The following is a 576,716-nucleotide window of genomic DNA, read 5'->3' as shown; positions in this document are numbered from 1 at the left end:
AGACCTTGATGTAACAAGGAACTCTGATGTATAGGGGAATGCTGCAGATTCTGGTATAAAGGAAAAGTCTGATATAAGGTGGTCTCTGGTCACTAGAGCCCCTCTTTACATCAGAGTCAACATCATTCCCCTTTACATCAGAGTTCCCACTTATGAAAGGGTCTGCAGCATTGCCCTTTATATCAGAGTTCTCCTTTACATCAGGGTCTGCAGTGTTCCCCCTTGTCCTTTCACTGTAAGGGGGAGGTACTCAATAAGATAAGGGTGGTGTTACTGATATAAGGGGGTACCTTTATATCCATGTCCCCTCTTACCTTAGTGTATTCACTCCCCCCTTACATCAGTGATCCCTCACCCCCCTTCCACAGACTTTGTGTGGGCTGGCTGTAGGCTGGAGCTGTCACTAACCTGCTTCCTCCTGAAGAATGCTCAGGTGCAGGGCAGTGGGGGCACTGAGTGCAGGCTCAGTCAGCCCATGCTCCTCCTCTGCTTTTTTGATCCTCTGTTCTAGACTCCTCCCCTGTCCTAGCGCTCCCAGCTCCTTCTCCTATCATTTGTAAAAGGTACTAAGCGGTGCCATGATGTCACCACCAATCTAATCTGGGCTGGTACTATTGGTCAGCCCTGCTATAAAAACCAGCCCGTAATAATAAACAACTACAGTTTCATAAAGGTAATAGTGTGTTTATGTTAACTGGATGCTTGTTATGACCTGGCTATCAAAGTGAACCTTTTCATTCCCCAAAATATAGCTCTCCATACCCCCAGAGGCTAGGTAAAAATTTGTTTATGCTACAAAGAGCGTTAGTAGACTAAAGGCCTGTGTCAATCAATGTTAATCTTGTGTGACATCAGCTTGACATAATTTTGGGACATTACTGAGATCATTCAGAATTCATTGGCAGGTGCAAGTGACCTGCAGTTCACTTCCCTCTGACCTGCTTCAAACAGGTTTTACATTCCCTCAGACTTGTATTGAAATAGAAAATCCACAAGAGCAAATAACCCCTAAGCACTGGCCCTTAAAACAGGAGTTTGGAGTTCTCAACCAGTTCCCACTCAGCCTATAGTAAGATAACAGCTGAGCGGGACTTTCGCTGATCCAGATGGATGTCAAATGATCAAGATCTGTCATATGAGCAAGATCTGTCACTGGCTGTATTCATCGGCCACAGACAATGACTGATCTATGTACTAGGCCAGTGGTGGGCAACCTTTTTTTTCAACTGAGCCAAATCTCGCCAAAACCACGATTGAAATTTATTTTGAGAGCCACATTTTTAAAACTGAAAATACATAGGATGGTACACTGTTTTTAGTTTCAATAAGTTTTTATAGTAATTCATCCCCCATATAGTAATTCATCCCCCAATATAGTAATTCATTCCCCATATAGTAATTCATCCCCCATAGTAATTCATCCCCCATATAGTAATTCATCCCCCATAGTAATTCATCCCCCATATAGTAATTAATCCCCCATATAGTAATTCATCCCCCATAGTAATTCATCCCCCATATAGTAATTCATCCCCCTTACTAATTCATCCCCCCTATAGTAATTCATCCCCCATAGTAATTCATCCCCCATATAGTAATTCATCCCCCATATAGTAATTCATCCCCCATAGTAATTCATCTCCCATATAGTAATTCATCCCCCATATAGTAATTCATCCCCCCTATAGTAATTCATCCCCCATATAGTAATTCATCCCCCATATAGTAATTCATCCCCCATAGTAATTCATCCCCCATATAGTAATTCATCCCCCATAGTAATTCATCCCCCTTAGTAATTCATCCCCCATAGTAATTTATCCCCCATATAGTAAGTCATCCCCCATATAGTAATTCATCCCCCATAGTAATTCATCCCTCATATAGTAGTAGTAAGTAAGTAGCAAGTAGTAAGCCAAGTCCCCCCTGTGTCAATTCACTTACCTTTGCTCCGCGCGATCCTCTCGCCGTGTTCCCGCGCCGTTCCGGTCTTCAGGGCGGACTGTGAGAGGAGCCTAGCTCCTCTCACGTTCGTCACGCTGCCCCGCCTACACACATCCTGACAGCCAATCACTGGCTATCAGGATGTGAGTGGCAGCGAGACTGGCCAATCATTGCATTTGAGCGCGCTGCCCTAGCTGTTTTTTTTTTGGATCACGCTGCAGAGTCCCTGCCGCCCGAGAGGAGGGAGGGGAGCGGGCGCCCGGCACACAAGAGCCGCATTAAAGCGTGTAAAGAGCCGCATGTGGCTCGCAAGCCGCAGCTTGCCGACCACTGTACTAGGCCATTGCCATCATTATGTGACCACTGTGGCCAATCACAGCAGGTCACATGAAAATCGTAAACAACGAATGGCTTGCTTTCATGCCATCCATTGTATACAATTGTGTTGCTAGCTTTGATTGGTCACAGGGATCAAATGATACAGACTGGGCCAATCACAGTCCATCTGTGTCATGTTATTAGCTGTGGCCAATCACAGCTAATCACACTAAACAAACAATGAATCGATTCATTCAGTAAAATGCTTTCTTATAGCAATGAAATTCATTGCTATATGCAATCACAATGTGTAAAAAAAAAAGAAGAAAATTCCGATCACTTACAATGTTACCATAGTGAAATGTTACTATGGTAACATTGTATTACTTTGGTCAAAATGTGTTATAAAAACAAATCGTGAAAAAAACAAAAAATGTAGTAAACAATCTTTAAAACATTGATAAGACTATATATATTTTTTTTTCGTACTGTCACCAGTCAGTGTCCCTGATCACCCCACAGCATGTATATGAGGATGCTGTACTGCACTGGTGACAGTATGTTAAGAAAAGAAAAAATGTGAAATTATTTTTGAATTCCTTCATTTTCCAAAAATTCTGATAAAAAAATACATCAAAAAACTCGCAATGCCTCTTGCTAAATACCTCTGACTGTCTACTTTCCAAAAAGGGGTAATTTGGAGGATATCTGTACTGTCTTGACATTTTTTGGGCATCAAGAAATGAGGATGTCAGTTCATCAGGACTGATTGATTGATTGATACAGTGAGGAACAGAAGTATTTGAACACCCTGCGATTTTGCAAGTTCTCCCGCTTAGAAATCATGGAGGGGTCTGAAATTCACATTGTAGGTGCATTCCCACTCTGAGAGACAGAATTTAAAAAAAATTCAGGAAATCACATTGTATGATTTTTAAAGAATTTATTTGTCTTGCACTGCTGAACATAAGTATTTGAATACCTAAGAGACAGCAAGAATTCTGGCTCTCAAAGACCTGTTACTGTGCCTTTAAAAAGTCCACCTCTACTCCGCTCATTAATCTAATTTAGTAGCACCTGTCTGAGGTCTTTAAAGACACCTATCCACCCCACAGTCAGTCAGACGCCAACTACTACCACGGGCAAGACTAAAGAGCTGTCAAAAGACACCAGAGACAAAATTGTGGACCTCCACAAGGCTGGAAAGGGCTACGGAGCAATTGCCAAGCAGCTTGGTGAAAATAGATCAACTGTTGGAGCACTTGTTAGAAAATGGAAGAGGCTAAAGACGACTGTCAGTCTCCCTCGGACTGGGGTTCCATGCAAGATCTCACCTCGTGGGGTATTTATTTGTCTTGCAAGCACTGCTGAACATAAGTATTTGAACACCTGAGAAAATCAGTGTTAATATTTGGTACAGAAACCTTTGTTTGCAATTACAGAGGTCAAACATTTCCTGTAGTTCTTGATCAGGTTTGCACACACTGCAGCAGGGATTTTGGCCCACTCCTCCACACAGACCTCCTCTAGATCTGTCAGGTTTCGGGGCTGTTGCTGAGCAACACAGAGTTTCAGCTCCCTCCAAAGATGTTCTATTGGATTTAGGTCTGGAGACTGGCTAGGCCACTGCAGAACCTTGATATGCTTCTTACGGAGCCACTCCTTGGTTATCCTGGCTGTGTGCTTCGGGTCGTTGTCATGTTGGAAGACCCAGCCACGACCCATCTTCAATGCTCTGACTGAGGGAAGGAGGTTGTTGCTCAAAATCTCACAATAAATAGCCCCATTCATCCTCTCCTTAATACAGTGCAGTCGTCCTGTCCCCTTCGCAGAAAAGCACCCCCAGAGCATGATGTTACCACCCCCATGCTTCACAGTAGGAATAGTGTTCTTGGGATGCAACACATCCTTCTTTTTCCTTCAAACATGACGAGTGAAGTTTAGACCAAAAAGTTCTACTTTGGTCTCATCTGACCACATGACTTTCTCCCATGCCTCCTCTGGATCATTCAGATGGTCATTGGCAAACTTCAGACGGGCCTGGACATGTGATGACTTGAGCATGGGAACCTTCCGTGCAATGCATTATTTGAAACCATGATGGCGTAGTGTTCTACCGACAGTGACCTTTGAAACTGTGGTCCTAGCTCTCTTCATGTCATTGACCAGCTCCTCCCTTGTAGTTCTGGGCTGATTCCTCACCTTTCTTATCATCAGTGATACCTCACGAGGTGAGATCTTGCATGGAACCCCAGTCCGAGGGAGACTGACAGTCGTCTTTAGCCTCTTCCATTTTCTAACAAGTGCTCCAACAGTTGATCTATTTTCACCAAGCTGCTTGGCAATTGCTCCGTAGCCCTTTCCAGCCTTGTGGAGGTCCACAATTTTGTCTCTGGTGTCTTTTGACAGCTCTTTGGTCTTGCCCATGGTAGTAGTTGGCGTCTGACTGACTGTGGGGTGGATAGGTGTCTTTAAAGACCTCAGACAGGTGCTACTAAATTAGATTAATGAATGGAGTAGAGGTGGACTTTTTAAAGGCACAGTAACAGGTCTTTGAGAGCCAGAATTCTTGCTGTCTCTTAGGTATTCAAATACTTATGTTCAGCAGTGCAAGACAAATAAATTCTTTAAAAATCATACAATGTGATTTCCTGAATTTTTTTTTAAATTCTGTCTCTCAGAGTGGGAATGCACCTACAATGTGAATTTCAGACCCCTCCATGATTTCTAGGTTGGAGAACTTGCAAAATCGCAGGGTGTTCAAATACTTCTGTTCCTCACTGTATGTCACGGCCTACTAGGGTCAAATCTACATCTGTCACCGTTTACCAGTGCTGAGTATCTGTCACACAGTACTAGTGTAAAATCCACATCTGTACCAATGAATAACATCTGTCACAGTGTGCCAGAGTAAAATCCACACATGTACCAATGACCAATATCTTTCACAGTGTACCAGTGTCAAATCAACATCTGTACAAGTGAAACATTTGTACCAGTGAACATCAAAATGTCTAAAAAATTATACACCAGTGAGGAGGCTTTCCAGATACTGAGTATGATGAACGGGAATAGCGGGGAACTCTCTTTGTCAGCCTCAGATTCTGAGTATGAGCCAGTTGAAAGCAGTGGGTCAGCAACAGATTCTGCGGAGAGAGGCCAAACAAAGGGGTTCAGGAGATCTGAGAGGAGCAGGCATCCACCAATAGCGCAGTGGTGAGTACAACCAGTGCAACACTCCCAGAAGATAGGCAGGCATCCACCAGTAGAGCTACAAATCCTGGTGACGTGGCGAGTACAAGCAGGGCCGCATTCCCAGATGATAGCCCAGGCACTAGTAGCAGGGTTTCCCATCCACAACAAGGTAGGGCCCATACTAGCCTCCCAGATGTACTTTTATATCCCATGTGGCTGCCTGCTAATTCGGCAAAACCTACAATTCCCTCTTTTACAGGATAGCCAGGCCCTCAGATACAAGCAGAAAATTATACCCCAATTTGTTTTTTTTTTCATTTTTTTTTTACCAATTACATTGTGGAGTAGCGTAACCTGTATGCCAGCCAATATATAGCCAGCAATCCCAATTCGTCATATGCCCGCCCATCTGTGTGGAAATTCCTCACCGTGGAGGAATTAAAACATTTTCTTGAGCTTACTCTGAACATGGGACTGACAAAAAAAAAATGAAGTCCATGCCTACTGGTCTATCCAACCTATATATCATATGCCAGCCTATTTATCTTGTATGCCCAGAACATGATGAGATGATGAGGTTTTTGCATTTCAATAATAACGCCCAGTGCCCTCCTCGAAATCATCCTGATTATTATAAGCTATTCAAAATTCGGCCACTGATCAACTTTTTTTGCTGCACCTTTCAAGGAAATGTTTACCTCCAACAAAAATATTTGTGTGGATGAATCCCTAGTCCAATTTACTGGAAGGCTTGGCATCAAACAGTACATCCCCAGTAAATGGGCCAAATATGGAATAAAATTCTACAAGGCATGTGATTGGGCCACAGGATATACCTGCAACCTCAAGATTTATTAGGGAAAGGACAGCCAGCTAGACCCCCCTGGATGACCTACCTATATTGGGACAAGTGGCAAACTTGTTTGGTAACTTATACAACTGCTGTTCGAGAAGGGTTACCATTTGTATGTAGATCATTTCTACACGAGTCTCCCATTATTCCACCATCGCTATTTGAAGAAAACGGTGGCCTGTGGGACAGCACGGGCCAACCTCAAGGGCTTTCCACAATGATTGGTCACTACAAAATTAAAATGGCATGAAAACAGTCAGCTTGCGGAATGAAGAGATCCTACCCCTAAAGTGGAAAGATAAAAGAGATGTCTATAGCCTTTCCTCAATGCATGATGACACCTCAGTGGAATTTCAAACAAGACAATACTCAGGAGGATCAGCAGAATATATTTTGGGGTGTAATTTTTGGTATGTACATGCTGTGTGCTAGAAATATCTTATAAATGGACAACTTTGTGTAAAAAAAAAAAAAAACATTTTCTTTCCACATATTCTGAAAACTTGTGGAAAAAAATGACATATTCAAAAAACTCATTATGCCTCATAGAATATACATTGGGGTGTTTGCCTTCCAAAATGGGGTCATTTTGTGGGTAATTCCATTGTCCTGGTGCTCCAAGGCCTTTGAAATTGTGATAGGTTGTCAAGAAATGAAATGTGTAATTTATGCCTCTAGAATGCCTGTAGGTACTATACTCTGGAGAAGCAGCAGAATGTGTTTTGGGTGAATCTGCAAATATGCATATGGCATATGAGAGGAATAACCTGTTAATATAATAGTTGTGTGGAAAAATAAAAAAATGTATATACTTTCTTCATTTTCCAAAGAATTGTGAGGAAAAAATTACAGGTTCAGAAAATTCACCATGTGTATTACTAAATACCTTGGGATGTTTACTTTCCAAAAAGGGGTCTTTTGGGGGGTATTTGTTAGTGTCTCAAGAAATTAGTACATCAGGTTTGATCAGGTGTGTTAAATTTTAAATGATTGGTACCATAACTTGTAGACTGTAACTTTCACACAGACCAAATAATACACACTGATAGAGATTATTTTTACCAAAGCAATGTAGCAGGATACATTTTGGCCCAAATTTATGAAGAAAAATTACTTATTTTTAAAATTTTATAACAGAAATAAAGAAAAAAAATAGTTTTTTACATTTTTAGGTCTTTTTTAATTTATAGCGCAAAAAATAAAAAACCCAATGCTAATTAAATACCACCAAAAGAAAGCTCTGTGTGAAAAAAGACAAAAATTTAATTTGGGTAGTGTTGCATGACTAATTGTCATTAAAATTGTGAGAGAGCTGAAAATTGGCCTGGGCAGGAAGGGGGTAAAAGTGCCCAGTATAGAAGTTGTTAAAAAAGCAAATAGTCATACTCACCTCTATGCTGTGATGCTGCAGCTGTCCCATGTTGGCTCTAATGCAGGCCATACATCGAATTTGTAATCCAATGGTGCCACTATTGATTTTGAAATTCGACCAACCAAGCCTTCAATTCCACCTCATGTTGCTACAGAAAATTATTTTTTGTGGCCAGGAATTTTCTTTTCAGGTCTCAGCTCATGCTCATTTCTTTTTCAATTACATTTCTCGCACAATTCTCCCAACATTGATTAGAATGTGTTAATTTTTTTAAAAAATCTCAAAACATGCCGATCACTCAAATTCGATGGTCGCTCGAAAATCAGCCAATGATGTGGTTCACTAATGGTGTAACAAAAATCCTTAGAAAAGATTTTCACAAGAAAATAATTTTGGTATTTGACCCATGTATGGCCAGCTTTAATCCCCCCCATAAACATTTCCACTGCATTTCAGCCCTGCCACAAAAAGATCAGCTGACATCATGACAAGGCTGGAGATCACTCTGTCATGCTGACTGAGTTAGAATAACAGACTGGAAGCTTCAAAAAGGAGGGTGGTGCTTGAAATCATTGTTCTTCTTATGTTAAATGGTTATTTGCAAGGAAACACATGCAGTCACCATTGTTTTGCACAAAAAAGGATTCACAGGCATGGTTATTGCTGCTACTAAGATTGCACCTAAATCAACCATTTAGCTGATCATCAAGAACTTCAAGGAGAGAGGTTCAATTGTTGTGAAGAAGGTTTCAGAGTGCCGAAGAAAGTCCAGCAAGAACCAGGACTATCTCTAAAATGACTGACTAAATTGATTCAGCTGTGGGGTCAGGGCTCCACCAATGCAGTTCTTGCTCAGGAATGGCAGCAGCCAGATGTGAGTGCATCGGCATGCACAGTGAGGCAAAGACTTTTGGAGGATGGCCTGGTGTCAGGAAGGGCAGCAAAGAAGCCACTTCTCTCCAGGAAAAACATCAGGGACAGACTGATATTCTGCAAAAGGTACAGGGATTGGATTGCTGAGGACTGGGGTAAAGTCATTTTCTCTGATGAATCCCCTTCCAGATTGTTTGGGGCATCTGGAAAAAACCTTGTCCGGAGAAGGTGAGAGCTACCATCAGTCCTGTTTCATGTCAACAGTAAAGCATCCTGATACCATTCATGTGTGGGGTTGCTTCTCAGCCAAGGGAGTGGGCTCACTCACAATTTTGCCTAAAAAGAATGGTACAAAAAACATCCTCCAAGTGCAACTTCTCCCAACTATCCAAGAACAGTTTGGTGACGAACAATGCCTTTTCCAGCATGATGGAGCACCTTGCCATAAGGCAAAGGTGATACCTAAGTGGCTTGGAGAAGAAAACATCAAAATCTTGGGTCCATGGCCAAGAAACTCCCCAGACCTTAATCCCATTGAGAACTTGTCAGTCCTCAAAAGGCGGGTGAAAAAACCCCCCCACAAATTCTGACAAACTCCAAGCATTTATTATGCAAGAATGGGCTGTTACCAGTCAGAATGTGGTCCAGAAGTTGACTGACAGCATGCCAGGGAAAATTGCAGAGGTCTCAAAAAAGAAGGGTCAACACTGCAGATATTGACTCTCTGCATAAACTTAACGGAATTGTCAGTAAAAAGTTTGACACTTATGAAATGCTTGTAATTATACGCAAGTATACCCATAGCAACATCTGACAAAAAGATCTAAAAACACTGAATAAGCAGACCTTGCGACAATTTATATTTGTGTCATTTTCTAAACATTTAGCCACATAAAGGAGAAAGAAATCCACAGCACCATCTACTGTTTGAAAAGTAATATTACGGGCTATATTTGTTTCTGTCCTAACAAAAGGCACTTTGTTGGAGGGGGGGTTAAAAAGGGAGGTACATGATTTTTTTTTTAGTGTCAATAAAATAAAATGCCATTCCAAATCACTATAAAAGTGATCTGTGACAGTTTTCAATATCCAACAGTGTGTGCACTTGCTCCAACATTTCAAGTTAAATATTGACAAAAATGGACACCATTATCACAGTGGCATTCTTAGGGAGGAGGGGTGAAACCTCATTCTATTTAGTCCCATTGAGAGGACACATGTGTGGTGTGACCAAAGCATTGTATAATATGAGGTCAAAGAGCTCCAGGTGAGAGCACAATCTGGGTGCTGGTGGAGGAACACTGGTTTGTGCTTCACAAAGATATAAAGTGGTGAAAGAGTAAAGGAATATCAAGATATATGGGACTTTATAGATTCACTATTTTGCACATGATATTTTTTGCCAATTTGTGTATATTTATGAATTTATAGGTTTTGTGGAATGTAAGAGGTGTCTATTAATAGGAAGGCGCTGCACTAATTTGCTTGTTTTCTTTTTTGATACTTATTTGCATAATTTTATAATTTTTATTTTACATCTATATGATGAGGCTAATGAACGGCCAACTTTTGACACAAGAACAGGTTTAGGATCTTTAAAAGCAGCCTACAGAATCCTCAAGAGCAAGTTAAAGAAGAACTCCGGGATAGGCAAAAAGATCACCCATTAGTACACCCCTCTACACAAAACACTAAACCAGTGGTGGGCAACCTTTTTTTTCAACTGAGCCAAATCTCGCCAAAACCACGATTGAAATTTATTTTGAGAGCCACATTTTTAAAACTGAAAATACATCCCCCATATAGTAATTCATCCCCCATAGTAATTCATCCCCCATAGTAATTCATCCCCCATAGTAATTCATCCCCCTATAGTAATTCATCCCCCATATAGTAATTCATCCCCCATAGTAATTCATCCCCCATAGTAATTCATCCCCCATATAGTAATTCATCCCCCATATAGTAATTCATCCCCCATAGTAATTCATCCCCCATATAGTAATTCATCCCCCATAGTAATTCATCCCCCCTATAGTAATTCATCCCCCATATAGTAATTCACCCCCCATATAGTAATTCATCCCCCATATAGTAATTCATCCCCCATAGTAATTCATCCCCCATAGTAATTCATCCCCCATATAGTAATTCATCCCCCCATAGTAATTCATCCCCCATATAGTAATTCATCCCCCATAGTAATTAATCCCCCATAGTAATTCATCCCCCATAGTAATTCATTCCCCATATAGTAATTCATCCCCCATATAGTAATTCATCCCCCATAGTAATTCATCCCCCATAGTAATTCATCCCCCATATAGTAATTCATCCCCCATATAGTAATTCATCCCCCATAGTAATTCATCTCCCATATAGTAATTCATCCCCCCATAGTAATTCATCCCCATATAGTAATTCATCCCCCATAGTAATTCATCCCCCATATAGTAATTAATCCCCCATATAGTAATTCATCCCCCATAGTAATTCATCCCCCATAGTAATTCATCCCCCATATAGTAAATCATCCCCCCATAGTAATTCATCCCCCCATAGTAATTCATCCCCCATATAGTAATTCATCCCCCATTTAGTAATTCATCCCCCATAGTAATTCATCCCCCATAGTAATTCATCCCCCATATAGTAATTCATCCCCCATATAGTAATTCATCCCCCATAGTAATTCATCCCCCATAGTAATTCATCCCCCATATAGTAATTCATCCCCCCTATAGTAATTCATCCCCCCTATAGTAATTCATTCCCCATATTGTGTCAATTCACTTACCTTTGCTCCGCGCGTTCCTCTCGCCATGTTCCCGCGCCGTTCTGGTCTTCAGGGCGGACTGTGAGAGGAGAGGAGTTTGTCACGCTGCCCCACCTACATCCTGACAGCCAATGTTTGCCACGCTCCGCGGGCCGGATTAAAAGGTCCGCCGGGCTGTGGTTTGCCCATTGCTGGGCTAGCTGCAGAGTCCTGACTTTTGGGGCGGCCGCCCGAGAGGAAGGAGGGGAGCGGGCGCCCGGCACACAGAAGAGCCGCATTAAATTGTGTAAAGAGCCGCATGTGGCTCACGAGCCGCGGCTTGCTGACCACTGCACTAAACAGTTAATATCATTTTGAAAATCCTTACCATTTAGGAGAAAAGCCTAATCGAATTTTCATGACCACATCTCTGCAATTCAAAACATAACAGGATCTGCTCTGCCAAGAAGGAGGTATAATAGCAGGTATTACATCCTATCCTCTCCTCTTTCTTTGCAGTAAAAGGAAACTACAGTTTCCATCAACCACAGAGAACTGAAGTGAATGTGGGCTGGTACACTATGTCTGTATATTGAATGTGTCTGAGAGTCTCAGTCTGCCCACCACTACAAGTGGGAATGAATTACATCACTGCTTCCTGGAGAAAGAACTACAGAAGGGATGTGCCAAGACCAGTGGCTGAGGGAATAGGAGGCATAGCAGCCACCAGTCCTACAAACAGGAAAACAAAGAGAATTAACAGTTTGATATGAAAATGAACCGGCTATTTCAGAGCAACTACTGGGTGAACCAGAAGATGGATTCAGTGAAAGTAGGAAATCAGAAACAAGAAGTTTTTGCCCGGAGATCTGCTTTAAAGCTCAATGTACCGTAAAGTGTCTCTAAGGTCTGATTCACATTTGTGGATTTTAATTTTAATGCACTGCACCCAAGACCTGTATAAAATGCACAGGTGTGAATTCAGCCTAAGACCAGAAACAACAATGGAATACTTTGCAGCTTGATAGTCCTTAGATGTGGTGGCTGCAATAGTTTTGTTTTTTAGGATTTATTCCTTTATTTTCACCTAGTGACCCTACCAGTAACACACTTCCTGTCGTAGGGTGACAATGCTCAATCAACATACTGCATCTGAGGAGCATCAGCATTGTCATCTTAGGACAGGAAGTGTGTTAGGACTACAAAACACCCCCTTCTTTCCTTTTGATCTCCATTACATGGGGAGGACGGTGTTCTGTAGACCAGAGAGAACTGTGAACAATGCTAACTGATAACAGTCATCAGGATCAGGAACACAGAAAATGAAAAGATTTCCGACAAAATCAATAGTGCTGCTGGACAATTTAACTAAACAAGCTTCTAACTACAACTTTCAAGAATTCAAACCTAAGATTAGCCATTTGTCTAGACTCCTCCTGAACATTAAAAGTGATTGTAAATGTATTTTTTTTAAACATGTCATACTTATCTGCTCTATGTAATGGTCTTACACAGAGCAGCCCCAGTTCTCTTCTTCTGGGGTCCCCTGCCAGCACTTTTGGCTCCTCCTGCCTTCCGATTGCTCCCATAGCAAGCCTCTTGCTATAGGCGCACTTGTGCGGGCTCTATCCCAAGCTGTGCAGCGTGTCCATAGACACACATAGCCAGTAGGGAGAAAGCAGGACTGAGCTGTGCTGTGATTGACAGCATCAGGGTCCAATGGCTCCCACTGCTGCCTCTATGTCCAGTGAGGAGAGAGAAGCTAATCTCAGGCACAGTGCTAGGTCGAGATCAGGCACAGGTAAGTATGGGGGGGAGCTGCACACAGAAGGGTTTCTACCTTAATGCAGAGAATGCATTAAGTTCAAGAACTTTATGCCTTTACAACCACTTTAAATATAGGCCCTGATGAAGGGGGGTCTATGCATAACTCCCGAAACGTGTTGGCTGTAAACTCCTCAGAGATCATTTTATTATGACAAATAAGGAATTCTTTCTGGACTGATCCCTATGACTTGGCACTCTCATCCTTTCAATCAATATTAAAGTATTGAGGTCTAAGACAGCCAGGTAACTAGCATTTTTAGAAGTAGATCAGTAATGGCAGCCTTTGTGTTCCAGTACAAGTTTCCTTTAGTACAATAATTCCACATGGAAGGTAAGATTCAGTTTTGCTGTTTAGCAGTGCTCCTAATAGCTTGCAATGATTGTCAGGGGTCCATGCCCTACTGAACATGAAAAGCTCTTCATCCTCCTGAAAATAAATGTAAATGACCACTTAAAATCCATCAATGAACTCATTCCACAATGACGGCAGAGAGCTGCCTAGAGACTTTCTCCAGAGGAGTAGCAGACTCCAGAGGGGCCTCTATCTCTTCCATGTCATTATTCTTAATCTCCTCATTACTCCTGTCTGGCAGAAACTCGGAAGTATACGTAGTCACACTGCTGTACAAGGCAAATCCCACAATGATCATAACAAATGACAGGATGTAGAGACCAGAAAACTGTAAGGAAAGAAAGGCATCGTAAATATAATATGCGTGTACATTTTTATTTATATTTCTAGCAAACAAGTGAAGCTCTATGGTCCTTTTACATGTCTACCTGTCTATTCTTAGCTGCTCTGTTTTAAAATTCTGAATGGCTTATTTGTTCCTACAGGGATTAGAATCACTCAAGCTTACATAAATATACCGTGAATATAAAAAGTCCCCTGTTAAAATGTCAGGTTTCTGTGATGTAAAAAGAAATGAGACAAAGATAAATCATTTCAAAACTTTTTCCACCTTTAATGTGACCTATAAACTGTACAACTCATTTGAAAAACAAACTGAAATCTGTTAGTGGGGGGGGGAGTAAACATAAAAAACTAAAATAATCTGGTTACATAAGTGAGCACACCCTTTTATAACTGTGGATGTAGCTGTATTCAGAATTAAGCAATCACATTCAAAATCATGTTATATAGGAGTCAGTACACATCTGCCATCATTTAAAGTGCCTCTGATGAACCCCAAATAAAGTTCAGCTGTTCTAGTAGGTCTTTCCTGACATTTTCTTAGTCGCATCCTACAGCAAAAGCCATGGGATGCAGAGAGCTTCCAAATAATCAGAGAGATCTCATTGTTAAAAGGTATCAGTCAGAAGAAGGGTACAAAAGAATTTCCAAGGCATTAGATATACCATGGATCACAGTGAAGACAGTCATCATCAAGTGGAGAAAATATGATGCAACAGTGACATTACCAAGAACTGGACGTCCCTCCAAAATTGATAAAAAGACGAGAATAAAACTGGTCTGGGAGGCTGCCAAGAGGCCTATAGCAACATTAAAGGAGCTGCAGGAATATCTGGCAAGCACTGGCTGTGTGGTACATGTGACACTAATCTCCTGTATTCTTCATATGTCTGGGCTATGGGGTAGAGTGGTAAGACGGAAGCCTTTTCTTAAGAAGAAAAACATCCAAGCTCGGCTAAATTTTGCAAAAACACATATGAAGTCTCCCAAAAGCATGGGGGAAAATGTGTTATGGTCTGATAAACCAAGGTTGAACATAATTCCAAAAGATATGTTTGGAGCAAAAGCAACACTGCACATCACCAAAAGAACACCATACCCACTGTGAAGCATGGTGGTGGCAGCATCATGCTTTGGGGCTGTTTTTCTTCAGCTGGAACTGGGGCCTTAGTCAAGGTAGAGGGAATTATGAACAGTTCCATACACCAGTCAATTTGACAGGTACCAGCTCCCACTTCCACTGCGATCGCCTAAGACAGGGGTGGACATCGGTGGCCCTCCAGCTGTTGGTGAACTACAAGTCCCATCATGCCTCTGCCTTTGGGAGTCATGCTTGTAACTGTCAGTTTTGCAATGCCTCATGGGACTTGTAGTTTTACAACAGCTGGAGGGCCACAGTTGCCCACTTGTGGCCTAAGGTGATCAGATGCGGAAGTTGTCCTCCCCCTCCCTCCCCGTAGTCTTCTGGGACACGTGACAGGTCCCAGAAGACTATGGGGCAATTCACAAAGTGCAGCACTTCTCGCGCATGCACATTGGGCACCCAGCGGTGAAGCTGCAAGCTGTCGCAGCCGGGTGCCCACACTGGAAATGCCGTGCCGGTGCGGGGGAGAGAAGACAGCTGGTGAAACCAACCATGTTGAGGACACCGCAGGATCCTGGGACAGGTAAGTGACTGTATTTTAAAAGTCAGCAACTACAGTTTTTGTAGCTGCTGACTTTTAATTGTTTTTCAGCTGGAACTCCGCTTTAAGCTTAGGTGCCTAGGGTCCACTTTGTGACAAACAGTGTTTATGATTGATTGTGTGAGAAGTGGTGCATTCAGTCTTTATAGTGCATTTTTAAAAGTACCAATAAGATTTCTTTTGGTTTCTTATTCATGTTGAAAAAGCCTGTTTACAAAGTTTATTATCTCAGGTGCATGAAATATGAGTCCAAGAAATGACCCAACACAACCTCTCCTCCTACCTTGCTGCCTGTTCAGAGGCATCTGACTGAAATTTTAAAATCAATGAGAGAGGGTTTGAAAGCAAACAGCCCCAGATGTGTGTTTTTGCTTTCTCTTAAGCAAACCCATAATGACCTTACTGGTAGATGTGTTTTTAGTGAGCCCATGCCAGTCTGAACTGTAGTTTTAGGGCTTGTTACCCACTTTCATTTAAAACAAAAATGGAAACTTCCGGTTCCGGCGCCGGATGCTGTAACACGCGGGACCCGCGGCTCCCGGGATCCCGGCTAAACAACACCCGCTAACTGCCTCGGGGTCCCCGCTCTCCAGCTCTCGGGTGTCCCTTACCTTCTGGCAGTGGCCCCGGCATGGAGCGGTACCTTCTGCCGGCGCAGTCCGGCCACGAGTTGGCGGCTAGAGCGGAGGGGTGCGGCTCTCCCCCTCCTGCAGCCAAGATGGCCGACGATGCCTTTCACAGTATGGACACAGGCAAGGAGCGAGATCACACTCAGGGAGCAGTCATAAGGGAATCTCCCTCCAACCTCCTCACTGCCTCTCCACTCCCTTTTGACACTGACTGCCTTAATGAGCAGTATACTAAGATAGCACAGGCAGTGTCTTCTATCTTGCTCCCTAACATCACTCAGGCTGTAGATAGAGCAGTCACAATGGGCATTGAACAGCTGAGAAAGGATCTCAGCGATCATTCTAAACGATTATCTGAGGCTGAACAGAGTTTATCTGATTTAGAAGATGAAGTCCATTCAATGCAAGCGGGTACATCACAATCTAATAGTATACAGCAAAGTATTTTGGATAAAATCGAAGATTTGGAAAATCGATCACGTAGGAATAACCTACGCATTGTGGGTCTTCCAGAATCTTTCAATACTGGATCTCTCCCCGATTTATGCTCAACACGGATCCCGGCGGCGTTAGGCCTATCCTCCTCCTGCCAGGTCGAGAGAGCTCACCGCCTGGGGCCTCCATCTACCGAGCGCCGAACGCCACGTTCAGTGATTGTCCGCTATCTCAATTATGCTGACCGCGTAGCGATCCTCACCTCTTTCCGTAACTCACGTTCTCTGTAGATTGAGGGTCACAAATTACTGCTATTTGCGGACTACTCGCAGGAAGTGTCACGTAAACGGAAAGCATTCCAGCAAATATGTGCCACTCTTTATCAGAAAGGAATAAAGTTCACTTTGGCGTATCCGGCCACGTTACGGTTCACTGCACCATCTGGGGTCTCTAAATCTTTTGTCCATCCTGAAGAAGCCCACCAATATCTCCGAAATCACCTAGCCGAAGGGGATCCGGCAACACAGCAGGCGGGTAGAAATTTTGGGCCCAGAGATCAACGCAGTCCCCGCAAAGACCCACCTAAACGTCAACGAATCATTCCATCTTCCTCTAAAGCTCGCCCGCCTTGAAGGTTTAGGAGGCCATTGGTCTCTACATTAAAGCTTCAAGCTTTTCTCTTGATCCGATTGGCTCAGATGAAAGAGCTTTCTACTGGTATTTTTTATTTTTGAATGGTATTTTTTGCATACTGAAATGCTCACACATTCTAAAGTCTGAGCCTGTTCGGTTGTTCAGCGCTAGATGTTTTAAGCATTATCTGTTTGGCACAAGGCCTTTGCATTGTTACTCACTTCAATGTCATGTTTTATTTACATATATGCCTGAATTTTACTTCTTCCTTCCCGCATTTGCCTTGCTCCATACATCAGCAGTGCTGCGGGGGGGGGGGGTGCTGGAGCCACTGTCGGGAGTTCGTTTGAGGGACGCCCTCACGTATCCTAGCTATTATAACTTGGTCCCAGGGGCAGGCTCCTTTCACTGCTACTCCCGGTCACGCTGATGTTGGTGGATACAGCATGCGGAATGACGTGAAGTCCTTTATACTGTTTGGGTATATTATATGTTTTGTATTTTTGTTGGGCTTTATTAGGGCCCCTGCTCTTGTCTTCGCTTTCTCTCCTCTTTTTTCTCTCCAATCCCACCTTTTCTTCTTTGGAGATCTCCGTCGTCTTCTGAGACCAGATTTACACCACCCCCATCCGCCTAATGAAGCAGCGCTAATTGTTACTACATCTCTAATTGGTAAGTCCCTTATCTTCTTATCACATACCTTATCCCAGCTAGAATGACACGTATTTTTTCCTGGAATGTTAAAGGCCTCAGATCCCCTCACAAACGCATGGCAGTACTAAGACATCTGCGGCGCTTACGCGCGGATATAGCTCTACTCCAAGAGACTCATCTCACACAGCCTGACTTTGTCCGTATGCGAAAACTCTGGGTGGGTCACGTCTTCGGCTCCTCTTCTCTTAATAATAAAGCAGGGGTACTTATTCTTATTCACAAGAGACTTAATCCTGAATTGGTCTCTGTGGATGCAGATGCCGAAGGCCGTTTCATAGCAGCACATGTCAAAATAGGACCCCAAGAGTTGGTCCTTGCCAACATATATGCACCCAACTCCCCGACGAGGCAGGTTTTTCAGGGCCTGTCTTCACGGCTGGCACCCTATATCCACAAGCCGCTTGTCATGGGAGGTGATTTTAATTCTGTTATGCAGGAGCAGGAGGATAAATCGCAGAGTGTTGACCGAGACTCTCGCTCTACTCAGCCTCCCCATTCAACGCCCACATTACTTGGTAGTTTCGTTGAAGCTATGCAATTTACTGATATATGGCGCTTGACACACCCAGACGGTAGAGATTACACTTTCTATTCTCCCGTTCACCACTCTTTATCACAAATCGATTATATTTTTTGCAACCCCACAACGTTGCAACATGTTGTATCATCTACCATACATGACATAGCCATATCGGATCCTTCTCCAATTTCTATCATTATAAATTTCTTAGATCCTACACCGCACCCTAGGATATGGCGCTTCCCCTCGTTTTTGGCAAATAATCAGGAGCTTTCCCGACAGCTACAAGACACTTGGGCAGATTTCCAATCTACTAATGCGGCTCATGTCTCTAATCCAAATTTATTTTGGGATACGGGGAAGGCGGTATTACGTGGTAAAATCATCGCTTTTACGTCCGCATATAAAAAAAGAATTCTGCACCATTTCACGGAGGCTAGTAACCTTCTTAGACTGACTCAGCGCAGGATGACGGACTCAAATACACAGGAAAATAGGACAGCTTGGGCGGACGCTAAAAATCAGTTCGACACATGGGCGGCAGCACAGGAAACACTTCATCACTCATACCTTGACTTACAGTATCATAGGTTTGGTAACAAACCAGGCAAACTTCTGGCGCGCATGTGTAGGAAGCCCTTTACCCCCACGCAATTCACCTCTCTAAAGGATTCTCAGGGGATACTTAAACAATCTTCGGAAGAGATTATATCTATTCTGGAAAGTTTTTACGCAAATTTATATGGGCCGGACCCTATAGACCAGGCACGGGCACACTCCTTTCTTGACAGCGTACATCTACCACAAATAGATCCAATAGCACTGCAATCTCTAAATGCCCCGATATCACAAGCGGATATTTGTCTAGCTATTAGTTCCTTAGCCAATGGTAAAGCTCCAGGCCCGGACGGGTACACTTCTGAATTTTATAAACTTATGGATAAAACCCTCTCTCCTACTCTACAGCTGGTATATCAGTCTATTCAGGAGAGCAGGGTATATCTGCCATCAGCTTCGCAGGCCCACATTAAATTAATAGCCAAAAAAGGCAAGGACCCCTCGGACCCTGGTTCTTATCGTCCGATTTCTCTCCTCAATTTAGATGCAAAGATTCTTTCTAAAATTGTAGCTAACCGTTTGGCCATCATTTTGCCCACCCTTATTCATCCTTCTCAAGCGGGCTTTATAAAGGGGCGCTCGGCCACCTCGAATATCCGCAAAGTGCTCACAGTTTTACATCAGGCTAAAAATAACCCATTACAGGATCTAGCGATTGTTTCCCTCGACGCTGAAAAAGCTTTTGACAATGTAAGTTTTCAATGGCTTTATTCGGTCCTCACTAAATTTGGCTTTTCCGGTCCATTCACGCGTTTAATTCAGGCTATGTATGCCGCCCCGACAGCTCAGGTAGTGGCGGCGGGGAAAATATCCAATCCCATTCCATTACATAAGGGAACAAGGCAAGGCTGTCCATTGTCCCCCCTGCTTTTCAACTTAGCTTTAGAACCCTTAGCCCGCTTCTTGTTGTTTCAATCACAACTTCATGGCATTCAAATTGCCCAACAGGATCTTCGTTTAGCTTTATTTGCGGACGACATACTAATATTCACCTCCAACCCGACTCTAGACTTACCGTACATTCAGTCCGTTTTCGCAGATTTTCGGTGCTGCTCGGGTCTCCGTATTAATTTTGCGAAAAGTGAGGTTCTGCCCTTATATCACGCTCGACTCCCTGAGTGGGCTGGCAACTCACTTTTTAAAATTAATACGAACCATATCACTTATCTAGGTATTAAAATTGGGAAATTAGCCTCGTCACTTTATTCTCTTAACTATTCACCAGTAATTCAAAAAATTTTAGGGGAATTGGAAATGTGGAAAGAACTGCCATTATCACTTATGGGTAGAGCCCACCTCTTCAAGATGACGAGTTTTCCGAAGCTTTTGTATCCTCTTCAAACTATCCCTCTCCTGCTCAAACATACGGATATAGTCAGGCTGAATAAAGCGATTTCTAGTTTCTTATGGAGGGGGCGCCGTCCGCGCATAGCTATATATAAGTTGTTTCTTCCTAGATGTGAGGGTGGTCTGGGCCTTCCCAACATTAGGCTCTACAATCTATCTTGTATTTTACGGGTATGTATAGATTGGATCTCCCGTTCGTCTGTGTTTTCTAATTACCGACTCGAATCTGCCATGGTGAGCCCATATGATCTGTCGGCCCTTTTACATTCTAATTCTGCCTCACTTCCTCCACATCTTAAACACAATCCACTCATATGGGATACCCTCTTCACATGGAGGGAGGTCAGACGTAGACTAGGAGTTTCTCCCTGGCTGTCTCGCTATCTCCCTATCCATCACAATCCTTCCTTTTCTGTCTCTCAACATCATGCAGCTTATGAAAAGTGGTATGACCAGGGTCTTAGACTTGTAAGTCAGTTGTATGACTCAGCATCAGGATCCCCCCTTCCGTTCCAACAAATTCTTAGCTCATTTGACTTACCTTCTCATCATTTTTTGTATATCTTGCAAGTTAGGAATTATGTGACATCCTTAGTGCAAAATAAGTCCACTCGCTTTTGCTCTACTATGATAGAAGTCCTTGTAAGGAATCAAAAATACAACATATCCAATATATATGGTCAACTGTCTATGCACTATGCAAAACCGCTGGAATCTTATACTTCCGTCAAAACGTGGATACGAGACTTTGACAAAGCCTTCACCGCGGAGCAAATGCTCACAGGTTTTAATACTACCTGTGCGTTCAATACGAACAAATTTTGGAGGGAGCAGCAATTCAAAATTATGCATCATGCCTATATGCCTTGCCTGTACTCCCGAGCAGACTCATTGATCTCTACATGTCCGCTCTGTGGTTCATATAAACCGTCACTTCACCACAGATTCTGGAATTGTCCACTGGTCTTTGTCTTCTGGAACCAACTTTTGAACTTTGTGCTTTTCATCACTACTCTCCAGTTACCTAGGGACCCGCTGCTGCTTCTCTTTGGCAATTTGGAAATATCAGTGTCTGCTGCCCCACACCGCCATCTTGCTTTGTTCAGAGCAACCAAACCATGGCTATCCATTTGCTTGATGGCAGCGAGAAGGTCTATTTTGAAAAAATGGGTCTCCAACTGTCCGCCTACCATCTCGGACGTCAAATTAGAACTCAACTTTCTACTTCGATTGGATCGGCTTGGTCTGCATATAGCTCCTTCTACAACAGGAGTGGAAAAGTTCAACCGCAAGTGGGGTCAATATGTTTCAAAAGTACTCCCTAGTTTGGAGCCCCAGCACCCCTCTCATGGTTTTCTAAACTAGATTAAGCTAGTTTCCAGAGTATTCCTGATGCATGGTGTTACTATCGCTCAAGGGGTCAACTGATTGCTACATTATTAATGCTGTGTCCCTCTCAGAAATCTCCTTTGCTCTCGCTTTGCTCTCCTCCCACTTCGCCACTCTGGCTTATTACTCTCTCTCTTATTTTCATTGCTGACCTATATGAAGTGGTCCCCTACTAGCACATCTTTATACATACTGATGCGCTGCTTCTCATTATACTTTACTTTCTCATTATACTTTACTATCTCACTATACTTTACTATATTTTTACTTTATCAGTCTATTCATTTTTTATCTTAATCTCTATATCCTGGCATGTTTTCATGGTCCTCTGGCCTCAGACTTTTGGTACTTCTGGTACATAACTTCTTGTACTCCAGTTCTACCTTTTTCCTTCCCTTTTGGCATATTCTTTATATGCTGGCTTTTCCAGCTTCTTGGTCTTATGTTCCTACTGTTATATCTCTATCCTATATTTTCACTTTCCCTTCACTTTTTACTCTCATGCACGATGACCTCCCTATTGGTCGATATGACAAATGATCAACAATGCTCACGTCGCTTATTCTTTTTGCTTTACGTATGATTATATATATATATGTGATTTTTCGAAATCCTGCATACTTTAACTTCAAGCCCTTGAACCCTGATATATTACATGTTCTATATTTTCCCATAGATACTCTTTCTTTCCAAACTTCTCTACTCCCTCTTGGATTCTTTCGGGGCTTCTGTAATATGTTTATGAGTAAAATTGTTCTCCTGGAATTTATTCATCTGATATGGCATGTTGCCACGCTATGAATAATAACAAACCTCATCGTTGGTTATTTTGTGTGTACAATAAAACCCAATAAAGTTTCTTTAAAAAAACAAAAAAACAAAAATGGAAGTTCAACAAAGTGGTTGCCTGTGCAGGGGATTTTCACTAACAAAACAGATAAAGAAAATATCAAGCCACTTGGCTCTCTTCAACAGCTCTTTTGCTCTTTTTAAGATCCTTCAGACTCTCCTAGCTCACACAGCCTTTAATTACAGCAGCCAGCTGCATGGGCCCACTTCTTGGCCTCTCAGTAAGAGGTCTCATGGCAACCCGGGCTCTCTCACTCCTCCAAGACTTACAGATTCCCTCAGTCCCCTGGACTCTACTAGTCTCCTCAGCTCTCCCAGTCCTCCAGACTGCCCCGACTCTATCAGTCCTGTGGGTAATGAATCTCTTCAATATGGACTGCAGTCTTTCAACTGGACCACCTCTTCTAATAGGAGTACACTTGTCTGCTTGAAGGAGCACACATCTGTCTCCTGGTGGGAGCCCTGCACTATGGTCAGGTCCTTGCTTATCTCCAGTGTGCACACCTGCACACTCACACAGCCTGCAGTAAGACATGGTCAAAGGATTGAAGGCTTCATCCCACCAAAGACTCTTTAAGGCATTCAGACTCCAGACTCTGATCCAGGATTACAAAACCTGGAGAAAACCAAATACCCAATTTTCTCTGCTCAGTTCAGACACTCTGAAGCCCCTCACTCTGCATATGTGAAAACCCAGTGTTGAGTTTGCCTATTTTTACACAGTGGCAGGTCCTCACACTGGTACAATAACTATGCTTTCCTCATTACTTCATGCTGATATTTGACACATTGTAGGAACTGAAATTTCAGTCCCTCCTCTGATGATTATAATTGACTGCCTCTGATTGTCACCACAAAACCTTTGCACAAAAAAGTTGCAGTCATATCCAGTTCCTCCTGTGCATGTGTGCCACTTGTTCCATTCATTCCCATGGCTATGGCCATACTCATGGTGGCTCCAACTATCCCCAGGAATACGGTCCAAGCTACAAGAATGAGTGGCACAATCTGCACGCATGTGCTGGAGGATCAAGACAAGGGCAGTATTTTTGTGCAAAAGCTGTGCAGAGCCAGACAGGACCACACATTGAAGATCTCAGAAGTGTGGCTGAAGGTATTTAAGTTTGTGTGGTTTCCACTGAGGAGGTGAGAAGAGAATTTGTAGGACAACTTTATTAAAAGTGGAGTTGACCGTTAACATGGCCATACCTGCTCAGCTATGAAAAGCTGACAAGGAATGGATGTATGTTAATAGGAGCACATTTCTGTACAACTTTAATTTTTTTTTAAACTGTAGTGAGTTTATGCTATGTGGCTATATTGAAAACAGGAGAATAAATCTTTAGGTACCATCTGTCATATAGTTACTACAGGCAGCACAATGGCTGGTACCCTGGATTTGCAGAGCTGAAATCCCAGGACACTCTGTATGAGAATGTATGTTCTCCCTGCGTTTACATACTGGGAGGCATTGGCTGGCAGGATTGTGGAATGGTATATGTATCACCTAAACTTCTCATCAACACAAGGTGAGGGTCTCCAGGACTGATGACCGATATGGAGAAAACAAAATTGGTTACACTGAATCCTATTCTTATCCTAGGTCTGTTTGGGGTCCTGCAGCCCAGAGTCTTTGTAGAGCTTTGAGTGGGAATTAGCCTTCATTCCTAGGTCCATATTCTATCTGCAGCCCAACATCATTATTAGCCTTAGCTATGCACAGGACGTTATATACTGTATATGAGCTGATGCTGTCTACTGACTAAACACTAAAAAGGTACATGTGCTAAGTAATTGTTTTGGGGAACCCATTAGGGAATGGAGTTTAGTCAGCGGCTCCGGTGAGCAGATTGTTTTTTATTTTATGCTATGGACTTGCTGTACAAAGTTCTCCTGAATTGAAAAACTCTTTGCTTGCTACTTTCCAGAATAAAAATGCAGAACAAACATGTTTATTCCTGAGTGTCCCTGCCTCATGCATGATTTACAGCAGCCACCCATTACCAGTAGGGCCTGTTCTCCTTACAATACATTTTCCGCAGGTACCCCACCTACTTTGTACAATCCAAAAAATGCCTGTAAATTTTTGCACTTCTACTTAAATGTGTGTATGAATGTGGCAGGGACATAAGATTATGTACGCCTTTGGGGTCAGGGACTGATTTGAATAGTTCAAGATATACTACTCTGAATATTGAAAATCACGTAAAATACTACTTATAAAATGTTTTAAATTATTGAGTGTTTACCTTGTAGCCAAATAAAAAGCGGCCAATGAACAGGCTATAGATGTCAGCACTGAGCAAGCCTAAGACGACGGAGGTGGCACTGGAGTGTAGAACCACAAATGTCATCACAGTGTAAAAACCAAACAAGCACGAGGCATAACCTGCATACAGCAATCCTATAAGAGAAGCACAAATACAAGATCAGCATGAATGGAAAAAATCAGATATCCTGGAAACATGATGAAAAGAACATTACAACATTTCAGGTACTATATCCAACACATCTGTGCAATTCTTGTTAGCATACACATCTACCTACCTTTCTGTGATTATACGGTCTGTTGTAGATACACGACTATAAATAGGCTAGCTTTAAGAATTAAAGAACTGTACTTCTCATTCATTTAAAAATAAATATTAAAAATATTTAAGGGCGGGGGGGAGCGGGTACTCGAATTTGACATGTACCCGCTCCCACTTACAGTCAGATCGCCAAGGCAACCAAAAGCGGAAGGTGTCCTCCCTCCCTCCCTTCCTGTAGTCTTTTGGGACAAGTGACATGTCCCAGAAGAGTACAGGACCACTCATGAAGCACAGCACTATTCGCGCATGCGCAGTGGGTACCCGGCTGTGAAGCCACAAGCTATCACAGCCGGGTGCCCACACTGAAGATGCCGGCCTCCTGGAATACAGGGGGACACACCAAGAGACCAAGGGACAGGTAAGTGGCTGTTTTTTAAAAGTCAGCAGCTACAGGTTTTGTAGCTGCTGACTTTTATTTTTTGACAGCGTGAGTGGAACTCCGCTTTAAGGGCTTGCCAAACCACTTTTATTAAAGTATAACTAAAGGCAAAACTTTTTTTTACATTTTGGACAGAGTGGAGACGAATTAGAACCCTTGTCAGTTTTTATTGCTGTCTGTGTCCAGTTAGGAGATTCACCCTATTTGTCCTGTTTATCATTATCATTGAAAGTGAAAGTAAAAGAAAATCCCAAATTATGGGTTGTCCCCAGAAAAATAGAGGGAAAATTGTCCCCAGAAAAATAATAGAGGGAAATGGGGACACTAATTCTGGAGACCTGGGGGTCCCCAAGGGATTCATTTAATTTGCAGGGATTTTCTCTCACTTCTTGTTTTGGCTATGGGACAGGAAGTGAATGGAAATCTCCCCAATGGGACACAGATGGCAAAAAAAAAAAAAAAAAAATTATAGGGGTTACAATCCTTTCTTGTTCTATCTGAAATTAAAGAAAAAAATTTTTTGCCACAGTTCTACTTGAAACAAAACAAAAAGTAAAGGCCACGAAAATAGTTGCCCACGCAGTGGATTTTCACTATTAAAAAACAGGTAATAAAAATGCCAAGTCACCTGTCTCTCTCTATAGTCACTCTGCTGCTCTTGTCAGACCCAGCTTTCTGGGCTCTACCGGCCTTTAGTTACAGTATCCAGCTGCACAGGTCCATACCCTGGCCTCTCAATATGGGATCTACTGGCCACTTAGGCTCTTTTACTCAAAGACTCACAGACTCTTAGTCCCTTGGGCTTGCTTAGCCGTCTCAGCTTCCCCACTCCTCCAGACTTGCTCAGCTGTCCCAACTCTGCCAGTCCTGTGGGCAAGGAATCTCTCCAACATGGAGTGCAGTCTCCTGAATAGATTATATAAAAAAATGTATATATCTTCAAATACATATACAGGTGCCGTGCTCCATAATATAAACTTAAAATCATATACAAATGATCATATAAATAGTGATGTGAACAGTGATGTGGCTCCCAGGAGCAGAGACCGGAGCTGCACTGAAACAGAAGCTAAATGCGGAAGTAACTTTTTTACTCACAAAGGATAAGGCACTATTGTGGCTCTTTCTTACATGGTTTCCCAATATACTGGGAGGAGGAAATACCATCCCTAATTATCCATTGAGGCTCAGTGTGGAAGGAGGAATAAGGGGGACCTCTGGTGGCAGGAAAATGGCAATATAAATCCACAGCATGGATGGAAATACATATATAGTATGAAGATTACCACCCAGTCCTGATAGGACAAAAGTGTTGTTAGCCACTTTGTTTGGCTAATTAAGGAGGTGAGTGCACACCTATCTATAGAGCACGGGGAGTGTGGCACAACACTGTATTTGTCACTGAAAAGATATAAAGCACAAAGAGGACTATTTATGAATTTATTTTTGAGTATTTAAGTAGTAATATTTTGAAAAGCACTATACATTGCACTGATTTGAAGCACATACGTTTTTCACATCACTATTTATATGATCATTTGTATATGATTTTAAGTTTATATTATGGAGCGCGGCACCTGTATATGTATTTGAAGATATATACATTTTTTTACATGTTTTATGTTTCACACAGATAATGAGTATTGTGTAAAGTGTTGATGCACCATAATTTGATGTAATAGTTTGTTAATTAATTTATTGCACAAGGGGAGTATCACATTTTGGCTCACGAGTATTATTAATTTCTGCTGAATAGATCATCTGTCCTAATGGGAGTATACCCATCTCCTGGATGGAGAACACAACTGTCTCCTGACTTAGCTAAGGCCAGGCCTCACTTATAACTGTTGTGCACACTCTCACAACCTCCAGTTCTCCATTGGAACCTGGGTACAGAATTGAAGACCTCTTCCCACCCACATCTCTTTGAAGTTTCCAAGCTCCAGTTCCTGATAAGGGATTACCAAACCTGGAGAACACAGACAAGACAAACCTTCTCCACTCAGAAATAATTCTACAAAGCCCTTCAAACTGTAACCTTGAGAATCCTGTGTATCTTTTGCCTATACTCACACAAGAGCAAGGCCTAGCACTGTCAGCTCACAGATCTGCTAAAAACATTATATTAAATGTATTTTCTGATATGACCAAGGATATTTAGGAACAAGCTGATCTTATGAGTTAAAAGATAGTGCTCACCTTTATATTAAAAAGTTATCTTTTTAGAGCACCAACGTCTAATATAAAATTTACTCGAGTATTAAAGTGTTACTAAACCCACAACAGTAAAATCAGTCTGTATATGCAGTAAAGCATGCTTGTTATACTCACCGTGGAACCTAAGAGGTTAATCCTCTGCATTGTGTAAAAACACTGTTTGATCCTGACTTCTCTGATCCTCCCCTTCTTCCAGTGCCCTCCTCTTATCTCCTGATAAGATATATCATGTGGAGTCACTCTGCACATGCTTAGTTTGGTGTGTATTACTAGAAAGGGTTTTTTTTTCTTGGGAGAGTGCATGTGATCAGTACAGGGTCAATCGGTACTGTTCAGACAGAGGTCAGGGGTCCTGCATCCTACTACAGCAGAATGAAAACTTCTCCTACAAGATTAACCAGTGCTCGGCTGGACACTGATAGAAGTCACAAGACTGCTCTAACTGCTGATGAGAAAAGGTATTTAGCAGTTTATATTTATTAAAATAATTGCACTTCTATGTTCTGTGTACTGTGGGAGATCAGATATAGCCAATGCAGGGTCATGGGTCTGGTAACACTTTAAGCCACATTACTTGCCACTCAGCAGGCTCAATATTTTATGTGTTTATGAATAGAAAAAATAATCTATTGAAAGAAAAGTTACTTACCTACATTCCAATTCCAATCAATGCTGGCAACAGAAGCTGATTCAAGTACCATGCTTTGGTGATACATAAAATACAAAGAGAAAGAAAACAAATTAGGGATTCTAATTAGAATCCATAAGAGACGATAGTAAGTGCTGAGGCATCGGCCATCTTCACAATGGACTGGATCAATTAGGACATTTCCTTTTGACTTTGCCAACACATAGGTTTACTGTTCTGTGGTGGGAATGCACCAACTGAATAGTTCACCGATGTTTTCCGTAACGATGTACATATTGCCACCTTCTTGGATATACTTTTGTATGGTATGCTATAAAACAATGGATGTTCGAGACAGTTCCCTGCATGTAATGGTGATAGCGTAATACATGGGTGAGACAAAATAATAAGTATTAAAAGAAATCAGGACACTCAGACTTTGACCGTGATAGGAGGTACCAACCCATGTTCTAGGCTCTTGTACTACTACTTGCATTGTGTTTCTTGGATTCTTGACCCTCGGATTGTGATTTTGACTTCCAATAGCTTTTTGTCTTTCCCACCGTATCCTGTCCAATTAAGCCGTTGGATTTCAAACATGGCTATCTCTCAACTTTGCTTCTGTTTGTGAACTGGCACAACAGATACTCCAAAACCTGCTGAGGCCCTCACACTAGAACCACCTGCTTTCACAGAACATTCTCCAATTCCTTAAGTAGGTCCATGACACAACCCTGCTGGTTCCACCAGTCAAAATTGGGTTTTGCCCTCACTGACTTTAACAGGGAATGCACAGACTCATGTATAGCTGGCAAAAACAGGAGCAGTGAGAGGTGGTGATCACTGGAAGACCCTCAAAGAGTTAGATCTAGTTAGTGTGCAAGTATGATTTTACCCACAACTTGTCCTTGTGGCCTTCCATCCAAAACTAAATAAACATATCTGCTTGAGGTCTTCTTTATGGTGAATTATCTGCAAGCAAAGTATAGGTACTCACAGTTGTGTCCCACTGACAAATGCCCCGAACAGGCTCAGCATTGCCAGAAACTCCACACAAGATAACTTCTTCACCACATACTCCTGACACAGATCAGAAACTGCATACAAGCAAGCTCCCAGGATAACTAAGAAATCCCCAAACAGCACATCACCGCCTGCAAGGAAACACAAATAAAATATGGTTATTAAAGAAGAACTTCACTAGGTACTTAAAGTGGTTGTAAACCTCAGACATCAAATATGAACAAAGAATATCCCTCTATAGCATATCCCTCTGTACCTGTCTCAATTAAGAGCACCAAGTGTCATTTTTGTCTGCTGCCTCATTCCTCTGCTATCAGCATGAGTCACTTCTAAAAAAAAAATTTCTGACACCAGAGATAAAATGGGGACAAGGGAGGGACCTCCAGCAGACTGACAGCCTCAACTCTGTTCCTGTGAGCTGTGTGGAGGGGAGGGGGAGGGGGTCTCTTCCCTCCATTCAGCTCTCAGAGCTCTGCAGAGTGTAACTTCAGCTCTCTGCCCCCTTTTTTCTAAACTCTCAGACAAGCTTTAAAATTAAGCACTTTGAATGGATGTAGAGAAGGTAAGAATACAGATAAACAGGTACAACTTGTATAGGAGGATTTTTTTCATCTCTGTTTATCACCTGAGGCCAGTCACTTCGCTGGCTATATGTAAGGGTTTGATGTATTTAAAATGGGCACACATAATAATATCCTTTTTATTTAAGGAATCTATAGCCATTAGGTAGATACTACTAAAATTTTCTCCAAAGCTGGACCTAGAGCCTATAGCTTAGGAATATCCACCATTAACTGAGGTGTCAACCATCTCTTATCTTCCATCCTGTTTTAGGCACATTGCAAGTGAGATAATTAACAAGACACAAGTTTCTAAAAGATGGCAACAGAATTCTATGGTTGAAGACATTTTAACTTGGATTGGGAGCAGTACTAGTTATCCTAGTGACTGAACAATGTCTCACTGATTCGCCAGCGAGGCAGCAACACCATAGAAGAAGATGCTCTCTTAGCGAATCTATTGCTGGCACGTTGACACAAGTGGCAGGGTTACGTGTGTGAGATGAATCTCAAGCCCGCAGTAGCTGACCTCACAAAAAGATATTGATAGGATAGAAAGAGTCCAGAGATGAGTAACAAAATGGTGAAAGGTCTTGGGACCAAGAACACGGGGACATAAACTCAAACTAGCAGTAGAAAAAGTTAAAATGAACGCTTAGAAATTATTACTTTACTGAAAGAGTAGCTGATGCTTGGAATAGACTTCCAGTCAACAGTAAGTGGCTTCAAACATGCTTGGGACAACCATAGATCGGGGAGGAGTGTGCGGATGACGTAATGACGTTACCATTCATCGGGACAGTGGTTGTAGTACTCTGTAAACGGCTCTTGGAACGACATTACAGCAGGCAATAGCATTCACTAAGTGGGCCCGTGCTTTGCCTTGCCTTACATTAAATTACGTATGGTGTCTGTTTTTAGCATGTACAGGACTCTGCTGCGGAGATGATACTGCCATCTTGTCTCTAATCAGTTCATCACTGGATGTTCATCATACCTGGTGCAAAATACACCTCCAGAACTTGAGTGTATTTCTTATGTTTAATTGATGAATAAAAGTTTAAAAGGATAAAGCACTATGTTGAGTTCTTTTTAATGAGGAATACGGCTGATACAAAGACGCTTATCAGGAGGGAGCTTACTTTGGAGTCTTCATTCAGCAAGCTGATCTTCTGAGTCTATATGGGACCAAAAGTACAGTTAGACCGTAACATTGTATAATGTGACGTCGCACTGCGTGAGGAGAGCAGATATATGGTGGAGGATGTCTTTGTACGGGAATTTATGACAGATGCACATATATTTAGTTACCCAAAAGAAGGGTTTACTGGAGAACACTTTATTGATTGAACTTGAGTTTCTGAATGACTTTTGTTTGATTCATACCTAAATATAATATGTGTGGTTTTTGTTTTTTATATATATATATATATTTTTTTTTTATATTTCAATATTAATAATTTTTTCGACTATTTTGTTTTCCATATATATATATATTTTTTTTTTCCACTTTGTTTTTTGTTATATAAGGATTGTGCCATTGTTTCATGTAGTGCAGCATTTTTTCACTTCACAATATGAAACCATAAATCAATAGACGAAAAAAATATAATTTCTTTAAACCTGTTCATACGTTATACAATCACTTTAATTTTGTCAAAACCATTTAATATGAGGACAAACCAAAATAATGCATGCATTTAGTATCCAATAAGGCAAGCCCTTGCACTGTTGATGGTAAATCTAAGGCTTGTTTCTCATGGGCTTCAGCGTGTATAAGAGCAGTATGAACAGCAAGCTTTTATGATATTTTCAGAAAGCTTTTGCAAAGCTTCTAGCAAGTTATGAGCAGCTTTCTCTAAGCCTCTGAAGTGCCCTTCAGCTTCTTTTAAAAATGTTATAGGCAGATCTTAATGGGAGTGCTGATTGTCACCTTAAACAAGCTGCTAGCTGGTCTTGGCAGGTGTTCAACAAGTTCCAAGTAGTGCTGAAGCCTGCTAGCAGCTTGCTTAAAGTGGCAATCAGTACTCTCATTAGGATCTGTGTTCAACATTTACAAACTAGAGCTGAATGCTACTTTAAAAGCTTCAGCAAAGTTTGCCAAAAACGGAAGCCTGTGTGAAAAAGTCCTAACAGAGATTGTATTGTATTACATGGCCAGCCTTATGAGTCTGGCTTCACTGCTACTGTCACTGCTACCATTATTAAGATGTTATAGGGTCTCCTGGTTTTGTGCTCCAATGTAATTGTCTTGCACTTAATATTGTGTGTTTTGACTCATATGCAGAATGTTCAAATTTGTAAGCAGTGTACATTAACTACTTTCCTTCCAGAAGATTTACCCCCCTTCCTGACCAGACCATGTTTGCGGTACATCGCTACATTACTCTGACAATTGTGCGATCATGCAATGCTGTACATAAATGAAATCTACGTCATTTTTTCCCCACAAATACAGAATTCTTTTGGTGGTATTTAATCATCTCTGATGGTATTTTTTTGCTTATAGCATAAAAAATAAAAAAACACCATTTTGAAAAAGAAAAATAATATTTTTGACTTTTTGCTATAAAACATATCCAATGAAAAAATTTAAACAATAAAATTTCTTCATAAATTTAGGTCAAAATGTATTCTGCTACGTCTTTGCTAAAAATAAAATCCCAATACATGTAAATTAATTGGTTTACGTGAACGTTATAGCATCTACAAATGGCGGTATATATACACTGGAATATATATATTTTTTATAATACTAGTAATGGCGGCGATCAGCGACAGGCATTTGAACACTGGGTCGGAACGAACGGCCACTGACATCTCCAATGACACAAATACAGTGATCAGTGCTAATAAAAAGCACTGACGCTATAGTAATGACACTGGGCAGGAAGGGGTTAACATCTGCGTCAATCAAAGGGTTCATTGTGTTGTGCTTACACTGTGTGCTGTTTTACTAAGGAGACATGCTGCTTTCTCTCTTTCTGCTCTGCAGAGAGAGAGAAAGCAGCATGTCCATGCTGACAGGGGAGAGATCTTTGTTGTTTACACACAGATCTCTCCCGTCAGCTTTAGTGGCGATCAGCACTTGCTCCCCCTACCTATAAATAAATTATCTTGTGCAGAGCGGCTACTCTGTAGCACTGTATCAGGCGGTAGGTAAGCGGCTAAAGAGAACCCGTCACCAATCGGTACCAAATCTAAGCCTCAACTGTTGCTTTGTTAGATTAATGCAGTTTTTGCCTCCCATGGATTTCATAATTTGGTATTAATTAATTAAATTCTCACCATGCCAGACTTGAAATGATACCGTAAGGATGTCATATATCTTGCCTGAAATCAGGTCTGATAACAGATACTCAAAAATTTCCTTCTAACAGCGGTAAGGTCAGAATTACATTAAAGAAAATAAATGTTTTATGAACTGACATTTTACATTTTTCCAGCAGCCTGCAGTTATCAGCCCTGAGCTGTAGACCACCTTCATGGGACCTTACTGCTTTTATATAGAGAATGCAACTGAATAACAGCACACAATATCACATAATAATGGCATAATCAACAATGGTGGAGAGGAAAACTTGGGCTCTCACCTTTACCATCTGCTCTTCCAGACAGGACATCTGCATATACCAGGGTTCCAACACCCGAAAGGCAGACCGCAACTGCAATGTAATGGATCAATTTGTATCTTGAATGAAGTATAAACCAAGAAAGGACCATCAATGCAGGGATTGCAACACAATCCAAAAGCTAAATAAACGGAAAGAATTATGCAATATAAATGTTTTTAATAAAGTTTGAGGAGCTTTGAATGTTCTTATTCTTTCGGTTGCATTCTCCATAATAACAACATTTGTGGATCTTGAGCTATACCCTTTGGCGGATGTACTGCCAACTTAAATCTGTCATTTTGACAGCAGAGTCTCCCTCTCTAGTACAGGATAGCCAACAACAACTGCCCTAGGGATGAAAATTGTCCTGGCACATTAAATGATGACTTACCTCATATGTTAAAGAACAATTTATCAATCCTTAGTCATCCTTGTTTAGCCATTATCAACTAATTTGTTATTGTTCACAAATTGTCAATTGTCAGTTTAAGTAACGTATTGCCGTATAGCAAAAAATGGCCTGGTTAGGAAGGGGGGTAATTCCTCTGGAGGGCAAGTGGTTTAGAAAACTGGTCAATAGCTCTGTTATAGGATATGTTCCCTTCTACCAACTGTGTGTAGTTTCAGCACGGATTATATCAGCTCACCTGTTATTATTGTATGTATATTGTTCCCATTTGATTAGCTATGTAATCATTGTCTGATTCTGGTCCTACTCATGGATCGGTTGACCCACACATTTTGCTGATTAGTACCAGTATTTTCCACAAAGCTGTACAGAATACTTTACTGAGGCGACCTATGGCTCATGTCTTTTTTGCCCATTCTGTAGGTGAAGTTTTTCTGCTTTTATGTTGGCTTTGCAAATATACATAGCTGTTGATGTTCTGACATGATATATATGAGAAGCTTTGCCAAAATAAACGAATTTAGGCTCCATCCACACTTTCTGCAGAAAAAAAAAAACGCTAAATGCTCCTAAACCGTACTTAAAATGCTCCTAAACGTTACTGAAGCACTATTACAAGCCAGGACAAAAACAACATTATCAGCATTTTTCCCTAGCATTTATTGAGCTTATAAAAAAATGCTACTGTGCGTGGAGCTTCAAGAGGAGAACTGTTGTCACCTTAAAATATATGTGAACCTCCGCTTTGTAAAACAACCAACTCCGTTTAAAATAGAAATGAAAGGCAATACATTAGTGTGTATATATATATATATATATATATATATATATATATACACACACACATATATATATATACATACACACACACACATATATATACATATATACACACAGTTAAGTCCATATATATTTGGACACAAGCACAATTTTAGGTTTTTCAGGTATTTACCAAAACATATTCAAGTTATAGTTATATAATGGATATGGGCTGAAAGTGCACACACTCAGGTTTAATTTGAGGGAATGTACATCCAAATTGGAGGAAGGGTTTAGGAATTACAGTTAACAGTAGCCATCCCTCCTTTTTCAAGGGACCAAAAGTAATTGGACAGTTGAATATAATCATAAATAAAATGTTCCTTTTTAATATTTTGTTGAGAATTCTTTACTGGCAATGACTGCCTGAAGTCTGGAACCCATGGACATTACCAAAGACTGGGTTTCCTCCTTTTTGATGCTTTGCCAGGCTCTAACTGCAGCTGTCTTCAGTTGTTCTTTGTTTGTGGGTCTTTCTACCTTTAGTTTTGCCTTCAGCAACTGAAATGCATGCTCAATTGGGTTGAGATCAGATGATTGACTCGGCCATTGCAGAATATTCCACTTTTCCTTCAACAGCTCCTGAGTTGCTTTTGCAGTGTGTTTTGGATGATTGTCCATCTGTACTGTGAAGCGCCGTCCAATCAACTTTGCTGCATTTGGCTGAATCTGGGCTGACAGTAGATCTCTAAACACTGCAGAATTCACATGGCTGCTTCTGTCTTCTGTCACATTATCAATAAACACCAATGACAACACCAATGACCCAGTGCCACTGGAAGTCATGCATGCCCATGCCATCACACTGCCTCCACCATGTTTTACAACTGTGCTTTGGATCATGAGCTGTTCCAAGCCTTCTCCACACTTTTTTCTTCCCATCATTCTGGTACAGATTAATCTTAGTTTCATCCATCCAAAGAATGCTTTTCCAGAACTGATCTGGCTTTTTCAGATGTTTTTTGGCAAAGTCTAATCTGGCTTTTCTATTCTTCAGGCTTATGAATGGTTTGCACCTTGTGGTGAACCCTCTGTATTTGCTTTGGTGAAGACTTCTCTTGATTGTAGACTTTGACAATGATACGCTCACCTCCTGGAGAGTGTCCTTCACTTGTCTGGGTGTTGTGAATGGGTTTTTCTTTACCATAGAGAGGATCCTGCGATCATCCACCACTGTTGTCTCCCATAAACGTCCATGCCTTTTTATGTTGCTGAGCTCATCAGTGCGTTCTTCTTTCCTCAGAATGTACCAAACTGTTTATATGGTCACTCCTAATGTTGCTGCTATCTTTCTGATGGATTTGTTTAGTTTTTGAAGCCTTACAGTGGTCTGCTTCACTTGCATGGATAGCTCCTTTGAACTCATGATGTAGGTTCACAGCAATAGATTCCAAATGCAAATACCACACTTAGAATCAACTCCAGACCTTTTACCTGCTTAATTGATGAAGAAATAACAAAGGAGTAGCCCACACCTGGCCATGAAACAGCTTTTGATTCAATTGTCCAATTACTTTTGGTCCCTTGAAAAAGGAGGGATGGCTAATCTTAACAGCTGTAATCCCTAAACCCTTCCTCCAATTTGGATGTACATACCCTCAAATTAAACCTGAGAGTGTGCACCTTCAGCCCTTATCAATTATATAACTATAGCTTGAATATGTTTTGGTAAATACCTGAAAAACAAAAACTAAAATTGTGCCGGTGTCAAAATATATATGGACCTAAGTGTGTGCGTATGTATGTATGTATATATATATATATATATATATATATATATATATATATATATATATATATATATATATATATATTTATTTTTTTCATTATTGATCACATAATCCCTGTTCTCAACTGCTTAAGGGGCTTAGAGAGCTGGGGGTAGAGAAGCAACAGTACGCTGATCTTCCTAGTGAGTTACCGTGTAGGGGGCATGTCAGCACAAGCCTGACCATTGGAGGAAAGGCAAGCTGTTCTCCCAGCACAGCCAGAAAAGTGGACATCCTGGATGTGCTATCATGCCTAGTGTGTTCAGTTTGAAATAGGAAAGCAGAGGGACTGGCATGAACACAAGATATTTCATACAAAGGAAGCAATACAAAGAGAACAGGATGCTTTTTTACACAAGTACATGGTAGGACACATGGTACATTGAAGGACACAGCAAGCACATAGCAGGAATATGAAATGTTGGGGTAATATACTCTTTAAGACAGGAAGTTGTTAGGAGTACAGAATATCTCCTGCTTTCCTTATCTCAATAAAATAGGCGAAGGTTTCTGTAGTCCACCGAGAGATCTGTGAGCAATAAAACAGATAACAGCTGTTACATTGTTTGCAGATATTAACAGAGTACAGAAAGTTGTCACCTAAGAAGATTTCTGGTAGGATCAGTGGGTATTCATTTGTACTTATTGAACAGATATAACAAAACTCTTTTAGTGGTATATTTAAGAGTACAAAACCAGAAGTTCATTATTTGGACTTATATACACTTTTCAACTCCTACCAGTCACTTAAATATCATGCTTGGCCAGGTCATCGATTCTAAATACTAAAGCCAGAGACAGCCAAACAATTTGAATTTTCAGAGGGAGGTCAGCAATAACAGCTTACATATTTTTCTCTGCGGGATTACCCTTTAACCAACTAACATTTCATCTTACCTGAACACTGATAAGGGTTGTGTACTGGAAGGCTTTAACCATACAATAGTTTCCTTCCACATCAACCACAGCCAGAAATAGATACTTCCACCACTTGTTTTTCAGAATGTACAGAAGTCCACTTTCTCCTGTTCCAAAGAGTTAAAAGCAGTGAAAACATTTAGACATTTTATGATTATCTTTTTTTTTTCTATATAGCTCAAGAGAACACTATACATCCAGATAAGTTTTGGAAAGGACGCAGATAACTGTGCAAGATCATAGCCAAGGACTGAGCAAGGCATGAGACCTTCTTATCTGTGCTACATACACAAAACATAAAATATACAACTGTGAAAAAAAGTCTCCTGTCCATGAGCTGTGCCCCAATTAGCTCTGATTACACCCAGTCCATGTTTGCTAAAATGCTGGAAAAAAAAGCAAAGTCTTCATGATTAGAGAGCAGCCACAAGCAAGGACTGCATGATGCTCAATAATATGACGCACAAATATTGCACTTCATCCAGGGTAAAGATCACCATACACCAATAGGTTTTTTCATTCAGCCTGCTGGTCTAAAGTGGTTGTAAACTCTTACATATACCCAGTGAAGTGACTGGCCTCAGGTGATACACAGAGATTAAACTAATTCTCCTACATAAGTTGTACCTGTTTATCTGCAGTTTTCTCTTCTCTATAGCTGTTGAAAGTCCAAAATGTATACAGCTTGTCTGAGCTTTCAGAGAGCTGAATTGGCTAAGTGGTTAGCACTTCCACCTAACAGCACTAGGATTGTTGGTTCAAACCCTAACCATGACGCTACCTGCCTAGACTTTGTATGTTCTCCCTGTGGGTTTCCTCTGGGTGCTCATAATTCCTCCCACATTCCAAAGACGTGCTGGTAGGTTAATTGGTTCCTGTCTAAATTGGCCCTTGTATGTATATGTATGAGTTAGGGACCTCAGATTGAGGCTTACGGACTGAAGTGAATGCACAATATAAATGTGTAAAGAGCTGCGTAACTTGACAATGCTAAATAAGTACCTATAATAATATATATATATTGTACAGGACACCGGGAGTATGTCCTGGATGGTAGATACATTTCCCCGATATTTGCTGTGTTCTCTGTAAGGGAGGCTTAAATGGCAGCAGAGGGAAATTGGCAGGTGTGTCAAGGAAGTGGAGAGAGACTCACAGGCTGTGAGGCAAGTGAAAGCTCTCGGACAAACTGAGACAGGGACTGCTGATCCCTCAATGTGGCCTGCCTGGCACCCTTGTTATGGGGGAGCCTAACCCCCTGCATGGGACTGAAGATTGTGGTGAGCTTATGATTTAGCTTCTGAAACCAGCTTTTGGGACGGTTTATATACTTTTACTGAATTAAGCTGTCTTTTGTTTTTCATGAACCAAATAAATAAACTGTTGCTTTCACCAAACTGGCTGGAGGGCATTCACAAGTTACCCCGTATCACAATATATATATATATATATATATATATATATATATATATATAATGTTTTGGGGGTTTTTTTGCCTTTGTAGAAACAATTAAAAAAGAAAAAAGATCATAAATCAGTCTATATTTTAAAAAAAATATATAGGAAAACTATTTTATAGTTTATCTTTAGGAGCAAAAAAAATGTATGTCGTACCTGATCTACATGCAAGCCAGAAAGTATAAACAAGGGACAGCAAAAAATAGGTGATGAAGTTCTGCATTACTGGTGTATCGACCATATAATTATCTACAAGGAGCTGGCTGGTCACGGATGTTCCACATAAGAAGAGAGACAACAACTGCCCCAGAAGAACAATCTTCAGGATGTGACTGCAAAACAGTTGAAAAAAACTAGGTCAAGGAAAATAGTGAAAGTTTAAAAAAACATGCATGATTATACATCCTAAAATGATCTGCATATTATATGTCATGGCAGTTTTAACATGCCTTATGATAAAAAACAGCATGACTTAGTTTACGCTTGCAATTGAGGGACAATAAAAATAGGTGGTTTTTACCCCAACCCAGCAGGACCTAATTTTTCATGCATTGATATGTGTTTAAAGACTATTAAAAAGGTGAGCTTTTCAGATGAAGGTAAATCCCTTCTGATGGACCCGGGATGAAATGGTTTCCTCTCACTGACTAAAGAATGGTCTGACTAAAGCTGGTTGTAGATGGTCAGGAAATCAAACTAAAGATCATTTGAAAACAGAAATGATTGATAGCGCATTCCATTCACCCAACACTATAATCCAAAAATTTCCACCTATCCTCTACATAGTATCGTTTTTGTGTTTGATCCTGGCTGAATGGCTCATGCGCATTATGCTTTCTTTTCCCACTGCACACACTTAGTTCGAACAAAATTTTTCAACATGACTATTTGGTTTTTTTTTTTAATTAAAAAAATAATAGTCGAATTGAGCACAATAATCAATAGAATATCAAACAATGGTTCGGTTGTCTTGATTTTTTGTTCAATATTCTACCCATCTATGGCCAGCTTAATGCAGCTTGTCTAATTGCAAAAAACACACGCTACATATGGACTCTAAGAAGAAAATATCAGCCAGGTAATAATTATTTAATAGCCCAAAACCACACTGATACAGACTATACATTGCTAACAAGTGTACAAATACATATAAATAAATATACACTGCTGCTACCTCAAAATATTATCAACAAGTGAATTAAAGGTGATCCAGCTATACATACATCTCCACCCCACTGGTAGCCCCATGAAAGACAACCTCAAATATCACTACTTAACATAGATAACATTTAGTGCAAAATAAATGAATACATTTTTTTGCACCTAATATTATTTATGTTAGGTTGTGATATTTGAGATCGTCGCTACAAGTGGGGTTGAAATGTATGTATAGCTGGTTCACTTTTAATTCACTTGTTGTTAATAATTATTGGCAAAAAACAATCATTTTCAACAAGTTTAGACTGCAAGGCAAGCCATAGATGATGCGATTTTTTGTCTTGCAACCATGGGCTGGAAAAAGAAAAGAAATGGATTCTCCCATCAACACAGTCAGTGTTAATGGAGGAATCCTTAATGCAGAGCTATTGTGTTCTCCCAGCAGGGGGACACATGCCTGATGAAGTGGTCCTGCAAGACTTCGAAACGTTGCCTTGTTGTAACTATGTGATCGTTCATTAAAACTTTTGGACCCATATTTGTGATCCTCGGTGTGCTGTTGACATTCTCCCCTCTCAGCAGAGGGGGTGCAGGGAGTCAGTGATCACTGTTATAGGTTATAACCGCTGGCAATAATCGCATGTAAACATCCGACATGCTAGTTGTACCCAAGTCGATCTATGGATCAACATGGGTACAATCAGCCCAATACAATAGATGGGTACAATATATGGTTCGAATTTTGGCCTTTTCAGCAAGGACTCAAACCATTTCTGGCAGGCTTAACCCACTTGTCTTAAATTGTATGGTAACTTTATGGTCTCCCTTTATTTTGTAAAGCACTGTGCAAACTATAAATCCTGTATAATAATGGAGACAGTCATACATGGAAATAAAATCGGTTATCTGTAGATTGAGCAGCACATGGCATGTTAATTAGCTGTATTGTATTTATACATCATAGAAAGGTGGTTGGCCCTTCATGGCACTGGCTGTCCTATTCACATGCATATTTGGAGGTGTGATTACACAAAAGCTCAGCTACCAGAAACACCCAAACACTGACAATGAACCAGACTTGCTAGTTTCTTACTACAAACATCATAAGTAGGCAGTGCAGCGCTGGAGCAACAGCAATATATAACAAAGAGATGACAATCATAAAGGTAAATCACCATATATCAAATATCACCTGGATTATGAGTTTCAAGTTTATAAAAGGACATTTTCACCTATACGCACCTGTGATCACTTTAATATGAGTTTTATATATATCTGTACGCACATTGTCACTTTGTATTAACACTCTTTAATTTATATGAAATTGGCCTATACTTGGATATATGGTGATTTACCTTTATGATTGTCATCTCTTTGTTATATATTGCTATTGCTCCAGCGCTGCACCGCCTACTTATGATGTTTATATTTTGAAGGAGTATTTGGTATCTCTTTAGTGTTTCTAGCAGCTTATCAATTAGCGCTCACTTTTTACTTATTGTCTTCAGTTTCTTACTACACTTAGCACTCCTAATACAAATGAAAAATGATTGGCTTAGTGGACTTTAAGGGCATGATATTCTAGAGGGTCCGTAGAGTTCAAAATTCCAGCAGTCATTCTCAGCTTTGCAAATCTTTATAATTTTTTTTTTTAAGGACATAAAAGTTTCCTTTTACTTAAGCAAATTATTCTATATACTTTTGATGCCCCCAGCCTGTCTGATAGCAAAATAAAATCTACAACCGGGCATACTGGTGGTTAGGTCTTGAACTGCCCATTGATTACTCTGGACAAGGTTACAGAAATCATGAATCAGTGATGTATGGTACATTAGTCAGGTTTTTTTTTTCTTTGTTTAACCAGTGGGTCGAACAAAAAAAAAAAATGGATTCCATTCCCACATTCGATGTGGATGGGGGAATCCTCCCACTGAGCTAGTGTGTTCTGATGGCGGGGAGACTTTCTGGCTATCAGAATACACTGATCAACGTTACATGCTATAGCCGGCAGTGCTGATCGAACAGGGAAAATCCAACAGGGTGGTTCTACAAAAGTCTGACAGCATATCACTGATTTGTACAGGTTGCTGGGCACAGCTGTATCTCAACAACTATGACTCCGATACGCAGAAACACACTGAATTCTAGGAGTGTACATGCAGCCCATGGAAACCTCGATTTTCTTTCCATCACGGGTAGAAGGAAAGAAATGTGCTGGATTCCCCCATCAACACAGTCAGTGTTGATGGAGGAATGCCTCCTGCAATGCTATTGTGTTCTGCCTGGGGAACCTTCCTGGTGATCAGAACACAATGGTTACTGCTAGCAGCTACAGCCACTGGCAGTAATTGAATGTCAAACAATCCCACAGGCTGGCTGTACCCAAGTCGATCGATGGATCAACTTTGGTACAATCAGCCTGCCCATACAAGGGTCAAATTTTGGTTGGTCCTTGCTACATCAACCAAATTTCGATTCATGAATGGCCTGATAGCACCCATGTGCATGAGCCCTTGTGTAGTTTCTAGCATTAACTTGCAACTCTACACTGCATGGAAACCAAAATTATACAATCAACATTCAATACCAGTCATTCACCCCACCACACTGCAGTGCAGGAGTACTTTTTTTTTTTCTTTTAATCCATTCTGTCCCAAATATTACATTTCTTCTGCATTAAAGCATCTTTTCAGTTGCATAGGAATGAATTGTACCATTTTTTAAGGGGGGGGAAACCAAATACGTTTTTTCTTTAGGTACTTTAGCACTGCTTTGTTTAAACTGTCTGTAGTTTCAGTACAAAAGTTACAGCTCATTTTTTAATATTTTTTTTTTAGTTTTGGATAGAATGATGTGGTGGTCTGCCACTAATAGGGAGATTCACTATCTCTATTGATCTTGCTGACACTCTTGGAAAGCCCCTTTGTTATAAAAGCTGGAGACAAGCCTGATGTGAACATACAATATTTGCAGCTCTGCATACATTTTTGGGGTTATACAAATACCTGAAATAAATAAGTTTACCATGAGAAAATCTTCCTCCAGAGACATCTGTATGCTGGATCTCCGTGTGCTGGAGGTCTTGGATGGCCCAGCAATGGCTGGATGGCTCCTGCATCCATCACCCTGCAGTCTCATGTAAGACTACTGACCAGAGACACTGAGAAGGAGATAATACTACCAATTTGCATAACAGTAGTAAAGTCCACACCCCAAAACAATACACATCCCATACACAAAATGTACAAGTAAGAGCTTGATCACATTACATTATTACATTACATCGAGTTTATATAGCGCCAAAGGGTTTGCTCAGTGCTGTACAATAGAGGGGGGGACAATACATGAAACAGTACAGCAACTATAAACAGCACACGAGGGGTTAGAGGGCCCTGATCTTTCGAGCTTACAATCTAGGAGGGAGGGGGTAGTGGTACAGGAGGAAGTGGCTGTGGGGGATGGAGTGGTAGGAGGAATGAAGGAGAAGGCAGTTAGGTGAGGGTGGGGTAGGCTTCCCTGAAGAGGTGGGTTTTCAGGGAGCTCCTGAAGGTGAGGAGGGAAGGTGACAGTCTGATGGATTGGAGTAGTGAGTTCCAGAGGATGGGGGAGGACCTGGAGAAGTCTTGCAGACGTACGTGGGAGGAGGAGACCAGGGGGCAAGATAGAAGGAGGTCCTGTGAAGAGCGAAGGGTACGGGTGGGATGATACCTGGGAATCAGGTTGGTGAGGTAGTTAGGGGCAGTGTTAGGGCGTGTTGTGTTGATAGCAGTTGCACTGCATTTTTAATATTTTTTTTTGTAAGTAATTTGCATTTACTAAAATGGCAAGCACCCCTAGCACACAGCAATTCAGACCATTTTCCAGCATATTTCAGCGCATTGCTGTGAACATGTACTATTGAAGAAAAATTAGCAGGCACTTGAAAATAAAGCAAAAGCCTAAGCGATACTATGAGATTCAATAAAAAGGGCGGCCTGTTTATTATATAAAAAAAAAAACAACAACAAAAAAACCCCCACATCTATCATGCTATGAAAGCATGCAGAGACTAGTTGGACTTATGGACATAACTTAGCAGCTACCAGGTCCATGCAACACATGACTACTCTTGTTTAGTCTATCAAGATAGGTGGTCTTCAGACACCTGTGGTGCCGACTATCAGCGAGGAAAAAAAACTGGATAAAAAACTGGATCCCCAACTCATCTGATTGCTTCACCATCCAACAATGGTTTGGCTAGCAGTGTCTGCTGCCCATAGACATTCCACACCAGGTCCAAAAGGGCCAAATTTGGACACCTATAAAAGCTGGCTATAGACATGAGAGTACAATCAGATATACAGGTCACACTGGTAGCTAATGCATGGCTAATCTACAGAAACCTAGATGCAGTTAATGAAAACTGGTTGTAGCTATATTACAGTAGAATATTGGGGTCCTAATATCAGTCTCCATCCAAAGAAACCATTTGCTTGTGGGGCTATTTTCTTTAAAACACAAGCTGGTTGGTTCAGTGGCCTTTACCTATTTAATGCCTTGAGGATCTCTTTATAACTGTGGAGGAGACCATAGTTTCAAGCTGCCTTAGAGCAAACACTAATGTGAATTTCATTTTGTAATCTCTATGGGCTTTTTTTATGCTACTTTTTCTGGTACAGGACATGTTGTCTCTGAAGTTGATGCATTGAATGTAGAAAAAATGGCCAATGGATTTGAGGAACTTTTATAAGAGCCAAAAATTGTAATGACTAGTCAACTGGGTCAGAAAATCTCCAAAACTGGAGCTCTTGTGAGATGTTCCCAGTCTGCAGTAATCAGGACCTACCAAGAGTGGACCAAGGAAGGAAAACAAGCAAACCAGGGGCAGGATCATAAGCGGCCAAGGCTCATTAATGCACGTGGGGAGCAAAAGCCAGCCGTGTAGTCTGATCCAACTGAAGAGCCACTGCAGCTAAAATTGCTGAAAAACTTCATCCTAGTTCCAACAAAAAGGTGTCAGAACACACAGCGCATCAGTTTGTTCTGTATGGGGCTGTGTATCTGCAGACTGGTCAAGGTACCTGTACTGACTCGTGTCCACAGCCAAAAGTGCCTACAATGGGATGTGAGCATCAGACCTGGATCATGGAGCAATTGAAGAAGTCTTGGTCTAATGAATTCAAGAATGGTTTGAGGAATATGAGTTTGCGGTGCTGACCTGGCCTCTAAATTCTCCAGAACTCACTTAAATCGAGCACCTACGGGATGTACTGGAAAAACAAGTCTGATCCATGCAGGCCACACCTTGCAATTTACAAGACTAAGGCTCCGTTCACACCTATGCAGTTTGCTTTTTGTCCATTTTGCAGTGATTTTTTTGTTTTCTACATGCGGTTTTGACAGGTTTTTGATGTGTTTTGCATTTTGTTCAGCTTTTTTTTTTTTGTTAAAGTGGAATTTTTTTTTTTGCTGGGCAGAATAAACACACAGCGCAGCAAAAATGCACTACCATGCATTTCAGCAGCTTCTCCATTGAACTTTATTGTAGCAAAAACACTGTTTTTTGGTTTTAAGAGTCCCTGACCCTTTCCAAAAATGCAGCAGCTCAAAAAAGCATAGAAGTTAAAAGTGTTCCATAGGAAACCATGTTAAATGGACTGTTGTGCGTTTCTGCAAAAAGCATTAACAAACGCACTGGTGTGAACGGAGCCTAAAGGATCTGCTAGTGCCGGCTTTGTGCCAGATACCACAGCATTCCTTCAGAGGTCTAGTGGAGTCCATGCCTCAACGGAGTATGGTGGGTGGCCATAATGTTATGGCAGATCACTGTAAGTACCAACATACAAGCCAACATTCTGTGCTTTGTGGTGAGGCAAGAAACCATGGCAAAGGGTAGTAGGGTTAACTCTGGTGATAGAACCCATTTCCTGTCTGATACTACAAATTAACCAATGGACAGAGAACAAGAGAAATGAATTTGGATATGGAATTTCAATTTTAAAACATTTTTGGAAATTTGGAGCCAAAAGCAACCTTTTGTAATAGAAACACTGCCACAAACCTAAAAAATTAAACAGAAAAGCACAGAAAAATCAAGTATTTTAAATGTTTATTTGCAGTGTTTTCCTTTCTATAAATTATTTTCTATTTACTTGCAATGCACCTTTGAACGTGCTAGAAAATATGACTACTCCAGCAAGATTCAATTCCTTTGCACCCTACCCCCACCTCACATCATGCCCATCTTATAGGTGTGCCCAATTATTCTCTGTGCTGTTACAGCTCCTCCACCCCTCCCCTCACCTCCCTGCATACTCTTACGTAGCTGACAGGGGAGGAGTGAAGGGGAATGCTACACCTGAGTGATGACTCCGAGTCTGCCAGGGCTGCTGACATCACATCCAAGATGGCGGCACTCAGCAGGAGCCTCAGGGCTTCTGGATGTCTACAGAGGGATTTTAAAAGGTAAAAAAACATGCATAAAATAGGTTCAAGGCACATATAATCTTAAGGGAAGATTTCTGTTGAAACTAATGATCTGGCACTAGGATCCCTTGTGGTAGTACATTTATAACAAATTGTGTCAATGAAGAAGTGTAACAGCTACGCATTTCCACAGTTCATTACATGCACTGATCATTTAGACACAGGTGCATGTATCAGCAAACTATTTCTGGAACCATTGGTCCCAGAGAAAATATTGCACGGCTTGCCTTACAGTGATATTAGAGGCAGATTTGTTTTGTTTAAAAATATCAAACATTTTATACTTACCTGCTCTGTGTGGTGCTTTTGCACAGAACAGCCCCGATCCTCCTCAGGTCCCCTGCTGGTGCTCCTGGCCCCTCCCCCCAGCCTAGTGCCCCCATAGCAAGCAGTTTGCTATTGGGGCTCCTGAGCCGCTGCTCTGTGTGTCCATTCACAGAGGCTTGCCCCCCCACTCTCTCAATGAGAAGGGAGAACCTAAGTATAGCTGGGGGGCTGCTGCACATAGATTTTCTACCTTAGTGCATAGAATGCATGAAGGCAAAAAACCTGGAGCCTTTCCAAGCACTTGAAGTTGGCCATACATAGATCAAAATTCGGTCAGTTCAGCAGGGTACGGCCAAATTTTGATTCATGTATGGGCACACTGGTTGTACAGGAGTCGATCTACATAAACGACCTCTGTACAATCAGCCTGTTTGGTTTTTCCTGATCAATTAGTGCTGCCAGCGCTGAGCATTGTATTCTGATGGCAGGGAAGGCTCTCACCATTAGAACACAGTAGTTCAGTGGGAGAATCACCCCATCCACCTCGAATGTGTGGATGGATGAATTGGATACTTTTTTTTTTTTTTTTTTCATTCAACCCGCTGGTTGAATGGAAAAAAAAAAAAAAAAAGATGAATGTATGGGCTGCCTTAGGACAGCCATAGATGGTTCAAATCTCAGCCGGTTCCTGTTGGGATTCAAACCATGTATGGGCAGGCTGCACGTTGGTCATTCGATTAACTTGGGTACAACCAACCTGCTGGATTTTACATATGAATATCATGAGCAGCTGGTATAGCCTCTAGCAATCACTGTCTTCTCCCAGTAGTCCCCGTTGGGAGAATACAATGGCTTGAATACTTATGAATACCCATGGTTGCAGGAAAGAAATTTGCTCCATGTATGGCCTGCCTTAGATTTTGAGGTGACTTTCACATTTCACTTTTTTCTTCTGCATGTTTGTTATTGTTTGAAGGATGATTTACTAAAGAAATAGAGCATATACATTTTGTAAAGTGAATGTTGTTTGGCTTAGTGAATGTGTTAAAACTTGTTTTGTTTGCGTCAATCATGGGTAAGCCAAAATCCTGTTCGTTTTTTTTTTTCGTTTATTTCCCTTGGACATGATTGGACATTCATAGTAAACAGCTAAATCTAATACACAAAAGGTAAGTGAATATGCACTTTGCAAAGCGAGGTACCTCTAGAAAATCAAACCCAAGAGCAAATATAGTTGCTGGGTGTATATGTATTTATAGTCTACACACAGAAGCCAGGTTATTTTATTTTATTTATTTATTTTTAAACTAACAAAATAAGATATTCTGTACACTAAAAGTCTTTGCACTCACCTGCTATCTGTGAAACAATGTGGCAATAGAAAGCTTCAGCACTCAAAGTTAACCAACTTTCTATAAAATATACTCCCCGATATGCCGCATAAAATAATGTTTTTGTGAACATTTCACAAATCAGAATAAATAATGTGACAAACAATGAATGTGAATAAGTGCAGTGCCAACATTGTGTATGTAAACAAGTTTCATTAACAATTTGTGCAATTATCAGTCCACGCTATGAAAATCTTTCAACCTGAAGGTAGGTAGGTAGGTAGGTGTGTGTGTGTGACCATGGGGCAAATAGATGGATTCTGACAGTGTAATAAAGACCTTTAAATTATTAAAAGGTCTTGTAATGTTTTGTTTACTCCCCCCCTTTAAAAGCCATTATTTTATGTGGTTTAGCACGGTGTATTGGGGAGTATATAAAATAGGATGTTATTTACAAACTGTTATTAAAGTTACCTATTTAATATGTACATTTAAAGATAATACAAAGGCTATTATTATTATTATACAGTATTTATATAGCGCTAAAAGGTTTGCTCAGTGCTGTACATTATAGTGGGGGACAGTACATGAGACAATACAGTAACAATACAATACACGAGGGGTTCAAGGGCCATGCTCTTTCGAGCTTACAGTCTAAAGTGTTACTAAACCTGCAACAGCAAAATCAGTCTGTATATGCAGTAAAGCATGCTTGTTATACTCGCTGTGGAACCTAAGGGGTTAATCCTCTGCATTGTGTAAAAAGGTTGTTTGATTCTGTCTTCTCCTCTTCTTTTACTGTCCCCAATCCATCTACTGATAAAACAGAGCCTTGGGGGCAAGCTGCACATGCTCAGTTTGGTGTGTATGGCTAGCGAGTTTTTTTTCTTTTTCTTGGGAGAGTGCATGTAATCAGCACAGAGCCAATCAGCACTGTTCAGACAGAGGGTCAGGGTTTGTGCAGCTTCATAAGACAATCACAGGAGAATGAAAACTCTGTCTACAAGCTTTAACCAGTATTGGCTGGACACTGATAGAAGTCACAAGATTGCTCTAACTGCTGATGGAAAAAAGGACCTTAGGAGTTTATATTTACTAAAATACTTGCATTTCCATGTTCTGTGTACTGTGGGAGACCAGATATAGTGAATGCAGGGTCCTGGGTTTAGTAACACTTTATTGACCTTTGTTATTATGAATAATTAACTATGCAATTGCTAATTGATTATTAACTGTCCAGAAAAGACAAATCCTCTGTGCTCAAGAGTGACATACTAGCAATAGTTGGATCTCTGATCCTTAGCAATTCCAATGCCGGCACAAAGGGTCAAGGGAAAACCCAGAAGCACTGTAAAAACGAGGAAGAGAGGGCAGACCATCCTTGTGCATTACCTGAGTGGTAGCTTTATTGATTTAATAAAATAGATATATATGCACAAAGAACCTCAGTGACAAAAGCATATTAGAGTCCAAAGCGACCTATTCACTGAGACAAGTCCCATGATTGTCACTGCAAAATCCAAGATTGGCTCTAAGGAAGAGGGGATCGCCTCAAAACACGTCAGATTTGGAGGGTTCTCTTTTGTTTGGGACTTTTCTTGGTTGTTTGTGAGTATTCATCTATTTTATTAAATCAATACAGCTACCACTTAGGTAATGCACAAGGCTGGTGCACCCTTTCTTCCTTCATTTTACAATGATTAAAAACTTTATCTGAGTACCAAAAACACTATTTAAATCAATTTTAATAATAAAAGCAAACTCACCCATTCATCCCTGTCTCCATGCTTTATTTTATTGAGAAATCACTTTTAAAAACACCCAGCAAGGGCAGATGATTCATGTAGCGTTTACTCCCAGGAATCCATCTGCCCTTAGCTCAGGCATGCAGGCAGGAGGGTGTGCTTAGCTGAGAAAGCCCGTCCTGCAGATCAAATTTTAAAAAAATGCCCTCGAAGACTCCTTGGATGCATGAAATCACTTTGGCTTAGGCCAGAAACCAGGAAAAAAATAGAAGTTTAAAACTACTAAATATAATATTATATTTACTAAGACTAGCAACACAAGGATTAAAAATACTGAATGCTAATTGAGTTCTGCTTTAAATTATAATTCTACAATTATTAAATGCACAAAATCTTAATAAGACTATCAATGGCCTCTGTTATCATAACCAATTTCAGTTTTCAGTATACAATGGCTGCTGGAAACACTGAAGCATTCACTCGCATTTCATATATTTTGCAGGCAGATGAGCGACATACAGTGGGTATAATAAAGAATCACCCCCCCTTTAAAATAATCACATTTTGTTGCTTTGCCACCTGAAAAGAAGACAGACACTGTTTTTGTTTTATCCAGCTGTATTTTTTTCTGACATGTTAATGTTATATCTTACACTTGGGCGTTATAAGCTGCACTGAGTAAATACAGCTGGATAAAAACAAAAACTGTGTCTGTCTTCATTTCAGGCTGAAAAGCAACAAAATGTGTTAATTTAAAAGAGGGGCAATTCTTTTCTATTAAACTGTACAATGGCCTTGGAAATTTAGAGGGAAAATCTTCCGCCTGATATCTGTAGGAGAACTTAAAAGTGGTACTAAACCAAAACCAATAAATTTAATTGATTGCATCTTATCAATCATTAGATGTGAGGGCTGCATTTGTTTTCCTTTCTTTAGCTTTTTTCACCTGGTGATCTGGCCAGTAATACACTTCCTGTATTAATAAGACACAACTCTGGATAAATGAGCACAAAAGGACACAGCAGCATTGTCAGTTGGGGAGGGGTGTTAGATGAACTAGCAGATTTAAACATACTAACAAAATGAAACCAAACCCCAGCTCGCACTGTATAATCAGTTATAGTAAACAGTTTTTTCTCTTAGGGATACAGCTTTTACATAAATAAATAGCTGACCATTTTAGGCACCCCCTGGCAGTGTTAAATGGGTTGTCTCATCCATGTAATGGAAATATTCTGCTGGAGAGCTTGTGCTTTTGCAAAACAACAGACTTGCTGGCTGAAAATGGAAGAAAGAAAACCTAAAAAAAGAAGATGAATGCAGCCATCACATATAAGAATTGGTAAGCTGCAATATAATAAAGGTTTGATTTTGAGTTCATTTTTTTATTCAATTTTTAAACTTTATTCTTTTCATCTTATCCCCCCCTCCCACCTATTCACCATTCCCCCCCCCCCACGACTCTGCAATTTTCTAGGGATCCCAAACTCGACAAAGTAAGGAGCAAGTAAAAACCTTATTGTTCTATATTAATCCCCCATCAACTCCATATTTAACTTTGATTTTTTAAATTCCTCCCATTTGCTCCATCTTGTATGGTGACTCTCCATCTTATCTTCATTCATATGATAAAGTTCCTCCAATCTACATATTTGATCGACCCTCTCAACCCAATCTTTTATTTTCGGCACCTTCTGTCTCCTCCAAAACTTGGGTATCAATCCCTTAGTTGCGTTCAAATAATACAATAAACCAGATTTTTTATATTTTTTGACTGAAAGCTTGGTACTTTGAAAAAGGCAAGTCTCTGGGTCTTTTACTACTTCTACGTCTGAAATTTTTTGAATCAAAAAAATGCTTTGAGTTTAATGCTGCTTTAATAAAAAAAAAAAAAAAAACTAGACTCACCAGTGTGGCACCCTGAAGGTGATATTTTGGATATGAGCAGACTGATCTTTTCAGCCAAATAAACAACAACGTAGATACAATTATACACGGTCACACAGGTAACAAGCAAACGATTTATTAATTCTACATAACATTTTGCAAAAATGGATTTCTTTCAAAAACTTTCAAAAAAACTTTTACTAAAATTTTCTCCAAAATAAATACATACTAAAAACAAACAAAACTAAGGAAAACCATGGTTTTAGCAGGAACATTATTTTATAGATACAAATGTAGTAAAACTTCTGAGACCTCTAGTGTTCATCGCCATACAAAAGCAAAACAAAAATATAAAAACAACTGAAAGCACTGTATAGTGCAAAAACAAGGTTTTTTTTTTTTTTTAAATCATCATTTGGCAATCATTTATACTCAACACCATACTCAATTACAAATGTCAAAATCTCACAATTGTTTGGGGTTAATCGTATCCACGTAGTTTGCACCATAAGACTGGTTTGACATCATTTTAAAAAGTAACTCCACTTTTGGAGAAGTACAAAAAAAAAACATTCCCCTCTGAGTGATCTATGTACATTGTAGGGATTTTTAAAAACTTTGTTGCTGAATCCTACCTTTTGTTATTCTGGAGAAATAGCGGTTTGTTTGCCTGTGTCCATGTGCACAGGGAATCTATATGGGAATGATTTTATAATTATCAATCAGCTGCTGCACCTGTAGGGGAGGGCAGTGGCAGGGTCTGCATCCCTTTAGATGTGATTTCACTTTGGAAGTGTCTCAACACAAATTACATTTTTGTTGCAGGGGATGCCAAAAATCTGACTTGTATCTACAGACTTCTGGGAAAATCAGTAAGCCAATAACACAAGCAGGAAATTACAGTTAGGGGGGGGCGTTCCGTCAACCATCTGTACAGAATGCCTCCAGGTAGCCATGTTGCACTGCATTTTACAGAAATTACCATGCTGCAGATTGAAAGGAAAAGTAATTTTTAAATAACATTCAATTACAATATGACTTGTGTAGCAACTGTATACACTTTATTATTTTTTTTGCTAATTTGTATCCCACGAAAGTGGAGTTGCCCTTTGACCACAAACAGGCAGATGTATCTTACCAACCACAAGCAAGAGTGATGCATCTGTCACCAAGGAACTACCTGTACTGTAGCTTACAATTCATGAAACTTAACAAAACACATATTAAAGTGGTAGTAAACTCCGATTTTTATCTTGTACCTACAGGTACAGTGGGGATCGAAAGTTTGGGCACCCCAGCTAAAAATTTGTATTAATGTGCATAAAGAAGCCAAGGAAAGATGGAAAAATCTCCAAAAGGCATCAAATTACAGATTAGACATTCTTATAATATGTCAACAAAAGTTAGATTTTATTTCCATCATTTACACTTTCAAAATAACAGAAAACAAAAAAATGGCGTCTGCAAAAGTTTGGGCAACCTGCAGAGTTAATATCTTGTACTGCCCCCTTTGGCAAGTATCACAGCTTGTAAACGCTTTTTGTAGCCAGCCAAGAGTCTTTCAATTCTTGTTTGAGGTATCTTTGCCCATTCTTCCTTACAAAAGTCTTCCAGTTCTTTGAGATTTCTGGGCTGTCTGTCACGCACTGCTCTTTTAAGGTCTATCCATAGATTTTCAATTATGTTGAGGTCAGGAGATTGTAAAGGCCATGGCAAAACCTTCAGTTTATGCCTCTTGATGTAATCCCCCGTGGATTTCGAGGTGTGTTTAGGATCATTATCCATTTGTAGAAGCCATCCTCTCTTTAACTTCAGCTTTTTCACAGATAGCATCAAGTTACCATCCAAAATTTGCTGAATTTTTATTGAATCCATTTTTCCTTCTACTCGTGAGATGTTCCCTGTGCCACTGGCTGCAACACAACCCCAAAGCATGATTGATCCAACCCCATGCTTAACAGTTGGACAGAGGTTCTTTTCATTAAATTCTGTGCACCTTCTTCTCCAAACGTACCTTTGCTCATTCCGGCCAAAAAGTTCAATTTTAACCTCATCAGTCCACAGAACTTGTTTCCAAAATGCATCAAGCTTGTCTATATGTTCATTTGCAAACGATGATTTTTGTGGTGAGGACGTAGAAGAGGTTTTCTTCTGATGACTCTTCCATGAAGACCATATTTGTACAAGTATCTCTTTATAGTGGAATAGTGTACCACAACTCCAATGTCTGCCAGATCTTTCTGAAGGGATCGTGCAGTCAAACGTGGGTTTTGAATTGTTTTTTTCACAATCCTGCGAGCTGTTCTGTCTGATATTTTTCTTGGTCTTCCAGATCTTGCTTTAACTTCCACTGTTCGGAATGTAATTAAGAAATGGCAGTCATCAAGAACAGAGGATATTGACATCTGAAAATGCTTTTCCATCTTCTTATAGCCTTCTCCAGCTTTGTGAGCGTCAACTATTTTCAGTTTCAGTTTTCTAGACAACTGCTTAGAAGATCCCATGGTGCTGATTGTTGGGGCAAGGTCAGATGAGTCTGGGCATTTAAAACCTTTGAGATTGACATCACCTGGTCTTCCCAGACGATGATTGAGAACAATCCATGACACTGGCAGGTCTGAGCTTGGCAAAGGGGGCAGTGCATGCTATAAATTCTGCAGGGTGCCCAAACTTTTGCAGATGCCATTTTTTTTGTTTTCTGTTATTTTGAAAGTGTAAATGATGGAAATAAAATCTAACTTTTGTTGACATATTATAAGAATGTCTAATTTGTAATTTGATGCCTTTTGGAGATTTTTCCATCTTTCCTTGGCTTCTTTATGCACATTAATACAAATTTTTAGCTGGGGTGCCCAAACTTTCGATCCCCACTGTACGTCTATAATAGGACTTACCTGCAGGTCCAGGGAATATCTCCTAAACGATATTCCAATGTGTAGCAGCCAGTGACATCACCGACACATGCACACTGTGCTCTCATTTGACGGCACACTAGAGTACGCTGTCTATTGACGGTCGATCGTGTGCATGGGCTTGCCCATTCAAAAACCCGAAACCCGCAGTGCGTAATAGTATATCATGGCTTAAGCCTTCAGGGGGACCAGCCTTTTGTTTTTTACGCAGTGTACTACAGCTTCAAGAACTTCCCTCTTCCCAATGAGATAGTCCAAGGATCAAGGAATTATCAACCATTGTAGGGCAGAAAAATCTCTGAATGCACCAATGAGTTCTCAACAGTTTGGCTCATTCACTAGGCAATTATGTAGCATTTTCCACCAGTTTCAATTGGCTTTTGATCAGAAAACAATGAACATAAAGCACTTCAGTTTCGAAAAAAACTGTTGGTTTTAGGTTGTCATGACTGGTTATTTGCTTGAAAACTGGTAGAAGAGGTCTGAAAATACAGAAAACATTTCTAGGGCAGGACAAGCTTCAGAATAGCCTTACATGGTCCAATCCTTGGATATGGATCTCATTGAGCAACTACTCCAAAGATCAGCCAATTTCAACTATTTTCAAACCACCAGAATAAGCAAGCTTGATTCAATATAATTGGTGAAAACTAAGCAAATGTACCTTCCAGATTGGTATGTCCTCAAATGGTGGTGAGCTGGCCATTTAGGGAAGGAAAATGAAAAGATCCTGATGTAAAGTGACAGCAATTAAATAAGATGTGTGATTCAGTGGCTATTTTGAATTGAACAATCTGGATACTTAAAAGAGAAATTTAGTTTTTTTTTTGTTTTTGTTCTTTTGTCTTTTTTTTTTTAATTATGCTTACCTAGTTGTATGCAGCATCGAGCCGATGCTGTATTAGTCCCCCGCCAGTTCTAACACTAAGAACTGAGCAATCAAATACAGCTGACCTCTCAGTTCTCAGTGCTACATAAGCAGAGAGCTGGTGACTGTCGATCACCACTCTCTGCTCTACCCCCTTCCCCCCCCCATGTGCTCACTGGAGTGCTGGGCTGTGGAGGGGGAGAGAGCGGCTGGCTCAGGCTCTCAGCGGATCGCTGAGCCAGGTGCTGGTCCATGGATCTCAGTGGATACCCAGCTAAAGTCGGGATCTTTCCCCAGTCTGGACTGTCTTAGTGACGTCAGCTGACATCAGCCTGCTGTCAGCTGAAAATGGGTCACAGGAGTACAGAACAAACTTTAGGAAGCCCATAGATCATGCAGTTTTCTTTCCTTCCACCATGGGTGGAAAGATAAAAAATTGCTCAATTCCCTCTTTAACACATCCAGTGTTGATAGGGAAATGCTTCCCACAGCGTTATTGTGTTCTGCCGGCGGGAAGCCCTCCATGCTGGCAGAACACAATAATCACTGCCAGCGGCTATAGCCAGGCTGGTTGTACTGAAGTTGACTGATGGTTTGACTTTAGTACAACCTGCCTACCCATAGAAGGATCGAACATTCAATCTATCTATGGCCGGCTTTACTCTCTAGATGTGAAGTTCATTTTAGTAAAAAAGAAATACACAATTAGAGTGAGTCACAGGCAGAACATGTAAACCAATACCTATTTTAGACCAATGTCCAGGCGAGTAGCCTGTGCAGTTAAAGTCAGTGGAGTGAAGTATTACAGAAGTGTAGATGTGTGGTACAAAATGAATCACCCAGATGATGCTTATTGGTAAATGAGTGATGATGACGACTGACCAAGGTTTGCGAAATGCTAAAGGCATTCCGATTCTTCATACAAAATTACAATGCATTACAGAATACATTTTAGCCTTCATTACAATGCACATCATAGCTGAACTAAAAAAATACCAGGACACAAATGACTGACACAGGACATGCAGTACTCCAGTACCATGGCTATTTGAAGGCAAAATATTGTATTTTAGCCATGTTAGGAATGAAAGGAATGGATTTTGGAACAGACCCAGATGGGTGGTTTTGCAAAAAAAAAAAAAAAATATTCCTCATAGTCTCCATAATATAGTGAATATACAAGAATGTTCTATAAAACCTTCAGAAAGCAGGAACACCACTAAAACTACATGGTTTTTATGCACTGTCCACTATGTGCACTAGGGACTGGCAACTGCAGGCTCACTTCTTGGATTTAAATTGCATGCAAAACAGGGAAGAACACGTGGCTCCCTATCTCTATGCAGAAAGGGTACACCTGTTCAATTGCTTGGTAAAACAAATTGCTAATCAGCCTATCACATGGCAACAGCTCAATGTATTTAGGCATCTGGACTAGGTGAAGACGACTTGCTGAAGTTTAAACCGAGCATAAGAATGGGGAAGAAAGGGGATTTAAGTGACTTTGAAAGTGGCATGGTTGTTGGTGCCAGAGGGACTGGTCTGAGCATTTCAAAAACAACTGATCTACTGGGATTTTCACACCCAACCATCTCTAGGCTTTAGAGAATGGTCCAAAAAACCAGAAAATATCCAGTGAGCGGCAGTTGTGTGGACAAAAATGCCTTGTTGATGTCAAAGGAGAATGGGCAGACTGGTTTGAGACGATATTAAGGCAACAGTCAAATAACCACGCAAACAAGGTATGCATACTTACATCTCTGAACACACAACACATCAAACCTTGAAGCAGATGGGCTACAGCAGCAGAAGACCACTCTGGGTGCCACTCCTGTCAGCTAAGAACAGGAAATGGAGGCTACAATTCGCACAGGCTCACCAAAATTGGACAATAGAAGATTGGAAAAACATTGCCTGGCCTGTTGAGTCTCCATTTCCCTAGAGATGACAGTGTGTGAAAATCCCAGTAGATAAGCAATTTTTGGGTGAATAGCTCTGAACTATTTTTTGTTTATATAAATACACCCCTAATTGTTATGTCCACACTTTCACCTGCCGAGATCCATCCTGTGGTTTTTTTTCTAACTTATAAAACATTATAAATACTCTTTGAATCAGATCTGGGATTCAAATTCAAAAAGACCCTGTCAGCAGACCATTTCAACAAAAATCCTCCCATAAGATTAGATGTGTATTTAACATTTATGCACGTTATTTATCTGTAGAAGCCTCTCTTATGTAGACGTGCAAAAGGCCAGAAATTGCTGTTGGGTGCCACCATCTTGGATGGGATGCTAGCAGCCCCAGAGCTTCACTCAAGTATTATCCTTCTCTCCACCCCTAACAGCTACATAAAAAGTTATGTAGAGAAGAATTCAGGAAGCTGGGCCAGCACAGAGAGTAATTAAATACTCCCAGAATAGGGAGAGGGCTATGATGCCTAAGAGGGGATAGGGCTGTGCTAGGGAATGGACTCTTACTAAAGTAGTCAACATTTCTAGCAAGTTCAAAGGCACATTGCAACTAAATAAAAATAAGTAATGGAAAGGAGGATTACACTGCAAGCAGGCACCTAAAATACTTGATATTTTTGTGCTTTATCCTGTAATTTTTAAAGCTGATGACAGGGTCTTTAAGTTAGCCACACACACACGTTTCTGATTTTTACGTTATACATTCCCTTTTTAAATAAGCATTCTAGAGTACTACATTGGTCAAAATAATCATATATCCTAGATTGTAAGCTTGAAAGAGCAGGGCCCTCGATCCCCTCATGTTTTGCATTGTATTGGTATTGTTCTGTCACATGTTCTGTCCCCCTCTGTAATGTACAGCGCTGAGCGAACTATTGGCGCTTTATAAATACTGTATAATAATAATAATAATAATATATGTTGCGCTCTACAGTGTGCTTCTAAATTCCTAAACCATATCACCATGTATTATACAATGAATGAATTGATTCCCCCTGAGGAAGCCACGTGACCCTGTGGCGTAACGCGCAGGGGAGGGGCTCTGACGTCACGACGCCATTACGAGATACGGCGAGTATAGGCAGTGGACCTGGTATTACACACTGCTATTTTATGGATTGTTACATGTGAGTGTGCATTATATAAAATAAAGATACATTGTTTATAAAGGATAAGGCACTATTATTGTTTCCTCTTGCATGACACGGCATTATACCGAGAGGTGGAGTCAGCTACTAGATCCTCACAGTAAGAGGGATATCTGTTCCCCCATCCACCCATTAAGGCAGAGTGGTTTTGGAGAGGAGAGAGGGAGATCCCTAGTCGGAGGAAGCTGGCACTACAATACATCCATCTACAGGAGGATTATATCTGTTCTATATGGAAAATACCACCTAGTCCTATAAGGACAAAAAGCGTTATTAGCCATACTAATAGTTTGGCTAATATAGGAGGTGAGCGGACACCCATTATTTGACACAGAGTGGATCACGGCACAGTGTTGCACATTGCTAATATTGAAAGCACAGAGTGAACTATTATGTTTTGATATGCACTTTCACACAGTTCTGCACTGTTTGAAGCACTTTTTCAGCACGTTTTATTTATTGTGTTTTAATTAATTTTGTATTTCACATGTTGTATAATACATGGTGATATGGTTTAGGAATTTAGAAACACACTGTAGAGAGCAACATATATGATTATTTTTACAATTTTTATGCATTATTTATGAGTATGTGTATGGTGTTGCTGCACTATTAATTTATAATAATAATGATTAAGGTTATTTAATTATTTATTAATTACTTCATAATTAGGGAATATCACATTATAGCTCACAAGTATTTTCACTTTATTTGAACTACATTGGTCAGCTTTGTGCTTTTTTACCCCCAGGTCTGGGGGAAAAGGTTTACTGAAGAAACTCATTTTGGGGCCCATTCACATTACGTTTATTGGACTACACAAGCCCAACACAATGACAAGCTGATATCCATGTTTCCAATAGGCTGCGTTGGAACACACACTGCAATTAATTTTAATGTGTAACAGTGTGCTGCAGCAAGTGTTAAGGAAAGAAAAATAGTATTTTTCCTCATGATGAAAAAAATAGAGCAAAGTATTAAGAAGCATGTTAATGCCCATCAACTCTAGTGCATGTTAACATGTGTTAAATACATTTAAAACAAAGCAGGTGGAGTGATTCCAGCCTTACTGCAATTAAATAAATCCTATTATCTACCCACTTACTAAGAGGGGGGGGGTTAGTTTAATTCACCATGAGCAGTGCTAAGATTCTGCAAATGATTGTGAAACTGTATGGCACTTTTGTTTGTTTTGTTTTAAAACATGCTACCCAGAAAGGATTCCAAGCTTTGAAAAGGCAGAGGATCATCAGTTAACTCAAATGGCAATCAGCAAGTTCAAAATAATGCCATTAGGGAATTGTGAGAAATCATAACATTCCCTTTAAATTATATTTACAAAATGTCTTGGCCGTTCCTGACCAAGCTCTGCTTAATTTACATACACTGCTCAAAAAAAATTAAAGGAACACATTGAAAACACATCAGATCTCAATGGGGAAAAATATCATGCTGGATATATATACTGATATGGACTGGGTAATGTGTCAAAATGTAATATGGTACTCAGGTGTCTGTTTATGAACCAGCGGTAAATGATCGCTGCTCAGTTCTCCGGCATTCTCGGAGAACACAGTTCTCCTGTGAATGCAGTTTATGAAGCAGTGTAGATCAGTTCTCCAAACGAATGGAGAACGGTCTACAAACGCTGGAGAATGGTCTACAAACGCTGGAAAACGGCTGATTTTACTATAATCTCGCAAGATTACATTAAAAGATCAGTTTACTAAGCAGAGGTCAATTATCGCTGCTTAGTTTGCGGTTCCTCCGATTCTCCAGCTCTGGGCAGGAGAATCTGGAGGGAGAACACAGATGGCCAGTGAAGGACTGAACAAGTTCTCCACTGATCTCCTGAGTGTCATAAACTGTGAATGACCAGAGAATAGCTGCGATCCTCTGAATCGCAGCTATTCTCTGTGTCATAAACGGACACCATTGTAGTTTGTATGGCCCCCACATGCTTGTATGCATGCCTGACAACATAGGGGCATGCACCTTAAGAGACGACGGATGGTGTCCTGAGGTATTTCCTCCCAGACCAGGGCATCACTGAGCTCCTGGAAAGTCTGAGGTGCAACCTGGCGGTGTCGGATGGACCAAAACATGAGATCCCAGAGGTGTTTTATTGGATTTAGGTCAGGCGAGCATGGGGGTCATACAATGGTATCAATTCCTTCATCCTCCAGGAACTGCCTGCATACTCTCGCCACGAGCCAGGCATTGTCGTGCATCAGGAGGAACCCAGGACCCACTGCACCAGTGTAGGGTCTGACACTGGGTCCAAAGATTTCATCCCAATACCTAATAACAGTCAGGGTGCTATTGTCTATCCTGTAGAGGTCTGTGCATCCCTCCATGGATATGCCTCCCCAGACCATCACTGACCCACCACCAAAACAGTCATGCTGAATGATGTTACAGGCAGCATAACGTTCTCCACGGCTCCTCCAGACCCTTTCATGTCTGTCACATTTGCTCAAGGTGAACCCACTCTCATCTGTAAACAGCACAGTGCGCCAGTGGCAGACCTGCCAATTCTGGTGTTCAATGGCAAATGCCAATCGAGCTCTATTGTGCCGGGCAGTGAGCACAGGGCCCACTAGAGGACGTCGGGCCCTCAGGCCACCCTCATAAAATCTGCTTCTGATTGTTTAGTCAGAAACATTCACACCCGTGGCCTGCTGGAGATCATTTTGTAGGGCTCTGGCAGTGCTCATCCTGTTCCTCCCTGCACAAATGAGCAGATACTGGTCCTGCTGATGGGTTAAGGACCTTCTAAGGCTCTGTCCAGTTCTCCTAGAGTAACTGCCTATCTCCTGGAATCTCTTCCATGCTCTTGAGACTGCGCTGGGAGACACGGCAAACCTTCTGGCAATGGCACGTATTGATTTGCCATCCTGGAGGAGTTGGACTGCCTGTGCAACCTATGTAGGGTCCAGGTATCGCCTCATGCTACCAGTAGTGACACTGACCCTAGCCAAATGCAAAACTAGTGAAAAACAGTCAGAGAAGAGGAATAGGGAAAAAATGTCAGTGGCCTCCATTCCTGTTTTGAGGAGGTCACTATATTTTGCATATATTGATTTCAGCTAGGAAGGCTGTGCTTTGGCTTGTTCCCTCCCATACCTTGCTATTGCATGCGCAATGTTAAATTATAATTACTTTATAAAAACTTTGTTTTTAATTTTGGACAGAGTGGAGAGGGATTAGAACACCTATTAGATTGTTATTGCTGCCTGTGCCCCAATTAGGGAGATTCACCTTTATTTGTCCTGTTTACCATTATCATTGAAAGTGACAGTAAAAGAAAAACCCAAATTTTGGGTTGCTCCCAGAAAAGTAACAGAAGTGACATTTTTCAGTGGGGACGCTAGTTCTAGTGACCTGAGGTTCCCCAAGGAATTCCCTTAATTTGCAGATTCTTACTTCCTGTTTTGGCTATGGTACAGGAAGTGAAGTTAAATTTCCCCAATGGGGCACACAAGGCAAAAAATAAACGGACAGGGGTTATAACCCTCCCTTCCTCTATCCATAATTTTTTTTTTTTTTTAAGTTTTGCCTATACTTCTACTTTAAGGGCAACCTCATTAACCGATAGTGACATGTAGCAGGTGGGAAGCCAAGGGCCAAAAGGCCGCCTTCCAAGATGAAGTTGGTATTTGCATTGTCACCTGGGGCCTCTAGAAGACAGCTAGACAGAAAATATAAACTTAAGTAATTTTATTTCATCTAAGGAGTATAAATTATACTGAACACTTTTAGTTTAGATGTGGGGGGGGGGGGGAATAGAAGAGGTAGGTGCTTTATACGCTACAACAGTGCTTCTTAGCAAAGTCAGCAGAGACCATTAACAGTACATAGCATTTTCCTTCCACTTAGTGTATAAAGTACAACTATTCTCCAACAATAAAAAAAAAGCTCATATCACAACCAATTAATCCAAACTGTGCCATTCTACTTCATTGTGAAGCTTGATTCCATTTATAAATACCTGCAGATACTGCCAGTTAATCCACCTTCCTTCAGCAGAATGACCATGTTGAATGGCCAGCAACAAATTTGCTGCAGTGTTGTCACCCTGTTCAGCATAGTAACATCAACAACTAAAGGTTGACTTTGGAAGTTGAAATGAGATGATGCAATCATTTTAATGCACATTTGTCATTACAAAAACAAACTGTAGACCACTGTTGACCGGGCTAGTTGCCTGGCTGTCATTCTAAGCCTTCAAGATACTGACGCAGAACAAGTACACAAAAAATGTCTTTTCTCTGACTTTCCTAATCTGCAGGTTTGTTTCCAAGTCTGTGACTCAAAGTGTTAAAGCCAAATGGTCAGATAACAGCCAGGCATCTAGCATTTTCTCAGGTAAGCCAATGAAGACACTTCCTGTATTTGCTTTAACAAACCCCTCCTCCAGGGAGGTTCTCTTAAAAGCTTAGCATTCGATGCATTTGTGTTTCTCATTGGAAATGCAGAAAACATGTACAGTTAAAGTTTGGCTAGCACATAATTATAGAAATGGAGTTCACAAAATACTTTAAATAAATGTAAACAGAATCAAATAATCTATATAAGCCCATCTAAAGCCTCTCTTTTTCAATTTAGAGTGATAAACAGGCATTTTCAGTACAATTTGGCACCATGTTAAAGAACTAAAAAAATATATTTAGCTCTTTTTTCTATTGGTAAATGCAAATGGAAAACTGGATTTCTCTGGCACCATGCTAGACAGTCGGCAGGAGGGGCTAAGCAGGAATTCTAAATAATTTCCCCAAATTACTGCATATAGAACAAAGTACTGCCAATCTAAAGAGATGTGAGAAGAACTATTCACTGACAGGACTACCTACAGTACCAACACCTAAGCAGCTACAGCAGCACCACCAGCAGCAGCAGCAGCAGCAAAGGGGAAATGCTTCAGTCATTTCACTACAGAATAAAAAGGGTTGTCACCCTAATCAATGGAAGTGCCAAACCAATGATTCTACTGGCAGGATCAACAGGTATTTACAAAATGTTCCAGGGGGTCTCTGGTCTTACTGGTATGGGCAGCCTACATCACATATATGATTTTAAAGTTTGACCATAGATCTACATTAAAAAACAGGAGTTTTAACCAAACATACAAAATCTGAGGTAATGGTCTTTTCAGGACATCTGTCATCAGGCTGAGCCACAGCAATCAATATATCTTCCTTGACACCAATCAGCAATGACGCTTTCATTCTGTTGTGCAGCTTTTAATGTGTTTGGTGTCTGTGAGGCAGATTCAACAGTTTTCATTTCAGAGATTTGTACCAGTGAGGGCTATGGTGTCCATAATCTTCTAATAATCATGGTTTTTAAAACCAATAGGCAACCTTGTGAATATTCCAAACTTCAACAAAAATCAGTTTGGAGCTCCAGTTGTTTCCAGACTGTAACTGTATTTGGAAGAAAAGAAAGAAACCACCATGTGGTAAAAGTTCAGCAACTCTGTTTGGGTGAAACAAAGAAACTGGCCCCAGTTCACCTCATGAGAAAGTTGAAATTCTAAAAGGCAAAAAGTTTCTCATGTAAAAAAAAAAATATTTGTTCATCTTCCTTGAAATTACAAAAAGGCGAACCGAACAAAAAAAACCCTTCAAAATGCGAACATACTTAGTCCTGACGGTCTATAGCGCCAACCTCTGGTATGCGTTGTAGAGGAGTGGCAGACTCAGGTGACACCTCCTCCTGTTTCATACCACCATTTTCAACCCCTTCATTAGTCCTTTCGGGTGGCGGATCAGCACTGTAAGAGGAAGTACTGCAGTACATGATAAATCCCACTATACACACGACAAACGCCAGAATGTAGAGAACGGAAAACTGCAAAAGGGAAAAAAAAAAACATTAGGGTGTATGTTCAGGTATTACCCAAATCTACCCTCAAGCCCCATCTCCCGCTTCAGAAAATGTTACATCATTATTTATGATTGAAATGTTGATTAAAGAAAATAATAAACTAGTTAAGTTAAGAGTGATTCTCCCTAAGGGGGGAGAGGTCCATCACTTTAGGACACTAGCAAAAACGCTGAGTGAGGTAGAGTTATGGGAGGGACAGCCAGGGGGTGTGTCCTCAAAAGCTTGCCAATGTCCAATCACCTGAAGGTATCAGCCTATAACTCAAGAGTCTATGAATTTTCAGCCTATGTCCTGTTCTGTGCGATAACAATACAGCTTTTATCACATAGCCATTCCATTACTTCAATAATGAATCAAGGAAGGACTGGCTTTATGCCTGATAAAACACTGAACTAAACATAAAATAAATATGCACGCTTTACAATCCCATGGGCATTATATTTTAGTAGCACTGGATGTAACCAAACCACTTGACTTGCTGAATGGGAAATGGCTTTTCATTTGCAAAACTTAGCTTTAGGCCAAAGAACACTAAAGGAGTCCAGATTTTATACTCCTCTGTATTAGCGAAGGCAGACTCAACTTTACCTTTCAGGAACCCTTGAAAAAAAAAAAAGAAAATCTTTGGAACCCTTGATCAAAAGCTTGAGATACGTTAGTGTGATGGGTAAGTTGTAAAAATAGCAATAAATATGTAATTATAACAAACACAAAAATATGAAATGGAATAGTATGCAAAATATTTAATATGTCAGATTCACAATTTACTTTTGAGCTCAGTGACGACACTAACTTTCCGGTGGTTCTCAGCGGCTCCACTAACTTTGCATTTGTGTTGAGTGCAAACATTTAAAAAGGATAAGTTCACCTTTGGGAACATGTTACATGTTCCACCTGTTTTTAGGGTAGAACATGTAATATGTTCCCAATGCTTCCAGCTGCCCCGCCCCATGACAGAAGTTCCCAGTACTAGCTGTCGCTTTTTAAAAACAGCGTGGCCATGCAGGACTTCACCCACACGGCCACGTCACTCATTCACAGTGTTCTGTGATAGAATGAGCAACAAGTCCCTGACAGCTTGTAGTTCTCAATCAACACATGAATACATCCCGTACAGGCAAGCAGACATACTGACAGGTCTAAAGAAGACCTGCATGGCACCAGTGATCTGCTGATCGCTGGTGCAATGCTTTACAGACTCCTGCAGCCAAAAATAATAAATACACATTTTTTTACCTGCAAAAAATGTGCATTTATTATTTTTGGGCAAATGGTGAACTTATTTGTTGACAATCCTGAAAACCAGCGCAAAGTTAAACACTGCTGGAAAATTGAAGTCATTAAACGAGAGTTCTCTTACTAAGGTTGTGACATTAAAATTGAACTATACGCAAAACTTTTTTTTCATTTTGGATGGAGTAAGAGGGTTATAACACCTGTAAGGTTTATTTTTTGCCATCTGTATCCCATTGGGGAGATTTACCTGCACTCCCTGTCCCATAGCTTAAACAGGAGTTGAAAGGCAATTCCTAAAAATTATAGGAATCTCTTGGGTTCCCCCAGGTCATATAACTATTGTCCCCATTGGAAGATTTCTCCTCTATTACTTTTCTGGGGAGAATCCAACATTTGGGATTTTCTTTTACTTTTCAATGATAATGGCAAACAGGACAAAAAGAAAGGATGAATCTCCCTAACTGGGACAGCAATAAAAACTGACAGGGGTTCTAATCCCTCTCCACTCTATCCAAAACTAAAAAAACGTTTTGCCTTTATTTAAACTTTAACCATTTTCCTGCCACACTATAGCAGAAATACTACTACAGGGCAGCAGGGGTGTGCAATATCACGTATATATACGCAATTTTGCATTTCCGGGTAGGGGGCGCACGCCATTGGTGGCCTCACCTGTTGATCATCGGGCTCCAGCCGGTGATTCCCCGCTGGCACCCGGAGATTGACGCGCATCACCAATGACGGAGAGACCTGTATGTAAAACAATACAGATCTCTCCCCTGTCAGCTTCTGCACACTGCTTTGTATGGGCTCTGCATAGCAGAACCATAAAAAGCAGTGTGCTTACAGTGTAAAGCACACAGACAGCACACAGTAAAACAGCACACAGTTAACCCTTTGATCACCCTAGTTGTTAACCCCTTCCTGCCTAGAGTCATCAGTATGGTGTCAGTGCACTGATCACTGTTTTGGTGCCACTGGGGATGTCAGTGACAGCTAGTCAGTTTCCCCCAGTATAAGAATGCCCGTCGCAGTCCCGCTATAAGTCGCTGATCACCGCCATTACTAGTAAAAAAAAAAAAAAACTTCCAGTATCTATAGCGCCATTTGTAGACGCTATAACTTTCACATAAACCAATTTGATTTTTTAAAATTTCTTTTACTGGACATGTTTAATAACAAAAAGTCAAAATTATTATTTTTTTCTCAAAATTGGTGGTCTTTTTTATAGCGCAAAAAATAAAAAACACAACGGCGATCAAATACCACCGAAAGAAAGCTCTATTTGTGGGGAAAAAAGGACATACTGTACATTTCATTTGGATGCAGCGTTGCATGACCGCATAACGCAGAGCCATATCGCAAAAAAAGGCCTGGTCAGGAAGGGGGGTAAATCCTCTGGAGGGCAAGTGGTTAAGCAGCAGTAGACAAATGTACTTCTAATACTACTGGAAGTGGGTAAACAAGCAGACAGTCTGTAAGTTTTGATGTACAGTACTAAGTCAAGGGTGGCTCTACAGTTAACAGCATTCCACAATTCTGATATGAGAAACATTACTCCTGACTGCTTTTGGAAGAATCTGAGCTTGGTCTTTAGTCTGTAGCCTTGGAATGTAAAAGAGGTGGTCGACAAAACAGTTTCTGCTACTTGCTACTTAGAGAGATGTGCTGCTCTCCTCGTCCTGTGTCCTGCAGCGTGACATCGGGAACCAGAACCATAAGCAGTATCGAGTTAATAAAAGTCCCCCTGACAGTAGTAAATTAGCAATAGGTTCTAGCGGCACAGTGAACCACTGAGCAGTGAATATAAATCTACTACAATGGCAACAGAACACCTGGAGATCTCTCCTGGAACCCTACGATTCAGAAGAACCCAAGTGGAGAAAGCCTGAGCTAAGGTATATGTCGTCCATAGGTGTACACCACTTTCCTTGTACACCCTTTCCTCTATTCTAGGGACCAGCTATAAACCCACTAGTCATTCACATTAGGCATAATTGTGTGATAGAGGATTGATCAATAGGTGATTCAACAGGTAAGTCAGTCACTTTTATGTCAATGCCGATTCAAGGTTACCTGGACAAAATGCCACGCATCCCATCATAGGACTTGATTCCAGTTTCTTTTTCTTTAACCACCAACCGCCCGCTATATAGTAATATGACGGACGCAAGGTGGTTCTCTCGTTCTGGGAGGACGTCATATGACGTCCTCCCATTCTAACCATGCATGTGCTGCTCCCGAGGTGCTCAGTGCGGCGATCGGTGTTGCGCTGTGTCACGCAGACACAGCGGATCACCGATCCACGGAAAGAGCCGAAGATGTCAGCTCGGTCATGTGATCAGCTGTGTCCAATCACAGCTGATCACATGTAAACAGGGAAATGCCGGTTATCAGCATTTTTCTCCTCTTGAGCTGTCACGCTGACAGCTCGAGAGGAGAGGAGAGCTGGTAATCAGCATTCCGCGGAGGGGACATGTACACTGGTCATCAGGGCACTGATGATCAGTGTGCCCTGATGATCAGTGTAGCCCCAGCAGTGCCACCTGTCAGTGTCCATCAGCGCCACCTGTCAGTGCTCATCAGTGCCACATCAATGCCACATATCAGTGCCTACCAGTGCACATCAATGCCACATATCAGTGCCCATCTGAGCTGCCTTTCAGTGTCACCCATTAGTGCCACCTATCAATGCCAATCAGTGCCACCTATCAATGCCAATCAGTGCCACCTAACAGTGCCAGTCAGTGCCTCCTACCAGTGCTGCCAGTCAGTGCCTATCAGTGATGCCTGTCAATGCCCATCAGTGCCACCTACCAGTGCCTCCTCATCAGTGCCACCTATCAGTGCCCATCACTGCAGCCTCATTAGCGCACATCAGTGAAGGAGAAAAATCACTCAGTTTTTGTTATAAAATTTTGTAAATAGGAAAAAACTTTTTTTTTCAAAATTTTTAGTGGTTTTTGGTTTACGAAAAAATAAAAACCCAGAGTTGATTAAATACCAGCAAAATAAAGCTCTGTCACAAAAAATGATAAAAATTTCATATGGGTACAGTGTTGCATGACCGCGCAATTGTCATTCAAAGTGCAACAGCACTGAAAGCTGGAAATTGGCCTGGGCAGGAAGGGGGTATAAGTGCCCTGTAGGCTTGTAGTTAATCTGATCTAGTCTGATTATCTGCTTGGGTGGTTATATAACCTTTACAACTCTATCTTTCAAACATACATGAATTTAAACCCAAAAAATGAACTTTGCTTATTAGCTACCTCCTAGACTGTTCACTACATAACATTATGTTTGCTCAGCTGCAGCTTTCCACAACTGACAGAAGTCGGTCTAACGACAGACTTCTGGCAAACAGGCAGGGGCACACAAAGATCAAAATTCGGCTGGTTTAGCAGGGATTTCAGTCTATCTATGCCCAACTTAATGAAAGTTTAGTCAAAGACTCTACAAAATAACTTCATTTAGAATAAAACAGGTCACAGGGAGGAGATCAGGTGGATGGAAATGCTGAGATTTTGCTAATAAAGTTTAATGCAGAGAGGATAGCAGAGTGCAACAATAGGATTGTTTGAGGTTTTTAAAGATGTGGCATCCTCTATAGCAAAGGCTGTCAACTTATGAGCTAAAGGGGGCCTCAAATGTGGACCATGACATCACCAAAGGGCCACATATAATGTTCAATGTGTTTAATACTTGAGAACTGTCAGAAACTGCAGACCTAATAGAGAAATGAGGGTCAGAGAGTGTGGACAAGATACATTTGTAGCTGGGGATATGTTGCAGAAAACAATACAAAACTGGAAACATGTCACATGAGATCAATTCTAAAACCCTAATCAATGTTTCCATTGCAGACTGCCAAGGTCTGAGGGCCACACATCATACACCAAAGGGCCACAGGTCGGGCACCAAGGCTTTAGAGCAATACATTTGGCTAATTTCAGGACCTACCCTTTAAAGGTGACAACACAGATATAAAGTGTTTTCATAAGATTCTGATAAATAATACAATAACCATTAGATTAATGTGTTTACTGACCGTGTATCCAAATAGAAAGAGACCAAAGAAGAGGCTGTAGATGTCGGCAGTTAGGATACCTAGGTTGACAGAGGTGGCACTGCTGACTTTTATAACAAGTGGCATCACACTGTACAGACAGAACATGCACACAGCAAAACCTGCAAACAGCAATCCTGCAATACAAAACACAAAAAGACTGTTCAAAATGCTAAAATATAACATATCATGAAAGCAGTTGATATAAAGATATTATGAGTATATGGAGATATCTCTAACTCCTTACAGATATCTCTGTGACTATGGAGAGGGAAGGAGGAGAACCCTACAGACTTTCCTGTGCCTATGGAGAGGGGAACACCACAGACATCCTTTTGTCCATGGGGGCATGGGGTAAACCTTACAAATATCCCAGTGCCTATGCAGGGAAGATGGAGAATCCTAAAGAGATCATTGTGCCTATGGGGGGTGGTGGGGGAAGGGTGGGAGCCTACAGATATCCATGTGCCTGTGGAGAGGGCAGGAGAAGAACCCTGGAGACATCTCTATATTTATGGAAAGGGGAGAGGGGAACCCAGCAAAAGACATTCTTGTGCCTGTAAAGATGGGAGAAAACTCTACAGACAACCCTATGATTATGGAATAGGGGACCCTGTCAACGGACTTGTGTCTATGGAAGGGAAGGGGATGCAGGTCCTGAAGAAAACCCTAAACCTAAGAAGGAGGGGGGGGGCCTAACAGATATTCCAGTGCGAATGGAATCTTCCAGACTTCCATGTAAATATCCCTGACCTGGCATAAAACAATAGCAGTTGATCAAAAAAAATTCAACCCCCAATCAATACCCCCCAGAGAAGACTCATCCAGTGTATTTTTGCAGCACTTGGGAAACAAATGAACACATAAGAGCAATGCTTAATACAACTGAAACTGGCTGCCTTATGAGCACGTTCCCACATCTGTCAGAACATTAAATTCCTGAGCAACTCATTATTCTAAATTCTAATAACCTCATCTTGTGGTAAACTCAAGGGACGAGTGTAGTTGTAGACTAGTCTATGCTCTAATCTTACCATGAGAGTATGGGAAAGAAGTTACATACCCACTTGCCATTTCCACTGGATGTTGCCAATTGCATTGTATTCAACAACCATGCTAAAGATGAAAAACAAAACGCGTGATATTATACAATGGTACTAAACAGACATGTACATACACCAACATTTCCATAAGTACAGGAGAGTTAGCAGGATTGTCAAAGCATGCAGTGATACATTACAGGTCTGGTCAAGCAGAAGGAAATGCTGACAACTTGATAGAGGTTGATGAGTCTATTACTGCTATTCACTTAATTATACATTTATTCAGAGTGCTTTCTCCAAGCTAACAGATCTGAGCCCAACTGCCCAGGATGAGGATCTGCACTGCTTTCTGGTGCATTTTCTTCCCCTGAGGAGTCTGCCATTTCCCTTTTGCCAGGACCAGAACCAGCTTCAGCCACGGCTTTTTTAGCATCTGGAAATATTACCTCCAGAAAGTAAACTAGGCTTGAAGCACCAAACCATAGCCATAGGCAGCATCTTAAAGACATGCTCATATAAACCAAACCATTAGCCCATGAACTAACAAATGTACAAAACTACCTCACTACACCCACTTTTAGGGTGGAACATGTAACATGTCCCCACTGCTGCAGCCTCTGCTCGATCCCCCCTCCCTGTGAAAGCAGTATGGGGAGAAGTTGCTAGCTATCAGTTTTTTAAATCAGCGTAGCCGTGCGGGGCTCCACCCACACACCACATTATTCATTCACAGAGTTCTGTGAATAACTGAATGATTGTACTACAAGTACTGACATCTTTTGGGGATGTCAGCTTGTAGTTCTCAATGAACTACCACGGCACTGTGGAGCACCATGGTAGTGTTCATTCAGCCTTCCTATCAGTGTTAAGCTCTCTGCTCGTATAAGGTACGAGCACACACATTAAACTGACAGTCTGCTGGAGGCCTGCATGGCACCAGTGATCTGCTGATTGCTGATGCAATGCTTTACAAGCTCAGAAAAAAAACAAAAAAAAAAATTTTTACCTGCAAAAATGTGCATTTACCATTTTTTTTTTTGTTAACATTAACTTATCCTTTAACCTTTACATTTTTTCTATAAAGCTTAACACTTTAAAAGTAGATTTAGTCCCTAACTGAACATCGCTTAATTTGGTAAAGCACTGTGCATCATAGGCAATTACTGTGTGTCACTGCCTGCCTACACGCACCTACTGTCTTGCTATGGTCTGGCTTTCTGATGGTGATCATGGTGGACCAGGACCCTGCAATACGTGTCAAAGGGGCTGCTTGCTTGTAATCTCCACCAGGGGCGCATGTGACAGGCTGACTATGCAGGGGTACAACTGGAAGACAGTTGTCACTCCATATCAGGAAGTGGCTGAACAAAGATCTTCATGACAGGAACACCAAATAGTATTTTGATTAATTTAGATCTACCTTGATAAAAAAATTTCCAATTTCCTAATAAATATTGCAATTTGTAACTGTACCAGTCGGGAACAAAAATCTTTAAACACATTTTAAATAGCTCATTTAACTATATAAAAGTACCAGTTTTCCAGGCTTAGTTTGTTGCATAATGGGCCTGGATCATCATGTATTTTATTTAAGAGAGGTATGATGTTCTTGCTACAAATGGCTGTTCATGCCCCCTTAACTAATGAAGGTATTTGCATTTGCTCACAGACTAAAGCTGGAATTACAGCGGACTGAACAGGAAAAAAAAAAAAAAAAAAAGTACAGACTCATCCATGTACACAGACAAGGAGAATGGAGAAATTCCCCCCACCCACAGACATTGTATTCTGATAGCTACACCCACTGCTGCCAGAATACATTGATCAGAGGCTGCAACTATGCATGGCCAGCTTAAACATGTCAACTGCAAAGAACGTTTTGATCAGATCGATCAATTAAGTCATTTAACAACCCCCTACCCTCCTCATTTTGTCAGTCAGGCTAATAATAGGATTTGCATAACTAAAAATTCCTTCAGGACCAATTCACATTGACTTGCACTAAAATATATAGAAAATGGATGTACATTTCCATCCATCATAGTCACGTGCTGACATCCGTTGACATACATTTCTGACATCTGTTGATGCATTTTAGCGTGCGTTAAAGTGTACTGCATTTTTGCAGGATATCCTGTGCATTGTGTTGACATTCGCTTACATCCATTGCATTGCGCTAAAACCCATTCATGTTGCATTTTAGCGCAACGCAGGTCAATGCAGCATTATGGTGTGAATAGGACACATTGGAAATTATTGTTTTTCAGATGTCCTTCTGTTGATCTGCATTTTACAGCTGCACTAAAACTGTGTGAACTGGCCCTCAGACTGTTGAATAATCCAACATAATTCCATATCCTTCCTGGACAGAGAACATTTCATATCACTCCCTGCACTGCCAGCACCCACATCAGTCATCACAGAAGCCATTAACACCCATCTTAACATACAGTACATTCCCTTTTTTCAGCCACCACAACTCCAGCTCATGTCTACCCTGAGAAATGAAACACTTTGCATTTCAATTTGGACACACATTTCATTTCACCTTCACAAAAAGATACTGGAGATCCCCACCCAAATATGCTGTGCTCCCCTAGTCATCTTTCTTTGTACACACCCACACCCAACACTTTAAACCCGTTCAACATTCTTGGACTGCTGCACTTGCAAATCCACCCCAGACCCTTGAAGCACCAAGACTGGGACCAAGTACAAACCCAATTCATAACCCCCCCCCCCCCCCAGAGAAACCCAAAATCGCTGCATGGGCTCAGGAATACGTCAAAAAATCACTGAGCACAGATCGCCATGCCATCCAAAAATTCAAAGACCAAGCAAAGAAGAATCTATATCTGAACATAAAATGAACATATCGTTTGTGCACAGTGGAGGAGCAGTGCTCTTTTGGTGGAGCAGCGATCGTTTTCTACCATCTAGTGGATTTCTTCTGCCCAGCTCTGTACCATCGTGTGGACCTTCACTGACCAAGGGAATCCATCTACCCTTCCCATGCTGATGACTACTCTATGAACTCCATCTTTTCTACCTTGCACTTTTAATGTGCACTTCTGGTTAGTGTGCATTGTTACCCTAGGTCACCGTTGTTGGGACTTTCTTTGATCACTTTCATATATTGTGTCACATTTATATATTTTCTAGTGCTGCACTTTTATTTTATTTTCATGTGAGGATTATTTTGGTTATCCTGTGTGCTTTAGCTGCTTGTACACTGAAAGCCAGGATGTAAAATATTAAGGGTTTATGTAGGAATGTATGGGGTTTTGTAAAACAAAAAGGGGTTTTATGGCGACTTAAACGTTTATTGTTTTTTATTTTTTTGGTAGAAAATTATTTAGAACCCCCAAACATTCTATATTTTTTATAAAGTAAAGGCCCTAGAGAATAAAATTGGTGGGTGTTACAATTGTTTATTTCACAAGGTATTTGCGCAGTGGTTTTTCAAAAGCAATTTTTTAGGAAAAAATTTACACTTTTTATTTTTAATGCAAAAAACACAATTAATAGCATTATTTTATTTATTTTTTTTAGCCAAGTGTGCATTGAACCTTATTTTACTTAGTGATGTTGGTTGTACTGCATGACAGCTGTACATTGCGTGCCTATTATCTGTATATATGAAATACAATCACTAAAATGACAGAAAACAATACGTGAAATCCAACCAAAATGTCTGGGCAGAACAGGAGAACACACATGCCTGACACTTCTGCACTAAACCCTTGGGGTCACCCTTTGCTAAATCTAGCCTTAAAGTGGAACTTCACTCAATCAACACTGACTGTTTTTAATCTTTATGCTGCTAGCATTAGTAAATGGATAGGAAAGTATATTATATTCACTTGTTTTAAACCTTTTTTTAAATTTCTTAAGTTACTTCCTGGTTTGCATGTCTAGACAAATGATGTCACACATCCCAGGAATCTTCAGGAGGGGAGGGTTCTCAGCTCAGCCAATGCCTGAGCTAAGGGCAGATGGATTCCAGTAAGTAAATGCTACATCATCATCAATCATCTGCCCTTACTCGAGATGACCACTGTCAGAAATGCCAGAGGCGGGTTTTCAAAATTATTTCTCAGCAAATTAAAGCATGGAGAAATGGATGGATGGGGAGTTTGCTTTGAACATTAACATTGAATTAAATAGCATTTTTGGTTTGTGGTGCTCAGATGCAGTGTAGTCTCGCATTAAGGGCATTGGGGCACACTCACACGCACACACAAGGAACCCTGGAGAGCTGCTATTTATACTATATCATGGGTCTGGGTGAGACTGAACCTCTGCAAACCACGGGCCCCAACCAGGGACATCTTTAATGTGGGACAGCTGCTGTACCAGCAGCCCGGCTGCCAGGACGCAGAAGAGGGTGAAGTGGTGGGCGTCAGGCAGGCTCTGGTCAAGTACGGCAGCGTGTGCGGAGCTGTGTGGGGTGAGTGAGGTCAGAGGGTGCCAGTGGAGGAGGAGGAAGAAAAGTAGGAGGTCAGGTTGGAAGAGCCCTCCCGCTCTTTGTTGCTACTACCGCTAGAGATCCTGGTGGAGATAGGACACCGGCTCAGCTACAGACTGATTTTACTGTTGTGGGTTCAGTAACACTTCATACAAAGATCCATATCCTTGTGAAGTATGTCTGTTGCATGAATGCCCAAGAGATGCAATTAGAATATTCCCCTCAAACATGTGCTGGCACTGCAGCTCTGAATCAGACACATCTATATACACACATATTGAGGATGTCTCTCTTTCCATGCATTCTTAAGGATTCACATACAAATCTGCAGTCAGGCTGTAAATCCTTTCAGCTGATGTTGCTATCTTTTATCCCTGGGACAATCTCTTTGCTTGATTAAAACACTTTCAAATACATCTCGACAGCAGACAGAATGGTCATTACGAGTCACTGGAGATCAAAGGAAACTCCAGCCATAATAGGATGGACATGTGAGTCTAATGAGAATTCAAGGATCAGTGAAGTTATTTCTTAAGATAAAGACAAAATAGACAAATGATTTCCTATTGATATGTGATAGAACCTCCTGCCTGGATACCTTGCTCAAAAAGGACATATCAGAAAGGAGTAGCACAGTGGCTAAATGGTTAGCACTTCTACCTGGCAGTACTAGGGTCATTTGTTCGAATCCCAACCACGGCACCACCTGCCTGGAGTTGACATGTTCTCCCTATGTCTGTGTGGGTTTCCTCCGGGTACTCCGGCTTCCTCCCACACTCCAAAGACATGTTGGTAGATTAATTGGTTCTAGTCTAAATTGGCCCTAGTATGCATGAAGGTGATTTAGGGACCTTATATTGTACACTCCTTGAGGGTTAGGGACTGATGTGAATAATATCTATATAAATAAAACTGAATGGGACGTTTGAGCCTCCAGATGCTGCATGCAGACCATGTAAGTGGTGACGAAATGACTGCAGGAACAGGCAGCTGCATGAACACTGTCTACGTTCAGGGCCATTCACCAGCACCCATCAGAACTAGGACGAGCAGCGGTGACCATGCAGCTGTTGTGTCCCCATGCACTTACATATCCTGCCTGCATAAACCACCTAGCAGCTCGAGCCGCATAAACAGATGGCCTGTTCGTGATCCATGTGCCTCTGTGCCAATGTGAATGAAGCTTTACGGATCTCACAATTTACGGTAACAGTTCAAACTGTTCTAAAATGCATCTCATTAGAACAGCGAACTCTGAACTCGAGTCAAGAGACTGTAAGAAGGCCTGAGAGGTGCAATTAGCAAAAATGAAGTGATCAGTCTGCTGCAGGCAGGAGAAAGCAATTTTCCAGCCTCCCCTACCCCAGTAGTTCCAAACCTCTGCATGCTTAAAACGGAGTTCCACCCAAAAGGGGAAGTTCCGCTTTAAAGATTGGTCCCCCGTTCTCCATTAAGGATTGGCACCTTTGGGGAGGGGGGGGGGGGTGTTGGAACGGGTACTCAAATTTGACAGGTACCCACTCTCACTTCCGATGTGATCACCTAGGCGATTGTAAACAGAAGTTGTCCTCCTATCCTTCCTCCCCAAAGTCTTGTGGGACACGTCCCAGAAGATGACGGGGCCATTCACGAAGCTCAGCACTACTCGCGTCTGTGCAGTGTGGCTGTGAAGCCGCACACTGTCCCAGCCGGGTGCCCACACTGAAGATGCCGGTGAAACGGGCTGCGGCGGGGGCAATGCGGGATTGTAGGACAGGTGAGTGGCTGTTTTTTTAAAAGTCAGCAGCTACAGTTTGTGTAGCTGTTGGCTTTTATTTTTTTACAGAGTGAGTGGAACTCCTCTTTAGGTACCTCCAACAGGTCATGTTTTAGGACTTCCTTCACCTTGCTTTAATTCAATGTCAATGGCTTCTCATTTATGACAGCTATTTTAATCAATGGAAATTCCCAAAAAATGGCTTGCTGGGTGTACTTGAGGACAGAGACCACTGACTTACACGATACATTGCAACTTTCTGCTAAATCACAGCATAAAAGTCTGATATGAGTCAGATGTGTATATAACCAAGGCTACTGCAAAGAGATTTACAGGACTGCGTCATTCACTCTCCAGGATCAGAGATCAGAAGTAGCTATTCACTATGAATGATGACTGACCAAACAATGCTGCAGAGACAACAGCATAGCTTCTGCCCAAAAGTAATATTATGAGAGTTATGTCAACTATCAGACTCTTACAGTTGTATCCCGCTGACAAACGTTCCAAAGAGGCCCAGCATCCCCAGGAACTCCTCCCGAGTCAGGTTCTTCACCACATACTCCTCAGTCACATTAGAAACTGCATACAGGCATGCTGCGAGGATAACCAGGGCATCTCCAATCAACATGTCTGAGGCTGAAAAAAAAAAAAAAAGAAGAAAAATTTTATTAACAGGTTACACACTTGATACAGAAAAAACATGCATGAAAAGGTCCAGAGAACATATTACTTTATACAGAATGTACTGTAATGTAATATCCACACAGCACAAAGTAAATCTGCATATTGCATCCACTTTAGTCAGATCTCAGATAAAAACATTACTGGTGCCGGAAATTACTTTTTCTCCATCAGTATGTTCACATGCTGCCATAAACAAGCTAAAAATATATATACCGTATTTTTCGCTCCATAAGATGCACTTTTTTCCCCCAAAAAAGGGAGGGAAAATGTCAGTGCGTCTTATGGAGCGAATGTAAAGCAGCCGGTCTGGTATTTCTGCCGCCACCATGTCAGAATATCGGGCCGGCCGCTCAGCTCTTCTCTCCTGCAGGACCTTACCAGTTCCTCGCTCCAGCGCTGCAGTCTTCCCACGACGGCTTCTGTAACAGCCGGGTGCCCACTGCGCATGCGCAAGAAGCGCCGCACTTTGTGAATAGTCCGGTGTCTTCTGGGACACATGGCAGGTCCCAGAAGGCTCCGGCTATTCACAAAGCGCAGCGCTCCTCACGCATGCGCAGTGGGCACCCGGCTGTCACAGAAGCTGCCGCGGGAAGAAGAAGGAAGGACAAATCTGCGGAAGTGGGAGCGGGTACCTGTCAAATTCAGGTACCCGTTCCCCCTCCTTCCCCAAAGGTCCGCAGTCTCTGGTAATCTCCTTTACTGTCTGCAGTCTCTGGTCTTCTGTACTATGTCCGCAGTCTCTGGTCATTCCCTGTACTGTGTCCGCAGACTCTGGTCATTCCCTGTACTGTGTCCGCAGTCTCTGGTCATTCCCTGTACTGTGTCCGCAGTCTCTGGTCATTCCCTGCACTGTGTCCGCAGTCTCTGGTCATTCCCTGCACTGTGTCCGCAGTCTCTGGTCATTCCCTGCACTGTGTCCGCAGTCTCTGGTCATTCCCTGCACTGTGTCCGCAGTCTCTGGCCATCCCCTGCACTGTGTCCGCAGTCTCTGGCCATCCCCTGCACTGTGTCCGCAGTCTCTGGCCATCCCCTGCACTGTATCCGCAGTCTCTGGCCATCCCCTGCACTGTGTCCGCAGTCTCTGGTCATCCCCTGTACTGTGTCCGCAGTCTCTGGTCATCCCCTGTACTGTGTCCGCAGTCTCTGGTCATCCCCTGTACTATGTCCGCAGTCTCTGGCCATCTCCTGCACTGTGTCCGCAGTCTCTGGTCATCCCCTGTACTGTGTCCGCAGTCTCTGGTTATCCCCTGTACTGTGTCCGCAGTCTCTGGTCATCCCCTGCACTGTGTCCGCAGTCTCTGGTCATCCCCTGTACTGTCCGCAGTCTCTGGTCATCCCCTGTACTGTCCGCAGTCTCTGGTCATCCCCTGTACTGTGTCTGCAATCTCTGGTCATCCCCTGTACTGTGTCCGCAGTCTCTGGTCATCCCCTGTACTGTGTCCGCAGTCTCTGGTCATCCCCTGTACTGTCCGCAGTCTCTGGTCATCCCCTGTACTGTGTCTGCAATCTCTGGTCATCCCCTGTACTGTGTCCGCACTCTCTGGTCATCCCCTGTACTGTGTCCGCAGTCTCTGGTCATCTCCTGTACTGTGTCCGCAGCCTCTGGTCATCTCCTGTACTGTGTCCGCACTCTCTGGTCATCCCCTGTACTGTGTCCGCAGTCTCTGGTCATCCCCTGTACTGTGTCCGCAGTCTCTGGTCATCTCCTGTACTGTATCCGCAGTCTCTGGTCATCTCCTGTACTGTGTCCGCAGTCTCTGGTCATCTCCTGTACTGTGTCCGCAGTCTCTGGTCATCCCCTGTATTGTGTCCGCAGTCTCTGGTCATCCCCTGTATTGTGTCCGCAGTCTCTGGTCATCCCCTGTACTGTGTCTGCAGTCCATTGGTTCAGAATATTTTTTTTCTAATTTTTTCTCCTCTAAAACCTAGGTGCGTCTTATGGTCAGGTGCGTCTTATGGAGCGAAAAATACGGTATATCTGCTTTATTCTCTGTAGCAGAAGAATGCATAAGATAGCAAGTCTAAAAACTACTGTTGTGCTTTACTAAGCTGCTCTCAGTCCTGTTGAAGCGGGTCACCTATGTTAAAATCTGATACCACCATCTCTTTTAGATTTAAGAACAACTATGTAGTGCAAGGTTTCCCAGCCATATATTTAATCAACATAATGCAGCTAAGTGAATGCACAGGATGCTTTCTTGTTGTTTTTTTTTTTTTTTTAATTCACTGTTTTTACTTTTTTGATTGACTGTGTTCACCATGTTATATGCCTACCCTTTCAAAAGATCTTAGATGCAAATAATTTCTTTATTTTGATCTCTATTATTGATGTTTATTGCTTACTCTGCATTGGATTTAAAATACCACTCTTTTTTTGCAGTTTGCTCTAGTCAGCTGCTAATTTTTTCTAAATATGTAGTGCAAGGGCCTACAAGATTGAGATAGACTACATGAACTGTTTAGGTAGGCTCCAACACCACTTTGATGCAGGTAAATCTAAGGCTGTACAACTGAAAAAGCTTTGCTACGAATTTCATGCATGTGTTCTGTTCTCCAGGAACAAAGTACATTTATTACTTTGTCCCATCTTCCTAGATGCTGCCTAAGGCTAGCTGTGAGGTCAAACCGAGTACCCCTCCCTTCCACCACCCAGCACTTTTCTCCATCTTCAAGCACTTAAAAGCTCCTCATGAGAAATTCAGATGGAGGGGAACTTGTCAGCTAAAATGTTCCAGATATATAGACAAGTGATTGGAGGCAGAGAAAATGCCTGTTTGTCAAAGTTGTCATCTCCTTGCTAGCTGTATTATCGGACAGCTGTGAAAACAGGGTGTGCCCTGTCTGACCTTGTAGATAGCCTTAGACAACCTATAGATTATGCAATTTTCCACCCGTGGTGGAAGGAAAGAAAAATACTCGATTCCCTCATCAACACAGTCCATGTTAATGGGGGTATCCATCCTGCAGCACTATTGTGCCTTGACAGTGGGGAGCCTTCTCTGTCAGCAGAACACACTGATCACTGCTGGGGGCTATAGCCACCAGCAGTGATTGCATGAAAACAAAATCTGACAGGTTGGTTGTACTAAAGTTGATGGATGGATCGACATTTCTTTAAATTGTAAGATGTGTGGCCATCTAAAATCCCACAGCAGTCGTCCAGCAAAGACACCACTAAACAACTGCTATAGCAGACAGCTAGAAATGTGTCAATGAAAAAATGTGCCACTACAAGCTACCTAAAAATGTGAATACAACATCAATATTGTTATCAGATACTCATTGTAGATATATAACAACACAAATGTAAAACTGTTCCCCTTTAATCATGCTGCTCAAAAGTGTAGCCTGACTTGGTAACACAAATGTATATATATTATATATATATATATATATATATATATATAAATATTTTTTTTTTTAGGGGTCTAACCTTTGCCGTTCTCTCTTCCAGACATAAAATCTGCTCCAACCATGGTGCCAACACCCAAAAGACAGACCACAACAGCGATATAATGGATCAGTTTGTATCTTGAGTGAAGGATAAACCAAGAAAGAGCCATCAGCACAGGGATCCCGACACAGTCCAGAAGCTATATATACATATATATATAAAAAAAAGAAAAAAAAAAAAAGGAAATGAGGACAGATTAAAAGCACTAGGCTTGTTCACTGCACTATGCTGTGAACGGAGCACTTCCGGGAAGGGAGGGCAGGGATCAGGGAACAGACATTCCCCGATCTACAACCACTCTCCAAAATCTACACCAGTCCTGAGCTCCCAAAAGAGGCAAGCAGGTCTGAGGAAACCCAGCCGGCTGTTAAATTACAAAGCATGCGCCCTTGACTGCCATTAAGTACTGGTCAAGTTCTTAGGGACCAAAGGATTAAAGGGGAGCTCATTTAAAACTGATGTTTCAGCATTCGTCAGATACCAGAAATTTGACAATACCTACTCATATGGACGGCGCTGACCAATCAAAATCCGTCTAGCCTGTCCTGTCAACGTTGCAAGGAGAGGAGAGAAAGTCAGAAGGATTTCAAACCCCCGACCGGTGAAGCAGCTTTCCAGTCAAGCAGGATCGCGGGACCAGGTGGGGGGATTCCAGTGTAAGGTCACCTTACAGTTTTTCTGTAAAGGTGGACTTACACTTTAACCACCTCTAGTCTGGGACAATTCTTGCATTCCTCTACTACAAGTAAAAAGTCTTTTTTTTTATGCTAGAAACCAGATTAGAACCCCAAAAATTACATATGTTTTTTTTTTAGTAGAGGCCCTAGAGATTAAAAAAGGTGGGCATTGTATTTTTTGTCACATGATGATATTTGCACAGCATTTTTTTGAAACGCAAATTTTTTTGGGAAAAAAAACCCAAAACACTTCAATAGATTTTAATGCACTCGTAAAACACAATCTAATACCCAATTGTTTGCTAGAGTTTAAAAGATGATGTAACCCCAAGTAAATGGATAGCAAACAGTTTGTGCTTTAAAATTGCATCCACCTATGGAACAGCGCAAAATTACGGTACCTAAAAATCTCCATAGCCAACAATTTAACCACTTCCTGTCCGGCCCATGTACATAAACGGCCGGACGGTAGCAGTGCCAAAGCGGGTTGCTATTTATAAACGACACCCACATTAACTACCTGTACGCGCGGCACCACAATCAGGTGCCCTCTGTGTCCTCCAGACAAAGAAGAACACCGATCGCTGTACGGGATCTCTGTGTGAGGTCCCAATTCATGTGATCACTGATTGGCCAATCAGTGATCACATGAATAGTAGTAAGCAAGATATCACTTCTGACATCATTGCTTACTACTAGTGAAATCTGTGAATGATCACAGAGGTCACATGGTACAAGGCTATTCACATCAGCCTTGTACCATGTGACAAGCTGTGACCAATCACAGCTCTCACAGCATTTCTCAATGGCTGCAAAAATGCAGCCAGAGAAGGAGGAATTATTGCTTCTACAGCCTTTATGGGTGTAACAGCTATCAGTGTAAAAGAAAACTCTTCATCACCCCCCACAAATAGTGCAGTATCACTATGGTGACAATGTACTGCTAGAGTTACGGTATGTTAAAAAAAAATATATATAAAAAAAAAAATAAAAATGTAAAAAAAAAAAGTTTTAATTATAATTTTTGGTTATAAACTAAATTTGGGTTATTTTTTTTTTTAACACTAACTTTAACTTTTTTTTTTTATCAACTTCATTGCTATTACAAGGGATGAACAACATCTTGGCTCAATGAAGAGATCTATTAGACCCCCAAATCTCCCCTCTGGTCTCCAATGCAGCTGATCAGACCGATCTGTATCTGATCAGCTGCTATCCTGAGGTTTAGGTATGGCAATTTTTACAAAGTTACATTGACCCAGCTTGGACCAAAGTGTGTCATAGCTGTGAGATCCCCCTGGAAGCAGGAAATCACTGAACTATCGTATTTTTCGCTCCATAAGAGCACTCCCCCCCCCCCTCCCCCCCAAAAAATGGGGGAAAAGTTTGTGCATCTTATGGAGTGAATATCGACCAGGCCTCCCCCCTCCCTCCCTGCCACTGTGTGAAAATACCAAGTCAGCCAGCAGAGAGGGGGTGGGGACAGGTCCGGAAGCTCCACTGACTCTGCCCCGGAAGCTCCACTGACTCCGCCCCATGCAGCCTGTATGCTCAAGAGGGAGCTGCTGTAGTAGAAGTGATGTGAGTGGGAGCCCCGCCCCCGGATCTCAGAGGATGCTGAGCACGGCTGGCCAGGTACAGTTGTGTTCAAAATAATAGCAGTGTGTTGAAAAAAGTGAATAAAGCTCAAAATCCTTCTAATAGCTTTTATTTCCATACACACAAATGCATTGGGATCACTACACATTCTATTCCAAATCAAAACATGAAGAAAAATAGATCAAATTTGGATTGTTCCTCTAAAAAAATTGAAGAAAAGTGAATATTAGACTGTTCAAAAAAATAGCAGTGTTTGTATTCTTCTTTACAAACTCAAACATTCACTATATAAACTGAAAAATGTTTGAAGATTTTGCTTTCCTTTGAATCACTTAATGAATATTTAGTTGTATAAGCACTGTTTCTGAGAACTGCTGTACATCTGTGTTGCATGGAGTCAACCAACTTCTGGCACCTGTGAACAGGTATTCCAGCCCAGGATGATTGGACTACATTCCACAGTTCTTCTCTATTTCTTGGTTTTGCCTCAGAAACTGCATTTTTGATGTCACCCCACAAGTTTTCTATTGGATTAAGATCCGGGGATTGGGCTGGCCACTCCATAACGTCAATCTTGTTGGTCTGGAACCAAGATGTTGCACGTTTACTGGTGTGTTTGGGGTCGTTGTCTTGTTGGAACACCCATTTCAAGGGCATTTCCTCTTCAGCATAAGGCAGCATGACCTCTTCAAGTATTCTGATGTATTCAAACTGATCCATGATCCCTGGTATGCGATAAATAGGCTAAACACCGTAGTATGAGAAACATCCCCATATCATGATGCTTGCGCAACCATGCTTCACTGTCTTCACAGTGTACTGTGGCTTGAATTCAGTGTTTGGGGGTCGTCTGACAAACTGTCTCCGGCCACTAGACCCAAAAAGAACAATCTTACTTTCACCAGTCCACAAAATGTTGCGTCATTTCTCTTTAGGCCAGTCAATGTGCTCTTTGGCAAATTGTAACCTCTTCAGCACATGTCTTTTTTTCAACAGTGGGACTTTGCGGGGGCTTCTTGCAGATAGCTTGGCTTCACATAGGCGTCTTCTAATTGTAACAGTACTCACAGGTAACTTTAGACCTTCTTTGATCTTCCTGGAGCTGATTGTTGGCGGAGTCCTTGCCATTTTGGCTATTCTTCTATCTATTCGAATGGTAGTTTTTCGCTTTCTTCCACGTCTTTCAGGTTTTGGTTGCCATTTTAAAGCATTTGCGATCATTTTAGCTGATCAGCCTATCATTTTCTGCACTTCTTTATATGTTTTCCCCTCTCCAATCAACTTTTTAATCAAGGTATGCTGTTCTTCTGAACAATGTCTGGAATGACCCATTTTCCTCAGAATTTCAGAGAGAAATGCACTGTAACCAGCATGTACAACATTTGCTGCCTTCCTTCCTTAAATAAGGGCAACAATTGCCACCTGTTTTTCAAAGAATGAATGACCTCACTAATAGAACTCCACAGTATTATTTTGAACATGCCCCTTTCAATTAGTGATTCAATTACACAGAATCAGCACCATGTGTGTCATGACTGTTGGATTTCTATTACTCTACTACACCTGCTAGTAAATTATTTGCCATGTAGAAATATCATTTCTACCAAAAACAGTGATTGATCAGGTTAGTGATGTCTGACTGCTATTATTTTGAACACAACTGTATGTCCTTCCCCCCATAGACTGCCTGTGGACTGTTACACCAAACTCTGAGCTGCTGTTCACAAACTGTAGATCTGTGCATTGCTGAAAGAACTCTGGTCACCTCCTGCCCTCTGTACGCGCAGTCTCTGGTCACCTCCTGCCCTGTGTGCGCAGTCTCTGGTCACCTCCTGCCCTGTGTGCGCAGTCTCTGGTCATCTCCTGCCCTGTGTGCGCAGTCTCTGGTCATCTCCTGCCCTGTGTGCGCAGTCTCTGGTCATCTCCTGCCCTGTGTGCGCAGTCTCTGGTCATCTCCTGCCCTGTGTGCGCAGTCTCTGGTCATCTCCTGCCCTGTGTGCGCAGTCTCTGGTCATCTCCTGCCCTGTGTGCGCAGTCTCTGGTCATCTCCTGCCCTGTGTGCGCAGTCTCTGGTCATCTCCTGTACTGTGTCTGTAGTCTCTAGTCATCTCCTGTACTGTGTCTGTAGTCTCTGGTCATCTCCTGTACTATGTCTATAGTCTTGGTTCATATTTTTTTTTCTTGTTGTCGTCCTCTAAAACCTAGGTGCGTCTTATGGAGCAAAAAATACGGTATACACCATTATGCCAGTGATCTCCAATTGCTTCCAGGTCCTGTGCTGAGCAGCTGACCTGCTGCATTATAAACACAGGAGGTCATTTGTTTGGCACAGGTACCATTCAGATAACACTTTTTATTTTCTCAATTAATACAAAGGGGAAGATTTACTAAAACTGGTGCACTCAGAAGCTGGTGGCCAGACAGCTTCTAACTTCAACTTGTTCAGTTAAGCTTTGACAATAAAACCTGGAAGCTGATTGGTTTCTATGCACAGCTGCACCAGATTATGCAACCTCCAGTTTTAGTAAAAAGTCCCCTAAAGTGTTCTCCAATTGGATGAGGTGAAGATTGTGACAACACCACTCTGCCTCAATCAGAGAATGCTTCAAAGTTATTGAGACAATGCAAAGTCTTCTGTGAAAAAAAAATGTTAAAGAGTAGGTTATAAAAATGGGAATTTAGTTGCTATAGTCTATAAACTAGTCTTTTACAAATTGACATAGGTGTCCTATTGTGTATTTGTGCACAGAAATGAGAAAAAGATAAATATGCAACATAAAAAAAAGTTAAATCAGCCTTACCTGGACACTAGTAAGGGTAGTAAACTGGTAGGCTTTCACAATGGAGTAGTTGGCTTCCACATCAACTATACCAAGAAGAAGATACTTCCACCACTTGTTTCTCACTATGTACAGAAGCCCGTTCTGTCCTGTTCCAGGCGGAAACAATGGAAAGGTTCAGCTAGTGCCTTACACAACAGGCTCATGTCACAAATCTATTTTACACAGCTGGTTAGTGTACTCTACCTAAAGCGGTTCTTTAGTCTACTGTGAAAAAAATAAAAGTGAGCAGCTACAGAAACTGTATCTACTAGCTTTTCAAAATAACCATTCACCTGTCCCACGATCCAGCGGTATGCTCACCCCTGCTGGGCTTCCGTAACGTCTTCTGTCCCCAGAATCTTAACTGTGGGCACACGGCTGTGCCAGATTGTGGTTTCACAGCCAGGTGCCCACTGTGCATGCGTAAGCAGCGCTGCACATTGTGAATGGTCCCAGTCTTCTGGGACCTGAAGACTGTGGGAAGGGGGTGGAGAACTTCTGCTTCTGATCGCCTAGGCAGTAGGAGCAGAAACCTGTCAAAATCAGGGCACAAGTTTACTTTAACCGCTTGCTGTCCGCATAACACATATGTACAACAGCAAAGACTGTGGGCTTGAACATCAATATGCATCCATGGATGGTTGAGGTTTCTGTGCTGAGAGTGTGCTCGCAACACACTAACTGCACTGTCATAGACCACTCTCAATCTAGTCATGGTCAGGTATTGGTGGGACTGGCTTCTGATCATGTGACTGGGCAGTACACTTTACCCCCTGGGTGTAAAGACCCACTTAACGCCTTCATGACTGAGGGGTAAAACAAAATTTAATGCCAAGACCCAATTTTGCAACTTTGACACATTAGTAAAACTACATACGATCGCAACTACTTTGTGTATCCAGGTGAATCATACCCATCTTTTCAGGACAAACTGGGCTTTCATTTGGTGGCAAATGGTAACGCATCTCATGATTTGTTATTATTATAGGAAAACTGGGCCAAAATAGTAGAAAAATAGTTTAAATTCAGTTGTAGATTTCATGCTATGACCATAAATAGCACCAAAGAACAACCCAAAATAAAATTCTCCTGCTGGCGATCGCAGTGATAACACGTGTATGGTATTTGTTGTTTGTACCTGTAGTAGGGCCCAGAAACAAAAGTGCACATTTTTCTTTTTTTATTCTAAAATACACTAACACTAACTCACACTGTTACTAATTTTAAAAATGCAGGTTTTTTTTGTTTGTTTTTTTAATCCCACCTAAAACATGCTGACCCTGACCTTTGACTCCTATCTTGACCCTAACACTAATCTAGATCAAACCTTGATCTATTTTATATGTATCTATTTTACACACTTTTGTTTGTTTACATCTTTCTCTCCTTCAAGGAGAGAAAGATAAAATGCATCTTTCTTTCCACTCAGAAGAGAAAGGAAACACATGGGTGGGCTGTTCAGTAGGCAATAGTTAAAAAAGCTCTGCTGCATCAGGGTGTCCACCTTATACTGCTCCACCAAGTACTGGGTGGTCAAAGCAGTCCCACATATGAAGAGAGACAGCAACTGAACCATGAGAAGAGTCTTCAGGCATACCTGCAATGGCAAATATCACAAATCAACAAGGATACATACAGGTAGAAGCAACAAACATTTATGAGGAAATCAGCTCTAGAACAAACAAACAAAAAATAAAATGTAAAACTGCATTTTAAAAATGCAATTTTTTTTAACCCTACCTAAAACGATGTTGACCCCGACCCTTGACTCTTATCTTGACCCTAACCTAGATCAAACCTTGATCTATCTATTTTTTAACTTTACATTTATTCTTTTTTTTTTACACAGTTTTTTTTGTTTATATCTTTCTCTCCTGCCAGGAGAGGAAGAAACAATGCATCTTTCTCTCCATTCAGAAGAGAAAGAAAACACATGGGAGTGCTGTACAGTGACTGATCACTGTGATAGCCAGTCAGACTATCACAGCAATCAGGTGGTCATGAACCAGGAGTCCTAGTTCCTGAATGTTAGTACAAGACTTGGGGATCCCGATGAGAGAACGATCTTTGTGCTGGGAGCGAACTGTGAACACAGGAACATATATATGCGGTGTTCAGATTTAAAGCCCACCTCCTGGACACCGCATATTTGCGTTACTGTGTAATTATGGGGTTAAAGGGATGCCGAGGCTGAGAGGGAAGAGGTTAAAGAAGTATTATAAGCAAGGGTACAGTTCAAGTTTGGAAGTTTTTTACATTACAAGTAAAATTTGAGTAGAATGGAAGACAATGAAATGTTTAAGCAGTTTTACTCACCTGACCTAAATGCCAGCCAGACAGTGTAAACCATGAACAGTAGGCAATAGTTGATAAAGCTCTGCAGCATGGGGGTGTCCACCTCATACTCCTTTGCCAAGTACTGGCTGGTCACAGCAGTCCCACATATGAAGAGGGACAATAACTGGCCCATGAGAAGAGTCTTCAGGACATACCTGCAACAGCAATTATCACAAATCAACAAGGACACACATAGGTAGAAAAAAAACTAATGGAAGCATAGGGCACAGGATGAAAGCAGGTCATGTGTTGCAGTAAGGCAGTCTATTCATTTAGAATGGACCGTCAACATGCAGGAACCAAAAAATAGACAAGCAGCATTCCCCCCCACCACCACAGTGCACAGCAGTAAGTTACAATGTGTTGTGGTGCTCTGCAATGCACGTGGATCAGAGGCTGCGTTGTGCTAGTGCATTGGGGTGCCATTCAAAATGAACGGCACTGCAACATGCTATAGCATTTGTTAAAATGCATTGCAGTAACACGCACACTGCTGCAACAAACTGCAGTGCAAAAGTGTGTTTTAGCCCTCAATATTAATGGTTAAAAAACACAAAATAAAAAACAAATCAGCAGGAAAAAAAAAAAAGCTAATGTGAGAAGGGGAAGAAGGAGTTAAGGTTTATTAGAGTTAACTTAAGGGTACGTCTGCATAATCGGGGATAGCAGGGGTGTGTGTGTCTCAGGAAGTCGAGGGGTATATTTTTACAGAAGTAAAAAGTTTGATGTGTTTCTATTGTTTGGTTTATAAAGCACTTTCAGTCAATGCTACAGTAAAGCCTAGTACACACAATCAGAACATTGTACGATAATCTGATCTTTAGTACACAGCTTTTGTCTGAAATTACTTGAAGGCAGAAGCATGAAAATTTCTTGTACGATACCAGATCGTACAATTTTCCTTTAATCAGTACAGTTTTGTCTGAAAATACAACACAAACACATTACATCACTTCTGAATTTATATTTGGTCGTACAAGAATTTTCATATCATTAGTAACCGATTCACTTTCAATATGAGACTAGAATGCAAAAAAAAAAAAAAAAAAGGATGAACAATCATTCGTCCAATATCCTGATCGTTGTATGGGACTTAAGGACCAGTTCACACTAGGAAATGCACTGAGGGTTCCTGTGCTATTCATATGTGGTTCAGTGCGGTGTGATCTGAACTCATTTATTCTGAATGCGCTCAAATCGCAGTGCAAAAGGGTGAGAGAGATTCCGCGCAACAGAATCAAAAGAATAGGCTGCTGCCAACACCTACCACCAGGGTGAATAAAAAAAATCAAAAAAATTAAAAAAAAAAAAATTATCTGATTTTTTTTATTTAAATCGGATTTTTTTTTTTTATTTAAATCGGATTTTTTTAAATAAAATGCTTTTTGAGGAAAATATATTACCATCCAAAGGTTATTCCATTATGAAATAAAGATTAGTTTTTTAATTATGTAGAATAAGGCTGTATATGTTTAATTTTTTTGGTAAATAAATTCCATGAATCCATTCACAATGTCATGCTCTTCCAGAGGTTTTTGTAAGATTATTGGGCAGTTTCTCTGCCTACAAGATGTTATCACAGATGCTTGGTTTACTTTTGCAGTTCTCAAAACTGAATTTGACTCAGCGGAGATCACATGCCTCTTCTTCACAGCAAAAATGTTATAACATGAACAGAGTTAAGAAAAAGACCTTAATCCTAACTTCTATAAACCTATGAATACAGAATCAACCCCTTCAGTGCTAAGTTTCAAGAAGTTCAGTGAATAGAATAGAAACAATATTTTTCTGATTGTTTGGAGTGGAATAGATCTGCACAAGAAGAAAGTGAAACTAAGTGTGAGGAGGAAGGGGCTGACAGTCTAAGTTTCTTAAAATATATATATTTTGTTTAGCCAAATTAACGAACATGGATGTTTGTTTAAGCAAATAACATATGCTGTAATGTTATTGTTTCAGTTGAATAAATCTATTTAAATTGTTATTATTAAGGTAATGATTATTTTTCTCCTTCCTAAATACAACATAAAAGTTGTCCAAATATATTAAACTGGGGATAAAAAAACTAATATGAAAAGTTGTTATTCTAAAAATCTTCATCTACTTGCATATTAAAGTTATACCAGCAAGAATTAGTCATTATATAGAAAACTATGATTTAAATCAAGCCTTACTGACTAGTGATTTAAATCAGTTTGATTTAAATCAAATCCACCCTGCCTACCACAGACCCAATAGGAGTGTATGCAAACAAACACTATGCACCGTAGTCCTAGTGTGCATATTTGGTTTCTTGTCATTGCAATAGAGTACAGGGGTAGCGCCACACCAATATTTGTGTTTGCTCAAATCACAATGCACCGTACCCAAAGTAGTGCATACACTAATTTTGGAAATGCACTGCAACCATATTTCATGGTACTTCTGTACCATGCATTCCGGTGCAGGCTGACGCGCTGCGTTTGAGACCTGCATTTCGGGTGTCATTAACTTCACATTGACACCTGCTGCAGATCACAATTGAAGTGCTTTTTGAATGCGGTGCGGGAAACTTACATGGAATGAGGGTTTCCCACACTGCGTTCTGGTGTGAAAGGGGCCAGGATTTCTTGTTTTTCAAGTAGTATGACAAAAGGAAAAATGAAAATAAAAACTTCCTGCACCCGATGGGTGGTCAGAAATACAATTAAACCGGATGTACAGAATATAAACAGAAAAAAAGTAAGCCTCCACAGAACAATGAAGAAAAATGCAGAAGATTGTTAAACAGAATCCATCTTTACTCAACTGAGTATATTTAACCAATTGTTTACCAGGTCAATTTTTTTGCACACATACTAAAATCTGCATTGTTTGCTAGAAATTTTTGTAAAACCTTGAAAAAGTATTTATTTTCTGAAAACAGAGGCCCTAGAGGATAAATTGATGGGAGTTGCAATTTTTTTGTGTTGCACGATATTTGCACAGCTATTTATCAATTGCATATTTTCAGAAAAAAATACATTAAAATGAACTTTGGTGCAAACACACACAATATAATACCAATGTATTTGTAAAACATAAAAAATGATATTGCATCAAGTAAATAGATACCAAACATGTCAAGCTGTAAAATTGCACACACCCATAAAATCGCAAAAACTACACCGTGTTCCAAATTATTATGCAAATTCTATTTAAGTGTCACAAAGATTAAATATTTTGTTTTTCAGTTTAACTCATGGATGGCATTGTGTGTCAGGGCTCTTTTGATCACTGAAAACAATCTCGGACACCTGTGATAATTAGATTGACCGGGGAGCCCAATTTAAGGAAAAACTACTAAAGGACGGTGTTCCACATTATTAAGCAGAGCATCATTTTCAAGCAATATGAGGAAGAAAAAGGATCTCTCTGCTGCCGAAAAGAGTGAAATAGTTCAATGCCTTGGACGAGGTATGAAAACATTAGATATTTCATGAAAACTTAAGCGTGATCATCGCACTATTAAGAGATTTGTGGCTGATTCAGAGCACAAACGGGTTGGTGCAGATAAAGGCACATTGAGGAAGATTTCTGCCAGATCCATGCATCGGATCAAGAGAGCAGCTGCTAAAATACCATTACATAGCAGCAAACAGATATTTGAAGCTGCTGGTGCCTCTGCTGTCCCACGGACATCAAGGTGTAGAGTCCTCCACAGTCTTGCAACTGTGCATAAACCTTCTATTCGACCACCACTAACCAATGCTCACAAGCAGAAACGGATGCATTGGGCAGAAAATACATGAAGACTAATTTTCAAACAGTCCTGTTCACTGATGAGTGCCCTGCAACCCTGGATGGCCCAGATGGATAGAGTAGTGGATGGTTGGTGAACGGCCACCCTGTTCCAACAAGGCTGCGATGTCAGCAAGGCAGTGGTGGAGTCATGTTTTGGGCCGGAATCATGGGAACAGAGCTGGTCAGCCCCTTTAGGGGCCCCGAAGGTGTAAAGATGACCTCTGCAAAGTATGTGGAGTTTATGACTGACCACTTTCTTCCCTGGTACAGAAGGAAGAACTATGTTTTCCGTAATAAAATCATCTTCATGCATGACAATGCACCATCTCATGCTGCAAAGAATACCTCTGCATCAATGGCTATTATGGGGATAAAAGGAGAGAAAGTCATGGTGTGGCCTCCATCCTCCCGACCTCAATCCTATTGGGAACCTTTGGAGCATCCTCAAGCAAAAGATCTATGAGGGTGGGAGGCAGTTTACATCCAAACAGCAGCTCTGGGAGGCTATTCTGACATATTGCAATCAAATTCAAGCAGAAACTGTCCAAAAACTCACAAGTTCAATGGATGCAAGACTTGTGAAGCTGCTATCAAATAAGGGGTCCTATGTTAAAATGTAACGTGACCTGTTCAAATGTTTAAAAAGTTAAAATGTTGTTAAAAGTTTGACTGAAATAGCTTTTGATTTCAGTAAATATGCTGCAAACACAACAAATAACAATTTTCAGTTCTTTACAACCTATAAAGTGTTTTGAAACTTACTGTGCATAATAATTTGGAACAGTGCATTCGAAGTTTATGTATGAAAAAAATCCTGTTATCATTAGGAGGTTTGTTCAATAAAATGTGAATTGTTCTCTTAATAGTTGATAACATGAGAATTATGCTGACTGTTATTTACATCAATTATTTAGGTAAATGAGAAAAATATAATTTGCATAATAATTTGGAACACGGTGTATGGTACCCAAACTTTTCCAACAGGCAACACTTTAAAAGCCTTTACAGCTTATCACTTTACAGATACCTGTGAATTATGGTCCTGGAATTATTGCTCTCACTGACGTTCCACAATGATACCTCACATGTGCTGTAACAGAGTAAGTATATGTGCGCGCCCTACACTGTGGTTTTTATAAGGGGAACGTACAGGGGTGAAGGGAATGGTTTAAAATGTGTTTTCATTATTTTTATTTTATAGGTTTATATATTAATATTTATTTATTTATAATAGTTATATAATTTTTCTTTAACTTTTTTTTACTCTACTGTTTATGCAGACATTGGGGGTCTATCAGTAATGCACATCGCTTCTAGCATCATTAGACACAGGAGGGATTGGGGAACATCTGTTCCTCAAGTTCCTCCTGCTCTAACTGGGGAAGTTGTTTCCCTTGACCTTGGGCTCTCCAGTGCCATCGCCAACCTTTTTTTTTTTTTTTTTTTTTTTTAAGTTTTGTATAGAGTAGAGAGGGATTAGAAAATGTACTGTCTGTGCCCCCATTAGGGAGAGTCACCCTCCCTGTTGGTCCTGGCGACTGTTAGAACTGAAAGTGAAAGAGAATTCCAAATTGTGAGTGGTCACCAGAACAGGAATAGAGGAGAATATTCCAAAGTGGACACTAGTTCTGGTGAATACCAGAGATTTCCATGATTTTGTAAGAGCTCACTTCCCATTTTGGCTATGGCACTGCAAATGAAGGGCAATCTCCCCAATGGAAAACAAGATGGCAAAAAAACAACCTGACAGGGGTTATAACCCTCCCTTACGCTATCCAAAAGAAATATTTGCTACCAGTTCTTTTTCCAGCAAGAAATTCTTGAAGATCAGGGTTAGTATTTCCTAGAGTGGTCCACTGAATTTATGGAAGTCAATTTACTTCTCATAGATCATACTCCTATTTTATCCTAGATCACAGTCAAGGCCCAGAGATTTAACTTTTTCAATCACCTAATACCTAGATGTAGAATCACCTTCCTTATCTGCTTTTTCGAAAAATGTTGATAAACAAGTCATCTTCCTCCCTGTGGCACTGACCTATGCATCTTGCTAGAGGTCACAGGAATGCTATGATATGTCTTTGACATGCTAATTTTGACTCAAAAGAATGTTCTTTTTTTGCTTACAGAGTGGATTGTGGTCTGTCAAAATGGGCAGCAGTTTATGTACACCTTGTCCAAGGGAATGGTTTCTTTTATGATAAGCATTGGAGACTGTGGACAACCACGTGAAAGACTGTACCTTGCCTTGTTGGTCCTCATGCACCCAGCTGCCTTGATGTAAAATTCCTTGCCTGGGAGACACAGCTGTCCATAGACACGTACAGTACCTGCGTAACCATGTGCATAAATATGGACATACACTATTGGACACAGATGGTCTGGAGTTGTATGTTTGCGTGTCAAACGATCCCAAGTGCCATGTGCATGAAGCCTAAGAATGAGGCTTTTAACAATACTAGAGTGTGAAAGATTCCTCTTGAAATCTATATAGCGCCTTTGATCTATATAGACCAGGCATCACTAAACGGCGGACCGCGGTCCAGATGTGGACCAACCAGGGGCGGACTGACAACTCATGGGGCCCCCGGGCAATAGGGGATCATGGGGCCCCTGTGTCCTTGCCCAAACTCAAAAAAGCCTATGAAAAAGGTACCAGGGGCATCTCATGGGGCCCCCTACTGACCCCGGGCCCTTGGGCAGTGCCCGATTTTCCAAATGATCAGTCCGCCCCTGGGACCAAGCCACTGTCCCATCCAGACCTGGACATCATTTAGGAGCCTTCCTTCCCTCTGGCCTCAGCCACTGTCATTCTCAAGGCAGCATGGAGAGCAAGAGGCAGGGGATAGCAAAGAATAGAAAGCAACCAGGAGGGCACAGCTGCACTGAACAGAGGGCAGGGGCAGGAGCAGCACGAGTTTCGGCATAATTAGCAGGTGATTGGTTGCTAGGGAACCGGGAGGTCCTAGCAACCAATTACCAGCTTGTTAATAGGAAATGTTAACCTTGGCAGCGCCCAGCTGCTGCCCGCCACCCAGCAGCTGTGCCTCCCGGCCACACTCTATTCTGTGCACGGTAGGCAAGAGGACATGGCTATAAAAGGGGGGGGGGGCAGGGTTTTTGTGTGCGTGGTAAATTGAAGGGAGTGGCAGATATGTATTCTGTATTCACATTGTACAGCATACACCAGCCATTCTCAACCAGGGTTCCTCCAGAGTTTGCTGGGGGTTCCTTGAGCGGTGGCTGAGATCTGCCATGTGATGGTGCCTGCAGAGGTCAGGAGCCAACACCACTTGGCAGAGCCAGCAGCATAATAATTGTTTTTTTTTTTAACGGTCTGTAAGGGTTGCATCCACCCTATTGGCCCCCAATGTAAGAGCATTCTTCCCAATGACCTCTGATGAATTGGTTTCAGTAGGGGTCCTCAGATCTAATTTTTTTTAGGGATTCCTCTGGGGGACAAATATTGAGAAATGGTGGTGTATACAGTCACCTCCCTCCCAGAATACACATTATAACTTTTACACCCCAATCCCAGCACCATCAGGCAAGTTACCATGAGAACATCTTCCCCCAGACTCGGGACAGGAGATCGCACATCCTGGGGTTCTGTAGAGGAGGAGAGGCTTCCACCAGAGAGGGCTGACTGGCTTCCATATCCTCCATCCTTCAGGTCAACACAGGGGAGACGACCACATGCAGAGGAACAATGAGACTCCAATACAGCCCGCTGCGCTCAGGACAATCCGATGAGGACAAGCATGAAGACAGGGTGATGGAGCAATGAGGACAGGGATGGTAATTATCTGATAAGGATCACCCAATTAAGACAGGGATGATGATGATCTGATAATGACCCAATGAAGACAGGGATGATCAGACGAAGACAGGGATGATGATATAACAAGGATAAGAATAACCCAATGAGGGATAGGGATGATCTTCAGATGAGGACAGGGTGATGAAGCAATGAGGACAGGGATGATCAGATGAAGACAGGGATAATGATGATCTGACAAGGATGATCTTCAAACAGGGGACAGGGATGATGATCCAGTGAGGCTATGGATCATCCAACGAGGGCAGTGATGGTGATTGGATGATGATCCAATGAGGACAGGGATGATATTCAGAGGAGGATAGGGATGACTCGAGGACAGGAAAGGTCGTCAGATGAGGACAGGGATGACTCAATTATAGGCATGATGTTCAGATGAGGATAGGGATGACTCATTGAGGGATGATGTTCAGATGAGGGGGGGCTCAAGGACAGGGATGATGATGGTGATGTTCTTCAGATGAGGACAGGGATGATGGTGATGTTGATCTTCAGATGAGGACAGGGGTGATGGTGACGATGATCTTCAGATGAGCACAGGGATGATGGTGATGTTGATCTTCAGATGAGGACAGGGATGATGGTGACGTTGATCTTCAGATGAGGACAGGGATGATGGTGACGATCTTCAGATGAGGACAGGGATGATGGTGACGATCTTCAGATGAGGACAGGGATGATGGTGACGATCTTCAGATGAGGACAGGGATGATGGTGATGATCTTCAGATGAGGACAGGGATGAAGTTGATCTTCAGATGAGGATAGGGATGAAGTTGATCTTCAGATGAGGACAGGGATGATGGTGATGTTGATCTTCAGATGAGGACAGAGATGATGGTAGTGTTGATCTTTAGATGAGGACAGGGATGATGGTGATAACATGGTCCTGTGTTTCTGTATGATCAGGATGCAGATAATCGCCCTGTGTGATGGCAGTGCAGTGATTGGATGGTGGGTGGTGCTCCTCGGTGTAGTGGATGGCCGGTGCAGGTCATTCAGCAGGTGACCTCTCTCTCTCTCCGCTCTCCTCTCCGGTTCTCTGCGATCTCAACATGTGTATCCGATGTCTCAGGGAGGGGGCGTGTCCTCATGTCTCCAGCAATTCTTCCTTCTGACGTGTTCGGCAGACATTACAAGCAGAGTGCAGAGAAAGCACATGGCCAGGATGCTTCATTGAGCGCCGAGTCATCTCTCTGACCTAGGAGGACGTGAGCTGTGTCCACATGCTGGGTGTGATGTGTCTGGTCCGAGCAATGACAATTGCATCACGATTGTACTTGATTCATAGTCCATATAACAGTAAAAGATCCTTCTCCAAAAATAATCCATACACATGCACTGGTGTGTTTCTGTCTTTTGTAACATCCTACGTGAACTCCCAAACCTCTCCTTTTCCACTCTCTTACCTTTGGAGCAAGCAGTGCACATTACTTGCTACTTTTTGTACGCTACAAATCCCATAGTCCGTGTCAGGAATGAAAGAGGGTGGCAGCATTCCTACACACAGTGGGACCATGGAGAACAAACGTAGTCACCCTCTACCAGGAAGTCACAGCAGCAAGAAAGAAAGAAGGCATTTGAGGATTCTAATTTAAGTTTGAGTTGTTACCATAACCACTTCAATCCGAGGCTGGATAAAAAGGAAAATTAAGAGTAAAAACACCAACAATTCAGCTGCAGTTACTAAGAGACACGTGGTCTAAAGACTAAAATATAATACAAGTGTAACCACGCTGTATGTGGTCCATATCTACACTATATTGCCAAAAATATTGGGACACCCCTCCAAATCATTGGATTCAGGTGCTCCAATCACCTCCATGACCACAGGTGTATAAAATCAAGCACCTAGACATGCAGACTGCTTCTACAAACATTTGTGAAAGAACGGGTCACTCTCAGGAGCTCAGTGACTCCAAGCGTGGTACTGTGATAGGTTGCCATCTGTGCAATCAGTCCATCTGTGACATTTCCTTGCTACTAAATATTCCATGGTCAACTGTTAGTGGTATTCTAACAAAGTGGAAGTAACTGGGAACAACAGCCACTCAGCCACAAAGTGGTAGGACACGTAAAATGACAGAGTAGGGTCAGCACATGCTGAAGTGCACAGTGTGCAAAAGTCACCAACTGTCTGCAGAGTCGATAGCTAAAGACCTCCAAACTTCATGTGGCCTTCAGATTAGCACAACAACAGTGTGTAGAGAGCTTCATGGAATGGGTTTCCATGGCCGAGCAGCTGCATCCAAGTCTTACATCACCAAGTGCAATGCAAAGCGTCGGATGCAGTGGTGTAAAGCATGCCGCCACTGTACTCTAGAGCAGTGGAGACATGTTCTCTGGAGTGACCAATCACGCTTCTCTGCCTGGCAATCCGATAGACATGTCTGGGTTTGATGGTTGCCAGAAGAACGGTACTTACCTGACTGCGTTGTGCCAAGTGTAAAGTTTGGTGGAGGGGGGATTATGGTATGGGGTTGTTTTTCAGGAGTTGGGATGGCCCCTTAGTTCAGTGAAGGGAACTCTTAAGGCAGCAGCATATCAAGACATTTTGGACAATTTCATGCTCCCAACTTTGTGGGAACAGTTTGGGGATGGCCCCTTCCTGTTCCAACATGACTGCACACCAGTGCACAAAGCAAGGTCCATAAAGACATGGATGAGTGAGTTTGGGGTGGAGGAACCTGACTGGCCTATACAGAGTCCTGACCTCAACCCGATAGAACACCTTTGAAATGAATTAGAGTGGAGACTGTGAGCCAGGTCTTCTCGTCCAACATCAGTGCCTGACCTCACAAATGCACTTCTGGAAGAATGGTCAAACATTCCCATAGACACACTCCTAGACCTTGTGGACAGCCTTCCCAGAAGAGTTGAAGCTGTTATAGCTGCAAAGGGTGGGTCAACTCAATATTGAACCCTATGGACTAAGACTGGGATGCAAATAAAGTTCATGTGTGTGCAAAGGCAGCCATCCCAATACTTTTGGACATATAGTGTATGTAAATGAATATATAAATTTAATGTGGACTCACCAGTAAATAGATATGTGTTAAATTCAATCACAAAAACATGGTCCCCCAAACAATATATTAAAACTTCTATAATAAATAGTGCAAATATATAATTAAATATATCAAATATTCAAAAATTAGAAATTGGTGCTTAAATAAAGTTCATGCTGAATAAAAATTATACATATGTAGTACTGTCCTCGTAAGGGCCGCTGGATTTGATTGGGTCCCCCTAAGCTTTGCACGACCAGGCAACACGCATTTTCCACACTTGTATTCTCAGTCAGCAAAACAGTCCTTGAGCTGGCTTTCCTGACGGCTCCATGTCAGCACAACCAGGTGAGGCTCCGCCCAACCCCTGCCTGATCAGGACATAACTCAAAACATTTGACCCTCCTCAGCCTAGGCGTTCTTTTTTCTTCTTCCTGCAGTCAGGACAGGTGGCATCTCCTCTCCTAGCTGGTCTAATGGCTGGCTGTCCGTCCAGAATCGATCTCAAGGTTGGACTCGGTCCCTGTACTCCTTTGCTAACAGCCGTTTGACCATGGAGACCAGGGAGCCCTCGGGGCGGCATGAGGCCGTGGTAAAGTACTGATGGCTTTTGGGGTGTTACACCGGTGGTCAGGGTTCCTCAGCGGCTGCTGGTAGGGGTAATCTCCTGCCTTGGTGGCTGCTGGGTGTGATGGCTGCTAAGGGGACCGGAGCCAGTCTCCCTGCTTCTTACCAGTACTGCCCGGTCAGTGTGTGTGGGCCACGGTGGAGTGCACGCTGTGGCCCGCTCTGAGCATGCGCAGACCGCTCGACCAATCAGGAGAGGGGAGGCAGGGCCTTATGGGAGCCAAAATTGCCAATGATTGCGTGCTTCTGCAGCCTGCCTGTGCCTGCTATTCTCTCGCTCCCCTCCAGGTATGCATTGCACCTGCAAGGCTGTGCTTCTGTGGTTCTATCTGCTGTGTTGCTCTGCCTCATGCTCTTGATTTTATCTTTTTTGCAACAGTGATAACATGCCTACCCCCTCTAGAGACCAGCGTTCTCAGAGAAGGTAGGGGAGACATCACCAGATGCGCATATTTTTTTTGGTGTTTTTCAAGTCAAAGACTAATTTTGTCTTTTTTGTCTGTGCTGCCCCAGCTGCTCAGATCTTGGTCATGATCATTCCCAATGATCAGAAGCAAGAAGCTCAGGAAGGACAGAGACCTCGCGTTCCTGGTCAGCCTCTAGGGGTCACTGCTCCCCATCACGATGCGGCAGGGATTCGCATTATGACCAACCCAAACCAGGAGGATGCTGGGCAAGCCCTAGAAGAGCCATGCCAGGCAAGACGGCTTGTGAGACTTGTTTCAAAGAAGCAACCAAACACCAAGAGCCCAGTAAGGTGAAGATGGTATCGCTAATGAAGCAGGTATTTGAGAAGACACTAAAAGGCGTTTGCATCGCAGTTACAGCCGTCAGCCACCCGAGTTCCATCCAACTCCTTGTCTACGCCAGCTTATCAGGTGATTCCAGAGACCCAGGAACTTTCAACCTTAGATGCTGTTTCCTTGGAGGAGAATGAGGGCCATTATGACGGTTTTGATTTTGCCTTTTTCCAGGCTTTCATGAAGGAGATTAGGCAGGCTCTGCTTTGGGAAGACGCTGGCGAAGAACCGCAGAAGAAGCAGAGGACGTTTTTCACGAACATGAAAAAGGAGAGGGTGAATGTCCCTTTCATCGAAAAAATTAAGGACATAATTATGGATGAGTGGAACCAAGCAGATAAGAGAATCTCTTTTAAGAATTGGTTTGCAAAGCTATATCCATTCAAGTTGGAGAGTATTAAGAGTTTGGAAGAGGCCATGGAGTCCTGGGTTCAGAAGTTAGAAGTGGCAGTGGGAAGTGACCTGAGCAAAGCTGAGGTCTTGGCCTCCTTTGCCAATTTGAAGCTAACAGCTTCTTTTATGGTGGAGGCATCCATTGACCTAATTAAGATGTTGGCCACGATCATGTTTAATGCAGTAACAGCCAGAAGAGCCCTATGGCTGAGGCCCTCAGTGTCGGACCCAGCCTCCAAACAAGGATGGTGTAAGATGCCATTTGAAGGGCAGTCCCTGTTTGGAAATAAATTAGACACTGTCATCGCAAAAGCCATAGGGGGGAAGTCGGGGTTTATTCCCCAGGATCAGAGGCTCCTTCGCAGAAAAGGTGCAGCTTACAAAAATTCGCCAAGGACCAGAGGTAGAGACGCTAAGTGAATTTCATAGTCAATGGTCTAACACGGCTGCGAACCGCAAGTCGAAGAGGCCAACTTTGTCTCTGGGATAGGAGTTCCAGAAGTCTTTTTGACTATGTGCCAGTTCACACTTGTCATGTAGGAGCCAGATTATTCAAGCTCTGTCAGGTGTTCTGTCAGGTGTGGGCACAAGAGGTAAAGGAGCCTTGGGTAATGGACCTTTCTGCCGGAGATAGACCTGTTTGCCTACTTTGAGAATACCAAACTACCCCTTTTTTTTTTTTTCTCCAAAATCAGCCACCCACAAGCTATGGGAGGGATGTGTTGGCAATGGCATGGAATTTCAAGACTGTGTACGCCTTCCCTCCAATTCCAGTGATTCTCAGCTTGCTGTGCAGAATACACCAGGAGAGGGTGATGGCTCTATCAGTAATACCAGATTGGCCAAAGAGACCCTGGTACTCGCTACTCCATTCATTGAACATCAGAGAAGCATACCCTCTGCCAGTGACACTGGATCTGCTCATGCAGGGACCCATTCGGCACACCGCTCCGGAGAAACTCAGGCTGACGGCCTGGGTCTTGAAAGGCAAAGGCTGATCAATCTAGGCTGCTCGACTAAGGTCACAGATACTTTGATGAGAGCCAGAAAGGACAGCACCAACACAGCCTATAGCAAGATATGGGGCAAATTCGTGGAATTTACAAACAGGCATGGCTTTGCACCAGATACCCTGAGAATCTGCCACTTATTGGAATTCCTCCAGGCGGGGCTGGATATGGGTCTGTCTGTGAGTACTCTGAAGGCTCACGTTTCTGCCCTCTTGGCTTTTACAGGTACCCTATTGGCATTGGACTCTTTAGTGGTTTAGTTCTTTAAGGCAGCTATCCGCCAAACACCACCCAAGCCTCTGATTTTCCCAAAATGGGACTTGCCACTGGTGTTGGACTTCCTCTCCTCAGACACCTTCGGTCATCCTATTTCACTATGGCATCTTACTCTGAAAACAGTGTTTTTTTGTGGCGTTAACATCAGCCAGAAGGGTCTAGGAACTGTCCAGATAGGGTTGTGCTTAGACCAATGCTAGGATTTGTACCCAAAGTTGCCTCCAGGTTTCACATAACGCAAGACAGTACAATCCTGATGCTCTTTTCCCAAGTCCATTGGATGTTGGGCACTCATTGAGAGAATATATGGATGTTACTTCCGAGCTCAGGAAGTCAGAACATCTTTTCACCATCCCTAACAGTACATGGAAAGGCTTGAATGCTTCTAGTAGAGTAATCGCTACTTGGCTGGTCAAGACCAGGGGCGGACTGACCATTCGAGCACTGCCCGAGGGCCCGGGGTCAGTAGGGGGCCCCATGAAATGCCCCTCGTACCTTTTTATAGGCTTTTTTGGGTGTGTTTGGAGTGTGGGCAAAGACACAGGGGCCCCATGATCCCCTATTGCCCGAGGGCCCATGAGTTGTCAGTTCTCCCCTGGTCAAGACCATCTCTTTAGCTTACAGAACGAGAGGGTTCCCTGTGCCTGAGGGGGTCACAATGCTTTCCACTAGAGGGATTTCAACCTCATGGGCAGCAGTGGGCCTAGTTTCCCTGGAAACAATCTCCAAATGGCTACATGGTCGTCTGTTCATACTTTCCTGACTCATTGTATAGAACCTGCGGCTTTGACTACTGCTGATTTTGGCAGGAGTGTCTTGGCCTTTGCTTCCAAACGAAATTAAATTGTTTTTGTATTACCCTCCTGTGTGTGGCTAGTTAAATCCCAGCTGTGCTGACATGGAGCCTTCTGGAAAATTGAATTCAAATACTTACCGTAATTTGCCTTTCCTGACGAGCTCCATGGCAGCACAAATCCCACTCAGTTTAGTAGTACGAGTTATAGCACGTTGAAGCTGAGGTGGGTCAAAAATGTATTGAGTTATGTCCTGGTCAGGCAGGGAGTGGGTGGGGTCTCACCCAGCTGTGCTGCCATGGAGCTTGTCAGGAATGGAAAATTACAGTAAGTATTTGAATTCAATTTTCCATTTTTAGTTGCTTTTATAGGTGTTAACATCTTGGATGGGGTATATGGAATGCCCAAGGAGCTGCAGAACTCAAAGACAAACTTCTTAGCAGCTATGTACAAAAAGTGGACTGGCAAAAATAAAGCACTGTCTTTTTTTTTTTGGTGTACCTCAGACCCCGGATGAATTCTCCTCTTCACCCAGCTGTGTTGAGGGTATCCCTAAGCAAGAGGATCCCAAGAGATTGCAGTTAAGCAGTCCCAGGTAAAGACTAGTTGGGTATTACACTTTACTGTCCTCTCCCCTTATCTGACCCAGGGTGTGTAGGAGTTCTTGCACTGTCCTGCCCTGTCAGCTTGGTGGGTTGGTATCTGCTTTCATGCCTTTTGCTGGGCTGGCTCCTTCCCTGCTGCTCAGGATGTCCTCCCTAGGAGACTTTGGGCTGTGGAGATCCTCCTGTCCAGCAACTAGCCTGTAGTTAGGCTCCCCTTCCTGGGCCCCCCTCCCAGGCTCCACACTTCAGCCTTCTCTCAATCCATCTTCCATCTGACTCCCCTCTCTCCCCAGGCTCTGTCATATTTGAGGGTTGCTCTGGTCACCATGCCCAGCCTCCTGCCAGGGAATTGGCCAGGGTCCCTCAGACATGCAGATCTGGGCCTCCTCCCGTTCCAGAAAGTTCTCCTGTTTCTCGAGAAGTAGGAGGGCTCCAGAAGCCCTGACCTGTAGAACCTTCCAGCCTGTGCTGAGGTGAACTCCTATCTCACTACCAGGCTGACTCATCCCTGGCTGCTACTCTATCTAACAAAAAAGAAAACAACAAAACCTATCCAGCTAACCTAGAGGGTGTGACACATGAATATCTGATGATGGCTTGATGCAGAATTGCATAAGGTGTGGTTTGGATTGTGAAGTAATCCCTCACAGCCTATCAGCTCACGGCTTGAAAACACTGCTGGAGCCAACAGTATGAACTATAACTATGCGATAGATCCTTAGTGTTGGGCTGACATTCACCTATTGTATGTGTGATATGTTTCTGTGGCTAATAAAGTTGTTAAAATTTTACACTATTGGTGCTTCTCTTTTCTTTCTTCCCTGACATGTATGCATGTGAGATGGGATTGAACGATCAGGATTAACCAATACTTTGTTGCAGAGGAGTTTTATGCTGGGCTGGAGAGTTCTGTGTGTGATTTTACAAGTTTAACAGTTTAATGATTATCACCATGTGGAGACACATTAACATTCGATGACTATACTTCTGGACCGTACACATGTCTTTAACCACCTCAATATCGGGCAGTTTTCCCCCTTCCTACTCAGTCCAATTTTCACCTTTCAGTGCTGTTGCACTTTGAATGACAATTGTGTGATAATGCAGCACTTTACCCAAACTAAATGTTTAGCATTTTTTGTCACACAAATAGAGTTTTCTTTTTGGTTGTACTTAATCACCACTGGGTTTTTTATTTGTTTGCTAAGTAAATGAAAAAAGACCAACATTTTTTAAAAAAAGCATTTTTCTTCATTTCTGTTATAAAATTTAGCAAATAAATAAATAATTGTTCTTCATACATTTAGGGCAAAATGTATTCTGCTACATTTTCTTGATGAAAATAAATCAGTGTATATTATTTAGTCTGTAGGAAAGTTATAGAGTCCACAAACTATGGTGTATATCTGAAAATCAATCCTAAAGTATTATTGAGGCCCAAAAATGGCAGGACAGTACAAATACCCCCAAAATGACCCTTCCTCCCCTCTCCCCTTCCTCTCCTGATGTGTGGGTATGCTGCATTAAAATGTGAGTGTACTTTTAACCAAAATTAAAGGACTGTTTTGTTTGAAATACTACACTATGGAGGATCTCTTTTATTGCTCACTGGCATGGTGAGTTACATATTCTGCAGAGTACCTATACAGAGGGTCCTGGAGGTTGTAATGGAGAGATACTGGAGGTGGATTATTATCAGAGGATCCAAGGTGATCCTGAAGGCTTGCTGGAGAGATACTGACGGAGGAGAGATATTAGCCTGTACTGTGAAGGATCCAAGGTGATCCTGAAGGCTTTTTGGCCCTTTGGGGTCGCAGAAAGGAGGTGAGGAGGCACTGCAGCTGGAGTGAAAAAGTGTGCTGGCACTTTCACGAATTTATTACGAATTGCATGTTTATATGAAACACTAATTAATATATAATTTTGGACTATCAGTGTTTGGAATGGTTTTCTATGAGATTTGAACTGGCACTATCACACTTTTCCCCCCCATTTATTAGGGTCTTTAGTTTTGTGTCTGTCACTTGTTTAGGTCACTTAGGTGACCCTAGCACAATAATTATTTGTCACGGAGATTTGTGGTTACTTATTCTCATCCCTTTCACTAGTCACATTAGTGACTGAGGTACTTAGTTATTTTTGCACATTATTGTTCTATGTATTATTTATATTTTGAAGTGCTACACTAATTTATTTAACATAATGTTACCATAGTAACATTGTACTACTCTGGGGAAGTAATCAGCAGTTTTTTTTTATATATACATTATGATTGCTTATAACAGTGATTTTCACTGCTATAAACAATAATTTTTACTGAATTAAAATCAATTCATTCAGTTTGTTTTGTTGTGATTAACCACAGCTAATCACATGGTACAGATGGGCTGTGATTGGCCCTGTCTGTACCAAGTGATCACTGTGACCGATCACAGCTAACAATGCAATTGTAACAATGAATGGAACAAATCAAAGCCAATCATTGTTTTCAATTGTCATGTGATCTGCTGTGATTAGTCACAGTAATCACATGGTACCGGCAGCAGGCCACTGACAGATCGTGCCCACGGCCTTGCATGAGACTTGTTGCGGGAGGACATCATATAATGTCCACCTGAAACAATGGAAGTCCCACCTTGCTATAGGCTGGGAGAGAAGTGGTTACGTTTGTTGTAATAGTTGGTGAGTACCTTGTGTGCTCAGGGAGAGGTCATGTGGTGTCATGTGATCATGGATAAGAATCAACAGCTTTTTTGAACACTTTTATTTGCAGCATTTTGCCCATTTTGGATGATTTGCAAATATGCACTGGATATGAACTCTGGACTATTTTTGGTTTATGAATTTTTTTATATATGGATTTTATTCACATATAATTTTTATTCACACATGACCTTTAAGTATAAATTACAAATTTTGATTGTTTGTTATATTTATTTAGATATATGCACCAAAGCACTATGATTACGTTATATAGAAGTTTTGATACATTTTATGGGAACCATATTTTTGTGATTGAATTTAACACACATTTGTTTATTTATTTATTGGTGGAATCACATGGTCACATGTAGTGTCGTTACACTTTTATTACATTAAAACCCAACAAAATCTTCAGTTTAAATCAGCTAAATGCATTAAAAGTGTATCAAAACAAAAGGTGTGCAGTGTTTTAACCACTTCAGTACTGGGCATTTTCACCCCCTTCCTGCCCAGGCAAATTTTCAGCTTTCAGCGCTCTCACACTTCGAATGACAATTGCTTGGTCCTGCAACACTATACCCATATGAATTTTTTATAATTTGTTTGAGACAGATAGCGCTTTCTTTTTATGGTATGAATTGAGTCTCTTATTTCTTGCTATCAAAAACAAATAGCAGTGTCTAATGTGAGCCTTTTATAATTCATATACCTACAGTATAGCTACTGTATACGCAACATGTGTTTCCCAGAGTATGATAGCACACTCTAGTGGCAAAGGACAATATTCATCTATGTACTGTACATTCTAATCCTTCCAAATACTGTACTTCCAAATCCTTGCATTGAGGTCTTTCCATAGTCAACAAGATTTAAAGTTCACCTTTTAAAAAAAATTATAAATGTACATTTTTAGCAGGTAAAAAAAATGTGCATTTATTATTTTTGTCCAAAGGAGCCTGTAAAGCATTGAATCAGCGATCAACACATCGCTGATGCCATGCAGGTCTCCTGCAGGTCTGTCAGTATATCTGGTAGCCTGTATGGGATGTACAAGCAAGCCGATATACTGACAGGAAGAATCAATGAACTACCACGGAGCTTCACAGCGCCGTGGTAGTTCATTGAGGACTACCAACTAACAGCCGCTAAGGCTGTTGGGACTTGTAGTTTCTCATTCACAGATGACTGTGAATAAGTGATGCAGCTGTGTGGGTGGAGCCCCACCCGGCTGCTTTTTAAAAATTTGACAGCTAGCAAGGGGGGAGAAGAACCCCCAATAGCTGTCAAAGGGGGGTCAGGGGGGGAGCAGGGGCCGTTCTGATCGTTACATGTTACACCCTGAATGTGGGTATAACATGTAATATGTTATGAAAGGTGAAATTATCCTTTAAGGATCCATGCACACTAACGTTTTTTAAGGTCATAGAAGCTGTCATTACCAGAGTTTTGTATCCAGCGTTTTTTCCAGCGTTTTTTTTAGCCTAAAACAATGCTAGTGTGCATGGAGCCTAAAGTGACCTGTTAGGCGCCTATTGCAGTGCAATAGAAGAAATATTAAAGTGTTAATAAACTCAAAACCAAAAATATATTATATTGCAGATTGCCAATCATTCGATGTGGTGGCTACATTAATTTTTCCTTTTTTTTTTGTCTTTTTCTTTGTTTTCACCTGGTGATCTGGACAGTAACACACATCTTGTATTAGTGAGACACCACACTGGAGGAGTGAGCACAGGACACAACCGACAGCAGCATTGTCAGTCTGGGGTGGGGGGAGGAAGTGTTAAATGTATTAGCTGATTTGAATGCAATAACAAACTACAGCTTACATTTTATAATCAGTTAGAGCAGTTTATTTTTTTTTTGGGACAAAGGTTTTACATGACTAAATAAAAGCTGATCATTTTAATCACCCTTGCCTGTGGTCAGGGCTGCTGATAAGGGGGTACCACTGGGCCCGGCCAGTACATGTTCCATACAGGGGCAGACTGACCATTCGGTCTGGGGGCCCCATGAGAGGCTCTGTCAATCTGCCCATTGTGGGGGGCCCTGTTCATACTCCATCAAATGTTCCTGCAAAGCGGCCTCTGCTCACGGTGCTCTTCTCAGAAGTCCAATTTCCTAGAAAGCCATGCATTACAAGCCCCGCCTCTCCGCTCACCGGGATCACTGACCCGGCTCTGCAGCCCTGATCTCCCAATCATTCTACTGTGTCCCTGGCTGGGAAGATCCAGATATGATCCTGTCTGTGCATGGAGGATGATCTTTCGCCACTCCTGTGATAGGGGTTATGGAGGCAGCGGATTTAAATATACAGAACACAGCAGCAGCTCTACATCCTGACTGCCATTGCCTACAAGACAGCAGAGAATTGTGAGTAGCAGACATACTGACCCAACTCTCTCCCTCCCTCTGTCTCTCTCCCCCTTCCTCTCCCCCTCTCTCTCCCTCTCCCATCCCCCTTTCACCCTCCCTCTTTCACCCCCCTCTTTCTCTCTCACCTCTCTCACCCTCCCTCCCTCCTTCTCTCTCACCCCCCCTCTTTCTCACCTCTCTCTCTCCCTCTCTCTCCCTCTCTCTCTCCCTCTCTCTCCCTCTCTCTCTCCCTCTCATCCCCCTCTCACCCACCCTCTCTCTCTCACTCCCCTCTTTCACCCCCTCTCTTTCTCACCCCCCTCTTTATCACCTCAACCTCCCTTTCTCCCACCCCCCTCTCTAACCCTCCCTTTCTCTCTCTCATTCTCCCTCTCTCTCTCTCTCAGCCTCCCTCCCTCTCTCTCACCCTCCCTCCCTCTCCCACCCCCTCTCTCACCCTCCCTCCCTCTCTCACCCCCTCTCTCACCCCCTCTCTCACCCCCTCTCTCTCTAACCCTCCCACTTTCTCACCCCCTCTCTCTCTAACCCTCCCACTTTCTCACCCCCTCTCTCTCTAACCCCCTCTCTCTCTCACCCCTCTCTTTCATCTTCCCCCACTCTCACCACCCCCCTCTTTCTCTCACCCCCCCCCTTTCCCCCTCCCTCTCTCACCCCCCTTCCCCCCTCCTCTTTCCCATCTCTCCCCCCTCTTTCTCTAACCCCCCATCTTACTATCATCTCTTCCTCTCACCCTCTCTCATTTCCCCCCTATCTCATCTCCCCCCCCTCTCCCCCCCTCAGGGTGTGGGGTCAGGGGCGGGGTTTGGGGGCCCCATCAGGTAGGCTGTACAGGGCCCCATGATTTCTAACAGCAGCCCTGCATGTGGTCAATGGATTTTCTCATCCATGTAAACTAGTTATTCTGCTGGAGAGCTTGAACTTCTAAAAGACAGCAGAGTTGCTAGCTGCATCATCAGATAACAGAAGAAAGCCATAAAAAAAAAGAAAACTAATGCAGCCATCATGTCTGAGAATTGGTAAGAGGCAATATAATAAATGTTTGCTTCTGGGTTTAATACTGCTTTCACTCTTTCCTGCCAGGCCCTGTGTTCCACTTTTAAACTCAGGTGGTCAGACCATTTTTCAAATTTTTGTTTGCTTTTTTATTTCTCCCTTACAGATTTCAGACCCCCCACCACCATATATTTTCTGAAAGCACATGACTTATAGAATAAAAAAAGTGCTACTGGTTTTTTAGGCCCTGCAATATAAATGTTTATCAAATCGCTATTTTCACAAAAAATACACTAAAATTATTATTAGTGGATACATACATGACAACATTTACAAAATTCCTTCTAAATTCTACTTAATACAGAAGTTAAAACTGTATTGAGTCAATAAATAGCAAATATTTGTACATTTTAAATTGCGCCGTTTTTGTGAAATGGTGCAAACTGAAGTTGCACAAAACAGTAAATATAATAAATTTACTCTAAAAATCTGAGGTTATCATTTTTCATTTACAGCTTTCAGAATTTGTAAAATATCCCCCTCCCCCCAACCATACATTTTCTGAAAGCACATGACCTGTAGAAAAAAAATAGTGCTACTGATTTTTTAGGCCCCACCATAGTTGCGCAAATGTTTCTTTAAATCGCTATTTTCACAAAAAAAACCCCACTAAATTCATTATTAGCAGACACAAACACAACATAACTTACAAAATTTCTGCTAAATTGCTACTAAGGCCTCATTCTCATGGGACGTACTAAAAGTGTTTATCTGAAAGGGGATGTACAGGTGTTCCATGCATCCCCAAGCAGGCAGTCCTATTCATGTCAATTGGCATGAAACGCCTGCATGGGCACAGTTGCTGCTCCCAATCTGACATCCATGTAGGTGTGGGTGTACGACACTGAACACAGGCAGTGTGAGTTCAGGGACATGCACCCGGACCCACATGGATGGCAAATTGTGCAGTTGCTACATCCCAAATGACATCAATGGGACTGCTTGCACAGAGATGCACAAAACACCTGTGCATCCTTGTGCAGATAAACACGGCTTTGCAGGGACATACAATGTAGTATGCCCTGTGCGAACAAGACCTTACTATGTTTTTTTATTATTTTATTTTAACTGTAGTGAGATGCCAGAGGTCTAAACAGACCCTTGATGTCTTTTTTGAGACAGAGAAAGACTGAAGACAGTCCCTTTCACTGCAGCCTGAGCTGCACTATACATGAATGAATAGGAGTCTGTACAGAGGTTCCTATTCATTCACAAACTGAAACATCATAGTAAACACTGTTTACTATACTTCAGTAATGAAGGGACACAGGAGCTATCAATAGTGACAGCTCACTGTGGCCATTCAAGAAAAGAAAGGGGCTGGTAAATACAAGTTTATCAACCCACCACCACCACCACCGCTCTCCATCCTCACAGCTTGTCTAAAGAAGTCAGCAGGATGACAGCCAGCGCTGGCAATAGGCACATTTACAGTGATTTGGAATAGGAAAGGGGCAAAGAAAGGGACACATGAGGGGAACACTGGATGGAGACACTGTAGGGTACAAGGACAAGTGAAAAGACCACACGCTTGGTATATGGATGCGATCAACAGCCATAATGCTGCTTGATTACATTCATAAAGCCATGCAGTGGAGACGCACTAGAACTGATGACTTTTCACACTATTTACATGTAATCAGAAGCTTATTAGCTGCTGATTACATTAATTTAGTAAAATGCAAAGTATCAGCTTCCATTTGAGTGTTAATTCATTGCTGTTAAAGCATCCATGAGTTTACAGGCTTAGAAAATGCAAGGTCCATACAGCTTAATGACCTGGCCATGTGCCAAACGGGCCGTAGGTCTGTTCGATCTATGGACCGAGCAGCAAAAGGGTTAAACTCACCTCTTAGAGTTTTTAAAGTGGTATTAAACCCCAAAATAAAAAATTTTTATATTGCAGTTTACAAATCTTTAGATGTGGTAGCTGCATTCGTTTAGGAGGGGGAACTGCACCCAGAAGGTTTTTTACCTTAATCCATAGAATGCATTAGGGAAAAGAAAAACTTGACAGCAGCGGAGCCATAGGCTCCTGCTGTTGTCACTCAAATTCCTGTGGGGAGAGAGTAGGGGCACGGCATACTGTGTGTGACTATAGATGCTCATAGCCTAGCTCGGAATCGCTCAAGACTGGGTGCCTCATTAGCACCCAGCTTGTTACAGGAGGCACCTGAAAGAAGGAGTAGACACCGCAAGCAGGGCCCGCCAGAAGAGGAGGTAAGTGACCTTTCTATGCAATATCTTTACACAGAGCAGTCAAGTATAACTTCTTTTTATTAAAAATAAAAAAAAATAGTACTTTTAATTTTTAATTAACTTAATTTTTTTACTTTTACTTTAAAAAAGAAGTATGGCCAAAGCTCTTTTAACCATTCTTCTCTTGTGGGTCATAGGAGTGCATTTACTTGTGGTCTCTTGTGACCCAGAAATAGCTGACAGCATGCTGTTAGCTGATTTCACAGACCCGCCCTGGACTCTGGAGGGATCCTGACAATAATGTCAAGGTCCACCCAGATGCCTCATCTGCAGCACCGCAGAGTGCCTGAGCCAGTTGCCCCTGCCTCCTCCTCAGGCTAGTGCTCCAGTGAGTGCTGGAGGGGCAGAGCAGAGAGCTGTGATTGACACCGCTCTCTGCTCTAGTAACCAAATAATTGGAGATTATATATTATTACTTATGATATAAAATCACTCACTTCTACATGGAAAATGACAGAAAAAGATGAACAGACTGTAAACAACTTGACAAAAGACTGTTAGAACTAGACACATATTTTGACAGGCAGACGGAGTGGGTGACATCTTGGTAAATTAGGCCCTGGCAGTCATACAAAAAGCTCTGTACGATTTAGGACAAATGACTGTCCAAAACTGAGTGGGTCTAACCATGGCTATGAAGGGGGATGGGGCTCCAAGTCTGACAGCTGTCAATCAATGTATCCTGAACATGATGACCAAATTTGCTATTTATACAGATACTGGGGCTGATTTACTATAACTGGAGAGTGCAAAATCTGGTGCAATTCTGCATAGAAATCAATAAGCTTTCAGGTTTTTTGTCAAAGCTTAATTGAACAAACTGAAGTTAGAAGCTGATTGGCTACCATGCACAGCTGCGCCAAATTTTGCACCCTTCAGTTTTAGTAAATCAACCTCATTACCTCTAGGAAGTACCATTGACACTCAGTAGTATTGGTGCCCCGTAAAAATGTCCAAGAAGACCATAAGGTACACACAGTAAATTGTAAATTCCTTACAATGACCAAGTCAACACAACCAATGTGCATACGTACCACCTAAAGACGTTCTCTTTCACCTTGGAAAGTACCTCTGAGATGCGACTTCTTGTAGGTTCGGGGTGTACTGAACTTTCCTGAGTGTTTATCAAATCCATGTTTCTGTGTGATTCTCTTCATAAGCTCCAACAGAAAGGACTGAGTTCCATGTGCCAAGGGCTAAAAAATGCTGAGAACTGCTAATGGTGTTACACTTATAACGCACCACTGAATCATTAACTGTGCTTGCAAGCTTCGTGTACACTCTGTACCTAGTCCAAGACTACTGCAAGAGATATGCAGGGGGGATAAAGTATTTGTATGGAAAGGTCTTTCCCAACAGATAAATAATGTAAGTTAATTAACTGAATAGTTTATGTCACAACAATGGTTACAATCAGAGTAATTCACAAATATGTTTTGTATTCCAAGTGAGGACAGACAGTGATTAACCAGCCAAATAACATCCATTCGGAGACAATGATTTATTTGTCATGTGAAAGGGATTATTTTCATAACCAACTGCATGGCGCTATCTTAACTGAAGGTCAAAGTTCACGTCATTGTGCTCTTTCTATGCAAAAGGCAGTTAACAGTAATGGGATTCATTATACAATAGGAAATGTTAATGTGTTCTAACATGCAGTGATTGGGGAAATACTGTATATATCATGGGGATTATTTAACCACTATACCTCCAGAAGGTTTTACCCTCTTCCTGACTAGAGCATTTTTTGCTATTTAGCACTGTGCTATTTTAACTGACATTTGTACAGTCATGCATCACTGTACACTGTGGGAACTCGTTTCAAGTGGTAGAGCTTCTTTAAAGCACACAGCAACTCGCTTTCTTTTTAAGAGCCGTTTTAGCCCACTTTTATTTAAGAGAAAAGTTCCACATAACAGGTTTCCCACGCAGGGGTATCCACCATCAATACAAACAATATTCAGCCTCCTGGCTCTCTCAGATATACACAATCTTCCTCTGGCCTTCCTCTTCAGGCTTACATCTGTCTCCTGCAGACTCCTTCAAAAATGGCTTTTTCGCACACAGCTACTTTCTAGCAGCCCCTTGCTGCTTCTGGTTTCCACCTCGCCTAGGTGGAGCCCTCCTGACTCCTGGGCACTGACCCCCTGTCTGCCGGGGTGGAGCCCAGAACCCTGGTCCTGACTCTAGAAGAGAGCCATGCACACCTGAGCAATCAGTATCCTGGTCATTCCCAAAACCTGGTCCCAGGACTGGAGATTTCATCCCTCCCAAATCACTTTGAAATCTCCCGGCTCCAGGTCCCAAAATGGACTTTACAAACAACTGAGGAAAGTGAAAAGCCACTTTCCTCTGCATCAACCAAGTACCCTGGAGCTCCTCAACCTGCCTTGTTGAGAATCCCCGGGTGAAATAACCTTTCCACATCGTGACAGATCGCCACACTGTCACAACGCATATGACATTTTTATCATTTTGTTTTTCACAAAAATAGAGCTTTCTTTTGGTGGGACTTTATCACCACTGGGTTTTTATTTTTTATTATATAAATGAAAAAAAGAAAATAAAAAAAAACCCAAAACAATATTTTCTACTTCCTATTACAAAGCATATTCAATAAAAAAAATAAACAAATAAATCTAATTTCTTGATAAATGTAGGACAAAATATATTCTGCTACATGTCTTTGGTAAAAAACAATACAAAAACACCAATAAGTATATATTAATTAGTTTGTGTGAATGTTATAGCATCTACAAACTACTTGAACTTGCACAGCTATAGACGCTATACTGCAAAGGTGGTGATCAGCAACTTATAGTGTGACTGTGATAGGGTGGCAGGCAATCTGGCACTAACAGGCCCTCACTGGAAGGTACACTGAGTAGAAAGAGAAGCTTTCAGACCTTATTCTCATTTAAGTAAAGATGGGAGTTTTTCCGGAGGTATGTGTATCGAGAGGTGACCATATATTGGTAGTAGTTGAAGATACAGTGTTTTATCATTGGCAAAAGTTGAAGTATAGATTCCCAATGCGTTTCATTTCACGAAGCTTTTGCCCCATTGAATGGCATAACACCATTGCTGAGTAGAAAGAGAGACTTATTCAGATCTTTGTTCCCATTTGAGTAGGGATGGTAGATTTTCCCAGAGGCATGGAATTCAAGAGGAGACCATATATTGGTACTAGTTGGGGGTATAGTGATTCATCATTTGTATTAGCTGGAGGAATAGTGCCACATCATTGATATTATTTTGAGGAATAGGGCTTCTTCACAATGGTATTAGTTGGAGGTATAGTGTTTCATCATTGGTATTAGTTGAAGTACAGCTTATCAATGCAAATAATTTCTTGAAGCTTTTGTGGGCCTAGAAAGGCATAACACTATTGCTGAGTAGAAAGACAGATATTCAGATCTTGTTCCCATTTAAGTATGGACAGGAGTTTTTCCGGAGGCATGTGTTTCAAGAGGAGACCATATGTTGGTATTAGTTGGAGATCTAGTGTTTCACCATTGGACTAATTTAAAGTATAGCTTCCCTATGCGATTATTTTCTTGAAGCTTTTTTGGCCCTTGAAAGGCATAACACCATTGCTGAGTTGGAAGAGAAATATTCAGATCTTGTTAGCATTTAAGCATGAATGGGTGTTTTTCTGGAGGCATGGGTTTCGATATTATTCATATTAGATATTATTCATATCAGTTGGAGGTACAGTGTTTCATCATTGGTATTAGTTGAAGTACGGCTTCCCAATGCAATTCATTTCTCAAAGCATTTGTGGGTCTTGAAAGGCATAACACCATTGCTGAGTAGAGAGAGAGATTTTCAGATCTTGTTTCCATTTAAGAATGGATGGGAGTTTTTCCAGAGCCACGGGGTTCGAGAGAAGGCCATATAGTGGTATTAATTTGAGATATACAGTAGTATGGTATTATTGGTATAAGTTGAAGTATAACTTCCCAATGCGATTAATTTCTCAAAGCTTTTGTGGACCTTGAAATGTATAACAGCATTGCTGAGTAGAAAGAGATATTCAGATCTTGTTCCCATTTAAGTATGGATGGTAGTTTTCCCGGAGGCATGGGTTTTTGAGAGGAGACCATATATTGGTATTAGTTGGAGGTATGGTGCTTCATCATTTTTAGTAGTTGAAGAAATGGTGCTACATCATTGGTATTAGTTTGAGGAATAGTGCCCCAGCATTATTATTTATTATAGGAATTGGGCTTGATCACATTGGTATTATTTGGAGGTATATATCTATATCCAGCTCTCAAAAAGAAAAATTACTAGTGGATAAGGACAGGTAAAGGGAAGTGCATGTTCCATGTTTTGATGCACCAATCCAATAATGGGAGAGGCGTAATGTTCCATGTTGTTTTCTGGAGGCCTTAGTGGGATCTACTGATAGGCCCTAGGTAGCAAGGCATTTAACACCACCATTTAGCATCAAAATTGAAATTGTTTTGTTCTGGGGTATAACCAAGAGCTTGGTAGGGATTCCCCATTTATAGGGGGTTTTATTTAAGCATAAAACTTCCGTATTACCATGAAATTCCATTGGCCTTTGAGCAGTGGATTCTGAGATAGCAGAAAACCACAGAAAGTGAGCATACAGATTTGGGAGAATGCTAAGCTTCCTAGTAGCAGCCGTAAGGGCTTCCTTTACGTGATAAAAATGTATCCTGGCCAGTACATCCCTGGTGACAGCTGCAGGGAGATATTTAGGTGTAAAGATCTTATGTGCCCGATCAGGGGCGGACTGACCATTTGGAAACTCGGGCACTGCTCGAGGGCCCAGGGTCAGTATGGGGCCCCATGAGATGCCCCTGGTACCTTTTTCATAGGCTATTTTGAGTTTGGGCAAGGACACAGGGGCCCCATGATCCCCTATTGCCCGGGGGCCCCATGAGTTGTCAGTCCACCCCTGTGCCCGATCCATAATCAGCACACGTGGAGAGAGAGAAGGTAAGATTGCTTTAACCAGCTTTTCTAAGTAGTGGTACAATTCAGAGGGAGTGGAGATAAGTGGAAGGTACACTAATGGACTGACAATGACATCAGTAGTGGCACTAATACAGTGATCAGTGATAATACTGTATACTGACACTGTATTAATGACACTGGCTGTGAAGGGGTTAATATTTAGGGGCAATAAAGGGGTTAAAGCGGTAGTAAACGCAAAAAAAAAAAAGTCCCCTACAAGGTAATGTAAATGCATCATACTAGTACATTATGTAAAACTTACCTTAAAATGAAGCCCTCCAACCGCATGCTGTCACCGCTGCAGAGGCTTCCATCTTCACCCAGTCTTCCTTCCGGGTTTGCAAACCCTGGTTGTCTGACAGGCCGGGCTGTGATGATGTCACTCCCGCGCATTTGCGCAGAATTCCTGGGCCACGGCACACAGCTCTGAAGGAATGGCATCAGTATGGCGTTCCTTCAGAGCACATGCACCGGCTTAAAAAAAAGAGAGCATCTCTCTTAAACAGTGCACATTTAGGAGATATTGATTTTACCTACAGGTAAGCTTACCTGTAGGTAAAATTAAAAAAAAACTTGTTTACTACCACTTTAACTGTGTGCCTAACAATGTGTAATGTGTGCTGCTTTTACTTGTCTGACTGTTTTTTTTCCCTGCTTTGCAGGGAGAAGAAGCAGCCAGATTGCTGTCCACAGTACACAGAGTTCTGTGTTTTTGTAAACTCTGTGTGATTGGCTACAGCTGATCAGCTGACATCAACAAAATCATTGGCTGAAATCAGCTGCCAAACTCATGCTGTATCCAATCACAGCATGGTCGGCAGGGGATGCATGCCCCAAAATCAGAAGAAAGGCTGTAAGAAATCCCTCTCTCACCAGTCCCTACTCTGCTAAATGCAAATGCTCCAGTGGCTATAGTGCCAATTTGGGGCAAATAGACACAAGTTATAGGAGAGCTCCAGGTTTCAGATCTGGCCACTGGCCTGCAATGCAATGGAAATAATGTACCTGTGCTCCAATTCAAATACATTATACAAATACAGTCAGGTCCATAAATATTGGGACATCGACACAATTCTAACATTTTTGGCTCTATACACCACCACAATGGATTTGAAATGAAATGAACAAGATGTGCTTTAACTGCAGACTGTCAGCTTTAATTTGAGGGTATTTACATCCAAATCAGGTGAACGGTGTAGGAATTACAACAGTTTGCATATGTGCCTCCCACTTATTAAGGGACCAAAAGTAATGGGACAATTGGCTTCTCAGCTGTTCCATGGCCAGGTGTGTTATTCCCTCATTATCCCAATTACAATGGGCAGATAAAAGGTCCAGAGTTAATTTCAAGTGTGCTATTTGCATTTGGAATCTGTTGCTGTCAACTCTCAAGATGAGATCCAAAGAGCTGTCACTATCAGTGAAGCAAGCTATCATTAGGCTGAAAAAACAAAACAAACCCATCATAGAGATAGCAAAAACATTAGGCGTGGCCAAAACAACTGTTTGGAACATTCTTAAAAAGAACGAACGCACCGGTGAGCTCAGCAACACCAAAAGACCCGAAAGACCACGGAAAACAACTGTGGTGGATGACTGAAGAATTCTTTCCCTGGTGAAGAAAAACACCCTTCACAACAGTTGGCCAGATCAAGAACACTCTCCAGGAGGTAGGTGTATGTGTGTCAAAGTCAACAATCAAGAGAAGACTTCACCAGAGTGAATACAGAGGGTTCACCACAAGATGTAAACCATTGGTGAGCCTCAAAAACAGGAAGGCCAGATTAGAGTTTGCCAAACGACATCTAAAAATCCTTCACAGTTCTGGAACAACATCCTATGGACAGATGAGACCAAGATCAACTGGTACCAGAGTGATGGGAAGAGAAGAGTATGGAGAAGGAAAGGAAGTGCTCATGATCCTAAGCATACCACCTCATCAGTGAAGCATGGTGGTGGTAGTGTCATGGCGTGGGCATGTATGGCTGCCAATGGAACTGGTTCTCTTGAATTTATTGATGATGTGACTGCTGACAAAAGCAGCAGGATGAATTCTGAAGTGTTTTGGGCAATATTATCTGCTCATATTCAGCCAAATGCTTCAGAACTCATTGGACGCCGCTTCACAGTGCAGATGGACAATGACCCAAAGCATACTGCAAAAGCAACCAAAGCGTTTTTTAAGGGAAAGAAGTGGAATGTTATGCAATGGCCAAGTCAATCACCTGACCTGAATCCGATTGAGCATGCATTTCACTTGCTGAAGACAAAACTGAAGGGAAAATGCCCCAAGAACAAGCAGGAACTGAAGACAGTTGCAGTAGAGGCCTGGCAGAGCATCCCCAGGGATGAAACCCAGCGTCTGGTGATGTCTATGCGTTCCAGACTTCAGGCTGTAATTGACTGCAAAGGATTTGCAACCAAGTATTAAAAAGTGAAAGTTTGATTTATGATTAATATTCTGTCCCATTACTTTTGGTCCCTTAATAAGTGGGAGGCACATATGCAAACTGTTGCAATTCCTACACCGTTCACCTGATTTTTATGTAAATACACTCAAATTAAAGCTGACAGTCTGCAGTTAAAGCGCATCTTGTTCATTTAATTTCAAATCCATTGTGGTGGTGTATAGAGCCAAAAATGTTAGAATTGTGTCGATGTCCCAATATTTATGGACCTGACTGTATATAATCCACCAGGTGCCAAAGGAGTGTGACAACCTGTTAACACCAAAAATTCTGAATGGACCCTCTGCACACTGCTATACACCTTATCTAGCAAACTTAGCCCAAAAACAGGGCTTTTTTGTTCACATATATTGCAATCCACATTTATGCTAGCCAACTGCATCAAAGTAGTCCCTCACGCTGAGTTCATTGAAGGACAAAGCACCTGTCCTGATTCTCTGCAGTGTTCCCCTTTCCATCACAGTCTGCAGTGTTCCCCTTTCCATCACAGTCTGCAGTGTTCCCCTTTCCATCACAGTCTGCAGTGTTCCCCTTTCCATCACAGTCTGCAGAGTTCCCCTTTACATCACAGTCTGCAGCGTTCCCCTTTCCATCACAGTCTGCAGAGTTCCCCTTTACATCACAGTTTGCAGCGTTCCCCTTTCCATCACAGTCTGCAGAGTTCCCCTTTCCATCACAGTCTGCAGAGTTCCCCTTTCCATCACAGTCTGCAGAGTTCCCCTTTCCATCACAGTCTGCAGAGTTCCCCTTTCCATCACAGTTTGCACCGTTCCCCTTTCCATCACAGTTTGCAGCGTTCCCCTTTCCATCACAGTCTGCAGCGTTCCCCTTTACATCACAGTCTGCAGAGTTCCCTTTTACATCACAGTCTGCAGCATCCCCCTTTACATAGTTATTCTGGCTGAAAAAAAGACATCCAGTTCAACCATATAAAAAAACAGTTATAATCCTATACCCACAGTTTATCCAGAGGAAGGCAAAAAAACCCAGCAAAGCATGATCCAATTTGCTCCTGCAGGGAAAAACTTCCTTCCTGATCCCCCGAGAGGCATTCGGATATTCCCTGGATCAACTTTACCTATAAATGTTAGTATCCAGTTATATTCTGTGTATCTAAGAAAGAATCCAGGCCTTTTTTGAAGCAATCTACTGAGCTGGCCAGAACCAACTATTGAGGGAGTCTATTCCACATTTTCACAGCTCTCACTGTGAAGAAACCTTTCCGTGTTTGGAGATTAAATCCCTTTTCCCCCAGACGTAAAGAGTGCCCCCTTGTCCTCTGTGATGACCTCAGGGTGAATAGCTCTACACCGAGTTCACTATATGAACCACTGATGTATTTATACATGTTGATCATATCCCCCTTAATCTCCTCTTCTCAACAGAGAATAAATTCAGTTCCTCTAATCTTCCCTCATAGCTGAGCTCCTCTATGCCTCGTATCAGTTTGGTTTCCCTTCTCTGTACTTTCTCCAGTTCCCCAATGTTCTTTTTGTGAATTGGTGCCCAAAATTGAACTGCATATTCCCAGTTGGGGACAATTTATAGAAATACGCTGTCAAGAAACACACAAGGGGCGCTCCCTTCATATATTGGATAATATACTTCCAGCAAGCAGCTCATCCCCGGCGGAGTTCCCCCACCTTTACCCACACTGCGCATGAGCAAGAATAGAAACCCTCGATGCCCAGTATTGCGATCGCGTGACTGCTACCCCGCTCGCAGATCTCGCGGGATTTGGTAGAAGGCAGGGAAATCCCGCGGGATGTGGAGCTGAGGAAATATGGCTGCTCTCATGGTGAAGGTACGGCGGTTGTCACGTTTTGTAGTATCGGTTCTTCCCCCTCTCTCGGTGTGCTTTCCGTGGACAGCGGCCGCCTGACATATATCTCACAAGGGAGCTCCCAGCTAGCGCTGTCAGTGTGTGTCCCCGGTGCTGACACGTAGCTTGGTGTACAGCTTCCAGCACGGATACAGAGCTCTGTGCTATAGTCATTACGACATCCATCTCTATACAAGCCGTACAGTGCGGAAGGGGACACAGTATTAGGAGTGGAACACAGCACAATAATGGGGGGGGTACACAGTATAGGAGACAGTATGGGGGAGGAGGAAGGTCAGCTTAGTATGTGGGGGGTGGGAGAGGCAGTACAGTATGGAGGGGTACACAGTATAGGGGAGGAGGAAGGTCTGCTTAGTATGGGGGGGGGAGGCAGTATAGAAGATAGTATGGGGGAGGAGGAAGGTCAGCTTATTATGGGGGGGTGGGAGAGGCAGTACAGTATGGAGGGGTACACAGTATAGAAGACAGTATGGGGGAGGAGGAAGGGCAGCTTAGTATGGGGGGGTACACAGTATAGAAGACAGTATGGGGGAGGAGGAAGGGCAGCTTAGTATGGGGGGGGAGGCAGTACAGTATGGAGGGGTACACAGTATAGAAGACAGTATGGGGGAGGAGGCAGTACAGTATGGAGGGGTACACAGTATAGAAGATAGTATGGGGGAGGAGGAATGGCAGCGTATTATGGGGGGGAGGCAGTACAGTATGGAGGGGTACACAGTATAGAAGATAGTATGGGGGAGGAGGAAGGTCTGCTTAGTATGGGGGGTGGGAGAGGCAGTACAGTATGGAGGGGTACACAGTATAAAAGACAGTATGGGGGAGGAGGAAGGGCAGCTTAGTATGGGGGGGGGAGAGGCAGTACAGTATGGAGGGGTACACAGTATAGAAGACAGTATGGGGGAGGAGGAAGGGCAGCTTAGTATGGGGGGGGGGGGGAGAGGCAGTACAGTATGGAGGGGTACACAGTATAGAAGACAGTATGGGGGAGGAGGAATGGCAGCTTAGTATGGGGGGGGGCGGGGTAGAAAACAGCACAATATAGGAGACAGAGCATGGGGCAGGAGGAAGGTCAGCTTATTATGGGGGGGGGGGGGGTAGGCAGTACAGTATGGAGGGGTACACAGTATAGAAGACAGTATGGGGGAGGAGGAAGGGCAGCTTAGTATGGGGGGGGAGGCAGTACAGTATGGAGGGGTACACAGTATAGAAGACAGTATGGGGGAGAGGCAGTACAGTATGGAGGGGTACACAGTATAGAAGATAGTATGGGGGAGGAGGAAGGTCTGCTTAGTATGGGGGGTGGGAGAGGCAGTACAGTATGGAGGGGTACACAGTATAAAAGACAGTATGGGGGAGGAGGAAGGGCAGCTTAGTATGGGGGGGGAGAGGCAGTACAGTATGGAGGGGTACACAGTATAGAAGACAGTATGGGGGAGGAGGAAGGGCAGCTTAGTATGGGGGGGGGGGAGAGGCAGTACAGTATGGAGGGGTACACAGTATAGAAGACAGTATGGGGGAGGAGGAATGGCAGCTTAGTATGGGGGGGGTAGAAAACAGCACAATATAGGAGACAGAGCATGGGGCAAGAGGAAGGTCAGCTTAGTATATAGGGAGGGGGGGGGGGGTGGAACACAGTGCAGTATGGGGGGGGAAGGTCAGCTTAGTATGTGGGGGTGGAACACAGTACAGTATTGGGGGGGGCAGCTTAGTAGGTAAAGGTAGAACACAGCACAGTATAGGGGAGCTTAGTAGGGTGGGAGGGGAGAGACAGTAGCGGGGGGATAGACCACAGCACAATATGGGAAGGGGAGAGACAGCATTGGGGGAGGGGTGATGGAGCACAGTATAGTATTGGGGAGGGGGATAAAGAGGTACAGTATTAGGGGTGGAACACAGCACATTATGGGGGAGGGGATACAGCGTAGTATTGAAGGGGGGTACACAATATAGGAGACACAGTATGGGGGGAGAGAGGGAGCTTAGTATGTGGGGGGATACACAGCACTATATATGAAGGAGGGGAGATACAGCATAGTATGGGGGGGGGGGGGGGAGAGGTGATTTGCACAGGTAGGGCTGCTGTTAGAAGGCACGGGGCCCCATACAGCCATCCTCACAGGCGCCCCCCCAAAAAAAAACAGTTTACTGTGCTTCAGTTATGAATGAACACCGTGAGTGATCAGCATTGATCACATTGTGTTCATTCAGGAAAGAAATGGACTGGTAAATGTGACATGTTTATCGGAACCTTCCCCCACTCTTCATCCTGAAGGATCCTAATGTATGCTTGCAGAATGAGAGGAGGGAAGCCAACAGCACAGTATGCAGTGGTGCCTGGGCAGCAGGGGAAAATGTATCGTGCACAGGGAGGGTAATAGGTGTGGGGGGGGCAATTACTGGATCCCCTGTATGGCTCTCTCTACAGCAGCTGAAATCCAGTGGAAAGGAGAGGAGAAGAAGCCAGCTTTCAGCTGCTGTAGAAAGAGCCATACAGGGGATCCAGTAATTGCCCCCGGCTGTGCCGATCACCCTCCCTGCCCACATCTGATTCACCCAGCTGCCTGGGCCCCATACAGGACGACAAGTGGTACCCCCTTATCCACAGCCCTGAGCACAGGAGTGTGGGGGGGGGGGGGTGTCCACTGCTGGGTTTGTATTAGAGAATGGATGTTGTATTTTAACTCTGAGCTGACCCCCATGTGCAGGCCTCATGTACACAAACACTTTCAGACATGGGAAGTAAATGGAGGTGTGTGTCTGTGCCTGGGAGCCATGCTGTGCAGAGATGTGAAGTGCACTTCAAATAAAAACACAGAAATATCGCAGCGCTTACAAAAAAAAAAAAAATAAGCTGAAAATGTTATAAATAAAGAAATACACTCTGCCACTGATCCCGGCCGTTCGTTTCCACACTCAACAAATTGTACCATATCAAAAAGTGCAGTGCAACACACAATCTGATACTTAAAGTATAACTCCATTCTAAAGGCAAATTGTTTTCTAGTTTTGGATAGAGTGGAGAAGGTTTAGAACCCCTGTCAGTTTTTACTGCTGTCTGTGCCTCCATTACAGAGATCTGTTCTCTCTATTTGACCTGTTTACCATTATCATTGAAAGTGACAGTAAAAGAAAAACCCAAATTTTGGGTTGTTCCCAGAAAAGTAACAAGTGAAATTTTCCAGTGGGAACACTAGTTCTGGTGACCTTGGGGACCCCCAAGAAATTTTGGGCTGTCCCCAGAAAAGTAATTGGGGGGAGGGGGATTCAAATGGGGTCACTAGTTTTGGTGACCTGAGGGTTCCCAAGGAATTCCCTTAATTTGCAGGTATTTCCCCTCACTTCCTGTTTGACAATTGGACAGGAATTGGAGGGAAATCTCCGCAATAGGACACAGGTGGTGAAAAAATTTTTTTGCAGGGGTTAAAACTCTCCTATGTGCAAAATAAAAAAAAATGTTTTGCCTATAGTTCTACTTTAAATAAATCATATATAATTTGTACAGACAAAATTAATATGTACTAAACAAGACAAAGAAATGTCTATATATAATTATAAGATCACATGTGAAACTCCAAATAAATGACCATATATATTTGATCTAGACCCCAAAACCTGTATATCACTGTGCAAAATAAAAATATATATAAATAAATATATACATACATACAGTGCATCCAGAAAGTATTCACAGCGCTTAACTTTTGCCACATTTTGTTATGTTACAGCCTTATTCTAAAATGGATTAAATTAAATTTTTTTCCTCAACATTTTACAAACAATACCCCATAATAACATGAAAGAAGTTCATTTTGAAATCTTTGCAATTTATTAAAAATGGAAAATAGCACATGTATATAAGTATTCACAGCCTTTGCCATGACACTCAAAATGGAGCTCTGGTGCATCCTGTTCCCACTGATCATCCTTGAGATGATTCCACAACTTGATTGGAGTCCATCTGTGGGAAATTCAGTTGATTGAACATGATTAGGAAAGGCATAAACCTGTCTATATAAGGTCCCACAGTTAACAGTGCATGTCAGAGCACAAACCAAGCCATGAAGTCCAAGGAATTGTCCGTAGACCTCCAACACATGAGTGTATCAAGACACACTTGTGCACACTGGTCCATATATACAGTTGCAAGAAAAAGTATGTGAACCCCTTGGGATTACGTGGAGTTTTGCATGAATTGGGCATAAAATGTGCTCTGAACGTCATCTAAGTCACAACAATAGAAGAACACAGTCTGCTGAACATAATACTACACAAACATTAGATGTTGCCATGGTTTAATTGCACATAACATGTAAACATTCACAGTGCAGGGAGGAAAAAGTATGTGAACCTTTGGACTTAATAACTGGCTGACCCTCCTTTGGCAGCAATAACCTCAACCAAACGTTTCCTGTAGTTGTAGATCAGACCTGTACAACGATCTGGAGTAATTTTGGACCACTCCTCTTCACAAAACTGTTTCAGTGTAGAAATATTCTTGGGATGTCTGGTGTCAATCGCTCTCTTAAGGTCATGCCACAGCATTTCAATCGGGTTGAGGTCAGGACTCTGACTGGGCCACTCCAGAAGGCGTATTCTGTGCTGTTGCAGCCATTGTTTTGTTGAATTACTTGTATGCTTTGGGTCATTGTCCTGTTGCATCACCCATCCTCTGCGGAGCTTCAGTTGGCGGACAGATGGTCGTACATTTTCCTGCAAAATGTCTTGATAAACTCTGGAATTCATTTTCCCACCAATGACAACAATCCGTCCAGGCCCTGAGGCAGCAAAGCAGCCCCAAACCATGATGCTCCCTCCGCCATGTTTTACAGTGGGGATGAGGTTTTGATGTTGGTGTGCTGTGCCTTTTTTTCTCCACACATAGTGTTGTGTGTTCTTCCCAAACAACTCAATCTTGGTTTCATCTGTCCACAGTATATTTTGTCAGTAGTGCTGTGGAACATCCAGGTGCTCTTTTGCAAACTTCAAACGTCCTGCAATATTCTTTTTGGACAGCAATGGCTTCCTCCGTGGTGTCCTCCCATGTACTCCATTCTTGTTTAATGTTTTCCTTATTGTAGATGTATCAACAAAAATGTTAGCATGTGCCAGAGATTTCTGTAGGTCTTTAGCTGACACTCTGGGATTCTTCTTTACCTCATGCAGCATTCTGCACTGTGCTCTTGCAGTCATTTTTACAGGACGACCATGCCTAGGGAGAGTAGCAACAGTGCTAAACTTTCTCCATTTGTACACAGTCTGTCTTACCGTGGACACATGAACATCAAGGCTTTTGTAACCCTTTCCAGCTTCATGCAAGTCAACAATTCTTGATCGTAGGTCTTCTGAGAGCTCTTTTCTGCGAGGCATGGTTCACATCAGACAGTGCTTCTTGAAACCAGTAAACCCAAAACAGGTGTGTATTTTTTAAGGGCAGGACAGCTGTCAGCAACACATCCAATATCATCACACTGATTGGAGTCAAGGTTGGCTCACTCCTGGCTCCAATTAGCTCTGGGAGAAGTCATTAAGCTAGGGCCTCACATACTTTTTCCTCCCTGCACTGTGAATGTTTACATGTTATGTGTAATTAAACCATGGCAACATCTAATGTTTGTGTAGTATTATGTTCAGCAGACTGTGTTCTTCTATTGTTGTGACTTAGATGACGTTCAGAGCACATTTTATGCCCAATTCATGCAAAACTCCACATAATCCCAAGGGGTTCACATACTTTTTCTTGCAACTGTATATATATTTGGACACAGACACAATTTCAGATTTTTTTAAGGTATTTACCAAAATATATTCAAGCTATAGTTATATAATGAATATGGGCTGAAAGTGCACACTCTCAGGTTTAATTTGAGGGTATGTACATCCAAATTGGAGGAAGGGTTTAGGAACTACAGATCTTAAGAGTAGCCATCCCCCCTTTTCAAGGGACCAAAAGTAATTGGACAATTCAAATTAATCATAAATAAAATGTTCATTTTTGATATTTTGGTGAGAATCCTTTACTGGCAATGACTGCCTGAAGTCTGGAACCCATGGACATTACCAAAGACTGGGTTTCCTCCTTTCTGATGTTCAATTGGGTTGAGATCAGGTGATTGACGTGGCCATTGCAGAATATTCCACTTATTTTCCTACAGACTAAATAATAAATACTGATTTGGGTTATTTTCACCAGAGAAATGTAGTAGAATACATCTTGACCTAAATTTATGAAGAACAATTATTTATTTATTTGTAAAATTTTATAACAAATGAAAAAAAAATGCTTTTTTTTTTTTTTTTTAAATGTTGGTCTTTTTTCATTTACTTAGCAAAAAAATAAAAAACCCAGTGGTGATTAAGTACCACCAAAAACAAACTTTTATAACAGAAACAAAGAAAAACTTGTTTTTTTTTCAAAATTTTTGGTCTTTTTTTGTTAATTTAGCAAAAAATAAAAACCCCAGTGGTGATTAAATACTACCAAAAGAAAGCTCTAGTTGTGTGAACAAAATTATAAAAATTTAGTTTGGGTATGTGTACATTTTTGGGTACCTGGGTGGGAAGGGGTAAAAGTGGGTGGTATTGAAGTGGTTAAAGCAATCTTTCTTGGTCTACCTGACCTTGGCTTGGTATCAAGAGATCCCCGAACTTTCCACTTCTTAATAGGTGATTTAACAGTACTGATTGGCATATTCAAGGCTTTGGACATCTTTTTATGTCCTTTTTCCATCTTTATAAAGCTCTATTACCTTGTTACGCAGGACTTTTGACAGTTCTTTTCTGATCCCCATGGCTCAGTATCTAGCCTAGTCAGTACTTCCACATAAGTGCTAACAAACTCATTGACTATTTATACACTGACACTAATTGCTATTTAAAAAGCTACGGATGTGGGACATTGACCTCTAATTGGCATTTGAACCCGTGTGTGTCACCGTGTGTGTCTGTACCAAGGCCAAACATTCCAGGGGATGGAAACTTTTGATCATGGCCATTTGGGTGATTTCTGCTATTATGATTTAAAAAGGAGCCAAACAACTATTTGATAATAAATGGCTTCATATGATCATCATCCTTCAATAAAAGAGCATTTTTTGGCATGGTCAGTCATATTTTCAATATCAATGGCAAAAATTTCACAATTTCTGCCAGAGTATGCAAACTTTTGCGCACAACTGTGTGTTTCATGACAAACCAGGACTTTTAATTTTGCAGGTATAAAAAGGTATGCTAGCGTGGTGGTACTACACGCAGTAGTAAGTGGCAAGTGTGTCCTATTACTGATAGACGGAGCACATGTCGTGGGCCAGTGCAGAGAACGTTAATCAAGATGGCAGACAACATTGTTAGAGCATGCATGGAACAAGTGTTTGGTGATGACGTTTCTTGTGAACGAAGGCGTAAAACCCACAGATATCTACAGAAGACTTCAAGCACAGTATGGTGATGAGACATTTGAATGGTGTAAACGTTTAAAAAATGGCCATATGTCCGTCAGTGACAATCCCAGCCGTAGTTGTTCCCATCCTATAGCAGTCATTCCTGTGAACATTCAGCATGTGGAACACTTGATTCTGGATAATTGACGCATAACTTGTATTATTGGACTCCTAATTGAGCTCCTCGGAGGTCAGCATATCAGCCCTGATGAGGAAGTAAAGCAGGCTGTCCTAGGATGGTTCCGGCATGCTGACAAATCTTTGTATGCCGAAGCTTTCCAGGCATCAGTTAAATGCTGGGATAGGTGTATAAATGTAGCAGGGGAGTATGTCTAAAATTAATCAAAATAAATGCAGTTTCCACTCCTTGGAATTTGTTCTTTTACTATATTACACTCAAAAGTTCCGGTTTGACTTGAAGTGTGTGTGTATAAAATTAATTTTGGATGCACTTCAAATAAACTTGACAGAAAAGTGTGTGATGCACCGAAACTAATGTCACACCAGCTCACTGCAGCCAAAACCGACACCACTGCACGCCTTAAATCTGGCCATAAACTAGTCACATTCAGTGACTTGACAAATGTCATTTGAAAGTAGTTCACATTTTTGTTTGCTTTTTACGCTGGATTTTGGAATGAATGTACTTTCCTGAAATACAACACCCCCCCCCCCCCCCCCAAACACTGATAGAAGTTTATTTGATCAAGAAACATTTCCTCCTAATTTTCTCATCACTGTGGCCTTGAATGAATGTTCATTGATCCTACTAGTAATTTGAAAATCATATGACTGTTCTTAAAATGAACAATTTTAGAATGAAATTCTACTAGCGTATGGCCAGCTTGAAGTGGAACTTCATCTAAAAAGGGAAGGTCTGCTTTTTCTCAACCCCCCCTGTACCACTTTTGGGGGGTTTATTTTGTTTCTGGGAGAGGGGACCTATTTCTCACAGGTCCCTGCTTCAATTCCGCTTTGATCTCCTAGGCCAGGGGTGGGCAACTGTGGCCCTCTAGCTGTTGGTGAACTACAAGTCCCATCATGCCTCTGCCTTTGGGAGTCATGCTTGTAACTGTCAGTTTTGCAATGCCTCATGGGACTTGTAGTTCTAGAACAGCTGGAGAACCACAGTTGCCCACCCCTGTCCTAGGCGATCTGAGCAGAAGTTCACCCCCTCACCCCTCCCTTTCCTGTCCGCAACCTTCTGGGACACATGGGGTAGAGGTCAGAGTTAAAGTTCAAGTTATAACTGTGCTATTTAACCTAAATTGTTCCACACTGTGTAGTCCCTATAGAGGTGAATGTCACAGGTTCCCCCCCAATTGCTCCCCCATAAGATGTATAGGCAGCAGACGGTGTGTGCACACAAACCAAGGCCACTTTGCATTGTGGTGCAGCAAAAATGATCACAGTGGACATTGCCAACTGTGACCCATTCAACTGAATGGGACTGCGCTGCAGCTGCACGCAGTGCACATGGTTGTGGTGCGTATTTTTCTGGGTTAAAACAGGTGATAAGGATGCTACATAATACCTCCTTGCTGCCTGTCAATTTCGGATTAAACTGGCTCTGAACTAGTGCAGGAAGCATCAGACACGGCTTTATTCACCAATGCTGGAGGCACCACTACACGGATAGATGAGGACAATGAGCTACAGAATTTACAGCAGATGCTTGACATCGCCGGTGTTCATGAGAACTACAGTGTATCTACACCCATGAACAGAAATTTGATATATGGCGGCATACCAGTCTTTAGATGTGGTGGCTGCATTCATTTAGGGTAGCGTTGTCACCCTAGGCTCTCCTGATCTGGACTACAAACCCCTCCTCACCTGCATTACACAGGGAGGAGGGTTCATGTAAGAAGATAAGGTTGGAAAGCTGATAGCACTGAGATTTCAGTTCAGTACAAAGTCCTTTATAATGACACTGACATTTTATTTACTCGTATCACACAATTTTGATGCATTTACACAAATCTGGTTACAGTGCCACTTCACTGTAAATGGCACCTCAGTGCACTAGGCATCGCAGTCCTGACGAACATGTGTTGCAGCGCACCAAACTACACAGTAATGTGGTGCTGTACATTAAGGCACTTAATGCATGTTAATGCAATGCACAAGAATGGCAAAGTGTGAATGGGTCTGCAAGAGCAAAAAACATTTTCTGTGCTTTTTAGAAGATGCTCAGAAACTGGCCATAGACGGTTCAGATCTTGGCCGGTTCAGCAGGGACCAGCCAAGCATTGAACCATCTATGGGCAGGCTGATTGTACCCAAGTACAACCAGCATGTCGGATTTTTTATGCGATTATTGCCCACGGCTATAGCTTTTAGCAATAATCACTGTGTGTTCTCCCAGCAGAGATGGTTCCCCTGCTGAGAGAACAAAATAGCTTTGCTGGAGGAATTTCCACATCAACACTGACTGTTGGTGGGGGAATCAAGTGATTTTCTTTCTTGCAACTCGTGGTTGCAGGAAAGCAAATCGCACCATCTATGGCCAATTTTAGCCTGAAAATCTAATGCAGCCACCACTTTGAAGGGCAGGCAAGCTGTAATATTCAGTATAACATTGCTGTATTTGGGGTTTGACTTTATAAACAAATTATCCATTTCTGCTAGTAACCCACTTCCTGCCATAGGTTGACAACGTTCACTGTACTATATCTATAGGAGAAGCATTGTCACTAGCTGGTAGGAAGTGTGTTTGGACTACAGAATATCTCTCCATCTCCATAACATAGGGGAGGTGTTCTGTAGTCTCCAGGGAGAACTGGGAACCAAGTAACTGGTAAGAGTTCAGTACAAAGTATACAGGAAGCTATCAGCTCAGTAGACTTCTAGTGGAATCAACAGTTACCAAAACACTGCCACTTGTATATTGAAAAGAGCAAAATGAAGCAAATAAGAGAAGTTTATTGTTGGGATATACAGACACTTTAAACAAAACAGCATCTCTGGCTGTAGTATTCACTTCCTCTCTGGTACTGTCCCAGCAGTAATTCCATGCCTCCCCTAGACTTCTCAGTATTGCGTTTGAGGGATACCTGGTGTCATTTGTCTGAGATTGTTTTGCAAGTGCAGGTTGTCATGGACCCACCCCTCAGGGTTGTTGCCCCAGTGTTTTATTTACAGTGTAATGATGCAGGAAGCCGCTCATACATAGTCAGCCTCGTTCTCTGCATCATCGAGGATTGCCCAGTGCTGAGAACGGAGACTTCACACATCATGTGGCCATTTCCAAAAAATTTCCAGCTCACTTACCAGCCAGCCTGCAACTAAACAAATTAACCCAGTCTAACAGTTCATGTTAAAAACAAAGGGTTTAGTTTGAATAAATATTGTTACCCTGCTACTTTTTTATGCATTGTGCACCCGTATGACATGGATAACAAATCATTCATGTTCAAAGTAAAAAACTTTGCACAGCAATGTTCACTTTTGACACCCAATATGATAATTTAGGGGTTGTTCTAATTAGGGTTTCAGTGAACATTGGTATTCCCCAAGGATGTAAATAAATATAGTGGCGCATGGGGACTAAACTGTTACTGATTCTCAGATTTTGGCTTCTTGTAAGTAGCTTAGAACTTGTCTCCAATTTTCTTCCCTTTCTCCCTGGACTCTTAAAGCTTGAGGCTGTATGCACACTAGTATTTTTTTTAGAGTGTCTGCCTGTCTAGATAGTGTGATGGAGGTATGCAGCAAAAGCTGCTGAAGCCAATCCTTACAAAATCACCAGTGACATACTATACACTTACTGTACTAATGACACTGGTCAGGGGGGTGTACTGCCCCTCAATCTTTTGGCCAATGGGATTAGAAAATGCCCTGGCATCAGTGGGAGTAAACAATACCCTAGGCTAGGTGGTCAGTGGGAGGAGCAGTGCCCCATCGTTGGTGTCAGTGGGATAGTTAGTTCCCCATTTCTGGTATCAGTGGGAAGAACAGTGCCCCGTCACTGGTGTCAGTGGGAGGAACAGTGTGCCACTGCTGATTTCAGTGGGAGGAACAGTGCCCTGTTGTTGGGGGTCAGTGGGAGGAACAGTGCCCTGTTGTTGGGGGTCAGTGGGAGGAACAGTGCCCTGTTGTTGGGGGTCAGTGGGAGGAACAGTGCCCTGGTGTTGGTGTCAGTGGGAGGAATAGTGCCCCATCATTGGTGTCAGTGGGAGGAATAGCGCCCCATCATTGGTGTCAGTGGGAGGAATAGTGCCCCATCATTGGTGTCAGTGGGAGGAATAGTGCCCCATCATTGGTGTAAGTGGAAAGGATAGTGCTTCATATCAGTGGAAGGAAAAGTGCCCCAAGGGCCGAATAAAAGCATGCAAAGGGCCACATGCTGCCCGTGGGCTGCAGTTTGGGGACCCCTGATCTAGGGCAATCAAAGAGTTAAATATTTGCTTAACACAGAGCTCTGGGCTGTAATTGTATACAGCCAATCAGCAGGTCCCGGCTGTGAATCATTGGCTGGGACTAGCTGACAGACTTCCACTGTGTACAACCACAGTGTATGTACGGGCATGTCGCTTTGCCTACAGCGACTGCTCGCCCGCAGTACATTGTAAACGGTCAGTTACCAAGTGGTTAAACAAGCTGCTAACAGGCTTCAGCACTTCTTGAAGCTTGTTGAAGCCTATAGCAGTGTGCTTAACCACTTGCCTATCAGACACTTTTACCCCCTTCTTGTCCAAGCCAATTTGCAGCGCTGTCGCACTTTGAATGACAATTTCGCGGTCATGCAACACTGTACCCATATGAAATAGTTATCATTTTTCACACAAATAGAGCTTTTTTTGGTGGTATTTAATCGCCACTGGGGTTTTTATTTTTTGCATTATAAACAAAAAAAGAGCAAAAAAAATTTAAAAAAGTTTTTCTTTGTTTCTATTATAAAATTTTGCAAATAGGTAATTTTTCTCCTTCACTGATGTGTGTTGATAAGGCTGCACTGATATGCAGCACTGATGAGGTGGCGATGGTGGGCATTGATAAGGCGGAACTGATGCTGCGCTGATAAGCAGCAATGTTGGGCACTGATAGGCGCAACTGCTGGGCAGCACTGGTGGGTGGCACTGCAGGGAATTGATTATCAGTGCCGATCTGCTGTGTGACATTTGCCGATTATCGGCAGTACTATCCTCACGCTGCCAGCAACTGTATTTACTCGGTGATCTGCTGTGTCATTGGACAGAACTGGTCACGTGGTAAAAGGCCACTGTGATTGGCCTTTTACCTCGTCGTGTGATCAGCTGTGTCCGTAGGACACTGCAATCACAGAGATTGCGGGTGCGCACTGCTGAGGGCACGTTCTAGGAGGATGTCATATGACACCCTCCCAGAACTGGACAACCATGCTACAGCCGTCATTCGGCTATAGCACGGTTGTGAAGGGGTTAAAGTAGCAATTGGCACTCCCATTAGATTCAGTATTTACAAACTGGAGTTGAATGGTACTTTAAAAGATTCAGTAGAGCTTGAAACCTCTATAAATTCTTTATCAAAGTTTGCTGTTCACACTGCTTTTTTGCCAGCCATAGACTGTTCAAATCTCGGCCGGTTCAGCAGGGATCGGCTGAAATTCAAACCAGGTTTGGGCAGGCAGATTGTGTACCCAAGTTGATTGATCAATGTAGGTATAACCAGCCTGTCAGGTGTACTCTCCAGACCGGGGCGGGACGAACACAATAACTCCACAGGAGGGATTCTTCAGGAAAGAAAATCGCTCCATCTATGGACTGCTTTATACAAGCTAAAGGCTGAATTTCTAACAGTGTGTATAGTTTTTGTTCAGTCAAGTCCATTCGTTCCAAAATTGACACTTGAAAGCAATTTTCAATAACATTCATCAAGTCTAGAATTCCGCACAAATGTTTGTTCACAAATCTACTAGTGTATGGCCGTCTTAATCCATCTGATATGGGTAAGTTATTGCTCTGATTAGGGTTTCCTGTAAACAGGCTTCTTCCAGCTCATAATGATATTGCTTCATGTGAGAAGGAATATAGTGCTTTGCCTGCTTAAATAGAATACTATACCAGATTAATATTCAGTATATCAAATGTAAAAATAGATAAAATAATTGTCCTTTTTAACCCTGATAAGAAAAAACGTTAAAAAATTACGTAAATGTTCCCTGAGCAAAGTAACCCTGGCTTGGTGCCAGTTGATACAGATAACTTTCCAAACTTGCTGCACGATATCCTGGGATTTCTCTGATGCATACTGCAGAATCTCCATACCTTTTTGAGAAACCTGCACTGCATTGTGGGATGTTCTGAGGTCATTCCTTAGGGGCAATCAATTTTGGAGGCTTCCAGGACAACCCTGCAGGGTTCCTCTCCCTGTACTTGCTGTCACATTTTGAAAGTGGCGCACAGCCACATTATTCATTCACAGGAACCTGCAGCAGATGGACTTAAAGTATATGCAGTCCACTCACATTGCTTGCAATGGGGGCATTCAGAATGGGGGAGGAACCAGAGGTGCCGGTGGTCAGAACCAGGTATCCGCTCCCCCCCCAAAAAAGTGACAAATATGGCAGAGGAGGCAAACAAGCGGAGCTTCCACTTTTGGGTGGAACTCTGCTTTAAGTTTCAACAAGAGCTGTGAAATAAGAAATTCTAAATATATAAAACTTTCTTCCAGATCTGTCCCAGGCCAGAATCCACAACAAAACTGGGACTTTTAATTTTACTGGTATAAAAAGGGATGCTATTGTGCTGCATGTAGTAGTAAGTGGCAAGTATGTCCTATTACTGATAGACGGTGCACATGTCACGGGCCAGTCTAGAGACCAATAATCAAGATGGCAGATAGCAGAGTTCTTGCGTGTGGGGATGAAGTTTCTCATGAGCAAAGGTGTAAAACTCGTGGATATCTACAGAAGACTTGAAGCACAGTACAGTGATGAGACACTCAGCTGCAGTAAGACATTTGAATGGTGTAAACATTTCAAAGATGGCTGTACGTCTGTCAGTGACGATCTCGGCCGTGACGGTTCCCAGACCACAGAAGTCCTTCCTGTTCCAGTGGAACGTCTGATCCTGGATAATCGACACATAACCTGTTGTGAAATTGCACAAGAAACGAGGTCAACATTTCAGCACTGATGACGAAGTGAAACAGGCTGTCCTTCGATGGTTCAGGCGTACTGACAAATCTTTCTATGCCAAAGCTTTACAGGCACTAGTTAAACTCTGGGATAAGTGCATAAATGTAGCAGGGGAGTATTTTGAAAAATAAATGCAGTTTTCTCTCCTTGAAATTTGTTCTTTTATTATATAAATTTAAAAGTCCTGGTTTGACTTGAACACCTCTCGTATATTAAATAAAAATGTTTTCATTTTATTTGTGTAGCAGATTGGGCATTAATTACAACCAAATGACTGGGGCCTTTTATTTAGAAATTATGAGGGAAATCACTTCTTTAATAAAAAATAATTGAAAATAATTTATTTTATTAATTAATCATTTTTTTTATTGTATGCACCCAGCTGGGAGACATAGGTAGACAATTACACTGAAATCTGTAGGGGGCCAGTGAGGTATTGCGGTGCAGGAGGTAAATAAACCATGGCCTCAGAAAACGTTTTTAGTAAGCGTAAAAGTAAGCATACATCTCTGGAGGGGAATGATGAGCTCTGGGCAAAAGGGGGGGGGGGGATTTGCATTTTGTTTAACCCTTTCACTGCCAGAGCTGTTTTTGCATGCACACGTTTAAAAAAAAAAAAAAAAATCAATTTAGGCCTGAAGATTGTATAAAACTCCCAAAGCTTTATATTCTTTTCTGAAAGCAGATACCCTAGAGCACATATGTAGATCAGAGCCATGTGGCCCTCGCACCCAGTTTTGCAGCGGGAACTCTATTCCACCACTTTCGGCTCTCACCCTCTACTCCCAGCTTTTGCTTGTAAACACAGAAATCTTTTAACAGATCCCTGCATGCACTCACGACGGGGACAGATCACCAGAATCTGAGAGCAAGAATGATCTCCATGCACACCCCTGAACTTTGCACTCTGTATGTAACACACTCCTGAACCCTGCACTCTGTGTGTAGCGCACCCCTAAATGCTGCACTCTGTAGCACATCCCTTAACCCTGCACTCTGTACATAGCGCTTTCCTGAACCCTGCACTCTGTACATTGCAAACCACTTAACACTGCACTTTGTACATAACACACTTCAGAACCCTGTGATATGTAACCTGTGCATCGCAATCAACATTCTCATGCATAGTCATATATATATATGCATTTACGTTCGTACATGCATATATGTGGAGGTGGGGGGCCTCAAATATTTTTGGGGTATTTTATGTACTTGGGTGTGACTTTAATTTTTTACAATTTAAAAATAATTTTAAACTTTTTTCATTGCACAAGAACAAAAAGTCCCCTATGTGATGATTCTTTGGTGACTCTTTAATGAGACATCTTTCTCTTTAATGAAACATCTTGGGTCTAAAAGACCCTGGATGTCTCTCGTGCTCCACTGAATGTAATAAAATGCAGATTGCATTGCAATACATTCTTTCCTGGCTATGTTGGCCTGAGAAACTGACAGGGGGACCCAGAAGTGATCCATGTTGCTTCTAGGTCACCAACAAGAAAGGGAGGAGAGTGAAAATGTGTCCACTCAGTTTCCTCCCCTCTACCTGGTGGCACCCGCTATGCCGCTCCCGGGTCTGCAGATGGGCAAGCAGAGCCTGGGATATATGGTGGGAGCTGGGGGGGAGGGGTGTTATGAGAGTACTTTGGCACTTTCACATAATCCTGACAGCTGCAGCTACCGGAATTGTGTGTAAAACCCTCGGCTGTCAGGTCTATACAACGTGTGGACCTGGCAGCGAAAGAGTTAACGCTGACCATACACTGTGTACATACATTTGTCCGACAATTCTCAGTATATTCAATGCCTTGACAAATATAATTTGAAAGTACTTCAGAATTTTAACATTTGATTTTGGAATTAATGTAATTTTCCAACCAAAACTACATTCACTGTTTAGACATTTTTTCATTCCAGAAACATTTTCCATCATGTTCCTTCAAAATTTTCTCATCATTATGGTAAAAAATGAACATCGCTTTAACCCCATTAATGATTGTAAAAATCGAACCAACGTTCTTAAAACAAAAAAATTCTGACCGAAGTTCACCTAGTGTATGGTCACCTTTAAAGTGCACTTATAATTTAAATGCTTGATTGACTGGGGACAGACTCCCTGGTGCCCTTAGCATGTGCTTATTTTGCTTAATAGTTAAAGTGGAGCTCCACCCAAAAGGGCTAGCTTTGCTTGTTTGCACCCTCCACTGCCACATTTGGCACTTTTTGGGGGGTAGGTTGGAGCAGGTACCTGGTTATGACAGGTACCTGCTCCCACTTCCAGTCAGATGCGCCACGGCTAACTAAACCGAATGGGCCCCCCCCAGAAAACTATGGAAGCATTCACAAAGTGCAGCGCGACTCATGCATGTGCAGTAAGAAACCAGCTGTGAAGCCCCAAAGCTTCACTTCCGGTTTCCCTTACTTGCTATGCGGGTGTAGATATCTATCCTGTGACGATTGTTATCCCTTGTATGAACTGTGCGTGCGCCAGATTCCGACACAAGAAGCCCAGCACTGAGCTAAGCCAATCAGGATACAAGTAACTCCATACATGCTACAAGCTGATCAGGACACAGGCACGACCACGTAACTCCTAACATGCTGGATGATCAGCAGGGACACGGGCACGACACAAACTTGGTCACCTTGACAGCCGAGGGGTGACATTTGAGGGGTGGAATTTTTGGCAGTGTAAGCCTGTCAGTGTAGGGTGGTAGTTTGGAAGGGGGCTGTTAATGGCAGAAGGGGGCAGTAGTTGGGGGTGGTGGTCTTTCAGAGGGGGGGAGCATTGGGGGTCAGTAGTTTGTGGGTTGGGGAGGGGCCTGTGGGTGGTAGTCAGTAGTTGTTGGGGTGGGGGGAGTGGACTGTAGTTGGGGGATGGGGGATTGTCAGTAGGGGTCAATTACTTGCGGGATGGGGTGGTTTGTCAGTGGGGTGTTCGGGTCAGTAGTTGGTGAGGACAGCGCTGGACCCCTAGACAGGTAAGTTTCCGTAGCTGCTGACTTTTAATTTTTCTGGGAGGATCCCAGAACTGGTCAGGAGCTGGATCCCTGGTCAGCAGGAGGAAATACTGGACACGGGGTAATAAGAGATCTGATTCTGTACAACCTGAAGCGCAGATTTTAAAAGATCAGTGTTTGGCAAGGTGGGCTAATGGACATATTTAGTCTTCTTTTGCAGCCAAATCTTTTTGACAATTGGGGTCAGGGTCACGTTATTGACTATCAGGGAGCGAAGTGTGCAAAAAAGTGCTAAAATTTACATCTAGCTCCAAGAAATTTCCCCACCAGCCTCCAGCTTTGTACTGCTGCCCCACTGACTGCAATGGGGAATCCTGCAGCACTCAGAGAAGCAACCAAAAGCAAAATACAGACTATAGAGTCCTGCTTCAACCTCAGTGCTCTGGATAATATCGTCAGTTTCTTACATGTTGATATATTCAGTAAAGTGTTGCAGACTGTACTAACCTAGTCCACAAACTAGCTTTCAGCATAGAGACTTCAAACAAGTAAAACTGGCTGATGATTGGTTTCTGTGGGGTTTTCTTGTGCTACACATATAGTACTTTGCTATAATAAATGAGTCTGAACACACTAGTGATTGCCCCGTTTGATTACATACCTTTATTTTCTCTTTTTCAGTCTTCACCATCAGAACAAAGCTTGGAGCATATGATTAACTCAAGACCAAAACTCAGCAAAGAGGAGAAGAAGCAGTTTAGAAAGCAAGCAAAGGCCAAGAATGTTCTTCTGAAACATGAAGGCATAGAGACTGTCTCCCATCCTTCCAAGGTATTCCACAAATAAAATGGCTTCCAATTGTCCTGCCCAGGCCAATTTTCAGCTTTCAGCGCTGTACCCAAATGAAACTTGTATCATGTTTTTTTGAGACAGAGCTTTCCTTTGTTGGTATTTATTCAATACTGGGTTTTTTTCTTTTACTAAAAAAATGTTTTTCTTAGTTTCTGTTATAACATTTTGCAAAGAAGTAATTTCTCTTCTTCACTGATGTGCACTAATTGGCACTGATGGGGCTTCACTGATACTCATGGCTCTGATGATCGGTGTAAACAAAGTTCTGACAGCCTTGACGGTTATCAGCTCTCCTTTCCTCATACAGACAGAGCGTGTGAGGAAAGGACTGCTGATACCCAGTAAGTTTACATGTGATCAGCTGAGATTGGACACAGCTGGTTACATGGAAGAGGGTAGCTGTGATTTGCCCTTTACCCCGGCCTGTGATCAGGGTGCACCTGATGGATGGGGGGGGGGTCGTACGGGGTTGTGGATGAACGCCCTCCCAGAACTGGACAACCATGCTGTAGCCGTCTTTCAGCTATAGCACGGTCGGCAAGTGTAATATTAGATATTAAAGTAGAATTAAACCCAAAAGTAGACATTTATTATATTGCAACTTACCAATTCTTGGATGTGATGACTGCATTAAATTTCTTTTTTAGGCTTTCTTATCTTAATTTCCACCTGCTAAGTCTGTCAGCCAGACTTACCAGCTGAAAATAGTAAGCCAGTAAGTCTGTTGTTTTTCAACAAAACAAGTTGTCCTGCAGATGTAGCAGTTATAAAGTTGAGACAAACCATCACTGACGGGTGCTTAAAATTGTCAGCTTTTATTTATTTAAAATCATTATCTCAAAAGATCAAGATTTATCCCAAAAGGAAAAAAAAACAGTTTGCTGTAACTGCCTATAAAGTACTAGCTGGAGTTTGAACTTCAATTTGTTATTGTATTTAAAGTGGAAGTAAACCCACTTTTGTATCTTTTACCTACAGGTAAGCTTATAATAAAGCTTACCTTTAAGTAAAATGAATATTTCCTAAATGTGCATTGTTTAGGAGATATTCGCTCTTTATGACAGCCGGCGCATGCGCTCTGAGGGAACGGCATACCCGTGCAGCTCCTTTAGAGCACTGTGCCATGGCCTGTGACTCCCAAACAGATGCGCTGGAGTGACATCATCATTCGGCCAGTCAGACAGCTGGAGCTCGCAAACCGAAAAGGAAGATGGAAGCACTGTCAGCGGTGACAGCGTGCCACTGGAGGGCTTAGTTTTAAGGTAAGTCTTTCATAATTCGCTAGTATGCGATGCATACTAGTACTTTATGACATTACCTTTCAGGATTTTTTAATTTTTGTTTTCCAAGTTGCGGTTTACTACCGCTTTAAATCTGCTAGCCCATCTAACACTCTCACCCAGACTGACAATGTTGCTGTCCAAAGGTGTCTCTTTTCTCCTTCTAGAGTGGAGACACTCTAATACAAGAAGTGTGTTACTGATCAGATCACCAGGTGAAACCAGTGGGGAAAAAGCCTAACAAAGGAAAGGTAATGCAGCCATCACATCTAATGATTGGTAAGCTGCAATATATTACAACATTGTTTTTATTATTTTGCATTGGAGGGTAAAGCTGGTCCAGTTTTTTTCCATCTGTGTCTTTTATTAGAGAGATTGTCATCAGTTTCTGTCATGTAGACTCCTTAGGAAGTGAGAGGATATCCTTTCAGTCTGAGGGAAATTCCCCCTTTAGACAACTGTCAGTGGAACAGGTGCCTCCTTTAAGCGGAAGAATTTTGTATTCCTATTCTGGTGGGCAACTCAACATTTTGGATTTACCCTCACTGTCATTCCTGGTGACATTGCACAGCTAGTGCGAGTGAACCTCCCTAACAGACAGACAGCAATAAAAACCAGTGGTCCCAACCTTTCCCTGCTCTAGCCAAATAAAAAAAAAATCTGTTCAGTTATGTTTTAAGGGTCAGGGACTTCACAAATAAAATACAGATATGCTTGTAACGGAACCGGACCCCGACTGCACTAGGGTATTTCCGTTAGACTCCCGCTTCCCTGTCTGAACACAGATCCACGGACACCACCGCTGACCATACAAGACGAGACAGCACCAGACTCGTATTAAAAGAGGAAATGGGCTGCTTTATTTTTACAGATACAAGATATATACACAGGGCAGGGAAATACACACTCAGTACAGGAAACACGTCAGCAGGCCGTCCCATCAGGGGGAAGGGCTGCCGGAAACACCCCCCACCAAGCCAGTACAAACAAATATATCCCATAATAGTTTGCTCCCAAGCAAGACACACAATAGAACAATGGGATACACCACTTGGCAGTAGACCGTACACAAACCCATACATCCCATAATAGTTTGCTCCCAAGCAAGACACACAATGGAACAATGGGATGGAGCCGCATGGCAGTGAACAATGAACACCTCCCCCCCACCCCAATATTATAACATTCCACCCTGTACCCCTAACAGGCACAGGGTGACTTACACATAATAGGGATATGGGGAGCTGAGACAGGGGTCTCCCCACTTCTCCAAAGGGGGCTGTGTTTCATGGGCCCCCCACCCAAAGTGACTTCCATTACAATGCTTTTCTTGGAAATCGAACTTTAGGGAAAAAAAGATGATGGGTTTAATGAAGAATTTTAGAAAGGTAATAGATGGCCTCAATCAGCCTGGAAAGAGAAGAGGTTAAAGTTCCAGAGAATGGAAGGGCTGCTGCCTTTATTTCATCAACTCATTGTGTAGCCTTCTTATGTTAGACTGGAATGTACCTTTAGTTCACACTGCTGTGACTTGTGACACAGAAAGTCGTGTGACAAGTCAAAACACATTCATTTCAATGGGTGCTTTCTTAATTGCTGCAACTAAAAAAAGTTCCTGCACTACTTTGCTGCATCTTTGGTGTGACTGGAGCGCCCTAGACTGCAATATTAAAATCTCAAAAGTCGCAAGGAAGTCATATCTTATCAATGCAACTTTGGCTGTGACATGATCTGAGGATTTTTTTTAACTTTATACTCCACTCCTAGTCCATTGTCTGCTGTATACCTGTGGCCCAGCCCATCTCTGTTGCCCAAAATCTCCTCCCAAGCATTGTCACCTCCCAAAGCACATTATCCACCTAGACAAGGTGACTGCTAAGCACCATACAACATAAGGAAAGAAGGAAGTAAAAAGGAAAAGGATATCAGTGTAGAAGGAAAAGGAATCGTGTCACACTCTGGGGGAGATTTACTAAAACTGTTGAACACAGAGTCTGGTGCAGCTGTACATACAGTAGGACCATTGAGCTTCTAACTTCAGCTTTTTCAGCTAAGCTTTGACAATTAAACCTGGAAGCTGGTTTCTGTGCACAGCTGCACCAGATTCTGTATGCACCAGTGGTAGTAAATATCCCCCTCTGTATTGTTATGATTGGCCAAAGGTGCATGAAAGTCACAATGCAAAGACACATTGGAAGTTGCACAACTTTGGGGTCGCAGCAGTGTAAACCGAGCCTTATTGACAGTGCATGCAGATAGCCCACCAATCCATTCATGTTTATATTTCCACACTGCCTCCGCTTTGCCACATCTCAATAGGTCTGAGTTACTGTAAGGTATCGAAGCTTAGACAGAGGGGTGGCCCGAACACTGTCACATGGGGAAGGTCATATGCACCTTCACACCCAGAAGCCCTTCTCTGTTTGGATTTCAGGGAGTTGGCAAAGACCCATGGCTCAATAAGTATTCATGCCTAAGGGTGGGGGTGGGCTGTCTGTGGTCACTGTTATTTTGCCCTGAATGGACAAACCCTTCTATTGTTTTCAACCAGGGAAGCTACCACCTTAGCCTTTCTTTGATCCTCAACTGCACATGTGATCAGTTATGACCCCAGCCATTTGATGGTTTGACAGTTTGGTTGAGAGCACAAGCAAATGTGACAGTTAAGTTCTTGACATGTTGCGGGAATGTAACTTTTTTAAACTGGTTAAATCAATGGGTTTAGTTCTGCTTTGAGGGCTGGTTCACACTGCTGCGATTTCAAGTGCGATTTAGGAATTTAAATCGTACCTGAAATCGGATCTAATGAATATGAATGTGAGTGTCTTAACATACGGGATTTGCTGCAGCGCGATTTCAAAAGTAGTTTTTGTATTACTTTTTCTGCAGTTTGTTGCGATTTCACATATAGACCACAATGGAAATTGCACTGGAAAATGCAAGAAATCGTTGGGAAATCTTCAGAAAACACGGTGAAATCGCAAACAAAACGCACGATTTTAAATCGCATCCAGTGTGAACCAAACCTTACACCCCGGTCACATCAATCCCGACTTTGAAATCGTGCGACTTACAGTGAAGTCGCACGTTTTCAAAGTTGGGGGACATGATGATTTCAAGTGCGACTTGCAACACATCTGACACAGATGTCTATGCAAATCACACAAAAAATAGTGCATGTACTATAGAAATCGGTGCAGCTCTGACCAAGTCGGAACCGCTCCGATTTGACCACTGTAATTGTGCACAATAGGGTGAGACTTGGCACATGATTTGCAAGTCACCTGGCATGCAAATCGCATGCCAAATTGCACCCGATGTGACCGGGGGCTTAGCCCTGGTTCACACCGCTGCGATTTCAGGTGCGATTTGGGAATTGAAATCATACCTGAAATGAGATCTATTGAATGTGAATGTGATTGTCTTAACATATGCGATTTGCTGCAGCGCAATTTCAAAAGTTGTTCTTGTATTACTTTTTTTGCAATTTGTTGTGATTTCACATATAGACTACAATAGAAATCACACTGCAAAACGCAAGTGTGTCTAAATATGTGCGATTTGCGATAATGTTTATTAACCGTTTCCTAGTTTTTTCCTGCCATCTCTGCCTGTTCAAACCTGACCCTCACATTGTTCCTCCCTGTGACTAATACAGCCCTACCCCACATCCCCTCTGATTTCCCCTCTGACAAGTAGCAGGACATGGAAATTGCAAGAAATCGCCAGAAAATGGAATGAAAAATGCAAGAAATCGTTGGGAAATATTCACAAGTTGCAAACAAATCTTCAGAAAACACGGTGAAATTGCAAACAAACCGTGCAATTTTAAATCGCATACAGTGTCAACCAAGCCTAAGCAAATAAAATGTTAGAAGTTATTCTTTTCTATGAAATCCTTCATTTCTTTTCCATTATTGTAGAGTCTGGTCGTGTCCAATGGCGGTCTGGGAAATGGCGTGAGCAGACAGCAGCTAGTGGATGTCCTGCAGAGATGTGGATTTGTAGAATCTCTAATAATGCCTCCGAACAAGCCTTATTCATTTGTCACATATTCATCCACTGAAGAGGCCATAAATGCTCATACATCACTCAGTGGTCAAGAGCTCCCATCTAGTGACTGGGAACAGAAAATAACTCTGTACTTGAGTTTTGTTGATACAGGTATTGCTTTCCTCCAGTTATCTCCTCTTAAGTGGAGTCTCTGATAGATTGGATTGCTTTCATTGAACAGCGCTGTGCAGAGCTAGATGAAGGCTCATGCTGGGATCTTTTCTTTCATTCTCTAATTTAGAACAGAACAGCAAGCTTTTTAGGACTAGTGCAGCAGAATTATAGGACCTAAGAGCATAGCTATTGATTCTGTTTATAAGTGGTTTCAAGAATTCACTTTACACCTAAACAGACAGCCTGCAGTTTTTTTCCTCTTGTTTTTTTTTGCCCTTCATAGAAAAAAGAACATCAGTTCTAAAATGATTTCAGCTAAGCTTCACAGCAAAGCAGATAAGGAATGTTATTGCTGTACACCCTAATATTCTTCTATCATACTTCTACCATTAAAGTGTGTATCTAGGCAAAAACATATTATCTTTCAAAATGCTGGAAGTACAGAAAAACATCTGTTTATCTGCCAGAAATTCAGTGAGCTTCTAAGTCTTGAGGTAATAAATTTGTAGTGGTGAGTTAATAGGTTGTAAAGAAGCTCACTTTTTAGGTGGAAGTGGGATAGATTTTTTTCTGAAGACATGGGTTTTCAGGGATCACCTAAAGGTTGGCAGAGTAGGAGATAGCTAAACAGATTGGGGTAGAGAGTCCCAGAGGATGGGAGAGGCTCTGGTGAAGTCTTGGATGTAAGCATGGGAGATAGTGACAAGGGAGCTAGAGAGCAGTAGGTCTTGGGAGGAGTGGAGAAGGAGGTTTGGGAGATATTTTGAGACAAGATTAGTGATGTAGCTTGGAGCAGAGTTGTGAACAGCTCTGCATGTTGTTAGTATTTTCAGTGTTTTTAGCTGGGCATCTCCAGTTGAACATCTTTTTAACTTTAACACAGTGGGGAAATTTTTAACAAAGCATTTACACCACTTTTCTAGCGTTATGGTCATATTAGAAAGTCCTACACCAAATTCATGAAAGCAGTACAACAGTTTTCTTTGTTATTTCTTACATATGTAACAAATTCAGATAGTTCTTATGTGCAACACTTTTACTTTCTGGTGCAACAAATGAATTAAGAAATATCACCATAATGGTGATGGGGAAAGTAATGGTAAATAAGTCCTCTTCTTTATGGGTGTAAATTTCATTGCACATGTGAGTATTGTTCTTGACAAAACTCTTTCCATGGCAATTCTGCAGCAGATTCATATAATCGATTCATATGGATCTTAGTGACAGTTACATAAATCTGACGGTAAGTTGCACCATTTGTTGCAGATGGGAAACAGATTTCTAATGAGACTCTATGGCACTCTTTATGAATTCCAGGGACTATCAGTATGCTGGCCACTAATTGACAGGATTAAGTAGCATTTTATTTCCATGGGACATGCAAGTTGCTGCTAAAAACTACATTTGGCGTCAGCACTGCAGGTTGATGGGATTCAAGAAAGCTTGTTTGATAGTCATGCAGACTGTGGTAAAAGGCGGATGTGGTTAGGCCCTAACAGGCAGGGCAGAGGTGGGTTATTAGTGAAGCCATTGCCCGATCCCTACACCTTTACTCACCACTGTAGTCCATTTAGCTACCGTGACAACGAAAGTGACGACTCTTATAGCAGGGGAATTTGGTTAGTAAGATATACAGTAAATTCTGCTTTAGGCCCCATGCACACAGACATCAAAATAACATGCATCCAGATGCGTTAGGAGCTAATTACTAAACTCATCTGAAAGTGTGTAATGCACTGCTATGGCTGAATGCACTCTTAGATGTTTAGCAGTGTCTAGGTTCATTCAGTCTAGCTGTGTTTAAACAAACAAGAACTATGTGTTTTCAGTCTGTTTACCGTGGTTTTATGCAGCTAAAGGAATGTAAACGCAGATATATTTAACCAAAATATATCTGGGGAGTAAAAGTAAAAGTTTGTTTTTGCTTCCCAGATCAATTTTTCCTGCACAAGAAGCCCCTGTGCTTTACTGAGGCTTGACTGCTTTAGACTGCATCATAAATGTATATTTTGTTTTCTACTGCAATTTAAGATATTAGTAGATACAAATGATCACACTCTTCAACTGTCCTGCAATAATTTTAGTTTACACCACACTGGCTTTATACAGTATGTCCTCCAAAAGTACAGCATTTACAAATTTGGCCTCCACCTTGGTTGCGCTCCGTAATAACTGTTTATTAGTAAACATACAAGTTGAGTACAAATAAAAACTTGATGTCAAACATCAATGTAAAAATTGAGAAACTTTAACATGAAACTGACCAAAACATGGTGCTTTCACTTTAAATTTACAGTTGGTGTACAAGCAACGTCCCCTCCACCCTTACCTTCTGGCTTGATCATTGTAGAAGATTTTGTCTCTCCCGAAGAAGAACTGACGTTGCTGGAAAGCATTCACTGGGAGTCGGATAACTGCAGTAAGTATGCAAGTTATAAAATTAAAAAAAAAAATTGTTTTGCTATAGTTCTACTTTGTCTGTTCTAGCCTTTCTCCCACCAGCTCTGCTCCTCATTCCAGCAGTGACTTGGAAGCCTTCTAATGTAAATACAGAGCAAGTATTGAGAGATTTGTTTTTTGTCAATAATTTGTTGAAAAGTGCTTTAAAGAATAATTTATAATTGCAGACCAGAAGGCATTAAAACACAGGCGAGTGAAGCATTTTGGATACGAGTTCCGATATGATAATAATAACATAGACAAGGACAAGCCTTTACCTGGTGGTAAGTCTTAAAATGTGACCTTTGTGTGTATAACTGGCAAGGAGTGAAACCTGTTGACTTAAATTCCACCAGGATAGAAAGTCATTATAGCTAAAAGAAAAGCTGTGGTGGTGTTTAACAATAATGATGAGCTCCAAGCACCTATTACAGGCGCAGTCAGGGAACTGCTTATGCTAAGTACAATTCAGTGCCTTATTAGCCTTTCATTGTGGCCTTGGTTCTACTTAGGATATTTCAACACCACTGAGTTACTAGAAACTTAGTGATCTGTAAAAATGTTATTTGCGCAAAAATGTTAAATGTAGCTTATGGGTTGCAGCCCACGGGGGTTGTTCATGGAATACAAGTGAGAGGGGTATAGCAGGTAGGTGACACTTTCCTTGGATGTAGAGCCCATAGAAACAAAATTAAATCAGGATCAGAAGGTTCACAGAAATTAGGAAAGATAGTAGCATACAATGGAGGACATGATTGCCAGGGATCCTGGTCAAGATCAGATTTTGGAACCCGTATTCAACTACCAGTACCCATTGTGATAATCTAAAATCCAAAGATCAGACAATGAACTCCCTCCTTTACTTGCAGTCGAAAGGGTGTCCAGGGCAATTGGGAGGATCATTTTGTATTCCTCAATTCCAGTAAGGCAGCAAGCGAAGGAGGTGCTCACTAACTGATACCATCTGGATATTACAAACCAGAACAACACTAATCTCAAAAAAATTATTCTTCCACTTTTCACCTGCCCTAGATCTGAGATGTTTTCAGGTCTGTTTGACAGTGGGGGGGGGGGGGGGATTTCAGCAATGACTGACTCATGTCTAGTAAAAATGGGTCCTAGAGAGATCTTGTGCAGCTGCACAGGTTGCACACAAATAGTATATGCCAGGGCACAACAGGAAGTGGGAGGGAACCCTTAGTTTTCACCAGCTAGCATCTCTATTGGAAAATTCCTCCTTAATTTCTGTTTCGGTGACAAACCAAAGTTTGTGATTTTCTTTCACTTTCACTCTCAATGAGAATGGTAAACAAAACAAATAAGGAAGGTGAAACGGGGACACATACAGCAATAAACATCTGACAGATGTTCTAATCCCCCTCCACTCTGTTAAAAAAAAAATAAAAATAAAAATATTGCTTTGCCTTTGGTTGTATGTTAGTTATACTTTAAAAGTAGTGACCCTATGGTTGTGTGCTCCTATGAAGCACAGGCACACTATATTATTATCAGGCCTCAAATTTTCCACTCGCCTGCTGGCATTTGGCGAGTAAATAACGTAGGGGCGAGTGTGCAGTCCAACCCAGTGTTTCAAGACCTCCGGATTCTCCCTCATCCCTCCCCGTGCATAGTCCAGGCAGAGCAGAAGAGTCCTGCACAGACCCACGGAGGACTGCAGGCACGCCCCCCACCACACAGCTACCCCCCACTCCTGGAGAGCCCATGGAGTGGAGGACATGGCTGACCGCCGGAGGGCTTGGAGGACGGCCAACCACATGCTGGAACTCGTCAATGCCGCCTTCAACTGCAGTGGCGCTCCCCACCGGTGGACCGGAGTCACTGGGGTCATCAAGTCCTGCCACCTGTGTGACAGCGGACAGCCCCACTTGCAGCACGGCACTCACCCGCCATTGACCACAACAACCAGGTGCCAGCTCAGCTACCCCTTCTACCATAAGATCCTCTCCACTGACATTGCTGGACAGGTGAGAGTTGTCCCACTGCCCCCTCCTGTGATGCTGCCCCCTGTCTATCCCACTGCCCCCCTATCTATCCCACTGCCCCCCTCCTGTGATGCTGTGCCCCATCTATCCCACTGCCCCTCTCCTGTGATGCTGCGCCCCATCTATCCCACTTCTGCCCTCCTGTGACGCTGCGCTCCATCTATTCCACTGCTCCCCTCGTGTGACGCTGCCCCCCATTTGTCCCACTGTCCCTTCCCCCCCCCCCCCCCGTGACGCTACCCACCACCTATCCTGCTGTGTCCTCCTGTGACACTGCCCCTCACCTATCCCGCTGCCCACCATCTAGCCCACTGCCCCACTCCTGTGATGCTGCCCCCACCTGTCACGTTGCCCCCCCCTTCCTGTGACACTGCCCCCCCACCTGTCCTGCTGCCCCCCTCCTAACCCGCTTTCCCCCTCTCCTCTCATGCTGCCCCCCAGCTCAGGACTTGAAATTTTGAGCCATGATATTATTATACAACCTTTCCTGTACAGGAAGCTCCTTGCTGTACATGGGGGACGCTAGCCTCTCTTCCATTGGCCACACCATACACAAGTTACCCACTTCTCTGTTATTGCCACAGTCTGTACAATATCTCACCATGTACTAAACACAGAGCACTAAGTCTCCTTTCCAGGTACTCTAGTATGTGTGTGCATGTATGAATGTGAGTTGGGAACCTTAGATTGTAAGCCCACGATCCACTCTGCTAAAATCTAACAGCCGGATATCCACTACTTCCAATGTTGCATGTCTGGACACAGCGAGCAAACAGCTAAGAGGACGCAGAGACTTTCACACAGTTTTGGACGGAGGGCAGGAGGCACAGCAGCACAGGACGAGGCGGTAGCGGAAGCTGCCAAAGTGAACTTTTCAAGTTAACCAGCAGGTGATTGGTTGCTTGGATGTAGGGCTGTCTTAGCAACCAGCCACCAGCTAGTCCAGTGCTGCTGTGCCTCCCTCCTTCCATCCAGAAGTGTATTGCCTCCCAATCTCCGTTCTGCTGTGAAAATGACAGAGGAGCATGTTTTACAGTAGGAGTGACATCATCGTTCATCAAACGTGTTCAATTTTGTGTTATATTTTAAAAGTAGTGACTATCCTTCAAAAATACAGATATATTGTCTCAGGCTGCTGTATATTTCATTTTTTTTTATTTGTAATCATCCACAATATATCCATAGTGTGTGTAATAATGTTTCTGTATTCACAGGTCTCCCAGAGTCCTGTAATGCTTTACTGGACAAATGCCTCCAACAAGGGCTTATAAAACACAAGCCTGACCAACTAACAGTGAACCAGTATGAGCCAGGACAAGGTGAGCCAGTGAGAATAATTTTCTGATGAAGACACAAAAGCACCATATCACTATAAGGGGTATATGTTGAAATGTATGTCAAGGTAAATGTAAAAAAAAAGCCATGCAGTACATCTCCTGTAAGTCTTGTTTAGGGTGATAGCACAACATTTTTGTGGACTGTGTGGTGTCATCTCTGCCCCGTTGTCTTTTGCTAAACTTCTCTACTGCTGTCAGATCTCTACAAAACAAAAGGCAATCATTCTGGTGCTCAAGTGCTAGGAAGGCTCTTTAAGATATTATAGGAAGTATGCAAAAGACAGCTCAGAATTTCTGACAAGATGGTTGGTTCTGTTAGATTGTTAGGGTTTGCATTTACTTTAGACCTCATGCACAGTGGATATTTGCCCATCTCTCCTAGGTGCCTTTTCTCCTGGCAGCAGCATTTTGGCAGAAAAACACTTGTAGCTTTTATCACATTTAGGCACAGCAAGCACTTGGATGTTCATTTAATTGGCCAGAATAATAATTTATTCTGTCATTGAAATGAATTAACTCTCAGTTGCTAAATCCCAAAATGCTGTTGCTCTTAGACACTCTGGAGGTGTTTTTTTTTTTTTTTTTTTCAGCCTCAACTTCCCTGCCTGTAAACTCCTCTAAATACCTATGTGTGCATGGACACATAGGCTAACATGCAAGGGCATTTAGAAGCAAAAAAAAACAAAAACCGCCAGATGCCCCTAACAGCAGTGTTAAAAACATCCAGTATGCATGAGGCCTTACGTTAGTGCCAAGGGTGGCATGCTTAGCAGACAAAGGTTAACGTGCTAAATACACAACAAGCAAAAATATATTTTTACTATGATCACATCAGTAAGATGTTTTGCTTTGTCAGCTAATAAGCACCAAATAAACAGGTATGGTCAGAAAGGGTACAGTATAGAAAGAAAAACTTCCATCTGTCCATAATGAACTCCTTCTTTTGCCCAAACATTTCCCATATGAAAGCAATTGGTGCCAGCCTTATCAGCACTGCAGAGAAAGGAACAGTTGGCGAAGCAGTTCCATGGTCACCTCTGTGGTCTCCCAGCATTGGGGTCCTGTATTGAAATACCACTAGAGACACCATCTACATGCAGATTGTTTTTGTATGTGTCATTCTGGGTTTTCTCCTAGTGCTTTCCAGTTTAACTGACTTCTGACTGAGTTTGTTGTGGAGTGTGTGTGATTGGTGTAATTACATTAGGCAGAAAAATCCATCAGGAGCAAGGACTGATTAATTCAGTGCTTTTTAGTTCTTTGATTATTTGCTAAGTCTTTGCTGTAGAAATGATTACATTGATTAGAAAAAGGGAGGGTATGTGTTAACGTGTATTTTTTTTTGAAAGAATAAATAAATTTATCGTCTTCAAGTCTTATTTTGTTTTTTTTTCATCCAGCAGTGAAAAATACTAATGTGTTCCCACTGTTTCCCAGGCATTCCCCCACACATCGATACTCATTCAGCGTTTGAAGATGAGATTGCGTCTTTGAGTTTAGGAGCAGAGGTAAGTAGTGTTTTATATTTTTTCTAGTAGTCTTTAACCACTAGCCTACTGGGAACTTATACCCCTTCCTGCCCAGGCCAATTTTCAGCTTTCAGTGCTGTCGCACCTTGAATGACAATTGTGCGGGCATGCAACACTGTACCCATATGACATTTTTATCATTCTTTTGAGAAAGATAGAGATTTCTTTTGGTGGTATTTAATCACCTGTGGGTTTTTTTATTGTTTGCTAAACAAACCAAAAACAACTGAAAATTTTGAAAAAAAAAAGTTTTTTCTTAGTTTTTGTTTTAAAATTTTGTAAATAAGTGATTTTTCTCCTTCACTGATATGCGCTAATGAGGCTGCAGTGATGGACACTGATAGGTGGCACTGATGAGGCACGGGTAGGTGGCACTGATGGGCATTGCCAGGCATCACTGATGGGCACTGAAAGGCAGCACTCCTATATGGCAATGATAGGTGGCACTGACTGGCACTGTTAGGTGGCACTAATAGGTAGCACTGATGGGCACTGATAGTCGGCACTCACTGGCACTGATAGGTGGCACTGACTGGCATTGATAGGTGGCACTGATAGGTGACACTGAAAGGCAGCTCAGATAAGCACTGATAGGTGGCATTGATGTGCACTAGTAGGCACTGATATGTGGAATTGATGTGGCACTGACGGGCACTGGCAGGTAGCACTGATGAGCACTGACAGCTGGCATTGATGGACACTGACAGGTGGCACTGCTGGGGCTACACTGATCATCAGGACACACTGATCATCAGTGCCCTGATGATCAGTGTACATGTCCCCTCCGAGGAATGCTGATTACCGGCTCTCCTCTCGAGCTGTCAGCGTGACAACTCGTGAGGAGAGAAATGCCGATAACCGGCATTTCCCTATTTACATGAGATCAGCTGTGATTGGACACAGCTAATCACATGACCGAGCCGAAATCTTCGGCTCTTTCCATTGATCGGTGATCCGCTGTGTCCGAGGGACACAGCGCACTGCCAATCGCCGCGCTGCGCACTTAGAATGGGAGGACGTCGTGTGATGTCCTCCCAGAACGAGAGAACCACCTTGCGCCCATCAATGCCTTATATGGCGGGCGGGAGGTGGTTAAAGAACAATCCCAGTCTAAAACCAAGGTTTTGATTTTAAATCAGAAATTCTCTAGAAATCACTAATATAGCCTTTTAACTCTTATCTTTTCTCTGTAATTAGAGAGCAAATAATATTTAGAACTGAATCTACCTGAATCCTGACAGCACTAATTGCATATTGCAAACAAGCTGAGTTCCAGGTATGCCTTTAATATGCCTAGTTACATTGGTTTAGCTTGGGCCAATATAAATATTTGTGTCATACCTGTAAGATCCCCATAGAAGCTGGAAATCACTGTAATAGGCACTGCTGTTATAGTGATTGCCACCAGCTTCTGGGTCCCATGACAGGGGCCTATTTACCATAAGGCAAGCAAGGCATTTGCCTTGGGCGGTAATTTTCAGGGGGGCACAGGGCCGCCCCCGCCAGAAAATACATGCATTGGATGGGGAGCAGGTGAGGCACAGGCACAGCAATGCGGGCTGCTGAAGGGTGTCTGACTCTCGTTCTTGGATCATTGTCAGAGATGGGTACAGCAGTGCAGGCTTCTGAAGGTTGTCCGACTCATTCCCAGATCATTGTCAGAGATCAGCGCAGAAGGGAGACGTCGGGCTTTCCTGATCATGGCTCCTAGGGTGGCCGGCGGGTGAGTGCTGGAATCTCTCTCTTTGGAGAGGTGAGGTGGTTGGGGGTCCTAATGCTCAGAGTTCTGCTTTAAGTCATTGGGAGTCCATAGTAATCATCCCATGTCTGTGCCCACCCAACACCATTGACACCTGTAATGTTCTGAGGAGTAGTGGCCAAAAAACAACATCTAGTTTATAGCTTTACCTACAAGAAACACACACCACATAAACAGAAAAGCCACCAAACGTTTTTCCCATAATCTTTTTTTATTTTTAAACTGCTTTTAGCCTATATTAATTTGCCATTGTAGATAAAAAAATACTATCCCAGGTTTACTTTTACTTTAAATAGTTTGCTGGGTCATGCTGGACCAGAGGAACTATTTCTTTTATCAACAGATGCCTCTGCCATTGGTGCTATATATACTCTATGTAGCACTGTGTTCCAGCAGCAATATGGGAATTTACCATCTGCTGCCAGAACAAAATTGAGTCATTCACAAGGAAGCCTTGTTTTTATCAACAAATGTAAGGCTTCCTCTGATTGGCTGAGGTGGGAATGGTGACATCTTCCACCCACCTCTCTGCTACATACAATTTATACAGTGCTTACAGCGGATGCATCTATTGGTAAAGGAAATAGTTTGGGCCAGCTTGGCCCAAGTGAACTGTTTAAAATAAAGGTAAACCAGGAAGGGGGGCGTGGCCTGGAGCAGCATGGCATAGGGTGTATTTCTGGGAGCTTCGTCTGAGACTCATCCGTTTCTGCTGATCCTGCACGATATCGTGCTTGCACCCACACTTGGTACGCCTGCTAATCTCTCTTCTGTCCTCCTGTGCCATGTCACCGCTGAAAAAAGTTGCTGGCTCTGGCGGCAAACTTGACCAGTTTTGTCATAAGGAGAAAGACATTGTGGGGGAAGGTGGCGCCGTTGTCTCCGCTGTGGGGGAACCTGCAAAATCTGACACTAATAAGGTATTAGAGGCGATTTCCACCTGCCAGAGCACCCTAACCTGTAAAATTTAAGAGGTAAAGATTGACATCTCACTTATTCAGCAAGATTCACAAAAGCCCGGGAGCGGGTCACGGAGGCGGAAGCACATCTTAGTCACGTGGAGGATGATTTGCCGCCATTACAGGTTACCACTGAACGCCTGCAACACCAGCTTCATACAGTGCTGCAGAAGCAAGACGACATGGAAAACAGACTTCGAAGGTACAACCTCTGATTCGTTGGTCTACCCGAGGGTGTGGAGGGATGGGATCTGGCTGCTTTCTTGGAGTCGTTACTTGCTAATACCTATGGCAGGGAGGCGCTTTCCTCTACCTTCGTGGTGGAGCGTGCCCATCGCCTGGCCTCTAGGCCTCCACCAAAAGGTTCACTGCCACACGTTTATTGCCAAATTCCTGAACTATTGTGATCGGGATACTATCCTTCGCCTCACCAGGGAGAAGGGAAGCATCCCTTTTCAGAATATCAGGATTGCGTTTTTTTCCTAGCTTCTCGGCTGAGATGTAAAAACGCCATGCGCAGTTTGTGGAGGCCAAGCACCAACTTCGGATTCATCATGTTTCCTATGCTATGCTCTTTCCTGCCTGACTCCCGAGTTGTGGGTGATGACAAGGTTCACTTTTTCGAAGACCTGGAATCAGGTACTGTCCTGGCTGGATCAACAAACAGCACCGGGCCCTGCACCGGCCTGATTTCTTGGGACATCTAATGGCATTTTGCTTCATTTCTCCCCACTCCGGGGATCCTTGAGTGTATCACGCTGCACCTGTCCGTTACTTTGATTCCCTCTACTATCCATATTTTTTTGCTGATTTCCCCTCTCCTGACATTCGCAATTTTCTCTTTTCACTCTTCTCCCCCTCCCCTTTTTTTTAAATTGTATTTCTCGGTTTCAGCTCCTAATTCCTTTCATTTTGTCCTACCTGTGAGTCTTGGGCCCCTCCTGTCTAGATGTCTAGTGGTTTCTTTAACTGCTCTGTTTCTTCCTTCTATACTCCCTTTTTCCTTTTAATTTCTCATCTTGTTTCTTTCTATGTATACTTTTCTCTCTATATTTCCCCCTCTCTTTCCCCCTCCTTAGCCCCCTTGCCCCCCTTCTTTCCCTTCCCTTCTTCTCCCCCTTCCCTTCTCCCCCCCCCCCCTTTCCACCCCTCCCTCTCTGAGACATAAATTGTAATGGCGTGCTCTTAAAAATCCCACGCACCTGGGGGGTGCGGCACGTCCAGATCTGATCCCTTATTACTTAGCAGCCCAATTGTCTCACTTTTTCCATTTGGACAAGGGGGGTAGGGACAGGTATCTGGCCTTGGTGTGTGCTCCGGCCTTCTCTTGGGCCGTTATCCCCTTTCCACTGTTATTGAAGGGCATGCGAGATCCCTCAATTATGTGCGGCTGCAGGGGATTATTGTACCACCACTGGTCGTTTACTGGTCGTTGGCCTCCAGTAAATTACAAATCCCACACATACACACCCATACCCCCTTATGGGATAACCCAAGCCTCCCTGAGTTGCTCACTCTTCCAGATTTTCATTTATGGATCAATAGAGGGATTTTGTATGTTTCCCAGGTGTTCTCCAGCGCTGGTATTAAACCCTTCCAGGACCTCAAAGTGGAATTTAACCTCCCTAATTTCATGCTCTTTCTTTAGCTCAAGCTTCCCCATGCACTGCGCGCCCCATTTGGTGAATCTGTCTTGCAGCTGGACTCTACATCTCTTATGGATTTTGGGTAGGGAGTCCAAAAAACTTGCACGCACATTTTATAATGCTCTCATTTTACCCTCTGCATCGATATTAGCATATCGACTTAAAAATCGTTGGGAGGTGGATGTGGCGGAGCTGGATGATGATATGTGGGAGGAGGTGTTGTCCTCAAACAAGCTGGTTTCCCTGAAATTGTGGGACGCCTCACTCAGCTACATATACATAGAACCTATCTAACACCTATCTGGTTATCTAAATACAGACCACATTATAGTCCACTTTGTCCTAAATGCGAGGCCTCTGATAGTACTTTTTTTAATTTTATGTGGTCTTGTTCCCTCATTCAGGGCTATTGGATTCAGGTGGTCTGGTTTCTGCATGACAAAATGGGCTCTCCCCTTACCCTATGTCCTAAGCAATGTTTACTTGGTCTTTTCCTTAGTTTGGAAACCAAAATTTCATACCCTTTTTTTTACAAGAGACTTTGTTTGTGGCCAGATTATTGCTTGCTCGCTCGTGGCTGCAGGCATTACTGCCTACATTTTCACAGTGGGTTGCTGCAATAAACCGCACATTACCATATAAGAAGGTTATTTATATGCATAGTGGATGCCCTGCTAAATACCATAAAATTTGGTATAAATGGCTTGACTCCACATTCACTTGCGATGAGGAGGTGTGATTATGTCCTGTTTACCTCTGCCCGTTTTTAATTTCTTTTTGTGTGTTGTTTTTTTTTTTTTTTCTCTCCTCATATGACGAAGGTAGCATGTTAGTTGATGCTATGTTAGTCTTCCTTTCCTTCCCACTGCAAGTGCCTTATAGTCTGTGTACTATTATTTCCTTTTTCAACTGTTTTGTCTTAGTCTTTCTTGGATCTGTGATGTGATTGCATGTACTTTCTTAATAGTTTGTTTGATTTAAAAAAAAAAAAGGTAAACGAGGAATTATATTTTAACCCTTTGGCACCGCCACCTTCCGGCCCTTGAAGGGTTTCAGAAGCCGGGAGGCGGGGTTTAGGGTCATGTGACTGCCGTGACACATTGTCACGGCGGTCACATGATCGGGAATGTCCAGTACACACCTTTCTGTGTGTACTGGACATGTGTGCTGGGAGCGCGCTTTCAGCACATGTTTTTTTTTTAATAGCACGCAAATGTACGGCCGCTTGGCGTTTAGGCCTACACGCCAGGGAGGCCGTGCATTTGCGTTCGGCCGACGCAAAGAGGTTAAAAGAGAAGCAGAGGTTTAAAAAAAAAATAAACATTTATACTCACCTAGGTGGATGCAGCATTGATCCAATGCTGCATCTGTCCCCGTCCGGCTCTGAGTACTGAGCGATCAAGTACCACTGATAACTTAGTTCTCGGTTTTCAGTGAGCAGAGAGTCAGTGACTGTCAGTCATTTGTTGTCAGCTCTGCCACTCCAGAACTCACCTGAGCACCAGCCTGTGGAGGGGGCGGGAGTGACTTGTTCAGACTCTCAGCGGTGCACTGAGAGGCTGAGCCAGCTGCCAGTACAGGCATCTGGGTGGATCCTGACTGTATAGTCACAATCTTTTCAAAGCCTGGACCCGGCTCTGTGATGTGAGCCAAAAGTGGGCTTTAGCCCACTGTTGGCTGAAGATGGGTCACAGGAGTGCAGTTCGTTCTGCACTCCTGTGATCCCTAGAAGTATAGCCAAAGAGCTTTGGACATACTTCTCCTTTCAATCAAGCCCCAGGTTAAAGTTTAAGCCAACAGAAAAGTCTTCTTTTCACACAGGAAGAAAGAATAGAAAGTTTCGGAATTTAACTTTTCAAAGGCAGTTTTATTTAGCATTCAGATTAGCACTTGTTTTTTTCCTGTGGTGTAGCCATATATGTCTTACAGCTTGTTTTGGGTTTGTTTACTGCCTTCCTTTCTGTACGGTTTGTACCGGAGCATGCAAAGTGTTTAATCGACAACAAGATTTTCTTCTCACTGTGGTCTTTCTCATTCTGATCTCAGTTTAAAGTTTAAATCGATTTTTCTGCTCCACTGGTGGCATTGTTTATTGCCAGCTCATGAAGCTGAATTGAATGTCGCATTTGCCAGCTCATTTCAATAATTGGGGAATGATACGTCTCTAAAAATCTCACAAAAGCAGCAAAGATAAATACCATTTCCTCTTTTCACACAATTTAATATAGGACACATTAATTAACTTCCATCAGAAAGAAAAAGAGAAGTTGTAATTAGCAGAACTTCACTTTGTTGAGGAAAGTTTAATATGTGCTTGTCACTTAGCACTTTGGAGGCTCACATTCTGTTCTCAAATAAGATAACCATGACAATGTGCTCTGTTAAATCAATGCAAGATCATTCAGGAAGATACCTGACAAAGGGAATTGCACTCTCTTTTTATACCTTGCCACCTAATCTTCCAGCTTTGCCCACCTACTACAGCTATTACTATGGAATCTTGCACTTCCTCTTATTCTATTTTATCTTAAAGGGTAACTCCACTTTTGTGGGAAACAAAATAGAAGAAATATATATATATATATTATATACAATTGCAACACAAGTCATTTATTGTTATTAAAAATGACCTTGCAAGTCAGATTTTTGGCATCCCCTGCAACAAACTGACTTTTTTGGTGAGACACTCCCAAAGGGAAATCACGTCTAAAGGGAGGCAGACCCTGTAATTCTCCTCTTTAGAACATTTAAGTGCAGCAGCTAACTGGTAATTATAAAATCACTCCCATACAGATTCACTTAGTACATGGACACAGACAAACAGCTATTTCTTCAGAATAACAAAGGGTAGGAATCTGCAACAAAGTTAAAAATCCTTGCAATGTACATAGATTATCTAGAGAGGAATTTTTTTTTCTCAGCAAAAATGGAATTACTCTTTAAATTAAAACTCCAGGCAGACCGACAAATATGTTATTTTCTTCAACCAGTTTCATGATCTAGGCACCCCTGCCAAACTGCATAGCTAGATTGGTGACCTTACGTCATTGCCCTTATGCAGTGCAGTTTGGTTATTGGCCCACTGCACTTCATGATAGATAGTGAAGGACTGGCAGCTTACTGATTAGATCACCACTGTTTCTGTCCTCCTGTCAGCAGACAGTGTTAGACTGACAGAATTTTTCAATGCAGTCGAGCCTCATTTGCTAACAGTGCAGCCATTTTAATTTCTTAGATATATGCTGTAGCAGGATTTGTAGGAGACTCTATATGTTCAAGTTACTGTTTAAAATACATTTGTTGATTTTATTAATATATAACTAAATCAAATGGTGACCTATTTTATTTATCTACAGTCTTTTACTGGTCCTTCACTATCCATTTGTTAAGGCAAAGGGTCTCATCTGCATAATTGTTCTCGGTCAGTTATTTAGAAAGCATGAAAGTCAAAAGATTAGCATGGCTACCACGCAGACCCATAACTAGTATGCTAAGCAGGACTTCTACATATTTTTTCCAGGTAGGTGAATTATAAACTTTTAAAGCCAAAGGCGGCTGAAAGACCGTAATTTTCAGAAGAACATTGGCAGCCTACTTTTTCCTTCCATTACCTAGCCATACATGGATCCAAATTCAGCCAATTCAGGAGGGATCACCTACAATTTGATCCATGTATGGGCACCCTGTTTGTACAGAAGTAGATCTATCGCTCAACTTCCGTACAGCCACTCTTTAGTTTTTTTGTTCTGAACGATCGGTGCCACTGGCTTATAGCCAACAACGCTGATCATTGTGTTCTGACCGTGCAGAAGATTTCCCATTGTCACAACACAATAGGACATCAGGAGTGATTCCCCCATTCAAATAAAAATGTGTGGATGGGGTAATTGCTACATTTGTTTCATTTAACCCGCTGGTTGAATGAAAAAAAAAAGAATAATGTAAGGCCTGCCATAATTCGTTTATAGTATACGCTTCAGAAATATACTGAAATCCTAATAATTGCAAAAAAGTGGTCTTTTTCTCCCCTACTGTCTTTGTCTACCACTTATGACTGTTTCTTTAACAGGTGTACTTCAAGCACTACATTATATAAATGCTTTTTTGCGATGTTTATATAATAATGCTTTGCTTCTTGAGTGTATGTACTCCTGCTAAGGTCAGCTTCCATTGTCCCATTCTGTAAGCAGAAACTCATCAGAGCAGCTTCAGCTTCAGTGTCCTGTGGAAATCTGGCCATACACTGATCAACATTCAACTGGTCCAGCAAAAGCCAGTGTTGTGCTTGCGGTGCCACTCAAGCACCTGTAACTTCTTCCTTGCCGGCCTACCTCAACACAGGCTATCCCCGCTTCAATCTATCCTGAATTTTGCGGCCCGACTGATCCACCTTACTAACCGCTCCGTATCCGCCACCCCCCTCTGCCAATCCCTCCACTGGCTTCCGATTGCCAAACGCATAAAATTCAAATTATTAACATTGACGTACAAAGCTGTTCATAACACTGCCCCAAACTACATCACCGACCTGATATCCATCTACCACCCAAAACGCACTCTCCGCTCCTCACAAGACCTCCAACTCTCCAGTTCCCTGGCTTCCTCCTCCCATGCCCGTCTCCAGGACTTCTTCAGGACTTCCCCCATCCTCTGGAACTTACTACCCCAATCCATCAGACTGTCACCTACCCTCCTCACCTTAAGGCACACCCTGAAAACCCATCTCTTCAGAGAAGCCTACTCCGCCCTCACCTAACTGCCGATCTCCTCCGCTCTTCCCACCACTCCATCCCCCACAGCTATTTCCTCCTGTACCACTCTCCCCTCCCTCCTAGATTGTAAGCTCCAAGGAGCAGGGCCCTTGAACCCCTCGTGTATTGTATTGTTACTGTACTGTCTCGTGTACTGTCTCCCATTATAATGTACAGCGCTGAACAAACTGTTGGCGCTATATAAATACTGTATAATAATAATAATAAGCAAGACACATTGAAAAAACACATGATTATAAAAAAAAAAATGCAAAACTCAGAGATACATGAGCTGCTTTGGTGAGTTTGTCATGTGCAGGACAGCCCATTGAAATGAATGTGCAGTCTTAGGTGCGAGGCGCAACAATACATCAAATAATTCGGATATGTGCTACACTACAATCATGTAAAGTGAAAACAAAAATGTTACCTGTGAAGTTCATTTTTTTCTACGACATGGTCCAAACCGATTACAGAACAAGCATTTGGATCTAAACCATAACTGCACAACTTTCAGTTTGCCAGAACATTGTGTATCATTGCATTGATTTTTTTTCATAAAATACTGGGTTTTTTTTTTCAATGTTTTGTTTTCTGTTGATCTCCTGCAGCCTCTTTCAGCCACTTGTTGCTCTGGGCTAACGTCCTGATGGTGATAGCAGTGGATCATGTCTGCCCAATGTTTGTTGACACTGCTGCTTGTAACCTCCACAATGGCTAGTGCACCTTGTGGTATGAGCATTTGTGGCAATGTGTGACTAGGGATGAATGCCAGGAATGCAGACTTCTTAAATTTTGGGTATTTGTCCCTGGCACATACTGCCCTAAACTTTTGAGCACACAGCCCCCTCCTGTAGCTGTCAACCTTTCATACAGTTTGATAGGCTGCTGATAGTGTCCAGAGCACCCCATCAGCCCTTACATCAGATGTCAAGAATTCCCCTACCATCAGAAGCCAAGAGTTACCCACCCTCCCTTACATCACAGTGCACTGCCCTTACCTGCTGCTGCTGGGGAGGAGCTGGGAATCAGAAAGCGCAGGGTTGGAGGAGGACCAGAGGAGGGCTGGAGTAAGCTGCCGGAGTCTGCTGAATACTGACAGCAGGGGAGGCAGAGACAAGGGGGTGCTGCGGCTGCAGAGAGAGGTGTAGGATTTGAAGGGGGAGTTCTGTCCTCCTCTCTGCTGCAGACTGCTGCAGTGGGGGGTTGGGTGGTGGTAGAGACAAACCTCTCCGTGCCTGCACGGAGCAGCACAGGATCTGGTGGAGGAGTTCTGTCTTCTCCCAGCTGCTGACACAAGGTGGGGGCGGAGACATGGGGGATGCCGCAGCTGCAGTAGAGGTGCAAAGGTCACATCAAATGGCCTTGAAGGCCAGATTCGGTCTGTGGGCCATGTGTTTGGCACGTGCTCTAAAACAATATGAGCCTGTAATGTGAAATGAAACGTCTGTGTGTAGCAGACATTATATACATTATATCTAGTGCACAATCATCTGATGTTATTCACTCCCCATTTTCTTTCTGTTGATTGAAAATAGTTGGTAACAACTGCTGTGTAGGGAATTCCAACATTCATCTCAAGTTTTGCTGGCCCTCACAGTCAGAAAGTGATACATCAAGCAGACAGACTGATATGTAAAGTTTGTTGGGCCCATAATAGTGACAAATATTTTATTTAGCTAATTGTATGTGGGTAATACCTGTAATGATAATTTTCCATATATCGGTTCCATTTCACATGCTTTTTTTGTTTACTTTTCTCCACATTTTACATACAGGCCAAGCTGTGCAGCAAAAGTGACAGTTACAGCCGCATATTTTAAAATATACAGTTGCAAGAAAAAGTATGTGAACTCCTTGGGATTACGTGGAGTTTTGCATGAATTGGGCATAAAATGTGCTCTGAACGTCATCTAAGTCACAACAATAGAAGAACACAGTCTGCTGAACATAATACTACACAAACATTAGATGTTGCCATGGTTTAATTGCACATAACATGTAAACATTCACAGTGCAGGGAGGAAAAAGTATGTGAGGCCCTAGCTTAATGACTTCTCCCAGAGCTAACTGGAGCCAGGAGTGAGCCAACCTTGACTCCAATCAGTGTGATGATATTGGATGTGTTGCTGACAGCTGTCCTGCCCTTAAAAAACACACACCTGTTTTGGGTTTACTGGTTTCAAGAAGCATTGTCTGATGTGAACCATGCTTCGCAGAAAAGAGCTCTCAGAAGACCTACGATCAAGAATTGTTTACTTGCATGAAGCTGGAAAGGGTTACAAAAGTATCTCCAAAAGACTTGATGTTCATGTGTCCATGGTAAGACAGACTGTCTACAAATGGAGAAAGTTTAGCACTGTTGCTACTCTGCCTAGGCGTGGTCGTCCTGTAAAAATGACTGCAAGAGCACAGCGCAGAATGCTGCATGAGGTAAAGAAGAATCCCAGAGTGTCAGCTAAAGACCTACAGAAATCTCTGGCACATGCTAACATTTTTGTTGACACATTTACAATAAGGAAAACATTAAAGAAGAATGGAGTACATGGGAGGACACCACGGAGGAAGCCATTACTGTCCAAAAAGAATATTGCAGCATGTTTGAAGTTTGCAAAAGAGCACCTGGATGTTCCACAGCACTACTGGCAAAATATACTGTGGACAGATGAAACCAAGATTGAGTTGTTTGGGAAGAACACACAACACTATGTGTGGAGAAAAAAAGGCACAGCACACCAACATCAAAACCTCATCCCCACTGTAAAACATGGCGGAGGGAGCATCATGGTTTGGGGCTGCTTTGCTGCCTCAGGGCCTGGACGGATTGTTGTCATTGATGAGAAAATGAATTCCAGAGTTTATCAAGACATTTTGCAGGAAAACGTACGACCATCTGTCCGCCAACTGAAGCTCCGCATAGGATGGGTGATGCAACAGCACAATGACCCAAAGCATACAAGTCATTCAACAAAACAATGGCTGCAACAGCACAGAATACGCCTTCTGGAGTGGCCCAGTCAGAGTCCTGACCTCAACCCAATTGAAATGCTGTGGCATGACCTTAAGAGAGCGATTCACACCAGACATCCCAAGAATATTGCTACACTGAAACAGTTTTGTGAAGAGGAGTGCTCCAAAATGACTCCAGATCGTTGTGCAGGTCTGATCTGCAACTACAGGAAACGTTTGGTTGAGGTTATTGCTGCCAAAGGAGGGTCAACCAGTTATTAAGTCCAAAGGTTCACATACTTTTTCCTCCCTCCACTGTGAATGTGTACATGTTATGTGCAATTAAACCATGGCAACATATAATGTTTGTGTAGTATTATGTTCAGCAGACTGTGTTCTTCTATTGTTGTGACTTAGATGAAGTTCAGAGCACATTTTATGCCCAATTCATGCAAAACTCCACGTAATCCCAAGGGGTTCACATACTTTTTCTTGCAACTGTATTTCAAAACTTCCTCTAAAAGAGAAAATGTTGTAACTGCTTAAAAAATTATAGCTGGAGTTGGGTTTTAATTTGTTAAGAGTAACTCCACTTTTGGTGTGGGGAAAAACATTTCCTTCTGGGTGATCTATATCAGCATTTTTCAACCAGGGCTCCCAGGCATTCTGGGGTGCATTCAGGTGTCTTCACGGGTGCCTTGGAAAAAGGCGGGTGGGTGAATCAAGCCTCCCTTTTAGTTACACAAAGCCACAGGTTTTCATTGTGCACCATTACAACCATCTAGCTGCTTGTGTTCTAACAACCAAAGGCATAATCGGTTGGTAAGGAGGACATTGGGCGCCTATTCAGCATCTTTGTTGCATATTCCTATCTTTTGTTATTTTGAAGAAATAGCTGTTTGTTTGTGTTCCTGTGCAAATTGAATGTGAATGGGAGTAGCTTTATAATTAACAATCAGCTGGGTTATGAGGAAAGTGGAAGGGTCTGCATCCCTTTAGATGTGATTTCACTTTGGGAGTATCTCACTAAAAATGAAATGTTTATTGTAGTGGCAGCCTAAAATCTGACTTGTATCTTAGCGCAGATGCCCAGTAAAAACAGTTAACCAATCACACATGCGGGAAATTAGGTTTTGTTTTTTTTTTGGGGGGGGGGGGGGGTTCTCTACATCATTTGTGTACAGAACAAAAGTGGAGATGCCCTTTAAAGTGCATCAAAATGTTTTGTCTCTCTGAGACTATCCTGTCCACATAGTGACATCACTGCAGTGATTTTACTGCAGAATGAGCAGCATTGTCACCTTGTTACAGGCGTAAGGACGTGTGAAATCAGTGGACGTACCGACAGGATCACCAAGTAAAAAAATTGTTACAGGGGGATTTAGGAAATAAAAACTTTTGTGTTAATTCTAGGGACAGATTGTATCATGTTTTTTGTTTTCTCTCAAAGTTCCACTTTTTTTTAATGGTGTGAGCAGGCACGCACTGCTTTCTGGCCTTGTTTTTGTAACCAAGGGCCATTTTGATTGTGTTTTATGTGTTTGCGTTGGAAGTGTCTTTGCTGTTCCTGCTAGAGGGGAAGTTTGTGAGCGCATGATGTGGATATAATAAAATTTACTTTGCCTGCCACAAGCTGACAGGGAACAAAATTAACTTGGGGAGGAGGAGGATGCAGTCTTTCTCTAAAGCCTTCCAGTGACAAGTGTTCTATAAGGATCTGTATAGCAGTGAGAGCCTTGACATCTGCTTGCTGGTATGGCCAACCTATGAGCGTTGTGGCCCTAGGGGATAGAAACTATGGACAGAAAGAAAAAAAGAGGGACGTGTTGCTGCCCTTTGTCAGGGTCCTGCTCCCAATGTGCCCAATGCGGTTTTAATTCCTTTACATTTTTTTTATAAAGGGTAAATATTAATATTTAACAAGCACTTTGTAGAGATTTTCCTGGTAAATTATTTATAGCAGAGTTATTAATGAAGAGGCTGTGTTGTGTCTAATGCCTGAGGCTTTTCGTTTTGTAGTCTGAAAAACTACTGTGTAACACTGTTTTTAAGCTGGAATATATGGAGAATAATCATTGCAATTTAATGGACATACTGGAAAAATATGTTTTTGTGTGGTGAGTCTGCAAATTGACCAGACTTTGTAAAAAGCCATTACAACCTGTGTTGGTCCTCTAGGTAAAATATGCAGCGCTCATGAACCTACAGGAAACAAACATATAAAACCAGATATATCATATGAGAAGCCAAAACTGAATTGGTGGAATATAAAAGGTATTAGGTAAAATCTAGTCAATAAACTTGTAGTGCACAATAATCGTGACTCCTTTGATAAAGTCAATGATCTTGTTATGCAGAATATCCGTGACTTCTGTGATAATGGAAATGGGTATAGATTGCACTAACCAGATAGCAGAGTTGCTTGCGCATGGAGTATATAAGACCTAATCCTGGTTCTCTGGATCTGGAACACTTCAAACGGTGGTGGTCATAAATACAGCAGCCACCAGGTGTCATACATCAGGATCCAGTATCCAGCCTCCAGAGATGCCGATGACAGCCACCAGGGGTACACAGGAGTCAGGAATCACCTTAAAAAAAGGGGGGGCTCCCATGCAAAAAGGAACCCCAGAAAAGCCTCCAATAGTGTAGTAATCTTTATTAGTTGAAATAGTAGTGCATAGGATGAATCACACTTACATAAAAATCCAAGATGGCCGCCGGCCGTCCATATAAGCCATGCGGTGTGTACATCAAGCCTGGGGGCACATTTCTAACGCGTTTCGTGTTCAGACACTTTATCAAAGCACTACTATTTCAACTAATAAAGATTTTTTATATATTTGGTCCTCTAGGTATGCACATGCTCTTTAAGTGCCCATTCTGCCCAGTGGTGGTCAGATTTTCCTTAATTCAAAGGAGAAATTATAGCTATATGAATTTGCAGAGTGCTGACATTGAACAATCCTAAAGGAAATTTATCAAAGTGATTGTAAACCCTCACCTTGTAAAACAACCCATTCAGTGCAACCTTGCTGGTAGGATATGCTATACCAATGTCATTTCTTGCTTTGATTTCCGAATGACTCAAGTAAGTGTGATTACCATTGTATTATGTGAGGAGTCAAGTAGAGACTTTATTTATAAACAATAATTAAACTCATGTAGATTTTATTTTACAGAACAGGGTACATTTTCTTATATACATTTTACAAACCTTTTTTCACTTACATATTTAAAAAGTGCCGATCATAATCAACATTTTCAGTATTAATTATATATTATTACAGATTATCATGGACTTTAAGCATCCAAGTGGTTCCAGTGTCCCAGTTATGGTGCCACGCCGAAGCCTACTAGTTATGGGTGGAGAATCGAGATTCTTGTGGACTCATGGGTATGTAGGATGGATAAAGTTGGCAAACTATCATGTCATACTATATTTAAGTTTTTTTCTTTCTTTTTTTTCTTTTTTTTTTAACCATATCGCAACTTGGAGTATTTTGTGCCTTTGTCACTATTGCATTTTTGTTCAGGATGTGGAAATTCTAGTTGCTTAGCTGTCTCTAACTTAAAGGATAAGTTCACCTTTTTACAAAAAATAAGAAATTCACTTTTTTTTTAGGTAAAAAAAATGTGCATTTATTATTTTTTGTTTCTGGAGCCTCTAAAGCATTGCACCAACGATCAGCAGATTGCTGGTGCCATGCAGGTCTCCTGCAGACCTGTCAGTATATCTGCTTGCCCGTACGGGATATATGGGCAAGCAGATATACTGGCAGGAAGAATCAATGAATTACCAAGGCGCTCCACAGCCCTGTGGTAGTTCATTGAGAACTACAAGCCAACAGCCGCAAAGGCTGTTGGGACTTGTAGTTCATTCGTTCACAGAACACCGTGAATGAATGATGTGGCCCTGAGCAAGTAAGTACAAAAGAAAAGTAAGAGGATAAACAGAAGTCCTTGTCTGCATACTTGTTCCAAATCAGTGACTCAATGTTTTTAAGTTAGAGGTTGAAATTGACAGGCAGGAAACTTTCTTTTTTAATGTGTTTATTTTTTGGACATTTTCCTTTTCTGGGTCAAAGGACTGCACTAACTTGTGCTCTCCTGTGACCCAGAATCAGCTGACAGAGAGCTAAAGTCTGCTGCTGGGTGATGCTCCAGACTCTGGAAGCATTCTGACAATAATATTGACACTATGATGCAGCGCTAAATATACAGCTGGCTGGTGGATATAACCACCCTATATAATGGATAATAGTAAGTAACATATAAACCATACGATACAATTTTCTATATATGGTGTTAGATCTAATCAGATCGGATTCGGTGATACACAAGTGATAATCAGTGCAGAGTAAGAGGTTCTATAGAACCTGTATAGGTGGTATAAATTTCCTTCCCGTCTAGGGATTGATTATAGCAGAAATTAACGTGATTACAACCACAGTGAATCCCTATACAGGGATAAAAACTACCACATAGGTGATACGTGCTATGACCCGTATTAAAACAAACCACAATAACACATAAAAGTCCATATGAAACTTTCACACTGCTGCATGGTCACTCCAGCCATGCGTTTTCATGCGTGCTCCTGTGTTTGGTGAGACAGTGAAGTGAGAATCCCAGACAGCAGGGCGCATTAAAACAAACCACAATAACACATAAACGTCCATATCTATAGAACCTCTTACTCTGCACTGATTATCACTTGTGTATCACTGAATCAGATCCGATTAGATCTAACACCATATATAGAAAATTGTATCGTATGGTTTATATGTTACTTACTATTATCTATTATATAGGGTGGTTATATCCACCAGCCAGCTGTATATTTAGCGCTGCATCATAGTATCAATATTGTTTATATCCATCTTGAGGGGATGTTTGGATGCTAGCTGCTCCCGTATAGACTTGTATAGCAGCGCAGGAGGACCCCCAATTATAATCTGACAATAATGTTGGGATCCACCCAGATACCTGCCTGGCTGCTGGCTCAGCCACACTGCTGATAACCTGAGCCGGCTGCTTCCACCTACTCCCCAGCCCATAGCTCCAGTGAGCGCTGGCAGGACATAGCAGAGATAGGTGACTGACAGTCACTGACAGAGCAGACCCAGGAACTGAGCAATTAGCGGTCATTTGGTTGCTCAGTTCTCAGACTTAGAGCCATCGAGACAGCTATAGCATCACAATGATGCTGCAGCTATAGAGGTGAGCATAAATGTTTGTTTTTTTTCAGTTCCCAAATCTTTCCTTTTTAAATAAAAAATACAATAAAAAATAACAGAAAAAAAACATGCATAGGTTTCATATTCCAGGCAACTTTAAAATTTATAAAAAGAAGCTAACAATGGCCGCATACATAGGGATTCTATCATCATACAATGGTTTCCAGTTTCCTTTACTGGAACATTAGAGTTTGGAATGAAAGGGAGAGCTGGTTTCTGTGAGTAATGCATATTTGTTTTCTTTTTTTTATTCTTTTATTTTGGCACATTAGCAAATGCGGGCCACTTTAAAAATAGTTAACTTTTTTCTGATATGGAATTGTGTCCATGCTTGTAAAGTCCAACTGCACCTCATTATAAAACAATATAGAGACGCACACGCTCTACATGGTTTTATAAATGTTGTACAATTACTTTTGCTTTATTTGCACTCCAGCACCAGCCTGAAGTCCAGACGCTTCAGCCTTCTTCAGAACCGCTGATGATTGTGAACCAAGCCATCATCAAAAGGCTCGTATCATAGACACTGTACAGAGCTGTTCTTAGCAGCTCTGTATCATGTGGTTGCTGTGTTAACCATTCACAGAGACCACACATGTAAACAGCATGGTGGTTACATTGGAGAGCTTCTCCTTACAACAGAAGAATGAGGTAATAATAATGAATTAATTATTCATTTATTAATACTAGATCGGGATATCCCAAGGTTGTGGAATTTCAACCGTTTCACCTCCTCCTCCTCCTCCTGTATATCTCAGCTCCATCATGTCTCTGCAGTGACCTGTATATTAACATATATCTTCATTTCCATAAAATTGTGGCAAAAGTTGAGATCACCTTGGGGTGTCAACTTTCCAAAAAGGGGTCATTTTGGGGTGTTTGTTCTGTCCTGGCATTTCTGTTAGTTATAACAGAAAGTAGGGGAAACTGTGTTTTTGAAGGTTTTTGGTCTTTTTTTCCTTTTTATAGTAAAAAATAAAAACTGCAGTGGTTATTAAATACCACCAAAAGAAAGCTCTGCCTGCCTCTTTGGGAACAGGGTTGCATGGTGGCGTAATTGTTCAGACTGTCACAGCACTGAAAACTGGCCTGGTAATGAAGAGATGTATACTGGCGGGTACTCAAGTGGTTAATAAATCAAAAATAAAACCGTATTCCAAATTCCAATATAATATAAATATGATATAAATCCAGCGAGTAAATAAGTCCCAATGTGTCTTTCACAGATGTTGCTTGATACACTTACATGTAGGGAAGCCAGTCTAGCTAGGATTGGTGGCAGGACCTCAACACTGTTTCACGTGATCGCTTGTCATCAGGAGCTTCAGAGCAGTATTGCTGGAGGTCCAGCCACCAATCCTTGCTGGACTGGCAACCCTACATGTAAGTGTACAAACAGCATCTGTGAATGATTTTATGTAGATTTTGTTTATTTGTATATTTACATTTTGGATTACCATTAAAGTGTTACTAAACCCAGGACCCTGCATTCACTACATCTGGTCTCCCACAGTACACACAACATGGAAATGCAATTATTTTTTTAAATATAAACTGCTAAATACCTTTTCTCATCAGCAGTTAGAGCAGTCGTGACTTCAGCAGAGCACTGGTTAAATCTTTTTTTTTTTTTTTTTTTTTTTCTAAAAAATTTTCAAAAGCTTGGCTCAAGGGATGACTTTCAATAGATCGCAGCGAGGTAGCTGCTCTGCTACGCACGAAACCCTGACCCTTTTCTTTTTCATTCTTTGGTATATTAATATTCAGGATCTCTGTTTTCGTTGGATTAATTTTTAAATTTGATAGTTCACCATGCTCCTTCAGAATCTTCATTATATTTGGGAGAGTTATTCGGGGATTCCCCACATAGATCAATAGGTCGTCCGCAAAGGCCGCTACTCTATGTTCTATGGATTCTATCTGAATTCCCTTTACCGATCCACTATTTCTTATTATTGACAACAGGGGTTCGAGTGACAATACATATAGCAGAGGGGACAGTGGACAACCCTGTCTTGTACCATTAGACATTCCAATGGGTTCTGATCTCTCCCCATTTACCGTGATAATTGCAGTAGGCTCCCTATATAGTTTACTTATCCACTCTCGCATTCTATCACCTATCCCCAGCACTTTTAAGTTGTCCATCATAAAGCCCCAGTCCACTCTATCAAATGCCTTTTCTGCATCAATTGACAAGAGCACCACCGGAGCTTTCCCTTTTCTACTTTTCTGAATAAGCATCAGGGTTCTCAAGCCGTTGTCTCTACCTTCTCTCCCCGGTACAAAGCCCACCTGGTCTCCATGGATCCATTCAGGCATCAGATCCCTCAACCTGTTTGCTAACACCTTTGCATAGAGTTTAGTGTCTACGTTCAATAATGAGATAGGTCTATAGCTAGAGCACTGAGATGGATCTTTTCCCTCCTTGTGAATAAGTACTACATGGGCCTGTAGGGATTCTCTCCTCACTTCCATCCCACCTCCCAGAGCATTCATATATTTCTCCAACTTGGGTAGCAGTACTTCACTAAATTTCTTATAGTACTTAACTGTATATCCATCCGGGCCTGGGCTTTTTCCCCCCCCTGTGCTTCTTAATGCTATTTTAATTTCTTCCTGGGAGATTTCTGCATCTAGGGATTTCAACTGTGCTTCACTTAGTTTTGGTAATCCCGCATTTTTTAAGTATGTCATCTTTTTTTCATTAATTCCCTCTTGGGCTTCTTTTAGGGGGCCTTGGGGGCTAATATTGTATAACTTTTTATAATACTCCGTAAACTCTTTAATAATCTCTTTATTTGAGTGGACCAACTCCCCCTTTGAACTTTTTATCTTTTCTATATAGTTCCTATTTTTCTTTTTATTCAAAGCTCTCATTAAATATCTTCCTGGTCTGTCTCCCCATCTATATCTTTCGTTCAAAACCCTGTTGTATACTCTTCTCTTCTCCTCATCCATCAACCTCTCTAGCTCGTCTTTTTTATCCGATAACCTCTGTCTCGTATCTTTTGTTATTTTCTTCTTATGGATCTGCTCCAAGTCCAATATTTCTTTTAAGAGCCCACTGACCCTCTCTCTTCTTTCCTTTTTCTTCCTTGCTCCTACCGCAATCAAGATTCCTCTTATGAATACCTTATGGCTTTCCCAGACTGTAGCTATCGATACTTCCTCTGTTTCGTTCTCCTTAAAGTATACCTTAATCTCTTTCTCGATTTTCTGAACTACATCCTCATCCAGAAGAAGACCCTCATTTAACCTCCACCCCATTCCTCCCGTCCAACTTCTTCCCCATCCCATTTTCATTACAACCGGGGCATGGTCCGAGAACGTCCTTGTTTCTATGTCGATTTTAACCAGATGATCTATAAGTTGATGGTCTATTAAGATGTAATCTAATCTCGAGTATATCTCATGTGCATTAGAGAAGAAGGTATAGTCTCTGTCTTTCATATGCTTTATTCTCCAAGTGTCCACTAGTTGTTCTTCATGCATCACTTTTTTCAGAGCTCTCAGAGACCTACTCCCCTCTCTTTGTACAGAAGAGGTATTATCCTTTTGTGGGTCCATACAGAAATTTAGGTCTCCAGCTACTATCAGGCGACCTGTTTTAAATTCCTTTAATTTTTTCAGCAGACCCTTCATGTACATCTCCGGGTTTTTATTAGGGCAGTATATATTGGCTAAAGTACACTCAATCCCCTGGAGTCTACCTTTTAAGAATAAAAACCTCCCCTCAGGGTCAGTTCTTCTATCCTCCAGCTCAAATCTCATATTCTTTGCAAAACCTATTGCAACCCCTTTTGCTCTTTTAATTGGAGAATCTGCATAGTACCATGTTGGGTAGTGTTTGGATTTCAATTTCAGGTTTACCTCTATCTCAAAATGCGTCTCCTGTAAAAATACCACTGAGGTGGCCCTATGATGTAACTCATTAAACAACCTAAATCTCTTACCTGGACAACTCAACCCATTCACATTATAGGTTATAAACTGTATTTCTTCCATCATTCCTAATTAACTCCATCTCTCTTCCAGATTGCCTCTTCCTCTTTATCCCTTCTGTCATGCAGAGTATTAACCCAATACCTCCTCCCCTCCCACCCAACTCTCCCCCCCTCCCTCCCCCCCTTCCCCCCTCTCTCCCCACCCCTCCCCCCCTGCCATCTCCTCCCCCCTCTCCCACCTCCCCACCCCCCCCAGGCCTCCTATGCCTTTGGATCATCTTCCACTTTTGATCCCTCTATAGGGGTTCGACTCTACCCATGACCGCTTACCGTCCCCCCCTCCTCCCCAATATCCCCCTATCTATTGATTCTCTATTTCCTCTTTTAACCAGCTGCCACTTTCCTGTCCCACTAATATCCAACTCTCCCTCCTCCCCTTCCCAACCAAATATCACTTGTCTCTGCAATCCAAATTTTTCACAAAATTCTTCCATATCCTCCGAGAATCTTAAGACAGCTGTAGTTCCATCCCTCCACCCAATTAAGCTTAAGTCACGGCCCCATCTGTATTTCACTCCTTGTTTTTTCATCGCTTCCAATAGGGGTTTCAATGCTCTCTTCCTTCTCAGAGTTTCTGCTGTCAAATCTGCAAAAATTTGGATATTTTTCCCACCATATGTGATATTTGATCTTCCTTTAATCTTTTTCCATATCTCTTCTCTATCTTTATAGTTGTGGAATTTAACAATTATGTCTCTTGGTTTTTCTACCCCATTTCCTTGTTGATTCTTCCCAATCCTGTATACTTCATCCAGTTTAAACCTCTCCTCATCCGATTTATCCATTATGAAGTTCAAGATTTTACCAGATAGCTCTTTTAGATCTTCCCCCTGTGTCAATTCTGGTACTCCTCTTACTCTGATATTATTTCTCCTTTCTCTATTTTCTTGTTCTTCCATCCTATAAAGCAATCTCTTATGTTCTTTTCTATCTTCAATTATCCATTTCTCTAGTTTTGGGATGGTCTGAGCTTGGGCTTGTACCTTCTCCTCCATTTCCTCCACCCTAGTTAACAATTGTCCCAGGTCTTCCCGAATCATCCCCATCTCTTGCTTTATGGAATTTTCCAATCCTTAAAACATCTCTGCCATTTCTTTTTTGTTAGGTAATTGCATATCTCTTTCCAACTCTCTTGATTCCATACCTTCCATTTGACTATTGTAAACTGGGCCCAGGGAAAGTCTTGGGCTGTTATCCAGACTTATTTCCGATTCACTTTTTTCACTTATTCCCTGAGTTCTTTCTGGGGTAACATTTCCTTGTGACACATACTTCTTAATCGTACCCGTTTGGGTGTTCTTAGGCCCGCTCCCTTTGGTATTTTTACCTTTCATGCTGTAGTTTGGAAAATTTTTATCTCTTATTTTCTGAAACTCCTGGTCTTTTACTCCTCCAATCTTCAGACCTGTCCTAGGAATCCCCTATTTCTTTTATTTTCTGGTTGAGTATTTTAGTCACAGTCCTTTTTCCAGGCACCTCACAATCTAGTGCAGGAACTCAAAGTATATAAAAGTCTAACATACAAAACCAATGTATATGCAGAGTAAAAGAGGACCTGCAGGAGGGACCCACGGTCCTCACTCACCCACCGCGTTGGAACTTCACTTCAGAAACAGTCCTCTGTGTTTGAATCCGCTTGTCTCCTCTTGAAGGGATTCCTAGGGGTCTCTCGTAGCTCATGTAACTTATCCTCCCATTACAGGCCCCCTTCGATTAGAGTTAATATGCAAGTTAATAGTTAGAGAAAGGAGTAGAGTGGGGGTTAGAATGTTTAGCCGTAAAAAATGAGCATGATGGTATATACTTGTGGAGCTGTAAAATTAGAAATTATATGGGTATGGTATGGGAATGATGTGAAGTTAGGGTGGAGTTAGGTTGGGTGTAGGAGGCGAGGAGATGATATATTTATATGGATGTTATATCTATTGTAGGGACAATATGTCCTTTACCCTCAGCCGCTTCACCCACTTGCTGAGATGCCGGGCAATCCCTCTCTTTCTCGGAGCTCCCAGAGCTCCTCCACTGCCTCTCACGTGTCGGAGTCAGTCAGTGTCAGCGTCTCTCCAATGTCCCAGCTGACTCACTGACGTCTCCCTGGCAACCCTGCTCCTCCTCCGAAGCCGTCGCCGCAGAACGCCAGAGACCTGCTGAAGCCACGAGGCGATTCTCTCCCGGCTCTCCCCAAGTTCCAGGCCACCCGGTCGTCTCCCAGGCAACCCCACTCCTCTTCAGCAGCCGCCGTAGAAGGGAAGACCCCGATGTGTCTCTCTCCCAGCACCCTCCCGACACTCTGCCGGCTCCGACCGTCCCCGGGACTCCGCCGACTCTTTCCAGCAGGTGAGTCCCTGCGTTCAGTGCAGCTGGACCCTCTGACGAGGCTTCATAGGGAGATAAACGGGGGGGGGGGGGAAGGCTCACGGAGAGTGCTAAACTACACTCTCTCCCGTGCCGCCATGTTCAGGCTCCACCCCCTGACCTGCAAAGTGCCAGCACTGGTTAAATCTTGTAGGAGTTTTCTTTCTGCTCTAGGAGGATGTGAGAGTCCTGACCTTCTGTCTGGATAGTGCTAATTGGCCCTGTGCTGATCACATGCTCTCTCCCAAGAAAAAAAAAAAAAAAAAACCTCTAGCAATATACACCAAACTGAGCATGTGCATGTGACTACGGGTTCAGTCTGTGTCAGGTGGTCATTTCAACAAGAGGAGGGGCAGAGAAGAAAGGATCAAACAGCCTTTTTACACAGTGCCGAGGATTAACCCCTTAGGTTCCACAGTGAGTATGACAAGCATGCTTTACTGCATCTACAGACTGATTTTACTGTTGTAGGTTTAGTAAAACTTTAAATACTGCACTATGAGCATCTTTTGTGCCTTGGTGATTCCTTTGGATTTGAACAATTTTGGTTTTTATTGATGGAGAGAGAGAAACCCTGAAGGATAATTCAAAATAAAGCGCATATTGCTGTTCAATCCATTAGACAGCATTGGATTGCGGTAAGCCTGCAATCTCCCCACATGGTGGAGGAAAAACAGTGGGTGATTCCTTTTTGTACACTGAAGGTTGGAACAAGACACACTGAGACTTATTATTTACTCACTGGATTTATATCATATTGGGTTTTAGGAGAACTTTTTATTTTTGATTTATGGATTTATATTTGCATTATTTCTATATGGTGACATACTGAAATATACTCTATTAATAACAATTTAGCACTGCAATGTTTGTATATATGTTCTTAGGGTTTACTGTACTACGTTCATTGTACGTGGCATTTTGTAGAATTGTTTGTGTTGGCACTGACTCAAGTGATTAAGTGATTACATTTCTGCACATCTCCTCTATAACTGGAGCATATTGTGATGGAAGCTGCATTGCTGTGTCGTATATCTGCACAGTGACTGACGCTTACCACAGTCTCATCATTTGAACAGCTGGAGGTTTATTGCTGTTTTATTTATGAAGCGAGCACATACTGCAGAGGACAGTACAAGAGACAGCGAAGGCATACATGTCCCATGTTTAAAGCTTTGTTTAACTGCCTGGAAATAACAGTGATGTCTGAACAACTCTAACATCAGAACAACACAGATCATTCTAGAGAACTCAGATGTAACAATTCCAAACCCAGCTATGAGTTCTACGTCTTACTGACATTGTGTAAACAACCCACCCAAAACTGTTACAGGTGGACACAACTATGCAAAAAGGTTTGTTTAAAGCTGAAGTTTAGATTTGACAGCTTTTATATAGTTACGTTTCCAGCTTGAACCAATGTAAGTATGCATGTGCCCCAGGGTGGATAAAAATCAATGATTTTTTTAAAAAAATCGGATTTTTTTGATTTAAATCGGATTTTTTTGAATAAAATGCTTTTTGAGGAAAATATATTACCATCCAAAGGTTATTCCATCATGAAATAAAGATTATTTTTTTAATTATGTAGAATAAGGCTGTATATGTGTAATTTGTTTGGTAAATAAATTCCATGAATCCATTCACAATGTCATGCTCTTCCAGAGGTTTTAGTAAGATTATTGGGCAGTTTCTCTGCCTACAAGATATTATCACAGATGCTTGGTTTACTTTTGCAGTTCTCAAAACTGAATTTGACTCAGCGGAGATCACATGCCTCTTCTTCACAGCAAAAATGTTATAACATGAACAGAGTTAAGAAAAAGACCTTAATCCTAACTTCTACAAACCTATGAATACAGAATCAACCCCTTCAGTGCTACGTTTCAAGAAGTTCAGTGAATAGAATAGAAACAATATTTTTCTGATTGTTTGGAGTGGAATAGATCTGCACAAGAAGAAAGTGAAACTAAGTGTGAGGAGGAAGGGGCTGACAGTCTAAGTTTCTTAAAATATATAGATTTTGTTTAGCCAAATTAGTTAACAAACATGGATGTTTGTTTACGCAAATAACATATGCTGGAATGTTATTGTTTCAGTTGTATAAATCTATTTAAATTGTTATTATTAAGGTAATGATTATTTTTCTCCTTCCTAAGTACGACAGAAAAGTTGTCCAAATATGAATGATTAACCTATTAAACTGGGGATAAAAAAACTAATATGAAAAGTTGTTATTCTAAAAATCTTCATCTACTTGCATATTAAAGTTATACCAGCAAGAATTAGTCTATGTAGAAAACTAGGATTTAAATCAAGCCTTACTGACTAGTGATTTAAATCAAATCCACCCTGATGTGCCCTAACTGTGGGATCCCTGTGGAAGCTTGAAATCACTGTAGTAGGTACTGATGCTACAGTCGTTGCTACCTTCCAGGCTCAGTCTTGTGGCCAGTATCACTCAACTCTCTTCCTTTGAACTCAGGTGGTCCTGGACCTGCTCCCAGCCTGTGACTGGATTGTGAAAGGAGAAGCAGCACAGTGAGGAGCTCATCTCTCTGCTACTCTGCTTTCTCCTTCTATCAGCATGCTTCTTGTCCTTACGTGAATTGATTGGATTCTTGTGCTGCTTCATCCTTTCACACCCCAGCTCTGCTATACAACAACTGGAAGAGGGTTATGCATGGTAACATTCAAATCCTTCAAATGCTTATATTTGAAAAACACGTAATGGTGCAATAATCATTACAAAGCTGCATTAACCTAGGTCTTTTATATCAGGGATTTGGCTTTTTTTTTTTAAAAACTACTTGTCCAGGGGATTAAATCGGGGTCTCTATCTACTTGTCCTGATTAAAAGAAAAATGTTTTAACCAAAACCCTATTTAAATCTGAGGCACTTTTTGGAATGTCTGGGGCTTTTAAAAATCAAAGGGGATTTATGGCGACATAAACTTTTAAAATTTTTAACGTTGCATTGTTTATCTCCTGCTTATCTCCCTGCCTGCCTTCAGCACCGCACCCGGGGACTAGCTGAGAGGGGAGAGACCTTGCAGTGTGACGAGTACCAATTGAGTGCTCAGCAGGAAAAGGGAGTGTCGGGCTCTCTTAACACTCAGCAGAAGCATATCTGAGTGAGCAAGTAAATTAGATGCCGGCCCTAATGAAAAAAAAACAAACAAAATAATTCCTTCAGGTTACCCTCGCACATGGAAGCAGTTGGGCGCTCAGTACTAACACATGCTGAGCAGCCAAATCAAACTCCTGTATCCATTCCATTAACCACTTGCCCACCTGAGGAATTACCCCCCCTTCATGACCAGGCCATTTTTTGCGTTTACAGCGCTGCATTACTTTAACTGACAATTGCGCGGTCATGCAACGCTGCACCCAAATGAAATTTCCTTTTTTTTCCATTAATTGAGCTTTCTTTCGGTGGTATTTGATAGCCTGTGTTTTTTAAAAAATATTTGCGCTATAAGCAAAAAAATACCGACAATTTTGAGAAAAAAAATAATATTTTGGACTTTTTGCTATTAAATATGTCCAGTGAAAAAATAAAAAAAATCAAATTTCGGCATAAATTTAGGCTAAAATATATTTTGCTACATGTCTTTGCTAAAAAAAATCCTAACACGTGTAAATTAATTGGTTTACGTGAAAGTTATAGCATCTACAAATGGCGGTATAGATAATGGGATTTTTTTTTCTACTAGTAATGGCAGTGATCAGCGACTTTTAGCGGGACTGCGGCGGGCATTCTGACACTGGGGGGGAACTAACTTAGTGTCACTGACACCCAAGTGACACCAATACAGTGCTCAGTGCTAAAAAAAAGCACTGACACTGTACTAATGGCACTGGGCAGGAAGGGGTTAATGTGAGGGGTGATAAAAGGGTTAACCGTGTGCTGGGAGTGTTTTACTAGGGGAGGGGGTTGTGTACTTCACTGTAAGCACACTGATCGGGATGGCTGTACTGTGCACAGCCATCCCGAGCAGTGTGCTCAAGCTGACAGGGAGGAAGACTGTAAACAAAACATTGGAGATGCTCGCTAATCACCGGGCGCCGGTGGGTAATAACCGTCCAGGGCCCAGTGATCGACATACGCAAAAGGGCTCCCCTACCCGTAAATGCAGAACGACGTATGTTTACTTGATTCTGTCTACAGGTGCTGCCCTGTAGCAGTATATCTGCTATAGGGCGGTCTGTAAGTGGTTAAAGGATAAGCTCACCTTTAAACAAAAATAATAAAAGCTAATTTTTTTACAGGTAAAAAAACAAAATCTGTGTTTACATTTTATTTATTTATTTATTTGGAGCCTGGAAAGCCATTAGCAATGCAAGGCTCTTGCAGACTGTTAGTGTAGGCTGTCTGGTTCTACATCGTACAGTCAGGCAGTTTCACATTGACAGGAAGAATCAAGGAACTACCAGAGCACTCACCAGCACTGTGGTAGCTCATTGAGAACTACAAGCCAACATCTGCAAAGGATGTCGGTACTTGTGGTTGATTAATTCATAGAACTCTGTAAATTAATGAAGCGACCGTGTGGGTGGGACCCCACACAGCCACACTCTTTTCAAGAAGTGACAGCTAGTACGGTGAACTTCTGCCCGTGCTGCTGTCACACAGAGGGCTCGGATCACCGAGCTGCTACAGGAGCGAGAACATTTTTCACCCTAAAAATAGGTGGAACATGAAACATGTTCCTGAAGGTGAACTTATCTTTTAACCCTTTCGCTGCCAGAGCCGATTTTACATTTTTCGCACACGTTTAAAAAATCGTTTTAAGCCTGAAGATTACATAAAACCCCCAAACATTAAATTTTCTGAAAGCAGACACCCTAGAAAATAAAATAGTGGTAGTTTCACATTTTTAGGTCACATGACATTACGCAAAAGTCTAGGAAAAGTAAAATTTCAGTAAAAAACACTAAATTTAATTTTAAGGCACAATAAAAAGCAATAAATTACCCATTTTTTGTAAAATGTAAAAGATGAGGTTGCACTGAGTAAATAGATATCCAGCATGTCAAAGCTTAAACTTGTGTGCACCCGTGAAATGGCGACAGACGTACCCTATATTTTCTATAGATGACGCTAGAAGCCCCCTTAAGGTCATCAGTTTAATGTTACGGAGGTGGTCCGATGCTAGAATTATTACACTCATTCCAACATGCGTGGTGATATGTATTGTGTATTGCAATCAACATTTGCCTGTGTAGCCACCTTGACCTGCGCATTTACGATTTAAGTTTGTATGTGCATATATGGGGGAAATTGTATGTGCTTGGGTGTAACTTTAATTTTTTCCAATTAAAAAAAAGTTTAACTTAATTTTTTTTTTTGAATCACATAGGAGACAAAAAGTGATTTTTTTGGTGACAGGTTCTAATGAGACATCAAAACCCTGTACTCCACTGAATGTAATGCAGTGCAGATCGCACTACATTGCTTTTTTTCCTGGCTTCGATGGCCAGGGACACTGACAACAGGGACCCAAAAGTGACGTCATGCACATCACTTCCAGGTCAGAAACAAGGTGGGGAGAAGAGCAGACTTACTGGGGTGTGTGGAAGCAATCGGACAGCAGCAGGGCTAAACGTAGAAAAAAGCCACCTGCCCGGTGTCCGGAACTGGATGTCCCAGGCATTGGGAAATAGAAATTGTGCATCCCTGTATATCTATCTACAGTTCCACTTTAATTGTATCGATGTGTCTTAAATAATAAGTCCCATTTATACTTATAATTACATATGTACATAAGGCAGGTTTCTTTGCCCATTACAGCTAGAAATCACTGTAGTAGGCACTGCTACTACATCGATCCCCACTAGTTTCTGGGTCCTGTTCCAAGTGGCTGCCCTGTCACAATCTCCACCTCGTCCAATCAGAGAATCACTGAGAAAATGCAAAGCATTCCATGAATGGCACCTGTGCCAAGAAAGCAATCTGCTGAGTTTGCAATGCAGCAGGGAATCCTCTTAGTACAAGAACCAGATGCTAGTGGAGATCACTGTAGCAACAATGTCTACTACAGTGCTTTCCAGGGGGATCCCACAGGTATGGCACGTACAGTACTTCACAGGGGCGGACTGACAACTCATGGGGCCCCCGGACAATAGGGGATCATGGGGCCCCTGTGTCCTTGCCCAAACTCAAAAAAGCCTATGAAAAAGTACATCAAATTTGAAGACAGAGGACAGACAGCAGATATCAATACATACATACAGGTGGTATCGGAACATATGGATGAAATTACTACTTGCTCTGTGTCATGACAGCACAGTAAATCGGCTATAAAAGGGCCCTTTTTTTAATACAACAGCATGCATCACAGTGCATCTCTTATCGTAAAGTATAGGGTCTTTTGGAAGACAAAACAGCTCATAAACTGACCAGTTTATTAGTTCTTTATAGATGTTTCCACTTCATTTATTTTTCAATAGCAAAAACCATTTTCCTTTTTTCCCTCCTAATGTAATGGCTGTGCGGCTGACAGTTTCAACAGCTGCATATTGACTTTGACACTTCATTGTGACTGCTAAGACCATTTTTTCCTTGTCCCTGCTCCACACCATGTAATTATTTTCCTTCATTCCAGCATCACTCCAAGAAAGTTTGATGTGATTCAAGTGTCAGAAGGGCAGAAAGTTGGGACTGTCAGCGGGAACACAGAGGAGTTAACGTTAAACAAGAGGGGGACAAGAACATCCTTCACTTTCAGGAAAATCAGACATGGCCCCTGTAAATGCGGTGCGTTTCTTAGAGAATTTGGTGGTTGTTGTTTTTTTGTTGTTGTTTCTTTTGTTAATAAAATATATGAGCGGAATGAGAAAATACTCTGGGTTGTAAACACTGCCATATATATTTATTTTACATTTTGGAGCTCCTTCCTGCTCTCCACATCTGTCATTCTCTGGCTTCACTTCCTAATATATACAGAGGAGCGATGTGGGAGATCTAGGGAGACATTGAACAAGGCTTATTTAAGTTATATGTAAAGGCTCCTGTGTGACAGTTTAAACAGGCCCCAATTTACTATGAGCTGCAGAAACCTCATAAAGTAAAAAAACAAAAAATCCTTTACTTCCTTGGGTGTGCCAAATCCTCTTTCATTTGTGTTTCACAATCTGCAGTGACAAAGCTCATCTTCTCATCTCACTGCAGCACAGGCAGGCACAGCCTACATAATGGTGAAAAAGGAACTCTGAATTCAGAAATAGTGCAGCAACGTTGTCACCCCATGACAGGAAGGTACATTAGGTTGACTTCGCTGATAGGATCTACAAGTATTTATTGGACCTTTTAAAGGGAGTAAAAGAAAAGTGCAGATATGTTTAAGTGCTGCAGCACATATTTAGGTTTGATAGCAGGCCATAGTTCTACTTTAAATTTGTCATACAAATACAGTTACACAAATTTTACCAGCAAATTTATAATGGTAAAAAATTTGTGTGATTGACTGTAAGTGTTTTAGAACTGAAGCCAGAGGCAGATAGGCAACTAGGATTTTTTGAAGGAGGTCAGTAATGGCAGCCTACATATTCATTTCAGTACAGATTTCCCCTCAGCTATGCTCTCATTGAAAGGAAAACTCAACATTAGTTATATATTTTTTTTTAAATGTATATATCCATCTACATAATTATATCATGCCAACAGTTTTACACAGCCCTTTACATATGTGTAAATGTTAAACATTCATATTAGTCCTTACCCTTAAGGATCTTATAACATATATACATATTAACATACAGGCATGTCTTTGAAGTGTGGGAGGAGACTGGAGTACTCAGAGGAAACCCACAAAATCAGAGGGAGAACATGCAAACTCCATGCAGATAGTGTCCTGGTTGTGATTGACGTAATTGACCCTAGTCCTAGTGGTATAAGGCAGAAGTGCTAACCACTAAGCCACTGCGCTGTTATTAAAAATTACCCTTCCATTTCAATCTGCAACCCCTTTAATTTTGTGAAACTTTCTAATATGGCAACCTAGAGGTGTTCTGTACACTGTTGATTTATGGGATACCAAAAATGTGTGATTTGCTCAATGCTTTTCTTAGAAGTCTGCACTGTAATACAAGCCAGGTTTTAGTCATACTCTGCAATAGAAGTTTCTTTTTGGTGGGATACTCCTTGACTATTGTCTGTATCTAAAGTGATGCAGACAATGCAACATTTTTCAGTAGCGCACTGAGATTTGCCTAGGGGGTTATAATGAATGCTGACCCTAAAGCTGGCCATAGATGGATCAAATATCGGCCAGTCCAGCAAGGAGCGTCTGAGATTCGATCCATCTTTGGGCAGGCTGATTGTACCTAAGTTGATCCATCAACGGGCAGGCTGATTGTACCCAAGTCGATTCATCAATCGACTTGGATACAACCAGCATGTTGGATTTTTAACATGCAATTAATGCAAGGGCCATAGCCGCTAGCAGTAATCATTGTGTTCTCCCGGCAGGGATTGCTCCACGCACCCCTGCTGGGAGAACACAATAGCTCCACTGGAGGGATTCTCCCATCAACACTGACTATGTTGATGGGGGAATCAATCGCATAAACTATGGTCTGCTTTACATTTGAGAGTAAGACTGGAAGGGTCCATGCAAACTGGCTTCTAGAGGAGTTTTGCATTTTGCCTGTAGAAGCAGCTGAATGTTATCTGATGTGTCCATGCACATTAGGAGATTTAGAAGCATATTTTAAGCTCAGTGTTTAGAGGCAGAAAAAAACCCTTCTGAATTGTGTTTTTGAGAGCAGTTTTCAGGCACAAAAAAACCACTGACTGCTCCTAAACACCTGTACACAAATGTGAGCGCTAGGAAACTAGCTTTTTTTTTTTTTTTATAGGCCCACTGTGCATGGACCCAAAAAGACTATTGCAGAACCAAAAAACTGGGAGTTTGCAAAAAGTTAGATAAAATCCTTAAAAATGTAAAAAGATCATCTAGAGGGGACTGTATTTATAGAAAATGTTGAGTTATTCTTTAAATCCATCAGTTGTGTTGTCATATTACACAGTCATGATAACACTAGGAAAAAATGGCGTGTCAGAATCTTAAGGTATTTATAGTCATCAGTATATTCGTGTGTTGGCATTACCAACCTTACCATTTAAAGTGATAATAAAGTAGTTTTTAAAATAAATAAATAAACATGTCATAGTGGTTTTGCACAGAGCAGCTCGGCTCCTCCTCTTCTTAGGTCCCCCGCTGTTGCTTCTGGTCCCTCTCAGGTGCCCCCACAGCAAGAAGCTTGCTATGGGGGCACCCAAGCAGGTGCAGTCCTGAGCCGCGTGTCCATTCACACACAGAGCTGTGGCTTGCCACTGCCCCCTCCCTCTCCTGATTGACTCACTGGCTGTGATTGACTGCCTCACCCAATCAGGAATGAGAGTCCCCAGAGAATCGAGGCTCTCGTGGACATCGCTGGATCGGGATGGGGCTCAAGTAAGTGTTAGGGGGGCTGCTCTAAGTTGTTCTAAAGGCTCAAAATTTTTTTACCTTCATGCATTCTATGCATGAAGGTAAACAAATCTTGAGCCTTTAGAACAACTTTAATTGTTCTTCACTAGGATATAATTTAAGCAGAATGAGATGTTATTTTTTAAGAGCCAGGCAACCATTTATTTTGTTTTCCTGCATAATATTATGGGCAGTAGGCACCTATTTGACCACCATTTGTGGATTACTTTCTAAAAGAGTAGAGTGGACCAACCAATGTGCAGGTAAGTAGGTAGCATAATTGACACAAGACAATTGTTTATATATGTTTTTGGATGCTTCTCAGCGGAAGCACTAAAGTTGTAAATGTTGCTGCTATCCTTCGAATGTTAAAAATGCAACCATTGTGCAAAGGCATGGGGGATGTATGTGGGTGACACTGAGGCAGACGGCTGAAATATGTGGTTTAGAAACAGTTTGAATATCTTTGTAAATTTACACGAATCATTTCTGTGCTTGTGCAGCCTTCCCATCAGTTTGCGACAGTCAACAAGAGCAGAAAAGGGGTTTCCCTCCTGTGGTGGGAGACTTGGGAGCAGCAGCCATGGAAAAGGAATATGTCCACAAGGTGTATGAGGACATTGCTGGCCATTTCAGCAGCACCAGACACACTCCATGGCCCAGAGTGGTGGACTTTCTCAGGTCTTTGCCAATGGGTTCTCTTGTGGCTGATGTGGGCTGTGGCAATGGGAAATATCTTGGTGTCAACAAGGACGTGTACATGGTAAGCTAACATGTATATGTTGTTGAAACTGCTGCTAAATATGAACTGCTCAAAGTATGAACTAATTAGTCCATAATTATTAAACAAACCACTCTACCCTAGTCTGTCCTTATGACCTAGTTAAGGCCCTCTTGGCTTCCACCATTTTGCCTGTTGCATAGCATAGAGGAGATAAGTTATCATTCATAGCCTATTCATCAAAGACACCGCTACAGGGGTGTGGAAATTATTTTTAAAAACTTCTTGTCCAGGGACTAAATCCCAATCTATTTGTCCTGCATAACAATCTACTTGTCCAGATTAAAAAAAAAAATGTAACCAATTTAATTTTAGGAATGTCTAGGACTTTATGGCGACTTAAACTTTTCATTTTTTTAACATTGCGCTGTATATCTTCTCCCCCCCTTCCTGCTTGTCTCCAGCACTGCACCCGGGGGCTAGCAGGGAGGGGAGAGACCTTGCAGTGTGATGAGCACTGATTGGGCGCTCCTCAGGAAAGGGAAGTGTCGGGCTTATCCTTTATCCCTTTTGCTGCCAGAGCCGTTTTTGCTTTTTTTGCACGTTTAAAAAAGCATTTTAGGCTTGAAAATTACACAAAACCCCCAAACATATATATTTTCTGAAAGCAGAGATCCTAGAGAATAATATAGTGGTAGTTTCAATTTTTCATGTCCCACGATTTTAACGCAAAGGTCTAGGAAATGCAAAATTTCAGTAAAAAAATAAATTGTAGATCATATTCCCCAACAGGTTAATTTTAGGGCACAAAAAACAAAAAAATACCCTATTTTTTTTGGGAAAAAATAAAAGAGGTGGTGCACCAAGTAAATAGATATCCAACATGTCAAACCTTAAATTTGTGTGCACTCGTGAAATGGCAACACACTTCAGTACCCTATATTTTCTATAGGCAACCCTTTAAAGCTCTCAGTATAGTATTACGGAGGAGGTCTCATGCTAGAATTATTCCTCTCATTCTGGCGTGCGCGGCGATATGCAATGAACATTTTCATGCAAAGGAAACCCAGCGCATACTTTTATGTTTGTACGTGCGTATATGTGGGGGTGGGGGGCCTCAAATTTTTCTTGTTTGAGGGACGGTTATGTGCTTGGGTGTAAACTTTTTTTTTACCTAATTTTTTTTTCATCCCATAGGGGACAAAAAGTCCCCTATATCAGTGTTTTTCAACCTTTTTTGTGCAAAGGCACACTTTTTTCATGAAAAAAATCACGAGGCACACCACCATTAGAAAATGTTAAAAAAATTTACCTCTGTGCCTATATTGACTATATATAAAGTAATTCTCTTGAATAGGAATCAAACACAAAGAAATTATTTTATAATTACTTTATTATGAAATAATAAAGTATTTTATAATTGGACCCGGGGGCCGGACCAAGAGTAGATGAATGATGTGTATGTGTCATCCATAGTAAGTATAGTAATATTCCCCCATAGTAAGCATAGTAATTAATCCCCCATATAGTAATTCATCCTCCATATAGTAATTCATCCCCCATAGTAATTCATCCCTCATATAGTATTTCATCCCCCCATATAGTATTTCATCCCCCCATATAGTATTTCATCCCCCCATATAGTATTTCATCCCTCATATAGTAATTCATCCCTCATATAGTATTTCATCCCTCATATAGTATTTCATCCCTCATATAGTATTTCATCCCCCATATAGTATTTCATCCCCCCATATAGTATTTCATCCCCTCATATAGTATTTCATCCCTCATATAGTATTTCATCCCCCCATATAGTATTTCATCCCTCATACAGTAATTCATCCCTCATATAGTAATTCATCCCCCATATAGTATTTCATCCCTCATATAGTATTTCATCCCCCCATATAGTATTTCATCCCTCATATAGTAATTCATCCCCCCATATAGTATTTCATCCCCCCATATAGTATTTCATCCCCCCATATAGTATTTCATCCCTCATATAGTAATTCATCCCTGATATAGTAATTCATCCCCCATATAGTATTTCATCCCCCCATATAGTATTTCATCCCTCATAAAGTAATTCATCCCTCATATAGTATTTCATCCCCCACAGTACTATTCCCCCCCCCCCCTTCTAGTAAGCCAAGTCCCCCGTGTCAATTCACTTACCTTTTGCGTTCCTCTCGCTGTCTTCCCGCGCCGTTCGGGTCTTCAGGGCGGACTGTGAGAGGAGCCTAGCTCCCCTCCCCTCACGTTCGGCACGCTGCCCCGCCTACACACATCCTGACAGCCACATCCGCAAGCCGGATTAAAAGGTCCGCGCGGACTTTTGGGGCTGCCAACCGAGAGGAGGCAGGGGAGCGGCCGACCGAGAGGAGGGAGGGGAGCAGGCGCCCGGCACACAGAAGAGCCGCATTAGACTGGGTAAAGAGCCGCATGTGGCTCGCGAGCCGCGGCTTGCCGACCACTGAATCATTAGATTCTAATGATTGGTCTATTTGTGAGCCGAAGCCACATGTTACAGATGAAATTGGAATTTTTCCCACGGCACACCAGACAATATCTCACGGCACACTAGTGTGCCGCGGCACAGTGGTTGAAAAACGCTGCCCTATATGATGATTTTTGGTGACAGGTCCTGTTTATTGAGACATCCAGGGTCTAAAAGACCCTGCATGTCTCCCCTGAATGTAATATACGTCACACTGCATTACATTCTTTCCCAACCTCATGGTCAGGAGATCTGTCAACGGGGAGCCGCCATAACATCACTTCCAAGTCCTTCCCCTCTACCCGCCAGTACACACTGAACCAGTCTTGGGCCTGCAGATGTGCAAGTGAAGCCCGGGAGACATAATGAGCGGGGGAAGGTTTGCACGGGAGGGGGTGGAAGCTGGCACTGTAGAGGGCTATGTGAAAGCAATCAGGCGGCAGCGCAGCTGCCTGAATGCTTTCACTTGACAGGTGAGCCCTGCTAAAGGTTGAAAAAAAAGGGGGGGTAGTTGTAGATAGAGACAAGGGCTTAGCTGCTGATGTTTTTATAAAAGTTTGTTTGCACATTACTAACAGGGCTGTTGAGTCTGCTTATACTGTACTTTTTCTGCAAAGGACGAATACTCATGAGTTAGCTGATGGAATGGATTATGAAAGTACTGCTATGTGTACATGCTTTGAAAAAAAGAGAGATTCACCTTTTACAAATAATTCTCCCAGCCCACCTCCCTAGTCCCCTCAATACACACAGTCGTATCCTGCTCTGCAGTTCTGTACTTACCTGCTTTGACAGCTGTGGCCTCCTGTGCTATCTGCAACCCGGTCAGGAAAACCTAGTGTAAGACTGCCAACGCCTGAACACTAACGTCCAGGGTGGATTTGATTTAAATCACTAGTGAAAAGGCTCGATTTAAATCATAATTTTTAAAGAGCAACTGTCATCTCTGTCCTGCATCGGCTCTTCCTCTGACCCGCTGCTGACTCACCGACAGTCCCATTCTCTTTAATGGGACAGCTGGTGCTGCCGCAGTGAAACAACAAGGTGAGGAATGTGGTGGCAGCAGCAGGGGAGTGGATGCCCGCTAACAGGCGCTGCCATGATGGATCTAAACTGACAGGTGCTCTTCAAATGTAAGGAATCTGACTCATTCTTGCTGGTAGTTAGAATCTTTAATATTTGCAAACCAAATGAAGGTTTCCTTTTTAGAATAAGCTGTCAGGTTAGTAAAACAGCGATTTCAGAACCGATTTTAGGTTAATCACACATAGTTGAAGAACTACTCATATTCTTTTATTTCATGTTTTTTCTCATGGTTACTGTGAAATTGTGTGAATGCATCAATGCAGTGCATGTTATCTCAGCTTGCAGAACTTGGATTCATTGAATAAGTTAACCAAAAATGTAAATATTGCACAATATACAGCCTCATGCTGCATAACTAAGCTCCATTTCATGCTGAACAAACTAAATTATTAATGTATCTTAAATAGAAAACTATCTTTAGATAGATTTTTACTCCAAAAGCATTTTATTAAAATAAATTTGATAAAAATTTTAAAAAAATCCGATTTAACCACTTGAGCCCCAGAGGATTTACCCCCCTTAATGACCAGGCCTTTTTTTGCTGTTTGGTGCTGCACTAATTCAAATGATAATTGCACGGTCATGCAATGCTGTACCCAAACGAAATTTACGTCCTTTACGTCACACAAATAGAGCTTTCTTTTGGTGGTATTTTATCACCTGTGCGCTTTTTATTTTTTGCGCTTTAAACAAAAAAAACACGAAAATTTTGAGAAAAAACAATATTTTCTACTTTCAGCTATAAAAAATATATCGTAAACTCAAAGTTAGTCATAAATTTAAGCCAAAATGTATTATGCTACATGTTTTTGGTAAAAAAAATCCCGTGCATTAGCGGGCAAACTGGCGCTATCTGGGAGGGGCGCTAACACTATCGAAAGTCACCAGTTACACTAATACAGTGATCAGTAAAAATCTGTTCACTGTAGTCAATGACACTGGTGACAGGGCAGTGAAGGGGTTAACTGGGGGGGGGGGGCGATCAAGGGGTTAAATGGGATTACTGGTGTACTGGCGGGCAAACTGGCACTATCTGGGAGGGGCGCTAACACTATTGGAAGTCGCCAGCAACACTGATACAGTGATCAGTAAAAATCTGTTCGCTGATCAATGACACTGGTGACAGGGCAGTGAAGGGATTAATTCAGGGGGGGGGCGATCAAGGGGTTAGACTAGATTACTGGTGTATTAGCGGGCAATCTGGCGCTATCTGGGAGGGGCGCTAACACTATCGGAAGTCGCCAGCGACACTGATACAGTGATCAGTAAAAATCGGTTCACTGATCAGTGACACTGGTGACAGGGCAGTGAAGGGGGGGGAGAGATTAAGGGGTTAAATGGGATTACTGGTGTACTAGCGGGCAAACTGGCGCTATCTGGGAGGGGCGCTAACACTATCGGAAGTCGCCAGTGACACTGATACAGTGATCAGTAAAAATCAGTTCACTGATCAGTGACACTGGTGACAGGGCAGTGAAGGGGTTAACTGGGGGGGGGGGCGATCAAGGGGTTAAACTGGATTACTGGTGTGCTGGCGGGCAATCTGGCGCTATCTGGGAGGGGCGCTAACACTATCGGAAGTCGCCAGTGACACTGATACAGTGATCAGTAAAAATCGGTTCACTGATCAGTGACACTGGTGACAGGGCAGTGAAGGGGTTAACTGGGGGGGGGCAATCAAGGGGTTAAACGGGATTACTGGTGTACTGGCGGGCAATCTGGCGCTATCTGGGAGGGGCGCTAAGACTATCGGAAGTCGCCAGCGACACTGATACAGTGATCAGTAAAAATCGGTTAAATGTGTCCTAGGTGTGTTCTAACTGTGGGTATGTGCTGTTTTACTCACAATTTGTATGTCTTCTTCTCTGTCTGGAACGGAATGTGTCCAGGCAGAGAAGAATGACATCATATCCTGTCCTGTGTAACTGTCAACACAGGACAGGATAGGACGGGGACCGATCATCTGATTTCAGCCAGACATCACTGGCTGAAATCGAATGATTGATCCCTCCGGGATCAAATGGTGTCACCCGCGGGTCGGCGGGAGCGCGCGTGCGCCCCCTGCCCGCGAAAAGGTCGGGAGCGCGGAGCACATTTTAAAATGTGCTTTTGTGCCCCAGTGCCGCCCTGCACACGTATATATGCAGTGGCAGGGCTGCAAGTGGTTAAATAAAAAAAATCTGATTTATTTGATTTTTTTATCCACCCTGCTAACGTCGTATAGACTTGAATGAGCTGCAACTGTACTACAATGCCTTGTGTAGGTCTCAAATGTTGGACAGTTTTGGTTACCAGGAAACATTATAAGAATGGACCCACAGATTTGTGATGTTGCAGATACTGTATATATTTTTCACTCTTTAGGGGGTGGGAATTTTAATTTCCTCTACATGTTATATACATCTCTCCTGCTTATAGGTTTAGTGGGCCAGAAAAAAATGAAGAGTTAAAGAGGCTGAGGCTGCAAATCTTGGTTTCTCTGCAGCTTCTTACTTCCCTTCTCATGTGGTTACACTTTGTAATTTACATTTAGTGTATATACATTATATTACCAAAAGTATTAGAACACCCCTCCAAATCATTGGATTCATGTGTTCCAATCACCTCCATGGCCACAGGTGTATAAAATCAAGCACCTAAGCATGCAGACTGCTTCTACAAACATTTGTGAAAGAATGGGTCACTCTCAGGAGCTCAGTGAATTAAAGCATGGTACCATGATAGGTTACTAAATATTCCATGGTCAACTGTTAGTGGTGTTATAACAAAGTGGAAGCAACTGGGAACAACAGCAACTCAGCCACGAAGTGGTAGGCCACATAAATAAACAAAGCGGGGTCAGAGCATGCTGAACTGCACAGTGTGCAGAATCAATAGCTGAAGACCTCCAAACTTCGTGTGGCCTTCAGATTAGTACAACAGTGCGTAGAGAGGTTCATGGAGGTGTTTGGGTTTGGCGGTTGCTTGCCTGACTGCATTGTGCCAAGTGTAAAGTTTGGTGGGGGGGGGGGGGATTATGGTGGGTTTTTTTTTCAAGGAAATTCTTAAGGCGTCAGCATGCCAAGACGTTTTGGACAATTTCATGCGCCAACCTTTGTGGGAACAGTTTGAGGATGGCCCCTTCCTGTTCCAACATGACTACGCAGCAGTGCACAAAGCAAGGTCTATAAAGACATGGATAAGCGAGTTTGGGGTGGAGGAACTTGACTGACCTCCACAGTCCTGACCTCAACGAGATATAACACCTTTGGGATGAATTAGAGCGGAGACTGCGAGCCAGGCCTTCTCATCCGACATTGGTGCCTGACCTCACAAATGCGCTTCTGTAAGAATGGTCAAACATTCCCATAGACACACTCCTAAACCTTGTGGATAGCCTTCCCAGAAGAGTTGAAGCTGTTATAGCTGCAAAAGGTGGGCCAAGTCAATATTGAACCCTACAGACTAAGACTGAGATGCCATTAAAGTTCATGTGTGTGTAAAGGCAGGCGTCCCAATACTTTTGGCAATATAGTGTATCTTATGTGAAATGTGTTATTGAAGCAGAGAACAATAGGACTGGTCCGATGAAAGTCTGTTCCATTATATTCTTGTATGCTTAATGAATTGGGGTTTAACCTCTTCAAAGGCAAGTCATGCCCCTCTACACTTTATAATCTCTGGAACAGTTTCTGTGGAGAATGGATGACCTGTGGCTGGACCTATGCATAATGCATCTGTCTCTACCCCTCTTCTGAGGCGAGTGTGCGCATATGCTGAGCATTCTCCATTTAGTTTCATTGAACTGGACTGCACAAGTACTGCTCAAACGGTGTTGACAAGCGGCTCTGCAGCTTTTTGGGTGATACTCTTTGGACCCGGGACAGGTGAATACAAAATTGTCAGGGAAGGAGGGTGCGCTGGAATGGCAAGCTACAAAGTGTAACTGCACCAAAAGTAAAGTTGCACAATGAATACGCTTTTACTCATAAATTGGAGATCATATTCCCCAACAGGTTAAAAATAGAAGGAAAATGTTAAAGCAGTTTTCACACAATAGTTGAACTCTTTCTACTTATTTCTGATTGTGGAGAGCAGAGGTATTGTGGGATTTAAAGCCTTCATCCAATTGATTCCCATAGAATGGATGGCTGTGAGAGGGAAAGACCTGGCCCATCTGTCACAGCTTTGTTCAGTCAAGTCCTTTGTCAGTTTTGGAATAGAATGACCATTCGTGGTACAGGATCTAATTTAAAAACTACCACAGCATAGTGCTTCTTGTGGTAATTCGGAGGTGGTAATAACAGAAATAAAGCATATTCAAAGCCCAACTCCAGGCTATATATATATATATATATATATATATATATATATATATATATATATATATATATATATATACACACACACACAGTTAGGTCCATTTTAGTTAGGCACAATTTTAGATGTTTCAGGTATTTACCAAAACATATTCAAGCTACAGTTCTATAATGGATATGGGCTGAAAGTGCACACTCTCAGGTTTAATTTGAGGGTATGTACATCCAAATTGGAGGAAGGGTTTAGGAATTACAGCTCTTAAGAGTAGCCATCCCCCCTTTTTCAAGGGACGAAAAGTAATTGGACAATTGAGTATAATCCATAAATAAAATGTTCATTTTTAATATTTTGGTGAGAATCCTTTACTGGCAATGACTGCCTGAAGTCTGGAACCCATGGACATTACCAAAGACTGGGTTTCCTCCTTTCTGATGCTTTGCCAGGCTCTAACTGCAGCTGTCTTCAGTTGTTCTTTGTTTGTGGGTCTTTCTGCCTTTAGTATTGCCTTCAGCAACTGAAATGCATGCTCAATTGGGTTTAGATCAGGTGATTGACTTGGCCAATGCAGAATGTTCCACTTCTTTTCCTTTAAAAGCTCCTGGGTTGCTTTTGCAGTGTGTTTTGGATCATTGTCCATTTAAACTGTGAAGCACCATCCAATCAACTTTGCTGCATTTGGCTGAATCTGGGCTGACAGTATATTTCTAAACACTGCAGAATTCATCCGGCTGCTTCTGTCACATCATCAATAAACATCAATGACCCAGTACCACTGGCAGCCAAGCATACCCATGCCATCACACTGCCTGCACCATGTTTTACAGATGTTGTTGTGTACTTTGGATCATGAGCTGTTCCAAGCCTTCTCCACACTTTTTTCTTCCCGTCATTCTGGTACAGATTAATCTTAGTTTCATCCATCCAAAGAATGGTTTTCCAGAAGTGATCTGGCTTTTTTAGATGTTTTTTGGCAAAGTCTAATCTGGCTTTTCTATTCTTCAGGCTTATGAATGGTTTGCACCTTGTGGTGAACCCTCTGTATTTGCTCTCGTGTAGTCTTCTCTTGATTGTAGACTTTGACAATGATACGCCCACCTCCTGGAGAGTGTCCTTCACTTGTCTGGATGTTGTGAATGGGTTTTTCTTTACCATAGAGAGGATCCTACGATCATCCACCACTGTTGTCTTCCGTGGACGTCCATCCCTTTTTATGTTGCTGAGCTCACGAGTGCGTTCTTCTTTCCTCAGAATGGACCAAACTGTTAATTTGGCCACTCCTAATGTTGCTGCTATCTCTCTGATGGATGTGTTTTGTTTTTGAAGCCTTACAATGGTCTGTTTCACTTTCTTGGACAGCTCCTTTGAACACATGATGTAGGTTCACAGCAATAGATTCCAAATGCAAATACCACACTTAGAATCAACTCCAGACCTTTTACCTGCTTAATTGATGAGGAAATAACAAAGGAGTAGCCCACACCTGGCCTTGAAACAGCTTTTGATTCAATTGTCCAATTACTTATGGTCCCTTGAAAAAGGAGGAATGGCTACTGTAATTCCTAACTGTGTGTGTGTGTGTATATATATCTATATATATATATATATATATATATATATATATATATATATAGCCATCCCTACCTCTAACCCATCCTGCCAAGTGTAAAGTTTTCCTTACCTGGTGAATCCACTAGAAGAACTATTCCATTGCCGCACGTTATACCCAGAAAAGCGGCTGGCTGAAATCACACTCTGCAGAGTACAGGGCAGAAAGCTCTGAGAGTTGATTGGAAGGAACAGATTACCCCCCTCCACACAGTTCACAGGAACAGAGCTGAGGCTGTCATTTTGCTGGAGCTCCCTGTCCTGTCACCATTTGTCTCTTGGTGTCAGGAAAGCTTGTCAGAAGTGACTCATGCTAGTGGCAGAGGAACAAAGCAGCAGACAGAAATTACACTTAGTGCTCTTAATTGAGACAGTACACACTATAGAAGGATGATTACATTACCATGTGTTTAGGTAAGTGGGATTTTAAAAGGAGTTTTTGTTTTTTATCTATTAGCCCAGCACCTAAAGTCTTGCTTTAAAAACAAAAGGTAATATGTTTCAGCTTACTAGTCCTTAAATGTGGCGGCTGCATTGGTTTTCTTCTTTTCAGGCTAAGAATATTTTCAGCAAGTACAGAAAAACATGTTGATTTTGCCAGCACTGCAATGTCCATGTCACTACATGTGAGATAAACTGGAAGCACAAAAATGGGTAAGTTTCTTTTGTAAACTACTAATTCCATCAGCCCCCATATAATGGAAATGAAGAGAGGAAGACATGTTTGAAGACAAGCCTTAGTGACAACCATGGATCTCTCCATAGATACAGTGGAGGAGTGAATGTAGCCACCTAGGGACAGGAAGTGTGTTATCACCTGGTAAGAATAAACGGAGGGGGGAAGCTGAAAAAAGAAAACTAATGCAGCCAACACATCTAGGGATTGGTAAGATGGAATATATTACATTTTTGTTTGTGGGTTTAGATATGCTTTACACATTATTTCTAAAGGGGAATGAAGGCTTCTGAGATAAAGTTGATTAGGTGCTCTAAGTGTTTAGTATGTAAAGAAAATGAAAAAATATGAGTGAATAAATTGCTCTACAGTTGCGAATACAACATTGTTCTAGTTTTTAGTTGATTTGTTTTTAGATGTAGGTACTTGTAATAGCTCACACCAGGGATGGTATATGACACAGAAATGACAACCAATAACCCATAGTTAACAGCTCCCAGAAACTGTAATTGAGCCTCATAGCTCAACTCATCATCTCCTCTTTATTTGGATGAAGACAAAAAGCCAGTCTGAGCTGAAATGCAGTTCATGCAATTTAGATGCAAATGGCAAACTAATACGCTTTGTTCGCTTCAATTAGTTTACAATTCATTAACATTTTTGGCGTGTTCTGATCACTTTCAAGGTCATTTGTCTTTCCTCTGTTTGGATCACTTAATGGGAACATTTTCCACATCAGTGTTTTGTTAAATGTTCTGCGTTGTCTTCATTTATTTGCTGTCTTCTCTCCTCTAAATAATCGTGAAGGGTTTCTGTCTAGATCCATAGCCTTTTAAAAGGATGAGTGTACCTTTGTGTATACTTATCCTTTTTTCAGATAGTACCTCCGTGTACTGCACAATGCAGCTCATAATTGCTCCTTGGTAATAGGAGAAACACTAGTTCTTGTTTGCCGGCTTCTATGGGGGCTGATGTACTGACTACAAAAATCCATGACAGTGTGCAGGCTCATTGGGGCTGATTTACTAAATGATCAGAGGTTATTCAATTTGCATAGAGGATTTGTTTACTATTGTTAGTGAGCATATACTTTAAATAATCTCTATTTATAAGGTTAACGTCATTGGATTCTTGCCCTTTAAATGAATTTATAGGTCCGATATAGCAGAAAATAATGTATTCTGGTAACTGTATGTGGTTAATACCCGCAATGATAATATTTACTAAGTGAATTCCTTTTTTGTTTCACATGCCTTTATTTCTGCTTTTTTCTACAGTTACATGCAGGCCAACTTCTTCAGCATAAATTAAAGCAAAGCCGGCCATACAGGCATAGATTTTTTAAATTCCTCCATCCATGATAATAACGTCGATGAACAAAACACCCTTGATGGCTATTGTATTCTGACAGCTGGAACCCATGGCTGTCAGAATACCCAGTGAGTGCAGCTGCTTGGATGCGGTCACTGTTTACAATGTTTAGTTCTTTTTTTTTTTTTTTTCTTCACTTTTTTTGATTATCACATTAGTAGAATCTCTGAGAGGTCTTCTGTAAACATACTTTATGGAGATTTGTCCACATTTCATATTTCTCTTGTTGCTAATCTTGATGTTTCCCTCCTCTTTGTACAGATAGGTTGTGACCGCAGTAAAAATCTTATACACATTTGCGGAGAAAAGGAATACAAGGCCTGTGTTTGTGATGCCTTATCAGTTCCATTCAGACCTGGTTCATTTGATGCCTGTATCTCTATAGCAGTAATACACCATTTCACCACAGAGGTAGGTAGATCGTTGGATCTCAAACATTTCCGAATAGTTGTGTTTGGCTTTTTTAGAACACGCATCTAACTGAAAAGTTTTAAAGTATAAAAGTATAAAGTAAAATAAAAATATCTAAATCCAATTAGTCAGGACTGGAATCTGAATATTCAGTCTTAAATTTGGGTTGGAGGATATCAGAAGATTTAAAGAGTGAAAACCGTATTTTCTAAAGAAAAAAAGGGCTCGGCCTTTGTTTACTATACATTGTGCTTTAGCAGACTAAATGTCATCCAGTTGGTGTTTACATCTACTTTACAGCAGTAGTAAACTCTTTTCTGCTACTTTTACCTACAGGTAAGCTTATAATGCCGCTTAACTGTAGGCAAAATGAATATCTCCTGAACATGCACCATTGAGGAGATATTCTAGTGAGCATCAGTTGGTGATGTCATGGGCGCATGCACTTTGAAAAGACGCCATAGTCGTGCCATCCCTTCAGAGCTCTGAGCTGCGGCCGTGACTCCCATGCACAGGCGCAGAAGTGACGTCATAGCAGCTTGGCCATTCAAAAGGCTGGAGCCATGAACCCATAAGGAAGATCGGGTGAAGATGGAAACTGTCAGCGGTGACAGTGCACCGCTGGAGGGCTTCGTTTTAAGGTAAGTCAGCCAGGGAGAATTTTTTTTTTTTCACGGAGAAAGTTTACTAGTGCATTAAGATCTGTGAGGCTAAATGTTCCTTTGCATTTGAAAACAGGATGTTATAAAGTGCTTTTTTTAAATCTATATTCAGGAAAGAAGATTGGCAGCTCTACAAGAATTAACTGATCTCCTTAGGAAAGGTGGGCAGGTGTTAATCTATGTCTGGGCAATGGAACAGGAGTACAACAAGAAGAAATCGAAATACCTGAAGGAAGGCAAAAGTTTTAATGAACCATTACCTCTGAGTAGCAAAGCCGATGTGAATCAGGACTCCAATAGCAAATTACCTGTTCACACTAACAGAACAGCCTTCGACTCTCAGGACCTTTTAGTGCCATGGCATCTCAAGCCAAAATGTCAATCCAAGAACTCTGAAGCCTCTACGGGGGCAGAGCAGCTGGTGCCCAGCTCTGTGTATCATCGATATTACCACGTGTTTCGGGAAGGGGAGCTGGAGGCACTGTGCAGAAAACTGCAGGATGTTACAGTCCAGCACACGTACCACGATCAGGGGAACTGGTGTGTAATCCTGGAGAAGCTGTGAAACCTCAGAAGACTATCACCCAGGGCTGGCCAGATGTTCGCTCATTGCACATCACATCCTTGAGGGGGTTCTGTGTTCCAGACGTTTAGGGAAGAGTCTGACTCTTAAATCTTCAGTTAACTTTATGAATATTTTAAAATGATGATCATTTAATAAATAAACAGCTAGAAGGATTTGGACGAATATGATCACTAGTTTCTAGAGGTCTAATACGTGTCAGTGTGTGCACACTAGGTGGCATTATTTCACTAGGAATCATTTCCAGACATCAGTGCAAGTAGAAGTCCTGTTTGAAGGCTTGATAAGAATAACATTTGGTACAAATGCAACATCTGAAGAAAATACAATACAATTTAGATACATATGTCATAACATTGTGCTATTATCCCTAGTTCACACGGTTGCAATTTATCATGCATATAAAGCATGCCATCTTAATTAATGCAACTCAGGTCAGGGCCATAGACTGCAATCACAAAAGTCACAAGGAGATTGCAAGCAAGTTGCTCGACTTTGGGGACGTAACAGTGTGAACCGAGCCTTATCCACATGAAAAAACGTTATGTAGTAAAGTAATTCAAATAATTGTATAATAAGGCATTGCTAGGCTAGTACAGCATTTTTTGCAATTAGACATGCCATATTTACAGTGAGATAAGGTTGCACCCACACTTCAATTCGGAGAACCCCAACTTGCATACAAATTCAACCTAAAGCGGAGCTCCACTTAATAGAAGTTCCGCTTTAAGGACTGCTCCCCCGCTTCCCATTGGGGGGTGGGTACCCGAATTTGACAGGCCTAGGCGATTGGAAACGGAAGGTGCCCTCCCTCCCTGTAGTCTTTTGGGACATGTAACAGGTCCCAGAAGACTACAGGACCATTCATGAAGCGCAGCGCTACTCACGCATGCGCAGTGGGTACCTGGCTCTGAAGCCGCAAGCTGTCACAGCCAGGTACCCACACTGAAGATGCCGGCCTCCTGGAATACAGGATGGCCGGTGAAATGGGCTGCGGGGGCACCACGGGACCGAGGGACAGGTAAGTGGCTGTTTTTTAAAAGTCAGCAGCTACAGTTTTTGTAGCTGCTGACTTTATTTTTTGACAGGGTGAGTGGAACTCTGCTTTAAGAACAAACCTACAGAACCTAGCTTGTTCGTAACCCGGGGACTGCCTGTATATATAATATTCCTTCCTATCTATTTACTAATGCTAGCAGCATAAGGATTAAGAATTAGTTAAAGTGGAACTAATAGGTGAATATTTACCTGTTCAACTGTCCTTTGCCGGTGCCAGCATTTTCTTCAGAGTACTGGTTTTTGAGCCTCTTCATTGGCAAGTTGGGAATTATGTCACTCCTACGCATATGCAGGAGGCCATCATCCCGATACTCAGAAACCAGCCTGCAACTGTAATCTGAGCTATGCATGTGCAGCTCAGTTTACAGTATGGGAAGAAGACAATGAGCAGGGAGGTAGGAGCATTTTATTGCAGAAGAGACAGTGCATGTCTCTGTTGCAATAAAAGCGTGCCTGCTCGCTTTTTCTTACAGCGGAACTTCAGTTCCCCTTTAATGTTGATTGAGAAAGTTTAGTTGTGCTTAAGACAACTTGAACTCCAGAAGGTTTCACCTCCTTCATGACCAGGACATTTATTTTTTGCTATTCGGCATTGCTCTACTTTAACTGGTAATTGCGTGGTCTTGCAACACTGTATGCAAGTTTAGCATTTTTTTCACACAAATAGAGCTTTCTTTTGGTGATATTTGAGCACTTCTGTTTTAAAAAAAAAAAAAAAAAAAATGTTTCCACTTTCTGTTATAAAACATATTCACAAAAAGTTTTCATAAATTTAGCCCAAAAAAACCCAATAAGTGAATAATATTTGTGTGAAAGTTATAGCGTTTACAAACTATGGTGTATATATACTGGAAATTATGCAGCTATAGATGCTGTACTGTAATGGCGGTGATACTCTCTGGGAGTGTCACTAACTGACACTGACATTGCTAGTGACACTAATCCAGTGATCAATGATAATACTATACACGGACACTGTATGAATGACATTAGCTATGAAGGGGTTATATATGATCCTAACAAAGTGTGTATTGTGTGCTACTTTTCTATGTGGCTTTTTTTTTTCCTTTCTACTTTGCAGTGAAAAGAAACAGCCAGATCACTGATCAGTGTACAGAGCCCTGTGTGTTTGTAAACACAGGGCTCTGTGTTGTGAATGGACACAGCTGATCATCAGGTCTCAGCCATAAATCATTGGCTGGGCCTGCTGACAGAAACGCGCTGCACGCCCGCAAACCCAGAAGTTTCCGCTAATGTACAGGTACGTGATCCGGCAGGGCTGTGCCCACATTACAACTACTGTGGGCGGGCATCAGGTAGTTAAAGTGTATTTCCAACCAAAATATTTTTTGCAGTTCTGGATAGAGTGTGGAAGGATTAGAACCCCTGTCAGATTTGACTGCTGTCCATTTGTACAGTCATACCAAAGTAAATGCATCATCAATGTAGTTACTTTCTAGCTTTTATTGGTGTAGGTTCCCTCTTCTGTCAGCTCAAAGGGCTTGTGGCAGGGGCTGAAAAAGATGGCCTACAGCTTCCGTTGTTGTCACAGGTCCCAGGAGCTCCATGACATATGGGAGTCATTCGATAACTCAGCCCCGTGTCTAATTAAAAAAAAAAAATCACTTTGTGTGGACTGGCCCATAATTAGCAAAACAGTTGATCTACCTAGCTGGATTAACATTCATTTTATTGTCAGAAAATTGCCCACAGAGCGTTTTTTGTGTTACGTTTGTTTGTAGGTATACGGAAATCCACTGGTATTCCAATAGTGACAGGAAAATATCTTAAACCAGTGATTCTCCACTACCATGCCAGGGCCTGCTACCAGGCCTCAGCTGTGTAGGAGTCTGTGAAAAATGACAGCTTAAATGAATGAAAACCATGGTCCCTTGGTTCACTGTAATTGTGTAATGTGTAAACACAGTCTGTAACCAGGAAGGGGGGCTGGTCCGAGTCCCATGTATAGAAGATTTTTAAACTCTATATGCATGTATTTAATTTTTGTATGTGTAGTATATTGCAGCCAATGTCCTTGGCACTATATTGACTCTCTTGCCACATACATTCCTAAGACCCTGGTAAGAAAGTAGCCAGCCTATGTACTGTTTCAGCTACATAGTTAGTCTGGTTGAAAAAAAAAAAGACACTGGTCCACCTAGTTCAACCAATAAAAAGGGGGGAAAAAATTATACAATCCTATGTACACAATCCTATACCCACAGTTGATCCAGTGGAAGCATCAAGCCCCAATAAAGCATGATCCAATTTGTTCAGCAGGGGAAAAATTTCCTGATCCCTGGATCAACTTTACCTATGAATATTAGTATCTACTTATATTGTATACATTGAGAAAAGAATCCAGGCCTTTTTTAAAACAATCTAATGAGCTGGCCAGGACCAGCTCTTGAGGGAGTCTATTCCACATGTTCACAGCTCTTACTGTGAAGAAACGTTTCCGTGTTTGGAGATTACATTTCTTTTCCTCCAGACGTAAAGAGTGCCCCCTTGTCCTCTGTGATGACCTTAAAGGAGAAGCACAGACAAAGCTCTTTTGGCTGTATTTCTGTGTATCATAGGAGTGCAGTTCGTTCTGCACTTCTGTGACCCAATGTCAGCTGGCATCACTCAGCCGGTCCAATCTGGGGAAGGATCCCAACTTAAAAGTCAGGTTCCACCCCAGAGTCTGAGAGTCTGAACCAGCCGCTCCCTCCCCCTCCATATTCCAGCGCTCCAGTGAGCACTAAAGGGGAGGAGAGGGGGGGGGGGGCAGAGCGGACAACAGTGACTGACTTGCCCAGGCACCCTGGGGTGCTTTGAGGTTTCTTCAGGGGTGCCTTGGCAAAATGTCTAAAAACTGCCCATAACTTGTATGCAAGCCAGTGGGTGGAACAAGCCTGCCTTTTATTTACACAAGCCACAGGTTTTCATTGTGCACCATTACCGCCTTCTAGTCACCGGTGTCCTGACAACCATTGACATCATCATTTGATAAAGAGAATGTCAGCTGCCTGCACAGCATCCTAGTTTGACCCTCCCTTCCCCTCACCATTAGTGCTGGGGTCACATTAGCTAAGTGATGGGAGAAAAACTGAGGGAGAAGAGAAACACTGGAATACTAGTCCGTACCAGTGTGCAAAAGTGTATTTACTTTTGAAGAATAAATCACTTCTTATGTTGGGTATCCTATATGTGTGGATGTTGCTGCATTGTATAAAGCTATTAGAATAGTTTTCACATTTTAGAATGGGGTGCCCTTTTAAAATTATGGACAGTCTTGAGTTACCCCATTTTTGAATGGAGTGCCTCAAGACTGTACATAATTTTAAAGGGTGCCTCGGGACTGTCCATAACTTTAAAGGGTGCCTTGATTGAAAAAAGATTGAGAAACACTGATGTATTGGGATATGTCTCTACTATGCACATCTAGACTGCAATATTTGCCCACTCTTCTTTGCAGAACTGTTCAAGTTCAGTTAAATTTGATGGTGACCGTTTGTGGACTGCAATCTTCAAGTCATTCCACAGATTTTCAGTGGGGTTTAAGTCTGGTCTCTGACTAGGCCATGCAAGGACATTCACCTTTTTCTCCTTCAACCACTGTGTGCTCAATTTTGCTGTGTGCTTTGGGTCATTGTCATGTTGGAAGGTAAGCCTTCCAATTGAAAACTTTCTGGCAGAGGGCAGCAGATTTTCCTCAAGAATTTGATGGTATTTAGCCCCATCCATATTTCCTTCTTTCCTGACAAGTGCTCCAGTCCCGCTGCAGGGAAACCCCCTCATAACAGGATATTACCACCTCCATGCTTTACTGTAGGACTGGTATTACTTGGTTGGTGAGCTGCATTGGATTTCTGCCGCACATATTGCTTGGTGTTGAGGCCAAATAATAAAATTTTAGTCTCATCTGACCATAACCTTTTTCTATGTGGCCTCAGAATCTTTAAAGTGCATTTTGGCAAAGCTCAGTTGTGACTACATGTAGCCTTTCTTGAGGAGTAGCCACATTTGTGAAGAATTTGTGATATTGTCACATGTACACAATGACCACTTTGCCATAAATTCCTGAAACTGCTTCAGAATTGCTGTAAGCTTCTTGATAGCCTCTCTGACCAGTTTCTTCCTGGCTCTTTCATCCAGTTTGGTGCAATGTCCTGATCCAGGGAAGGTCTGTGTTGTACCAAATACCTTCCACTTCTTAATAATAGACTTCACTGTGCTTCTAGACATTGATAAAGCGTTTGACATTTTTTTGTATCCATCCCCTGACTTGTGCCTGTCCACAACTTTATCCTGGAGATCTTTTGACAGTGCCTTGCCACCCATAGTTGGGCGATAGCTTTAGTTGCACTACCAGGGACTGAAATGCTCCAGGAAAGCTCTTTGCATGCTAAGTAAATGCAGCTGGATAAAACAAAAACTATGTCTCTGTTCATTTCAGGCTACAAAGCAACAAAATGTGAATATTTTAAAGGAGGGAGGATTCTTTTCTATACCCACTGTACATACACATACAGTACTAGAGCCAATTCAGACATGAGACAATTAACCTACCAGCATATATATATATATATATATATATATATATATATGAACTCTAACATGCCAATAAAACCAAATAGTTCAAAAATCAAAACATTTAGCACTATACCCATATACTGTGTTGGACATTATGTACATATGACTCAAAATAACATAAATGGTCCTGCAAATGCAGTGATAGCTCAGCCATTGCTGCTGTCACTGCATCTGCAGTCCACGCTGACAGAGTTCTGAATAGGGAATTTAAAAAAAAAAAAAATCTTTAATTGTGCCTCCAGAAATGAAAAAATGCTGCTGCACTGGTTTTTGCACAGTGCGTTATGGTGCACTATATTACATTTGTACTTTGATCTACTGTGCATGTACATTGAGGTGCCCTTTACAATGAATTGCAATACATTAAAGGCTAAGTTTGCCTTTAAGAAAAAAAATAAATGCATATATTTTTGCAGGAAAAAATGTGCATTTGATTTTTTTGTCCTGATGAGCTTGTAGAGAATTGTACCCATGATCAGCAGATAACAGGTGAAATGTCAGGCTACTACCGACACAGCCTCCAGCTTGCCTGCCCTTATCTCTATACGGCAGACAGTTACAAAGCTGGAGGAAGTATCAATGAACTAACTGCGCACTCCTCATTGCCCTCGCAGTTCATTGAGAACTACATATTGTCTGCTGCGGTGGCAGATGGGACGTGTAGTTCATTCATTCACAGATCACTGTGAATGAATGATGAAGCTGTGTGGATGTAGCGTTCAGATTACACTTTAGAGAGCATTTAACAGGCACTGAGGAGGCGTTGTATCCCCACCCCACCATTTGCATTTAATCCCTTGAACTGCATTATAGCGCACTGCAAACATGCACATTACACACGGTTGCAGGACACTTGCAGAGCAGCCCCTTTCACTTGGTGGGCTCTTTTACCGCTGAAAGCAATGGGGGTATAATTCCTGCTGCTACATGTGTATATCCAAGCCACTGCCTCTGCAGCTAAAGGGTATAGCAGTTGGGGCAGCAAAAGCGCAGTTCAGCTGCAGAGTTTTTACAATCTCCCAACCTCATGCGTGAATGAACCCAAACTCTGCAGGCAGCTTTAATGCAAGGGGGCCTTCTGATGCAGAAACCTTATGTAAGGGGGCACTCTGATTGGAGTGGCCAATGTAAGGGGGCACTCTGATGGAAATGCCTGATGTATGGGGGGGTGCTCTGATGGGTACGCCTGATATAGTAGGGGGTACTCTGACGGTGGCAACTGATTTATGGGGAAAGTCTGAAAGTGGCACCTAATGCAAAAAAAAATACTTTGGATGGGGAACACTAATGGGGACAATTATTTTTGGACATCGGCCAGAAGATTTTAGTGACCGGACCTACTTGAATTTTAATACAATACCCCTGGCCTAAAGAAACATCCCTCTGAAAATGGGATATTTTGGAGCTATGTATTTACTGACAGTTCTTCCAGCAGAATAAATGAAGCGTAAGCCATGGGAAAGACGGAGGAGAATCCTGGTATGGCCCACAGAGAATGTTGTAAATATGAAATAATCATGAAGTAAAGCCAGGAGATACTCTTGGGTCAAGTGTAGTGGAGGAGAAAATGACACTGGAAAAGCAGGAAAGTGGCATGAATGAAACGCAGAAAATGAAAAAGGTAATTGTAGAGAAGAGCCGAGATTGTCCTCCTGCAAAGCTTTCATCAGTATAACACTTGGGAGGGACCTTCAGTGAAATGAAAGTGGGTATAATATAGCTGTGTAAATTCTCTCCTGTAATAGTTATTCACCTCCTGAGAGCTGAAAGTGATGCTTCTCTCATAAGTCAAGGTCAGTGTAGGTCATGTAGTGCCAGACGTCCATATTCTCTGCCATTCCTGGAACCTCTCCACCTGTACTATAGCTAAGACAGTCAATCCAGGCCATAATAGTATACTCAAAATGCGCAGTTTGGCCCTTTTTTGTAATATTTAGCACTATATAGCAGTATTTCTTAATCAAGGTTCAGTGGGACCCCAGATTTCCTCTTGAAGTTTCTAGAGATTCCTATGCAGCAATGAATTGATCTCCGTTTACCATGAAGACAAAGGGGTAATTTTTCACTGACTACAAATGTAAGGGGTAATTTCAACACTACTAGTGTCAGGCTGGCCATACACGAGTCATTTTCTTTTGTTCAACCCGATGGTCGAAAGAAAATGCCTTGATTTCCTTATCCACACATTCAATGTGGATGGGGGACACCCTCCAGGTGAGCCTTTTGTATTTTGAGATTTCCCCATCACCAGAATACAGTCCCCTTGTGAACTGGCCAAACTTCCATGCATGGCTGGCTTTAGGGGTCACCACAATTTTCACTGCTTACATTTCTTTTCATCACACCATTATTTATATCATATCAAGATTATTACAGAAAATAATTTGTTGTATACAGCTGGGGCTGATAAAAATGATCCAGCTTGGGTGACAAATACCCTAAGCACACCACTTCTTTATTATCTTATTTTAAACTTTTTACAACTTACTGATCACACAAATATAGGCTGAACCGAAGGTATCATTGTTTTTAGCAGGGCTTCCCTGAGATCTGAATATGATTTCAAGGGTTCCGTCCTGACATTAAGGTTGGTATACAGTGTATGCCATCTTGCCATTTCTTTCCAATGCTGCAATCTTTATATCCGGGTATGACATTTGGCCCAAGAGGCCCTCTGCATATAATCACTCCATCTTTGCATAAGATCCACCAAATTCTATTGTGATTGCTAGATTGTGTATTGATGTGGTCACCTGCTAAGAGCCACATTCCACATCAACTGGAGGGCCTACTCTTCCTTCCCAAGGAGCAATTAGTATTTTAGGTTGTGCCATTTAGTCCACAATGTGTGGGGTGGTGGGTTGATTCTATGAAAGCTGCAGGCTAGTCATTCCCTCAAAAACCTATACTGCTCTTCCATTTAGTTCATATGTATAGACTGTGCCCAGCAGTGGCAGTAAAGAGACATGTTCAGTGCCTTGAAAAAGTATTCATACCCCTTGAAATTTTCCACTTTTTGTCATGTTACAACCAAAAACATAAATTTATTTTATTGGGATTCTATGTGATAGACCAACAGAGTAGCACATAATTGTGAAGTGGAAGGAAAATGATAAATGGTTTTCAAAATTTTTTACAAATAAATATGTGAAAAGTGGGGCGTGCATTTGTATTCAGCCCTCCTGAGTCAATACTTTTGCTGCAATTACCGCTGCTAGTCTTTTTGGGGATGTCTCTACCAGCTTTGCACAACTAGAGAGGGACATTTGTGTCTATTCATTCATGCATTTTCTCTGCAAAATAGCTCAAGCTCTGTCAGATTGGATGGAGAGTGTCTGTGAACAGCAATTTTCAAGTCTTGCCACAGATTCTCAATGGATTTAGGTCTGGACTTTGACTGGGCCATTCTAACACCTAAATATGCTTTGATCTAAACCATTCCATTGTAGCTCTGGCTGTATGTTTAGTGTTGTTGTCCTGCTGGAAGATGAACCTCTGCCCCAGTTTCAAATCTTTTGCAGACTGTAACAGGTTTTCTTCTAAGAGTGCCCTGTATTTTGCTCCATCCATATTCCCATCAACTCTGACCAGCTTTCCTGTCCCTGCTAAAGAAAAGCTTCCCCACAACATGATGCTGCCACCACGTTTCACAGTGGGGATGGTGTGTTCAGGGTGATATGCAGTGTTAGTTTTCCTCAACACATAGTGTTTTGCTTTTAGGTCAAAAAGTTCAATTTTGGTCTCATCTGACCAGACCACCTTCTTCCACATGTTTGCTGTGTCCTACATGGCTTCTCACAAACTGCAAATGTGACTTCTTATGGCTTTTTTCTTGCCACTCTTCCATAAAGACCATATTTGTAGAGTGCATGGGCGGCACAGTGGCTTAGTGGTTAGCACTTCGGCCTGGCAGGACTAGGGTCGTTGGTTTGAATCCCAACTACGGCACCACCTGCCTGGAGTTTGCATGTTCTCCCTGTGCCTGCGTGGATTTCCTCCAGGTACTCAGGTTTCCTCCCACACTCCAAAGACATGCAGGTAGGTTAATTGGATCCTGTCTAAATTGTCCCTAGTAAGTGTATGTATGAATGTGAGTTAGGGACCTTAGATTGTACACACCTTGAGGGTTAGGGACTGATGTGAATGTACAATATATATATATGTAAAGCGCTGCGTAAATTGACGGCGCTATATAAGTACCATAAATAAATAAGGACTAATAGTTGTCCTGTGGACATATTCTCCCACCTGAGCTGTGGATTTCTACAGCTCCTCCAGAGTTACCATGGGCCTCTTGGCTGCTTCTCTGATTAATGCTCTCCTTGCCTGGCCTGTCAGTTTAGGTGGATGGCCATGTCTTGGTAGGTTTGCAGTTGTGCCATATTCTTTCCATTTTCAGATGATGGATTGAAAAGTGCTCTGTCAGATGTTCAAAGCTTGGGATATTTTTTTTATAACCTAACCCTGCTTTAAACTTCTCCACAACTTTATCCCTGACCTGTCTGGTGTGTTCTTTGGCCTTCTTGATGCTGTTTGTTCACTAATGTTCTCTAACAAACCTTGGGCTTCACAGAACAGCTGTATTTATACTGAGATTAAATGACACACAGGTGTGGATTTTCTAATTAGGTGGCAAAAAGTTTAAAACCTTTTATACAATTTTCCTTCCACTTCACAATTATGTGCCACTTTGTGTTGGTCTATCACATAAAATCCCAATAAAATACATTTATATTTTTGGTTGTAACATGTCAAAATGTGGAAAATTTCAAGTGGAATTAATACTTTTTCAAGGCACTGTAAATGTGTAATTTTGATATGCTCCTATACAGCACTATTCCAGGTACTAAGGGTAACATTTTGTGCATTTGGTGAAACAGAGGAATCTACTCTCACAGCACACCAAGTCCACAAGTTCTGATTATCGGAATTTTGTCACTTTACTTAAGACTTTCCTGACAAAGTCTATATGATCTCCTCCTTAGACCAAACCACTCACCAAACATGGTGTTGCAGACACTTTATTTGCAGGCTGTGTTTGGAACCTGTCATTAAGAAGAGAGCATACAGGCTTTCAGGCATGTACTTAATAATTTAAGCGCCTGCATGCTTGCTATGACCTCTAATCCAACATCTTGGTAATTACTTGGTTGAAATCCTGAACTCAAAGTATGGCTAGAAGGGTGTCATTTATTCATTATAATGGCCTTGGAATATAAAATAATAAAAAAAGGTTTGAATATGTTCTTTTCCTGTGAGTTAGTAGCCTATGAACTATATAGATCCAATAAAGTTCAGTTCAGAGACATATATAGGCTATATTGGGTCTCTATGCAAAGAAGCAGTTTTGGCACTCTTAGATACTCATCTTTACTGCTCCATAAACTGTATGTACATTTAGTCATACTACCTCTCTAGAATCTATTTTTATCAGCAACTTATGGATGCCTGCAAGTTCAGTTGCTCTTCAACCTCTCTGTTATCACGGATTCCCTCCACATACCACTATTCTTTACATAATCTACTCTCAGTGATGTCATTTGTGGCAGTACCAGCACCTAAGGACCCAGTGACCATGGCCTTTCTCCTTTTCATCTTTTGTTGCATCTCAATGCTTCTGATGTCCTGTAGCCTTTTTTAAGCCACTCCATTAAGGGCTCCATGGCATTCTTCCGGATGGCTTTCCAGATAGTAACAGTAGATCACACCTAAGTTTGTTGAAACTGCCACTTGTAGCTTTCATCAGAAGAGTATGTTGCAAGGTAACAACGAAGGAGACAGGGTCAAGGGAGTATCAACCCACAAAAGCACATTCCTGAACATTACCTTCTTGGCAGAATCGCCAGGTTTTATTTTAATGAAAAATGCAGATTTAAAGACTAAATGCATTTGCAGCTTAAATCAGATAAATACATTTTAGATACGTTAAAACAAAAGGAATTCACCTTTATAGTTAGACATGCAGACCCCTTGTCTCTTGCCCGATATTCTTGGGCCAGCTCTGGTTATCCCACAATGTATTAAAGTATTGTCTGCTCGTACTTTCACAACAAGGAAAACAGTGATCTGGGCCGCTTGTGATCTTCTATGTGAAGGGACATACATAGGGAGACATATCCAGGGGCTTCTAAGGTTTTGTACCTTGGGTTACTGCTGTATTCTCACATTTTGTACCCCTTTTCTTCTTTTTGTCCTTGGTCTGTATTTTGTAGTTTTTTTTTTATATTGTGTTTTGTATTCTGTATCTTGTGCTTTATTTTCCATAAAAACAAAAGATGTTCAAGGGTCTTAAAGTTTGTTTTCTTTATAAAGCTACCACAGCCTGAGTAGAAAAGCTTATCTCCTGCCAATATGGTGCAGAGAAGAACCCTTGCTCTCTGTTTGGAAGCAGTTCTCTTTCTGCAGAAGTTGAATATACCCGTTGCTGAGTTAGGCCCCATAAGCTCTTTATTATGCAAAACTTATGCACCCTGTTAATTGATGTACTTACTGGCACACCTTTTAATACTGACTGCGGCTATGAAAGGAATAAAGGGTTCTCCATATGGCTTAGCAAGTGACTTTTTGGATAGGGCCCCTGTGCAGTGACAAAGGCTTTACAAGCAACAAGCAGTATATGCAACCTTAAATAGCCACCTTGCTAGAAACCAACTTCAACTGGCATTAAATGTTCAGCTGCTTAAACCTGTAACTCCAGCATGTTGCTGTAGTCAACTGCTGCTGATGGGAACAAGAAAAAAGAATTTCTTATTTCTATACTTCTTTTAGGTCACAGTCTCAGAAAGTAAAGAAGTCAAAGCAGCATGACAGCCAAACAACTAGCATATCCAGAAGTCAGTATTGGCAAGCTACCATATTTCTCTCATGACAGTTTTCCTCTATAGAACATATATAGGTATGACCCAAAATTACCCTTTCACTCTTGCAGTGGAAGGGCAGCCCTATGTCAATTTAAAGGCACCCCCCGCCTCCAGGACTACAGTGCTCAACAAAATTAAAGGAACACTTTGAAAACACATCAGATCTCAATGGGGAAAAATATCATGCTGGATATTTATACTGATATGGACTGGGTAATGTGTTAGGAACGTAAGGATGCCCCATTGTTTTATGGAAATGAAAATTATCAACCTACAGAGGTCTGAATTCAAAGACTCCCTGGAAATCAAAGTGAAAAAATGATGCAGCAGGCTAGTCCATATTGCTGAAATTTCATTGTAGCAACTCAAAATAGTACTCTGTATATTGTATGATGTATGCATGCCTGACAACATCAGGGCATGCTCCTAATGAGACAACAGATGGTGTCCTGGGGTATTTCTTCCCAGATCTGGACCAGGGCATCACTGAGCTCCTAGACAGTCTAAGGTGCATCCTGGTGGTGTCGGATGGACCGCAACATGATATCCCAGAGGTCTTCTACTGGATTTAGAACGGGTGAACATTTGGCCATTCAATGGTATAAATTCCTTCATCCTCCAGGAACTGACTGCATACTCTCGCCACATGAGACCGGGCATTGTCGTGCATCAGGAGGAACCCAGGACCCAGCGTAGGGTCTGACAATGGGTCCAAGGATTTCATCCCGATACCTAATGGCAGTCAGGGTGCCATTGTCTAGCTTGTGGAGGTCTGTGAATCCCTCCATAGATATGGCTCCCTAGACCATCACTGACCCACCACCAAAACAATCATGCTGAACGATGTTACAGGCAGCATAACGTTCTCCACGGCTTCTCCAGACCCTTTCACGTCTGTCACATGTGCTCAGGGTGAACCTGTTCTCATCTGTGAAAAGCACAGGGCGCCAGTGGCGGTCCTGCCAATTCTGGTGTTCAATGGCAAATGCCAATCGAGCTTTATGGTGCTGGGCAGTGAGCACAGGGCCCACTAGAGGATGTTGGGCCCTCAGGCCACCCTCATGAAGTCTGTTTCTGATTGGTCAGAGACATTTACACCAGTGGCCTGCTGGCGGTCCGTTTGTAGGGCTATGGCAGTGCTCATCCTGTTCCTCCTTCCACAAAGAAGCAGATACCGGTTCTGCTGATGGGTTAAGGACCTTCTACGACCCTGTCAGGCTCTCCTAGGGTAACTGCCTGTTTCCTGGAATCTCCTCCATGCTCTTGAGACTGTGCTGGGAGACACAGCAAACCTTCTGGCAAGGGCATGTACTCATGTGCCATCCTGGAGGAGTTGGACTGCCTGTGCAACCTCTGTAGGGTCCAGGTATCCCCTCATGCTACCAGTAGTGACACTGACCCTATCTAAATGCAAAACTAGTGAAAAACAGTCCGAAAATATGAGTAGGGGAAAAAATATCAGTGGCCTCCACCTATAAAACCATTCCTGTTTTGGGGGTCATCTCATTTCATTTCTCATTGCTGCAAATCTAGTACACCTGTTATTTAATTTCGTTAACACCAAAGCAGCTGAAACTGATTAACAACCCTCTCTGCTACATAACTGACCAGATCAATATCCCAGTTTAATTGACTTGATGCTATACTCTGACTAAAAATTGTTCCTTTAATTTTTTTGAGCAGTGTACGTTTCCCAAGAGCCTTCCCCTTTCACAGCCTGTGGGAAGGCTCTTGGGGCTCAAGCCAGCAGCATTGTTTGGCTAGTAAAGTCCAGCAGAATAGAAGACTGCTCGGGATTTATTGCAAAAGAGTCAGGATTTTCAGCTCACTACAGGAAGTTAGAAGTACAGTAGATTTCTGGCAGGATCACCAAGTATTTTTTTATACATACACTGCTTTTAAAGGGATAAAACATGGGGAACTGTGCATGAGTTAGAAATACTAAATATATTTTTTTAATTTTTCTCACTTTAAGCCCTTCTCTACTGCTGTGCATTTAGAAACAGCAGAGTGATGGAGGTGTTATTTCTTTAGTGCCGTGCAGTTGTGCACTGAAGGCTCGAGCAGCCACTGATCTTTACTTAGCCGCCTCCCACCCACCATATAAGGTAATCAAGACAGTTCTCTCGTTCTGGGAGGACGTCCTCCCACTCTAACCGCACGTGCGTGGCTCCGGTGCAGCACGGCGATCGGTGGTGCGCTGTGTCCCTCGGACACAGCGGATCACCGATCAACGGAAAGAGCCGAAGACATTGGCTCGGTCATGTGATCAGCTGTGTCCAATCACAGCTGATCACATGTATATAGGGAAATGCCGGTTATCAGCATTTCTCTCCTCACAAGCTGTCACGCTGACAGCTCGAGAGGAGAGCTGGTAATCGGCATTCCACAGAGAGGACATGTACACTGATCATCAGGGCACTGATGATCAGTGTAGCCCCAGCAGTGCTAGCTGTCAGTGCCTCATCAATGCCATATATCAGTGCCTACCAGTGCACATCAATACCACATATCAGTGCCCATCTGAGCTGCCTTTCAGTGTCACCTATCAGTGCCAGTCAATGCCACCTATCAATGCCAGTCAGTGCTGCCTATCAGTGCAGGTCAGTGCCGCCTATCAGTGCCCATCAGTGCCAGCTACCAGTGCCTCCTCATCAGTGCCCCCTATCAGTTCCCATCAGTGCAGCCTATAAGTGCCCATCAGTGCAGCCTCATTAGCGCACATCAGTGAAGGAGAAAAATCACTTATTTACAAAATTAAGTAAAACTAAGAAAAAACTTTTTTTTTAAAATTTCAGTTGTTGGTCTGTTTAGCAAAAACAATACCCAGAGGTGATTAAATACCACCAAAAGAAAGCTCTATCTGTCTCAAAAAAATGATAAAAATTTCATATGGGTACAGTATTGCATGACCGTGCAATTGTCATTCAAAGTGCGACAGCACTGAAAACTGGCCTGGGCAGGAAGGGGATATAAGTGCCCAGTATGCAAGTGGTTAAAGTTCTTATCAGCTTCCCGGACAGGGTGATGTTGCCACTCTTCCAGCAAGATCCTGGGAATACTGTGTATCTCAAAGCCCTCAAGAAGATATTCCTGCGTTATTCAGGAGTGCATTTTTGTGAGATTTAGGGTACTCTGCACTGTCAGGATCTTGCTAGAGAGATCGCATTGTCAGCCTCGCCTTTGTGCCACAGGTGGAAATTGCAAAGGAGGTTGCACTTTCTAACTTTTCTCTGCAGGTGTTTTTTTCCAGCTATAATGCAGCACTTTTACATGGGTGAGAAGCTGATCTTGCATTTTAGGTCTGCAGGGTGGACACACTGACCTTAGGAATCTGTTTGGGTGATTTCTAGTTGAAAATCGGACCCAAATTGCCAGCAACATTTTCTGTTTCTTGCAGCATTGTATTGAAGTCGTGGTTCAGTCTCCATTTATTTTAGCAGTATGAGACCTAGCATTGTCGCTGAACAATTTCTTTCTAAGAATTACATCTAATTAAAGAAATAAAATACTTAATTTCCAACTTCTGACTTTTGCTTTATACTTCAAGCTGTGCATCTGTGCAATTTGAGGATCATTAGTTGGAAATAGAGATAAAACCTCATTTTGTTCAGATAAAAGGATATTTTTCACTTAATACATCACTTTTATGACTGCCTCTAAATCTGTTCCCTGCAATCAATAGAGTCTTCACCTCTCAGAGATTCTTCATTCCACATGAGATCACTGGAGCTTGTATCTTTTCTTCTCTCTTTGGACTTATCAGCCTCAGGAAGCTGAATAATATAGTGGCAGAAAAAGGTAAACTTTATATGGAAAATTGACAGACTGACAGGGCGTTATTTAATGAACTGAGTGTAGGGCCACACCTGGCCTAACGCAAGGTAAGAATCCTCTCCATGAAGGTGAATTCTTACTTTGTTTCTTGGTTCTTTTGGACCACAAGAACACAATGAAGTGATGCAGAATTTTCAATAATAGGCCAAGACCAGCAGTCTGGCATTTTCCAGAATAGCTAAGTCCTAAGCTGGCCTCCAAGTGGTTTAAATTCAGCTGGTTTAGCAGCGATCAGCTGAAATTCAATTAAAGTGGGGCCATCTAGTAAATTTATTATACACCAATCAGCCATAACATGAAGGAGATTTACTAAAACTGGAGCACTCAGAATCTGGTGCAGCTCTGCATGGTAGCCAACTTCAACTTATTCAATTAAGCTATGGCAATAAAACCTGGAAGCTGACTGGTTTTCCCTATGACCACCCAACCAATATTGAGTAGGTCCCCCTTTTGCTGCCAAAACAGCCCTGACCCACCGATGATGGTGCCCTGCTATCCATCTATGCAATATTAGCTTCTTTTGTGCTGTATACTTCATCAGGTATGATTGATGCAAAGATATATAACTGCTTACAATTTGTTCTGTGATTTTAACTTGGTTTTGTACAATAAAGTCTTTTTGATATTTTTATACAAACATACACAGTTTGTGCAATAAAAGTCCTATTCCTAGAGAGGTAGTTTTCAGTTAGGGACGATGGCACATTCCAACACCACGCTAATACCTATCTTGACCCATCGAGGCAGGAATTGCCACTAGTTAAAGCATCGCACTGCCTGTGCTGGCTTGATTTCTTCCCATAGTGCACCCTTGTGTATCTGTGCCCCAGGTAAGCAACGCACATGCACCCGGCCATCCACAGGATGTAAAAAAAAAACTGATTCATCAGACAAGTCCACTTTCTTCCATTTCTCCGTGGTCTAGGTCAGTTGCTCACATGCCCATTGTAGTCACTTTTGGCCATGTACACAGGTCAGCATGGATACCCTGACTGGTCTGTGGCTATGTGACAAACTACGATGTGCTGTGTAGACAACTTTCTATCAGAACCTGCATTAACTTTTTTTCAGCAATTTGAGCTCCAGTAGCTCTTCTATTGGCAGTGGCGTACCTAGCACATTTGACACAAAGGGTCAATCCTTTTTTTATATCCCACCAAAAAATTGGCAAAATGATTGCAAATTATACCAAACTGTAGTTGTGACAAAATTGCACTAGCAGTGAGAGGGGACAAGAGGCATAGTTAAATAAAGCTTGAGCCTACTCCCCCTATACTCAACACCCATATGCCACAGTCCATTACCCACAAAATATGCTCAGCACATAAAATATAACAAAAAAAAAATATGAAACTGTACTTTGAGTGCAGTACTCAAGAGTAAGAAATGTAAAACATATTGAGGGAAATTTATCAAAACCGGAGCACATAGAATCTGGAGCAGCTGTGCATGGCAACCAACAGCTTCTAACTCCAACTTTTTCAGCCAAGCTTTGAAAATGCTGGCTGCCTGAGTTTTCATAAATTCCCTTGGGTGTCTATAGTACAGGGGTCAGGACTGCTGAACGCACAGGCCACTTTACAGATTACAACCAAACTTACCCCCTCTTCCCAGACAAAATCACCACCCCCACTGTACAGATCTCCGCTAACATCACTAAATCTCCCCTCTCAGACTATGCCCTCACTATAGACTCCCCCACACAGACCCCGAACCCCCCAACACAGAACACTCAGAACAGACCAACTTCCCAAACACAGACCAACCAGACTAACCCACTCAAAAAAAAGAACCTCTCAGTATAGACCGACTCCAGCAACATAGAACCCTCAGTACAGACACTGTGCTGTACACACAGTACAGATACTCTCTTCTCCAAAACAGCGTGAATCCCCAGTACAGACTGCACCCTCTGGCCAGAACCTTCAGTACAGAAACCCCCATACTCAACCCTAGTACAGAACCCTCAGTACAGAAACCCCCATACTCACCCCTAGTACAGAAACCCCCATACTCACCCCTAGTACAGAAACCCCCATACTCACCCCTAGTACAGAACCCTAAGTACAGAAACCCCCATACTCACCCCTAGTACAGAACCCTCAGTACAGAAACCCCCATACTCACCCCTAGTACAGAAACCCCCATACTCACCCCTAGTACAGAACCCTTAGTACAGAAACCCCTATACTCACCCCTAGTACAGAAACCCCCATACTCACCCCTAGTACAGAATCCTCAGTACACACACCCTCCCCCCCCACTGTCCCCACCCTTCAACTCATACAGAATCCTCAGTAAAGGCACTTTCCTATACAGGTACCCCCCAATCCCATACAGAATCCTCAGTGCAAACACCCAGCGCCACAAGTACAGGTCCTGCTCTAAACTTTGCAGTGTTTTGTGCCTGGGAAGGTGGGATTATCCGGGAGAAGAGTGATGTGGCAGCGCACCAGCATTGAATCACTCCACTTTTCCCATCCACGGATCACTGTATCTGGTGTGGTCAAGCTGCCAGTATAAAATGTAAAGTGAGCAGCTGCTGCATCGGCACAAAACTGACATGACATTTGACTTGTGGTACCCGGTACAAGCATCCCCTTAGGTGTGCCACTGTTTATTGGATTGGACTACACAGGTCAGCCTTCTCTCCCCACATGCATCATTGAGCCTTGGCCACCCATGACTCTGTTGGCGGTTCACCAGTTTTCCTCCCTTGGGCCACTATTGGTAGGTCCTGATCACTGTAGACCAGGAACATCCTGCGAAAGCTGCAATTTTGGAGTTGCTCTAGAGTTCTCCAGCCATTACAATTTGGTCCTTGTCAAAGTTGCTCAAATCCTTACGCTTTGCTCATTTTTTCTGATTTCAACACATCAATTTCAAGTACACCATGTTCTTGTGACTTCTATCAGTGTCCTGCTGAATGCTGGTTAAAGCTTGGAGTTTTCATTCTCCTCTGGAAAGATGCAGACCCCCTGATCTCCATCTGAATAGTGCAGATGGGCCCTGTGCTGATCACATGCACTCACCCAAGAAAAAAAAACTCTAGCAATACACACCAAACTGAGCATGTGCAAAGTGACTCCAAACCTCTGTTCTATCAGGAGATATTTAGGGGACAATAAAAAGGGGAGGATCAGAGAAGACAGAATCAAGTATCCTTTTTACACAATGCAGAGGATTAACCCCTTAGGTTCCACAGTGAGTATAACAAGCATGCTTTACTGCATATACAGACTGAGTGTACTGTTATGGGTTTAGTAACACTTTAATGTTGATTGAGAGATTTTAGATTCACTTTAAAAGGCTACATTAAGCTTCATTTACTGCAGGAAATTATTATGCCAGTTATTTTATACAAACAAACATTATGGAAACATTGGCATGCGTTTCTGAATATTACATCGGAACGCTAACAGCAATGTACTGTTTAGCTGTAATTAAAGCTATTGGCTCCATTACAACGTGGACACCTAATCACCATTTCCTCATATTCATTTAAAACGCATCGATTGAATTTATTTTATAAAGCTTGCAAACTGCTATCATATCACTTTGCTCTAAAACCAAATCATATATTGCAGCAGAACATAGCCCACTCGAAAATAAACATGCTTGTTATTGCAGCGAAAATCATTCGGAGAAAATAGTTTTTCTTTCCACAAGCAATCCAATATTCAATGCAGGCTATTGGTGTGACCTGTTATTGACTCCGGCACAGAACGCCTTCCATTAAGTGAGCAATTTTCACTGATCACAGACTGTATTCCTGTGACACAGCCAAACATATCTGCTGCAAATAAATCATTCACATTTGTCATGCTGTTTTGTATAAATACATTTTAAAAATAAGATCGTTTTCTTGGCAGCCAGAAGTGTGGAGGTTTCTTCACTGCCTATAGTAGAGCCTTTTCTATAACTATGATACAGGCAAACTAGACACCAGCCTAGGGCAGTTATTTTGGAGTTGCACAGTATTTTTTTCTAAAAGCAACTACATTGTTTTAATATTTTTTTATCAGTAGAATTAAAGTAATAATTGCTATTCTCAATACGCTGGATCCAAGATTCATCCTAATAAAAGGGGGGCTGGGGGCACCAAACTGTTGGTACTATAAAAAAACCTTCATCATGATCATAATAAACAAAAGAAAAATGAATTAACCTGCCTATCAGACTGCAGAACAGCAGAAATAAAATGTATAGAAAGTAGGAAAAAAAGAAAAACCTTGTCCTTCTCATTTGTTTTTTTTCATATATAAAATAAAAACCATGCCTGGAATTCATCTTTAGGCCTTGTTCACACCATACTGTACATGCAGAAAAACTGATGGAAACTGACAAGCAAATTTCACTTGCAGAGACATCAGTTTATATTTGCGGTTCAATCATTTTTTTTCATGTGGCAGAATCCTGCGCAGAAACAAAATCTGTTTTGGTGTGAACAAGGCACATAGAGAACAATTGATTTAATTGTGCCCTTGCAGAACGCGTGCAGAAAAACCGATGTCTCTGTACCATGGTGTGAACGAGCCCTAAAAGCCTTTCTTCATTTACCTTTCCAGAAATTAAAAGGCAGCAGCTACAAAAACCGTAGCGCTTGACATTTTATAATTAGACACTCACCTGTCCCAGGATCCAGCGCTGTCCTCACCTGGCCAGTTTCTTCATCGGGCTTCAGTCCCTTTTGCCGGCATATTAATGGTGGGCAGCCAGCTGTGACTGCTTGCTCCTCCATGTCCGGGTGCTCACAGTGCATACGCAAGCTGTGCTATCTGAATGGTCCTGCAGTTTTCTGGGACCTGTGACATGTCCCAGAAGGCTGCAGAGAAAGGAGGGGTGGGACAAACTTCTGCTTGGATCGCTGAGGCGATTTGACCCAAAGTAGGAGCAGGTACCTGTCGAAACCAGGTACTCGCTCCCCCCCTCCTGGGGGGGGAGGGGGGGAGAGTGGAACTTCCTAATTTGAATGAAGTTTTGCTTTACAGTGGTTGTAAAGGCATTCTATGCATGAAGGTAACAAGTGTTCTGTGTTCAGCAGTGCCCCCAGCCCCCTCAATACTTACCTGATCCTCATCGCGATCCAGCGCTGTGAACAGCCTCGGCTGTCCCGGGTCTCTGCCTCCGCTTTGGCCGAGACAGCAAGCGGGAGACACTGCTCTCAATCACAGCCAGTCAGCCAATGAGGAGAGAGAGGGGGCAGGGCTAAACCGCTGCTCCATGTGTGAATGGACACACAGAGCAGCGGGTGCCCCCATAGCAAGCTGCTTGCTGCGGGGTACCCAAAAGACAGGAGAGACTGCGGGGGACCAGAGAAGAGGAGATCCAGGCTGCTCTGTGCAAAACCACTGCTCACAGTAGGTAAGTATAGACTTAAAAAAAGAGTATAAGTATAAAAGAAAACCCTTTAGAATCGCTTTAAAGGATTACAGAGCTGCATTGATTTGTGTCTTCATAGCTGCCTGGAGTTCAGCTTTAAGCAATATTCCCAGGATCTCTAAATATTTGCAACCATGGTATAAAATCATCAAGCAAAACTCAAATATTTATGTCAAAATACGTCCTGTAATATAATGACCCCATGTATGTGTATACAGCTGTGAAATACAGTATATACGTCCATTTCCTTTAGCACATACGTACAGTATGTTGGAATAGAACAATCGTCTTGATATATAGCATCATGTTCCAGAAATGCAGTCTGAATTTGTATTTTATGTTAACCTGAAATTCAAGAACCGTGTGCATCATCTTCCACAGAGGACAAACTCATAAAGTTGTAAAACAGCATCAAACATAAGCACGGCAGATGTATCCAATGTAACAATTCTAATACCTGCCAAGTAGTGCTCCCCATGTGTCAGTGCTCAGCTGGTCAAATAGGCAGAAATAAATCTTGAAAGCAGAAACATTATATAACCACAAAATTGCTTCCACTTCTATATCTCTGAAATCCAAAATGCTAGATGTTATAAACACGGCAGACGTATCCCGCCACAAATACTTGGCAACTGCAAAAGTGTCAGGGATATAAAGTTTAGTCAAACGTATCCAGCAAAGCAACACTATATTGCAATGCTTCATAAAATCAGTTCTTCCACGTACTTGGAAATTATAATTCTGAACACCAAAGACCCTAAAATTGGTATATTGCAAAGTCACCAGACATAAAAAGGCTCAAAAACAAGTGCAGGTTATACTCATCGTTCTTAGAGTCATCCATCAAGAAGACAAACTGTAAAGCTAGGTTCAAATCTATGCATTTCCCTGCAGCCACATTTGTGCGGGCATGGCGGTCCATTCATTTGAATGAGCTGCTGTACCTTCAGGAAAAAAGTCCCTGACCATTTTTTAGCCACTAGCCTAACCAGGCCAATTTTCAGCTTTCAGCACTATCACACTTTGAATGACAATTACTCATGCAACACTGTACCCATATGAAATTTAAGGCATTTTTTTTCTCACAAACAGTGCTTTCTTTTGGTGGTATTTAATCACCATTTGGGTTTTTTTTTTGCGCTATAAACAACCAAAAATTTTGAAAAAAAAAAAAAAAAGTTTCTAAGTTTCTGTTATAAAATTTTGCAAATAAGTAATGTGTCTTCAAAAATTTTTACCAAAATTTATACTGCTACATTTCTTACCCAAATCAGTGTATATTTTTTGGTCTGTGTGAAAGCTATAGGACCCTTTCACACGGGTGTTCCATTTTTTTCATCAGTTCAGTCATGTTTTTTCCAAGAAAAAAATGGATCAATTCACATCAGTTATTCATCAGTTTGCATCAGTTTTTCAGCAATTCACGTCAGTTTTCATCCGTTTACATCAGTTGATGAGGATAAGTCCCCTTCCCGCAGACTCCCGCAACCACCAGCAAGGGTTGTGGGGAAGAGGCCTCATCACCCTGGGGACAAGCAAAGAGCCTGAAGTACCTAGTATGGATTGCGGGGGATCTCCATGCTGTTTTTTTACGTAAATTCTTAATTGCTGGCAATTGTTTTGTTTACATTCAGCTGTTACCCCGCTGACAGCTGATGACTCATTGGTTGTTGAGGACATGGCGGCTGTCCACCCCTTAACAACCATGACAGTTACTAGATGTTAAGGATGCCTTCAGCCGCCAGCACCTTAACAACACAGTATTTACTACTGTAAATAACTACGCCGGCTGCTACCAGCATTACCTCATGTTTTCACTACTAAAATACCACATGGCTTCATAAAATAACTCATGCAGTGTTTTAGTAGCATTTAATGGATTTCAAAAACATTTTTGAAAAACAGTGTGGGATATCTTACTACATACTCGGATGCGATAAGATACAGCTTTGTGAATGGAGCCCATTGTCACCATTGGGAACTTTTTTTTTTTGCAGAATATGGTATTTATTAAAAATGTAACAAGACAAATAAACAGTAACAAGTAGAGATACAAAAGGAAGATATGACAGATTAAGCAAACAGTATATAAGGTACTTATTGTGACATGGATTCTGGTATAGAGACCAAAAACAGGTACACGAGTGGGCTACTTAGGTAACATTTTGTTGTTACAACATCTTCCATATTTTAACAATTTATTCTTAAGAAGAGATTACAGAGAACAGTTGGTATGTTATTTGTAATCAATATCCGTTTGAAAGCTGTCTGGAGTTTTGGTTTGTGTTTCAGAACGCTGTCATTTGTATGAAGGATGTATTTATGCCGTTAAATGATGTTTGAGAATGTAGAAGGGATGTATTGGGAATTTAAGCAGCTTAGAAAAGGAGAAAGAGAAAGGAAAAGAAATGATGAGAGATTTTCTTTCGAGTAGAATGGTTTAAAAGCAGAAGGAGAAAGGGAGTATAAGGGTGGAGGGTGTACTGGAGCAGGGTTAAAGGCAGAGGGTTGGCTAGGGTCCATCAAGATCCAGGGCACCCATAAGCACATCTAGGGAGAAAAATTGACCCTTATGCATTTTCTGATCAACACTAGAGGTTCAACAGCACAGACGATTGATTTTGGGGGACATTTATTAAGCAGTTTTACAGTGTGCATTGTGCTCTGCTTGCAAGGGGGCTTGAGAATGGCTGTGTATTGGTGCCAAGAGTACAAGTCTTTGACTCGCTTCTTCCTACAAGAACAACAACCCTCCTGCTTGAAGCCTTAACCCTCCGCAATATTGTGCCCATCTCCATGACAGAGGCCTTCCCACAACATTCCCACCCATTAACCTTTATATCCCAAGGAAGGAATGTCTACACAAAAAGACTGAATTGCTGCACTTTACTGATATTACTTTCAGATGGCATTTACAGTCACATCTCATAGACATACTATCCGGGGTCAATTGACAGCATTTTGACAAACACTTATAATGGACAGTGCGCAGCAGTCACTTGTGAAAGCAGCGCACAACACATTTCTAGTAAGCCATCTTCTCTAACTCAGTCTCTCTCCTTCATGGGGTCATTAGTACTCACTCAGAGGGCTCTGGTTTGCCTCATGAAGTCTGCGTCCAGCTCACAACTCTTTACATGTAGTGTCCAGAGACAGGATCACTGCAGTTCCCTTCTCGCTTGGATACAATTCCCAAGGGTCCTCCAGGGGATAGCCTCACATCAGGGAACACTTGCTCTGGACTAAAAGGCCTTTTGCAACCTGCTCTAGCCTCCACCACCATAAAAGACAGGATGACCACAGCCAGCTCTTCTGGGTGCAGGACTACCTCACCCTGTCCTCCAGCCCTGTCCAGGGCCTTCACTTAGCTGACTACATCTGCATTCAGGTGGGGTCTCTGGCTCCTACGCCCCAACCTGGCTTATAAATGGGCACTGACTCACTCATGACATAACTCCAGAAGGGCTCTAGCTAAAAGGGACATAGCACCTGATTCACACTATTCTGGGACAGAGCCACCTAGTGACAGACTAGCTAACTTGACCCGCTTACATACTTGCTTTAAAGTGTTACTAAACCCACAACATGAAAATCAGTCTGTATATGCAGTAAAACATGCTTGTTATACTCACTGTGGAACCTAAGGTGTTAATCCTCTGCATTGTGTAAAAAGGCTGTTTGATCCGGTCTTCTCTGATTCTCCTCTTGTTCAAATGTCCACGATGATAAGACAGAATTAACCTGTAGCCCTTCTGCACATGCTCAGTTTAGTGTGTACTGCTAGAGAGGTTTGCATTTCTTGGGAGAGCGCATGTGATTAGCACAGGGCCAATCAGTACTGTCCAGACGGAGGTCAGGTGTTTTGCATCCTCCTAGAGCAGAAAGAAAATTCCTCCTACAAGCTTTAACCAGTGCTCTGCTGAAGTCACAACACTGATCCGACTGCTGAAAAAAGGTATTTACCAGTTTTTATTTACTAAAATAATTGCATTTCCATGTTGTGTGTACTGTGGGAGACCAGATATAGTAAATGCAGGGTCTGGGGTTTATTAACACTTTAAGACTCTGAAGGTGGTGAAGCACAATGAAAACGAAGAGAAACTTGTCAAAGTCACATAACTGTCTCTCCTTCAATCATGGGGCTCTCCTTGCTGTGGGGAAAATTTACTATGCTCTGGGGAAAACTGCATTAGCAAAGTACATGGTCTGTTTGCCTTTAGTAAATTAAACTGTTACATCTGCTCACACATTTGCTTAGCTAATTTATTTATTTTGTTTATTTCATTTGGAGTTCTTTTTTTCCCTTTTGTTATGCATTTGATTATTTGTACTGTCCCTTTATATTTGTTATCTTGCTTTTTAAAGCAGAACTTTGCTGCATCCGAGCACCACAAACCAAAAACACTATTTGATTCATTTTTATTATTCAAAGCAAATTTCATCCATCCATGTCTACAAGGCTTTATTTTACTCACAAATTGCATTGAAAAACACCCCCTATCATTTCTGGCCGTGGCTATCTTGAGGAAGGGCAAATGATTCATGTAACATTTACTTCCTGAAGTCCATCTGCCATCAGCTGAGGCATGCAGGCTGAGGCAGGAGGGTGTGATTGGCTGAGAAAATCCCTCCTCCCCTCCTGAAGACTCCGGGATGTATGACATCCTTTGCCTAAGTCTGGAAACCAGGAAGTAACTGAAGAAATGTAAAAAAATAAGTTTAAAACAAGTAAATATGATATACCGTCTATTTACTATTGCCAGCAGAATAAAGATTAAAAAAAGTCAAAATAAGGTGTCAGTTCTGCACACTGACATCAAGTACAATGCAGGGCCAATAGTCCTTCATTGTATTTGAGAATGGAAAGGGCCTGCCCACAAGCCAGAGTGGAAAGAAAGGAAAAAGGTATTACATTTACCCCTAGACTTAAAGCGGAGCTCCACCCAAAAGGGGAACTTCTGCTTTAATGCTTTGTCCCCCACTCCCCATTAATGATTGGCACCTTTGGGGAGTGGGCAGGGAGCAGGTACCTGAATTTGACAGGTACCTGCTTCCACTTCCGCTGAGATGGCCTAGGTCAGGTGTAGGCAACCTGTGGCTCTCTAGCTGTTGTGGAACTACATTTCGCATGAGACATTGCAACATTACAAAACTGACAGTTACAGCTATGACTTGCAGAGGCATGATGGAACATGAAGTCTTGCAACAACTGGAGAGCCGCAGGTTGCCTACCCCTGGCCTAGGTGATCAGAAGCGGAAGTTGTCCTCCCCCCTCCCTCCCCATAGTCTTCTGGGACACGTGACAGGTCCCAGAAGACTACAGGGCCATTCAGAAAACACAGCGCTTCTCGCACATGCACAGTGGGCACCCGGCTGTGAAGCTGCAAGCTGTCACAGCCAGGTGCCCACACTAAAGATGCCGGCACTGGGGAGAGAGGACGGCCGATGAAACCAGCAATGGTGAGGACACCGCTGAATCGAGGGACAGGTGAGTGGCTGTATTTTGTAGCAGTTTTTGTAGCTGCTGACTTTTTTTTTCAGCTGGAACTCTGCTTTAATGAGCATTTAACCCTTGCAGTACAGAGGGTGGATTACTGCAAGGATAGATTTTTCCATGAAGAAGCCTTTCCACTGACTGCAAAATTTCTCCAAACGTTTCCAATTTTCACCTAAATATCAGGGAGCTGAAAACTCAGTTTTGCTCACTACTCTCACACTATACATTAACTACTTATAGATTTGATCACTTGCTGACTTTATTTCTTACTATGTTACCTGTCTATAGCCGTGATCATCTTGTGCTGGGATGTAACAGTGTGTCTTTAGTCCTCTGCCAGCAATCAATCGCTGTAAAGGTCATTCACACTTCTTTTATCCCTACTTCTTCTGCAGGGTAAATCTCCAATCAGCAAGAATGAAAGTTATACCAGCGGGATTTCTGCAGGAATTACAGAAGATTACACTGAGTTGAAAACTGTGAAAAGAAATTCAACGTAGACCTCTAGAAGTGGGAATAACATAACATATAATATTGAGGACATTTGAAAAGAAAGATTGTTTAAAACTGACGCACGCTGGTTATCTTTAATGAATAGGAATGTTGTATGTACATTATCAGAATCACCACGTGTGGGATCAGTGGTGGACATATTAGCTGTTCAGGTGCACAGGGGCATTTGGGGTCCTGGGGTCTATTACAGGCAGGTGTTTCCCTGGATCTACACTTTGTGTTGTTTTTATTTTCTATACTTTGTAGAATTATACGGGGACGGCTAGAAACCTACCCTTGCTATAGTACACCACAACCTATAGATGTAAATTTATTAAAGCAGTTGCATATTACAGTGGAATTAAACCTCAATAAAATAAAAAACACCGCTAAGCAGAAGAGACCCTGTTGGTGTACTCTGAGATGTGCATGCGCAGCTCAGCATTAATTTATGGCACGCTTCTATGCTGTAACGATGTGACTCCTATGGCATGCACAGGAGTGAGGCCATCATGGCCTGGCCAACCAAGCGGCCAAAGAATCAGAACTCTAAAAGAAGACCAGAAATATATGGCAGCTCCAGTATCACTTGCCAAGTAAGCCTGCCATAATGTGCTAATATGCTGTGCATACTATCACATTATGGCTAAATGCTCCTGAGGCCCAATAAAAAAAAAAGGATTGGTGGAGGTTTAATTCTGCTTTATTGTTCAGTTAGTAGGCATGGAGAGAGCACATCATTCTCTAATGATGGACAACAATGTAGTGCATACTGAGAGCGAGACTTGGATTAATTATCTGAGTACAGACAATAAAGCTTCCCTTCTGGAGTGAATGGAAAGGTGTAATATTAATCTTATACAGGTTAATGTTCAGAAGAAATATGGCCCTCCTGCAGACTGGGTTGGAGAACCTCCTCCACTTGGGACAGAAGCACTGGCACTGGGCTCAAGTGCCGCCAGCCTGATTTTTAGCATTTCCAGAGACTGGGGATTTAATAGACTTTTCTGCTGAGGAGGAACAACCCAGTGAGTCTCCAACAGAGAAGCTGACCTCTGCCTACAACAATCGGTGGCCCTGGAGGATTTGTGTGAGGCCACCAAATTTTAATTTTACTTCCAGCGGAAGAGCTGGCATCAGGGCAGAGAACCACTGACCTCTGCCCAGCAACCACAGCACTTCCAGAGCTCCAGGGAGCCGGTACTTCTCCCCAGCAGTAGGCCGATTCAGTTGAACCCCTAACCCAAGCTGAAGTGCTGGCAGCGGGGCAGCGTACAGCTGTATTCTGCCCATACACAGTCCAAGCAGAAGTGCTGGCAACAGGACAGAGGGTCTACTACCTCTGCCCAACACATACAGTGACACGGGAACCTCAGGGAGAAGTAGTCAGAATTTCATCTCCCCAGCAGCAGTTCCACAGTCTGGGAGAGAAGGTGGTCGTCCTCACTCCACAGTGACAGGTCAAGGACCAGGGAGAAGAGGTGGTCATCCTCCCTCCCCAGCGGCAGATTCACAGTCTGGGAGAGGAGGTGATCGTCCTCCCTCCCCAGCGGCAGTTCCACAGTCCTGGGGAAGAGGTGGTTGGTCTCCCTCCCCAACAGTCAGCCAGAGTGGAGGAAACGGTTTTCCCTCCCCAGTATGGGAGATGGAGCAACCGGCTCATCTCCCCAGCTGCAGTTCCACAAACTGGGAGAGGAGATGGTTGTACTCCCTCCCCAACAGTTAGCAAGAGCAGAGAATGTGGGGTCCTCAGCTGAAGTGCTGGCAACAGGGCAGACCGCTGCTGACCTCTGTCTAGCACCTACCGTTTTCACAGCTCCAGAGAGTTGGGGCAGTTGGTCCCTCTCCCCAGCACCACACCAAGCTCTGGTAAAGACCTCCCAGCTGAAGTGCTGGCAGTTGGATAGAGGGTGCATACCCTACCGATGACAACTCTTCCCTACGGGCAAGAATAGAGATTGTGTGGACCGACCATGTGAGAGAAATGTGACAGACCCAACCAGGGCAGGGACTTTGAGGGTACTAGGGACTAGCCTTCTACCCACTGATTAGGGCCCATGGAGGGAGCACATCATTCTCTAATGATGGACAACGTAATAAACGCTGAGAGGGAGACTTGGATTAATTCTCTGAGTAAAGACAATACAGCTTCCCTTCTAGAGTGGATGGAAAGGTGTAATATTAATCTTATATAGGTTAATGGTCAGAGGAAATCTGGGGTCCTCCTGCAGACTGGGTTGGAGAACTTCCTCTACTTGGGACAAAAATATTTATCAACAATCTCCCTCAGGAAATCTTTGAGGATAGTTGAATTCCACTTTTTCAGACTGTTGGAATATTGTATTAATTTTGTCTTATGATGGACAGATTATACAAGTGAAAGCAAACACATGAAAGACAGCATGTGTGCTTGGCTGTTGATTAGCTTACTGTTAAATGTTAGTTGCTAGCTATTGATTAGATCACTGTTAGCTGTACTGTTTACCGTTTGCACTGTTTAGGATAATGTGATCAATCTCTTACCTAATTAATACGGGATGTTTATCCCACTGTGTAATATTTGTTTTTCATGTTCATGTGGGGACTGCCCCTATTGCTGAAGTGTATAAAAACCTGTATTTCTATTCAATAAAGAATTCCAGTTTTGGCACCTAAGCTAGTGTCTCTTAGTTTGGGTGCGATGGCCAGTTATAATACCTTGGTCCTGTGTTTCAACGGCAAGGAAGCAGTTCACTGACGGAATCATCCAATTGGGGTGACAGGTGGCCCGTCACATTTAGTCTTTGCATTATTGTTTGGCCTGGTATCCTAATTTCTCTCTTCTGTGGTACCTGCAAGCACCTCTTTTGCGAGTTAAAGTGGCAGTAAACGCTTGCTGATAAACAAAAGGGATAGGTCCCCTGGCAGGTCTAATGCTAGCTGTGACGGACCACCTAGCACCCCGCCTGGGTGCTTCTGTCAGAGAATAGCTTCCTCGCCACTGGAACACAGGAACAAGGTATTATAGCTGGGTATTGCACTCAAGAAGTAAACAACACTAGCTAAGGTGCAATAAGGAACTCTGTTTACTGTCAACTTGCAGAGAAATAACACACAGATTTAGGTAAGAGATTGCCACTTTATCTTAAACAATGCAAACTGTAAACAGTAATATCATTAGTACATCTAATGAACAGCTAACATCTAACAGTGATCTAATCAAACAGTAATCTGTTGACCATCCCCTCCTCCTCAAAAAACTCCACTCTCTTGGCCTCCGTGACTCTGCTCTCTCCTGGTTCTCCTCCTACCTATCGCACCAATCCTTCAGCGTTACCTATAACTCGGTCTCCTCCTCTCCACTCCCTCTTTCGGTAGGGGTCCAACAAGGTTCTGTCCTTGGACCCCTTCTCTTCTCCATCTATACCTCCTCCCTTGGTCACTTGATAAACTCCCATGGCTTTAAGTACCATCTCTATGCTGATGACACACAAATCTATCTTTCTACTCCTCACCTCACCCCTTCAGTCTCCTCTCGCATTACTAACCTAAGTGACATATCGGCATGGATGTCACTCCACTTCCTCAATGCATCGGCATGGATGTCACTCCACTTCCTCAAACTCAATATTTCCAAAACGGAGCTCATACTATTCCCCCCAGCCCGTGTCCCCTCCCCTGACTTCTCCATCAAGATCAATAATACAACCATCAGTTCCTCCCCTCACGCCACGGTACTAGGTGTAATCCTGGACTCCCATCTGCCCTTTCAGTCCCAAATCCAATCGCTGTCCAAATCTTGTAGACTTCACCTCCACAACATCTCCAAGATACGGCCGTTCTTAACCTCTGAAACCAGCAACTTACTTATTCACTCCCTTGTTATCTCTCGCCTTGACTATTGTAACTCCCTCCTCATTGGCCGACCTCATCGCAGGCTATCCTCTCTTCAGTCTATTTTTAATGCTGCTGCCAGACTCATCCACCTTACTAACTGTTCCATATCTGCCATCCCTCCCTACCAATCCCTCCACTGGCTTCCCATTGCCCAATGAATAAAGTTCAAAACATTAATAACATATAAAGCCATTTATAATTCTGCCCCAAATTACATCACCAATCTTGTCTCCAAATATCACCTAAACCTTACTCTCCGCTCCTCACACGACCTCTTACTCTCTAGCTCCCTTGCCCCCTCCTCCCATGTTCATCTCCAGGACTTCTCCAGAGCCTCCCCCATCCTCTGGAACTCTCTACCCCAATTTATCAGACTATCGCCGACTATACTCACTTTTAGGCGATCTCTGAAAACCTCTCTCTTTAGGGAAACCTATCCTGCCTTTAGCTAATAATGGAATCTTCTACTCCTCCTACCAGTCCATCCCCACAGTTATTACCCTTTGTACCACTAGCCCCTCCCTCTTAGATTGTAAGCTCCAAGGAGCAGGACCCTCCTAATCCTCTTGTATTGAACTGTATTGTTGCTGTATTGTCTCCCGTTATATTGTAAAGCGCTTAGCAAACTGTTGGTGCTATATAAATCCTGTATAATAATAATAAGCTAGTTAACATCTAGCAGCTAACAGTGATCTAATTAATAGTAAGCTAATCAACAACTAGGCACCCAGGCCAGTCAGGAGCCCACCCCAGACAACCCGGCAACAAGCCCACACACCTGGACATACAAAGTACATTACACAGGCTGTCTTTCACTTGTTTAATCTGTCCACTAGAAAAGTCATCAGAAGAAAAAGTGGAATTCATTTATCTTCATAGATTTCTTGAAGGAGATTATTGATAAAAATTTTTGTCCCATGTGGAGGAGCTTTTCCAATCCAGTCTGCAGGAGGGCCCCATATGATCTCTAACTATTAACCTGTAGAAGATTAATATTACATCTTTCCATCTACTCTAGAAGGGAAGCTTTATTGTCTTTTTTTCAGAGGATGAATCCAAGCCTTGCTCTCAGCGTTCATCATGTTATTATCCATCATCACAGACTGACTGGCTTTCTCATGTGATCAGAGGCTGAACTGAACTCTTTTCCGTGCTTTAACCGGGAGAAGCAGACAAAATTCCTGGACTTCTCCATGGGCCATAATCAGTGGGTAGAAGGCTAGCCCCTAGTCCCCTCCAAAAGTCTCTGTCCTGGTTGGGTCTATCACACTAGCCATACACTAGTCAAAAAATTATTTTCGAAAGACGAACACATGGTCATGAGAGCAAACAATATTGCCATTATGTAATGACCAATTTTCATACAATAAATCATTCAAAGGGCATAAATGAATAATTTTTTCGTCCGTTTTTTGCTTTTGGGTCACATATTCGCAGTACCAACAGTTCAATGTTTGATGGGTGAGAAACACATTAACCTTTCACTTTATCATCCATTCAGCAGAAATTTTCCCAAACTTTTCCTTCGTTTGTTCAGCTCAAAAACATCACTACTAATTTTCAAGTTGTGCCCCTTTACTGAATGAAAAATGAACAAACTGTCTAAATAACAGATTTTCAAATGATTTTTTATCTAGAGTATGGGTACCATAAGACATAATGTACTAGTATGCACTGCATACTGACAGACTTACCTACAAACAGAGCCCTCTAGCTCTGCGCTGTCATGGCTCTCCCTGGTATTTCCATCTTTGCCCTCTCTTCCTTCTGGGCTTCCTGTCTTTGGCCACTTGAATTGCTGGGCCAAGGTGACGTCTCTCCCAAGCATGCGCATGGGAGACACATTGCCGCAGCATGCAGAGGGGCCATAAATGGGTTCTGAGCTGCCCATTTGCAACTCCGATCATATTACCCGTTGACAAGCAAGGGGGACATTTATGAAAGAAGAGACCTCTAGGGTCTCTTCTGTTACAGAAACCCTGCCTGTCAGCGAATTTTCATATATTGACTTCACTACCACTGTCATTTAAAGTGGAACTTCGCTTAAAAGTGAAAGTTCAGCTCATCCTCCTCCTCCCCTTCAACTACCAGCAGGTAAAATTTTCTAACAGGGACCTGCTCCCACTTCTGCATTTCTCACCTAAGTGAGAATTATGAAAGTTTCCCCCTCTCGTCCCCTCACCTACAACCTCCTGGAACATGCACAGGACCCAGGAGGCTGGGGAACCAGTCTGAAAGCATAGCGTGATCTTGCGCATGCACAGTGGGGAACCAGCTGTGAAACAGCAGAAAGTCACAGTCGACCCCTACAGTCAAAATAGAGGCTCCAGGGGTTAGAAGCCTGGCAAAGAACTGGCCCAGGTGATGACAACACTGGACTCCTGGGCTGATAAGTATCAGTTTCTAAAAAACGTCAGTAGTTACAGTATCTGAAGCTGTTGATTTTAAGTTTTTTGTTTTTTTAAAAAGACGATAGTTCCTCTTTAACCTCACGTCTATCTCGGCCTTTCATGGAGTCCAGGCTGCCAGCAATAGGGCTGGATGGTGCACCTGTTTTCGCTTGCTCCAAAACACTGGGGTCCCATGCACAGGAGCTAAATGACTTGTGTGCATAAGGGCAAAGGCCTAAATGGGCCCATTGAGTATCCAAGACATATAAGAATCTGGGGGCTAACTCAACCTACTAGGCTGCACGCAAAACTACAATATCCCTTTTAGGTGGATCGCCTTTTTAATATATGAAATAATTAACATATAAAACTCTGAAAAAGACTTTCATGTAATTTTTTTAATAGGTCAAAGCACGTACATAATAATCTTTATTACAGCTCCGAATTTTACCGTTTCTGGGTTGTCTTTTTAACTTTTTATGTATAAACATATCGCTGTGTGTGTAAACAGCTGGTTACATTTTTCAGGTCCTGTGGAGTTATAGGTGACCTTGCAGTTTCTGCCAGGTTGCCAGATCTGTTGTGGGAGCATCTGGAAGTCATCAAGAAGATAAAATACCCAAAATGAGATCTTATACAGCAGAAAACTGGAAGTTAATAAGGTGCTGGCTGAAGGCGGCATGATTTCTCAGGGGAAGAAGAAAGCAACCAGCATTCAAGCAAATCCATAAATTAGGAAAGGGAAGAGCTCAGCTACAGCAATCAACCATGTAATGTGTTAAATGGAAGGCTTGTTATGTTCAATAGGATTACTGCTCTGCCTGGAATTCAGTGTAGTCCCCTATCCCTGCCTCTGCAGGCAAGTACATTACAATACCCAATAAAGTGAAGAAATTGAGAAGGTGCGTGTGCATCATTGCTGTAATAGCGATACACAACTGAACTGATGGGTGGCTACGTTTTTTTCAAGCATTCATCTCCTGTAACTGATCCTTTTCATGCCTAAATCTCCAAACTTGCCAGTCATCTCAGATTCCAGGTGATCTGTAATTGTTGAATATGTTGACCAGGGCTTTTTCTGGTTCATGAACACTTTCTTTGAGCCCACTGAAAAACAGACCCATGTGACAAGGACTGCAGTGAATCCACAAACAAATGTGAGCTCACTGAAGGCAGATTCAAAACTCCATACAACCTATAAAGATATTTTACAGCCATAATCACCAATCTAATAAGCACAGCTGTGAGATACGTAATAACAGCTGAGCTCATTGAAAGGCATACGTCTTTCACACGTATACAGATTGGTACACCCATGTGGAAAGACTGTCTTCCGCCGACCAGGGTGCACAGGTGTTCTGTGCGTAGAAGTAGAAAGTAAATGAATAAAATCTCCCAGTAATGCTATTACTAGGATGCAGCTAGATGGAGCTCTACTGATTGACAGTGTGACTTCAGGAGACTAATACCAACAAGCTCACATTAAACGCAGAATACAAGTGAGCAACACGTGTTTTGTGCTCTCCTCTTTCATACAGACACTGTAGGCTGCATGTTTGTCACGCCTTGCAGTCAAGTCACCGATAATCCTGTAATATAGGCATCCTGGTAACATCAATGACAGCCAGCTGCTCTGATCATGTAACATAGTGCACATTAAAATTGGACCCAGACAAACTGTGTTCTGATCCATGCATCAAATGCATGTGAACGTATATTCTGGGATGTGTGTGAAGGTACATGCTGTTGGCTGTTTGTTTTTGCTTTCAATGAGCTGCCTGCATGTCCCTGCACTGAACATTTGTACATCCTAGGTGACTGAAGACAGCCCTTTGCATATGGATCTGCACTCCTGTGTGAATGAGGCCTTAGGTTGGCCATCGATGGCTCAAACGTCTAATGATTCCTGCTGAATTGGTCAAAATTCAAACTGTGGGTAATCCTACAACCACCATCCGGCTCAACCAAAGGGGGCTTTAAAAATTGTCTACGCTAAGTGGAAAATTATCTGCTGAAAATAAAAAAAAACATGCCATACTTACCTGTTTTGTGCAACGATATGGCGCCCCCCCCCCTTCTTCCTCCAAATCCCTTTGAGGTAAGCTGTGTGCGAATAGGGCACCCATGTGGGCACACTCTCAAGCTGGACTTTGTGTGTACATCCGCAGTGGCTCTCTCCTCCCCAGTCTACCAGGCTTTGTTGTTGGCTCCTGTTGCTTTTAATCAAATCTTGTGACAAGGGAGGGGGGCGGGGCCAATACTTGCTGTCTGTTTCCATAGATTCAGGCAGCGTGTCTTGGGGTCGAGCCCACAGGTGTGCCACCATACGAAGCGACTTCCTATGGCGGCACACAAAGAAGAGGAGCGCAGGCAGGGGACCCAAGAAGAGGAGGATCAGGGCGGCTCTGTGCAATACATTGCACAGAGCAGGTAAGTATAACATTTTTTTTTTAAGCTGTAAGTTTATTTCTTTTATGCTTTTGCATCTTCTTGATTGTTACAGGTTTGTTATTTTCAAGAAAATATGTATTTGACTTTACAAATGCTTTAATGCAGGGAATGCACCAAGGTGAAAAAGCAAAAAAAAAACATTTTTACTTTAGAGTCTCAGCACAATGGCAACAGGAACACACAGCTTTTACTTTCAAGCAGTACCTTAATCCATGTGTGCAAACTCACACTTCACAGAAGTTGATCGAACAACTGACCTCCATCGAATGGGCTTGTTGGGAAATTTTTCTGGATCAGAGGCTGCAGCCAATGAGCTACCTTCACTCAGCACATCCACTTACATTGGTGGGGGTTCCCTTAGCGGTCAGTGTGCTGCCTTACACTGGGCACCACAAGTCTTGTAATAGCAAGAAGGATAAGGAAAAAAAATAGATACAAATTAAAGCCCAAAATTAAAAATGTATTCTATTGCAGCTTACAGATCATAAGATGTGGTGATTGCATTAGTTTTCTTTTTTTAAGGCTTTTTTACCCTCTGTTTTCACCTGGTGATCTGGCCAGTAATACACCTCCTATATTCAAGTTCTCCCACTCTGGGGGCACCTTTGATCAGCAGCATTGTCAATCTGGGGGGAGGGGAGTGTTAGATGTACTAGCAGATTTAGATAGATACACTAATAGATTAAAGCCAAACACCAGCTCACACTTAAAAGTATAACAAAAAACAAAACTTTTTGTTTAGTTTTTGGATAGATTGGAGAGGGATTAGAACTCGTCAGTTTTTATTGCTGTCTGTGCCCTCATTAACCACTTCCTGTCCGCCCTATAGCATACGTACTGCTACAGGGCGGCACAGGTGCGCAAAATCACTTATACAGTCAGGTCCATAAATATTGAGACATCGACACAATTCTAACATTTTTGGCTCTATACACCACCACAATGGATTTGAAATGAAACAAACAAGATGTGCTTTAACTTCAGACTGTCAGCTTTAATTTGAGGGTATTTACATCCAAATTAGGTGAACAGTGTAGGAATTAAAACAGTTTGCATATTTGCCTCCCACTTGTTAAGGGACCAAAAGTAATGGGACAGAATAATAATCATAAATCAAACTTACACTTTTTAATACTTGGTTGCAAATCCTTTGCAGTCAATTACAGCCTGAAGTCTGGAACGCATAGACATCATCAGACGCTGGGTTTCATCCCTGGGGATGCTCTGCCAGGCCTCTACTGCAACTGTCTTCAGTTCCTGCTTGTTCTTGGGGCATTTTCCCTTCAGTTTTGTCTTCAGCAAGTGAAATGCATGCTCAATCGGATTCAGGTTGGGTGATTGACTTGGCCATTGCATAACATTCCACTTCTTTCCCTTAGAAAACTCTTTGGTTGCTTTTGCAGTATGCTTTGGGTCATTGTCCATCTGCACTGTGAAGCGGCGTCCAATGAGTTCTGAAGCATTTGGCTGAATATGAGCAGATAATATTGCCCGAAACACTTCAGAATTCATCCTGCTGCTTTTGTCAGCAGTCACATCATCAATAAATACAAGAGAACCAGTTCCATTGGCAGCCATACATGCCCACGCCATGACACTACCACCACCATGCTTCACTGATGAGGTGGTATGCTTAGGATCATGAGCAGTTCCTTTCCTTCTCCATACTCTTCTCTTCCCATCACTCTGGTACAAGTTGATCTTGGTCTCATCTGTCCATAGGATGTTGTTCCAGAACTGTGAAGGCTTTTTTAGATGTCGTTTGGCAAACTCTAATCTGGCCTTCCTGTTTTTGAGGCTCACCAATGGTTTACATCTTGTGGTGAACCCTCTGTATTCACTCTGGTGAAGTCTTCTCTTGATTGTTGACTTTGACACACATACACCTACCTCCTGGAGAGTGTTCTTGATCTGGCCAACTGTTGTGAAGGGTGTTTTCTTCACCAGGGAAAGAATTCTTTGGTCATCCACCACAGTTGTTTTCCGTGGTCTTCCGGGTCTTTTGGTGTTGCTGAGCTCACCGCCGCGTTCCTTCTTTTTAAGAATTTTCCAAACAGTTGTTTTAGCCACGCCTAATGTTTTTATTATCTCTCTGATGGGTTTGTTATGTTTTTTCAGCCTAATGATGGTTTGCTTCACTGATAGTGACAGCTCTTTGGATCTCATCTTGAGAGTTGACAGCAACAGATTCCAAATGCAAATAGCACACTTGAAATGAACTCTGGACTTTTTATTTGCTCATTGTAATTGGGATAATGAGGGAATAACACACACCTGGCCATGGAACAGCTGAGAAGCCAATTGTCCCATTACTTTTGGTCCCTTAACAAGTGGGAGGCACATATGCAAACTGTTGTAATTCCTACACCGTTCACCTGATGTGGATGTAAATACCCCCAAATTAAAGCTGACAGTCTGCAGTTAAAGCACATCTTGTTCGTTTAATTTCAAATCCATTGTGGTGGTGCATAGAGCCAAAAATGTTAGAATTGTGTCGATGTCCCAATATTTATGGACCTGACTGTATATACACGCGAGTTTGCATTTCTGGATAGGGGGCGCGCCTTACCCACGCTGCCATTTGCGGCCGTGTCTTTCAATCATCCGGTCCTGCCAGGTGATTACTCGCTGGCACCCGGTGATTGATTGCTGAGCATCTCTGACATCCCTGTAAACAAAACAGTTCTCTCCAGTCAGCTTCCGCACACTGCTTTGCATGGCTGTGCATAGTGAAGCACAAACACAGAACATTATGCAAATTGGCACACAGCACACAGTTAACCCTTTGATCGCCACACATTAACCCCTTCATGCCCAGTGCCATTAGTACAGTGTCAGTGCTTTTTATTAGCACTGATCACTGTATTGGTGTCACTGGGGATGTCAGTGACACCAAGTCAGTTCCCCCCAGTGTCAGAATGCATGCTGCAGTTCCGCTATAAGTCACTGATCGCCGCCATTACTAGTAAAAAAAAAATATTCCAGTATATATATACACCGCCATTTGTAAACGTTATAAATTTCACGTAAACCAATCAATTTACACATATTGGGATTTATTTTAGCAAACACATGTAGCAGAATACATTTTGGCCTAAATTTATGACAAAATTTGATTTTTTAAATTTTTTTACTTAACATATTTAATAGAAAGATGTAAAAAATATTTTTTATTCTCAAAATTGTTGTTTTTATAGCGCAAAAAAAAAAAAAAAAAGAGGAAAAAACGCACAGGCGATAAAAAACCACTGAAAGAAAGCTCTATTTGTGGGAAAAAAAGGACGTAAATTTCATTTGGGTGCAGCGTCGCATGACCGCGCAATCATCAGTTAAAGTAACGCAGCGCCTAAGGCAAAAAGTGGCCGGTCAGGAAGGGGGGTAAATCCTCTTGAGGGCAAGTGGTTAAGGAGATTCACCCTCTCTATTTGTTTTGTTTACTATTATAAATGAAAGTAAAAAATCAAAATAAAATAAATCTTACAGGGATTTAGTTCTACTTTAATAAGCAGTTACAGCAGTTTTTTTTTTTTTTTTTTTTAGCTATTGGGATAAAAGTTTTACTTAAATAAAAGTTGATCGTTGTAAGCACCCGTCAGTGGGAAATGGTTTGTCTCATCCGTGTAACTGATACATTCTGCTGGACAGCTTGTGCTTTTGAAAAACAAAAGACTTATTGGCTGGATCACCAGATGAAAGTAGAAGAAAGAAAGCCTAAAAATGGAAACTAAAGCAACCATCACATCTAAGCATTAGTAAGCTGCAATGTAAATCAATGTTTGCTTTTGGGTTTAATACTGCTTTAGTGGTAGTTGTGAACAGAAAATGTTATAGGTATCTTTTAGTTAATATTGATACTTGCTCCCTCTCCCCCCAATTTTTCTTTATTAACCACTTGCCCCCCAGAGGATTTACCCCCCCCCCCCCTTCCTGACCAGGCCTGTTTTTGCTGTTCGGCACTGCGCTATTTCAACAGTCGTGCAATGCTGTACCCAAATGAAATTTATGTCCATTTTGCACAAATCTGCGATTTGAATTTTTTTCTCTATAAACAAAAAAGCCCGAAAATGTTGAAAACCCCCCCAAATAATTTTCACTTTCGGTTATAAAAAATATCCAATAAACTCAAATTTAGTCATAAATTTAGGCTAAAATGTATTCTGCTACACGTCTTTGGTAAAAAAAAAACAAAAAAACTTAATACATGTATATTAATTGGTTTGTGTGACAGTTATAGTGTCTGCAAACTATAGTATATATATTGGAATTACGCAGCTTTTACTTTCTGACTGCCTATCACATTTCTTGAGGTGCTAAAATGTCAGGGCAGTACACAACCCCCAAATAACTCATTTTTTGGGAAGTAGACACCCCAAGGATTTTGCAGACAGGCATGTTGAGTCCATGGAACATTTTATTTTTTGGCACACATTTTTTAAATATGTCAATTTTTTTTTTTTTTTACACAAAGTTGTCACTTTAATGATATATTGCTCATGCATGCCATGGGTATATGTGGAATAACACCCCAAAAACACAATGTCCTACTTCTTCCGAGTATGGGGATACCACATGTGAGAGACTTTTTGGCAGCCTAGCTACATACAAGCCCCCAAAATCCAATGACCACCTCCAGGCTTTCAAAAGGGCATATTTCCTCATATCACTTCCCCCCTACCTAACACAGTTTCTGAGGTCCTAAAATGCCAAGATAGTACAACCCCCCCCCCCCCAAATTACCCCTTTTTGGAAAGCAGACACCCCAAGGAATTTGATAAGAGGCATTATGAGTATTTTACAGATATCATATTTGTCACAGGGTTTTGAAAAAGAAAGAAATATACATTTTTGGTTTTCTTTCTTCATTTTCTAAAAACGAGGCAACAAATGAGATCTGCAAAACACTCACCATGCCTCTTAACAAATACCTTGGAGTGTCTACTTTCCAAAAATTTGGAGGGGTTGCTTCTACTATCCTGGCATTTCAGGACCAACATTAGAAACTTGCGCCACACATCACCCACTCTTGAAGACCAAGCCTTTTCTGACACTGTTTGTTCACATGAAAAAAACTTTCTTTTTCTAGAAAATTAATTTGAACCCCCAAACATTATATAGTTTTTTTTAAAGCAGAGGCCCTAGAGAATAAAACAGTGGGTGTTGACATTTTTTACATCACACAGTATTTGTGCAGCGATTTTTCAAATGCAAATTTTTTGAACAAAATACACTATTTTTACTTTTAATGCACAAAAACACAATATATTGGCCAAATATTTGGTAAAATATAAAAGATGATGGTATACTGATTAAATAGATATCAAATATGACATGTTTTAAAACTGAGCATGCCCCATGCAACGGTGAAAAACTGCATACATTTTTAATATCCATAGGCAACACTTTAAAAGCCTTTACAAGCTACCATTTTGGATTTACAGAGGAGGTCTAGTGTTAGAATTACTGCCCTTGATCTGACGTTCATGGCGATACCTCACATGCATGGTGCAACCGCTGTTTACATACTGGCACAGGGTCAAAGCTCATGCGAGGGTGCTTATTTTTTAAGTTATTTTGCTTTTTTAAATTATTTTTACACTGTCCCTTCCTTTTTTTTTTTATCACTTTTAATGCTATCACAGGAAATGCAAATATCCCCTATAACTTCAATGGGCATTGTCACATATTCTTTTTTGAGAAATCTGGGGTCTATCAGACTCTACAGTATACAGTTGCAAGAAAAAGTATGTGAACCCCTTGGGATTACGTGGAGTTTTGCATGAATTGGGCATAAAATGTGCTCTGAACGTCATCTAAGTCACAACAATAGAAGAACACAGTCTCCTGAACATAATACTACACAAACATTAGATGTTGCCATGGTTTAATTGCACATAACATGTAAACATTCACAGTGCAGGGAGGAAAAAGTATGTGAACCTTTGGACTTAATAACTGGTTGACCCTCCTTTGGCAGCAATAACCTCAACCAAACGTTTCCTGTAAAAGGCACAGGAAACGTTTGGTTGAGGTTATTGCTGCCAAAGGAGGGTCAACCAGTTATTAAGTCCAAAGGTTCACATACTTTTTCCTCCCTGCACTGTGAATGTTTACATGTTATGTGCAATTAAACCATGGCAACATCTAATGTTTGTGTAGTATTATGTTCAGCAGACTGTGTTCTTCTATTGTTGTGACTTAGATGACGTTCAGAGCACATTTTATGCCCAATTCATGCAAAACTCCACGTAATCCCAAGGGGTTCACATACTTTTTCTTGCAACTGTATATCTCCTCTGCCCTTACATTATCTAATCTCACCATGATCGGTGTGATCAGATGCTTTCTCAATTTACAAATGGCGCTGTTTATATCCTGCAAAACTGAAGTGATGAAATGCTTATAGCTTTTGATTTCTTAGATTCACACTGGGTTCACACTGATGCGGTGCGGAATTTGCAGCGGTTTCTGTGTGATATCCGCACCGCATCACAATCGCACCCCATTCATGCGAACTGCTGCGGGTCTGTATGTTAACAAAACCCCAAAATCAGTTCGCAAAACGCGGTGCGATGTGCAGAATTGGTGCGCATGGGTGTGAATATCAATGCGGTCTGATTCTAGTGTGGACAAAAAAATAAAGGGTCCTGCACTATTTTGGTGCAGATGCGATCAGAGTCATACAAAATGTACGGCTCATATTGCACCGCACAGAAATCGCATGTGATTTGCACAGGAATGCGGTTCGGTTCCTGTACAAATCACATGCGATGTGTTGCATCACATATGATGTGTGAACCCGGGCTTAAATGTAAAACATTGCATTTTTGGTTCAACAGACACCCTGCAGAAATGCATGTAGTGCGTTTTTTATGCGTTTAATCTGCCAATAACAAGTTAGGGGAAAAAAAGCAAAATGCATAAAATCGCATGTGCACAAATGCACCACAAGAAGCACTGAAACGGATCAAACGCAAACTGCAAAGGTGTGAACCTAGCCTTGGCCTCAGCTTTCAGGAGAGGACCTGTCCCCTGTAGTTCTGGGACTGCAGAGTACATCACCTGTCAGTTCTTCTGTTCACACTCACATCCCACAAATCCATCCTCAGGTCCATGTACTGTCCCTACATAGCACGACCGCTCTCAGCGAGAGTGAAAACAGCCCGGCTACCTCTCACCGCAAAGCACTACAGGCACACACAGCTTTTACTTTCATTTCACAGCACTTGTCTTCCGCGGGCTTCATTCCACTTCCGGGTGTACCAACATGGCAGCTCCCGTGTGCCGCCTCACGTGATCAGTGCTGCACTGCTGCCTGTAATGTTTTCAGGGGGGGTCGCACTTTACGGCTGAAGAGATGGCGGCGTACGGGGGTAGTTTTGAAAGTGCGAGCAGTATAGAGGAGAAGAAGGAGAGTAAGAGGAGAGCACGGGAACAGAGGCTGGCCCAGGTAATGTGGAAGGAGTGAGACCATCTCCACATATAACATCACATAGGGTAAAGGGGAACATTCAGAACAGCTTCCACCTACAGAGGGAATCCCCAGTCCTCCACACAGCAATACAGCCCTCCACCTACAGAGGGAGCCCCCAGTCCTCTACACAGCAATACAGCCCTCCACCTACAGAGGGAGCCCCCAGTCCTCTACACAGCAATACAGCCCTCCACCTACAGAGGGAGCCCCCAGTCCTCTACACAGCAATACAGCCCTCCACCTACAAAGGGAGTCCCCAGTCATCCACACAGCAATACAGCCCTCCACCTACAGAGGGAGCCCCCAGTCCTCTACACAGCAATACAGCCCTCCACCTACAAAGGGAGTCCCCAGTCATCCACACAGCAATACAGCCCTCCACCTGCAAAGGGAGCCCCCGGTGCTCCACCCTGCAATACAGTCCTCCACCTTCAGAGGGAGCCTACAACCCTCCACCTACAGAGGGATCCCCAGGTCCTCCACCCTGCAATACAGTCCTCCACCTACAGAGGGATCCCCAGGTCCTCCACCCTGCAATACAGTCCTCCACCTACAGAGGGATCCCCAGGTCCTCCACCCTGCAATACAGTCCTCCACCTTCAGAGGGATCCCCAGGTCCTCCACCCTGCAATACAGTCCTCCACCTTCAGAGGGAGTCTACAACCCTCCACCTACAGAGGGATCCCCCGGTCCTCCACTCTGCAAAACAGTCCTCCACCCTGCAATACAGTCCTCCACCTTCAGAGGGAGCCCACAGTCCTCCACCCTGCAATACAGTCCTCCACCTACAGAGGGAGCCCGCAATCTGCCACTCTGCAATACAGTCCTCTGCCAAGAAATATAGCCCTCCACTTACAGAGAGAGCCCCCAGTCTTGTACTCTGCAATACAGCCCTCCACCTATGGTGGGAGCCCCTGGTCCTCCAACCTGCAATACAGTCTTCCATCTACAGAAGGAGCCCCCAGTCCTCCACCCTGCAATACAGTTCTCCACCTACAGAGGGAGACCCCAGTCCTCCACTCTGCAATACAGTCCTCCACCTACAGAGGGAGCCTCCAGTCCTCTACTCAGTGATACAGCCCTCCTTCAAAGGGAGACTCCTGGCCTCCACCCACTATTGCCAACCTCTGCAGACTCCTTTCCCCTCAGCCATACAGCCCTCCACCTACAGAGGGGTCCTCCACCCAGTAATACTGCCCTCCTTATCTAGAGAGAGCCTCCAATCCTCCACTCTAATGCCAACCTCTTTAGTTCTCCACTCAGCAATACAGCCCTCCATCTAAAGGGAGCCCTCTATCCTTTACTCACTAATGTCAACCTTCTATCCACCCAGCAAGACCACCCTCCACCTACAGAAGAAGCCTAGAAATACAGCCCTTCTCCAGATGTAGCCTCCTGGCTTTCAGCCACTAATGCCAACCTCTCCAGCCTCCTGTTCACCCAGCAATTCCAGTTGCCAGTTCACCACCCAGTAACAACACCTTTTTTAGCCTCCTGTCCAACCGGCTTCTACCTTACAGTACCAGTCCACCAAGCAAAACCAACTTCTCCAGCCTCCTGTCCTTCACCTTTACCAAGCAGTAAAGCCCTTCACTTACAGAGGGAGCCTCCTGTCCTTGACATACCAATTCCAGCCTCTTGTCCACTCAGCAATATCAGTCTATTGTCCTCCATCCCATAATAAAAACCTCTTCAGTATTCCACCCCATAATACCAGCTTCTCACCTACAGAGGGAGCCTCCTGTCATCCACCCAGTAATACTAACGTCTCCAGTCTTCTGTCCTCCACCCAGCAATACCGACCTCTTCGGTCTTCTGTCCTCCACCCAGCAATACCAACCTCTCCGGTCTTCTGTCCTCCACCTAGCAATACCAACCTCCCCAGCCAATAATACTATCTCTCCACCTACAGAAGGAGTCTCTAATCCTCCTACCAGCAATACAAACTTCTTCAGCCTCCTGTCCTCTGCCCTGTAATACTAACTCTCCCACAATACAAGGAGCTTCCAGTCATTCAACCATTAAAATTAATCTCTCCAGCCTCCTCTCCTCCACCAGCCTCTTGTGCTCCTTCCATCAATACCCACTAGCTTTATATTCTTCACCCAACAGTGCCAACCTCACCAGCTTCATATCATGTACCTAGAAATACCATTCTTCTAATATATAAAAAAAATGACTGACCTCCTACTCAGTAATAGTGGCCTCCCCAGAAATACCAGCCTTTAGTGGCAGAATCAAACAACTGTCCTCTTAGAATATGTGCAACTTGCTGTCCTCTGCAGAGAGTCCCCTGTCCTTTATGTGTAGCTGGACCCCTGACCCCTCACCAGTGCAGTTCATATTCCTGTGTTGGGCCATGGGGTACGTGATCAGTCATGTCCCCCTGTTGTGTAGGTCTGTGACTCTGCTGCAATGGATTGTATATATCACTCTGACTTTGAGCTTTGCATCTTTCAGGTGTTCAGTGCTCCGTCTAGGGTCTTAGTGCCCAGTGGGCCTCATTTTGGGTCTCCGCATGTGTTGTGCATGTACTGCATCTGCCTACTATCAGTTGTGGCCACCAATACTCACTAAATCTAAAGGAATCAATTAGCTGCTGGGCTTCCAAGCCTGTTGCAGAGTGCTCTGTAGAAGTTGTGTCTGTGGCATTGGATTTAAAGGGGGATTGCTATGATGCCATTGGAAATGACAGAAGCAGAGGTGATCTATTTCTGCTTTGTTTATCCTTGCTGCAACAGATCATTGTAATGGCAATCTATTGCGTGTTAAGGATAGCAGGCAACTGATCGCTATTATACACCAATCAGCCATAGTTTTATGACGACCCACCTAATATTGATTTTATTCAGTAGATCCCCTTTTGCCACCAAAACAGCCCTGACCTATTGAGACATGGACTCCACTAGTCCTCTGAAGGTACGCTGTGGTGTCTGGCACCAAGCTGTAGATAGCTGTGCTTTTAAAGGCTAAGTTCACCTTATTTTTTCTAAAATCCAGCTTCCCTATGTACCAGTATAGCATTAACCACTTCCAATCTGGACACTTTTACCCCCTTCCTGTCCAGGCCAATTTTCAGCTTTCAGCGCTATCACACTTTGAATGACAATTGCGTGGTCATGCAACACTGTACCCATATGAATTTTTTTTAGCATTCTGTATTTTGGTGGTATTTATTCACCACAGGGATTTTTATTTTGTTTTTGCTATATAAATGAAAAAGTCCAAAAATTTTGAAAAAAAGTGTTTTTCTTATAAAATTTTGCAAATAAATAATCTTTCTTCATAAATCTTGGCCAAAATTTTATTCAGATATATTTTTAGTAAAAAAAATAACCCAAATTAGTTTATAACCAAACATTTTAATTTTTTAAATTTTTTTTACGTTTTTATTTTATTATTTTATATTTTTATTTATTTTACATACTGTCACCCTAGCAGTACAGTGCCACCATGGTGACACTGTACTACTTGTGGGGGGTTATGAATATATATATATATATATTTTTTTCACACTGATTGCTTTTACACCTATAAAGGCTGTAAAAGCAATAATTTCTCCTTCTGTTTGGTTGCATTCTTGCAGCCATTGAGAAATGCTGTGTGAGCTGTTCTTGTCACATGGTACAAGGCTGTTGTGAATAGCCTTGTACCATGTGACCTCTGTGATCATTCACAGATTTCACACGTAGTAAGCAATGATGTCAGAAGTGACATCTTGCTTACTACTCTTCATGTGATCACTGATTGGCCAATCAGTCACTGCTCATGTAACAAAATGGCTGAGACCTTAAGATGGCTGTCTTCTACAGCTTTCATGTCCCTATTGTGTACAATCGTTACAGACCTCTTTACTGCTACAGGGGTGCAGGGGTGTGCACAATCACATGTGTATGTATTTGTGTGTATATGTATATATATGTGTGTGTATGTGTGTGTGTGATTTTGCAGTTCTGGGTAGGGGGTGCACATGCGCCCTACCCGTGTCGTCATTCGCGGCCTCGGCTGTCAATCTCTGGCACCTGGTGATCTCCGAGGATTTCCGAGGGGAAAGGGACCTGTATGTAAACAATACATATCTCTCCCTTGTCACCTCCTGCACACTGCTTTCTTTGAGCCATACAAAGCAGTGTGATTACAGTGAAACACACACACAGCCCCCGAAGTAAACCAGCACACAGTTAACCCTTTGATCGCCCCAGATGTTAACCTCTTCCTGCCCAGTGCCATTAGTACAGTGTCAGTGTTTTTTATTAGCACTGATCACTGTATTGGTGTCACTGGGGATGTCAGTGACACCAAGTCAGTTCCCCCCAGTGTCAGACCCCCCACCGCAGTCCCGCTATGAGTCTCTGTTTGCCGCCATTAATAGTGGGGGAAAAAAAGCCCAGTATATATACCGCCATTAGTAAACGCTATAACTTTCACGTAAACCAATTAACTTACTCGTATTGGGATTTTTATTTTTTACCAAAGACATGTAGCAGAATACATTTTGGCCTAAATTTATGATGAAATTTGATTTTCTAAAATTTTTTTTATTGGACATGTTTAATAGCAAAAAGTCAAAAATATAGTTTTTTTTCTCAAAATTGTCAGCCTTTTTTCTTTTTTTTTTTGTAATAGCACCAAATACCACCAAATATAGCTCTATTTGTGAGGAAAAAAGGACATAAATTTAATTTGGGTGCAGCGTTGCATGACCGTGCAATTGTCAGTTAAATTAACGCAGTGCTGTAACACAAAAAAATGGCCTGGTTAGGAAGAGGGGTAAATCCTCTGGAGTGCAAGTGGTTAAAAACTGAAAAAGATGACATTTCAAAGCTGCTATAGATGAGGTTAGTGAGAGATGAGCACATTGGGATGGCGTGAGCATAAATTACACTAAAGGCTTCTCTTTATTATGAAAAATGAAATTCTGCCTGAAAAGGTGAACCTAATTAGTCTTTAAGTCCTGTAAGTTGTAAGGCGGGGGTCAGCATGCAGTAGATCATGATCTACCAGTGGATCGCAGCCAGGTGTCTGGTAGATCACGGTCAGGGCTTGCTGACTTATCATCCCAGAGCATCAGAGTGCAATGCAGAGGGACTACCCCTCCCCCCCACCCGTAAATGCAAAATCACGTATATATATGTGATTTTGTGCACAGCTGCCACCGTGTAGTATATCTGCTATGGGACGGTGCTAAAGTGGTTAAAAGATGCTTTCTGCTTCTACTACTTCCTATATATCACGTCATCGAGGAAGCTTTGAATCCCATCATGCACTGGTTTGCTGCCTCACAGAAGAGGGTGTGATAGGATTTGTTCATCACTCTAGACCACACCTCCCTCATTACTAGGGATGCATCGAAATTTCAGTGGCCAAAACGTTTCGGGCAAAAACACCCCTTTCGTCCCTCCGCCAATATGAAAAAAAGCACCGATACAGTGAAAAAAAACCCGCCCCTCGCCGCTGCTGCAGCCACCAGCCACCACTCGGTAGTTCTCAGCCTTACCTGAGAAACCATTGAACGATTCCAGTGCTGGGCATAGAGATGAGTGAAGGAAAGATGGCCTCTACTCATCTCTATGCCCTTGGAGGACCGGAGCGATATTACCTCCCGTTCCGGGCATTTTTTTTTTTTGATCCAATGCTTTACATTGCAGAAGAAAGATGTGGGGTCTTATTGACCCCATATCTCTCCATAAAGAGGACCGGTCACTAATTATTCTTATCACAAGGGATGCATGCATTTCTTTTGATAAGAATAAAAGGGACAATGTAAAAAAACAAAACAAAAAACAAGAAATAAATTTGAAAAAAAAGTTTAAAGTGCCCCTGTCACCCCGTGCTTGCACGTAGTGATGAACGCATACGTAGGCCATGCCCACATATGTAAATGGTGTTCAAACCACACAGGTGAGGTACCCCCACGAATGTCAGAGCAAGAGCAATAATTATCGCACTAGACCTCCTCTGTAACATTACTCTGCTAACCTGTAGAAATTTTTAAAGCATCACCCATAGAGATTTTTAATTACAGCAGTTTCACGCTATTCCACGAGCGTGCACAATTATAAAGCGTGGCATGTTGGGTATCTATTTACTTGCTGTAACATCCTCTTTCATATTTTACAAAAAAATTGGGGTATGTATTGTTTTTTTTAATCAAAGTGTATTTTTAAAAAAAAAATATGCATTCATTTTTAAAAACTGTGCATTTCGGTTTTCGGCCAAATGTATTTTGAATTTTCGGTTTCGGCACCAGAATTTATTTCAGTGCACCTCTACTCATTATTATACCGCCTTTTGTTTTATTTCCACCTACTATCTGTACAATTTGGTTGTATAATTTCCTTTAGATCTACCATCAGCTATGTAGTGCAAGAGCCTGTCTGATTTGCTAAAAATTGAATAGACTGTTCAATCAGATTGCATCGTGTATGGCCATCTTTATACAAGTACATGGGAGGGTGGAGTAAACCGAGACACTCAGCTGTCACATCTCTGCATAACGGAAACTCAATTTCACTCCTTTATGGTCATCACGCATAGGACAGCTTATTCACTTGTATGGGCGGCTCTACATGCAACAGTCACCTCAAAGAAGGTCCAGAAAATTCTAGACTTGAGTGTGTTGCATTTTTTTAACCATGCTTCTTTGTGCATTTGCAGCCTGGCAGACATGCCTGCCACCCACACTTGGGCTACCATTAACATTTAACGGGATGCAAGGGCATTTGATCGCCTCTGCGGTTTTTCTTTTTTTTGCGTCATAAATAAAAAGACTGACCATTTTGATGCATGAAGGTTAAAAAAATCACCTGTGTGCAACATCTCCCCCACCCCCTCAATACTTACCTGAGCCCCATTGCGATCCTGCGATGTGAATGACAGCCTCAGCTGTCCTGGATCTCTGCCTCCTCATTGGCTGAGACAGCAAGCTGGAGCCATTGGCTCCTGCTGCTGTCAGTCAGCCAATGAGGAGAGAGAGGGAGTGGCACCCGACACAGGACTCGAGAAGAGGAAGATCCAGGCTGCTTTGTGCAAAACCACTGAACAAAGTAGGTAAGTATAGACATATTTGTTATTTAATTTAAAAAAAAATGAACCTTTTAGAATCGCTTTAAGGTTGCCTACCCCTGTTGTAAGGTGTGGGTTCCATGGATCAGACTTGTTTTTCCAGCACATCCCACAGCTGCTGGATTGGACTGAGATCTGAGAATTTGGAAGCTAAGTCAACACCTCCAACTCTCTCTCCTTGAACCACTTTTATAGTGTGGTAGGGCTGAAGTATCCCACTGGATTACTGTATAGATCTGGAAGAAATACACAAAGTACACCAAGATTCAAGCAGGAATACTTACCTTCTCTTGACTGAACAATGATACTTGTCCTTAAAGTGAAACTTCATTCCAAAAACTAACTTTGTCCCATCACTGCCTAATTTAAGAAGCGGCAATATCAACCATTTTTACTCTGTGGTATCTCCAGGGCTTGTACTTTAGAATGCTTTTGTAACCCTCCATACTCCTCTTGCCATTGCAGGGTTCTACTTCCTATTGTTTTGTAAACAATTATTGACTTGCTATTATAGCCAATGGTACTGTATCACCTTTGTTGTACATGTTTGTATGGTGTTGACTGTGTAAATGTTGTGTTTTTATGACATCTTAAAACCGATACACAAAACAGAAATTAAAAAAAAACACACAAAAAAAAAACAGCAATACACACACACTGTATATACATATACATTTTTTCACTCACTCTGTGTCCTAAACATATAACACATTATGATCTAAATAAGTAAACAGAAAAACCGCAAACCAATATTGTCTCGTGCTTGGTAGAAATACCTTGTTCCTACTTCTGTTACTGCTAGATCTCCACCCCAATGGACCACTCTGTAATTCATGAAGTCTGTCACTGATAAATATATACCAGGAATGACCAAGAAAACAATGAAAAGCAAATATGACTTTAGGAACTAAAGCACTTTTTGCATTTTAGATACCCCAGGGTTTTGATGCTCCTAGTGAGCTGTTCAAGGTGGTACTCAACCCATTGATTTAGCAATTTGCCCAAATCGTTACATTCAAGGCATACCTTGAATGATAAGTGTCACAGTTGCTTGTGTTACATGTGCAGCACTCTGGCAATTGAAGATCAAACAGAGGGTAAGATAGCAGCTTTCTTTACTGTAAACTAAGGATAGGAGTCTAGTTCCACTTTAAAGGATAAGTTCACCTTTGGGAACATGTTACATGTTTACAATGCTGCAGCCGCTGCCCCCCCTCTCTGTATTAGAAGTACAGGGAGAAGCTCCCCATACTAGCTGTTACTTTTTAAAAACAGTGCGGCCATGTAGGGCTCCGCCCACATGGCCCCATCATTCACAGTGTTCTGTGAATGAATTATAAGTCCCAACAGCCTTGGCAGCTGTCGGCTTGTAGTTCTCAGTGAACTGCCACGGCCCTGTGGAGCGCCATGGTAGTTCATTGATTTTTCCTGTTAGTATATCTGCTTCCCTGTACTGTACTGACAGGTCTGCAGGAGACCAGCATGGAACCAATGATCTGCTGATTGCTGGTGCAATTCTTTACAGGCTCCGGCAACCAAAAGTAATAAATACACATTTTTTTTACCTGCAAAAATTTATTTTTTTGGGGCAAAAGGTGAGCTTATCTTTTAAGTTATAGGACTGATCGGGCAGCAGTTATATGCCCATGCTATGTATGTCTACCAGTGCTTTAGGACAGTACACTTTAAGGGCACACACCAGTTTACGAAAAGGAAGTGTAATGGTGCTCACTGGCTTGTTTTTGCTTTTGTAGGCTAAAGGAGAATATGAAAAGGAAGAAAGGAGAAGGGAACAGAGGCAACTGCGAGGAGAGGACACATGGATGCTGAATGATGTCTGTGACCGCCTTGAACAGATTGAGCAGGTAACAGGGTGGATAAAAAAGTTGATTTAAAAAAAAAAAAAATCAGATTTTTTTTTTATTTATATCAGATTTTTTTTTATTTGTCAAATTTATTTTAATAAAATGCTTTTGGAGTAAAAATCTATCTAAAGATACGTTTTCTATTTAATATACATTAATAATTTAGTTTATTCAGCATGAAAGTGAGCTTAGTTATGTAGCATGAGGCTGTATATTCTGCAATATTTACATTTTTGGTAAACTCATTCAATGAATCCAAGTTCTGCAAGCTGGGATAACATGCACTGCATTGATGCATTCACACAATTTCACAGTAACCATGAGAAAAAACATGAAATAAAAGAATTTGAGTAGTTATCCAGCTATGTGTGATTAACCTAAAATCTGTTCTGATATCGCTGTTTTACTAACCTGACAGCTTATTATTCTAAAAAGGAAACCTTCATTTGGTTTGCAAATTTTAAAGATTCTAACTACCAGCAAGAATGAGACGGATTCCTTACATTTAAAGAGCACCTGTCATTTTAGATCCATCATTGCAGCGACTGTTAGCGGGCATCCACTTATCTGCTGCCGCCATGTTCCTCACCTTGTTGCGTCACTGCTGCATCACCAACCATCCCATTAAAGTGAGTCAGCAGCAGGTCAGAGGAGGAGCCGCTGAGGGACAGAGATGACAGTTGCTCTTTAAAAATTATGACGTAAATCGAGCCTTTTCACTAGTGATTTAAATCATGATTTAAATCAAATCCAACCTGGCAGGTAATGTAAAACATTAAAGTGATTGTAAAGGTTCAGTTTTATTTTTAAATAACAAACACGTTATACTTCCCAGCTTTGTACAATGGGTTTGCACAGAGCAGCTCTGATCCTCCTTTTCTGGGGTCTCCTGACGGCTCCCCTGGCTCCTCCTTCCCCTCTGAGTACCCCATAACAAGCTGCTTGCTATGGTGGCACTCGTGTGGGCTCACTTCTGAGTCGTCTGTGTGTCTATAGACAAACAATGGGGCTTGGCCCCACACCCTTCCCCCTCCTCACAGGCTGTGATTGACAGCAGCAGGAGTCAATGGCTCCCACTGTTGTCTCTGAGGTTCAAGTGGTAGTAAAGTCACATTGTAGATTTTTACTATGATAAGGCTTACCTATAGATATTATTATTATTATACAGTATATAGCGCCAACAGTTCGCTCAGCACTGTACATTACAATGACAATACATGAGACAGTACAATAACAATACAGTGCGATACACGAGGGGTTCGAGGGCCCTGCTCCTTGGAGCTTACAATCTAGGAGGGAAACATTCCCAATATGTGCAGCATTTAGGAGATATGTACTTTACCAGCAGCTGGTGATGTCACTCACTCACAAATGCTGTGAAGGAACGCCATACTCGTGCAGTTCCTTCAGAGCTCTGCGCTGTGACTGTGTCTCCCATGTGCATGCACGGGAGTGATGTCACAGCTCGGCCATTCTCCATACATGTCAGACTACAACACAGGCACTTTATTGATCGGGATTCAGAAGCTCGGGGACCATGACAGCTGAGCAGGGACACAGGCACGGGTCATCATTATTAACAGTGACAGTCATCGAGGATACCATATTTCACCCTGTGACTATGTTGTAGTCTGGCATGTAAGGAGTTAAGTGACTTCAAGTACCTCTTTGGCTTTAGCTCAGCGCTTGTTTTATTTTCCCTGATTCTGTACAGGATGTATGGGCAAGCAGAAATACTGACAGGAAGATGTAATTATTATTAATATTATTATACAGGATTTATATAGCGCCAACAGTTTGCTCAGTGCTTTACAATAGAAAGGGAGACAATACAGCATTGATACAGTTCAATACAAGAGAGTTGAGAGGGCCCTGCTCCTTGGAGCGTAAAATCTAAGAGGGAGGGGCTGGTGGTACAAAAGGTAGTAACTGTGGGGGATGGACTGGTAGGAGGAATAGAAGATTCCATTATTAGCTGAAGGAGGGATAGGCTTCCATGAAGAGAGGTTTTCAGAGATAACCTAAAAGTGGGTAGAGGAGGCGATAGCCAGATAGATTGGGGTAGAGCGTTCCAGAGGATGGGGGAAGCTCTGGAGAAGTCCTGGAGACAAGCATGGGAGGAGGAGACAAGGGAGCTAGAGAGCAGGTGGTTGTGGGGGGAGCTGAGAGGACGGTTTGGTTGATACTTGGAGACAAGATTGATGATGTAATTTGGAGCAGAGTTATAAATGGCTTTATATGTTATTAATGTTTTGAATTTTATTCGTTGGGCTATGGAAAGCCAGTGGAGGGTTTGGCAGAGAGGAATGGCAGATATGGAACGGTTAGTGAGGTGGATGAGTCTGGCAGCCAATGAGGAAGGAGTTACAATAGTCAAGGCAAAAGATAACCAGGGAGTGAATAAGTTGCTTAGTGGTATCCGTGGTTAGGAACGGGCGTATCTTGGAGATCTTGTGGAGGTGAAGTCTACAAGATTTGGACAGTGTTTGGATTTGGGGCTGAAAGGAAAAATGGGAGTCTAGGATTACACCTAGTACCCTGGCATGAGGGGAGGGACTGATGGTTGTGTTATTGATCTTGATGAAGAAGTCAGGGGAGGGGGCACGGGCTGGAGGGAATAGTATGAGCTCTGTTTTGTAAAGATTGAGTTTGAGGAAGTGGAGTGACATCCATGCCGATATGTCACTTAGTAGGTTAGTGATGTGAGAGGAGACTGAAGGGGTGAGGTGAGGGGTAGAAAGATAGATTTGTGTGTCATCAGCATAGAGATGGTACTTAATGCCATATGAGTTTAGTAAGTGACCAAGGGAGGAGGTGTAGATGGAGAAGAGAAGGGGTCCAAGGACAGAACCTTGAGGGACCCCTAAAGAAAGATGAAGTGGAGAGGAGGAGACAGAGTTATAGGTAACGTTGAAGGATTGGTGCGATAGGTAGGAGGAGAACCAGGAGAGACAGAGTCTCGGAGGTCAAGAGAGTGGAGTTTTTTGAGGAGGAGGGGATGGTCACAGTATCAAAAGCCGCAGAGAGGTCAAGTAGTAAGAGTATGGAGTAGTGGCCATTGGTTTTAGCAGTTAGTAAATAATTCGTGACATAATGAACTATCAGTGCTGTGGTAGTTCATTGAGAACTACAAGCCAACAGCTGATAAGACTGTCGGGACTTGTAGTTTCTCATTCACAGAACACAGTGAATGTGTGACATGGCTGGGTGTGCGGAGCCCTGCATGGCCACATTTTTTAAAAAATTTGACAGCTAGCGAGGGAGGAGAGGATCCCCCACTAGCTGTCAAAGTGGGGGGACAGTCTGATCATTACATGTTACACCCTGAATATGGGTGTAACATGTTATGAAAGGTGAACTCATCATTTAAATTGAATATAAAATCAAATATCAAAACTGCTGTAATAGCTATCCATAAACATTCAGTTGTATTTAACCACTTACCTCCCTTCCTGACCAGGCCATTTTTGCGTTACGGCGTTGCATTACTTTAACTGACAATTGTGCGGTCATGCAACACCACACCCAGATGAAATTTACATCCTTTTTTTTTTCCCACGAATTGAGCTTTCTTTCGGTGGTGTTTGATCGCCTGTGCGTTTTTTTTTTTTTTTTTTGCGCTATAAGTAAAAAAAAAGCTGACAATTTTGAAAACTATATTTTGGACTTTTTGCTATTAAATGTGTCCAGTAAAAAAATAAAAAAAATCAAATTTCGTCATAAATTGTCTTTGCTAAAAAGAAAAATCCCAATACGTGTAAATTAATTGGTTTACGTGAAAGTAAAGCATTTACAAATGGCGGTATAGATACATGGATTTTTTTTCCTACTAGTAATGGCAGCGATCAGCGACTTTTAGTGGGACTGCGGCAGACATTCTGACGCTGGGGGGGAACTAACTTGGTGTCACTGACATCCCCAGTGACACCAATACAGTGATCAGTGCTAAAAAACAGCACTAACACTGTACTAATTACACTGGGCAGGAAGGAGTTAATGTGAGGGGCAATCAAAGGGTTAACTGTGTGTATGGAGTGTTTTACTAGGGGGCGGGGGGGGGGGGTGTGCTTCACTGTAAGAACACTGATCGGGATGGCTGTGCTGTGCACAGCCATCCCTAGCAAGGTGCCCGAGCTGACAGGGAGGAAAATAGTCTTCCTCCCCGTCAGTGATTGTCGGTAATCACTGGCCAAGACCCAGTGATTGACATCCGCGGCTGTGAATGGAGGTGCGGGTAGGGCGCGCGCCCCCTTCCCGGAAATGAAAATCACATATATATACATGATTTTGCGCACCCGTGCCACTGTGTAGCATTATATCTGCTATATGGCGGTGGGGAAGCGGTTAATGGTCAGAGTTCATAACCATCTTTGATTGCCCAAGGTCTAATTTAACATATAACCATGGCTGTGATGTTTCCAGCTGGTTGGTGATGCAGCACCCCTTACTACTAAAGCCTTATCCAAGAAAGTGTGTGATGGGAATATTGATACTACTTTGTAACTGGTTTTGGAGCTGTCTTCTGTGATTCCCTGGTGTCCATAAACTGTCAGAAGAGTCATAAAGGTAGCAGAGGAATGAAAGAACAGACATCTCGCTCAGTGTTGTGGATTGAAGTACACGCTATAGAATTATATTCTTTGTTCAATTTTTCCCACATTTTGTCTTTTTAAAAACACTGCAAGTACAGAGCAATACATACATAAATGTTGCTGCGCTGTCTCTACTGAAAAGATATACCACCCTACTGACATATAGTGGCCCCACAAATGTATGTATACTTCAACGCCATATGGGCTAACAAATATATTCCTCCTGCACAGTGACTAAATCATAAATAGGGAAACCAATATATGTACTCTGCGTGCTCAAACAACAATTGTGCTAAACAATGAATAATTGCAAATATAACAATACCATCAAACTATACGTACAGTGCACTTATATGCAAAAAAACTATATATATATATATATATATATCAGTCCCAATCAGCGTGCGAACATATAAAAGTTCTAATGCAAATCTGCATCCAATGTGAATACTAAGTGATAACAATGATTAATCTTCTTATCCATAGCAATCCTCTGTGTTAAGTGCTCCAATTAGAGCTCCCCCTCCAAAACCCCACTCGCCACAAATAATTGACCACCTGTAATGTTAGGTCAAAGAGCGCATTGGATGTTGCAGCACTCTCTTGCAGCAAGTTTGCCATCTGTATGATCTTGATACCTGTATCCACTGGTAACGGACTACATATGTGAAAACACCTCTAGATAAACGCTTGTGAAAACTCCTCCAGAACATCCACAGTACTCCTCCAGCATCGTAAAAACATCAAAGGAAAACTTCCATAGTGTAACACCGTTTATTATTAAAAATAGTTTTTTTTAAATTGCACTTGCATAAAGAAGCATGTGTATGGCACTTTAAATCCCAGCACAAAGTAATCCTTCTCAGAGTATGATGTCATACGACGAAACACGTAGGGTGGGGCCTGATAGTGCTACACTTGTCCTCTGAGAAGGAATTGCTTTGTGCAGGGATTTAAAGTGCCATACATGTGCTTTTTATGTGGTTTTGCTAGCAGAAGCCAGTCTAATTAATTGATTCCTCTGCGCAGGCTACATTTATATACACAGAGCAATACATGATCTTGCTGGAAATTCAGTTAGCTTGTAGAATACAATAAAAAAGTCTTTTGATGACAAAATCCCAATTATGATAAACCGCTGTGCCCACAATAATCCTACACGTGTGTAGTGAAATAGAGACTGTCGTGCCCATCACTACAAAAAACACACTGCTCCTTACTGAATAGTTAGACCCCGATTTATAGGTGGCCTAACAGAGCATGATGTTGAACATATCTTGCTTGTATCATCCTAGATGGAAAACTTCAGTATCTCTCCTCCTCTCTTCCTCCCTTATTGTGATCCGCTGTGTACTCGGTCAAAAAGGATAATTATCCAGATAGTGTGATAATGTACAAATGATTTATTAAAATGAATAAAACACTTACAAACTTCAAAGACAAATGATCATGTAAGTCATTAATGCCACTGGTGCCGGCTCCAGACAAGCGTGGGTCCACCCAGCCCTGACATACATTTCGTCTCAGTGGACGTTGTCAAGGGGATCAGGCACCTGTATTGGTATTTTTTGAGTACAGCTATTGTTTCACTGTTTGTTTTATGGTTCATAATTTGTTTGGATTTTTTTGTCACTCAACACAGTTAGATAATTTTCACATTGTAGAATACAATAGCTGACAACATAGTGCATCTGTTGCACTAAAATCCCAGGCAGTATTATCATCCTTGCCTAGCTGTCCATGGTGAACTAAAGAAATCCCTATTACGTTATGGAGATGAGGATAGGGAAAGTTTTTTTTTTTTTTGTTTTTTTTTTCTAGTACTAACATTTTTTGTGTCAAGGTAAGCACTCTGCTTCTCTGAAGATACAGTAGAGTGAGTAGGCATTGTGGCCCCGGGACTGTGTTTCTGAGAGAATCACCAAATGAAAAGGAAAGAAAAAAAGACTTAAAAAAAAACAAAAACAAAAAAAAAAATAAAAACAAATGCAGCCACCACATTTAATGCCTTACACATACCGCTGCTCCTAAACAAACCCATGTTTGTGAAGCTTTTGGCGTTTTTTTTTACAATGCCCCTGAACTCATGCTTCATGCACACATAGGCTTTTACCAGAGTTTAGGAGCAGCAGAGTTGAGTAGGGGCGCTCAACATTTTGAAGAATGAGGACTACTTAAAGTGTTACTAAACCCACAACAGTAAAATCAGTCTGTATATACAGTAAAGCATGCCCCAGGTGGTAAACCCCTGAAACCTAAGGGGTTAATCCTCTGCATTGTGTACAAAGGATGTTTGATCCTGTCTTCTTTGATCCTCCCCTTCTATCAGTGTCCCCCTCTTATCTACTGATAAGACATATGCAGGGAGGTTAGCAGGCCAAAGACTGAGTGGATAGAGAATGCAGCAGCTACTCCTCTATTAAAACTCATGTAGAGGGGAATGAGGCCTGTAAATGGGTACAGATCCTATGGATTTCTCAATGCCAGTTTGCAGATGACAGGAAAAAGAGGACTCATTTATTCAAGGTAAAACCCGACCTTTTATATACATTTAAAAAAATCTGCTCAGAGTTCAGCTTTAAACATACGACAGAAAAAGGCATATTTTTATAGCTGTGTTTTTTTTTCATGGACTGTACAGAAAGTCTTAGTCCTCTTGGTTTTTTATGGATGGTTGGCAGCCATGATTGAAAACCTTCTTATCTTGTGCAGAGTGGAGGCAGCAGATCTGTCAAAGAAAAAGCTGTGTAAGGTCCATTTTTCAAGGCCTATCTCACTCACCCTGAGATCAGAGAGGACAAAAGATCAGAGAGGATGGAAGATCCAACTACGCTCTGAAAAATCAAAGTTACACTTACGGTAACGCCTTTTCCAGTAGTCTTTCAGGACAGCACCTTGAGAGACCTCGGCTCCTCCCCACCTGAGGAAACACCTCCACCCTAAATAAAAACACTGTCACTCCCCTCCGACCTCAGTTCTTGGCATAGTACCTACGGTCACCTGGGGAGACATAACATGAGACACAAAAATACAATAAGACATCTCTCATAAATATTATACAACAGAGGGTGGGTAACCGGTGCTGTCCTGAAAGACTACTGGAAAAGGCGTTACCGTAAGTGTAACTTTGATTTTCCCCTCTCGTCTTTCAGGACAGCACCTTGAGAGGATAAGGGAGTACTCACCCCTAGGGTGGGCCCACTGCTTGCAGCACCTTATGTCCGAAGGCCTGCTCTTGCACCGAGACCAGGTTAAGTCTGTAATGCCTAACGAAGTTCCCATAACTGAACCAAGTCGCAGCCCTACTGGTCTGTCCCGGGCAGGCCCCTGCCTGTTCCGCATGTGGCCGCCCCGCCATGGCACGCGTAGAATGCGCCCTGTTTCCCTCTGGGACCTCTAGACCCTCGGCCCGATATGCCTGCTCTATTGCTAGTTTCAACCATCTAGCCACCGTGCGCCTGGAGGCTTTTTGACCTTTTCTAGCCCCCACAAAAGAAATTAAAAATTAATCGGTTCTCCGAAATTCCTTTGTCCTATCCAGGTGAAGGAGCACACACCTTCTTAAATCCACCGTGTGAAATTTTATTTCTCTTTCACCTGAAGGATTAGGGCAAAATGAAGGTAAAACAATATCCTGTCCCCTATGAAAATCTAAGGCCACTTTGGGAACAAAGGCTGGGTCCGTCCTGAACACCACCCTATCTGAAAAAATCTGCAAATAAGGCGCTCTGATAGACAAAGCTTCCAGCTCACTCACCTTTTTCGCCTTGGTGATTGCTACCAAGAATACGGGTTTAAACGTGAGGGTCCTAAGGGAACTGGAAACTAAGGGCTCAAACGGTGGCTCCATTAACACTTTAAGTACCTTCGACAAATCCCATTTTGGAAAAGGTTTATTTCCTGTCAGTCCCTGTTTTGACAGAGCCTTAAAAAACCTAATGACCAATGCCGCCTTTGCTAAAGCGGACTCCAGAAACACACTTAGAGCCGATATCTGGCTTCTGAGCCTGCTGACCGCTAGCCCTTTATCAGTCCCCACCTGCAAAAATTCTAGCACCGACACCAGGCTATGGTTATCTGCTGAGGCCCTGGAGCACCACTCATTAAAACACCTCCACACCTTCCTATAGATGGCTTGGGTTTCCTTCTTCCTACTAGCTAGGAGTGGACTCCTGGCTGAGAATCCCTTCCAGTTGTTCCTCAGAAAACTCGCGCCAATTTCCATCTCTCTACTCTGGGACATAGGACCGGGCCCTGCAATAGCAAGTCCTTCCGTAGAGGTAATACCCAAGGTGGCCGAATAGCTAAGGTCCTCAACGTTGAGAACTGCGCTCGATGGGGCCAATACGGAGCTATAAAGATCAGAGAGGTTCTCTCCATTCTGACCTCTCAACACTGCCAACAGTAAGGCGACCGGGGGAAAAGCGTAACATAGGGGAAAATCCCACTTCTGCTCTAGCGCATCCACCGCCCGAGCTCCGTCCCACCGGTTTAGTGAGAAGAACCTCGGGACTTTGCTGCTCCGACCCAACGCAAATAGGTCTATGTCTGGGGACCTCCATTTCCTTACAATGGATTGGTAAACCTCCCCATTGAGAACCCACTCCGACTCTCTCAATTGCCGTCTGCTTAGAAAATCGTCCACCTGATTTAACTCCCCTTTTAGGTGGAAAGCCGATAAGGTGGCGAGATTCACCTCTGCCCAAGACAGAAGCACCACCGTCAGACCCCAGAGGGATCTGCTTCTTGTCCCTCCTTGTTTGTTCACATATGCCACTACCGTCACATTGTTCGAAAGGACGCGAACATGATGGCCCCCAAACAAACCCTGGAAGGAATGAAGTGCCTTCCACACAGCCCTTAGCTCCTTCCAGTTTGAGGATTCCCCTCTTTCTTTTCGAGACCACGCGCCCTCTACCACTGACTCCCCCGGGTGCGCCCCCCATCCCTGGGCGCTCTGTCGTGATCTCTCTGACCACTGGAAAATCACAGTAGCCCTTGAGTAACGTTGGCTGTCTTCCTCGACCACCAAAGGGATCTTTTTACCTTGGTGGGAATCCGCACCCAGGAATCTGACTGCTGCTGCCGGTCCCAAATGCACAAAATGAACAGTTGCAGGGGACGTAGATGCAACCCCGCCCACTGTATCACTGGAATGGTCGAGGTTAACAGCCCTAAAACCGACATAGCCTGCCTCAACGATGTTCCCTGGCTCCCAGTAGCCGCCTGATCCCCCCGTCTAACTTGGTGAGCTTCTCCGGGGTTAAAAAGGTCTTTTGACAGGCGGAGTCCAGTATATATCCCAGATAAGTCATCCTTTGGGATGGATTAAGACTGGACTTGGCCAGGTTCAGCAGCCATCCCAAACGCTCCAGATGGTTCCTCACCACTGCTATGTCCTGCGCAAGTTGGATCTCCGAGCTTGCGAACAAAAGAAGATCGTCTAAATAGGCTACTATTGAAATTCCCTTCAGTCGAAGGGGAACCAGCGCCTCGGACATAACTTTTGTGAAGATCCTTAGAGAGGAGGAGAACCCGAAGGGCAAGGCCCGAAACTGTAGGTGACACGTCCCTCCTGGACTCTGAACCGCTAGCCTGAGAAACTTCTGAAATGCCTCTGCGATGGGTATGTGCAGATAGGCATCCTTCAAATCGATTGAGGCTAGGAAAGCCCCCGGTGGAAGCAGGGCTCTGACTGTGAAAATTGAGTCCATCCGAAACTTTTTGTATCAGATGGTCTCGTTCAGGGGTTTCAAATTTAGAATCAATCTGTACGCCCCTGACGGTTTCTAGACCACGAACACATGTGAGTAGAAGCCCTCCTCTGGTCTTCCTCCCATCGAGTCACCGCGGCTTTTGGGGCTGCTCAGGAGGACGGAATATCGCTCCTCCTTTGCCCCTACCTCTCTGCCCCATGTCCCCCTCTGAGCTTCTGGTCTAAGGACCTGTCTCTTTGGGGGACGAAACTTTCTTCCCCCTTGATCCTGCATTTTCCGTTTCAGGGGAAAGGACTTCTTCCTGTCCGCCGTGCGGTCTAAAACTGTTTCTAACCCTGGTCCAAACAGGAGATCACCTGAAAAGGGAATCCATCCTGTGTATAGGGCCACGGCCGGAAGCGGAAGCCGTGACCCCGGGAGAAGCCCCGCCCCCTCTTCCGGAAATGATGTCTCCCGTCATCTGGCCTGGCGCGCTCCAATGCCGGCACATATGGGAGGAGCAGGACTCCTCCCCCGATCCTCTCCAGATCTCACACGAGGACGCCCCAGCTCCCGCAACTCTCCGGAGGGGGCTGAGGGCGGCCGACAGGTTAGTGCTGCCTTCCTTTGTCCCCCAGAGGCCGCAGCCCTGCCCTTGCAGCCTTCATTGGGGGATAGCAGCCGGCTCTCCGGCCTTCACCCCACGCTGCTCTGTCCTCAAGCTCTTTACCCCAGGTACCACTGTCCCCTGACAGCACCTGGAGAGGCCTCCAAAAGATGTCTCCGGAGGAAACACACAAAACTGAGGTCGGAGGGGAGTAACAATGTTTTTTTATTTAGAGTGGAGGTATTTTTTCAGGTGGGGAGGAGCCGAGGTCTCTCAAGGTGCTGTCCTGAAAGACGAGAGGGGAAACAGTTTTTACTGTGTGTTATGGCTGTGAACATGGTCTGTGACTCATGTTTACATTGCATTCTCATTAGGTGCCATCACATACACTGACAGCATAGAAATGTATCCACGGTTGTCTAAAAATACATATACATACATAGAGTGTGCCCATGGTGGCCTGGGCTCAGAGGAAGTGGGGTGAATGATTACAGTCAAGTAAACTGGCAAACTGGCATCTAAGCTTAAATGGTCTTTGCTTACAAAAGGGTTAAAGAAATACTTATATTTCTGTGCTGATAAACCTGCCATTCGTGAATCTTTTCATGTCATTTCAGGAACATTCTGGAAAGAAGAAAAAAAAGGACAAACATCAGAAAAAGTCCAAGAAGGAGAAAAAGAAAAAAAGCAAGAAGCAGAAATCGGAAACGAAAGACTGCTCCTTGGATTCTTCTACGGTACGCATCTAGGGAGACTGTATTGAGATGACGCTTTATTTTTTTTTCTTTCCCTCTTCTAGCCTATATGGCTTCATGCTTTAATTTAATTTAAAATCCATAGAAGTAAATTATGCTTCAGTTCTGCATTGTTTTTGTATTCAAGGATGGCATTGTCCTATTGTAATTTCACCATCTAGTATCATTAATCCCACTGTGACGGGTAAATACTGGATGAATAGAGGAGTCACTGTCCCATATCAGCTTTACACAGGCCTTCATTAAGGAGATGAGGTTTGTCACTGTGCTTCCAGAGTGGTGTACCACTAACATTGTGTGCAAATGACCTTCCCCAGAAAGTCTTTTTCTCTTGTAAATGGCTTTGTATTTTAATGCTGGGAATACAAATTCAGTTATAGCAGCATACTTGCCATACATTTTATGTTCACTTTTGTAAAACGTATATGGTAGGTAAACTAGTGTTTTATGTTGAAAGAGAAAATTATACAGTTATTAAATTTAGTAATGGTTGAAACTTAGAGGACATAAACGGAGCTAATTAAAGCTAAACATCAGAAAAACAGCTAAATACCCTGTTGAAATACTAAATAAAAATAATGTTACCTGCTAAAGGTTTTGCAATTCTGTCTGGCCAGTCATAAGGTTCACACAAAATAAAGAAATAGCCAGCACTCCTTAAAGTGGAAATTCACTTGCTTAGTCACCATTGGCTATTTTTAATCCTTATGCTGCTAGCATTATTAAATGGATAGGAAAGTATATCATATTTACTTGTTTTACATTTTTCTAAAAATATTTCTTCAGTTACTTCCTGGTTTCCATGCCTAGGCAAATAATGTAATACATCCCAGGAGTCTTCAGGAGGGGTTTTCTCAATTACGCACACCCTCCTGCCTGCACGAGCTTAGGGCAGATGGATTGCAGTAAGTAAATGCTTCAGGAATCATCTCAAGATGGCTGTGGTCACAAATGCTAGTGGTTGTTTTTCAAAGTGATTTCTCAGCAAAATAAAACTTGGAGACATTTGCTCCTAATTAATTGGGTGTGATCCCCATTGTTAGGAGCAATCAGTTCTTTGTTCTGCCATTTCTGTGACAGGCAGCACAGAGAACATGAGAGCTGAAGCTGCATGCACTGATCTCTCTGCTGTTGCTGCCCCTCCCAGCACAAAGACCAGGGTGTTACTGAGAGCCCACGGGTCCTGTTCTAACGATCGGGGCCCGGAACTCCTGATTTCCGGTTCACCTGATCGCTGATGAGCCTCTGATTGGCTATCACAGTGATGAGTCACTGTGAAGCCCGCCCCCTTTTTTTTTTCTCTCTGAATGGAGGAGAGGGATACATTTTATCTCTCTGGTGTCCTTTTATCATGCAGTAGATGACCACTACTCAGTTCTCTGGCATTCTCAGAGGAGACCGTTCTCCTCTGAATGCCTGTTCATGAAGTGGTGTGGATCGCTTTTCCTAATGAGGATCTACAAACTGTAGAAAACAGCTGCTGTTACTGTAATCTCACGAGATTACGGTAAGAGATCAGTAAAACACCACACAGTTTGCTAAGCAGTGGTAAACTACCACTGCTTCGTTTGCGACTCTCTCAGAGGAGATCGTTCAGTTACACTTACACACACACACACACCGACCTACCTTCTACTGTCTTGGGGGCTCTGATTGAGGACAAAGGAAGTCAATGATCTTCCTCCTTCCTCCTCAATTCTCCCGGGATTCACTCTTCTCTCCCCAATTCTCCACCTCTGGGCTCCTTCATGCACTGGCCATTTCTGTCAGTGACAGTTTCTCTGTGTGCTGAGATGATCAGCGGAAAACATGTTCTGCACTAATCATCTCTGTTTCCTAAACCACTAATGATCAGAGATCATCCTTAGGATTGCCGCTGATCTCAGTTTCATAAAAGGACACCTCTGTCCTTTCAGAGAGAAAAAAAAAGTGTGTGTAAAATAAATAAAAATAATAATAAAAATAAACAAAAATACTTAGATCAAGGTTTCATCTAGGTCTTTGCTAGGGTTAGTGTTTGGGTCAATGTCAGGTTTTTGTTTTTTTTTTAAATCGTATCAGTGACAGGATAAAAAAAAAAAAAAAATGCTAATTGCGCACTATTGTTTTTGGGCTGTACTACAGGTACAAACAACAAACTAACATACGGTGCATCCAGAAAGTGTTAACAGCGCTTAACTTTTGCCACATTTTGTTATGTTACAGCCTTATTCCAAAATTCATTTTTTCCCCTCAACATTCTACAAACAATACCCAATAATGATAACGTGAAAGAAGTTTGTTTTGAAATCTTTGCAATTTATTAAAAATAAAAAAACGGAAAAAAACACATGTACATAAGTATTCACAGCATTTGCCATGACACTCAAAATTGAGCTCTGGTGCATCTTGTTACCACTGATAATCGTTGAGATGTTTCCACAACTTGATTGGAGTCCACCTGTTGGAAATTTAGTTGATTGGACATGATTAGGAAAGGCATAAACCTGTCTATATAAGGTCCCACAGTTAACAGTGCATGTCAGATTACAAACCAAGCCATGAAGTCCAAGGAATTGTCCGTAGACCTCCGAGATTGTATCAAGGCACAGAAGAGTACAGAAAAATTTCTCCAGCATTGAGGGTCGCAATGAGCACAGTGGCCTCCATCTTCCATAAATGGAAGAAGTTTGGAACCACCAGGAATCTTCCTAGAGCAGGCTGTCCGGCCAAAATGAGCGATCGAGGGAGAAGGGCCTTAGCCATGGAGGTAACCAAGCACCCAATGGTCACTCTGAAAGAGCTCCAGTGTTTCTCTGTGGAGAGAAGAGAACCTTGAAGAAGAACAACCATCTCTGTAGCACTCCACCAATCAGGCCTGTATGGTAGAGTGGCCAGACAGAAGCCACTCTTCAGTAAAAGGCAAATGGCAGCCCACCTGGAGTATGCCAAAAGGCACCTGAGGGACTGTTAGACCATTAGAAACAAAACTCTTTGATGAAACAAAGATTGAACTCTTTGACCTGAATGCCAAGTGTCCTGTCTGGAGGAAACCAGGCACCGCTCACCACCTGGCCAATATCGTCTCTACAGTGAAGCATGGTGGTGGCATAATCATGCTATGGGGATGTTTTTCAGCGGCAGGAATTGGGAGACTAGTCAGGATCGAAGGAAAGATGAATGCAGCAATGTACAGAGTCATCCTTGATGAAAACCTGTTCCAGAGCGCTCTGGACCTTAGACTGGGGTGACGGTTCACCTTTCAACAGGAAAGCAACCCTAAGCACACAGCCCACATAACAAATGAGTGGCTACGGGCCAACTCTGTGAATGTCCTAGAGTCCAGCCAGAGCCCAGACTTGAACCTGATTGAAAATCTGTGGAGAGATCCGAAAATGACTGTGCACTGACGTTCCCCATCCAACCTGATGGAGCTTGAGAGGTTACTGCAAAGAAGAATGGGAGAAATTGCCCAAAAAATGTGTGCCAAGCTTGTAGCATCATACTCAAAACGACTTGAGGCTGAAATTGGTGCTAAAGGTGCTTCAACAAAATATTGAGCAAAGGCTGTGAATACTTATGTAAATGTGTGTTTTTCATTTTATATTTGTAATAAATTGCAAAGATTTCAAAACAAACTTCTTTCATGTTGTCATTATGGGGTATTGTTTGTAGAATTTTGAGGAAAAAAATGAATTTAATGCATTTTGGAATAAGGCTGTAACATAACAAAATGTGGCAAAAGTTAAGCGCTGTGAACACTTTCTGAATCCACTGTACACACGTGGTATTGCTGCGATCGTCAGGAACAGGAGAAATTATTTTGGGTTGTTCTTTGGTGGTAGGTTATGGTAGTAGCAAAAAATATTCAGCTGAATTTAAAAAAAAGTTTTTTTTTTTTTTTTATTATTTTGGGCCAGTTTTTCTTAATAAAAAAAATAAGAAGATATCCATTGCCATTTGCCACCAAATGAAAGCCCAATTTGTCCTGAAAAAAACCAAGGTATAATCCACCTGGACGCACATAGTAGTTGCGATGACATATACAGTTTTGCTAATACATGTCAAAGTTGCAAAATTTGTTTTACCCTTAGGCACGAAGGGGTTAATACAACGAGCCTAATGCACTCTAGCCTAATGCATTAGGCTGAATAGGCCCTTGATGATTTTTCATAAGCACATTAATGCTTTTATTAGTGATTTTTTATTTTAAGTTTCTGCCTGGAGTTTAGCTTCAATGTGACAATATTGTTCAGCTATATTTGTGTTTTATCCAAAATCTGTACTCCTTGGTATTTTTATCATACATGTTTGAGCAGATACTAGCTTATAATGTCTGCTTAGCTGCCATCAATGACGCACCATAGACATTAAGGGGATGATTTACTAAAACTGGAGAGTGCAGAATCTGGTGCAGCTGTTCATAGTAGCCAATCAGCTTCTAACTTCAGCTTGTTCAATAAACCTTTGACAAAACAACCTGGAAGCTGATTGGTTTCTCTGCAGAGCTGCATAAGATTTTGCACTCTCCAGTTTTAGTAAATCAGCCCCCCATGAGTTTAAAATTTTATTGTCGATATTCTGGTTACAGGGTCACTTTAATGATTTTATTTACATTTTTGGTGTGTGTTTAACACTCCTATCACAGAAAAAAAAAAAACGTAATCATCGTAAGCACAAAACGCATTCTATAATGTACTGCATAAAAAGATTTTTTGAAAAATATTGATGTTAAAAAAGTAGGAAATGGAGAGATGGAAGATTGAAGTGTTAATTAGGGCAAGTGCCTGACAACAGGATACATCATTGGGATGCCCCTGACAACAGCAACTAATACAATATATCAAAATTAGTTTACGTTTGTTTCATATGCTGAAGCTGAAACACTCAACCAATAAGTGTTGAAAGACCTGCTGACCGCAGCTCTGCTATACAGATTGGAGTCATTAAATTGACAATCCGGTTCTGAAAGCTACATGTTTGGGTCTGTGGGGAGCACAGTAGGCTGTATGAAGTATGTCCTAGGTCCTTAATTTGTTAAACTGTGCACACAAGAGTGTACCAAGCATTCCAGCTATGGGTCCACTTACATTAAGGGATTGCTGCCCAATAAGAGGTTTAGGAAATTATTGGAAAAATCTGAATTTGTATATTACTGCGTAAAGTGGACTTCACATGAAAATGCAAGGTGCGATTGACCTTTAGAGCCCTACTCTGAAAAACGTGGCACTAAATGTTTAAAAAAAAATACATTAGGAAAAAAAAATAAATACCAACTGAAACCCATGGGGCCTAGCTGAGTTTGAAGCAGGGGCCTACTGGCAAGATCCTGGTAAAACAGACAACACTCGTGAGCTGTGCAGTAGCGTTGGCTGAAAAATGCATGCCCTTTAAATTCAATTTTTTTTTATCAAAGGACATTTCTTCCCCCAATCCATTCAATGCTTGTTCACACCAGATACTTTCCAGTGCTTTATTTTTTTAAACGCATCCGGAATGCATAAAGAACCATTTTTTGGGACAGATGATTTGCAGTCTCAGATTCACCAGCAAGTGAGACTCTCCATCCTTGGTTGTAGTCTTGTAATAATCTCGATTATAAACCAAGTCCTTTTGTAGGCATTTATTGTTATTGAATCTTGTCATTTTTCACTCAACTTTGTGAGACCGACTTTAAGTTCCAGCAAAAACCATCTAAATATTTCTCTTATTTGTGAATGTGTTTTTGATTTTGCAGGGTTCTGAAGGAGAATGGGTTGAGGCTGCCCCAGCTGACACAACCAATGAAAAGAAGGCTTGGAAAATTCAGAAAGAGTCTCAGGAAAGTAAGGTCGGCCCAGCACTGGAGGTACCATTATAATTATTTGCCATAGAATTTGTTTTAGCATTTTTGTGATTGTTAGCTGTCACCCTTCTCGCTGAGAGAGCACGGGCCATGGTTCAGACCAGGATATGCTCTTCTATGGCTGTAGAGGCTTTCAAGCACACTTTTCACATTCATGAGTTTTTCTTTTTAAAGCCTGAGTGCAGCTGATAATCCAAAAGAAAAATCAGCACAAAAGACATATGTCTCTTGTGTTGATTATTCTTCTCTTAGGAGGAATACCCAGCCTTTCCCCCACCGCCCCCATAATTTTCCAGTGAGGTTACTGCAGCTAAAAGGTGGTCAGCAGCTCTCATCAAGAGAGCCTGGCTATGCCCACACTTTTCTGCTAGATCCACCATTTTTTAAAGGTGTATCACAGCTTCTATGAATGACACAGGATCTCTGGAGAGGATGGGGTTATCAATTATCCACCCATCCCCCATTCAGATATCCTGTGTCATTCAAACCAAATTGAAAAATGTGTCCATAAAATGTTCATAAAGAGTGCTCAGTGCATAAATCCAATCTTTCTATATGCACATATCACATCTCCAGTGTGGCCACCAACAAGGAAAAACACCCTGGAATGCTTCCCAGAAATATGTGACCCTCAAATTCTATAGAAATGAAAATACATTTTGTATTGATGCAAATCGCACTGCAAAGTATTGGTACTGGGTATAGGTGAGTACTTGACCAAAAGCATCAGTACTCGTACTCACCTTTCAAAAAATGGTATCGGTGTATCCCTAGTCCTGGTACAGTTTTGATCACTTATATGATATTTTTTTTTTGTTGTGACATTTCTGTTTTTTGATCTATATGTTTGTATTCCATCCGAAGGTAGTATTTGAATTAACTTGTACTAGACATTGATACTCCATATTATAAGCTTGTATTTATGAAGCATGTTCTGTGGTCCCATTTTGCCTTGGATGAGATGACACATTTTTATTTTTATAGAATTTTTTTTTTATTTGGTTATGACCTCAAGGGCACCAGGTATTTTATTCTATTTTTATTTTTGTGTTTTATATTTTTTTTCTTCTATTTTATTTATATATTTTTTCATTTTCTCATTTCTTCTGTAGTCTTATTCGAGGGACATATTTACCTAATTTTTTGTTAAGGGCCGGTTCAAACAATGTCTGCATTTGAATCGCACAGGAATGTGCTGCACTTTCCTGTGCGATGCAGCCTGCATTCAAAATGCCCACATGTGAGTCACACATGAACGCACAGCGCAGCATAGTGTGGACTGGCCTCAAGTCTTATTTTATAATGTCTTATAGTTTGATAGAAATATGGTGACTGTTATTATTCCTCTATTCACTAGCCATTAGTTTCTATTTGGTTTATACATTAAATTTGTTTATGTGTGTTATACACATTTTTGACCATTAGGTGGCTTTTTAAATGTTATCTTATGATTGACTGCTTAATGTTTTTGGTGCCCAGTTAAACCAAGGCTTGGCCTTTTTGTCTGTAAAGCCCTGCACAAAAACATTGCTGGCTGTAAAGTCAATCTCCCAATGTGACAACCGAGTCAGAGCAAGGCTGGGTTTGTCCAATTTACAATTATACTATACAGCATGGTAACTCAGAATGGTGTCTGTGCCTAGGAAGACCTCTTTTTTATTCCATAAAGTTTATTAGGAAAGCACAGGGCATACAAAAAGTACAATGAGTACAAAGAGATACAATGTGAGTGGAAGGGTAGGAGGAGGAGAGTAAGGTAAGACATGCAAAATAGAAAGGAGGAAAGGGAAGATAAAGGGAATGAAAATAAGAGTCAGAAGGGGAGTAGGGAAGGATGAGTGAAGGAGAGCCAGAGAGAGAGAGATGGGGGTGGGGGGTGGCGGGGAGGGAGAGGGTCAGAGGGGAAGGAATGAAACTGGGGAGGGGCCTGGCTTCAGGGACATAAGTATAATCAGCCCTGAAAAGGGTATAAGCATGAGTCAGACAATCGGGTGCATTGAATATGAGGGTGTCTCGCTCCGACCAGCGTAAAGGGTAGGAAAGAATATCTCGACAACCTTAAAAAGGTTGAGGGGCGATGTGATGAAGAAAGCAATGTGGGAATGGAGGTTCGGCACAAAGTCAAATGGAAAGACCCATAAGGGAACAGTATTGGGAGGTCGTTTGAAAGTGAGTCCAGCAAGACCAGATATGGGAAAATTTAGTTGGGTTATCTTGTGATGAAGGAATCAGCTCCTCCATCTCCGCAACTCTTCCCAGACGTGCGAGCCAATCTCGTATTGAAGGGGGGTGGGTAGGTCTCCAAAGAACAGGTAGACAGAGTCTAATCACGTTGAGCATATGCATAGCGAGTAATTTGAAATAAAGGCGTCTGGGGAGAGGGGTATAGTGGAGGAGAAATTGGGCCAGAGAAAAATCGAGAGGTATAGTGGATACTGACGAGGTTATACGATGAACCTCCTGCCAGAAGGGCTGGATATTTGGGCAAGACCACCAGATATGGAGAAGAGACCCATCGGGTGCTCCACATCTCCAATATTTGTTGGGCAGAGAGGGATTTTAGCAATTGATTCTAGAGGGGGTATTATACCAGCGGGAGTCCGGTTTGTATCCATTTTCTTGATACATTCCGTTGATACATTCAGCGAGCATTTGTGGGAGTATGTAAACATTTGGTCCCAGTCCGAGGAGGAGAAGTCTATTTCCAGGTCCCTACTCCAAGCTCGGCAGGCAGGGAGTGAGTTAGGATTCCCCTCGCCAACCAGGAGGAGGTAAACTAATGAGATTAAGTGCCTCTGGGGGTTGGCTTTAGAGCAAATAGATTCAAAGGGGGTAAGAGGGCGGATCCATTTGTGACGCTGTGCATGAGATTGAAGAAAATGCCTAATTTGACAGTAAGCCCAAAAGGGTAAGGTGTAGTCCCTCATGATACCCACCAAAGAGGAGTAGGATTCTGCTTTCATCTGGCTATGTGGCCAATGTTTGGACAGAAAGGCCTTATGCATGCTTGGGGGGAAATCCGGGTTTAAGCGGAGAGAGGTTAAAGGGTTAGGATCATCCAAAATGGAAGCCGACTTGCAGTAGGAAGACTTCTATGACGAAACACGTCAGTAGGAGCATGTTGTGACATCATCACGTTTGCTGGAAGTGCAGTCTTCCAAGCATTTTGTGTTTTTATACAACGCTATTCTACTTCTATGATCTTAAGTGCAATTTTAGCATTTTGAATACATTGTAAATCAGTTTTCATGCTATGTGGCTGTCATTCTGATTTTATATACAGTACTTGCACGCATGGAGTTGGGACCCCTCTGATGTGAGATGCTTATGGTGTGGAGGTTTCTTGAAGACACGGACTGACAGTCTGCATCTTTTCACAACAGTTTATATTAGTGGTGCATTGAAATAAAAATTCTGGTGCCGAAAACGAAAATTCAAAATGCACTTGGCCAAAAACCGAAACCGAAATGGGCAGTTTTTAAAAAGGAATATATATTTTTTGGAAGAAAATACACTTTGATTAAAAAAAAAAAAAAAAAAAAAAATATACCGTATTTGCCGTTGTATAAGACGACTTTTTGACCCTTGAAAATCTTCTCAAAAGTCGGGGGTCGTCTTATACGCCGGTACACATGTTAGGGGGGCTGCGGCATTAAGTACAGGGGTTTGCAGGGGCTGATGTCTCTTACCTGGATCCAGTCCCACGACGATCCGGTCCAGGAAGCGCGGCGTCTCCTTCAGTTCGGCCACTGGATGTTCGTGCGGCTGCTCGTCTCCGCCTCCTCACCGGTGATTGGCCGCCAGAACTGTAGGTCAGGAAAGGCACACAGGCGGCCAATCACCGGCGAGGGGGCGGAGCCAAGCGGCCCCGCGAAAATTGAGTGCCGGAGCAGCAGGTAAGTGTTCTGTGTAGAGGTGCTGCTGCAACCACATATGCTGGCTGCAGCAGCACCATACGAGAACAGGGTCAGCAAGTCTCAGTGGGAGGAATAGTGCCCCATCATTGGTGTCACTGATACCAATGATGGGGCACTATTCCTCCCACTGATACCAACGATGGGGCACTATTCCTCCCACTGACACCAACGATGGGGCACTATTCCTCCCCCCCACTGACACCAACGATGGGGCACTATTCCACCCCCCACTGACACCAACGATGGGGCACTATTCCTCCCACTGACACCAATGATGGGACACCATTCCTCCCACTGACACCAATGATGGGGCACTATTCCTGCCACTGATACCAATGATGGGGCACTATTCCTGCCACTGATACCAATGATGGGGCACCATTCCTGCCACTGATACCAATGATGGGGCACTATTCCTCCCACTGACACCAATGATGGGGCACTATTCCTCCCACTGACATCAATGATGGGGCACTATTCCTCCCACTGACACCAATGATGGGGCACTATTCCTCCCACTGATACCAATGATGGGGCACTATTCCTCCCACTGATACCAATGATGGGGCACTATTCCTCCCACTGATACCAATGATGGGGCACTATTCCTCCCACTGACACCAATGATGGGGCACTATTCCTCCCACTGACATCAATGATGGGGCACTATTCCTCCCACTGACATCAATGATGGGGCACTATTCCTCCCACTGGTGTGCATTGGAAGAGGGGTAGTCTTATACGGCGAGTATAGCCCAAACACTACATTTTAGCAGGAAAAGTAGGGGGGTCGTCTTATACGCCCAGTCGTCTTATACGCCGGCAAATACGGTATATATATATATATATATATATATATATATATACCCCAATTTATTTTGTAAAATATGAAAGAGGATGTTTCGGCGAGTAAATAGATACCCAACATGCCATGCTTTAAAATTGCGCACGCTTGTGGAATGGCGTGAAACTGCAGTACTTAAAAATCTTCATGGGTGATGCTTTAAAAATTTCTACAGGTTAGTAGTGTAAAGTTACAGAGGAGGTCTAGTGCAAGAATTATTGCTTTTGCTCTGACGTTCGTGGCAATACCTCACATGCGTGGTTTGAACACCATTTACATATGTGGGCATGGCCTAGGTATCCGTTCACCACTACGTGCGAGCCCGGGGGGGACGGGGGCACTTTAAACTTTTTATTTATTTAATGTTTTGGGGTTTTTTTGCACTGTCCCTTTTAAAAAAAAATTTAATCACTTTTACTCTTATCAGAAGGAATGCATACATCCCTTGTGATAGAAATATATAGAGACCGGTCCTCTTTATGGAGAGATATGGGGTCAATAGGACCCCACATCTCACCTCTGCAATGTAAAGCATTAGATAAATAAAAAAACCATTGATCTAGTGCTTTAAGAAAATGGCTGGAACCGGAAATGACATTGCTCCGGTCCTCCAAGGGCATAGTAATGAGTGGAGGCCATCTTTCCTTCACTAATCTCTAGGCCCAGTTCCAGGATCATTCAGTGGTTTCTCAGGTAAGGCTGAGAACTACCCAGCAGTGGCGGGGCGGCGGCGATGGTGGACAGGCTGTGGCAAGGGGCGGAGTTTTTTCGGCACTTGTATCGGTGCTTTTTTTCATATCTGCCGATAGCCAAAAGGGGTGTTTTTGGCCGAAACATTTTGGCCACCGAAATTTTGGTGCAGCCCTACTTCTCTATAGGACTTCTCTATAATTTTAGGGTCATAAATTGTGGTAAACATTTATGGGTGTTTTCCTTGGTGGTGGAGATGTGATATGTGTTTTTCAGTTTGATTTATATGTATGTCGGTATTTCAGGCGGACCGGATTGGGCTCTCTATTCTCCTTTATGCACATGCGGATGTAAACAAACGTGTAAACAAACACCCAGCTACCTCCAATACGATTCAATCCACAAAAACAAATGGAAGGGGATCCATTTCCCTCCGTCTGATCAGATCGGATAGAAGTCAGATGTAAAGGGACACAAATCCATTTACATCTGACTGCCCATAGAGCAGAGAAGGCTGTGGCCATGTCCACTGTGCATAAGGTTGCTCCTAGTGTTCGAATGAATGATTTTTGTGATATTGGGTTCCACTATGACTTAGGATTTCAGCTTAGGGTAATGTCTGCCAGCATAGTTATCAGAGTCTAAGGTGCACCCTACAGTCAGTGTTAAGAACAGCTGATACATAATCACACTGCTAAGACCAGTGTTAAATGCCAAGGAACGTTGATGCCCTACTGAACGCCATGAAGACCTAGGAATATTCTTGCTGTCCATACCCAGCTGTGCTGCATTGATGTCATACCCAGACCTGATTACTGCCAGACCTGTTGAATCAAGAAATCACTTAAATAGAAGCTGTCTGACAAAGTGAAGCACACTAAAAGATCTAAAAAAAAAAAAGCAACACATCATGCCACGATCTAAAGAAATTCAAGAACAGATGAGAAAAAAGTAATTGACATATATCAGTCTGGAAAGGGTTACAAAGCCATTTCTAATGCTTTGGGACTCCAGTGAACCACGGTGAGAGCCATTATCCACAAATGGAGAAAACTTGGAATAGTGGTGAACCTTCCCAGAAGTGGCAGGTCTACCAAAATTACCCCAAAAGCACGACGACGACGACTCATCCAAGAGGTCATAAAAGAACCCAGAACAACACCTAAAGAACTGCAGGCCTCTCTTGCCTTAGTTAAGGTCAGTGTTCATGATTCAAAATACCGGGCTGGGCAAAAATGGCATCCATGAAGAGTTCCAGTGCTAAATCCACTGCTGACCAAAAAGAACACAAAGGCTTGTCTCACATTTACCAAAAAACATCTTGATTATCTCCAAGACTTTTGGGCAAATATTCTGTGGACTGATGAGACAAAAGTTGAACTTATTGGAAGGTGTGCGTCCCGTTACATCTGGTGTAAAACTAACACAATATTTCATAAAAAGAACATCATCCCAACAGTCAAACATGGTGGTGCCAGTGTGATGGTGTGGGGCTGCTTTGCACAACTTTGGGCAACTTGCCACTATTGATGGAACCCTGAATTATGTGCTCTACCAGAAAATCCTGGAGGAGAATGTCCAGCCATGAGTTTGTGACGTCAAGCTCAAGTGCACTTTGGTTATGCAGCTGGGCATTTAGGGGTCAGTTACTTTTCACATAGGGCCAGGTAGGTTTGGGCTGCTTTTTTGTACTTAATAAATGAAATCATCATTTAAAAACTGCATTTTGTATTTACTTGGTTTATCTTTGTGTAATATTAAAATTGGTTTGATGATCTGAATCATTTATAGTATATTTGACAAATATGCAAAAAATAAAAAATCAGGAAGGAGACGCATACTTCTACACAGCACTGTATGCAGCAGCGTGCTTTATCATGTGCTGCAGCATTTTGTGCTACCTGTTTAACTTGGCTATTTAACTTTGAATGTGCCCCAACTCAGGAGTAATTGCTCATGTGCTATTTTTTTCACAACAGTGCACTGGTGTTGTATAGGGGTGCCATTCAAACTAAAAAATAATACTTTGCAACTTGCTTAGTACATTGACTGTACATTACCCCAAAGCAGTGGTGGGAACACGTCCTCCGTGTTCAGATTTATATTTGGTAATTTTTTTTTAATGTGAAATACAGAACAGGCATGCTAAATAAGGCAGCACAAAGCGCTACAGCGGATTAGCATTCAGTAAACCTTTAATTCACTGCCAAGTGATCATTAAAGGACGAATGTAAATTGGTTGCCTTGTTGCTGCATTGTTTTATAGAAGGAAATCTAATATATTGTAGATGTCCTGTGTTTTCTCTGAAATCCTTCTATGGTAATATTTGATGATACGTGACTCTGTATTGCTTGCCTCAAATTGTAATGAGGATGTCGGTGTCCTGGCCAAGCTGTCTCCTCGTAGGAGTTGATATTCATTTGGACATCTGAGCACAATGCCACAGCGTCCCATGGAACTCGAGTGCACAGATGTTCACTGTGTTGAGTAACTGCTTCAAAATTAATCCTGATCAACAAATGTCATTATAAACCTCAGAAGAATTAAACCTGTGATTGGAGAAATATGGGGCCACCATTGCTAACCATTAGCTGAAAATTCTTGTTGCTTGGCTGGTATGTTGCCTCCCTCCCCCCAGTTATAGTACTTTTTGAGTCACTGACCTGAAACAAGCATGAAGATACGGGTTGTTGTAGTAAAGCTGGATTGTCTTATCTGAAAACTAGTTCTGTGTTAGTGACTCCAAATAATTTTAGTTTTGGATAGTGTGGTTGAGGTTGGCTGTTTTCCAGTGGGGAACTTTGTCTAAATTTTGACCATAGATGGATCAAATCTCAGCCGGTTCGATCCACCTATGGGCAGGCTGATTGTTCCCAAGTCAATCCATCGATTGACTTTGGTACAACCAGCATGTCAAATTTTTAGCATGCAATTATTGTCAGCGCCTATAGCCGGAAGATCACAATAGCTCCACGGGAGGGATTCCCCCATCAACCCTGACTGTGTTGATGGGGGAATCAAGCGATTTTCTTTCCTGCAACTCGTGGTTGCAGGAAAGAAAATAGCATAATCTATGGCCTGCCTCAGAGGGAATTTCCATTATTTTCCTGTTGTGTCTACAGGAAGTGCAGGGACACCTTCCTCATGGGACAGATGGCAAAAAAAGAAAAGCTGAAGGGGTTTCAACCATCTCCTACTCCTAAAATGCAAGAAAAAAACTCAATGATTTTAAAGTAAGCTCCTGTGAAGCTACCCACAAATGCATGCATTGAGCTCTGCTTTAACCATCTTTTTTTGCTTTGTATGCAAAATCTATTTGCTAATGGAAGGTTTTAGTTTTTGATGGAATGGCGCAGGATTGAGCCCTATCAGGACCTTATAGTGTTACTAAACCCACCACAGTAAAATCAGTCTGTACAATGCCTTGAAAAAGTATTCATACCCCTTGAATTTGTACAAATTTTGTCATGTTATAGCCAGAAACGTACATGTGTTGGGAATTATGTGATAGAGCAACACAAAGTGGCACATCATTGTGAAGTGGAAGGAAAATGATAAATGGTGTCCAAAAATTTTTACAAAGAAATATCTGAAACGTTTTGCTTTTAGGCCAAAAAGTTCAATTTGGTGGACCCCATTTACTAATTAGGTGACTTCTGAAGGCAATTGGTTTCACCAGATTTTAGTTAGGGGTATCAGAGTAAAGGGGGCTGAATACAAATGCTTGCCACACTTTTCTGATTATTTATTTGTAAAAAATATTAAAAACCATTTATCATTTTCCTTCCACTTCACAATTATGTGTCACTTTTGTGTTTGGTCTATCACATAAAATCCCATTAAAACACATTTACGTTTGTGGTTGTAACATGACAAAACTGTGGAACCTAAGGGGTTAATGCTCTGAGTTGTTTAAAAAGGCTGTTTGATCCTGTCTTCTCTGATGCTCCCCTTATTTTACTGTCCCCATTCCATCTGCTGATAGTTCAGAGCCCTAGGAGGTACTCTGCACGTGCTCAGTTTGGTGTATAGTGATAGAGAGCTTTTTTTTTTTTTTTTTTTTTCGAGGGTGGCACAGAGCCAATCAGCACTGTCTAGACAGATTTGCAGGGGTCATGCAGCCTCATAGGACAATCAGAGGAGAATGAACACTCCTTCAACAAGCTTTAACCAGTGCTCAGCTGTACACTGATAGAAGTCAAAAGACTGCTATAAACTGCTGGTGAGAAAGGGTATTTAGCAGTTTATATTTACTAAAATAATTGCATTTCCATGTTCTGTGTACTGTGGGAGACCAAATATAGATTAATTGCTATCCATTACTGTTGAGCAGATTTTATTCAGCAACTGGTGGGAGTGTTGCAGCTGGAGTAGCTATATATGGTATAATCCCTGGAGGAGCCAGTGAAGTGAAGATACTTCATGCATGTTATAAAAACATGTTTATATTTAGGCCAATACTTTAGGCTCTATGCACACTAGCGTTTTTTTAAGCTCCTATAAACTATTATGAGCTTTTTTTTTTTTTTCTCATTGCTCATAAAAGCTAATAGTGTCATCCTATGTGTCCATGCACACTATTTTATGCTAGAAGCATTTTCAAGCTTCAGTGTTGAGGAGCAGAAAAGAAATAGTTTCTGTAGACTTTTTTAGAGATTTTTCCTGGCAGAAAAATACACTAAACGCTCCTAAACTTCCAAGCACTACTTAAATGCTCCTAACAGCTTTTTTCAAGTGTTTTTTTTTTTTTCCTTCATGTACTGTAAAAATGCTAAGAAAATGCAAACGCTACTAAAATGTTACTAGAAGCTGGCACAAAAACTCTATTATCACTGTTTTCATCCAGCGTTTTTTTTTTCTAGCGTTTTTTGAACTTCTAAAAAACGTTAATGTGCATGGAGCCTTAGTAGGCTTTCCGTAGGAATATATAGAGACTGCATTTCAGAGGCATATCATCTGTAGATCCTGAATATCACAGTCTGACCAGGAGGGGAGTACATCTATCTAGCACTTCACCGAAGTCCTTCTCAACTAAACCCAAACCAAAAATAAAAATATTGATTGAAAATATCCCACCCCATTCAGGGCGAAGTGACAGGTTCTCTTGTAAGCAAACAAAATCCCACCCACTGACAACTGCTTGTCTCTTGTGTGTGCACATTTTGAAATGATGCTGACATGTTGCTGACTCTGCTGTGTGGTGTAGGTAAAGCTTTTCCCCTATAAGACCAGAGATGGTCTGTGTGTTCTGCAATACTAAATGAAGCTGTTCTTACATTTCAGAGGGATGAGTGGATGACCTTCGACTTTACGTCTGTGAGAGCGACATCAGCTGCTGCATTAAGAGCAGAGAGACAGAAGGAGAAAACACTGGAGCGTGAAAAAGCTGAGGCCGTAGAAAAGGTAACAGCCAGAAAATACAGCAGACTGGGCCTGAATATTCAGTGAATTGCATTAAATAGTCACGCTGGCTTACTTTGAGTCTGCTCCGAATGTATTGTATTGCACACTTTTTTTTAAATAGTATGTGTTATTTGAAGCTGAACTACAGGCAGCTATAAAAGACAATTTCAGCTCTGTATTCATGAATACATCAATAAAGTACAATACTGTGCAAAGTTTTAGGCAGGTGTGAAAAAATACTGTAAATTAAAGTGTTTCTGAAGCCATAATTATTTTTACCCTAATGCATTCTCTGCATTAAAGTGGAGTTCCATCCACCCTGTAAAAAAATAAAAGTTAGCAGCTACAAAAACAGCCACTCACCTGTCCCTTGGTCCCGCGGTGTGTCCCCCGCAGCCCATTTCACCAGCTGTCCTGTATTCCAGGAAGACGGCATCTTCAGTGTGGGCACCTGGCTGTGATAGCTTGCGGCTTCACAGCCGGGTACCCACTGCGCATGCACGAGTAGTGCTGCGCTTCCTGAATGGTCCTGTAGTCTTCTGGGACCTCTCACATATCCCAAAAGACTACAGGGATGGAGGACACCTTCCATTTCAGATCACCTAGGCGATTGGAATGGAAGTGGGAGCAGGTACCTGTCAAATTTGGGAGCAGGTACCTGTCAAATTCGGGTACCCGCTCCCACCCCCCGCCCCCCAAAGGTGCCAATCCTTAATGGGGAGCGGGGGAGCAGTCCTTAAAGCGGAACTTCCCCTTTTGGATGGAGCTCCGCTTTAAGGTAAAAAATGTTTTATTGCTTTCTGTCCTCCCCCTTCCCTGTGTGAGGGGGAAGAGAGGGGTGAAGAGATCAAGCACTGTGCATGGTTGCATCTCATCTCCCCTCTTTTCCTCTTCACACAGGGAAGGGGGAGGACAGAAAGCAATAAAACATTTTTTACCTTAATACAGAGAATGCATTGGCTCCTGCTGCTGTCAATCAAATGCAGTGAGGAGGAAGTGGGGCTAAGTCCCACTATATGTGTCTAAGGAGCACTGCTCCATAGACACACACAGCTTGGGAGCGAGCACACACTGTGTGCCCCCATGGCAAACGGCTTGCTGTGGGGGCAAACGAAGAGGAGAAGCTAAGATCGCCGGCAAGGGGAGGGTTGGGGCTGCTCTGTGCAAAACCATTGCACAGAGCAGGTGGGTAGAACATGTTTCTTATTTTAATAAAAAAAAAGTTTACCTTTTGGTGTCACTTTAAGAATGCTTTCAGAAACAGAAGTGGTAAAAGTTCATTTTTATCAGTTAACAAAATTAGTAAAAAAAAAAGTAGATGATCAGAAGAAAAATCCAAATCAATATTTGGTGTGACCACCCTTTACCTTCAAAACAGCAGTTCAAGGTACACTGAACAGTTTATGAAGAAACCTATAGTAAACTCCATGAAGCTCCTAAGGGGGTTGTAAGTTGCAGAGACCCTAGAGAATAAAATGGTGGGTGTTGAATTTTTTTAATGTCACATTTGATCAGCAGTTTTTCAAATGCAACTTTTTGGGGAAATATAACACTTTGATTAATTTTATTGCACGCAACCACTATATAATAAAACATTTTTGTAACTATAAATGATGATGTTACAGCGTGTAAATAGATACTTAACATGTCACGGTTTAAAATTGTGAACGTCCGTAAAATGGTGCCAAACTACAGTACCTAAAAATCTCTATAGCCAACAGCCCCGGGGAAGGGGGGGTTGGGGTGCAGGGACACTTAAACTTTTTTTTTTATTAGTATTTATTTTATTTAAAACATTTTTTTATCAACTTTATTACTAAAAGAATGAACAACAGCCCTTGTGGTCACATGGGCCGTGACAGATCGGTCTCCTAGGCTCCCTCCTTGGCCATTAATAACCTACTAAAGAAATGAAAGTAAACTAAATCCTCATTGTTTCTGGTGTCACAGAGAGGGAGGAACAACATCTGTGTCTCTCTCCCTATGTCTCTCTCTGCTGCCATTTGGTGCAGTCCCAGGCTCCCCAATCAGCCGGGAGAGTCTGTAAAAGGCAGAGGTGGGCAATTCACTCACTGCTTTACAGGGAATCACAGGCTGTAAATTGATACCTGCAGGTGCAAGTGGAGGCAGAGGAGAGGAAGGGGAAATGCAGCGACCATCATCACACTCTGTTAAACTCATCAGCAGCAAATGCTCGTCCACGTTCAGTGCTAACTATAAGCCAGACTAGAGCTGCTTGTATCCCCCCTGTACCAAGGTGCATGGCTCACTGAGGCTGATCGTCTACTTGCCCGCAGCAGTTTTTGCAAGGAAGAGTGGGCAAATATTGCCAAGTCAAGATGTGCCATGCTGATAGACTCCTACCCAAAAAGACTAAGTGCTGTAATGAAATCAAATGATGCTTCAGCAAAGTATTAGTTTAAGGGTGTGCACACTTATGCAAACATATTATTTTACTTTTTTATTTTTACTTCTCTCCACCTAAAAGATTTCATTTTGTTGTTCAACTGAGTTGTACAGTTTATAATCTGTTTCAGCCGCTTTGGGGTTAATGAAAGAGGTGCACTAGATGGGCGACAATGAGACGACCCCCAAAACAGGAACGGTTTTACAGGTGGAAGTCACTGACATTTTTCCCTACTCATCTTTTGTGACTGTTTTTCACTAATTTTGCATTTGGCTAGGGTCAGTGTCACTACTGGTAGCATAGGCTGTCCAGCTCCTCCAGGATGGCACATCAATATCTGCCATTGCCAGAAGGTTTGCTGTGTCACCCAGCACAGTCTCAAGAGCATGGCGGAGATTCCAGGAGACAGGCAGTTACTCTAGGAGAGCTGGACAGGGCCGTAGAAGGTTCTTAACCCATCAGGAGGACCGGTATCTGCTCCTTTGTGCAAGGAGGAACAGGATGAGCACTGCCAGAGCCCTAGAAAACGACCTCCAGAGGCCACTGGTGTGAATGTCTCTGACCAAACAATCAGAAACGGACTTCATGAGGGTGGCCTGAGGGCCCGACGTCCTCTAGTGGGCCCTGTGCTCACTGCCTGGCACCATAGAGCTTGATTGGCATTTGCCATTGAATATCCATGGAGGGATGCACAGACCTCTGCAGGCTAGACAATGGCATCCTGACTACCATTAATTATCGGGATGAAATCCTTGGACCCATTGTCAGACCCTACGCTGGTGCAGTGGGTCCTGGGTTCCTCCTGGTGCATGGCAATGCCCGGCCTCATGTGGCGAGAGTGATTTAGTGGAGGACTGAATCGTCCGGTGCTTATCTGTTCCTGTCCTAATTTATGACGCTAGCTTTGGAATGTGCGCACACTGGAAGAAACTCACGCTGACACACAAGTTCAGTCTATGAATGCTTCTCTCTAATTTATTGAAATGAAACCGTGAGTTTATATATGAAAAATGTAAATAAAAGTGCAGCGCTAGAAAATAACAAAAAATCAAAAATCAACGCACATAAAGTCAATAAAAATAAGTCCACAAAAAAGGGGGGAGGGGGGGGGGGAGGGAGGGGAAAGGCCCTAGGCCAAAAAAAGTCTCAAAAAAGAAGGACGACTTCAAATGCCCATACACACTGATCAGAGGTGTATGCACTGTGGTAGAGATGGAGTTGAAGATGTAGTCAGGGAACAGAGGTAGATGTAATCCCCGGATCAATGAAGATCCCCAGATCAAGGAAGCACACGTTCCACAAGACAGCAAGGAAGCAGTCACAGCTCCACCAAAGAATACCACCACTCCTTCACTTCATATCAGCGGCATCTAGGAGGAGATACTCCTCATGAAAAGAAAAGCCCATGGTAAGATATAATAAAAAGCATTTAATGAAATAAAACAGGATGCATCCAGAGTAAATATATGAAAATGCACACCGCTAGCAAATAAACATGAAAGCTAGCAGTGAAGGCGGAACAAGACTAACCGTCCTGTCAGATGTAGTGGCCGCCGGAGCTCCCCAATGCTCCGACGGCGTGGCGTCAAGGCGTGCGCAGGTTCCTCCTTACGCGTTACGTGCCAAGCACATCCTCAGAGGAAAGAACCGGTTCTTTCACGGCCACTACATCTGACAGGACGGTTAGTCTTGTTCCGCCTTCACTGCTAGCTTTCATGTTTATTTGCTAGCGGTGTGCATTTTCATATATTTACTCTGGATGCATCCTGTTTTATTTCATTAAATGCTTTTTATTATATCTTACCATGGGCTTTTCTTTTCATGAGGAGTATCTCCTCCTAGATGCCGCTGATATGAAGTGAAGGAGTGGTGGTATTCTTTGGTGGAGCTGTGACTGCTTCCTTGCTGTCTTGTGGAACGTGTGCTTCCTTGATCTGGGGATCTTCATTGATCCGGGGATTACATCTACCTCTGTTCCCTGACTACATCTTCAACTCCATCTCTACCACAGTGCATACACCTCTGATCAGTGTGTATGGGCATTTGAAGTCGTCCTTCTTTTTTGAGACTTTTTTTGGCCTAGGGCCTTTCCCCTCCCTCCCCCCCCTCCCCCCTTTTTTGTGGACTTATTTTTATTGACTTTATGTGCGTTGATTTTTGATTTTTTGTTATTTTCTAGCGCTGCACTTTTATTTACATTTATGTGAGGAACTCTTTTGGTTGTCCTATGTGTTTCAGCTGCTCGTCCTTTAAAGCGCTCACTCATTTTCATTGATTTATATATGAAAAATGATGCGAACATCACGTGATAACAGCATAAGCATTATATTAGTCTTTGATTGGTCACTTTACACGAAAACAATCTCCGTCATGGTATAGGTGTGATTTTCTTCCATCTTATCTTAAAGAGAGAAAAAACATTCCTTTGTTTCCAAAATCACACGGTGGGAGGGGGTCTGTGTGTGTGAGCAGACATTTCTTAAGCAAGGATTTCTTATAGTACCACAAAGCCCAGCAGGCAGAAAATATTCACACAACATATGTATTAAAGTATAAAAGTAAATATTTATAAAACTTATAGAAATAGCGTATATATATATATATATATATATATATATATATATATATTCAATAGGAAACGAAATAGGCATTTTACCAAATCCATCACAGTCCCCCCTTAAAATGAATATTTTACTCTGTCCCTATAAAGCCTAGCTCATCTGTCCTTATGTACCTTGGAACTCTTTTATGCTGTACGTTAGACAGGTGATGACTATTTCATCACCCCCCTTGCCACAGACTTTGTACATAAGGAAGTCAGATGCTATCCCTACAAAATTGTGAAATTACTATTGGCGGAGAGGGACCGTAATGGGGTATAAGGTTTTTCTTCATCTATTATATGTAGATCCTCTTGCTCCTGGTTCAGGAAGGTAGGTGTTCTGTTGTCTACAGCTTTGCTCATCAATTTCCTCACACATGGTATAACACAGCATACAACCAGGGCCAGGAGAATCAGAATTATTAATACAGTTACCCCTATTTGGGCAAGTATCTTTTGCCACCCACTCATCCAACTGAAATATTGATCCCACAAGTCTGTGATCCCTGAATTCTTTTTCAACTCAACTGACAGATCTTCTAATTTCTTTATAGACAGAGTAACCTTACCATTCGGGCCAGTATTGTCAGGAATATATGTACAACATGTTCCGGTTCCTTCTATCATTTACAGACACCTCCTTTTTCTGCTAAAATCATGTCCAGAGCCATCCTATTCTGGAATGTCATGTAGGATGTAAGGGCTAGCTGGTCAACGATTCCTTGAAGGGCATCTCTGGTGTAATTCACAAACCTCTGTTGGTTGTAGTATATATAATTTATCTAATCTACATTTTTATTAACAGTTATCATGGGAATCAGGGATTCAAAGCCTGCTTTTACTTGGTCTCTTGCTTTAAATTTATTAGGCACCCCCCTTGGGACTCCAATAGCATCTATATACACATGTGGGTCAAAACTGCCAGAAGGAGCTTTTCGTTTCCTCCTACGGCCAGGCGTTGGGTCAGGGGTATTTTCTGCTAGGATGTGGAGAGGCATAATGACCTTTGCAAGGGCACACTCACCAGTCCAAATCCCTTCCAATCTGATTCTAATCTTTTGGTCCCCAGTAATCATCCATGACACATATGTATACCTGGTCACTACTATCGGAACATGCTCGTTGTGTCAAGATCATATAGATTATGGTCATAGCACCACATGGGATCTATACTACAGAAATCAAAGGTGAAAATAGCTACATGAGTGTTGGATGAGTTGTACCAAAATATAGTGGTGTCACCTATTTCAGTGATATCCACCTGTTGAGCCTCTGTCAGACTTATAAGAAAAAGGATATACAACATAGTTGTCATGGTGTAGATGACGCCTTTTCCTCAGGGGTTGGGACTTTCTTGCAGTGGGAGGCGTGTATCCAAGTGTTCTTCCCGGCCACCTTGTCAGAAGGGGCTGTGGTCAGCAGAACTTGGAAGGGACCATCATATCTTGGCTCAAAGGAATGTTTCCTCATAAATGTCTTTCCTAATACCCAATCTCCGGGTAATAGGCTGTGAGTTCCTGTATCTGACTCAGGATCTGGAATGGAGAAAACACTTGGACATGGATACGGGTTAATTCACGTGATAATACAGTCACATAATCAGTTAACACATCAAATTGTAATTGCAACTGTTGTGGAAAATAACAACCAAATCTGGGGGCTGAGCTAAACAAAATCTCATAAGGGGATAGGGAGTGTTCTCCCCTTGGTGTGTATCTGACACTAAATAGGGCAATAAGCAGACTGTCTGGCCAACTCATGCCAGTCTCTTGGGCCATTTTTAGCATTCTGGCTTTCAGAGTGCCATTCATTCCTTCTACTTTTCCACTACTTTGGGGGGTATAGAACGCCAGAGTGACTCCTAATGCCGCCCATATTCCTTTGGTTACTGAAACTGTGAAGGCGGGGCCCTGGTCACTCTCTATCACCTCTGGAAGCCCATATCTGCATACAACCTCAGTGGGGAGTTTCTTCGCAGTTGTTTTAGCAGTCATGTTAGTTACAGCAAAGGCCTCTGGCCAACTGGAAAACATGTCCAACACCACTAGGGTGTACTCAACCACCCACTCTTTGGCATCTTGATATGATCAATTTGTATCCTATGAAAAGGGTATAGGGGTTTGGCCAAGTGTTTCTGTGGTGTCTTTTCTGTGCGTCCCGTATTGCATTTTTGCACAGATGGCACATGTTCTGCAAAAAATTGTTCGTCGATGTGGTGATTCCAGGCGCTATATCGTACTTGTTGATAAAAGAGTTCATGAGGCTCTTTGACAGATGGGCTGCTCCGTGTGCCCACTGGACTACAGCTGGAAACATATTCTTGGGTAAACAAAGCCTCTTGTTGCACTCAAACAGACCATCTTTGAGAATAGCTCCTCTCCGTCTCCAGCTTTCTTTTTCTTCTGGACTTGCTGCTTCTTGGAGTTACTTGAGGTAGCTTCTGTCCACAGGTAAGGTCTGTAAGGTGAATATTGGTTCCCACTCTCCAGTCACCTCTCCTTCCATTTCTGGTGGTCCCATGGCCGCTCGTTTTGCCGCCAAATCTGCCAGATTATTGCCTTTGGCTTCTGAAGAGTTTAATTTCCCATGAGCTTTTACCTTCAGAATAGCCACTTGAGTGGGTAGAAGGAGTGCTTCCAGCAGTCGTCCAATGGCTGCTCCATGTCTTATGGACGTACCTGCCGCAGTCATAAATCCTCTTGCCTTCCATATGGGTCCAACGTCATGGGCCACCCCAAAGGCATATCTGGAGTCTGTGTAGATATTGGCCCTTTTTCCTTCCGCCATCTGGCATGCTGTTGTGAGTGCTTGAAGTTCTGCTCCTTGTGCAGATATTGCTGGCGATAGGGCTCTTGCCTGTAGGACTGTGTCTGCAGTAGTGACCGCAAATCCTGTATAATATTTGCCTCCATCGTCTGCATATCTGGAACCATCAACAAAAAAGGTGAAGTCTGGGTCCTGCAGTGGTGTTTCACTCACTGTGGGGAGATGGAAGGTTTCCATTTTCATCATTTCAAGACAATAATGAGGCTCAGTGGCTCCATCATCTTCTCCACTTTCTGCATTACCTTCATTACCCCCCTCAGCAATTGGGAGGAGAGTGGCCGGATTCAGGGTTTGGCAACGTAGGAGAGTGACGTTATCAGGAAATTGGAGGGAACACTGTAGTCTAAGATGCCTCGCTGTGGACAAATGTTTAGGTTGGACTTGGTTTAAAATGGCAGCAATGGCATACGGTGCCAGAAGAACAAGTTCATGTCCCAGTACGATATCAGAGGTCTTATCCAGCAGAGCTGGAGCAGCGAAAACAGCACGCAGACATGAGGGTGCTCCTCTAGCCACTGGGTCTATACGGCATGAGTAGTAGCCTACGGGTCGTAGGCGGTTGCCATGGGACTGGGCCAATACTCCGGTGTCATGGCCTTGGCGTTCAGACACGAACAGTTTTGAAAAATTTCTCGTAGTCTGGTAGACCTAGGGCTGGGGCTGAAGAAAATAAATATTTTAGAGCCAAAAAAAGTTGGAGTCGGCCTCTTCGGACAGATAGAAGGGCTCAGACTTGAGAGCATCGTAGAGTGGTTGCATAAACCAAGAAACATCAGGAATCCATGACCTACAGTAGGATATGAGGCCAAGAAAGGCGTGGAGTGGCTTCTGGCCTAACGGCAGTGGCAAGTTCTGGATGGCCTTAACTCTTTCCTCCGTAAGATGCCTTGTTCCAGGTGAGAGGCAGTGGCCCAAGAACACGACTGTTGTAGAGCACCATTGCAACTTTGGTTTAGAGGCCTTACAGCCTTGGTGTGCCAAGTAACATAGTAAACTCTCTGAGGCTTCTTCAGCCGTGGGCAGGTCATCAGCACAGAGGAGAAAGTCATCCACATATTGAAGAAGGACCACTGCCGAATGTTCCTTTTGCCACGTGCCCAGTATGGTGGTCATGGCTTTGGCAAACTGGCTCAGGGAATTTTGCGCCCCCTTGTGGCATAACTTCCCAGGTGTATTGCTGCCCCTCATGGATAAAAACGAAGAAGTATCTGCAAGGAGAATACAAGGAAACGCTGGAGAATGCATTTGCCAGGTCCACCACGGTGAAATACTTTGCTGTTGGAGGTACCCCTGTGAGTAAAGTGTGGGGATTTGGAACGATAGGTGTCTCTAAGACAGTGGCTTCATTCACTGCTCGGAAGACCTGTACCAAGTCCTTTACCAAGCTTCTGCCACACTCAGTAAACCTTTATCACATAAAATTCCTCTCTGTTCCTACAATGATTTATGCCAGTCCTGAAGTCAGGCAACCCTGACCTTCAGCTTACAAACTTTCGCTTCTTTAGATAACTTTTTAACTGCTTCACTTCCTTCACACCTCTTCACAATATGACATGCCAGTAATCCTTTTCAATATTTTAACACATAAACAGTTTTTTGGTTTTTTTTTTGTTTTTTGTTTTCCTGTAGCAATACCTGTTCTGTCCACTGCTCTTTGTGGATAACTTTGGCTACATTATACCAAACTTCTTGCTGTCTTCAGCACATGTTTGTCAACTGACATCTTTCTTCTCTCTTTTTTTTTTTCTTTCTATACCTCCTTATCTTTAATTCCACATACTTTTCCTCTTCTCTCTCTGCAACCAGGTCACTTGCTAACATTCCTTTCTAGGGGTCTTATCAGCGTCTGACCCATCTCCTCCCCCCTTCTCTTTCCTTCCTAACAGGAATCTAAGACACTTCACAGGCTGCTGTCCAAACTTTCCTTAACCCTTAACAAACCCCAACCTTCTGTTATAAACAGCAAACATTAACTTACAGACACACATTTAGGACATAACATAGCAGTCTATCTTGGTGGGCTATGAGTACAGATCACTGAGTAACTCTTCCTAGCCCCAAAAATGGCTAGGGCACCCCGCTGCCACACTACCGTGATGCGTACCCGACACCTCCTCTCTTGTGGTCAACACACAAGGTTACCACACACCCAAGAGAAATTATGTGTCAAAACCCTCAGTAGGTCCACTCCTCTTCCACCTCAAGACTGATACATAAAAACACACAACAGAGACCCAGGTAACAGATAAGCACATGCAGGTATATTTGAATAAACTCCGGGCAAGCAAGGTTACCTGCCTTTAGTGACCTTTAGCAGCCGTACTAGGCACAGGTATGAATCAACAACAAAGACAGGATAAGCAATGGTAAGATAGCAAAATATATCTTACCATGCTCCAAAGGTGATCAATCTCCGTCCCGTCCAGTTTGACTGACACCTAATGCCCTTTTGAGGTTGGCTGGCTGCAGGTTCATTACCCAGAGTTCCCGGGTTTCTTGGCACCAGTTGATTTAGTGGAGGACTGAATGGTCCGGTGCTTATCTGTTCCTGTCCTAATTTATGACGCTAGCTTTGGAATGTGCGCACACTGGAAGAAACTCACGCTGACACACAAGTTCAGTCTATGAATGCTTCTCTCTAATTTATTGAAATGAAACCGTGAGTTTATATATGAAAAATGATGCGAACATCACGTGATAACAGCATAAGCATTATATTAGTCTTTGATTGGTCACTTTACACGAAAACAATCTCCGTCATGGTATAGGTGTGATCTTCTTCCGTCTTATCTTAAAGAGAGAAAAAACATTCCTTTGTTTCCCAAATCACACGGTGGGAGGGGGTCTGTGTGTGTGAGCAGACATTTCTTAAGCAAGGATTTCTTATAGTACCACAAAGCCCAGCAGGCAGAAAATATTCACACAACATATGTATTAAAGTATAAAAGTAAATATTTATAAAACTTATAGAAATAGCGTATATATATATATATATATATATTCAATAGGAAACGAAATAGGCATTTTACCAAATCCATCACAAGAGTATGCACGCAGTTCCTGGAAGATGAAGGACTTGATACAACACCTCTGGGATATCACGTCTTGGTCCATCCGACGCCGCCAGGTTGCACCTCAGTTTGTCCAGGAGCTCAGTGATACCCTGGTCCAGATCTGGGAGGAAATACCCCCGGACACCATCCGTCGTCTCATTAGAAGCATGCCCCGACATTGTCAGGCATGCATACAAACACGTGGGGGCCATACAAACTACTGAGTACCATTCTGAGTTGCTGCAATGAAATTTCAGCAAAATGGACTAGCATGCTGCATCATTTTTTCACTTTGATTTTCGGGGTGTCTTTGAATTCAGTCCTCTGTAGGTTAATAATTTTAATTTCCATCAAACAATGGGGCATCCTTGCGTTCCTAACACATTACCCAGTCCATATCAGTATAGATATCCAGCATGATATTTTTCCCCATTGAGATCTGATGTGTGTTCAAAATATTCCTTTAATTTTTTTGAGCAGTGTATATGTATATATGGGTGTGTGTGTATATGTATGTATATGGTTAGCACTTCCGCCTGGCAGTGCTAGGGTCGCTGGTTCAAATCCCAACCCCGACACTCCACCTGCCTGGAGTTTGCATGTTCTCCCTGTGACTGTGTGGGTTACCTCCGGGTACTCCGATTTCCTCCCACACTCCAAAGACATGCTGGTAGGTTAATTGGATCCTGTCTAAATTGGCCCCAGAATGTGTATGTTTGAATGTGAGTTAGGGACTTTAGATTGTAAGCTCCTTGAGGGTTAGGGACTGATGTGAATGTACAATATATGTATGTAAAGTGCTGCGTAAATTGACGGCGCTATATAAGAAACCTGAAATAAATAAAATATATATATAATTTATTTTACCAGAGAATCTAGAGAAAAAAAAAATGGCAGATGTTGCAATTTTTTACGTCACGCGGTATTTGTGCAGCAGTTTTTCAAACGCAATAATTTTGGAAAAATACATTTTAATTCATTAAAAACACAATATATCCCAATTTTTTATTTAAGCATGAAAGATGATGTTATGCCGAGTAAATAAATACCTAATATGTCATGCTTTAAAACTGCACATGCTCGTGGAATGGCGCCAAAGTTTGATACTTGAAAATCTCCATAGGCAATGCTTTAAGAATTTTTACAGGTTACCAACTTAGAGTTACATAGTCTAGTGCTAGAATTATTCCTCTCACTGTGACATTTTCGATACCTCACGTGTGGTGCGAACACCATTTACATATGTGAGTGTACCCTATGTATGTGTTCACCACTGTGCGCGAGCACGGGTGGATGGGGGCGCTTTTAAAATTTTATTTTTATTCTTTATGTTAATACATTGTTACACTGTCCCTTTAATTTTTTCTTTGATCGCTTTTATTCCTATCAGAAGGAATGTAAACATCCCTAGTGACAGAAATAAGGCATGACAGATCCTCCTTTATGGAGAGATCTGGGGTCAGTAAGACCCCACATCTCTCCTCTATCGTGGAAAGCATCAGATCGCAAAAAAACCCCCCAAAAAACATTGATCTAATGCTTTAACCGCTTGCCCACCACCCTATAGCAGAAAGTACTGCTACAGGGCGATAGGTCTGTGCATAACCATGTATACGTGATTTGCATTTCCGGGTGGGGGGCGCGTGCGGCGTCACCATACCTGCACTGCTATTGGCAGCTAGGGATATCAATCACCAGGTACTGCCCGGCGATTCCCGGCCAGCACTCTGCAATCGTTGGGGAAAGCTGACAGGGGAGAGACCTGTGTGTAAACAACACAGGTCTCTCTTGCGTCAGCAAGGAATGCTGCTTTGTATTTCTCTGCACAGCAGAGAAATACAAAGCAGTATGTCTTCTTAGTAAAACAAAACACAGCACATAATGTAAAACACACACAGCACACAGTTAACCCTTTGATTGTCGCAGATGTTAACCCCTTCCTGCCCAGTGTCATTAGAACAGTGTCAGTGCTTTTTATTAGCACCGATCACTGTATTAGTGTCACTGAGGAGTCAGTGGCAGTTAGTCAGTTCCCACCCAGTGTCAGAATACCTGCTGTAGTCCTGCTATAAGTCACTGATCGCCACCATTACTAGTATAAAAAGAAATAAAAATAAAAATTCCAGTGTATATATACCGCCATTTGTAGACGCTATAACTTTTACATAAACCAATTAATATACATGTATTGGATTTTTTTGAAGCAGACATGTATCCGAATACATTTTGGCCTAAATTTATGAAGAAATTAGATTTATTTAATTTTATTGGGTATGTTTTATAGCAAAAAGTCAAAAGTATTGTTTTTTTTTTTTTTCCAAAATTGTCGGTCTTTGTTTATAGAGCAAAAAAAAAATGCAGAGGTGATTAAATACCACCGAAAGAAAGCTCTATTTTTGGGGAAAAAAGGGACATAAATCTCATTTATGTTCAGCATTGCATGACTGCGCAATTGTCAGTTTAAGTAACGCTGTGCAGTATCACAGAAAATGGCCTGGTCAGGAAGATGGCACATTCTCTGGAGGGCAAGAAGTTACAAAAAAAAAATGCCCTTGTTTACAATGGCTGTAAACCGGAAGTAACATCATGACACAGCTTCCAGCCTCCTAGGCCATAGAAGTGAGCGGAGGATCGGTTCTCGGGCTACCTGATGAGCCAGGTAAGCTCGAGAACCACCAGAAAGCAGTGGGGAGGTGACTCTTCTTGTTGATTCTAAAAATCAATCCAGCATTTAATCAGCTGCTCAGATCACTTTTATCGGAAAGAGCGGTGGCTGCTGCAGAAAATTGTAATACTGGGGTTATGGCATCTAGTTGCAGCCATAACCACAGTATTAAAATGTAATGACATAAATCTCCAGTTAGGCAGTCGGCAAGTGGAGACAGATGTGAATACCATGTATAAATACATAAGTAGACCATATAGTGAACTTGGTTTAGAGTTATTCACTGATTTTATAGGTCAAGGGGGCACTCTTTATTTCTTGAAGAAAAGTGAATTAACCTCCATGTACGGAAATGCACAAAATGTAACTGGATTCTAATATTTGTTTTAACACCAGAGATTGTTGATCCAGGGAATGTTGCCTCCTTGGGGATCAGGAAGGCATTTATTTTTACCCTGCTGAAGCAAATTGAGTCATGCTTGTATAGTTTTTTTTTATTTGCCTTCCTCTTGATCAACTGTCGGTAAAGGGTTCTGCATATGGGGAGTTTCTATTTTTTTTTTCTATTGGTTGAACTTTGACGTAGATGGACTTGTGTCTTTTTTCAATCTAAATATGTAACTAATGTAAATTTGTAGAGCAAGAATGGAATGGGGAAGTGGATGTTCTGGCTGTGATGTTCTGAGGCTCTGACATTCTGGCGCAAGATATAGGGGCCATGCTTTGAGATACATTGTAGGCCCTATACTCTGAAGTTTGACAGAGGAACAACTGCAGGAATTGTTACATACTGTATACCCATTTGGGGATTTCATTACCTGCACTTATTTCAGATGACAAGTTTTAATACATTTCATTCTGGCTCAGATGTTTAGGTATTTATAGTTCACCACGGCCCTTTATTGGTCTCCACTAGAACATTTGATTCAATATTTATTCAGCTGGATCACTTGAGGGTCTTCTTGCCTATGTGATGCCAGGAATTACCCAGCAAGGATCTTCTATTTTTTGATACAACGTATGGCGATAACGTTTGTGCTGTACTCTACTGCTCTCCCCTGAAGAAGATTCAAAATATAAATCTTATGAATTTAAACACGTTGGAGTTTCTCTTCTTTGTGATATGCAGCCAAACCATCGCCATTTTTGCACAATGCTATGTATAATGTATCTTTGTTTCTGTTTTTAAAATTTTAATAAAATTGTGTTTTTATATATTTTGTTGTAATATTTTGGTGCTTGCAAATGTATGTCCATTCTTGCTCTATGAGTTGGGATAAGCACCATCTATATTTAATATAGTTCACTAGTACTATACACTATGAAAATTTGTATCTCTGCTTCTGCTTGATGCTCTTTTTTTTTTTTATTAATTTGCATAGTTGTCCCTTCCAATCTGATCAACGTGATTAGTGAAAAAACTAGCTGTTTTGATACATTTGTTTCCATTTTTACTTTCCCATATTGTCATTTATCACTGTCTACTGGCATTATTGCGGTCTTTACTGCCTGCGAATATAAATAAATAACTCCCAAAAGCTGTAAGAAGCTGTAACCTCATTGTGGCATCTCTTTACGCGTCCCTTGTGACCACAGTGCTTTAGTATTCATGCTGACACTACCTGTCTCTTACCACTGCTCTCTGAAGCTTGTACATCACACAAGATGCCATGCAGGTATAGCATTCTCGTTTTACTTCTTTCCACGAGCTTAGAACAGGTTAAAGAAATCCCGCATGAAAAAAAAAAACACAGGCTGCCATTGCAAAGCTCTTCTTTTTTAAAAATACTAGTTTTCTAGCTCCCAAAGGCTTCAGTACTTTCTGAGTCTCTGAGAAGTATGGAAATTGGGGGCTCAATTTTTCTTTTTTCAAGCTGCATCTTGTTCCAGATCTGTGACTTGGAATATTAAAGCGGTGGTAAACTCCACTTTTTAACTTGTACCTACAGGTAAGTCAATAATAAGGCTTGTAATGGTCATGCGTACTGGGCACATGACTAGTTATGTGTGTAGCAGCTATGTTGTTACAGAATTCAGCCATTACATTTTATTTATTTTCTTTACTGGTTTAATACCAGAGATCAAGCAATTCGGATTCCTCCCCCCCTCCTTTCCAGAACATAGCTAAAGTTTCAGAGGTGCCTTGAGTTAATAAGGGTCTGGATCTTCAAAGGACCGGTTATTTCTCCTTTGGCCAGAGATCTGGCAGGACTTTCTGGTATCCATGGACATGAAATATAATGTTGAACAATAATGTACCAGTTTCCAGAATGCAACCTGTACATAGTGGAAGATATTAATATTAGTATAAAACTGTCTAAGGGAGGGCCACGATACAGTCATAAATGTGGTGACTTCAGAGCCACCAAACCTTAACTGCTTCCTGTCCACCCTATAGCAGAAGTACTGCTACAGGGTGGCACGGGTGCGCAAAATCCCGCATATACATACATGATTTTGCAGTTCCGGATAGGGGGGCGCGCTTGCCATACTTGTGTCTTTATTCGCGGCCTCGGCTGTCGATCACCAGATCCCAGCCGAGCATCTCTGATGGGGGCAGAACGGTTTGTAGACACTATAGTTCTCTCCCCTGTCAGCTCCTGCACACTGCTTTGCATGGCTTTTAGTGAAGCACTAACAAAGGACACAGTGTAAAACGGTACACAGTTAACCCTTTGATCGCCCCACATGTTAACCCCTTCCTGCACAGTGCCATTAGTACAGTGTCAGTGCTTTTTATTAGCATTGATTACTGTATTGGTGTCACTGGGGATGTCATTGACACCAAGTCAGTTCCCCCCATGTCAGAATGTCCGCCGCAGCCCGCTATAAGTTGCTAATCGCCACCATTACTAGTAAAACATAGCAAAGACATATAGCAAAATACATTTTGGCCTAAATTTGACGAAATTTGATTTTCAATTTTTTACTAGAAATGTTTAATAGCAAAAAGTCACAAATATTTTTTTTTTTTCTCAAAATTCTTGGTCTATTTTATTTTTTATAGCGCAAAAAATAAAAACTACACAGGCAATCAAATACCTCTGAAAGAAAGCTCTATTTGTGGGAAAAAAGGACGTAATTTTCATTTGGGTGCAGCGTTGCATGACCGCACAATTGTCAGTTAAAATAACACAGCGCCGTATTGCGAAAAATGGCCTGGTCAGGAAGGGGGGTAAATCCTCAGGAGGGCAAGTGGTTAAAGTGGGTAATTGGTCAGTTGGCCTCTGTCAACACCTACCTTGATGTAGATAAAAAAAAGAGACTGCAAGCAGTTTGACAGCTCTCGTTTTAACATCAACCTAGGAACACTGAACCGGACTTGAGAGAGCCACTGTACCATTTTTGCTTGATCAATTGGTTTAGGTAAAACCAAGGTCTTTGCAAGTATTCTTCGTTTTCAACTCCTTTTTTTAATTCTTTGTTGCTTATGGTCTCTTTATTTCTTTGTAACACCTTTTTGCTGTATTTATTTTATTTGCACCATTTTGACCTTTTCGAAAGTGCTAAAATTGTCCCTAAGGATTTTAATGCAAACTAAAGAATCCCTGTCTCTTGAAGAGTGCTACTGTATATCATAAATCTCTGAATATACTTGCCTGTGGTGACAGTGTGTGTACAGACGTTTATTTTTCATATTTATTCTTGCTACGATTGTGAGTTTCCGCCTTCTCAGTCAAAAGGTGGTGGTAGCTTAAAGAGTTAACTGCGTAAACTTAACCCAGTGACAATTGCTCTCAGACTGCTAGCACCTAGATTGTGGTCCCAGGAGCTGGAAAATCTTTGTACAGGGTGCAGCTGAGAGTGGCATTGTTATGTAAGTGACAGTATGGAGTGAGATTGGCCAGTCCTTTGTCACGAGTTGGTGAGAAGGGCAGGGGTTGGGCACCGCATCTGTCACAAGATTTGCATATAGGTACATTGAATATCCCTTAAACGTGCACTGTTTAGGAGATATTCAGATGTGTAGCAGCTGGTGTGGTCACTGGCGCATGCGCTCTGTGCACTGAATGGAAGGCAGGCTCGAGTGTGCTGTCCATTGAGAGTTTTGTACCGTGACTTCCGTGTGCATGCTCGGGAGTGATGTCATCGTGGCTTGGCCATTTAAATGGCTGGAGCCTGCGAACCCGGAAGGAAGACCGGGTGAAGATAGCATCTCTGTCAGCGGTGACCTTGTGCTGCAGGAGAGATCGTTTTATAAGCAGGTCTGTCCTAATGTGCTAGTATGTGATGCATACTAGCACATTAAATTCATCAAATCTTTTCTTTTCAAATTAAATAAAATTCAAAAAATATATATATATATCCCCAAGTGTGATACCACAAAAAAAACTATAGTCCTCTTTTTTTCTTCCAATTATTTCTTCCAAAAATTCTCTTATTTTCACTCTTCGTGTAATATCCAGATATTCATGAACCTCAAAAACCAAAAAAACTCAACATAGTGTATTATCCTTATACAAAAGAGAAATTAGTGCCATTCATTGTGAATTACATCACACACTAAAACTGTGCATGAAAAAGAAAAGAAGAAAGACAAAAAAACAAACAAAAAACCTCTATATGTGAACACTGCAATAAGCAATCGTGATCCACTCAAGTGATTACTAATGTTATTCCAACCCACTGCACCAAACAACACTCCAACTCGTGTAGTAGTGAATAATTACCCCAATCCTGTTTCAATAACGCTTGTAAAACAACATAAGAGATGGCATCAGACTCCTGGGTCCAGATCAATCCTGAGATTCCTCCTCCACTCTCCCCAATACTGTTTCAATAAGGCTTGTCAAACAACATAAGGGATGGCATCAGACTCCTGGGTCCAGATCAATCCTGGGATTCCTCCTCCACTCTCCTCATAAGTAAATCGGCAGTTAGAGAAGACACCATAGCGTATAGAAATTTATTTGGCAACTTACATTTAAAATTGCAGAAATCAGCTTCCCAGAGACACAAGTCACATCACATAAGGGAACTACCGCATGTTCCCAATTCCAAGATGGCCACGGCTATACTTCCGGAAAACGTCAGTGCGTCAGACGTCACGTGTTACTGACGCGTTTCGTCACTTTCTGGACTTTTTCTGAAGTTCTTGCGGATATATATATATATATTTTATGAATTTTATTTAATTTGAAAAGAAAAGATTTGATGAATTTATTGTGTAGCTTTCAAGGGTGAAAGTGAGTGTTTTTTCTTTTTGGGATATTTTGTTTTGTTTTGCTTATTTGGAACCTTTTAGTGTGCTAATTAGTAATTTATACTAGCACATTATTACATTATCCTGCAGGGGGGACATTTTATTTTATAAAGTTTACTATCACTTTAAGGCAAAAGACAGCCAAGAAACTAGCCTTTCCACAAGAATCAGCAATGGTAGCCTTTGTATTTCAGTACAGGTTTCCTGTGTGTTCAATTGATAGAAATCTATGTTAACAGTATTTGGACACCGAATACAGACAGACTTGTGTGTATACCCTTCCTTTAACAAGTTCTTTACTAGTTGCCCTGGTGCAGGTCGTAGGAATCCATTCATTTTAGAACATGTGACAGGTTGACATGTCCACATTTCCCCTGTGGCTCAGGTACATGTGTGTTTATTGGAACTGTGCGCCTTGTTTGGAATATCCTGATTACTTCCTCCACTGTCTCCTTCTCCCCCCTATGCTCATGTCATTCTGTGTAACTGTTATTCATCACATTAGCTGCTGCAACATTACCATTTGTCCTTTGCTCCAGGCATATATTGCTTTATATTCTGCTCACAATGTGATGCTACTTCTAGATGGGAACAGGGCTTTTATGCTTTCCATAATGATTATTGCCACATTTTTTATATTTATCGCAAATGAGATCTGATCCATCACCTTGCTGATGGAATGAATGCAAGTTTTATAAATGTCACAGAGAACAGAGGAAAGCAGCCTGTTTAGCATTATGATACATGGATATGGAACTGTATTAGAAGTTTCTTGTGTACCCAGAGCAATAAAAATGCATCACACGGAATTTAAAATTGGGATATGAGACATGACATGACATGACAATGTAAAAGAAATTTGATCTTGCATAGGATTCAAATGTATCTAAAGCCAAACAATATTTTTTTTAGTTTTGAATAGAGTAGTGAGGGGCTAGCGTCTCTGGTAGATGCATTTTTGCTGTTTACCTTCCTGTTCTGGACATTTAGTGGCCAATGTCACTGAGGATAAAGCAAGGGCAAAAATCAAAACTCCTAAAGCCCAACTCAATTAAAGGGTTATTTGCTTAAAATGTAGTAAACCGCATTAAAAAAATAAAAACAAACTGGTCCTCCACAAGATCTTGTCATAGTGTGCTAGTATGCACCGCATACTAGCACATTATAACAGACTTGCCTAAAGATCAGTTCCCTTCAGTGGCGCGCTGTCACTGCTGATCAGGGATCCATCTTGACCTGATCTTCCTTCAGAGTCGCGGGCTCCAACTGTTTGAATGTCCAAGTCATGATGAAGTCACTTCCGCGGCAAAGCTGTCTCAGTGTACAGCATGCCATCCATTAAGTGTGCATACAACAGTGACGTCACCAGCTGCTACACATGTAAATATCTACTAAACGGTGCATGTTTAGGAGAAATCCACTGTAACAAAAGGTAAGCTTTACTATAGGCTTACCTGTACGTACAAGATAAAAAGCTGAGTTTATTAACGCTGTAAGTCTAGGGGAACAATAAAAAAAAGATTTACCTGATCCCCCCCACCCTACAGCTAGATTAGCCCCTGTAGCATCAGCAACCCTTTGCGTCACCGGTCTAGGATCCTGACATCATCAAGAACAAAGCAGGGTCCTTAATCCTGCACTAGATGTGAGGACACCAGAGTAAACGCTGGGTCTTGGGGGAACAGGTAAGTAAAACTGCTTCTCCTTTCCCCTAGACAAAATTAGCTCTATTAACCCTTTCAGTATGGACCAGCCCCGCTGCAAGGTATTCTTTAAAATCTTTTTGGAGTTGGGCTTTAAGTTGCCACTGAAACAGGGGTAGAGGGAAAAACCATCCATGGGGACACGCTCTAAAGCTAGCCACGGGCTAAATGAGAGAAATCTACTAGGTTCCTCCATCCACATTAAGCAGTGTGAATGGAGAAATCACTGCTGCTTGCTATTGTACATAAACACCTGCGACACCAGCAGCTGTTTAAATACCTGAACAGAGGGTTACAGTGTGCAGTGAAGGCAGAGTGATCAGTTTCAGTAGTGGAAAGGAACTTGTATAACTGTGCAAGACTAAAAGGCTGGAGTTCTGCTTTAAAGTATGCGATCACTGAAATTATACTATGTATGACTTATTTAGGCTGGAATTCTGCACGTCTGTTGCAGGTAGAGCATTAAATGGCAGAACTGTTATATATTCCTGTATTGTTACTGACAAAACCTTGTCTTGGTGTGATTGCAATGTTTGTGCAAAATTTATTGAAACCAAATGGGTTTCCTTTCAGGAACAGCTGCAAGCCAGGGAATTAAACCCATTCTGGAAGGATGGTGGTTCAGGACTGCCACCAGAGGAGGGGGATGCAACCTCGCTTAAGAAAGGTAAATGCAATTTCCTTTTGAAGCAGCTTTTATGTCCAGCTGTCTACATGCATATTTCACTGTCACAGTAAAGAGTTAGAGGGGCCTAAGATTAGAACATTGTAGAAAGGAATATTGCATCTACACTATATTGCCAAAAGTATTGGGCCAGCCCTCCAAATAGTTGGATTCAGGTGTTCCAATCACCTCCATGGCCACAGTTTGTATACAATCAAGCACCTAGGCATGCAGACTGCTTCTACAAACATTTGTGAAAGAATGGGTCGCTCTCAGGAGTTCAGTGAATTCAAGCGTGGTACCGTGATAGGTTGCCAGCTGTGCAATAAGTCCATCCGTGACATTTCCTTGCTACTAAATATTCCACAGTCAACTGTTAGTGGTATTATAACAAAGTGGAAGCAGCTGGGAACAACAGCAACTCAGCCATGAAGTGTTAGGCTACGTAAAATGACACAGCGAGGTCAACGCATGCTGAAGCACAGAGTGTGCAGAAGTTGCCAACTGTCTGCAGAGTCAATAGCTAAAGACCTCCAAACTTCGTGTGGCCTTCAGATTAGCACAACAGTGTGTAGAGAGCTTCATGGAATGGGTTTCCATGGCTGAGCAGCTGCATCATTGCACACACAGAGCTGGCTCAGGAGCAAACACACACGAGTGCTTCCATAGCAAGTGGCTTGCTATGGGGGCACTCAACAGGAAGGTGGGGCCAGTAGCACCGGCAGGGGACTTGAGAAGATGAGGATCAGGGCTGCTGTGTGCACAGAGCATCTAAGTATAATGTGTTTTATTTTAAAAACTAACATTTTTGCCTTTACAATTACTTTAAGGCATAGTTTATGAAATATTTATGTTGGCCTCTTATTTAGTTCTATTTACATTGAGTCGTAAGATTCAGGGGGCAAAATTTGTCCTTAAATCTCCTTCCTTGTCCACTGCCTAACTTAAAACAAAATGTCTTTTATACTCTGAGAGTATAAACAGTATGAAACTGAAGAGCTTCATAATTAAAATGGTCTGTTAACTGAATCCCTATAATTTAAGCTTTAATGGTGCATCTCTAAGGAAAAGCTTTTTGTTTTAGTTTTGAATAGACTAAGGAAGGGTTAGACATTCTGTGAAGTTTTTATCGCTTCCTGCATCCCGACTGGGGGGAGTAACCCCTCTATTTGTAATGATGGCCATTATCACCCAGAAAGATAGCAAAGGGGCGTGCATAATTTTTGACTTGTCCCCAGAACAGAAGTGTAGGTGAAATCGTCCATTAGAGAATCCAATTTCAATTCAGTGGCTTTAATCTCTGTGAGGTGCTGGCTTCCAAAGGGTCTATCCAGCCTGACAATACGAACTATAAAAAAATAACCACGGAAGCGCACACTGACAGACTGCCCAGTCAAATTATATGACAAGTCGGCTTCACCATGCCTCCTCCCAAGCCACTCCCTGCTAACGCGTTTCACCTGCTCATTGTCTTAATCATAGAAGTCCTTTATGATTAAGTTTGTGAGCTGGAAAAACACAAGCTGTAGCTGATCTGTCCTGTCGGTTCTTTTTTGATAGTTGTGCTTATGCTTTGTTACCATGTCTTCTGTGCCTCTGGTTGAGAGTGAATGCCATTATCCGGGAGCTGATCCAGAGCAGTGATGTGCAGTTGTTGCTAGAATGTATGCATGCAGACAGGAATTGATTGCAAAGGGGCTGGAGGAGATAAGCAGTGCAGAGATTCAGAGAGGATGAAAAAGTTCAAACAGGATTTTATAGGAAAAAAAACAAGGTATTTGTTTGAGTTATAGTACTTTAGCAAGCTAAATGTCATCCAGGTAGGGTTTATGTTTTTTTAAGACAAGTGAAAACAACTTCATATCTCAGGTTTTTTAAAAATCCTTTTATGTATTAAATTAGGAGATGCTTTGTGAATGGGCCAATCCCCCTTGGTATGTCACAACTGCACCAATCATGGTGAAGGCATACCTAATTTTTTTGGGTTTCCTACTGATTCTGGGTCAGTGCAGTTGATCTATTCAAAGCACTTTTACTGTTAGAAGTATGTCAATCTTGCAGCAGATAGCAAGTGTTTGCTTGCCTAGTCAGATTTTGCATTGAGTGACTTGAGGTCCCTGAATCCCAGGGTGATCTGCTACGCAGATTTCTGCCACGTAAAAACTACATTTAAAAATTGCACCCTGCAAAGAAAAGAAACAATATTTATCTGTCATGCTGCTCGTCACTCTTAAAAAGATAAGCTTGCTAAAAAAAAACCTTCAACAGCCAACTCACTTTGACTGCGTTGGATGCCATTACATCACTTGTGTGCTGTTCATTCATATAGGGGCTGCTGGAAGCAATCAGAGGACAGAGAGGGGGAACAGCACCGGATGCTCCCAAAACTGTTAGGTTTGCTGGAGATGCTTCAGCTAGCTTAGCTCTTTAAAAAGGATTTTTAAGAAGTGGAGGGACCAGTGCATTTTAATTCTTTCTTTGCACAATGCATTTTTTTTTTTTTTTGTTTTAGTTTTTTAATTTACCCAAAAAGTTTATTTTAGCAACAAAGCAGAAGCCTATCTGTATACCCTGCCACCTCCTGCATTTCTCCTGTGATGGATGTTCTCCCTGGCCAGTAGTGAAACCCAGCAGGTAACGGGATAAAGCAATTTGCATAGCAGAGCACCCTGGAATTTGGGGGAACTTGGATGATTTATTTACAATTTGTCTAGGTGCACAGGCATCTCCATTATACAAATGATGATTATGCTTTTTCACAATTTTTCTTTTTTAACATGGCATTCAATTTGCTCTTCAGTTCAGCATGTTGAAGATGGTGGCCTGAGCTGGTTAAAAAAGGCCCTGCAAAGGATGAAGGAGCAGGCAGAAAGGGAAAAGCGGAGCCTGGAAGATGTTGTTGCTGAAAGATATGGGGTGAGAATGCTTCAGTGAAATATTCACATTTTCTTGACTCCGTTATAGTATACTGATTGTAGTACTTTATATTACATGTGCTGAACCAAGTTGTAGTCATCAAAAAGAAATATTTTTAGCTCGTCATTTCCTTGCCAGGTAGTCTACAACCATCCTATGTTTGCCTGGAGGAATTATTTGGAGAGAGCAGCTCTACCTTCCTGCAGTTTTTTTATGCATTCTTTATGTAACTCAGTTTTCACGGTTTTCAACAGTAAAACATCAGTAAGAAACAAAAAAAAAACATCCAGGTGGCACACCAAGAGAATAAAGTACATAAAACATTGTTGATACTGCGACAAAGCATATGATTGACTCGCAGGTAAATATAGAGACACTGGGCATCACATAGATATATGCGTCCAAAGATATGAACGAAAAAAAAATCCAAATTGTCCTACCAAATTGCCATCTACAATCTACAATGACCTATTATCAAATGATAGACCCCGTAGTACCCTGTGGAATTATGTAAAAAGGCAGCAAATAATACAGTAGCACAAAAACGGGTGGAACCTGAAAATGTTCTACAGATAGAAAGATTACAAGCATGAAAGAAAAAGTTACCCAGTATGCACAGCCAAAGCGGACCTAGTGTACCTACTGTACCAAGCTTGTTATGGCTCGTGACAGATTTGTGCTCAGAAATGTATTAAAATACTATATTTTCTTTGCTGCTTTCTGCCCTCACACTCCAGTGCTCCATTATGACATAGCTACACCCCCTTATCATGTGTCCTCATACAGACTGATATTGCAGAATAGAAGAGGCAGTGTTCGGCTAGTTCTATAAATGAGTGCAGATTTTGGAATACACTGTGTTCTGACTGTGGTGCCTGATAGACTACACAGTCGTATTTCTACATCACAAATGCTGTAACTGGAAAGTGGAGGCAAGACTGACATGAGAAATGAGGTTGTAGGTATAATATCCAATTAATTGCATATCTAGTTTTGTGACCTCAGTTGGTCTTAAAGTTTAGTTGAAAGTCAAGATTTGCATATAGTAGGAGCATGCATTTTAATGTGTATGTCAGCCCTAAAATGAACTTCTTAGTTGCTCCCTTTTTGGTCTGGTAAATATCTCAGTGGAATCACATTCGATAAGTGAAAAAAAACTGTCCAATGTCCTCTGCACACTTTCTTTGTTTTCTCAAAGAGAATGTTCAAAGAGAATGTTCAACCCTCCTAGTTCTTATTATGGACTGCAGCATAATTAGCCTTTATTTGGTAGAGATCTGAAAGAGGTTGACTAGCAATAAAAAGGGCTATCCAGAAAATGCTGTTTGTTGTCAGCCCACAACATGGGCAAGAGAAAATGTGTATGTATTGCAGAGAAGTGCTGTGTATGTTTTTTTTTTACTTGCTTTGACATACATTTAAGTGCTTTCAGGAGCTCGTTTGTAAAGTAACTTTTTGAAGTTCATTTTATGTTTTCCTGTTTTTGTCAGAAACTTTACAGCTGCCACACCCATTGAGTGTGATTCTTTTCCCAAGTATGTAATGTTACAGGTACCATTTTTAAATTATGAAGTGTTTATTATTTTGTTTATGAACAGTCTATGGAAATCTTCCAAAGTAAAATGGAAGCTGCAGAGAAAATTTCATCACACGATCCTAAAGATGACCGACGGGAAAGGTGGAAAAAACCGAGCCATCACGACCATAACTCTCAAAGGTCGTCAAGACCAGATCGTTTTGCAGACTATGAGAGACATCGAGATAAATATGAGGGATCCCGTGACAGATATTCCCATAGAGATGACCGAGCGCACCATTCGGACAAAGCAAATAAGGAAGAGAGAGACTCAAAGAGCAACAGAGAAGTAGCTGAACGTAGAGAATATCTTACCAAACGTGTGGAGGAGGCTGCTGTCCCAAGCAGTAGCTCTTCCAAACTCAAAAATATGTTCCTGAAACCATCTGAAGATATGCCATTTGCTACTGGATTTAAACTGCTGAAAAATAAGCCTGGGTTCTCAAAACCTGAAACTGATGAGGCTCAGCCATCGTGGAAGAGAAGGGTAGAAAGTCACAGGGAGGAAATAAAGCAACCCAAGGTAGCAGACAATGAAATCAATCAAACAACTGAACCAAGAGAATCTACTGACAAGGAAAAGAGCCCGCCAGACACACCACCATCTCCAAGGTAAACCATTTATGATTCAGTAATGCACTAACTTTTCTCCATGGGGAATTCCAGTAGGAAGGATCACCCTTGGAAGTGAAATGGAGGAACCAGTTACCTCTACTATTAGGTGTTCAGCACACTGAGGTTCTATTATTCTGAAGTGGTGAAGCAGAAACAGGGCCAATATATCTGTATGGTGATAACACAATTGCTGTTGTCATCGCCAAGGTTAGAGCTGTAATTTAAGCTTCTGATTTCAATAGAGACATGTTCCTGTTGGAAAGGTGACCTCTGTCATTTGAAGTATGAATAGACACATAAACAGATATTTTTGCTTTTCCAGGATCATTTGACCTAAAAGTTAAATTTTAGTTTAAGTGGAGCCTGGTGAACTGAGACACCGAGACATTCTTACCACAATTTCCAAAACTGTTTCAGTTCACCCGGAACTTTTCAGTATTTCCTACCTCCTATTGTATTCTCTATAGTATAAAATAAAAATCCAGCATAATTATTGAGAACCCCTCATAATGGTCTTAGCAGGAGTGCACACCTTGGAGCTTGAGCACAGAGATCTCACCAGTAGAGACCCAGAAACTTAAAGCAGTATTAAAGTACATTTTTGTAAAAACGCTAACAGGCAGGGTTTTTATAACAGAAGAGACCCTAATGGTATCTTTTGTCATAAATGCCTCTCCTGGCCTGATAGCAGTAATGTAATCTGAGCCTTGCATGCACAGCTCAGGCCACATTTACGGCACCCTCTCTGTGTTTTGGTGAAGTGATTCCCGTGTGGCCTGGCCATTCAATTAGCAACACCAGGCAAAGATGGAAGCCCCCAGGACCTGTTGAAGAAGAGACAACGTAGTGCTGGAGGGCTCTGTTTGATAGGTAAGTCTGTCATAATGTGGTAATATGCGTTGCATACTAGCACACTGCGGCATAAACCTCATAGGGGCCCATAAAAGAAACAATATGGCCACGATTAATTCCGCTTTAACAAACTCTGGAACAGTGTTAGCAAACTTTAGCTAAATCTATGTTGCAAGATTGAGAAAAATTGCTGAAATGCTTATCTATATTATATATTATTATTTAACAATCTTGTTTTCAGACAGCAGTTAGACCTAATGTTCATGTTTATTTTAACATCTTTTTGAAAAAATAACTATTGTGTATAGAGCTTGGTAGCTTAAGCTGCAAATTACACTCAAGTGAATGAGCATGGGGCCTAAAAGGAAGCAACTGCTGCTGTGAGAATTTATAAAATAATTTAAAAGCTCAAAAATGCCAGTTTAAAACCTTATCAATTATTGTAAAGTTAAAATAATGACCTGCAACCATGGTACTTTCCCTTTAAAGAGTAACTCCACTTGTTAAGAAAAAAAAACAATCCCCTTTTGGTAATTAATGTACATTGATTTTAACAAACTTGGTTGCAGATTCCTACCTGCTTCTGCTCTGAAGAAAAAAGTTTGTTGTCTGCAGAGTGAATCTCAATGGGAGTGAGTTTTTCATTACTAAGCAGCTGAAACACTTACAGTGTTCTGATAAGGATAATTGCAGGGTCTGCAACGATGACTTTTTTTTTCTGCAGAGGATGCCTAAAATTTGACTTGTATCTTAGTGTAGAGTGCAGGGAACATCAGTGAGCCATTCATACAAGCAGGAAATAATATTTCTGGTGAAGTTCTCTAAGTCAACTATGTACAGAACACCTCCAGGTTGCTATATTGCATTGTACAGAAAATTACAATGCTGCAGATTGAAAGGTAAAGGTAATTTTTAACCAGTTGCCGCCCGGCCTATGGCCAAATGGCAGACGGGCGAACATTTCATCCCTCCGGGAGGACGCCATATGAAATCCTTTCCGGAACACGCATTGCCCCTGCCCGCAGGGCCATGCTGCGGCGAGATCTGTCACTGGCCGTGTACCTCTGACATGGCCAATGACACATCTGTGTTCCGACCCCGTTGCCAATACCATGTGACCTGCTGTGACCAATCACAGCAGGTCACATGACCGTTGTATACAATGGATGGCTTCCTTTCATGACATCCATTGCATACAAGTGTGTCTAGCTGTGAATGGTCCAATCACAGGCTGGTCCAATCACAGCCCATCTGTGTCATGTGATTAGCCGTGGCTAATCACAGCAAAAAAACCTGAATGAATCGATTTAATTCAGTTAAATTCTTTCTTATCACAAAGGAATTCTTTGCTATAATCAATTAAATTGTTTAAAAAAAAACACAAATACTTTTCACTTCCCCCAAAGTAGTACAATGTTACTATTATACTGCTTTGGTCATAGTGCAATATGAAAAAAAAAATCTTAAAAAAAAGAGAAAAAATCATAAAAATGTTTTAAATATTTAAAAAAAATTAGCTTTTTTTTTCTCATACTGTCACCAGTCAGTGTCCCTGATCACCGCCACACCAGCTATATATGACACTGTACTGCACTGGTAACAGTATGTTTTTAATTCATTATTGAAAAATTATGACAAAAAAAATTACAACTTCAAAAAATTCGCCATGCCTCTTATGAAATATGTTGGACTGTCTACTTTGCAAAAAGCGGTCATTTGGGGGAAATCTGTACTGTTCTGACATTTTTGGGCCTCAAGAAATTAGTTTGGCTGTCAGTACTTCAGGATTGATCAATTTTCAGATATATCCCATAGTTTGTGAACTCTATAACTTTCCTACAGACTAAATAATAAATGCTGATTTGAGTTTTTTTCACCAAAGACATGTAGCAGAATACATCTTGGCCTAAATTTATGAAGAACAATTATTTATTTGCAAACTTTTATAACAAAAACAAAGAAAAATCTAAAAATTTTCAATCTTTTTTTGTTAATTTAGCAAAACCCCAGTGTTGATTAAATACCATCAAAAGAAAGCTCTAGTTGTGTGTACAAAATGATAACCTTTTAGTTTGGGTACAGTGTTGCATAACCACGCAATTGTCATTTAAAGTGTGAGAGCGCTGAAACCTGAAAAATGACCTGGCGGGAAGGGGGTAAAAGTGCCCAGCATTGAAGTGGTTAATAACATTTAATTAAAATATGGCTTGTGTAACAATTGTATATGCTGTAATATATATTTTTCATTTGCTATTTCTTTCTCATGAAAGTGGAGTTACTCTTTAAAATAACACTGAAAACTATGCAGCAAGAGAGAGGCTATATATATATTCCACTTTAAGATGTCTGATTATCTTTTATTAGCAATTGTGTCTGAGTTTTTGAAACTGAGAAAAACGATTATTTGAGAAATATATACTCAGATTGAAGGATATTTCAGTATGTTGGTGCTTATAAGTCCTTACATGTGGTGGCTGTATCAGTTTACATTTTTCAAGAAAAGAACATTTTTAGGAAGTACAGAAAATTCCTGTTGATATTGCCAGAAATGTGGTGTTCTTGTCACGTCTTGTGAGTTGAATTGAAATCGCAGATAGCTTGGAAGGATGATCAGACTATCTTCTGTAAAAAGCAAATTCCCGTTTCCTATATAATGGAAATGAACATAGGAGGAAGTGTTTGTAGTCTATATCAGGAGAGCATCCCGGTGTATCAACCATGGCTCCCGCCATAGATACAGTATAGCCACCCTCGGCCAGGAAGTGTGTTCCTGCCAGGATTACCAGATGAATACAAGCCTAGATGCAAACTGAATCACCTTTGGAATGCACACCGCATGCGCACCCTGAACCCAGAAGACACTGCCAAAGTACAGGTACGTGATGGTGCCTATATGAGCCACCTGCCCACAGGTAAATGTGGGCGGGCAGTTGGCAAGCAGTTAACATTGCACTGACACCCACTGCAGATCACAAGGACAGTGCATTTCCATGTTGTGTGTACTGTGGGAGACCAGGTATAGTGATTGCAGGGTCCTGGGTTTAGTAATCCACACCTTTCTGCCAGGCTGCATTGCGACTTCCAGTTCCCCCATCTGCTCATTGGATAGTAAATCAGTTGTGTGATGTTGAGTAATTTTACAATGAGTAGGCAGGTGACCAAGAAAATTGCAAAGATGAAACTGTAAATGTCAAGGTCACTGGCCTGGTTATGTAGTGTTGGAGAGGTCTGTGAATCATAAGACTAGCGTAGGTCAATTATAGAAAAAAAAATGGGTACATATAGAAGATCACAATACAGTATATATTTCAACGGCATACTTAACTGTTTGCTCAGAGCTCATCTTTAAAAAGGGCCAAAGGGTAAGAAGAGGCTGTCTAATCTCGCTGGCAAAGATATTCATCACCAGGATGGAGATGAGAAGGCCCTGCATTTCATGGTATCTCTTCGGCTGTAATATCAGAGTTTGGTCTAACAGAGTTGCTAGAGCACATACAGAGAAGAAAAGATAAAAACCTAATAGATCTGCTCTGCTGAACCACGGGAAACTAGAAAAAGGAGAAGCCACGCAGTTTGATAGGAGGAAGAAAAAATATATTCTCTCTGTTGGTTTCTTAGATTTGGGCTTGCACAACCACTGAAAACGGCGGGGGGTTATCAATTAGGAAAGCTTTCAGCTGTACTCCTCTTTTTATACTGTTTTCCTAACCTATTCAGAACATGGAAGGTCTTAAAAGAGAATTTCCTGACCTCTATCCTGCACTAGAAAGTGGGGATTCTAGGAATAGCTTTTACATCTAAATTACACCAAACGTCTGTACTAAAAGTGTTAGGTAAAAATAAGAAGGCATACATAGCACAATGGACACATTGGAACAAATGAGCCTTATACATTCAAAGCTAAAGACTCAGCTGCTAACGTCTTGTATATTTTTCATTCACTGTACTAGCAGGAAAATAGAACTTAAAACAAAGAGTGCTAATTAAATTTCTTTGCTTTTTCCTATTTTCAGACATTTTTCCCTTTCTCTTTTTGTCCTTTTATAGAAGTTTTTTTTTTTTTTTTTTAATGGAAGTTCTTTTTTTTTATTAGCTATGTGATTGAGGAGGACTGGCTATACAAAGGAGCTTTTTTTCTGAAGTATAAGAAAATATAAAAAATAGTGTTGTAAATATACTTGTTGTTTTTTTATAAAACCTTTATTTTACTAATACTCTATTTATGCAAGGTGTGATTATTATAACAGCGGTGTGCTTTATAATAATAATATCTAAATTTCCAAAGCTGTACTCGCTGAAAATATAGACCTTTGCTCTGAAATAACGCAGCGGTCCGACTTGCCAACCGAAGACCTCTCTGATCAATAGTGCTGTTAATAAGAACAGTGTTTGGAGTGGGAGGCTTTTTGCAAGATTTTAGACTGGTGTATAGATCTATTTTTATGCTATTTAGATCAAGGGGAAGATGTTGTACAGCAGTCAGTGTGATATTCATCAACCATTTACAGGTCGTTGATCATTCACTGTAATTAAAAACACATGCATAGATTCACCTGCAGTGAATATTTGGTGAATGTTGCATTCAGTGCCTTAGACACAAGCCTCTATTTTTTTTTTTTTGCGCTTTATTGTTAAACATCTAATACAGGCTGCACCCATGACATAGAATGGACAGAACTTTTGGGGTTTTCTAAAGAGATAAGACCGCTGTTTTCTTTTAGACTCTTTAAGTGAATTGTTGCAGCATTGTTCTGAACAGGAAGAGAGAGGGGGAGGACTCACTGCAATGTCACTGTGTTTTTTTATTCTTGTGCTATTGAGGTTTGTAAACAAGAGGCTTTTTGCAGGAAAAATAAGGATAGCCTGAAATTGAGAATACAAACTACTTCTCTAAGCAACCACTTTAGTTTCAGGTTCCTTAAAGGATAAGTTCACCTTTTTTAAAAAAAAGTAAATGCATATTTTTTTGCATGTAAAAAAATGCGCATTTTTATTATTATTTTTCATAAAAGAACCTGCAGAGCATTGCACCTGCAGGTTACGAGTGCAATCTCAGGCACTTGCAGACTCTCAGAACCTGGTATAGTCAGGCATTTACCTGAGAGCAGGAAGATCAATGGACTATGAGAGCGATTATTAGCGACCTCATAGTTCATTGAGAACTGCAAACCATTCGCCGCAATGTATGACGGTACTTGTATCTAATCCATTCACAGGAAACTGGAAATGAACAATGCAGATGTGTAGGCAGAGCCCCACACGGCTGCTGTTTTTTTGTTTTAATTGTGATAGGGGGTGCGGGGAGATGATCCCTCTGTCACAGGGAAGAGGTATCGGGGGGAGAGGAGACTTATGCTGGAACATGTTATATGTTCCACCCTAAAACAAGTGAAACATGTAACCTGTTCCAAAGGTGAACTTATATTTTCATTTGCAGAAAAAAAAAAAAAATTGGCTGGTAGGTAATGGCAACACCACTGTTGAACAGTGTGGACCACTGGTGCCTATGCATGGCCCTTCGGTGACAACCAGGCCCCCTATATCTAATAAGCTGACCACCACTAGTGTAGACATAGCTTTATGGGAGGCTTTTTTTCTGCAACTCAGCCAAATAAGGATATGCAAAGATGATGTGAAATTAAGACAAAATTGTATTTCGAGTAAGAAAAAATGCCTGCACCATTTATATGAAAAGAAAAGGAAAACAAATTGGCATTCCCATCGCTCCAGATGCTAAATGCCAGAATGGCTTTTCTTGAAGATGAAATAGCCCTAAATGAGTGAGAGAAGGAAAACTTTCTGTTGTCTAGCAGAGATGGGGCCATCTTGGTTAGTCACTTATATTTGGTTTACTGACAAACAAGTGGACAATGCTGGTGGGCATTCCTTTTAGAAAGGCAGGCATCCTTTGGAATTTGAGTGTCATAAATGTACCTTGTATTAGATGCATGTTAACTAAAGATTGTATACAGATGAATAAAATAATCTAAAATTACCTTTGCCAGTACATTTGCCTAATTTAAAGTATTATTAAACCCACAACAGTAAAATCAGTCTGTTTATGCAGTAAAACATGCTTGTTATGCTCACTGTGGAACCTAAGGGTTTTATTCTCCGCATTGTGTAAAAAAGATGCTTGATCCTGTCTTCTCTGATCCTCTCCTTCCACAGTCCCCATGTGCTGATAGAACAGAGCCTTGGGGGCAAGCTGCACATGCTGAGTTTGGTGTGTAGTGCTAGAAAGTTTTTTTTTTTTTCTTGGGAAAGTGCATGTGATCACCACAGGGCCAATCAGCGCTGTCCAGACAGAGGGTCAGGGGTTATGCAACCTCATAGGGCAATCAAGGGAGAATGAAAACTCCTCCTACAAGATTATTCAGTGCTCGGCTGGACACTGATAGAAGTCAGAAAAGATATTTGACAGTTTATATTTAATAAAATACTTGCATTTTCATGTTCTGTGTACTGTGGGGGGGGGGGGGGGGGGGGCAGATATAGTGAATGCAGGGTCCTGGGTGTAGTAACACTTTAAAGTGATTCTAAAGGTTAATATTTTTTTTTTTGGAAAATAACAAACATGTCTATATTTACCTGCTGTGTGCAGAACAGCCTGAATCCCCCTCTTCTCGGGTCTTCCGCAGACTCTCCTGGCCCCTCCCTCCTGTTGGGTGCCCCCAAAAGAAGCAGCTTGCTATGGGGGCACCTGCTGCTCCGTGTGCCCATTCACACATTGTACCATTGAGCTGTGGCTTGCTCCCCTCATTGACTGACTGTCCGTGATTGACAGCATTGGGGGCCAATGGCTCCTGCTTGCTGTCTCAGCCAGTGAGGAGGCAGAGACCCAGAAAGCCGAGGTTGTCATTCACATCACTGGATCGCGATGGGGCTCAGGTAAGTATTGGGGGGGCTGGGGGCACTGCTGCACACAGAAGGTTTCACCTTCATGCATAGAATACATGAAGATAAGAAACCTTCAGCCTTTACAACCACTTTAAGTAAATGTAACTAGTAATTTGCTTTAAGCCACTGTATTATGAATGACCTCAGTCGATCCAATCTAACCATTCCTAAATGTAAACCTTCCAACCAATGCTTAACTGTCCACAGCCAGAAAATAGCTCCATATGATTTATTTATACCACGTTCTATTTGAAAGCGTTGTGAATAAAAACAAAGTGGAGTTAAATGTGATCAGGAATTAGCTTCTGTTCTCAGTCCTGTAAAGCCAGCAAAGCACAGCTTCCCAAATGATAGCAGTGGGGATTTTCCTATGACAGAACAGATGTGTGTGGGAATCCGTGAAAGTTAAGGAAGCCGCATTGTTACAGAGGACGCACCAGTGTGGATTGGTGCAGCTTATGCTAAACTATGACAGAAAATCTATGAAAGTTGAAGGCTGGAGGCTCATTGTGACCTGGTTTTAAACACAGCTAATCCAAAGCCTGGATATATTTATACAGTCATGGCCGAAATTGTTGGCACCCTTGATATTTCTCCAGGAAATCATGTATTTCTCACGAAACGTATTGCATTAACACATGTTTTGCTATACACATGTTTATTCCCTTTGTGTGTATTGGGACAAAACAAAAAAAGGGAGGAAAGAAAGCAAATTCGACATAATGTCACACAAACCTCCAAAAATGGGCTGGACAAAAGTATTGGCACCCTTTCACAACTGCGGATAAATAAGAATGTTACAAGCATGTGATGCTCCTGTAAACTCACCTGGGGCAAGTAACAGGTGTGGGCAATATAGAAATCACACCTGAAAGCAGATAAAAAGGAGAGACGTTCACTTAACCTTTGCATTGTGTGTCTGTCTGTGCCACACTAAGCATGGACAACAGAAAGAGGAGACGAGAACTGTCTGAGGACCTGAGAACCAAAATTGTGGCAAAATATCAACAATCTCAAGGTTACAAGTCCATCTCCAGAGAACTAGATTTGCCTTTGTCCACAGTGCGCAACATTATCAAGAAGTTTGCAACCCATGGCACTGTAGCTAATCTCCCTGGTCGTGGACGGATGAGGAAAATTGATGAAAGATTGCAACGCAGAATAGTCCGGATGGTGGATAAGCAGCCCCAAACATGTTCCAAAGACATTCAAGCTGTCCTGCAGGCTCAGGGAGCATCAGTGTCAGCGCGAACTATCCGTCGACATTTAAATGAAATGAAACGCTATGGCAGGAGACCCAGGAGGACCCCACTGCTGACACAGAGACATAAAAAAGCAAGACTACAGTTTGCCAAAATGTACTTGAGTAAGCCAAAAGCCTTCTGGGAAAACGTCTTGTGGACAGATGAGACCAAGATAGAGCTTTTCGGTAAAGCACATCATTCTACTGTTTACCGAAAACGGAATGAGGCCTACAAAGAACAAAACACAGTACCTACGGTAAAATATGGTGGAGGTTCAATGATGTTTTGGGGTTGTTTTGCTGCCTCTGGCACTGGGTGCCTTGACTGTGTGCAAGGCATCATGAAATCTGAGGATTACCAAAGGATTTTGGGTCGCACTGTAGGGCCCAGTGTCAGAAAGCTGGGTTTGCGTCCAAGATCCTGGGTCTTCCAGCAGGACAATGACCCCAAACATACGTCAAAAAGCACTCAGAAATGGATGGCAAAGAAGCGCTGGAGAGTTCTGAAGTGGCCAGCAATGAGCCCAGATCTAAATCCCATTGAACACCTGTGGAGAGATCTTAAAATTGCTGTTGGGAAAAGGTGTCCTTCCAATAAGAGAGACCTGGAGCTGTTTGCAAAGGAAGAGTGGTCCAAAATTCCGGGTGAGAGGTGTCAGAAGCTTATTGATGGTTATAGGAAGCGACTGATTTCAGTTATGTTTTCCAAAGGGTGTGCAACCAAATATTAAGTTAAGGGTGCCAATACTTTTGTCCAGCCCATTTTTGGGGTTTTGTGTGACATTATGTCATATTTGCTTTTCTGCCTCTGTTTTATATTTGTTCCAATACATACAAAGGGAATAAACATGTGTATAGCAAAACATGTGTTAATGCAATACCTTTTTTGTGTGAAATACTTGATTTTCAGGAAAAATATCAAGGGTGCCAACAATTTCGGCCATGACTGTATCTGTATATATGGCACGGGGCTCTTAAATCTCCATCCTCAGTGTACTACAGAGTAGACTGACCTATTAAAAGAGCATTTCTAGTTTATCTATAGATGTACCCAACTTCTTATCGAATTAACTCCAGGCCAGGAAGCACATACTAGCGAGCCACTTGCTTAACTGGTCCAAAAGACATCTTCATTTATTTTTCAAAATCCATTTTTCTCATTATTTTGAGTGTCCAAACTTCTCCCTTGTGCTACCTTATTTTAGGGCCTTTTCTTCTTTGTGCGGTCAGGTTCCACTATGTTCTCCTGGTACAGAGAATGAGAGCAGTGTGGGTGGGTACAACAACGCCTATCATGACCTGCTCCCAGCCATTGATTGGCAGCTTTAAAAACAGAGCCTTGTCCACCACCAGCCGTCCACTTCCATGCCTTCACATGGACTCATGGGAAATGGAAATTCTTATTTTCCCCGTAGGAAACAAGTGCACATCCTGCCAGGTCCTCCCCCTGGTGCCCCAGCTCAATACATTTTACAGAAAATGAGGAACCTAAGAAAAACAGGAATTGATTAACCATTAGCCGCCCGGCCTATAGCCGTTTGGCGGTGGAAAAAATGTATCAGCTTTCCGGGTGCACGCCTTTTGGCGTGCTCCCTCACATGCGCAGTTCGCGCGGTTGCAGAGCCGCGCAGCGGCGCGATCTGTCACCGGCCGTGTACCTCGGTGATTAAATACCACCAAAAGAAAGCTCTAGTTGTGTGAAGAAAATGATAAAATTTTAGTTTGGGTACAATGTTGTATGACCGCGCAATTGTCATTCAAAGTGTGAGAGCGCTGAAACGTGAAAAATGGCCTGGGCAGGAAGGGGTAAAATTGCCCGGTATGGAAATGGTTAAAAAGTAAGGCATTTATTTAAAAAATGTAAAAGGTTTTTTTTTTTTTTTTTTGCCTGTGGGAAGGAAGCTAAGGTCCCAAAATGGGCAGGATCCTAGAGTTCAGCTTTAACATGAAAGAAAAGACTAGGTCTAACTACTCTTGTTTCCTCCTGCCTTCCTCCTACCTATCCTGCCTAACCTGTACAAAAAGATGTGTATTCGTAATCCTCTCCTGTCTTGTCATGCATTCCTCCGGCTCAGGGAGGGCTTGACAACAGCTTGGAAATCCAGAAGTCGTGATATCACCTGTAGGCTCTTCTAGCCCAACTGTTGTTGGCGCTTCCTCTTCCCCTCTGCAGCAGCCACTCACTAATGCAGGGGAGCTGGAGCAACATTTTTAAGAATGGATAGTGATGCCGAAGTTTCTTCCTCCGGAAATGCTTTGTCTCGGGACAGGGAATAGCCATTGGGAGTAATAAAAGCCTAACCTGTGCATGTGCCATGGGAAAACAAAGTCTGCCATTATTTTCTATGGCTATTTCCCATCCAGCTTGCTGTATGTGCTGGCTGGTTGTAGAAATAATATGGCTAGTGGAGGACATGCTCTGTAGTTGGAAGTAAAGAAAATTATACAATGGTGGACAAATTTGTTGGTACCCTTACATGAAAAAAGACCCTCCCAAATTTCTCTAAAATAACTTGAAATTCACCAAAGTAGATAAAACAGTCACATCTGTTAGTAAAAGCAGCACACATTACACATTGTTAGACACACAGTTAACACTTTGATTGCGCCTAGATGTTAACCAGTGTCATTAGTACAGTGACAGTGTATAGCATTTATTTAATCAGCACTGATCACTGTATTAGTGTCACTGGTGATGGAAGTGTCATTTAGTCAGTTCCCACCCAGCGCCAGTTAGTGTCAGATTGCCCGTCACACTATTACAGTCCCACTATAAGTCACTGATCACTGCCATAACGATTATATTAAAAAATATAAATTTCAGTATATATACCATAGTTTGTAGACACTATAACTTTAGCACAAACCAATTAATATACACCTATGGGTTTTTTTTTTTTTAGCAAACACATATAGAAGAATACATTTTGACCTAAATTTGTGAAGAAATTTAATTTTTTAAATTTTATATTGGATATGTTTTTATACGTTTTTATTTTTAAAACTTTTTGGTAATTTTCATTTATATAATAAAAAAAACAGTGGTGATAAAATACCTCCAAAAGAAAGAAGTTTGTATAAAAAAAAAAAATCTAAATTTCATTTGGGTGTAGTATTGCATGACTGTGCAATTACCAGTTTAAGTAGCGCAGTGCCAAATAGCAAAAAATGCCCTGGTCATGAAGGGGGTAAAATCTTCCAGAGCTAAAGTGGTTAATACTATTTTCTTAGCCTAGAGGTTGGAAAGCACTTTGTAGGTTTTAGCATTATGTAAACCATTGTATGAAAGGCTGTTTGTGTTGTGTGGTTTGTTTCCCTGTTTACTGCTATTTTAGCCCTAAAGAGTAACAGTCCGCAATCTGCTTCTGGCGTATTACCATAATATTTCCCTCAGAATTGAGTGATTCTATATTTTTTTCCTGTGCTTGATCTGCAAAAATAGTTGCAACTGACTACAGTTTTTTTTTTTTTTTTTCCTTAAGTGTTTCTTAAAGGTTGGAATGTTAAATGAAAATAGTTTTGAGGCACGTCTGTGATTTTTTTTTTTTTTCTACACAAACAATTGAATGAACGTTTTCCAGGAGTGGTGATTCCATACTTTTTGCCAGGGGTTGTATATTGCTAAATACTCAATCTTTCTTTTAATTTGCTAATCCTCTGCCTTTGACGGGTGCCATCCACGTGTATCTGGGATTAAACCTCCTATTTGCACACCTAATAAACTGCTTTCTTCTGAACAGCTACTGCTGACATTCACAAATGTATTTGTAAAAGTACTATTTAAAGGGTCAACCCCAAACTGAAATTTCTGTGTTTTGTAACTTCTGCAAGGGGATATTGCCTTATAGTTTCTTCCGTCTTTAAAGGTTTGTCCTGATGAGATGAGTTCTCAGGCACACCTACAGCAGCACATGGTTAGTTTGCAAACTTGCCCAAGGGGCAACGCTCTCCCTGTTGAATGTTAAATGTATTTTACATACAGTGCTGTGAAAAAACTATTTGCCCCATTCCTTCATGAAGATCTTCCTTCTGCAGTTCTTAACTGTGTTATAGTGAAAGTACTACCACTCCTTATTTACTCCACACTACAGTGCATATTTGTCACGCTTAGATGATTCAGATCATCAAACAAATTTTATTATTACACGAAGATAACCAGAGTAAATACAAAAGCAGTTTTAAAATGATGCTTTCATTTAATAAGGTAAAAAAGCTGTCCAAACCTGCTTTACCCTATGTGAAAAAGTAATTGCCTGCCCCTTCCCCTCTTGCTAAATCATGAATGAACTGTGATTTAACCACATTTTTTGAAAACCGTTAAATTTCACTTGTCATACCCAGGCCTGATTACTGCCAGACCTGTTGAATCAATAAATCACTTAAATAGAAGCTGTCTGACAAAGTGAAGCACACTAAAAGATTTCAAAAAGCAACACATTATGCCGTGATCTATAGAAATTCAAGAACCGATCAGAAGCAAAGTAATTGACATGTATCAGTCTGGAAAGGGTTACAAGGCCATTTCTAAGGCTTTGACACTCCAGCAAACTATGGTGAGAGCCATTATCCTCAAAGGGAGAAAACTAGGAACAGTGGCCAGCCTACCAAAATTACTCCAAGAGCACAACGACAACTCATGCAAGAGTTCATAAAAGAATCCAGAACAACATCAGTGTTCATGGTTCAACAATATGAAAGAGACTTGACAAAAATGGCATCCATGGAAGAGTTCCAAGCGAAAGTCACTGCTGACCAAAAAGAACACAAAGGCTTGTTTCACATTTGCCAAAAAACATCTTGATTATCCCCAAGACTTATGAGCAAAAATATTCTGTGGACTGATGAGACAGAAGTTGAACTTTTTGGAAGGTGTGCGTTCCTTTTACATCTGGCGTAAAACAAATGCATAATTTCATAAAAAGAACATCATACCAACAGTCAAATATGGTGGTGGTAATGTGATGGTCTGCTTTGCAGCTTCAGGACCTGGATGACTTGCCATAATTGATGGAATCACGAACTCTGCACTCTACCAGAAAATCCTGAAGTGGAATGTCCAGCCATTAGCTTGTGACCTCAAGCTCAAGCGCACTTGGGTTATATAGCAAGAAAATAATCTGAAACACACCAGCAAGTCCACCTCTAAATGGTTCAAAAAAAACAAAATTAAGGTTTTGGAGTGACCTTGTCAAAGTTCAGACTTAAATTTGTTTGAGATGCTGGGGCATGACCTTAAACAGGCAGTTCTTGCTCGAAAACCATCTGAATTAAAACAATTCTGCAAAGAAGAGTGGGCCAAAATTCATCCACAATGATGTGAAAGACTCATTGCCAGTTATTGCAAATGCTGAATTGCAGTTGTTGCCACCAAGGGTGGCGCAACCTGTTATTAGGTTTAGGGGGCAATTACTTTTTCACATAGGGCCGGGCAGGTTTGGACAGCTTTTTTTCCCTTTAATGAAATTGTCATTTAAAAACTGCATTTTGTATTTCGTTGGGTTATCTTTGTGTATTATTAAACTTGGATGATCTGAATCCTTTACATGTGACATATGCAAAACTAAAAATACGGAAGAATTAATTTTTCACAGCACTGTAGTGTGGAGTAAAGAAGGAGTGGTAGTACTCAAACTATAACACAGTTGAGAACTGCAGAAGGAAGATTTTCTTGAAGGAAGGGGTCCCCAAGGTACAAGAAGCCAGAGGCTGATGCATGTGAAACTCGGCCTATAACAGATCTTTCATTTGTGGGTAAATTGACCATTTAACACAACTGGTGAACTGTACTGCAGGACTTTGTGTAATCTCAGTGGGATATCAGTGAGCATTTATTTGACTTTATGTTTACCTTACAGTGTAGCTTTGACCAGGCATCAGATATACAAGTATTTACAAATTCTTAACAAGCAGTAAATTATCTTTAAAACAAGCCCTCACTGACCTCTGTAGGTGCAGGAACCATGGATTTAACACTCAAGTAATTCAAATAATTTTCTCAGCAGTTCCGCTTCCCCCTGCTGCCCATTTTAGAGCTCATGTTCTGTGTTTACATTAGACATTACAAGGCTGGAAATGCTTTTCATTCACTGCTGGGAGGAGAGGGAGCTGATTTACTGCTGGGAGAGGCATGCAAAGCTGCTGAGAAAACAATCTGAAGGACTAAACGCCCTAGACTTTTGTACAGTACTGTACATTAAAGCTGAATCCTGGTATGGGTATTTTTGCATAGTTAAATTGCTCAAGCTTTGACCAATGCAAGTATGTATGTCCAATATCTGGCCAATTCCCTTGGAAGTTGGAAATCACTATAGTAGGCACTGCCACCGATAGCCACTGACTTTTACAGGACTTTTACAGGTCCTGTGTTGAGTGGCTTCCCTATGGCTTAGTGAATGCTATGTGCAATGCAATGCAAAGTGTTCACTGACTGGATGAAATGGAGAATCAGGTTGGTGACGTTATGATCTCCACCTCCTCCAATCAGAGAACGCTTTATTTTCATTGAGAGAATGCAAAGTGTTCTCTGAGTGGCACCCGTGCACATGGCCCTGGAAGTCAGTGGCAAGTACTGTAGTAGTGGTGCCTACTACAGAGATTTCCAGCTTCCATGGAGATTGGCCAGCTATGGCACATGCATAGTTACATTGGTCCAAGATGGACTATGCAAAAATAGCTACACCTGGAATTCAGCTTTAAGCTGTTCATTTTATTCTCTGAACTGATTTCTGTTTGAAACAATGTTTCACCTCTTAGGTAATGCAATAACAAGAGATTAAGGCGCGGTTTACACAACTGAGATGCGATTTTCAGTGTGGTTATGCCAAACCACTTTGGTTGCATTTTGGATGTGGTTTGCATAGTCTATGAGACAAAATCGCACCAAAGTAGCACAGGAACCTTTTGCAAAGGTCGTAGTGATTTGAGCAGGCACCTTTGAAATTAAAGTGATTTCCCTTATGTGATTCTGTGCAACTAAGTCACATCTGAAATCGCACTGTAATTACTTGAGACTCAACTCAAGTAATTAGAAAAATCTGATTATCAAAGTTCCTTCTTTAAAGTTGTTTTCTTTGGATATTTACTAATCATGGCCAAGGCTTATTGTCCTGTTCGTTTTCTTATGCTTTTGTTTTACCTCTAAAAATACTTAGAATAGTTAATTTCAAGCCGGATACAGCTACACAGTAAAGGAGAGAGTAGGAGGAAATTGGCAGCATGTTATTTCCTTGCTGCCCAAACTGCTTTTGATGCTACATATCCCAAGCTCTGGGGTTGGATGAGCTGCAGAGGGGCATGTATATGAACATGTCATCTTGGCCTGGCTGGGAGTGGTGTGCTATCAATAACTAAAGCCAATGGTAGGAGATGACTATAGTCCTACAGAAATTGGTCACCCACAACAGAAGAAGAGCTCTTTGAAATGTAAGTGTTCCATAATGGTGATGTATATCATAGGTCCGGATAGATAGAATAACAAATCCTTTGTCAGGCAAAATATCTCCCTTGTATGTCTTTTAGAAAACCTAAATTTGGAACTCTGTAAGTCACAATTAATACACTGTATAAATATATGCAAATTGGACGAGTATGCATGCAAATGTTCAGAGAATGGAATAATTCACAATTTGGACTTTTACTGGTTTTCAAACCAACTTGCTTATCACTATTAAAATACATTCCCATAAAACAAGCATGTTGAACATAATCACTTGAATTCTATTGACCAGCATTGCGTGTCCAGCTCTGTCATCATTTCTGCAAAGCGGACTAGCAGGGTGGGACCTACAACATGGATGAATAGGTGGCGTTGGGTTCCTGAAGGATGTAATTCATTTCTGCAGTACTTTGTTGGGTTTATGGCTAGTTTTTTACAACGAAGTTTGAAATCAGTTGACGTGATGTTGTGAAGAACACTGGTTAAAATATTCAATTTGGAAAATTTCCAAAGTCTCTTGTGGCCATTTCTGAATTACATATTTGTTTGAACCGTTCCATATATGTAAATGTTTGCTTTATATGGTGTATTATTTGCATTATGTGCTGAAATGCAATCTGTACCAGCGACATCAGCCTATAGGTGCACTGCTGATTGTTCCCACTTTATGCACCTTACATTGCTGGCCAGGACTGATGGTAACATGACATTGCCTTCTAATGTCAGCTGATTGAAGTCTGCTTATTAGTAAAACAGCTATTCTGATAATTTGTCACTAATAGAGCTCATTTAGCCTATGTACTGCCTGCTGACACTCCCGGGTGACAGTAACACAGACTCATTAGCAGCAAACATGTTAATAGCGTTGTTTATCTTGCAGACTATTTTACACATTTATCTTGCAAGACAACTAGTTGTCTAGGTGTTAGAGGAAACCAGCCATGAAAGCAGTAGACAGGCTTTCATTGCCGATCCATTTTCGTAAAAGGAAGTGCAGGCAGCTGCAGGCATGTATCGGGAAGCATGGAGTTTGCATGTTCTGCTTGTGGTTGCGTGGGTTTCCTCCCGGTACTTTGGTTTCCTACCGCACACCAGAGACATGCTGGTACCTTATTTGGCTCCTGTCTAAATAGGCTCTAGTGCAGGGGTAGGCAACCTTGGAGAGGTGGGCACAGTGTTGCCTCCTCGCACATGATTTAAACTTCTAATTGCCGTACTACCGTGTCACAATCGCTTGCACTGCACAGCAATCATGGGTTTAAATCAGGTGATGAGACAACATATCACCTCCTCACCACCTGTCAAACACAGCAGGATCGTTTTGCAGAGGAGCAGCAGTGCCTACTGCACCTGTGAATGAGCCCTTTTGTTGTAATCGGCAACAGCACCCTGAGGGCCTGTTGACATGCAAAGTTGGGGGGAGCTAAAACCCTGCATTTGAATCACGGTTTTACCTCCCCAATCTCTACCGCTTTTAGCTGCTGAGGCAGCAGCCAAAGGTGTATACATGCCGCAGTAGGAATTACACCACCTGTTGCTTTTGGTGGGTGCTACTGGCTGTCAACCGAGACCCATTCAAGTATATGGGCCACTCTGCAAGTGCCCTGCAACTCCATGCTTCTGCAGGGTCCAAGGGCTTAAAGCAGGCGGTGAGAAAGCAACACACCGCTGCCTGTTTAACCCCTTGTTTGCTGTACTGCACAAGGTTGCAGGGTAATTGCAGAGTGGCCTAATTCACTTGAATGGGTCATGCTTGGCATGTGCTACACCCACCAACCATGCCAGGGCGTAGCAGCAGCACTACAGAGGAGACATCAGCTTTTGCGGCTCTTGCTCCCTACTACAGCTGCAACTTTACAAGTGGTTCCTCTGCATTGCACTCTGTTTGATGCTCTGGGATGGCATGTCAGGAAACCCACACCGCGATCTACCGGTAGATCACGATCTACTGGTTGCTGACCCCCGCTCTAGTACATGTATAAATGTATGTGAGGTGGAAACCTTAGATTGTAAGCTTCTTTAGGGTAGGGACTGATGTGAATGTACAGTTTGTGTAAAGCACTGCATAAATTGTCGGCGCTATATAAATATCTGTAATAAATCAAATTAGTCACTCTTATTTCCTGTTATGCCAATAACCATAAGATGCTTATTCCATTCCATAATGGAATAAGCATCTATAGATCCTAAAATTTCCTCTAAGTCTCATCATTACTCTTTTCTAAATCCTCTCATATAGGCTCCATGCACACTAGCTTAAAACACACCTGTGCTTTTGGCAGGAAAAAAATACTAATGCAAATTTGTTTTGTACTAGTGTGTAGGAATGTTGAGCTTAAACAATCTAGCCTCTAGACCGCCTAATGTACATGTTCATTGCTTCTACAGGCAAGCTGCTAAGCTCCTTTAGGTTTTCTAAGCCAGTGTGCATGGATCCATATAGTGGAGTCCTCCGGCAAAACAATCTGCCAGAAAAGAAACGAAAGATAAAAAAAACTATTTTGCATTCAACTCCACTAGCCTTGTAATTAAGGCCTCTTTCCCACAGGCGGACCAATCGGCTCAGCCTGCCTGTTTTTCAGACCCAATCAGAACATCCATTGTTGTCTATGGGGAGGCACATGTAAATGGCCGTGTCATTTTACACCGCCTGCATCTGATCCGAACTGAAATGTACCCCATTAATGTTATAGTTTGTCAGCATTAATGAATAGTCCCAGTCAGCCATTGTGACCAAAATATTAAAGGTAGAAAAATTTACATGTCAATCCATCAGATCATTGATTTGCAGTTGTGGTTCTTAGTCCATCCATTAGTAAATCCATAATAATGAGGCATAAAGGAGTAAGCCAATGAAGAAAAGGCCCCCTGGACAGTTTCACCGGAACCTTGGCTACATCATGACGGCTCAAATTTTCTTTGGACAATGCCCAGAAATCAATGCAGACACAAGGATGACGACATCCATCCACAATGGCGCAGGAAGATGTTGTGTGACATTAAGTATATAACTGCATCACAACACATGAGCATAATGACACAAATGTACTGTTAATATTTCCATCGCAAACAGTCCTGGAATAGGCCTGCAACAGCAACTGACTGGTGACGTTGCAGGCTAGTGTACATATTTGCTAGCACACCACAGAGCCTTACGTGTCGTCTGAATGTTTTTTATAAAGAATTATCACATCACAAAGGACAAAATGCTATGCAAGACCCCTTCAGTGGCTGTTTTCCTTACAAGGGTAGTGGGGTTTTTTTTTTTTTTTTTATTTCTTTGTGTTTATTTTCTAAAGTAGGCATCTGCTTTGCAATAAAAATAGTCTTACATCTCAATGCATACAGTTTAGGGAATCTTTTTCTTGTGTGTACAGTTTCTACATATCATATAGTGTATGTTTCTTACTTTTTATATACTAGAATTAATTCTGGGTGCTTTTCATTTATGCAGATCTGATACAAAATCACAGGCAGCTCAGATACTTACGGAGGAAGAGATGAATAAGCTTGGTGCCAAAATTGTCAAAGCAGAAATAATGGGTAACATGGTGAGTTGCTGCTTCTACTTCATATGTGATTTTGAGCTTTTATCTGACTTTTCGGAAGGCGTCTTGAACTTAGGAAATCTTTGCACTGTGATCCAGTACATTTTACTTTTTAAAATAGAACCCTTGCTAAGAATTGTTTGCATTTAAACTGATCTCCCTATTCTATGTGTTTGTCAAGATGATGTAATAATGGAGGTGGCACAGACACACCATGCATTCTTCTGCCTGCCACAAATTGAGGCAACATTGTCAGACAGATTTGAAGATCCAAGCTGCTCTGCCCTGAAAAACCTATGATTTGCCTATACAAGGCACAGCAACAGATTTTCGTTATTGCCCCTCCCCAGCTGCGTATACTTTTCTTTTGTCCCCTGTCACTTTGTAGAGCCAAACAGGGAACAGAGGGTCACCAGCCTTGTGCATTACCTTTGTGATAGCTTTATTGTGTTACTAAAATGGATGTATAATCACAATCAACCTCGGCAACAAGGCATATCAGAGTCCATAATGTACTTGAAGCGACCTGGTCTCTTCAAGTACATTGTGGACTCTAACGTGCCTTATTGCTGATGTTGTTTGTGAGCAGGGGCGGACTGTCAACTCATGGGGCCCCCGGGCAATAGGGAATCATGGGGCCCTTGTCCTTGCCCAAACTCAAAAAAGCCTATGAAAAAGGTACCAGGGGCATCTCATGGGGCCCCTTACTAACCCCGGGCCCTCGGCAGTGTCCGAGTTTCCAAATGGTCAGTCCGCCCCTGTTTGTGAGTATACGTCTGTTTTAGTAACACAGTAAAGCTATCACAAAGGTAATGCACAAGGTTTGTGCGCCATCTGTTCCTTGTTTTACATGATGACTTCTGGGTTTCCCCAGCCCTCGGGGCTGCAAAGCCTGTGTGAGTATCAGATTAGTTGAAGATTAGGGATTCACTTTTGCCAGTGCACTTCTTTTGAGTGCAGATTGGTTCTTTTTGTCTCCACTCTGTAGAGCCACCATGAGTAAGTAAAATACCAGAACTTCAGATATAGAGGAGCGCATGAATCGCCCTCTTTCCTCTCGTGTGACATCACTGGTGCTTGGTAATTGGCCCAGCTGTATAAAATGAGGGCAAACAGAGTCCTTATCCCTAAAGCCTGCTACGCACGGTAGGCTATTTTTCATTCAACCCAGTGGGCTGAATAAAAATAATCTGAGCAGCTCGCGAGGTGATCTTGTATTAACTATGCAATTTTAGTACAGCAATCTCCCTGGTATGTTTTTGAGGTCTGACAGGGGGAACGCCTCCTTGCCAGAACACACTGGTCAGTGCTCACAGCCATTGGCTGACAGCACTGATCGGATGCCAAGCTGCTGCTGGTTTTCCAGCATGCTCATTCAACAGAAGCCAGTCGTGAGATCAGCTTCTGTCAGACAAGGACCTGTACGCACAGGGCTAATGTTGGCTGGTATATACTGTACTGGCTGGTACAAACCGTCTGATTGGCCTGTGTGTACGGAGCTTAAATTTAGCTAAAACTAAAAATAGAAAAAACAGCACGAGGGACATAAATTACAGTTAGTATATGTTCCTGGTACCTATTTTTCAGTTTTCAGTAGAAATCTTCATCTGTCCTACCACAACTGCTTTCGGTGCAGAGGAAGTTAATACAGGTAAAAGGCATCTGTCTGGAGCTCTCATCAACAGAGATTGACTATGACCACCCTATTGTACCCAATCTGCCATTCATGGAAACAGTACTACAGCTTCTATGAATAACAAAGGATCTCTGAATGGGGGGGGGGGACATGGATTGATAGCTCTGCCCCCTCCATTCAGACATTCTATGTTGAGAGCTTCTAACAGCCCTTTAGCTTCGGAAGACTATAACGGCAATGGGGGGGCACCAATGAAGATTTTTACTGAGAGCAGAAGAATCAGGGCAAGTGACACATCATACTAACTGTAAGTTATGACCCTTGTGCTGTTTTTTCTGTTTTAAGTTTTAGCTAAACTTAGATTGCTAAAGTATACTCCAGCCAGAACAACCTGGACCTTATGAAGAGCTTAATTTCATTGCTATCTTTGGCTGGTTGTAGGGGAGCAAAGGAAATGTGAATATATGAATATATACAGTGGATATAAAAAGTCTGCACACCCCTGTTAAAATGTCAGGTTTCTGTGATGTAAAAAAAATGAGACAAAGATAAATAATTTCCGAACTTTTTCCACATTTAACCACTTGCCGCCCAGCCACTGTAGAAATACGGCGGCAGGGCGGCACGGCTGGGCAAAAGCATGTGCGCTTTTGCAAAACAGGTAGGGGGCGCGCCGCCACTCTACCTGCACCGCTGATCCCGGCCGCGGGTGTTAGTCGCCGGGTCACGGCCAGTCATTACTGGCTGTGTCCCGCCGATTAGCGGCAATCACTGACAGAGAGCAGGGCTGCAGTAGCTCTGCTTTCTGTCAGTTCCCTGACAGCTCCTGACAAGCTGATCAAGAGAGAAGAGTTTATCTCTCCCGATCAGCGTGTCCCCGTGCAGTACACACCCCCGTCCCCTAGTAAAACACTCCCCTCACACACTTAACCCTTTCAGTGAATAAAAAAGTTAACCCCCGTTCCTCCCCAGTGCCATTAGTACAGTGTCAGTGTTTTTTTTTTTTTTGCACTGATCACTGTATTGGTGTCACTGGGGATGTCCGTGACCCCAAGTCAGTTCCCCCCAAGTGTCAGAATGTCCGCCGCAGTCCTGCCATAAGTCGCTGATCGCCGACATAAGTCACTGATTGCCTCCATAAGTCGCTCACCGCCGCCATTATTAGTATAAAAAAAAATTTTTGTACCATTTTTGTAAATGCTATAACTTTCACGTAAACCAATTAATTTACACGTATTAGGTTTTTTGTTATCAAAGACATGTTGCAGAATGCATTTTGGCTGAAATTTATGACAAAATTTGATTTTTAAATTTTTTTTACTGGACATGTTTTATTGGAAAAAGTCCAAAATATTGTTTTTTTTTCTCAATTGTCAGCCTTTTTTTTCTTTTTTTTTTATAGCGCAAAAAAAAAAAAACGCACAGGTGATCAAATACCACCGAAAGAAAGCTCTATTTGTGTGAAAAAAAGGACATAAATTTCATTTATGTACCGTATTGCATGACTGCGCAATTGTCCGTTAAACTAGCGCAGCGCTGTATAGCAAAAAAATGGCGTAAATTGCAGTATCTATACCATAGTTTGTAGACGCTATAACTTTCACACAAAGCAATCAATATACACTTCTTGGGATTTTTTTTTACCAAAAACATGTAGCAGAATACATTTTGGCCTAAATTTATAACCAACTTTGAGTTTACTATATATTTTTTATAGCTGAAAGTAAAAAATATAGTTTTTCTTCAAACTTATTGGTCTTTTTTTGTTTATAGCGTGAAAAATAAAAAGCGCACAGGTGATTAAATACCACCATAAGAAAGCTCTATTTTTGTGAAAAAACGGACGTAAATTTCGTTTGGGTGCAGCATTGCATGACCGCGGAATTATCAGTTGAATTAGTGCAGCGCCGAGTAGCAAAAAGAGGCCTGGTAATTAAGGGGGGTAAATCCTCAGGAGGGCAAGTGGTTAATATGACCTATAAACTGTACAACTCAATTGAAAAACAAACTGAAAAAAATATTTTTTTTTTGTTGGGGGGGGGGGGGATTCAACACAAAAAAAGTAAAATACAATAATGTGGTTGCATAAGTGTGCACACCCTCTTATAACTGGGGATGTAGCTGTGTTCAGAATTAAGCAATCACATTAAGCAATCACATACAGGATCATGTTGGAGACAGTACACACCTGTCATCATTTAAAGTGCCTCTGATTAACCCCAAATAAAGTTCAGCTGTTCTAGTAGGTCTTTCCTGGCATTTTCTTAGTTGCTTCTTACAGCAAAAGCCATGGTCCGCAGAGAGCTTCCAAAGCATCAGAGGGATCTCATTGTTAAAAGGTATCAGTCAGGAGAAGGGTACAAAAGAATTTCCAACGCATTAGCTATACCATGGAACACAGTGAAGACAGTCATCATCAAGTGGAGAATATATAGTGCACCAGTGACATTACCAACTGGACATTGATCCAAAATTGATGAAAAGACGAGAAGAAAACTGGTCTGGGAGGCTGCCAAGAGTACTACAGCAACTTTAAAGGAGCTGCAGGAATATCTGACAAGTATCTCTTCTTCATATGTCTGGTCTATGGGGTAGAGTGGCATGACGGAGGCCTTTTCTTACAAAGAAAAGCATCCAAGTCTGGCTAAACTTTGCAAAAACACATCTGAAGTCTCCCAAAAGCTTGTGGGAAAATGTGTTATGGTCTGATGAAACCAAGGTTGGACTTTTTGTCCATAATTCCTAAAGATATGTTTGGCGCAAAAACAACACTGCACATCACCAAAAGACCACCATACCCACAGTGAACCATGGTGGTGGCAACATCATGCTTTGGGGCAGTTTTTCTTCAGCTGTAACTGGGGCCTTAGTCAAGGTAGAGGGAATTATGAACAGTTCCAAATACCAGTCAATATTGGTATAAAACCTTCAGACTTCTGCTAGAAACATAAAGAGGAACTTCATCTTTCAGCATGACAACGACACAAAGCATACATCCAAATCAACAAAGGAATGGCTTCACCAGAAGAATATTAAAGTTTTGGAATGGCCCAGCCAGAGCCCACACCTGAATCCGATAGAAAATCTGTGGGGTGCTCTGAAGAGGGCTGTGCACAAGAGATGCCCTCCCAATCTGACAGATTTGGAGTGTTTTTACAAAGAAGAGTAAGCAAATATTGCCAAGTCAAGATGTGCCATGCTGATAGACTCATACCCAAAAAGACTGAGCGCTGTAATAAAATCAAAAGGTGTTTCAACAAAGTATTAGTTTAAGGGTGTGCACACTTATGCAACCATATTATTTTCGTTTTTAATTTTTACTTCCCTTCACCTAAAAGATTTGTTTGTTGTTCAACTGAGTTGTACAGTTTATAGGTCACATTGATCCAAGGAATATCCGATTGCCTCTCGGGGGATCATTAAGGAATTTTTTCCCCTGCAGGAGCAAATTGGATCATGCTTTGCTGTTTTTTTTGCCTTCCTCTGGATCAACTGTGGGTATAGGATTATAACTTTTTTTTTTGTATGGTTGAACTGGATGGACTTTTGTCATTTTTCAGCCAGACTAACTATGTAACATTAAAGGTGGAAAAAGTTCTGAAGTTATTTATCTTTGTCTCATTTTTTTACATCACAGAAACCTGACAGGGGTGTGTAGACTTTTTATATCCACAGTAAGGAATGGGATGCATTATGCTGGTATTGAAGTGTTTAATCCGTAAAGTCCACATGGCACAAAACAACACTGTACATGCAACTTTACATCTATTTATTCAACCCTATAAAAGTGTGCATCAAAACCAAAATAGGGCTTTTGCAGATGTAAAGTGGTGCGTCTCTGTCTAAGTAAAAAATTCCACATTGTACGCCCACATGTCTGCGACTTGCTGTCAGGGCTGTGTCCTGGGCAGAGGTGTTAGGAGACCTGGCCCCCCTGCCAGTACCTTGCATGGCCACAGAAGTTCACATCGGCTCAAATTTGGCTCCAAACGGCCTTTATAAGGAAGCCCTGTCATACTCTCAGGTGCTGGTTGATCTCTGGCTTCCCAGTACATTGTTCCTGTTTCCTGTGCTATTGTGATCTGTGATTTCCTGATACCGACTCGGCTTGCTCTTGGACCTTTCTTCTCTGCTTAACCCCTGATCTGACTTCGGCTTGGCTACCGGATATTCTCCACTTTCCTCCTCTGTGTACGACCTCGGCTATCCTATCTGACTACGTCTGCTTTGTTTCCCACCTGGTACCTGACCTAGGCTTTGAACTGACTATCCTGTGATCCTCTGTTTCCCGGAAGGCTTCCATACCTCTCACAGGCCCCACCTGTCTGCAGATCCCATCTCAGTGCATCAGCTGTACTCCTGGGTGGACCACCAATGAGCACTCCTACAGGCGACCTGTGCCACTTTGTGCCTGACTCCTGCTGTCCCACTCTCCAGTGAAGTGGGAGTCAGGAACTTAGCCGCAAGGAAAGCCCTCTCTCCATTGGCCTCTCACACCAGGTACATGACACCAGATGTCCGTGTAGGCCAACAGACGCTCCCCTGCCAGTGAGAATGGGGCGCCCCTTCACTGAGATGATGTGCCTCCAGAACAGAAGAATGGGGGGTCCAATTCTTACCGAACTGAGGCATAGGCTTCTGCTTAGAGCCCAAGGTTGGTTGCTTACAAAGGGAACTCTTTTTGGATTCATAAGGTATCATTGGTTTCTGACCTTTTACCTTCGCCTTCTTAAGGGGTAACAGTGTGCTTTTCTCCAGTCACCTTCTGGATGAAGGCATCCAATAGTGGTCCAAACAAGCATTTGCCCTGAATGGGCAACCTCTCAACTAGTTCTTACCAAAAAGTTTCTGCTGACCAATACCTGATCCACATGTCTGTCCACATGAGAGGATCCCTTTCATTTGGGCAGACAAATGCCCACCCATGAAAACTTATCAAGCCTTTCAAACCTCTCCTACACTGGTCTGTCTGCCTTCAGGGACTTGACTGTGACAAGCAACCATCATTAAGGAGGGAAAAGAAGTTGCACTGCCCAGAAAGAAGTGGACTTCTCTTGGAAGTACAGGTTCTGGCCCTATCCGCTGTGTGTGGAAAATTGGCAAGTGGACTTTCTGAGCCATTAGCTGCTGAACCTGAAGGAATGGACTTTTTTTACCTGAAGTTGATTGCAGAAATTTTTCTGCACCGCAGGATGCCATATGTGGATCTTTTGGCGTCCCGATTGAACAACAAACTGGACAAGTTTGTTCCCAAACTAGGAATCCTCAGACATTTTATGTAGATGCTCTGGTGTCTCCTTGGGACCAGTTTTCCCTGATCTGTGCTTTCCCTCCACTTCAGTTTCTTCCTCCTCATCTGTTGTATGAGATAAATGTGGAGGGCATTCTGGTGATTCTAAATGCACCGGCTTGGCAAAGGAGAATGTGTTTTGTTGCATTGTAAATCTCTTGGCAGACAAGCTGTGGGCTCTTCCAGATCAGCCAGATTTGCTCTTGCAGGGTCCGGATCTGTCCTGTTTTATTGTCACTTGGTTTAATGGAATGACTGTTGAAGCCCAAGTCCTGAGTAAGAAGAGTGTCTCTGATATTGTAGTTTCTCAAGGCTATAAAGTCAACTTACAAGGAGGTATACTGTTGTACATGGAAATCCCATTTCACCTAGTGTGAGGCTTGTGAATTTCATCTCTGACATTATATCATTGGGTGCAGTTTGGCTTTTTTCAGGCCTTTATGGGGATGTCTCTGGCTTTTAGTACCATCAAAGGACAGATATTGTCATGGTCAAACTCAGAGACCAGTTGCTAGAGCAGTAGAGAGGCTCCCACCGACCATCAGGATAACTGTACAAGAGATCACTCTGGCAGATGACATAGGCTCACGCAAGGTGCAGGGCCTAAGCACTAACCAGTATCCACCAGCGCTTCTGATGGTGGAGATGGGGTTTGCTGCATGTTAGTACCAGCTTGTGGTCCTCATGATCGGTCCACCAGGAGGTGAGCAAGCCGTGGTCCCGTTGCACATATAGCAGGAAGGGAACAAGCAGAAGCATTGTCTGTAAACAAGCCAAAGGTTAGTACCAAGTGGTTGCAGGTTGAGAAAAAGTGGAAGCTTCAAGGAACAAGCCAAAAGGTTGGTAACAAGCTAAGATATGGACAGCAGCAGGAATTACAAGATCAAGCTATTGGCTGGACAGAGCACAATAATCTGGTAAAAAGGAAGTGCAAATACATGGCTTAAATAGAAAATTCATGGGAGAAGCAAGAAGTTCAAGGTTAACCAGAAACAAGGTTCAAGGCATGATTTCCAAGGAATCAACATCTCAGGTGACTCACCAAGAAGAGATAAACTGCCCGACACAGCAATGGTTGCAAATTCAGATCCTGGTCCTAACAGATTTTGCCTTTATCTGTTTTGTTTCAGAGACCTATCGTATCTCATTTGTTGTTAAAATCTTTGTTTAAGGTGTCACATAGAATGTTCCCCCTATACTACCAGGAGTGTCAGCGCTTCCTGAGCTAGTCAGCATCGAGCTTTTGTCATCCATGTTCGCAAGACTGCTACCTGGTTTTATCTTCACACATTTACTAAGTTATACCAGCTAGATGTTGATGCCTCTGCTAATGCCAGATTTTGGTGAAGGTCTTTCAGGCTGTGTAGTTCTCCCCTGTTCTGTTTTTCGGTTTTCAGCATTTTTACCTTGTTGCTGTGTTGCCTACCCCTTTTATTCATTGTTTTGGGACGTCCCAAATATTCATGCTTATGAAGACCTCTGTGTCCTGTGTACAATTAAGAAATTAAGGTGTTTGGTTTTTACAATCTTGGAGTACATGACAGGACAGAGATCCCTGACCTCTTACTTGTCTTCCTCCTACAAAACTGAGGCTTAGCTGAGCTGGGGGGGTTTCACTAGGTCAGTATACAGTTCATCACGGCACCGTCAGTGAGGTCTGTTCCCATACTTGGTTTTTAGCACACAGAGTAGGCAAAGACTGGCATGGCTTCTGGGGCCACTCTGCATCCAACAAAGACTCACAACTTAACTCAATTAAGAGAGAAAGTATAAAAGTAAACAAAGTGCCGATGCGAGAAAGCAAGGACATTATTTGTCCTGCTTCTCTGCACTTTTATTAATTTTGTTATTTTCTGCAATCATAAAATCTCTCCAGGGTGCAATGTAAACTAATAACACACACTATCGCTTGCCTACATAACTGCAAAATTAATAGTTTAATTATATGGCGTACTTGGCAGTAATGAGTAAATGTTTGCTGTTTGTTGCTGCTTATCAATTAGGTGCATGGTGATTGGTTGTTTACTTCAACTACAAATTTACATAATGTTGCTTTTTACATAAAACAATAATGCATCTAAATTTGAAAAAGAATTCTTTTTAAATGCCTTCTGGGGGCTGAATGTGCATTTCTGACCAGAAATGACAAGTGAACAATAAATGAAATAAAATAGGATGACATTACTTCTCATGGTTTTAAAAGAATTTGATTTAATATAACATTGACTATTGACTTGTTGTCCTTGATGTGAACCCTCCAACTAAAGCTCAAAAGCTTTTAGTGGAGAACACAAGGGATACAGAATGGGACAGATTAGGTCATGTAATCAGCTGTTCCTTTAAGTCTCTTGTGTAGGGGTGTCATAGTGCATCTTCAGACATACACTAATATATTCTGATGTCCACAGCTTTCGCATAGTTCAGTGAATGCAAAAGGGTACTATTTAACTTCTAATTTGAAACATAGTCGTTTTTTTGAATGCAATAAACTTGTGTTCAGCAGTAGATTTTATCAGCGGTTCAAACGCCAAATGCTTGTACACACGGCTAACCGCGATTTATAATGTTTGCGTTTAGAAGTGTTTTTTAACTGTTCCATTTCCAGATGCTGTCCAGATCCTTTTTTCATCATGAAAAATGCATGCAAATTGTTTTCAAGGTACTCAAATGGACAAAACATTGAACACGTGATGTTCCTACCAAGCTTGGCACACATTGTAATGACCAAATCACACCTCATGCCTCTCCCACCCTCGGAAACAAAATATATGTTAATGACCATTCACACCTCAAATTCCACATGAAGACCCCCTGTCTAATGACTCACTTCCCCAGATACCTTTCCCACTCTTGGATACAAAAGAAATGTTAATGAGCAACTCACACCTAAGCTAATCTCAAAACATACTGCTATCTCTGCTTCTACTCTCTGTATTTCTCTGAAACAGTCTGAAATAGTTAATAATTTACCACTTTCCAGTGCATTCTGTACATTTGGGAGGTTCTCCTGTGCTTATCTTTAAAAAATGCTTCTAAACGCAAACGCGGCTAAACTCCCATAATCTGTGCAATAAGAACTGGGTAGTTCAAATAGAAAGTTCCTAGCATTAAATCCACCATATACAGGGGAAGCAGTGGTAGCAGATTCATGGATCATACAGAACAGGCATTGTGGAAAACATGACAGATGTTGTAGAAAGTAGGCTCAACTAGCCCCAGAGAATGGAGAGATAAAAGAGACAGTAAAAAGTAAGAAAAAGGGGTAAGCAGAAACGAGAAAAGAAGGACAAATTGGGAAACATCAAGTCACGGAAATGTATTGAATCCATTTGTCCCATGTTTTATCAAATTTGTTAGTATTATTGTGTAGAATACAGGTGAGTCTGTCATTAATCATGGTCCAATTCAATTTGTCCTTAACATATTCCAGCCTAATTGACCACTTCCAATATTTAGTAATAGTGATTCTTGCTGCTAACAGCATATAAGTAAGCAATTTAAGGGCTTTTTTTGATACTGTACTTGGAAATTTATGGAAGAGGGCTGTCTCCGGTGCTCTACAAACATTCACCCCGTCACCGTGTAGATAAGGTTAAACATGCGGATCCAAAATGTAGTTCCTATCGGACACTGCCACCAGACGTGGAACATAGAACTCACCTGGCTGCAACACCGAAATGCACATTGGTGAGGCAGAGGGATGCATCTTTGCGTCCGGGTTGGGACCAGGTACCATTGCAATAGTGTTTTATAGTTCGCTGCAATTAAGGCAGTGTTGATGGAAACTTTTCATAATGCCAAGGCTATGTCTTGCCAATCAGATAGATCATAACTAACATACAGGTCCCGTTCCCATTGATCCATATAGGAATGTTTACAGCTCGGATCAGCAAGAAGGGCGTACACCATGGAAATACGGCCTCTAGAGAGATTTTTTTTCTGACAGGAGAGTTCGGAATTGGTAAGAATGGGAGGTCCATCTAATAAAATAACTTTCGAGCGAATAAAAAAGGCAATTTGATTATATCTGAAGATTTTGGTGGGGGTATTTGCAGTTTCTCTTTAAAGTGCTGGAGAGGGTAAATTCAGGCACCTCGGAGGTAGTCTCCTATCAGCAGTAACCTCTTGTTGATCCACCAGTGGAATGGGGCCGGAACCAGACCAGGTACAAATTCAGGGTTACAAAAAACAGGGGCTAAAGGTGTGTGCGAGGAGGCTAATGGTTTGCGATGGTGTACTGTATCCCAGACTGTCAATGACAAAGATAGAGTGGGACATAATATAGGAGGGTGTGATCGATTAGGGAGCCAAAGTAAAGAACTGACCTTTAAAGGATGGCAAAAAAGAGCTTTAATAGAAACCCAGAGGGGAGTAGATCCTATAGCGATAGTGTAGGCCAATTGCGCAATTTGGATGGCTTGGAAATATGTTTGATGATTAGGAAGGCCAATTCCACCATGGGATTTTAAAGCATATAATGTCTTCTGATTCAACCGAGGCATTCTGTTGTTCCAAACAAAATGAATCACCTCTGCCTGTAGGAGCTGCAGCTCGCATCTCGGAATTGGTATCAGTAAGGTCCTAAAAAATACAACAATCGAGGCAAATATATATTTATATTTTTTTAAATACTGTGTTTGTATTTACAGTAATTACAGTATTAAACAGATTGTGCACTGCCACCTTTAGACTGCAGTGATAGCTGGAGGCTGAATGTTTCATTTGATCAAAAAAGCTTGCATATCAGTCATAGCTGATTTGTGATGATATAATCAGTAAGGGCATAAGTTGTTAGTGACAGCTGAATTTTATAGCTATCACTTACACAACATGTCAGCAATTAGCTCTGAAAGGGAAGCCATTTATTAACTCATTTATATCCTCAGCACAGGGCATTTTGAGTGAGAAGGGGTTAAACACTCATTTTATTTATTATTTTAGGACCCATTAGCCTATACACCTATAGCATTGGCCTAAATTTCATTTTTCAGCTCAGTAGGATTCTGGTTGAAGTAAAACAAATTGAATATTCTTACCTTGTGCTTTTATACAATGATAAGAAAAAAATCCAGCAAATATAACCAATAGCAGTAGCTACAGAGATACACTTTTGGGGAAAAAAATATTTGGAAAAATAGATGCTCATACTGGATGCTTTTGGCCTTTTATTGTTAATTCTACTTGAGGTCTAACTGCTACTTCAGTTTGCAGAGAATCTTATTTGAAGTGGTTTGATTTTATTTTCTAACTTTTTCAAAATAATGTTTTGGTCTTGCAGACGTTGGCTTCAAAACTTCGAGCTCAGTTGGAGGAAGCTCGCCAACAGAGACAAAACCAAGCACAAGCTCCCGTGAAAGTCAAAAGAGAGAAATCAGAGGTAAAGCCATAGCTTCCAGCAATTAAGGCGATTGTGCTAACGAGAAAAAAATTATTGCTAGAAAAGGGCAATGAAAAAGCACAAATTATAATAATGATAAATTGGCATTGCAGAAATGTTATTTTTAAGTATTTATTAAAACTTGACAGCTCCTGTAAATAATAATTTTTTTTGTTTTGCGTTTAGATGTTAAAAAAAGCAGGGTATGAAATGCAGTAATCCATAGCATTCGCTTGGCAGCCATGCTTTTATTCTGTGACTGGTCCAGATCCATAGCTTAGCACATGCATCTCACTGTAATAAAAGGAAGTGGATCTGAGGGAGGAAGAAATGTGCAGTGGTGACCTGTGTTTTACTGATGAAGATGATGTAGTAGAAGGGGGGTTGTTCTTGAGGACCTATTCAGAATTGTATGTTGCAGTTAAGCAGTGTATCCCGGTGCAGTACCATTCACTATAAACGTCCACCCAGTGCATCAAGTGGTAGTATACAAAACAAATGCATGGCAGTGCTCCCAAACTAAGGTTTTCCATTTTTTGGTCTGTTACGGTTTTATGGCAGCCCATTTATAATGAATAGGCTGCCTTAACATAATGCAGTTAACTGCAACACTCTGAACCAGCCCTTTTTTTTTCAAATCAACTCAAAGTTTATGTAAACCAAAAATCTAATTTTTCAGTGTTCATCCAAAGGCCCAGCTTAGGAGCATGCAAGGCAGTCTGACAATGCCGCTGACAATTGTGAGGTAGTGGCTTAGTGTTGTCAACCTGCAACAGAAAGTGCTGTTACTGTCAAGATCTCCAGCTAAAAACTTTGATTCAGTTTCACATGAAGATTGTTAGTGTGACATGATGCCCGATATACTAAAAAAAAAAAATAGTGGGCATACATGTATCGTAAAGTGGTTCTAACAGCTGAGGGTTTTTTACCTTCAGCTTCCCCCTCAGCCTCCCTTTTACTCACCTGAGCCCAAGCCCGATCCAGCAATGTACACAAAAGCAGAATCTCTCCCTCCTCATTAGCTGAGACACAGCAGCGGGAGCCATTGGCTCCTATCGCTGTCAATCATAGTCAGTATGGAGAGAGCGGGGGCGTGGCCGAGCCATGCTTTGTGTCTCATAGTGACAATGCTGATCTCCAAATCTGGACAATCACAAGATGAAAACAGAGGGAAAAAATTCTAAAAAAGAAGAAAACTAATGCAGCTATGACATCTAATTATTGGTAAGCTGCAATATACTATATTTTTTGTTTTGAGTTTTAATCCTAATTATCTTATTACTGTGTGTCTATACATAGAAAAACTGTCTTGTTTAATAGCTGGTGGGGCAGCAGAAAACTGCTGTAGGTATCTGATGACCCCTCTCTTTTTTTTGTTTCCTGTGCTTTATAGCTGTCTGAACTTTTTTTCTTTGTTTTTTTTTTTGTTAATGTGGCAGTCACTTAAAGGCTAATTTTACACTTGTGGCAGACCTTCCCACCCCACTAAAAAGCAAACCACAGCTTTCAGAAGCATTTTACAGATGGTCACCTGTCACCACCTCAGAGCCTGTTTTGATTTTGTAAAGACTGTACCACCAGGCTGCAACTGTGTGCAGTGTACATCCCTAATTTCCTGAATGGGTCGCGTTCAGTGGTGGTACTGCCTGCCGAAGGAGACTGGTTGTAATATTTTCCTATCCAGCTGCTTTTGCAGCTTAAAGTGATTGTAAAGGAAAACATTTTTTGCTCTTCTGGGGTCCCCCACTGGTGCTCCTGGCTTCTCCTTCACTCTGAGTGCCCCCATAGCAAGTTGAGTGCTATAGGGGCACTCTTGAGGTCTCAATCCCAAGCTGGACTCTCTGTGTGTCCATTGCCACACACAGGATGTCTCGGGACTGCCCCTGTCCCCTCTCTTCCTGTCCCCTCCATTCCTGTGATTGACAGCTGCAGGAACCAATGGCTCCCGCTGCTGCCTCCATGTCCAGTAACTATGGAGATAAAGGAGAGAGATGCTGCTCTTAGTCACAGTGCTGAATCGAGACTGGGCATGAGTAAGTATAAGGGGGGGCCTGGGGTGGGGGGGGGGGTTGAACACCGTAAATAAATTTAGCCGTAACAATATTTAAATCAAGAATAATGGGCTCATTATCACAACATTGTAACATTTCAAATGATATCTGCTTTTATGAGGTAAATTTTTTTATTGTATTTTTGTAATAATATAAAAAGAATACTTTGTAAGTGTGCAGAGACATTTGTTAAAATACGTGGTATCGGGTGAAAGATAACTGCAATCCAAAAAGGACTAACATTTCACCAGTCAAGGCACATTCACATTTTGTAAATTGGGATCCTGTAAGAAAATGGTTTAAGACAGAGCACCTGCTAATCACTTGCTGTTTTCACTTGTGATGCTATTAATCTGAGATAAGAGCTTGTCACTGTTGGCTGAACTTTTCTAGCTTGCTTGAGTATCTCTTCAATCAATTAAAGAAAACTTTGGGCTAAATATAAATCAAGATATTGTATTAAAATGCTAAAATTTATTTTGAAATAGCTAAATACAGCACGTTTACCTCCTTTCATTCTAATGAAAGAGCAGCTGATATTGAAAAACTATTTCTTACACTCTTACATAATTATTGCCTATATAAGTGCTCAAAACTGCAGCCTGCAGGCCGGATGTGGCCCTTTGCTAGCCTTTATTTGTCTTTTGGGGCACTAATCCTACCATTGATACTTGACACTATTGTTCCCACTGACACCAATGATGAGGCATCATTCTTTCCAGTGACACCAACAGTGGGACCAAATTCCTCCCACTGACACCAACAATGAGCACTATTCCTTCCACTGATACCAATAATGGGGCACTATTTCTCTCACTGATAGCAGCGATGGGGCACTATTCCACCTATTGACACCAACAATAGGGCACTGTTCCTCCAACTGACACCAACAATGGGGCACTATTCCTCCCATTGACACCAACAATAGGGCACTGTTCCTCCCACTGACACTAACAATGGGGCACTATTCCTCCCAATGACACCAACAATGGGGCACTAATCCTCCCATTGACACCAACAATGGGGCACTAATCCTCCCATTGACACCAACAATGGGGCACTAATCCTCCCATTGACACCAACAATGAGCACTATTCCTTCCACTGATAACAATAATGGGGCACTATTTCTCTCACTGATAGCAGCGATGGGGCACTATTCCTTCTACTGACACCAATAATGGGGCACTATTTCTCTCACTGATAGCAGCGATGGGGCACTATTCCTTCTACTGACACCAACAATAGAGCACTAATCCTCCCATTGACACCACCAATGGGGCACTAATCCTCCCATTGACACCAACAATGGGGCACTAATCCTCCCATTGACACCAACAATGGGGCACTAATCCTCCCATTGACACCAACAATGGGGCACTAATCCTCCCATTGAAACCAACAATGGGGCACTAATCCTCCCATTGACACCAACAATGGGGCACGAATCCTCCCATTGACACCGACAATGGGGCACGAATCCTCCCATGACACCAACAATGGGGCACTAATCCTCCCATTGACACCAACAATGGGGCACTAATCCTCCCATGACACCAACAATGGGGCACTAATCCTCCCATTGACACCAACAATGGGGCACGAATCCTCCCATTGACACCAACAATGGGGCACTAATCCTCCCACTGACACCAACAATGGGGCACGAATCCTCCCATGACACCAACAATGGGGCACGAATCCTCCCATGACACCAACAATGGGGCACTAATCCTCCCATTGACACCAACAATGGGGCACGAATCCTCCCATTGACACCAACAATGGGGCACTAATCCTCCCATTGACACCAACAATGGGGCACGAATCCTCCCATTGACACCAACAATGGGGCACTAATCCTCCCATTGACACCAACAATGGGGCACAAATCCTCTCACTGATAGCAAATATGGGACGCTACTGTACTCCTCCTACTGTTACCAATGATGGGACACTATTGCTTCCACTTCTACCAATGATGGAGAAGTATTGCTTCCACTGATAACCAACGATGGGGCACTATTCCTTCTTCTACTAACTATACAAGATCCATGTAATTTTTGCACTCCCACTGACCACCAAGCCTTAGGCATTGTTTACCCCCACTGACATTGGGGCATCTTCTGTTTCCTCTGGCCCCATTCCGGCCCCTCTAAAGTCTGAACTACAGTAAACTGGCCCTTTGTTTAGAACATTTGCAGACCCCTGATCTATACGTTTGTGTACAGAAAAGAGCTTTTATAGCATAATGGGAGTCAATTTTATTGCTCTTCTCGTTCATATATAAAAATATTCTAGGTAAATGGAATAGCTATGTGCATATGTTCAGACGTCAAACAGATACTGGCAATGAAAAATGCCCTGAAAAGATTACAGTGGGTATAGAAAAGACCCCCCCCCCCTTTAAAATAATCACATTTTGTTGCTTTTCAGTCTGAAAGTAAGACAGGCAGTTTTGTTTTATCCAGCTGTATTGACTCAGTGCAACTTATAACATCCAAGTAAGATATAACACCAACATGTCAGAAATTGTTTTTAAAAAAATCAAAAACAGAATCATGGAGTTGGAAAAAAGGATCACCCCCTCCTACAAATGACTTGTAAACTCAATTAGGTGCAGCTAATCACCATCTCAATTGCAGACAAAGTCATTTGACTTTTAACTGTGATCAACTGTGATAATTTTTATTAGCATGAAAAGACCTTTCCTGGAGCATTTCAGTCCCTAGTAGTGCTACTAAAACAAACAGTCAACTATGGGTGGCAGTGTATTAAAATATCTCTGGGATAAGGTTGTGGACAAATACAAGTCAGCAGATGGATAAAAAAGGAATCAAAGGCTTTATCAATGCCTAGAAACACAGTGAAGTCTATTATTAAGACGTAGAAGGTATTTGGTACAACACAGACCCTCCCTGAATCAGGATGTCACTCCCATTGAAAATCTGTGGAATGCCTTGAGAAGGCTGCAGTCCACAAACAGTCACCATCAAATTTAACTGAACTTGAACAGTTCTGCAAAGAAGAGTGGACAATATTGCAAAGTCTAGATGTGGAAAGTTAGTAGAGACATATCCCAACAGACCAAAGGCTGTAATTTAAAGCAAAAGGTGGTTCAAAAAAATACTGACTCAGGGTGGTAATTCTTTTTTTCCAACTCGGTGATTCTTTTTTTGAATTAAAAAAACAACAAATTCTGACATGTTGCTGTTATATCTTTCACTAGGATGAGTAAATACAGCTGGATAAAACAAAAACTGTGTCTGTCTTCATTTCAGGCTGCAAAGCAGCAAAATATGGTATTTTTAAAGGGGGTGATTCTTTTCTATACCGACTGTATTCACAGAATAGGCTGTAGTTGTACTTTCAAATGCTGTTATGTGTCAGTTTTAGATGATTATTTTCAATTTTAAGTGAGAAACTCTGCTAAAAATGAAGATTTGAGACACAGGGAATGCAGCCTACCTGATCAGTCTGTCTCTCTGCAGTAAGAATACACTAAGGATATTTTCTATTCATTTTGATTTCCGTTACTTCAGGAGACAAAGCTTCTCAGTGCATGTTAAGCCTTAATTACTTACCTAGCAAGTCTTAGAACAAGGGCATTGGGAAATCTGTTTCAGGAGCTGGCCAAGCATGTCTACCCATATTGCAATAGATTTTTACATTACCATCCTAATTATTTTTTGTATTCCAAGGCTTTAGAATGCTGGTGTTTAGTGATGGGCTATATTTTTATGTTCTATTTTTGTAAAACGAATATGCATTTATCATATTTTTTTATTAGCAGCTTGCAAAGCATTACACTCGCGATCAGCAAACTGTGGTGCAATCTCAGGCTCCAGCAGACTGTCAGAGTAGCTGTCTGCCCATACCTTGTGCAGGGGCTGCAGCATCAGTAACTTGTTACATCCTGAATACATGTGTAATATGTACCCTGTTAGGAAAGGTTGAACATATCCTTTAAAAAAAAAAAAAAATTGATAAACTTCGTCTTCATGTTAACTGACCACATAACCTAACCATCCACTTTTCTTCTGGGTTTTACTTATTAGCCAGTATGATGCAGTGCTGAGATATGCATAGACATAGCAGGGCTCCCACTGACTTTTGAATTCTAAAAAAGAAACATCCAGATCGCTAATCAGTCCTGTGTGTTTGTAAATGAATCCTTGGCCATGACCTGCTGATGAAATTGCATTGTGTCCAGGCGGTTAAAAGAGAAGTATGGGGTTTCTGGAAAAAAAAAATTATACTCCCTTAGGTGGATGCTACATCTGTCCCCTTTCACACTGACGGTCCCATCGGATCTGCCTGTCACTTTTTCTGGTGGACCCGATTGGACCATCCATTGCTCTCTATGGAGCGGCAGGTGTCAGTGGTCTGCTGACACCCGATGGCATCCGATCCGATTCTGTACGCTGTATGCTCCCAATCTGTCCGGCGGATTGGACCGGATGACAGTTGTGTAGAAACAGACAGGCAGCCTTTTTCTATCTGACTGCCCCATAGAAAACAGCAGGCTGTGTCTGCACTGCAGCAGCAGAGTGGGCACAGACCTGTCATCCATTTACTCAGTGGGGATCAATGGAGAGATCCTCTGCTGAGCAAGCGGATCTGCTAACTGATCCGCCCCATCTGAAAGGGGCCTAAGACTGAGAACTGAGCGATCAAAGACCACTGATCGATCTGTTCTTGGTCTACAGTGTGCAGAGAGCCAGTGACTGCCACTAAAACTGGAGTTCTCAGAATCTGATGCCGCTGTGCATGGTAGCCAATCAGCTTCTAACTTCAGTTTGTTCAATTAAGCTTTGACAAAACCTTAATTAATTAAGCTGCACGAGATTTTGCATGCTCCAGTTCTAGTCATTCTCCTCTACCCTGTTTTGGAAGTTTATTGTTGTTGCTTTTGTTTCTTCTTTTATTGGCGATCTTGCATGACAAGTCAGTTGTGGTTTTTTACTTTGTGTATCCTACACTGACTACTCAACACTCAACTTCCACTATTATATCATCTGAAAAATATAAATGTACCTTTTAGAATTATTGTACTGCATAACTCCGCAAACTTGCTTATACAAAAAAAGTGAATGTTCAGCTTAACCTTTTTTTTTTGCTAGTTCAGGCAGGAAGGATTACAAGGCTGTCAGGTTATTACTGCTATCTGAGGCTCCATTAGAGATTTTTCCTCCCTAACCGTCAAATTGGTATTGATATTTTTTCTCCCTGTCAGGGTGACAACTGTTTCACCAGACAGAAAGTGAAAGAAAAATCCCTAATGGGAAGTCCAATGTCACACCAATGCCTGCTGCTTGTGAGAACTTTTCAGCAGAAGGAATCTCTATGGAAAACAAAGCAGGGAAGTAAAACACTGCATATGTCACTCCCTCACCAGCTGGATGTGTAAGGCATCACTCTCTTGACATCGACTTACATTCTGCAGCTGGCAATAGAGCAACACATTTTAGTGATCCTGTGGAGGAGTGCATTCTTCTGGGTTGAAAAAAAAAAATATTCAGTACATTTCCTAAATACACGCACATTTCCCAATGTTTCTCTCTTAAAAGTAAAGTATGGCCAAAGCTATTTTGGCCCTACTTCTATGGATCAGAGAAGTGCAGTTTGTTCTGCACTCCTTTGAGCCATTTTCGACCAACAGCGGGCTAAAGCTGGCTGACATCACTCAGCAGCCCTTAAAGGATAAGTTCACCTTTTGATAAAAAATAATAAATGCACTTTTTTTTTGCAGGTAAAAAAATGTGCATTTATTTTTTTGCTGCAGGAGCCAGTAAAGCATTGCACCAGCAATCAGCAGATGGCTTGTCCCATGCAGGTCTGCTGCAGATCTGTCAGTATAGCTGCTTGCCCATAGGGGATGTACAGGCAAGCAGATATACTGACGGGAAGATTCAATGAACTACTCCAGCGCTCACAGCGAAGTGATAGTTCATTGAGAATTACAAGCTGACAGCCGCAAAGGTTGGCGGGACTTGTAGTTTCTCAATCACAGAGGAGTGACACGGAAAGAGCCCAAATGGCCAGGTTTTTTAAAAAAATTTGACAGCTAGCAGGGGCCGATGCTTTCATAACATGTTACACCCTGAATAAGGGTGTAACATGTTATGAAAGGTGAACTTATCCTTTAACCACCTCCCGTCCGGCCGTTGTATATAAACGGCCAGACGGTGGCAGTGCAGAGTCGAGTGGCCATTTATAAACGGCCTCCCCTCCCCCTGCTTGTGTGCGCTCCCTGGGAGCACGCAGCACTGCGATCCGGTGCCTGCTGTGTCCTCTGGACACAGTGGAGCACCGATCATCGTACGGGACCTCTGTGTGAGGTCCCGATCATGTGATCACTGATTGGCCAATCAGTGATTACATGCAGAGTAGTAAGCAAGATGTCACTTCTGACATCATTGCTTACTATGTGTGAAGAGGTATAACAGTGTAAATTGTGACAGAGGTCACATGATACAAGGCTATTCACAACAGCCTTGTACCATGTTACAAGCTGTGACCAATCACAGCTCACACAGTAGTTCTCAATGGCTGCGAAAATACAGGCAGAGAGAAGGAGAAATGATTGCTTTTACAGCCTTTATGGGTGTAAAAGCAATCCGTGTAAAAAAAAATAAATAAATAAATAAAATCATCACCCCCCCAACAAGTAGTACAGTGTCACCATGGCACTTTTCTGCTAGGGTGACAGTAAAAAAAAAAAAATAATAATAAAAAAATAAAATAAAAATGTAAAAGAAAATGTTTAAAAGTTATAATTTTTGGTTATAAACGAATTTGGGTTATTTTTTTTTTTTTTTTACTAAAAGGATAACGGAATAAATTTTGGCCAAGATTTATGATGAAATATTATTTATTTGCAACATTATTTTAATAAGAAAAACACTTTTTTTCTAAATTTGGGGACATTTTCATTTACATAGCAAAAAAACTAAAAATCCCAGTGGTGAATAAATACCACGAAAATAAAGCTTTATCTGTTTCAAAAAAATGCTAAAAAATTCATATCGGTACAATGTTGCATGACCGCGCAATTGTTATTCAAAGTGTGATATCACTGAAAGCTGAAAATTAGCCTGGACAGGAAGGGGGTAAAAGTGTTCGGACTTGAAGTGGTTAAAAATAAAGCAGCTGCGGCTGCTATACTCTTCTTTATTCTAGCACTGCCCCTACAGACTCACCTGTTCAGGAATCTGGTGTCAATGTTTTTCCAGGTTAACGTCGTTCTTAAGGTTAAGGTAAAAAACCTGTATCCAGGAAAATTCATATTAGTACACAGTTGCATGAAATGGTACTAGTCAGCTAAATTATCACAGCACTGATAACTGAAAAATGGAAGTGTAACATGTTGGTACTCAGGTGGTTAAAGGTTTAGTCCAATTTAAAAAAAAAACAAAAAAAAAAAACTAGTAAATTGCAACATTGATCTCTTGCCTCTATCCCCTTTATGCCGAGCCCCCTTTTTATTCTCATCATTACTTATAGTTTAGTATTGTATTTCCCTAGTTGGCAACACTATCTTTACGTCAGATACTGTTCAGAGTTTTGACGTTTTAGGTCAGTGTTAATGAGTCTTTTTTTTTTTTCTTTTCTTTTTTTTTGTAACCCTACAGTAATTATTGGAATGCATCGTCCTTCTTAATAAGTTATAACTCATTTGTACAGGTCTTTTAGCTCCAGTTATATTGTCAGCATTGTAACTTTTCTTACTTTTATTGCACACATTGTTGGTGAGCTGACTATCCAATATAGTGTAATTCTATGTATATACAGTATCTCACAGAAGTGAGTACACCCCTCACATTTTTGTAAATATTTTATTCTATCTTTTCATGTGACAACACTGAAGAAATGACACTTTGCTACAATGTAAAGTAGTGAGTGTACAGCTTGTATATTAGTGTAAATTTGCTGTCCCCTCAAAATAACTGAACACACAGCCATTAATGTCTAAACCGCTGGCAACAAAAGTGAGTACACCCCTAAGTGAAAATGTCCAAATTGGGACCAATTAGCCATTTTTCCTCCCAGGTGTCATGTGACTCGTTAGTGTTACAAGGTCTCAGGTGTGAATGGGGAGCAGGTGTGTTAAATTTGGTGTTATCGCCCTCACTCATGCTAGTCACTGGAAGTTCAACATGGTACCTCATTGCAAAGAACTCTCTGAGGATCTGAAAAAAAGAACTGTTGCTCTACATAAAGATGGCCTAGGCTATAAGAATATTGCCAAAACCCTGAAACTGAGCTGCAGCACGGTGGCCAAGACCATACAGCAGTTTAACAGGACAGGTTCCATTCAGAACAGGCCTCGCCATGGTCGACCAAAGGTGTTGAGTGCACGTGCTCAGTGTCATATCCAGAGGTTGTCTTTGGGAAATAGACATATGAGGGCTGCGAGCATTGCTGCAGAGGTTGAAGGGGTGGGGGGTCAGCCTGTCAATGTTCAGACCATACACTGCACACTGCATGAAATTGATCTGCATAGCTGTCTTCCCAGAAGAAAACCTCTTCTAAAGATGCACAAGAAAGCCCGCAAACAGTTTGCTGAAGACAAGCAGACTAAGGACATGGATTACTGGAACCATGTCCTGTGGTCTGATGACACCAAGATAAACTTATTTGGTTCAGATGGTGTCAAGCATGTGTCGCGGCAACCAGGTGAGGAGTACAAAGACAAGTGTGTCTTGCCTACAGTCAAGCATGGTGGTGGGAGTGTCATGGTTTGGAGCTGCAGTTCATTGGGGGAACCATGAATGCCATGTACTGTAACGACCCCAAACACACCTCCAAGATGGTCACTGCCTTGCTAAAGAAGCTGAGGGTAAAGGTGATGGATTGGCCAAGCATGTCTCCAGACCTAAACCCTATTGAGCCTTTGTGGGGCATCCTCAAACAGAATGTGGAGGAGCACAAGGTCTCTAACATCCACCAGCTCTGTGATGTCGTCGTGGAGGAGTGGAAGAGGACTCTAGTGGCAACCTGTGAAGCTCTGGTGAACTTCATGCCCAAGAGGGGCTAAGGCAGTGCTGGTGGCCACACAACATATTGACACTTTGGGCCCAATTTGGACATTTTCAGTTAGGGGTGTACTCACTTTTGTTGCCAGCGGTGTAGACTTTATTGGCTGTGTGTTATTTTGAGGGGACAGCAAATTTACACTGTTATACAAGCTGTACAATCACTACTTTACATTGTAGCAAAGTGTCATTTCTCCAGTGTTGTCATATGAAAAGTTACAATAAAATATTTACAAAAATGTGAGGGGTGTACACACGTCTGGGGGATACTATGTGTATGGGTTATTATATAGTTAAAACATAGATAGTGACTTGTGTATTAGGCTGGCCATAGACGAGTCGAAAATTGAACATTCTGCCGACTGAAAAATGAAAATGGCGCATACGATTGTGCCATCATTTGTTTCTTTATTTGAATCAAAATCCAGCATGTTGGATCAGGTACGTTTGATTGCAACATGAAAATTGTGTGTCGCAGATGGCACACTAATGATGTGGAAAACGAATGACCAAGATGAGCTTTAGATGAGCTGTGTGGAGCAGTGGATGGGTCCCCCTGTCAGTGTCAGTTGGCATTTGTAGTGTCTTATGGGGCATTTCCCACATCAAGCCCTCCCTGTGATGGCAAGTGCTTATACAGTCCCAGCCACTTTATTAAGTACACCTGTTCAATTGCTTGGTAACAAATTGCTAATCAGCCTATCACATGGCAGCAACTCAGTGAATTTAGTCATGTAGACTTGGTAAAGACAACTTGTTGAAGTTCAAACCGAGCATCAGAATGGGGAAGAAAGGGGATTTGAGTGGCTTTGAACATGGCATGGTTGTCGGTGTCTGACAGCTGGTCTAAGTATTTCAAAAACTGCTGATTTACTGGGATTTTCATGCACAGCCATCTGAGAGAATGGTCTGAAATAGAGAAAATATCCAGTGAGTAGCAATTGTGTGGATGAAAATGCCTTGTTGATTTCAGAGGTCAAATTTTGAATTATGTACATGGGATAAGTCATATTTGCTACTGCATTACATATACAGACTCTGCTTCATTGTTTAGTAGAACTTCACAGCTGTGTGCCTTTCTGTTATGTGTTCTCACAAGTCCTCCAGACCAGAGTCTGTCTCACTGAAATGAATAGACTGTCTACAGTCTCTTATCACTCCAGATACCCACACTTCTGATAAAAAAAATACAATGTGATCTAGGCTTAGAGCCAGGGAACAGATTTTTTTTTTCCTTTCAATTCATAGCAAGTACTTTTTACTACAAATTCTAATGTGATTTAGTAATGCTATGTGCTTTATTGAGTTATGCAAAGTGTAAAGTTTATTGATAGGTCCAGTTTAGTTTGTTTTAAAAGCAATTAATTTGCTTTATCCGAGTTTTCATCATGTAAGCAATGATCTGTGTTCTCTGCATGGTAAGAGTTGACAAAAGTAATTTAAAAGTATCTAAAAATATATCACCTATACTGAAGCGATTTGCATTGGCCGTAATTTACCGCTGCCTTCTCTGTCACTGCCATTTTAAATTATAGATCTCACTGGGTATTGTGTATTGGTGTGGAAAATGAGTTCACAGTAATAGAGACTTGGTCAGTGAAGCTTTCTAAGCATCTGCCATAGGGAGACATCTCTGCATTACAGATATAGTTACAGAGTATAGTGCTTTAGCTCAATGTATTAGTGTCCAGAGCTGGGTTATTCCGTTTACAGGGAACATTTCAGTGGTTGTTTTTCTCTTCTTTTATTATTATGTATTTCTTGATTTATGTCTACCGTATATACTCGAGTATAAGCCGACCCGAATATAAGCTGAGGTACCTAATTTTACCACAAAAAACTGGGAAAAACTATTGACTCGAGTATAAGCCGAGGGTGGGAGCACCAGTGGGAAGAATCGTGCCTCATCATTGGTGTCAGTGGGAGGAATAGTGCCCCATCATTGGTGTCAGTGGGAGGAATAGTGCCCCATCATTGGTATCAGTGGGGGGAATAGTGCCCCATCATTGGTATCAGTGGGAGGAATAGTGCCCCATCATTGGTGTCAGTGGGAGGAATAGTGCCCCATCATTGGTATCAGTTGGAGGAATAGTGCCCCATCATTGGTGTCAGTGGGAGGAATAGCGCCCCATCATTGGTGTCAGTGGGAGGAATAGTGCCCCATCATTGGTATCAGTGGGAGGAATAGTGCCCCATCATTGGTGTCAGTGGGAGGAATAGCGCCCCATCATTGGTGTCAGTGGGAGGAATAGTGCCCCATCATTGGTATCAGTGGCAAGAATAGTGCCCCATCATTAGTATCAGTGGGGGGAATAGCACCCCATTATTGGTGTCAGTGGAATAGTGCCCCATCTTCGGTGTCAGTGGGAGGAATAGTGTCCCATCATTGGTGTCAGTGGGAGGAATAGTGTCCTATCATTGGTGTCAGTGGGGGGGTGGAGGAATAGTGCCCCATCGTTGGTGTCAGTGGGGGGGAGGAAAAGTGCCCCATCGTTGGTGTCAGTGGTGGGGAGGAATAGTATCCCATGATTGGTGTCAGTGGGGGGTGGAATAGTGCTCCATGATTGGTGTCAGTGGGGGGGGGTGGAATAGTGCCCCATCATTGGTGTCAGTGGGGGGGGAGGAATAGTGCCCAATCGTTGGTGTCAGTGGGGGGGAGGAAAAGTGCCCCATCGTTGGTGTCAGTGGTGGGGAGGAATAGTATCCCATGATTGGTGTCAGTGGGGGGTGGAATAGTGCTCCATGATTGGTGTCAGTGGGGGGGGTGGAATAGTGCCCCATCATTGGTGTCAGTGGGGGGGGAGGAATAGTGCCCAATTGTTGGTGTCAGTGGGAGGAATAATGCCCCATCATTGGTATCAGTGACACCAATGATGGGGCACTATTCCTCCCACTGACACTTGCTGACCCCTGTTCCAGTATGGTGCTGCTGCAGCCAGCATATGTGGTTGCAGCAGCACCTAAGCACGGCACACTTACCTGAATCTCCTTCACTTGATTTTCGCGGGGCCGCTCAGCTCCGGTGAGAAGGCGGAGCCGAGCAGCCACGCGAACATCCAGTGGACGAACTGAATGAAGGAGCAGCTGCGCTTCCTGGACCGGATCGTCGTGGGACCGGAGCCAGGTAAGAGACACCAGCCCCCTGCAGACATTGACTCGAGTATAAGCCGAGGGGGCCGTTTTTCAGCACAAAAAATGTGCTGAAAAACTCGGCTTATACTCGAGTATATACGGTACCTATTTTCTTAATTTTGCCCTCACACTTTTTTTTTAAACATTAACTTCTGTGTTTTATTCCTTCAAAACACTGCAAGTACAAAAAAAAAACCTGTTGTGCTGACAAAATCTAATTGTGCTCCTGACTTCCTATTTGGGCTGACAGCGCATTGCTTTTGCTGTTCTGCAATCTCAACAGTCGTTGTCAGCCCTGCCTACTGGACTATAAAACTCTGCCTAACCCCCAACCCCTCTGTTCCTTTCCATAGCATTCATTGATTTCTGGCTCCCAGGAGCCTGCCCATACGCTGTGTTAGGGAAAGGGCTCTTGGGAGATGAGGGTGTGCCTATATCAATAGAAACCTCCGTTCAATTATATACCCCTTGAAAAATATTGTAAGCGTGGTGATAATATCACAGGGAGCAATGAAGGCTTTTTTTTTTTTATAATACAGGAAGGTAAAAGAAAAATAATGCCATCAGTGGAGATTTCCTTTCACTTCTTTTCAAGATAGGAATTGATGGGACAGCTCGCCAGAGGGTACACAAACAAAAACACATTGGGGTAGGGTAAGGATAGAGCCTCTGACGGTGGTATATTGCTGCCTTCCTGCTCCAGTGAAAAATTACAATTTTTAGAGGTGTATTACATGTATGAGAAAATACAGTTCAATGGTGCTGTTACACAATTATAACTCGAAATACCAATACAGAAATAGCAGTTGATGCATCAATATCTTGATGGATGGAGAAAAACAGTCTAGTGGAAGGGATAGCGATATTCTCTATACTTGATTTGCTGAAGTTCAAACTAAGCATCAGAATGGGGCATGGCATGGTTGTTGGTGCCAGATGGGCTGGTCTGAGTATTTCAAAAACTGGTGATCTAATGGGATTTTCATGCACAACCATCTTTAGGGTTTATAGAGAATGGTCCGAAAAAGAGAAAATATCCAGTGAGCGGCAGTTGTGTTGAAAAAAAATGCCTTGTTGATGTCAGAGGTCACAGGAGAATGGGCAGACTGGTTCAAGATGATAGGAAGGCAACGGTATCTCAAAAAACCACTTATTACAACCAAGGTATTTAGAATACCATCTCTGAATGCACAACATGTCAAACCTTGAAGCAGATGGGCTACAGCAGCAGAAGACCACACCAGGTGCCACTCCTGTCAGCTAGCAACAGAAAATGGAGGCTACAATTCCCACAGACTCACCAAAATTAGACAATAGATTAGACAAGATTGGAAAAACATTCAAATGGTAGGGTCAGAATTTGGGTAAAAAACATGAAAGCATGGATCCATCCTGTCTTGTATCAATGGTTCAGGGTGGTGGTGGTGTAATGGTGTGGGGGATAATTTCTTTGCACACTTTGGGCCCCCTAGTACCAACTGAGAATCGTTTAAATGCCTCGGCCTACCTAAGTTTTGTTGTTGACCATGTCCAACCCTTTATGACTCCAGTGTCCCCATCTTCTTATGGCTGCTTCCAGCAGGATAATGCACCATGTCACAAAGCTCAAATCATCTCAAACTGGTTTCCTGAACATGACAATGAGTTCATTGTACTCCAATGGCCTCGACAGTCACCATATCTCAATCCAATAGAGCAGGGCTTAAAATTTAGAGTCTAGACCTACTAGCCAGGCACAAACCTTACTCTCCACCAGTTGCCCCACCCAACCTTGCCCAGGTCCGCCTCCAACCCCACCCCTGGCTCGCCCCCAACCACGCCCCCTTAAAGCTTATGAAATTAAATTTTTCTTTAGAATAGAGTCTAATAGCTGGTTTACATAATCAAATCTCATAGTGGATAAGAGGCCAGACTGAGCCTAGAACCTAATTTATGAAACCTATGTAAACGTGTAATGTGTATTCACAGCATCTCTGTTATATTAGAAAGTCACATAACACATTTTCTGCCATTAAAGTATTAAAAAAGGACACACCGTGTTAATAACTGGATGTAAGGTCTATCCATAGATATAGGACAATTGTCACCGAATCCTGGCAGACTGCCAGAGGCATCCCCTGGTGACCATTTGTTGCATATACTATGTGTATTTTCATGTCACTGACTTGTAAAGGTATGACACCATGTCTGGTGAAGACAACTCGGAATTCTAAAAAGCTTGCACTAAAGTATATTAGGTTAGCTAGCAAAAAGGTGTTGCTTACATTTTCACATCCTTTCTACTATCTATGGCTAACGTGGCATATTATTATTACTGTATTGAGTACAGACACCAAGAGAAAGCACTTTGCAAGTTTTCAGGTACTACTAAAAGCTATATAACATGTGCAATAGGGTGTTTAATAAAAGATTAAACTTTATAAAAACTGTAGGAATATAGGATGGACCTCTAACCGTACACAAAGAATGTACAAATAACCATACAAACAAAATTTATGAACCATATGAACAAAATTTCCACAGACCATACCCAAAAATACTTCAAGGTCCCCCATGGCGGTGGAGAGCGGGCCTCTCCTTGTGTCCCCCGCGGCGGTGGAGAGTGGACCTATCCTCGAGTCCCCCGCGGCAGTGGAGAGGGTGTCTCCTCTCAGCGGAGGAGAGTGGACTTCTCCTGCACCTGTCCCCTCAGCGGCACTACCAGTGTAATGGCGGTGCCGAAGAAACCGGAAGTTGGAAACCGGAACTCGGCTTCACAATGAGGCTTGGAGCGCAGGTGCAGCCGCTCCATCCATCATCTGTGCTCGCCACACAGGAATTTCTCCTCACATTTGGCGAGCGGCTTTTTCAAGCCCTGCAATAGAGCACCTTTGGGATGTGGTGGAATGGGAGATTCACATCATAGAAGTGCAGCTGACAAATCTGCAGCAACTGCATGATGCTATCATGTCAATATGAACCAAAATCTCTGAGATAGTTTCCAACACTTTGTCGAATCTATGCCATGAAGAATGAAGGCAGTACTGAAGGCAAAAGGGGGTCCAACCTGTTACTAACAAGATATAACTAATAAAGTGGCTGGTGACTGTATATTTCTGATTAACAGACTGTTAAAAGAGAAGTATGGACTTAAAAACAAGGGGGAAAAAATTATACTCACATAGGTGGTTGCAGCATTCATCTGATGCTGCATCTGTCCCCCGCCGACTCTGCAATGAGACCTCAGCGATCAAACACCGCTGATCTCCCAGTTTTCCCCTCTGCACTGAGCAGAGAGCTGTGACTATCATCTCAGCATTTTGGCACACTCCATTTTCAAAAACCTATGATGGATTTGTGAGTTCTTTAAGCACAGAACACTGAAGAAAAATCAGATGTACTGAATATGGAAATTGGGTATACATACCTAATGGTGGAGAAAGATCTGGGAGTTCTGGTAGATCACAAGTTTAATAATGGCACGCAATGCCAAGCTGCAGTTTCTAAAGCGAGCAAAATCCTCTCTTGTATTAAGAGGTATAGACTCCAGAGAGAGAGATATCATTTTACCCCGGTACAAATCATTAGTAACACCTCATCTGGAATATGCAGTTCAGTTTTGGGCACCAATTCACAAAAAGAACATTGGGGAACTGGAGAAAGTACAAAGAAGGGCAACCAAACTGGTAAGAGGCATGGAGCAGATCAGCTATGAGGAAAGCTAAGAGGAACTGAATTCTCTCCTGAGAAGAGGAGATTAAGGGGGGATATGATCAACATGTATAAATACATCAGTGGTTCATATAGTGAACTCCGTGTAGAGTTTTTCACCCTGAGGTCATCACAGAGGAGAAGGGGGCACTCTACGTCTGGAGGAAAAGAAATTTTATCTCCAAACACGGAAAGGTTTCTTCACAGTAAGAGCTGTGAAAATGTGGAATAGACTCCCCCAAGAGTTGGTTCTGGCCAGCTCAGTGGATTGCTTCAAAAAAGGCCTGGATTCTTTCTTATATACACAGAATATAACTGGATACTAACATTTATAGGCAAAGTTGATCCAGGGAATATCTGATTTGCCTTTCGGGGGATCAGGAAGGATTTTTTTCTCCAGTAGAGCAAATTGGATCATGCTTTGCTGGGGGGTTTTTTTTTGCCTTCCTCTGGATCAACTGTGGGTACAGGATTATAACTTTTTTTTTTGTTGCTTTTATGGTTGAACTGGATGGGCTTTTGCCTTTTTTTCAGCCAGACTAACTATGTAACTGTACACCCATTGAATGGAATGAGTACTTTTCCTTTAAATGTTTTTGTAATGGATCTATGACTTTTTTTGGTTTTTTAATCCAGTGGACTTTTTTTGATAGTGTTAAACCTTAAGTGTAATGAGACTGAGATATAACTTATGTACAAAGAAATGCTGTTATAAAGTATTGGAAGTTCCCCTGAAGAGGTTTGTTTGTATACATGGGCAGTTCCCCTTTACATGATATCATGGTGTGTTCTGTGCAGCAGGTGTGTATGGGTGTTGCTCTTTTACCCAATTTACCTTTGGTTGGATTCAGGTATGTTCCCACAACTTAGTAGATTTTTGAGGGGGGTATGTATAAGTAATGGGTTGCTTAGTGTATTAACTGCCTGAAGAAGGGGGTAACATTTCTTGAAATATTGTAACATTTTGGATCCACGATGGCAAAATTAATTGGATAATCTTGGAAAGGCTGTGATATTTTCTTTTTTGGATCTTTCTTATCGAACTATACACAGATTGGAACACCAAAGCTCCTGGTAAGCTTCCAGTGATTACTAAGAGCACATGTTGCCTGACCATGTTTGTAACTATATATAGCCCAATCTGGTTACAAATGGTGCTGCATACCATAAATTGAGTGAATTAAAGAATAGCAAAAAATAGGGATTTTAAAGGCACCAGAAATTATCAGCAAAAATTAAAAAAATTAAATGTTTATTGTAATTTAATAAAAAAAGAAAAAAAACCTACAGTGCGTATATAAATCATAACAGAGGCTGGTACATAGTCATTTATGAAAACCACAGTAAAACACATAATGCTTTATTGCTGAAAATCTTCAGTACAAAGAGAAAAAAACATAGCATAATAATGTATATGAAAATTCTGATGCGTTTCAAATCTTGACATGAATTTCCATCAGGGGGGTGTATCACAGTGGTTATATAGGACCAATGGTTACATAATCATATTTCCCCTAAAAAAAAAAAAAAAAAAAAAAAAGACCGCCACGTGGTTTCCCACTAAAATTATATCCCAAAAAGTATAAGACTTCTGGGTTCGCTCAAAGTAGATGAAATGAATGCTTGGTAATATATACATTCAGTCACATATAAAAAGAACAAAATAGTTGGTGGCTGCCAAGATGCAAAAAGGAAAAGACAAGACAAGTCCCCACCAAAAAGGGAACACACATGGGCACACCAATCATGTGGCCAGTCTGTCTAAAAGTCAGCTTTGTTTGTATTACCTTTACTGTCTAACGTAGTCTAGTGACTGGTCATCTTTACACTGACACTAGAGGCAGAATCGGCATCCATATCATCTATGTTAGCATTTATAGAACATCACGTCTTCTTCTGTTTAAGGATTCTAAACATCACACCAAAATGTAACAAGAGGCAATTAGACAATCTTGGTAAGAATTAATTGCTTTATTTTAGATAAGCACTCAAATCTAAATAAACTCGTTGTGATATTGTCTTCCAGCTTAACAGCTTTTTTGTTTTTTTACAAGTATCTTGAGGGAGAAGCATGCATCAAATCAGCAGAGGGAAGGGAAAGCTGTTAGATCGTATAATAAGACAAAGTTCTTAGTTGGAAAATCCTACAATCTCTTCAGCTATTGTCATTGCTTCATCTTTATCTGCCGTCAAGTCCTTTGGTATCTTTTTTGACAGTACACGAGTAAAGTCGGTGTGTAACCATTTCTTGCATACTAAGGACCCTTCTCAAGGATAAGGCAGCCTTAGCCAGTTACCCTAGGCCCCCAAAGCCAGCAAGAACTCAACAAGCAATATTTGCTTCAGTTATTTCTGATCCATTCTGATAAGTCGGCATTGAAGGGGGAAAGCTCAGAAAAGACAGAGAACTGAGTGATCAGCCGTTGTGCAGTCGTTCAGTTTTCAGTGTTTGCGCCGGTGGGGATCAGCTGCAGCATCAGACCAATGCTGCAGCAGGGAGGTAGGTATGTATGTTTTTTTTTTTTTTATTTAATCCCACACTTTTTTCACTCTTCTTCTTTTTGTATTTAAACTGAATGCTTAAAGTGGTAGTAAACTGAACCAAAAGAAAAACAGCGGGCTCCAGGGCAGTTTGTCATAATGCGCTAGTATGCATTGCATACTAGTGCATTATGACAGACTTACCTGAAAATGAAGCCCTCCAGCGGAGCGTTGTCACTGCTGTAGGCGCTTCCATTTTTACCTGGTCTTCCTTCCAGGTTCACAGGCTTCGGCTGTATGAATGGACAAGCTGCGATTATGTCACTCTTGCGCATGCATGTGGAAGTTGCAGCCATGGCACAGAGCTCTGAATGGATGGCACAGTCTGTTCAGAAATCAAAGTGCGAGAACTTCCTGCGCTAAGAATGGGGCCCTATTTACCAAGCAGCTGACACAAAACTCCTTACCAAGATGAGTGAATACATATAAATATAAAGTGCAGCGCTCTCCCTAAACTAATTATATATAAATATAAAGTGCACACTTGACTGAAAAGTGCTCTATATAATAACACAAAATACTAAACATATGTGTAAAAATGGTGCATTTACAAATATGTGCATAAGCAAAAAATTGTGCAAACCGTGTGCTTCAAAATAAGAATAAAGTGCAATCAAAAAATGAGAATAAAGTGCAATAAAAATCACTCCAATCATCTATTATAAATAATGATAAATCCAAAGTAAGATAAAGTGTCCAAATGCAACAAAAAGACTAACAATCTTCATGCATGTGTCACACGTGTCCACACTGTGTGAATCCAAACTTTGGCCGTGATGGCTCCTCACCTCTTTGCCAAGACCCTACAGGGTCAGCTCGCTTTACAACAGGACACCCTTTAGATGACTCACCAGGACCTTCCCCGCCTCTTACACTCTAACAGCGATCTCCTCCTCGGTTCATATACAAACAAAAACTCACATAGTGTAATCCTGTTTATTAGGTCAGTAGATATATAGTAAAATTGCCCACTCACATTTAAAATCGTCTTGTAACAAGCCTTCAGTACCCCATGCTATGAATCTCCTGCATGGGTATATGCATACAGGGGTTTCAAATATGGCCGCCACGCCGGAAATGACGTCAACGCGCTCCCAGAATCCTCCTCGCGTTCCGACGCGTTGCGTCACGGTAACACGTGACTTCCTCAGGGTTCATAAGTACATCTCTTTCTCCTATTGATTCTTTGTAGCGGTGACTGGAAGTAGCTGCTGCAGGTTGAGTTCTGTTGAAGGTCTGTTGAGGAGAAATCCATTGCATTGACTTTTTGAACAAGGGTAGAGGAACAAGTAACTAAAAGTACCGAAGTGGACTGATCTTTTAATTCTTTTTCAGATGGATGGTTTGCATTTTAGAAAAGAGGACAAGGTGCAATAATTACTTTCTTCTTTGTAAATTCCATGTCACAGCCTGCATAGTATTCAATGGTTATTGTAGCATTGTTTTTAGATGTCCTGTTCCTTTGCCTTTTTTCTGGCCAATGGCTGAAATAAATGGTACAACTCCTCCTGCTGAGCATCCCTTTTTTTATATTTTACTTGTCTTCTCCCAGCATTGTGTTGTTGGTTCTCTCACCCCCTAAAATAATCCTATACATGCAGATGACAAAAGAAGGGGTTCATAGTAAAAAAGGGGGGTGAGGAGATGAGATTTGTTTCATAAAGCAGGCAGCAGAGATTGATCTCTGCAACAAGAAAAGGACACACTGCATGAAAGCAACAATAAATCACCAGTACATAGTTGGTCACTATATTGTCTTGGTGAAAGAGCCCTACAAGGCCCCAAAACATTGACATGTATGCTGTGATAAATCTTTTCACAATAATGTGAGATTAGCATATCGGGTATCTAGTGACTTTCTGCTGTTTGTGCTCAGTAAGGCTGGCCATACACTATACAATTTTCAGTCCAATTTCTGCCCAATTTCCTTTAGGTTTACCTTCAACTGTGTAGTGCAAGGACCTTCCTTATTGCATACAATTGAGGGTGCTGTTTGAGTTTGACCTCCTATTATATGGTTTTTGGTAAATCTAAAGCAAAAATCTCAAGAAAATTGTCTAATGTATGGCCAGCCTAAGTTGCAGGCTGAGGGCTATGCAGCACATAAAGACACTTTGCATGACAGAGAGGACACTTGCAGCTCCGGACCGCCAGAAGATTCAATAGAACGTTGTGGGTCTGGTACACAGCAATTTAAATAGGCATTCAATTGTGTCAGCAATAGGATTTGTGCTCATCAAAATTCAAAGTAATCTTTTATAAAAATAGCTGGCAGAAACAAATTGCATTCCAAAACGTTTTGTGCTAGGCACAGCGCTTTCCCAAAGAATGCATTCTTTCAGAAAGTAACTGTGCCTAGTGCAAAACATGTCAGAATGGAAGTTGTTCCTGCTGGCTGTTAGAATAAAGGAAGATTTTTTGCATCTTGGTGTGCAACATTGCTGATGCAATTGATTGCTTCGGTGGGGCAGAGCCTAGCCAGCAACTGAGAAGTGATTGTGGCATGTGGAGCCTCATCTTGCCGGGAGCAGGATGTGGAATATTTGTCACCGGATGAATTTAAATAAATAACTAAAATCTTACTGAGCCCGGAGTTCAGCTTCAACTTTTTTTTTCCAGGAAAGATAAAAATATAACTGCCAACGCGTAGGGACCCAATCATTTTGTTTAAAGGGCAAAAACAGAGTGAGATTCATTAGGTTTAAATGTTAAACACTTTCTGCATTGAATAATTTAATAAGCACTTCAGAAAGAAAAAGTCCAGCTTTATGGCTTAAATACTTTATGCAAATGTTTAGTGCACACTGTTCTTCCACCTTGAATGCTTCATTACAAATGTGAGGTCTTCTGCATCAGGCAGGGAACATTGCTGACTGGGAAAAATGAGCTGTTAAGGAGACTCTTTCATAACAATGCAATAAAGGATGGAGATCAGAAAACATAGTATACGCTTTATACCCTGTATACTTTGACAGTTTTTAGGACGTATATTGTATGTCTAAAGTCTGCAGCTAGTTTCTATGTTAGGTGACCTCACTACCCAGCTGAGAGGCTTGGAAGCAGCAGGGGCAGAGCTGAGCTCTGTCTTCTCTAAAAAAAAACCTGCTCTCAGAGAATATGGGGGTTGCCATTACTGACACATCCTTCTAAAAATGTTTTGTTGTCTGGCTGTCTAATAGGCAGTATTTTCTCAGTCACTGACTTGCCAATATGCAGATTTTGTTATTCTGACTTCTTTGGGTACATACTTATCCCAGGTCAGCATGGACATGCTAGAACCCCCCTAAATTTGTCTCAGTATTGGTTTCCTTCAAAAGGAGCAGGCTCAACCTGTGGAATTGGAATACAGTCTGACTGCAATAAATGTTTTTTTTCTTTTTTTTTCATTTTGATTATTTTTTTATAGGAATCAAGCTCAAGAGAAGATCAAGAGGTTCTCCTTGTCAGAACAGATCAGTCAGGAAGAGCTTGGCCTGTAAACTCTTCTGGGGAACCAGCAGAACCAAAGGGAGGAAGAAGAAAGAGACAGATTGTAAATATTGTGTTATTTTATTATTTATTTATGTATGATTGTATTTTTATTTCTGCATATTGTGTTACCTAAAGACTTATAACAGCTGATAATATACTGCAAGGTGTAGTAAGCCAAAAAAGAAAGCAGATTTAATCATTCGTCTGTTTATTGCAATCCGAACCATAAAAGATGCTTTCTGATCAGATGCTGTATGTTTGTTGGTTTTTGCTTTAAAGATAACCTCCATGCAAAACATTACATAAGTTCCTGAAACTGTCTTGGTGTCAGCCACCTGACATTCTGAGAGGGAGGGACAGCACCATGAGCCAGTAAGGCTCTATTACATTGCCTGGTGCTGTCAGTCGAACTTGAATATGCACACAGGAGGGGACAGAAGAGCTAACCTTGACAATGTCCTTCTGCTCCCCTACTGTCCAGTCAGCAGGCCTGGGTGGGTTAGTGACAAAGCTGTATTCCTCAAATTTGGTGGAGAAAATCAAAGTTCTCAACCTTTTCTATCTTACATTGATGTTTACCATGGCTCTATGCTATGATGGCATGCATAGAAAGAAAGAGCAAATAGCGCCAATGGGGGACCTCAGAAGAGAAGGTAAGGCAAGGGACTGCTCTGTGTAATACGATCATAGACGAAGCATAACATTGGTTTTTATTTTAGCAAACAAAAAATGCGGCTTCGCAATCACTTTAATGTTTACATCACTAGGTAAAAAATTCATTTATAATTTTAAAGTTGTTGTAAACCTCTAAATGAAAAATGCACAACACATATCCTTCTATAGTATGTACTTGCCTCAGTCCAAAGCACTTTGTGTGATTACTATCTGCTCTCTCCTTCCTCTGCTATCTGCATGAGTCACTTCTGACAAGTTATGCCAAAATCCAGAATCCTGAGAGATGGCCCCATTCCCCCAGCACACAGAAGGCGATTGACAGTCTCAAGTGTGCATGATTCCCTATGAAATTGTGTAAACTGGAGGTGTCCCTTGACCCGTGTTTCAGATTTCGCTCAGCTACCAGCTCTGTACTGTGCTGTGTGTGATGTTAGATCCATGCCCCTGCCTTCTAGATCTGAAAAGTGCTGTGTAAAATGTGTGCTTTAGGAGGCTGTAGATAAACAGGTACAATTTATGTAGGAGGATTTGCTTTATCTGTGTGCATCAAGTGGGGCTAGTCAATTCAGTGAGTATATGTAAGTGTTAAACGTATATTTAGCAGTTTGTATACCAGTGTACAGAATATTACCTGTGTGAGCTCTAGGGTTCATCAGGCAGTAATTCAGGAGCCATATGTTAGCTACTTTTGATGTGAACTCATATCAGAACCCAGACTGCAGGTGACACAAGCAGGCTTCTACTCTTCTGGTTTCTGTGTTTTCTGGAGAGGAGTATGATTCCTCATCTGGATTTAAGGATTCCACACAGGAGGAATCCCAGTCATCAAAAATCTCTCCTAAGTTTAAAGATATTACTTCTATCCCTATTAATGCAGCACACACATGACTTGCCCTAGAGCAGCCTGCATTGACCCGGCCAAAGGTCACCGGTCTAGGTTGGTTAAAGATGTCAAAAACAAAGGAATGTGAAAAGGGATTCACAGAAAGCGGTTACATTATGGACAGAAAGTGATACTCAAAGTAATTAAAAAAATTATGCTTTATTACACAGTGCACATATGGACATATAAGGTAAATACCTCAGTTAGCCATCACCTCAGTATGAGATAATACATCAAAGTATGACCTAAAGTAAAGTGCTGCAAATATAGTGACACCTGGTCTAATACATTTGCAACACTGACACAATGGTTACACCGCCATGTAGGGGGTGTTTCAAAAAATTGTACCAAATGGCAAAGCAAGCAATGCAGTATAATGACTGATCATAAGTACCAGATAGTGGATATAGTAGCCCAATAATAACCTTAACATATATATAGAAATATATAGAGACAATCTACCTCTACAACCACTAGCTGGGTAATAACCAGATCAGGTAGTAGTTATAGCAGGCTTGATATGGAAAATGTAGATGGTGAGGTTTCAAACAGCAGCAATCATGTCCATAATACTTGATAAGATGAACTTGATAGCCATAGTATTGTCACCATGTGACTTCCACAATGTAGTAGAAATGGCAGGGCCCTGCCAATATGTAGAGGGGTTCTTCACCGCGACATGCGGGCTACACACCTCATTTATAATAATGCTGTGATGTAGAATACAGGAGCATCCTTGCCTGATAATAAACATGGGGTGCTGTGCACCTTTTAAGTAGTATAACACGATGTCCCCATCCTGAAATAGGTGACATATAGAAAGTCAGTGAGTTAGTCACTTTAAGTAGATAGGCAATGGCGTTGTGCTCCGTATTTACTTTTACATATGGTGAATATCACTCACCACCCATGCCTTAGGTGATATTCTTGCAAAGCTTCTCTTGTCAGGATAGCCGCCCATGGTCCTGGAGGCAGCTGCCACCATCGGGACTAGAAGCAGACGGGCTCCGCTCCCATCCTGGTACTCGACCAGCCTGATACCGACGAATGCCAGCGTGTATTACCGCATCCCCTGCAGGACTGCGTGTGTGGCGCCAAGGCGTCCGACCGGAAGAGATGTATCTGACGTGTGACGTCAACGCGTTTAGCCGATGGGCGTATCTGACTCAGCTTCCTCAGGACCAATGAGATGCCTGACAATACTATGGCTATCAAGTTCATCTTATCAAGTATTATGGACATGACTGCTGCTGTTTGAAACCTCACCACCTACATTTGCCATATCAAGCCTGCTATAACTACTACCTGTTCTGGTTATTACCCAGCTAGTGGTTGTAGAGGCAGATTGTCTCTATATATCTCTCTACAGTCACTATATACCTGTTATTATTGGGCTACTATATCCACTATCTGGTACTTATAATCAGCCATTGTACTGCATTGTTTTCTTTGCCATTTGGTACAGTTTTTTGATACACCGCCTACATGGCGGTGTAACCATTGTGTCAGTGTTGCAAATGTATTAGACCAGTTGGCACTATATTTGCAGCACTTTACTACTTTGACCGGTCATGACGTCTGTTTTTAAGTGATTTTAGTTCATACTTTGATGTATTATCTCATACTGAGGTGATGGCTAACTGAGGTATTTAGCTTATATGTCCATATGTGCACTGTGTAATAAAGCATACTTTTTTAATTACTTTGAGTATCGCTTTCTGTCCATAATGTAACCACTTTCTGTGAATCCCTTTTCACATCCCTTTGTTTTTGATGTTTGGTTTTTTGGTTACTGGGCAGATAATGTACGTTTAGCGATACGTGTTATTTATAAGCCCCTTATTTCCTAATTCTACCAGTGGTTAAAGATGTCTCAGCCAGCCAAAACATTCCCCATATACTTGCTTTTAGAGCCTGTTTTGTTCGGTGACTGGCCTCATCCTGAACTGATCTTCATTCCTCTCAAGTGTTTTGCTATGCAAAACCTATTCAGGAGGAGTTTCAATAGAAATGGACCATTCCTGTCATGGACCCAGCCATTTCCAGACCATAATGGTCCCATTTATAAATGACCCTGTTTTTAAGGATCCTACAGATAGGAGGTTAGACGCCATCTTCAAGGCCTTGTATAGCTCTGGCTAGTCCTTCTATGCAACCTTCCCATTGGGACCATGTCTGTTTTGTTAGACTTTAGTTGCCTTGTCCAAACACATGGATCCTGACTCCATTTTAATATCTGTCTGGGTAGATACTACCAAGTATCAAGAATGACCCCCCCCCTTTATGCACATATGCAAGGTATCCAAATGTTGGTCTATGGAAATGCAGTGCAAGAAGCGTCTCCTCAAGATGTGGCTTGGTAGACAATACCTAATTGGTGACGTTTGGAACAATTACATCAAGCAAACCTTTGACTTTTGAGATGAAGAAGATTCCCCTTTTTTTTTCTCAGGCCGTCAGGTTCAAGCACAGCTCCCAAAACTGCGATCTCTAGACCCGTGAAATTCATCATCTTTTCTCTCGGGAATTATTGCCCTGATTCCTGAAAAGTAGAAGTTTCAGAGGTTCTACTCCAACCTGCTCACTGTTAAGAAGACAAAGGAAGGCATGTGCCCCATTCTAGATTTGAAAAATTTTCAATAGGTTCCTTCAGGTTTAAAAAATTCTGTATGGAATCTGCCAGGTCAGATATTGTTTTTCTTCACACTGTGGCACACATTACCATATTTTGCTCTTCCTTTTGGCCTATGCACAGCACCTCAGGTCTTCACCAAGGTGTTGGCTCCAGCTGGAGTCTCAGGGTGTCCCCAACATGGGATACCAAGTCAGTCCAGGCATTATCAATCATTATCCATTAGTTGGTGCAGACCCTGCAGAGATTAGGATGGATCCTAAACTTCCATACGTCAGTGCTGGAACTGACCCACCACTTGGAGTATCTGAGCTTGATTCTGGACCACAGGCTGGTCCAGGTTTTTTTTCCTTCCAGGCAAGCTTTGGGGACACCAGCCATCAAGCAGCATTCAAGATTGATTGGAACTCCATGTTCAGTCCCTATCCATAGTGCACATTCTAGGCATAGCAAATTGGCAGACACATTTTTCTAAATTGTCAGAATCTGGATCCAGAGTTATTTATTTTTTAAATAAGCATGAAGGACATTACTTACATTGAATGAGATGTTTCTCTTGTGCTGGTGGCTGCTGTCTTAAGTGAAATTTTCCATCCTCTTCCCTCCTCTCCCCCCCCCCCCACACCTCTGCAGCGGTAATCTTACTATATAATATGATATGTTAATTGAATGACTTTTTTAATACACAAACATATTTCACAGCACTTTTTAATCTTTAAACAAACCTGTGCTTCGCTAATCTCAGAGAGGCAACTGGAGTGAATTGAAGGCAAATACATGCTGCTGAGAAGAGCTAAACTAAATGAAGTCTGTTATTGTCTTGTGTGAGCAAAGTAGAGGACCTCTTTAGAACCTACATTTGGTTACATTTTTTTTTTTGTACCATGAGGATCAGTACTTATGTTAAATGAGAAGTTTCGCTTGCGCTGGTGGCTGCTGTATTGAAGTCTTCTGTTCTTTCCTTCCCCCCATACCCCCAAAGTAGGGTTAATACGAGGAGCTGGACATGTCACAGGCATTCGTAAAGAGTACTGACTTTGCCCACCCTTTTCTGCCCCACCCTCCATTCATAGAAGCTATACTAGAACTTCAATGACAGGTCCAGTGCCTCATATTAACCGCTGCAGCACAGGAAGATTATCACTGCAGGGGTATGGGGGGTGGCGTATGATAAACGATAACAGCTGCTATCAGGACAAGGAACAGTTATCATTCAATGTAAGTACTGTCCCTTGTGCTAATATAAAAAAGAAAGATTTAATGAAACATGCTTTAAAGAGGTCCTCTACTTTCTCACACAGGGCAATAAAACAGACTTCCTTTAATGTATCTCTTGGCAGCATGTACAGTACTTTTCATTTCACCCCATTTGCCTCTCTGAGATGAGCAAAGCATAGGTTTGCTTTAAGATTAAAAAGTGCTGTAAAATATGTTTGTGTATTAAAAATGTAATCTTCATTTAATATATCACATTATTATTAAAGTAAATCTGTGCTATTTCTAGACTAGGCAAACTGACACACAGGCGGCACAGCAGGTAACCTCCTCTTTATGCTTCTTTTCATGATCTGCTCAGGTTGATTTGCCTAGGTTTATGACAAGTTTACTTTTTGAAAACCAGACTTTCTCTTGATCTTATTTTTAAAACTAAGAAAAGTTCACATTAAGGGGAAAAAAAAGTATATTTTCACACCCACATATATTTAGCTTGAGTTCCTGGCCCAAGAGCTGTTCTAGGCCCCTCACTCCTGAGACTTTGAAACTGCAGATTTGGAGACTTATGGATGAAAAGTTGAGTTTAAAACACAACTCCAGCCAAAAGGTAAAGCCAAACTCTAGCTTTCTGCCACTTTAAAATAGTTTGTTTGGACCAAGCCGGTCCAATAAACTATTATTTTCACTAAAATGTGCACCCACTGGGTTAAGCTGTTTAAACTTCATTACGCATCAGCTCCATACAGCATATAACACTGCGTTCCAGCAGCAGGACAAGGACTTCCCGTCCCATTTCAAGAGCAAAATTGAGTGGGCCTGAGCTCTGCTTAGCCATTCACAAAAAGCTTTGTATTTTCTGTACAAGGCTCCTTCTGACTGGCTGAGGTGGAGATCATGACATTATCCACCTGGTGTGTCAGCTCAGTGGTCAAGTCGCCTTGCTGCCACATGTTGACATATATGCATATAGCCAGTGTTAAAATGTTTTATAAACTATAACAATTCACTTATCTTATTTGCTTCCTTTTGGTCTGTTTTATATTTGCATCTGTTTGGTAAGTGCAAAAAAAAAAAACAACCTGTTGATCTTCTCAGATCAAATCACATGACAAGTCGCATCAGTGCAAATGGGAGTTAAAAGGATAAAACGTGATGAAATGTGCACAAATTGCGGATGTGTAATCCATACGTTCTTCAAGCACAATGTTTTAAATTTCAGGAAACCCTTTTAAAGCTACACTCCAGGCAAACCACTAAACACACAAATGAAATATGTATATGAGAGCCATTTTACCTGCCAAAGAATTTTTATTTCTGTATATCCAGTCCTGTGATTTACACAGCTCTGCCACAGAACACAATCCTGTCTGGCAGAGCAGGAGACCTGATTTGCTAGAGTCAAGTAACGCTTACAGCCTTGTCTTGCCACATAGCCTGCAAGTGAGCACTATGACACAATGGACTCACTCATTCTGCTGATTCTTTCTCCCACATTCTGAGAGCTGCTGTACAGGGGTTTGGAAGATTCTGAAATGAGGTCAAATTCAGGTACTTTCACTGATTAGCACTTAACAAAAATACATGTAATGATGTATTAAAGAATAAGTGTACTTTCAGATCAAGTGCACTTATTCTTTTTGCCCCGTGTCCTGACCCTTAAGTGGAACTTTACTCTCTCAATCAACATTGACTCTTTTGAATTTCTTATGCTGCTAGCATTAGTAAAGAGATAGGAAGGTATATCATATTTATTTGTTTTAAACTGTTTTTACATATCTTCAGTTACTTCCTTGTTTCCGTGCCTAGGGAGATGTCCTACATCCCAGACGTATTCAGGAGGGGAGAAGGGGTTTTCTCAGCTAACCACAGCCCTCCTGTCTGCATGCCTAAGCTAAGGGCAGATTGATTCCAGGAAGTCATTGCTACATTAATCATCTGCCCTTTCTCAAGATGGCCTTGGCCAGAATTGCTAGGGGGTGTTTTTTTTTAATGATATCTCTGTAGAATAAAGCATGGAGACATGGAGGGATAGGGTAGTTTGATTTGAATATTAAAAATTAAATAAATTGTGCTTTTGGTGTGTGGTACTCAGATACAGTGTACTTCCACTTTAAAGCTGAACTCCAGATTTTGGTACACTTTACATAGTTCTTTGGGTCCAAGCTGGCCCAAACGAACTATGCCCCTCACTAACGTGAGGCTGCTGGATGTGCTGTATAAACTGTATGTAACGGATGCTACATACAGCATACAACACTGTGTTCTGGAGCGAGCCCAGACCTTCCTGGCTCAGCCAATCATAGGAAGCAATGTATTCTATCAATGAGTCAGAGGTTTTGACATCATCAGCCAGCCAAGCATTGTATTCATTGATAGAATATATTGCTTTCTATGAGAGGCTGAGCACCGCTCAGACAGACTCTACTGTGTTATAAGTCTGAGACAGGAAGGTCTTGGCTCACACTGGCTCATACTTTATATACCTACAGTTCATACAGCACATCCAGAAGCCTCACGTTAGTGAGGGAAATAGTTTGGGTTAGCTTGGTCCAAATAAACTATGTAAAGTCTACCAAAGGCTAGAGTTCAGCTTTAACTGTCCCACTTCCACAGATCCATACCTACTGAGATTGGTTGCCCATGGCCTTTTTTGGATTGCTTATATCCCTGTCAGGCTCCGCCCAACGGGATCTCTAGTGGTCCACAGAACGGGATTCCCCAGGACGCGGAGTCTAAGTCCCAGTCTGCCTTTTCACCAGAGCCCCTGATGGTGGGGATGGACTTGGTGCAAGACTGGAACCAGGTCGCGACCCCTGGGTGCACCGAACTATGGTAGAGGGGTCCCGCTGAGGGTATGTGCCCGGGATGAGCCTGCTGTGAAGGGGCTGACAGGTCCAGGTCCAAGCGGGATGGATGGATGACTGCCAGGAGTGAGCGTGGTCACACTAGCCGGGTCGGTAACAGTGGGGACAGGTGCGGTACCAAGCAGCAGACAAAGAGTAGTCAGGTCACACGCCGGGTTCAGTAACAGAGGGTCCAAATAATAGTAACGTCAGGCAGAGGAATGGTCAGGGACGAGCCAGGGGTCAGAGCAGGAGAAGGTCAGCATAGATCAGAACAGGCAGGGTTGGCAACAAGGAACGCACTTACAGGAACAAGACCTTGCGGCAATGAAGACATTGCCTGGCCAGTTTAAATAGCGCGCCCTGCACAGTCATTGGTTCCAGGCGCACGCCCACGTGCGCGAGTGCGCATGCGCTGCCGTAATTGCCACCGCGGACGCCCAGGTCCCAATGCCCGCACGCTGATGTGCCTGGGCGATCCGCGCATGCGCAGACTCGCACACCGCGGCGAAGACCGGGATCCCTGACAATCCCGTTCTGCAAGAAGGAGACTTGCAGTTTGGGATGTAAACAGTCCTTCAAGGCCACAGGCTAAGACCCTCGGTAAGTATGGATCTGTAGAGGATGAGGTTAGGACAGTTTAGGTCAGGGCATGGGGCAAAAAGAACAAATGCATTTGGTCTGAAAGTATACTTATTCTTTAATGGATGCAAATCTGTATTAATATGTATCTTTTTATCTGATTTGAATTAAACTTGAAGCAACCTTCATTGTGAAATAGTTTTCCTGCTTTTCTTTGAATGGTTCTGGCACTTCCCTGTAGGCTATAAAAGATCATCATAGTGATGAATAAGATCACCCAGCGTCTCAGCTCTTGTAGGCAGCTCTCTTTATGCTGCATGTTTTATCTTCCATGACACAGTGGCTCTTCACACCTAATGCATCACTGCGGCGGCAGCAGCAGCCTGCCCGTGTTGGTCCCCACAGTCCATAAAGCACACGCAGGCCTGGAAGCACGAGCTGCGGGGATGATTGGATGCAGAGGAAGGAGAATCTAAATTAACTTTTCCTTTCACACTCTGTATTAATATGAACAACTAATATTAATGTTCACTTTCTTTGAGGGCATTTTCATTTAAGTTTCCTCTCATGGGAAATAGGCTCATCAGCATGACTGGAATGTAGAGATTCTGATGCATGCAATATTAAGGATCTAATATGACTGGTGATGCAGTGCATCATTACAGAAATGTGGCATGCTAAGCTAGAGATATTATTTGGGGTTATTACCACCATATTTTTACTTACTGCCGAGTTGATATCTGGCTAAACTGGGTTTCTACAGTCCGTCTTTTTCATTTCATGTTAAAATAGTAATCCATTGATTGGGACTCTTCAGTGAATTTATACTTTGTGGTCCGCACATTATACACTCCCTTTGTTCTGATATATAAAGTGCAGACAGGCATTTAAAGTGTTACTAAACCCGGGACCCTGCATTCACTATATCTGGTCTCCAACAGTACACATAACATGGAAATGCAATTATTGTAGTAAATATAAACTGCTAAATACCATTTTCTCATCAGCAGTTAGAGCAGTCTTGTGACTTCTTCCATCAGTGTTCAGCAGAGCAGTGGTTAAAGCTTGTAGGAGGAGTTTTCTCTAGGAGGATGCAGAACCCCTGACCTCTCTCTGGGCAGTGCTGATTTGCTCTGTGCTGATCACATGCACTCTTTTAAGAAAAAAAACTCTTTAGCAATACACACCAAATTGAGCATGTGTAGTGTCTCCACACGATATGTCTTATCAGGAGATAAGAGGGGGGCGTTGGAAGAAGGGGAGGATCAGAGAAGTCAGGCTCAAACAGCATTTTTATACAATGCACAGGATTAACCCCTTAGGTTCCACTGTGAGTATAACAAGCATGCTTTACAACTTGTACAGACTTATTTTACAGTTGTGGGTTTAGCAACACTTTAACTGCTGTTCTGGGGACCCAGAAGCTTAGGGCCCAGGCTAAGGTTGGTGCAAGTGAGAGGAAAGGGAGACCTGCTACTCAAGTACCTACGGTCTTTTACAAGAGTCAGCAGCCTTTTCTACATTTGATGTCAATTTACAAGCATGCCATAGCTGTACAGTTTGTTTACAATTTTGGCACTTGTAGGTATACTGCTAATGGCAAGCTAAAATTATTTTCATGTCTCAAATAATTTTGTAGATATGTCCTTAACAGGGGCGGACTGACAACTCATGGGGCCCCTGTGTCCTTGCCCAAACTCAAAAAAGCCTATGAAAAAGGTACCAGGGGCATCTCATGGGGCCCCCTACTGACTCTGGGCCCTCGGGCACTGCCCGAGTTTCCAAATGGTCAGTCCGCCCCTGGTCCTTAACGATCTTCTAGGTGCCACTGAAAATGGCTTTGCATGCCAGCCCTGACACCCATGCTTTAGGTTGCTGACCCCTGGTCTTGCAGGACAATAGCAGTCAGATCTCCCTGCCTCTAAATCCATCTCTACATGGATCAAAATTCAGCCAGTTCAGCAGGGACCTGCTGAGATTTGTTCCATGTATGGGCAGGCTGATTGTTTCCAAGTCGATCCATCGTTCAACTAGGGTACAACCAGCCTGTCTGATTTTTTGACAATTGATTACTGCCAGTGGCTATAGTCACTAGCAGTAACTGTTGTGTTCTGCCTGCCTGGACTGTGCCCTGCTGCCCGCCACCAAAACACAATAGCGCTAATGGAAGCATTCCCCCATCAACACTGACTGCATTGATGGTGGAATTTAGCGATTTATCTTTCCTGCAAGCCGTGGTGGAAGGAAAAAAAATCGAGTAATCTATGGGCTGCTTTAGGTCTAGCAGGACACAGCAACAACAGCACTGTGAACAAAGGAGTTGCTGATGAAGAACACTTGAGTAATTTCTTCTTTGTCTACACTGATGTTATTGCTCTGTGTCCTGCTAGATCTTGGGAACTTGAGTATCAGATCTCCCTGCCTCTAACTTGCATCAACCTAAGGCTGAATCCTGAGGTTCTGGGGCCCATAATCCCTGTATTGTTACAGGGTAACAATATCCATGGGGACAAAGAGTTGCTTGCATGTCCTTCTCAATGTATAATGTGCTTATCAGTCAGTGTTCTACTGCTGCACCTGAGTGGTGTCCTGGTAAGTACTTTATCCATGCTGTGTTTAAAACAATTGTTATAGATTTTTTTTTATTTTTTATCTTAATTGTACAGCTTTGTTGTCTCACTTATTTAGCTTTATAAGTAACATTATCTGTTTAAATTTGGGAGCATTTTTTTTACCTCACTACAAGATGTCCCTCTCTTGCTACTGACATAGTGCTTACAAGACTCCTAAGTGAGCACTTCCAGACATCATTTTATGCCAACCCCACAAGCTGATAGTTTGCTGTCTCACTGTTGTCTCATACCTCAGAGACTTAGTCTCCAAAAAGCCTGAATCAAAGGTGGGAAGCCTGTACGAAGCAATTGAAGGCTGAGAGGAGCTGCAGTTGCTCATCGCTGTGCGTTTACATGTAGTAGGGACAGTTGGCAGTGTCTACGTCCAGGGCCGATAATCTGCCCCTATCTGCAGGTAATCACTGGCTGTGTGATTACATGCAAACAGCGGCGGACAGCTGAAGATCCTGTCGGCCTGTCATTGCTTTGCCCAGGCTATGCAGCCACAGTGGTCTAAAACCACCTGTGATTATAGCCACAAGGATCTGCTGCTGAACAATTTAGTGTGAATGAGGCATTGGGTTGTATGTATAGGTAAAGCTAGCTAATACAGAAGCACACTTAACCACAATAGTGAGTGATATGATGAATAAACCATTCATTGCATCTTGTATCTAAGCTCATTAGCTGCCTTATATAAAAATGTTGTGACTCATATTATATTTGGCTTGAAGTAGTTTGAAGACGTAACAGTAGTGCCCTGTTTATTATTATTATTATTATTAATTTATACAGGATTTATATAGCGCCAACAGTTTGTGCAGCGCTTTACAAATTGAAAGTAGACATTAAAAGTACAAAAGGAAACAGAGGGCCCTGCTGGTTAGAGCTTACTATCCAAGGGGCGGATTAAATATAATGTGATTCCTTTCTGTATTATTCAATATGTCTTTCTATGTGTTGCAGCTAGAGACACATGTTGACAAGGAGCGGGTTCGCTATTTTCATGATGATGACAACCAGAGTCTCCGTGATCTGGTGAAGAGAGAAAAGATGGGAACCGCTGAAGATCAGAATAAACTCTTTATGAGGATGGCTTCAAAGGTAATGTCAGACATCATTCACAATGTTCTCCATATTGGCCAATCAGTGATCACATGCAGAGTAGTAAGCAAGATGTCACTTCTGACATCATTGCTTTCTACTTGCGAAATGAATGATCACAGAGGTCACATGGTACAAGGCTATTTACAACAGCCTTGTACCATGTGACAAGCTGTGACCAAGCACAGCTCACACAGTATTTCTCAATGGCTGCAAGAATGCAGCTAGAGAGAAGGAATAAGTATTGCTTTTACAGCCTTTATGGGTGTAAAAGCAATCAGTGTAAAAAAAAAAAATCCTCATCACCCCCCACAAGTAGTACAGTGTCACCATGGTGACACTGTACTGCTAGGGTGACAGTATGTAAAAAAAAAACCAAATAATATTTAAAAAAAAAAAAATGTAAAAAAAAAAATTTTAATTATAATTTTTGGTTATAAACTAATTTGGGTTATTTTTATTTTTAACTAAAAAGATAACTGAATACATTTTGGCCAAGATGTATGATGAAATATTATTTATTTGCAAATTTTTATAAGAAAAACACTTTTTCAAAATTTTTTAACTTTTTCATTTACATGCTTAAAAAATTAAAAAAATTAAAAAATGCTTAAAAATTCACATGGGTACAGTGTTGCATGACCGCGCAATTGTCATTCAAAGTGTGATAGCACTGAAAGCTGAAAATTGGCCTGGACAGGAAGGGGGTAAAAGTGTCCGGACTTGAAGTGGTTAATATAGCGTTTGCTTGGAAAAATGGAAAGTGTAAAAAAAAAAAAGTCATTAAATAAATTTAAAAAAAAGGAAGCTGAAAGTGCCCCAACCACCCCCTGCTCGCAACGCATTGGCAAACGCATATGTAAGTCATGCCCACATATGTAAACGGTGTTCGCACAACACATCGCTGCGAACGTGAGACTCTGTAACTCTAAATTTGTAACCAATAAAAGCTTTTAAAGTGTCAGGTATCTATTTACTCAGCGTAACATCATCTTTTATATTTTACAAAAAAATTGGGTTATGTATTGTGTTTTGTTTTTTTTATTAACCACTTGCCCTTCAGAGGATTTACCTCCCTTCCTGACCAGGTCAATTTTTTATTTTAACTGACAATTGTGTGGTCATGCAACACTGTATATAAATGACATTTATGTCCTTTTTCCCCACAAATAGAGCTTTCTTTCGGTGGTATTTGATCACCTTTTGCGTTTTTTATTTTTCGCACTATAAACAAAAAAGAATGCCAATTTTGAAAAACAAACCCATATTTTTGACTTTTTGCTATTAAACGTCCAATGAAAAAATTAAATCAAATTTTAGCTTAAATTTAGGCCAAAATGTATTCTACTACATGCCTTTGTTAAAATAAATCCCAATACGTGTACATTAATTGGTTTACATGAAAGTTATAGTGTCTACAAATGGTATATATATTGGAATTTTTATTTAAATTTTTTTTTTTGTACTAGTAATAGCGGCGATCAGCGACTTATAGCAGGACTGCGGCGGGCATTCTGACACTGGGTGGGAAATTACTAACTGGCAATGACATCCCCAGTGGCACTAATACAGTGATCAGTGCTAATAAAAAGCACTGACACTGTACTAATGACACTGGGCGGGAAGGGGTTAACATTTGGGTGATAAAAGAGTTAACTGTGTGCTGTGTGTGTTTTACTATGTGTGCTGTTTTACCTTGGAGACATGCTGATTTGTATTTCCCTGTTGTGCAGAGAAATACAAAGTAGCATGTCCTTGCTGGCAGGAGAGAGACCTGTGTTGTTATACACAGGTCTCTCCCCTGTCAGCTTTGCACAGCAATCGCTGGGTGCCAGCGGGGAATCTCTGGCTGAGACCCAGTGATTGATATGCCTAGCCGCGAGTGGCATGTGCCAGAAAATGATTGGTCTTCAAGTGGCCTCTTTAATTTTTTTTTTTGTGTTTTGAACTTTATTGCTCTCACAAGGGATGAACAACATCCCTTGTAACAGCATGGGCTGTGACAGGTCCTCTTTATGGAGAGATCTGGGGTCTATTGGCCTTCAATGCAGTCTGCTTCCCTGGCCAGTTACAGCAAAGTAAACAGAGCCAAAACTGGAAGCCACTAAATCCTCGTCACTTCCGGTTTCTGACACCACACCGTGGGAGGAACAACATCATTTCCGCTCACTGTGTGCCTGAAGCCGGATGCTGCCAGTGGCATCTTTATCGGGCTTCCCATTTGTTTAGGAGAGCCTAGCAAAGGTGGTGGCGGGAGGGGAGAGTACCCCATTCTGCCACCTGTAAAAGTAATTCAGCGGCTCTTTAGCCACTCAGATTACTTTTACCAGCTTCAGAATCGCCAGCTGAAAACAATGATACCTCGGTCATCGCTGCAATGGTGACCAAGATATCCTTCCTATCAGCAACATACCGGTATGTTGCAGGATGGGAAGTGGCTAAAAGAGGGGTCAGGTGATGTAAACGATAAGAGTGATGAACTGATAGAGAAAGTAAAGTTTATTAGTAGATTTATGGTGTCATTGGAAGATGGCTTTTGCTCCTGTTCTTCACCTATATCCAATGAGGAGTTCTCTACAGATAGAACATGATCTGAAGCCATTTTTTACCCATCTCATTCACATTTGTGCAACAAGGAGTCCGTGTCTGTGTACAAACGGACACCATTTTGTTGAAGTCTACTAAAGCCTGACAAGCCAATCTGGTCTGTCTTGCACCAGTCTATTCACATGCTGATTCAACTAACACAGGTTTGGGGGGCACGTGTGTGGTATCATTTTCATTTTTTCTGGTTACATAGTTAAACCTTGCTGAGACTGCTCTTCCTTGTGAAATCCCAGTAAAAAAATGAGGATCTGAGGGTCTCTTGCCCTTCTCAATACAAGTCATCACACATCACATTTTCCTCTCCTAATGAAATGGGAACTTACGTTAATTTCTTGTACAGATTGCATGCTTTTAGAAATTATTTGGAAAACTGAACGCTCCCATCTTTCTGCAGCTGTGCAGTCATTGCTTATGATCAAGCCTGAGTTTGGCTAATGGTTTCTGACTGATGCCAAATGCATGAAATCATTACTAAGTACAGATGTCTTCGTTTTCACCGCACACCCCCTCAGTCACTGGAACATGTCATGAGGTCTGTGCATGGTTTTTAGTAAATTAAATCTCTTCTCCAGCAACATATTCCATCCGTGACTTGACTGGAGATCATCAGATTGTCCAAATAATTCAAGCTGTTATTTTCTCTTCTCGTCCCACATATCAGATGATACTTGCATAGACCTTTTATTATAAAACTGTCATTTTGTTTTCCATGCATTAAATCATTTTCATATGTAAATCCATGATGGTCCATTTTGCAAGTGAGAAATTGATGCTGGCGTGTATATTACGAGTTACTAGTTGGATTACCTTGGGTGTAGTGGCCGCCATTCTCTTGTACTGGCACACTCAGGACTGGCTAGTCGCTCTATATTCTGTACCCTTACTTTCTTTGCTGGGAATATTATTCTAGCAAATATTTTGGAGGAGGATGATGGGGGAGAGAATGCTGACTTTTTTGAAAGGTAAAGGTACATTCCAGGCAAGTGAGGGGATACAGACTACTGACTGGTCCATTACTCTTGTTCATCAATACATTTGGCATTCCCACTGTGTATCATTTTCATAATCTGTTTTTTGGGAACATCTGATTTTAAAACTGCAGTTTTGAATTCCAGGAATTTTCATCTCTGCCCCAAAGATTTTCTACATTGTACTTGCACATAAATAAGATTTCTTAGACATACAATATACATACTTTTTTGCTTCACCTCTACATGCAGAGAAATTTCACTCTAAAGGTGGCTGATTGGTAAGCGGTCACACTCCTTGCAAGAGGCAGTGAGCACTTTGCTCACTGTCCCTAAAAGGCTCATGGGAAATTAAAATAAATCTCTAGTCAAGGTAAAGTAAGATGATCTTCGGTCAGCTGTAAGAACCCAAATGGATTTTTTTTTTTTTTTATAACTGAAGTTCAGCTTTAATAGAGAGAGCAGCACTTGTACCAAAGAACATTTTCACTTTTGCATACACAGATTCAGGGCCATTGTAATGAAAATTCTGGAATGCAGAAATTTCATGCCTGACTAAAGTGAAGCCTTTATTGCCAAAGTCCAAGCAGATAATTATACATGGTTGAAAAAAATATTTGTGGAATTGTTTTATCTGTCAAAGGATCTATGATTTTGTTCAGAAAGTCTTTTGATCAAGAAAACCCCTGCCAGACAGCATAGTTAAGTCAGTACAAAATATATAAATATAGGGTGCTGCGCTCTAACACAAACCTATGCCTGCATGGTATATTAGAACCCAAACATGATTTTATGTACCGAATAATTTTAAGTCTGCATGATCTCTAAAACATAAATGTGCAAAAATATCGATGCTAATCCATACTTAAGTGACAGAAAATAAATAATTGTTGATGGTTTTAGAAAATAAAATAAAAAGTGAAAAATCAAAATATTAAGAGATGATGATAAATAATGAATTAAAAAATAATATATAAAGGTGAAAGTCCAAATGGAATGTGCCAAAAAAATGTCCTATCAATTTAAAATAGTGATATAATATAAATAAATAAAAAGTCCAATAAATTCCTCTGTAAAGACAAACGTACAGAGTTCAGCAGGTTGGTAACTTCAGTATACTCTCCTTCCAAACAGCTTATGGTTGTATAGGTGGAGTTGTGTAGAGAGGAAGCTGCCGTGTAAGCCTGTATGGTAATAAGGATCTCTCCCTCAGAGCACTCCTCAATCCAACTCTCTATTGTTCCTCGTATGGGCCATAGAAAAAAGAAAGGTATATAGTGTCTTATCATAGATAAAAGAATGACTTTATTGTGCGCCCATTATGCACTCACATTGTGAAAAACAATACACGCTTTTATGATAAAACCGCTGCCTGCGGTAGAAATCAGTCTCGTAGGTGTGCTTGCACACACTGTCAGTACTCACCGTATTAGGTAGTCTGATACGCGGTGACGTCACTGCCCCTCCCCAACGCGTTGCGCCACAGGGATTCGTAGCTTCGTCTGGGGGATCTAGTAAAAACATCTCCAGTGTCATCCCTGTATAAGGGAATGTGATTAGCATCTCTATTGAAACTGCTTGTATACCTAAAACTTTTTTTTAAGTTTTGAATAGAGTACAGAAGCTTTAGTACCTCAGTCTGGCTCTTCCTCTCAGTTTGTCTCCGTGACCATTTTCACTTTCACCAAAAATGATGGGATAGTCATCAGAATAGGAACAGAGGGGCAATCTCCCAATAAGAGCTGCTGTTTCAGTGACAACTGTGTCAGAAGTGATTTCCTCTCACTTTTGTTATGTCTTTGAGATCAGGTAGTGGAGGAAAATGTCTCCAATAGGATACAGCCAGCAAGAAAAAAATTGCGCCATTCGCCTCCTTAATACAAAAAAAAAAGTTTCTAAACATGGCTAAATTTAATGAACCCATATAAGTTATGTTATTTAAAGCAGTATGAAACCCAAAATCAAAAATGTAGTATATTGCAGCTTACCAATCATTCGATGTGGCTGTATTATTTTTCTTTTATTTGGCTTTTTCCATTTGTTTTCAGCTGGTGATCTGGCCAGTAGCATGCTTGAATGAGCACAAGAGGCACAGCAGATAGCAGCGTTGTCAGTCTGGGGGCAGGGTAATGTTAAATGTATTAACAGATTTAAAAACAGTAACAAATTGAAGCCAAACTCCAGCTACTATTTTATAGTCTTTACAGCAAACCGTTTTTCCTTTTGGGATAAGGTTTTACATAAATAAAAGCTGATCAATTTAACCACCCCTGCCAGTGTTAAATGGTTTGTCTCATCCCTGTATGCTGATGCATTGTGCTGGAGAGTTTGAGCATTTGTAAAACAAACTTGTTGGCTGGATTACCAGTTGAAAGCGGAAAGAAAGCATAAAAATGAAAATGAATGCAGCCAGCACATCTAAGAATTGGTAGGCTGCAATATGATAAATGTTTGCTTTTGGGTTTAATATTGCTTTAAAATCAATTCATGCATTGATACGTCATCTGATGAACATAAGCGCTGTCTACATGATCAACTGACTGTAAGAGACAAAAGGACATTGTGCAGGATTGTGACCCAGAAAAAGAAAACAACTGCTGCAAAAGTGACTGAATAGCTCAGTCTCAATCTTCCAAAGCCTGTGTCCATAAAATTATGCAGAGGGAACTCCAAAAAAAACGTTCACGGGTGAGCTGCAGTTACCAAATGACTAGTGACTGATATTAATGCTTAGAAGAGAGAATGGTGCAACACCCATAAATCATGGAGCATATATCAATGGAAGACTGTAATATGGTCCAATGAATCAAGCTTCACACTGTTCCCAACCAGTGTCCGTGTTTACATGTTGCAAAATTATCCTAGGTTTACGATCATGACTGTCTTGTGCCAACGGTAAGGCATGGTGGTGGTGCAGTCATAGCTTGGTCACCTTTCATAAACTTGAAAGGTGGAGTCTCTGCTAGCGGCTATGTACAAATTTTGGCCAACTATGTGCACCCCATGATGCAGACATTGTTTCCCAAAGACGGTGCCATTTACCAAGACGATAATTCTCCAATTCACACAGCTGGTGTTGTCAAATTGTGGTTTGACGATTATGCAGACAAAGTCTTGCACCTTCCCTGGGCGCTGCAGATCGCTGAACCTCAGTATCATAGAGCTACTATGGTAAATTTTGGAGAACAACGTTTAGGCTCGTTTTCCGTCTCCGGCATCTCTGTAAGAACTGGAATGATTTTTTGCATGAAGAATGGTATTAGGTTCTATTATCTATCATCCAAGACTTACAGGTGAAACAGCTTACAGCTCATGATAACCCCAAATCCACAATCTCAGAAAATTAGAATGTTACATGCAATCAATAAAACAAGGATTGTACATAGAACAATATCAGACCTCTGAAAAGTAAAGGCATGCATATGTACTCAGTACTTGGTTTGGGCCCCTTTTGCAGCAATTACTGCCTCAATGCGGCGGGCATGGAAGCTATCAGCCTGTGGCACTGCTGAGGTGTTATGGAAGACCAGGATGCTTCAATAGCGGCATTCAGCTCTTCTGCATTGTTTGGTCTCATGTCTCTCATCTTTCTCTTGGCAATGCCCCATAGATTCTCTATGGGGTTCAAGTCAGGCGAGTTTGCTGGCCATTCAAGCACAGTAATCCCACGGTCATTAAACCATGTTTTGATGCTTTTGGCAGTGTGGGCAAGTGCCAAGTCCTGCTGGAAAATGAAGTCAGCATCCCCATAAATCTTGTCTGTGGAAGGAAGCATAAAGTGCTCCAAAATCTCCTGGTAGATGGCTGCATTGACCCTGGACTTAATGAAGCACAGTCGACCAACACCAGCAGATGACATGGCTCCCCAAATCAACACAGACTGTGGAAACTTCACACTGGACTTCAAGCATCTTGCAGTGTGTGCCTCTCCATTCGTCCGCCATACTCTGGGTCCTTGGTTTCCAAATGAGATGCAAAAGTTGCTCTCATCAGAAAAGAGGACTTTGGACCACTGAGCAACAGACCAGGTCTGTTTTTCTTTAGGCCATGTAAGACGCTTCTGATGTTGTTTGTTGTTCAGGAGCGGCTTGACAAGAGGAATACAACATTTGAAGACCATGTTCAGGATCCGCCTGTGTGTGGTGGCTCTTGATGCACTGACTCCAGCGTCAGTCCACTCCTTGTGAAAGTCCCCAACACTTTTGAATTGCCTTTTCCTGACAATCCTCTCCAGGCTGCGGTCATCCCTGCTGCTTGTGCACCTTTTTCTTCCACAGTTTTCCCTTCCACATAACTTTCTATTAATGTGCTTTGATCCAGCACTTTGGGAACATCCAACTTCTTTTGCAATTACCTTTTGAGGCTTTCCCTCCTTATGGAGGGTGTCTATGATGGTTTTCTGCACAACTGCCAGGTCAGCAGTCTTTCCCATGATTGTGATTCCTACTGAACCAGACTGAGAGACCATTTAAAGGCTCAGGAACCCTTTGCAGGTGTTATGGCTTAATTAGCTGATTAGAGTGGGACACTTTGAGCCTAGAATATTGCACCTTTTCACAATAGTCTAATTTTCTGAGATTGTGGATTTGGGGTTTTCATGAGCTGTAAGCCATAATCATCACAATTATGACAAATCACAGCTTGAACTATCTTGCTTTGTATGTAATGAGTCTATCTCATATATTAGTTTCACCTTTTAAATTGCATTACTGAAATAAATGAACTTCTGCACGATATTCTAATTTTTCGAGTTTCACCTGTATATTTGTCAATTCCCAGAAGAATTCAAGCCGTCTTGGATGCCAAAGGCAGTCCAACACTATATTAGGTAACTATTGAGTTCTTTTACCTGTTGTTTCCATAATTTTCTCTAATTCCCATACATGTCCTGTAATGCATATATGCCATTGGCAGTGTGACTGAGTCCTTAGTATAGTGCCCTTTCCACATCCTGTGCATTGATCTGAAATCACAAACAATCTTATCTTCAAACTATCTTCTGTGAACTTCAATTTCTTCTGCCTTCCCCCATGTAATGGAGATGAGGGGAGTAAGATGTGTTTATATTCATTAGGATGGCAGTCTGAGTGACTTGATAATAACCTAGTACTTCCAAATATAGAGGATAAGTGACTCTTTCCACTGCCTCCTTCAGTGCATTTTCAGGTGTCTTAGGAGCACATGGCACGTGTTGAGCCATTTACTCTTCAGTGCTTCCTGTTGTGCCTCCAGGATAGGAAGCAAAATCTCCCTAATTCAGTGTGGACCCACACCCTTTGCATTTATTACAGGCTCCATTCTTTTGGGAAGGCTTGGTAACTTGTGCCCATTCAGCAAAATGAACATTTGTGAGGTCAGATATTGATGCTGGATAAGAAAACCTTGCTCACATTTGGCGTTCCATATCATTCCAACATGTTCAGTAGGTTTGAAGTTAGGGTTCTGTGCATGTCACAAGGTTGAGGTTGGAAGTGCACAGTTTTCACATACTACCAACCAGTTAGTGTAGATGTGATGGATAACTGTCCAAAAATGTTGCCTGTATAGTGTCTTTAACCACTTAAGGGCCACGCCACCCGCAGTATACTGTGAACGGGCAGCCCGTACAGGCACAACAGTTCCTGTACACAGCAGGAGTTTGTCAGCAGGTCCAAGCCAATGATTTATGGCCAGGACCTGCTGTTCAGCTGTGTCAAATCACAGCCCAGAGCCCTGTGTTGACACAGTCAACACAATGCTCTGTACAGATGGAATGATCTCTTTGTTTGCAGGTACAAGGAACAAAGGGTTTTTTTTTTTTATAAAAAGTAGCACATATTACTTATTTTCACACTAGTTAGGCACGCATTAACCCCTTGATTACCGCAGATATTAACTCCTTCCCACCCAGTGTCATTCATACAGTAACAGTGTATATATTATTTTCACTGATCACTATTGGTCAGTGTCAGGTTGCCCTCCACGCTATCACAGTCCCACTATATATCAATGATCACTGTCATTAGTAGTATAAAAAATAAATAAAACATTCCATTATATATACCATAGTTTGTAGACGCTATAATGTTCATACAATCAGTATACACTTATTTGCATTCTATAGCAAAGACAGAATACATTTTTGCCTAAGTTTTTATGAAGAAATTTTAATTTTTAAAATTGGATATGTTATATAACAGAAAGTAAAAAAAATGTGGGGGTTTTTTGTTCATATAATAAAAAATAAAAAACCCAGTGGTGAACAAATACCACCAAAAAAGTTCTACAGTGAATGTCAGGAATGGACTCACCACAGGTGGTACTGGGGCTCACCTGACTTGTGGGCTGCAGTACCAGTGCTGGCCAGCAGGTGCTCTCAGCAGCCAGAATCTCACTCCTGCAGTCCAAGCCATCACCTGAGGCTGATTGCAGGAGGTGTATTTAAGCAATGGCCAGGCCTGCAGTCAGTGCCTTGGTGTTTGTTCCCATGAGCCCCTGTACCTCCATGCTGTCTGCTTCCTGCCTGATATTCCTGTCTGATCGTGACTCTGCTAGAACTCTGCCTGCACCGACCCCAGCTATTCCTGACCACTCTCCTGCCTGCTCCTTTGTACCTTGTCTGCCCGATAGCTACCGAACCAGCCTGCCTGACTGTGTCTGTGTTCCCGCACATACTGTGATTTGTTGGAGGTTTGGTTTTTGCACTGTGTGTTCTGTATAGTCTTAATAAATTATATTGTTTTACACCATACTTGAAGCCTGTGTTTCCCTGTGTCAGTCCACACATCTCTGTTCATACCTGGATCCCAGAAGTATTTGAACACCCTGCGATTTTGCAAGTTCTCCCACTTAGAAATCATGGAGGGGTCTGAAATTCACATTGTAGGTGCAATCCCACTCTGAGAGACAGAATTTAAAAAAAAATTCAGGAAATCACATTGTATGATTTTTAAAGAATTTATTTGTCTTGCACTGCTGAACATAAGTATTTGAACACCTGAGAAAATCAGTGTTAATATTTGGTACAGAAGCCTTTGTTTGCAATTACAGAGGTCAAACGTTTCCTGTAGTTCTTGACCAGGTTTGCACACACTGCATCAGGGATTTTGGCCCACTCCTCCACACAGATCTCCTCTAGATCTGTCAGGTTTCGGGGCTGTCGCTGAGCAACATGGAGTTTCAGCTCCCTCCAAAGATGTTCTATTTGATTGAGGTCTGGAGACTAGCTAGGCCACTCCAGAACCTTGATATGTTTCTTACGGAGCCACTCCTTGGTTATCCTGAGTGTGTGCTTCGGGTCGTTGTCATGTTGGAAGACCCAGCCACGACCCATCTTCAATGCTCTGACTGAGGGAAGGAGGTTGTTGCTCAAAATCTCACAATAAATGGCCCCATTCATCCTCTCCTTAATACAGTGCAGTTGTGCTGTCCCCTTCGCAGAAAAGCACCCCCAAAGCATGATGTTACCACCCCCATGCTTCACAGTAGGGATGGTGTTCTTGGGATGCAACTCATCCTTCTTTTTCTTCCAAACATGACGAGTGAAGTTTAGACCAAAAAGTTCTACTTTGGTCTCATCTGACCACTTGACTTTCTCCCAAGCCTCCTCTGGATTATTGGCAAACTTCAGACGGGCCTGGACATGTGATGACTTGAGCAGGGGAACCTTCCATGCAATGCATGATTTGAAGCCATGACGGCGTAGTGTTCTACCGACAGTGACCTTTGAAACTGTGGTCCCAGCTCTCTTCATGTCATTGACCAGCTCCTCCCTTGTAGTTGTGGGCTAATTCCTCACCTTTCTTATCAGTGATACCCCACGAGGTGAGATCTTACATGGAGCCCCAGTCCGAGGGAGACTGACAGTCGTCTTTAGCCTTTTCCATTTTCTAACAATTGCTCCAACAGTTCATCTATTTTCACCAAGCTGCTTGGCAATTGCCCCGTAGCCCTTTCCAGCCTTGTGGAGGTCCACAATTTTGTCTCTGGTGTCTTTTGACAGCTCTTTGGGTCTTGCCCATGGTAATAGTTGGCGTTTGACTGACTGTGGGGTGGACAGGTGTCTTTAAAGAGCTCAGACAGGTGCTACTAAGTTAGATTAATGAGTGGAGTAGAGGTGGACTTTTTAAAGGCACGGTAACAGGTCTTTAAGAGCCAGAATTCTTGCTGTTTCTTAGGTGTTCAAATACTTATGTTCAGCAGTGCAAGACAAATAAATTCTTTTAAAAATCATACAATGTGATTTCCTGAATTTTTTTTTTAATTCTGTCTCTCAAAGTGGGAATGCACCTACAATGTGAACTTCAGACCCCTCCATGATTTCTAAGTGGGAGAACTTGCAAAATCGCAGGGTGTTCAAATACTTCTGTTCCTCACTGTATATGTGTGAAAAAAATTATATAAATTTTGTTTGGGTACAACATTGCATGACTACACAATTACCAGTTAATGTAACGCACTGCTAAATAGCTAAAAAAAAAATGTTATGAGGGGGGTAAAACCCTCCAGAGCTCAAGTGGTTAAAGGAAATACTGCACCAGTAGCTAAATATTTGCACTAACTGAAAATAGAGAGACCATCCTTTCCATATTAGGCTCCATTAAGACTTGGCTTTTCCAGAATGTGCGACAGCGTGCAGAAATCACTGGTTTGGCCTTGTGTTATGGAAACACGCTGCAATTGTGCAGTGCCCTAATGATGCCATTAATAGTTATCAAGGGCTTGTTTGCTGCGCATATTGCGTGGAAAAAGTGCTACAAAACATATGATGAAAAAACGCACCACACTCCACTCCAAAAAGAAGTTTTGGAGCTCCTTTGGGGCATTTGTCACTCATTGGGCAAACCCATTCAAGTGAAGGGGCTGCCCTATGCACAACGAGTAGGAACACTTAAAACGGGGAAACAAATGTGAGTTCCCACTACTCTCCGGTGTGAATCTAGCGTCAAGCATATGCTTTCACATACCTGTATATACAGTACATCTAAACAAAACTGTTTGCCTTTTATCTGCGAACGGAAGATCATCTCAGGGGCTGTCAATTCATTTTCAAACCATCACCCCCTCCCTGTGTAGCCTACTTATGTCAAATTGCTTTCATACACCGTATATATAGTGGAGGCTGCGGTTACATAATATGTTAATACCTGCAGAACAGCATGAAAAAAAAAAACATATTTGCTGTAAATAACACTGAGATGTTTATATAATGTACACAGCTCTGGCAACATAAAATATGTATTGGATAAAACATGAACTATTTGATTTGGAAGCCATGAAATAGTAGTGTAAATGTAATTGTCATGAGAAAAATGACTAGCTTATGCATTGCGTTCACTGCTTGCTGTTAAGCCTGCTTCAATTGCCTCATGAAATTTTTAAAAAGCTGACAGAGGCATATTTTAAATGAGCAGCCGAGGTCGCCCTAATCCTTGTGAAGAGATATACCACAGGGAGTTATCGGCTTCAAAGAGCTAACCAACTGCAATCAATTGTGTTTCAGGTAAAAGCCGCAGGCCATAAAATGTTATATCGCTTTGGGATCTGCATAGTCTAAGCAGAAAACCTCTTTTTTTGCTTGGTTACATTACTGCATTTAAATAACATAATCAAAAGAAACTGTCAGGATGAAAATATTGGGGTTGTCAGCAGTTTTTAAAGGGGCACACTTCAGGACTGTGGTTCTTATCCTTGATGCACAACTTGGTGAGTCATTGACCCTACGCAAGAATGCAACAAGTGAAGGCAAAACTTACCCCTGTGTCCATGGCCTGTATCAGTCACTAAGTAGTAAAGAAAGGGTTAGGATGAGAACCCTGGAAACTGCACCTTTTAAAAGAGGTTGGTAGTGGCCATCTCTTCATTTCTATCATGGGGAGGTAAAGGATCTGGGTAGTGGGCTGCTCAGTAGACCATGTAGGGATCTGGGGACTTCTCATGTCTTAATTAGGGGAAATATGAAATCTTGCGTTTTCCATTGTATTTAGGGGGTCAACACCTGTAGCCAAGGTTAAAGAAGAGATTGGAACATGTACCAGTCTTTTTATCTTTTATTGAAGACCTAAAGGTAACCCAAAATACCTCTTTCCTCAGGGCTTATTGATGTGTATAAAGAAAGATCCATAGGAAAGAATAAACTTGTAACATTGTTTTGGCAGAATATCAATGTGATCACCAAACAGCATCCATTTATTGACCACCTTAGTGACCACAGGTTGTCTAATGAGACAGGATTATGGAGCTTGTTAGAAGAGCATGAAACACGTCTGCTCAACTTACAATTTACAATCACATACTCTTACAATCGCATGGGCTGTGCCCTTCTAAATAGATAGAAGAGGGTTTGAGATTCCACATTCCTCCTTAAATTTTTGTCATGACAGGTTGCCTTTACAAAAAAATTCATTTTTAGACAGCACATGGTTTTAATATTCTGTCTGGAACCTTGTATAAAGGAAATGTGAGGAAGGGAGGGGAGAATACGACAGAAAATGTTTTCTAAAGTTACATGAAAAAATAGCTGCATATCTCTCCCTGTTGGTCTATGGAACATGCATACCGAAATAGATGTCTTCCTAAATTTCACTTTCTGTCTCAGTGGCCACCAGGATAAAAACGGCTAGTGCCTCACCCCAGCAGAGACGTCATTGAAATAGTAGCAGTTCTTCTAAACCTTCTCCACTTTATACAAAAAAAAATCTGAATCTGTGGTCAGAGACATATTATAGTCCTAATTGCTATGCAGAGAGTAAAGCCTGACAAGTCTGAACCCCCATACTGCATGCTTGTTCTAAAACAGTGATTAATTGGATAGTGAGGATAGAATTGCTGTTACAGCAGCTCCAGAACCTGCATCTTTAAAGCCAAAATCCAGGTTCCATCCTACCTCCTGCCATGTTGGCCCCAGTCCTCTTCTAATGTCTCTTCTCTGGGCTGCGGGTCCTAAATAATGCAGAAAGCTATTCTGGTCATCACTGCTCTTTTTCATTACACAGTGAATGTAGAGATCGGGAGTCACATCACCGCACTGCACTCACAGTATGTCCTCTGTCTTCTGGTTTGTGAGACTGTGGGAGTCATTCAGTCTGGAAGTCTCAGGACATGTCTGATGGAGAAGAGGTACTATGGAGGACAGTGGTGGATTAGCCATTTGAACTCTGGAAGGTTTTACCCCCTTCGTGACCTCGCCATTTTTTTCTTATTTAGCACTGCGCTACTTTAACGCGGTTATGCAATGCTGTACCCAAAAAAAATGTAGATAATTTTTTTAAACAAATAGAGCTTTCTTTTGGTGGTATTTGATCACCACTGGGTTTTTATTTTTTGTAATATTAACGGAAAAAAAAATTTACATTTAAAAAAAAAAAAAAAAAACAATATTTTTTACTTTTTTTAATAAAACATATCTAAAAAAAAATCCCAATAAGTTTATATTGATTGGTTTGGTTATAGTGTCTACAAACTATGGCATACATATCAGAGACTTATAATGGGACTGCGATAGTGCAACAGACAATCTGACACTAACTGACGCTAAGGGGAACAAACTGCCACTGGCATCTCCAGTGACACTAATACAGTGATCAGTGATAATTCTATACACTGTAACTGTACTAATAACACTGGCTGGGAACATCTAGGGGTTAAATACATGCCAATGTGTAATATGTGCTGCTTTTATTAATATATTTCTTTGTTTCTTATTCCTGCTATGCAGGAATGAGAGAAAGAGAGATCATTCTCTCTGTACAGAGCCCTTTGTTGATTGTCAACACAGAGCTCTGGGCTGTGATTAGACACAGCCATTCAGCAGATCCCTGCCATGAATCATTGGCCGGGATCTGCTGAAGGACTCTCGCTGTGTGCAATCACAGCAGGTGTCCGGAAGGACGCGAATGTGTGCTCCCTAGACGAAGAAGCAGGAAGCTACGTACTATTCCTGCACAGGCCACCCACCCCCAGTACATTGCGAGCAAGAAGTCCAAAAGTAATTAACCTGTTGCTGCCTGTGTAACACCCTGTGCACCAGAAAATTGTGGCGATTACAAATGTTTAGACATTCTCATGTTTATTCCTTTTGTTTGTATTGGTATGACAAACAAAAGTGGAGAAATAAAAAGCCAAATCTGACACATTCCATGCAAAACCCCAAAGATGGACTGGACAAAGCTATTGGCACCCTCAATTGAATATTTGATAGCACACCCCTTTTAAAAAATAACTGAAATCAGTTGCTGTAACCATCATTGAGTTTTTTTACACCTCTCTACTGGAATTTTGGACCATTCTTCCAACTGCTGCTCCAGGTCTCTCAGATTGGAAGGGTTCCTTTTCCTAACTGCTGTTTTGAGATCTCTCCGCGGGTGCTCTATGGGATTAAGATCTGGACTCATTATTTGCCAGTTCAGTACTCTCCAGCGCTTTGTCTTAAACTATTTCTGCTTTTTGACGTATGCTTTGGGTCATTGTTCTGCTGTAAGACCCATGACCTTTGACGGAGACATAACTTTCTGACACTGGGCCCTACATTGCACCCCAGAATTCTTTGGTAGTCTTCAGATTTCATAATGCCATGCAGACGGTCAAGACATCCAGTGCCTGATGCAGAAAAAAAACCCCAAAACATCCGTGAACCTTCACCATTTTTGGCTCTAGGGACTGTATTCTTTTCTTTAAAGGCCTCATTTTTTTTTTCTGAAAACTGTACAATTATGGGCTTTACCAAAAAGTGTGTAATTTTGTTTTGTCTGTCCACAGCAGAAATCTGGCTTTTTTTATGTTTCTGTGTCAGTAGTGGGGTCCTCCTGGGTCTCCTACCATGGTATCTCTTTTCATTCCGATGGCGACATATAGTGCAAGTCCACTTTATTTGTGGGAACTATGGCATCTGTTCCTTATCCGTCCTCAAGGGTGTTCCATGGCATGGGACCTCACTTACAGCTCTGAGGAATCCCTTTTTGCACCCATTTTCAACTTTCCTGGCGCTCTCAAAATAAGTAAAAACAGAGGCGGTGGGCTCTGGAGGTGTGCACTCAGTCCCTGCTCTGGCTCCCTTTGAGACCGGGTCACCCGGTAGGAGATGGGCCCCTCAGGACACTTTTTTTTACCTACTAGACACCATCTGGTCCCTATACCTCAATGATAATTGCATTTCTCCAGTTTTACCCTGATGAAGACTTATTTGTAGTTGAAACTCATTGGAAATGATCACTGGGGAAAGTTATGTTGGATTGTATTGTATTTTGACATTGTGCCCTATGTATATACAAATGTTTTGCAATTTTGTCAACCAGATGATATAGTGCAATGGCACATGGAAGCATATGTTCATGACAATTTAGTTGTTTATACAAGACCAGAACCTTGTTTTTAACTAACTAAGCAATTGTTTTAGATGGAATTAAATTAGAAATTTGGTTCTTATTGACTCTTTGGACCATTATGATATATTTTTTGATACATATATTTCTTGCTGCATGAAAGTCCCAGCGGAGATATACTTTTTGTCTTTCAATATTGTTTCAGGGATGAAGCAGGAGATTATTCACATGTACATCACCCTCTTTCTCTGTATACATATAGTGCGAGCTGACACATTTATACCCTGTGCCTGAAAGTCAGCTTGAATTCGTCTGGCAGTTGAACAAGGTTCTTTATCCACCATTCAAACAATTCTTTGTTACAATCTTTGATCAATTTTCCTCGTTTGTCTACGTCCAGGGAGATTAGCTACAGTGTCATGGGCTGTAAACTTGACAATGTTTTGCATTGTGGACACAGGAACATTAAGATTTCTGGAGATGGACTTGTAACCTTGAGATTGTCCATGCTTTTCCACAATTTTTGTTCTGAAATCCTCAGACAATTCTTTGCTGCTTTTTCTTTTTTGATGCTCCATGTGGCACACAGAGACACACAACAGAAAGGTTGAGTCAATTTTGCACCATTTTAACTGGTTACCAGTATGATTTCTATATTGTCAGCGTCTGTTAATTCATACAGGTGAGTTTATTTACAACTTACTGGAGCATCACAAACTTGGAATGGAATTAATTCTTACAAGTTTGAGAAGACGCCAGTAATTTTATCCAGTCCATTTTTGGAGTTTTGTGTGGAATGTGTCAGATTTGGCTTTTTGCTTCTCCACTTTTTGTTTCATACCATTACAAACAAAAGAAATAAACATAAGAATGCCCAAACATTTGTAATTGCAACAATTTTCTGGATGAAGTGGTGCATTATTTGACAGAAATGCAGGGTGCCAATATTTTTGGCCATGACTGTATGTTCTGTTTTTTGTAGGCTTCATTTTTTTGTTGAAGGCAAACTAGAGGCTTAAAGGAGTTAGGAACAAAGCTGGGTATTAAAATGAAATTAGGGAAGCCACTCTATTTATAAGCTTCTCTAGGTAAAAAAAATACTGCTTTGCATCCGCATAATTATTAAATAATCCATCCCGAAGGGTCCTGTAGTGTAGCAGTTACTCTTCTTAATGTGCTGGGCTCGGTGAAGGTTGGGAAGTTGGCATCCAGATATAATCGCTGCTGAGTAGAAGGATGGGAGACTTATATTACTAATGTCAATGACATGTTAAACGATGATTCTAGAAGGAACCTGGAAGCTACACTGTCAGATACCAGCAAAAGCAAGAGGTGGCATAACCATATCCCAGCTACTGATTGACAGCATGGGGTTTATTTACTAAAGCTGGAGAGTCCAAAATCAGACTCCCTTCTGCATAGAAACCAATCAGCTTCTAACCTCAGCTTGTTCAATGAAGCTTTGGCAATGAAACCTGGAAGCTGATTGGTTTCTATGCAGAAGGGAGTCTGATTTTGGACTCTCCAGCTTTAGTAAATAAACCCCCATGTGTTCATTCAGTCCTACCATTTTACTTTGTGTGAGTGACTTATTGGTGTCGGAAACTGAACATATGGTGAGTCAATGATTTTGGTCTCAGCAATATCTTTCAGCTATCATGTTTCAGATAACGTACACACCTTAAAGAAGCTGGATGTACCAAAATCATGCATTTTAAACTCCCTTTGCACTATTGCTATTAAATATTGACAGGCCATGGAGTTCTCTGTAAAGGGTCAGTCAATTCTTTGAGTTGCTGGCCCTGCTTGCTTACTGTAAAGTCTCACTCTTTCTACAAGTGTTGTAAATAACTGAGAGACTACCCAAACTGAGCACATCCAAGCAAACTTGAAGACAATGGGGTTCCTTTAAGAAAACTGGAGAAAGCAAAATCTGGTGCAGCTGTGCATGGTAGCCAATCCCCTTCTAACTTCAGTGTGTTCATTTAAGTAAAAAAAATTGCCTGGAAGCTGATTGGTTCTTATGCACAGCTGCACCATATTTCGCACTCTCCAGTTTTAGTAAATCAACCCCAGTGTTTCAGATGTGGACCCACCTGATACAACAGAAATTGGATTACATATTTAGATCCTATACTTTTCTTTGGGGTGACCCTTTAACAATAAGCAGTATTATTGTGTTCAGAGATTCTCTTTAAAAAATACACTACATAAAATATTAGGTCCTCAGGAATTTCACATTTTGTTTGTTTCTCTAAAGATTAAAGGACAGCGTGCACAGCAGTCATGCACATATTTTAGCGCTTCCATTATCGGCACTGATTCATATATCTGTGTTAGGTGGGTGAGATGTGCAGACATAGCCTGGAAACACATCCTGATTCAGATTGATCTGACCTGTCATATGATGACAGGTGCCTGGAATGGCTGAACCATGTAATCAAGAGAAAAGAGCTCTTAGTGGAATCAGATGTTCAGCTGTGGCACACATTTAGGCTCACTAAAACCTAAAAAATGCAGAAATTAACCATCAGTGAAAATTCTTTGGTTTAGTGTTTGGGTGGCAATTACATAGCATCTCTGTTGAGTAAAAATTTTAAAGGAATGTTCTACTTTTTTCTCAATGGTATTTTAAATATTGCTCTGGTTAAAGCTGAACTCCAAGCCAACAGCAAAATATACAGTTGAAGCCTTCTGTGCTTAACCCTGCAAGACTGTTCTGCAAGTTGGCACAATTAAAGCAGTATTAAACCTAAAAGCAAGCATTTATTATATTGTCGCATATCAATTCTTAAATGTGATTGCTGCATTAGGTTCATTTTTAGGCTTTCTTCTATTTTCATCTAGTGATCCTGCCAGTAAGTCTGTTTTTTTAACTGGAAAAACTCTCTTGCAGTTACAGGGATGAGACAAACCATTTAAAGTGGTTGGAAAGGCTGAAGGTAAAAACAACCTTTGATATGCTTCTCCCCCACAGCCCCCCCAGTACTTACCTGAGCCGAATCTCGATCCAGTACTGTGCAGGGGAGTCTCGGCTCTCCTGGGTCTCTCACTCTACATTGGCTGAGACACAGCAGCGGGAGCCATTAGCTTCCACTGCTGTCAATCACATCCAGTGAGGAGCGAGGGGTGGGGCTGAGCTGCGATCTGTGTGTCTTATAGACACACAGAGCGGGGCTCAGGAGCGAGCACACGAGTCCCCCCAGAGCAAGCCATGGGTTTAGTAACACTTTGTGTGGTGGCCCTCCATGTTTGAGTGTGGGCACTGCTGTGTACAAGAATATGAGAAACTAATATCAAGGCATATTCAAAATTGAGGGCCTGTTGGATGTTGTGAGAACACATTTGACCGTGTGCTTTGCGGTACCATTCATTGTGGGGATTTCACCTTCAGAAAAGATCAGAAAAAGATTTTTGAACATATTACAAAATATGTTTTGCAATAACCATCACTTTTGACAACCAGAAGCACTTAGTAGTGCACCTTTACATGGCCTGATTTTATCTAATCTTGTCCAAATCTTTCGCATCTCTTGCCTTTATTGTGCCATTTGTTGCCAGCCTAATTCCCTGGACCAATTACTTCACTCATTAAGTTACTAATTGTAGCTGAAATGGCAGTTGTGGAAATACATCCAGGCCACATTTAAATTCATTTATTCTTTTGGCCAACATCACCTCATTTGGCAGAGAATTCCAAAGGATGCTCTTTATATAATGAAAAATCAGACCTTGCAGAGCCCACATTAAAAATATTATATCTCTAATTTATATTTGATTAGTGTTATGCTCTGGATGAGGTTCTTTGAATAAATGGCTTTCTCTGACATGTCAGGTTAGTCAAGTGTATCCCAGCAAATCCAGCCATCAATCTAAACCAGGTTTCCTGACTCTATTTCCAGGGAGCCACTGACAACTCTTAACCATTTACTTGGAAATAGCACAGCTGTCAGACATACAGTCATGGCCGAAATTGTTGGCACCCTTGATATTTTTCCTGAAAATCAAGTATTTCACACAAAAAAGGTATTGCATTAACACATGTTTTGCTATACACATGTTTATTCCCTTTGTATGTATTGGAACAAATATAAAACAGAGGCAGAAAAGCAAATATGACATAATGTCACACAAAACCCCAAAAATGGGCTGGACAAAAGTATTGGCACCCTTAACTTAATATTTGGTTGCACACCCTTTGGAAAACATAACTGAAATCAGTCGCTTCCTATAACCATCAATAAGCTTCTGACACCTCTCACCCGGAATTTTGGACCACTCTTCCTTTGCAAACAGCTCCAGGTCTCTCTTATTGGAAGGACACCTTTTCCCAACAGCAATTTTAAGATCTCTCCACAGGTGTTCAATGGGATTTAGATCTGGGCTCATTGCTGGCCACTTCAGAACTCTCCAGCGCTTCTTTGCCATCCATTTCTGAGTGCTTTTTGACGTATGTTTGGGGTCATTGTCCTGCTGGAAGACCCAGGATCTTGGACGCAAACCCAGCTTTCTGACACTGGGCCCTACAGTGCGACCCAAAATCCTTTGGTAATCCTCAGATTTCATGATGCCTTGCACACAGTCAAGGCACCCAGTGCCAGAGGCAGCAAAACAACCCCAAAACATCATTGAACCTCCACCATATTTTACCGTAGGTACTGTGTTTTGTTCTTTGTAGGCCTCATTCCGTTTTCGGTAAACAGTAGAATGATGTGCTTTACCGAAAAGCTCTATCTTGGTCTCATCTGTCCACAAGACGTTTTCCCAGAAGGCTTTTGGCTTACTCAAGTACATTTTGGCAAACTGTAGTCTTGCTTTTTTATGTCTCTGTGTCAGCAGTGGGGTCCTCCTGGGTCTCCTGCCATAGCGTTTCATTTCATTTAAATGTCGACGGATAGTTCGCGCTGACACTGATGCTCCCTGAGCCTGCAGGACAGCTTGAATGTCTTTGGAACATGTTTGGGGCTGCTTATCCACCATCCGGACTATTCTGCGTTGCAATCTTTCATCAATTTTCCTCATCCGTCCACGACCAGGGAGATTAGCTACAGTGCCATGGGTTGCAAACTTCTTGATAATGTTGCGCACTGTGGACAAAGGCAAATCTAGTTCTCTGGAGATGGACTTGTAACCTTGAGATTGTTGATATTTTGCCACAATTTTGGTTCTCAGGTCCTCAGACAGTTCTCGTCTCCTCTTTCTGTTGTCCATGCTTAGTGTGGCACAGACAGACACACAATGCAAAGGTTAAGTGAACGTCTCTCCTTTTTATCTGCTTTCAGGTGTGATTTCTATATTGCCCACACCTGTTACTTGCCCCAGGTGAGTTTACAGGAGCATCACATGCTTGTAACATTCTTATTTATCCGCAGTTGTGAAAGGGTGCCAATACTTTTGTCCAGCCCATTTTTGGAGGTTTGTGTGACATTATGTCGAATTTGCTTTCTTTCCTCCCTTTTTTTGTTTTGTCCCAATACACACAAAGGGAATAAACATGTGTATAGCAAAACATGTGTTAATGCAATACGTTTCGTGAGAAATACATGATTTCCTGGAGAAATATCAAGGGTGCCAACAATTTCGGCCATGACTGTATCTCCACTAGAAAGAGTTCTGGTTCATGGCCTTCTCTCATGTTCAGGTGTGGGGATTTCACTGTCAGGTTGTTTGAAGTTTAGCATGCTAACCTTAGAGCATAAGCACGTGTTTCAAAGCTTGGGTTTTTATTGCAGTTAAGATTTTCTGGACAAAAAAAAGCACATATCCAATTTACCTTACCGCTCTTGAAGCATCCCCCAATGCTGAAGGGGTATGCAAGCTGTTCACATGATGACAGGCAAGAGAATGTCACCAGCCAGCACACCACAGATCTCCATAATGGGTCCAAAGCTTTTTTCAGCGATCACATCATTATAACAGAAGCAATGCTTTGGTGCCTCGCAGGACCCCTTCATCAGGCATGTGACGTAGTTACATTTCCTGATGAAGGGGATCCTGCGAGGCTTCCAAATGTTGCTTCTGTTGTAATGATGTAATTGGAGAAGTGGTGTGCTGGTGACATTCTCTTGCTCTGTTTACCTTCAGTTAAAGTCAGTGGTCACTGCCACACCCTACAACACCTACAGCCACATTGCAGAAACATGTGCATTGGGGATAGTATGTTGGAATCACACGATGACAGGCATGCTGCCTTCTCACCACGAGTACAACAGCCAGAATGCATGGTGTCCTAGGCTGGTTTTTTCTTTCTTCTATTTTATTGTGATTGGTCACATTATAAATATGGCACATGTAGAAATGTGGCAAAGTTCCAACAAATGATTATAAATATGCCCTAGGTCAGTGGTGGGCAACCTTTTTTTTTTCAACTGAGCCAAATCTCGCCAAAACCACGATTGAAATTTTATTTTGAGAGCCACATTTTTAAAACTGAAAATACATCCCCCATATAGTAATTCATCCCCCATAGTAATTCATCCCCCATAGTAATTCATCCCCCATATAGTAATTCATCCCCCATATAGTAATTCATCCCCCATATAGTAATTCATCCCCCATAGTAATTCATCCCCCATATAGTAATTCATCCCCCAAATAGTAATTCATCCCCCATAGTAATTCATCCCCCATATAGTAATTCATCCCCCATATAGTAATTCATCCCCCATAGTAATTAATCTCCCATATAGTAATTCATCCCCCATAGTAATTCATTCCCCATATTGTGTCAATTCACTTACCTTTGCTCCGTGCGTTCCTCTCGCCGTGTTCCCGCGCCGTTCCGGTCTTCAGGGCGGACTGTGAGAGGAGAGGAGTTCGTCACGCTGCCCCGCCTACATCCTGACAGCCAATGTTTGCCACGCTCCGCGGGCCGGATTAACAGGTCCGCCGGGCCGTAGTTTGCCCATTGCTGGGCTAGCTGCAGAGTCCTGACTTTTGGGGCGGCCGCCCGGCACACAGAAGAGCCGCATTAGAGTGTGTAAAGAGCCGCATGTGGCTCACGAGCCGCGGCTTGCCGATCATTGCCCTAGGTAAAGTCAAAATGTCCTTTTCTATGCTGTATCCTTTACCAAAAGCTTCAGCATTTAACAAACAGTCTGTAGAGGTCCAAGTAACATGACTGTACATACATATTGGCAGACGTAAGTGCTGTAAAACTGTCACAAGCGCCCTCTACAGATCACTACTCATTTACAAGTATAATCTGCATTGATTGCAGCTGTGCATAATAAACTCGAGTAGAATAATATTTCTGCTGCAGGAGTAAAGACTTTACTTCCAAAACAATATTTATGGATCAAATATGGCCTGATGATATAGTCTACCACACTAAAGGAATAAATACTGTATGTTAGGTTACTCAAAAACCTTCTGTGTACAAAATAAAATAAAAAAATATACTGTCTGTAAATACAATTTTAATATAGCATCCCTTTCTTTGAAGAGCTCTTACTGTTTATAGGGCCCCAATACTTTTGCAATGGACCTGAATTTAAAAAGCGAATATTTACTACATATGTTTTATATAACCTGTAGAAATGTTAGTTTTACCAAATCAGTAATTGAAAATGTACCTTTTTTCTTGAATTCTTCCATTAAACAGTAGCGCCTTTTCTGTACTTATTAACTCCTATTTAGGGATGTGCAAATCCTATCGCCCGGGACATGTAGTTCCGGGCGCCAGGCAGGTTGTTTTTCCTTACACTTAGCCCTGCTGCGGGCAAGCAACAGGGCTTGCTTAAGAAAGCGATTGGTAAACTCTCGGGGAGGACAGGTTGCAGCTGTGCACCCTCAGTATCTGTGACACTTGTTCAGACAGCACACTTCCCCCCTCCTTCCCCGCATAGACGGGAGAGGAGAGAGATTACGTTTTGCTCCACCTCTTTCTGCCCCTCTCCTCTGTTACTTCCCTGTGGGTGGGAAATTTGAAATTCCATCTGGCTGTACGATTGTCGGTCTGAGCCTGCAGAGAGCAGCCTGGGGATGAGCAATCTCTGCTCTGCTCTACCATGGAGCTTTCCACACCTCCTTCCCTTCTCTCCTTATCTACCACCCCACTCCCTGCTCTTCCAGGAGCTTCACACTTAACTATTTCATGTCCAGTTAGATGAACTTTGACTAAAGGGGGGCACTCCGCTGAGCTCTGACTAAAGGGGGCACTCCGCTAAGCTCTGACTAAAGGGGGCACTCCGCTGAGCTCTGACTAAAGGGGGCACTTCGCTGAGGTCTGACTAAAAGAGGCACTCAGCCAGGGTCTGATGTAAGGGGGGATTCCACTGGACACTGATGTAAGGGGGTAAAAGATGGGGACTTTGATGCAAGAGAGAACTCTTATGTGAACATGGTGCTCATCCTGACTGCGTCACTCTACAGTTGCAAGAAAAAGTATGTGAACCCCTTGGGATTATGTGGAGTTTTGCACGAATTGGGCATAAAATGTGCTCTGAACGTCATCTAAGTCACAACAATAGAAGAACACAGTCTGCTGAACATAATACTACACAAACATTAGATGCTGCCATGGTTTAATTGCACATAACATGTAAACATTCACAGTGCAGGGAGGAAAAAGTATGTGAGGCCCTAGCTTAATGACTTCTCCCAGAGCTAATTGGAGCCAGGAGTGAGCCAACCTTGACTCCAATCAGTGTGATGATATTGGATGTGTTGCTGACAGCTGTCCTGCCCTTAAAAAACATACACCTGTTTTGGGTTTACTGGTTTCAAGAAGCACTGTCTGGTGTGAACCATGCCTCACAGAAAAGAGCTCTCAGAAGACCTACGATCAAGAATTGTTGACTTGCATGAAGCTGGAAAGGGTTACAAAAGTATCTCCAAAAGCCTTGATGTTCATGTGTCCACGGTAAGGCAGACTGTCTACAAATGGAGAAAGTTTAGCACTGTTGCTACTCTCCCTAGGCGTGGTCGTCCTGTAAAAATGACTGCAAGAGCACAGCGCAGAATGCTGCATGAGGTAAAGAAGAATCCCAGAGTGTCAGCTAAAGAACTACAGAAATCTGTGGCACATGCTAACATTTTTGTTGACACATCTACAATAAGGAAAACATTAAACAAGAATGGAGTACATGGGAGGACACCACGGAGGAAGCCATTGCTGTCCAAAAAGAATATTGCAGCACGTTTGGAGTTTGCAAAAGAGCACCTGGATGTTCCACAGCACTACTGGCAAAATATACTGTGGACAGATGAAACCAAGATTGAGTTGTTTGGGAAGAACACACAACACTATGTGTGGAGAAAAAAAGGCACAGCACACCAACATCAAAACCTCATCCCCACTGTAAAACATGGCGGAGGGAGCATCATGGTTTGGGGCTGCTTTGCTGCCTCAGGGCCTGGACGGATTGTTGTCATTGATGGGAAAATGAATACCAGAGTTTATCAAGACATTTTGCAGGAAAACGTATGACCATCTGTCCGCCAACTGAAGCTCCGCAGAGGATGGGTGATGCAACAGGACAATGACCCAAAGCATACAAGTAATGCAACAAAACAATGGCTGGAACAGCACAGAATACGCCTTCTGGAGTGGCCTAGTCATAGTCCTGACCTCAACCCAATTGAAATGCTGTGGCATGACCTTAAGAGAGCGATTCACACCAGACACCCCAAGAATATTGCTACACTGAAACAGTTTTGTGAAGAGGAGTGGTCCAAAATGACTCCAGATCGTTGTGCAGGTCTGATCTGCAACTACAGGAAACGTTTGGTTGAGGTTATTGCTGCCAAAGGAGGGTCAACCAGTTATTAAGTCCAAAGGTTCACATACGTTTTCCTCCCTGCACTGTGAATGTTTACATGTTATGTGCAATTAAACCATGGCAACATCTAATGTTTGTGTAGTATTATGTTCAGCACACTGTGTTCTTCTATTGTTGTGATTTAGATGACGTTCAGAGCACATTTTATGCCCAATTCATGCACAACTCCACGTAATCCCAAGGGGTTCACATACTTTTTCTTGCAACTGTATATGTTTTTGTTTTTTTTCTTACTCCTGGCCCCTGCACTTTATACATTATGTTCTACGTATACCTGACTAAGATGTTCATTGTCCCAACAGTTGCTGGTTTTTTAATGAAATTCTTCTTTAAGGTAGGCTCATTAAGGCAGTCCATAAATTAGTCATATTTTTAATTCAATCAGTGGGTTGAATGAACAAAAAAATTATCCAAGTCTGGCGGACACAGGAGCTTGATTTGGCTGCTCAGCATGTGCTTGTACTGAGCACCCAAGTGCTTCCATGTGCATCAACCCTTCATATTTTCAACCCTAGTAAAGTCATTTAATGGTTCAAAGGGACATACATCCATTGAAAATCCTTAGTGATAAAACTGTCTCATTCAGTAATAGTATAACAATAAAGACCTTATTTACTGTAAATACGGTTTTGGTTAAAATTTTTTCTTTTTTTATCAGGACATGTAGTTTGGGACCCCGATGTAGTCCCTTGGACAAATAGTTTTTTGAAAAATTTCCACATCCCTGCCTATTACTAAATCTCATAGCTGTATATCTGCAGTATGAGATCTAAGGCATTGTTGCCTCTGACTGCTAGTCTCCTAAGGTTTGGAGTGAGATTTGGTAACGTCACCAGCACACCAGGGGACTCCATTAAAAAAGAGTCCAATGCTTTATTGAACAATCACATCACAGCAGAAGATAGCAACATTTTGGAGCCACGCAGGACCCCTTCATCAGGCACACCAAGTCCAGGTGTCCAGAAAAAAGGCACTCCATGCACCTTTCCAAACACATGTATTTGTAAACACTTCTCTCTCCACTTTCTTCAAAAATGGTCAAAATCTGCTTCATCCATTGTTCTGCTACTCCATGTAACAATATAAAAGCTCCATAGTGCAGTAATTCCCATAAAAAACATAATTTATTAAAATTCAAATTAACTTACAAAGTATGGTAAAAATAGCATGAGGGAGCTGGGCCATTGCTGAAGCAGAAGATTTTTACCATTTTGTGAAGAAAGTGGAGAGAGACGTGTTTACAAATACATGTGTTTGGCAGGGTGCTTGGAGTGACTCTTTGCTGGATACCTCGACTTGGTGCACATACTGTATCACAGGGGTTAAGGGACACGCATATTGTGGGATGTTTAAACGTTGCTAAAGTGAGTGATATTTAGAGTAGTATTACACTATATTATTGTTTTTGGGCTTTTTTTGGGGGGATCTTTAAATCATTTATGGAGCCAATTGGGAGGACTATTGCTTAGAAGTGATTGATTGACACATTGCACATGGTGGAAGCCTCATTGGGTTTAAGGGATATGCACATTTTGGTATAACTCAATGTGAGTTTTTGCTTTTTGGGGAATTTCCAACATCCATTTTGGAGCAAATGAGAATTATCTCTAAGAAGGATATACAACAGGTTGCAAAAGGAAAGATGACATGTCCGTGTGGTATAGAAGGCTTACCTATAAAGTTGGAGGGTGGGAGTATATAGAAAGGCATCATAGTAGCATGCCAAGAGGGTGTTGTAACACACCTATTTAAATATGAGTACATAGTATTTTGAAGTAGACTATATTATACTATATATTATCTTTTGTTTTTTGGAGAATAGAAAGAAGGGATGTACTTGAAAATTGGGACTCCACCATATGAATAAAATATTGGAGAGAAAAGAGACATGATTTGATGTGATTTGGATAAATGTACTTTATCAGACGTAAAGGCTACTGAGGAATGCATTGAGGGAATACTTCATGGACAATTCTGAGAACAACATTTGTCTAGAAACGTTGGTTTGAAATGTATAGTTGCTTTTCTTACATTGGTGGCCAGAATACCACCCTTACCGACAGATAAAAACATTAGTGTCATGCAATCGGCTCTGTCAGTGTCAAATGGGAGGTCAATCAGCCACAACTCAAGGAACCCCTAGTAACCTGTGGAGGAACACTGGTTGAGAATGGCTGGTCTAGGAGATATCTTACCCAAACTGTTTGTAATGTGTATCTTAAGTAAAAAAGAAGAAAAAAGTTTTTTAATTTTATTTTTAATGGCGTGATGATGGGTTAGAACCTCTGTCAGGTTTTTCTGGCAACCTGTGTCCCTGCTGAGGAGATGTATCATCTTACCAATGGGACACAGATAGAAAAAAGAAACGTGACATGGCTTTTAACCATTCGATACCCTAACCAAATAAAAAAATAAAGGTTTCTGACTTTTGAAATGCTTAAAGTGTTCACTTTTTAACAAACAATGAAAACTTGAACATACAACACCCTTCCTTTCCTCCATGTCTCTGTTGCATGTACCTTTATATGCTACCCATCTTTTGCCACCCTGCCCAACTGTTATAACCGTCCATCACTGTAAGGCCTCGCTCACACCATGGTGCAGATACATCAGTTTTTCTGCACGTGCTTTGCAAGGGCACCAAAAAAACAATTATTCTCTATGTGGCAAGTTCACACCACAACACTGGTATCATGTGTAGATTTTTTCTGTGCAGGAATCTGCAAAGTGTATAAAACTCATTGACGCTTGCATAAAATCTGATGAAAATTGATATCTGTGCAAGTTTCCACCAGTTTTCCTGCATTTATGGTGTGAATGAGACCTAAAACACAACTACAGAGTGCCTGAAGCATGTGAGCAAGGGCAAGTGTTATGTGACCACATTGAATCCTTTTGAAGTTCCTTTGTTCTAAGACGGCATCCCTGAACAAAGCAGTACTTCTCATTGGTCAGTGTGGTCACATAGCCAGCGCTGGTTATTGCTCTCATTATGTTGTCACGGTGGGTTATGGTGATGACTAAGTGAGGGAGAGTAGCTGTTTCAGTTGAGTATGTTATTTGGAAAAAAAAGAAAATGGCAGTGAATAATTCATTTTACATTTAAATTATATTGTTTATTTTCATTTTAGTTATTCCTTTTAATGGTTATTTTGTTGCTCAGCATGCCTATTAGAATGTAGTTTGCTTTACTTTTATGGCTGTTTATGATGTTAATTTAAGCAGTTGTAATAAGTCTGGCATTTTCTATTTCAGTTCAGGGAGAAGACTGACCAAGATTATTACACCCTGGATGACATGTTTGTCTCCAAAGCAGCAAAGAAGGAACGTTCTAGTGAGGAGGAGGAGAGGGAAAGACAACAGGCAATGTCTGAGCATCGCAAGCTGGCTGCCAGGATGGAGAAATGCCCGTTCTGTTTTGACAATGCTGAGCTTCCAAAACATCTTATCATTGCTATTGGTGTCAAGGTATGTTGCAGCAACCCATTCATCTAACAAGACAACTCCAGCGCTTATCTCACGCCTGTGTTTTTTAAACTCACATTAAAGTGGAACCCTGAGCGCCATCAAAATATGGCATATGACACAGCGGAGTTTATTTACTAAAGCTGGAGAGTCCAAAATGAGACTCCCTTCTGCATAGAAACCAATCAGCTTCTAACCTCAGCTTGTTCAATGAAGCTTTGGCAATGAAACCTGGAAGCTGATTGGTTTCTATGCAGAAGTGAGTCTGATTTTGCACTCTCCAGTTTTAGTAAATAAACCCCAGCCTGTCAGTGCCATTAACACAGCCATTTTAGTTTTTTAAAACTCCCCTTAACAGCAGTTTTATTACCTGTTGATTCTGCCAGTAGATCCATTATTTTTCCACTTTTGTTTTCCATTTTTGCTACAAGGTTTGAGACAAACACTGACAGATCTGCTCATAACAGTCACCTTTTCTTCATGTTTTAAGCCTTTGTTCCAAAAAACAAAACAAAGAAAAAAAACTTAAAGCAGTAGAAAACTAAGGCTTATTAAAAAAAACAGCTGGTTGTAACAAGTGTGTCATGCCAAATGTTTATTTGCTTATACTATAGGGTCCTTTTCCAGATAAAAAAAGCAATGTATATACAGAGGTTTGTGCACTCCGGTATAGCAAGATTCTTTTTTCTCAATCTGAGCGAAGACCAATGTATATACAGTATACATACAAGCAAGTATATCTTATTACCATTGCATAGTGCAGGTCAGTGACCAGACCTGAGCCTGTAGCTCTCTTGTAACTTGTGTGTTTGTTCAGCCCAGATTGGAACTATATCCACTGACGTATGCTATAAGCAGGTCTAAGTATTCTGCTTTTTGCAGAGTAGAGTAGGGACTGGCCATAGCTGGCCAGCTTAAACATGTATTGCAATGTCAACTAAAAATCACTGTTTTTATGCAAAGTTTGCTAGAAATGGTGTATAGCAGTGTACAGAGTGTGTGTTCCAAATTTTCAACAAATCACAGTGGTCACGTGATCAGGCATCATAGCTTAGTTAAGATAGATATAAACCCTAAATAAATTAGGTTGTTTTTTTAGTTTGTTTGTTTCTTTTTTTCTAAATGAAATACTTGCTTCCACTACCTTTGTAATTTTTTGTTGCTTCTCAGTGCTTCTGATCACTCTTGTCTCCACCCATACACACCTCAAAGCAATACCCCTTTAGAGAACAGGTATCCAAGTATGATTTGGGGGGCTGTACAATTTGTATGGAATTTGTTAATAAAAAGTGATGTAGTAGAATGCACAAACAGTATAAATATATTGTGCTTACCAAAGTAAGCTCAAAAGCACTTCCAGATGATTTCAACAAGCCCATATCCTGCAAAAAACAGCCCCATAGCCAGCAAACAGACAGACAGCCCCATAGCCAGCAAACAGACAGACAGCCCCATAGCCAGCAAACAGACAGACAGCCCCATAGCCAGCAAACAGACAGACAGCCCCATAGCCAGCAAAGAGGCAAGCCCATATACAGCAATTAACAGTCCCATGTCCAGCAATGAGATAGCCAGGCCCATATCCAGCAATGAGACAGCCAGGCCCATATCCAGCAATGAGACAGCCAGGCCCATATCCAGCAATGAGACAGCCAGGCCCATATCCAGCAATAGACAGCCCCATGTCCAGCAAAGAGACATCCCACATCCGGCAAACAGCCCAGTCTACCAAAGAGACCGTTACAGGCACAGAAAATTCCCAATCAGCAGCATTGTCAATTTACCAAATAAAGGCTGAAAAACTTGTCTCCACAGAGACTTGTCTCCCACATGGTCGATCCGCTCCACACCTCTGCTATACAGCGACTTCACTGGTGCAGTGGCACCAAAATGAGCTTCCAGTCTGCAGGGAGAGGCGGAGTGGATCGAGTGCCGATCGTTCCTCCGTCCGCTCTCTTAGGCTGCAGTCAGAGTTGAGCTGTATTGCCTGCCTGCTCTGCCAACGTGCATGCTTGCCCGCTCCGCTGTATGACCACACTGGCACGGCAGCGGGCTTTTCTCCCAGTGCCTCTCACACTTTCTGGTAGAGGAGCTTGAACGGCGTTCCAGCACGTTCCGCCAGATAAAAGCCCTGGTGATAACTATGGAAAATGCCTGTGTAATGTGTGTCAGCCTGGCCACTGTAGTCCTCATTGGGAAAGTGTGTGACAGGGTGACAACACACGAACACTGAGAAAAAAATAGTTGATTTTACAGAGTACAACGTACACATTGTTCACATTACATAAATTGTACTGTAGTCAAGTCCAACTGTTGGAGTCATTTTGCTAGGCAACTGCTTTGCTACTGCCTAGGCAACGGCTGGGGCTGTATAATTCTTTGACATAAAATGTGGTAAAAAAGCATTGTGTGTGTAACAGAAAAAGTATATAACGGGATAGATAGGTTGAAGAGGCAAAGAAAAGGAAAAAGGAAATATCTCATAGCACAGGTTAAACATTGTGAAAATATGGTAGCTATGTTGAAGTTGGCATTATCTAATACTCTGCAGTGCCTTGCCACAGATGGGAGTACAAATAGACAAAATTACAATCAATGCACAAAAATAGGGGATAGGTAAACCAGTAAAGGCTTCAGAGGTTAATTGTAATAATTAATAATTTAATGTCCTGATGTCTGAGACCCAACAGTCAGATTACTGGTATGAAGCTGTCTGTGTATTATGTGCATATTGTATTCTCTGGTACTATGGTGTGTTTTTGAAATCACCAATGATTTTCATCAATTCTTTTGTTCCACTGTAATAAACGGCAAGCAAGTAGGTTTTTATTGCAGAAAAAACATGCACTGTCTCTTCTGCAATAAAATGCCCCTACCTTCTTGCTCGCTTTCTTCATTTGTGGTGTGCATGCACAGGAGTGACATCATTCCCCACCAGCCAATGAAGAGGTACAAAGACCAGCACTCAGAAGATGATGCCGGCACTGGCGAGGGACTGCTGGACAGGTAAGCATTTGGCCTTTAGGACAACTTTATTATTGGTGAAGTTGGCATTCAATGAACCTTCAACTCCCTTCAGAGCAGCCTACCTTCTGTCATCCCTGATTTAGAGATCCTTACTCTGACAAGGTTCTGGCCGTGTCTTGTTAATACTGCGTATATATTCTGTAGCCCTATACATTCCTATGGGCAGGGCCGGGACAAGGAGTGGGCAAGAGGTACAGTTGCCCTTGGCTCAGTGGTTTGTTACATGGATAGGGGCACCTTGTGCGGAGTTACTTCTGATACAAGGCTGACAGGGGTAGTCTCTACGCGCACTGGGGGCAGCAAGGAGAGAGCTGTGAGGAGGTGCTGGATGTGCGCCTCCTATGCAGAACCCCTAAGTTCGCACATCATGAATGGTGGGGGGGCACAGTTTGGCATCTTTGTCCTGAGCACTGACCTTGTCCTGGCACTGCCTATGGGTAAACCATACTCATAATGGCCTGCAGCGGTTCTTCTGAGAATGGCTTGCTTCTAGGAATGAATGGGGCTGCAGTGTGTATGCACATTATGAGCAGGGGCCAGATAGGACCTAATCAGAGGAAGGAATTCTGGGTCAGGGAGGAAGGCAAGTATTACACCAGGTAGCATTCACTTAAGGGGGTGGGATATTTATTTAAAGGACAACTTTACTGTTGGTCTGCTGTTATAATCATCTACCATAACAAATAAAGTTAACTGTCCTGTAAAAGTCCACAAGACAAATGTATTCTTTTTTTCTGTTCAGTTAATTTGATTGAGATCGAGTATACAGAGGATTTCAGAAGTTACATCTTGTAGCATATCCATTAGTTCCAGACAATAGGCAGGAGGAGCAAATGAGTCACAGCAAAGACAGCTTAATATAATCTGCTCAAGTATAAATATCAGTACACCAGGGTATTGTCTGAGCACATTCTTCAAACAAGCCATGTTTACAGTATTTGTACTCACAGCCTGTCTTTTGCTGCTTAGCAAATGAAAGCAATATTGTCTCACCTCAGGAAGTCAGTGCTGACTTACCCACAGACTTGAGATGACTGTCAACCAATATGGACAACTACATTTAGATTGGATGATGATCATTGTGTCCGTAGGAGTAGGTGCAGACACCCCCAACCAATTAGCCTTGTGGGAACAGGCAGTCAGCTCAGTTGAATTTGCTGGGTTGACCCAATTCCTGTTTATGTTAAGGTAAACAATTATAGCCCAAAGTTTTTATGATTAGATTGAGTAAGAGTTAGATCACTGTCAACGTTTTTTCTGCTGGCTGAATCACTCTTTGGGAGATTTCTCCTCGCTTCCTGTCTTATTATAGGGTTTCAGATAGATGGGAAGAAATAGAACAGAAATGAAAAGCAAATATCCTATTAGAACGGGAAAGGTTTGGCACCCCTGTCAAGTTTTTCTTGCTTTCCTTAAGGTAAGGGAAATGTTCCCTTACTTTCCAGTCTAGGTGATGGGTGTCATACAATTGAAGGGGAACATCATCTCTGAGGACACAGGCATCATTTAAAGTGGATCTATAATGTAGAAGCTATGCCAAAAAAGAATAAACCTTGATTTACCATGCCTTGTTCTGCATTGTGTGTGTGAAGGTGAACATCTTGATAAAGAAGAAGGCTTTGCTTCTTGATGTTAGACCTGCTCCTTAAAGTGTTATTAAACCCACAACAGTAAAATCAGTCTGTATTTGCAGTAAAGCATTCTTGTTATACTCACTATAGAACCTAAGGGGTTAATCCTTTGCATTGTGTAAAAAGGCTAATTGATTCTGTCTCCTCTGATCCTCCCCTTCTACTGTCCCCAATCCATCTCCTGATTGTGCAGAGCTCTAAGAGTCACTCTTCACATGCTCAGTTTAGTATGTATTGTTGTTTTGTTTTTTTCTCTGGGAGGGTGTATGTGATCAGCACAGGGCCAATCAGCGCTATACAGACACAGGGTCAGGGGTCATCCAGCCTCATTGGATAGTCAGAGCAGAATGAAAACTTCTCCTACTAGCTTTAACCAGTGCTCAGCTGGACACTGATAGAAGTCACAAGACTGGTATATACTGCTGATGAGAAAAGGTATTTAGCAGTTTATATTTAGTAAATTAATTGCAATTCCATGTTGTGTGCACTGTGGGAGACCAGATATAGTGAATGCAGGGTCCTGGGTTTAGTAACACTTTAATAACTGGCAATCTGGCAGAAGTGATGATCTAACCTTGATGACATTCAGCTATAAGGCTACAGGAACAGGAGTGCCTCAGCACAGTCAAGTGTTAAGAAGTGCACTGTTCTATCTCAAGAGAAATTCAAAGCAAAAGGTAGATTTTTCTGAACACTTATTAGCATCATGAAGATTCAGCTACATTAAATGTTTGGAGACTGTTGCATTTACTACTGTATAAATATGCCTCAAACAGTTAGGTCCATATATATTTGTACACAGGCACAATTTTCATACTTTTGGCTCTGTATGCCACCAGCATAAATTAAAACGAAACAATCCAATTGAATTTGAAGTGCAGACTTTCAGCTTTAATTCAAGGGGTTGAACATAAATATCAAGTACGAATTTTAGGAATTGCAACCATTTTTATACACCGTCCCTCCATTTTCAGGGGTTCAAATGTAATTGGACAAATGAATATAATCATAAATAAAATGTTCATTTTTAATTTTTTGTTGAGAATCCTTTACTGGCAATGACTGCCTAAAGTCTGGAACCCATGGACATTACCAAAGACTGGGTTTCCTCCTTTCTGATGCTTTGCCAGGTTCTAACTGCGGATGTCCTCAGATGTTCTTTGCTTGTATGTCTCTATGCCTTTTAGTTTTGCCTTCAGCAAGTGAAATGCTTGCTCAATTAGGTTGAGATCGGGTGATTGATTTGGCCATTGCAGAATATTCCACTTCTTTTCCTTCAAAAGCTCCTGGGTTGCTTTTCCAGTGTGTTTTGGATCATTGTCCATCTGTACTGTGAAGTGCCGTCCAATCAACTTTTCTGTATTTGGCTGAATCTGGGCTGACAGTATATCTCTAAACAGTGCAGAATTCACATGGCTGCTTCTGTCACATCATCAATAAACACCAATGACCCAATGCCACTGGAAGCCATGCATGCCCATGCCATCACACTGCCTCCACCATGGTTTACAGACGACTTTGTGTGATTTGGATCATGAGCTGTTCCAAGCCTGTTCCACACTTTTTTCTTCCCGTCGTTCTGGTATAGATTAATCTTAGTTTAATGCATCCAAAGAGTCCTTTCAGAACTGGTCTGGCTTTTTTAGATGTTTTTTGGCAAAATCTAATTTGGCTTTTCTATTCTTCAGGCTTATGAATGGTTTGCACCTTGTGATAAACCCTCTGTGTTTTCTCTTGAAGTCTTCTCTTGATTGTAGACTTTGACAATGATGCACCCACCTCCTGGAGAGTGTTCTTCACTTGTCTGGATGTTGTGAATGGGTTTTGCTTTACCATAGAGAATATCTGACAGGTGGTGAAGAAGCGATATGTTGCCTCCTCACTGCCTGTTCTAACCCCCTAAATGCAGCATCCTCATGCCGCAACTGCATGCATAATCCTTGTTTGCCAATGTCCAAAGGATGATTAAATTTTTTTCAAACCTTCAGCTGGATAATTAAGCTTCAACACTCACACTGCCTAGAGATCCTGGGTCTAATCTTGGATGCAGCCCAAGCCAAAATCCTCCTTTCTCACGCTAAAAATTGATTACTACATTGGCCTCTCAAATCAAAATAGCACCCTTCAGTTTGCTAATGCATGTGGGTTCTGGGCTTAATGGGTAGACTACTGTAAGGCAGTTGCATTTGCCCAATTTCCCTCCAGACCTCTTCATTTCAAGATACTCAAGATGTGGAACAAGCAAATTCAATATTTGGATCGCCCAATGCTTCTTACAGCCAAAGCTCTCCCGCTTCTGATGGATCTCCAGTCCTATCCTTGGAAAGGGAAAGTATTTTCTTCACATGCCTTGGAAGGCAGTGACAATGTATGGCATCCTTATAGGTGGAGCGCAGTTTATAACTCCTTGACTGTCCAGTTGACATGGTCCCCAGAGGAGTTGAAACTCCTCATCAACTTTCTCGAACCGAGAGCCTTGAGATTATCTCTACAACAAAGGACTCTCCTTATGCAAGTTGACCCAGTCAGGGTACAATTGTAAAACATTACAAAAGGGGTTTATATATATATCATTAGGGGGGCACCAAAAGTGAAGCTACCCCAAGAGAAACAAGTCTACTGCTCTCCTGGATGGAAACTTACATTCCATTTCTCTCTGCAGTCCACATGTCTGGAGTGGAAAATTGACACCAAGACTTTCAGAGCTGTCAATGCTTGGACCCAAGGGAGTTGTTTCTGTACCTAGAGATTTTTGAAAACTTCTCTGAAAGCTGGGGAAAACCAGGTATTGACATCGTGGCCTACAGGTTCATGAACAAGCTGAACAAATTCATAGCCGAGACCAGGGATCCTCTAGCCTTCACAGTAGATGTTCCGGTGATTCCTTGGACCAAATTCATACTGGTTTATGCCTTCCCTCCAATGAAGATTCTTCCTTAACTGCTGTGCAGGAGAGAGGAGAGAATGATTTTGTTGATTCTCATTGTACCCAACTGGCCCGGAAGAATGTGGTACGTAGACATACGCAGACTATGGTGGACAAGCCTTGGTCTCTTATAAATAGACCAGGCTCACTGGTCACCTCTTCCACCCTGCTTCTCAGTCGCTGTTTTTATGGTGTTACAATTAAAACCCAAGTTTCAATGTATTCTTTACTTTGTTATTCCCACCCCACTCAGAGCAAAAAAAAAATCTAACTGCAGCAAGATATACCATCAAACATGGAAGGCTTACTTTGCATAGTGCAATTACAGACAGCTGAACCCTGGGGATACTCTATCACTTGTGTTTGGGCCTTTTTTGAGACTGGTGTTGACCTTCATGAGGCAGATTTCTGTTTCATCCATTCTCTTCCAGAAACTTCTTGCCTCACAATCCTCAAGACACTTTTTTTCGGGAGATGCTCATAGAAATCCTCATAGAAACCCTCTAATTCAACAACTTAGGATCTCATCCTGGTGCTTTCTGTCCTACAGAGACCCACTTTTGAACCTATTAGACATTTCACTTGGAAAACCATGTAAGGTTGCCTGTCTGGTCACCATTACGTCTGTTAGGTGTGTTTCCGAATTGGCAGCTTTTTCCTGTAAAGAATGTTTTTCTGGATTTGCACAGGGCCAAGTGGTTTTTAAAACCAAAACCTTTTTTTAACCTAAGGTGGTCTCTTCTTTCCACCTAAATGTGGACATTGTCCTTGCTTCTTCTGTCCTGCTCCACAACACAAGGAAATTGCCTTGCACATTCTGGATGTGGCCAGGGCTGTTGGAGTGTAGCTAGAAGTCACAGCCTCTGTTCACAGACTGAAACTCTCTCCATTCTGCCTGAAGATCCTCGTAGGTGATATCCTGCTTCCCGATCCACGATTGCCAGGTGACTTATTTCCAGGGCCTATGCTTTTAATTAAAGGGTGGGCAGCAGTGTGCTTAGCAACGTTGGGTATAACTGAGATTGGATAGCGATATCAGTCCTCCGGTAAAAATCTGCCTTCCCAGCACCATACACAGCTGCCTGTCTGAATCATCTCTGCTAGATCTGTGCATGCACCCTGCAATCTCTATTCAATCACTTGGAGAGTTTCTACTCCTATTGGAAGCCCAGCTGTTTCTTTTGCCTATAAAAGCAAATATGTGGTTTCAAATCAGTTAAATCACGCCTATGCATTTTAACACACATTAACACATGTGCAAATTGTAGCCATTATTTAATCATGCTAATTCACATATCTGCACATGTCAGCATATTGACAAGGTCATGTCTAATTTCTCAGTGTGCATTAAAAGTTTTTAGATGGAAAAGACAACTCACATCAACACACAAAGAAGTGCCTAAAAAACCACTGCGACAAAAGTGTATAAGTGTGAAATGTCAAAGCTACTCAGCCTTTTTACACCAAGACACCCAGCCTCAAAAAATACTTTTCAGTTAAATTAAACTACCATGAAGCATAACACTGGTCCTGGCCACAGAAATGCTAAGGGGTTTCTCAAAATCAAGGGTCCCAGACATGTTTCGAGTGTACTTGTTGGCATACACATGATATACTAAACTGCTATATGCAGTTAAAGACAAACATCTCCAATTGCGTGCCAATTATTTAGAACCCCCCTACACAGCACTCTGGAACCTTGAATAGCGGGGCACCTTGATGAATTCTAGTTCCTGGCTCAGGATTTGATGGGGGTTATCACTTCAAAATATACAAAAACTTTTATGACAAAAAAAAGGGTGAAACCTGGTTTCGTTCCTGCTGTGTTTTGTTTTCTTCAGCACTAAGGACCAGTATGGGCAAGTTTTTTTTTTTACTTCAGAAATATGTCTGCCCATGCAAGCCTACAGGAATGCAAAAGCAACTTAGGCAAGTCAACTGCATCTGCAATGAATTCTGAATGATTTCAGAAGCATTTCAACTGATGTCAAAAGCATTTGCCCATCGACACAGGCCCTTCGGTTGTTCTTCACAGATAATAGCCAGTAGGGGCTCACAGTGTTGTCATATCACCAGTCCTGGATTTCGTATTACTTCTTATAAAACCTTCACGCCAACCACTGGTCAAAGCAGAGGACCCAAGGAAAGCAGTCAGTAAAACACTTAGGCTCCATGCACACCGGGTATTTTAACAACACTAGTATTGTTAGCTGTGTAAAGTCACGTTAAAAACGTGAGTTTTCCAGCGTTTTTGCATTCGTGTTTTTCGCGTTTGCGGTTTTTACAGCTAAAAAACTTCTCTAGAAACCCACTACTTCTGGGGTTTTTTTCCAGCAAAAAAACGCTCCAGCCAAAAAACACTGATTACAATCTGTCTGTGCATGGACACAATGGATAACGTGCTGGGGAGTTTACTGGCTATAGAAAAAAACACCAAAAACAGCAGCTGTAAAAACGTCCAGTGTGCATAAGGATGTGAATCTGTGCCCAGACTATGCTCACTAAAATGTTTACATAGTCTAAATAAACAATCAAAGCACTTTAAAACAAACTTTCATTTACTTCTGTAACTATAGGCATTGTGGGAAAATTCATCTTAAAAGCTCAACGCAGGGACATCTCAGAAATCTTAGCACTTCTGCTATTATTTTCAATGCGCTAGGATCTTGCAAGCCGGCCTTCTCATGTAAAAACACACAGCAGGCATTTCTAAGTTTTTAGAAACAATGGAAACTTTGAGGATCTTTAGAATAAATTATTATACGGAACAAGCAGCTAAATATGGCAGGAATGGATTGTTTTAAAGCTTTTTTTTTTTACTGCTTGTTAAGAATATGTTAATACTTTAATTTCAACAGTCTGGGTAGAGGTGCACTTTGAAGTGTATGTAAAGCCAAACTTTTTTTTTCTTTGTTTTGGGTTGGGAGGCCAAATGTTAAACCCCCTGTGAGTTTTTTACTGTTATCTCTGTTCCCAGTGGGGAGATTCACCCTCTTTGTGTCCTGGTGGCCATGGTATCTGTGCATAAATTGAGGGCCAATTGAAAAATAAATAGTTGTCTCAGGAACAGGAGGTGAGGGAAAATCTTATAGGGTTACTTTTTCCATTGGCAGCTACAGCAAGAGGGGATTTCCTCTTGCATTGTAGAGATATTTTCTTATATCCTATTGTATATCTGGGGTAGGAAGTGATGAAAAATCTTACTGAAGGGACACAGACTGCAAAAAAACTAAATCTAACAGGGGTCTTGACACTCTTTGCTATACTATAAATAAATAGGTTTTGGCTTTACATACAATTTAATTAGGATTGTAATACCTCTTGGTGATACAGCTGTCTCGTGTCTTTACTTGTTTGTTGGTTTGGAGGCTCTTGGATAAAACTTGCACAGAGCTTGAAACAGTTATTATGCAGATAATGGGATACAATAAAGATCCTGCCCTTTTGCTGTCCTGCTTGTGTGATTGGAATTAAGTTATATCCAAAATGGGTGCCATACTGAAGGTTGTTTTGAAGGTCATGTTTTCTGGGAACGCTTTTGCTGAAGCATTCCACAATTCCAATTAAATCACTGGTTGTTTCTGCTGTTCTGGTCACACATTGAAATTGTCATATGTTTTCATAGCACAGATGTGATGCATTAACGTTGTATGTGGCCAGCTGTATTGTGAAAACAAATAAGCGATTAGACAGACGCTTACTCGGCTCTACTACAAAAATTGAGAGTCCTTGCGCCAAGACATTTAAAAGCTTTTTTAATGAGGCAATGCACACATTTCCATAACCCAATCACGCATTTTTTTAAACAGGTAAATTTATTGATTTTCCATTTAAATAAAAGGAAATAACATCCAAATTTGGCACTTGTACATCGTAAGTCATAACAGAAAGTAGACTGCAAATTAGCATTTGTTAATCCAAGGGGTTACATATTTCACAGCGAGTAAGCATCAGATCAGAAATTGGCACATCTTAAAAAGGAATAGAATATACCCATCTGCCAAAGGCAAACTGGCACCACAGGAGATACTAGAGAAGTATTATTTTGGTTGAGTCTGCAAAGTGGGTAAAGGAATGTAAGCAGGGGGAGAGGGGAAAGGCACAGCAAGCTTTCATGAATATTAGAAGACATCTGTGGTGGTCATTGCTCTTGTGTATGACAAGAGTTGTGGGGTGGGGTGAAGCCCATAGCAGGAAAAGGTAAACCAACTAGACATAAGCTTACACCCATCAATCCTTGTCAAAGTATCTCTGGAAAAGTTGATTCAGACTTGAGTTGTTGCAGGAGAGCCTTAGATGTAAGGAAGAGAGTGGCTTGTTAATTCTATCGGTAATCAAAAGGTTTCAGTAGTATACAAGGCTATTTTAACCTCCCTAGCAGTATGATTATTTCAGATTTTTGGTGCTGAAAGCGGTACCATTATTTTGCATGGAAATATGTAGTTTTTTTATTGTAGGCTGTAATTTTTAGGAATAACTCACTGAAATCTGTCCGAACAAGAGTCTATTAAACATCCCGGGTATGATAAAATTTGAAACACGAAATCATAAATTATAATTTAATAAATAATCATAAAAAATAATAATATAATAATAATACTTTTAATTCAATAATATAATCAAACCGAAAACACTGAAATTTGAAATAGAGCGCCAAGTTCGTAAATTGCTGAGCAAAGTTGCAAAATCGTTTTCAGTGTCTGATGATGAATTTCCCCACGAATCATTATCACTCAATTCTGCAAGTGGTTCTGATTTACTATCGCTGTTCTCTAGCTGATCTAAACCCGCTTTTGACCTAAAGGGACACTTTTTGGACACCATGGACATTTCTCAGTTTCCAGGCAGAAAGAACAGACAAAATGCAGGCAGGGCACAGGACATTTTACCCCGAGCTACACTCGGGAATACCGCTAGGGAGGTTAATGGAGTTAAGAAAGTTGGGCCTGAATCTCATGTCTTAACTGCAGAAATTAAAAAAACATCCAAGTAGATAACTAAAAAGGAGTTCTAAGCTTATCGTTTGCTTCCAATGTACAGTACAGTACCTTTTGGCATAATATGATCAAGCGTTTAATTCCAAAACTATGGATCGGTAATGGTTTGTCGATGGTGGATGGGAGGGATTTCCCTATAAGGGGTTGAGTCAAGAATAAGGTATTAGTGACAGCATGAGTGGTCTTTATTGGGGTTGTAATTTCAGAGTTGGACCAGAGCCCCTGCCCCGAAAAGCTAGGTTACTGAATGTGCCTCAAGTGTCACTGTCAGGTTGTCTGCTACAGCCCAGTAATACTTTTGAAGAAACGAAAGCGCCAGACTGCCTCTAGACAAGGGGCAGCTGCAGGATGTTCTTAGCTAATCTAGGCATCTTTTCAGTCCAGATAAACAAGGATATAACACCATCTATTTTGGTGAAGAAAACTTTTGTATAGAGACAGGGGTATTTTTTGTCAATTTTCTGGAAAGGACAGTAGCAGGGGCATGGCTTGCTGTATTAATTCATAATGTGTTGCGCTCCCAGTGAGAGTATCAAAGATATAGATTCTATTTACCCTTTTGTAAACAAATATATACTCAGGTAATGTGCAAAAAATGCAAAATAAAAATATATATAGTGATAAAAAAATAATTATATATATTATCCACTAATGAAAAATGGAAAATGTGAAAATAATACCCTCGAAAACAATATGTGATAAAAATGTGTACTAAAACAGGAATATAAATAAATCAATATGCATCATGATTATTCAAAAAAATATTAAATAATTAATATATATATATATACTGCTAATTAATTTGTGATAATAATGTCCTTTAATTTCTGTGACTTTGTGCTTGATTAAATCTTGATTTGGTGACTTATTGTGAATCCGTGACTTTCTTTAAATCCTTAATCAGTGAAGATGTATGCTCACCTCCTTATTAGCCTGCAATTAGGCTATTCACACCTGTGGTTCACCTCCTATGGAACCTGTTTAGATGGAATTCCTCCTTTACAGATTGTAAAAACGTGGATATCCGTTATCCTTAATTAGCCCTTGTGCGTTTTTCCATATGTGGGAACAAATTGCCAGACATAGTGTTTTATCCTTATAAAAAGGTTTCCGCTTTATTGCTTTCCAATAGGTACACTCACATAGATAGTGTGCGGTATAGGATGAATTGCTCAGCTCAAGTAATCCGCCAACCGTCCAGCCATGCACCCGCCGTCTGTCAAACACTCCGGCTCTCTCCGAGTGACAACGCAGCCCCACCCCTACGCGTTACGCCACTGTTCACGTGGCTTCATCAGGGGGTTGTGATAGAATCACAACCCCCTGATGAAGCCACGTGACCAGTGGCGTAACGCGTAGGGGTGGGGCTGCGTTGTCACTCGGAGAGAGTCGGAGTGTTTGACAGACGGCGGGTGCATGGCTGGACGGTTGGCGGATTACTTGAGCTGAGCAATTCATCCTATACCGCACACTATCTATGTGAGTGTACCTATTGGAAAGCAATACAGCGGAAACCTTTTTATAAGGATAAAACACTATGTCTGGCAATTTGTTCCCACATATGGAAAAACGCACAAGGGCTAATTAAGGATAACGGATATCCACGTTTTTACAATCTGTAAAGGAGGAATTCCATCTAAACAGGTTCCATAGGAGGTGAACCACAGGTGTGAATAGCCTAATTGCAGGCTAATAAGGAGGTGAGCATACATCTTCACTGATTAAGGATTTAAAGAAAGTCACGGATTCACAATAAGTCACCAAATCAAGATTTAATCAAGCACAAAGTCACAGAAATTAAAGGACATTATTATCACAAATTAATTAGCAGTATATATATATATATTAATTATTTAATATTTTTTTGAATAATCATGATGCATATTGATTTATTTATATTCCTGTTTTAGTACACATTTTTATCACATATTGTTTTCGAGGGTATTATTTTCACATTTTCCATTTTTCATTAGTGGATAATATATATAATTATTTTTTTATCACTATATATATTTTTATTTTGCATTTTTTGCACATTACCTGAGTATATATTTGTTTACAAAAGGGTAAATAGAATCTATATCTTTGATACTCTCACTGGGAGCGCAACACATTATGAATTAATAACTTTATGGACACAGAGGTAGTAGTGTGTTGAGTGTTTGCGATCCTATTAACATTTGGGACAGTGTGTGTCCATTTTTTTGGTTTTGAGGGGTTAATATTGGGTTAATATTGGGTGGATATATTGGCTCGCAAGTCACACAAATATCTGCTACATGGCTTGCTGTATACTGTGAATTTGGATGCAAACAGCCTCAGCCAAGGGCATGCATACACAGGTGTCTCCTTCTCAGCTGTCTAGCTAAAGGAGACACTTGCAAATAGAAAGGCAGGGACAACAGTTCGGTGATCGACCGGACAACAAATAAAGGAGCATTTCCCAGGAAAAAGACTATAAATAATCTGAAAGTCTGAACTTCCGCAATAAAAAAAAAATAGGTTTTAATATCAGTTTAAGCATTAATAGGCAGAACAAGGGGTGTAGGTTATCATTATTTTTACTAAGAGAGGTCACTGAATGGGATTCCCAGGTATTTAAAACAGGAAACCTAGATAAGTGCGGTATCAGTAGGTGGTGGTGCTTTTAGGATGTCCAACGAGAATGCCAGAGATTTGTCCCAGTCTCATCCCGCTATGTAATTCAAATGTCTCCTATATAATGTTGGTGTGCATGAAAGCTATAAGTATCGAGTACAGGAGCTTTAGCCAACAAACAAAGGTTGGCCCAAATTCATACGTGTGGAGAACTTCCCATAGGCACAACCTTTCAACAGAATTGAATGCCTTTCTGGCATCTAAAGAGACAACCACCCTACTTGCTCCTCTTCCACGCCTCACTCTCATGTTGATGAACATATTCCTCAGATTGATATCCATTTGTTTGCTGGTATAAAACCTGACTGATCCTCATGTACAATGGTTGTAATAACATTGTTTAGGCAAATCGCCAGATTAAAATATTAGCATCCACGGAAAAGGGATAAGTTCACTTTAAAAACATTAATAAATAAATGCCCATTTTGTTTACAGGTGATGTTTTTTTTTTTTACTGTTTTGTTTTTGTTTATTGCCCTGGAAAGCATTGCTGGTGCAGGACTCCTGCAAACTGTCAGTGTATCTATGTGCCCATACATCCCATATGGGCAAGCAGATACAGTCTGACAGGAAGACCCAATGAACTACCACGGCGCTCAACAGCGGTAATTAAGAACGAAGAGCTGACGGCTGCAAAGGACTCTGTGAATAAATAACAAGGCCGTGTGGACAGAGCCCCGCATGGCCGCACTGTTTTCAAAAACTGACAGCTAGTACAGGGAACATGTCATACTGCTGTCATAGTTACATAGTTAGTCTGGCTGAAAAAAGACAAATGTCCATCCTGTTCAACCAAAAAGAAAAAAATATAATCCTATATCCACAGTTGATCCAGAAGAAGGCAAAAAAAAAATCAGCAAAGCATGATTCAATTTGCTCCTGCAGGGGAAAAAGTTCCTTCCTGATCCCCCGAGAGGCAATCAGATATTCCTGGATCAACTTTACCTATAAATGTTAATATCCAGTTATATTCTGTGTATCTAGAAAATAATCCAGGCCTTTTTTAAGGCAATCCACTGAGCTGGCCAGAACCGACTCTTTCACAGCTCGTACTGTGAAGAAACCCTTCCGTATTTGGAGATTAAATTTATTTTCCTCCAGACTTAAAGAGTGCCCCCCTTGTCCTCTGTGATGACCTCAGGGTGAATAACTCTACACCAAGTTCACTATATGAACCACTGATGTATGTAAACATGGAGATCATATCCCCCCTTAATCTCCTCTTCTCAAGAGATAATAAATTCATTTCCTCTAATCTTTCCTCATAGCTGAGCTCCTCCATGCCTCTTATCAGTTTGGTTGCTCTTCTCTGTACTTTCTCCAGTTCCTCAATGTTCTTTTTGTGAATTGATGCCCAAAACTGAACTTCAGATTCCAGATGAGATCTTACTAATGATTTGTACCGGGGTAACGTCATATCTCTCTTTGGAATCTATACATTTTTACTACAAGAGATGATTTTGCTCGCTTTAGAAACCGCAGCTTGGCATTGCATGCCATTATTAAGCTTGTGATCTACCAGAACTCCCAGATCCTTCACCATTGATTCCCCCAGTTGTACCCCCCTAGTATATATGATGCATGCATATTCTTAGCCCTCAAGTTCATAACCCTACATTTATCAACATCAAACCTCATTTGCCACATAGTTGCCCAATTACAGCGTGCATTGAGGTCGGCTTGTAAGGTGTCATATGGAAGGGGGGGATCGGCAGCAGTGGGAACCCTAAACACGGGTGGAATATGTAACACATTCCCAAAGGTGAACTTATCCTTTAAGCGTGGTATAGGCCGAACAACAAAAGTCAGGATTCCAACAGAGCTCGAGACTGCCCACCACAGTTGCCTTTGACATACAGTGGATGGAAGCTCTACCTGTGCCATTGTTGTAGTTGGGCATCATTTTTCTTTTTTACTGAGCTTTTTATATTTTCCATTAAAAATAACCCAGAGCTGCATTTTAAAAAAAATCGTAAATACTTACCTGCTTAAGAGAAGTATGGACTTTATAAAAAAAAATATGCTCACCTAGGTGGATGTGGCATTCCCTGCCGTCTCTGCTGTGAGAACTGAGTGATCAAACACCACTGATCACTCAGTTCTCCCCTCTGCTCTAAGCAGAGAGCCATGACTTTCAGTCATTCAGACTGTCAAACCTGTGTTTATAAATGTTTAGAGCACAATTGTAAAGCATGTAAATGCACGTAATGTTTTTCATTCACGTTGCGCATTTACCTGCATTTATAGGAAATAGAATTGTGTGTGTCCAGGATTTGGTTAGAAACACTAAATGTACTGTATGTATAACATGTAAGCTCGTCTAAGCCCAGCTAAACCTGCTTTAAAACAAGAACATCTAAATCCATAAAAAAAAGTGATCTGGGAAGCATAAAAGTTGTTTATACTTCCCGCCTTGAGTGCCAGTGTGAACGAGGCCTAAGTATGATTGTGCCAGTTGAGTTGCAATCTATGACGGCACACATTGTAACTGAATTAGCATAAGAAATTTAACATGCACCTGTGTTTAGACAATAGACATTAAAATGTATATATTCATAACAAGCTGTAAAGCAAACCATCCCTGACCTCTTTAACTGCATGTGATTAATTTTCAAAGATCACCTCAAAGACTCGTGAGGGGCTCATTTGCACCATTTGAATTGAGGTACACTGTGCAACATTGCCCAGTGCAGTCCCAATGCAAAGACAAGGAAATTTGAGTTGTTTCCTATGGTGACAGTTCACACCACTAGCGGTGAGCCCTGAAAAAAAGTACTGCATTTTTCAGCACTGTGAATCGCAGAGGAAACCTCTATATCCCAATACTTCTGTGTGAATAGAACATAATAAAATTCCAGGCCTCAGGGCCTGGTCTGTGCACTATTTGGCACAACCACTTTTTTATTTTCTATTTATTTAATTTAACACCTCCCACGTTTTGTCACTTTTTCTTTACTTATATGTGTGTTTTCTCACAGGATGGAGGGTGTGGGTCCTCGGGCCTGCCCTGAAGTCTAGGGGGAGGATGTGTGGCCTTTTGGTTCCTTCCTCCCCTGTCCCTAGGGGGTTTTCTGTTCGGGAGAGCCCCCTGACCAAGTACTGGGTGTCTGGCTTCGGCTGGACACAAGGAACGGTGGTCCACCAGGCCTTTTGGCCAGGAGGACCAAATGGGAACCTTGTCCCTGTCAGGAGCTTCGTGCCCCGGGGGATCAGGGTAGTGGTCCAACCCCTTCGGGGGTAGGACAAAGCACACCCCTAAGTGCACTTTTTCGTGTGGTGTTTTACACTTGCACTTTTTTTGTGATTCACTTACGGGTTTTTTCGTTATAGTTGCACGTTTGCGGACTTAAAAAAAATAAATAAATAAAATTTCAATGCTACATTTCAATCAAGTTCTACCAAAAAAAAAAAAGTAAATAGTTACACCTGTATCTGTGCTTTGGCACGCTTTCCTCCTAACACACACCAGCAGTCATGAGATCATGGCTGCTGGTGTGAATTAGCCCTAAAGTCCGGTTTTGGTTATTTTTAGGGCACATTCACACAGCTTTCCATACTGCCTCTATTTTTAAAGTGGAATGTGGATTTTCTATCTTAAGTTCTGCAACCACAAGCCGAGCATTTCACTTGAATTAAAGTGTTTGTTCACCAATGCCAGAAGTCTGCCAAGCAAAATAGGTGAGTTGGAAGCTTTGGTGCATGATCAGAACTATTATTTAATTGGTATTGCTGAATCTTGGCTTCATTCTTCAAATTACTGGGCCATTAATAGTCCTGACTATGTTCTCTTTCGGAGAGACAGAATAAATAGGAAAGGTGGTGGTGTCTGTTTCTATTTGAGAAGTGATCTCAGAGCGAGTCTCAGAGGACCTAGTTGATGGAGAGTGTGATGAGGCTGAAGTATTATGGGTGGAGCGGCACATGGGGGTGCGTACTACAAAGGTAATAATTGGAGTTTGTTATAGGCCTCCCAGTGTTAATGAGGAGGTGGAGACTCAGCTCCTTGCACAGATTGAAAGGGCTGGGACAGTGATAATAATGAGGGATTTTAACTACCCGGATATTGACTGGAGTAATGGCACTGCAGGAACAGTTAAAGGGCAAACATTTTTAAACCTACTACAGGACAATTTTATGGTACAGTTCAGGCCCCAACTAAAAATGATGCTTTGCTGGACCTGGTAATCTCAAACCATGCAGAACTTATTATGAATGTCCATGTAAAAGAACATCTGGGTAGTAGTGACCATAACATGATTTAATTTATTGTTAGCAGTAAACAGCAAGCACATACGGGAAAAATAAAAACACTCAGAATGAGAGCTAATTTTCCAAGGCTGAGAGCTGCTCTCCAAGACTTAGACAGGGAGGGAATATTGACATCAATGAACACAACACAGAAATGGGAGTTCTTCAAAAAGACTGTATGTAAACACACTGCAAAATATATTCCCATGGGCAACAATTTTAAAAGGCTAAAAATCAAACCTATGTGGTTTATGGCCAAAGTTAAAGCTATAGATAATCAGAAAAGAGCTTTTATTAAATATAAAAATGAAGGAACGCTATTATCGTTTAAACATTACAAATATAACAGAATATGCAAAAAGGAAATCAAGGCCGCAAAGATTGAAAAATATAGCAGGGGGCCGTGGTAGGAGATGGCCACATAGTGTAGGAGCTCCGGGACCCGCCCACATACACAGCGGCTCACCGCGACGAGGGACAGAGCTGACAGCTCCCTCACTGCCTGACACCTGCATAAGGAGTGTGGAACCCGATCAAGAAGGATGGGGAAATGTAAAATCAAAGAGGGGCCCTGCAAAGTCACCGAGTTCTTCACTCCGGCAGGCGGCCCCTCTTCCCAAGATGACGCTGGTTCAAGCACCTCTCCCTTACCACAGCCATATATGGCAGAGGAGAGGCAGCGTTCCCATCCACAGCCTCCTAGCCCTGCCACATCAGCAATATCAGCAGGAACTACACCTACCAGCAGCCCTTCAAAGCATGCACAGCGCAGTTCCCTGGAACCACAGCTGACTGGTGAGCATGCCACAGATTCCTTTTCTCACATTAACACCACTGAGCTTGGTGAGCGTTTAGAGGATTACCCTGCTGAAAATCTGCCCCTAACTGCCGTTGTCATGAAGGATATGCATGTTACTCTTAAAAGTTCTTTGCACAAGGACGTGAGTTTTGTGACATGGTTTAATGCATAGGTTGAACAGCTGGGTGAGCGGGTCAGTCATGTGGAAACTAAGATGGGAGAATTTGCGACTGCTCACAACGAATTGGTGGACGCACACAATGATGCGGAAGAGGAATTGAAGGCACTGAGGTCCAAAATGGCGGATCTTGAGGATCGCTCACGCAGGAACAATGTTAAGTTTAGGGGGGTGAGCGAAACAGTTCCCGCCGCTGACCTGAGACGATATATTCAGCAATTGATTACCGCTTTATTGCCGAGTCTGTCTGAAAGGGATGTGATTGTGGATAGAGCGCATAGACTGCCGAAACCTTCCTTTCTCCCTGACCATGTCCCAAGGGATGTCATCGCTAGAATCCACTTTTACCATGCGAAGGAGTCGCTGATGGCATTTGCGAGAACACACAATCCCTTACCGGCGCCGTATAATGGGATATCTTTGTTCGCTGACCTCTCACAGTATACCATTCTTGCCAGAAAAAGATAGCAGGACCAACCCCAAAAAATTCTTCAAGTATATTAATAATAAAAAGGTCCAGTCCTAGCATGTAGGCCATTTACAAAATAATCTAGAGTGGGTGACTGGGAACAAAGAGAAGGCAAATTTATTAAATACCTTCTCCAGCTCTTTGTATACAAAGGAGCATGGGGGAGCTCTTGTCCATAATGGTCATGGTATTGACACAGCTCCAGATGATCCACATTGTTTCACAATTGATATGATACAAAAATATTTAGACAGAATGAAGGTGAATAAAGCACCTGGACCGGAGAATAGAGCTCTGTCATTTCATTTCATTGTCATTTCAAAGCCATTGTTTCTAATTTTTAGGAACTCTTTAATGACTGGCATAGTACCACTGGATTGACATAAGCCCAATGTGGTGCCAATATTTAAAAAGGGGTCAAAATCTTTACCAAGTAATTATAGACCTGTTAGTTTAACTTCTATAGTTGGGAAGATACTGGAGAGTTTAATAAAAGACCACATAGATGAATTCTTGATGGAGAGAAATATTTTAAGCAACAGACAGCATGGATTCATGAAAGACAGAAGTTGTCAAACAAATCTGATTTCTTTTTATGAGGAAGTGAGCAAAACCTTGGACAGAGGGGTGGCGGTGGATGTGGTATACTTGGACAGAGAGGTGGCGATGGACGTGGTATACTTTTGATTTTGCAAAAGCGTTTGACATAGTTCCCCACACATGGCTAATGTGTAAGGTAAAGTCTACAAACTTGGAAAAATCCGTGTGTAAATGGATAGAAAACTGGCTAAAAGATCGCATTCACCGAGTAGTGGTTAACCTCCCTGGCGGTATTCCCGAGTGTAGCTCGGGGTTAACTTTCAGTACCAGAAGTGGTAACCCCGAGCTACACTCGGGAATACTCTGCAGCGCTTCTCCAGCGATCCCTGTTTAACTAACCTTGTCCTGCGCTCCCACGATATCCCCCCTGCAGCGTCCCTGGCATTGTCCTCCGCCCAATGTCGGCATCCGTCTTCTGGGTTCCGTACCCTGCGAGCGTCGGGACGCACGTGGGATGGAACCGACGGGAAATTCAAAAATGTGACATTCACTCAATACACTAAAATGTGATAGTATTACATTACTGTATCAAACCATTTCACATACATTTTGTCCCTAGTGATATGTCCTGTGCCCTGCCTGCATTTTTACTGTTCTTTCTGCCTGGAAACTGAGAAATGTCCATGGCGTCCAAAAAGCATCCGTTTAGGTCAAAAGTGGTTTTAGACCAGCTATAGAACAGCGATAGTAAATTAGAACCACTTGCAGAATTGAGTGATAATGATTCGTGGGGAAATTCGTCATCAGACACTGAAAACGATTTTGCGACTGAACACAGTGATGTGCGAACTTGGCGCTATATTTCAAATTTCAGTGTTTTTGGTTTGATTACACTATTGAATTACATTTATTATTATATTATTTTTTTTTATGATTATTATAATTTATGATTTCGTGTTTCAAATTTTATCATAGCCGGGATGTTTACTAGACTCTTGTTCGGACAGATTTTAGTGAGTTATTCCTAAGAATTACAGGCCTGCAATAAAAAAAACAACATATTTCCATTGAAAATAATGTACCGCTTAGAGTACAGGAATACTGACATAATCAGACCACTGGGGAGGTTAATGATTCATACTCTGAATGGTCTAGGGTTGTCAGTGGTGTACCCCAAGGTTCAGTGTTGGGACCCTTATTTTTTAATATATTTATAAACAATACAGGGTCTGGGATTAAAAATGCCATTTCAGTCTTTGCAGATGACACCAAGCTGTACAGTGGGATAAGGTCCTTACAGGATGTCTCCAATTTACAAGCCAACCTCAATGCACTGTTTAATTGGGCAACTATGTGGCAAATGAGGTTTAATGTTGATAAATGTAAGGTTCTGCACTTAGGGGCTATGAATTAGCATGCATCATCTATACTGGGGGGGGGGGGGGGGGCACAACTGGGGGAATCAGTGGTGAAGGATATGGGAGTTCTGGTAGATCACAAGTTTAATAATGGCATGCAATGCCAAGCTGCGGTTTCTAAAGCGAGCAAAATCCTCTCTTGTATTAAAAGAGGTATAAACTCCAGAGATTAGATCATTTTACCCCGGTACAAATCATTAGTAATGCCTCATCTGGAATATGCAGTTCAATTCTGTGCACCAATTCACAAAAAGAACATTGGGGAACTGGAGAAAGTACAGATAAGGGCAGCCAAACTGATAAGCATAGAGGAGCTCAACTATGAGGAAAGATTAGAGCAACTGAATTTATTCTCTCTTGAGAAGAGGAGATTAAGGGGGGATATGATCAACATGTATAAATACAGTACATCAGTGGTTCATATAGTGAACTCGGTGTAGAGCTATTCACCCTGAGGTCATCACAGAGGACAAGGGGGCACTCTTTTGGTCTGGAGGAAAAGAAGTTTAATCTCCAAACACGGAAAGGTTTCTTCACAGTAAGAGCTGTGAAAATGTGGAATAGACTCCCTCAAGAGTTGGTTCTGGCCAGCTCCGTGGATTGCTTTAAAAAAAGTCCTGGATTCTTTCTTAGATAGACAGAAAATAACTGGATACTAACATTTATAGGTAAAGTTGATCCTGATCTCGGGGGATCAGGAAGATTTTTTTTCCCTGCAGGAGCAAATTGGGTCATGCTTTGCTGGGGGGTGTTTTTGCCTTCCTCTGGATCATCTGTGGGTATAGGATTATAACTTTTTTTTTTTAATGGTTGAACTGGATGGACTTTTATCTTTTTTCAGCCAGACTAACTATATAACGTTTCCCAGTGGTGCTACCAAATGAATATGACATGGGGTATAATTTTTGCAACAGCTGCGAAGCAAAGCATCATGGTCACAGCATGTGTAAGACCCTGGCTGCCCATGTAAACAAGGCCTCATTCACACTAGAGCATTTTGAATCATGGGCAGAATTGCTGCAATTTTGCCTGCGATTTCAAAATACTCTGTTAAAGTGGCAAATCACGGAACCATGTGTTTAGGTGTTATTCATTATAATGGCACCTGAAAATGTGGTAAACCATATCGCGCAAGGCTTGTGGTCCAGAAAAACATATCCTTTAGCCTAAAAATAAATGATATACTTGCTCTGTGAAATGATATTGCACAGAGCATTCACTTACCTCCTATTTGGCATCTCCCACTGACACTGTCTATTTCTCTCTCCTCCAAGTGCCCCCTCAGCAAGCCAGGTGCTAAGGGAGCACCTGAATGAGCATGATCCCATGCAGGGCTGTGTGTGTCTATAGACACAGGTGACATAGGTGAGAAGAGTCAGCTAAGTGTCTAGGGTAGGGGGGTGGGGGACAATCAGTGTGTTTTTTATTTGTTTTTTTTTTAACCTTAATATAGGGAATGCCGATGTGTCAGTACCTCCTTTTTGTCCCTCTGTATATAATTTTTAGTTTGGCATATAAACCCCCATAACAAGGAAAAAAGTCAATATGTCTTGTGCAAACAGAAATCTCCCATGTTGGCCTGCTCTAAAAGCACATTATGATTTCCACTGAGCTGAGACACATTGTAAAGAGGCAAGACTGCTAGGTTGATTACACTGTTTGGGGGTCTCTCTTATGGGTCAGAGGACAGCAGGGTCACATTAGAGATAATTTAGATTTGAGATCAGTAGAAAATGCCAGTGCAGAAAGCTGCTACATCAGTAGATCAGAAGGGGGTTATTTTTACAGCAGTATTAATACTGTACACAATGTGATTTATATGTGTGTTGCCCATGCAGACTCTCTTTTCCAACAGCTTGTAATTACCTTTCCTTCCCTCGATTGTTTATGACAACGCAGTGCCTTAGCAAACTAAATGTCATTCAGATAGGGTCTAAACCTGGCCATAGATGGAGCGATTATTGGTTGCTGGAAAGCAAATAACTTGATTTCCCCATCAACAGAGTCAGTGTTGATGGGGGAATCCATCCCGCAGAGCTATTGTGTTCTCCGGGCAGGGGGAGCTGTCTCCGCAGGGAGAACCGTGATTACTGCTAGCGGCTATAATAGTCGCTAGCAATAATCGCATGCCTCCTAGATTGTAAGCTCTAACGAGCAGGGCCCTCTGTTTCCTCTTGTACCAGATTGTATTGTAACTGTAATGTTTACCTTCGTCATGTAAAGTGCTGCGCAAACTGTTGGCACTATATAAATCCTGTATAATAATAATGTCAAATCAGACAGGCTGATTGTACCCATGTTGATCGATCAACTTGAATATATTCAGACTGCCCATATATAGTTCGAATCTCGGCCGGTCCCTGCTGAACCGGCCAAGATTCAAACCGACAATGGCCGGCTTTAATCTACTTTACAGATTCAACGGTAGCTGTCCCTGATAACCTTCAGCATAGAATCTGTCATTGCTGCTGAGTAGGTTAGTAAAGGATTCATTTGGTCAACATGTTTTACAGGTTTTTGGAAAATAAATAATACTGTTCTGGCCAGCAGAATCAGGCAACGACACCATTTTTTATTTTTTTTACTTAGATTACAGCGAGATTAGTTTGTAGCTTGAAGTTATAGACCGAATCAGGTTAGCATGAAATTGCTGCACAGATGAAATTCAGCACTTGTAGCATTACCAGTATGGGGCAATGGGTACCGGCCTGTGTCTGCAAGATGAAAACTGACACCGTGTTCTTGAAGAAAGGCCCTACACGTTAATGGTTGTTGCCTGTGCAGCGTGATAGATGGAATCAGAGCTCAGAAAATAATACTCGTTTTTTAGAGTAAAGATAACAATATATGTCAGGCCTGTCTAGTTTATTTGCTTATTATTTGTCACATACAGCCTTTGCTGTAAGTAATTTTCACAGATGCTTATTTGCTAAGAATGTAGCAGTTATTTAGGAAGGGGAAATGCCCCACAAAACCTCAAGGTGTAGACTAAAAATGGATTCTATGGAGAAGGGCTTAAAGAGCACATCAAATATGTAGTTATAGAAATAAGGGGGAAAGCTATTTACCCTTACTTGCTTTTAGTTTTTTTTTATGGTAGAATGTGTACAGAAACTGCATAATGTGGCTCTTGCATGAACTGCCATTTTCTTTCTTGTGGGCAGTGTTGACAATTTATATACTATCTTTGTATGTGTTTTTTTTAATGGTTGAACTGGATGGACTGTTGTCTTTTTTCGGCCAGACTAACTGTAACTAAGTGGCAGTACCGCATTTTGTATTAGCCACGACACAGTGGACAAAGGAAGGTGGCAGTTTAGGGAACAGGTAAGGGAACTTGAGCATATCAACAAGAGTTTTCTTTCGTGAAGATAAGGCTATTCTGACTATGACGCTCCAAAGAACGCCTTAGAGGAGGTGTACCATGGCATTGATATGAGTGACTTGTCATAGTACTGTATGCCTCAAGAAAGAATTCAAAGCTGACAAGATGATACAGATCCCCAGTCATCCTTAATTTGATAAACTCGAAGGGATATTTTACATTGGGACTTTCTGGAGTATAGTAAGAGATGTAACCCTAAGACCTCATGCACACTGGACGTTTTCGCTATCTTTCCTAGACGCCTTGCCTCCTAGCAAAAAAAAAGTTTGATGCTTGTAAACGTGTGTAATGCATTTAGGCATGTTTACAACTGTAAAATTTTTGGGCGTTATTTCATTTCATTGGCCAGAAAACTTCATTTATTCTGGCCATTTAAATGAATTAATGCTCTAAAGCAAATGCAATAAACCAAAATGCGGCTGTTTCTGGATACGGTGTGTTTTTTTCCTGCCTCTAAACTTCTCTAAACACCTTTTGTGTTCATGGACACATAGGCTAACATGCAGGGGTGTTAAGCGTCAGAAAAAAAAATCGGCAGCAGCATCAAAAACAACCAGTGTGCATGAGGCCTAGAATGGAATGATACTCCACTTCCAATACACCCAGTTTTTTTCACATGCTTCAACATAATATAGGCCTCAAAGCTTACAAAAACCCAATTTTGATGCAGTTAATGAATGCAGCCAGGTCATTTATCCCTGTCTTGTATAAATAACCCACCTTTCCAACAATAGCAATAAATTACATTTCTATGACTTTTCTAGTTCAGTCAAGGGAAAAAAAGAAAAGTTCCTCAATACCTTGTTCTATTGGGTTGATTTTTCTAACTCACCTGTCCAGAAATCTTTCATTAGTTAATCACTACAAATTCAACCTGTGTCAGTGATCTGATTAATTGTAAAGCTTATCGCATTGAAGTTTTCTTGCTCGCATTGTCAGGGTTTTGTTAAACAGCTAGCGTTGTATGGGGAGGTCCAGTGGATAGGAACCGCTAGAGGCTTCCTATCCACTGTATGAGCTTAAATCGTGCTGCAAAGGTATCGGTTTCAGTATTGAGCACATTTGCACAAGTGCTTCTGTAAGTACTTGGTATAAGTGCAACCGTACTGTTGATAATTTATAATTTGTTAATCTTCAGGCTAGCAATAAGCTGTCTGAGCTAAGGGCAGATAGATTCCAGGAAGTACAGTAAATGCTACATGAAACATCTGCCCTTACTCAAGATGGCAATGGCCAGAAATGTTAGGAGTTGTTTTTCAAAGTGATTTCTCCAAAGCATGGATACATGGATGGGCGAGTTTTGCTTTGAATGTGCAAAATTGCCAGATGGTTGTAATGAAAACCTGTGGCTTTGTGTAACTAAATGCAGGCTTGATCCACCTGCTGACTTCTATACAATGTTTAGACATTTTGCCAAGGCATCCCTGAAGAAACTTCAAGGCACCCCAGAGTGCCTGGGCACCCTGGTTGAAAAAGGCTGCCCTATACCTTGAAAAGAGTTCAGATGTTGCGGTCACAAGACTGTCTTTTTGATTCTCATTTCAGTGTCAGTATCTGAGAGGGGAAACCTGGCACACTCACATGACAGAATTTGACAGTGTCTTGACTACAGGAGGCATGGCCATGATTATGGAAGTAGTCGGATGACGTTGGGCACAATCCAACCTGTTAATGATGTGACGTCTGGGCCATTGATGGAAGGGGAAGTCCTCCACAGGGGAGGTTGAGTAAAAAAAAATCAAAAAAAAAATCCTGCTGACCTGTCAATGCAGTTTCTAGGAAATGTAAAATACAGATAAAATGCCTAGAATTGGGCTTCAACTATTTCACTAACACCGCAAAGGACACCTGTCAGCAGTTTTCATGAGAAAAATGCATAGGCCATTCAAAATATCACAATCACAAAACGGATTACCTGCTAGTCATGATATACCATGTTGAAGTGTATTGTGATTTTACTGAGTGAAGTGTAATTTGATTTATTTTTTGTTATATGAATGTGTTTTGGACCTACCTATCTTTTATTATGGCTAGATAGCTCAAATGTCTTATGTTAGCTTGCAATTTTATATTTGTTTGCTTTTCTAGGTTTATATGTGTCTCCCCAACCACCTCTCTCTCACAGAGGGACATTGTTTGATTGTGCCTCTCCAGCACTACACTGCTGCCACATTAGTGGATGAAGATATCTGGAATGAAATTCAGGTATGTAATTTTATTTTTACATTTTACAAAACAGCTAGTGGGGTTTAAAAAGAACTCCTGGCAGATAAAAAATACGCAAATGAATGCAGCTCTTTAGCCATTATTAAATACATTTTATTTTTTTAATACAAGCAGTGAAGACACCTGACTTAAATTTGGTATCAATCCCCACTGCATTAGAATGCAGACTGGGAGAGGAAGAAGCAACACAAGGAGCCACTGGGTTGTGACTTAGTGCTCATCTTACATAGTTACACTGTCAGGTTGAAAAAAGACCATCGAGTTCAACCAATAGAAAACCTCAATATACACAATCCTAGACCTACAGTTGATCTAGAGGAGGGAAAAAAAACCCAATATGTTTGGTCTGCGAGCATGCTTGTAAATCCCATGTATTCCCACAGCCATGCACAAAACGCTCTGCTTTAAAGAAAACACTCAAGGGTGTAATTTATGCTCACACTGAAAGACACTGTGTGGTTTTCTGCACGCTGAAACGCATAGTGCAAAAGCACTAGTTTTTGTGCGCCCACCTTTTAAAATGGGACTTTTTCCCTACAGGAAACGCAGTTACAGCAGCTTATTCAAATTTATAGGCTGCTGTGCCCACATAAATGCAGCAGCCAGAGCCACTTAGATGTGAACCTATCCTAAAGCATTATCCATTTTCCTCCAGTGGGGGGAAAAAAATCCTTCCTGACCCCCCTAGGAGGCAATTAGATATTCCAGGGATCAACAATCCCTAGTATTACCTAATGTTGATATCCTGTTATATTTTGTGCATTTAGGAATACATCCAGTTTGTTTAAAAAACAATCTATTGAGCTGGCCAAAACTAGTTATTGAGGAAATCTTATACTCATTTTCACAGCTCTTACTGTGAAAAAGCCTTACCTTATACAGAGGTTAAATCTCTTTTCAACTAGTCAACTAAAATCTAATGGGTTTAGGTAAATTGTAATGCATTATTTAAGCATTTCTCTAGAATTTCCAAACTCGTTTTATACTTCTGGAGTAAAAATCTAATAACATGTTATTATTTATAGTATTAAGGTTTGAACATGCACTACAGACACAGATGTAGCCATATATAACCAGTATTCATTTTGATGTAAAATTTTGATTTCATTTTAGTCATAGTCTTTTGACTAAAATTACATTTTAGTTTTAGTCATATTTTAGTTGACTAAAATTGTGTTAATTTAGTAGATAAAAATAATACTGCTGGTATGTCTCATTTCTGTGCAGTTACATTAAACACACTGATTAAAAAGAATAGCAACACACATCAGCTGGGATTAAAATTTCATATTAATGCCCATAGGAAGAAACACCTGCAACAGCATTAAAAAAATGTGTCTAAAAACCTTGATATATTGGAGAAAAAGGTTCAGAGGCTAGCTTTCTTGCTTCTCTAATATCCTCTGATATTCTTCAATGCTACAAATGCACTGACTGACTGCTTTATATCAGCTGCTTAGAGATCAAGGAAAAAAGTCAAAGCCAAGGCTTCCACTTTCAACTTCTGTAATGGCAATAGGAGAGGAATGCAATTTCAGATGCTACTACCTCTCAGCTTTCTCTAGAACTAGAAAGCTGCAAATGAGGAACCACAGTTTGAACTCCAGCCTGGACCAATGTAATTATACATATCTCATACCTGATGGATTGATGGGGAAGCTAACAATCACTGCAGTAGTCGGCATTATTATAGGGACACCCACAATTGTCTGGGTCCTGTAGCACCATCATTCACAGAAAATCTTGAATTTTTTTATAGTTCAAGACCTTCTGATTTGGAAGAGGTGGGAAAGCGACATCATGATCTCCAGCTTGTCCAATCAGAGAACTCCTTGTATTCATTTAAAAAAAATTGTTCTTTGAATGATGGCAGTGCAAGCAACCCCCAATGGTCAGTGTGCAGTGGGGCAGCCGCTCAGCACAGGTCCTGGAAGATAGTGGCAATCACTGAAGTAATGCCAACTGCTACAGTGATTTCCTCTTCTACAACTGTCCATCAGACAAACCTTTGCCCCAGCTGGACCAATGTAACAGTGCAATTAAGATTATCCCCGGAGTTCTGGTTTATTTGTCAAAACCTCACTAAAATATTTACCAGCTGATGTGTGGTGGTTGTAGAATCCAGTGGGGGACTCTTCATGAACAAAGTACATGGGAAAGGGCAAAGAAAGAAAAAGCTACTTTGAGCCCAGCAGTCCATGATAGGATCTTCTGGTTGGTCCCCTGCTATCTAAGCCCTGCAGCCTGGGGTCCCAAACCACTAAAGTTTGTAGGTTCTTGTAAGACAAAAAAAAAACCTTCTGTCACAGGCAGCACAGAGGAAGGCTGATGAAAACAAATTGCTCTTTAAAGTGAATTTTGATTTCATTTTACAGCTGTAAGGATAAGAGCTGACATGAGGCTTGCTATTACATTTATTAGACAAATGAAGCTTCTCTGATATAGTTTCACACTGTTACGGAGTCCTAATTTTTCCTGACTTCATCTATAACATTCACAAACTCAGAGTAGATGAAGGAACATCTGTTCCCCGATCCCTGTGACTAATAAAGCTGGAAGCGATGATGATTTAATCATTGCCGATTTCAGAACTGTCTTTACCTGACTGCTACAGTCAGGGAAGCAACTAATCAAGCACAATTTGTGCTTGGTTAACTGCCGTGGGGATATCAGGGCTTTAAGAGACTAATACAGAGTACCTGTCACCTGCTCAAAGCTATCATATAGCAGGTTAGTTCTCCTTGTGAAAGTTAAATGAAAAAAAAAAATGTTTAAATGAGTGTACAAAAAAAAAAAAAAATTAATAAAACTGTGTCTCTGCTTGAGGTGCAATATGGTGGATCACAAACACTTGAGGAGTAGTCCCACTGTGCATGTGCCTCCAGCTTATGATTCACTAACCATTTTAGTGGGATCTACAGTGTTTTTTTTCAAAGGCCTGACACAGGAAAGTTGTCCCCTGCTTGAGTCTTTACCACCACAGAGTATTTCTAGTTATGTTGGGTGTGGTCTCCTCTTTGGTTTTAACCTGGCAAGATAGGTGGGGACAATTGAAAGCAAGACTTTTTCAGCTGGCAGCTCCTGGGCCCTAAATCTGGAAGTATTCTATTCCAGGCAGGGTACGCTGCATGTGGATCTCCAGGTTGAACAACAAGCTTAACAGGCTGATGTCCAGGTCTAGGATTATTTCAGCAATACTCAGAGCTCCAAATTGTTCCAGCCAGATGTAGTACTCCAACCTGATCAGACTCCAAGGAAGACTCTTTGTGAGCTCTTTCAGGTCTTGAATAAGGGGGCCACTCTAAATCTATGATTCTTATGATGCTGAAAGTTAGGAAGTCCACTTCTTGCAAGGACCACCATCACAGATGCAGGACCTCTTTTGATGAGTGCAAAAAAAAAATATTATGTTGGGTGGATACTGAACTTTTTGCATTTAGGACCTTTGAGCAGAGTCTTGCTTGAGATTTGAGTTTGGTTCACTTGTCTCTTCAAAAACCACCTTTTAAACCTATCCGGGATATTCACCTTTCCACTCTTACTCACAAGTTTGCAGTCCCTGTCACCACCACCTCTGTGAGACATGGGTATGAGACACCGACTATTTTTTCCTGTAAAGAACACTTTTAATTTTACACATGGACAATGTGGTATAAATGCCTAGAGCCTTCTTTCATCTTAAGGTGATCTTAAGGTGATTTTGGCCTTGCAACTAAACCACAACATTGTGCTTCTGTCTCTCGGTCCGGGTATATCAGAAGAGGTTTACCTTTCACTGCCTGGATGTAGTTTGATCTTTGAATGTCCACCTCATAGCCACTGCTTTCATTTGAAAGACTGGCTTTTTTTTGTCATCCTTGATAGTCCCTGCAAAAGGGAACCAAATTTGCGTTCCACCCTTCTCAGCGGTTCATACAAACCATCTTTCAAGCTTATGATTTTAAAGTATCTGTGAATACACTCCTAATAACACACATTGTAACACAGCAAAATGTTATTTTTTAATTATCACATTAGACAAACAACATGGACACACAGAAGCATTCATGAAATATTCATTTTTAGGGATAACATACACTTTAATAATTGCGTGCCATCCTTTCCTGTAAATGCGCACTCGACTAGGTCTGTAAGTGCTTCTGAGACTTTACGGCATCAAGCAACTATTTCCCAAGGCTGTCACCTGGTCTTCTGCTTACACATTCTATAAGTTTTACCAGGTGGATGTCCAGTCCTCAACTGATACTTTGGGCTCAAGGTCCTTCATTCAGTTCTTCGAGCTGCATGCAGCCCCCACTTTTCTGTTGTTTATAGTGGGTTTTTTAGCATTTTGTTTGCTGTGGTACCTACCCTTCTGAAGTCCCATGACAGAATGCCCTGCTCAAAGTTCTGCTAAGCTGCACCTCAAGTCCTATTGTTTCTTCAGGTGCTGGACGCACTGCTCATCCCGTTTGAAATGTATTGCAAAAAGTGAAGGTACAGCCACGCCCTCTGATGCATTTTACCCTGATGGGGCTAAATCCTCTATGATTAAGCTCAGTAATGGTGAAATGAACCAGGCATGGCCTAAGGTGGGGACTGAGATTTGGAAACCAGCTACATAGAATGAAGTGTTACAGTATGACTTCAATAGTGTGCAGCTGTACCCTCACTTTTTGCTTTATCTCCCCTTTTGTTGGCCTGCTTTTGGTCATCCCAGTTGTCTATCAATCTTCTGCCCTTCAATGAATGAGAAAAATTGGATTTTTGTACTCGCTATAAAATCTTTTTTTGGTGTTCACTGACGGACTCACTGAGAGTCCCATCCCTCTGTGTTTATGGTGTTTCTTATGGTACTGCTTTGTTATAAAACAGAGACATGCTGGAAGTAGGGGAGGTTATACCAGACTGGTCACTGTTTTTGTGTTTGCCAGTGTCCACATCCTTGTGGAGGCAATATAACCGGATCTCAGAATCTTGTGTATTTAACGTGGTATTAAACCCAAAAGCAAACATTTATTATTTTGCAGCTTACTAATTCTTAGATGTGATGGTTGCTTTAGTTTTCTTTTTTCTTTCTTTTATTTTCACCTGGTGATCTGACCAGTAAGTCTGCTGTTCCCCAAATGAGTAAGCTCTCATGCAAATATATCAGTTAAGAATGTTGAGACAAACCATTTACCACTGATAAGGTTCAATGTATTTTTTCATGTAAAACTTTTATCCTAAAAGAAAACAAAAACTGTTGCTGTAACTGCTTGTGTAACTCCAGTCTGAGCTGGAGTTTGGCTCCAAGTATATAATTCTGCTAGTAGATCTAATACTCCCCTCCCCTCCTATTGACAATGCTGTTGTCCAAAGAGGCTCCTGTGCTCCTTCATTCAGAGTGTAGGCACTCTAATACAGAAGTTGTGTTGCTGGCCAGATCACCAGGTGAAAACAGAGGGCAAAACTGCCTAAAAACGAAAAGCAATGCAATCACCACATGTAATGATTGGTAAGATGCAATGTAATACATTTTTGGTTTTGGGTTTAATCCTGCTTTAAGCAACTGTTGACATGTATATGTTGACAGTCCATTTTTAATAACTACATGCTCAAATCAATTATGTATGCTAAAACTGTAGATAGTAAGGAAAGTCCACCCTCCACTGGGTTTAATACCTTTTTAATGAACTCCAAGGAAATGAGTTTGATGAGTACAAAAATTCAATTTTAGCAATTATTTTGTTCCTCCATATAGCATCTATAAGATATTCATATAGTACATTTATAACCCAGAATCAGCCTTTTAAACATTTTTAAATATTTAGTAATATTAACTAGCACATTTCCAGCATCCTCTTATTTCACATGGCAATGTCCTCCAAGCATCAGCAAAACAACTGTCTGAAAACTCAGATGGTAAAAGTCTGGGGCAGCTTCTTTCTGTTCACACACTGCATCACATTTAAAGAAAATGGTCCTGGATTAAATGTGCATATAAATAATACCTGTACAGTGGGGCAAAAAAGTATTTAGTCAGCCACCAATTGTGCAAGTTCTCCCACTTAAAAAGATGAGAGAGGCCTGTAATTGGCATCATAGGTAGACCTCAACTATGAGAGACAAAATGAGAAAAAAAATCCAGACAATCACATTGGCTGATTTGGAAAGAATTTATTTGCAAATTATGGTGAAAAATAAGTATTTGGTCAATATCAAAAGTTCATCTCAATACTTTGTTATATATCCTTTGTTGGCAATGACAGAGGTGAAACGTTTCCTGTAAGTCTTCACAATGTTGGCACACACTGTTGCTGGTATGTTGGCCCATTCCTCCATGCAGATCTCCTCTAGAGCAGTGATGTTTTGGGGCTGTCGCTGGGCAACACGGACTTTCAACTCCCTCCAAAGGTTTTCTATGGGGTTGAGATCTGGAGACTGGCTAGGCCACTTCAGGATCTTGAAATGCTTCTTACGAAGCCACTCCTTCGTTGCCCGGGCAGTATGTTTGGGATCATTGTCATGTTGGAAGACCCAGCCACGTTTCATCTTCAATGCCCTTGCTGATGGAAGGAGGTTTGCACTCAAAATATCACGATACATGGCCCCATTCATTCTGTCCTGTACATGGATCAGTCGTCTTGGTCCCTTTGTGGAGAAACAGCCCCAAAGCATGATGTTGCCACCCCCATGCTTCACAGTAGGTATGGTGTTCTTTGGATGCAACTCAGCATTCTCTCTCCTCCAAACACGACGAGTTTTGTTTCTACCAAACAGTTCTATTTTGGTTTCATCTGACCATATGACAGTCTCCCAATTCTCTTCTGGATCATCCAAATGCTCTCTAGGAAACTTCAGACGGGCCCAGACACGTACTGGCTTAAGCAGGGGGACACGTCTGGCACTGCAGGATCTGAGTCCCTGGCGGCGTAGTGTGTTACTGATGGTAGCCTTTGTTACGTTGGTCCCAGCTCTCTGCAGGTCATTCACTAGGTCCCCCCGTGTGGTCCTGGGATTTTTGTTCACCGTTCTTGTGATCATTTTGACCCCACGAGGTGAGATCCTGCGTGGAGCTCCAGATCGAGGGAGATTATCAGTGGTCTTGTATGTCTTCCATTTTCTAATTATTGCTCCCACAGTTGATTTGTTCACACCAAGCTGTTTGCCTATTGCAGATTCAGTCTTCCCAGCCTGGTGCAGGTCTACAATTTTGTTTCTGGTGTCCTTCGACAGCTCTTTGGTCTTCACCATAGTGGAGTTTGGAGTGTGACTGTTTGAGGTTGTGGACAGGTGTCTTTTATACTGATAACAAGTTCAAACAGGTGCCATTGATACAGGTAATGAGTGCAGGACAGAGGAGCCTCTTAAAGAAGAAGGTACAGGTCTGTGAGAGCCAGAAATCTTGCTTGTTTGTAGATGACCAAATACTTATTTTCCACCATAATTTGCAAATAAATTCTTTCCAAATCAGCCAATGTGATTGTCTGGATTTTGTTTCTCATTTTGTCTCTCATAGTTGAGGTCTACCTATGATGCCAATTACAGACCTCTCTCATCTTTTTAAGTGGGAGAACTTTCACAATTGGTGGCTGACTAAATACTTTTTTGCCCCACTGTATGCTGATACAAATAATCCCCACTACAGGCTGCTTTGCACAAAATTACATTAGAGTACAGTACAAGGCACGCTACCCTGCACAAGGGTTGTTATTACAGGAAACTCAAGTACAGGGCAAGGTACATTTCTTTAATGCGCGATTACTGTACAGATCTCACAGTTGTACACAAAGCACTACAGTATTCAAAAAAAGTATACACATAGCTCTTATACAGTATTTAAACAGTATTTGCTTAGCCCAAACTTTAACTTTAAGAAGTCTGATCATTCAGCTGCCATACCTCCTGAAACACAGGGAAAATGTTCCTGCACCATTTCTGAAATTGCAGCCCACATGGGACCTGGAAGTGCAGTGTAGTTCCCAGTGCGGGAGCAATTTCCAGTGAGTACGGCGTGCCATTAGGATTAATGGCACCCGTATGCATCCAGCATGTTTTTCTGTGTTGTTGGTTGCAGCTGCGGGAACAGGTGAGTTCCCGACATGGCAATCACCTGGGTGCACAGATGTGAACCTAGCCTAAGAAATTGTATTGTGTTAAATGTATTGCACTGATCTGCAGATGCAGACACAACTGGTGGTTTCATACTAGTATTCTGACACATAACTGGAAAAATGGCAGTGTTGGAAATTGTGTTCTTATCGCAATATTAGCATTTTTAAAATGTATTTTTTAAATACATTTATATTTATTCTTTGTATGTCTAAAATAAAAATGCATAGAGGTACATTATTTGGAATTAACTCAGATAAATCCTGGTGTGGTAGTGTCAGAATGTGGCAGGGAAAATGGTTTGATAATTTGGGGAAAGGATTGATCTGAATGTTGTATGTACTCTGTGGAACAATTCAAAATACGCAGAACTATATAACCAGTTAGCCATAACATTATGGCCACCCACCTAATAGTTAGTAGGTCCTCCCTTGGCTTCAAAACAGCTCTGACCCATCGACGCATGGAGACTCCACTAGACAAAGCATCACACTGCCTCTCTCGGCTTGCCTTCTTCCCATAGTGCACCCTTGTGCCATCTCGTCCACATGATGTAAAAGAAAATGTGATTAATCAGACCAGGCCACCTTCTTCCATTGCTCCATGGTCCAGTTCTGATGCTCACAAGCCCATTGTAGGTGCTTTTGGCTGTAGACATGGGTCAGCATGGGCACCCTGACCAGTCTGTGGCTACACAGCCCCATACACATGTGATGCACTGGATGTTCTGATACCTTCCTTTCAGAACTAGTACTTTTTCAGCAATTTGAGCTTTAGTAGCTCTTCTATTGGATCAGACTAGACTAGACGAGCCAGCCTTTGCTCCCCATGTACATCAGTGAGTCTTGGCCACCCGTGACCCTGTTGCCGGTTCTCCAGTTTTTCTCCCTTGAACCACTTTTGGTAGATCCTGACCACTGCAGACCCGGAAAGTTTTAGAGTTGCTGTGACCCAATCATTAAAACTTGGTCCTTGTCAAAGTCACACAAATCCTTCCACTTGCCCATTTTTTTTTTTGCTTTCAACACATCTTCAGGGACAACATGTTCCCTTGCTACTAATATATGCCACTCACTTTCAGGAGTCTTTGTCACAATCTGTGTTATTCACTTAACTGTCAGTGGTCAAAATGTTATGGCTTATTGGTGTATGTAAATAATTAAAAAAAAAAAAAACTACTTAAAAAAACTTCACTGTTTTCTATATTCAAAGTGTGGCCTATATACCAGTTCCACAATGCTAATCATTTTCTGTTATAATCACAGTAGTAAATACTGGCAGGAACACAGAATTGTGCAGTCATCCTGTTATTAGGTTACTGCTCAGGCTCGTGCATTGAGAACAAATCCTATGGTAAGCTCACTAGAGTCTCAGGTTATCCAAATGTTTAACTTTCCTCTTGGGAAGTGTACATGACAACAGGTAAATACGGTCTAATCATTGCGGGATTAGTAAACCTTGCACACGGGGGATATAAACATCAACAAACAATATTAAATTCTGTTCTGCATGGACGCAAACTGTGTTAAACAAAATATTCTCTCTTCTGCTTTTAACATAACTTTAATCATCTAGATTAGTCAAGAACGGCAAAAAGGTTTTTCTTTGGCAGTGACACAGATGATGAAATTAATTAAAACTGTGGAAAACCGAATATGGGAGCTAAAAGCTATATCCAGTAGCTGACCATATTAGGGTTTATGTACACTGCAGCTGATAAACTCACGTTTAGGAGCTGTTCAGCGTTTTTTTCAGCAGCCCCTGAACTCACCCTAATCTTTTCCTATGTGTCCATGTACACATCTTGGTTTACCATCATTTACAGACATTTGCGTTTTACAGTCATTTTTGTGAATGCAGAAAACTTGCGTTCAGCAGTTGATTTTATTAGCGCTTCAAACGCAAAACGTTTTTAACTCTTCCAGTTTCCGATGCTGTCTAGAGCCTTTTTTCATCATGAAAATTGCATGCAAAGCGTTTTCAAGGTACTCAGATGAGCAAAACACTGAACAGAGGATGTTAATGGCCATTCACACCTCAAGTTCCTCATGAAGACCCCCTGCCAGGTGGCCTTAATGACTCACTCCACTAGACACCTTTCCCACCCTTGGAAACAAAAGAAATGTTAATGAGCAACTCACACCTAAGCTAATCTCAACACATATGCTGTCTCTGCTTCTACTTTCTGTCTGAAATCGTTAATAATGTACCACTTTTCAGTGCATTCTGGGCATTTGGGAGGTTCTCCTGTGCTTATCTTTAAAAAACGCTTCTAAACGCAAACGCACATATACGCTCATAAATGTGTTATGCAAACGCGGCTAAACAGATGTTTTTTAACCTACGTTTTCCAGCTGTCAGTTTCCATCGCTCAGAAGTGTCCCGTGTATATGGGGCTTAAGCCGTAAACCCATCTCTTTTGTACAGAGATTACTCCGTTCTGAAGTGCCTATGCAAATATCAACTTTCTTAATCGTACATTACGGGATCAGTCATCTGATGCTGGGCTATTTGCTACTGCCTTGCGGTTATTGGACACTGGCAAGCAAATCTGTAAAATCTGTAATGTAACTCCCACCACCTACCAGCAAGCCTTGTTTTTTTTTTGTTTGTTTTTTTTGCTAGTCTCTAGGTGATAGATATCTTCCATCTTCTCTGAGAGAAGCAAACCACTATCATTTTTTTTGCACAATTTTCCCACTTTCCCAGAAGATGGCAGTAAGTCAGGGTTTCAACCCTTAAAGGGTAACTCCACTTTAGTGGGGGAAAAAAACCCAGAAGACATAATATAACATATTAATTTGCTATGCAAATAATTGTACTTCAATGTTGTTAAAAATTCATTTTCCTTTTTTTTTTAATCTGCAGCACTGTAATTTTCTGTAAACTGCAATGCAATACGGCAACCTGTAGGTGTTCTGTATACAGATGGTGTTCACCCTCCAGAAATATAAATTCCTGTTTGTGTGATTGGCTTACTGATTTTACCTGAAGTCTGCACTAAGATACAAGTCAGATTTTGGGCATCCCCTGCAACAAAAATGGCATTTTTGGTGGGAAACTCTGAAAGGGAAATCACATCTAAAGGGATGCAGACCCTGTCACTGTCCCCATTTGAATACTGCAGGTACAGACAAACATACAGCTGTTTCTTTAGAATAACAAAAGGTAGGAATCTGTAACCAAGTTTGTGTACATAGATCACTCAAAGGGGAATGTTCTTTTTTTTTTTTTTTTTTTTCAATAAAAATGGAGGTATTTTTCAGAACCAAGGTGCCTAGTGTGCTGAATGCTCCCATCTCTTGGATTTAATCCAGGGGCATCGGGTGCAGCTCTTTTTTGCAGCCAGGGCACTATTCTGTAGCCTGTGCCATGACAGAAATCTCTCTCTGCCTTCAGCAAGAAAATATTTTCATCCCTCCCAAACACTTTGCCCAACAATACCCTATTGAAGAGGAGTTCCTAAAGCAATGGGCATTCTCGTATGTAAACTCTGCCATTTCCTGCCTTAGCAAAAATCTTGGTGGTCCCTATTGAGGATGCCTTGTCTCCAAGGACCCTGTAGGCTAAAGGTTAAAAGACCTCCTTCTCCCTGACAGGTCTGAATTTGCAACCTCTGTTGCTATCATGTTTGTTTGTCAGACCTTAGTAGTCTTGGGACAAGGGGCTTTGGGGGGGAGGGCAAGCCCCCCCACTGCCCCAAAGCACTCCTCCCATTTTGAGGGCATTTGTTTGTCCCCCCTTTTCCTGGCCTGCCGGGCTGCATGCTCAGAGGGTCTTGTATGAATTTTGGGGGGCCTCGTGCGGTTTTTTTTTTTTTTTACATTTTAGCTTGGGGCTCCCCTCAAAAATCCAGAACTAAGGGTCTGGTGCAAATTTATTTTTGGGGGGGCACACCGATTTTGGTTTTTTTTTGGCGTGGGGTTCCCCTTAAAATCTGTACCAGATCTGAAAGGCCTGGTAAGGATTGGGGGGAGCTCCACACATTTTTAAAAAAAGAATTCATGGCATTATTTTGTTTACATTCGGCTGTCACGGTTAATCCCACCGACAGATGATGAGTTAAAACAAAGTTCCAGTGAAAAAAAAAATAAAAGTCAGCAGCTACAAAAACAGCCACTCACCTGTCCCATGAAACCACGGCGTCCTCCCCGCAGCCCGTTTTTTCACCGGCCGTCCTGTGTTCCTGGCGCCGGCATCTTCAGTGTGCCCACTACACATGCTCAAGTGTCACTGCGCTTTCTGAATGGTTTTGTAGTCTTCTGGGTCATGTGTCCCAGAAGACTACAGGGAGGAAGGGGCGGAGGACAACTTCCAATCGCCTAGGCGATCGCAGCGGAAGTGGGAGCTGGTACCTGTCAATTTCAGGTGCCTGCTCCCCAAAGGTGCCAGTCCTTAATGGGGAGCAGGGGACCAATCTTTAAAGTGGAACTCCCCTTTTGTGTGGAGCTCCACTTTAAGGACACGGGCAGCCACCCACTCCTTAACAAACCACTGTTCGCTGCTAAACACTGGCAAAATGCTGTCACAAAAACGGAAAAACGCAGTGAAAAACCATAAATATCAGCATTTTTTTATCCATCGTTTTTCCATTCTTATAGTGTGCATGGAACTTAACCTTAGGCCAGGTCACATTAACGGTAAAGTGGAGTACTCATTTTCCACCAAAATCTTATCATCCTCTATTCAATATGGACCTCTGAGTAAAAAAAAAATACTGGCTTAAACATAAATTCACCTGAGTGTTATTTTTTCTCTAATTTATCACATTCCATAACTCTATCATTAAAATACATAAAAATAATAAAACATTGTTTATGTTTTGATTTGTGTGCACCTTCTCCACATGGTTGGTCAAGTTTAAATCAAGAAAAAATAACCGTCAGGATGCTTCAGGAACTTCAGCAATTCAGTTCTTTTTTCACTATAGTGAAATGGAAGAGGTGGAGACAACAGTAGAATTTTCCAGGGTGAGAGTAACTAGACTGAATACAAGCTGAAAAGTGAATGAAAGTTCTGATTGGATACATTTCACAGACCATCTATTTTTTCACATTCTAGATGTTCCGTAAAGCACTTGTTAAGATGTTTGCTGAGAAAGGACTGGACTGTGTATTTTTGGAAATGAATATAAACATGAAGAGACGTTTCCACCTAGTATATGAATGCATCCCTCTTCCTAAGGAAACAGGAGACATGGCACCATTATATTTTAAGGTTGGTATAATCTTTTTGTAGATTGGTCGTGTACAGCTCAGTGTGACATATTGGTGAGTTTTGGGGCTTGCAGGTCTCGCCATAATGGAGAGTACTTCCAACTACTGGAACTGTTGATTCAGATTTTCTATCTTTCTTTTGAGAAATGTCTTATTGTCAATCTTGGTGACTGCCCATATGCGGTTTTCCTTTTGGTTCAGCTAATGTTTGAGGACTTTTTTCATTTGAATAAATCAGAGTTATGTGTAAACCTAAAATACAAGGTGTCATAAAAAATAAATGCCTTTTAATAACATAGCGGCATATATGTGTAAGATTCAGAGGGTAACTAAAGATCTTTGGTGAAAAGGACCAATCTTTTCCTACAAGCAGATGACTCTCTGTTCAGTGATACTGTAGAAGACTGCTGCCATTGGTAATTAGTCTAGTTCTAAAACTGGTGAAGGCTTTGTTCAAAAAGCTGTACTGAAAATTAAACCTAAATTAAACTTAAATTAGAACTGTAGGCAAAATGGTTTTTTTTAATTTTGTATAGATTAAGGGAGGGTTATAATATAATATTGTTATAACCCCTGTCCGCTTTTTTTTTTTAAATTATTTTTTGCTCTCTGTATCCCATTGGGGAGATTCACCTCCTGTCCCATAGTCAAAACAGGAAGTGGGAGGACGTCCCTTCAAAGTGAGGGAATTCCAGGGTGTCTCCAGAACTAAGTATCCTTATTGCAAGATTTCCCCTCTCTTATGGTTCTGGTGTAAAATTTGGGATTATCTTTTACTTTCAGTACGATGACAACAGTAAACAGGACAAATAGAGAGGGAGAATCTCTCATGGGGGCACAGACAGCGATAAAAACTGACAGAACTCTACGCTATGCAAAAAAAAAAAAGTTTGCCTTTATACTTACGTATGTAACCGCTTCAATACCGGACACTTTCACCCCCTTCCTACCCAGGCCAACACTGTACCCAAATTACATTTTTATAATTTTTTTCACACAAATAGAGCTTTCTTTTGGTGGTATTTAATCACTGCTGGGTTTTTTATTTTTTGCTAAATAAACAAAAAAAGGCTGAAAATTAAAAAAAACAAAAAACAAAACATTTTTTCTGCAATTCTGTTCTAAAATGTTGCAAATAAATAATCTTTCTTCATAAATTTAGGACAAAATGTATTCGGCTACATTTCTTTGGTAAAAAAATAACCTAAATCAGTGTATATTATTTAGTCTGTTGGAAAGTTATAGATTCCACAAGATGTCCTGGCCTGAAAATGCCAGGACAGTGCAAATACCCCCAAATGACCCCTTTTTAGAAAGTAGATACCCCAAGGTATTTAGTAAGAGGCATGGCAAGTTTTTTGAAATTGTAATTTTTTTTGTTACAATTTTCTGGCAAATTAGGAATTTAAAAAAATAGGGTTTTTTTTTCCACAATTTTTTTTTTGCATACTGTCATAGTGCAGTACAGTGTCATATAAGTGGCTTGGTGGCGATCAGGGATACTATCTAGTGACAGTATGTTAAAAAAAAAAAACAACAACAACTTGTTTTTCCTTTTTTTTTATTACAATTTTTTAAAAGATTTTTTTATTTGCATACTGTGACCAAAGCAACACAGAGTTACCATAGTGACACTGTACTACTCTGGGAAGGTGATCAGGATTTGGTTTTCACACTATGATTGTTTATAACAGTGGTAATCACTGTTATAAGAATCCATATCTTATGAATGATCTCCATTCATCCAGTGTGTACTATTGTGATTAGCCACAGCTATCAGATGATACAGATACACTGTGATTGGCCCTGTCTGTACCATGTGATCACTGCGACCAATCACTGAGATCAACACAATAGTACACAATGAATGGCATGGAAGCCATTCGCTGTGTACAATTGCCATGTGATCTTCTGTGATTGGTCAGATCGATCACATAATGCAGGCAGCGGCCAGGACATCTTATGACATGCACCCAGGATGGCAGCACTCCTGCATGGCCATCACATTATCATAGGCCTGCCGGAAGTGGTTAAACCCATAAACAAACATGTAATATATTGCAGGTTATTCGTCCTTAAATGTGGTGGCTGCATTAATTTTTTAAGTCTTTTTGTTTTTTTTTTTACTTCATAATCCTTTTTTTTTTTCACTTTGCCAATGCTCACTCATTGTACTGTACCTTTGTACTCATATTATTATAGGCCAGGCAGGACATGGTTGAACCCATAAACAAACATGTAATACACTGCTCAAAAAAATTAAAGGAACACTTTTTAATCAGAGTATAGTGTCAATTCATTTAAACTCCTGGGATATTGATCTGGTCACTTAAGTAGCAGAGGGGGTTGTTAAGTTTCAGTTGCTTTGGTGTTAATGAAATTAACAACAGGTGCACTAGATGGGCAACAATGAGACAATCCCCAAAACAGGAATGGTTTTTCAATATATTTTATTTAAATATATTCTTCAGATATTTTTAACATATAAAGTAATTTTACATATATTTTTACATATATTTGTAAATGCATTCCAAAAATGTAGATTTGTATTTTTAAAGACATACAGTATATTTGAAATGTAATTTTAAAAATATTTTTCATATATTTTGTAATAAAAACTCATTTCAACATGCAGTGTATTTATATTTATTTTTATATATATATATATATATATATATATATATATATATATATATATATATATATATATATATACAGTTGTGTTCAAAATAATAGCAGTCAGACATCACTACCTGATCAATCACTGTTTTTGGTAGAAATTATATTTCTACATGGCAAATAATTTACTAGCAGGTGTAGTAGAGTAATAGAAATCCAACAGACCCAACAGTCATGACATGCATGCTGCTGATTCTGTTTAATTGAATCACTAATTGAAAGGGGCATGTTCAAAATAATAGCAGTGGGGAGTTCTATTAGTGAGGTCATTCATTCTTTGAAAAACAGGTGGCAATTATTGCCCTTATTTAAGGAAGGAAGGCAGCAAATGTTGTACATGCTGGTTACAGTGCATTTCTCTCTGAAATTCTAAGGAAAATGGGTCGTTCCAGACATTTTTCAGAAGAACAGCGTACCTTGATTAAAAAGTTGATTGGAGAAGGGAAAACATATAAAGAAGTGCAGAAAATGATAGGCTGCTCAGCTAAAATGATCGCAAATGCTTTAAAATGGCAACCAAAACCTGAAAGACTTGGAAGAAAGCGAAAAACTACCATTCGAATGGATAGAAGAATAGCCAAAATGGCAAGGACTCGGCCAACAATCAGCTCCAGGAAGATCAAAGAAGGTCTAAAGTTACCTGTGAGTACTGTTACAATTAGAAGACGCCTATGTGAAGCCAAGCTATCTGCAAGAAGCCCCCGCAAAGTCCCACTGTTGAAAAGAAGACGTGCTGAAGAGGTTACAATTTGCCAAAGAGCACATTGACTGGCCTAAAGAGAAATGGTGCAACATTTTGTTGACTGATGAAAGTAAGATTGTTCTTTTTGGGTCTAGTAGCCGGAGACAGTTTGTCAGACGACCCCCAAACACTGAATTCAAGCCACAGTACACTGTGAAGACAGTAAAGTATGGTGGTGCAAGCATCATGATATGGGGATGTTTCTCATACTACGGTGTTGGGCCTATTTATCGCATACCAGGGATCATGGATCAGTTTGAATACATCAGAATACTTGAAGAGGTCATGCTGCCTTCTGCTGAAGAGGAAATGCCCTTGAAATGAGTGTTTCAACAAGACAAGGACCCCAAATACACCAGTAAACGTGCAACATCTTGGTTCTAGACCAACAAGATTGACGTTATGGAGTGGCCAGCCCAATCCCCGGATCTTAATCCAATAGAAAACTTGTGGGGTGACATCAAAAATGCAGTTTCTGAGGCAAAACCAAGAAATAGAGAAGAACTGTGGAATGTAGTCCAATCATCCTGGGCTGGAATACCCGTTCACAGGTGCAAGAAGTTGGTTGACTCCATGCAACACAGATGTACAGCAGTTCTCAGAAACAGTGCTTATACAACTAAATATTAAGTGATTCAAAGGAAAGCAAAATCATCAAACATTTTTCAGTTTATATAGTGAATGTTTGAGTTTGTAAAGAAGAATACAAACACTGTTATTTTTTTGAACAGTCTAATATTCACTTTTCTTCAATTTTTTTTAGAGGAACAACACAAATTTGATCTATTTTTCTTCATGTTTTGGTTTGGAATAGAATGTGTAGTGTTCCCAATGCATTTGTGTGTATGGAAATAAAAGCTATTAGAAGGATTTTGAGCTTTATTCACTTTTTTAAACACACTGCTATTATTTTGAACACAACTGTGTGTGTGTATATATATATATATATATATTATTTTTTTTTTAAATTGAAATATGGCCGAAATTGTAGCATTTCAAGTATATGGCAATATATTTGGGAAGAATATTTTTAAAATATATTTCTATATCCCATATGGGAGAGCTTGCCAGAACTTGGGAATCAAGCCCTTGGCCGCACAAATTAGATGGTATAGTACTCTATTTTTATGCAGTTTCACTGAAGATTCAGGACTATACAATAAGCATGTCCACGGGTTCCTCTGTACAGTAATCCCACATATTTCCTGAATATATTGGGTAATTCCCTTCCATTAATCCTGTATTTTTGAGCAATCCCACCATATATTTGCCATTGTTCCCTTTTCCTCACAACCATTCCAACACAGCAGTGATACCTCAACTTGTTGTTTATGTGCCATACCCTGTGTAATATACCATCTCACCAAACATTTATAGTTAATTTCAACTGTGCTCATGTTTATCACCTTGTCTGTTAAAGTAAATATTTTATTCCTTTTTTTGCTCATTCAGTTCTGTTCCAAGTTCCTTTTCCCATTTTGCCCAGAACTGGGCTGGATCAACTCTTTCCATATCCATAAGGATCGTATAAATCCTAGAGGTGGATTGTTTTGGACCTGTAGTTACATTCAACAATTTTTCAAATGGATACTGATATTCCAACATCCTCAATGGTTGTGGGAGCATTGAAACAAAATGAACTTATTGACCATAACGCCACTCCACTAATGTAAAAAATAAATATTTTTTCCTCTTTAAATCTAAAAAAGTGCAATTTCCCTTTATTCAAAATATCCTTCAAATGTGCATTTTTATCTTTTTTCCTGAGATATTATCCTTCCCTGGGAGAAAATACTCAGTTCACACCAAGGGAGCCAATACTGAATTATATTTCCATACTTTTTGCTTAAATATTCTATCCCAGACACTTAAAACTTGCTTTGTCAATGGACTAGTATTCACATCCAATGTACAAAATTTATGTGGAATCCAAACAATCTTCTCTAACTGTGCCTTACTTTAAATCCCTTCCATGTTAACCCAACCTTTTCTATGTAAATTAAATGTCCAATCTACTATTTGTGATAATAACACTGCTAAATTATATTTCCTAACATTAGGCAAACCCAATCCCCCTTCCCTTTTACTCTACGTAATACCTCATACCTAATTTTCGGTTTCTTATTAGCCCTTATAAACCTGCGTATCATCTTTTTTATTATCCCAAAGAAAGACCCTGGTAGGTGTATTGGAAGAATGTGAAACTTATACAGGATTTTTACCAGATTTATCTTTACCAGATTTATTTGACCTATCCAGGAGGCTCTTCCCTTTAAAAGACTCTCTAGCTCCTCCTTTATTTCATTTATTAATGGAATGCAATTTGCCTGGTATAGGCCTGTTTTAAGCCTAGGTGTTAGTTTTATTCCCAGATAGCCTATTTCCTTTTCCTTCCAGGTAAATGGAAAATCTTTTTGTAAACTCAGTTTCTCTAGCTTTGGTGTATTGATATTTAACATTTTTTACTTTGCAGGATTTATTTTCAGGTTTGATAGCTCGCCATACTGTTTTAATAGTCTCACTAAATTGGGCAAGTTATTCAAGGATTTACAATATAGAATAACATATAGTCTGCATATGCTGCTACCTTATGCTCCACTTCACCTATCTTTATATCTACACATTTTCTTACCCTCAACCGGACAGGTTCCAGGGATAGAACAAACAACAAAGGAGAAAGTGAACATCCTTGTCTAGTACCATTGTACATTTTGAAAAACAGAGAGGGATCCATTAATCTTAACCGCCAAAGATGGACCGTTATACAACTCTTTTATCCACCTTAACATTTTAGGACTTAATCGTAAGGCCTCTAGTGTTTCAAACATAAACTCCCAGTTAACCCTGTCAAAGTCCTTTTCGGCATCAATCGACAGAAATATTGTCGGCTGATTCTCACTCTTTGTCTTTTGTAAGAGGAGCAATGATCTCAGGCCATTGTCCCTTCCTTCTCTACTGGGAATGAATCCTACCTGATCCAGGTGTATCCACTCCAGCATTAGCTTCTTCAATCTAGTTGCCAGAACCTTAGCGTACAGTTTAGTGTCAATATTTAATAAGGATATGGGCCTATAACTGGCACACTGTGAGCTATCCTTCGTTTCTTTAAGTATGATCGTTATGTAGGCTTGCAATGACTCTTACCTCATTTCCAGCCCCTCCCTTAATGCGTTCATATAACCACACATTTTAGGGGCAAGGAGATCTCAAATTTAAAAAAAAAATCCCACTGTATATCCATCCAGGCCAGGGCTCTTTCCTGCGGCCGTATTCTTTAAGGCCAAAGTGATTTCCTCCGGGGTAATAGTTTTCTATAGGGCCTCTAATTTTTCTTGTGATATTCTCACCTCTTTTAAATATTCCTGCCTGATTTTCTTCTTTTCATCCTTCGTTTCTTTTTGATTTCTGAAGCTCACATCGTACAATCCACTATTGGCAATATCAGCAGTGGAATAAACCATTTCTCCTTTTCTGTCTTGAATTTTTTCTATAAAGTTTTTAGATTTCTTTTCCTTTAACCACCTCATTTAGTATCTTCCAGGTCTGTTCCCCCACTGATATCTTTCTTTTGTAACCCTGTTAAATATTCTTCTTGGTTCGTGTTCCATAAGATCTTTTAGTTCTTCTCTTTTGGAAATTATCTTCTGATAAACATCTGTATCTGTCTTATTTCCCCTACCGTCTTTCAGGCCAGCACTCTGAGAGACCTCGGCTCCTCCCCATCTGAGGAAACACCTCCACCTACAATAAAAAAGCTCCACTCCCCTCAGACCTCAGTTCAGGTGTTTCCTCCGGTGGGGAGACACGAGGAGGCGCAGGGCAGACGGTAGGGGAGCCGAGGGCCGGATAGCCGGCTGAGAGGCCCGACGCAGCCGGGAGTGAAGGCCGGAGTGTCCGGCTGCACATCCTCCTTGGGCAGGCTGCGGGCAGTGGGAGTGCATCCCGGGGGACGGGACGAAGCACTTGCCTGCTCTTCGCCCCCCGACCCTCTCCGGCGAGGGGGGGCGTCGGGGTGTGCCGTGGTGAGGTCTGGGGAGGATCGGGGGGAGTTCCGCTCCTTCCCATGCTGGCGGTCGGAGGACTTTGCCGGGCCGGACGTCGGGAGGCCTCCGAGGTCCAGACCGTTTCCAGTGTGGGATTTGGCCAAGGTGCTCGAGGGGATGACTGGGGCTCCGTTCGAGCCCCTGGAGTCCTGCCCGATAAGGGAGCTCACCATTAAAACGGCTTTTCTGGTGGCGATTACCACGGCTAGGAGGGTGTGCGAGATGGAGGCTCTCTCGATTAGACCACCTTATCTCCGTATTTTTACGGACAGAATCGTTTTCAGACCAGACCCGTCCTTCATTCCGAAGGTGGCTCGGTGTTTCCAGAGGGAACAGGACATTGTCCTTCCCTCGTTTTTTCCTGTCCCGGTGGGGGTAGATCAGGAGAGGTATCATTGTCTGGATGTGAGAAGGTGCGTTCTCCAGTATCTGGAGAAATCTAGGGAATTCAGAAGCACCGAATCCCTTTTTGTTTTTTTTTAAGGGGGCTAGAAGAGGCAAGAAGGCGTCTAGAAGGACGCTGGCCAGCTGGCTGCGGCTTGCGATTGCAGGTGCATATCAGGCGGAAGGCCTGGAGGTCCCGGAGGGTATCAAGGCACATTCCACCCGAGCGGTGGCGGCTACCCAAGCAGAGCTAGCAGGGGTTTCCCCAGGGCAGATTTGCAGAGCAGCAACATGGTCCAGCTTTGACACATTTGCCAAGCATTACAGACTGGACCTGGTCTCGGTGCAGGAGCAGGACTTTGGTCGTAAGGTCTTGCAAGCAGTTAGCCCGCCCGAGGGGTGAGTACTCGCTTATCCTCTCAGAGTGCTGGCCTGAAAGACGGTAGGGGAAAAATCAAGTTACACTTACGGTAACGTCTTTTCCAGGAGTCTTTCAGGCCAGCACCGGTTTCCCACCCGTGTTGCTATTGCTTATGTGAAGATGGCTTATTGTGATTATGTTGTCTCGCATTGTGTCTCCCCAGATGACCGGAGGATGCTTGGAGAACTGAGGTCTGAGGGGAGTGGAGCTTTTTTATTGTAGGTGGAGGTGTTTCCTCAGATGGGGAGGAGCCGAGGTCTCTCAGAGTGCTGGCCTGAAAGACTCCTGGAAAAGACGTTACCGTAAGTGTAACTTGATTTTTTTATGTATCTGTTCTAACTTATGGAGCTGCTTTATCACCATCTTTATTTTTTTTCCGCTCTTATCGCAATCAATATTCCCCTAATATATGCTTTGTGTGCCTCCCCAATTGTGGCCACTAAAATCTCCTCAGTCTCATTGAGCTCAAAAAACTTCTCAATTTCCTGCCTCAGCCTTATTTCTGTTTCAGGATCCTGTATAAGCATCTCATTTCGTCTCCACATAGTTAGTTTATCCTGATCCCCTCCTACCCATAGCCTCATTGTGACAGGAGCATGATCAGAGATGGACTCTCTGATTCTATGTTGGAACTAATCAACAACTCCAGTTGTCTATGTTCGATCATTACAGTATATAGTCCAGTTTTGAATACGAACCATGTACCAGAGAGAAGAAGGTACAGTCTCTTTCTCTTGGATGTTTTACTCTCCAAGTGTCATTCAGTTGGCATCGATATAATAACCTCTTCAATGATTTTAATTTCCTACCCCCTCTCTCTTTGTACCTGATGATGCATCCAATTGAGTATCCAGACACAAATTTAAATGTCCTGCCACAATCAGGGTACCCTTTTTAAATTCAAGAAGTTTCTTAACACACCCTCCAGAAATATTACTGGGTTTTTATTCAGACAGTAGATATTAACTAATGTGTATTCAAATCCTTGTAATTTTACCCTCAGGAACAGAAACCGACCCTCGGGATCCTCTAATCTCCCCTCCAGGGTGAATCTTACATTTTTTGAAAACCCAATTGCTACTCCTTTAGCCTTTTTAATTGGAGAATCAGCATAATACCACCTTGGATAATACTTCAAATATAACTTCACTTTTACGTAACTTGAGTTATATGTGTCTCTTGAAGAAACACTACATTTATGGAATGTTGGTGGATTTCCCTCATTATCTTGTGTCTTTTTGTCAGAGAGTTTAACCCTTTCACATTATATGTCATAAATTTAATTAGGCTAATTTATACTGTTAGTTCACTACACTACCTAATTTTCCGTCAAAGGAAGACCGATGTAGACATTGTAAGATATGGACGTTCTCCCTTCCCCACCTAAAAGTTACCCCCCCTCGTCTCCCTCCCTTTCCCATTTTTTTCTTACCCCTAAGACCCTCTTGGCGTACAAATTGCCCTGGAATCTGTTGTGGATTGATCCCACTCACGATTCCTACTTTGGGGTGAGACTCAAAACACGCATGCCCCCTCCAACCCCTAGCACGTGTCAACAGTCAGATTGGAGTTTGGCAGCATGCTTGACCTCTAGGTCACCCGCCAGATCCACTTTTTCTCTACCCCTCCCTATCTCCCCCCTGAGATCTCATGGGATGGGATGGGACTGAAGGCGAAGAAGTGCAGCGGACAGAGGGCTGGAAAGAGAGAACAAAAAAATAGAAAAGAACGCCCCCTCCTATTAAATCTCCCCCACACCTCCCTACTTCTTCTTCCTAGGTACCCGCTGCCAATTCCCTGACCCCTGCCCTCCACTCACCTTATACTCTTCTGACCACCCTTTATTGTCTACTTTCTGTAAGTGGAATTTCTCACCAAAGTCACTGAGATCTTCTGGGAACCTCAGCCTTGCCAATTGTACGTCTTTCCATCTAAACAAGCATGCTGGAAAGCCCCAGTTATATCAAACTTTTTTTCTCTCTCATGTGCTCCAACAACGGTTTTAGAGCTCTTCTTTTAGCCATTGTCTCTGGAGCAATGCCAGCAAAAATATGCAACTTTGTTTCCTCATACTTTATTTCGGTACTGTCATGCAGGCTTTACCATATTCTTTCTCTATCTTCGTCGTGATGAAATCGAACTATTACATCTCTGGGGCTTTCTGCCAGCACTCCTCTTGGCTGTATAATCCTATGTACTCTCTCAATTTTCAGTTTTTCTATCGCTGGTCTTCCCATTATTGGGTTACACACTCTCTTTATTTTCTCCCCTAGATCTTCTTCCTGTTCTTCTGGTAGACCCCAGATCCTTAAATTCTTTCTTCTGTCACGGTTCTCCTGATCTTCCAGTTTAAATGAAAGCTTTCTCTGTTTTCTACGCATCTCCTCCATCTGCGTTTCTAGTTTATTAATTAGTTGAACGTGTGCCTCCATTCTACCCTCAAATTCTCCCACTCGCGTTGGTATCCGACCTAAATCATTGTGTAGTACCCCTATCTCGTTTTTGCAAGACCTCTCCAATTTCCGCCATATCAGTTTTCGTCGGTATTTGTGACATGGCTCCTTGTTGTTCCGTGATCCTTTGTTCCATGACACTGTCCAAACTTATTGAATCGCTTTGAAGAGCTATTGGTTCACCTGGAGTATTTTTTCTTGGAGAAGAGCTTCATTGTCTACAAAATCGCATTTGCCGTTCTATTTATTTAGACAGCATTTGGATCTGGTGAGTGTGCATTTAAACTAAGGTGGAGGTCAAACATCACTAATTCCAACATATGAAGATAAATCACAGAGGAGAAGATTGTCCTTGAATTGTTGTGATAATATTTGGACTATTCACTCCTTTTGATTCACTTAATTGCCACGGGTGGTGGTGTTTATTTTCATTTATATATATTTTTAAGCGCTGCAAACTATTATTATTGTATCATTTTGGTGTTTTTGTGTATACACTTTTTGCTAGCAGCTAATTATCACTGAACACTGACTTTGTTATTGTATTGTCTTATTGAATCATTAGTCCGGTTCCTTTCCCAGGACCCAGATGACAATCTAGATTGGTCTCTGCTAAATTTTCCAGCTCCTTGTTGTTTTTCCTGAGTTCGATTCTCTGGACTTTTCTCCTGGAGGGGCAAATATTTTTTGATTGTTGTGGCCTTCGCAGTTTTTTAGCCCCCACCTTTAGCTGATTTGCCCTTCATTCCTGGTTCAACTCTCCTGTGACTTTTTTGTTATTGCATCTTCCAATATCTGTCACACAGGTAATCAATCACCTGTGCGTCCTCACACTGGAATTTCTGTTATAATGCAATAGAATTGTCCCCAGGAAAAAGGCCCTTTTTCTTTTATTTCTAATGAATTTTGCCACTCCTGTTCTATTACTTTGGGGGCCAGCGCAAGTTGAGCAGTTCTGCCAATCCAAAGGAACTAGTAGGACCTGAAAGAACCCCCCCACAGTATAGTCCTCTGTCGCCCGCAGTGTTCATGAATATTTGACTTTGATTTGACACATATGCATCAGATACAACAGAAAGTTGAATGTCCTGCCGTTACCCACGGTAACGCACTCTCTCCCTCTGCACCGACCATTCAGTACCGATCAGTCCCTGTTCACTCTTTGGCTGAGGCCTCCGCATCGTGCTTCCAAACATACCTGTGAGGGGACTCTATGCATAAGTGATGGTCTTTGGGGTCTCTAGGTCTCCTGAGGTTGGTATCTATCACCACACTGGAGGGGTCCTTCTGTAGCCTTGTTTGCTCCGCAGTGCATCCCTGCTCTCCCGGACATTTGGGACTTCCCCCTTGGAATGGGAAGTCCTCTGTTACCTTGGCGCTCCTAGCCAGAGCCACCCGCTCCCGGCCCGCTGAGGACTCAGATCTCCTGCACTCCTCGCGCCCGCTGCTGATCACAAACCGCTCTGGGGACCTGACTCTGCAAAGGTCCACTGCCCACACCAGTCACCGTCAGGATTGTCCGGCCGCCGATAGACCGCGGCCCCCTCTGCTCCTCTTCAGCCTGGGCTTCCCTCAGGTCGGATTGGGAAGGTCAGGCACTCCGCTTGTCTCATTACTGTAAGAGCTCACGCTGCTCATGACACCATGTTCAAGTTCCCCCGTCCCACCAAGTCTCATAAGATGTTTAATGCATGATGGTGTGAACAGGCCTTCCCACATTTATTCTAGAAGTGTTGTTTACAAAGTTAAAGTAAACCTGCGCTCACTTTTATACTCGTATACCATAAACCTGTCACAAACCTGAGCAATTTAAATGTAGCATACGATGAGCTAAATGCATTAGCAGACGTTGGTTCATTGAAAACAATGTGCCCAGAATAATCAGTGGATCCAGAAATACAGATCGCTAAAATATCAGATAAGTCTTAAATTCCTGTAAACTTGTTTCTTTCCTGACCTAAGCCTCCCTGTTGGTCAATGAAGCTGTGAGTTACATTAATATGCCTTATTTACATGGGTGGCCACAGGACAGTAAAAACAGGCAGTTGATCATCATTTTTACTGCCCCTGACCAGCCTCCTAAACTTTGTAATGGCAGTCGGAGGGGGTAATACATATTGTCACTGCCACATTGCTTGCTTTGCTGCATGGCAAACATTCTACAGTATGCTGCATTTGGCATTTAATACAGCCACCAAACAGGACCCATGCAAGTGAATAGGGCCATGTTGCAACCGTGAACCAAGCACTTTTCTTGGGGTTGCAGTTTGGCATTTCAATAGAAAATTCCAGTTTGGCTAAGAAAAAAATTAGGGCAAGTAGGAGGCAGCAGTATCGCCTCCTAAATGTCTGGCAATCCCAGCATAGATCACTTTTTGAGGGTACCGCATCTGTGAATGAGGCCTATAGGAAAGAAAGGTTTGTCGCTTGGGGTCGGGGCTAAGCTTGGGTTTTACAAGAAGAGTTGCAATCTGCATATAAGTTCAACTACCCATAGCACAATAGCTATATACTAGAGGTTGGTTGGTGGATATAATTAACTTGCACCTTCATTAATAGTAGAGAAAAAACAATTGGGGCAACAATGGGCTTTTTGGTGCATAAGGATAATTTATACATTGGATTATAAAAACAATCTCTTTATTAAAGTACAAGTAAAAACATCACAATAAAAACTTTCATATTGTCCCTCTACATAATACACAAACCCTAAGTGGGCCTATCCTATCCCCTTGGTCAATTAATACTAGTTAAATGAGTCAATACACTGATTACTTTCCTTAATTTGATAAAGTTTATTCCAGGGGGAAAAAAGGGAAATGTCCCAATCCTCAGCGTGTTTCATGGATTAATCCGCTTCTTCAAGAGAGGGGAGTGGGACACAGAGGAGGCAACAAATAAACAGATTTAAAGGATCAAAAATACAGTGGTAACAATCTCTCATATTAACGGTACCACATAGCAACTTTCCTCAATAACTACAATATACTAAACCATCCAGTCCAGAGATAACCAGAGTTGGTGTTGCACATAGCTCAGCATCTACTGATCAGTTTGACATGCTGTTTTCACTGTTAACCTCACCTGATGAAAATATTACCCCATCTCTTTTTTACATGTCCAGGCCTCTGACAGGTTTGCTTTTATTCCCGTGGAGGATAGGTTGAAAAGTTTAAATTATTTTTTGTACTTCGTTTTTTCATTGCTTGCTTTTTATGGAATACATCTTGTTATAATGTTTTTAGTTGCCCCCCAAAGGTATATAAAATAATATGCAAGAAGGTAACTTTTTTCAGTCTCTATCACAGAAAAGTCTAACTTTAACTTACTAGAGCCTGGAATAAAATTGCATCTGAAGTCCCGAAAAAGGCAGGCTAAAGATCACATCTTTTCAATCAGACAACAATTCTCCGCGTAGACGGATTTCCTACAGACCAACTAAAAACTCATTATCAGAGATTCATGGCTGGATATTGCGCACATAAATCACACCTCAATGTATTCAGCAGCCGAGGCAAAATAGAACTCAGAATAAGCGACTGACACAGGACCTCCATCTACACGTGGCTCAGCAGAATGACACTGAAACCCAGCAGGATTTCATTAGGCAAAACTTGTCGACATTACATTTGTACTTGACACTTGCTGCCTCTTCTGTCTTTACTTCTGCTGCTGCACTTGTTATGTTGGAAGAGGTTTATGAAATTGTGACACCTTCTGCCATGTTGTCTGCAGTAATCTCTGTGCTCACTTGTCAGTCTCATTCAGTGGGGAGATTTTGTGAATTCAAATGTATGTGTTGGAGAATCTTAGCATTTGTGTTCACTCAGTGGGCCTTTAAAGCATATGTAAATCTTAAAACTGGACTTCTCTTATTTGCTCCCTTTTGGGCTGGTAAATATTCTATTGCAAACATTTTCTTATATCTGTTCAATAACCACAGAACAGTCATGTCATTTCTGCTGGAAATCCAGCGTTGTTCTGTGTTCTACAGTCTGCAGCTTTTATCTCAAGCACTTCCCGGCCAGGTTACCTATGTGACTACAGAACACCTCCCTCTATGTTATGACAAGGGGAATTCTGTAGTTGTAACATATTTCTTGTCTTTGGGTGACAATGCTGCTCCTTCATAGATACAATACAGCAAGGCATTGACACCCCAGGATAGGAAGTGTGTCCTCGGCAGGATAATTGGGTAAAAAAAACAAAACAGTGTGGGAAAAAAACTAATGCAGCTTCCACCTCCAAGGACAAGTAAGCTACAAAATATAAAAGTTTTGTACTTGGGATTAGATACACTTTAAAGTGACCCTCAACTCAGTGTAGACTTGCTTAATATTTAGGAAGGAATGGCAGGGGTATTACAATGTGTATAACCACTTTCCGGCCGGCCTATGTAGCTTTACTGTGCAGAATCACATATACATACATCATTCTGCTTTTCCGGGTAAGGAGTGTACGGGCCCGCCTACCCATGCAGTCATTGGCTTCCTTACGTGTCAATCACCGGGTCTCGGCCAGCAATTCATGGCCGGGACCCAGCAATCAGCGGAAAGAGATCTGTGTATGTCAACAGCACAGATCCGCTTTCTTTTCAGCGGGGATGTGCGGGTCTTTATCTCCCTGCAATGCAGGGAATAAAAACCAGCACATCACCTAGTAAAACACCACACAGTACACAGTATTAACACTCCCTGGCACATAATTAACCCTTTGATCGCCCGAGATGTTAACCCCTTCCTGCCCAATGTCATTAGCACAGTGTCAGCATTTCATTAGGACTGATCACTGTAATAGCTTCACTGGAGAGGTTAGTGGCAGTTAGTCAGTTCCCACCCAGTGTCACAATGCCCGATATACTATCACAGTCCCGCTATATGTTGCTGTTCGCCGTCATTACTAGTATAAAAAAAAAATTCCAGTGTTTATACCATTGTTGGTAGACGCTATCATTTTTACGCAAACCAATTATCATACACTTATTGGGATTTAGCCATGTAGCAGAATACATTTTGGCCTAAATTAATAAAGACATTTTTTTTTTAAATTGTATTATAGCAAAAAGTTAAAAAAAAAAAATATATATATATATATAATATATTTTTTTTTAATTTTAAACAAATGGTGATCAAATACCACCAAAAGAAAGCTCTGTTGTGTGAAAAAAATTATATAAATTTAATTTGTGTATAGTGTTGTATGACCATGCAATTGACCGTTAAAGTAGGGCAGCGCCGTATAAAAAACAAATGTCCTGGTCATAAAGGGGGGCAATTTGTCCGGAAGGGAAAGTGGTTAAACCCACCTGACAAACTGACAGCTCAGTCTTATAGATTACACAGGAAGAGCACTGCCCTCCCTGTGTAATTGACATAGCTCTGCTGTCAATTTGACAGCTCCTCTCTGCACTTTGTACAGTTGGGTGGCAGTCACACTGACAGCAGAGCTCTGCTATTTACACAGGTTGTGCCACACTATCCCATGCTCAGTCCTGCACTGAAGCCAGGTGATATGGAGGCAGGAGATGCTCTCATTCCACCTGTGCCCCCCCAAGCTTAGCACCCAAGGAGGGTTTCTCTTTCCTTCCCTGTGTGAGATTGGTGAGAGAGTGATGAAATTGCTGAATGAAGAAGCCATTGAGTAGCTGCTCTGTGTGAAAAAATTATGTAAATCTCTAGTTGTGCTTTACGGTGGAGCATAGGGAAGGCATATTAGCCATGTTTGATATTCAAGCCGATAGCCTGTTAAATATTATTATTACAGGTACTTGTATAGCGTTGTCAATTTACGCACTGCCTTACATATATAATATTTATAGTTCTGGCAATATATATGCAGTTCTGGCAGTATTGTACATACGTATGTCCTACTCAATTTGGGTAATAAGTCTTTCAGTGCTTTTTATCTAAACATTCGACAGCCTTCTTAAATATGTGGCCAACTCTAAATATTCAAGTTTTTTTGTTTTTGTTTTTGCTTGGAGCTACACTTTGCAGTCTTTTGATGTGCTTTTGATTTGGGAGAATTGGATCTTAGAATTACAGAACATAAAGCAGAGATGTAACTTTGAACTTACAGATATGTACTGTTGGCTTATATTTTGGGTACAGAAAGCAATCATGGAATCTGATGAAGAATGGTCCATGAATAAGAAGCTGATTGATCTTTCAACAAAGGATGTTCGTCGATCAGTAAGTACAGTTCATCTGATCACCAGAGGTAGACTTTAGTCAAGCATTACATTTTGTATGTAAACTAATATAAAGCATACAGATTGCTGCTAACTTTCATCCTAATCAGTTGGATACTTTGCTTTATAAATTCCAGGTTTTGCCAGTTTCCTTCATTTTCTAAATGCTCTTGAATGTAACTCAGTGGTGGGCAACTTACTAGATAAAGGAGGCCTCAAGTGTGGCCCTTAATATCAACTAAGGGCTGCCCATAATATGTGGTATGCATTGTTAAATTTGCGGACATTCTTTATAAGTTGGGTAATCATCTTCAGCATTGCCAAGGATGTGGTTGGAGATTGGGGTTTGCTACAGCAGACAATCAGAACCTATGGAAATGGTGCTTTGCAAATGATTGCTTCCACATTTGTGATCCTTACAAACCACCTAGAAATTATTTTTACCAATATTAATATTGTTCCCCACAGTAAAATCCAGATCAGAGGAGGCAGTACATAAAAAGAAAAAAGTAAGTGGACAGCCCTAAAATTGGAAGAAAGTGTGAAAGAAACCAAATAATTTTGGTTTCTTCAAATGGCTTTTCCATTACTGGCCTGGGTTAGTTTTGTTAGTGCAGGTATTGTGTTACAGTTTTAAAGTTCTGGCAGTGAAGTGTTCTCAAATTTGGCTCTGCATCATGTCACTATGTAGCAGCTCTAGTAGTATAGATACCATGGTACAGTGCAGCTGTTCTGGCAGTGCAGGCACTGTGGTACAGTGTAGCAGTTCTGGCAGTGCAGGTACTGTGGTACAGTGTAGCAGTTCTGCAACTACAGGTACCATGGTATAGTGTTGTGATTATGCAAGTACAGGTATTGTGTACAAAGTAGTAGTTCTGGCAGTATGGGTACCGTGGTACAGTATAACAGTTCTGGAAATACAGGTACCATGATACAGTGTAGTAGTTCTGGAATTAAAGGTACCATGTTCAATATAGCAGTTCTGCTAGTACAGGTACTCTGGTATGGTGTAGCAGTTCTGGCAGTACAGGTCCCGTGGTGTGGTATAGCAGTTCTGGTAGTACAGGTCCTGTGGTATGGTGTAGCAGTTGTAGTTAACCTTTACATTTTTGCTGTAGAGGTGAACTAATACTTTAAATTCAAACAGTATACATATATATCTTTTCAGTTAAAGTGTGCATAATTTCTGGCACAAAATAAATTACAATTAAATATATTCTTCATTAGACACATAAGGGGTTATTTACCAAAATTGCATGGTGCAAAATCTGGTGCAGCTCCGCATAGGAACCAATCAGCTTCCAGGTTTTATTTTCAAATCTTAAATGAGCAAGCTGAAATTAGAAGCTGATTGGCTACCATGCACAGCTGCACCAGTTTTAGTAAATCTCCCCCATAGAATATAAACCCAGATATCACCTTGCAAAAGTAGCAGTGAAATTATCTTTGTGCTCCATATATCCTCTGCAGAGAGCAGAGCTGTAAAAAGGGCGCAGCAGGACCTTCCATTACAGGCTGACTGGAGAAAACTACAGGAGGGGATGTATACAAGACCATTCACACTGCACAAGGAGAGAGAACAGCAGTGACCGATTTTTATCAAAGGAAATTATTGCACAGAGATAAAGTACAACAGTTGTTTCATTTTAAATTAATGGAAAACTCTGCAGGAAATAAACAACACACCAAAAAACAGTTATATAAATCAATTAGGATCCCCAACAGTGTCTCCTTTGTATTAAGATCCCCAAAAGAGTCCCCCGCTAACATTAGGGTCGCCTTTAGAATCCCCCCTTGAATCAGGGTCCCCATCAGAGTCCCCCCTTGAATCAGGGTCCCCATCAGAGTCCCCCCTTGAATCAGGGTCCCCATCAGAGTCCCCCCTTGAATCAGGGTCCCCATCAGAGTCGCCCCTTGAATCAGTGTCCCCATCAGGGTGCTGGTGGGAACCTGCCAGAGATTCTGAAAGGGGGAACAGTGGAGACCATAGGCAGCCTATGCTGACCTGAATCCTCAATTTGTGCACATTCAGGATACACCACAGACCCTAGACTTGGGCCAGATAAAATCTTGTAGTGTGCCAAATATGACCCGTCTGCTTTGGTTTGCAGACCCCTGCTGTACACACAGGCACAGATTTCCCAATAGGCACTGTTAGCATGTGCCTACAGGTGTCCGTCTGTAGGGCCATCATTGCAGGACAGTCCATGATACACATGTATGGGGCTCGGGTGCAGGACTGCCAAACATCTGTCCAGGGGGGTGGCCAGAGCATGCAGCCAGTGTTGTCATGGCACTGCTTGGCACCTTTTACAAATAACTAAGGAGGACTGGAGGGGGCATGGCCAAGTGCGGCATGAGAGGATCTACTTCACCGTAGCTCCCGTCCCACAGTTGATCCTCTCCCCAGCCGCAATACCGCTTGGATGCGCTGCTCCATTCTCTGCTAATAGCTGCTCACAGTCCCGCTGTGCCTTCCAGTGCAGTCTACTACCGCCAGCCTGGCAGGATGACACTAAAGCAAATAGACATGGTGCTGACTCAGCACTGCCACAGAGGACACACACTACTCTGCGAAAAGGGACACAGACGCAGTGAGTAAACCGGCCAAGTCTGTTAAACCAATCTCTGGCCATCTCTAGTATCATGCCTGCAGTCTCTAACCATCTCTTATGCCATGTCCACAGTCTCTGACCATCTCTTGTACCATGTCTGCTGTCTCTGACCATTTCTTGTACCATGTCTGCAGTCTCTGACCATCTCTTGTACCATGTCTGCAGTCTCTGACCATCTCTTGTACCATGTCTGCAGTCTCTGACCATCTCTTATGGGCAAGTACACAGTCTCTGGCTATCTCTAGTATCATGCCTGCAGTCTCTAACCATCTCTTGTACCATGTCTGCAGTCTCTGACCATCTCCTGTACCATGTCTGCAGTCTCTGACCATCTCTTGCGTCATGTCTGCAGTCTCTGGCCATCTCTTGTGCCAGGTACACAGTCTCTGACCATCTCTAGTATCATGCCTGCAGTCTAAGTCATGTGTCAGTCATGGAGAACTCTGAGGACTCTGATGTAAAGGGAACTCTGGGGACTCTTGTGTAAAGGAGATTCTGGTGACCAGAGACCCCCTGACATCAGAGTTCCCCTTTACATCATAGTCCGTAGTGCTCCCCTTTACACATATAAAATATTTTTATATAAATATTTTTATCAAGAAAAAAAAAAGTCAGTCCTACTGTTCTTTTTTCGGGGGGTGGGTGAGTGCTTCAGAATTCTCTGCCTATAGGCTCCTGAGATACAGTTGTGGCCAAAATTATTCAACCCCCACTGAAATTGAGTGTTTTGGCCAGTTTGACATTGCTTTTGATCATTCAGTCATCTTGCTTACATTTACATTAAAGAGGCACTTGTAGGTCAGACAAATATAACATAACAGTTATAATGAAATAACCACAAATGTCTTTTCTGTGCTCACAGCATTATCAGTTTTATTCAACCCCCAAGTGACATTCAATCTTAGTACTTAGTACAGCATCCTTTTACAGTTATAACAGCTTTTAAACGTGAAGCATAGCTTGACACAAGTGTCTTGCAGCGATCTACGGGTATCTTCGCCCATTCTTCATGGGCAAAGGCCTCCAGTTCAGTCACATTCTTAGGCTTGCGCACTGCAACTGCTTTCTTTAAGTCCCACCAGAGGTTCTCAATCGGATTTAAGTCTGGTGACTGCGATGGCCACTCCAAAATGTTCCAGCCTTTCCTCTGCAACCATGCTCTAGTGGACTTGGAGGTATGCTTGGGATCATTGTCCTGTTGAAAGGTCCAACGTCTCCCAAGCCTCAGGTGTGTGACGGACTGCATCACGTTTCCATCCAATATCTCCTGGTACTGAAGAGAATTCATGGTACCTTGCACACGCTGAAGCTTCCCTGTACCTGCAGAAGCAAAACAGCCCCAAAGCATGATTGACCCTCCACCATGCTTCACAGTAGGCAAGGTGTTCTTTTCATCATAGGCCTTGTTCTTCCTCCTCCAAACATAGCGTTGATCCATGGGCCCAAACAGTTCTAATTTTGTTTCATCAGTCCACAGAACACTATCCCACAACTTTTGTGGTTTGTCCACATGGCTTTTGGCATACTGCAGTCGACTCTTCTTATTCTTTGGAGACAGCAAGGGGGTACGCCTGGGAGTTCTGGCACGGAGGCCTTCATTACGCAGTGTGCGTCTTATTGTCTGGGCTGAAACTTCTGTACCCACATCTGACAAATCTTTTCTCAGTTCCTCAGCAGTCACACGGGGACTTCTCTCCACTCTACGCTTCAGGTAGCGCACAGCAGTCGAAGTCAGCATCTTCTTTCTGCCACGACCAGGTAGCGTTTCAACAGTGCCCTTTGCCTTGAATTTGCGAATGATGCTTCCTAAGGTGTCTCTTGGTATGTTTAACATCTTTGCAATCTTCTTATAGCCATTGCCCTTCCTGTGAAGAGAAATCACCTCTTCTCTTGTCTTCCTGGACCATTCTCTTGCCTTCACCATGTTTGTAACCACACCAGTAAATGTCTAGAAGGAGCTGAGTATCACAGTCATTTTAAAGCTGCCTAATTGGTGCTTATTATGCTTGATTGCTGCTCGGTGACATCCACAGGTGTTTTCAATACCTGATGGAAAGCACCTGTATGAACCTCTGTTCTTCAGAGTGGTAGTCTTTAAGGGGTTGAATAATTGTGGCAATGAAGAAACCACATAAGAACCATTTACTACTGTATTACATAAACAATTGATGTCATTTTAGTTGCATTTGGGTAGTTACAACGTCCTTGTAGGATTTGATTCTGAATACAATTCCAAATGTACACTATAGTCCCTAAACCCCTTTACAGCATTGGGGGTTGAATAATTTTGGCCACAACTGTATAAATCCAGCCCTGTGTATACACTGTGACACACCCTTTAACACTGCTAACGAATCCGAATTTTAGCAAACTTCGGGTGCACGAATCGAATTTTCCCCGATCAGCCGGCAAAAGTGTCACTGCAGAGAGCTCCGCTATTTCTGACAGTTCTGACAGTTCATTTACAGCGGTTGAAATATTGTATCTATTTGTTTCCATTTAGGATACAGATGTTTTTATTCGGAAATAAATAGATACAATGTTTCAACCGCTGTAAATGTGAAGGAACTGTCAGAGAACTGTCAGAAATAGCGGAGCTCTCTGCAGATACACTTTTTGCTGTACTGGAATTCTTCTTCTTTTCATTCTTCTTTTTCTTTTCATTCTTCTTCTTCTTCTTCTTTTCATTCTTCTTTTCATTCTTCTTCTTCTTTTCATTCTTCTTCTTCTTCTTCTTTTCATCTTTTCATTCTTCCTCTTCTTCTTTTCATTCTTCTTCTTCTTCTTTTCATTCTTCTTTTCATTCTTCTTCTTCTTCTTTTCATTCTTCTTCTTCTTCTTTTCATTCTTCTTCTTTTCATCTTTTTATTCTTCCTCTTCTTCTTTTCATTCTTCTTCTTCTTTTCATTCTTCTTCTTCTTTTCATTCTTCTTCTTCTTCTTTTCATACTCTTCTTCTTCTTTTCATTCTTCTTCTTCTTTTCATTCTTCTTTTCATTCTTCTTCTTCTTTTCATTCTTATTCTTCTTCTTTTCATTCTTCTTTTCATTCTTCTTTTCATTCTTCTTTTCATTCTTCTTTTCATTCTTCTTTTCATTCTTCTTCTCATTCTTCTTTTCATTCTTCTTCTTCTTCTTTTCTTTCTTCTTCTTCTTCTTTTCATTCTTCTTTTCATTCTTCTTCTTCTTTTCATTCTTCTTTTCATTCTTCTTCTTCTTCTTTTCATTCTTCTTCTTCTTTTCATTCGTCTTCTTCTTCTTTTCATTCTTCTTCTTCTTCTTTTCATTCTTCTTCTTCTTCTTCTTTTCATTCTTCTTCTTCTTCTTTTCATTCTTCTTCTTCTTTTCATTCCTCTTTTCATTCTTCTTCTTCTTCTTTTCATTCTTCTTCTTCTTTTCATTCTTCTTCTTCTTTTCATTCTTCTTCTTCTTCTCATTCTTCTTCTTCTTCTTTTCATTCTTCTTCTTTTCATTCTTCTTTTCATTCTTCTTCTTCTTCTTTTCATTCTTCTTCTTCTTTTCATTCTTCTTTTCATTCTTCTTCTTCTTTTCATTCTTCTTTCCATTCTTCTTTTCATTCTTCTTCTCATTCTTTTCATTCTTCTTCTTCTTCTTCTTTTCATTCTTCTTCTTCTTCTTTTCATTCTTCTTCTTCTTTTCATTCTTCTTCTTCTTCTTCTTTTCATTCTTCTTTTCATTCTTATTCTTCTTCTTTTCATTCTTCTTCTTCTTCTTTTCATTCTTCTTTTCATTCTTCTTCTTCTTCTTTTCATTCTTCTTTTCTTCTTCTTCTTTTCATTCTTCTTCTTCTTTTCATTCTTCTTTTCATTCTTCTTCTCATTCTTCTTTTCATTCTTCTTCTTCTTCTTTTCATTCTTCTTCTTCTTTTCATTCTTCTCATTCTTCTTTTCATTCTTCTTTTCATTCTTCTTCTTCTTCTTTTCATTCTTCTTCTTCTTCTTTTCATTCTTCTTTTCATTCTTCTTCTTTTCATTCTTCTTCTTTTCATTCTTCTTCTTCTTCTTTTCATTCTTTTCATTCTTCTTCTTCTTCTTTTCATTCTTCTTCTTCTTCTTTTCATCTTTTCATTCTTCTTCTTCTTCTTTTCATTCTTCTTCTTCTTTTCATTCTTCTTCTTTTCATTCTTCTTTTCATTCTTCTTTTCATTCTTCTTTTCATTCTTCTTCTCATTCTTCTTTTCATTCTTCTTCTTCTTTTCATTCTTCTCATTCTTCTTTTCATTCTTCTTCTCGTTCTTCTTTTCATTCTTCTTCTTCTTTTCATTCTTCTTCTTCTTCTTTTCATTCTTCTTTTCATTCTTCTTCTTCTTCTTTTCATTCTTCTTCTTCTTCTTTTCATCTTTTCATTCTTCTTCTTCTTCTTCTTCTTCGTCGTGCCCCGTGACTGCCCAAATGAGTGAAGTGTGCGGTGATTCTAAGATCGACGGCACTCATCTGCATGTCATACTGACTGACAGTATTATTTCTCTTCCCCAGCAGACTCCAAGGGCATTTAAATTAAAGGTACAGTGTTCTGCACTAATATAAAGGCTCTCTGAAGCCTAGAAACCCTTTTAATAAGTTAAATTTGCGGCGAATAAATTTGCATCGAATCGAATTTCTCCCGCAAATTCGGCGAATCAGCCGAATCGAATTTTTGAATAATTCGCTCATCTCTAATAGTTACAATACAGTTCAATACAGAAGGATTAGAAGGGCCCTGAAACAGTTTACAGTCTAACACTTGAGAAACACTTTACCTTGCTTATGTTATCTTTTATATGGTTTAATAATGCCAGCATGGGGTCCATTAACAAACTGTATCCTCCCTGTCCAGCACTTTTTTGTTAATGTCTTTTTCCATTCCTGCTGGCTAATCTCCTTTTTTATTTTACATAAAAAGGGATGATTACTAATCTGTATCTGAAATTGTCTCAAATTTCAATTTCGGAATTTTTAGTAGCGCAGAGATTACATTCTTTACCATTTTCTAAGATGAGATTGTATCAGATCTGATCCACTTTAGGAGGGAGATTAATGTGTTCTCGAGTTATATTATCTATCATCTACAGAGATCACAGTGTGATCAGTCTGAAATGTCCTGACATTCATCCGCTGTAGTCCATATCCCGTCTCTCTCTCTCCATCGTGCACTCTCAGGCCCTGTCTGTGGAGGTCATGCTGCCTGTAGACTAACTTTTCTCTAATGACACATCTCGTTCCCCATACCCTTCAGCCATAGGCTCTGTCTGACATTTCAGATGTCTGATTTAATGTTCTCACAGAGGCTGCCTTTGCTGTATTTCATTTTTACTTGATGCTTCTTTCAATATTTTGCAATTTTACATTTCCAGCTTTTCTCTTTGCTAAAGCTGTTCTTCTGCTTTAACAACAGCTGAGTACTTAAAGCTAGTCAGGGTCGGATTTATGCAAGTCCAACATTATTAACAGATAACTGTACTTTCCAGACAGTTTTTTCTAAAGTACCCCCTCCCACTCAGTAACCCCCTGTTCACACCTATGTATTGCAGTAATGCAATGCAGTGGCAACTCATATTACTTGCAATGCAAATGCACATGCACACTGGTTTATATTACATTTAGATATACTTGCTATGGGTTACATTGAAAATAAGCCATTATTATTAGTAAAGCAATGCCTAATCCTGCACTTAAAGTGGTAATAACCCCAAAACCAAAAATATATTGCAGTTTACCAATCATTAGATGTGGTGGCTGCATTCGTTTTCTTTTTTTAGGTTTTTTTCCCTTTGTTGTCAACTGCTGATCCGACCAGTAACACACCACCTGTATTGGAGTGCCCCCATCCTGGATGAAAGACCATAGGAGCACCTACAGTAAGGAACAGAAGTATTTGAACACCCTGCGATTTTGCAAGTTCTCCCACTTAGAAATCATGGAGGGGTCTGAAATTCACATTGTAGGTGCATTCACACTCTGAGAGACAGAATTTAAAAAAAAATTCAGGAAATCACATTGTATGATTTTTAAAGAATGTATTTGTCTTGCACTGCTGAACATAAGTATTTGAACACCTAAGAAACAGCAAGAATTCTGGCTCTCAAAGACCTGTTACTGTGCCTTTAAAAAGTCCACCTCTACTCCACTCATTAATCTAACTTAGTAGCACCTGTCTGAGCTCTTTAAAGACACCTGTCCACCCCACAGTCAGTCAGACGCCAACTACTACCATGAGCAAGACCAAAGAGCAGTCAAAAGGCACCAGAGACAAAATTGTGGACCTCCACAAGGCTGGAAAGGGCTACGGGGCAATTGCCAAGCAGCTTGGTGAAAATAGATCAACTGTTGCAGCAATTGTTAGAAAATGGAAGAGGCTAAAGATGACTGTCAGTCTCCCTCGGACTGGGGCTCCATGCAAGATCTCACCTCGTGGGGTATCACTGATGATAAGAAAGGTGAGGAATCAGCCCAGAACTACAAGGGAGGAGCTGGTCAATGACATGAAGAGAGCTGGGACCTCAGTTTCAAAGGTCACTGTCGGTAGAACACTATGCCGTCATGGTTTCAAATCATGCATTGCATGGAAGGTTCCCCTGCTCAAGTCATCACATGTCCAGGCCCGTCTGAAGTTTGCCAATGACCATCTGGATGATCCAGAGGAGGCATGAGAGAAAGTCATGTGGTCAGATGAGACCAAAGTAGACCTTTTTGGTCTAAACTTCACTCGTCATGTTTGGAGGAAAAAGGCTGAGTTGCATCCCAAGAACACCATCCCTACTGTGAAGCATGGGGGTAGTAACATCATGCTTTGGGGGTGCTTTTCTGTTAAGGGGACAGGACAACTGCACTGTATTAAGGAGAGGATGAATGGGGCCATTTATTGTGAGATTTTGAGCAACAACCTCCTTCCCTCAGTCAGAGCATTGAAGGTGGGTTGTGGCTGGGTCTTCCAACATGACAACAACCCGAAGCACACAGCCAGGATAACCAAGGAGTGGCTCCGTAAGAAGCATATCAAGGTTCTGGAGTGGCCTAGCCAGCCTCCAGACCTAAATCCAATAGAACATCTTTGGAGGGTGCTGAAAGTCCGTGTTGCTCAGTGACAGCCCCGAAACCTGACAGATCTAGAGGAGATCTGTGTTGAGGAGTGGGCCAAAATCCCTGTTGCAGTGTGTGCAAACCTGGTCAAGAACTACAGGAAACGTTTGACCTCTGTAATTGGAAACAAAGGCTTCTGTACCAAATATTAACACTGATTTTCTCAGGTGTTCAAATACTTATGTTCAGCAGTGCAAGACAAATTCTTTAAAAATCATACAATGTGATTTCCTGAATTTTTTTTAAATTCTGTCTCAGAGTGGGAATGCACCTACAATGTGAATTTCAGACCCCTCCATGATTTCTAAGTGGGAGAACTTGCAAAATCGCAGGGTGTTCAAATACTTCTGTTCCTCACTGTATTTAGTATTGTCAGTCTGGGGGAAGGACAGTGTTAGATGTACTAGCAGATTTATACACTAACAAATTAAAGTTGAACTCCAGCTTGTACTTAAAAGCAGGTACAGCAGTTTTTCCCCTTTTGGAATAAAGGTTTTGCATAAATTAAAAAAAAATTGTAATTGTAAGCACCCCTGTTATACTAGTAAATAGTTTGTCTTAACCCTGTAACTGCTACATCTGCAAGCTTGTTCCGTTGAAAACCAACAGACTTACTGGCTGGATCTCCAGATGAAATTAAAAGAAAGAAAGCCTTAAAAGAAAAACTAATGCAGCCATCACATCTAAGAATTGGTAAGCTGTAATATACTAAATGTTTCCTTTTAGGCTCATTACCACTTTACCTCAGGGGCATATTTACCACAAGGCAAACAAGTCACTTGCCTAGGGCGGCATTTTTCAGGGGAGCAGCACCTTCCCCTAGAAGAAGGGATGAAAGAAAGGACACGTGCGCCATGGGAACCAGGTGGGATCCAAGAGAGGCTGCAAGATACTTGATGGTGTATGTAGAGCCTGACTCGCATTCCCGGGGATGTCCGAAGCTGTGAAGATGAGTGTATTTCTCTCTATCGCCGGGGAGGGTGTGTGTTTAGTGAAAGGCTCTCCCAGGTGGGAGGGCAGGAGTGTTGGTCAATGTCAGGCTGTCTTTGTGGGAGGGGGAAGGGGGGGGGGTGCTGTTTGTTTGTGTCCATGGGGGCAGACAATTTTTGTCTAGGGCAGCACAAAACCTAAATACACCACAGACAGTACGGTCACCAATGTATTAAATCAGAACTCTAGCCAAAAATTAAAAGATAAAAAGGAGTGGCCCATTAAAAGACAGAAGAGCAAAACTAGCTTTTTTGCTGCAATATTAACCTTTTAATACAGAGATTTTCCCTGACATACTACTTTTCTACCACTAGATGCCCTCAGTCTGATGGCCAACATCATTTAACCAATTTCTTCTGAGCCCAGATCATCTTGGAACCACCCCCAGCCTGTGACTGGACAGTGAAATGGAGAAGAAGCACAGTGAAAAGCTTGCCTCTCTGTCACTATGCTTTCTCTCTCTGACCCCTGAAAGTTTTTCATTGCTGTCTGTGTCCCCCTCTAGGGAGATTCACTCTCTCCATTCTGGTGAGCATTGTCACCAGGACTAAAAGTGAGAGAAAATCCTAAATTTTGAAGTCTGCCATACATGAATCAAAATTTATTCAGTTCAGCAGGGAGCGGCCAAGATTCGATCCATGTATGAGCAGGCTGATTGTACTCAAATTGATCCATCAATCTGTTTGGATACAACCAGTCTGTTGGATTTTGCTACATGCGATTACTGCTGGTGGCTATAGCCTCTAGCAGTGTTCTGCCAACCAAGAAGGCTCCCCGCACCCCCTTGCTGGCAGAACACAATAGTGCTGTGGGAAGCATTCCCCCCTCACCTATTATTGGGGGTGCTATAATACATAAAAGCAGCCTCACCCAAGCTAGTCAGCTTAATCAGTGAAACAGTGCTTCACAATACTGGTTGTTAACAACAGGGGATATAGTTCATCTTACCATAAGTGAGAGAAAATTCTAAATGTTAAAGTCGGCCATACATGGATCAAAATTTGGCTGGTTCAGCAGGCTAGTTGTACACAAATCAATCTATCAATCAACTTGTGTACAACCAGTCTGTTGGATTTTTCCCAAAGAATTAGTACCGCTAGCTATCATTGTATTTTGACAGTGGGAAAGGCTCGGAATACAATACCACAGTGGGAAGGATTCCCCCATCCACCTCAAACGTGTAACAGCAAACACAAATGCTCCTGCGCTTGGGGATGGACTCGATGCTACAACCACATTAAGAATGTCCTGGAACATGCACACCTTGCTGCCCTCAAATGGACCGGGGGAATCCAAATATACTGAATGGGGAAAGAACAAAAAGAGGGCGCACAGGCCTAGTGCATTACCATAAAAAATGTTTAATAAAAAATAATAAAGTAGGTGTTGTACTCACAAACGACAATATAGTCAAGGCACATCATAAAAGAACAGCTGGATCAACACCGCGCTGAGTAACAGTCCGCAATAGGGAGTTTAGACATCCAAAAGGTTGACGCGTTTCGAGGACTTGCCTCTTCCTCAGAGCCAACTGACCAAATGTCTGCTCCCTCTTTTATATGCTCACTACTAGTTAAACCAAAGGTCACATGGGCCGTACTGGACACTCCCCTGTGCAGGTGGAGGAGTCACAGGGGCAATCGACATAGTGTAAGTAAACACGAAAGGTCTATAAAAAAAAAAAATATATATATATATATATATGTGTATAAATAAAACCATTGAAACTAGTGACAATCATAAAATCATATGAACCATAAGAAGTGTGCACTGTGAAAAATGAATAAATAAATGGAAAGTTACACATATATAAAAAATAATAAAAATCCTTCCCTGGTGATGCACTGCACTAGTCATATGATGAGACGTAGGCATGTGTGGCAATGTAGTGCAGCATGGATGGATATGCATATGCAATACTATATACAAGAACAATATGACTATACTAGAATGAGAGGCACACACCCTGTAGGCTGCATCTCTATGAATTAATAAGTGTCTCTGCTGGGTTTCAGATCTACTCTCTATATTAAATCCATGTCCCATGGTTGTCTATGGCAAGCAGAGCACTAGGCAGCTTCGTAGCGTTGCTCATCCATCCATCCATTTATTTAAAGGCGAGCAGTGCAGTGCATCACCAGGGAAGGATTTTTATTATTTTTTATATATGTGTAACTTTCCATTTATTTATTCATTTTTCACAGTGCACACTTCTTATGGTTCATATGATTTTATGATTGTCACTAGTTTCAATGGTTTTATTTATACACATATATATATATATATATATATTTTTTTTTTATAGACCTTTCGTGTTTACTTACACTATGTCGATTGCCCCTGTGACTCCTCCACCTGCACAGGGGAGTGTCCAGGACGGCCCATGTGACCTTTGGTTTAACTAGTAGTGAGCATATAAAAGAGGGAGCAGACATTTGGTCAGTTGGCTCTGAGGAAGAGGCAAGTCCTCGAAACGCGTCAACCTTTTGGATGTCTAAACTCCCTATTGCGGACTGTTACTCAGCGCGGTGTTGATCCAGCTGTTCTTTTATGATGTGCCTTGACTATATTGTCGTTTGTGAGTACAACACCTACTTTATTATTTTTTATTAAACATTTTTTATGGTAATGCACTAGGCCTGTGCGCCCTCTTTTTGTTCTTTCCCCATTCACCTCAAACGTGTGGTTGGAGGAGTCTTATCCTTTTTTTTTTTTTTTGTTCAATGTGTAAGCTGCCTAAGTTATCACCAGAACTGAAATTGAGTAGGAATATTCTAATAGGGTAGTTTTTCCAGTGACAACTAAGAGTGGATTTCATTTACTTGGAGCAATTTCTTCACTTCCTTTCTTCACTTTCTTCACAAAAATTCTCAGAACATTTTCACAACCACCATTTGCTGTTCAAAAGCTTTCACTTGCTTTTATTATTTGATTTCAAAATGAATGGACTTTACCGTGTGAAAACCATATATACTGTTAGAAATTCAATCCGGGAAAAATTTTCCATCCTGCTCCATTTTTTTCAATTTTCTCATCACTGTTTTCGAATACGTATGTTGACTTGACCCACTAATGATTAGAAAAACGAACAAACTTTTTTAGAACCTTCTTTTCCCAGGAATTTTTGGTCGAAGTTCTACCCATGGATGGCCAGCTGTAAAGACAAGAACTAAAAGGAAATCTCTGGGACATAAATGGCAAAAGAGTTGAATTTTAACCATTTTCTATTGTATCCAGAAACAATTGAGTACTGTCCGTGATACTTTTTTTATTTGCACTAACATACAATTAATTATTGTATGTTAGTGCAAATAAAAAAAGTATCACGGACAGTACTCAATTGTTTCTGTCGCAAATGCACTAATACGGCTACAATCACCTTAAGCTATTGTATCCAAAATTTTACAAAGTTTTGCCTTTACATATACTGTAAATAAAGCTAAATATGTGGTTAACACAAATCTTTCCGAAGTACACCCTCACAATTATATTTTAAGACTGAATATTCATAAGTTTACATAACTACAAACATGACTAGTTCTCTTTATGCTGGCTATAGACATACAAGGCTGGCTAGGCATGATGGCGCAATCTGCGCATTAAGGCACCTGTCAGCTGGTTGTCGCTTAAACATGTACATTAAGCTGATCCTAGCTTACATATTTATGTAAATGGTACAAATCACCAGCATTTGAAATTGGAGAGAGCAATTAGACTTTGTTTATATGCCTGTCCAATTGATGCTCTTCCCTAGAGTGTCACTCTGCCTGGGGCAGTACCTGATGCTGCCATTGTCACCCAGTCCAGCTGACCACAGACTATCATCCTTTCATGTATATATAGTTACCATTAACCCTTTTTCCCTCTGCAATAAATTAATTTGTAGTCACCGTAGCCAGGTCTCAAGGCATCACACAGCACAAGTCTCTAATGATCAAAAAGATGTATTTATAGATTGTAAAAGCTGAAGTCTTCCATACTAAAGGTCCTTATCCCAGGTTTTTGCTTTGATCTCTTCTTTCCACTATAAATAGCATAAAAGGAAAAAATCCAGTGTGGCTTATTAAGGAAGAGTGAAATACATTCCCATGTGCCAGCTAAAACCGAGCTTTTTATATTTTCATTTATTTTTAGCCTGGCTAAGTTGAAGGACCTCTTCAACCTTCACCTGACATTCTGTGGCTGTTCTCTGTCGCATTCATATGTCACCTACAATTTTTTTTAATAGTTTGATTTCCATTTTCCCATCTTGAAATGAAATTCAGTGTTTATGGTGTATGGGATGTGTATTGGAAGTTGATGTGCTCCTTTTTTTTTTACCTGCTGAATCCTGGGCACAGTGAGTTTGTTATGGTTTATATCAGGGGTCTCTATACTTTTTAAACAAGGGGCCAGTTTATTATCCTTCAGACTGTAGAGTGGCTGGGCTATGCCCAGCAGGAGTATAAAATACCCTGATGTCGATGACAATTGGTGTCTGTGAGAGGAATAGCACCCCATCATCGATGTCCATGAGAACAATAGCACCTCATCGTTGGTGTCCATGAGAGGGATAATGCCCCATCATTGGTGTCAGTGAGAGGACTAGTGCCCCATCATTGGTGTCCTTGAAAGGACTAGTGCCCTATCATTGGTGTCCGTGAGAGGAATAGTGCCCCATTGTTGTGTCGGTGAGAGGACTAGTGCCTCATTGTTGGTATCCGTGAGAGGACTAGTGTCCCATTGTTGGTATCCATGAGAGGACTAGTGTCCCATTGTTGGTGTCAGTGAGAGAGGACTAGTGATCCATTGTTGGTGTCCATGAGAGGACTAGTATCCCCTTGTTGGTGTCTGTAAGAGAAATAGCACCCCATCGTTGGTGTCCGTGAGATGAGTAGTGCCCCATTGTTGTGTTGGTGAGAGGACTAGTGCCTCGTTGGTGTCCATGAGAAGACTAGTGTCCCGTTGTTGGTGTCAGTGAGAGGAATAGTGTCCCATCGTTATGTCAATGGGAGGAATAGTGCCCCATTGTTTGTGTCAATGGGAGGAATTGTGTCCCATTATTAATTTCAGTGGGAATAGTGCCCCAAGGGCCAGATAAAGGTAAGCAAAAGGGTCGCAATTTGTAGGCCACAAGTTGAAATCAATTTCTGTCAATATCATATGGGTAATTTTCAGTTACTTTTAATGTTACTTTTTTGTCTTTAACTCTTTTATAAGTAAGATTTTTTTTTAGAGTATAATATTGTTAGTCCCTTTGTTGCTGTTTATAATTGTGACCACTCTGTAGCAGACAGCATGGACAGTGTGTAGGTGTGTAGCAGTACCCAATTGTAGAAACACATTCCTCTGGGCCTCAGTGAATAGGATCTAGTTCTTTCATTTAGGGTCAGCCAGGCACAATCTTCCTCAAATATAATAAGGCCCTGTATGTACGCTCTTCAATAAATAAAAGGGCAGTGTGCACAGTAAGCGTTTACAAAGTATTTGCAATGCTTTTAAACAGCTTCAAGCGGTTTTTTCCTTTTGAAAATGCTAATTGCCTGTTGATATATTGAAACTTAAGCTTTGGTACTTTCCAACTCACTAACCTGAATGAAGTATATGAATAAGGGTTTCCACGTGCCAATGTTTCCTTGCTATATACCTGTTCCGTAAAGTATTGAACCCAGGCATTATGCAAAGGAGATCTACAATGGCAACCTGCATAATTCTTTCATAAAAGATGTATTTTAAAGCCATGGTTACAGTGTTGGAACCGGGAGCCAAACACCTCTATTCCTACAAAGTGATCACCTGGCAAAAAACTATTTTTCTTCAAAAATAAAAATAAATCTGTTTGCTCCCTATTTTCAAGGAGCAAGGATACACTTGGCTACATGATACTTACACAATTAGCAGATGACTGTGTAGAAAATTATATGAACGCTTGATAAAATCACAAACGTTTTCTAATTGTTCTAATCACAAAGCAATACATACTCCTATTTATGGAATTTATAGATTTGTATCAGGAATTTCCAAATTTTGAAGGGTATGTACCTCTTGATGACATCCATTGGTTGACAAATACCCCTTGGATTGGATACCAGATAATAAGTAACCATTGGCATGTGTACAAATTTTGGCAATCCATTTTTTTAAAAATTACATGCTTAAATCAATTATGTATGATACAGCTATATATGGTAAGGAAAGTCCACCCTATAATTCTGTAAGAAATAGTCTTTGGGGTACTTTTGCACTGGTTGTGAACCTGTCATGTGTATAATAATATTGTAAACGCAGTTTTTTTTTTTACTAAAAAACAAAAATGTTACTGTTATGATAAATTGGGTGCAGTGTTGTATTCTTAGCCCTGGTTCACATCGGTGCGACTTGAAATGCGCTTTGACAGTTCCAAATCGCATGACAGGTTGCACCCTTTTGTCGACAATGGAACCGTTCAAATCGATGCAACTCCCACTTTTCGGTGCCGCACCGATTTGAAAAAAAGATTCCTGCACTATTTTTTGGAATTTCAGGTGCGACTTCCATAGACATCTGTGCATGAAGTTGTACACGTAAGCCAAGTTGTACCTGAATTGGAACGACCTGCGGTTTTGCTTCAAGTGAAGTCACACGATTTTAAAATCGGATTCAATGTGAACCAGGGCCTAGTGATGTTACACTATTTTGTCAAAAGTATGGGTTCTGGGTTTTTTGTTGTTTTTTTTTTTGTTTTTTTATCAAGTGTATACAAAGTGTAAACTTCAGGGGGAATAGCTACTGTGGTAGTGCTCTAGGATCACTTGCAAAGCTGTTTTTCACAAGCATAAGTCTTTATTTTTCACAAGGAAAAAAATACTGTGCTTTCAGCAGGAAACATAAATAGCTCAACTCCAGCAAAATGAGAGAACAAAAGTCCTCTTATCTTCAGCACAAAGTAAAAATAACAGTGTAACAACCACACAAGGGCTTTGCCTGCAGAAAGAAATGTCCAGTCTGAGCTTCAGAAAGACAGTTGTCTCCTCTAAAAACCTCCCAAAACTCCTTACTACTCCACCCCTGCTCTAGGAGTTTCGTGTCTTTAAGTGCAACTTCTTGGAGGTTGGCTCAACCCTTTTGTGACCAGAATCTCCGTAATCAGGGGTGGAGGTTATTTCCCTCCCAAATATCTCTCTGAACCTCCAAATTCCAGGTCCCAAATAAAAAATTATCAGCGCTAATAGGACTTCAAGTCAGTCCTCTCCTCTGTTCGGACTTCTTGATTCCCTCACCCTTCACTGGTGAGAACCCCTGAATACACCAACTGCACAGGGACCACAACCCAAATATGGGCAAGCTATAGTGCTTGTCCAGGACCCATGCACAACGTCCTATACAAAAGCTATTTTAGACTATTGTGCACTTCCAACATTGTGGCAATAGTTTGCAGAAGGCATGTCTCTGTTCTGGCATAACTGGACTGGTGCCCCTGTGCACTAACCAAAATACATACATTTCACTGTGCAGGATCTCGGGTGGTCTGCACAGAGCTCAACCCTAATGAACACTTTTGAAATTAAGTGAACTGCCAGTTGTGAGCCAGATCTTCTCACTCACCATCAGTACCTGACCTCACAGATGCTCTTTTGGTTAAACAGGCACACATTCCCACAACCACACCAAAATCTTGTGGAAAGCCTTCCCAGAAAGGTGAGACTATCATAGCTACAGAAGCTGGCCAATCCATATTATTGTCCATGGTTTTGGAATTTGGATTTCCAACAAAATCATATAGATGTGATGGTGAGGTGTTAAAAAAAAAACTTTTGGCCACATAGGGTGTACTGTTTATAATTTCTTTATTAGAACTTCTGTCCAGTTGCACATAGATATAAGAAACACATCTTTGAACACGACCTGAATGTAGAATTATATCTTGAGGATTGGCCAAACAAGCTTCTAGATCAGTGATGGCGAACCCGTGGCACGCGTGCCACAGCCGGCACGCCGAGCCTTATCTGTGGGCACGCCAGGAGAATCCAGCGGCGCGATGTCTTCCCGGCTGTAGTGTGCGTGACAGCCGGGTCCCAAGTGCGCATGCACAAGAAGCAGTGCTCTTTGTGAATGGTAAGGCGGTACCTGGGACACATGACAGATCCCAGAAGCCGCCGGACCAATCACAAAGCGCAGCGCTTCTCGCGCATGCGCACTGGGCATCCGGCTGTCCGACGAGCGCCCACACTACAGAAGCCGGGAAGACAACGCACGGCTGGATAAAGGAACAGGTAAGATAAAAAAAAAACTCTGCGGAAGTAAGAGCGGGTACCTGTCAAATTCAGGTACCCGCTCCCCCCCCCCTCCCCAAAGGTCAGCAGTCATCCCTGTGCTGTCCGCAGTCTCTGGTCATCCCTGTGCTGTCCGCAGTCTCTGGTCATCCCTGTGCTGTCCGCAGTCTCTGGTCATCCCCTGTACTGTCCGCAGTCTCTGGTCATCTCCTGTACTGTCCGCAGTCTCTGGTCATCCCTGTGCTGTCCGCAGTCTCTGGTCATCCCTGTACTGTGTCCGCAGTCTCTGGTCATCCCTGTGCTGTCCGCAGTCTCTGGTCATCTCCTGTACTGTGTCCGCAGTCTCTGGTCATCCCTGTACTGTGTCCGCAGTCTCTGGTCATCTCCTGTACTGTGTCCGCAGTCTCTGGTCATCCCTGTACTGTCTGCAGTCTCTGGTCATCCCTGTGCTATGTCCGCAGTCTCTGGTCATCCCTGTACTGTCCGCAGTCTCTGGTCATCTCCTGTACTTTCCGCAGTCTCTGGTCATCCCTGTACTTTCCGCAGTCACTGGTCATCCCTGTACTGTGTCCGCAGTCTCTGGTCATCTCCTGTACTGTGTCCGCAGTCTCTGGTCATCCCTGTACTGTCCGCAGTCTCTGGTCATCCCTGTACTGTGTCCGCAGTCTCTGGTCATCTCCTGTACTGTGTCCGCAGTCTCTGGTCATCTCCTGTACTGTCCGCAGTCTCTGGTCATCTCCTGAACTGTCCGCAGTCTCTGGTCATCCCTGTACTGTGTCTGCAGTCTCTGGTCATCCCTGTACTGTGTCCGCAGTCTCTGATCATCTCCTGTACTGTGTCCGCAGTCTCTGGGCATCCCTGTACTGTGTCCGCAGTCTCTGGGCATCCCTGTACTGTGTCCGCAGTCTCTGGTCATCCCTGTACTGTGTCCGCAGTCTCTGGTCATCCCTGTACTGTCCGCAGTCTCTGGTCATCCCTGTACTGTCCGCAGTCTCTGGTCATCCCTGTACTGTGTCCGCAGTCTCTGGTCATCCCTGTACTGTGTCCGCAGTCTCTGGTCATCCCTGTACTGTGTCCGCAGTCTCTGGTCATCCCTGTACTGTGTCCGCAGTCTCTGGTCATCCCTGTACTGTGTCCGCAGTCTCTGGTCATCCCTGTACTGTGTCCGCAGTCTCTGGTCATCCCTGTACTGTTAATTAGTTTGCACTACTGTACGAGTTGTTTTTTCTAAACCAAAAGCTCGATATTCAGGTTTCATTGCAGTGTTGGCACTTTGAAAGAAATAAGTTGGTTTTGGGTTGCAGTTTGGGCACTCGGGCTCAAAAAGGTTCGCCATCACTGGTCTAGATCATATATTAACACTTCTTTAATAGAAGCTAATTGCAAAGTTTTACTTAGATGGTAATTGGTCCCTATGCGGTTGGCCTTTTACGCCCTGGGAGCCTTCTCACGTTGTTTCAGGGGTTGTCCTCCATATTTGGTGGCAATGTCCAAGAGTATACAGATTTTGGATTTGAGTCTATAATTTCCTGTATTCCTTGACGGACACGAATCTTAAAAAAACACAATAGGCTCTACTAGGCCGACCCATATTAAAGGCTCCACAATCTGTGACAAAGCTGATATCTTGTGCTTTTAGCAACCTAGGTCATGGAAATCTCCCATTATACCATTTGATATGATTAAAGTGTTACTAAACCCACAACACTAAAATCAGTCTGTATATGCAGTAAAGTATGCTTGTTATATGTACTGTGGAACCTAAGGAGTTAATCCTCTGCATTGTGTAAAAAAGATGTTTGGTCCAGTCTTCTCTAATCCTCCCCTTCTTCTGATGTCCCCAATCCATAAAACAGCCTTGGAGGCAAGCAGCACATGCTCAGTTTGGTGTGTATTGTTAGGTTTTTTTCTTGGGAGAGTGCATGTGATCAGTACAGGGCCAATCAGCGCTGTCCAGACAGAAGGTCAGGGGTGCTTTAGTCTCATAGGACAATCAGGGGAGAATAAAAACTCATCTTACAAGCTTTAACCAGTGGTCCGCTGGACACTGATAGAAGTCAGAAGACCACTCCAACTGCTGATGAGAAAAGGTATTTGGGAGTTTATATTTAATAAAAATAATTGCATTTCCATGTTGTGTGTACTGCAGGAGACCAGATATGGTGAATGCAAGGTCCTGGGTTTAGTAACACTTTAAAACCAAACTCTCCTGGGTAATGGTCAACGAGAAACTCTCAGCCACCCTTACTGATAAATTACCTGTTTGAAAAGGTCTGGGAGCCCTGGGTCACCTATCTTTCTGGGCATACTTAGAGTCTGAAAGTGTTCCTAGAATTTTGGTATTGAGCTCTTAATTCACACAGAACACTATACACTCTTTTCTTCCACTTCCTATTTCTCTCGAATTTGCCATTTTGTAACCCCTGGTTATGCTATTGTGGAAATTACCTGATGAGTCTGGGAAATGGAACTATCAAGGGGGTGTGATAGCAAAACCTCTTTATATGCCTTTTACTATTTGAATATTACTTATGGCTAACTATGTTTGATTATTACTTTTTCTAACCATTTGGAATTGCTTTGTATGTATTCTTCAAATTCTGCTAATAAAAAATTATGGAAAGAAACACATCTTTATTAATGCATTTTCCTGTTCATCAGCACACATGTTGGTGTGTTTACACCCTGCGGTTCCTTGATGGAAGACACAGGTGTGTTGGTCACAATACCAATGCATGTATAGTTTCTGATAAGTTTTTTGTTATGATATGTAAATTTCAACTTGTATTCACCATGGAGGTACTTACAAGCTATTGAGACAACAGTGTGAAGCAGTAGACCGTATGAAGTGTATGCAGGGGCATGTCTCTTGCTTCTGTGCAGAGTTCTTAATGCATCAATACTGTCATTAATAGTGAAAATATTTTTTTCTTTTCTTTTTTTAAGGTTCCTAAAGGTTTGCCATATTTTTCAGTGGATTTTGGCCTACAAGGTGGATTTGCGCATGTTATTGAAGATCACAACAAGTTTCCACATTACTTTGGAAAGGTAATTGAGTGCTATTCCTGGTTGGCTACCTGCCTAAAGTCCATGATATTTACAGTGAACCTAATAATAATAATAATAATAATAATAACCTGTTTCCATTATAATCTGTAGTTGGATAAGCTGCTCCCTAACATTGTCAAGTGTATTCATCAAATTTCTCCCAGCTGAGGATACCCTATGTTTGTTCCTCATTGCACTGCACTCCATGGGGACTTGTGTGATGAACTAACTTCCATGATCCCTTATGGGACACAACTACTCAGTGGATAACTTTTCTCACACATATTGCTGCACTAACCAATTAGGGCCCGGCCACGTATTTGGATATGCCCTTCTGGGCCTCTGCACACTAGGGCAATTTAAGTGCACTTGCATTTTTTTTTCTCGATCATTGGGCCCACAGGGATCCCAAGTTCACATAAGGAGACTGCCTCAAAAAGATTTTTTTTTTTTTTTACTGCAAGCGGTGGTTTGCCACGGTAAGTCTTCCATATGTGAATCTATGCGTCCGGACGTATTTTATTTTTAATTTTTGTTTGTTGTGTTTTGTCAATTTATGGTTTCCACTGCGTTGAATTTATTACTAATACCTACAGTACATCCACGCTGGTGTTCTATTTATCTTTGAAAAATAAAATTGTCGGTTTTAACATATATGGTACTTTCATTTTTCTAAGCGATACCTTTGACCTATATTTGTAATCAATAGTAACCACTTTTTGCCTATGCTATCAGGTTAAGGTAAGCATTGTGGGGGGCTGTGAAGGGAGCTGCACACTGAAGGTTTTTTACCTAATGCAGAGAATGCATGAAAGTTAAAAACTTTCAGCCTTTAGAATCACTTTAGAGGAACAACATTTAATTTGCTAAAGTACCATGTATTATAAGCAAATGCCTTTAATTTTTTTTGGTCTCAATACTGCTACTGATCTCTTCCAGGAGATGTTTTGCTGCCACTTCCTTTCTATATACACTCCAGTGATGGCTGCATAGCATTTCTCAGGGAAGGTTTGTGTGTTAAAACTGTCACTTGTCTACATCGGAAGCCTGTAAGTCAGGGACAGTGCGTTGTCACCTTACAAAAGGGAGTAGCTGAACAAGGGCCAAGTTCCGCTTTAAAACTTTGTCCCCACTCCCCATTAAGAATTGGCACCTTTTGGGAGCGGGTACCTGATCTTAACAGGTATCGCCTAGGTGATTGGAAGCGGAAGTTGTCCTCCCCCTCTCTCCCCATAGTCGTCTGCGACATGTGACGGGTCCCAGAAGACTACGGGGCCATTCACAAAGTGCAGCGCTTCTCACACATGCAGTGTGCACCCAGCTGTGGAGCCGCAAGCTGTCACAGCCAGGTGCCCACACTGAAGATGCCAGCGCTGGGGAGAGAAGACGGCCAGTGAAACCAGCCATGGTTAGGATGCCGCTGGACTAAGGGACAGGTAAGTGTCTGTATTTTAAAAGTCAGCAGCTACAGTTTTTGTAGCTGCTGACTTTTTTTTTTCAGCTGGAACTCTGCTTTTATGAAAAATGCAGATATAAAAAGAGTGACACTTGAAATGGCATGAACATACTAAAGCTTATATAGGATGTTGGTGATTGGTTTTACATATTATTATTACAGTTATTTATAGAGCAACAACAATTTTACTGGATCACTGCCAGCCGCTTGTAAAAGTGACAGTCTTTATTGAGCTTACAAACACTCCAGACAACAAAAAACGCTTTCTTCAGCTAACACAAAATAGTCCATTAATCTAGTACAATGGAAAACAAGAGTATGCTACTGTACCAATACAACACTGGGGTTTGGGGTTTCCTGTCTGCTTTATGAGTGCTGTTGAGGAGGTTTTCACAGTTCGGCAACAGTAGATCAGTCCCAAGACCTGGTCCACCCTGCACTTTCGGGTGAGTCTTGCTCTGTCCCTCACAGGCAGTTGCTAAGTTTCCTCTTAGTTTTCTGGACATTGATGCACCTGGGTTAATCCCTGAAGGACGAACATCTTTGTAATCTGAGTTTGTAGGTTTTTGTGTCCCAAAACTCCTCGCACCTCTGAAATTTTGGGTCCCTAATGAGGTTTTACCAATCCAGAGAGTACTGAATCAGTCCTCTCCTTTCCACCCCAGCCACCCCAGAATCCCTCACTCCACATGGTTGAGATTCCCTGGGTACTCCACAATGTCTTCAAACTGCCCCCCATTGAAGGAACCTCGACCAATATAGTGGGGAAATATACCTGCCACCCAGGACCCATCCCTAGCAACCTCTAACATGCTAGCACTAAATTAGACAGGAACCAGTTAATCTACCAGCAGGTATTTGCATGTGGAAGGGAAGCCAGAGTACCCAAAGAAAGCCAGTCAAGCACACAGAGAGCATGCAAACTCTATGCAGGTAGTGTCCTGGTTGGGATTAGAACTGAGGTCTCCAATGCTGCAAAACAAAAGTGCTAACTGCTAAGTCACTGTGCTGCGTACATATACTTTAATGTAGGTAATGTGCTGTTAGTTCACTGAGACCTTATCAGCACTTATCTGCACTTACTGTGCTTGTTTTCCAATTAATTAACAGTGGTATAACCAAGGATGCGGAATGGGGTTTCTCAAATTATTTCTAAATACTTCAAATTTTTTTACATTTTATTTTGGATAGGGAACTAGGGAAGGGTTAAAACCCCTGAATGGGAATTTTCCCTTCACTTTCCTGTTCTATAGGCACAAGCCAGTGGAATTTTCCAGAGGAAATTCCCTCAAGGAGGAAAATAATATCCTGTCACCAGAACAGGTGTTCACACTAGAAGATTTCCTCTTTATCCCGGGTGAAAACTCCAAATTTTGTTGTTTTTCACTCACTGTCAGTTTTGGTTCCATTGGTGACTAGGACAAACCAAGAGAATAATCTCCTCATTGGGAACACAGACAGAAATAAAAACCTGACAGAAGTTCTAACCCCTCACCACTTCATACAAAAATAACAAATACAAATTTTGATACATTTTTTCCATCTCAAAAATTTATAAAGCATTATAACAATTCAACAAAGGAATGCTGCGTTATATTTTTTTTTTACTTCAGTGCTGCAGAAAATCGCTGCTTTGAAGCCAATCATGAAACATTTATGACTTTGTCTTGCAGGAGATCATTGGTGGTATGCTGGACCTGGAGCCCAGAGTCTGGAGGAAAGCCATTCGTGAAAATTTTGATGATCAGAGGAAGAAGGTCTTGCAGTTTGCCCAGTGGTGGAAACCATTTGATGTTACTAAAGCTAAAGAATAATTTTTCACTGTATTTATTTTTACATTACACCCTTGTGTATATTTTAGCTGTGTACATGGTCTTTTTACGTCTGGCATGTTTACAAAGTACTTAAATATTTTGTAAATATATCGTCAAAGTGAAGTATGTCTCATTTCCTAGCAAAAACTTTATTTAGGAGGTTTTTCCAAAAACAATCCCACTGATAGATTGGTTAAAGCCGGCCATAGGCTGTCGAATCTCGGCCGGTCTACTTGAGTACAAGCATGTTGGATTTCACATGCGATTATTGTCAGTGGCTATTATAGCCGTTAGCAGTAATCACTGTGTTCTCCTGGCAGGGATGGCACAACGGCACACAATGGCTTCGCAGGAGGGATTCCCCCATCAACACTGACTGTTGATGGGGGAATCAAGTGATTTTCTTTCCTGCAACCACGGGTCTATGGCCTGTTTTATTCTGTGATTTAGCCCTTCAAGGGCTAAGTGAAGTCAGAGCCCTTACCTGAGTGCAGCCATGTTAAGAGATACTGGTTATTACGGGAGGTGCTCTCAAGGAGCTGAACGGATATCTATAGCAATACCTTTACTAACAACTATTCCATCTTAAAGCGGTATTAAACCCATATGCAAACACTTATTATATTGCAGCTTACCGACTCTTAGATGTGGTCCCTGAATTCATTTTTATTTTTTAGGCTTTCTTTTTTTATTCTCATCTGGTGATCTGGCCACTACCCCCACCCCCCACACACACACACCCTTTCAGTGTAGCCTTCATGCCTGCTTCCACACTCTTCACTGTGTGGTCCTGCCTGGTTCCATCCAAAACAATCATGGTCAGGCCCTAGCCTGGTCTGGTGCATTTGCAACAACACTTATTTCGATGAATATTCTGTACTCCACTGGATGGCCAAGAGCAAAATGAAGTTTTAACATTCGATATACTTTTGCTAAAAAAAAATGTTTACATAACTAATTACCTGAAGCTTAAACTAAACACTTGAAACTAAAGTCACAGGAGGGATGTCACCTCCTTCTCTAACCCTTCAGTTGGGGCCAATCAATAAGAAAAATCCATAAATTAAAAACTACTACTGTACTCTTTTAAACAAGTTTAAAAACCACTGCCATGAATGCATTCTGTATTAAATGTTTTTTGGTAAAATAAAGATTTTCTGTAAATAAAAAAATATCCAAAACCTCAGCCAAAAATTGTAAATATAAACACGTTCAAATAAAATTGGCTTGAAACCATTTTAGTTTTCCCTTTCAAACAGTCTTATCTAGATGTAAATGTATTCTAGTGTCCCACAGGGTCCATATATTACAGAGCACTTCTGTGTCATTATGCAACTGAGCTGTTAAGAAATCCATTATTCTTACCTAGTGTGTTCTGTCTCTCAGCAAGGACAGGATTGGCACAGGGGGATTGGAAGTGTCTTGAAAGTAACAAGCGAGCACCTTTTGGTGTAGTGATCTATTCTTATGATGAGGTACCTATCATTCAATATGCTGCGTCCTGATACTGAAACTAATAGACTTAATAGTGCTTGTTTGAAATTTGCTTCACTGGCTAAACTTTACACAAAACCTGAAAAAAACACTCTCCCTACCGAAACTATGGTTTAAAAAAAAATAAAAAACTATTTACGTAAGTATTCTTAACTTACAAAGTCCCCTCTATTGCTCAGTCTCCTCCAAATCTTAAAATTCCCTTTTTTTCCTTCTGTGATCTGACTTCATTTTAGAGGGTGGCCAAAAGACAATGAACTATAGGATTTGTAGTTTGCATAGGGCAGTGCACTGCTCATTCCATACAAATGAAAGTGAGGAGGTCATGGAGGACATTACAAGAAGGCAGTAAGAAACAATTTCATGAAAATTAGATTACATTAATTATTTTTTGGAAAATAAAGATATAATTTAGTGTCATTTTAAATTTCCTTTGCCTCCACATCTGCTTTGTTCTGCACCAGGAACTAAAGGAAATAACTGACTTTCCCAGGTATGTTGGCGCACGTGACACTACTGGGCCTATCAAAACTGTCCCAGGGGGAGCTCGTAATCCTAGAAAAGAGATAACTCCAGTGGTTAAGATTGCACTGGACTTTCACTTCTGGTGGCTGAAGAGAGCTGCAAGGTAGATATTTGTTGCTGAGGATCACTGCCCACTCCCAAAATGTGTGGGATGATGTTGTTTATTTCAATGACCTCTTCTCCCCCTACTAAGTTTAAATGTTTTTACCAAGCTATAAAAACCATGTGTCATTTAGCAGTTGGACCAAATGCAATTTATTATGCATATCCAGATTAATTTATTCTACTGCTATGATATAATTAATGTCCTTTCAAGAAGACCATCACCTTCCCTCAGAGAGCACTACTTGGATACACTAGGAGGTAACATCATTGGAAAAGGATCTATGCACTATCAGTCCCCAGACCCTAGGTAGGATCTCCTTCCTATACACCCATCTGATCCAACCCATATACACCTTTCCCCCCACCCCTTTCACAGGCAGTCCCTGGGTTACAAACAAGATAGGTTCTGTAGGTTTGTTCTTAAATTGAATTTGCAAGTTGAAACAGGAACATTTTTAAGTGTAACTCCAGCCAAAAAAATATATTTTTATATTTTTGGACGGCATAAGGAACGGTTACCAGGTCCGCTGGACAGTAGGTGGAAGCAAGCGGTGAGCAGCCAGATAGCCTCCTGGTAGTTTCCGGGACCAGCGTAGAGTCACCCTGCCTCCATTCTTAAATACGAGTCGTATGTAAGTTAGATGTTTGTAACTCGGGGACTGCCTGTACCTTCAAATTGAAGGAAGACCTAAGTAGTGCAATAACTGATGGTGACTGGGATCAGATCTGGATTTCCACCTTCAAAAATTCTAACAATGTTTCCACCCTGGAAAACCTGACATAGTACTTAGTCCTGGCCGGGATCTCTAGAGCAATACTGAATTAACCTGCTTATTGTTTAGGGGATGCCAAGCAAGATGGTATCTTTGTTTGAAACTGGTGGAACAGCCCAAAGGCAGTCCAGGGTAGCATACATGGTTTTGGGCTTCACATTCCATATGTAGGGAATACTTTGATGCTCAGTTTTTTTAAGTTATACTTTGAGTTTTTACAATAAAACAATACAAGGTATACAAACATAGCAATGTATCAGAGACACACAGTTACTAAGGTACATATTTTACAGTTTTCACATTCTCATTTACAACTGGTATGCCCATCCGTGAAATTATATGATGGTCAATATGAATCAAGAAGAAAAAAATAAATAGCTTTGTTAACATGGTGATTTTGTTTTTATTTTATTTTTTAATTACTTTTTCAACACATAAAGAAGCGAGGTGGTGATTCAATAAGTGTTTTAAAAGTTTTAAGTGTATTAAAAATAATAATGTGTGTTTTAGAGTACATACAGGTGCATCTCAATAAATTAGAATATCATCAAAAAGTTAATTTATTTCAGTAATTCAATTAAAAAAGTTAAATTCATATATTATATAGATTCATTCGCACAGAGTGATATATTTCAAGCATTTCTTTCTTTTAATTTTAATGAATATGGCTTACAGCTTGTGAAAACCCAAAATTCAGTATCTCAGGAAATTAGAATAATGTGAAAAGTTCAATATTGTAGATTCATGGTGTCACACTCTAATCAGCTAATTAACTCAAAACACCTGTTAAGGTTTCCTGAGCCTTTTAAATGGTCTCTCAGTCTGGTTCCGTGGGTTACACAATCATGGGGAAGACTGCTGACTTGACAATTGTCCAGAAGACAGTCTTTGACACCCTCCACAGGGAGGAAAGTCACAAAAGATCATTGCTAAAGAAGTTGGCTGTTCACAGAGTGCTGTATCCAAGTATATTAATGGAAAGTTGAGTGGAAATAAAAAGTGGTAGAAAAAGGTGCACAAGCAACAGGGATAACCGCAGCTTTGAGAGGATTGTGAAGCAATGGCCATTCAAGAATTTGGGGGAGATTCACAAGGAGTGAACTATGGCTGGTGTCAGTGCTTCAAGAGCCATCACATATAGATGTATCCAGGACATGGGCTACACCTGTTCTATTCCTTGTGTCAAGCCACTCCTGAACCAGAAACAACGTCAGAAGCGTTTTATCTGGGCTTAGGAGAAAAAGGACTGGACTGTTGCTCAGTTGTCCAAAGTTCTCTGTTCAGATGAAAGTAAACTTTGCATTTCATTTGGAAATCAAGGTCCCAGAGTCTGGAGGAAGAGTGGAGAGGCACAGAATCCAAGTTGCATGAGGTCCAGTGTGAAGTTTCCACAGTCAGTGATGATTTGGGAGCCATGTCATCTGGTGTTGGTCCACTGTTTTATCAAGTCCAAAGTCAGCACAGCCCTCTGCCAGGAAATTCTAGAGCACTTCATGCTTCCCTCTACTGACCAGCTTTATGGAGATGCTGTTTTCATTTTCCAGCAGGACTTGGCACCTGGCCACACTGCCAAAAGTACCAATGCCTGTTTTAATGATCATGGCATCACTGTGCTTCATTGTCCAGAAAACTCGCCTAGCCTAAACCCCATAGAGAATCTGTGGGGTATTGTTAAGCAACCTGGGCTTCTATAACACCTCAGCAGTGCCACAGGCTGATCGCTTCCATGATGCACCACATTAATGCACTAATTCATGCAAAAGGAGCCCCGACAAAGTATTGAGTGCATACTATACTGTACATACTTTTCAGTAAGCCAACATTTCTGTATTAAAAATCCTTTTTTTTAATTAGTCTTATTTAAAACTCTAATTTTCCGAGTTACTAAATTTTGGGTTTTCATTAGATGTAAGCCATCATCAAAATGCTTGAAATATATCACTCTGCATGTAATGAATCTATATAATATGAGTTTCACTCTTTGACTTGCATTACTGAAATAAATTAACGTTTTGATGATATTCTAATTTATTGAGATGTACCTGTACATGGGGGGGGGTGATCAGCATCTGTCCACAAGCGCTGCCCATAAGCCTGTTATCATGCTTAATGCAGCTAATGTTGGTCAAGGGTGCAAGTCAGAGGATGGTGGGTGGTGCAGTGGTGTACAAGAGGAGAATCCTGGAAAGGGGGAGGTTAAAATGGATTGAAATACATGGGGTAAGATCTCAATAATGAGGGATATTGTGACATAAAATGTACAGATGTGAGTAGATAAGATGAGACCTGTAGAGAATATGACAATGTAAATCTAGTTTATTCCTTGTTATTAAAAAAATATTCAGTCATAGGTACTCAGACACAGATGGTCACCAATTAAAATCTGAAAAGACTTCCAGCTTCCTCGGGCTGGAAGTGGCACCTGGGTGCTAATAAGATTTTGTCACCTATATGTACTCAGACTCTGCCATCTTCCTGACGTTTAAAAGAGAAACGCAGACGGTTCAGCTTCATGACACCAGGGGGGGCTCTGATCTGTCTCCCTGACATTGGGCGCTCTAAAAGAATATACATACATCAAAGAAGTATGTTTCATCCCTCATAAAAGCTAAAATATTTGTTGCAGAGAGATGAAAATACTTCCTTCTGATGGGGCCCTCTGTGGATCACATCGCCATATAAAAACTGTATTTGTGGCTTAGGTAGAATACCAAGAAAATGCAGGAAATGGTTAGGTGGCGCTGGATTGCGACAGCCGAACAGTGATTGGTACTGTCGCGATCGGACTGATGCGCTGGTGTCGGAAATCCAATCCCCGACTTGGTGATTTAAGCCGGTCTTGGTCCGATTGACTTTGGGCAGGTCAGCACCCAGAACATCCTGTGGGCAGGTACAGGAACACCACCCCCGGGGTCAATTGGCCGAGGACTAATGTCCCACCTACATCCATATCACCATAAATTACCCAGACATTGGGACATTGTGATTCGTATGGAGCCGGTTCTATTTCACTGACGGATTGCTGATTCTCTGACTTGCTCCAGTCGCAGGGTAAATCTTGGTAAAGTTTTATTCTGTTTTATTTTATAGTGAATAGTCTATGTGTGTCTTCTTGTATTTTTTGTATTTTTGTAACGTTTTATACTTTGTACTATTTTTATGCACTGCCCACTTTCGGGATATTAAATCTTAAAATTAGTAAGTGACTTCTGTGTATTTAAGCTCGGGCTCATATCTTCGGAGAGATTAGATCGGAGAGATTAGATTGTATTGTATTTTAGTGCCTTTGTATGCTCAGTCAAGCTCATTGCCAATCTGTATGTGATTGCACTGCGTGTTGGCAGATTGCGTGCAGATTGTAAAGGGCAACAGATCTGCCAGACGGAGATCTGTGTGTGTGGGGTGTCCCAGCAGACCGTTCTGCGGATAAACTGTTGGGTGGTGGTAGGCTACCTTTTGTTTTGTGTCTGGTGTGGGGGTGTGTGGACAGTGGGAGAGTGATTAACACCGGGGTTCTGGCTTGTAGGATAGCTGGAGGGATCCTAGAAGGGTGTGTGATTGCTAAGCTGCTCCTCAACTCTAATTAGTGCACCAGATTGTATCTGCCAGTGTGTGGCCAAGAGGTAGTGCGGGCTGTGAAAGTATATCATGGCCAGTCTTATATACGGTTATATATTCAAAGTTAAGTCCCCCTTATTCCTTCTTACCCCAAGTCACGGCCGCACGTGCACTCCTCGATTAGCTAGTCGCTGTGGGCATGGCGTGTAGGGGAACCCGTGACAGATATGGATGAAGAGTTAAAAATTAAGCAAGAGAGAGAAAGATATCTCATATCATTTGTTCGTGCATCCTTTTGCAATGGTGTTAGTAAATATGTCTGTTCACCAGTTCAGTACCAAGGGGGATACCTGCCAGTTTGCTTTTGTTCACCCTTTTGTTTTGATTTTTTTATGTAAGTATGTCCAAGCAATTAGATGCTCTTTTGAACACAAAAAAACCCAGTAGTGCACCTCAACCCAATTTCAATTGCTCCAACATACATTTACAGTAGCCAAGGAAGTCACTCTGTGACACTGTTGTTCATACAATTCACAATTTTGTTTTTTTTAAAAACTCCCTGCATAACAGAACAATTCATGGGCAAATTCTGGGAAATCTGGAACCCCTGGATAGATTGAGATCTCACACGCATATTTAAGAGACTCCTTAACATGTTGATCCGTCCCTAACCCCATTATTCTCAGATGTGCCGGAGGGGGGTCTTTGTTTTTCACATACACCTCCACCCTCTAGTCTTCCTGACAGGTGGCTATACCTCATATCCTACCCAACCTTCCTGATCCTCTCTACTCAGATACATTCCCCTTTCCCTTCCCACCTACCTTTTAAAGTATTCTGAAATGATGCCTGTAAATGCTATTGTTATATCTACTATTAATACATACATATACAGTGGGGATCGAAAGTTTGGGCACCCCAGCTAAAAATTTGTATTAATGTGCATAAAGAAGCCAAGGAAAGATGGAAAAATCTCCAAAAGGCATCAAATTACAGATTAGACATTCTTATAATATGTCAACAAAAGTTAGATTTTATTTCCATCATTTACACTTTCAAAATAACAGAAAACAAAAAAATGGCATCTGCAAAAGTTTGGGCACCCTGCAGAATTTATAGCATGCACTGCCCCCTTTGCCAAGCTGAGACCTGAAAGTGTCATGGATTGTTCTCAATCATTGTCTGGGAAGACCAGGTGATGTCAATCTCAAAGGTTTTAAATGCCCAGACTCATCTGACCTTGCCCCAACAGTCAGCACCATGGGTTCTTCTAAGAAGTTGTCTAGAAAACTGAAACTGAAAATAGTTGACGCTCACAAAGCTGGAGAAGGCTATAAGAAGATAGCAAAGCATTTTCAGATGTCAATATCCTCTGTTCGGAATGTAATTAAGAAATGGCAGTCATCAGGAACAATGGAAGTTAAAGCAACATCTGGAAGACCAAGAAAAATATCAGACAGAACAGCTCGCAGGATTGTGAGAAAAACAATTCAAAACCCACGTTTGACTGCACGATCCCTCCAGAAAGATCTGGCAGACACTGGAGTTGTGGTACACTATTCCACTATAAAGAGATACTTGTACAAATATGGTCTTCATGGAAGAGTCATCAGAAGAAAACCTCTTCTATGTCCTCACAATAAAAATCATCGTTTGAACTTTGCAAATGAACATATAGACAAGCCTGATGCATTTTGGAAACAAGTTCTGTGGACCGATGAGGTTAAAATTGAGCTTTTTTGCCGGTATGAGCAAAGGTACGTTTGAAGAAGAAGGGGCACAGAATTTAATGAAAAGAACCTCTGTCCAACTGTTAAGCATGGGGTTGGATCAATCACGCTTTGGGGTTGTGTTGCAGCCAGTGGCACAGGGAACATCTCACGAGTAGAAGGAAAAATGGATTCAATAAAATTTCAGCAAATTTTGGATGGTAACTTGATGCCATCTGTGAAAAAGCTGAAGTTAAAGAGAGGACGACTTCTACAAATGGATAATGATCCAAAACACACCTCGAAATCCACGGGGGATTACATCAAGAGGCGTAAACTGAAGGTTTTGCCATGGCCTTCACAATCTCCTGACCTCAACATAATTGAAAATCTATGGATAGACCTTAAAAGAGCAGTGCGTGACAGACAGCCCAGAAATCTCAAAGAACTGGAAGACTTTTGTAAGGAAGAATGGGCAAAGATACCTCAAACAAGAATTGAAAGACTCTTGGCTGGCTACAAAAAGCGTTTACAAGCTGTGATACTTGCCAAAGGGGGCAGTACAAGATATTAACTCTGCAGGGTGCCCAAACTTTTGCAGACGCCATTTTTTTGTTTTCTGTTATTTTGAAAGATGATGGAAATAAAATCTAACTTTTGTTGACATATTATAAGAATGTCTAATCTGTAATTTGATGCCTTTTTGGAGATTTTTCCATCTTTCCTTGGCTTCTTTATGCACATTAATACAAATTTTTAGCTGGGGTGCCCAAACTTTCGATCCCCACTGTATATATGCCTTACTTTGTATGTGTCCATCAGTTCCTGGTACTAAAGTATTATTAAAGGCAAAACTTTTATTTTTGGATAGCATCTGTGTCCCATTGGGAGGATTTCCTTTCACTTTCCATCCCATAACAGGAAATAAAAAGAAGTCCCTCCAAATGAAGGAATTCCTGGTTGTCACCAGAATTAGTGTCCCCATTGGAAGATTTCACCTCTATTCCTGTTCTGGTGAGAGCACAAAATTTGGGATTTTCTTTCACGTTCACTCTGTGATAATGGCAAACAGGACAAATAGGGTGAATCTCCCTAACCGGGGCACAGATGGCAGAGAAAACCCTGACAGGTGTTCTAATTTTTTTCCACTCCATCAAAAACAAAAAAAAAAAGTTTTGTTTTTAGTTATAATTTAATGTAATCAAATTTAAATAATAATCTATCGAACCAAAAAAAAAAGTTTAAGAGCCCCTAATCTACAGCATACAAGAACGCAAAAATACTTCTAGGTAAGCATCTTGACTGTTAATTTATTATCATTTCCTAATAAACTGTTAATATAGATACATTTCTGAACGTGATGTGTTTAGCATATAACATTTTATTAATCTAGATTGTTACTTTGATTTTGTGTACTAGTCTTTATCCTGAGGGTTGAAGAGCGAATGCTGTAGAGCTACCCTGGTGAGCTGATTTTAATTTTTATGGCTCCTAAATTTAACTTCATTAATTAATGTCTTAGCTCCAGGTGGTCCTTGTGTATCTTCTGTTCTCTCTTTTATTTCCCTCTACTACAGAGCCTTTGATTGTTGGTTGTGGGGTAAGACAGATTAAAACAATTCTCTCAAATACATTTAATGACTAGGTTTCTCAAACAGTTTTTAAAAAGGTTCTCCAGAAATAAGCAGATTCTTCTCCTCCTGTTCACAAAGGTGAGCCAATTCAGTACTTCACCTCCTGTAACTCAGACTTTTGACAACTATTGCCTTTCTGGGGAAGTTAATGAGCTGTGTGCTATAAATTGAGAACAGCCTCCCTTTGTCAGCAAATGGAAAGGGAACCTCTTTAAGTACCACTTAAGGCTTATGCATTAGATCACACAGCGCTCTGTTCTGGTCCATGTGCTAGTGCTTCCCCGGAGCCAGCTTGGTTTTTACCTCCTCTGGTGCCCTGTAGCTCCAGTACAATCAGTAGCATGCACCAAGCTGAAAATATGCATCCAGGGTTAGGCCATAGAGATCAATGGGCAGTGTGCCGAAACTTCATCTATAGCTTGGCATGTGGTCATAATCCTAATGAAGACTTTTTCAACCAGGGTGCTGTGGTGCCAGCTGAGTTCTTCAGGGGTGCCCAGGAAAAATGCCAAAAATTGTCAAAAAGCCAGCAAGCGGATTAAACCTACCATTTTGTTTCACAAAGCCACAGGTTTTCATTGTACAATATTACACCCTTGGGCACCACATGGGCCAGCCTCTGGCATCTTAACAACTAATGATGTAGTTCCTTGATAAGATGGGCTTCAGTGCCTGCATCCTTGTTTGCCCCTTTTTGCATCTCTCCATCAGCATTGGGGTCATTGTAGCTGAGTGATGGAGAAGAGAAACTTAGGAATGCTTGTCAGTACCAGTGTCCAAAGGTATATTTGCTTTGTAAGAATAGGTCACCTCTAACGTGGGGTATCCTATATGTGTAGATGCCTCTGCATGCAAAACTATTAGTTTTCTTACATTTTAGAATGGAGTGCCTTGAGATCGTGTAGAATTTTAAAGGGTGCCTTGACTGAAAAATAAAGGTTGAGAAACACTGAGCTAGGGAGTACTGTAATGGTTAAAGTGACACTAAACTAATTCCCCCTGAAATAATTCATGCACATCCACTACTTAATGGCCCTGTAATTTATTTTTCATGAAATTTTTACTATGTTTTTCTGCCTCCTTGTAATGTCTTTTTTGAGCACCTGAACCCTCTTTTCCCTCTCACTTCTGTTTGTTTGGAACAAGCAGTGCAAGTTAGTTGCGGTCATGTGTATTGCTCCATGCACAGTACAAATCCCATGGTTCCTATACCATCTTGGGAGTGAACAAGAGAGGGTGGCTACATTCCTACATTCAGTGGGACCATACACAACGAATGTAGCCACCCTGTAATAGGAAGTCAGATCACAGCAGTAAAACAAAAAGGAATTTTGAGGAGGCTGAGAGCAACAGAAGGGACTTTTCTGAGTTAAGAATACATACTTGATAAAAAGCGCATCTTCTGAATAGTTTGGAGTTTTAAGTGGGGTACCCCAAGGCGCAGTCCTGGGACCAATTCTGATTAATTTGTTCATAAAAGATATAGAGGTTTGTATAAGCAGTTCTATTTCAGTGTTTACTGATGATGCAAAGCTGAGTGGGATAATAGAAACCGCATAAGAAGACCTTGATAAAATACAGGGGTGGGCAACTACATGGCAAATGAAGTTTAATTTTGAAAAATGTATAGTAACAAGCAAGGCCAGCAGACTATTCGCATGCATTAAAAAGGGTATTTGCTCAAGAGATAAAACTATGATTTTACCACTTTGCAAAACTCTGGTCAGCCACATCTTGAGTATGCCATCCAGTTTTGATAAGGTGACTGGAGGGCCTCAGTTATTAGGAGATCTACAGTCATCAAATGTATTTTCCATGGAGAACAAACTCTTAAAGTGTTAGTAAACTCTCACACTCCAACGCTGCTTTTCATCTAGTCCAAGATATAAAGTTATTAGCAAACATTACCCATTGTAAAGCACCCAAAAGCATATTACTTACTTTTCTTGTAAACTGTTATAAATTGTTTCTCTGGGGATAAGGCTGTGCCATCTTACGTATTGTTTCCTAAGCCGCATATCCTAGTACTTCCACCCTCTCATGTATCTCTTACTGTAATCGTGCGCATGCGGAATTGCTTCTTAGCTAAGCCTCGTTTTTGATCCGACCTTCCTATGGCAACCGTACTCCGCCATTCATAGCTGTCCTGGTTTACTCAACAAGACAGGCTGATCTCCGCTATAGCATACAGTCTGATGCCAAAGTTTCTCCCTATGTGATGTCACATGGGGTGTCGCAGGAAGTTCAGAGAGAATCTGTAGTCTCACAGGTTTTGATTGGTGTGCCACACAGCCACGGTATCCTGTCAATGGACAGACGGCACTCAGAGTGTGCAATGAATAACTGGAGAGATGCGCATGCGATGGCAATGTCACTACACAGAACAGGATGGACTAGAAAAAAATAAAGCAAGTAAAGAGATCTCTACAAGTAGCGATCATTAGGGTTTTTTTATGCAGATTGATATGTGATAAAGTTATGGGGAAGAGTTTACTTTAAGAGGAGATATGATTACAATCATTACATCCCCTTAAGAGGATATGCGAGCACTCATTGAAATTGGATGAGAAGTCCACTCTTAAACTGTGCATGGGGTTCTTTACTGTTAGAGCGATAGGGTCATGGAACTCCCTTCCACAGTTGGTAGTTTCAGAGACGAGTGTTGATATTTAAAAAAAAAACCTTTTAGATGGGCATCTTACTGAACACAATATACAGAGCTATGAGAAATGGTAGTGACATAAACACACACATATACACACTAACACAGATTGAACTGGATGGACCAGTGTCTTTATTCATCCTTAGCAACTATATAACTTGAATTGATTTACTTTTAAACCAGAGTTTAATGTCACTTTAAACATTAAGATGGCCTCAGGCATGCCAGTTAGTCAATACACATTTTATCCACATGTATGTATTATTCTTCATTGGGTACAAAAGGAACTAAAAGGAGACTTAAACAGCAGAGACGCTCTCCTATTATTTTCTAATTGACATGGGAACATCTTATAAGAGACCTTGTCACTATACCATTCATTTTAACAACATTTTTCCTGTAAGATTATATTTGTATTACATGCATGGTATTCGCCTATAAAATACATCAAAAAGCCCTGAAACTGTTGCTGGACACCGCCATCTTGGATGTGATGTCAACAGCCCCAACCGGCTCAGAGCTCCATTTGAATGACACTCTGTGGTATTCCCCTTTGCTCATCCCTAGTAGCTACATAAAAGATTATGTAGGAAAGAAAGTGGAGGAATGGAGTAGCAACCAAAGCAGACCATTATTAAACTTTCTCAGAAGCAGAGGGGCTGCACTAGGGAATTAACTCTTCCTAAAGTAGTCAAATTTTCTAGCATGTTCAAAGAGACATTGCAGTTAAACAAACAATTGTTTATGAAACTAAAAATGACTGCAAGTAAGCATTTTAAATACTTTATTTTTCTGTGCTTTAACCAGAAATATGTTTAATTTGATGACGAGTCTCTTTACTGAACATAGAGAGGCTGCAAAAATCTCTGCAGATAGTGCTGGTCTTTCTTATTAGATAGCCTCACATGCTTTGTAAACAATCTCATTGGTTCATCCTGTAAAAGCTTTTTATGCAAATAGTTAAAAAAAAAAAAATTATACACCAGCAATTTATAAAAGTATCCATAAAAAAGAATGAATCAAAAACAATTAGTTGCTGTTAAATCTAGTATGATTGTATACCTTTTACAACACTTTCACATCAATCCTTCCAATAAATATTTGAATACAAAGCATGCCAGGAAATGTAAAGATAAAAATCCATGACTCTAAAACTTTATTTTCCCCAGAATGGAGATTTACCGATGTCTGAATACTCTTTCATTTCTGTGTACACCTATGAAATAAAAGAATTTTAATCTCCTCTGCCCTCAATTCTAACATAACAAGATTAGAAAATTGAATTCTGCTCATACAATGTGACACATTCAGGAATGCTAGGGATGAATAGACTTCAGCTAGGAATACTATAAACACAAGAATATAACTGTATATTTTCACATATATTCTAGTCTAAGAACTCTGTACCCCTGTTACCATATAAATTGACAGAATCATTTTTTAGTCAATAATAATAGCCCATTGGCTGTTATTATTGTAGTAAACACACAATGTAGTTATTATCCAAACGCCAAAAGTTTGGTAACCTATCGGATCCATATTACAGCATTTTTAAATTAAATAAAAGAAACGTGTCACTGGAGACATGGAGACTGCCAATATTACCCTTTCCTTCTAAAAATACAATTTCCCTGGCTGATCCTCTTACTTGCTTTAAGTCAGTGACGTGGAACAAGTATCTAGAGAAGGATTTCTACTTTCCCATTCTGCACACCACAACTTTTTCTTTATATTAGCATTTCAAAGTAACTGGTGCAAAAATGTAAGGCATGGAAGAAAAACTCAATAGTTTAAATAACTAGCAATTAAAGCCCAACTCCAGAAATCTTACATCATATTGCACTTCAAGGGTTAATCGCTTGCTTTGTCTAGGGAGGAGGAGAAACCATTTTAATTGCCTCCACTCCCCCCACAATCAGTGGATTGTCCCTCTGTGTCCTCGTGTCCAGCGTAGGTCTATGGACCCTTCTCTGGTCTTGATGACATCATGGCCCTAAACTGGTGGAATGTGGGTGCAGGCGCTGAGGGGACTGGTCTAGCTCTGAGGAGGAGATGAGAATAAATCTTTTTACGTTCCCCAAGACTGAAACAAGCAATTAACCCTTTGAAGCTATAATTGTTTTTTAGTTGCCCAGAGTTGGGCTTTAAAGTGAATGTAAACCTAAGACATGAGATATGAACAAAGCGCATGTTTCTGTTGTGCTTAGTTGTCTCTCTACAGTGCATTAAGTGTCATTTTCTGTCTGCTGCCTCACTCCTCTTCTATCACTATGAGTCATTTTTGACAAGTTTTGCTGACACCAAGAGAATAATGTGACTGGGAGGGCACAACCTGTGATTGATAGCCTTAACTTTGTTCCTGAGTGCTGTGTGAAGGGGGGGTGTCCCTTCCCTCTTATCAGCTCCCATAGCTCTGCTCAATAATGTAACTTCAGCTCCCTGCCTCCTGCTTTCTAGGGCTGAGATGTCCTGTGTAAATTCTGCACTTTAAACGGATGTAGAGAAGGCTGCAGATAAACAGGTACAATTTACATAGGAATATTTGTTTCATCTCTATGTATCACCAGAGACCAGTCACTTCACTGGGTATATGTAAGGGTTGACAACCACTTTAAATGTCAGATTTATACATACAGGCCTCTGAACATTATATTCTTAGCTAGTCCTATCCAATACATTTTTTTGTTTGCAGCTTGACATATTGAATGTTGAATTGGTAGGTAGATTTTGTGGTCTGCCGGTTATATCAGAAGTTACAGTCAGATAGATGACCCAACTTTCTCCTTTCTTTGTTAGTGGTATCATCTCCCTACCCCCATTCCACTGATTAGACAGTGACAGAGTAGCAGTACACTAATAAGGTCATCACTCTGCTCTATTCTCCTGTCAGTTTACTCCTTTTCAGCATATTTGCATTCATGACATCTGACTGGCTACTAGTGCTGCCCTCCTTCCACGAGTCTAAGTGTTGTATGGGGGATTTTTCCACGTAAAATCCAAGAACTTGTAAGAAAAGGTGAATACTTCTTTTAGGGGTGGCCCACCCCTGGGTCCATAATGTAGGCTGGGCTGTCTCTTCCCATTTAAAAGCAGCGACTGGGTGAATTAATTGTGAAGGTTGATCAGAAGTGGTAGCCTGCAGAGACCATCATGTAGGTTACAGACTGGTGCTGGAATACACCCTTTGGGGCAGGCCCAGGACAGGGAATGAGAAAGATCCCATTCTAGGGAACCTACAATAGAAGAAAAGCAGAAGAGATGATTGGCACCCCCTTGTTGAACTTGACTTGTAATGAAAAGTATATTAGTTGTTTCATGGGAAAATGGAAGGGGATGTAAAACTTTGCTGGAGGGAACTTTAAACCATGTTCTTGTTCACAGTAAACCATTCAAAAAGGCTTTCTTGTGGGAAATCGTTGATTTCATGAGGTGGACCTCAGGCTGGGAGTACATGTGTAGCCAAGATGGCAAAGTTCCTCCATAACCAGATGTATGGTACCCCATCTTGTTCCTGTTACAGGAGGACAATGGGAGGTGTCCTGGGCCAGCAAAACCATTGCTGTTGACTAATCAGGGCCATGCTAACACACTTACATTAGTTGAATTAAGAAAATAAATGTAGTGTTTTATTAGTGAATTCAGATGTGCTAGCTTTAAATAGCATTGAGTACTTTGTGCATTACTGTTGTTTTTTCTCTTGCTGCTTTGTGGTATGTAGAGCTCGGCAGTTATGTCCTGTCCTTTTCCCACAGTCTGATCCATAGGACAAACATCAGAAAATATTTCTCAGCTTCATGCTCTGGATTTTGGAAGGGACCTCTTGGCGATGTCGAACAAACACATAAACAATCATTCTTCAGTTTTGTGCAAATGAACATTTTCATATTTGGCTGAGCTCTGTAAATTTAAATAGCTCTAGGGAAGTTGAGCTGAGAAAAAGATTTATTTTAGTTAAATAGAAGATTACAAAGACACACAGTAAGTTTCTTTTTTGTGTATGGCAATTATGAAAAATAATTCAGCTTTAGGGAATTCCTTTTTCATTGAAGTTTGTGCAAAAGAATAACATTTAAATAGGTAAAATAACTAAACATTTAGTGTTACATGCTACCTCTATTACACATAGGGCTCCAGAGTCCAAAAGAGATTTTCCTGGAATCCTCTTTTGGCACCCTGACTTGCTGCCCAGTCTAAAGGAGATCTTCAGTAAGAAATGAGCCATGCAATTGCCCCTGCAGTATGTTTTCAGTAAAAGAAAAACTAATGATCAGCATCCAATAGCTAACTACCATATAGCACGTGACAATAGGGTTTCCTGTGCATGTTGAGACCACAGCAGCCATTGCAGGCTGAAAGATCAAAGCCAAAAAAGTAGATTCCCATATAATAAAGCGGAACGATGTAAAAAAAAAAATATATATATATATACAGTTGTGTTCAAAATAATAGCAGTGTGTTGAAAAAGGTGAATAAAGCTCAAAATCCTTCTAATAGCTTTTATTTCCATACACACAAATGCATTGGGATCACTACACATTCTATTCCAAATCAAAACATGAAGAGTAATATATCAAATTTGTGTTGTTCCTCTAACAAAATTGAAGAAAAGTGAATATTAGACCGTTCAAAAAAATAGCAGTGTTTGTATTCTTCTTTACAAACTCAAACATTCACTATATAAACTGAAAAATGTTTGAAGATTTTGCTTTCCTTTGAATCACTTAATGAATATTTCATTGTATAAGCACTGTTTCTGAGAACTGCTGTACATCTGTGTTGCATGGAGTCAACCAACTTCTGGCACCTGTGAACAGGTATTCCAGCCCAGGATGATTGGACTACATTCCACAGTTCTTTTCTATTTCTTGGTTTTGCCTCAGAAACTGCATTTTTGATGTCACCCCCCAAGTTTTCTATTGGATTAAGATCCGGGGATTGGGCTGGCCACTCCATAACGTCAATCTTGTTGGTCTGGAACCAAGATGTTGCACGTTTACTGGTGTGTTTGGGGTCGTTGTCTTGTTGGAACACCCATTTCAAGGGCATTTCCTCTTCAGCATAAGGCAGCATGACCTCTTCAAGTATTCTGATGTATTCAAACTGATCCATGATCCCTGGTATGCGATAAATAGGCCCAACACCGTAGTATGAGAAACATCCCCATATCATGATGCTTGCACAACCATGCTTCACTGTCTTCACAGTGTACTGTGGCTTGAATTCAGTGTTTGGGGGTCGTCTGACAAACTGTCTCCGGCCACTAGACCCAAAAAGAACAATCTTACTTTTATCAGTCCACAAAATGTTGCGCCATTTCTCTTTAGGCCAGTCAATGTGCTCTTTGGCAACTTGTAACCTCTTCAGCACGTCTTTTTTTCAACAGTGGGACTTTGCGGGGGCTTCTTGCAGATAGCTTGGCTTCACATAGGCGTCTTCTAATTGTAACAGTACTCACAGGTAACTTTAAACCTTCTTTGATCTTCCTGGAGCTGATTGTTGGCTGAGTCCTTGCCATTTTGGCTATTCTTCTATCCATTCGAATGGTAGTTTTTCGCTTTCTTCCACGTCTTTCAGGTTTTGGTTGCCATTTTAAAGCATTTGCGATCATTTTAGCTGGGCAGCCTATCATTTTCTGCACTTCTTTATATGTTTTCCCCTCTCCAATCAACTTTTTAATCAAGGTACGCTGTTCTTCTGAACAATGTCTGGAATGACCCATTTTTCTCAGAATTTCAGAGAGAAATGCACTGTAACCAGCATGTACAACATTTGCTGCCCTCCTTCCTTAAATAAGGGCAATAATTGCCACCTGTTGCCCAAAGGCCCTGAGGCTTCAATGGGAGCACTTGTAAAGCTGCATTCAAACCTGAGTGTTGCATTTTTGCGTGTTTATTGGTTGTTTTGTCTTGCATTTGTATACACGTTTTTGAGTATTTTTGTACAGTGTTTTCCAAGCTTTTTGCCGTTTTTGTATTAGTATTAGAAAAAAAACATCAGTCACACAATATGTTGCTATGTGTTTCTGCTTTCAGCTGCTTCAAAAATGCAGCAATCTGCCCAAATTTAGCTACAAAAGTAGCTTCAAAATTTTTTTGAGCTTTCTCCCTAAGCAGTTTGGAGCTTCGAGACACAAAATGCTGTGATGTGATTGGTGCCTAAACATGCAATATGTATGTTTTTGCACCTAAAGAACTCCTTTCTTCTTATAGAACTGCTCCTCCTCTTCATGGCCAGCCTAAGAAATAAACATCTGAAGCTTGATACTTGTGCAAAAACACCCAAAAAAATGCCTTTATAATTACCAGGAATACGCTCTGCTCATCTGAAAGTAACCTTGACAATCCCGAATAACTTCTATTGATGAGCCCAAACCAGCAGCCTTGAGTTTAATTACATCCTGATAAGGCCATGCCATAATACTTATGGCAGCGGAAAAAAAGGATAAAGTAAAACTTTGATGTCTCATTAAAAAATAATAGGTGCTACAGCAGGCAGGCAGGCAGGCACCACCTAAACAATCTTAAAACCCCCTCCTAATACCTACTTGGACTAACCTGTATAGGAAAGATCTGTATACTTACCTATTTTCAGGCTGTTCCAGTCTGGTCACATGACCAGCTTCCCTGTGTCAGCCTGTAGTTTGTCACTCAACTCCTGATTACACCTAGTCCTGCCCACTGCTTTCTGAACTCACAGCACCCTCCCGCTGAGCTGCAGTGTCTGGGAGAGGGAGCGTGTGAAGGAATTTGACTTAGGGGATGTAAGGGAATTTGTCTGTTTACTTTGCATGACTTGTTTAGGCTGTCATAGAGGAACATTTATTTGTACTTTATTTAAAATTTGACAGAATGGAGAAAAAGGTGAAGCGCAGTGGGGTTGAAGGATTTTCTTGCCAGGTCTCATTCCTAGTATAGCCAAGGGAAAAAATGTGTTCCTTCAATTATTATTAGTTTACTTATTGCCGATTAATAAACGCTATCCTACCGGGCACTTATACCCCCTTCCTGCCCAGGCCAATTTCCAGCTTTCAGCGCTGTCACACTTTGAATGACAATTGCGCCGGTCATACAACACTGGACCCATATGAAATTTTTATCATTTTTTTGTCAGAGCTTTATTTGGTGGTATTTAATCACCTCTGGGTTTTTTATTTTTTCTTAAACAAACCAAAAACCACTGAAAATTTTGAAAAAAAAAAGTTTTTTCTTAGCTTTTGTTATAAAATTTTGTAAAGTGATTTTTCTCCTTCACTGATATGCGCTAATGAGGCTGCAGTGATGGACACTGATAGGCTGCACTGATGGGCACTGATGAGGAGGCACTGGTAGGTGGCACTGATTGGCATTGACAGGCATCACTGATGGGCACTGAAAGACAGCACTGATATATGGCACTGATTGGCAGCACTGATAGGTGGCACTGACTGGCACTGTTAGGCTGCACTGACTGGCACTGATAGGCGGCACTGACTGGCACTGATATGCGGCACTGACTGGCACTGATAGGTGGCACTGATTGGCAGCACTGATAGGTGGCACTGATTGGCATTGATAGGTGACACTGAAAGGCACCTCGGGCACTGATATGTGGCATTTATGTGCACTGGTAGGCACTGATATGTGGCACTGATGGGCACTGGCACAAGGCACTGATGAGCACTTACACAAGGCACTGATGGACACTGGCAGGTGGTGCTGCTGGGGCTACACTGATCATCAGGGCACACTGATCATCAGTGCCCTGATGATCAATGTACATGTTCCCTCCGCGGAAAGCCGATTACCGGCTCTCCTCTCCTCTCAAGCTGTCAGTGTGACAGCTCGAGAGGAGAGAAATGTAGATAACCGGCATTTCCCTATGTACATGTGATCAGCTGTGATTGGACACAGCTGATCACATGACCGAGCCGACATCTTCGACTTTCCGTGATCAGTGATCCACTGTGTCCGAGTGTCGCCGTGCTGCGCACTCCCTGAGCCGCGCATGCGTGGTGAGAGAACGAGAGAACCACCTTGCGTCCGCCATATTACTATATGGCGGGCGGGAGGTGGTTAAACTAATTTTCCCCTAAAGAAAATAGGGAAAAATCATCTGCATTCCAATTGGCTGTTCTTGCAGTATTTCTAATAATCTATACGTTGACTGCATACAGTACTGTGTCCAACCCAAAAGCAGCCTTCCTTGATGCATTTCACCATTCCCGGCTTGCTCACAAGGATAGGGGACTGACTGTGATGGCCAGCACCTAGATTGTCCATGTGCAGGAGAAAACAGTCTTGAGCAGAGCTATGGATTTGTGTGTGTTAATGTTCCTCAATACATTGAGACTGTGGACCCCCTTGCAAGTACGCGCCAAAATGAAGAGAAGCCTCTCCTGCATATTCAAGTGCATTGTAGAAAGGACCATAACTGTATATTATATTAATAATTTTGACTGGTCTCTGTAATACTTATATTAATAGGTATAGTGACACAGGACTGGGACCCCACTCCGACAGAGCTTATCCAGAAGACTATGCAGCTATAGACTTCTGTATTCCAGTCTATACAAGGTATACAAGGAGAAGTCACCAGTGCACACTTTTTCCTAATGAAGGATCTATCTCTCCCAGACCCACATGTAGACAGTTCTCCAGCGATGGACGAAGGCACCAAAGGGCCCTCTGTGCTAGAACATTTTTTGGGCCTCCATTCAATTAGGTGAAGGCATCATGAAGAATACCTTCTGCTTCTCACCTGCCTTATAAGTGTTCAGTGCTCAGTGTCATGATCGCGGCGTCAGACCCCAGACCTTCTCACCAAACTCGTGACCGAAGGGCTAACCGATCTACAACCGCGATGTGACGTGCGTAACAATACCACACCCAGCTGCACCCTGCACAACGATTTTCCAGCTAATGGATACAGATCGATGTACCGGCAGCCTGAGCGATTGTTACTGGGTCGGGTTACTTACACAATTAACCCTGCACACTGCCACCACCTCCTTTTTGATCAGAGAAAGAGGAAACTCGGCGTTCAGCTATAACACTATAATGGTTGATATAATCGTCTGTACAAAGCGGTCCGCAGGCCGGTTATACAGAGGTTCAAACAAACACAGTAGCGTTCTCTTTAAAGGCAGGGATTCGTAAATTGCAATTAAGAGCTATAGAAACAGTTCAACACTTTCAGAAAGAAAGATTTATTACTAAGAGGTCAAACGGGTGCAATAAAAAATATTTACAGAAAAATATGTAACTAAGATATATATATATATATATATATATATATATATATATATATATATATATACATACAGAAAAAGATGTAACTAAGATAGATATATATATAAGCATACAGAAACATACAGCAAAGAGATATCAGGGAGAGGTTAAAGGTTTAAAATACTTGCCATTAAGCCTTGGATGTAAGCAGACCAAGTTTCTGAGCAGAAGGGCTTTGACCTCCCTATGTTATGATGGAAAAAATGGGAGATGTCTTCAACTCAACTTTCTTAGGCCTGACAGCCTCTTTGTGTTGCCCAGCAGGGGGTGGTTCTGAAGTCAAGGACCAATCCCCTGTTTAGGGAGGAATCGTCAGGCGGAGCCCTAAACTGGAGCCAACATCTTTCATAACTCATATTCTGGTCCATAACCTTCCATCTGCACCAGGGACCTCCCACCTGCAGGTAGATTATTATGCAGACAATTCTGAGGATTGACCAGATATGAATTATGAAGTTGTATGCTAAACGGTTCGCAAGATCTATTTCTCTGCTTTCCCGTGCGCCCGAGACATGGCGAGTGACCCATGAAACTGTTCACCTGCTCATCGTCCATCTGATGATATGTCCGGCTTTAACGTATGTCTCTCATATTCCAAGATATGAGATATAGGGGAAAAATGGGTCTTTTAAAAAATGTTATCTGGTGTGTGCATCTTGGGAATGCCTTGAACTCCTGGGTAGGCTTCCTTATCTTTTTACGAGGTGTGAAATTATACAGGTTCTTTGGTCAGTGAGACTCCAACTCTCTTGGGGGCTCCTATGACCCTCCAGTGACATTCTTAACTCACACACATACTGGCCACATGTCGCTGGGCCTCTCAGGAAGGGAGGCGGGAAAGATGAGGGGAGAAAATAGAGATGCCTAACAAAATGGTTGAACCGCGTCCATCTCTGATGCGCACGTTTGCGACACTCAGGTTTAGAGGGAGTACCGGCATCTGCCTGACCCACATCTTGTGTAAATAGGTCACTAAGTTCCTGGTGCAATTGCATATTCTACACAAAGGGTACATCTGACCTTGGACTTTTCTGTTAGGTCCTATGAAAAAAACACCATGCATGTAGAGTGCGCCATGGCCCGCTGGCTCAGTGAAGAGGATTGGCAGTACAAAGAGGGAAAAGGACAGTTGGAGCACATTTTATATAAAGTTAAAATTTTCTTTTAAAATTAACCTTAATTAACAAAAAAAATACAAATAATGAGAGGCTGTTATTTCTTGCCTCTGTCTGAAAATGTTGGTTGCCTAGCTGGTCCAGTGGCCACAATGCATTAGTCTGTGTTTCCTTAAATGAAACCATATGCTGAAATTGAAGGTTTTATGGTGTTCTTAATTTACCTAATGAGCTTATTGCCATTGCATATCTCACGATTTTCTGTTTTGTGTGCGTCTTCTGTTAGTTATTTTTTTACTGTATAAATATTCTACACCACAAACAATTTCTTCTGCTGTTTACTGTAGGATCAGCAAAAGTTATTACAATGGGGTGGAATGTTCCTTCCAGGAGGTCGATGTGTCACCAGGATTTAAGTGCTGAGTAGTACAGCCGAGCTTCTACACCAATGTCATTATGTGCAAGGAGACCTTGTTGTTTGACAGGTGACATTATTCATGGTGAGAGTGATTTCTAAGGTGATCCTGGTAGCGGCTGCTCATTCCTGTATGGAAATCTCTGGAGTTCTGTTTAAATTACTGAAGGACATTGTAAACTTTTCTATTAAATTGCTGTACTTTCTGTGTTTATGCCTTGCTGGTCTGATCTGTTCCGGAACTCATAGGTCGAAACACACATTTGTGACATCGCAAGTGTTATTGCAATATAGGTTTGCACACATTTTCAATGGCACCCCAGTGCAGCGAACATGTTCAATGGCAATGCAACTTTGACACACCACAATGCATTACCATTTATTGCTGTGTGATACACTGGAAAAAATATTGCATGCTTTATAACCTCTTGCATCTGGTATTTTATCCCTGGGTGTGTACTGCACTAAATGTAAGTAGTACTTGATGCGCCATGCAGTCCCCACTGCAACAACTGTAAGCTTCTAGTAGAGTTTGATGCACTACTTGCAGGCAGGTGCCTATTGTATTCATATGTTACTTTATTGTGTTTGACACTGTATTGTGATTCTGGTACTATTCTGGCTGATTGCTACAGGGGTTGGTTGGTATATGACTTTTTCCTCACATCCTGTGTCCCAGGATATACGTACAGTATATATCTGCAGAGGACCAACCCCAGAGACAGCGTCTGATGGAAATAGATCTGCCAGGACCTACTGCTCCTCTACATTATTTCTCCCTCCAAGAGGCCTGTTCGTCAGGGATCCACGTTATATGGATTTCTGTTGCTATGGACATTATCCAGTTCAAGTATGGGCTGCACTAAGTTCTCTATGAACCTTTACCAAAGTAACCGCTAGGAACAGTGTATTGAGCCACTAGCACAGCCATTCTATGTCAGCCAAATTGCACTGCCAATTTGTTTGCAATCATCTGTACTTGTATGTGGAAGATGTCTTGGTGAAGGATGTCAAATGTACCTAGCCTTCAAGTTCATCAGTAAAGGAACTTTATTTAAGTGAAGCTGTTGTCCAGCTCAATTACGGGGAGAAATTTTCAAGACAAGAGTTAGCATAACCTTGGTGCATCCAAGGAACATTAATTTGGGAGGCATTCACCCCTCCAGGTTAAGTAGCTTTGCACTGCTGCAGAACATTGGTACCAGATTAACTCTTGTGGTTAAGTACATCTGGGAGAAAATACATTTTAACCCTCTGGGTTGGGACACTCTTTCAAGACATAGTGGCCAACCTAGGTAGAAAGCAGGTGTCTGTGGTGGGTGATGGCAGCTCTGCTTGGTAGAGTACACGTTCTGTCCCTCACCTTGTAGCTTTTTCTCCATATTGGAGCCTGCTGAGGCACAGGGTTGGCCTATGGACCTAGCTTGAGGAATCACAAGAGCAAGGCTTTGCATCAGTAGATGTGTGATAGCTTCCTGTACTGTGTGTCTATAGGGCAAAGTGAATTCACAATAGAGTAATAATAATAATGATCAAGTGACATGTGTGGACACAGTTGGCTGGTGAGGAATGGGTCGTGTTGTGCATCACCTTCCTATAACACTAATGTATTCAGAGTGCATGAAATGGAATCCTTGGGGTTTGTTGGTCCTGGGAATAAACTGATAAGTGCCTGGGGAACCAAAGTGTAAAGAACTCCTTTAATGGTTTCTGGTTTCTAACTTGCCCTTTAGAGGACGAAGCCCAAAATGCTGGCAGTGGGCCTGGACTGTGCGCCTTTATCTTCCTCATTCAGTGTACATGAGGCATGAGACAACAGGTGACTCAAAGTAATGTGACAAACAGACGGTCTGAAGATGCAGTGTCTGCTTTAGGAAAGGGTCCCATAATGGGTGTGAAACTAATTTGAGACAGGTGACTGCAGTGCATTAATTGGAGTTTCCTTAAGGCTCGGTTTACACTACTGTGACCTACAATGCAACTTTTTCCAGGTGACTTCCTTGTGATTTGCTGTCAACTTGATGAGCAACTTTCATGCCATGCGACATTGCCTGGGTAATTTTCCTGTAATGTCAGATCCAAATCACATCAATATAGTTGAGCATCCTACTTGGTGGCAACTTCCATTAAAGTCTATGGGCACAAGTTGGATAGAAGTCGCCTTGAAGTAGTACAGGAACCTTTCCTAAAGTTGGAGCGACTTCAGTAGTGCTAATTAAGACAGCTCTCATTGACTAACATGGGATTTCACTTGCCCTGCGACATGGGGTCACAAGCCAGATCCCAAGTTGCGGCAGTGTGAACTGAGTCTAAATGCTAAGCACTGCTAAATCTTAATCACTAGTTATTGCAATGCCATCTCACTTTCTTATGTACAGGGAGAGTGATCCTATAGGGACAAACAGGCAGCCTCTTCAGAGATCCTGTCTCTGCCAATTTCTACAAATCGCTTGCAACAGGATCGCTAGTGGCTGCAATCTGACATTGGCCTGAGTGCAATATTGGCTTTCTTTTTACATTTATTGTTCTTATTTTTAGTCTTGTTTATCACTTAACACATTACCTTTGGTGAAAATTTTTTGCAAACATATAAAAAAACCTTTACTGAGGAAGATAAGTATGCTGTCATTGCTGATCTCCTGAAAATGCTAGTTGCTGGCTCCATACTAGTTCAATGGCTTCAGTACTTTCAGAGTCAGTTACCTGCAATAAACTCTTAGAAAGAGTGAAGTCAGAGATCCTACTTGTCAGTATCTCAGAAGATACTAATAGCAATTATTCTGCAGAGGAGCCAGACAATTGCGGGTTGATTTACTAAAACTGGGCAAAATCTGATGCAGCTATGCATGGTAGCCAATCAGATTCTAACTTCAGTTTGTTCATTTGTGCTTTGCCAAAAACCAAAAAAAAATAACTGGCAGCTGATTGGTTTCTATGCAGAACTGCACCTGATTTTGCACTCTCCAGTTTTAGTAAATCAACCCCAATGTGTTTTCAGAAGGAGAGGTCAGTGATGGCAGCCTCCATATGGCTTCAGGACAAGCTCTCTTTAAAATTGGGTCTGTTGCACTCATTAATATTGTATGTAAAATGAAAACCGTTCTTCTGCCAGTCATCACCTGTCAGAGTCAATATTTTATTCTATACAGCACTGAAAAACTGACTTGTTGCTACTGGCAATGAGAAGAATGCTTCCTCTAGACATGTCTCTACAAATGGATTTGTGCTGCCCACAGGAACCAATTAGAATCAAACTTTTAGCTACTTACTGACAGATGGAATAAAAAATTATTGTTGGCTATGATGGAATACATCAGTTCATATTTAAAGCAAATTCCAGAAAAGCTTCTAAATGCGCAGTTGAAATACACAATTTACCTGCAAAATGTTTTTTAATTCTGTAAAGCGGGGGTAGATCACGGCCTAGTAACTGGTAGATCACGGTCTGGGCTTGCTGACTCGCCATCCCAGAGCATCAGAGTGCAATGCAGAGGGACTGCTTGTAAAGTTGGAGATGTAGTAGGGAGCGAGAGCTGCATAAGTTGATGCCTTCTAAGTAGTGCCGGCTCCTGTCCCATATGATACCAACTGCACTCCACCTATTATCCTGACTAGTATTCTCCGGAGTGGTGCCAGCAGCAGGAAAGAAGAGATCTTCAGGTCAGCAATACACCGGGCTTAATAGTATAGGGCTGCTTTCACACTGATGTGCTGCGGTTTACCCCCACCGCGAGTGCAGTGTACCTGCGGCTTTCCTACAGGTTTGCTGTGCTTAGCCATAGACTTCTATTATATCTTACAAGTTTGGAGAACTTTCTGAAAGCACACCAAAACTCCTGCATCCAGGGGTTTTGGTGTGCTTTCAGAAAGTGCACCACACCTGCAGGATATAATAGAAGTCAATGGCTAAGAACAGCTAACCCATGAAAGTCGCCGATGCACTGTGCTGCACCTGCGGTGTAGGTAGACCTCGGCACATTAGTGTGAAAGCAGTCTTATAGGGGGCTCAGAACAGTAAGGGTTCATTTACATTTGCAGTTTGGGGGTGGTAAAATCACATAGTTAAGACATGTTTTTACCACCCCTGCCCCCATCTGCACCCCCTTTAGCTGCAGTGGCCAGGGGTATACACATGCCACAGCACCAGCAGGAGCCGTAAGCCCTGTAATGGTTGGTGGGTGTAACACCTGAAAAGCATGACCCATTCGAGTGAATGAGGTCACTCTGCAAGTGCCCTGCAACCTTGTGCAGTACAGCAAACAAGGGGTTAAAGCAGGCAGTGTTGTGTTGCCTTCTCACCATCAGCTTTAACCCCTTCGGCCCCGCAGAAGCATGCAGTTGGGGGCGCTTGCAGAGTGGCCTCATTTACTTGAATGGGTCGGGATTGGCAGGTGGTAGCACCCAAAAGCAATAGGGGGTTTAATTCCAGTTGCAGCATGTGTACACCTTTGGTTGGTGCCTCGGCAGCTAAAGGGGGGTAGGGATTGTGTGCGGTAAAACCTCAACTCCACCGTAGGGTGTTACCACCCCCCTAAATTTGTGTGAACAAGCCCTAAGGATGCCGCTGCCAAATGCAACTAGGGGCTCATTCACAAGCACAACAGACACTTCTGCTCCTCTGAAAAGCAATCTGAGTGTGTTTGACAGATGGTGAAGAGGTGATATGTTGCCTCCTCACCACTTGATTTAAACCCATGATTGAGTGTAATACACACGGTTGAGACATGGAAGTACTGAGCAACCAAGGTGTATTTTACAGAAATGGTTTGGGATGGCCAGTACTGTGGCCATCTGCTCAGATGTAGACGGCCTTAGGCTCAGTACACAGTACCCAGCTGTTTCATGACACACGTACTGGTTCCTGGATTGAGCTTATTTTTCCCAGGACAATCTTCTCAGTCCATAAGTTGTTTTTGTCAGTACTTCCTTACACACACATAGACGTACCGGTGCTTCTGCTTATGGGGTTTCTAAAGTACAAGGCCAGGGGTAGAACACTGGACATTCAACTTTCCTATGTAAGGCCACTAGACACCAATTAATTAAGCCATGGCTGCCCAAACAGACTGGTATGGTGCCAAGTTCCTTTCTTTACTTGAGTATCTTACTCTTTCTTCATCTCAACTCATGACGCAGAGGGGAAGATTTACTAAAACTGGAGCACAGAGGATCTTGTGCAGCTGTCCATGGTAGCCAATCAGCTTCTAACTTCAGCTTGTTCAATTAAGCTTTGGCAATAAAACCTGGAAGCTGATTGGTTTCTATGCATCGTTGCACCAGATTTTGCACTTTGCAGTTTTAGTAAATAACCTCCAGAATGCCCAGTTGGTTTAAGTTGCATTCCAACAACTGTACCTAATAAATCATGTTATCAAAAATTTTGGTTTATTCCTAAATTGGATTCCCATAAGGTTTGCAATGCAAAATATATATATTTTTTTTCAGGTTGGGAGTGCTCATCAATACGCAGGCATTCCAAGAGATTCCCATTTTTAAAAAAAATGTTAGTTCCACTGCTCTAGATGTCTTATGCCTCTCAATTAAGTTTTTCTTCTCAAAAAGGGGTTCTAACTCCCATTGGAGCAGCAAGTCATGTTGCCCAATATAGTTGGGTAGGTCCGCTCTGGGGAAAAATTCCTCACAAAATCACCAACCATCTGTCACCAACTCCTCCCATTAAACCGTAAAGTGTTACTAAACTCAGGACCCTGCATTCACTATATCTGGTCTCCCACAGTACGCAGACCATGGAAATGCAATTATTTTAGTAAATATAAACTGCTAAATACCTTTTCTCATCAGCAGAATATAGCAGTCTTGTGACTTCTGTCATTGTCCAGCAGAGCACTGGGTAATCTTGTAGGAGTTTTCATTCTCTTCTGACTTTCCTATGAGGAGGTAGGACCCTTGACCCTCTATCTGGACAGTGCTGATCACACAAGAAAAGAAAACTCTGTGGCAATAAACACCAAACAGAGAATGTACAGCTTGCCTCCAAGGCTTTGTACTATCAGCAGATGGATTGGGGACAGTAGAAGAAGGGGAGGATCAGAGTAGACAGGATTAAACACCCTTTTTACAAAATGTGAAGGATTATCGCCTTAGGTTCCACAGTGATTATAACAAGCATACGTTACTGCATATACAGACTGATTTTACTGTTGTGGGTTTAGGAACTCTTTAAATACTCCAGAAAACCTAGGACAATGACTGCCAGGCCCGTTTCCTGGTACATTAAGGGAGGGATCTAGTTTTAAGGGACCAACAGCTTCTTACAAGCTGGTCAAATGTAAAAATATTTTGAAAAGTTAAAATATACAGGTGTATTGAAACTGTGTTTAGCTGTTTGCGTAGAATCCCATCAAGAGAAACCTTACAAGCTGAGGCATGATATAGCTGAAACTTGTACTCTTCTGCCTGTTTCAGTGGTGTCACAGTCCTTCTCTTTCTCCTCCTGAGGATTCTAATTCCTGGCCACCATTTCATATGCTAGTGGAATGCTATTGAAGAGTACTGTGAGTCCAGGCCAGCTTGATGATGACCCTCTAGAGGGCGTGTTCATCAGGGCTCGGGCTCACAGGAAGTGTGTGGGATGATGCTGGGTGTGATTCAGCTCGCTGGATTGGGAGGAGGTGAGTCTGCAGGGGACGGCACCAGAGAGAAGTTGAGTACTGTAGGCAGAATTGTTTTTTTCTATTTTTACATCTGCAGGGCAACTTGCACAAACGCGGAGTAAGGCTTTAAGTTGCCATAGAAACCAAGGCTGTATGATGCAAGAAATATTTGCGTACTAGAAGCTGCTCGTGTCAGTAGGGAGGTTTAGTTTTCATCTAGTAAGGATATCTTTCTGAAAATTAAATACATTTAACAGTAGCCTTTTTACTACTTAAAAAGTTTAAACTTGAACTGAGATGAAAATGGCTTTTGTTAAATCTCTTTACTTTCATTAATCTGTCTCGGAACAATATCTGTAGTATACGTCTCTATTTATTTTAATAGTGAGCCTCTGTTTTATTTATCCATGGCTCTGTCACCCACACATATGTCAGAATTGGTGGTATCCATCTCTTGATGGATTCTAAAAAAGAGTAGCTGAAATGTCTAGAGGGGTTTAGCAGGATAAAAAAAGGTCCCTCCCCAAATAAAAAAAAAACATGGTGACAAGTTACAGCTACAAAGGAGGGGGAGGCACCTGGCTGCCATTGGGAGGACCTTGGAATCTCCAAGAAATGATGGAGCCCATGGCCAGAAAAACAACATCTTGGCTTTTTGCTCACCACACTAAAACCTGCTCATGGTTGTACCAAGTTACAGTATACCTCCCTTCCTTTACGCTCCATCTGAATGGATCTGAGTGCATAATTATCCTCAGAGACATGAGGGAATAATTGGAGTGTCTGCACCTTCCATGCTAAAATGGGAAATAAGCTTCTTGTGTTTTGGATTTGTGATGGCAGTATGCATGGCCAATCCGATGCCCCAGGGATCCTCCAAAAATTCATTTAACTCACTCCCACTCAGTAGCTCACAGCCTATCAGAACATCAGAAACTGGCAACCAATCGGTCTTTTAAAGTCAAGTTTCAGCCTGGATAGTAGAACATCGACAACATGAAACTTAGCGGAGCTGCCAGTTGCAATTATATGTGTGAAACATGTCTCTATATTTAGAAACACTGTAGTTTCCATAGTTTCTATCTGATATCTCACTGAGTACTGCGATATTAAGCAATACTTGTTTTATTATTGAGAATCACAATTCATTCTTCAAGACACAAATATGAAAGGCTGTCGTTGTACATTAGAGTGGGCCAGTCCTGAAAAAACGAAAGAACACAAATTATTTTTCTGTCTTACGGTAAAAGCCTTGTGTAGACAAAAAATGAGGCCACTTTTAGTGGAAATCTAGAGGTTAAAACTTAAATTTGGCATTCTCTTTTAAAATCAACAAAAGGGGTGATGCTTACATTCATTGAGAAGTGTCCCTTGTGCTGGTGGGTGGCAGAAATCATCTATCCTTTCTCCAAGAAGTAATCTTCTGGTACTGCAGGGGTAATGCAAGCTGCTGGATCTGTCATAAGCAGTCGTCAAGAGTGCCGATTATTCCCTCCCTTTCCTCCCCTTCTTCATTTATAGAAGCTGTACTATAGATTCCATCAAGTGATCTAAGAATGGAGGAAGGGTAGATGAATAAAAGGTTGACCTCCTCCATTTATAGCGCATTTATCGTTGTGGGAAGCTGTAGTTCAGCTTTTAGGAATAGAGTATAGTCGGCAAGTGCCAAGATAGGTCCAGTGGCTTACAATGCCACCCACAGAACTGAAAAAATACCACTGTGCGAGTTTCTGGGGTGGGTTGATGGTGTATAAGAGGACTGAAGATTTAAACAAACATAGAAGCCACCAGCACAAAGGACACGTCTCATACAATGTACTGTAAGTATTACACCTTGGGCTAAATTAAAAGCAAGAAAAAAAATGAACAAAACTTAAGCTTTAACATTGGGGCCTCAGTCCCCCAATGACGCCATTTCCGATGATACAAAGTTGGTATCTTTTATTGTTCTCTGGTATTGTCATTCTGTTTATTGATTTGTTGGGTGTGTTACACAAATATAAACTCCCTCTTCAACCTTGGTGTGTTGGAGAGTGTGGTGCTGTCCACAGGCTTGTTGGCTCTAGGGAACAGGGAACTTGAACAACAGCAGCTCTTTCAGGGGTAAGTGCTACAGGTGTATCATAAAATAATTGCATTTTTTTTCTTTTGGAAAATATTTGCTTTCTTTTTTTTTTTTTTACATCTATGTTGCATCTAAGTTGTGTTGATTTCCTGCATCATCCTTGCAGCCACTTCAAGTCTACATGCATTCCAGCATCAATTGTATATGATTACCTGATGGGGAGAATGATGAAACATGGCTGCACAATGAGTGTCAACATGGCCACTCATACTTAGTTTTCAACAGCATGTGACATGTTGGTAGACAGAGGGTTGTCACCATAACAAGAAGAGCCTGAACAAGGAACTTCATGGAAGAATTATCAGGTACTATAATAATGAAAGCTACAGATCTAAAAAGACTCAAAATTAATTCTTAAAATTACTATAACATGTTAAATATTAGGGTGCACTCTCATCGTGCATTACCATGGAGACCTACGTATTTATTAAATAAAATGGAAATTTACTCACAAACCAGCGAGAATAAAAAACAGAATGAGTGGTACGCAACAACAGCAGATGCAATGCTGTGCCCTTAGTGTGGAATAACTGACGCGTTTCGGGAGACGAACTCCCTTCCTCAGAGCTCTGATTTTATTTAATAAATACGTGGGTCTCCACGGTAATGCATGATGAGAGTGCACCCTTGTCTGTTTTTGTTCACCAGTATTCAGATTTCCCGGTCTTTGAGGAGCAGCACCTCTTCGTTTGGCATTTTCAATTCCCTGGTCTGCATGAAAATTTGAGCGCTGGTTTCATTTGTTTGTCTATGTTAAATATTATATCAATGGTTAGTCATTGGGTATACATTTACTTTAAACCTTTGTAAGAAAATATAAAGCATAAATATACATGCTTTAAGCTCAGTTATGTCTGTATCCTACATCCATCCTGTCTGCATGAAGATGCCAAAAGAAATAATCCTCTCAGATGCAGTTTGGAGTAATACTGTAGCTGTTACACCTGGTTCACATTGTGCAGGCCGTTTGCTCATTTGAATGGGCTGCGGTTCTGCATGTCCTGTACAAAAAAAAGGTGCATGCACCTTTTTAAAAACGTGGCTGCAGGGAAACTGCATGGAATTTTTGACCCAGTTCCCACACCTCCGATCGCGCTGTGGGATGAGATGCCTGGGGATGCCATTCAGAAAGAATGCATCTTGCAACAGCAGTGCAATTCAGTTGCGAGTGGTTGTGGGAACAGGTGGGATTCTTGTGGGCTAGTGTGAACCCAGCGTGACCATTGGAAATCATTCAATGACACTGGGTTCACACTTTTCAAGTTCCTCTCCTTTTGGCGAATCAATCTGTCTTTTTCATGGACTTTATCTTTATTTAACCAAAAGTCTCAAAACCCATAGTTTTAAAGTTTAGGAAGTTTTTCTTCAGTTACTTGACATGTGTAGTTTTTTTAAAAATGTTTTTAGTGTTTTGCGCTGAATACTCTCCTATTGTCTGAAATTATGTCCCTGATAAGGACAACAGAGATTTGTGTTACCTAATATTCTTAAAAATTATTTTTTCATCATATTCCATTTACAAATGATGTCACTTTTCACTTACACCATCACTCATTTTTAATTGTATCATATTTTTACAATAAATCACAACTCGCTTCACTCCCATTTTTTATTCAACATCATCATCATATGTTTTACAGATATCCTTTGCACATTACACTCTTTACTAACTCACCATTTATTCTGATTTTGTTTATTTCATATGTTTTCTTTCAGTGACACACAAACACCTCTTTAACATTACCGATCACAGCAAACGATGCATATAAAATCCGCAGCTGTTAGTCTTCTCCACCTCTGTGGCATTTGCTTCCAAAATGTGGTAATTTTGTGGGTGTTTCTACTGTTTTACTGTCCTGACATTCCAGGGTCTCCAAACCTATGATGGGTAGTCAAGAAATGTATGCGTAATTTATGCCCATTGAAAGCTTGAAGGTGTTCCATGGATTTTGTGAGCCTCTGTGCATCTAGGCAAAAATGTCTCACAAGTGGTATCCCCATACTTGGGAGAAATAGCAGAATTTGTTTTGTGAGTAATTGTAAGTATGCCCATGTTTTGTGTGAAAAATATGACAACTTTGTGAAAAAGATCACATTTTATTTACTTCATTTCCAAACAAAAATTGGCCACAAATTGCAACTTTAAAAAACTCATCATACCTCTTAGAAAATATCTTGGTGTGTCTCCTTTCCAAAAAGGGGTAATTGTCAGGGTGTTTGCACTGTCCTGGCAAGAAATGAGGCAGTAAAACCTCAGAGCTGATACATTTCAAATACATTTGTTGTTTTTTCCCCCAAAGGTAGCAGAATACTTTTTTTTCAAGGTAGCAAAATACATTTTGGCCTAAATTTATGAAGAAATATTATTTATTTGCAAACTTTTATAACCATTTTTGTTTAAATATTTGTCCCTTTTTTACTTCATATATTAAAAAAATAAAAACACAGTGGTAAATAAATACCACCAAAAGAAGACTCTGTCTCAAAAACTGTATAAAATTCATTTGGGTACAGTGTTGCATGATGGAGTGATTGTCTGGCAAAATATCCCAGTGCTGAAAACTGAAAAAATGGCCTGAACAGGACAGGAAGGGGGTTTAAAATACTGGTCTTCAAGTGGTTAAACATATGCTGGAGGCTGTGACAAAATAAATGAGCAACAAATGAGATACTGGGAAAGGGAAGAAGAATAATAGATGCAGAGTAGCAAAGCGGATCAAGCAGGATTAACGTGATGGCTGTAAATTCAGTTAGTGTCCTACATTAAATAATCAGGTGCTTCATATTCCACAATTTCCTTCCTATGTTTCATATGTTTTTCTGTGTCACCCATTTATCCCAGAGCTTGAGGAACTGTGTCCTCTCTCCCCTTAATTTGCTTTTTAGGACTCTAATACACACTTCTGAATCAACTGTGACATAGCAAAGTACTGCAGCACACCACATAACGTAACATTGTCTGCAACCTTTGCAGCAAATCAGATTAACTGTTATATGCTTCACCACTCAAGGAAAGCCAGTGATTGTCATTCTTTAGAGCCACCACAGCATATCACCCATGTAGTCCTTAAAGTGAAACTATAATGGTTTTCAGCCAATTTAATTTTGTTCTATACGTTTTTAAAGTGTTGTTTTATGCCTAATTTGCAATATATACAGTTGTGTTCAAAATAATAGCAGTCAGACATCACTAACCTGATCAATCAATGTTTTTGGTAGAAATGATATTTCTACATGGCAAATAATTTGCCAACATGTGTAGTAGAGTAATAGAAATCCAACAGACCCAACAGTCATGACATGCATGCTGCTGATTCTGTGTAATTGAATCACTAATTGAAAGGGGCATGTTCAAAATAATAGCAGTGTGGAGTTCTATTAGTGAGGTCATTCATTCTTTGAAAAACAGGTGGCAATTATTGCCTTTTTTAAGGAAGGAAGGCAGCAAATGTTGTACATGCTGGTAACAGTGCATTTCTCTCTGAAATTCTGAGGAAAATGGGTTGTTCCAGACATTGTTCAGAAGAACAGCGTACCTTGATTAAAAAGTTGATTGGAGAGGAGAAAACATATAAAGAAGTGCAGAAAATGATAGGCTGCTCAGCTAAAATGATCGCAAATGCTTTAAAATGGCAACCAAAACCTGAAAGACGTGGAAGAAAGCGAAAAACTACCATTTGAATGGATAGAAGAATAGCCAAAATGGCAAGGACTCAGCCAACAATCAGCTCCAGGAAGATGAAAGAAGGTGTAAAGTTCCCTGTGAGTACTGTTACAATTAGAAGACGCCTATGTGAAGCCAAGCTATCTGCAAGAAGCCCCCGCAAAGTCCCACTGTTGAAAAAAAGATGTGCTGAAGAGGTTACAATTTGCCAAAGAGCACATTGACTGGCCTAAAGAGAAATGGCGCAACATTTTGTGGACTGATGAAAGTAAGATTGTTCTTTTTGGGTCTAGTGGCCGGAGACAGTTTGTCAGACGACCCCCAAACACTGAATTCAAGCCACAGTACACTGTGAAGACAGTGAAGCATGGTGGTGCAAGCATCATGATATGGGGATGTTTCTCATACTATGGTGTTAGGCCTATTTATCGCATACCAGGGATCATGGTATGCGAGGTCATGCTGCCTTATGCTGAAGAGGAAATGCCCTTGAAATGGGTGTTCCAACAAGACAACAACCCCAAACATACCAGTAAACGCACAACATCTTGGTTCCAGACCAACAAGATTGACGTTATGGAGTGGCCATCCCAATCCCTGGATCTTAATCCAATAGAAAACTTGTGGGGTGACATAAAAAATGCAGTTTCTGAGGCAAAACCAAGAAATAGAGAAGAACTGTGGAATGTAGTCCAATCATCCTGAACTGGAATACCTGTTCACAGGTGCCAGAAGTTGGTTGACTCCATGCAACACAGATGTACAGCAGTTCTCAGAAACAGTGCTTATACAACTAAATATTAAGTGATTCAAAGGAAAGCAAAATCTTCAAACATTTTTCAGTTTATATAGTGAATGTTTGAGTTTGTAAAGAAGAATACAAACACTGCTATTTTTTTGAACAGTCTAATATTCACTTTTCTTCAATTTTTTTTAGAGGAACAACACAAATTTGATCTATTTTTCTTCATGTTTTGATTTGGAATAGAATGTGTAGTGTTCCCAATGCATTTGTGTGTATGGAAATAAAAGCTATTAGAAGGATTTTGAGCTTTATTCACCTTTTTCAACAGACTGCTATTATTTTGAACACAACTGTGTGTGTGTGTATATATATATATATATATATATATATATATATATATATATATATATATATATATATATATATATAATATTGCCAAAAGTATTGGGATGCCTGTCTTTACATCACATCCCAGTCATGGTCTGTAGGGTTCAATATTGAGTTGGCCCACTATTTGCAGCTATAATAGCTTTAACTCTTTTGGGAAGGCTGTCCACAAGGTTTAGGAGTGTGTCTATGGGAATGTTTGACCATTCTTCCAGAAGCGCATTTGTGAGGTTTGGCACTGATGTCGGATGAGAAGGCCTGGCTCGCAGTCTCCACTTTAAATCCCAAAGGTGTGCAGGCCAAGTTTCTCCACCCCAAACTTGCTCATCCATGTCTTTATAGACCTTGCTTTGTGCACTGGTGCGCAGTCATGTTGGAACAGGAAGGGACCATCCCCAAACTGTTCTCACAAAGTTGGGAGTATGAAATTGTCCAAAATGTTGTGGTATGCTGATGCTTTAAGAGTTCCCTTCGCTGGAACGAAGGGGCCAAGCCCAATTCCTTAAAAACAACCCCACACCATAATCCCCCCTCCACCCAACTTTACACTTGGCACAATGCAGTCAGGCAAGTATCGTTCTCCTGGCAACCGCCAATCCCAGACACTTCTACCGGATTGCCAGACAGAGAAGAATGATTTGTCACTCCAGAGAACATGTCTCCACTGCTCTAGAGTCCAGTGGTGGCGTACTTTACACCACTGCATCCGATGCTTAGCATTGCACTTGGTGATGTAAGGCTTGGATGCAACTGTTTGGCCATGGAAACCCATTCCATGAAGCACTCTATGCACTGTTGAGCTAATCTGAAGGCCATATGAGGTTTGGAGGTGTTTAGCTATTGACGCTGCAGACAGTTGGTGACTTCTGTGCACTATGCGCTTCAGCTTGCGCTGACCCCACTCTGTCATTTTATGTGCCCTACCACTTCGTGGCTGAGTTGCTGTTGTTCCCAGTTACTTCCACTTTGTTATAATACCACTAACAGTTGACCGTGGAATATTTAGTAGCCAGGAAATTTCACGGATGGACTTATTGCACAGGTGGCAACCTATCACGGTACCATGCTTGAATTCACTGAGCTCCTGAGAGTGACCAATTCTTTCACAAATGTTTGTAGAAGCAGTCTGCATATCTAGGTGCTTGATTTTATACACCTGTGGCCATGGAGGTGATTGGAACACCTGAATCCAATGATTTGGAGGGGTGTCCCAATACTTTTGGCAATATAAAAGAATGGAAACACTACATGATCGGCAGGTGTGAAAGTGATGACATGTTTTGCATTGAAAGCGAATGTGATGTAACTTTCTTTTGCTTCTGCTGTGTGATGTGACACCTACACCTAGCTAACAGGTGGGAAGCCTCACTTTTGTCATTTACTGCATGTGCTGCTAGTAATACAGAATCATGTCAGAGCTTACTGAGTTTCAAAGAGGGCAAATTGTTGGTGCCCATTTAGCTGGTGCCTCTGTGACTGAAGTTGCCAATTGCCGTGTAGCGAGGTACAGTATTAAAGGTTATGACGGCATATACAGTTTCTGGGAAAACGTCGTCTGACAAGGATAAGCACGGTTGATATGGTCAACTGACCGAAAGAGACAAAAGGACATTGTGCAGGATTGTGATCCGGAGTAAGAAAACAATTGCTGCAAAAGTGACTTCAGAGCTCAATCTTAGTCCCATGAAGTGTTAGGCAGGTGTGAAAAAATGCTGTAAATAAAGCAGTACTTCACTTTCAATCAACATTGACTATTTTGAATCCTTATGCTGCTAGCATTCGTAAATGGATAGGGAAATATATCATATTTACTTGTTGAAAACTTTTTTTTTTTTTACATTTATTTAGTTACTTCCTGGTTTCCATGCCAAGGCAAATTATGTCATACAGCCCAGGAGTCTTCAGAAGGGGAGGGTTCTCAGCTCAGCCAATGGCTAAGGGCAGATGGATTGCAGGAAGTAAATTCTACATGAATCATCTGCCTTTACTCAAGATAGTCACTGCCAGAAATGCCAGGGGTTGTTTTTCAAAATGATTTCTCAGCAAAATAACACATGGAGAGTAGATGGATGGGGAAGTTTGCTTTGAATAATAATGAATTAAATAGTATTTTTGGTTTGTGGTGCTCAGATGCAGTTCCACTATAAGAAAGGTTTCAGAAATAGAAGTGTTAATAGTGCTAATTTTTATCAATTAACATAATTAGTAAAAAAAAAAGTAAATGAACAGATGACAAAATCAAATCAATATTTGGTGTGACCATCCTTTGCCTTCAAAACAGCATCAATTCTTCTAGAAACACTTGCACACAGGTTTTGAAGAACCTCAGCAGGTAGGTTGTTCCAAACATCTTGGAGAACTAACCACAGATCTTCGGTGGATATAGGCTGCCTCAAATTCTTTTGTCTCTTCATGTAATCCCAAACAGACTCCATGATGTTGAGATCAGGGCTCTGTGGGGGTTAAACCATCACTTCCAGGACTTCTTGTTCTCTTGTTGTATGCTGAAGATATTTCTTAATAACATTGGCTGCATGTTTGGGGTTGATGTCCTGCTGCAGAATAAATTTGGGGCTAATCACATGCCTCCCTGATAGTATGGTATGATGGATAAGTATCTGCCTGTTTTTCTCAGCATTGAGGACAAAATTAATTCTGACCAAATCTCCAACTCCATTTGAAGAAATGCAGCCCCAAACTTGCAAGGAACCTCCACCTCGATGCTTCACTGTTGCCTGCAGACACTTATTATTGTACCACTCTCCAGCCCTTCGGCGAAACAACTTCCTTCTGCTACAGCCAAATATTTCAAATTTTCATTCCTCAGTCCAGAGCACCTGCTGCCATTTTTCTGCACCCCAGTTCCTATGTTTTCATGCATAGTTGAATCGCTTATCCTTGTTTCTACAGCAAAGGTATGGCATTTTACCCGCAATTCTTTCATGAAGACTACTTCTGGTCAGACGTCTCCGGACAGTAGATGGATGTACCTGGGTCCCATTGGTTTCTGCCGGTTCTGTGCTGATGTCACTGCTGGACATCTTCTGATGTCAAAGGGAAATAAGCATGATGTGTCTTTCATCTGCTGGATTGTTTCCTTTGCTGACCACTGCGTCCATGGTCCTGTATCTTTGTGCTTTTTCAAAAGAGCTTAAAAAGCACACCCTTAAAGTGTTACTAAACCCAGGACCCTGCATTCACTATATTTGGTCTCCCAGGACCATGCATTCACTATATCTGGTCTACCCGGACCCTGCATTCACTATATCTGGTCTCCCACAGTACACAGAACATGGAAATGCAATTATTTTAGTAAATATAAACTGCTTAATACCTTTTCTCATCAGCAGTTAGAGCAGTCTTGTGACTTCTATCAGTGTCCAGCAGAGCAATGGTTAAAGCTTGTAGGAAGATAATAGTATAAACCTCCTGCATTATGAAGTGGAAAATAAATAAAAAATAGCTGCTAACACCCACAATTTAATACCTATAAGTGAATAGTGCTAAATGTATATAAAGTGGTGTAGCGCTCATATATACCATATATATATATAAATAAATGAATAATAATCTAATATTAATAGTAATAAAAATCATAAATGGTGATGCATATAAAACCATAAATAATGATAGATAAATATATAGTGACCTGATCCAATCTGGGATCTTATAGTGACCTGAAAACTTGTGAAAATGAAAAACGTGGTCCTAATTGGACCCAATGTGGTAAACACACACACAAAGTGTTATCCAATACCCAAATCCCTAATTGGGATCAGTGGCTGAACACAGCCTAAAAAGCAAACCAAATAAGTGCCACATACAAATGAATCCCTGCACTGGGGGATAATCCTATATAAAGTGACTTGTACTTAGTGACAAAAATATATAAAAAACTCCGAAAGTTGTGCACAAAAATCACACAATGGCTGAAAATCACAACACCCTCCCCCACTGAATAATTCTCAAAATGAATCCCAAAATATTGCCTTCAAAATAATAGTATAGTGAAATATACTTATAAATGAAAAACCAAAACGTAAATATAAAAGTCCAAAATGATGTGCATATATGCCAAGTGTTCCACTAATTCTTCCAAAACATGCAGGTGGTGCAGTGGATGTGCATTACAGCCGCTGGTGATAAATCCAAAAAATGGCTGAATTGCCTCCTCACCTCCTTATACTTATTTCCCTCATGAACATGCAAATCAGTGCATCATTTGTTAGACATGCATTACTTTTGAATTTTTTGTTGCTATTCTGTCTCTCAGTGTTACAATACATCTACCATTCAATTTTTAGACTGATCATTGCTTTGTGAGTGGGCAAACATTCAAAATCAGCAGGGGATCAAATACTTATTTCCTTCACTGTATGCACCACTTCGCAGTGAAGTTAAGGGCATCCCTCAGGCGTGTTATAAAAGAATTTAGCATTTTTTTTTATGTTTAGGTATTCATTGGGTGAAATTGGGTTTACTTCATTCACAAACTTTCACTTGGCTAAAGCAGACTGAACAAAAAAACTGAACTGATTACCCCATCCACACATTTTTAGGTGGATGGGGGAATCCTACCCACTATGTAATTGTATTCTCACAGTGCCCCCCACTCCCCTGCTGTCAGAATACACTGATCAGTGCTACAGCCAATTGGCTGTACGTACTGCTCGAATCAAAATTTGATCCATGTATGGCCAGCTTAAGTAAACAAACTACTTTTTTAGTAATTCACCCCACCCCCCGCCAACATGACTCAAAGATGAGATGTGGAAAAAGTGAAAAGTACTGTTGCTGACAGTTTATGTAAATATATAATTGATGTAATCATATTATGTAATCTCTTGTATGCAGTTATCTGAATTGAACTATGTAAATAGAAAAACTTCCATTTTTAACACCAGAAAAAATCTAATTTACATACACAGCTGTATCTCAGATATAATGTAAGGCTTTTTCTGACTTCCTATGCGCAATGCAGATTACCTATATAAAAATCAATCACACTTTCAACCTCACTGCAATATGTGCTGGCAAACATCACTTGGTAAAATAATCTGTATTCCTTCTACTTTGTACTTTGTAAACATTATAATAAAGCAGGCTGGATCTTGAGCTTGGTAGATAGTATAATCTCTCTAAAGCACATGGAAGTTGTTCAACAAACATAGAACCATTTAAAAGTGTGTGTGCTAAGCACATGGGCACAGTTCAAGCCCAAAATGATTGCCCTACAAGATTTTGGTGTATTAAGATAGTTACTTCTATATAATCTATTGTATTTTGGTTGTTGTAATTGAAATAACTACATTATCAAATTACCGGCCAATTCTAAATTTAGGACCGCATGAGACACCAAACATCCAACTTACAGGAGCTGATGTACTCAAGGTGTAGAGGCTGCTCCTGAAGCAAAATTAATGTTCAATTTGCAAAGTGGATGTTGGTAAATGAGTTGAGTCCATGTTGACTTTGAACCCCCAATCATGTGCTGGAGAAGTTAAAGCACATTGGCTCTGGGGTTATCTTGTCTGCCTTGAACTCTAGTCTTATGTTCAAATCCCAGCTAGAACACTATCTGAATAAAGTTGGCAAGATCCCCTTGTGCTTGCATGAGTTTCCTCCAACAACACCAAAGACATGCTGGTAGGTTAATTAACTGCTGTCTAAATTTGCCCTAGTAAATGTGTGTGTTATACACCGATCAGCAATAACATTCTGACCACTCACAGGTAAAGTGAATAACACTGATTATCCTGTTACAATGGCATCTGAAAGTGGGTGGGAATATATTAGGCAGCAAGTGAGCACGTTGTCCCTGTAGTTGATGTATTTTAAAACAGAAAAAATGCTCAAGCATAAGGAATGGAGCAACTTTGACAAGGGCCAGATTGTAATGGCTAGACGAGTGAGTCAGAACAACGCCAAAACTGCAGCACTTGTGGGATGTTCCTGGTCTGCAGTGGTCAGGTTCTACTAAAAGTGGTCCATGGAAGGAAAACCAGTGAACCAGCAACAGGGTCATGGGCAGCCAAGGCTCATTGATGCATGTGGGGAGCATATGCTGGGCCATGTAGTCTGATCCAATAGAAGAGCTACTGTAGCTCAAATTTCTGAAAAAGTTAAAGCTGGTTCCCATAGAAAGGTGTCAGAGCACACAGTGCATCACAGTTTGATGCATTTGGGGCTGCTGACTGCTCAGGGTGCCCATGTTGACCCATGTCCACAACCAAAAGTGCCTACAATGAGCATATGTGCATCTGAACTGGACCTCAGAGCAATGGAAGAAGGTATCTCTGAGATGATGTTGTGGCCTCCAAATTCTTCAGATCTGAGGCTAATCAAGCATTTGTAGATGTGCTGGAAAAACAAGTCCAATCCATGGAGGCCCAACCTCACACCTTACAGGATTTAAAGGATCTGCTACTGATGGCTTGGTGCCAGATACCACAACATACATTCAGAGGTCTAGAGGAATAAATGCCTTGATGAGACGGGGCTGTTTTGGTGGCAAAAGGGAGACCTACTTAATATTAGGTGGGTGGTCATAGCTCTATGGCTGATTAGTGTATGTATGCAAGTTAGATGGGACCCTCTGACTGTAAGCACTTTGAGGGCAAGGACTGATGTGAATGTACAGTATGTAAAAACTAATGTGTAAACTGATGTTGCTATCTAACTAAATAAACTATTTCTTTTAGTTTGGGATATACTTGGAAAAAGCAAATGCTTGTGTCATATTTTTATTGTTGACCACGATCCCAGTTAGGGGATTTTACCTCAGTCTCTGCCCCTCTGACAGCCTAGGACGCCATGAGGAGAGCTGTTGTCACCACAGCAGGAAGTCACAGAGAGTAATAATAACCTGACAGACAGACAGAATGGATTTTTTTTCCCCTTGATTAATGCACACACAGCTAGGCACACAACTTTTCTTTCCATCTCCACTGGCTCAGAACAGTCTAGGGGTGTATTTTGAATATTTATTTGTAAATATGAACTTGGATGAGGTGAAGGGAGCATAGGATACCGTAGAATTGTTGAACAAATTTCTTTCTCCAATGGTGACAGGTGACTAGGACTTCTTCCAAAGAACTGATAGCCACAGACAGTCCCTAAAGCCCAGCACTTAGATAATCTAATCACAATGCCACAGGATCATCGAATGCCTCCTTCCAATATCCACTGGGCACTCTTCAGTGAGAGAGACACAGACTCACAACAACACAGGAAAGCTAGGCACTCTTCCCCTTACTGGTACACTCCAGTGAGCTCTCCAGACGGAAAACTCCCAGAACAGACTTTGTGAATAGGCCCCCCAGCTTAGGCTCCAGCTGGGACCTCAATGACTCCCAAATGGTGCCTCCAGCAACCTGCTACAGTAACAGGGTCTCTTCTGGTAGGACTAGCCCCAGGAACCTCTCCCCCCTGTCCCAGGCTTCTGACTATTTATAGGCTCTCCAGCCACCTACTGAGCACACCTCCCCAGGGATTGGCTGGATCCCCATAAATAGTCAGGCTGCCTCCTCTGTTCATCCTCCCACTATAATTCTAGAATCCAGGAGGAAACAATTAGATCAGCAGCCTGTGAAACACTGAGCAGGCTAGAGCAATCAACCTCTGCTCCACTGACTACAGAGATGCTATACTATAATTGACCTTACAACCTATACTAACTAGGATGGTGCTACACCATTTTACTGAAAAGGTGTTTTGCGATAGTCTGTATACCCATTGGCAAGACTTTTCAGCACTCTGTGGGCAGGAAGTGGAGAAATAACCCCACTGGGGACAAACACAACAATTAAAAACCTGATAGACGGTCTCTCCTTTCCTCTCTTTCCCCAAAACTTTAAACAATTATTGGTTGGAGTTTGACTTTTAAAAAAACGAGACTTTTTTCTAACACGTTTAGGTATTCATAGTGAAATTGGGTTTACCTTATTCACAAATTTTCACTTGGTTAAATGAACAAACAACTTTTTTAGTAATTCACCCCCTTGACTCAAAAATGAGATGTTGAGCAAATAAAAAGTATTGACAGTTCATAGGTGTCAGGCTCAGTGCTGTGTTTTGATGGTTAAAATATCCTCTTTAATTCTGCTCACGGGTTCTATTCACTTGCTCTGTTTAGGGATTTCTGTTCCAGGAATGTTATCATTGTTTCTTCTGATTGTACACTGTCAGGTAGCTTGTCAGATGCTGGGGCCCTAAGCTAGGAGTCCACATTCTGATGCGGATTATTCTCATCCTAATTGCTTTTCTGCTGAATGGAAGGTGAACTGATTTTCAAGCATTCTTGAAAACCTTTTGCTACAAGTGAGCACTCATTATCATCCATGTGCAAAGCTGATCACTAGAGCTTCTCATCCTCTTGAATGTCTAGGCCAGGGGTCTCCAAGTGTTTCAGTAAGAGGGCTATGTTTTCACTAGATGAAAAAAAATGTGGCTGAAAGGCTGATTTATTTAAATAAATATGTTTTAATTGGAGATTTTTTTTAAGTTGCATGCTATGATTTGGAACAGGGGGTCTCCAAACTTTCTAAACAAAAGGGCTGATTTAATGTTCTTTAGACCTTAAGGGGCAGGACTGTGGCCAATAAGAATAGAAAATTCCCAAGCATCAGTGGGAGTGTGCAATTCCCTAAGGTTTGTGGTCAGGGGGAGTGAAGAAATGACATAGCACCTGTTGTCAATAGGGCCCCATCATTGGTGTCAGTGGAAAGAATAGTGCTGCATTGCTCTCAGTGGGAGGAATTATGCCCACTGTTGTTGTTAGTTGAAGGAATGGAGTCTTGTTGGAGTCAGTGGGAGGAATGGTGACATCAGTAGGCGGAACAGAGCCCCAAGGGCCAGATAAATACAAGCAAGGCCCACATCTGGCACATGGGCCACAGCTTGGAGACCACTGATTTAGAACAACAGAAAAAACTTAAGTAAAAGAAATTCCAAATAAACTTGAGACCATTAGAGCCCCCCCTTACATCAAAGCCCCCATCAAAGTCCACCTTACATCACAGTTCCCCTTACATCAGAATACCCCCTTACATGAGAGTTCCCCACCAGATTCTGCTATTACATCAAAGTCTCTCCTTACATCAGAATCCTCACCATAGCCTCTGTACATTGGATTCTCCATCAAAGTCCCCCTTACATCTGAGTACCCCTTATATCAAAGCCTCCCCTCTTACATGAGAGTCCCCACCAGTTTCTGCTTTTACATCAAAGTCCTCACTTACATTAAAGGGACATCAAATAAAATCTTGCAGTTTGGAGACTCCTGGTCTAGGCCATTGCTGGCCATACATTAGCAGAATTTTGTTTAAAATACTGCAAAGCTTTCGGTACTCTGTATCGGCGAGTACTAGACCAAAAATATCAATACTCGCCAACAAGACAGTATCGGTGCCACCCTAATTGACAATTAATCATCGCTTACTTAAAGGGGCATCCCTCCTTTATACAATTATCCATAAAAGTCACTCTTGCATTGCACCAGTGGTCACAAGGGGGCTGGTGGTTTTCTTAAGCCTCCGCCCCCACAACCAGTGTTGCACTCTCAACAGGTACCATAGATAAACAATGGTTATTCCCAGTCTGCTGACATTATTTAAGCATTGATATTCACCTTGTATTACTATTGCTTAATCCTTCAAATTTTGTACATTGCTGTAAATAGTTTGAGGCCCCCTAAGTGTTAACCTGAGCCATCCTTGAGATATTTAGTACAACTGTGGTTATTGAAATATTGTGTCCGTTGCCCTTTTTACTGGGTTTACTGGTAACTAGTCTGGTGAACATTGTTGGTCTAACCATGTCTGAAACTAGAGTGTCAGAGGGGTTGAGGAGTTTACAAGGTCAAGGCAGCACCAGAGGACAAGCATCATTCAGCGGTTCCTATGGGGGTAGCGCTACACACCATAAACAGGAACACTCTTGGAGGGAGGAAAAGTCTGCCTTGGTTCCTGCTTATCTGACCATAAACAGGAGCTATCAGCCAAAATTTCTGTCCCCTAAGAATTGCCTTTTTCTTTTTTTTTTTACTGCTAGAAGGTAACCCACAGACATTAGATTTTTTCCTGCTCTGACAGAAAAAAGAAAGACTGGGAGGGTGTCATCTTCTGTCCCTGGGTGCCGTTAACCATTTCGCTGCCAGAGCAGTTTTCGCGTTTTTTTGCACACTCTTAAAAAATTATTTTGTGCCTGAAGATTACCCAAACCTCCCAAAACATATATATTTTCTGAAAACAGGGATCCAGGAAAATAAAATGGTGGTAGTTATATTTTTTGTCACACAATATTAACACAATGGTTTGCCAAGGTACAATTATGTAAAAAATACACAAGGGCGCCCCCAACATACTACAGTGTCCAACAGTTTCCACCAGTCTTTCACATTGCCCCTGCTAAACCTTTAGCCTCCTGGAGAGACTTCCAGTCTCTTTCAGAGACCCCTTCAACTACAGTAACCCCCAGTTCCCTCCAGAGACCTCATGCTCTGTAGGGCCACCAAGTCTGCTACAGAGTCCCCTAACCCCTTCATGCCCCCACAATGACATACAGCCCCATTCTTAGCTTTCCAGAATTTCAATACATATTTTGTATTTCCAAACTTTATACTTTTTTTTTTTTTAACTCTTCGGCATGGAGGGTTTTGGAAGAATTTACAATGGCCTGGTCTTAATAAGGTTGACAACCTCTGGTCTAAGTTGATGGACAGATCTGACATGTATAGGAGGCCTGATAGGAATTGAGTTGCCCATATTGTTCATAGAGCAATAGAAAGAATCAATTTAAAGCTGAGTAAATGCACTAACACATTCTTAGATCTTCCTTCCTCACTCTTCATTATCCAAGCAGATAATTCTTGACTTTGAAAGACAGCCATGACCCATACAGTCTCAGATTTTTTGTTTTCATTTATTTATTTTTTACTAAAAGGTGGAATGGGGTTGTAAACTTGACTATTCACATGCAATGTACATGCAGTTTTGCAGGACAACTAACTCTGCAAATATTTTAAAAATACACCCATATGCATGTACCAAAATTAGCTGTGGGTAAGACAAAGATAGTATAGGATAAGATAATGTGTATCCTAAATGAAAAGTATGGATGATCATTGGCAGAATTGCAGTTGTGTGATCCAAAAGCAAGATGGGACTTATACTTTCGCAACACCTGGAGAGCCGCCAGTTTGACACTCCTGGCCTAAACCAAGACATTCATTGTCTGTCCTTTTCTCAACGTGTCAGAGTGCCATTCAGTACATGGTATATGTTGCTGTGCATTGTATTATCATACAGTGAAATATGAGTTTTATTGGGGCTTACTGTAATGTACCAATGTAAGGAGAGCTTACTGTGACGGAATGCGGCGCCCGAACCCTTCCTTTCTCACCAACTCGTGACAAAGGACCAGCCAATCTCATACCGCGCTATCACTTGCGTAACAATTCCACTCTCAGCTGAACTCTGCACAAAGATTTTCCAGCTCACGGGACCACAATCTATGTGCCAGCAGCCTGAGAGCAATTGTTACTGGGGCAGGTTAATTACGCAATTAACCCTTCACACTGCCACCTCTGCCTTTTTACAGAGAAGAAGAAAACTCACAAATCCTAGCAATAACACTATGATATTAGCATAAGCATCTGCAACACACACTGTCACCACAGACAGGGATATTCAGAGGATTATTACATACAGTATCACTCTTCAAGAGACAGGGATTCTTTAGTTTACATTAACAGTTTAACACTTTTCAAAATAGGATTTTTTACTAAAAAGGTCAAAATGGTGCAATTAAAATATTTACAGAAAAAGATGTTACAAAGAAATAAAGAGAACAATAATGCAACAGAGAAATAAAAGAAAGGAGTTAAGAAGGCAGAATACTTGCAAAGTCCAATTGTCCATGCAAAAATGTTGTCTTGGCTTTCAAGTCCGTTAGATGTTTCTTGATTGATGTCAAGCAAGAGCTCCCTTCACCAGGTCTGACAGTCCTTTTTTATGATATTAAAGGGGTGTTGCTTGAGAACAACTGACTAATCACCCAGTTTAGGGGATGGGTTCTAGGAGGTCACCAAGTTTATGACCAAGTCCCAACTACAATTTCATACTAATATTAATAACCTCCAATGCATGCAGGTGGTATTCTAGCAACTGGCAGATTAATATTCCGAATTATATTTCAAACCCAGGGATACCAAACACAGCATGCCTTTGTCACCCAGGAGGGAAGAGACTGGTTTCTTCCCTTTCCTATTTGCTAACATAATCATGTAGGACCTTGTTTGGCTTGGGATGAAATGATCTATCCAAATATATACCTAATATTAATGTGCACAGTTCCTGCTGGATGCTATGAACTGTATGTGAAATGGTTACATGTGGAATAGATGTTTTATGGCACACTCTGCATTCCTAAGCTCTAATGGCCTAACAGCTCATGGGTGATGGCTGACTGAGTTATTGTCTTACAACAGGGCAGAGGAAAGTGTCTTTGCAAAATAGACATCCTGCCAAGACTAATTAGCGGTTTAAAGCTTTGGAGCTGGCCTCTATTTGTGTTTTATTTAAGATAAGGGGCTCTTTTGAAGTCTATTACAACTTATAGCTACAAATTCCATTTCAAGAGCAGGGGAGAAAAGTTGATTGTTCAAGAAAAACAAAATGGCTGAGACCTTAACAAGATGGCTGTCACGTACAGCTTCCATGTCTCTATTGTGCATAATCGTTACACTTACAGCAAAGCAGTTAAGTTCAGCCTCATAAAGATGAAAAGGAGCCTCCTTTTGATTCAAAAATACATATGAAATATTTATTTGTTATATTTCATATTTACTTAAACATAAATTAAAATCTCTTATTTCAGAATTGTAGTTTTTGGTTTTCAGCATAATAAACACATAAAGTATATACAAGAACAGTCACTTTAATGGAGATTGGAAAAACTTTATGATGCTCTTGAAGAGCATACATTATGAATACTCTGTCCCTTTCTGCATTCCACTGGAACATTGTATGCCTTCTGGCAAGCAAACAATGTATTTTGTCTACACAAAAGTATGCAGAAGTTTTCTAAGTTCCACTCTTTAAATCTAGGTCATCTTTATATGCATTAAGTAAAACATTCAGAATAGATTAACATAATAAGTAATATTTCTGTCCCATAACCTACATTTTTTTTTACAAGAATTCCAATTATTTGCAATGTGTGTGTAATACTTTGTATGTTTACCAGTGCAGATGCATTTTGATAAGCTGTATAAATATGGATTTAGAGTAAATGTTTGAGTCATGCAAACTGAGATGTACTTGCAGGGCTATAAATACAGCAATCGACTTCAGCGTTCCGTTTTATGAAAATATTTTTGCTCTGACCCTTTGACATTATGCATTCTTTACTTCTTATTTTTTTTCCATCTATAAGATATATATATATATATACACACACACACACACAATATTGCCAAGAGTATTGGGACCCCCCCCCCTATATATCAGTGGATTCAGATCACCTCCATGGCCACAGGTGTATAAAATCAAGCACCTAGGCATGCAGACTTCTTCTACAAACATTTATGAAAGAATGGGTTGCTCTCAGGAGCTCAGTGAATTCAAACGTGGTACTGTGATAGGTTGCCACCTGTGCAATAAGACCATCCATGAACTTTCCTTGCGAATAAATATTCCACAGTCAACTGTTAGCTGTATTATAACAAAGTGGAAGCAACTGAGAACAACAGCAACTCAGCCACAAAGTGGTAGGCCACGTAAAATGACAGAGTGGGGTCAGCGCATGCTGAAGCGCACAGTGCGCAGAAGATGCCAACTGTCTGCAGAGTCAATAACTAAAGACCTCCAAACTTCTTGTGGCCTTCAGATTAGCATAACAACAGTGCATAGAGAGCTTCATGGAATGTGTTTCTATGGCCGAATAGCTACATCTAAGCCTTACATCACCAAGTGCAATGCAAAGCGTCGGATGCAGGGGTGTAAAGCATGTTGCCACTTGACTCTAAAGCGGTTGAGACTTGTTCTCTGTCTGGAGTGACAAATCACATTTCTCTGTGCGGCAATCCAATGGACGTGTCTGGGTTTGGCGGTTGCCAGAAGAACAGTACTTGCCTGACTGCATTGTGCCAAGTGTAAAGTTTGGTGGAGGGGGTATTATGATGTGGGATTGTTTTTCAGAGGTTGGCCTTGGCCCCTTAGTTCCAGTGAAGGGAACTCTTAAGGCGTCAGCATACCAAGACATTTTGGACAATTTCATGCTCCCAACTTTGTGGGAACAGTTTGGGGATGGCCTTTGTGACGGTACGCGGCGTCAGACCCCAGCCCTTCTCTTCAACTTGTGACCGAAGGACCAGCCGATCTCACACCGTGCTGTCACTTGCTTAACAAAGCGATTGTTACTGGGTCAGGTTAATTACGCAATTAACCCTTCACACTGCTACAACCACCTTTTTTACAGAGAAGGAGGAAACTGACAAATCTTAGCAGAAACACTATGATATTAGCATAAGTGTCTGTAATACACACTGTCACCACAGACAGATGTATTCAGAGGATTATTACATACAGTAGCACTCTTCAGAGACAGGGATTCTTTAGTTTGCATTAAAAGCTTTAGAAACAGTTCAACACTTCAGAAAATAGGATTTATTACTAAAAAGGTCAAAATGGTGCAATTAAAATATTTACAGAAAAAGATGTAAAAAAGATATAAAGAGAGTAATAAAACAACAGAGAATAAAAGAAAGTTCAGAAGGCAGAATACTTGCAAACGTCCTTGGTTTGAGCAGAGTCCAATTGTCCAAACAAAGGCTGCTTTGGCTCTCAAGTCTCTTAAGTGGTTCCTGATCGATGTTAAAAGGAGAGCTCACTTTTCTCCAGGCTGTCAATCTTTTTCTATCATCTCAAAGGGGTGTCTCCTGAGAACAAATGACCAATCGTCCAGTTTGGGGATGGGTGTTAGGCGGTAACCAAGGTTATGACCAAATCCCTTACAATTTCACACTAAAGTCAATAACCTTCAATAGGTACAGGTAGCATCCTAGCAACTGGCAGATTAATATTTAGGTCTCGTTTGACTCATATTAAAATGATCTATCCGAATATGTACTTCATATTAATGTGCCCAGTTCCTGCTGAAGTGTATGAATTTGAAAAATGACTCACATGGAATGTACGTTTTATGGCATGCTCTAGCCCTAATGGCCTAACAGGTCATGACTGACTGAGTTATTGTTTTACGATCGGGCAGAGGAAAGTGGTTTTTCAAAGAAGATTCCCTGGAACCAGACTAATTACTGGTTTACAACCATGGAGCTCATGTAGCTGTGTTTATCTAGGACAAGAGGCACTCCTGACCTCCGTCCACCCACAGCCCCACATCCCATTCAAAAGGGAGGAGGGAGGACAGGAGAGACAACATGGCCACAACCTAACAAGATGGCTGTCAGTGTCCAAGTCTCTATTTCGCACAATCGTCACAGCCCCTTCCTGTTCCAGTATGACTGCACACCAGTGCACAAAGCAAGGTCCATAAAAACATGGATGAGCGAGTTTGGGGTGGAGGAACTTGACTGGCCTGCACATAGTCCTGACCTCCACCTGATAGAATACCTTAGGGATGAATTAGAGCGGAGACTCATCCAACAACAGTGCCTGACCTTATAAATGTGCTTCTAAAAGAATGGTTAAACATTCCCATAAACACACCCCTAAACCTTGTGGACAGCCTTCCCAGAAGAGTTGAGGCTGTTATAGCTGCAAAGGGTGGGCCAACTCAATATTGAACCCTATGGACTAAGACTGGGATGCCATTAAAGTTCATGTGCGTGTAAAGGCAGGTGTCCCAATACTTTTGGCAATATAGTGTGTGTGTGTATATATATATATATATATATATATATATATATACATATATGCCATAAATATAGGCAATGCAAAGGAACGACTGCACCAACCTACGAATATAACTGGGTGGATTCCTTTTCAGAAATTGGTTGACAGGCGACTGGCAGGTGATATGTTACCTTCTGTGCCAGTTTTTGCTATGAAAAGGCTAAATCACCACACTGCACGTACATGCATTTCACTCAGCTGGAGGGTGGTTGTGGTGCAGCCCCATTAACGTAAAGTGTTACTAAACCCAGGACCCTGCATTCACTATATCTGGTCTCCCACAGTACACACAACATGGAAATGCAATTATTTTAGTAAATATAAACTGCCAGCAGAGTACTGGTTAAAGCTTGTAGGAGAAATTTTCATTCTCCTCTGACTGTCCTCTGAGGCTGCATAACCCCTGACCCTCTGTCTGGACAGTGCTGATTGGCTCTGTGCTGATCACATGCTCTCTCCCAAGAGAGCAATACACACCAAACTGAGCATGTGCTGCTTGCCCCAGGGCTCTGTTCAATCAGAAGATGGATTGGGGACAGTAGAAGAAGGGGAGGATCATAGAAGACAGGATCAAACATCCATTTTAAACAATGCAGAGGGTTAACCCCTTAAGTTCCACAGTGAGTATAACAAGCATGCTTTACTGACTGATTTTGCTGTTGTGGGTTTAATAACACTTTAAATAGGATGGGTTGGGTGTCGGTACTGCCCATCAAATGCAACATGGAGTTTTATTTCTGCTGTGGTCACGTCATGTCCTTCTTTAGGTGGGTGGTCGGCAGAGCATTAAACCACAGCTCTGCTGCCTGCTTTTATTACCCCATGGTCACCCTTGTAGATGGGCCCTTCACCCCTTTACCACTGCCTAGCACATATGAGCGGAGGAAAAAGGGTGGCATTTAACTCCCACATGCCACACATATATGTACAGTGCATCCCTGTGCAGCCAGTATTTCTCACTACTCGCTCGCAGCACACAGGCTGAGCTGTGAAAGACAGCTCTTGGTCCCTGACAATGACCAGTTGCTGGAGAGACTGACTCCCAATCATGTGGCCACTGTAACAGCCAATCACAGTAATCACAATCTGATCGACCAATCACAGTAATCACCCCCTGGTGTTCAGAACTTTTTAATAGGACCTGGAATGGGCGGGAAGGGGTTAACAAATAATTCAGCTTAAAAATAGCTCACTGTTGAATAATGAGTGAATAAAACTCCAGTCTGTCCGCTGACAGCCAGTTACTCTCCCATTGGATGCTGCCATCTTGCTTTTACACAGCGTAGAGAAAGTGGGAGGAAAGGAGGAAGAGTTACATGGAGTTCTTCTCTTTGCTCCTGGGGCCCAAACATAGTGATGGAGGAGTGACAAGAAACTGAATATGTGCAGCAATAGGTGGGGATGGCAGCACTTAATAGAAACGATTGTTCTGCTTTGCACAAGTTCACTTTAACACCAGCTAAACAGAACTACTACAGATGAAATACATATAATTTAGCAGTTTTACCTGCAAAAAATATATGTATTTTTGTCCATCCACTCCCGAGAGCTACACAGCTCTAGTACATAGCACAGCCCCAGATTTATCTCTGCTGCATGTAATTAACACTTAAGGGAGTTGTCCCTCTTTGAACCTTTAACTGGACAGTGAAGAAGCAGATTTCATCTCTCTGTCATTCTGCTCTCTCCTTCTATCAGCATTGCCCTTGTTAGTACATGCGCACAGCATCACAACTGATTGGCTCTCTCCTCCCTCTTCCAGTCTGAGCTTTGTGGTTCTAAAGGTTCACTTTTTTTACCTTCATGCATGAAGGTATACATGAAGGTAAAAACCCTTCTGTGTGTAGCAATCCCCCAGCTCCCCTAATATTTAACTGAGCCCAATCCCGATCCAGCAATGTCCACGAGAGCCTCAGTTCTCCAATGACTCTCATTCCTGATTGAATTAGGCAGGAGCCATTGCCTCACAGCCAGGGAGCCAATCAGGAGAGGGAAGTGGCGGGGCCGAGCCATTGCTCTGTGTGTGAATGAACATGCAGAGCTGCAGCTCTTTTTTAGTTTGTAGGAAAGTTATAGAGTTCACAAACTATGGTATAGATCTGAATATTGATCAATGCTGAATTACTGACAGCCAATCAATTTCTTGAGGCCAAAAAATGTCAGAACAGTACAGATATCCCCCAAATTACCCCTTTTTGCAAAATAGACAGTCCAACGTATTACATAAGAGGCATGGCGAGTTTTTTGAAGTTGTAATTTTTTTTTGTCATTTTTCGGAAAACAAACAAATTAAAAAACAATTTTCACAATTATTTTATTTTACATCCTGTCACCAGTGCAGTACAGCGTCATCATATAACTGGTGTGGTGGTGATCAGGGACACTGACTGGTGACAGTATGGAAAAAAAAATGATGATTTTGTTTTATTATTATTTTTTATTTTTTTATTAATTTTTTTCTCTTTTAAGATTTTTTTTCATATTGCACTATGACCAAAGTAGTATAATGTTACCAAAGTAACATGGTATTGTTGTACTATTTTTTTTTACACAATTTGATTGCTTATAGCAAAGAATTTCTTTGCTATAAGCAAGCATTTAACTGAATGAAATCGATTCATTCAGTTTTTTTTCTTGTTGTGATTAGCCACGACTAATCACATGACACAGATGGGCTGTGATTGGCCCAGCCTGTGCATGTGATTGCTGTGACCATTCACAGCTAGACACAGTTGTATACAATGGATGGCATGAATGGAAGCCATCCATTGTATACAACTGCCATGTGACCTGCTGTGATTGGTCACAGTAGGTCACATGGTACTGGCAACGGGACCGGTACACAGATCTGTCATTGGCCGTGTCCGAGGTACACGGCCGGTGACAGATCTCGCCACAGCGCGGCCCTGCGGGCACATGCAAAGCGTGGTTTGGGAAGGACGTCATATGACGCCCTCCCAGAGGGATGAAGTGTTTGCCTGGCTGCCATTTGACCATAGGCCGGGCGGGCGGGCAGTGGAAAATCAGCGCGCACATTTTTTGTTATATTTTTTTGGTTTTGCTATAAAGTATGGGTGCGTAGCGGCTGAGAAAGTAGTTTAAAATACATTGTACTATTTGTAAAAATATGGTTCAACCCCTTGTCTACCCAGGTACGTTTATAAACATCTTAGTAAAGGGTCAAAGCAAGCTCATGGCTGCTGCAGTAATGAGCCTGGTATTGATTTTTAGGGCCCTTTGACACCGGTGTGTTATTGCTGCGTTTTTACCTTGCTAAAAATGCAATAAAAGTATTTCCCTTTAAATCCTATGGGACTCTTCACACCATTGTCCTACAGGTGCGCTGCGTTTTGATAGGCCCTGCATGCTGCATCTCTGTGCACTTTTCAAACCTGCGCCAAAAACTCAGTTCCCTATTGAAATAAATGGAGGTGCATCAAAATGCATGCATTTTATGAGTCACATGTCTAGGTTTCACATGCCAACCAGAAAATTCACTGATAACATATCAAAACACATATGCGTTTTTAACACTTTTTTTTTTTTATTTCAATGGGCTTTTATGTAAAAGTGATCCAGGTGGCTCTAGTGTTGCTCCGGGGAGCCTGGGATTGCAGTAAACTGCCAGGACAGCATGCTGGGCTTATTTCTAGGACATGGCTCCAAGACGTTGGGCATTCACTTCCAGAATCATAGAAGCAAGCAAGCACACGGTGCCTACTCTCTATTCCCCTATCCCAGCAGCTGCTAAGCTCAGCTTTTCTGGGGGAGTAGAAGAATCAGCGTATTATGCATGTGCTGCTTTTGAATCAGGAAATGTGCTTGCATCTGCCATTCTGGGGGTGAGGGCCCATTGGGAGTATTTCGGTCAGGCTTCATAGGGGACACAAAAGACCTACAGGTATAGAAATTCCATTAAACAATATCTTTACAAATGACACCGTGTTTTATAAACTGCTCATGCCCCTTGTCTGCACTGGTTGGTTTATGTAAAAGGTGAAAAAGCATAAATGCATGTAGTGACATACCTCGAATAAAGGAAAGAAATGTGAAACTCTTGCTTGGAGATCCGAATGGCACCATGCAGAGACACAGCGGTTTATCTATGAGCAGCACATGACAACTTCAAGGCACTGGGGGAATCCTGCGGAGGCTTCATATATGCTGTGGAATCTTATCACTCACTATTGATATAATTATCTTGTATGTTTTAGTGTTCGAATGCAAATTTAAAAAAACTTAAATACACACTTTTCATGTCATTTTAGAAATACATTTTATACATTAAATACATAATTTTGCAGATTAACTTTAAGACAGTGTGCTTGTACTCAGTCTTTAATTTTTTTTTAAAGTGGACTTGAAAGCAAACATTTGAGATTTACTACAATATAGGAATAGAGTTGTTCACTGCACCCAAGCAGCATCCTGAAAAATTTACCTTTCATATTGAATTCCTTGTGAAAGATAGTGTGCTTTCTAGTATGTGACGGTGCCTAGGCACTTCTATATTTTTGTATTGCAAGATCATCTAATGCCCCGTTCACACCAATGCGTTTTAACCACTTGCCCTCCAGAGGATTTACCCCCCATTCCTAAGCAGTCCATTTTTTGTGTTACGTTGCTGCGTTACTTTAACTGGCAATTGCGCGGTCATGCAACACTGCACCCAAATGAAATGTACATCCATTTTTTCCCATGAATTGAGCTTTCTTTTGGTGGTATTTGATTGCCTGTGCGCTTTAAATTTTTTTGCGCTATAAAAAAAAAAAAAGACTGACAATTTTCAGAAAAAACTATATTTTTGACTTTATTACTATTAACCTCTTGCCGCCTGGCCAATTGGCATTTGGCGGCTGGAAAAATCCCTCAGCGTTCCAGGTGGACGCCATGTGGCGTCCTCCCGGGCACGCGCAGTTTGTGCGCCTGCAGAGCCGCGCAGCGGCGCGATCTGTCACCGGCCATGTACCTCGGACACGGCAGGTGACAGATCTGAGTACTGGCCCGGTACCATGTGACCAATCACAGCAGGACACATGACAGTTGTATACAATGGATGGCTTCATTCATGCCATCCATTGTATACTAGTGTGAATGGTCACAGCGATCACAGCCCAGCTGTGTCATGTGATTAGCCATGGCCAAATCACAGCTAAGCACAAAAAAAAAAAAAAACCCTGAATGAATCGGTCATTCAGGTAAATATTTGCTTATAGCAAAATAATTATTTGCTATAAGCAAATTGTGTAAAAAAAAAAAAAAAATACTGATCACTTGGTAACATTATACTACTTTGGTCATAGTGAAATATGAAAAAAAAATCTTAAAAAAAGAAAAATAAATGTACCGTATTTTTCGCTCCATAAGACGCACCTGACCATAAGACGCACCTAGGTTTTAGAGGAGAAAAACAAGAAAAAAAATATTCTGAACCAATGGACTGCAGACACAGTACAGGGGATGACCAGAGACTGCGGACACAGTACAGGGGATGACCAGAGACTGCGGACACAGTACGGGAGATGACCAGAGACTGCGGACATAGTACGGGAGATGACCAGAGACTGCGGACACAGTACGGGAGATGACCAGAGACTGCGGACATAGCACAGGAGATGACCAGAGACTGCGGACACAGTACAGGAGATGACCAGAGACTGCGGACACAGGACAGGGGATGACCAGAGACTGCGGACACAGGACAGGGGATGACCAGAGACTGCGGACACAGGACAGGGGATGACCAGAGACTGCGGACACAGTACAGGGGATGACCAGAGACTGCGGACACAGTACAGGGAATGACCAGAGACTGTGGACATAGTACAGATGATCAGAGACTGCAGACAGTAAAGGAGATTACCAGAGACTGCAGACCTTTGGGGAGGGAGGGGGAGCGGGTACCTGAATTTGACAGGTACCCGCTCCCACTTCCGCGGAGTTGTCCTTCCTTCTTCTTCCCACGTCGGCTTCTGTGACAGCCGGGTGTCCACTGCGCATGCGCGAGAAGCGCTGCTCTTTGTGAATGGCCCAGAGCCTTCTGTCCCAGAAGACACCGGACCATTCACAAAGCGCAGCGCTTCTCACGCATGCACAGTGGGCACCCGGCTGTCACAGAAGCTGCTGCGGGAAAACTGCAGCACTGGAGCGAGGAACAGGTAAGGTCCTGCAGGATAAAAGAGCTGAGCGGCCAGCCCAATATTCTGACATGGTGGCGGCAAAAATATCGGACCGGCCGCTTTACAAAAGACATGTAACAGAATACATCTCGGCCTAATTTTTTTTCAAATTTTTCGGTCTTTTTTTGTTAATTTAGCAAAAAATAAAAACCCCAGTGGTGATTAAATACCAACAAAAGAAAGCTATAGTTGTGTGAAGAAAATGATAAAATTTTAGTTTGGGTACAATGTTGTATGACCGCGCAATTGTCATTCAAAGTGTGAGAGCGCTGAAACCTGAAAAATGACCTGGGCAGGAAGGGGGTAAAAGTGCCTGGTATGGAAGAGGTAAAACATGTCCAGTAAAAAAAATTTAAAAATCAAATTTCATCATAAATTTAGGCCAAAATGTATTCTGCTACATGTCTTTGCTAAAAAAAATCCCAATACGTATAAATTAATTGGTTTACGTGAAAGTTACAGCATTTACAAATGGCGGTATATATACTGGGATTTTTTTTTTTACTAGTAATGGCAGCGATCAGTTACTTATTGCGGGACTGTGGTGAGCATTCTGACACGGGGGAACTGACTTGGTGTCACTGACATCCCCAGTGACCCCAGTACAGTGATCAGTGCTAATAAAAAGCACTGACACTGTACTAATGGTACTGGGTAGGACGGGGTTACGATCAAAGGGTTAACTGTGTGCTGTTTTACTTTGGGCTGTGCCTGTGTGCTTCACTGTAAGCACACTGCCATTCAAAGCAGTGTGCATGACCTGACAGGGAGGAGAACTATTTTGTGTACAAACAGTTCTCCCCCACGTCGGAGATGCCCGGCAATCACTGGGCACTGGCGAGTAATCATCGGCCGGGACCCGTTGATTGACAGCCGCGGCCACGAATGGCGGTGTGGGTGGGGCTTGCGCGTGCCTCCTACCCGAAAATGCAAAATCACGTATATATACGTGATTTTGCACACCCATGCTGCCCTGTAACAGTATTTCTGCTATAGGGCGAACAGGAAGCGGTTAAGGTGTGGGGTGTTAAAAAGAAAAATCCTACTTGCAAGGGGTGTTTTATGAAGTCAGTGGGCCTGTCTGCAAGACCATAAAGAATGTAGTGTACTTAGTGCACCATAGTGAAGAGTTTGCATGGTTTTCAGTGTTCCCGGGGTGTTGCTAAGATTGTAAAAGATCTTGAGCACCTTTGGGCACATGAAGTTGAAGCTTCAATGGGTGTGGTGAAATTGTGTTGAGGGTGGAAGGGGCTTAAGGGGCATGGTTAAAAAAAACAAAGTCAATCTGTCCCCCAGCATAATCCCCCTAGGTAAGTCTGTTCCCCTGTATAATCCCCCCCAGGTATGTCTGTCCCCCAGTATAATCCCCCCCAACTCAGGCTGTACCCCAGTATAATCTCCCCAGGTAAATCTGCCCCACCCCAGGATAACCTACCTGCCCAGGCTAGTCTATCCCCCAGTAAAATCCTCCCAAGTCACACTGCCCTAGGGAGATTGTACTGGGGGGACACTGACCCCCAGTATGATCCAGGCAATAGTTGATTTCTTAGGACCTGCAACAGTTGCTCAAGCAAAAGTAACATATTTCGCTCCACACTCACACGTTTCTGCCCTGTACGAGCCTTAATTATGATAGGGCACAAACACATGAATGTGGAAGAAATCATGTTACTTTTTATCCTGGATTAAAATGAAGTATTGCTTGTGCCTTGGAAACAGATGCCGGCTTTATTCATCTTTTATGAAAATGCACGTTACATATGGTAATGCATCTAAAACACACCTAAGATGCAACGCACCTAAAATGCATCTCACAGATGTGAACCGGACCGAACGCTGCTGCCTCTGACTGTTAGTATTACCAGTATTGAAGGAACATTTGGTGATTCCACTACTGTGCCCTAACTGTTCTCCTTGCTGGAGAGAAAGCTGTATCTGAAGTTCCATAGGCAATACTGGTGTAAGGGGTACTAAATCCAGTTATCCAGTATTAGCAGGGATGACCAGTTCAGAGTAGTTGTACTTAGGAGACTGGAATCAGACAGTATGATTAAAATAAAGTATTATTGCACACAACACTTGTGTTCAGATAACTGAGGGCTTAGTCAATGCTCGAAAGCTGGTAGAGATGCACCACTTCACAGATTTAGGAGATCCCCCAAGCAGGTTTTTTTTAAGGAGTAGTGCAATTGAATGTTTTTTGCATTGGTACATGTCCTTTGGGGCACTACCCAATCCCCCATCCAAAATCTTGACTATTAGCCTTAAAAATGTCTCTTTTTGAGCTCAGTGGGGTTCGGATTCTGCATCTGAACTTCTGGTTTGTTCGGTTCAACCTCCTTGAATAGAACCTAGGTGTTTTCAGGCCCATCCCATGTCAGATAACTGAGCGCTATGTTATTGCTCTAAAGGTGACCATTCATTTGGCCATTTTCAATCAATTTCAGCCGCTTATATCCACCGGAAATCACACATACATTCATAATTTCTAGAAACTAAGCAATCTATCGCTCACAAGTCTGGATGACAATAAAGAGTCTAAAGAAAATCTAATTAAAATCAAAATACCAACTACAGTAATTTTGTAGATGGTGATCTGATTTTTATGTCAGGCTTATTGGGGAAATTTTGATTCCATTTCTGAAGTCAGTTGAAACCATTATATTAAGTCTTTGATTGCTCTGCAAATTCACCAAAAAAATGGGATCCAAAGTTCAATCACTCTATCAAATGACTATGCCAATGGCCATCTTAAGTGTCAGTCTTGACAGACCGCCAGTTTAGTGGATTTGATATGGCAGTATTGCGATTGGTTTGATGCATTTTATACCATCTGAAGGTGCTGTAGTTATTTTCCTGTAGGAATTTGGAAAACAGTAATGTAATGGTCAAACCGTAAGACTATACAGGCAAGGTTTAACTTTGTCATATCTTCAGCTGGCATTAGTTTCTTTTTCTGCTTTGTTCCTGAGATGGATGAACAGTTATTTGTTGGATATACAATATGCATAGTGTTACTAAAGGCAAAATCTTTAAAAAAAATTGGGATAAAGCGGTGAGGGGTTAGATCCACTGTCATGTTTGTACTGCTTTCTGTGTCCCCATTAGAAAGATTAAATTTTTCTCTGTCCTGATGTCACAGAACCAAAGTGAGGGGAAATCTAAAATTTGAGTTGCTGCCAGAACAGAATTAGAGGGGAAATCTTCCAATTGGGACAAGCATCATCATGCCAACTCTCTACGAGGCAATATCTCCTCATTGATATGCTCTCACTTCTGAGTCTACAGGACAGGATGTGTAGGGAAATCTCCCTAAAACACAGCAGAATAAAAAAAATCTAACAGTTTTAACTCTCCATCCACTTTATCCTAAAAGACAAATGCTGTTGTCTGAGATCAGGGGTCTCCAAACCTCATCTGGCCCACTACAAGATTTTATCTGGCCCCCAGGTAAGGTCAGTGGTGTGTTCTCAATGTGCACTGATTGAGAATCAAGGGCAGCAAAGACTACCTAGGGTTTCCACTTCTGATGTAAGGGAGGACTCTGATGAGGACCCTAATATTAGGAGTGGGGGCTCTAATGAGGATCCTGATGTAAGGAGGGACTCTAATTTATTTATTTATTTATTTCAGTTACTTATATAGCGCTGTCAATTTACGCAGTGCTTTACATATATATTGTACATTCACATCAGTCCCTAACCCTCAAGGGGTGTACAATCTAAGGTCCCTAACCTACATTCATGCATACACATACTAGGGACAATTTAGACAGGAGCCAATTAACCTACCAGCATGTCTTTGGAGTGTGGGAGGAAACTGGAGTACCCAGAGGAAACCCACACAGGTACAGGGAGAACATGCAAACTCCAGGCAGGAGGTACCGTGGCTGGGATTCGAACCAACGACCCTAGTACTGCCAGGCAGAAGTGCTAGCCATTTAGCCACTGTGCTGCCCATGACTCTAATGGACATACTGATGAATTGGGGGCCCCAACAGGCAACTTCATGTACAAGGGGGACTCAAATAGCACTGTGATTTAAGGGTTTTTTCTTTCAGCCCTCAAATATTTGTAAAATATACAATGTGGTCCTTGTACTGAAATGTATGGAGACCCCTGCTTTAGATGCATCAACACTGTATTTATTTATTATATTCAAGACGTACTAAATTAATTTGAAAACAAACATTTGTCCACATTTTAATCAGAAAACGATGTAGCACAGCATTAAATAGCTAATATTTACTGTTTACAGCCATGCATGTAGAGCCAGAGGAATGGCCCAATCCCCCCATTCCCTGTGCATAGTGAGCTTTAATTCGGCAGATACAGTCACCAAGGGAGCAGCTGCCGCTGAGCTGACCCAGGATGCTCTTCAAAACCGGTGTCATGGGTACTTTCAACATAAAACATTTAAGCACAAGCCTGTGCTTTGTACTAAAGAAGAGGAGTGCCTGTGATTATCACTTGTAAATTGTATATCAGGGCAAAACAATAACAAAAAAATAATCTGCAGTACCATCATGCTTCTTAATGTTTTATTCCTTCAAAAATGCTGCAAGTACAAATCTGAAAATATTTGTTGATCTGCTCTGAAATTCAGTGTCGTCCTAACTAACTTCCTGTCTGAGCTGACAACACAGTGCCCTTTTCTGCACTAAGATTCCAACTAGTGTTGTCAGCCCTGACTGCTGGACTAAGGAACTCTACTTATCCCCCATCCAAAAGTTTTGTGACAGGTGCTCCTTTTTTTTTTTTTTTGGAAAGTTGTCCACAGGAGATCCTATCATGTATATTCCAGAATAAAAGTTATAATACAGAAGAGAGGCAATAAGCACACTTCATTTGCACCTATAAAAAACAAATGCTATCTCCAATTGACTACACAGCACTAAACTACTGAATGGCAAAAGGCTGAATAAATAAAAGCAGAGAAAGATGTAGATGGAATTATAGTAATTACTGTACAGAGACAGAGTAATGCCTAACAGTGGGAAGAGGCTCCGCAATATTAGAGAAAATAAAGAGAGAAGTAATTATTTCTATTCAGCCAAATCATATCTTGGATGATACAAAATAATTGCAGCACATAGAACATTTTATTCCAAGATTTCAGCAGGAGTAATAATAGATTGCTTTAGCTGCTTCTTTTTATCTAGTTTAACCTGCACTTTAAGATAGCATTCAAAACATTACATTATCCAAAAAAAAAAAGAATGTAAAACACTTGCACTTGAAATTCAAGGTCAAAAGCAATTCTTAAACCCACAACAGTAAAATCAGTCTGTATATGCAGTAAAGCATGCTTGTTATACTCACTGTGAGACCTAAGGGGTTAATCCTCTGCATTGTGTAAAAAGACTGTTTGATCCTTTCTTTTCTTCCCCTCTTCTTGTTGAAATGACCACTTGATAAAGACTGAATCCATAGTCACATGCACATGCTCAGTTTGGTTTGTATTGCTAGAGAGGTTTTTTTTTTTTTATTTCTGGGCAGAGTGTATGTGATCAGCACTGGGACAATCAGCAGTGTCCAGACAAAGGGTCAGGACTTTCACATCCTCCTAGAGCAAAAAGAAAACTCCTCCTACAAGCTTTAACCAGTGCTCTGCTGAAGTCACAAGACTGCTCTAACTGCTGATGAGAAAAGGTATTTATCAGTTTATATTTACTAAAATAATTGCATTTCCATGTTCTGTGTACTGTGGGAGACCAGATTTAGTGAATGCAGGGTCCTGGGTTTAGTAACACTTTAAATACCATACCTGCTTATTGTATACCTATCACATAAATTGCCCATACTTATTTGCTAGGAAGTATAGATAGCTTGTGCATATGTATATTGTAATACTTTGTAATACTCTGTATGTTATGTATTTTTTTCCTCAAAATTGTATGTAGTTTGTGTGCATACAGCATTTTTGGTTAGTAAAGCACCTTAATATGCTACAGATGTTTTTATGCCTCCTTGCTTTTTCTGCAAAGCAAACTTAAAGTGCTACTAAACCCTGGACCCTGCATTCACTATATCTGGTCTCCCACAGTACACACAACATGGAAATGCAATTATTATAGTAAATATAAACTGCTAAATACAGTGAAGGCAATAAGTATTTGATCCCCTGCTGATTTTGAATGTTTGCCCACTCACAAAGAAATGATCAGTCTAAAAATCGAATGGTAGGTGTATTGTAACACTGAGAGGCAGAATAGCAACAAAACATTCAAAAGAAATGCATGTCTAACAAATTATGCACTGATTTGTATGTTCATGAGGGAAATAAGTATATGATCCCCTATCATTCAGCAGGATTTCTGGCTACCAGGTGTCTTTCATGCAGGTAACAAGCTGAGATTAGAAGCAGTCGCTTAAAGGGAGTGCTGCTAATCTCATTTTGTTACCTGTATAAAAGACACCTATCCACAGGAGCAATCAAACAATCAGTTGCCAAACTCTCCACCATGGCAAAGACCAAAGAGCTGTCCAAGGATGTCAGGGACAAGATTGTAGAACTACACAAGGCTGGACTGGGCTACCAAACTATCGCCAAGCAGCTTGCTGAGAAGGTGACAACAGTTGGTGCAGTCATTCGCAAATGGAAGAAATACAAAACAACTGTCAGTCTCCCTAGGTCTGGTGCACCATGCAAGATCTCACCTTGTGGAGTGTCAATGATCATGAGAACAGTGAGAAATCATTCCAGAACTACACGTGAGGATCTTGTCAATGATCTCCAGGCAGCAGGGACCACAGTCACCAAGAAAAAAATTGGTAACACACTACGCCGACAAGGATTGAAATCCTGCAGTGCCCGCAAGGTCCCTCTACTCAAGAACGCACATGTCCAAGCCCATCTGAAGTTTGCCACTGAACATCTGAATGATGCAGAGAAGGACTGGTTGAAAGTGCTGTGGTCAGATTAGACCAAAATCGAGCTCTTTGGCATCAACTCAACTCGCCGTGTTTGGAGGAGGAGGAATGCTGCCTATGACCCCAAGAACACCATCCCAACTGTCAAACATGGTGGTGGAAACGTTCTGTTTTGGGGATGTTTTTTTGCTAAGGGGACATGACAACAGAACCTCATCAAAGGGACGATGGACTGGGCAATGTACCATCAAATCTTGGGTGAGATTTTGCTGTTGTTCCCAGTTGCTTCCACTTTGTTATAATACCACTAACAGTTGAGCGTGGAATATTTAGTAGCAAGACAATTTCACGCATGGACCTATTGTACAGGTGGCAACCTATCACAGTACCAAGCCTGGATTCACTGAACTCCTGAGAGCGACCCATTCTTTCACAAATGTTTGTAGAAACAGTCTGCATGCCTAAGTGCTTGATTTTATACATCTGTGGCCATGGAGGTGATTGGAACACCTGAATCCAATCATTTGGAGGGCTGGCCCAATACTTTTGGCAATATAAAAGAATGGAAACACTACATGATTTGCAGGTGTGAAAGTGATGACATGTTTTGCATTGAAAGCTAAAGTGATGTAACTTTCTTTTGCTTCCGCTGTGTGATGAGACACCTAGCTAACAAGTGGGAAGCCTCACTTTTGTCATTCGCTGCATGCGCTGCTAGTAAGGGGGGTCCCAATACTTTTGGCAATATAGTGTATGAAAGGAGCATGTACAGTATATATGCGGTAATGCAGTAGAGAATGCCTCCTCAGCCTGTGATTGGCTGTCCGCTTTCCCAGCAGGAAAGCTCAGCGGATCACTCTTCATACAGCAACGCTTATGTAAATACGCCCCAAAGGTAAGGTGCAGTTGTATAAGGGAACTCTCAGGTGCTTGAGTTCAGATTGGTGTGCAAATTTGGTCCCCAGATTATTATTATTATGCAGTATTTATATAGCGCCAAAAAGTTTGCTCAGCGCTGTACAGTATAGTGGGGGACAATTGGTATGCAAATTTGGCCCCCATATTGGTATTCAAATTTGGCCCCTAGATTGGTATGCAAATTTAATTTCTACAGCATCATCTCTTTGACACACTTACATGTTTTGTGCATCTTTATCTTTCTATGAATCTGTAAAGCTGTCCATACTTTACAATCTGATTGTACAATTTCTTTAAGACCAACTATGTAGCGCAAGGGCCTGCCTGAATACATAATAAATGGATTGTTTAGCTTTGTCCTCATATTATATAGTATTGGTAAATCTGCATTAGATTGTACATTTAGATTGTAACATGTATGATCACCCTAAATTCCCCAGTAACCTGTACTTCACTTGTTATAAACGATATTGATTTGAACATGGTAAAGCTCGCACCGCTGGTCTGGACGGCAAACTGAGAAGATGATACTGCTGCTATGCTAGTACATTTTATGTCTATGTCTCGGACACGAAGTTAAGATGACATCACTGACTAATGGCTCCACAGTGTGTGATTCATGCACTGAATCAGCCATGAAATAATGAAAGGTCAGAGCTTCTTTACAGCAGATGTCAGCAATGAATGCCTTTCCTGCAGCTTTCATCCAAGGATCCCAAGACAAATGGCAGTATTTGTAACATAACCCGCAATGCCTATTAAAAGAAAGAGATATAAAATCAGGTAGTTGAGCTATAGAAAACAGAACAGAGTTCAGGTATACATAGTGTTCTTTCTCTGGCAGCCTACCTGATCTGATACACTGAAAAGCTATGGTGTGGTATGCTTAACAAATGCCCATTCCTAGGACATTGTCAGTCAACTGCCACAATCAAGATTAGTTTTATGTAGCAAATTCAGTAAGTCAGAGTGAGGGCCTGTGTCCATGGCTTTTATGCAGATCAGAGCTGATTTTCTCTGCATACAAGTCAATGGAAATGCAAAAGCCATGAGAAGCAGGTCAACCACAGTTCAGAGGAAGTCAACTGCAGATCAGAAGGAGATCAGCTGAAAGTCCAAACAAGATCAGATGCAATACTGCGCTCAACTGCGGTTCAGAAGGAAGTGAACTAAAGTTCTGAAGTACAGTATCTCCCAGAAGTGAGTCCACCCCTCACATTTTTGTAAATATTTTATTCTATCTTTTCATGTGAAAACACTGAAGAAATGCCACTTTGCTACAATGTAAAGTAGTGAGTGTACAGCTCAAAATAACTCAGGTGTGAATGGGGAGCAGGTGTGTTAAATTTGGTGTTATCGCTCTCACTCTCTCATACTAGTCACTGGAAGTTCAATATGGCACCTCATGGCAAAGGATCAGAAAAAAAGAATTGTTGCCCTACATAAAGATGGCCTAGGCTATAAGAAGATTGCCAAGACCCTGAAATTGAGCTGCAGCACGGTGGCCAAGACCATACAGTGGTTTAACAGGGCAGGTTCCACTCAGAACAGGCCTCGCCATGGTCGACCAAAGAAGTTGAGTGCACGTGCTCAGCGTCATATCCAGAGGTTGTCTTTGGGAAATAGACGTATGAGTGCTGCCAGCATTGCTGCAGAGGTTGAAGGGGTGGGGGGTCAGCCTGTCAGTGCTCAGACCATACGTCGCATATTGCATCAAATTGGTCTGCATGGCTGTCGTCCCAGAAGGAAGCCTCTTCTAAAGATGATGCATAAGAAAGCCCGCAAACAGTTTGCTGAAGACAAGCAGACTAAGGACATGGATTACTGGAACCATGTCCTGTGGTCTGATGACACCAAGACAAACTTATTTGGTTGAGATGGTGTCATGCGTGTGTGGCGCAACCAGGTGAGGAGTACAAACAAAAGTGTGTCTTGCCTACAGTCACGCATGGTGGTGGGAGTGTCATGGTCTGGGGCTGCATGAGTGCTACCGGCACTGGGGTGCTACAGTTCATTGAGGGAACCATGAATGCCAACATGTACTGTGACATACTGAAGCAGAGCATGATCCCCTCCCTTCGGAGACTGGGCCTCAGGGCAGTATTCCAACATGATAATGACCCCAAACACACTTTGGGCCCAATTTGGACATTGTCACTTAGGGGTGTACTCACTTTTGTTGCCAGCGGTTTAGACATTAATGGCTGTGTGTTGAGTTATTTTGAAGGGACAGCAAATTTACACTGTTATACAAGCTGTACACTGACTACGTCACATTGTAGCAAAGTGTCATTTCTTCAGTGTTGTCACATGAAAAAAATAAAATAAAATATTTACAAAAATGTGATGGATGTACTCACTTCTGTGAGATACTGTATGTCAACTATAGTTCTGAACAAGGTCAACGGCAGTTCAGGGGGAGGTCACCTGCAGATCAAAAGGATGTCATCAGCAGATCTGAAGCAGGTCAACTGCAGATCTGAAGGAGGTCGCTCTGGTACAGAAGGAAGTCAACTACAGATCTGAAGGAGGTCAACTGCAGATCTGAAGGAGGTTAACCACGGTTCAGAGGAATGTCAACTGTAGATCAGAAGGAGGTCATCTGCAGACCAGAAGAATGTCAAATGCAGATCAGAAGGAGTTCAACTTGTCACGAGGAAGTAAAATGCAGAGGTTAACTGCAGGTCAAAGGTAGGTCATCTGCAGGTCAGAAGCACCCCTGGATGAACTCAGATGGAAACATCTCAAATGGAACTTAAATAGAGGATGTATGCCCTTGAAAGCACGCTGCAAATGCCCATCAACACATGCTTACAATACAAATTGCTTTTTGGCACTTTTGAAGCTTTCCATCAACTTTCACCCACAGCAATCTGCCTGTACTTTCATTTATTTCCCATTTTTACAATGGAAATCAATGAAAGGTTGATTTGAAAAAACATTTTTAACAATTTCCACATCTTTTTGATGATTTGTTTACTCAAAACTGAGAAATGATTGAAATTGTGCAATTGTGACAATGTCAGATTAGCAAAGACTCATTAAAACCAATTGGAAAAGTCCTGACCACAAAAATATGACATTTTTTAAGAGTGATCAGTAGCAGGAACCACAATGCTCCAACATGAGAGGGGAGATGCTTCAGCAATGCCATCTTGGTTCAGTTAAGAATGGCCAGCCATTTTTTAAGCTTTCCATCAATTTTCAGCAATCTGCCCTGTAGTTTCATTTGTTTTCCACCTTTTCAGTGGAAATCAATTGATGTATTAGTTGATCAGCATTTTTAACAATTTTCACATCCACTTTGACCATTTGTCCACTCAAATGGAGAAAGGATTATGACAATGTCAGATATGCAGTGGCTTTTATTATCTTTATTTATGTTGCAGCATTATCGTCAATGAAACAGCACTTTAGCACACCAATCACTGCTATAGTGATCTATTGTCCTTGACCCCTATTATTCGTTATCTGTTGCTGCACAGGGGCATTGTGGTTTGGTAATGGATCAGGTTTCCTTTGTCCTAATCTAGAACCCCCACGAAGAAAAAAAAATGGAAGAAATCATTAACTCAATAAAAAATACAACTATGCCCTTCTCTTACTAATGTCCAGGTTTCAACAACTACTGTTCAAATGATATTTGCATAACACAGCAGAACACTGCCCATGTATCCAAAATGAAGGTAGAGTTCTTTTATTTTAGTATGTTGTTATTACCATCTTATCAAATGATAATATCAAATATACAAAACTGAATCTGTTGTGTGGCCCTGCGGATATGATGGGGGCCAATTTATTTAAATGCAATACTTCCAGAATACACTCCTGCATGGAATATGCAAGAGTCAGGTGTACCAGTACATCTGGCATGTAATTGAACAGAGACTGAATAATTTGTACTGGCAGAGACTTTTTAATTCAATCAAAAGATTTTCTTTAACTGTTTAGGGGCTGGGCCATGGCATTGTAATGAAGACAGGCTCTTGCCAACTCTATAGAGCAGCCATTCTCAACCTAGGGTTCCTCCAGAGGTTGCTAGGAGTTCCTTGAGTTGGGCTGATTAACCTCCCATTTGATGGTACCTGCATAGTTAGGGGGTCAATGCCACCTGGCAGAGACAATTGTATGAACCCATTGATGTTTTTACCTGTCTGTAGGTGTAGCATTCTGACCACCTTCTTAAGTGGAGGGGTGTTTTTGCTCTGGCCACCAATGTAAAGGACAGTTGTCCCTCTGACCACAAATATTTAGTTTTTTTAGCAAGGGTTCCCTGAGACCTGAAATATATTTCAAGGGTTCCTCTGGGGACAAATGTTGAGAAAGCCAGCTATAGAAAATAGGAGGCGTGCTTTGGGAGTAGATGATCACAGTGAGACCACCGCTCTCCTTAGGAACAAGCATGGTTGATGCATAATAAAAATATTTTTATGGATAAATAGACAGTCAACCAGGGGCGGACTGACAACTCATGGGGCCCCCGGGCAATAGGGGATCATGGGGCCCCTGTGTCCTTGCCCAAACTCAAAAAAGCCTATGAAAAAGGTACCAGGGGCATCTCATGGGGCCCCCTACTGACCCCGGGCCCTTGGGCAGTGCCCGAGTTTCCAAATGGTCAGTCCGCCCCTGCAGTGAACTGATATGCAAATGGGTGGTCAGTTATCATAAAAGTGGAAATCTAAGGAAACTCCTGATTGTACTCTTGTAGAGTAGCACAGTAAAGCTCTTGCAGTTTTTTTTACTTGCATCTCCCCCTGCTGGTGGTATTTGGCATTGCAGGTCTCCCATAAATTACAAAGATTTGCAAAGGAAAACATGTATAGGCTTGGCAAATCAATTAATAATCCGTACAATTATTATGCAAATGGAGTAAACTGAGGTCTTTACATTTATTGAATTACATTACCAATTGTATGGATCCATGTCAAAACCGTCTCTGCCAAAATGAAGTTTTGGAGTACAAGTGATCCTTTAATTTAAACTGCAATGTCACCAGTTCCCGAATGCCTCCTACTTCCAATAAGCTAATGCTTGCATGTGCCCATTTCGGTAAAATCGCCTCGATTAATTCAATGTGGGCTGTCAACATCACATAACAAGCTAAAATTAGACTTTTGTTTGGGGAGCAGCGTTATATAAATAGGAGTAATATTCCTCAGAGGTAGTATTTATTTCCTGATATCCCAGTGTAATGAGCTCTTGGAAGTGAACTGCGTCAGTGAAAAGGGAATTACATTTTAAAAGCCATTATAGCTGTTGCCATAGCAACTATACTTTAACAATGTAATGGAGTAAAGCAATACCCATAGGCTTACGACTTACACAGTTCCTGATGTACACTGACAGCACCTGATACACCTGCAACTTTGGAAAATAAAGGAAAAAAAATGCTTGAGTAAACAAAATTGGGAGTTTTAATAAAAGCAAAACTCTATGCAGACATAAAAAACACAAATAATGCAGTTCTGTACTCATTAATACATCATGACATTTGTTCGTAAAATGCAAGCAGTGTAAGTGCCAAAAGCTGACCTGGTGTCAGCCTCTTGAATATGTATAACAGTGTTCAGACTGGGAGAGGAAGAAGCGGCACGAAGAGCCAATAATTTATTATACTGACTGGGAGAGGAAAAAGCTGAGTGATAGAACGATGGCTGCCTCTTCTTCACTGTCTAGTCACAGGCCTGTCTCGGGTCCATGATAGCCTGGTCTCAGAGGAAATTGATAGAAAGTTCTTGAGCGTCATTCAACTGAGGATATCTAGTGGATGATAGAAGTTCAACTCTGCATTTAGGGTGAGCATTGCAGGAAAAGCAGTTTTTTTAATTTTAAATTTTTTTTTAATCCAAACAACTTTTATTGTCAAGATAATAGAGAAAATGGAACAGTACGTACAGAATCCACAATGACATTACTGCAACAGCCGGATTACACAGAAATAGAACAACGTGGATACGCAGATCCCGTAATAATCAGAATAACAGAAATGGTAATCAAACAAAACAGAGACCACGAGGAGCCAAAACTTTCTTGACAATATCTTGCTTTTTCCTTTTTACGTCTTATTCCTTCACAACCAGATGTAAACAAAAATGGGGGAAAGGAACAAAGCCCAAAACATGTCTTCAAACAATAAAAATAAAATCACATCAACAACAACCTCTGGTTCTCCGGAGACGTCTCATCAAAAAGAATGGGAGATGCACATGAACTTCCGCAGGGGGAGGAGTGGAGCCATACACCTGATATAAAATATCACACCTGCAGAAGTCGGTCCACTATCAAATGAGGAGGGGCAAGCCCAGGTGTATCCAGCCAACCCCGCCATACCTGCTGGAACTTACAATAAGTATTGCGATGTTGGTTCAGTCCGCCCCTGTACGTGAGCTTCTCTCTTGGAACTAAAGAATTAAAAGAATCTATCCATTGCTTACTACTCGGAGGAGCTGACGATAACCAGTATTATTATTATACAGGATTTATATAGCGCCAATAGTTTGCTCAGTGCTTTACATTATAATGGGAGACAATACACGAGACAGTACAGTAACAATACGATTCAATACACGAGGGGTTCGAGGGCCCTGCTCCTTGGAGCTTACAATCTAGGAGGGAGGGGATAGTAGTACAGGAGGAAATAGCTGTGGGGGGTGGAGTGGTAGGAAGAGTGGAGGAATTCAGTAATTAGCTAAAGGTGAGGAGAGTAGGTGATAGTCTGATGGATTGGGGTAGGAGTTCCAGAGGATGGGGGAAGCCCTGGAGAAGTCCTGGAGGCTGGCATGGGAGGAGGAGACCAGGGAACTAGAGAGTAGGAGGTCTTGTGAGGAGCAGAGAGTACGTTTTGGGTGGTATTTGGATACAAGATCGGTGATGTAGTTTGGGGCAGTGTTATGGACAGCTTTGTACATCAATGTTAGCATTTTGAATTTAACCGTTGGGCAATCAGAAGCCAGTGGAGGGATTGACAGAGGGGGGGTGGCGGATACGGAGCGGTTTGTGAGGTGGATGAGTCTGGCCGCAGCATTCAAGATGGACTGAAGTGGGGATAGCCTGCGGTGAGGTAAGCCGATGAGGAGGGAGTTACAGTAGTCAAGTCGTGAAATAATAAGGGAGTGAATGAGTTGCTTAGTGGTTTCCGGGGTTAGGAACGGTCGTATCTTGGAGATGTTGCGGAGGTGAAGTCTACATGAGTTAGTCAGCGATTGGAGTTGGGGCTGGAAGGACAGATTGGAGTCTAGGAATGACACCTAGTACTCTGGCTTGAGGTGAGGGACTGATGGTGGAGTTGTTGGTCTTGATGGAGAAGTTGGGGGGGGGGGGGCGCAGGCTGGGGGGAAAACTAGGAGCTCAGTTTTGGAGAGATTTAGTTTGAGGAAGTGGAGTGACATCCAATCCGATATGTCACTCAGTACCTTGCTATCAACTTCCTTGCCAGATATAAAAGTCTAGATACCATAATATACCCTCCAGGTTGGAACAGTTCTTGGTCCAGTGCCCCCAACAAATAATTCAAGGGATCCCAGGGATCAGTATATTGCGATACTAGAAAAATAAGTTGGAGAACCTCACTCCAATATCTATGTAACTTTGGGGCAATGCCAGAGCATTGTTGGACCCTACACCTCGGACAATCAGAGGAATCACGCCTGCCCCACCGATACAGTTGCACAGGGGTCCTATACGCTCGATGGAGAATAAACAATTGAGACAATTTATGAGAGGGAGAAAGAGAAATTCCCGCAACAGATTCCAGGGCAGCATCCCAGACCTCTCCAGCTAACTCTCCAATATCCCGGGACCACTGCACCCTGCTCCGGAGACTAGCTTGATCCTGTACTGTAGACAATAGCTGGGAGTATACCCAAGAAATCATGTCCTTCTTATGGGTTGCCTGAGTGACATCCTTAAGAAAAACTGAGTCTGTCAATGTGAGATTAGAGAGCGAAGACTGAGCCTGTATCGCATGCTGTAGCTGAAGATAATGATAAAAATGCTTATGTGTAAATGTAAATTCCATTTGCAGTTGAGAAAAGGACTTTAGGATTGCCCCCAAATACAGCTGATATACAAATGTCAGGCCTCGATCCCTCCAGGCATGAAAAACCTCCAGTTTAGCCAGTTCTACATATTGCGGATTATTCCACAAGGGAGTATAGGAAAGAAAGCCGATAATATGAAAGGACTCTTTTACCGTACTCCAGATGCACCTCAAGAGGTCCACAGTTGGAGCCATGGATGGAAGGACTGGTAGAGCCATCTGAAGATGAGAAAGAGCCGAAATGGTGGGATCAGGAAGAGAAATCAAACTAATAATGGGATCGGTATTATCAGGCGAATCCCAGCCAACCAGTTGCTTCAATTGGGCCCCCAAAAAATAAAGTCTGGGCTCAGGAACCGCCAACCCCCCTGACTCCTTGCCATATTGCAACGTACACAATTTTATCCTAGCCACTTGTTTTTTTCAAATGAAACTCCTAAACTGGGTCTCTATGTGATGAAACCATTTTTTAGGAATCCATATGGGAGAATTATGAAAAATATAAAAAAATTGCGGGGCCCAAATCATTTTAATTAAATTGACCCTACCCACCTCTGACAGAGGGAGTTTGCACCAACTGTTACACTTTAATTTCTGCTGATGGAGTAGAGGTAAAAGGTTAAGAGAAATATACTGCTTAGGAGCAGGAGAGACTACCACCGCATAAAGGGATATCTTTTCCGAAAGAACACCCCTTGTAAAACCGACGATGTCCAGAGATTGTCGCACCAAAATCGCTAAAGGTTCTAACGCCAAAGCGAACAAAAGGGGAGAGAGGGGACAACCCTGCCTCGTTACCCTCTGCAGCCTCAATGAATCTGACAAATCCCCGTTAACCTGGATTCGGGCACTAGGGGCCCCATAGAGAAGGCACACAGAGCTAATGAACTTGGAACCAAAGCTGAATCTAGACAATTATTTTAATATTTAGTGTTGTATAATATTTTTTTGTATATTTAACTGGAGTTCTGCTTTATGTTTAAAAACTGTACTCTCACTAGTTGCAATTTTTTTTAATAAAGTGCGAATGGATTAGAATTATTGCTGGGAAAATTTTCCCTCAGTGTCACCAGACTAAAATGAAGGGTGATTCAAAATATTACAGTTATCAAAAAAAACAAGAGGTCAGGATGAATCCCACATGGGAACACTTGTTCATGTGATAAACTGTCTAAGAGAGAACGTTCCCTGGCTTTGGAGAGATTTTGTCTAATATTCTGTTGCAAATATGTTAGAATCGAAATCGCGCTACAAGGTAAATAAAAGCGGCTAACACATCAACCGATACAAGTTGATAGTAGATAAATAATTTAAGTGCAGCGCTAAATATAAATATGTCATTCCACAATATGCTCAAACAAAAAAGGAGAAAAAAAAAACAAGATCATTCATAAATATTCAATAATGGATTATCCTCCAACTAGTGCAAAATGTGTGAAGTCCAAATACAATAGTCCTTAGAAGTGCACAAATGAAAAGCTGTGAAGAATAAGACCCTTTCCAAAACAGCAAAATAGTTGTAACAGAAACCTGTGCTGGAAGGGAAAGCTGTATGGGGGCACCACTCCAGTGCACCTCCACCAGTCAATCCAAAACACGCTATCCGGATCAATTTGACCTCTAAATTACAAAAGGTCAAAATACGCCCATATCATAAGGAACGTGCTAATCAGCAGGTGAATGGCATCCGTATTTGGTGGCTAAGTCAGTAAAGGGGAAAAGTTCTGCTACAGGCAGACCAAAGGGAATGCTGGTGACTAGTCTTTTGCCATCTATCTGCCTTTGTTAGGCCCAGATCTCAGCATTCAGTTCCCCTTTATTATTCCATCCAGTGCCCTGTGGAATTTACTGTTTGTGGATCATTCATTTAACATAATTATTTATACAATAGCATTGTTGAAAAAGTCAGTTCTTCCAAAGGTGCTACTTCATTTATTGTTGGAAACATGGTGGGCCAAGGCATCCAATGCCTTCTTAAATCTCATGGGAACATTAATAATGACCTCTTCCTACTAGGTTCCTGCACACCTTATTGAGTGTTCCCAGGAAAACCTTATTGGGTGCTCCTGTTTACCTTGGGGTATTCCCATTACTCCTTTTGCATTACCTTTATTATACTATACAGATATGACAGGAAGAGTGGGGAGCCCTCATAATACCTACATCTTGTGCACAGATTTAGGAGCACAGATGTAGTTTTGGGTGAACTGGCCCATACTGTCTAACCTTCCAAGATGGGAAAGAGGGACACCACTTAGTAATAAATATTTTTATAACGGATATACTGTTAACATACCCACAGAATCCACTGGGTTTAGAAGGATTTTGGTGCAATATATACAACTTTAAAAGTTAAATATCTCGTGGTTAGTCACATTCAACTAGACAGAAGTTGATTGAATTCATCACTACAGGAAAAGTCCAATTGAATGTGGCAAACTACTACTAGCTATACCAACCATTCTCAATTGGGTTCCTCCAGAGGTTGCCAGGGGTTCCTTGAGCTGTGGCTGATTGACCTCACATTTGATGGTACCTGCATATTTTGAAGGTCAATGCCGCCTGGAAGAGCCGGCTGTACAAACCCAATGATGTTTTTAGCTGTCTGTAAGGGTGGCATTCTGACCACCACTTTAAGGGGGACATTCATTCCATTGGCTAACAATGTAAGGGGCATTTGTCTCTCTGATCGCCCATAAATTGGTTTTTACCAATGACTCCCCAAAACTTGAAAATTAATTTAAAGGCTCTTCTGGAGTAAAAAGATAGAGGAAGGCTGGGCAATGCCATGATCTGGATAAGACACCTCATTTACTTATACAGGTCGCTACACCTGAGCTAACAGAGAGGCATTTGAGGAGGAATGAGGGACAGAGGAATTTGGTTTTAAAAGAGGGACAGTCCCACCAAATGAGGGAGAGTTGGCAACTATGCTGATAATTTAAACCTCAGCTCTGGGATCCATGATATCTATCCTAGAAGAAGACCCCATCCACCCTTTGAGGTCCTTCCCTGAACAGTATATTCATTTTTTTTTAACTTAAGCTGGCTCCTTTTTCTCTTCTGTTTTCTTCCAATGGTGAATGCTAACACCATTGCTTCATCAATACATTAGAAGTGCAGAACACTGTGCTCAGGGAGCGTGGCTATGATGCCAAGCACTCAGTCTTTTCTCAGTCTAACCTTGGGTGTCATTCACTCTGGAAGACTGAGGATGTCTTGGGGTGAAGAAGAGGACTCCAGGTGAATACAATTGCCAGAACTGCTCCTTTTATAAAAAAAAAAAACCCCTCCAGGGGAACATTTAAGAAGAACATCCTACAGTTGGGTTTAAATATTCCTAATAAATAGTGAATTTGTCATCAGAGTCATACCATATATATCTTCTACTATAGTTCCTGTTGCAACTTTCTAGCCATTTCCATTCTGTGACCTGCTGCTATACCTGTTTATTGCGTCTTCTGCTGATGACCTTGGTTTTCTTGGCAATTCATAACAGCAAGTGCAGGCTGATTAGCATTTACTGTATGTTTCTGTTTTCTATACAATAGAATCGCTTTAGAAAGTGTTCCAGTCTGATGGCAAACGAGAGTGAATTGATTACAATAAATATGTTAAACAATGCAGTTTTGGCTGAGTGACTGGCAGTGTTTCTATCTCTAATTGCTATATCCAAATTGAAAATCCCAATCTCTGCTCACAGTGATTACAAGGAGAATCCAGAAAACTTTGTTAAGTCATTAGAAAGGCTCTCAAAACTTTTCCATTAAATAAAACCCATTGATCATTTGTTTGACATTAGAATCCTCTGCTTGTTTTCCCGTTGCCCTTTTTGTTGCTGGTACAGGGAAAGGCTATAGTTCATATGAAATGACTTTCCTGTTTTGTGCATACATTTATCCGGTCCCATCTTGCTTTTCACTTTACATATTAATCTTTCTTTCTCTTGCTTTCATTTTGGTAGATATGAAATGTTGACATCATTGATGCAGCAAGAGAGTTGGGGTTAATCTACACAATATTGTGATATAAAGTATATGATACTGAAATTAAAGTGTAAATCCGGCCAAAACATTTTTTTTCAGTTTTGTCATGTTTCCTTTTGGGGTAAATCCTTTATCCCAAAAGGAAACAAACTATCTAACACTCCCCTCCCCCCAGACTGACAAAGCTGTTGTTTGAAGGCAGGGGTGGACTGACAACCCATGGGGCCCCCGGGCAATAGGGGATCATGGGGCCCCTGTGTCCTTGCCCAAACTCAAAAAAGCCTATGAAAAAGGTACCAGGGGCATCTCATGGGGCCCCCTACTGACCCTGGGCCCTCGGTCAGTGCCCGAGTTTCCAAATGGTCAGTCCACCCCTGTTCAAAGGTGTCTTTGTTGCTCCGCTATCCAGAGTGGAGACACCCTTATAAAGCCGGATCACCAGGTGAAAAACAAGGGAAAAAAAGCGCCTAAAAACAAAACAAAAAAAAAAACCCGTAATGCAGACACCACTTTCATAGATTGATGAACTGCAGCTTACCAGTTCTAGATGTGATGGCTGCATTAGTTTCCTTTTTTAGGCTTTCTTTCTTCAATGTTGATCCAGCCAGTGCACAAGGAAAATAATAGGCGCATGGAACACGCAGACCAAGCATCCATAGAAAGTCCTAAAATGAATCCAGTTGTGGAAATCCAAATAGGAAGGAGATAGGACAGTCTAGGCACCAGGGCAGGCTGTAGTACAGTAGAAGCAGGCTCTAATATAGAAGGAACCAAGAGAGAAACACAGCGCCTTTAAGTGCAGACTGTAATAGTTAAAATTAGATAGGCAACTCATATATTAGTGATTAGAAAACATGTTCATCAATAGTGTGGATGCTCAGTCCACCTCATCGCCAAGATGGTGTGCCACTGTGGGATGGTAAGAAATATGGTAGCAGTTGGTTGTGGGTGGACGGATCAACTGGGACTTCCTCCAGTCCGATAGGCCTGCTGTGGAGTGCAGACTCGAGCAGCAGGGTCAGCGTTTGACGTCATCCAAGTGCGACACGTTTCTGAACATGCGCAGGGTCCGCTGTAGACCCATGCGCTGCTTTCTCAAGCATCTTGACTGGAGGAAGTACCGGTTGATTCATCCACCCACGACAGGCTCCTACCATCGTTCTTACCAACCCACAGCGGCACACCACCTTGGTGATGAGGCGGACTGAGCAGTCACACTATTGATGAGCCTGTTTTTTTAATCACTAACGTGAGTTGCCCACCTCCATTTTTAACTATTAGCCTGGGCTCACATCTGTGCGGTGCGGTATATCGCATGTGATTTGCACAGGAACCGCACCGCATTCCTGTACAAATCGCATGCGATTTGTGTGTGGTGGCATTGGAGCCATACATTTTATATGGCTCTAATCGCACAGCAGCCGCACCAAAAATGTGCAGGACCCTTTTTTTGGGTCCGCACTAGAATCGGATCACATGGGTATTCACACCTGTGCGTTCCGATTCTGCACATCGCACCGCGTTTTGCGGACCGCTTTTGGGGTGTTAACATACACACCCGCAGCGGTTCACATTAACGGGGTGCGATTCTGATGCGGTCCGGAATTCGCACTGAAAACACTGTGAATTCTGCACTGCATCAGTGTGAACCAGGGCTCAAAGTTTACTACAGTCTGCATTTAGAGGCGCTGTGTTTCTCTTTTGGTCCAGCCAGTATCTGTTGTTTTTTAAAAGAACAACCTCAGTTACAGGTATGAGACAAACCTTTTACCACTGAAGAGGTGCTTACAATGATCAGCATTTATTTATTTATTGAAAACCTTTATCTCAAAAGGAAAAAAAACTGTGCTGTAACTGATTATAAAGTATTTGGGCAGCACAGTGGCTAAATGGTTAGCACTTCTGCCTGGCAGTATTAGGGTTGTTGGTTCAAACCCCAACCACAGCACCACCTGCCTGGAGTTTGCATGTTCTCCCTGTGCCTGCGTGGGTTTCCTCCGGGTACTCCGGTTTCCTCCCACACTCCAAAGACATGCTGGTAGGTTAATTGGATCCTGTGTAAATTGGTCCTAGTATGTGTATGTATGAATGTGAGTTAGGGAGCTTAGATTGTACATCCCTGATGAAGCCACGTGGCCCAGTGGCGTAACGCGTAGGGGAGGGGCTCTGATGTCACAACACTTAAAAGAGAATTACACAGCGAGTATTAGCAGTTAGGAGATCATACAGAGGAAATCAAAAACAAACAAAAAGCAATTATTAATGTCATGAAATGTGAGTAAAATAATATCTGAAGTACAAATAAATGTTTAATGAAGATAAGGTACTGTTTGATTCTTTTGGTTGCATGTTACCAACATATGGAGTAATAACGAGAGGAGCTGTAAGAAGTGGAAAGACCCCCTGGAGGAGAGAGGGAGGTATCCATCCATCTTTATCCAGAGTTACAGTGATTTGGAAGACGGGAAGACCCCCAGAGGAAAAAGCACATTACTACACTCATCTATCCATCCATCCATCTGGGATACAGATATAGTATGAAAAATACCCACGAGTCCAATTATAGGATACAAGCTATTTTGACCTGACTTAACGGTTTGGTCAAAATATTAAGGTGAGCGCATAAAGGAGAAGGAGCACTTTTTTTGCAATATTATCACAAAGTGGACACTGGTATATATATTTTTTATAATTTAATAATTTTTAGATTTATTTGTTGATTTTGATTATGTTTTCTGATTAGTATAATAAGTTTTGCAATCTGAGCATTTCGCACAACACAAATTAAGGTTTTTAAACATTTTTCTTATCACTTATTTTCAATTTGAATATCAGTATATGATTGATACATTTGATCACGTAAATATAATTGGGATTGTCAGTGGAGGATGACATATTTTTATATTATATTGATTAGAGCCACACATTGTAATGAGTATGTGTATAGTGTAAGCGAACCACAAAAATATTGTTTAAAGGTTAAAAAGTATCAAATTTATTTTAATACATCATAGTAGCTCACAAGCACTTCAATTATTTAATTTAGACTGCACACCCCTTGAGGGTTAGGGACTGATGTGAATGTACAATATGTGTATGTAAAGCGCTGCGTAAATTGATGGTGCTATATAAGTACCTGAAATAAAAATAAAAAAATAAGTATTATCTGGAGTTTAGCATCCGTTTGTTAATGTGTTTAAATCTGCCCTCCCCTAAGACTGACAATGGTGCTGTTCAAAGGTGCCCCCTGTGCTCCTTCATCCATAGTGGGGTCACTCTATACAGGAGGTGTGCTACCGGTCAGATCACCAGGAGAAAACGGAGAGAAAAAAAGCAAAAGAAAAACAAACGAATGCAGCCACCACATCTAATGATTGGTAAGCTGCAATATATTCCATTTTCTTGTTTTAGGTTTAATACCACTTTAATAAAGGATGAAAGCCCAAAATATCACTTCACCCAGTGAACCACGCTTCCAGACATATGGTTGTTGCATATGCTGATCAAACAGAAAATGTATGCTGTATTACCACTTAAGCAGAATATAAAATAAATAAATAATCTGTGTTCCTATCCCGCGTCACACAGAATATATCCATGACCTTTTTTTTTGTGTAGGCCAACCAAAATAGATATTGTGTCATGAATGGCTTGTTAAACAGGCTTCCATTGCCATTTCCATGGTAACCAAGTAACTCTCTTCTAAAAGAAAAATCTCGAAAGGTCTGCAAAAAAACACAAGGCGCACCTCAAGATGTCAAATCTGTATATGTGCTGACAGAGAGAACAACCCTTGATACTCAGCGGCGTCTTGTCTGAGTGGCAATTCATACAAGGCAGCTAAATGAGATCTTGTTGCAGACACTGTAATATTCTGTTGTTATTCTGGGTTCACACAATCTCACACATCTTGAAATAAAGGGAATTTATCATCTGAATATGTTACCCTAATATAGGAGAATTAAAGTGTATCTACTGTCAAAATGTAAAATCATAAATTTATTTTCACATTTTATTTCAGTTTTGTATGGCGTACTCTTATTAAGCAAAATGATCTTGAAGTTTGTAAACTAACTTTGTGAAGATCCCCGCACATTTACTTCCTTGAATTCTGTGACCCGTATCCGCTATGTCCTGTGAGTAGGCACTGCTGTGTCACACATTTCTCAGAGCCCGCCTTCTGAATTACAGAGGTGGTGGGGTAAGTACAGAATCACTGCTTGCAGGAAGCGAGGTACCCTGGGATATGTAGTTCTTACAAATTGGACGTAAACAGCAGAGGAGAAGCTGCAAAGCATGCAGAACCCAGGAAGTCATGGAATGAGCCAGTGGCCTTGCTATGCGGGTGCAGGAGGTGTGGAGGAGTGACACCAGGATTGCCAACTGTCTGTAAAAAACATGGCCACGGGACAACTTTGGAACTGCACATGCGCAGTTCCAAAGCAGCTGGGCTCGGACAATCTTGGCCACTTTCGGCTAGGTGGGTGCATGTGTAGTGAGTCAGTGACATCATGGTGCTGACTGGAGCCATGTTTGAATGGATGACAACACAGCAGCGGGCCCACCTCCCAAGTCCCGACCTGCAGACCATATCCCAGCCTGCACCATCCCACCACCATTTCACTGTGAACAGCACAGACATGGAGTCCCGGAGACTGGATCCCTGCCCCATCCATCCATGCTTGCTGGAGACGCCCACCACACCACTGTGAGCATGGTCACACAGAGTACCAGAGACCGGACCACCGCACCATCCATCCATGGCTGCTGGAGATTGCCAAGCCACCGTGAGCACAGCTGTGGTCACTATCTCTGGAATTCTCTTGTACCATGTCTGCATATTCTCTGACCATCTCTTGTATCATGTCCGCACAATCTCTGACCATCTCTTGTACCATGTCTGCATAGTCTCGGACCATCTCTTGTATCATGTCCGCACAGTCTCTGACCATCTCTTGTATCATGTCCGCACAGTCTCTGACCATCTCTTGTACCATGTCTGCATAGTCTCGGACCATCTCTTGTACCATGTCTGCATAGTCTCTGACCATCTTTTGTATCATGTCCGCAGCTTTTAACAATCTTTTGTAGTATTATGTCCACTCTCTCTGGCTATCTCTTGTATCATGTCCATGGGGGAAGGTGGGGGGACACTATGTTTTACCACACCAAGTGACACCAACCCTAGAGATGCCACTGGAAAGAGGTACCAGGAGACAGGCAGAACTCACAACATGAAAGATTTTTTTTCATAAGGTTATATTGGATTGTGAAATATAACTATAGTTTGTATTGATATTACAAAATGAAAGTGTATGCAGTGACAATAGATCTCCTTTAAGAATCTGTTGTGTAGTGCAGAGATATGGTTTGATAGAATTGGGTCTCTTGGTGATCAAAGTACATTAACTGCGTGTTGTTCTTTACATTGATCGAACCATTCTGAGCAGCTTACAGCCCTAAAATAATAATTTCAGTAAGCCAGAAATTTCCTAGAAATTGCAATGTCAGGTGCTTAGCAGTAGAATAGAAAGAAAGCGTGAATGGAGATCTGGGAAGGCAGATCTTGGAGTGGATTTAAAGGAATATAGACTGCCCATCTACCAACTGATTTAGCCTCTTAAATTACTAAAAAATGACCAGTGCTCAGTCCCTCTATTATTCTATAAAGTTATTTCTTAAAGTGCTACACATATGTAAATACAAGTGCTCCAAATGCAGAAAAGTGCATGTGTGCAGCATGAGCAGACTGACAACTCAAGTGGTCCCCAGGCAATAAGAGATAATGGGGCCCCCTGTGTCTGCACCTACACTCAAGCCAAAGCCACACCCACACAACACTCTACCTACATATTGCAGCTCAGCTGCATAGAAAGGGTGTTAAAAATAATACCATAGCCCTTTGGGTCTGGTATGGGTTTTGAGGGAAACCCCCATGCCAAAATAGAAACAAAATGATGTGGAGTCCCCCCCAAGAGACATACCAGACCCTTATCTGAGCATGCAGCCTGGCAGGTCAGGAAAGGGGGGGGTATGGACGAGAGAGTGCCCCCCCCTCTTGAACCATACAAGGCCTCCTGCCCTCAACATGGGGGGCAGCACCATGAGCGGAGCCTTTTTTTTTTACGGTAAGCGGCAGCGGTGGGCATCGTGATTGATGTTGGATCTATTTCGGGGGACATTCTTTTATATTTCTTCTTTTAATAAAGGACTTCTCAAAGACTGTCTCCTGTCTTTTTTCACACTACCCTTTTTTTTCGTGAATGGGTAGCGGTACCATGTACCCCATACTCATTCCCATGGGGGGTGGGATATGGGAGCCCCCTTGTTAAAGGGAGACTCCAGATTCCGATATGCCCCCCCGCCCACAGGCCCCCACAAGCACCGGCCAGGGTTGTGGGGAAGAGGCCCTTGTCCCCATCAACATGGGGACAAGGTGCTTTGGGCGGGAGCCCCCTCCACCCCAAGGTCCCCCCCCATGTTGTGGCCTGGTATGGGTTAGGAGGGGGGGGGGCTTTTGCTCGTTTCCCCCCCTCCCGCCTTTCCTGACCTGCCAGGCTACATGCTTGGATAAGGGTCTGGTATGGATTTTGGGGGGGACCCCCACGCCATTTTTTTATACATTTTTGCGTGGGGGTTCCCCTCAAAATCCATACCAGACTCGAAGGGTTTGGTATGGATGGAGGGGGGAACCCAACGTATTTTTATAATAATTTTTTGAATTGCCAGCAATTCATAAAATGTTGATTCTTTTAAAGAAGTAGTTTCCCTTTGTATTTAACCATTAGCCGCAATTTGGCATGCTCCCGCACATGTGCCGTATGCGCTAATGCAGAGCGGCGCAGCAGTGCGATCTGTCACCGGCCGTGCACCTCGGACACGGCCGATGACAGATCCGAGTACCGACTCCCGTTTCTGGTACCATGTGACCTGCTGTGACCAATCACAGCAGGTCACATGACAGTTGTATACAATGGATGGCTTCATTCATGATGCCATCCATTGTATACTAGTGCCTAGCTGTGAATAGTCACAGCTAATCACATGCACATGTGATTAGCTGTGACCAAATCACAGCTAAGCACAGAAAAAAAAAAAAAGCTGAATGAATCGATGTCATTCAGGTAAATGCTTGCTTATAGCAAAGTAATTCTTTGCTATAAGCAAATTGTGTAAAAAAAAAAAAAAAATACTGATCACTTCCCCAAAGTAGTACAATGTTACTATGGTAACATTGTACTACTTTGGTCATAGTAAAATATGAAAAAAAAATCTTAAAAAAAAATAAAAAATGTAATAAAAAATTAAATATAATAAAAAAAAATATATATTTTTTTTCATACTGTCACCAGTCAGTGTCCCTGTTCACCGCCATGCCAGTTATATGATGATGCTGTACTGCACTGGTGACAGTATGTAAAAAAAAAAATAGTGAAAATAATTTTTTTAATTTTTTCATTTTCCGAAACATTATGACAAAAAAATACAACTTCAAAAAACTCGCCATGCCTCTTATGAAGTACGTCGGACTGTCTACTCTGCAAAAAGGGGTCATTTGGGGATATCTGTACTGTTCTGACATTCTTGGACCTCAAGAAATTAGATTGGCTGTCAGTACTTCAGGATTGATCAATAATCAGATCTATACCATAGTTTGTGAACTCTATAACTTTCCTACAAACTAAAAAATACATCCTAATTTGGGTTATTTTCACCAAAGACATGTAGCAGAATACATCTCGGCCTAAATTTATGAAGAATAATTATTTATTTGTAAACTTTTATAACAGAAACAAAGAAAAATGTGTTTTTTTTTCAAAATTTTTGGTCTTTTTTTGTTAATTTAGCAAAAAATAAAAACCCCAGCGGTGATTAAATACCACCAAAAGAAAGCTCTAGTTGTGTGAAGAAAATGATAAAATTTTAGTTTGGGTACAGTGTTGTATGACCGCGCAATTGTCATTCAAAGTGTGAGAGCGCTGAAACGTGAAAAATGGCCTGGGCAGGAAGGTGTAAAATTGC

The 576,716-nt window shown here is 41.7% G+C and overlaps 4 protein-coding genes across 4 annotated transcripts; 2 read left to right on the top strand and 2 right to left on the bottom strand.

The window, feature by feature from the left end:
- Positions 1-13,607: 13,607 nt before the first annotated feature.
- Positions 13,608-43,315, bottom strand: LOC149454639 (queuine/queuosine transporter SLC35F2-like). The gene is made up of 8 exons (XM_089687245.1): positions 43,218-43,315; positions 39,192-39,367; positions 37,557-37,684; positions 33,642-33,801; positions 29,463-29,619; positions 28,487-28,539; positions 24,900-25,054; positions 13,608-13,817 (listed from the first exon to the last, which is right to left on the bottom strand). Exons 1-8 carry the CDS (start codon positions 43,313-43,315, stop codon positions 13,608-13,610), a joined length of 1,137 nt encoding a protein of 378 aa, XP_089543371.1.
- A 13,235-nt stretch (positions 43,316-56,550) lies between these two features.
- LOC149454638 (queuine/queuosine transporter SLC35F2-like) lies at positions 56,551-97,511 on the bottom strand. Its single transcript, XM_089687299.1, has 8 exons — positions 96,142-97,511; positions 88,803-88,978; positions 86,466-86,593; positions 81,368-81,527; positions 77,730-77,886; positions 71,044-71,096; positions 69,963-70,117; positions 56,551-64,642 (listed from the first exon to the last, which is right to left on the bottom strand). The coding sequence occupies exons 1-8, from the start codon at positions 96,249-96,251 to the stop codon at positions 64,433-64,435; spliced, it is 1,149 nt and encodes a 382-aa protein (XP_089543425.1). The 5' UTR covers positions 96,252-97,511; the 3' UTR covers positions 56,551-64,432.
- Positions 97,512-121,481: 23,970 nt separating this feature from the next.
- On the top strand, positions 121,482-199,976 carry ALKBH8 (alkB homolog 8, tRNA methyltransferase). The gene is made up of 12 exons (XM_089687298.1): positions 121,482-121,590; positions 139,827-139,976; positions 145,201-145,441; positions 147,741-147,863; positions 148,072-148,167; positions 151,101-151,205; positions 152,661-152,731; positions 168,107-168,213; positions 183,027-183,178; positions 186,398-186,657; positions 198,417-198,566; positions 199,341-199,976. The coding sequence occupies exons 1-12, from the start codon at positions 121,570-121,572 to the stop codon at positions 199,791-199,793; spliced, it is 1,929 nt and encodes a 642-aa protein (XP_089543424.1). The 5' UTR covers positions 121,482-121,569; the 3' UTR covers positions 199,794-199,976.
- Positions 199,977-243,498: 43,522 nt separating this feature from the next.
- On the top strand, positions 243,499-493,285 carry CWF19L2 (CWF19 like cell cycle control factor 2). Its single transcript, XM_089687297.1, has 18 exons — positions 243,499-243,680; positions 252,524-252,634; positions 264,147-264,266; positions 270,001-270,111; positions 280,844-280,963; positions 301,996-302,089; positions 304,887-305,002; positions 306,601-307,190; positions 327,078-327,174; positions 339,376-339,474; positions 363,332-363,457; positions 375,805-375,942; positions 405,853-406,065; positions 434,427-434,543; positions 447,699-447,854; positions 464,686-464,766; positions 486,625-486,726; positions 489,856-493,285. Exons 1-18 carry the CDS (start codon positions 243,588-243,590, stop codon positions 489,994-489,996), a joined length of 2,625 nt encoding a protein of 874 aa, XP_089543423.1. The 5' UTR covers positions 243,499-243,587; the 3' UTR covers positions 489,997-493,285.
- Positions 493,286-576,716: the final 83,431 nt, after the last annotated feature.

The sequence above is a fragment of the Staurois parvus genome, unplaced genomic scaffold, assembly GCF_062004578.1.
Source record: "Staurois parvus isolate SC_StPar_1 unplaced genomic scaffold, SC_StPar_1.0 ptg000422l, whole genome shotgun sequence".
NCBI lineage: Eukaryota > Metazoa > Chordata > Amphibia > Anura > Ranidae > Staurois > Staurois parvus.
Note: the sequence above shows the minus strand (reverse complement) of the source record. Positions and strands in the feature narration are given on the sequence as shown.

Excerpts from the sequence above, each read along its gene's own strand:
- LOC149454639 (XM_089687245.1), bottom strand. The coding sequence starts at position 43,315 with ATGGATGCAGGAGCCATCCAGCCATTGCTGGGCCATCCAAGACCTCCA. Across the intron at positions 33,802-37,556 it reads CAACCCTTATCAGTGTTCAG|CTTTTGGATTGTGTTGCAAT; the intron begins GTAAGATGAAAT and ends CCGTTTATTTAG. Across the intron at positions 28,540-29,462 it reads TTTGTCAGTGGGACACAACT|CATGGTACTTGAATCAGCTT; the intron begins GTGAGTACCTAT and ends GTATCACCAAAG.
- LOC149454638 (XM_089687299.1), bottom strand. The coding sequence starts at position 96,251 with ATGGAGGATATGGAAGCCAGTCAGCCCTCTCTGGTGGAAGCCTCTCCT. Across the intron at positions 77,887-81,367 it reads TGGAAGAGAGAACGGCAAAG|CCTCAGACATGTTGATTGGA; the intron begins GTTAGACCCCTA and ends TTTTTTTTTCAG. Across the intron at positions 64,643-69,962 it reads TCTTTCTATTTGGATACACG|TTTTCCGTTCTCTACATTCT; the intron begins GTCAGTAAACAC and ends TCCCTTTTGCAG.
- ALKBH8 (XM_089687298.1), top strand. The coding sequence starts at position 121,570 with ATGGCTGCTCTCATGGTGAAG. Across the intron at positions 121,591-139,826 it reads TGGCTGCTCTCATGGTGAAG|TCTTCACCATCAGAACAAAG; the intron begins GTACGGCGGTTG and ends TCTCTTTTTCAG. Across the intron at positions 168,214-183,026 it reads AGATTCTTGTGGACTCATGG|CATCACTCCAAGAAAGTTTG; the intron begins GTATGTAGGATG and ends CCTTCATTCCAG.
- CWF19L2 (XM_089687297.1), top strand. The coding sequence starts at position 243,588 with ATGGCGGCGTACGGGGGTAGTTTTGAAAGTGCGAGCAGTATAGAGGAG. Across the intron at positions 302,090-304,886 it reads TGCAACCTCGCTTAAGAAAG|TTCAGCATGTTGAAGATGGT; the intron begins GTAAATGCAATT and ends TTTGCTCTTCAG. Across the intron at positions 363,458-375,804 it reads GAAGAAGAAAGAGACAGATT|CTAGAGACACATGTTGACAA; the intron begins GTAAATATTGTG and ends TATGTGTTGCAG.